Source organism: Crinia signifera, chromosome 7, assembly GCF_055691185.1.
Source record: "Crinia signifera chromosome 7, ASM5569118v1, whole genome shotgun sequence".
NCBI classification, from domain to species: Eukaryota; Metazoa; Chordata; class Amphibia; order Anura; family Myobatrachidae; genus Crinia; species Crinia signifera.
In genome coordinates this window covers 107,334,030-107,814,677 of record NC_139223.1, presented here as the reverse complement: position 1 = coordinate 107,814,677, position 480,648 = coordinate 107,334,030, and the positions used below count along the sequence as shown (strand labels likewise).

General features: G+C 39.9%; 695 non-coding genes and 120 pseudogenes across 695 annotated transcripts; all 815 read left to right on the top strand.

The window, feature by feature from the left end:
- Window positions 1-8,907: 8,907 nt before the first annotated feature.
- Window positions 8,908-9,026, top strand: LOC146023644 (5S ribosomal RNA). Its single transcript, XR_014453054.1, has one exon. It is a non-coding gene; the product is annotated as a 5S ribosomal RNA (ribosomal RNA).
- Window positions 9,027-15,371: 6,345 nt separating this feature from the next.
- On the top strand, window positions 15,372-15,490 carry LOC146024403 (5S ribosomal RNA). Its single transcript, XR_014453786.1, has one exon. It is a non-coding gene; the product is annotated as a 5S ribosomal RNA (ribosomal RNA).
- Window positions 15,491-28,434: 12,944 nt separating this feature from the next.
- LOC146023441 (5S ribosomal RNA) lies at window positions 28,435-28,553 on the top strand. Its single transcript, XR_014452859.1, has one exon. It is a non-coding gene; the product is annotated as a 5S ribosomal RNA (ribosomal RNA).
- Window positions 28,554-28,898: 345 nt separating this feature from the next.
- LOC146024733 (5S ribosomal RNA) lies at window positions 28,899-29,019 on the top strand (annotated as a pseudogene).
- Window positions 29,020-29,365: 346 nt separating this feature from the next.
- On the top strand, window positions 29,366-29,484 carry LOC146022118 (5S ribosomal RNA). Its single transcript, XR_014451586.1, has one exon. It is a non-coding gene; the product is annotated as a 5S ribosomal RNA (ribosomal RNA).
- A 344-nt stretch (window positions 29,485-29,828) lies between these two features.
- On the top strand, window positions 29,829-29,947 carry LOC146023723 (5S ribosomal RNA). Its single transcript, XR_014453130.1, has one exon. It is a non-coding gene; the product is annotated as a 5S ribosomal RNA (ribosomal RNA).
- Window positions 29,948-30,293: 346 nt separating this feature from the next.
- On the top strand, window positions 30,294-30,412 carry LOC146024651 (5S ribosomal RNA; annotated as a pseudogene).
- A 344-nt stretch (window positions 30,413-30,756) lies between these two features.
- On the top strand, window positions 30,757-30,875 carry LOC146021430 (5S ribosomal RNA). Its single transcript, XR_014450917.1, has one exon. It is a non-coding gene; the product is annotated as a 5S ribosomal RNA (ribosomal RNA).
- A 345-nt stretch (window positions 30,876-31,220) lies between these two features.
- LOC146021568 (5S ribosomal RNA) lies at window positions 31,221-31,339 on the top strand. Its single transcript, XR_014451048.1, has one exon. It is a non-coding gene; the product is annotated as a 5S ribosomal RNA (ribosomal RNA).
- Window positions 31,340-31,685: 346 nt separating this feature from the next.
- On the top strand, window positions 31,686-31,804 carry LOC146025250 (5S ribosomal RNA). The gene has a single exon (XR_014454083.1). It is a non-coding gene; the product is annotated as a 5S ribosomal RNA (ribosomal RNA).
- Window positions 31,805-32,148: 344 nt separating this feature from the next.
- Window positions 32,149-32,257, top strand: LOC146025228 (5S ribosomal RNA; annotated as a pseudogene).
- A 346-nt stretch (window positions 32,258-32,603) lies between these two features.
- LOC146025193 (5S ribosomal RNA) lies at window positions 32,604-32,712 on the top strand (annotated as a pseudogene).
- A 345-nt stretch (window positions 32,713-33,057) lies between these two features.
- On the top strand, window positions 33,058-33,176 carry LOC146023972 (5S ribosomal RNA). Its single transcript, XR_014453371.1, has one exon. It is a non-coding gene; the product is annotated as a 5S ribosomal RNA (ribosomal RNA).
- A 345-nt stretch (window positions 33,177-33,521) lies between these two features.
- On the top strand, window positions 33,522-33,640 carry LOC146024058 (5S ribosomal RNA). The gene has a single exon (XR_014453454.1). It is a non-coding gene; the product is annotated as a 5S ribosomal RNA (ribosomal RNA).
- Window positions 33,641-33,984: 344 nt separating this feature from the next.
- LOC146022456 (5S ribosomal RNA) lies at window positions 33,985-34,103 on the top strand. The gene has a single exon (XR_014451912.1). It is a non-coding gene; the product is annotated as a 5S ribosomal RNA (ribosomal RNA).
- A 345-nt stretch (window positions 34,104-34,448) lies between these two features.
- LOC146021428 (5S ribosomal RNA) lies at window positions 34,449-34,567 on the top strand. The gene has a single exon (XR_014450915.1). It is a non-coding gene; the product is annotated as a 5S ribosomal RNA (ribosomal RNA).
- Window positions 34,568-34,912: 345 nt separating this feature from the next.
- LOC146021567 (5S ribosomal RNA) lies at window positions 34,913-35,031 on the top strand. The gene has a single exon (XR_014451047.1). It is a non-coding gene; the product is annotated as a 5S ribosomal RNA (ribosomal RNA).
- Window positions 35,032-35,377: 346 nt separating this feature from the next.
- Window positions 35,378-35,496, top strand: LOC146025238 (5S ribosomal RNA). The gene has a single exon (XR_014454082.1). It is a non-coding gene; the product is annotated as a 5S ribosomal RNA (ribosomal RNA).
- Window positions 35,497-35,840: 344 nt separating this feature from the next.
- Window positions 35,841-35,959, top strand: LOC146022947 (5S ribosomal RNA). The gene has a single exon (XR_014452381.1). It is a non-coding gene; the product is annotated as a 5S ribosomal RNA (ribosomal RNA).
- A 346-nt stretch (window positions 35,960-36,305) lies between these two features.
- LOC146022585 (5S ribosomal RNA) lies at window positions 36,306-36,424 on the top strand. The gene has a single exon (XR_014452035.1). It is a non-coding gene; the product is annotated as a 5S ribosomal RNA (ribosomal RNA).
- Window positions 36,425-36,768: 344 nt separating this feature from the next.
- Window positions 36,769-36,887, top strand: LOC146025225 (5S ribosomal RNA; annotated as a pseudogene).
- A 344-nt stretch (window positions 36,888-37,231) lies between these two features.
- Window positions 37,232-37,350, top strand: LOC146022722 (5S ribosomal RNA). Its single transcript, XR_014452166.1, has one exon. It is a non-coding gene; the product is annotated as a 5S ribosomal RNA (ribosomal RNA).
- A 344-nt stretch (window positions 37,351-37,694) lies between these two features.
- Window positions 37,695-37,813, top strand: LOC146022529 (5S ribosomal RNA). The gene has a single exon (XR_014451981.1). It is a non-coding gene; the product is annotated as a 5S ribosomal RNA (ribosomal RNA).
- Window positions 37,814-38,159: 346 nt separating this feature from the next.
- On the top strand, window positions 38,160-38,278 carry LOC146023682 (5S ribosomal RNA). Its single transcript, XR_014453091.1, has one exon. It is a non-coding gene; the product is annotated as a 5S ribosomal RNA (ribosomal RNA).
- A 345-nt stretch (window positions 38,279-38,623) lies between these two features.
- On the top strand, window positions 38,624-38,742 carry LOC146025226 (5S ribosomal RNA). The gene has a single exon (XR_014454081.1). It is a non-coding gene; the product is annotated as a 5S ribosomal RNA (ribosomal RNA).
- A 345-nt stretch (window positions 38,743-39,087) lies between these two features.
- LOC146022933 (5S ribosomal RNA) lies at window positions 39,088-39,206 on the top strand. The gene has a single exon (XR_014452368.1). It is a non-coding gene; the product is annotated as a 5S ribosomal RNA (ribosomal RNA).
- Window positions 39,207-39,551: 345 nt separating this feature from the next.
- On the top strand, window positions 39,552-39,670 carry LOC146024757 (5S ribosomal RNA; annotated as a pseudogene).
- Window positions 39,671-40,016: 346 nt separating this feature from the next.
- Window positions 40,017-40,135, top strand: LOC146024204 (5S ribosomal RNA). Its single transcript, XR_014453593.1, has one exon. It is a non-coding gene; the product is annotated as a 5S ribosomal RNA (ribosomal RNA).
- A 344-nt stretch (window positions 40,136-40,479) lies between these two features.
- On the top strand, window positions 40,480-40,598 carry LOC146024325 (5S ribosomal RNA). The gene has a single exon (XR_014453710.1). It is a non-coding gene; the product is annotated as a 5S ribosomal RNA (ribosomal RNA).
- Window positions 40,599-40,944: 346 nt separating this feature from the next.
- Window positions 40,945-41,063, top strand: LOC146023482 (5S ribosomal RNA). The gene has a single exon (XR_014452897.1). It is a non-coding gene; the product is annotated as a 5S ribosomal RNA (ribosomal RNA).
- A 344-nt stretch (window positions 41,064-41,407) lies between these two features.
- On the top strand, window positions 41,408-41,526 carry LOC146021427 (5S ribosomal RNA). Its single transcript, XR_014450914.1, has one exon. It is a non-coding gene; the product is annotated as a 5S ribosomal RNA (ribosomal RNA).
- Window positions 41,527-41,871: 345 nt separating this feature from the next.
- On the top strand, window positions 41,872-41,990 carry LOC146021566 (5S ribosomal RNA). Its single transcript, XR_014451046.1, has one exon. It is a non-coding gene; the product is annotated as a 5S ribosomal RNA (ribosomal RNA).
- A 347-nt stretch (window positions 41,991-42,337) lies between these two features.
- On the top strand, window positions 42,338-42,456 carry LOC146023679 (5S ribosomal RNA). Its single transcript, XR_014453089.1, has one exon. It is a non-coding gene; the product is annotated as a 5S ribosomal RNA (ribosomal RNA).
- Window positions 42,457-42,800: 344 nt separating this feature from the next.
- LOC146025214 (5S ribosomal RNA) lies at window positions 42,801-42,919 on the top strand. Its single transcript, XR_014454079.1, has one exon. It is a non-coding gene; the product is annotated as a 5S ribosomal RNA (ribosomal RNA).
- Window positions 42,920-43,263: 344 nt separating this feature from the next.
- On the top strand, window positions 43,264-43,382 carry LOC146022946 (5S ribosomal RNA). The gene has a single exon (XR_014452380.1). It is a non-coding gene; the product is annotated as a 5S ribosomal RNA (ribosomal RNA).
- Window positions 43,383-43,726: 344 nt separating this feature from the next.
- Window positions 43,727-43,845, top strand: LOC146025224 (5S ribosomal RNA; annotated as a pseudogene).
- A 344-nt stretch (window positions 43,846-44,189) lies between these two features.
- LOC146022721 (5S ribosomal RNA) lies at window positions 44,190-44,308 on the top strand. Its single transcript, XR_014452165.1, has one exon. It is a non-coding gene; the product is annotated as a 5S ribosomal RNA (ribosomal RNA).
- Window positions 44,309-44,652: 344 nt separating this feature from the next.
- On the top strand, window positions 44,653-44,771 carry LOC146022528 (5S ribosomal RNA). Its single transcript, XR_014451980.1, has one exon. It is a non-coding gene; the product is annotated as a 5S ribosomal RNA (ribosomal RNA).
- A 346-nt stretch (window positions 44,772-45,117) lies between these two features.
- Window positions 45,118-45,236, top strand: LOC146023678 (5S ribosomal RNA). Its single transcript, XR_014453088.1, has one exon. It is a non-coding gene; the product is annotated as a 5S ribosomal RNA (ribosomal RNA).
- Window positions 45,237-45,580: 344 nt separating this feature from the next.
- On the top strand, window positions 45,581-45,699 carry LOC146021683 (5S ribosomal RNA). Its single transcript, XR_014451160.1, has one exon. It is a non-coding gene; the product is annotated as a 5S ribosomal RNA (ribosomal RNA).
- A 345-nt stretch (window positions 45,700-46,044) lies between these two features.
- On the top strand, window positions 46,045-46,163 carry LOC146022932 (5S ribosomal RNA). The gene has a single exon (XR_014452367.1). It is a non-coding gene; the product is annotated as a 5S ribosomal RNA (ribosomal RNA).
- Window positions 46,164-46,508: 345 nt separating this feature from the next.
- On the top strand, window positions 46,509-46,627 carry LOC146024756 (5S ribosomal RNA; annotated as a pseudogene).
- Window positions 46,628-46,973: 346 nt separating this feature from the next.
- Window positions 46,974-47,092, top strand: LOC146022894 (5S ribosomal RNA). The gene has a single exon (XR_014452332.1). It is a non-coding gene; the product is annotated as a 5S ribosomal RNA (ribosomal RNA).
- Window positions 47,093-47,973: 881 nt separating this feature from the next.
- Window positions 47,974-48,092, top strand: LOC146023481 (5S ribosomal RNA). Its single transcript, XR_014452896.1, has one exon. It is a non-coding gene; the product is annotated as a 5S ribosomal RNA (ribosomal RNA).
- A 344-nt stretch (window positions 48,093-48,436) lies between these two features.
- LOC146021426 (5S ribosomal RNA) lies at window positions 48,437-48,555 on the top strand. Its single transcript, XR_014450913.1, has one exon. It is a non-coding gene; the product is annotated as a 5S ribosomal RNA (ribosomal RNA).
- Window positions 48,556-48,900: 345 nt separating this feature from the next.
- Window positions 48,901-49,019, top strand: LOC146021565 (5S ribosomal RNA). Its single transcript, XR_014451045.1, has one exon. It is a non-coding gene; the product is annotated as a 5S ribosomal RNA (ribosomal RNA).
- A 345-nt stretch (window positions 49,020-49,364) lies between these two features.
- On the top strand, window positions 49,365-49,483 carry LOC146025203 (5S ribosomal RNA). The gene has a single exon (XR_014454078.1). It is a non-coding gene; the product is annotated as a 5S ribosomal RNA (ribosomal RNA).
- A 344-nt stretch (window positions 49,484-49,827) lies between these two features.
- On the top strand, window positions 49,828-49,946 carry LOC146022945 (5S ribosomal RNA). The gene has a single exon (XR_014452379.1). It is a non-coding gene; the product is annotated as a 5S ribosomal RNA (ribosomal RNA).
- A 346-nt stretch (window positions 49,947-50,292) lies between these two features.
- Window positions 50,293-50,411, top strand: LOC146023560 (5S ribosomal RNA). The gene has a single exon (XR_014452974.1). It is a non-coding gene; the product is annotated as a 5S ribosomal RNA (ribosomal RNA).
- A 344-nt stretch (window positions 50,412-50,755) lies between these two features.
- LOC146025165 (5S ribosomal RNA) lies at window positions 50,756-50,874 on the top strand (annotated as a pseudogene).
- Window positions 50,875-51,218: 344 nt separating this feature from the next.
- LOC146022719 (5S ribosomal RNA) lies at window positions 51,219-51,337 on the top strand. The gene has a single exon (XR_014452163.1). It is a non-coding gene; the product is annotated as a 5S ribosomal RNA (ribosomal RNA).
- Window positions 51,338-51,681: 344 nt separating this feature from the next.
- On the top strand, window positions 51,682-51,800 carry LOC146022554 (5S ribosomal RNA). The gene has a single exon (XR_014452004.1). It is a non-coding gene; the product is annotated as a 5S ribosomal RNA (ribosomal RNA).
- Window positions 51,801-52,146: 346 nt separating this feature from the next.
- On the top strand, window positions 52,147-52,265 carry LOC146023953 (5S ribosomal RNA). The gene has a single exon (XR_014453352.1). It is a non-coding gene; the product is annotated as a 5S ribosomal RNA (ribosomal RNA).
- A 345-nt stretch (window positions 52,266-52,610) lies between these two features.
- On the top strand, window positions 52,611-52,729 carry LOC146023167 (5S ribosomal RNA). The gene has a single exon (XR_014452593.1). It is a non-coding gene; the product is annotated as a 5S ribosomal RNA (ribosomal RNA).
- Window positions 52,730-53,074: 345 nt separating this feature from the next.
- LOC146024418 (5S ribosomal RNA) lies at window positions 53,075-53,193 on the top strand. Its single transcript, XR_014453800.1, has one exon. It is a non-coding gene; the product is annotated as a 5S ribosomal RNA (ribosomal RNA).
- Window positions 53,194-53,538: 345 nt separating this feature from the next.
- Window positions 53,539-53,657, top strand: LOC146024755 (5S ribosomal RNA; annotated as a pseudogene).
- A 346-nt stretch (window positions 53,658-54,003) lies between these two features.
- LOC146022893 (5S ribosomal RNA) lies at window positions 54,004-54,122 on the top strand. The gene has a single exon (XR_014452331.1). It is a non-coding gene; the product is annotated as a 5S ribosomal RNA (ribosomal RNA).
- A 344-nt stretch (window positions 54,123-54,466) lies between these two features.
- On the top strand, window positions 54,467-54,585 carry LOC146023677 (5S ribosomal RNA). The gene has a single exon (XR_014453087.1). It is a non-coding gene; the product is annotated as a 5S ribosomal RNA (ribosomal RNA).
- Window positions 54,586-54,931: 346 nt separating this feature from the next.
- LOC146025083 (5S ribosomal RNA) lies at window positions 54,932-55,050 on the top strand (annotated as a pseudogene).
- A 345-nt stretch (window positions 55,051-55,395) lies between these two features.
- On the top strand, window positions 55,396-55,514 carry LOC146024116 (5S ribosomal RNA). The gene has a single exon (XR_014453508.1). It is a non-coding gene; the product is annotated as a 5S ribosomal RNA (ribosomal RNA).
- Window positions 55,515-55,859: 345 nt separating this feature from the next.
- LOC146025100 (5S ribosomal RNA) lies at window positions 55,860-55,978 on the top strand (annotated as a pseudogene).
- Window positions 55,979-56,324: 346 nt separating this feature from the next.
- LOC146022892 (5S ribosomal RNA) lies at window positions 56,325-56,443 on the top strand. The gene has a single exon (XR_014452330.1). It is a non-coding gene; the product is annotated as a 5S ribosomal RNA (ribosomal RNA).
- Window positions 56,444-56,787: 344 nt separating this feature from the next.
- Window positions 56,788-56,906, top strand: LOC146023676 (5S ribosomal RNA). Its single transcript, XR_014453086.1, has one exon. It is a non-coding gene; the product is annotated as a 5S ribosomal RNA (ribosomal RNA).
- A 345-nt stretch (window positions 56,907-57,251) lies between these two features.
- Window positions 57,252-57,370, top strand: LOC146022116 (5S ribosomal RNA). The gene has a single exon (XR_014451584.1). It is a non-coding gene; the product is annotated as a 5S ribosomal RNA (ribosomal RNA).
- A 346-nt stretch (window positions 57,371-57,716) lies between these two features.
- Window positions 57,717-57,835, top strand: LOC146025082 (5S ribosomal RNA; annotated as a pseudogene).
- Window positions 57,836-58,180: 345 nt separating this feature from the next.
- Window positions 58,181-58,299, top strand: LOC146022115 (5S ribosomal RNA). The gene has a single exon (XR_014451583.1). It is a non-coding gene; the product is annotated as a 5S ribosomal RNA (ribosomal RNA).
- A 586-nt stretch (window positions 58,300-58,885) lies between these two features.
- Window positions 58,886-59,004, top strand: LOC146025081 (5S ribosomal RNA; annotated as a pseudogene).
- Window positions 59,005-59,350: 346 nt separating this feature from the next.
- On the top strand, window positions 59,351-59,469 carry LOC146023971 (5S ribosomal RNA). Its single transcript, XR_014453370.1, has one exon. It is a non-coding gene; the product is annotated as a 5S ribosomal RNA (ribosomal RNA).
- A 345-nt stretch (window positions 59,470-59,814) lies between these two features.
- On the top strand, window positions 59,815-59,933 carry LOC146024712 (5S ribosomal RNA; annotated as a pseudogene).
- Window positions 59,934-60,278: 345 nt separating this feature from the next.
- On the top strand, window positions 60,279-60,397 carry LOC146024845 (5S ribosomal RNA; annotated as a pseudogene).
- A 799-nt stretch (window positions 60,398-61,196) lies between these two features.
- Window positions 61,197-61,315, top strand: LOC146023743 (5S ribosomal RNA). The gene has a single exon (XR_014453150.1). It is a non-coding gene; the product is annotated as a 5S ribosomal RNA (ribosomal RNA).
- A 344-nt stretch (window positions 61,316-61,659) lies between these two features.
- Window positions 61,660-61,778, top strand: LOC146023026 (5S ribosomal RNA). The gene has a single exon (XR_014452457.1). It is a non-coding gene; the product is annotated as a 5S ribosomal RNA (ribosomal RNA).
- Window positions 61,779-62,123: 345 nt separating this feature from the next.
- LOC146021564 (5S ribosomal RNA) lies at window positions 62,124-62,242 on the top strand. The gene has a single exon (XR_014451044.1). It is a non-coding gene; the product is annotated as a 5S ribosomal RNA (ribosomal RNA).
- A 346-nt stretch (window positions 62,243-62,588) lies between these two features.
- Window positions 62,589-62,707, top strand: LOC146025191 (5S ribosomal RNA). Its single transcript, XR_014454077.1, has one exon. It is a non-coding gene; the product is annotated as a 5S ribosomal RNA (ribosomal RNA).
- A 344-nt stretch (window positions 62,708-63,051) lies between these two features.
- On the top strand, window positions 63,052-63,170 carry LOC146022943 (5S ribosomal RNA). Its single transcript, XR_014452378.1, has one exon. It is a non-coding gene; the product is annotated as a 5S ribosomal RNA (ribosomal RNA).
- Window positions 63,171-70,362: 7,192 nt separating this feature from the next.
- LOC146022584 (5S ribosomal RNA) lies at window positions 70,363-70,481 on the top strand. Its single transcript, XR_014452034.1, has one exon. It is a non-coding gene; the product is annotated as a 5S ribosomal RNA (ribosomal RNA).
- A 345-nt stretch (window positions 70,482-70,826) lies between these two features.
- Window positions 70,827-70,945, top strand: LOC146024014 (5S ribosomal RNA). The gene has a single exon (XR_014453412.1). It is a non-coding gene; the product is annotated as a 5S ribosomal RNA (ribosomal RNA).
- A 345-nt stretch (window positions 70,946-71,290) lies between these two features.
- On the top strand, window positions 71,291-71,409 carry LOC146024382 (5S ribosomal RNA). The gene has a single exon (XR_014453766.1). It is a non-coding gene; the product is annotated as a 5S ribosomal RNA (ribosomal RNA).
- Window positions 71,410-71,754: 345 nt separating this feature from the next.
- Window positions 71,755-71,873, top strand: LOC146023969 (5S ribosomal RNA). Its single transcript, XR_014453368.1, has one exon. It is a non-coding gene; the product is annotated as a 5S ribosomal RNA (ribosomal RNA).
- A 345-nt stretch (window positions 71,874-72,218) lies between these two features.
- LOC146023995 (5S ribosomal RNA) lies at window positions 72,219-72,337 on the top strand. The gene has a single exon (XR_014453394.1). It is a non-coding gene; the product is annotated as a 5S ribosomal RNA (ribosomal RNA).
- A 345-nt stretch (window positions 72,338-72,682) lies between these two features.
- LOC146024844 (5S ribosomal RNA) lies at window positions 72,683-72,801 on the top strand (annotated as a pseudogene).
- Window positions 72,802-73,145: 344 nt separating this feature from the next.
- LOC146023628 (5S ribosomal RNA) lies at window positions 73,146-73,264 on the top strand. The gene has a single exon (XR_014453039.1). It is a non-coding gene; the product is annotated as a 5S ribosomal RNA (ribosomal RNA).
- Window positions 73,265-73,610: 346 nt separating this feature from the next.
- Window positions 73,611-73,729, top strand: LOC146023480 (5S ribosomal RNA). Its single transcript, XR_014452895.1, has one exon. It is a non-coding gene; the product is annotated as a 5S ribosomal RNA (ribosomal RNA).
- A 344-nt stretch (window positions 73,730-74,073) lies between these two features.
- Window positions 74,074-74,192, top strand: LOC146021609 (5S ribosomal RNA). Its single transcript, XR_014451088.1, has one exon. It is a non-coding gene; the product is annotated as a 5S ribosomal RNA (ribosomal RNA).
- Window positions 74,193-74,537: 345 nt separating this feature from the next.
- Window positions 74,538-74,656, top strand: LOC146021563 (5S ribosomal RNA). Its single transcript, XR_014451043.1, has one exon. It is a non-coding gene; the product is annotated as a 5S ribosomal RNA (ribosomal RNA).
- A 346-nt stretch (window positions 74,657-75,002) lies between these two features.
- Window positions 75,003-75,121, top strand: LOC146021608 (5S ribosomal RNA). Its single transcript, XR_014451087.1, has one exon. It is a non-coding gene; the product is annotated as a 5S ribosomal RNA (ribosomal RNA).
- Window positions 75,122-75,466: 345 nt separating this feature from the next.
- On the top strand, window positions 75,467-75,585 carry LOC146021562 (5S ribosomal RNA). The gene has a single exon (XR_014451042.1). It is a non-coding gene; the product is annotated as a 5S ribosomal RNA (ribosomal RNA).
- Window positions 75,586-75,931: 346 nt separating this feature from the next.
- Window positions 75,932-76,050, top strand: LOC146022536 (5S ribosomal RNA). Its single transcript, XR_014451987.1, has one exon. It is a non-coding gene; the product is annotated as a 5S ribosomal RNA (ribosomal RNA).
- A 344-nt stretch (window positions 76,051-76,394) lies between these two features.
- LOC146024523 (5S ribosomal RNA) lies at window positions 76,395-76,513 on the top strand. The gene has a single exon (XR_014453900.1). It is a non-coding gene; the product is annotated as a 5S ribosomal RNA (ribosomal RNA).
- Window positions 76,514-76,859: 346 nt separating this feature from the next.
- Window positions 76,860-76,978, top strand: LOC146022583 (5S ribosomal RNA). The gene has a single exon (XR_014452033.1). It is a non-coding gene; the product is annotated as a 5S ribosomal RNA (ribosomal RNA).
- A 344-nt stretch (window positions 76,979-77,322) lies between these two features.
- On the top strand, window positions 77,323-77,441 carry LOC146025164 (5S ribosomal RNA; annotated as a pseudogene).
- Window positions 77,442-77,786: 345 nt separating this feature from the next.
- On the top strand, window positions 77,787-77,905 carry LOC146022718 (5S ribosomal RNA). Its single transcript, XR_014452162.1, has one exon. It is a non-coding gene; the product is annotated as a 5S ribosomal RNA (ribosomal RNA).
- Window positions 77,906-78,249: 344 nt separating this feature from the next.
- On the top strand, window positions 78,250-78,368 carry LOC146022941 (5S ribosomal RNA). The gene has a single exon (XR_014452376.1). It is a non-coding gene; the product is annotated as a 5S ribosomal RNA (ribosomal RNA).
- A 346-nt stretch (window positions 78,369-78,714) lies between these two features.
- Window positions 78,715-78,833, top strand: LOC146021689 (5S ribosomal RNA). Its single transcript, XR_014451166.1, has one exon. It is a non-coding gene; the product is annotated as a 5S ribosomal RNA (ribosomal RNA).
- A 345-nt stretch (window positions 78,834-79,178) lies between these two features.
- On the top strand, window positions 79,179-79,297 carry LOC146025179 (5S ribosomal RNA). Its single transcript, XR_014454076.1, has one exon. It is a non-coding gene; the product is annotated as a 5S ribosomal RNA (ribosomal RNA).
- A 345-nt stretch (window positions 79,298-79,642) lies between these two features.
- LOC146022930 (5S ribosomal RNA) lies at window positions 79,643-79,761 on the top strand. The gene has a single exon (XR_014452365.1). It is a non-coding gene; the product is annotated as a 5S ribosomal RNA (ribosomal RNA).
- A 345-nt stretch (window positions 79,762-80,106) lies between these two features.
- On the top strand, window positions 80,107-80,225 carry LOC146024754 (5S ribosomal RNA; annotated as a pseudogene).
- A 345-nt stretch (window positions 80,226-80,570) lies between these two features.
- LOC146022891 (5S ribosomal RNA) lies at window positions 80,571-80,689 on the top strand. The gene has a single exon (XR_014452329.1). It is a non-coding gene; the product is annotated as a 5S ribosomal RNA (ribosomal RNA).
- Window positions 80,690-81,035: 346 nt separating this feature from the next.
- On the top strand, window positions 81,036-81,154 carry LOC146024765 (5S ribosomal RNA; annotated as a pseudogene).
- A 345-nt stretch (window positions 81,155-81,499) lies between these two features.
- On the top strand, window positions 81,500-81,618 carry LOC146022835 (5S ribosomal RNA). The gene has a single exon (XR_014452275.1). It is a non-coding gene; the product is annotated as a 5S ribosomal RNA (ribosomal RNA).
- Window positions 81,619-81,964: 346 nt separating this feature from the next.
- Window positions 81,965-82,083, top strand: LOC146022454 (5S ribosomal RNA). Its single transcript, XR_014451911.1, has one exon. It is a non-coding gene; the product is annotated as a 5S ribosomal RNA (ribosomal RNA).
- A 345-nt stretch (window positions 82,084-82,428) lies between these two features.
- LOC146024121 (5S ribosomal RNA) lies at window positions 82,429-82,547 on the top strand. Its single transcript, XR_014453513.1, has one exon. It is a non-coding gene; the product is annotated as a 5S ribosomal RNA (ribosomal RNA).
- Window positions 82,548-82,893: 346 nt separating this feature from the next.
- Window positions 82,894-83,012, top strand: LOC146024983 (5S ribosomal RNA; annotated as a pseudogene).
- A 345-nt stretch (window positions 83,013-83,357) lies between these two features.
- Window positions 83,358-83,476, top strand: LOC146022905 (5S ribosomal RNA). The gene has a single exon (XR_014452341.1). It is a non-coding gene; the product is annotated as a 5S ribosomal RNA (ribosomal RNA).
- A 344-nt stretch (window positions 83,477-83,820) lies between these two features.
- On the top strand, window positions 83,821-83,939 carry LOC146024068 (5S ribosomal RNA). The gene has a single exon (XR_014453463.1). It is a non-coding gene; the product is annotated as a 5S ribosomal RNA (ribosomal RNA).
- A 345-nt stretch (window positions 83,940-84,284) lies between these two features.
- Window positions 84,285-84,403, top strand: LOC146025166 (5S ribosomal RNA). The gene has a single exon (XR_014454074.1). It is a non-coding gene; the product is annotated as a 5S ribosomal RNA (ribosomal RNA).
- A 345-nt stretch (window positions 84,404-84,748) lies between these two features.
- Window positions 84,749-84,867, top strand: LOC146025436 (5S ribosomal RNA). Its single transcript, XR_014454134.1, has one exon. It is a non-coding gene; the product is annotated as a 5S ribosomal RNA (ribosomal RNA).
- A 346-nt stretch (window positions 84,868-85,213) lies between these two features.
- LOC146022618 (5S ribosomal RNA) lies at window positions 85,214-85,332 on the top strand. The gene has a single exon (XR_014452065.1). It is a non-coding gene; the product is annotated as a 5S ribosomal RNA (ribosomal RNA).
- Window positions 85,333-85,677: 345 nt separating this feature from the next.
- LOC146023694 (5S ribosomal RNA) lies at window positions 85,678-85,796 on the top strand. The gene has a single exon (XR_014453103.1). It is a non-coding gene; the product is annotated as a 5S ribosomal RNA (ribosomal RNA).
- A 344-nt stretch (window positions 85,797-86,140) lies between these two features.
- On the top strand, window positions 86,141-86,259 carry LOC146022453 (5S ribosomal RNA). Its single transcript, XR_014451910.1, has one exon. It is a non-coding gene; the product is annotated as a 5S ribosomal RNA (ribosomal RNA).
- A 346-nt stretch (window positions 86,260-86,605) lies between these two features.
- LOC146024879 (5S ribosomal RNA) lies at window positions 86,606-86,724 on the top strand (annotated as a pseudogene).
- A 345-nt stretch (window positions 86,725-87,069) lies between these two features.
- On the top strand, window positions 87,070-87,178 carry LOC146025232 (5S ribosomal RNA; annotated as a pseudogene).
- A 345-nt stretch (window positions 87,179-87,523) lies between these two features.
- LOC146024994 (5S ribosomal RNA) lies at window positions 87,524-87,642 on the top strand (annotated as a pseudogene).
- A 347-nt stretch (window positions 87,643-87,989) lies between these two features.
- Window positions 87,990-88,108, top strand: LOC146024642 (5S ribosomal RNA). The gene has a single exon (XR_014454013.1). It is a non-coding gene; the product is annotated as a 5S ribosomal RNA (ribosomal RNA).
- Window positions 88,109-88,435: 327 nt separating this feature from the next.
- LOC146024004 (5S ribosomal RNA) lies at window positions 88,436-88,554 on the top strand. The gene has a single exon (XR_014453402.1). It is a non-coding gene; the product is annotated as a 5S ribosomal RNA (ribosomal RNA).
- Window positions 88,555-88,901: 347 nt separating this feature from the next.
- On the top strand, window positions 88,902-89,020 carry LOC146022114 (5S ribosomal RNA). The gene has a single exon (XR_014451582.1). It is a non-coding gene; the product is annotated as a 5S ribosomal RNA (ribosomal RNA).
- A 345-nt stretch (window positions 89,021-89,365) lies between these two features.
- On the top strand, window positions 89,366-89,484 carry LOC146023123 (5S ribosomal RNA). Its single transcript, XR_014452551.1, has one exon. It is a non-coding gene; the product is annotated as a 5S ribosomal RNA (ribosomal RNA).
- Window positions 89,485-89,829: 345 nt separating this feature from the next.
- On the top strand, window positions 89,830-89,948 carry LOC146022532 (5S ribosomal RNA). Its single transcript, XR_014451984.1, has one exon. It is a non-coding gene; the product is annotated as a 5S ribosomal RNA (ribosomal RNA).
- A 345-nt stretch (window positions 89,949-90,293) lies between these two features.
- LOC146024975 (5S ribosomal RNA) lies at window positions 90,294-90,412 on the top strand (annotated as a pseudogene).
- A 346-nt stretch (window positions 90,413-90,758) lies between these two features.
- On the top strand, window positions 90,759-90,877 carry LOC146024929 (5S ribosomal RNA; annotated as a pseudogene).
- Window positions 90,878-91,222: 345 nt separating this feature from the next.
- Window positions 91,223-91,341, top strand: LOC146021690 (5S ribosomal RNA). Its single transcript, XR_014451167.1, has one exon. It is a non-coding gene; the product is annotated as a 5S ribosomal RNA (ribosomal RNA).
- A 344-nt stretch (window positions 91,342-91,685) lies between these two features.
- On the top strand, window positions 91,686-91,803 carry LOC146024665 (5S ribosomal RNA; annotated as a pseudogene).
- Window positions 91,804-92,149: 346 nt separating this feature from the next.
- LOC146024649 (5S ribosomal RNA) lies at window positions 92,150-92,268 on the top strand. The gene has a single exon (XR_014454021.1). It is a non-coding gene; the product is annotated as a 5S ribosomal RNA (ribosomal RNA).
- Window positions 92,269-92,613: 345 nt separating this feature from the next.
- Window positions 92,614-92,732, top strand: LOC146023697 (5S ribosomal RNA). Its single transcript, XR_014453106.1, has one exon. It is a non-coding gene; the product is annotated as a 5S ribosomal RNA (ribosomal RNA).
- Window positions 92,733-93,078: 346 nt separating this feature from the next.
- On the top strand, window positions 93,079-93,197 carry LOC146024641 (5S ribosomal RNA). The gene has a single exon (XR_014454012.1). It is a non-coding gene; the product is annotated as a 5S ribosomal RNA (ribosomal RNA).
- A 345-nt stretch (window positions 93,198-93,542) lies between these two features.
- Window positions 93,543-93,661, top strand: LOC146025155 (5S ribosomal RNA). Its single transcript, XR_014454073.1, has one exon. It is a non-coding gene; the product is annotated as a 5S ribosomal RNA (ribosomal RNA).
- Window positions 93,662-94,006: 345 nt separating this feature from the next.
- LOC146023051 (5S ribosomal RNA) lies at window positions 94,007-94,125 on the top strand. The gene has a single exon (XR_014452481.1). It is a non-coding gene; the product is annotated as a 5S ribosomal RNA (ribosomal RNA).
- A 345-nt stretch (window positions 94,126-94,470) lies between these two features.
- On the top strand, window positions 94,471-94,589 carry LOC146021672 (5S ribosomal RNA). The gene has a single exon (XR_014451149.1). It is a non-coding gene; the product is annotated as a 5S ribosomal RNA (ribosomal RNA).
- A 346-nt stretch (window positions 94,590-94,935) lies between these two features.
- Window positions 94,936-95,054, top strand: LOC146024648 (5S ribosomal RNA). Its single transcript, XR_014454020.1, has one exon. It is a non-coding gene; the product is annotated as a 5S ribosomal RNA (ribosomal RNA).
- A 345-nt stretch (window positions 95,055-95,399) lies between these two features.
- LOC146022125 (5S ribosomal RNA) lies at window positions 95,400-95,518 on the top strand. The gene has a single exon (XR_014451593.1). It is a non-coding gene; the product is annotated as a 5S ribosomal RNA (ribosomal RNA).
- Window positions 95,519-95,863: 345 nt separating this feature from the next.
- Window positions 95,864-95,982, top strand: LOC146023050 (5S ribosomal RNA). The gene has a single exon (XR_014452480.1). It is a non-coding gene; the product is annotated as a 5S ribosomal RNA (ribosomal RNA).
- A 344-nt stretch (window positions 95,983-96,326) lies between these two features.
- On the top strand, window positions 96,327-96,445 carry LOC146022834 (5S ribosomal RNA). Its single transcript, XR_014452274.1, has one exon. It is a non-coding gene; the product is annotated as a 5S ribosomal RNA (ribosomal RNA).
- A 344-nt stretch (window positions 96,446-96,789) lies between these two features.
- Window positions 96,790-96,908, top strand: LOC146022833 (5S ribosomal RNA). The gene has a single exon (XR_014452273.1). It is a non-coding gene; the product is annotated as a 5S ribosomal RNA (ribosomal RNA).
- Window positions 96,909-97,252: 344 nt separating this feature from the next.
- On the top strand, window positions 97,253-97,371 carry LOC146023914 (5S ribosomal RNA). Its single transcript, XR_014453315.1, has one exon. It is a non-coding gene; the product is annotated as a 5S ribosomal RNA (ribosomal RNA).
- Window positions 97,372-97,717: 346 nt separating this feature from the next.
- On the top strand, window positions 97,718-97,836 carry LOC146024848 (5S ribosomal RNA; annotated as a pseudogene).
- A 345-nt stretch (window positions 97,837-98,181) lies between these two features.
- On the top strand, window positions 98,182-98,300 carry LOC146021729 (5S ribosomal RNA). The gene has a single exon (XR_014451206.1). It is a non-coding gene; the product is annotated as a 5S ribosomal RNA (ribosomal RNA).
- Window positions 98,301-98,645: 345 nt separating this feature from the next.
- LOC146022113 (5S ribosomal RNA) lies at window positions 98,646-98,764 on the top strand. The gene has a single exon (XR_014451581.1). It is a non-coding gene; the product is annotated as a 5S ribosomal RNA (ribosomal RNA).
- Window positions 98,765-99,109: 345 nt separating this feature from the next.
- On the top strand, window positions 99,110-99,228 carry LOC146025541 (5S ribosomal RNA). The gene has a single exon (XR_014454200.1). It is a non-coding gene; the product is annotated as a 5S ribosomal RNA (ribosomal RNA).
- Window positions 99,229-99,574: 346 nt separating this feature from the next.
- LOC146023698 (5S ribosomal RNA) lies at window positions 99,575-99,693 on the top strand. The gene has a single exon (XR_014453107.1). It is a non-coding gene; the product is annotated as a 5S ribosomal RNA (ribosomal RNA).
- A 345-nt stretch (window positions 99,694-100,038) lies between these two features.
- LOC146022312 (5S ribosomal RNA) lies at window positions 100,039-100,157 on the top strand. The gene has a single exon (XR_014451775.1). It is a non-coding gene; the product is annotated as a 5S ribosomal RNA (ribosomal RNA).
- A 344-nt stretch (window positions 100,158-100,501) lies between these two features.
- LOC146023689 (5S ribosomal RNA) lies at window positions 100,502-100,620 on the top strand. The gene has a single exon (XR_014453098.1). It is a non-coding gene; the product is annotated as a 5S ribosomal RNA (ribosomal RNA).
- Window positions 100,621-100,967: 347 nt separating this feature from the next.
- Window positions 100,968-101,086, top strand: LOC146022112 (5S ribosomal RNA). Its single transcript, XR_014451580.1, has one exon. It is a non-coding gene; the product is annotated as a 5S ribosomal RNA (ribosomal RNA).
- A 345-nt stretch (window positions 101,087-101,431) lies between these two features.
- Window positions 101,432-101,550, top strand: LOC146022995 (5S ribosomal RNA). Its single transcript, XR_014452428.1, has one exon. It is a non-coding gene; the product is annotated as a 5S ribosomal RNA (ribosomal RNA).
- Window positions 101,551-101,896: 346 nt separating this feature from the next.
- LOC146021639 (5S ribosomal RNA) lies at window positions 101,897-102,015 on the top strand. Its single transcript, XR_014451117.1, has one exon. It is a non-coding gene; the product is annotated as a 5S ribosomal RNA (ribosomal RNA).
- Window positions 102,016-102,359: 344 nt separating this feature from the next.
- LOC146023931 (5S ribosomal RNA) lies at window positions 102,360-102,478 on the top strand. Its single transcript, XR_014453331.1, has one exon. It is a non-coding gene; the product is annotated as a 5S ribosomal RNA (ribosomal RNA).
- A 346-nt stretch (window positions 102,479-102,824) lies between these two features.
- On the top strand, window positions 102,825-102,943 carry LOC146024184 (5S ribosomal RNA). Its single transcript, XR_014453574.1, has one exon. It is a non-coding gene; the product is annotated as a 5S ribosomal RNA (ribosomal RNA).
- Window positions 102,944-103,288: 345 nt separating this feature from the next.
- Window positions 103,289-103,407, top strand: LOC146025020 (5S ribosomal RNA; annotated as a pseudogene).
- A 344-nt stretch (window positions 103,408-103,751) lies between these two features.
- On the top strand, window positions 103,752-103,870 carry LOC146024426 (5S ribosomal RNA). The gene has a single exon (XR_014453808.1). It is a non-coding gene; the product is annotated as a 5S ribosomal RNA (ribosomal RNA).
- A 346-nt stretch (window positions 103,871-104,216) lies between these two features.
- On the top strand, window positions 104,217-104,335 carry LOC146022452 (5S ribosomal RNA). Its single transcript, XR_014451909.1, has one exon. It is a non-coding gene; the product is annotated as a 5S ribosomal RNA (ribosomal RNA).
- A 346-nt stretch (window positions 104,336-104,681) lies between these two features.
- LOC146022717 (5S ribosomal RNA) lies at window positions 104,682-104,800 on the top strand. The gene has a single exon (XR_014452161.1). It is a non-coding gene; the product is annotated as a 5S ribosomal RNA (ribosomal RNA).
- A 346-nt stretch (window positions 104,801-105,146) lies between these two features.
- Window positions 105,147-105,265, top strand: LOC146025143 (5S ribosomal RNA). Its single transcript, XR_014454072.1, has one exon. It is a non-coding gene; the product is annotated as a 5S ribosomal RNA (ribosomal RNA).
- Window positions 105,266-105,609: 344 nt separating this feature from the next.
- Window positions 105,610-105,728, top strand: LOC146024001 (5S ribosomal RNA). Its single transcript, XR_014453399.1, has one exon. It is a non-coding gene; the product is annotated as a 5S ribosomal RNA (ribosomal RNA).
- Window positions 105,729-106,074: 346 nt separating this feature from the next.
- Window positions 106,075-106,193, top strand: LOC146022111 (5S ribosomal RNA). Its single transcript, XR_014451579.1, has one exon. It is a non-coding gene; the product is annotated as a 5S ribosomal RNA (ribosomal RNA).
- Window positions 106,194-106,538: 345 nt separating this feature from the next.
- On the top strand, window positions 106,539-106,657 carry LOC146023276 (5S ribosomal RNA). Its single transcript, XR_014452699.1, has one exon. It is a non-coding gene; the product is annotated as a 5S ribosomal RNA (ribosomal RNA).
- A 346-nt stretch (window positions 106,658-107,003) lies between these two features.
- LOC146024522 (5S ribosomal RNA) lies at window positions 107,004-107,122 on the top strand. Its single transcript, XR_014453899.1, has one exon. It is a non-coding gene; the product is annotated as a 5S ribosomal RNA (ribosomal RNA).
- Window positions 107,123-107,467: 345 nt separating this feature from the next.
- LOC146025140 (5S ribosomal RNA) lies at window positions 107,468-107,586 on the top strand (annotated as a pseudogene).
- A 344-nt stretch (window positions 107,587-107,930) lies between these two features.
- LOC146024425 (5S ribosomal RNA) lies at window positions 107,931-108,049 on the top strand. The gene has a single exon (XR_014453807.1). It is a non-coding gene; the product is annotated as a 5S ribosomal RNA (ribosomal RNA).
- A 346-nt stretch (window positions 108,050-108,395) lies between these two features.
- Window positions 108,396-108,514, top strand: LOC146022450 (5S ribosomal RNA). Its single transcript, XR_014451907.1, has one exon. It is a non-coding gene; the product is annotated as a 5S ribosomal RNA (ribosomal RNA).
- A 346-nt stretch (window positions 108,515-108,860) lies between these two features.
- Window positions 108,861-108,980, top strand: LOC146023930 (5S ribosomal RNA). Its single transcript, XR_014453330.1, has one exon. It is a non-coding gene; the product is annotated as a 5S ribosomal RNA (ribosomal RNA).
- Window positions 108,981-109,324: 344 nt separating this feature from the next.
- LOC146023084 (5S ribosomal RNA) lies at window positions 109,325-109,443 on the top strand. The gene has a single exon (XR_014452514.1). It is a non-coding gene; the product is annotated as a 5S ribosomal RNA (ribosomal RNA).
- A 346-nt stretch (window positions 109,444-109,789) lies between these two features.
- Window positions 109,790-109,908, top strand: LOC146023423 (5S ribosomal RNA). Its single transcript, XR_014452842.1, has one exon. It is a non-coding gene; the product is annotated as a 5S ribosomal RNA (ribosomal RNA).
- A 345-nt stretch (window positions 109,909-110,253) lies between these two features.
- On the top strand, window positions 110,254-110,372 carry LOC146022110 (5S ribosomal RNA). Its single transcript, XR_014451578.1, has one exon. It is a non-coding gene; the product is annotated as a 5S ribosomal RNA (ribosomal RNA).
- A 346-nt stretch (window positions 110,373-110,718) lies between these two features.
- On the top strand, window positions 110,719-110,837 carry LOC146024183 (5S ribosomal RNA). The gene has a single exon (XR_014453573.1). It is a non-coding gene; the product is annotated as a 5S ribosomal RNA (ribosomal RNA).
- Window positions 110,838-111,182: 345 nt separating this feature from the next.
- LOC146024828 (5S ribosomal RNA) lies at window positions 111,183-111,301 on the top strand (annotated as a pseudogene).
- Window positions 111,302-111,647: 346 nt separating this feature from the next.
- On the top strand, window positions 111,648-111,766 carry LOC146024181 (5S ribosomal RNA). Its single transcript, XR_014453572.1, has one exon. It is a non-coding gene; the product is annotated as a 5S ribosomal RNA (ribosomal RNA).
- A 345-nt stretch (window positions 111,767-112,111) lies between these two features.
- On the top strand, window positions 112,112-112,230 carry LOC146025010 (5S ribosomal RNA; annotated as a pseudogene).
- Window positions 112,231-112,574: 344 nt separating this feature from the next.
- On the top strand, window positions 112,575-112,693 carry LOC146024424 (5S ribosomal RNA). Its single transcript, XR_014453806.1, has one exon. It is a non-coding gene; the product is annotated as a 5S ribosomal RNA (ribosomal RNA).
- A 346-nt stretch (window positions 112,694-113,039) lies between these two features.
- Window positions 113,040-113,158, top strand: LOC146023841 (5S ribosomal RNA). The gene has a single exon (XR_014453244.1). It is a non-coding gene; the product is annotated as a 5S ribosomal RNA (ribosomal RNA).
- A 345-nt stretch (window positions 113,159-113,503) lies between these two features.
- On the top strand, window positions 113,504-113,622 carry LOC146025539 (5S ribosomal RNA). The gene has a single exon (XR_014454198.1). It is a non-coding gene; the product is annotated as a 5S ribosomal RNA (ribosomal RNA).
- A 344-nt stretch (window positions 113,623-113,966) lies between these two features.
- Window positions 113,967-114,085, top strand: LOC146022449 (5S ribosomal RNA). The gene has a single exon (XR_014451906.1). It is a non-coding gene; the product is annotated as a 5S ribosomal RNA (ribosomal RNA).
- A 346-nt stretch (window positions 114,086-114,431) lies between these two features.
- On the top strand, window positions 114,432-114,550 carry LOC146024827 (5S ribosomal RNA; annotated as a pseudogene).
- Window positions 114,551-114,896: 346 nt separating this feature from the next.
- On the top strand, window positions 114,897-115,015 carry LOC146021559 (5S ribosomal RNA). The gene has a single exon (XR_014451039.1). It is a non-coding gene; the product is annotated as a 5S ribosomal RNA (ribosomal RNA).
- Window positions 115,016-115,361: 346 nt separating this feature from the next.
- Window positions 115,362-115,481, top strand: LOC146023929 (5S ribosomal RNA). The gene has a single exon (XR_014453329.1). It is a non-coding gene; the product is annotated as a 5S ribosomal RNA (ribosomal RNA).
- A 344-nt stretch (window positions 115,482-115,825) lies between these two features.
- On the top strand, window positions 115,826-115,944 carry LOC146023083 (5S ribosomal RNA). The gene has a single exon (XR_014452513.1). It is a non-coding gene; the product is annotated as a 5S ribosomal RNA (ribosomal RNA).
- A 346-nt stretch (window positions 115,945-116,290) lies between these two features.
- Window positions 116,291-116,409, top strand: LOC146022109 (5S ribosomal RNA). The gene has a single exon (XR_014451577.1). It is a non-coding gene; the product is annotated as a 5S ribosomal RNA (ribosomal RNA).
- Window positions 116,410-116,754: 345 nt separating this feature from the next.
- Window positions 116,755-116,873, top strand: LOC146022108 (5S ribosomal RNA). The gene has a single exon (XR_014451576.1). It is a non-coding gene; the product is annotated as a 5S ribosomal RNA (ribosomal RNA).
- A 346-nt stretch (window positions 116,874-117,219) lies between these two features.
- Window positions 117,220-117,338, top strand: LOC146024180 (5S ribosomal RNA). The gene has a single exon (XR_014453571.1). It is a non-coding gene; the product is annotated as a 5S ribosomal RNA (ribosomal RNA).
- Window positions 117,339-117,683: 345 nt separating this feature from the next.
- LOC146024826 (5S ribosomal RNA) lies at window positions 117,684-117,802 on the top strand (annotated as a pseudogene).
- Window positions 117,803-118,148: 346 nt separating this feature from the next.
- On the top strand, window positions 118,149-118,267 carry LOC146024178 (5S ribosomal RNA). The gene has a single exon (XR_014453569.1). It is a non-coding gene; the product is annotated as a 5S ribosomal RNA (ribosomal RNA).
- Window positions 118,268-118,612: 345 nt separating this feature from the next.
- Window positions 118,613-118,731, top strand: LOC146025009 (5S ribosomal RNA; annotated as a pseudogene).
- A 344-nt stretch (window positions 118,732-119,075) lies between these two features.
- On the top strand, window positions 119,076-119,194 carry LOC146024423 (5S ribosomal RNA). Its single transcript, XR_014453805.1, has one exon. It is a non-coding gene; the product is annotated as a 5S ribosomal RNA (ribosomal RNA).
- A 346-nt stretch (window positions 119,195-119,540) lies between these two features.
- LOC146023840 (5S ribosomal RNA) lies at window positions 119,541-119,659 on the top strand. The gene has a single exon (XR_014453243.1). It is a non-coding gene; the product is annotated as a 5S ribosomal RNA (ribosomal RNA).
- Window positions 119,660-120,004: 345 nt separating this feature from the next.
- LOC146025538 (5S ribosomal RNA) lies at window positions 120,005-120,123 on the top strand. The gene has a single exon (XR_014454197.1). It is a non-coding gene; the product is annotated as a 5S ribosomal RNA (ribosomal RNA).
- Window positions 120,124-120,467: 344 nt separating this feature from the next.
- Window positions 120,468-120,586, top strand: LOC146022448 (5S ribosomal RNA). The gene has a single exon (XR_014451905.1). It is a non-coding gene; the product is annotated as a 5S ribosomal RNA (ribosomal RNA).
- A 346-nt stretch (window positions 120,587-120,932) lies between these two features.
- LOC146024647 (5S ribosomal RNA) lies at window positions 120,933-121,051 on the top strand. Its single transcript, XR_014454019.1, has one exon. It is a non-coding gene; the product is annotated as a 5S ribosomal RNA (ribosomal RNA).
- A 345-nt stretch (window positions 121,052-121,396) lies between these two features.
- On the top strand, window positions 121,397-121,515 carry LOC146025131 (5S ribosomal RNA). The gene has a single exon (XR_014454070.1). It is a non-coding gene; the product is annotated as a 5S ribosomal RNA (ribosomal RNA).
- Window positions 121,516-121,861: 346 nt separating this feature from the next.
- LOC146024900 (5S ribosomal RNA) lies at window positions 121,862-121,980 on the top strand (annotated as a pseudogene).
- Window positions 121,981-122,325: 345 nt separating this feature from the next.
- On the top strand, window positions 122,326-122,444 carry LOC146022553 (5S ribosomal RNA). Its single transcript, XR_014452003.1, has one exon. It is a non-coding gene; the product is annotated as a 5S ribosomal RNA (ribosomal RNA).
- A 346-nt stretch (window positions 122,445-122,790) lies between these two features.
- On the top strand, window positions 122,791-122,909 carry LOC146023189 (5S ribosomal RNA). Its single transcript, XR_014452614.1, has one exon. It is a non-coding gene; the product is annotated as a 5S ribosomal RNA (ribosomal RNA).
- A 346-nt stretch (window positions 122,910-123,255) lies between these two features.
- Window positions 123,256-123,374, top strand: LOC146024898 (5S ribosomal RNA; annotated as a pseudogene).
- A 345-nt stretch (window positions 123,375-123,719) lies between these two features.
- Window positions 123,720-123,838, top strand: LOC146021416 (5S ribosomal RNA). Its single transcript, XR_014450903.1, has one exon. It is a non-coding gene; the product is annotated as a 5S ribosomal RNA (ribosomal RNA).
- Window positions 123,839-124,184: 346 nt separating this feature from the next.
- Window positions 124,185-124,303, top strand: LOC146023188 (5S ribosomal RNA). The gene has a single exon (XR_014452613.1). It is a non-coding gene; the product is annotated as a 5S ribosomal RNA (ribosomal RNA).
- Window positions 124,304-124,648: 345 nt separating this feature from the next.
- Window positions 124,649-124,767, top strand: LOC146023234 (5S ribosomal RNA). Its single transcript, XR_014452657.1, has one exon. It is a non-coding gene; the product is annotated as a 5S ribosomal RNA (ribosomal RNA).
- Window positions 124,768-125,113: 346 nt separating this feature from the next.
- LOC146024612 (5S ribosomal RNA) lies at window positions 125,114-125,232 on the top strand. Its single transcript, XR_014453984.1, has one exon. It is a non-coding gene; the product is annotated as a 5S ribosomal RNA (ribosomal RNA).
- Window positions 125,233-125,578: 346 nt separating this feature from the next.
- On the top strand, window positions 125,579-125,697 carry LOC146023187 (5S ribosomal RNA). Its single transcript, XR_014452612.1, has one exon. It is a non-coding gene; the product is annotated as a 5S ribosomal RNA (ribosomal RNA).
- A 345-nt stretch (window positions 125,698-126,042) lies between these two features.
- LOC146023232 (5S ribosomal RNA) lies at window positions 126,043-126,161 on the top strand. The gene has a single exon (XR_014452655.1). It is a non-coding gene; the product is annotated as a 5S ribosomal RNA (ribosomal RNA).
- A 346-nt stretch (window positions 126,162-126,507) lies between these two features.
- On the top strand, window positions 126,508-126,626 carry LOC146025119 (5S ribosomal RNA). Its single transcript, XR_014454068.1, has one exon. It is a non-coding gene; the product is annotated as a 5S ribosomal RNA (ribosomal RNA).
- Window positions 126,627-126,972: 346 nt separating this feature from the next.
- LOC146023928 (5S ribosomal RNA) lies at window positions 126,973-127,092 on the top strand. The gene has a single exon (XR_014453328.1). It is a non-coding gene; the product is annotated as a 5S ribosomal RNA (ribosomal RNA).
- Window positions 127,093-127,436: 344 nt separating this feature from the next.
- LOC146023082 (5S ribosomal RNA) lies at window positions 127,437-127,555 on the top strand. The gene has a single exon (XR_014452512.1). It is a non-coding gene; the product is annotated as a 5S ribosomal RNA (ribosomal RNA).
- A 346-nt stretch (window positions 127,556-127,901) lies between these two features.
- On the top strand, window positions 127,902-128,020 carry LOC146022107 (5S ribosomal RNA). Its single transcript, XR_014451575.1, has one exon. It is a non-coding gene; the product is annotated as a 5S ribosomal RNA (ribosomal RNA).
- Window positions 128,021-128,365: 345 nt separating this feature from the next.
- LOC146022105 (5S ribosomal RNA) lies at window positions 128,366-128,484 on the top strand. The gene has a single exon (XR_014451573.1). It is a non-coding gene; the product is annotated as a 5S ribosomal RNA (ribosomal RNA).
- A 346-nt stretch (window positions 128,485-128,830) lies between these two features.
- Window positions 128,831-128,949, top strand: LOC146024177 (5S ribosomal RNA). Its single transcript, XR_014453568.1, has one exon. It is a non-coding gene; the product is annotated as a 5S ribosomal RNA (ribosomal RNA).
- Window positions 128,950-129,294: 345 nt separating this feature from the next.
- Window positions 129,295-129,413, top strand: LOC146024825 (5S ribosomal RNA; annotated as a pseudogene).
- Window positions 129,414-129,759: 346 nt separating this feature from the next.
- LOC146024176 (5S ribosomal RNA) lies at window positions 129,760-129,878 on the top strand. Its single transcript, XR_014453567.1, has one exon. It is a non-coding gene; the product is annotated as a 5S ribosomal RNA (ribosomal RNA).
- A 345-nt stretch (window positions 129,879-130,223) lies between these two features.
- On the top strand, window positions 130,224-130,342 carry LOC146025008 (5S ribosomal RNA; annotated as a pseudogene).
- Window positions 130,343-130,686: 344 nt separating this feature from the next.
- Window positions 130,687-130,805, top strand: LOC146024422 (5S ribosomal RNA). The gene has a single exon (XR_014453804.1). It is a non-coding gene; the product is annotated as a 5S ribosomal RNA (ribosomal RNA).
- Window positions 130,806-131,151: 346 nt separating this feature from the next.
- On the top strand, window positions 131,152-131,270 carry LOC146023839 (5S ribosomal RNA). The gene has a single exon (XR_014453242.1). It is a non-coding gene; the product is annotated as a 5S ribosomal RNA (ribosomal RNA).
- A 345-nt stretch (window positions 131,271-131,615) lies between these two features.
- LOC146025537 (5S ribosomal RNA) lies at window positions 131,616-131,734 on the top strand. The gene has a single exon (XR_014454196.1). It is a non-coding gene; the product is annotated as a 5S ribosomal RNA (ribosomal RNA).
- Window positions 131,735-132,078: 344 nt separating this feature from the next.
- LOC146022447 (5S ribosomal RNA) lies at window positions 132,079-132,197 on the top strand. The gene has a single exon (XR_014451904.1). It is a non-coding gene; the product is annotated as a 5S ribosomal RNA (ribosomal RNA).
- A 346-nt stretch (window positions 132,198-132,543) lies between these two features.
- LOC146024646 (5S ribosomal RNA) lies at window positions 132,544-132,662 on the top strand. The gene has a single exon (XR_014454018.1). It is a non-coding gene; the product is annotated as a 5S ribosomal RNA (ribosomal RNA).
- Window positions 132,663-133,007: 345 nt separating this feature from the next.
- Window positions 133,008-133,126, top strand: LOC146025108 (5S ribosomal RNA). Its single transcript, XR_014454067.1, has one exon. It is a non-coding gene; the product is annotated as a 5S ribosomal RNA (ribosomal RNA).
- Window positions 133,127-133,472: 346 nt separating this feature from the next.
- LOC146024897 (5S ribosomal RNA) lies at window positions 133,473-133,591 on the top strand (annotated as a pseudogene).
- Window positions 133,592-133,936: 345 nt separating this feature from the next.
- Window positions 133,937-134,055, top strand: LOC146022552 (5S ribosomal RNA). Its single transcript, XR_014452002.1, has one exon. It is a non-coding gene; the product is annotated as a 5S ribosomal RNA (ribosomal RNA).
- Window positions 134,056-134,401: 346 nt separating this feature from the next.
- LOC146023185 (5S ribosomal RNA) lies at window positions 134,402-134,520 on the top strand. Its single transcript, XR_014452610.1, has one exon. It is a non-coding gene; the product is annotated as a 5S ribosomal RNA (ribosomal RNA).
- A 346-nt stretch (window positions 134,521-134,866) lies between these two features.
- LOC146024896 (5S ribosomal RNA) lies at window positions 134,867-134,985 on the top strand (annotated as a pseudogene).
- Window positions 134,986-135,330: 345 nt separating this feature from the next.
- Window positions 135,331-135,449, top strand: LOC146021415 (5S ribosomal RNA). The gene has a single exon (XR_014450902.1). It is a non-coding gene; the product is annotated as a 5S ribosomal RNA (ribosomal RNA).
- Window positions 135,450-135,794: 345 nt separating this feature from the next.
- On the top strand, window positions 135,795-135,913 carry LOC146022550 (5S ribosomal RNA). Its single transcript, XR_014452001.1, has one exon. It is a non-coding gene; the product is annotated as a 5S ribosomal RNA (ribosomal RNA).
- A 346-nt stretch (window positions 135,914-136,259) lies between these two features.
- On the top strand, window positions 136,260-136,378 carry LOC146023184 (5S ribosomal RNA). The gene has a single exon (XR_014452609.1). It is a non-coding gene; the product is annotated as a 5S ribosomal RNA (ribosomal RNA).
- A 346-nt stretch (window positions 136,379-136,724) lies between these two features.
- On the top strand, window positions 136,725-136,843 carry LOC146024895 (5S ribosomal RNA; annotated as a pseudogene).
- A 345-nt stretch (window positions 136,844-137,188) lies between these two features.
- LOC146021414 (5S ribosomal RNA) lies at window positions 137,189-137,307 on the top strand. Its single transcript, XR_014450901.1, has one exon. It is a non-coding gene; the product is annotated as a 5S ribosomal RNA (ribosomal RNA).
- Window positions 137,308-137,653: 346 nt separating this feature from the next.
- LOC146023183 (5S ribosomal RNA) lies at window positions 137,654-137,772 on the top strand. Its single transcript, XR_014452608.1, has one exon. It is a non-coding gene; the product is annotated as a 5S ribosomal RNA (ribosomal RNA).
- Window positions 137,773-138,117: 345 nt separating this feature from the next.
- LOC146023231 (5S ribosomal RNA) lies at window positions 138,118-138,236 on the top strand. The gene has a single exon (XR_014452654.1). It is a non-coding gene; the product is annotated as a 5S ribosomal RNA (ribosomal RNA).
- A 346-nt stretch (window positions 138,237-138,582) lies between these two features.
- LOC146024611 (5S ribosomal RNA) lies at window positions 138,583-138,701 on the top strand. The gene has a single exon (XR_014453983.1). It is a non-coding gene; the product is annotated as a 5S ribosomal RNA (ribosomal RNA).
- Window positions 138,702-139,047: 346 nt separating this feature from the next.
- On the top strand, window positions 139,048-139,166 carry LOC146023182 (5S ribosomal RNA). Its single transcript, XR_014452607.1, has one exon. It is a non-coding gene; the product is annotated as a 5S ribosomal RNA (ribosomal RNA).
- A 345-nt stretch (window positions 139,167-139,511) lies between these two features.
- On the top strand, window positions 139,512-139,630 carry LOC146023230 (5S ribosomal RNA). The gene has a single exon (XR_014452653.1). It is a non-coding gene; the product is annotated as a 5S ribosomal RNA (ribosomal RNA).
- A 346-nt stretch (window positions 139,631-139,976) lies between these two features.
- Window positions 139,977-140,095, top strand: LOC146025097 (5S ribosomal RNA). Its single transcript, XR_014454066.1, has one exon. It is a non-coding gene; the product is annotated as a 5S ribosomal RNA (ribosomal RNA).
- Window positions 140,096-140,439: 344 nt separating this feature from the next.
- On the top strand, window positions 140,440-140,558 carry LOC146025073 (5S ribosomal RNA; annotated as a pseudogene).
- A 346-nt stretch (window positions 140,559-140,904) lies between these two features.
- Window positions 140,905-141,023, top strand: LOC146023659 (5S ribosomal RNA). The gene has a single exon (XR_014453069.1). It is a non-coding gene; the product is annotated as a 5S ribosomal RNA (ribosomal RNA).
- Window positions 141,024-141,369: 346 nt separating this feature from the next.
- On the top strand, window positions 141,370-141,488 carry LOC146022446 (5S ribosomal RNA). Its single transcript, XR_014451903.1, has one exon. It is a non-coding gene; the product is annotated as a 5S ribosomal RNA (ribosomal RNA).
- Window positions 141,489-141,834: 346 nt separating this feature from the next.
- LOC146022716 (5S ribosomal RNA) lies at window positions 141,835-141,953 on the top strand. The gene has a single exon (XR_014452160.1). It is a non-coding gene; the product is annotated as a 5S ribosomal RNA (ribosomal RNA).
- A 345-nt stretch (window positions 141,954-142,298) lies between these two features.
- Window positions 142,299-142,417, top strand: LOC146025011 (5S ribosomal RNA; annotated as a pseudogene).
- Window positions 142,418-142,763: 346 nt separating this feature from the next.
- Window positions 142,764-142,882, top strand: LOC146023658 (5S ribosomal RNA). Its single transcript, XR_014453068.1, has one exon. It is a non-coding gene; the product is annotated as a 5S ribosomal RNA (ribosomal RNA).
- Window positions 142,883-143,228: 346 nt separating this feature from the next.
- On the top strand, window positions 143,229-143,347 carry LOC146023919 (5S ribosomal RNA). The gene has a single exon (XR_014453320.1). It is a non-coding gene; the product is annotated as a 5S ribosomal RNA (ribosomal RNA).
- Window positions 143,348-143,693: 346 nt separating this feature from the next.
- LOC146022715 (5S ribosomal RNA) lies at window positions 143,694-143,812 on the top strand. The gene has a single exon (XR_014452159.1). It is a non-coding gene; the product is annotated as a 5S ribosomal RNA (ribosomal RNA).
- A 346-nt stretch (window positions 143,813-144,158) lies between these two features.
- Window positions 144,159-144,277, top strand: LOC146024486 (5S ribosomal RNA). Its single transcript, XR_014453865.1, has one exon. It is a non-coding gene; the product is annotated as a 5S ribosomal RNA (ribosomal RNA).
- A 346-nt stretch (window positions 144,278-144,623) lies between these two features.
- On the top strand, window positions 144,624-144,742 carry LOC146023721 (5S ribosomal RNA). The gene has a single exon (XR_014453128.1). It is a non-coding gene; the product is annotated as a 5S ribosomal RNA (ribosomal RNA).
- Window positions 144,743-145,088: 346 nt separating this feature from the next.
- Window positions 145,089-145,207, top strand: LOC146023181 (5S ribosomal RNA). The gene has a single exon (XR_014452606.1). It is a non-coding gene; the product is annotated as a 5S ribosomal RNA (ribosomal RNA).
- Window positions 145,208-145,552: 345 nt separating this feature from the next.
- Window positions 145,553-145,671, top strand: LOC146023229 (5S ribosomal RNA). Its single transcript, XR_014452652.1, has one exon. It is a non-coding gene; the product is annotated as a 5S ribosomal RNA (ribosomal RNA).
- Window positions 145,672-146,017: 346 nt separating this feature from the next.
- LOC146023838 (5S ribosomal RNA) lies at window positions 146,018-146,136 on the top strand. Its single transcript, XR_014453241.1, has one exon. It is a non-coding gene; the product is annotated as a 5S ribosomal RNA (ribosomal RNA).
- A 345-nt stretch (window positions 146,137-146,481) lies between these two features.
- On the top strand, window positions 146,482-146,600 carry LOC146025086 (5S ribosomal RNA). The gene has a single exon (XR_014454065.1). It is a non-coding gene; the product is annotated as a 5S ribosomal RNA (ribosomal RNA).
- A 345-nt stretch (window positions 146,601-146,945) lies between these two features.
- LOC146023180 (5S ribosomal RNA) lies at window positions 146,946-147,064 on the top strand. Its single transcript, XR_014452605.1, has one exon. It is a non-coding gene; the product is annotated as a 5S ribosomal RNA (ribosomal RNA).
- A 346-nt stretch (window positions 147,065-147,410) lies between these two features.
- On the top strand, window positions 147,411-147,529 carry LOC146024797 (5S ribosomal RNA; annotated as a pseudogene).
- A 346-nt stretch (window positions 147,530-147,875) lies between these two features.
- On the top strand, window positions 147,876-147,994 carry LOC146023837 (5S ribosomal RNA). The gene has a single exon (XR_014453240.1). It is a non-coding gene; the product is annotated as a 5S ribosomal RNA (ribosomal RNA).
- A 345-nt stretch (window positions 147,995-148,339) lies between these two features.
- On the top strand, window positions 148,340-148,458 carry LOC146025074 (5S ribosomal RNA). The gene has a single exon (XR_014454064.1). It is a non-coding gene; the product is annotated as a 5S ribosomal RNA (ribosomal RNA).
- Window positions 148,459-148,804: 346 nt separating this feature from the next.
- LOC146025374 (5S ribosomal RNA) lies at window positions 148,805-148,913 on the top strand (annotated as a pseudogene).
- A 345-nt stretch (window positions 148,914-149,258) lies between these two features.
- Window positions 149,259-149,377, top strand: LOC146021661 (5S ribosomal RNA). Its single transcript, XR_014451138.1, has one exon. It is a non-coding gene; the product is annotated as a 5S ribosomal RNA (ribosomal RNA).
- Window positions 149,378-149,721: 344 nt separating this feature from the next.
- On the top strand, window positions 149,722-149,830 carry LOC146025205 (5S ribosomal RNA; annotated as a pseudogene).
- Window positions 149,831-150,175: 345 nt separating this feature from the next.
- On the top strand, window positions 150,176-150,294 carry LOC146024278 (5S ribosomal RNA). The gene has a single exon (XR_014453664.1). It is a non-coding gene; the product is annotated as a 5S ribosomal RNA (ribosomal RNA).
- A 345-nt stretch (window positions 150,295-150,639) lies between these two features.
- On the top strand, window positions 150,640-150,758 carry LOC146024175 (5S ribosomal RNA). Its single transcript, XR_014453566.1, has one exon. It is a non-coding gene; the product is annotated as a 5S ribosomal RNA (ribosomal RNA).
- Window positions 150,759-151,103: 345 nt separating this feature from the next.
- LOC146024964 (5S ribosomal RNA) lies at window positions 151,104-151,222 on the top strand (annotated as a pseudogene).
- A 344-nt stretch (window positions 151,223-151,566) lies between these two features.
- Window positions 151,567-151,685, top strand: LOC146024686 (5S ribosomal RNA; annotated as a pseudogene).
- Window positions 151,686-152,031: 346 nt separating this feature from the next.
- Window positions 152,032-152,150, top strand: LOC146023306 (5S ribosomal RNA). Its single transcript, XR_014452728.1, has one exon. It is a non-coding gene; the product is annotated as a 5S ribosomal RNA (ribosomal RNA).
- A 347-nt stretch (window positions 152,151-152,497) lies between these two features.
- LOC146024941 (5S ribosomal RNA) lies at window positions 152,498-152,616 on the top strand (annotated as a pseudogene).
- A 346-nt stretch (window positions 152,617-152,962) lies between these two features.
- LOC146024696 (5S ribosomal RNA) lies at window positions 152,963-153,081 on the top strand (annotated as a pseudogene).
- Window positions 153,082-153,425: 344 nt separating this feature from the next.
- LOC146022104 (5S ribosomal RNA) lies at window positions 153,426-153,544 on the top strand. The gene has a single exon (XR_014451572.1). It is a non-coding gene; the product is annotated as a 5S ribosomal RNA (ribosomal RNA).
- Window positions 153,545-153,889: 345 nt separating this feature from the next.
- LOC146024174 (5S ribosomal RNA) lies at window positions 153,890-154,008 on the top strand. The gene has a single exon (XR_014453565.1). It is a non-coding gene; the product is annotated as a 5S ribosomal RNA (ribosomal RNA).
- Window positions 154,009-154,353: 345 nt separating this feature from the next.
- LOC146024824 (5S ribosomal RNA) lies at window positions 154,354-154,472 on the top strand (annotated as a pseudogene).
- A 344-nt stretch (window positions 154,473-154,816) lies between these two features.
- On the top strand, window positions 154,817-154,935 carry LOC146023817 (5S ribosomal RNA). Its single transcript, XR_014453220.1, has one exon. It is a non-coding gene; the product is annotated as a 5S ribosomal RNA (ribosomal RNA).
- Window positions 154,936-155,281: 346 nt separating this feature from the next.
- On the top strand, window positions 155,282-155,400 carry LOC146024173 (5S ribosomal RNA). The gene has a single exon (XR_014453564.1). It is a non-coding gene; the product is annotated as a 5S ribosomal RNA (ribosomal RNA).
- A 345-nt stretch (window positions 155,401-155,745) lies between these two features.
- Window positions 155,746-155,864, top strand: LOC146024822 (5S ribosomal RNA; annotated as a pseudogene).
- Window positions 155,865-156,208: 344 nt separating this feature from the next.
- On the top strand, window positions 156,209-156,327 carry LOC146024420 (5S ribosomal RNA). Its single transcript, XR_014453802.1, has one exon. It is a non-coding gene; the product is annotated as a 5S ribosomal RNA (ribosomal RNA).
- Window positions 156,328-156,673: 346 nt separating this feature from the next.
- Window positions 156,674-156,792, top strand: LOC146023179 (5S ribosomal RNA). Its single transcript, XR_014452604.1, has one exon. It is a non-coding gene; the product is annotated as a 5S ribosomal RNA (ribosomal RNA).
- Window positions 156,793-157,138: 346 nt separating this feature from the next.
- On the top strand, window positions 157,139-157,257 carry LOC146023178 (5S ribosomal RNA). The gene has a single exon (XR_014452603.1). It is a non-coding gene; the product is annotated as a 5S ribosomal RNA (ribosomal RNA).
- Window positions 157,258-157,602: 345 nt separating this feature from the next.
- LOC146023228 (5S ribosomal RNA) lies at window positions 157,603-157,721 on the top strand. The gene has a single exon (XR_014452651.1). It is a non-coding gene; the product is annotated as a 5S ribosomal RNA (ribosomal RNA).
- A 346-nt stretch (window positions 157,722-158,067) lies between these two features.
- Window positions 158,068-158,186, top strand: LOC146024610 (5S ribosomal RNA). The gene has a single exon (XR_014453982.1). It is a non-coding gene; the product is annotated as a 5S ribosomal RNA (ribosomal RNA).
- Window positions 158,187-158,531: 345 nt separating this feature from the next.
- LOC146025063 (5S ribosomal RNA) lies at window positions 158,532-158,650 on the top strand. Its single transcript, XR_014454063.1, has one exon. It is a non-coding gene; the product is annotated as a 5S ribosomal RNA (ribosomal RNA).
- Window positions 158,651-159,611: 961 nt separating this feature from the next.
- LOC146025072 (5S ribosomal RNA) lies at window positions 159,612-159,730 on the top strand (annotated as a pseudogene).
- Window positions 159,731-160,076: 346 nt separating this feature from the next.
- LOC146023656 (5S ribosomal RNA) lies at window positions 160,077-160,195 on the top strand. Its single transcript, XR_014453066.1, has one exon. It is a non-coding gene; the product is annotated as a 5S ribosomal RNA (ribosomal RNA).
- A 346-nt stretch (window positions 160,196-160,541) lies between these two features.
- On the top strand, window positions 160,542-160,660 carry LOC146022445 (5S ribosomal RNA). The gene has a single exon (XR_014451902.1). It is a non-coding gene; the product is annotated as a 5S ribosomal RNA (ribosomal RNA).
- A 346-nt stretch (window positions 160,661-161,006) lies between these two features.
- LOC146022714 (5S ribosomal RNA) lies at window positions 161,007-161,125 on the top strand. Its single transcript, XR_014452158.1, has one exon. It is a non-coding gene; the product is annotated as a 5S ribosomal RNA (ribosomal RNA).
- Window positions 161,126-161,470: 345 nt separating this feature from the next.
- On the top strand, window positions 161,471-161,589 carry LOC146024962 (5S ribosomal RNA; annotated as a pseudogene).
- A 346-nt stretch (window positions 161,590-161,935) lies between these two features.
- Window positions 161,936-162,054, top strand: LOC146023655 (5S ribosomal RNA). The gene has a single exon (XR_014453065.1). It is a non-coding gene; the product is annotated as a 5S ribosomal RNA (ribosomal RNA).
- Window positions 162,055-162,400: 346 nt separating this feature from the next.
- Window positions 162,401-162,519, top strand: LOC146022830 (5S ribosomal RNA). The gene has a single exon (XR_014452270.1). It is a non-coding gene; the product is annotated as a 5S ribosomal RNA (ribosomal RNA).
- Window positions 162,520-162,865: 346 nt separating this feature from the next.
- On the top strand, window positions 162,866-162,984 carry LOC146023411 (5S ribosomal RNA). The gene has a single exon (XR_014452830.1). It is a non-coding gene; the product is annotated as a 5S ribosomal RNA (ribosomal RNA).
- Window positions 162,985-163,330: 346 nt separating this feature from the next.
- On the top strand, window positions 163,331-163,449 carry LOC146024485 (5S ribosomal RNA). The gene has a single exon (XR_014453864.1). It is a non-coding gene; the product is annotated as a 5S ribosomal RNA (ribosomal RNA).
- A 346-nt stretch (window positions 163,450-163,795) lies between these two features.
- On the top strand, window positions 163,796-163,914 carry LOC146023720 (5S ribosomal RNA). Its single transcript, XR_014453127.1, has one exon. It is a non-coding gene; the product is annotated as a 5S ribosomal RNA (ribosomal RNA).
- A 346-nt stretch (window positions 163,915-164,260) lies between these two features.
- On the top strand, window positions 164,261-164,379 carry LOC146023177 (5S ribosomal RNA). Its single transcript, XR_014452602.1, has one exon. It is a non-coding gene; the product is annotated as a 5S ribosomal RNA (ribosomal RNA).
- A 345-nt stretch (window positions 164,380-164,724) lies between these two features.
- LOC146023227 (5S ribosomal RNA) lies at window positions 164,725-164,843 on the top strand. The gene has a single exon (XR_014452650.1). It is a non-coding gene; the product is annotated as a 5S ribosomal RNA (ribosomal RNA).
- A 346-nt stretch (window positions 164,844-165,189) lies between these two features.
- On the top strand, window positions 165,190-165,308 carry LOC146023836 (5S ribosomal RNA). The gene has a single exon (XR_014453239.1). It is a non-coding gene; the product is annotated as a 5S ribosomal RNA (ribosomal RNA).
- A 345-nt stretch (window positions 165,309-165,653) lies between these two features.
- Window positions 165,654-165,772, top strand: LOC146025051 (5S ribosomal RNA). The gene has a single exon (XR_014454061.1). It is a non-coding gene; the product is annotated as a 5S ribosomal RNA (ribosomal RNA).
- A 345-nt stretch (window positions 165,773-166,117) lies between these two features.
- LOC146023176 (5S ribosomal RNA) lies at window positions 166,118-166,236 on the top strand. Its single transcript, XR_014452601.1, has one exon. It is a non-coding gene; the product is annotated as a 5S ribosomal RNA (ribosomal RNA).
- A 346-nt stretch (window positions 166,237-166,582) lies between these two features.
- On the top strand, window positions 166,583-166,701 carry LOC146024796 (5S ribosomal RNA; annotated as a pseudogene).
- A 346-nt stretch (window positions 166,702-167,047) lies between these two features.
- Window positions 167,048-167,166, top strand: LOC146023835 (5S ribosomal RNA). The gene has a single exon (XR_014453238.1). It is a non-coding gene; the product is annotated as a 5S ribosomal RNA (ribosomal RNA).
- A 345-nt stretch (window positions 167,167-167,511) lies between these two features.
- LOC146025039 (5S ribosomal RNA) lies at window positions 167,512-167,630 on the top strand. The gene has a single exon (XR_014454060.1). It is a non-coding gene; the product is annotated as a 5S ribosomal RNA (ribosomal RNA).
- Window positions 167,631-167,976: 346 nt separating this feature from the next.
- On the top strand, window positions 167,977-168,085 carry LOC146025373 (5S ribosomal RNA; annotated as a pseudogene).
- A 345-nt stretch (window positions 168,086-168,430) lies between these two features.
- Window positions 168,431-168,549, top strand: LOC146021649 (5S ribosomal RNA). The gene has a single exon (XR_014451127.1). It is a non-coding gene; the product is annotated as a 5S ribosomal RNA (ribosomal RNA).
- A 344-nt stretch (window positions 168,550-168,893) lies between these two features.
- On the top strand, window positions 168,894-169,002 carry LOC146025206 (5S ribosomal RNA; annotated as a pseudogene).
- A 345-nt stretch (window positions 169,003-169,347) lies between these two features.
- LOC146024277 (5S ribosomal RNA) lies at window positions 169,348-169,466 on the top strand. Its single transcript, XR_014453663.1, has one exon. It is a non-coding gene; the product is annotated as a 5S ribosomal RNA (ribosomal RNA).
- A 345-nt stretch (window positions 169,467-169,811) lies between these two features.
- Window positions 169,812-169,930, top strand: LOC146024172 (5S ribosomal RNA). Its single transcript, XR_014453563.1, has one exon. It is a non-coding gene; the product is annotated as a 5S ribosomal RNA (ribosomal RNA).
- Window positions 169,931-170,275: 345 nt separating this feature from the next.
- LOC146024963 (5S ribosomal RNA) lies at window positions 170,276-170,394 on the top strand (annotated as a pseudogene).
- A 344-nt stretch (window positions 170,395-170,738) lies between these two features.
- LOC146024685 (5S ribosomal RNA) lies at window positions 170,739-170,857 on the top strand (annotated as a pseudogene).
- A 346-nt stretch (window positions 170,858-171,203) lies between these two features.
- LOC146023305 (5S ribosomal RNA) lies at window positions 171,204-171,322 on the top strand. The gene has a single exon (XR_014452727.1). It is a non-coding gene; the product is annotated as a 5S ribosomal RNA (ribosomal RNA).
- Window positions 171,323-171,667: 345 nt separating this feature from the next.
- LOC146024683 (5S ribosomal RNA) lies at window positions 171,668-171,786 on the top strand (annotated as a pseudogene).
- A 346-nt stretch (window positions 171,787-172,132) lies between these two features.
- Window positions 172,133-172,251, top strand: LOC146023304 (5S ribosomal RNA). The gene has a single exon (XR_014452726.1). It is a non-coding gene; the product is annotated as a 5S ribosomal RNA (ribosomal RNA).
- Window positions 172,252-172,598: 347 nt separating this feature from the next.
- Window positions 172,599-172,717, top strand: LOC146024939 (5S ribosomal RNA; annotated as a pseudogene).
- A 346-nt stretch (window positions 172,718-173,063) lies between these two features.
- LOC146024695 (5S ribosomal RNA) lies at window positions 173,064-173,182 on the top strand (annotated as a pseudogene).
- A 344-nt stretch (window positions 173,183-173,526) lies between these two features.
- On the top strand, window positions 173,527-173,645 carry LOC146022103 (5S ribosomal RNA). The gene has a single exon (XR_014451571.1). It is a non-coding gene; the product is annotated as a 5S ribosomal RNA (ribosomal RNA).
- Window positions 173,646-173,990: 345 nt separating this feature from the next.
- On the top strand, window positions 173,991-174,109 carry LOC146024914 (5S ribosomal RNA; annotated as a pseudogene).
- A 345-nt stretch (window positions 174,110-174,454) lies between these two features.
- Window positions 174,455-174,573, top strand: LOC146024672 (5S ribosomal RNA; annotated as a pseudogene).
- Window positions 174,574-174,917: 344 nt separating this feature from the next.
- LOC146023816 (5S ribosomal RNA) lies at window positions 174,918-175,036 on the top strand. The gene has a single exon (XR_014453219.1). It is a non-coding gene; the product is annotated as a 5S ribosomal RNA (ribosomal RNA).
- Window positions 175,037-175,382: 346 nt separating this feature from the next.
- On the top strand, window positions 175,383-175,501 carry LOC146024171 (5S ribosomal RNA). Its single transcript, XR_014453562.1, has one exon. It is a non-coding gene; the product is annotated as a 5S ribosomal RNA (ribosomal RNA).
- Window positions 175,502-175,846: 345 nt separating this feature from the next.
- Window positions 175,847-175,965, top strand: LOC146024821 (5S ribosomal RNA; annotated as a pseudogene).
- Window positions 175,966-176,309: 344 nt separating this feature from the next.
- LOC146024419 (5S ribosomal RNA) lies at window positions 176,310-176,428 on the top strand. Its single transcript, XR_014453801.1, has one exon. It is a non-coding gene; the product is annotated as a 5S ribosomal RNA (ribosomal RNA).
- Window positions 176,429-176,774: 346 nt separating this feature from the next.
- LOC146022444 (5S ribosomal RNA) lies at window positions 176,775-176,893 on the top strand. The gene has a single exon (XR_014451901.1). It is a non-coding gene; the product is annotated as a 5S ribosomal RNA (ribosomal RNA).
- A 346-nt stretch (window positions 176,894-177,239) lies between these two features.
- LOC146023174 (5S ribosomal RNA) lies at window positions 177,240-177,358 on the top strand. Its single transcript, XR_014452599.1, has one exon. It is a non-coding gene; the product is annotated as a 5S ribosomal RNA (ribosomal RNA).
- A 345-nt stretch (window positions 177,359-177,703) lies between these two features.
- Window positions 177,704-177,822, top strand: LOC146023226 (5S ribosomal RNA). Its single transcript, XR_014452649.1, has one exon. It is a non-coding gene; the product is annotated as a 5S ribosomal RNA (ribosomal RNA).
- Window positions 177,823-178,167: 345 nt separating this feature from the next.
- LOC146025028 (5S ribosomal RNA) lies at window positions 178,168-178,286 on the top strand. The gene has a single exon (XR_014454059.1). It is a non-coding gene; the product is annotated as a 5S ribosomal RNA (ribosomal RNA).
- Window positions 178,287-178,632: 346 nt separating this feature from the next.
- Window positions 178,633-178,741, top strand: LOC146025330 (5S ribosomal RNA; annotated as a pseudogene).
- Window positions 178,742-179,086: 345 nt separating this feature from the next.
- On the top strand, window positions 179,087-179,205 carry LOC146023028 (5S ribosomal RNA). Its single transcript, XR_014452460.1, has one exon. It is a non-coding gene; the product is annotated as a 5S ribosomal RNA (ribosomal RNA).
- A 343-nt stretch (window positions 179,206-179,548) lies between these two features.
- On the top strand, window positions 179,549-179,657 carry LOC146025307 (5S ribosomal RNA; annotated as a pseudogene).
- A 345-nt stretch (window positions 179,658-180,002) lies between these two features.
- LOC146025007 (5S ribosomal RNA) lies at window positions 180,003-180,121 on the top strand (annotated as a pseudogene).
- Window positions 180,122-180,465: 344 nt separating this feature from the next.
- Window positions 180,466-180,584, top strand: LOC146022443 (5S ribosomal RNA). The gene has a single exon (XR_014451900.1). It is a non-coding gene; the product is annotated as a 5S ribosomal RNA (ribosomal RNA).
- A 346-nt stretch (window positions 180,585-180,930) lies between these two features.
- LOC146022102 (5S ribosomal RNA) lies at window positions 180,931-181,049 on the top strand. Its single transcript, XR_014451570.1, has one exon. It is a non-coding gene; the product is annotated as a 5S ribosomal RNA (ribosomal RNA).
- A 345-nt stretch (window positions 181,050-181,394) lies between these two features.
- LOC146025577 (5S ribosomal RNA) lies at window positions 181,395-181,513 on the top strand. Its single transcript, XR_014454235.1, has one exon. It is a non-coding gene; the product is annotated as a 5S ribosomal RNA (ribosomal RNA).
- A 347-nt stretch (window positions 181,514-181,860) lies between these two features.
- Window positions 181,861-181,979, top strand: LOC146023901 (5S ribosomal RNA). The gene has a single exon (XR_014453302.1). It is a non-coding gene; the product is annotated as a 5S ribosomal RNA (ribosomal RNA).
- Window positions 181,980-182,324: 345 nt separating this feature from the next.
- Window positions 182,325-182,443, top strand: LOC146025576 (5S ribosomal RNA). The gene has a single exon (XR_014454234.1). It is a non-coding gene; the product is annotated as a 5S ribosomal RNA (ribosomal RNA).
- A 345-nt stretch (window positions 182,444-182,788) lies between these two features.
- Window positions 182,789-182,907, top strand: LOC146023322 (5S ribosomal RNA). The gene has a single exon (XR_014452744.1). It is a non-coding gene; the product is annotated as a 5S ribosomal RNA (ribosomal RNA).
- A 345-nt stretch (window positions 182,908-183,252) lies between these two features.
- LOC146025575 (5S ribosomal RNA) lies at window positions 183,253-183,371 on the top strand. Its single transcript, XR_014454233.1, has one exon. It is a non-coding gene; the product is annotated as a 5S ribosomal RNA (ribosomal RNA).
- A 347-nt stretch (window positions 183,372-183,718) lies between these two features.
- LOC146023900 (5S ribosomal RNA) lies at window positions 183,719-183,837 on the top strand. Its single transcript, XR_014453301.1, has one exon. It is a non-coding gene; the product is annotated as a 5S ribosomal RNA (ribosomal RNA).
- A 345-nt stretch (window positions 183,838-184,182) lies between these two features.
- Window positions 184,183-184,301, top strand: LOC146025574 (5S ribosomal RNA). Its single transcript, XR_014454232.1, has one exon. It is a non-coding gene; the product is annotated as a 5S ribosomal RNA (ribosomal RNA).
- A 345-nt stretch (window positions 184,302-184,646) lies between these two features.
- LOC146023321 (5S ribosomal RNA) lies at window positions 184,647-184,765 on the top strand. The gene has a single exon (XR_014452743.1). It is a non-coding gene; the product is annotated as a 5S ribosomal RNA (ribosomal RNA).
- A 345-nt stretch (window positions 184,766-185,110) lies between these two features.
- Window positions 185,111-185,229, top strand: LOC146022120 (5S ribosomal RNA). Its single transcript, XR_014451588.1, has one exon. It is a non-coding gene; the product is annotated as a 5S ribosomal RNA (ribosomal RNA).
- A 346-nt stretch (window positions 185,230-185,575) lies between these two features.
- Window positions 185,576-185,694, top strand: LOC146023899 (5S ribosomal RNA). Its single transcript, XR_014453300.1, has one exon. It is a non-coding gene; the product is annotated as a 5S ribosomal RNA (ribosomal RNA).
- A 345-nt stretch (window positions 185,695-186,039) lies between these two features.
- Window positions 186,040-186,158, top strand: LOC146023074 (5S ribosomal RNA). The gene has a single exon (XR_014452504.1). It is a non-coding gene; the product is annotated as a 5S ribosomal RNA (ribosomal RNA).
- A 345-nt stretch (window positions 186,159-186,503) lies between these two features.
- LOC146023719 (5S ribosomal RNA) lies at window positions 186,504-186,622 on the top strand. The gene has a single exon (XR_014453126.1). It is a non-coding gene; the product is annotated as a 5S ribosomal RNA (ribosomal RNA).
- Window positions 186,623-186,968: 346 nt separating this feature from the next.
- LOC146025120 (5S ribosomal RNA) lies at window positions 186,969-187,087 on the top strand (annotated as a pseudogene).
- A 345-nt stretch (window positions 187,088-187,432) lies between these two features.
- On the top strand, window positions 187,433-187,551 carry LOC146024645 (5S ribosomal RNA). Its single transcript, XR_014454016.1, has one exon. It is a non-coding gene; the product is annotated as a 5S ribosomal RNA (ribosomal RNA).
- A 346-nt stretch (window positions 187,552-187,897) lies between these two features.
- On the top strand, window positions 187,898-188,016 carry LOC146024722 (5S ribosomal RNA; annotated as a pseudogene).
- A 344-nt stretch (window positions 188,017-188,360) lies between these two features.
- On the top strand, window positions 188,361-188,479 carry LOC146023225 (5S ribosomal RNA). Its single transcript, XR_014452648.1, has one exon. It is a non-coding gene; the product is annotated as a 5S ribosomal RNA (ribosomal RNA).
- Window positions 188,480-188,825: 346 nt separating this feature from the next.
- LOC146023834 (5S ribosomal RNA) lies at window positions 188,826-188,944 on the top strand. The gene has a single exon (XR_014453237.1). It is a non-coding gene; the product is annotated as a 5S ribosomal RNA (ribosomal RNA).
- A 346-nt stretch (window positions 188,945-189,290) lies between these two features.
- On the top strand, window positions 189,291-189,409 carry LOC146022101 (5S ribosomal RNA). Its single transcript, XR_014451569.1, has one exon. It is a non-coding gene; the product is annotated as a 5S ribosomal RNA (ribosomal RNA).
- A 344-nt stretch (window positions 189,410-189,753) lies between these two features.
- Window positions 189,754-189,872, top strand: LOC146023224 (5S ribosomal RNA). Its single transcript, XR_014452647.1, has one exon. It is a non-coding gene; the product is annotated as a 5S ribosomal RNA (ribosomal RNA).
- Window positions 189,873-190,218: 346 nt separating this feature from the next.
- LOC146023832 (5S ribosomal RNA) lies at window positions 190,219-190,337 on the top strand. Its single transcript, XR_014453235.1, has one exon. It is a non-coding gene; the product is annotated as a 5S ribosomal RNA (ribosomal RNA).
- Window positions 190,338-190,682: 345 nt separating this feature from the next.
- LOC146025513 (5S ribosomal RNA) lies at window positions 190,683-190,801 on the top strand. Its single transcript, XR_014454174.1, has one exon. It is a non-coding gene; the product is annotated as a 5S ribosomal RNA (ribosomal RNA).
- Window positions 190,802-191,147: 346 nt separating this feature from the next.
- LOC146023898 (5S ribosomal RNA) lies at window positions 191,148-191,266 on the top strand. Its single transcript, XR_014453299.1, has one exon. It is a non-coding gene; the product is annotated as a 5S ribosomal RNA (ribosomal RNA).
- A 344-nt stretch (window positions 191,267-191,610) lies between these two features.
- On the top strand, window positions 191,611-191,729 carry LOC146023073 (5S ribosomal RNA). The gene has a single exon (XR_014452503.1). It is a non-coding gene; the product is annotated as a 5S ribosomal RNA (ribosomal RNA).
- Window positions 191,730-192,074: 345 nt separating this feature from the next.
- LOC146022442 (5S ribosomal RNA) lies at window positions 192,075-192,193 on the top strand. Its single transcript, XR_014451899.1, has one exon. It is a non-coding gene; the product is annotated as a 5S ribosomal RNA (ribosomal RNA).
- Window positions 192,194-192,538: 345 nt separating this feature from the next.
- LOC146025062 (5S ribosomal RNA) lies at window positions 192,539-192,657 on the top strand (annotated as a pseudogene).
- A 346-nt stretch (window positions 192,658-193,003) lies between these two features.
- Window positions 193,004-193,122, top strand: LOC146024170 (5S ribosomal RNA). The gene has a single exon (XR_014453561.1). It is a non-coding gene; the product is annotated as a 5S ribosomal RNA (ribosomal RNA).
- Window positions 193,123-193,466: 344 nt separating this feature from the next.
- LOC146023223 (5S ribosomal RNA) lies at window positions 193,467-193,585 on the top strand. Its single transcript, XR_014452646.1, has one exon. It is a non-coding gene; the product is annotated as a 5S ribosomal RNA (ribosomal RNA).
- Window positions 193,586-193,931: 346 nt separating this feature from the next.
- Window positions 193,932-194,050, top strand: LOC146024847 (5S ribosomal RNA; annotated as a pseudogene).
- A 346-nt stretch (window positions 194,051-194,396) lies between these two features.
- Window positions 194,397-194,515, top strand: LOC146022100 (5S ribosomal RNA). The gene has a single exon (XR_014451568.1). It is a non-coding gene; the product is annotated as a 5S ribosomal RNA (ribosomal RNA).
- Window positions 194,516-194,859: 344 nt separating this feature from the next.
- Window positions 194,860-194,978, top strand: LOC146022764 (5S ribosomal RNA). The gene has a single exon (XR_014452206.1). It is a non-coding gene; the product is annotated as a 5S ribosomal RNA (ribosomal RNA).
- A 345-nt stretch (window positions 194,979-195,323) lies between these two features.
- Window positions 195,324-195,442, top strand: LOC146023831 (5S ribosomal RNA). Its single transcript, XR_014453234.1, has one exon. It is a non-coding gene; the product is annotated as a 5S ribosomal RNA (ribosomal RNA).
- A 346-nt stretch (window positions 195,443-195,788) lies between these two features.
- LOC146022099 (5S ribosomal RNA) lies at window positions 195,789-195,907 on the top strand. Its single transcript, XR_014451567.1, has one exon. It is a non-coding gene; the product is annotated as a 5S ribosomal RNA (ribosomal RNA).
- Window positions 195,908-196,251: 344 nt separating this feature from the next.
- LOC146023984 (5S ribosomal RNA) lies at window positions 196,252-196,370 on the top strand. Its single transcript, XR_014453383.1, has one exon. It is a non-coding gene; the product is annotated as a 5S ribosomal RNA (ribosomal RNA).
- Window positions 196,371-196,715: 345 nt separating this feature from the next.
- Window positions 196,716-196,834, top strand: LOC146023944 (5S ribosomal RNA). The gene has a single exon (XR_014453343.1). It is a non-coding gene; the product is annotated as a 5S ribosomal RNA (ribosomal RNA).
- A 346-nt stretch (window positions 196,835-197,180) lies between these two features.
- Window positions 197,181-197,289, top strand: LOC146025204 (5S ribosomal RNA; annotated as a pseudogene).
- Window positions 197,290-197,633: 344 nt separating this feature from the next.
- LOC146022441 (5S ribosomal RNA) lies at window positions 197,634-197,752 on the top strand. The gene has a single exon (XR_014451898.1). It is a non-coding gene; the product is annotated as a 5S ribosomal RNA (ribosomal RNA).
- Window positions 197,753-198,097: 345 nt separating this feature from the next.
- Window positions 198,098-198,216, top strand: LOC146025066 (5S ribosomal RNA; annotated as a pseudogene).
- Window positions 198,217-198,561: 345 nt separating this feature from the next.
- On the top strand, window positions 198,562-198,680 carry LOC146024202 (5S ribosomal RNA). Its single transcript, XR_014453591.1, has one exon. It is a non-coding gene; the product is annotated as a 5S ribosomal RNA (ribosomal RNA).
- Window positions 198,681-199,025: 345 nt separating this feature from the next.
- Window positions 199,026-199,144, top strand: LOC146025016 (5S ribosomal RNA). Its single transcript, XR_014454058.1, has one exon. It is a non-coding gene; the product is annotated as a 5S ribosomal RNA (ribosomal RNA).
- A 345-nt stretch (window positions 199,145-199,489) lies between these two features.
- On the top strand, window positions 199,490-199,608 carry LOC146023943 (5S ribosomal RNA). Its single transcript, XR_014453342.1, has one exon. It is a non-coding gene; the product is annotated as a 5S ribosomal RNA (ribosomal RNA).
- Window positions 199,609-199,954: 346 nt separating this feature from the next.
- LOC146025201 (5S ribosomal RNA) lies at window positions 199,955-200,063 on the top strand (annotated as a pseudogene).
- A 344-nt stretch (window positions 200,064-200,407) lies between these two features.
- Window positions 200,408-200,526, top strand: LOC146022438 (5S ribosomal RNA). The gene has a single exon (XR_014451896.1). It is a non-coding gene; the product is annotated as a 5S ribosomal RNA (ribosomal RNA).
- Window positions 200,527-200,871: 345 nt separating this feature from the next.
- LOC146025065 (5S ribosomal RNA) lies at window positions 200,872-200,990 on the top strand (annotated as a pseudogene).
- A 345-nt stretch (window positions 200,991-201,335) lies between these two features.
- Window positions 201,336-201,454, top strand: LOC146024201 (5S ribosomal RNA). The gene has a single exon (XR_014453590.1). It is a non-coding gene; the product is annotated as a 5S ribosomal RNA (ribosomal RNA).
- Window positions 201,455-201,799: 345 nt separating this feature from the next.
- Window positions 201,800-201,918, top strand: LOC146025005 (5S ribosomal RNA). Its single transcript, XR_014454057.1, has one exon. It is a non-coding gene; the product is annotated as a 5S ribosomal RNA (ribosomal RNA).
- Window positions 201,919-202,262: 344 nt separating this feature from the next.
- On the top strand, window positions 202,263-202,381 carry LOC146022437 (5S ribosomal RNA). The gene has a single exon (XR_014451895.1). It is a non-coding gene; the product is annotated as a 5S ribosomal RNA (ribosomal RNA).
- A 346-nt stretch (window positions 202,382-202,727) lies between these two features.
- Window positions 202,728-202,846, top strand: LOC146024169 (5S ribosomal RNA). Its single transcript, XR_014453560.1, has one exon. It is a non-coding gene; the product is annotated as a 5S ribosomal RNA (ribosomal RNA).
- Window positions 202,847-203,190: 344 nt separating this feature from the next.
- On the top strand, window positions 203,191-203,309 carry LOC146025089 (5S ribosomal RNA; annotated as a pseudogene).
- Window positions 203,310-203,654: 345 nt separating this feature from the next.
- On the top strand, window positions 203,655-203,773 carry LOC146024993 (5S ribosomal RNA). The gene has a single exon (XR_014454056.1). It is a non-coding gene; the product is annotated as a 5S ribosomal RNA (ribosomal RNA).
- A 345-nt stretch (window positions 203,774-204,118) lies between these two features.
- LOC146023755 (5S ribosomal RNA) lies at window positions 204,119-204,237 on the top strand. Its single transcript, XR_014453161.1, has one exon. It is a non-coding gene; the product is annotated as a 5S ribosomal RNA (ribosomal RNA).
- A 344-nt stretch (window positions 204,238-204,581) lies between these two features.
- LOC146023806 (5S ribosomal RNA) lies at window positions 204,582-204,700 on the top strand. The gene has a single exon (XR_014453210.1). It is a non-coding gene; the product is annotated as a 5S ribosomal RNA (ribosomal RNA).
- A 344-nt stretch (window positions 204,701-205,044) lies between these two features.
- LOC146023221 (5S ribosomal RNA) lies at window positions 205,045-205,163 on the top strand. Its single transcript, XR_014452644.1, has one exon. It is a non-coding gene; the product is annotated as a 5S ribosomal RNA (ribosomal RNA).
- A 346-nt stretch (window positions 205,164-205,509) lies between these two features.
- LOC146024167 (5S ribosomal RNA) lies at window positions 205,510-205,628 on the top strand. The gene has a single exon (XR_014453558.1). It is a non-coding gene; the product is annotated as a 5S ribosomal RNA (ribosomal RNA).
- A 344-nt stretch (window positions 205,629-205,972) lies between these two features.
- Window positions 205,973-206,091, top strand: LOC146023220 (5S ribosomal RNA). The gene has a single exon (XR_014452643.1). It is a non-coding gene; the product is annotated as a 5S ribosomal RNA (ribosomal RNA).
- Window positions 206,092-206,437: 346 nt separating this feature from the next.
- LOC146023830 (5S ribosomal RNA) lies at window positions 206,438-206,556 on the top strand. The gene has a single exon (XR_014453233.1). It is a non-coding gene; the product is annotated as a 5S ribosomal RNA (ribosomal RNA).
- A 344-nt stretch (window positions 206,557-206,900) lies between these two features.
- LOC146023219 (5S ribosomal RNA) lies at window positions 206,901-207,019 on the top strand. The gene has a single exon (XR_014452642.1). It is a non-coding gene; the product is annotated as a 5S ribosomal RNA (ribosomal RNA).
- A 346-nt stretch (window positions 207,020-207,365) lies between these two features.
- LOC146024166 (5S ribosomal RNA) lies at window positions 207,366-207,484 on the top strand. Its single transcript, XR_014453557.1, has one exon. It is a non-coding gene; the product is annotated as a 5S ribosomal RNA (ribosomal RNA).
- Window positions 207,485-207,828: 344 nt separating this feature from the next.
- On the top strand, window positions 207,829-207,947 carry LOC146023218 (5S ribosomal RNA). The gene has a single exon (XR_014452641.1). It is a non-coding gene; the product is annotated as a 5S ribosomal RNA (ribosomal RNA).
- A 346-nt stretch (window positions 207,948-208,293) lies between these two features.
- Window positions 208,294-208,412, top strand: LOC146024404 (5S ribosomal RNA). Its single transcript, XR_014453787.1, has one exon. It is a non-coding gene; the product is annotated as a 5S ribosomal RNA (ribosomal RNA).
- Window positions 208,413-208,758: 346 nt separating this feature from the next.
- LOC146023829 (5S ribosomal RNA) lies at window positions 208,759-208,877 on the top strand. The gene has a single exon (XR_014453232.1). It is a non-coding gene; the product is annotated as a 5S ribosomal RNA (ribosomal RNA).
- A 345-nt stretch (window positions 208,878-209,222) lies between these two features.
- Window positions 209,223-209,341, top strand: LOC146024677 (5S ribosomal RNA; annotated as a pseudogene).
- Window positions 209,342-209,686: 345 nt separating this feature from the next.
- On the top strand, window positions 209,687-209,805 carry LOC146025573 (5S ribosomal RNA). The gene has a single exon (XR_014454231.1). It is a non-coding gene; the product is annotated as a 5S ribosomal RNA (ribosomal RNA).
- A 344-nt stretch (window positions 209,806-210,149) lies between these two features.
- On the top strand, window positions 210,150-210,268 carry LOC146022763 (5S ribosomal RNA). The gene has a single exon (XR_014452205.1). It is a non-coding gene; the product is annotated as a 5S ribosomal RNA (ribosomal RNA).
- A 344-nt stretch (window positions 210,269-210,612) lies between these two features.
- On the top strand, window positions 210,613-210,731 carry LOC146022436 (5S ribosomal RNA). The gene has a single exon (XR_014451894.1). It is a non-coding gene; the product is annotated as a 5S ribosomal RNA (ribosomal RNA).
- A 345-nt stretch (window positions 210,732-211,076) lies between these two features.
- Window positions 211,077-211,195, top strand: LOC146024960 (5S ribosomal RNA; annotated as a pseudogene).
- A 345-nt stretch (window positions 211,196-211,540) lies between these two features.
- On the top strand, window positions 211,541-211,659 carry LOC146022871 (5S ribosomal RNA). The gene has a single exon (XR_014452310.1). It is a non-coding gene; the product is annotated as a 5S ribosomal RNA (ribosomal RNA).
- Window positions 211,660-212,006: 347 nt separating this feature from the next.
- On the top strand, window positions 212,007-212,125 carry LOC146024165 (5S ribosomal RNA). The gene has a single exon (XR_014453556.1). It is a non-coding gene; the product is annotated as a 5S ribosomal RNA (ribosomal RNA).
- A 344-nt stretch (window positions 212,126-212,469) lies between these two features.
- On the top strand, window positions 212,470-212,588 carry LOC146023217 (5S ribosomal RNA). Its single transcript, XR_014452640.1, has one exon. It is a non-coding gene; the product is annotated as a 5S ribosomal RNA (ribosomal RNA).
- A 346-nt stretch (window positions 212,589-212,934) lies between these two features.
- LOC146024164 (5S ribosomal RNA) lies at window positions 212,935-213,053 on the top strand. Its single transcript, XR_014453555.1, has one exon. It is a non-coding gene; the product is annotated as a 5S ribosomal RNA (ribosomal RNA).
- A 344-nt stretch (window positions 213,054-213,397) lies between these two features.
- On the top strand, window positions 213,398-213,516 carry LOC146023215 (5S ribosomal RNA). Its single transcript, XR_014452639.1, has one exon. It is a non-coding gene; the product is annotated as a 5S ribosomal RNA (ribosomal RNA).
- Window positions 213,517-213,862: 346 nt separating this feature from the next.
- Window positions 213,863-213,981, top strand: LOC146023828 (5S ribosomal RNA). The gene has a single exon (XR_014453231.1). It is a non-coding gene; the product is annotated as a 5S ribosomal RNA (ribosomal RNA).
- A 344-nt stretch (window positions 213,982-214,325) lies between these two features.
- Window positions 214,326-214,444, top strand: LOC146023214 (5S ribosomal RNA). Its single transcript, XR_014452638.1, has one exon. It is a non-coding gene; the product is annotated as a 5S ribosomal RNA (ribosomal RNA).
- A 346-nt stretch (window positions 214,445-214,790) lies between these two features.
- On the top strand, window positions 214,791-214,909 carry LOC146024163 (5S ribosomal RNA). The gene has a single exon (XR_014453554.1). It is a non-coding gene; the product is annotated as a 5S ribosomal RNA (ribosomal RNA).
- A 344-nt stretch (window positions 214,910-215,253) lies between these two features.
- On the top strand, window positions 215,254-215,372 carry LOC146023213 (5S ribosomal RNA). Its single transcript, XR_014452637.1, has one exon. It is a non-coding gene; the product is annotated as a 5S ribosomal RNA (ribosomal RNA).
- Window positions 215,373-215,718: 346 nt separating this feature from the next.
- Window positions 215,719-215,837, top strand: LOC146023827 (5S ribosomal RNA). Its single transcript, XR_014453230.1, has one exon. It is a non-coding gene; the product is annotated as a 5S ribosomal RNA (ribosomal RNA).
- Window positions 215,838-216,181: 344 nt separating this feature from the next.
- LOC146023212 (5S ribosomal RNA) lies at window positions 216,182-216,300 on the top strand. Its single transcript, XR_014452636.1, has one exon. It is a non-coding gene; the product is annotated as a 5S ribosomal RNA (ribosomal RNA).
- A 346-nt stretch (window positions 216,301-216,646) lies between these two features.
- LOC146024509 (5S ribosomal RNA) lies at window positions 216,647-216,765 on the top strand. The gene has a single exon (XR_014453887.1). It is a non-coding gene; the product is annotated as a 5S ribosomal RNA (ribosomal RNA).
- Window positions 216,766-217,110: 345 nt separating this feature from the next.
- Window positions 217,111-217,229, top strand: LOC146024836 (5S ribosomal RNA; annotated as a pseudogene).
- Window positions 217,230-217,574: 345 nt separating this feature from the next.
- Window positions 217,575-217,693, top strand: LOC146025572 (5S ribosomal RNA). The gene has a single exon (XR_014454230.1). It is a non-coding gene; the product is annotated as a 5S ribosomal RNA (ribosomal RNA).
- A 344-nt stretch (window positions 217,694-218,037) lies between these two features.
- LOC146022762 (5S ribosomal RNA) lies at window positions 218,038-218,156 on the top strand. Its single transcript, XR_014452204.1, has one exon. It is a non-coding gene; the product is annotated as a 5S ribosomal RNA (ribosomal RNA).
- A 346-nt stretch (window positions 218,157-218,502) lies between these two features.
- Window positions 218,503-218,621, top strand: LOC146021576 (5S ribosomal RNA). Its single transcript, XR_014451056.1, has one exon. It is a non-coding gene; the product is annotated as a 5S ribosomal RNA (ribosomal RNA).
- Window positions 218,622-218,967: 346 nt separating this feature from the next.
- LOC146025271 (5S ribosomal RNA) lies at window positions 218,968-219,076 on the top strand (annotated as a pseudogene).
- A 345-nt stretch (window positions 219,077-219,421) lies between these two features.
- Window positions 219,422-219,540, top strand: LOC146021591 (5S ribosomal RNA). The gene has a single exon (XR_014451071.1). It is a non-coding gene; the product is annotated as a 5S ribosomal RNA (ribosomal RNA).
- A 345-nt stretch (window positions 219,541-219,885) lies between these two features.
- On the top strand, window positions 219,886-220,004 carry LOC146024701 (5S ribosomal RNA; annotated as a pseudogene).
- Window positions 220,005-220,349: 345 nt separating this feature from the next.
- Window positions 220,350-220,468, top strand: LOC146022870 (5S ribosomal RNA). Its single transcript, XR_014452309.1, has one exon. It is a non-coding gene; the product is annotated as a 5S ribosomal RNA (ribosomal RNA).
- Window positions 220,469-220,813: 345 nt separating this feature from the next.
- On the top strand, window positions 220,814-220,932 carry LOC146022095 (5S ribosomal RNA). Its single transcript, XR_014451563.1, has one exon. It is a non-coding gene; the product is annotated as a 5S ribosomal RNA (ribosomal RNA).
- Window positions 220,933-221,278: 346 nt separating this feature from the next.
- On the top strand, window positions 221,279-221,397 carry LOC146024162 (5S ribosomal RNA). The gene has a single exon (XR_014453553.1). It is a non-coding gene; the product is annotated as a 5S ribosomal RNA (ribosomal RNA).
- Window positions 221,398-221,742: 345 nt separating this feature from the next.
- Window positions 221,743-221,861, top strand: LOC146024558 (5S ribosomal RNA). Its single transcript, XR_014453933.1, has one exon. It is a non-coding gene; the product is annotated as a 5S ribosomal RNA (ribosomal RNA).
- A 345-nt stretch (window positions 221,862-222,206) lies between these two features.
- On the top strand, window positions 222,207-222,325 carry LOC146025571 (5S ribosomal RNA). Its single transcript, XR_014454229.1, has one exon. It is a non-coding gene; the product is annotated as a 5S ribosomal RNA (ribosomal RNA).
- A 344-nt stretch (window positions 222,326-222,669) lies between these two features.
- Window positions 222,670-222,788, top strand: LOC146023805 (5S ribosomal RNA). The gene has a single exon (XR_014453209.1). It is a non-coding gene; the product is annotated as a 5S ribosomal RNA (ribosomal RNA).
- A 346-nt stretch (window positions 222,789-223,134) lies between these two features.
- On the top strand, window positions 223,135-223,253 carry LOC146024161 (5S ribosomal RNA). The gene has a single exon (XR_014453552.1). It is a non-coding gene; the product is annotated as a 5S ribosomal RNA (ribosomal RNA).
- A 344-nt stretch (window positions 223,254-223,597) lies between these two features.
- On the top strand, window positions 223,598-223,716 carry LOC146025088 (5S ribosomal RNA; annotated as a pseudogene).
- Window positions 223,717-224,061: 345 nt separating this feature from the next.
- LOC146024981 (5S ribosomal RNA) lies at window positions 224,062-224,180 on the top strand. The gene has a single exon (XR_014454055.1). It is a non-coding gene; the product is annotated as a 5S ribosomal RNA (ribosomal RNA).
- A 345-nt stretch (window positions 224,181-224,525) lies between these two features.
- On the top strand, window positions 224,526-224,644 carry LOC146024338 (5S ribosomal RNA). The gene has a single exon (XR_014453723.1). It is a non-coding gene; the product is annotated as a 5S ribosomal RNA (ribosomal RNA).
- A 344-nt stretch (window positions 224,645-224,988) lies between these two features.
- On the top strand, window positions 224,989-225,107 carry LOC146023804 (5S ribosomal RNA). The gene has a single exon (XR_014453208.1). It is a non-coding gene; the product is annotated as a 5S ribosomal RNA (ribosomal RNA).
- Window positions 225,108-225,453: 346 nt separating this feature from the next.
- LOC146024160 (5S ribosomal RNA) lies at window positions 225,454-225,572 on the top strand. The gene has a single exon (XR_014453551.1). It is a non-coding gene; the product is annotated as a 5S ribosomal RNA (ribosomal RNA).
- Window positions 225,573-225,916: 344 nt separating this feature from the next.
- LOC146024662 (5S ribosomal RNA) lies at window positions 225,917-226,035 on the top strand (annotated as a pseudogene).
- A 345-nt stretch (window positions 226,036-226,380) lies between these two features.
- On the top strand, window positions 226,381-226,499 carry LOC146024970 (5S ribosomal RNA). The gene has a single exon (XR_014454054.1). It is a non-coding gene; the product is annotated as a 5S ribosomal RNA (ribosomal RNA).
- Window positions 226,500-226,845: 346 nt separating this feature from the next.
- Window positions 226,846-226,964, top strand: LOC146022098 (5S ribosomal RNA). Its single transcript, XR_014451566.1, has one exon. It is a non-coding gene; the product is annotated as a 5S ribosomal RNA (ribosomal RNA).
- A 344-nt stretch (window positions 226,965-227,308) lies between these two features.
- LOC146023976 (5S ribosomal RNA) lies at window positions 227,309-227,427 on the top strand. The gene has a single exon (XR_014453375.1). It is a non-coding gene; the product is annotated as a 5S ribosomal RNA (ribosomal RNA).
- Window positions 227,428-227,773: 346 nt separating this feature from the next.
- LOC146025200 (5S ribosomal RNA) lies at window positions 227,774-227,882 on the top strand (annotated as a pseudogene).
- A 344-nt stretch (window positions 227,883-228,226) lies between these two features.
- On the top strand, window positions 228,227-228,345 carry LOC146021692 (5S ribosomal RNA). The gene has a single exon (XR_014451169.1). It is a non-coding gene; the product is annotated as a 5S ribosomal RNA (ribosomal RNA).
- A 344-nt stretch (window positions 228,346-228,689) lies between these two features.
- Window positions 228,690-228,808, top strand: LOC146024570 (5S ribosomal RNA). Its single transcript, XR_014453943.1, has one exon. It is a non-coding gene; the product is annotated as a 5S ribosomal RNA (ribosomal RNA).
- Window positions 228,809-229,154: 346 nt separating this feature from the next.
- On the top strand, window positions 229,155-229,263 carry LOC146025199 (5S ribosomal RNA; annotated as a pseudogene).
- A 345-nt stretch (window positions 229,264-229,608) lies between these two features.
- On the top strand, window positions 229,609-229,727 carry LOC146021691 (5S ribosomal RNA). Its single transcript, XR_014451168.1, has one exon. It is a non-coding gene; the product is annotated as a 5S ribosomal RNA (ribosomal RNA).
- Window positions 229,728-230,071: 344 nt separating this feature from the next.
- On the top strand, window positions 230,072-230,190 carry LOC146022435 (5S ribosomal RNA). The gene has a single exon (XR_014451893.1). It is a non-coding gene; the product is annotated as a 5S ribosomal RNA (ribosomal RNA).
- Window positions 230,191-230,534: 344 nt separating this feature from the next.
- On the top strand, window positions 230,535-230,653 carry LOC146025536 (5S ribosomal RNA). Its single transcript, XR_014454195.1, has one exon. It is a non-coding gene; the product is annotated as a 5S ribosomal RNA (ribosomal RNA).
- A 344-nt stretch (window positions 230,654-230,997) lies between these two features.
- Window positions 230,998-231,116, top strand: LOC146022434 (5S ribosomal RNA). The gene has a single exon (XR_014451892.1). It is a non-coding gene; the product is annotated as a 5S ribosomal RNA (ribosomal RNA).
- Window positions 231,117-231,461: 345 nt separating this feature from the next.
- LOC146024699 (5S ribosomal RNA) lies at window positions 231,462-231,580 on the top strand (annotated as a pseudogene).
- A 345-nt stretch (window positions 231,581-231,925) lies between these two features.
- On the top strand, window positions 231,926-232,044 carry LOC146023988 (5S ribosomal RNA). Its single transcript, XR_014453387.1, has one exon. It is a non-coding gene; the product is annotated as a 5S ribosomal RNA (ribosomal RNA).
- Window positions 232,045-232,389: 345 nt separating this feature from the next.
- Window positions 232,390-232,508, top strand: LOC146022612 (5S ribosomal RNA). The gene has a single exon (XR_014452060.1). It is a non-coding gene; the product is annotated as a 5S ribosomal RNA (ribosomal RNA).
- Window positions 232,509-232,854: 346 nt separating this feature from the next.
- LOC146025198 (5S ribosomal RNA) lies at window positions 232,855-232,963 on the top strand (annotated as a pseudogene).
- Window positions 232,964-233,307: 344 nt separating this feature from the next.
- On the top strand, window positions 233,308-233,426 carry LOC146023002 (5S ribosomal RNA). The gene has a single exon (XR_014452434.1). It is a non-coding gene; the product is annotated as a 5S ribosomal RNA (ribosomal RNA).
- A 344-nt stretch (window positions 233,427-233,770) lies between these two features.
- Window positions 233,771-233,889, top strand: LOC146022433 (5S ribosomal RNA). The gene has a single exon (XR_014451891.1). It is a non-coding gene; the product is annotated as a 5S ribosomal RNA (ribosomal RNA).
- A 344-nt stretch (window positions 233,890-234,233) lies between these two features.
- Window positions 234,234-234,352, top strand: LOC146025535 (5S ribosomal RNA). Its single transcript, XR_014454194.1, has one exon. It is a non-coding gene; the product is annotated as a 5S ribosomal RNA (ribosomal RNA).
- Window positions 234,353-234,696: 344 nt separating this feature from the next.
- LOC146022432 (5S ribosomal RNA) lies at window positions 234,697-234,815 on the top strand. The gene has a single exon (XR_014451890.1). It is a non-coding gene; the product is annotated as a 5S ribosomal RNA (ribosomal RNA).
- A 345-nt stretch (window positions 234,816-235,160) lies between these two features.
- LOC146024698 (5S ribosomal RNA) lies at window positions 235,161-235,279 on the top strand (annotated as a pseudogene).
- Window positions 235,280-235,624: 345 nt separating this feature from the next.
- On the top strand, window positions 235,625-235,743 carry LOC146021711 (5S ribosomal RNA). Its single transcript, XR_014451188.1, has one exon. It is a non-coding gene; the product is annotated as a 5S ribosomal RNA (ribosomal RNA).
- A 343-nt stretch (window positions 235,744-236,086) lies between these two features.
- On the top strand, window positions 236,087-236,205 carry LOC146023665 (5S ribosomal RNA). Its single transcript, XR_014453075.1, has one exon. It is a non-coding gene; the product is annotated as a 5S ribosomal RNA (ribosomal RNA).
- Window positions 236,206-236,550: 345 nt separating this feature from the next.
- On the top strand, window positions 236,551-236,669 carry LOC146023933 (5S ribosomal RNA). The gene has a single exon (XR_014453333.1). It is a non-coding gene; the product is annotated as a 5S ribosomal RNA (ribosomal RNA).
- A 347-nt stretch (window positions 236,670-237,016) lies between these two features.
- LOC146024413 (5S ribosomal RNA) lies at window positions 237,017-237,135 on the top strand. The gene has a single exon (XR_014453795.1). It is a non-coding gene; the product is annotated as a 5S ribosomal RNA (ribosomal RNA).
- Window positions 237,136-237,480: 345 nt separating this feature from the next.
- LOC146024958 (5S ribosomal RNA) lies at window positions 237,481-237,599 on the top strand. Its single transcript, XR_014454053.1, has one exon. It is a non-coding gene; the product is annotated as a 5S ribosomal RNA (ribosomal RNA).
- Window positions 237,600-237,945: 346 nt separating this feature from the next.
- LOC146023826 (5S ribosomal RNA) lies at window positions 237,946-238,064 on the top strand. The gene has a single exon (XR_014453229.1). It is a non-coding gene; the product is annotated as a 5S ribosomal RNA (ribosomal RNA).
- Window positions 238,065-238,409: 345 nt separating this feature from the next.
- On the top strand, window positions 238,410-238,528 carry LOC146023433 (5S ribosomal RNA). Its single transcript, XR_014452851.1, has one exon. It is a non-coding gene; the product is annotated as a 5S ribosomal RNA (ribosomal RNA).
- A 346-nt stretch (window positions 238,529-238,874) lies between these two features.
- Window positions 238,875-238,993, top strand: LOC146023897 (5S ribosomal RNA). The gene has a single exon (XR_014453298.1). It is a non-coding gene; the product is annotated as a 5S ribosomal RNA (ribosomal RNA).
- Window positions 238,994-239,338: 345 nt separating this feature from the next.
- On the top strand, window positions 239,339-239,457 carry LOC146024474 (5S ribosomal RNA). The gene has a single exon (XR_014453854.1). It is a non-coding gene; the product is annotated as a 5S ribosomal RNA (ribosomal RNA).
- Window positions 239,458-239,801: 344 nt separating this feature from the next.
- On the top strand, window positions 239,802-239,920 carry LOC146022431 (5S ribosomal RNA). The gene has a single exon (XR_014451889.1). It is a non-coding gene; the product is annotated as a 5S ribosomal RNA (ribosomal RNA).
- A 345-nt stretch (window positions 239,921-240,265) lies between these two features.
- LOC146025037 (5S ribosomal RNA) lies at window positions 240,266-240,384 on the top strand (annotated as a pseudogene).
- Window positions 240,385-240,728: 344 nt separating this feature from the next.
- LOC146023248 (5S ribosomal RNA) lies at window positions 240,729-240,847 on the top strand. Its single transcript, XR_014452671.1, has one exon. It is a non-coding gene; the product is annotated as a 5S ribosomal RNA (ribosomal RNA).
- Window positions 240,848-241,191: 344 nt separating this feature from the next.
- On the top strand, window positions 241,192-241,310 carry LOC146024472 (5S ribosomal RNA). The gene has a single exon (XR_014453852.1). It is a non-coding gene; the product is annotated as a 5S ribosomal RNA (ribosomal RNA).
- A 344-nt stretch (window positions 241,311-241,654) lies between these two features.
- On the top strand, window positions 241,655-241,773 carry LOC146022097 (5S ribosomal RNA). Its single transcript, XR_014451565.1, has one exon. It is a non-coding gene; the product is annotated as a 5S ribosomal RNA (ribosomal RNA).
- A 345-nt stretch (window positions 241,774-242,118) lies between these two features.
- Window positions 242,119-242,237, top strand: LOC146023247 (5S ribosomal RNA). Its single transcript, XR_014452670.1, has one exon. It is a non-coding gene; the product is annotated as a 5S ribosomal RNA (ribosomal RNA).
- A 344-nt stretch (window positions 242,238-242,581) lies between these two features.
- Window positions 242,582-242,700, top strand: LOC146022430 (5S ribosomal RNA). Its single transcript, XR_014451888.1, has one exon. It is a non-coding gene; the product is annotated as a 5S ribosomal RNA (ribosomal RNA).
- Window positions 242,701-243,045: 345 nt separating this feature from the next.
- On the top strand, window positions 243,046-243,164 carry LOC146024946 (5S ribosomal RNA). Its single transcript, XR_014454052.1, has one exon. It is a non-coding gene; the product is annotated as a 5S ribosomal RNA (ribosomal RNA).
- Window positions 243,165-243,510: 346 nt separating this feature from the next.
- On the top strand, window positions 243,511-243,629 carry LOC146023825 (5S ribosomal RNA). The gene has a single exon (XR_014453228.1). It is a non-coding gene; the product is annotated as a 5S ribosomal RNA (ribosomal RNA).
- Window positions 243,630-243,974: 345 nt separating this feature from the next.
- LOC146023431 (5S ribosomal RNA) lies at window positions 243,975-244,093 on the top strand. The gene has a single exon (XR_014452849.1). It is a non-coding gene; the product is annotated as a 5S ribosomal RNA (ribosomal RNA).
- Window positions 244,094-244,439: 346 nt separating this feature from the next.
- LOC146023895 (5S ribosomal RNA) lies at window positions 244,440-244,558 on the top strand. The gene has a single exon (XR_014453296.1). It is a non-coding gene; the product is annotated as a 5S ribosomal RNA (ribosomal RNA).
- Window positions 244,559-244,903: 345 nt separating this feature from the next.
- LOC146024471 (5S ribosomal RNA) lies at window positions 244,904-245,022 on the top strand. Its single transcript, XR_014453851.1, has one exon. It is a non-coding gene; the product is annotated as a 5S ribosomal RNA (ribosomal RNA).
- Window positions 245,023-245,366: 344 nt separating this feature from the next.
- LOC146022429 (5S ribosomal RNA) lies at window positions 245,367-245,485 on the top strand. The gene has a single exon (XR_014451887.1). It is a non-coding gene; the product is annotated as a 5S ribosomal RNA (ribosomal RNA).
- A 345-nt stretch (window positions 245,486-245,830) lies between these two features.
- Window positions 245,831-245,949, top strand: LOC146024531 (5S ribosomal RNA). Its single transcript, XR_014453907.1, has one exon. It is a non-coding gene; the product is annotated as a 5S ribosomal RNA (ribosomal RNA).
- Window positions 245,950-246,293: 344 nt separating this feature from the next.
- Window positions 246,294-246,412, top strand: LOC146024115 (5S ribosomal RNA). The gene has a single exon (XR_014453507.1). It is a non-coding gene; the product is annotated as a 5S ribosomal RNA (ribosomal RNA).
- Window positions 246,413-246,756: 344 nt separating this feature from the next.
- Window positions 246,757-246,875, top strand: LOC146022427 (5S ribosomal RNA). Its single transcript, XR_014451885.1, has one exon. It is a non-coding gene; the product is annotated as a 5S ribosomal RNA (ribosomal RNA).
- A 345-nt stretch (window positions 246,876-247,220) lies between these two features.
- LOC146024933 (5S ribosomal RNA) lies at window positions 247,221-247,339 on the top strand. Its single transcript, XR_014454050.1, has one exon. It is a non-coding gene; the product is annotated as a 5S ribosomal RNA (ribosomal RNA).
- A 346-nt stretch (window positions 247,340-247,685) lies between these two features.
- On the top strand, window positions 247,686-247,804 carry LOC146023824 (5S ribosomal RNA). The gene has a single exon (XR_014453227.1). It is a non-coding gene; the product is annotated as a 5S ribosomal RNA (ribosomal RNA).
- A 345-nt stretch (window positions 247,805-248,149) lies between these two features.
- On the top strand, window positions 248,150-248,268 carry LOC146023430 (5S ribosomal RNA). The gene has a single exon (XR_014452848.1). It is a non-coding gene; the product is annotated as a 5S ribosomal RNA (ribosomal RNA).
- Window positions 248,269-248,614: 346 nt separating this feature from the next.
- Window positions 248,615-248,733, top strand: LOC146023894 (5S ribosomal RNA). Its single transcript, XR_014453295.1, has one exon. It is a non-coding gene; the product is annotated as a 5S ribosomal RNA (ribosomal RNA).
- Window positions 248,734-249,078: 345 nt separating this feature from the next.
- Window positions 249,079-249,197, top strand: LOC146024470 (5S ribosomal RNA). Its single transcript, XR_014453850.1, has one exon. It is a non-coding gene; the product is annotated as a 5S ribosomal RNA (ribosomal RNA).
- Window positions 249,198-249,541: 344 nt separating this feature from the next.
- On the top strand, window positions 249,542-249,660 carry LOC146022426 (5S ribosomal RNA). Its single transcript, XR_014451884.1, has one exon. It is a non-coding gene; the product is annotated as a 5S ribosomal RNA (ribosomal RNA).
- Window positions 249,661-250,005: 345 nt separating this feature from the next.
- On the top strand, window positions 250,006-250,124 carry LOC146024530 (5S ribosomal RNA). The gene has a single exon (XR_014453906.1). It is a non-coding gene; the product is annotated as a 5S ribosomal RNA (ribosomal RNA).
- A 344-nt stretch (window positions 250,125-250,468) lies between these two features.
- Window positions 250,469-250,587, top strand: LOC146023246 (5S ribosomal RNA). The gene has a single exon (XR_014452669.1). It is a non-coding gene; the product is annotated as a 5S ribosomal RNA (ribosomal RNA).
- A 344-nt stretch (window positions 250,588-250,931) lies between these two features.
- On the top strand, window positions 250,932-251,050 carry LOC146022425 (5S ribosomal RNA). Its single transcript, XR_014451883.1, has one exon. It is a non-coding gene; the product is annotated as a 5S ribosomal RNA (ribosomal RNA).
- Window positions 251,051-251,395: 345 nt separating this feature from the next.
- Window positions 251,396-251,514, top strand: LOC146024922 (5S ribosomal RNA). The gene has a single exon (XR_014454049.1). It is a non-coding gene; the product is annotated as a 5S ribosomal RNA (ribosomal RNA).
- Window positions 251,515-251,859: 345 nt separating this feature from the next.
- On the top strand, window positions 251,860-251,978 carry LOC146024910 (5S ribosomal RNA). Its single transcript, XR_014454048.1, has one exon. It is a non-coding gene; the product is annotated as a 5S ribosomal RNA (ribosomal RNA).
- A 345-nt stretch (window positions 251,979-252,323) lies between these two features.
- Window positions 252,324-252,442, top strand: LOC146024492 (5S ribosomal RNA). Its single transcript, XR_014453871.1, has one exon. It is a non-coding gene; the product is annotated as a 5S ribosomal RNA (ribosomal RNA).
- Window positions 252,443-252,786: 344 nt separating this feature from the next.
- Window positions 252,787-252,905, top strand: LOC146024469 (5S ribosomal RNA). Its single transcript, XR_014453849.1, has one exon. It is a non-coding gene; the product is annotated as a 5S ribosomal RNA (ribosomal RNA).
- Window positions 252,906-253,249: 344 nt separating this feature from the next.
- LOC146022424 (5S ribosomal RNA) lies at window positions 253,250-253,368 on the top strand. Its single transcript, XR_014451882.1, has one exon. It is a non-coding gene; the product is annotated as a 5S ribosomal RNA (ribosomal RNA).
- Window positions 253,369-253,714: 346 nt separating this feature from the next.
- On the top strand, window positions 253,715-253,833 carry LOC146024529 (5S ribosomal RNA). The gene has a single exon (XR_014453905.1). It is a non-coding gene; the product is annotated as a 5S ribosomal RNA (ribosomal RNA).
- Window positions 253,834-254,177: 344 nt separating this feature from the next.
- Window positions 254,178-254,296, top strand: LOC146023027 (5S ribosomal RNA). Its single transcript, XR_014452459.1, has one exon. It is a non-coding gene; the product is annotated as a 5S ribosomal RNA (ribosomal RNA).
- Window positions 254,297-254,640: 344 nt separating this feature from the next.
- On the top strand, window positions 254,641-254,759 carry LOC146022940 (5S ribosomal RNA). Its single transcript, XR_014452375.1, has one exon. It is a non-coding gene; the product is annotated as a 5S ribosomal RNA (ribosomal RNA).
- A 345-nt stretch (window positions 254,760-255,104) lies between these two features.
- On the top strand, window positions 255,105-255,223 carry LOC146024899 (5S ribosomal RNA). Its single transcript, XR_014454047.1, has one exon. It is a non-coding gene; the product is annotated as a 5S ribosomal RNA (ribosomal RNA).
- Window positions 255,224-255,568: 345 nt separating this feature from the next.
- Window positions 255,569-255,687, top strand: LOC146024490 (5S ribosomal RNA). The gene has a single exon (XR_014453869.1). It is a non-coding gene; the product is annotated as a 5S ribosomal RNA (ribosomal RNA).
- A 344-nt stretch (window positions 255,688-256,031) lies between these two features.
- LOC146024729 (5S ribosomal RNA) lies at window positions 256,032-256,150 on the top strand (annotated as a pseudogene).
- A 346-nt stretch (window positions 256,151-256,496) lies between these two features.
- On the top strand, window positions 256,497-256,615 carry LOC146023823 (5S ribosomal RNA). The gene has a single exon (XR_014453226.1). It is a non-coding gene; the product is annotated as a 5S ribosomal RNA (ribosomal RNA).
- Window positions 256,616-256,960: 345 nt separating this feature from the next.
- LOC146024887 (5S ribosomal RNA) lies at window positions 256,961-257,079 on the top strand. Its single transcript, XR_014454046.1, has one exon. It is a non-coding gene; the product is annotated as a 5S ribosomal RNA (ribosomal RNA).
- A 345-nt stretch (window positions 257,080-257,424) lies between these two features.
- Window positions 257,425-257,543, top strand: LOC146023409 (5S ribosomal RNA). Its single transcript, XR_014452828.1, has one exon. It is a non-coding gene; the product is annotated as a 5S ribosomal RNA (ribosomal RNA).
- Window positions 257,544-257,889: 346 nt separating this feature from the next.
- LOC146023821 (5S ribosomal RNA) lies at window positions 257,890-258,008 on the top strand. Its single transcript, XR_014453224.1, has one exon. It is a non-coding gene; the product is annotated as a 5S ribosomal RNA (ribosomal RNA).
- A 345-nt stretch (window positions 258,009-258,353) lies between these two features.
- On the top strand, window positions 258,354-258,472 carry LOC146025569 (5S ribosomal RNA). The gene has a single exon (XR_014454227.1). It is a non-coding gene; the product is annotated as a 5S ribosomal RNA (ribosomal RNA).
- Window positions 258,473-258,817: 345 nt separating this feature from the next.
- On the top strand, window positions 258,818-258,936 carry LOC146024468 (5S ribosomal RNA). The gene has a single exon (XR_014453848.1). It is a non-coding gene; the product is annotated as a 5S ribosomal RNA (ribosomal RNA).
- Window positions 258,937-259,280: 344 nt separating this feature from the next.
- On the top strand, window positions 259,281-259,399 carry LOC146022423 (5S ribosomal RNA). Its single transcript, XR_014451881.1, has one exon. It is a non-coding gene; the product is annotated as a 5S ribosomal RNA (ribosomal RNA).
- Window positions 259,400-259,744: 345 nt separating this feature from the next.
- On the top strand, window positions 259,745-259,863 carry LOC146024528 (5S ribosomal RNA). Its single transcript, XR_014453904.1, has one exon. It is a non-coding gene; the product is annotated as a 5S ribosomal RNA (ribosomal RNA).
- A 344-nt stretch (window positions 259,864-260,207) lies between these two features.
- Window positions 260,208-260,326, top strand: LOC146022422 (5S ribosomal RNA). Its single transcript, XR_014451880.1, has one exon. It is a non-coding gene; the product is annotated as a 5S ribosomal RNA (ribosomal RNA).
- A 344-nt stretch (window positions 260,327-260,670) lies between these two features.
- LOC146022747 (5S ribosomal RNA) lies at window positions 260,671-260,789 on the top strand. Its single transcript, XR_014452189.1, has one exon. It is a non-coding gene; the product is annotated as a 5S ribosomal RNA (ribosomal RNA).
- A 345-nt stretch (window positions 260,790-261,134) lies between these two features.
- Window positions 261,135-261,253, top strand: LOC146024212 (5S ribosomal RNA). The gene has a single exon (XR_014453601.1). It is a non-coding gene; the product is annotated as a 5S ribosomal RNA (ribosomal RNA).
- A 344-nt stretch (window positions 261,254-261,597) lies between these two features.
- LOC146022421 (5S ribosomal RNA) lies at window positions 261,598-261,716 on the top strand. The gene has a single exon (XR_014451879.1). It is a non-coding gene; the product is annotated as a 5S ribosomal RNA (ribosomal RNA).
- A 345-nt stretch (window positions 261,717-262,061) lies between these two features.
- On the top strand, window positions 262,062-262,180 carry LOC146023932 (5S ribosomal RNA). Its single transcript, XR_014453332.1, has one exon. It is a non-coding gene; the product is annotated as a 5S ribosomal RNA (ribosomal RNA).
- Window positions 262,181-262,524: 344 nt separating this feature from the next.
- On the top strand, window positions 262,525-262,643 carry LOC146024257 (5S ribosomal RNA). Its single transcript, XR_014453643.1, has one exon. It is a non-coding gene; the product is annotated as a 5S ribosomal RNA (ribosomal RNA).
- A 345-nt stretch (window positions 262,644-262,988) lies between these two features.
- Window positions 262,989-263,107, top strand: LOC146024874 (5S ribosomal RNA). The gene has a single exon (XR_014454044.1). It is a non-coding gene; the product is annotated as a 5S ribosomal RNA (ribosomal RNA).
- A 346-nt stretch (window positions 263,108-263,453) lies between these two features.
- On the top strand, window positions 263,454-263,572 carry LOC146024893 (5S ribosomal RNA; annotated as a pseudogene).
- Window positions 263,573-263,917: 345 nt separating this feature from the next.
- Window positions 263,918-264,036, top strand: LOC146024863 (5S ribosomal RNA). Its single transcript, XR_014454043.1, has one exon. It is a non-coding gene; the product is annotated as a 5S ribosomal RNA (ribosomal RNA).
- A 345-nt stretch (window positions 264,037-264,381) lies between these two features.
- LOC146024852 (5S ribosomal RNA) lies at window positions 264,382-264,500 on the top strand. Its single transcript, XR_014454042.1, has one exon. It is a non-coding gene; the product is annotated as a 5S ribosomal RNA (ribosomal RNA).
- A 345-nt stretch (window positions 264,501-264,845) lies between these two features.
- LOC146023320 (5S ribosomal RNA) lies at window positions 264,846-264,964 on the top strand. The gene has a single exon (XR_014452742.1). It is a non-coding gene; the product is annotated as a 5S ribosomal RNA (ribosomal RNA).
- A 345-nt stretch (window positions 264,965-265,309) lies between these two features.
- On the top strand, window positions 265,310-265,428 carry LOC146024840 (5S ribosomal RNA). Its single transcript, XR_014454041.1, has one exon. It is a non-coding gene; the product is annotated as a 5S ribosomal RNA (ribosomal RNA).
- A 345-nt stretch (window positions 265,429-265,773) lies between these two features.
- Window positions 265,774-265,892, top strand: LOC146024053 (5S ribosomal RNA). The gene has a single exon (XR_014453449.1). It is a non-coding gene; the product is annotated as a 5S ribosomal RNA (ribosomal RNA).
- A 345-nt stretch (window positions 265,893-266,237) lies between these two features.
- Window positions 266,238-266,356, top strand: LOC146024829 (5S ribosomal RNA). Its single transcript, XR_014454040.1, has one exon. It is a non-coding gene; the product is annotated as a 5S ribosomal RNA (ribosomal RNA).
- Window positions 266,357-266,702: 346 nt separating this feature from the next.
- LOC146024640 (5S ribosomal RNA) lies at window positions 266,703-266,821 on the top strand. The gene has a single exon (XR_014454011.1). It is a non-coding gene; the product is annotated as a 5S ribosomal RNA (ribosomal RNA).
- A 345-nt stretch (window positions 266,822-267,166) lies between these two features.
- Window positions 267,167-267,285, top strand: LOC146024817 (5S ribosomal RNA). Its single transcript, XR_014454038.1, has one exon. It is a non-coding gene; the product is annotated as a 5S ribosomal RNA (ribosomal RNA).
- A 345-nt stretch (window positions 267,286-267,630) lies between these two features.
- Window positions 267,631-267,749, top strand: LOC146024806 (5S ribosomal RNA). Its single transcript, XR_014454037.1, has one exon. It is a non-coding gene; the product is annotated as a 5S ribosomal RNA (ribosomal RNA).
- A 344-nt stretch (window positions 267,750-268,093) lies between these two features.
- LOC146022420 (5S ribosomal RNA) lies at window positions 268,094-268,212 on the top strand. The gene has a single exon (XR_014451878.1). It is a non-coding gene; the product is annotated as a 5S ribosomal RNA (ribosomal RNA).
- A 345-nt stretch (window positions 268,213-268,557) lies between these two features.
- LOC146025550 (5S ribosomal RNA) lies at window positions 268,558-268,676 on the top strand. Its single transcript, XR_014454209.1, has one exon. It is a non-coding gene; the product is annotated as a 5S ribosomal RNA (ribosomal RNA).
- A 344-nt stretch (window positions 268,677-269,020) lies between these two features.
- Window positions 269,021-269,139, top strand: LOC146022419 (5S ribosomal RNA). The gene has a single exon (XR_014451877.1). It is a non-coding gene; the product is annotated as a 5S ribosomal RNA (ribosomal RNA).
- Window positions 269,140-269,484: 345 nt separating this feature from the next.
- Window positions 269,485-269,603, top strand: LOC146021734 (5S ribosomal RNA). Its single transcript, XR_014451211.1, has one exon. It is a non-coding gene; the product is annotated as a 5S ribosomal RNA (ribosomal RNA).
- Window positions 269,604-269,948: 345 nt separating this feature from the next.
- LOC146024795 (5S ribosomal RNA) lies at window positions 269,949-270,067 on the top strand. Its single transcript, XR_014454036.1, has one exon. It is a non-coding gene; the product is annotated as a 5S ribosomal RNA (ribosomal RNA).
- A 344-nt stretch (window positions 270,068-270,411) lies between these two features.
- Window positions 270,412-270,530, top strand: LOC146023045 (5S ribosomal RNA). The gene has a single exon (XR_014452476.1). It is a non-coding gene; the product is annotated as a 5S ribosomal RNA (ribosomal RNA).
- A 345-nt stretch (window positions 270,531-270,875) lies between these two features.
- On the top strand, window positions 270,876-270,994 carry LOC146024784 (5S ribosomal RNA). The gene has a single exon (XR_014454035.1). It is a non-coding gene; the product is annotated as a 5S ribosomal RNA (ribosomal RNA).
- A 344-nt stretch (window positions 270,995-271,338) lies between these two features.
- Window positions 271,339-271,457, top strand: LOC146023717 (5S ribosomal RNA). Its single transcript, XR_014453125.1, has one exon. It is a non-coding gene; the product is annotated as a 5S ribosomal RNA (ribosomal RNA).
- A 347-nt stretch (window positions 271,458-271,804) lies between these two features.
- Window positions 271,805-271,923, top strand: LOC146024773 (5S ribosomal RNA). The gene has a single exon (XR_014454034.1). It is a non-coding gene; the product is annotated as a 5S ribosomal RNA (ribosomal RNA).
- Window positions 271,924-272,811: 888 nt separating this feature from the next.
- LOC146024639 (5S ribosomal RNA) lies at window positions 272,812-272,930 on the top strand. Its single transcript, XR_014454010.1, has one exon. It is a non-coding gene; the product is annotated as a 5S ribosomal RNA (ribosomal RNA).
- A 345-nt stretch (window positions 272,931-273,275) lies between these two features.
- LOC146024761 (5S ribosomal RNA) lies at window positions 273,276-273,394 on the top strand. Its single transcript, XR_014454033.1, has one exon. It is a non-coding gene; the product is annotated as a 5S ribosomal RNA (ribosomal RNA).
- A 344-nt stretch (window positions 273,395-273,738) lies between these two features.
- On the top strand, window positions 273,739-273,857 carry LOC146024255 (5S ribosomal RNA). The gene has a single exon (XR_014453642.1). It is a non-coding gene; the product is annotated as a 5S ribosomal RNA (ribosomal RNA).
- A 345-nt stretch (window positions 273,858-274,202) lies between these two features.
- LOC146025549 (5S ribosomal RNA) lies at window positions 274,203-274,321 on the top strand. Its single transcript, XR_014454208.1, has one exon. It is a non-coding gene; the product is annotated as a 5S ribosomal RNA (ribosomal RNA).
- Window positions 274,322-274,665: 344 nt separating this feature from the next.
- Window positions 274,666-274,784, top strand: LOC146023044 (5S ribosomal RNA). The gene has a single exon (XR_014452475.1). It is a non-coding gene; the product is annotated as a 5S ribosomal RNA (ribosomal RNA).
- Window positions 274,785-275,129: 345 nt separating this feature from the next.
- Window positions 275,130-275,248, top strand: LOC146024750 (5S ribosomal RNA). The gene has a single exon (XR_014454032.1). It is a non-coding gene; the product is annotated as a 5S ribosomal RNA (ribosomal RNA).
- Window positions 275,249-275,592: 344 nt separating this feature from the next.
- On the top strand, window positions 275,593-275,711 carry LOC146023716 (5S ribosomal RNA). The gene has a single exon (XR_014453124.1). It is a non-coding gene; the product is annotated as a 5S ribosomal RNA (ribosomal RNA).
- Window positions 275,712-276,057: 346 nt separating this feature from the next.
- On the top strand, window positions 276,058-276,176 carry LOC146024738 (5S ribosomal RNA). The gene has a single exon (XR_014454031.1). It is a non-coding gene; the product is annotated as a 5S ribosomal RNA (ribosomal RNA).
- Window positions 276,177-277,082: 906 nt separating this feature from the next.
- LOC146024638 (5S ribosomal RNA) lies at window positions 277,083-277,201 on the top strand. Its single transcript, XR_014454009.1, has one exon. It is a non-coding gene; the product is annotated as a 5S ribosomal RNA (ribosomal RNA).
- A 345-nt stretch (window positions 277,202-277,546) lies between these two features.
- On the top strand, window positions 277,547-277,665 carry LOC146024726 (5S ribosomal RNA). Its single transcript, XR_014454030.1, has one exon. It is a non-coding gene; the product is annotated as a 5S ribosomal RNA (ribosomal RNA).
- Window positions 277,666-278,009: 344 nt separating this feature from the next.
- On the top strand, window positions 278,010-278,128 carry LOC146024254 (5S ribosomal RNA). Its single transcript, XR_014453641.1, has one exon. It is a non-coding gene; the product is annotated as a 5S ribosomal RNA (ribosomal RNA).
- Window positions 278,129-278,473: 345 nt separating this feature from the next.
- Window positions 278,474-278,592, top strand: LOC146025548 (5S ribosomal RNA). Its single transcript, XR_014454207.1, has one exon. It is a non-coding gene; the product is annotated as a 5S ribosomal RNA (ribosomal RNA).
- Window positions 278,593-278,936: 344 nt separating this feature from the next.
- Window positions 278,937-279,055, top strand: LOC146022418 (5S ribosomal RNA). The gene has a single exon (XR_014451876.1). It is a non-coding gene; the product is annotated as a 5S ribosomal RNA (ribosomal RNA).
- Window positions 279,056-279,400: 345 nt separating this feature from the next.
- LOC146025514 (5S ribosomal RNA) lies at window positions 279,401-279,519 on the top strand. The gene has a single exon (XR_014454175.1). It is a non-coding gene; the product is annotated as a 5S ribosomal RNA (ribosomal RNA).
- Window positions 279,520-279,864: 345 nt separating this feature from the next.
- Window positions 279,865-279,983, top strand: LOC146024714 (5S ribosomal RNA). Its single transcript, XR_014454029.1, has one exon. It is a non-coding gene; the product is annotated as a 5S ribosomal RNA (ribosomal RNA).
- Window positions 279,984-280,328: 345 nt separating this feature from the next.
- Window positions 280,329-280,447, top strand: LOC146023319 (5S ribosomal RNA). The gene has a single exon (XR_014452741.1). It is a non-coding gene; the product is annotated as a 5S ribosomal RNA (ribosomal RNA).
- Window positions 280,448-280,792: 345 nt separating this feature from the next.
- LOC146024702 (5S ribosomal RNA) lies at window positions 280,793-280,911 on the top strand. Its single transcript, XR_014454027.1, has one exon. It is a non-coding gene; the product is annotated as a 5S ribosomal RNA (ribosomal RNA).
- A 346-nt stretch (window positions 280,912-281,257) lies between these two features.
- LOC146024637 (5S ribosomal RNA) lies at window positions 281,258-281,376 on the top strand. The gene has a single exon (XR_014454008.1). It is a non-coding gene; the product is annotated as a 5S ribosomal RNA (ribosomal RNA).
- A 345-nt stretch (window positions 281,377-281,721) lies between these two features.
- Window positions 281,722-281,840, top strand: LOC146024690 (5S ribosomal RNA). Its single transcript, XR_014454026.1, has one exon. It is a non-coding gene; the product is annotated as a 5S ribosomal RNA (ribosomal RNA).
- Window positions 281,841-282,185: 345 nt separating this feature from the next.
- LOC146024678 (5S ribosomal RNA) lies at window positions 282,186-282,304 on the top strand. Its single transcript, XR_014454025.1, has one exon. It is a non-coding gene; the product is annotated as a 5S ribosomal RNA (ribosomal RNA).
- A 344-nt stretch (window positions 282,305-282,648) lies between these two features.
- Window positions 282,649-282,767, top strand: LOC146022416 (5S ribosomal RNA). Its single transcript, XR_014451874.1, has one exon. It is a non-coding gene; the product is annotated as a 5S ribosomal RNA (ribosomal RNA).
- Window positions 282,768-283,112: 345 nt separating this feature from the next.
- Window positions 283,113-283,231, top strand: LOC146025547 (5S ribosomal RNA). Its single transcript, XR_014454205.1, has one exon. It is a non-coding gene; the product is annotated as a 5S ribosomal RNA (ribosomal RNA).
- A 344-nt stretch (window positions 283,232-283,575) lies between these two features.
- On the top strand, window positions 283,576-283,694 carry LOC146022415 (5S ribosomal RNA). The gene has a single exon (XR_014451873.1). It is a non-coding gene; the product is annotated as a 5S ribosomal RNA (ribosomal RNA).
- Window positions 283,695-284,039: 345 nt separating this feature from the next.
- On the top strand, window positions 284,040-284,158 carry LOC146021733 (5S ribosomal RNA). The gene has a single exon (XR_014451210.1). It is a non-coding gene; the product is annotated as a 5S ribosomal RNA (ribosomal RNA).
- A 345-nt stretch (window positions 284,159-284,503) lies between these two features.
- On the top strand, window positions 284,504-284,622 carry LOC146024666 (5S ribosomal RNA). The gene has a single exon (XR_014454024.1). It is a non-coding gene; the product is annotated as a 5S ribosomal RNA (ribosomal RNA).
- A 344-nt stretch (window positions 284,623-284,966) lies between these two features.
- LOC146023043 (5S ribosomal RNA) lies at window positions 284,967-285,085 on the top strand. The gene has a single exon (XR_014452474.1). It is a non-coding gene; the product is annotated as a 5S ribosomal RNA (ribosomal RNA).
- A 345-nt stretch (window positions 285,086-285,430) lies between these two features.
- LOC146024655 (5S ribosomal RNA) lies at window positions 285,431-285,549 on the top strand. Its single transcript, XR_014454023.1, has one exon. It is a non-coding gene; the product is annotated as a 5S ribosomal RNA (ribosomal RNA).
- Window positions 285,550-285,893: 344 nt separating this feature from the next.
- LOC146022414 (5S ribosomal RNA) lies at window positions 285,894-286,012 on the top strand. Its single transcript, XR_014451872.1, has one exon. It is a non-coding gene; the product is annotated as a 5S ribosomal RNA (ribosomal RNA).
- A 345-nt stretch (window positions 286,013-286,357) lies between these two features.
- On the top strand, window positions 286,358-286,476 carry LOC146025545 (5S ribosomal RNA). Its single transcript, XR_014454203.1, has one exon. It is a non-coding gene; the product is annotated as a 5S ribosomal RNA (ribosomal RNA).
- A 344-nt stretch (window positions 286,477-286,820) lies between these two features.
- LOC146022413 (5S ribosomal RNA) lies at window positions 286,821-286,939 on the top strand. Its single transcript, XR_014451871.1, has one exon. It is a non-coding gene; the product is annotated as a 5S ribosomal RNA (ribosomal RNA).
- A 345-nt stretch (window positions 286,940-287,284) lies between these two features.
- On the top strand, window positions 287,285-287,403 carry LOC146021732 (5S ribosomal RNA). Its single transcript, XR_014451209.1, has one exon. It is a non-coding gene; the product is annotated as a 5S ribosomal RNA (ribosomal RNA).
- A 345-nt stretch (window positions 287,404-287,748) lies between these two features.
- LOC146024643 (5S ribosomal RNA) lies at window positions 287,749-287,867 on the top strand. The gene has a single exon (XR_014454014.1). It is a non-coding gene; the product is annotated as a 5S ribosomal RNA (ribosomal RNA).
- Window positions 287,868-288,211: 344 nt separating this feature from the next.
- Window positions 288,212-288,330, top strand: LOC146023042 (5S ribosomal RNA). Its single transcript, XR_014452473.1, has one exon. It is a non-coding gene; the product is annotated as a 5S ribosomal RNA (ribosomal RNA).
- A 345-nt stretch (window positions 288,331-288,675) lies between these two features.
- On the top strand, window positions 288,676-288,794 carry LOC146024632 (5S ribosomal RNA). The gene has a single exon (XR_014454003.1). It is a non-coding gene; the product is annotated as a 5S ribosomal RNA (ribosomal RNA).
- Window positions 288,795-289,138: 344 nt separating this feature from the next.
- On the top strand, window positions 289,139-289,247 carry LOC146025142 (5S ribosomal RNA; annotated as a pseudogene).
- Window positions 289,248-289,593: 346 nt separating this feature from the next.
- LOC146024620 (5S ribosomal RNA) lies at window positions 289,594-289,712 on the top strand. Its single transcript, XR_014453992.1, has one exon. It is a non-coding gene; the product is annotated as a 5S ribosomal RNA (ribosomal RNA).
- A 904-nt stretch (window positions 289,713-290,616) lies between these two features.
- LOC146024636 (5S ribosomal RNA) lies at window positions 290,617-290,735 on the top strand. The gene has a single exon (XR_014454007.1). It is a non-coding gene; the product is annotated as a 5S ribosomal RNA (ribosomal RNA).
- A 345-nt stretch (window positions 290,736-291,080) lies between these two features.
- On the top strand, window positions 291,081-291,199 carry LOC146024609 (5S ribosomal RNA). Its single transcript, XR_014453981.1, has one exon. It is a non-coding gene; the product is annotated as a 5S ribosomal RNA (ribosomal RNA).
- Window positions 291,200-291,544: 345 nt separating this feature from the next.
- On the top strand, window positions 291,545-291,663 carry LOC146025544 (5S ribosomal RNA). Its single transcript, XR_014454202.1, has one exon. It is a non-coding gene; the product is annotated as a 5S ribosomal RNA (ribosomal RNA).
- Window positions 291,664-292,007: 344 nt separating this feature from the next.
- Window positions 292,008-292,126, top strand: LOC146022412 (5S ribosomal RNA). Its single transcript, XR_014451870.1, has one exon. It is a non-coding gene; the product is annotated as a 5S ribosomal RNA (ribosomal RNA).
- Window positions 292,127-292,471: 345 nt separating this feature from the next.
- On the top strand, window positions 292,472-292,590 carry LOC146025542 (5S ribosomal RNA). The gene has a single exon (XR_014454201.1). It is a non-coding gene; the product is annotated as a 5S ribosomal RNA (ribosomal RNA).
- Window positions 292,591-292,935: 345 nt separating this feature from the next.
- Window positions 292,936-293,054, top strand: LOC146024598 (5S ribosomal RNA). Its single transcript, XR_014453970.1, has one exon. It is a non-coding gene; the product is annotated as a 5S ribosomal RNA (ribosomal RNA).
- A 344-nt stretch (window positions 293,055-293,398) lies between these two features.
- On the top strand, window positions 293,399-293,517 carry LOC146022411 (5S ribosomal RNA). Its single transcript, XR_014451869.1, has one exon. It is a non-coding gene; the product is annotated as a 5S ribosomal RNA (ribosomal RNA).
- Window positions 293,518-293,862: 345 nt separating this feature from the next.
- Window positions 293,863-293,981, top strand: LOC146024586 (5S ribosomal RNA). The gene has a single exon (XR_014453958.1). It is a non-coding gene; the product is annotated as a 5S ribosomal RNA (ribosomal RNA).
- A 344-nt stretch (window positions 293,982-294,325) lies between these two features.
- Window positions 294,326-294,444, top strand: LOC146023714 (5S ribosomal RNA). Its single transcript, XR_014453122.1, has one exon. It is a non-coding gene; the product is annotated as a 5S ribosomal RNA (ribosomal RNA).
- A 346-nt stretch (window positions 294,445-294,790) lies between these two features.
- Window positions 294,791-294,909, top strand: LOC146022096 (5S ribosomal RNA). The gene has a single exon (XR_014451564.1). It is a non-coding gene; the product is annotated as a 5S ribosomal RNA (ribosomal RNA).
- A 344-nt stretch (window positions 294,910-295,253) lies between these two features.
- LOC146023612 (5S ribosomal RNA) lies at window positions 295,254-295,372 on the top strand. The gene has a single exon (XR_014453023.1). It is a non-coding gene; the product is annotated as a 5S ribosomal RNA (ribosomal RNA).
- A 345-nt stretch (window positions 295,373-295,717) lies between these two features.
- Window positions 295,718-295,836, top strand: LOC146022754 (5S ribosomal RNA). Its single transcript, XR_014452196.1, has one exon. It is a non-coding gene; the product is annotated as a 5S ribosomal RNA (ribosomal RNA).
- A 344-nt stretch (window positions 295,837-296,180) lies between these two features.
- On the top strand, window positions 296,181-296,299 carry LOC146023956 (5S ribosomal RNA). The gene has a single exon (XR_014453355.1). It is a non-coding gene; the product is annotated as a 5S ribosomal RNA (ribosomal RNA).
- A 344-nt stretch (window positions 296,300-296,643) lies between these two features.
- On the top strand, window positions 296,644-296,762 carry LOC146022822 (5S ribosomal RNA). Its single transcript, XR_014452263.1, has one exon. It is a non-coding gene; the product is annotated as a 5S ribosomal RNA (ribosomal RNA).
- Window positions 296,763-297,107: 345 nt separating this feature from the next.
- Window positions 297,108-297,226, top strand: LOC146023941 (5S ribosomal RNA). Its single transcript, XR_014453341.1, has one exon. It is a non-coding gene; the product is annotated as a 5S ribosomal RNA (ribosomal RNA).
- A 345-nt stretch (window positions 297,227-297,571) lies between these two features.
- Window positions 297,572-297,690, top strand: LOC146025435 (5S ribosomal RNA). Its single transcript, XR_014454133.1, has one exon. It is a non-coding gene; the product is annotated as a 5S ribosomal RNA (ribosomal RNA).
- Window positions 297,691-298,034: 344 nt separating this feature from the next.
- On the top strand, window positions 298,035-298,153 carry LOC146023713 (5S ribosomal RNA). The gene has a single exon (XR_014453121.1). It is a non-coding gene; the product is annotated as a 5S ribosomal RNA (ribosomal RNA).
- A 346-nt stretch (window positions 298,154-298,499) lies between these two features.
- On the top strand, window positions 298,500-298,618 carry LOC146022094 (5S ribosomal RNA). Its single transcript, XR_014451562.1, has one exon. It is a non-coding gene; the product is annotated as a 5S ribosomal RNA (ribosomal RNA).
- A 344-nt stretch (window positions 298,619-298,962) lies between these two features.
- LOC146023610 (5S ribosomal RNA) lies at window positions 298,963-299,081 on the top strand. Its single transcript, XR_014453021.1, has one exon. It is a non-coding gene; the product is annotated as a 5S ribosomal RNA (ribosomal RNA).
- Window positions 299,082-299,426: 345 nt separating this feature from the next.
- On the top strand, window positions 299,427-299,545 carry LOC146022753 (5S ribosomal RNA). The gene has a single exon (XR_014452195.1). It is a non-coding gene; the product is annotated as a 5S ribosomal RNA (ribosomal RNA).
- Window positions 299,546-299,889: 344 nt separating this feature from the next.
- LOC146024574 (5S ribosomal RNA) lies at window positions 299,890-300,008 on the top strand. Its single transcript, XR_014453947.1, has one exon. It is a non-coding gene; the product is annotated as a 5S ribosomal RNA (ribosomal RNA).
- Window positions 300,009-300,352: 344 nt separating this feature from the next.
- On the top strand, window positions 300,353-300,471 carry LOC146022821 (5S ribosomal RNA). The gene has a single exon (XR_014452262.1). It is a non-coding gene; the product is annotated as a 5S ribosomal RNA (ribosomal RNA).
- Window positions 300,472-300,816: 345 nt separating this feature from the next.
- Window positions 300,817-300,935, top strand: LOC146023940 (5S ribosomal RNA). The gene has a single exon (XR_014453340.1). It is a non-coding gene; the product is annotated as a 5S ribosomal RNA (ribosomal RNA).
- A 344-nt stretch (window positions 300,936-301,279) lies between these two features.
- LOC146023712 (5S ribosomal RNA) lies at window positions 301,280-301,398 on the top strand. Its single transcript, XR_014453120.1, has one exon. It is a non-coding gene; the product is annotated as a 5S ribosomal RNA (ribosomal RNA).
- A 346-nt stretch (window positions 301,399-301,744) lies between these two features.
- On the top strand, window positions 301,745-301,863 carry LOC146024635 (5S ribosomal RNA). Its single transcript, XR_014454006.1, has one exon. It is a non-coding gene; the product is annotated as a 5S ribosomal RNA (ribosomal RNA).
- Window positions 301,864-302,207: 344 nt separating this feature from the next.
- Window positions 302,208-302,326, top strand: LOC146023609 (5S ribosomal RNA). The gene has a single exon (XR_014453020.1). It is a non-coding gene; the product is annotated as a 5S ribosomal RNA (ribosomal RNA).
- Window positions 302,327-302,671: 345 nt separating this feature from the next.
- Window positions 302,672-302,790, top strand: LOC146022752 (5S ribosomal RNA). Its single transcript, XR_014452194.1, has one exon. It is a non-coding gene; the product is annotated as a 5S ribosomal RNA (ribosomal RNA).
- Window positions 302,791-303,134: 344 nt separating this feature from the next.
- On the top strand, window positions 303,135-303,253 carry LOC146022093 (5S ribosomal RNA). Its single transcript, XR_014451561.1, has one exon. It is a non-coding gene; the product is annotated as a 5S ribosomal RNA (ribosomal RNA).
- Window positions 303,254-303,597: 344 nt separating this feature from the next.
- Window positions 303,598-303,716, top strand: LOC146022820 (5S ribosomal RNA). Its single transcript, XR_014452261.1, has one exon. It is a non-coding gene; the product is annotated as a 5S ribosomal RNA (ribosomal RNA).
- A 345-nt stretch (window positions 303,717-304,061) lies between these two features.
- Window positions 304,062-304,180, top strand: LOC146024590 (5S ribosomal RNA). The gene has a single exon (XR_014453962.1). It is a non-coding gene; the product is annotated as a 5S ribosomal RNA (ribosomal RNA).
- Window positions 304,181-304,525: 345 nt separating this feature from the next.
- Window positions 304,526-304,644, top strand: LOC146025434 (5S ribosomal RNA). The gene has a single exon (XR_014454132.1). It is a non-coding gene; the product is annotated as a 5S ribosomal RNA (ribosomal RNA).
- A 344-nt stretch (window positions 304,645-304,988) lies between these two features.
- Window positions 304,989-305,107, top strand: LOC146023711 (5S ribosomal RNA). The gene has a single exon (XR_014453119.1). It is a non-coding gene; the product is annotated as a 5S ribosomal RNA (ribosomal RNA).
- A 346-nt stretch (window positions 305,108-305,453) lies between these two features.
- On the top strand, window positions 305,454-305,572 carry LOC146022092 (5S ribosomal RNA). Its single transcript, XR_014451560.1, has one exon. It is a non-coding gene; the product is annotated as a 5S ribosomal RNA (ribosomal RNA).
- Window positions 305,573-305,916: 344 nt separating this feature from the next.
- On the top strand, window positions 305,917-306,035 carry LOC146023607 (5S ribosomal RNA). Its single transcript, XR_014453019.1, has one exon. It is a non-coding gene; the product is annotated as a 5S ribosomal RNA (ribosomal RNA).
- Window positions 306,036-306,380: 345 nt separating this feature from the next.
- LOC146022751 (5S ribosomal RNA) lies at window positions 306,381-306,499 on the top strand. Its single transcript, XR_014452193.1, has one exon. It is a non-coding gene; the product is annotated as a 5S ribosomal RNA (ribosomal RNA).
- A 344-nt stretch (window positions 306,500-306,843) lies between these two features.
- Window positions 306,844-306,962, top strand: LOC146021677 (5S ribosomal RNA). The gene has a single exon (XR_014451154.1). It is a non-coding gene; the product is annotated as a 5S ribosomal RNA (ribosomal RNA).
- A 344-nt stretch (window positions 306,963-307,306) lies between these two features.
- LOC146022819 (5S ribosomal RNA) lies at window positions 307,307-307,425 on the top strand. Its single transcript, XR_014452260.1, has one exon. It is a non-coding gene; the product is annotated as a 5S ribosomal RNA (ribosomal RNA).
- Window positions 307,426-307,770: 345 nt separating this feature from the next.
- On the top strand, window positions 307,771-307,889 carry LOC146023939 (5S ribosomal RNA). The gene has a single exon (XR_014453339.1). It is a non-coding gene; the product is annotated as a 5S ribosomal RNA (ribosomal RNA).
- Window positions 307,890-308,233: 344 nt separating this feature from the next.
- LOC146023710 (5S ribosomal RNA) lies at window positions 308,234-308,352 on the top strand. Its single transcript, XR_014453118.1, has one exon. It is a non-coding gene; the product is annotated as a 5S ribosomal RNA (ribosomal RNA).
- Window positions 308,353-308,697: 345 nt separating this feature from the next.
- Window positions 308,698-308,816, top strand: LOC146023606 (5S ribosomal RNA). The gene has a single exon (XR_014453018.1). It is a non-coding gene; the product is annotated as a 5S ribosomal RNA (ribosomal RNA).
- Window positions 308,817-309,161: 345 nt separating this feature from the next.
- On the top strand, window positions 309,162-309,280 carry LOC146024493 (5S ribosomal RNA). Its single transcript, XR_014453872.1, has one exon. It is a non-coding gene; the product is annotated as a 5S ribosomal RNA (ribosomal RNA).
- Window positions 309,281-309,624: 344 nt separating this feature from the next.
- Window positions 309,625-309,743, top strand: LOC146022091 (5S ribosomal RNA). The gene has a single exon (XR_014451559.1). It is a non-coding gene; the product is annotated as a 5S ribosomal RNA (ribosomal RNA).
- A 344-nt stretch (window positions 309,744-310,087) lies between these two features.
- Window positions 310,088-310,206, top strand: LOC146022818 (5S ribosomal RNA). The gene has a single exon (XR_014452259.1). It is a non-coding gene; the product is annotated as a 5S ribosomal RNA (ribosomal RNA).
- Window positions 310,207-310,550: 344 nt separating this feature from the next.
- On the top strand, window positions 310,551-310,669 carry LOC146023938 (5S ribosomal RNA). The gene has a single exon (XR_014453338.1). It is a non-coding gene; the product is annotated as a 5S ribosomal RNA (ribosomal RNA).
- Window positions 310,670-311,015: 346 nt separating this feature from the next.
- On the top strand, window positions 311,016-311,134 carry LOC146025433 (5S ribosomal RNA). The gene has a single exon (XR_014454131.1). It is a non-coding gene; the product is annotated as a 5S ribosomal RNA (ribosomal RNA).
- A 344-nt stretch (window positions 311,135-311,478) lies between these two features.
- On the top strand, window positions 311,479-311,597 carry LOC146023709 (5S ribosomal RNA). The gene has a single exon (XR_014453117.1). It is a non-coding gene; the product is annotated as a 5S ribosomal RNA (ribosomal RNA).
- A 346-nt stretch (window positions 311,598-311,943) lies between these two features.
- On the top strand, window positions 311,944-312,062 carry LOC146022090 (5S ribosomal RNA). Its single transcript, XR_014451558.1, has one exon. It is a non-coding gene; the product is annotated as a 5S ribosomal RNA (ribosomal RNA).
- Window positions 312,063-312,406: 344 nt separating this feature from the next.
- On the top strand, window positions 312,407-312,525 carry LOC146023605 (5S ribosomal RNA). Its single transcript, XR_014453017.1, has one exon. It is a non-coding gene; the product is annotated as a 5S ribosomal RNA (ribosomal RNA).
- Window positions 312,526-312,870: 345 nt separating this feature from the next.
- On the top strand, window positions 312,871-312,989 carry LOC146023753 (5S ribosomal RNA). Its single transcript, XR_014453159.1, has one exon. It is a non-coding gene; the product is annotated as a 5S ribosomal RNA (ribosomal RNA).
- A 344-nt stretch (window positions 312,990-313,333) lies between these two features.
- LOC146025337 (5S ribosomal RNA) lies at window positions 313,334-313,442 on the top strand (annotated as a pseudogene).
- Window positions 313,443-313,787: 345 nt separating this feature from the next.
- Window positions 313,788-313,906, top strand: LOC146023370 (5S ribosomal RNA). Its single transcript, XR_014452791.1, has one exon. It is a non-coding gene; the product is annotated as a 5S ribosomal RNA (ribosomal RNA).
- A 346-nt stretch (window positions 313,907-314,252) lies between these two features.
- Window positions 314,253-314,371, top strand: LOC146023815 (5S ribosomal RNA). Its single transcript, XR_014453218.1, has one exon. It is a non-coding gene; the product is annotated as a 5S ribosomal RNA (ribosomal RNA).
- Window positions 314,372-314,716: 345 nt separating this feature from the next.
- Window positions 314,717-314,835, top strand: LOC146021637 (5S ribosomal RNA). The gene has a single exon (XR_014451115.1). It is a non-coding gene; the product is annotated as a 5S ribosomal RNA (ribosomal RNA).
- Window positions 314,836-315,181: 346 nt separating this feature from the next.
- LOC146024264 (5S ribosomal RNA) lies at window positions 315,182-315,300 on the top strand. The gene has a single exon (XR_014453650.1). It is a non-coding gene; the product is annotated as a 5S ribosomal RNA (ribosomal RNA).
- A 344-nt stretch (window positions 315,301-315,644) lies between these two features.
- LOC146022560 (5S ribosomal RNA) lies at window positions 315,645-315,763 on the top strand. The gene has a single exon (XR_014452010.1). It is a non-coding gene; the product is annotated as a 5S ribosomal RNA (ribosomal RNA).
- Window positions 315,764-316,107: 344 nt separating this feature from the next.
- Window positions 316,108-316,226, top strand: LOC146024437 (5S ribosomal RNA). Its single transcript, XR_014453818.1, has one exon. It is a non-coding gene; the product is annotated as a 5S ribosomal RNA (ribosomal RNA).
- Window positions 316,227-316,571: 345 nt separating this feature from the next.
- On the top strand, window positions 316,572-316,690 carry LOC146021636 (5S ribosomal RNA). Its single transcript, XR_014451114.1, has one exon. It is a non-coding gene; the product is annotated as a 5S ribosomal RNA (ribosomal RNA).
- Window positions 316,691-317,036: 346 nt separating this feature from the next.
- On the top strand, window positions 317,037-317,155 carry LOC146021635 (5S ribosomal RNA). Its single transcript, XR_014451113.1, has one exon. It is a non-coding gene; the product is annotated as a 5S ribosomal RNA (ribosomal RNA).
- A 345-nt stretch (window positions 317,156-317,500) lies between these two features.
- On the top strand, window positions 317,501-317,619 carry LOC146021425 (5S ribosomal RNA). The gene has a single exon (XR_014450912.1). It is a non-coding gene; the product is annotated as a 5S ribosomal RNA (ribosomal RNA).
- A 344-nt stretch (window positions 317,620-317,963) lies between these two features.
- On the top strand, window positions 317,964-318,082 carry LOC146024561 (5S ribosomal RNA). The gene has a single exon (XR_014453936.1). It is a non-coding gene; the product is annotated as a 5S ribosomal RNA (ribosomal RNA).
- Window positions 318,083-318,426: 344 nt separating this feature from the next.
- LOC146022817 (5S ribosomal RNA) lies at window positions 318,427-318,545 on the top strand. The gene has a single exon (XR_014452258.1). It is a non-coding gene; the product is annotated as a 5S ribosomal RNA (ribosomal RNA).
- A 345-nt stretch (window positions 318,546-318,890) lies between these two features.
- LOC146023937 (5S ribosomal RNA) lies at window positions 318,891-319,009 on the top strand. The gene has a single exon (XR_014453337.1). It is a non-coding gene; the product is annotated as a 5S ribosomal RNA (ribosomal RNA).
- A 344-nt stretch (window positions 319,010-319,353) lies between these two features.
- LOC146024435 (5S ribosomal RNA) lies at window positions 319,354-319,472 on the top strand. The gene has a single exon (XR_014453817.1). It is a non-coding gene; the product is annotated as a 5S ribosomal RNA (ribosomal RNA).
- A 345-nt stretch (window positions 319,473-319,817) lies between these two features.
- On the top strand, window positions 319,818-319,936 carry LOC146022775 (5S ribosomal RNA). The gene has a single exon (XR_014452216.1). It is a non-coding gene; the product is annotated as a 5S ribosomal RNA (ribosomal RNA).
- Window positions 319,937-320,282: 346 nt separating this feature from the next.
- On the top strand, window positions 320,283-320,401 carry LOC146023814 (5S ribosomal RNA). The gene has a single exon (XR_014453217.1). It is a non-coding gene; the product is annotated as a 5S ribosomal RNA (ribosomal RNA).
- Window positions 320,402-320,746: 345 nt separating this feature from the next.
- Window positions 320,747-320,865, top strand: LOC146022559 (5S ribosomal RNA). Its single transcript, XR_014452009.1, has one exon. It is a non-coding gene; the product is annotated as a 5S ribosomal RNA (ribosomal RNA).
- A 344-nt stretch (window positions 320,866-321,209) lies between these two features.
- LOC146024434 (5S ribosomal RNA) lies at window positions 321,210-321,328 on the top strand. The gene has a single exon (XR_014453816.1). It is a non-coding gene; the product is annotated as a 5S ribosomal RNA (ribosomal RNA).
- Window positions 321,329-321,673: 345 nt separating this feature from the next.
- Window positions 321,674-321,792, top strand: LOC146021634 (5S ribosomal RNA). Its single transcript, XR_014451112.1, has one exon. It is a non-coding gene; the product is annotated as a 5S ribosomal RNA (ribosomal RNA).
- A 346-nt stretch (window positions 321,793-322,138) lies between these two features.
- LOC146023980 (5S ribosomal RNA) lies at window positions 322,139-322,257 on the top strand. Its single transcript, XR_014453380.1, has one exon. It is a non-coding gene; the product is annotated as a 5S ribosomal RNA (ribosomal RNA).
- Window positions 322,258-322,602: 345 nt separating this feature from the next.
- On the top strand, window positions 322,603-322,721 carry LOC146021424 (5S ribosomal RNA). The gene has a single exon (XR_014450911.1). It is a non-coding gene; the product is annotated as a 5S ribosomal RNA (ribosomal RNA).
- A 345-nt stretch (window positions 322,722-323,066) lies between these two features.
- Window positions 323,067-323,185, top strand: LOC146023567 (5S ribosomal RNA). The gene has a single exon (XR_014452980.1). It is a non-coding gene; the product is annotated as a 5S ribosomal RNA (ribosomal RNA).
- Window positions 323,186-323,530: 345 nt separating this feature from the next.
- LOC146021731 (5S ribosomal RNA) lies at window positions 323,531-323,649 on the top strand. Its single transcript, XR_014451208.1, has one exon. It is a non-coding gene; the product is annotated as a 5S ribosomal RNA (ribosomal RNA).
- A 344-nt stretch (window positions 323,650-323,993) lies between these two features.
- On the top strand, window positions 323,994-324,112 carry LOC146021575 (5S ribosomal RNA). Its single transcript, XR_014451055.1, has one exon. It is a non-coding gene; the product is annotated as a 5S ribosomal RNA (ribosomal RNA).
- Window positions 324,113-324,458: 346 nt separating this feature from the next.
- Window positions 324,459-324,577, top strand: LOC146024731 (5S ribosomal RNA; annotated as a pseudogene).
- Window positions 324,578-324,922: 345 nt separating this feature from the next.
- On the top strand, window positions 324,923-325,041 carry LOC146022611 (5S ribosomal RNA). The gene has a single exon (XR_014452059.1). It is a non-coding gene; the product is annotated as a 5S ribosomal RNA (ribosomal RNA).
- A 344-nt stretch (window positions 325,042-325,385) lies between these two features.
- Window positions 325,386-325,504, top strand: LOC146024693 (5S ribosomal RNA; annotated as a pseudogene).
- Window positions 325,505-325,850: 346 nt separating this feature from the next.
- LOC146021633 (5S ribosomal RNA) lies at window positions 325,851-325,969 on the top strand. Its single transcript, XR_014451111.1, has one exon. It is a non-coding gene; the product is annotated as a 5S ribosomal RNA (ribosomal RNA).
- A 345-nt stretch (window positions 325,970-326,314) lies between these two features.
- On the top strand, window positions 326,315-326,433 carry LOC146024608 (5S ribosomal RNA). The gene has a single exon (XR_014453980.1). It is a non-coding gene; the product is annotated as a 5S ribosomal RNA (ribosomal RNA).
- A 345-nt stretch (window positions 326,434-326,778) lies between these two features.
- Window positions 326,779-326,897, top strand: LOC146022524 (5S ribosomal RNA). The gene has a single exon (XR_014451976.1). It is a non-coding gene; the product is annotated as a 5S ribosomal RNA (ribosomal RNA).
- Window positions 326,898-327,242: 345 nt separating this feature from the next.
- On the top strand, window positions 327,243-327,361 carry LOC146024384 (5S ribosomal RNA). The gene has a single exon (XR_014453768.1). It is a non-coding gene; the product is annotated as a 5S ribosomal RNA (ribosomal RNA).
- Window positions 327,362-327,705: 344 nt separating this feature from the next.
- On the top strand, window positions 327,706-327,824 carry LOC146022410 (5S ribosomal RNA). Its single transcript, XR_014451868.1, has one exon. It is a non-coding gene; the product is annotated as a 5S ribosomal RNA (ribosomal RNA).
- A 346-nt stretch (window positions 327,825-328,170) lies between these two features.
- On the top strand, window positions 328,171-328,289 carry LOC146024159 (5S ribosomal RNA). Its single transcript, XR_014453550.1, has one exon. It is a non-coding gene; the product is annotated as a 5S ribosomal RNA (ribosomal RNA).
- A 346-nt stretch (window positions 328,290-328,635) lies between these two features.
- LOC146024730 (5S ribosomal RNA) lies at window positions 328,636-328,754 on the top strand (annotated as a pseudogene).
- Window positions 328,755-329,099: 345 nt separating this feature from the next.
- LOC146022610 (5S ribosomal RNA) lies at window positions 329,100-329,218 on the top strand. Its single transcript, XR_014452058.1, has one exon. It is a non-coding gene; the product is annotated as a 5S ribosomal RNA (ribosomal RNA).
- Window positions 329,219-329,562: 344 nt separating this feature from the next.
- On the top strand, window positions 329,563-329,681 carry LOC146024692 (5S ribosomal RNA; annotated as a pseudogene).
- A 346-nt stretch (window positions 329,682-330,027) lies between these two features.
- Window positions 330,028-330,146, top strand: LOC146021632 (5S ribosomal RNA). Its single transcript, XR_014451110.1, has one exon. It is a non-coding gene; the product is annotated as a 5S ribosomal RNA (ribosomal RNA).
- A 345-nt stretch (window positions 330,147-330,491) lies between these two features.
- On the top strand, window positions 330,492-330,610 carry LOC146024607 (5S ribosomal RNA). The gene has a single exon (XR_014453979.1). It is a non-coding gene; the product is annotated as a 5S ribosomal RNA (ribosomal RNA).
- Window positions 330,611-330,955: 345 nt separating this feature from the next.
- LOC146022522 (5S ribosomal RNA) lies at window positions 330,956-331,074 on the top strand. Its single transcript, XR_014451974.1, has one exon. It is a non-coding gene; the product is annotated as a 5S ribosomal RNA (ribosomal RNA).
- Window positions 331,075-331,419: 345 nt separating this feature from the next.
- LOC146024383 (5S ribosomal RNA) lies at window positions 331,420-331,538 on the top strand. Its single transcript, XR_014453767.1, has one exon. It is a non-coding gene; the product is annotated as a 5S ribosomal RNA (ribosomal RNA).
- Window positions 331,539-331,882: 344 nt separating this feature from the next.
- On the top strand, window positions 331,883-332,001 carry LOC146022409 (5S ribosomal RNA). The gene has a single exon (XR_014451867.1). It is a non-coding gene; the product is annotated as a 5S ribosomal RNA (ribosomal RNA).
- Window positions 332,002-332,347: 346 nt separating this feature from the next.
- On the top strand, window positions 332,348-332,466 carry LOC146024158 (5S ribosomal RNA). Its single transcript, XR_014453549.1, has one exon. It is a non-coding gene; the product is annotated as a 5S ribosomal RNA (ribosomal RNA).
- Window positions 332,467-332,811: 345 nt separating this feature from the next.
- On the top strand, window positions 332,812-332,930 carry LOC146022549 (5S ribosomal RNA). Its single transcript, XR_014452000.1, has one exon. It is a non-coding gene; the product is annotated as a 5S ribosomal RNA (ribosomal RNA).
- A 344-nt stretch (window positions 332,931-333,274) lies between these two features.
- Window positions 333,275-333,393, top strand: LOC146022408 (5S ribosomal RNA). Its single transcript, XR_014451866.1, has one exon. It is a non-coding gene; the product is annotated as a 5S ribosomal RNA (ribosomal RNA).
- Window positions 333,394-333,739: 346 nt separating this feature from the next.
- LOC146025125 (5S ribosomal RNA) lies at window positions 333,740-333,858 on the top strand (annotated as a pseudogene).
- Window positions 333,859-334,203: 345 nt separating this feature from the next.
- LOC146024634 (5S ribosomal RNA) lies at window positions 334,204-334,321 on the top strand. The gene has a single exon (XR_014454005.1). It is a non-coding gene; the product is annotated as a 5S ribosomal RNA (ribosomal RNA).
- Window positions 334,322-334,665: 344 nt separating this feature from the next.
- On the top strand, window positions 334,666-334,784 carry LOC146024433 (5S ribosomal RNA). The gene has a single exon (XR_014453815.1). It is a non-coding gene; the product is annotated as a 5S ribosomal RNA (ribosomal RNA).
- A 346-nt stretch (window positions 334,785-335,130) lies between these two features.
- On the top strand, window positions 335,131-335,249 carry LOC146021631 (5S ribosomal RNA). The gene has a single exon (XR_014451109.1). It is a non-coding gene; the product is annotated as a 5S ribosomal RNA (ribosomal RNA).
- A 345-nt stretch (window positions 335,250-335,594) lies between these two features.
- Window positions 335,595-335,713, top strand: LOC146024606 (5S ribosomal RNA). The gene has a single exon (XR_014453978.1). It is a non-coding gene; the product is annotated as a 5S ribosomal RNA (ribosomal RNA).
- Window positions 335,714-336,058: 345 nt separating this feature from the next.
- LOC146022521 (5S ribosomal RNA) lies at window positions 336,059-336,177 on the top strand. The gene has a single exon (XR_014451973.1). It is a non-coding gene; the product is annotated as a 5S ribosomal RNA (ribosomal RNA).
- Window positions 336,178-336,522: 345 nt separating this feature from the next.
- On the top strand, window positions 336,523-336,641 carry LOC146024657 (5S ribosomal RNA; annotated as a pseudogene).
- A 344-nt stretch (window positions 336,642-336,985) lies between these two features.
- LOC146022407 (5S ribosomal RNA) lies at window positions 336,986-337,104 on the top strand. The gene has a single exon (XR_014451865.1). It is a non-coding gene; the product is annotated as a 5S ribosomal RNA (ribosomal RNA).
- Window positions 337,105-337,450: 346 nt separating this feature from the next.
- On the top strand, window positions 337,451-337,569 carry LOC146024629 (5S ribosomal RNA). Its single transcript, XR_014454001.1, has one exon. It is a non-coding gene; the product is annotated as a 5S ribosomal RNA (ribosomal RNA).
- Window positions 337,570-337,914: 345 nt separating this feature from the next.
- On the top strand, window positions 337,915-338,033 carry LOC146022548 (5S ribosomal RNA). Its single transcript, XR_014451999.1, has one exon. It is a non-coding gene; the product is annotated as a 5S ribosomal RNA (ribosomal RNA).
- Window positions 338,034-338,377: 344 nt separating this feature from the next.
- On the top strand, window positions 338,378-338,496 carry LOC146024301 (5S ribosomal RNA). Its single transcript, XR_014453686.1, has one exon. It is a non-coding gene; the product is annotated as a 5S ribosomal RNA (ribosomal RNA).
- Window positions 338,497-338,842: 346 nt separating this feature from the next.
- On the top strand, window positions 338,843-338,961 carry LOC146021630 (5S ribosomal RNA). Its single transcript, XR_014451108.1, has one exon. It is a non-coding gene; the product is annotated as a 5S ribosomal RNA (ribosomal RNA).
- A 345-nt stretch (window positions 338,962-339,306) lies between these two features.
- Window positions 339,307-339,425, top strand: LOC146023448 (5S ribosomal RNA). Its single transcript, XR_014452865.1, has one exon. It is a non-coding gene; the product is annotated as a 5S ribosomal RNA (ribosomal RNA).
- A 345-nt stretch (window positions 339,426-339,770) lies between these two features.
- LOC146024411 (5S ribosomal RNA) lies at window positions 339,771-339,889 on the top strand. Its single transcript, XR_014453793.1, has one exon. It is a non-coding gene; the product is annotated as a 5S ribosomal RNA (ribosomal RNA).
- A 345-nt stretch (window positions 339,890-340,234) lies between these two features.
- On the top strand, window positions 340,235-340,353 carry LOC146024549 (5S ribosomal RNA). Its single transcript, XR_014453925.1, has one exon. It is a non-coding gene; the product is annotated as a 5S ribosomal RNA (ribosomal RNA).
- A 345-nt stretch (window positions 340,354-340,698) lies between these two features.
- On the top strand, window positions 340,699-340,817 carry LOC146022547 (5S ribosomal RNA). The gene has a single exon (XR_014451998.1). It is a non-coding gene; the product is annotated as a 5S ribosomal RNA (ribosomal RNA).
- Window positions 340,818-341,161: 344 nt separating this feature from the next.
- On the top strand, window positions 341,162-341,280 carry LOC146024290 (5S ribosomal RNA). The gene has a single exon (XR_014453676.1). It is a non-coding gene; the product is annotated as a 5S ribosomal RNA (ribosomal RNA).
- Window positions 341,281-341,626: 346 nt separating this feature from the next.
- LOC146021629 (5S ribosomal RNA) lies at window positions 341,627-341,745 on the top strand. Its single transcript, XR_014451107.1, has one exon. It is a non-coding gene; the product is annotated as a 5S ribosomal RNA (ribosomal RNA).
- A 345-nt stretch (window positions 341,746-342,090) lies between these two features.
- Window positions 342,091-342,209, top strand: LOC146023447 (5S ribosomal RNA). The gene has a single exon (XR_014452864.1). It is a non-coding gene; the product is annotated as a 5S ribosomal RNA (ribosomal RNA).
- Window positions 342,210-342,554: 345 nt separating this feature from the next.
- On the top strand, window positions 342,555-342,673 carry LOC146024408 (5S ribosomal RNA). Its single transcript, XR_014453791.1, has one exon. It is a non-coding gene; the product is annotated as a 5S ribosomal RNA (ribosomal RNA).
- Window positions 342,674-343,018: 345 nt separating this feature from the next.
- On the top strand, window positions 343,019-343,137 carry LOC146024538 (5S ribosomal RNA). The gene has a single exon (XR_014453914.1). It is a non-coding gene; the product is annotated as a 5S ribosomal RNA (ribosomal RNA).
- A 346-nt stretch (window positions 343,138-343,483) lies between these two features.
- On the top strand, window positions 343,484-343,602 carry LOC146023009 (5S ribosomal RNA). Its single transcript, XR_014452441.1, has one exon. It is a non-coding gene; the product is annotated as a 5S ribosomal RNA (ribosomal RNA).
- Window positions 343,603-343,947: 345 nt separating this feature from the next.
- LOC146022832 (5S ribosomal RNA) lies at window positions 343,948-344,066 on the top strand. The gene has a single exon (XR_014452272.1). It is a non-coding gene; the product is annotated as a 5S ribosomal RNA (ribosomal RNA).
- Window positions 344,067-344,411: 345 nt separating this feature from the next.
- LOC146024210 (5S ribosomal RNA) lies at window positions 344,412-344,530 on the top strand. Its single transcript, XR_014453599.1, has one exon. It is a non-coding gene; the product is annotated as a 5S ribosomal RNA (ribosomal RNA).
- Window positions 344,531-344,875: 345 nt separating this feature from the next.
- On the top strand, window positions 344,876-344,994 carry LOC146024527 (5S ribosomal RNA). Its single transcript, XR_014453903.1, has one exon. It is a non-coding gene; the product is annotated as a 5S ribosomal RNA (ribosomal RNA).
- Window positions 344,995-345,338: 344 nt separating this feature from the next.
- LOC146022405 (5S ribosomal RNA) lies at window positions 345,339-345,457 on the top strand. The gene has a single exon (XR_014451863.1). It is a non-coding gene; the product is annotated as a 5S ribosomal RNA (ribosomal RNA).
- A 345-nt stretch (window positions 345,458-345,802) lies between these two features.
- LOC146025432 (5S ribosomal RNA) lies at window positions 345,803-345,921 on the top strand. Its single transcript, XR_014454130.1, has one exon. It is a non-coding gene; the product is annotated as a 5S ribosomal RNA (ribosomal RNA).
- Window positions 345,922-346,265: 344 nt separating this feature from the next.
- Window positions 346,266-346,384, top strand: LOC146024980 (5S ribosomal RNA; annotated as a pseudogene).
- A 346-nt stretch (window positions 346,385-346,730) lies between these two features.
- Window positions 346,731-346,849, top strand: LOC146023446 (5S ribosomal RNA). Its single transcript, XR_014452863.1, has one exon. It is a non-coding gene; the product is annotated as a 5S ribosomal RNA (ribosomal RNA).
- Window positions 346,850-347,194: 345 nt separating this feature from the next.
- LOC146024407 (5S ribosomal RNA) lies at window positions 347,195-347,313 on the top strand. Its single transcript, XR_014453790.1, has one exon. It is a non-coding gene; the product is annotated as a 5S ribosomal RNA (ribosomal RNA).
- A 345-nt stretch (window positions 347,314-347,658) lies between these two features.
- On the top strand, window positions 347,659-347,777 carry LOC146024515 (5S ribosomal RNA). The gene has a single exon (XR_014453892.1). It is a non-coding gene; the product is annotated as a 5S ribosomal RNA (ribosomal RNA).
- Window positions 347,778-348,122: 345 nt separating this feature from the next.
- LOC146022545 (5S ribosomal RNA) lies at window positions 348,123-348,241 on the top strand. Its single transcript, XR_014451996.1, has one exon. It is a non-coding gene; the product is annotated as a 5S ribosomal RNA (ribosomal RNA).
- A 344-nt stretch (window positions 348,242-348,585) lies between these two features.
- LOC146024289 (5S ribosomal RNA) lies at window positions 348,586-348,704 on the top strand. Its single transcript, XR_014453675.1, has one exon. It is a non-coding gene; the product is annotated as a 5S ribosomal RNA (ribosomal RNA).
- Window positions 348,705-349,050: 346 nt separating this feature from the next.
- On the top strand, window positions 349,051-349,169 carry LOC146021628 (5S ribosomal RNA). The gene has a single exon (XR_014451106.1). It is a non-coding gene; the product is annotated as a 5S ribosomal RNA (ribosomal RNA).
- A 345-nt stretch (window positions 349,170-349,514) lies between these two features.
- Window positions 349,515-349,633, top strand: LOC146023445 (5S ribosomal RNA). The gene has a single exon (XR_014452862.1). It is a non-coding gene; the product is annotated as a 5S ribosomal RNA (ribosomal RNA).
- A 345-nt stretch (window positions 349,634-349,978) lies between these two features.
- On the top strand, window positions 349,979-350,097 carry LOC146024406 (5S ribosomal RNA). The gene has a single exon (XR_014453789.1). It is a non-coding gene; the product is annotated as a 5S ribosomal RNA (ribosomal RNA).
- Window positions 350,098-350,442: 345 nt separating this feature from the next.
- On the top strand, window positions 350,443-350,561 carry LOC146024503 (5S ribosomal RNA). The gene has a single exon (XR_014453881.1). It is a non-coding gene; the product is annotated as a 5S ribosomal RNA (ribosomal RNA).
- Window positions 350,562-350,907: 346 nt separating this feature from the next.
- On the top strand, window positions 350,908-351,026 carry LOC146023008 (5S ribosomal RNA). The gene has a single exon (XR_014452440.1). It is a non-coding gene; the product is annotated as a 5S ribosomal RNA (ribosomal RNA).
- A 345-nt stretch (window positions 351,027-351,371) lies between these two features.
- LOC146022831 (5S ribosomal RNA) lies at window positions 351,372-351,490 on the top strand. Its single transcript, XR_014452271.1, has one exon. It is a non-coding gene; the product is annotated as a 5S ribosomal RNA (ribosomal RNA).
- Window positions 351,491-351,835: 345 nt separating this feature from the next.
- LOC146024209 (5S ribosomal RNA) lies at window positions 351,836-351,954 on the top strand. The gene has a single exon (XR_014453598.1). It is a non-coding gene; the product is annotated as a 5S ribosomal RNA (ribosomal RNA).
- A 345-nt stretch (window positions 351,955-352,299) lies between these two features.
- Window positions 352,300-352,418, top strand: LOC146024491 (5S ribosomal RNA). The gene has a single exon (XR_014453870.1). It is a non-coding gene; the product is annotated as a 5S ribosomal RNA (ribosomal RNA).
- A 344-nt stretch (window positions 352,419-352,762) lies between these two features.
- On the top strand, window positions 352,763-352,881 carry LOC146022404 (5S ribosomal RNA). The gene has a single exon (XR_014451862.1). It is a non-coding gene; the product is annotated as a 5S ribosomal RNA (ribosomal RNA).
- A 345-nt stretch (window positions 352,882-353,226) lies between these two features.
- LOC146025431 (5S ribosomal RNA) lies at window positions 353,227-353,345 on the top strand. The gene has a single exon (XR_014454129.1). It is a non-coding gene; the product is annotated as a 5S ribosomal RNA (ribosomal RNA).
- A 344-nt stretch (window positions 353,346-353,689) lies between these two features.
- LOC146024979 (5S ribosomal RNA) lies at window positions 353,690-353,808 on the top strand (annotated as a pseudogene).
- A 346-nt stretch (window positions 353,809-354,154) lies between these two features.
- LOC146023235 (5S ribosomal RNA) lies at window positions 354,155-354,273 on the top strand. Its single transcript, XR_014452658.1, has one exon. It is a non-coding gene; the product is annotated as a 5S ribosomal RNA (ribosomal RNA).
- Window positions 354,274-354,618: 345 nt separating this feature from the next.
- LOC146022544 (5S ribosomal RNA) lies at window positions 354,619-354,737 on the top strand. The gene has a single exon (XR_014451995.1). It is a non-coding gene; the product is annotated as a 5S ribosomal RNA (ribosomal RNA).
- A 344-nt stretch (window positions 354,738-355,081) lies between these two features.
- Window positions 355,082-355,200, top strand: LOC146025050 (5S ribosomal RNA; annotated as a pseudogene).
- Window positions 355,201-355,546: 346 nt separating this feature from the next.
- LOC146021626 (5S ribosomal RNA) lies at window positions 355,547-355,665 on the top strand. The gene has a single exon (XR_014451104.1). It is a non-coding gene; the product is annotated as a 5S ribosomal RNA (ribosomal RNA).
- Window positions 355,666-356,010: 345 nt separating this feature from the next.
- LOC146023198 (5S ribosomal RNA) lies at window positions 356,011-356,129 on the top strand. Its single transcript, XR_014452623.1, has one exon. It is a non-coding gene; the product is annotated as a 5S ribosomal RNA (ribosomal RNA).
- Window positions 356,130-356,474: 345 nt separating this feature from the next.
- LOC146023888 (5S ribosomal RNA) lies at window positions 356,475-356,593 on the top strand. The gene has a single exon (XR_014453289.1). It is a non-coding gene; the product is annotated as a 5S ribosomal RNA (ribosomal RNA).
- A 345-nt stretch (window positions 356,594-356,938) lies between these two features.
- LOC146022513 (5S ribosomal RNA) lies at window positions 356,939-357,057 on the top strand. The gene has a single exon (XR_014451966.1). It is a non-coding gene; the product is annotated as a 5S ribosomal RNA (ribosomal RNA).
- A 344-nt stretch (window positions 357,058-357,401) lies between these two features.
- LOC146022949 (5S ribosomal RNA) lies at window positions 357,402-357,520 on the top strand. Its single transcript, XR_014452383.1, has one exon. It is a non-coding gene; the product is annotated as a 5S ribosomal RNA (ribosomal RNA).
- A 346-nt stretch (window positions 357,521-357,866) lies between these two features.
- Window positions 357,867-357,985, top strand: LOC146024974 (5S ribosomal RNA; annotated as a pseudogene).
- Window positions 357,986-358,330: 345 nt separating this feature from the next.
- LOC146022543 (5S ribosomal RNA) lies at window positions 358,331-358,449 on the top strand. Its single transcript, XR_014451994.1, has one exon. It is a non-coding gene; the product is annotated as a 5S ribosomal RNA (ribosomal RNA).
- A 344-nt stretch (window positions 358,450-358,793) lies between these two features.
- Window positions 358,794-358,912, top strand: LOC146025048 (5S ribosomal RNA; annotated as a pseudogene).
- A 345-nt stretch (window positions 358,913-359,257) lies between these two features.
- LOC146023196 (5S ribosomal RNA) lies at window positions 359,258-359,376 on the top strand. The gene has a single exon (XR_014452621.1). It is a non-coding gene; the product is annotated as a 5S ribosomal RNA (ribosomal RNA).
- Window positions 359,377-359,721: 345 nt separating this feature from the next.
- LOC146023195 (5S ribosomal RNA) lies at window positions 359,722-359,840 on the top strand. The gene has a single exon (XR_014452620.1). It is a non-coding gene; the product is annotated as a 5S ribosomal RNA (ribosomal RNA).
- Window positions 359,841-360,184: 344 nt separating this feature from the next.
- On the top strand, window positions 360,185-360,303 carry LOC146025049 (5S ribosomal RNA; annotated as a pseudogene).
- Window positions 360,304-360,649: 346 nt separating this feature from the next.
- Window positions 360,650-360,768, top strand: LOC146021625 (5S ribosomal RNA). Its single transcript, XR_014451103.1, has one exon. It is a non-coding gene; the product is annotated as a 5S ribosomal RNA (ribosomal RNA).
- Window positions 360,769-361,113: 345 nt separating this feature from the next.
- Window positions 361,114-361,232, top strand: LOC146023194 (5S ribosomal RNA). The gene has a single exon (XR_014452619.1). It is a non-coding gene; the product is annotated as a 5S ribosomal RNA (ribosomal RNA).
- Window positions 361,233-361,577: 345 nt separating this feature from the next.
- LOC146023887 (5S ribosomal RNA) lies at window positions 361,578-361,696 on the top strand. Its single transcript, XR_014453288.1, has one exon. It is a non-coding gene; the product is annotated as a 5S ribosomal RNA (ribosomal RNA).
- A 345-nt stretch (window positions 361,697-362,041) lies between these two features.
- Window positions 362,042-362,160, top strand: LOC146022512 (5S ribosomal RNA). The gene has a single exon (XR_014451965.1). It is a non-coding gene; the product is annotated as a 5S ribosomal RNA (ribosomal RNA).
- Window positions 362,161-362,504: 344 nt separating this feature from the next.
- On the top strand, window positions 362,505-362,623 carry LOC146022948 (5S ribosomal RNA). Its single transcript, XR_014452382.1, has one exon. It is a non-coding gene; the product is annotated as a 5S ribosomal RNA (ribosomal RNA).
- Window positions 362,624-362,969: 346 nt separating this feature from the next.
- On the top strand, window positions 362,970-363,088 carry LOC146024973 (5S ribosomal RNA; annotated as a pseudogene).
- Window positions 363,089-363,433: 345 nt separating this feature from the next.
- LOC146022542 (5S ribosomal RNA) lies at window positions 363,434-363,552 on the top strand. The gene has a single exon (XR_014451993.1). It is a non-coding gene; the product is annotated as a 5S ribosomal RNA (ribosomal RNA).
- A 344-nt stretch (window positions 363,553-363,896) lies between these two features.
- Window positions 363,897-364,015, top strand: LOC146025047 (5S ribosomal RNA; annotated as a pseudogene).
- Window positions 364,016-364,360: 345 nt separating this feature from the next.
- LOC146023193 (5S ribosomal RNA) lies at window positions 364,361-364,479 on the top strand. The gene has a single exon (XR_014452618.1). It is a non-coding gene; the product is annotated as a 5S ribosomal RNA (ribosomal RNA).
- A 345-nt stretch (window positions 364,480-364,824) lies between these two features.
- LOC146023886 (5S ribosomal RNA) lies at window positions 364,825-364,943 on the top strand. Its single transcript, XR_014453287.1, has one exon. It is a non-coding gene; the product is annotated as a 5S ribosomal RNA (ribosomal RNA).
- A 345-nt stretch (window positions 364,944-365,288) lies between these two features.
- On the top strand, window positions 365,289-365,407 carry LOC146022510 (5S ribosomal RNA). The gene has a single exon (XR_014451963.1). It is a non-coding gene; the product is annotated as a 5S ribosomal RNA (ribosomal RNA).
- A 344-nt stretch (window positions 365,408-365,751) lies between these two features.
- On the top strand, window positions 365,752-365,870 carry LOC146023559 (5S ribosomal RNA). Its single transcript, XR_014452973.1, has one exon. It is a non-coding gene; the product is annotated as a 5S ribosomal RNA (ribosomal RNA).
- Window positions 365,871-366,216: 346 nt separating this feature from the next.
- LOC146024972 (5S ribosomal RNA) lies at window positions 366,217-366,335 on the top strand (annotated as a pseudogene).
- A 345-nt stretch (window positions 366,336-366,680) lies between these two features.
- Window positions 366,681-366,799, top strand: LOC146022541 (5S ribosomal RNA). Its single transcript, XR_014451992.1, has one exon. It is a non-coding gene; the product is annotated as a 5S ribosomal RNA (ribosomal RNA).
- Window positions 366,800-367,143: 344 nt separating this feature from the next.
- On the top strand, window positions 367,144-367,262 carry LOC146024744 (5S ribosomal RNA; annotated as a pseudogene).
- A 346-nt stretch (window positions 367,263-367,608) lies between these two features.
- On the top strand, window positions 367,609-367,727 carry LOC146021624 (5S ribosomal RNA). The gene has a single exon (XR_014451102.1). It is a non-coding gene; the product is annotated as a 5S ribosomal RNA (ribosomal RNA).
- A 345-nt stretch (window positions 367,728-368,072) lies between these two features.
- LOC146022879 (5S ribosomal RNA) lies at window positions 368,073-368,191 on the top strand. Its single transcript, XR_014452318.1, has one exon. It is a non-coding gene; the product is annotated as a 5S ribosomal RNA (ribosomal RNA).
- A 345-nt stretch (window positions 368,192-368,536) lies between these two features.
- On the top strand, window positions 368,537-368,655 carry LOC146022520 (5S ribosomal RNA). Its single transcript, XR_014451972.1, has one exon. It is a non-coding gene; the product is annotated as a 5S ribosomal RNA (ribosomal RNA).
- A 344-nt stretch (window positions 368,656-368,999) lies between these two features.
- On the top strand, window positions 369,000-369,118 carry LOC146022403 (5S ribosomal RNA). The gene has a single exon (XR_014451861.1). It is a non-coding gene; the product is annotated as a 5S ribosomal RNA (ribosomal RNA).
- A 346-nt stretch (window positions 369,119-369,464) lies between these two features.
- Window positions 369,465-369,583, top strand: LOC146024156 (5S ribosomal RNA). The gene has a single exon (XR_014453547.1). It is a non-coding gene; the product is annotated as a 5S ribosomal RNA (ribosomal RNA).
- A 345-nt stretch (window positions 369,584-369,928) lies between these two features.
- Window positions 369,929-370,047, top strand: LOC146022540 (5S ribosomal RNA). Its single transcript, XR_014451991.1, has one exon. It is a non-coding gene; the product is annotated as a 5S ribosomal RNA (ribosomal RNA).
- Window positions 370,048-370,391: 344 nt separating this feature from the next.
- LOC146024431 (5S ribosomal RNA) lies at window positions 370,392-370,510 on the top strand. Its single transcript, XR_014453813.1, has one exon. It is a non-coding gene; the product is annotated as a 5S ribosomal RNA (ribosomal RNA).
- Window positions 370,511-370,856: 346 nt separating this feature from the next.
- Window positions 370,857-370,965, top strand: LOC146025126 (5S ribosomal RNA; annotated as a pseudogene).
- Window positions 370,966-371,309: 344 nt separating this feature from the next.
- LOC146024813 (5S ribosomal RNA) lies at window positions 371,310-371,428 on the top strand (annotated as a pseudogene).
- A 346-nt stretch (window positions 371,429-371,774) lies between these two features.
- On the top strand, window positions 371,775-371,893 carry LOC146023847 (5S ribosomal RNA). The gene has a single exon (XR_014453250.1). It is a non-coding gene; the product is annotated as a 5S ribosomal RNA (ribosomal RNA).
- Window positions 371,894-372,238: 345 nt separating this feature from the next.
- LOC146023399 (5S ribosomal RNA) lies at window positions 372,239-372,357 on the top strand. Its single transcript, XR_014452819.1, has one exon. It is a non-coding gene; the product is annotated as a 5S ribosomal RNA (ribosomal RNA).
- Window positions 372,358-372,702: 345 nt separating this feature from the next.
- Window positions 372,703-372,821, top strand: LOC146022777 (5S ribosomal RNA). The gene has a single exon (XR_014452218.1). It is a non-coding gene; the product is annotated as a 5S ribosomal RNA (ribosomal RNA).
- A 346-nt stretch (window positions 372,822-373,167) lies between these two features.
- Window positions 373,168-373,286, top strand: LOC146022402 (5S ribosomal RNA). The gene has a single exon (XR_014451860.1). It is a non-coding gene; the product is annotated as a 5S ribosomal RNA (ribosomal RNA).
- A 345-nt stretch (window positions 373,287-373,631) lies between these two features.
- Window positions 373,632-373,750, top strand: LOC146022816 (5S ribosomal RNA). Its single transcript, XR_014452257.1, has one exon. It is a non-coding gene; the product is annotated as a 5S ribosomal RNA (ribosomal RNA).
- A 344-nt stretch (window positions 373,751-374,094) lies between these two features.
- LOC146023552 (5S ribosomal RNA) lies at window positions 374,095-374,213 on the top strand. The gene has a single exon (XR_014452966.1). It is a non-coding gene; the product is annotated as a 5S ribosomal RNA (ribosomal RNA).
- A 345-nt stretch (window positions 374,214-374,558) lies between these two features.
- On the top strand, window positions 374,559-374,677 carry LOC146022089 (5S ribosomal RNA). Its single transcript, XR_014451557.1, has one exon. It is a non-coding gene; the product is annotated as a 5S ribosomal RNA (ribosomal RNA).
- Window positions 374,678-375,022: 345 nt separating this feature from the next.
- LOC146023192 (5S ribosomal RNA) lies at window positions 375,023-375,141 on the top strand. Its single transcript, XR_014452617.1, has one exon. It is a non-coding gene; the product is annotated as a 5S ribosomal RNA (ribosomal RNA).
- A 345-nt stretch (window positions 375,142-375,486) lies between these two features.
- LOC146023191 (5S ribosomal RNA) lies at window positions 375,487-375,605 on the top strand. The gene has a single exon (XR_014452616.1). It is a non-coding gene; the product is annotated as a 5S ribosomal RNA (ribosomal RNA).
- A 345-nt stretch (window positions 375,606-375,950) lies between these two features.
- LOC146023885 (5S ribosomal RNA) lies at window positions 375,951-376,069 on the top strand. The gene has a single exon (XR_014453286.1). It is a non-coding gene; the product is annotated as a 5S ribosomal RNA (ribosomal RNA).
- A 345-nt stretch (window positions 376,070-376,414) lies between these two features.
- LOC146022509 (5S ribosomal RNA) lies at window positions 376,415-376,533 on the top strand. Its single transcript, XR_014451962.1, has one exon. It is a non-coding gene; the product is annotated as a 5S ribosomal RNA (ribosomal RNA).
- A 344-nt stretch (window positions 376,534-376,877) lies between these two features.
- On the top strand, window positions 376,878-376,996 carry LOC146023558 (5S ribosomal RNA). Its single transcript, XR_014452972.1, has one exon. It is a non-coding gene; the product is annotated as a 5S ribosomal RNA (ribosomal RNA).
- A 346-nt stretch (window positions 376,997-377,342) lies between these two features.
- On the top strand, window positions 377,343-377,461 carry LOC146024988 (5S ribosomal RNA; annotated as a pseudogene).
- Window positions 377,462-377,806: 345 nt separating this feature from the next.
- Window positions 377,807-377,925, top strand: LOC146022539 (5S ribosomal RNA). The gene has a single exon (XR_014451990.1). It is a non-coding gene; the product is annotated as a 5S ribosomal RNA (ribosomal RNA).
- A 344-nt stretch (window positions 377,926-378,269) lies between these two features.
- Window positions 378,270-378,388, top strand: LOC146024743 (5S ribosomal RNA; annotated as a pseudogene).
- A 346-nt stretch (window positions 378,389-378,734) lies between these two features.
- LOC146021623 (5S ribosomal RNA) lies at window positions 378,735-378,853 on the top strand. Its single transcript, XR_014451101.1, has one exon. It is a non-coding gene; the product is annotated as a 5S ribosomal RNA (ribosomal RNA).
- A 345-nt stretch (window positions 378,854-379,198) lies between these two features.
- LOC146022878 (5S ribosomal RNA) lies at window positions 379,199-379,317 on the top strand. The gene has a single exon (XR_014452317.1). It is a non-coding gene; the product is annotated as a 5S ribosomal RNA (ribosomal RNA).
- Window positions 379,318-379,662: 345 nt separating this feature from the next.
- Window positions 379,663-379,781, top strand: LOC146022518 (5S ribosomal RNA). The gene has a single exon (XR_014451971.1). It is a non-coding gene; the product is annotated as a 5S ribosomal RNA (ribosomal RNA).
- A 344-nt stretch (window positions 379,782-380,125) lies between these two features.
- LOC146022401 (5S ribosomal RNA) lies at window positions 380,126-380,244 on the top strand. The gene has a single exon (XR_014451859.1). It is a non-coding gene; the product is annotated as a 5S ribosomal RNA (ribosomal RNA).
- Window positions 380,245-380,590: 346 nt separating this feature from the next.
- Window positions 380,591-380,709, top strand: LOC146024155 (5S ribosomal RNA). The gene has a single exon (XR_014453546.1). It is a non-coding gene; the product is annotated as a 5S ribosomal RNA (ribosomal RNA).
- Window positions 380,710-381,054: 345 nt separating this feature from the next.
- LOC146023578 (5S ribosomal RNA) lies at window positions 381,055-381,173 on the top strand. Its single transcript, XR_014452991.1, has one exon. It is a non-coding gene; the product is annotated as a 5S ribosomal RNA (ribosomal RNA).
- A 344-nt stretch (window positions 381,174-381,517) lies between these two features.
- Window positions 381,518-381,636, top strand: LOC146024430 (5S ribosomal RNA). The gene has a single exon (XR_014453812.1). It is a non-coding gene; the product is annotated as a 5S ribosomal RNA (ribosomal RNA).
- A 346-nt stretch (window positions 381,637-381,982) lies between these two features.
- Window positions 381,983-382,101, top strand: LOC146022538 (5S ribosomal RNA). The gene has a single exon (XR_014451989.1). It is a non-coding gene; the product is annotated as a 5S ribosomal RNA (ribosomal RNA).
- A 345-nt stretch (window positions 382,102-382,446) lies between these two features.
- On the top strand, window positions 382,447-382,565 carry LOC146023398 (5S ribosomal RNA). Its single transcript, XR_014452818.1, has one exon. It is a non-coding gene; the product is annotated as a 5S ribosomal RNA (ribosomal RNA).
- Window positions 382,566-382,910: 345 nt separating this feature from the next.
- LOC146022776 (5S ribosomal RNA) lies at window positions 382,911-383,029 on the top strand. Its single transcript, XR_014452217.1, has one exon. It is a non-coding gene; the product is annotated as a 5S ribosomal RNA (ribosomal RNA).
- Window positions 383,030-383,375: 346 nt separating this feature from the next.
- Window positions 383,376-383,494, top strand: LOC146022400 (5S ribosomal RNA). Its single transcript, XR_014451858.1, has one exon. It is a non-coding gene; the product is annotated as a 5S ribosomal RNA (ribosomal RNA).
- A 345-nt stretch (window positions 383,495-383,839) lies between these two features.
- Window positions 383,840-383,958, top strand: LOC146022815 (5S ribosomal RNA). The gene has a single exon (XR_014452256.1). It is a non-coding gene; the product is annotated as a 5S ribosomal RNA (ribosomal RNA).
- A 344-nt stretch (window positions 383,959-384,302) lies between these two features.
- LOC146023985 (5S ribosomal RNA) lies at window positions 384,303-384,421 on the top strand. The gene has a single exon (XR_014453384.1). It is a non-coding gene; the product is annotated as a 5S ribosomal RNA (ribosomal RNA).
- Window positions 384,422-384,766: 345 nt separating this feature from the next.
- On the top strand, window positions 384,767-384,885 carry LOC146022088 (5S ribosomal RNA). Its single transcript, XR_014451556.1, has one exon. It is a non-coding gene; the product is annotated as a 5S ribosomal RNA (ribosomal RNA).
- A 345-nt stretch (window positions 384,886-385,230) lies between these two features.
- On the top strand, window positions 385,231-385,349 carry LOC146024480 (5S ribosomal RNA). Its single transcript, XR_014453859.1, has one exon. It is a non-coding gene; the product is annotated as a 5S ribosomal RNA (ribosomal RNA).
- A 345-nt stretch (window positions 385,350-385,694) lies between these two features.
- Window positions 385,695-385,813, top strand: LOC146024467 (5S ribosomal RNA). Its single transcript, XR_014453847.1, has one exon. It is a non-coding gene; the product is annotated as a 5S ribosomal RNA (ribosomal RNA).
- A 344-nt stretch (window positions 385,814-386,157) lies between these two features.
- Window positions 386,158-386,276, top strand: LOC146022399 (5S ribosomal RNA). Its single transcript, XR_014451857.1, has one exon. It is a non-coding gene; the product is annotated as a 5S ribosomal RNA (ribosomal RNA).
- A 346-nt stretch (window positions 386,277-386,622) lies between these two features.
- LOC146024445 (5S ribosomal RNA) lies at window positions 386,623-386,741 on the top strand. The gene has a single exon (XR_014453826.1). It is a non-coding gene; the product is annotated as a 5S ribosomal RNA (ribosomal RNA).
- A 344-nt stretch (window positions 386,742-387,085) lies between these two features.
- LOC146024317 (5S ribosomal RNA) lies at window positions 387,086-387,204 on the top strand. Its single transcript, XR_014453702.1, has one exon. It is a non-coding gene; the product is annotated as a 5S ribosomal RNA (ribosomal RNA).
- Window positions 387,205-387,549: 345 nt separating this feature from the next.
- LOC146022813 (5S ribosomal RNA) lies at window positions 387,550-387,668 on the top strand. The gene has a single exon (XR_014452254.1). It is a non-coding gene; the product is annotated as a 5S ribosomal RNA (ribosomal RNA).
- A 344-nt stretch (window positions 387,669-388,012) lies between these two features.
- On the top strand, window positions 388,013-388,131 carry LOC146023551 (5S ribosomal RNA). The gene has a single exon (XR_014452965.1). It is a non-coding gene; the product is annotated as a 5S ribosomal RNA (ribosomal RNA).
- Window positions 388,132-388,476: 345 nt separating this feature from the next.
- Window positions 388,477-388,595, top strand: LOC146022087 (5S ribosomal RNA). The gene has a single exon (XR_014451555.1). It is a non-coding gene; the product is annotated as a 5S ribosomal RNA (ribosomal RNA).
- Window positions 388,596-388,940: 345 nt separating this feature from the next.
- On the top strand, window positions 388,941-389,059 carry LOC146025515 (5S ribosomal RNA). The gene has a single exon (XR_014454176.1). It is a non-coding gene; the product is annotated as a 5S ribosomal RNA (ribosomal RNA).
- Window positions 389,060-391,136: 2,077 nt separating this feature from the next.
- LOC146021652 (5S ribosomal RNA) lies at window positions 391,137-391,255 on the top strand. The gene has a single exon (XR_014451130.1). It is a non-coding gene; the product is annotated as a 5S ribosomal RNA (ribosomal RNA).
- A 345-nt stretch (window positions 391,256-391,600) lies between these two features.
- On the top strand, window positions 391,601-391,719 carry LOC146024455 (5S ribosomal RNA). The gene has a single exon (XR_014453836.1). It is a non-coding gene; the product is annotated as a 5S ribosomal RNA (ribosomal RNA).
- Window positions 391,720-392,064: 345 nt separating this feature from the next.
- On the top strand, window positions 392,065-392,183 carry LOC146023396 (5S ribosomal RNA). The gene has a single exon (XR_014452816.1). It is a non-coding gene; the product is annotated as a 5S ribosomal RNA (ribosomal RNA).
- A 345-nt stretch (window positions 392,184-392,528) lies between these two features.
- Window positions 392,529-392,647, top strand: LOC146024793 (5S ribosomal RNA; annotated as a pseudogene).
- Window positions 392,648-392,992: 345 nt separating this feature from the next.
- On the top strand, window positions 392,993-393,111 carry LOC146025054 (5S ribosomal RNA; annotated as a pseudogene).
- A 345-nt stretch (window positions 393,112-393,456) lies between these two features.
- On the top strand, window positions 393,457-393,575 carry LOC146021552 (5S ribosomal RNA). The gene has a single exon (XR_014451032.1). It is a non-coding gene; the product is annotated as a 5S ribosomal RNA (ribosomal RNA).
- Window positions 393,576-457,258: 63,683 nt separating this feature from the next.
- LOC146022398 (5S ribosomal RNA) lies at window positions 457,259-457,377 on the top strand. Its single transcript, XR_014451856.1, has one exon. It is a non-coding gene; the product is annotated as a 5S ribosomal RNA (ribosomal RNA).
- A 346-nt stretch (window positions 457,378-457,723) lies between these two features.
- On the top strand, window positions 457,724-457,842 carry LOC146021622 (5S ribosomal RNA). Its single transcript, XR_014451100.1, has one exon. It is a non-coding gene; the product is annotated as a 5S ribosomal RNA (ribosomal RNA).
- A 345-nt stretch (window positions 457,843-458,187) lies between these two features.
- On the top strand, window positions 458,188-458,306 carry LOC146024444 (5S ribosomal RNA). The gene has a single exon (XR_014453825.1). It is a non-coding gene; the product is annotated as a 5S ribosomal RNA (ribosomal RNA).
- Window positions 458,307-458,651: 345 nt separating this feature from the next.
- On the top strand, window positions 458,652-458,770 carry LOC146022517 (5S ribosomal RNA). Its single transcript, XR_014451970.1, has one exon. It is a non-coding gene; the product is annotated as a 5S ribosomal RNA (ribosomal RNA).
- A 345-nt stretch (window positions 458,771-459,115) lies between these two features.
- LOC146023025 (5S ribosomal RNA) lies at window positions 459,116-459,234 on the top strand. Its single transcript, XR_014452456.1, has one exon. It is a non-coding gene; the product is annotated as a 5S ribosomal RNA (ribosomal RNA).
- A 344-nt stretch (window positions 459,235-459,578) lies between these two features.
- On the top strand, window positions 459,579-459,697 carry LOC146024154 (5S ribosomal RNA). Its single transcript, XR_014453545.1, has one exon. It is a non-coding gene; the product is annotated as a 5S ribosomal RNA (ribosomal RNA).
- A 346-nt stretch (window positions 459,698-460,043) lies between these two features.
- LOC146023781 (5S ribosomal RNA) lies at window positions 460,044-460,162 on the top strand. Its single transcript, XR_014453187.1, has one exon. It is a non-coding gene; the product is annotated as a 5S ribosomal RNA (ribosomal RNA).
- Window positions 460,163-460,507: 345 nt separating this feature from the next.
- LOC146024961 (5S ribosomal RNA) lies at window positions 460,508-460,626 on the top strand (annotated as a pseudogene).
- A 344-nt stretch (window positions 460,627-460,970) lies between these two features.
- LOC146023243 (5S ribosomal RNA) lies at window positions 460,971-461,089 on the top strand. The gene has a single exon (XR_014452666.1). It is a non-coding gene; the product is annotated as a 5S ribosomal RNA (ribosomal RNA).
- Window positions 461,090-461,434: 345 nt separating this feature from the next.
- LOC146022086 (5S ribosomal RNA) lies at window positions 461,435-461,553 on the top strand. The gene has a single exon (XR_014451554.1). It is a non-coding gene; the product is annotated as a 5S ribosomal RNA (ribosomal RNA).
- Window positions 461,554-461,899: 346 nt separating this feature from the next.
- Window positions 461,900-462,018, top strand: LOC146024153 (5S ribosomal RNA). The gene has a single exon (XR_014453544.1). It is a non-coding gene; the product is annotated as a 5S ribosomal RNA (ribosomal RNA).
- A 345-nt stretch (window positions 462,019-462,363) lies between these two features.
- Window positions 462,364-462,482, top strand: LOC146021607 (5S ribosomal RNA). Its single transcript, XR_014451086.1, has one exon. It is a non-coding gene; the product is annotated as a 5S ribosomal RNA (ribosomal RNA).
- A 344-nt stretch (window positions 462,483-462,826) lies between these two features.
- LOC146023242 (5S ribosomal RNA) lies at window positions 462,827-462,945 on the top strand. The gene has a single exon (XR_014452665.1). It is a non-coding gene; the product is annotated as a 5S ribosomal RNA (ribosomal RNA).
- Window positions 462,946-463,290: 345 nt separating this feature from the next.
- On the top strand, window positions 463,291-463,409 carry LOC146022085 (5S ribosomal RNA). The gene has a single exon (XR_014451553.1). It is a non-coding gene; the product is annotated as a 5S ribosomal RNA (ribosomal RNA).
- Window positions 463,410-463,754: 345 nt separating this feature from the next.
- LOC146023039 (5S ribosomal RNA) lies at window positions 463,755-463,873 on the top strand. The gene has a single exon (XR_014452470.1). It is a non-coding gene; the product is annotated as a 5S ribosomal RNA (ribosomal RNA).
- A 344-nt stretch (window positions 463,874-464,217) lies between these two features.
- LOC146024107 (5S ribosomal RNA) lies at window positions 464,218-464,336 on the top strand. The gene has a single exon (XR_014453500.1). It is a non-coding gene; the product is annotated as a 5S ribosomal RNA (ribosomal RNA).
- Window positions 464,337-464,682: 346 nt separating this feature from the next.
- On the top strand, window positions 464,683-464,801 carry LOC146021651 (5S ribosomal RNA). Its single transcript, XR_014451129.1, has one exon. It is a non-coding gene; the product is annotated as a 5S ribosomal RNA (ribosomal RNA).
- A 345-nt stretch (window positions 464,802-465,146) lies between these two features.
- On the top strand, window positions 465,147-465,265 carry LOC146022623 (5S ribosomal RNA). The gene has a single exon (XR_014452070.1). It is a non-coding gene; the product is annotated as a 5S ribosomal RNA (ribosomal RNA).
- A 345-nt stretch (window positions 465,266-465,610) lies between these two features.
- LOC146022389 (5S ribosomal RNA) lies at window positions 465,611-465,729 on the top strand. The gene has a single exon (XR_014451847.1). It is a non-coding gene; the product is annotated as a 5S ribosomal RNA (ribosomal RNA).
- Window positions 465,730-466,074: 345 nt separating this feature from the next.
- Window positions 466,075-466,193, top strand: LOC146024432 (5S ribosomal RNA). Its single transcript, XR_014453814.1, has one exon. It is a non-coding gene; the product is annotated as a 5S ribosomal RNA (ribosomal RNA).
- Window positions 466,194-466,537: 344 nt separating this feature from the next.
- Window positions 466,538-466,656, top strand: LOC146024152 (5S ribosomal RNA). Its single transcript, XR_014453543.1, has one exon. It is a non-coding gene; the product is annotated as a 5S ribosomal RNA (ribosomal RNA).
- A 346-nt stretch (window positions 466,657-467,002) lies between these two features.
- On the top strand, window positions 467,003-467,121 carry LOC146024151 (5S ribosomal RNA). The gene has a single exon (XR_014453542.1). It is a non-coding gene; the product is annotated as a 5S ribosomal RNA (ribosomal RNA).
- Window positions 467,122-467,466: 345 nt separating this feature from the next.
- Window positions 467,467-467,585, top strand: LOC146023801 (5S ribosomal RNA). The gene has a single exon (XR_014453205.1). It is a non-coding gene; the product is annotated as a 5S ribosomal RNA (ribosomal RNA).
- Window positions 467,586-467,929: 344 nt separating this feature from the next.
- Window positions 467,930-468,048, top strand: LOC146022397 (5S ribosomal RNA). Its single transcript, XR_014451855.1, has one exon. It is a non-coding gene; the product is annotated as a 5S ribosomal RNA (ribosomal RNA).
- A 346-nt stretch (window positions 468,049-468,394) lies between these two features.
- LOC146024421 (5S ribosomal RNA) lies at window positions 468,395-468,513 on the top strand. Its single transcript, XR_014453803.1, has one exon. It is a non-coding gene; the product is annotated as a 5S ribosomal RNA (ribosomal RNA).
- A 344-nt stretch (window positions 468,514-468,857) lies between these two features.
- Window positions 468,858-468,976, top strand: LOC146023241 (5S ribosomal RNA). The gene has a single exon (XR_014452664.1). It is a non-coding gene; the product is annotated as a 5S ribosomal RNA (ribosomal RNA).
- Window positions 468,977-469,321: 345 nt separating this feature from the next.
- Window positions 469,322-469,440, top strand: LOC146023846 (5S ribosomal RNA). Its single transcript, XR_014453249.1, has one exon. It is a non-coding gene; the product is annotated as a 5S ribosomal RNA (ribosomal RNA).
- A 345-nt stretch (window positions 469,441-469,785) lies between these two features.
- Window positions 469,786-469,904, top strand: LOC146023038 (5S ribosomal RNA). Its single transcript, XR_014452469.1, has one exon. It is a non-coding gene; the product is annotated as a 5S ribosomal RNA (ribosomal RNA).
- Window positions 469,905-470,248: 344 nt separating this feature from the next.
- LOC146025101 (5S ribosomal RNA) lies at window positions 470,249-470,367 on the top strand (annotated as a pseudogene).
- Window positions 470,368-470,713: 346 nt separating this feature from the next.
- LOC146021650 (5S ribosomal RNA) lies at window positions 470,714-470,832 on the top strand. The gene has a single exon (XR_014451128.1). It is a non-coding gene; the product is annotated as a 5S ribosomal RNA (ribosomal RNA).
- Window positions 470,833-471,177: 345 nt separating this feature from the next.
- On the top strand, window positions 471,178-471,296 carry LOC146024409 (5S ribosomal RNA). Its single transcript, XR_014453792.1, has one exon. It is a non-coding gene; the product is annotated as a 5S ribosomal RNA (ribosomal RNA).
- A 345-nt stretch (window positions 471,297-471,641) lies between these two features.
- On the top strand, window positions 471,642-471,760 carry LOC146024736 (5S ribosomal RNA; annotated as a pseudogene).
- Window positions 471,761-472,105: 345 nt separating this feature from the next.
- LOC146024188 (5S ribosomal RNA) lies at window positions 472,106-472,224 on the top strand. Its single transcript, XR_014453578.1, has one exon. It is a non-coding gene; the product is annotated as a 5S ribosomal RNA (ribosomal RNA).
- Window positions 472,225-472,569: 345 nt separating this feature from the next.
- On the top strand, window positions 472,570-472,688 carry LOC146024398 (5S ribosomal RNA). The gene has a single exon (XR_014453781.1). It is a non-coding gene; the product is annotated as a 5S ribosomal RNA (ribosomal RNA).
- Window positions 472,689-473,033: 345 nt separating this feature from the next.
- On the top strand, window positions 473,034-473,152 carry LOC146023023 (5S ribosomal RNA). Its single transcript, XR_014452454.1, has one exon. It is a non-coding gene; the product is annotated as a 5S ribosomal RNA (ribosomal RNA).
- Window positions 473,153-473,496: 344 nt separating this feature from the next.
- On the top strand, window positions 473,497-473,615 carry LOC146024120 (5S ribosomal RNA). Its single transcript, XR_014453512.1, has one exon. It is a non-coding gene; the product is annotated as a 5S ribosomal RNA (ribosomal RNA).
- Window positions 473,616-473,961: 346 nt separating this feature from the next.
- Window positions 473,962-474,080, top strand: LOC146024150 (5S ribosomal RNA). Its single transcript, XR_014453541.1, has one exon. It is a non-coding gene; the product is annotated as a 5S ribosomal RNA (ribosomal RNA).
- Window positions 474,081-474,425: 345 nt separating this feature from the next.
- On the top strand, window positions 474,426-474,544 carry LOC146023800 (5S ribosomal RNA). The gene has a single exon (XR_014453204.1). It is a non-coding gene; the product is annotated as a 5S ribosomal RNA (ribosomal RNA).
- Window positions 474,545-474,888: 344 nt separating this feature from the next.
- On the top strand, window positions 474,889-475,007 carry LOC146023318 (5S ribosomal RNA). Its single transcript, XR_014452740.1, has one exon. It is a non-coding gene; the product is annotated as a 5S ribosomal RNA (ribosomal RNA).
- A 346-nt stretch (window positions 475,008-475,353) lies between these two features.
- On the top strand, window positions 475,354-475,472 carry LOC146024386 (5S ribosomal RNA). Its single transcript, XR_014453770.1, has one exon. It is a non-coding gene; the product is annotated as a 5S ribosomal RNA (ribosomal RNA).
- Window positions 475,473-475,817: 345 nt separating this feature from the next.
- On the top strand, window positions 475,818-475,936 carry LOC146022083 (5S ribosomal RNA). Its single transcript, XR_014451551.1, has one exon. It is a non-coding gene; the product is annotated as a 5S ribosomal RNA (ribosomal RNA).
- A 345-nt stretch (window positions 475,937-476,281) lies between these two features.
- On the top strand, window positions 476,282-476,400 carry LOC146023037 (5S ribosomal RNA). The gene has a single exon (XR_014452468.1). It is a non-coding gene; the product is annotated as a 5S ribosomal RNA (ribosomal RNA).
- A 344-nt stretch (window positions 476,401-476,744) lies between these two features.
- On the top strand, window positions 476,745-476,863 carry LOC146024106 (5S ribosomal RNA). Its single transcript, XR_014453499.1, has one exon. It is a non-coding gene; the product is annotated as a 5S ribosomal RNA (ribosomal RNA).
- A 346-nt stretch (window positions 476,864-477,209) lies between these two features.
- On the top strand, window positions 477,210-477,328 carry LOC146021648 (5S ribosomal RNA). The gene has a single exon (XR_014451126.1). It is a non-coding gene; the product is annotated as a 5S ribosomal RNA (ribosomal RNA).
- Window positions 477,329-477,673: 345 nt separating this feature from the next.
- On the top strand, window positions 477,674-477,792 carry LOC146022505 (5S ribosomal RNA). Its single transcript, XR_014451958.1, has one exon. It is a non-coding gene; the product is annotated as a 5S ribosomal RNA (ribosomal RNA).
- A 345-nt stretch (window positions 477,793-478,137) lies between these two features.
- On the top strand, window positions 478,138-478,256 carry LOC146022082 (5S ribosomal RNA). The gene has a single exon (XR_014451550.1). It is a non-coding gene; the product is annotated as a 5S ribosomal RNA (ribosomal RNA).
- Window positions 478,257-478,601: 345 nt separating this feature from the next.
- Window positions 478,602-478,720, top strand: LOC146024375 (5S ribosomal RNA). Its single transcript, XR_014453759.1, has one exon. It is a non-coding gene; the product is annotated as a 5S ribosomal RNA (ribosomal RNA).
- A 344-nt stretch (window positions 478,721-479,064) lies between these two features.
- LOC146024149 (5S ribosomal RNA) lies at window positions 479,065-479,183 on the top strand. Its single transcript, XR_014453540.1, has one exon. It is a non-coding gene; the product is annotated as a 5S ribosomal RNA (ribosomal RNA).
- A 346-nt stretch (window positions 479,184-479,529) lies between these two features.
- LOC146024148 (5S ribosomal RNA) lies at window positions 479,530-479,648 on the top strand. Its single transcript, XR_014453539.1, has one exon. It is a non-coding gene; the product is annotated as a 5S ribosomal RNA (ribosomal RNA).
- Window positions 479,649-479,994: 346 nt separating this feature from the next.
- On the top strand, window positions 479,995-480,113 carry LOC146023798 (5S ribosomal RNA). The gene has a single exon (XR_014453202.1). It is a non-coding gene; the product is annotated as a 5S ribosomal RNA (ribosomal RNA).
- A 344-nt stretch (window positions 480,114-480,457) lies between these two features.
- On the top strand, window positions 480,458-480,576 carry LOC146022396 (5S ribosomal RNA). The gene has a single exon (XR_014451854.1). It is a non-coding gene; the product is annotated as a 5S ribosomal RNA (ribosomal RNA).
- The last annotated feature ends 72 nt before the right edge of the window (window positions 480,577-480,648 follow it).

Sequence of the window (480,648 nt, the reverse complement as noted above, 5' to 3'; positions counted from 1 at the left end):
GGAGTCGGGTGAAGAACAGGCTTCCATGGCGGACGCACTTCACAGCATCATGGCTCGTCTGGAGCAAGTGGAGGCTACCCAACGTCAAGTGGCCCAATTCCTTCAGGTCTTGGCTCCGCCCCAGGCGGCTCCCTCAGTTTCTGTGGCTCCAGCTCCAGAGGTTCCAGTCCCTGTTCCTACACCTGGACCAATAGTTCCTCATCACATGCAATTACCAACCCCCAGCAAATATGATGGTTCTCCGAAAGGATGCCGTGGGTTTCTGAACCAATGCGATGTGCATTTCACCTTACAGTCTTCTCACTTTCCTACTTCCAAGGCAAAGGTGGCTTATATTGTGTCTCTCCTAGCAGGGTCAGCTTTGGACTGGGTGTCCCCTCTCTGGGAACGTGCTGATCCCCTGCTCAATGACTATGAAGCTTTTATTACCTCTTTCCGTCACATCTTCGACGAACCTGGCAGAGTGTCGTCTGCCGCTACTGAGATCCTGAGAATTCGCCAGGGTAGTCGCTCAGTGGGACAATATGCTGTGCAGTTCCAGACTCTGGCTTCGGAACTAAAGTGGAACGAAGAGGCTCTCGTCTCCGCCTTCTGGAATGGGCTGGCAGGTCGTATCAAGGACGAATTAACTACCCGTGACTCTCCTGCTACTTTGGCTGAACTCATCTCCTTGTGCAACAAAGTAGATCTACGGATGCAGGAGCGTCAACTAGAGAGAAATCGCTCCGACCGTCTCCGCCCTCGTTTCACCACCAACGCTGTTCCTGTTCCTAGACCTGGGCCCTCCACAACCACACCACCAGACGAACCCATGCAGATCAACCGCTCTCGGCTTTCCTTTGAAGAAAAATCCCGTAGACGTCGTGAGAATCTTTGCATGTACTGCGGTTCTTCCGTTCATCTGTTGTCTTCCTGCCCACTGCGCCCGGGAAACGACCGCTCCTAACCTCCCCGAGGGAGGCCAGGTTAGGAGTTCTGCTTTCATCTCCCTCTTCAACTGTGCCCACCATTCCCGTTACTCTTGTGTGCCCTCAGGGAAAAATCAAGGTCCAGGCTCTACTAGATTCCGGAGCAGCCGGGAACTTCCTTTCTTCCTCTTTCGTTCTTCAACATTCCTTGACGGTGCAACCTTTGGCCCATCCGTTGGCTCTCACTGCAGTAGATGGGAGTCGCATCAGCAGCGGGCAAATCACCCTTCAAACCGATCCAGTGACAGTTCTCGTCGGTGCCTTACATCAAGAGACTCTAGAATTTTTTGTCCTTCCTCAGTCCTCACACCAGGTAGTCCTGGGCCTACCATGGCTTACTAAGCACAACCCTCATATTGATTGGACCAGTATGGAGATCACAGCCTGGGGTACGAACTGCCTAACTACTTGCATGCCTCGTGTCATTCCACTCCATCAAACTAATCCTCAAGAAGTAGGAGGTTCCAGTCTTTCGTCTTCACCAGCTCCACCCTTGTCGTTACCCACACCATATCTTTCTTTTTCTGACGTCTTCAGCAAAGGAGGTGCCGATACCCTGCCGCCTCATCGTTCCTGGGACTGTCCGATAGAGTTGATACCTGGGAAGTTCCCACCACGGGGTCGCATCTACCCCTTGTCTCTGCCAGAGACCAAAGTCATGTCTGACTACATTCGAGAGAACTTGGATAAGGGGTTCATTCGCCCGTCCACTTCGCCAGCCGGAGCGGGGTTTTTCTTTGTGAAAAAAAAAGGATGGAACCCTCCGCCCGTGTATCGACTACAGGGGCCTGAACGATATCACGATCAAGAACCGCTATCCTTTGCCTCTGATCACCGAATTATTCGACAAAATCCGAGGGGCTTCCATCTTTACTAAACTGGATTTAAGAGGGGCGTACAACTTGATCCGTATACGATCTGGAGATGAGTGGAAGACGGCGTTCAACACCCGAGACGGCCACTATGAATACCTGGTGATGCCCTTTGGTCTTTGCAACGCTCCAGCCGTCTTCCAACAATTTGTAAATGACATATTTCGAGATTTATTGTATCATTCCATTGTGGTGTACCTCGATGACATTCTCATCTTCTCATCGAACCTCCATCTCCATCGGCAAACAGTAGCTGAGGTCTTGCGGCGCCTTCGCCAAAATAAATTATTCTGCAAGCTAGACAAGTGCGTCTTTGAGGTTACCTCCATTCCATTCCTTGGCCACATCCTCTCCAGCACTGGGATAGAGATGGATCCAGAGAAAGTAAGAGCCATCTTAGACTGGACAGCGCCCACCACGCTCAAAGGCATCCAGAGGTTCCTGGGCTTTTCAAATTACTATCGTCGTTTCATCCGGAACTTCTCTACCCTTGCTGCACCTCTTACTGCTCTAACCCGTAAGGGTTCTGATCCAAGTCAGTGGTCACCTGAAGCCTCTCAAGCCTTCCAACAACTAAAGGATGCTTTTGTCTCCGCCCCAATCCTTCTCCAGCCAAACCTCGACAAACCCTTTATTCTTGAGGTGGACGCATCCTCAGAGGGGGTAGGGGCAATCTTGTCGCAGAGAGGGGAGGACCAGGTGCTTCATCCCTGTGCCTTCTTTTCCAAGAAGTTTCTTCCAGCGGAGAAGAATTACCCCATTGGAGAGCAGGAGTTACTGGCAGTCAAATCAGCGTTGGAGGAGTGGCGGTACCTCCTGGAGGGGGCACGACATAAAATTACGGTGTACTCCGACCATAAGAACCTCTCATTCCTCAAGCAGGCCCAATGTCTTACAGCTCGTCAAGCCCGCTGGGCCATGTTCTTCGAACGCTTCGATTTTCAAATCAAATTCAGACCCGGGACGATGAATGCCAAGGCCGATGCCCTTTCACGCTCTTTTGAAACTTCCGCTGATCTTGAGACTCCTCCTCGACCCATCCTCGATCCTCTGGTCTTTGCTCAAGTAACAGTCCAGCCTTCACCTCCACCAGGCAAGACCTTCGTTCCTCTCAATCTCCGGAAGAGAGTGCTGTCCTGGGCACACGCTTCCCGTTTCACAGGGCATACCGGGGCACAGAAGACCTTAATGTTCCTGTTGCGGTCATACTGGTGGCCTACCATCCGTCGCGATGTAAACTCCTTTGTCGCTTCCTGTGTAAAGTGCACTCAGCATAAGTCCTCCAGAACGTCTCCTGTCGGTCCTCTTCTACCTCTAGCCATACCAACAGAACCATGGTCCCACCTGTCTATGGACTTTATCGGCGAACTTCCTCCCTCCAAAGGGCATACAGTAATTTGGGTGGTGGTCGACCGCTTTTCAAAGATGGTGCACTTCTTCCCATTGAAAGGTCTTCCATCTGCTCCAGTGTTGGCTCAGCTCTTCATTTCCACCATCTTCAAACTCCATGGGTTGCCCAAAGAGATTATTTCTGACCGTGGCGTGCAGTTCGTCGCAAAGTTTTGGAGGGCCCTCTGTTCTGCTGTTCAAGTCAAGCTCAAGTTCTCCACTGCTTTCCACCCACAAACCAACGGGCAGACAGAACGAGTCAACCAAGACTTGGAGGCTTTCATTCGTTTGTTCGTCTCTTCCTCTCAAGACGACTGGGTAGACCTTCTGCCTTGGGCGGAATTTGCGCACAACAATTCTTATCATTCTTCCTCTGGCACCACTCCCTTTTTCACTGTCTTTGGCAAGCATCCCCGATCTCCGGAGTTCTCAGATCTATCATTGTCCGAAGTCCCTGCAGCTGCTTCTTCCCTACAACGGTTTGCAAAGATCTGGTCAGACGTCCATACAGCTCTCCTCAAAGCATCCACTCGATATAAAAGGATGGCGGACAGGAAAAGAAGAGCGGCTCCTAAGTTGAAGGTCGGAGATCGAGTATGGCTGTCTACCCGCCATATACGCCTTCGGTTACCGTCCATGAAGCTGGCTCCTCGGTTCATCGGGCCGTACCCGATCACTCAGGTGATTAATCCGGTGGCCTACAGACTACAGCTCCCTCCTTCCTTAAAAATATCAAATTCGTTCCATGTGTCTCTTCTGAAACCTTTGCGTTTGAACTTATATCAGAAGAAGGTGCCTAAACCGCCCAAGATTGGCTCGGAAAGAGAAACAGAGTTCGAGGTGAGGCGCATTATCGACTCACGTTGCCGCAATACCCATCTTCAGTATCTGGTAGAGTGGCTTGGATTCGGTCCTGAAGAGAATTCCTGGGTTGATGCTGCAGATCTTCATGCTCCTCGTCTGGTGAGACAGTTCTTTCAAAGAAATCCACACAAGGTGCGTAGGTGCCCTGGGGTCACCCAGAAAGGGGGGGGTACTGTCACACGCAGCCGCGGCGGTGCGCGGCGGGCTTACTACTCACCCGTTCGCGCCCGCCGTCGGCTAGCGTGTAGTGGTCTCCAGGTCAGCGGCAGCAGGCAGCGGCAGTCTGGTGGGCAGCAGGCAGCGTGGGACGCCAGCAAGTGTAGCGGTATGTGCTGTAGGGGCACCGGGAGGCCGGCGTCGCCATCTTGATTAAGGGCAAATAGCAGATTGGTCCTTGTCTGAGGTTTCCGCCCATACTGACCTGACAGCCAATGGCAGCCGCCCTCTAGGGATATAGGGGATCTGCCTAGGCCTGTTCAGTGTCAGTACAAAGAGTCTCCAGAGGCGTTCACAGCTCCCAGCTGACTCCGGCTCTCTGACTCACCCCTCCTGACTTGGTGCCTTGCTTCAGTGCTCTGTGTTGGTCTCGATTCAGCTTAACCCCATCGCTGCCAGATCTCTCCACAGTCTGGTCTCTGCCTGCATCCCTGAGCTTCCTGGCCTAAGTTCTTCAAGTCGTCTGCTTCCAAGCAACTTCCCATTCTTCTGTCATCATCCATCTTCTTTCAGTCTTCAAGGATCCCTCATTACCATCAAGTACATTCTCTTTCCGGATTTCTCCATTTCCCAAGACCCCAGCCTGCAGTCCGCAGTGCTTGAACTGTCATTGTTTAAATGAACTTTTTCTTCTTTACAAAGTGCCGTGCCGGCTCAATTCTTATTACTGCTAAACTGCCACTTAACAAAGTATTCAAGCGTGTATTGTTCTATTTATGAATTCTATTATTAAACCTGCACGATTTAACCCTTCCTCCTCTGGTCCGTCTCCGGTTGCTACACACCACACGACTTCATCCAGCCCTTCAGTTGTGACACTCATCTCCAGCGCAGATGGATCAAATGTCAGCATAGCATGTGAAAGCGGCGCAGTGGAAGACTTTCTCCCTGCGCCGCATACTCACTGTGACCCGGAGTTTCCTCCACGCCGCGTGATATCACAATCCTTCCGCCCACCTCCTCTGCTGCAGAACTCTCTCTCTTGGCGCAAAGTCCCAGGCCAGGGGCAGGCAAAGGTTCAGGAGCTTTGTGGCATAACCCCCCCAACTGACTTTTATTAAAATAGATTGGCAGCCTAGAGCAATGTCCCCAACACTGCGCACATATTGGCCCGGCCTGCACACTCTACCACTACCTGGCCAGCAGGAGGGCAAATCAGTGCTGTGATTTGTGGGTGGAAAGGTGGTGGGTCCTAAAATATGCACCATCACTAGATTTTAGGTAAAATATGCAATAACAAGTGAGAATGGGCAAAATATGCGAATGCATATGCAAATATGCAAATGCATATAATCCTGTCTCTAATAATAATAATAAAAAGAAAAATACATAAAAATACATATATATATATATATATATAAAGAGAAGATCAGCAACATTAAAAAAAAAATTAATATACACATAACAATATATATATATATATATATATATATATATATATATATATATATATATCGCTCTATTCATTATCAATTATCAAAATTTATATGCTGTGCCTGGTAATCCATATCCATATTACAAACATCTGTAGAGAATTCTCTGGGTCCGCAGTAATTTACACTTGGTTTATCTTTTATTATAGGTAATGATAATTAAAACCACAATTCCCTATATCCTTATGTCTAGAATAGAGGATGGTCCTCCTCCCCCCCCCTTTTCCCACCGAAAAAAAACCCACCCACAAGACCCTGACTCCTCATCTTCCACTCTGGACCGATACCTCCCTCTTTCCCCCATAAAACAGATAGTCCTCCCCCGTCCCATTATCACTCATAAGCAGGTAAGGTGTATATATATCCGTTGTCTATACGGCACAAATTCACATTTATAGGACGTTCTTATTGAGTTTTTACTTCCTATACATTATTTAATTCTATTGTGTCGTTCAGTCCTTTTGGTACTAAGGTACATAGGTGGAAAGCAGCCCATACACGCTGCTATGAGAGCTGACCCGATGTGTGCTTTGAGGTGCGCGCTCCCGCGCACCTCATCGCACAGTACAAAAAGTATGTGCTTGCACATACGTTTTGTACCTAGTTCTCATCAAATCGCATCGCATTGCATGCACAACGTGTGCACATGCAATGCAATGCGATTTGATCCGTGCTAGTACAGCACGGAACGCACGCTCATAAAGCAGCGTGTATGGGCAGCTGAAGATTCAGTATGCTTCTCTACTGCATAATGTATTATAACGATCTCCACCCCTAGCTGTTGCTTTCACATGTTCGATTGCGTGTACTTCCACATTTTGCAATGTGGATCCTTGGCAGTTCAAAACATGTTTTGATAGGGGGTGTGTTTTTGTTCCCCCCAAGATGTTCCGCCTATGCTCCATGTACCTTACATGTAGGCATCTTATGGTACGGCCTACGTATTGCAGGCCGCACCCACATTTTATAATGTATATTATGTATGGTGTTCTACAGTTAATAAAATTACGGATTTTGAAGGTTTCCCCTGTGACTTCTGATCTAAAATCTGTAACTTTCTTTATTCCATCCTTACATGTTACACATTTGTCATTTCCATATCTGTGGTAACCACAGGGTTTTTTAGGGAGCCAATTTTGTATGTCTACTACCTTTTCTTTAACAAAGTGGCTCCTTACAAGCTTATTTTTTAGATTTTCTCCTTTTCTAAAGATAACTTTTCCTTTTGGTTCTATGATCCCATTTAGAAATTCATCCTGCATTAAAAGGGCTGTGTTTTTCTTAATTATGTTTTTTATTTCTTGCGAACACTCGTTAAATTGGGTAACAAATTGTGACGAAATATTCTGTTCTTTTTTCCCTTGTTTTTTATTATTTTTCTTACTTAGGTCTAGAAGATTTTTCCTCTCAATTAAATCTACTTCTTTTTTAGCTTTAGAGATTATTGCATCCGGATATTTTTGTTCCCTAAAGGCCGTAATTAGTCCCTGTGCTTGTCTATGATATGACTCTTCTGTGGAACAGATCCTCTTTATTCTTATAAGTTGTCCCTTGGGCACATTGTCTCGCCAGATCTTATTATGGGCACTCTCATAGTTGAGGTATCTGTTTTGATCTACTGGTTTATTAAATGTTTCTGTTTCTAATTTTCCTTCTTTTACTTGAAGGGCCACATCCAGGAAATTAATATGTGAAAAACTGTGCGTGCTCGTGAATTTTAAACCAAAATTATTTGTGTTCAAACTATTATTAAATAAATTTAGACTAGTGACATCCCCTTTCCAAATTATAAATAAGTCATCTATATATCTGCCATAGAGGACCAGGTTCTCCCCGAACTCGCTCCCACACATGTTGGTCCTCAAAGGCCCCCATATATAGGTTCGCAAAGCTCGGGGTGAACCTGGTCCCCATGGCAGTCCCCCGTGTCTGTAAATAAAACTGTGAGTCAAATAAAAAATAATTGTGATTCAAAATAAATTTAATTGCTTGTGAAATTAGACCACGTAGGGAAACTGTCAAACTTTCATCATTTTTTAGGTACATTTCCATTACCTCTACCCCTAGATCTTGCGGGATATTTGAGTAGAGTGATTCCACATCACATGTGAGGAGGATGTATCCTGTTTGCCATTTCACATTGTTGATCATATTAAGGAAATATGTTGTATCCCTTATATATCTCTGTCTGAAGTTTTATTATATGTATTTTATTCATATCATTTTTCTTTTTTTCTTATAACTTTTAAAGAGTATATCTTTTTATGTGTATGAAATATTTACAATAAATTGTTACAATTATTTTGCACAAGCGCTGGTCCACAAATTGTCCTATTCCTACTCCAGTTCCTGCTCATCTAGTTCCTGTGTTTATCCTCGGTTTTCTTCAGTTATTTGTTATATGCCAAGTCGGCCATTTCAGTTCTGTTATCTCCATCACCTGTTCCTGTGTCAACGCCAAGTCGGTCATTTCAGTTCAGTTATTCCCATCACCTGTTCCTGTGTCAACGCCAAGTCGGCCATTTCTGTTCAGTTATTCCCGTGACCTGTTCCTGTAGTAAAGCCAAGTCGGCCTTTGGTTTCCATTATACAGTCGGAGTGTCAACACCAAGTCGGCAAGTCGGCAAGTTCAGTTCCTTTATTTCCTGTGTTCATTCTACGGAGGTCTACCCGGTCATCCCAGTCATACTCCAGCCTGTCGCAGCCAGTCAGACTTTTATTTGTCCCACTTGCCTTCCGACCATAAACTCCTACATCAAGTCCTCAACTGCGCAACCTCTCACCGTCAGTGACCACTTCTAGGGAGGGGCCGCGACCTGCTGTCCAGATGCAGCGAAATCCAAACCTCCTTGCGGGGGTCCCTGGCGAAGACCGCTGGGCAGTTAGACTCCGCGCCCTCATCAAGAAGTTCAGCCAAGTCTCACATCCAGGGGGTTTACGCACAGGTCCTATATCCAACCCGCTACACTTCCAGCTCCCCAAACACAGCCCGTCCCGGTACCGCAGCCTGTGACTGATCCACAATAGCCATCCAGTGTGACCGTTTGCACCATCCACCAGACCACCACGGGTCACGACTGAGTCCACAAACTCCTAGTCGTGACAATTTTTTATTAGCTTACCTGGTGATAGAAGTAGAAGAGGGCAAAAAAGTCAATGTGTCTCATCTACAGCCATACCACATTGGATAGGCCCAATCTCGTCTGATCTTGGAAGCTAAGCAGTGTTGGGCCTGGTTAGTACTTGGGTGGGAGTCCACATGGGAACACCAGGTGCTGTAGGTTTTTTCACATTAGTGGCAAATTGTTTTTATTCTCTAGCTATTTAAATTGGAAACTTTTTCTTTTTATTGCCAGTACAGACATTTGGAAGAGGTCAAACAGACACAATAGCCATCACTGTTTAGGCCTAATTCCAACTGCTTTTGGCAGCTAAACAGTGTTGAGCCTCTTTAGTAGTTTAATTTAAGACCCCCTGCTAATATCATGTCCTGTAGGTCTTTTTACATTACCAACACATAGGGTGACATTCTATGGGATGAGATTTCTGTTTTTTGGCGTTAATTAGTAAACAAAATGGCGATATTGCATTTTTCCGTCAAATCGCCTATTTAATAGGATGCGCTAAGGGACTGAAATCGCATATTATGTGCGTTAAGGCATGCGGACCAAAAGTGCGAGATAAAATCGCATTTATATCGCTTCCAGATGTTTTCGTACAGAAAAGTATACAAATCGCGTATTTAATGCAATGCGTTTTCACAAATCGCACTTTTTAGGTATCTAATAATCGCACTTATTTCAGACCAGGTTCTGTTTGGCGATTTGGCCCAGAACTCACTTTGGTCAAGTGCACACATGGTTAATTTCAGCACAGGTGCCCTCATTATCACTCAAACACCCCTACATAAACCCCAACATCATTAAGGACACCTGTGAGGGTTTGAGACATGGAGATTTTTGCAGAGTGGTTTGGAGTTGCTTATCTGTGATGTGGCCCATTTGGAGGAGCTGCGCAGGAGGGAGGAAGCTGCGCGCCAGATCCAAGTAGACCCCCGACTACTGCGTATGTACCTGGACTCCCTCTCGGATCAACAGGTTGTGGGGATGTTTAGGCTGAACCGCATTAACCTGTTGGACTTATATGAGCAGGTGAGAGATGATTTGGACCCTTTTGGGGGAGGCAACTATGCAGTGTCTGGGCTGCACAAATTAATGTGTGCCCTCTACTATTTGGCCACAGGCTCCACTCAGTCTGTGACCTCATGGTCCTTTGGGGTATCACAGACCACTTTCTCTAAGCATTTTACTCAAGTGTTACTTGCTTTAAAGAAGTTGTGGTGGACATACATCAGATTCCCCAGTTCAGAGTTGGAGTGGCAGGACCACAAGTTGGCTTTCTATAGACTCTCAGCATTCCCAGTAGCGCACGCAGGGGGGGTTTCTGAGTACCCAGAAACCCCCCCAGGAGTCTAAGGGCACTAGGCTGAAAGCTGAGGGTCCCCTCTTTCCAAGGGTAAAAGAATTTTGAAAATCGGCCCTTGGGAACCAGAGATATCTGACTTCAAAGCAGTGGTCCCCATCCAAGCCTGTTAATTGCTCTTCCCAGTCAGATATTTCAGGTTCTGTCTGACTTAGAGTTTAACTGAGGGTATATTCCAAAAGATGGGACTCTCCCCCTATGATGGTGTCTACTGTTCCCAGAACCAGAGATATCAGCCTTCCAGCAGCTGGTTACTGCTCCAGCTCCACACACCTGGTATGTAGTTTTATATACTCGTTGGCAGATTGCTCTGCCTCCTGAACTCTCATCCCCTAGTCCGCAGTACCATGTGGTAGGTAGGATTCTCTAGTTTTTAATTCCATTAAAATCTAAGAAATCTATTTCTGGGAACTGGAGATATATGCAGTCAAGCAAGCTGTCTCCCACCAGAAAATTATGAATAATAAGCCCACTCCACTATACACCCCTCCTCTGCATATTAAACATCCTCTGCCACCCAGGAAGTTATGTATCAGGGCCCCTTCATTCAGCCCAATGCCCCCTTCTCCCACCTCATCTCCCACCATCTGTGCAGTAAAGGGGTAATTAGTGGAAATTACTGATCCAGGCCCTACATGCTGAGCGGTTGATAATACCCCCTACCACCCGGAGGACATCAAAGCTTCCCCCACCCCTACCGCTGGAGGATCGGTTGGTGCCCCAATACATTGCTATGCCCAGGGGTATACACTGCTGTTGACGCCCCTGTATGTGTATATATATATATATATATGTGTATATATATATATGTGTGTGTGTGTGTGTGTGTGTAAATTTTATTTATTATTATTATTATTTATATACATTTGGTCTATCTATAATACTTTAACTGACCCGGCATATACTGGGTCACCTAAGTGTCCATCTCCGTGCTTTGCTCCGCCCCTCTGGAAACCCCCTTCTGAAAATCCTGCGTTTGCCACTGATTCCCTCACGTGCTGTGAGCTATAGACTGCACACACATTGGGATTCGGGCACTGCACGTGCGGGCCACGTCTACGTCAATAGGCGTGGGCGGCACTCCCTGAATGTGCAGGTTGTTTCCAATGCTCACCTCAAAATCCTGAGTGTTGTTGCAGGCTTTCCTGGGAACTGCCATGACGTCTATATTCTGAGGCACTCAGCCCTCTGGAACCGATTTACCGACCACCAAATGCCAGAGGGCTGGCTACTAGGTAAGTACCTTTTTACATATTACCCTGTCTGTCCTTATTTGTACCTGCTCTAATGTGTGTGTTTCCTGTTTCACGAGCATATTGTTCTTCTACCAGTGTCTCCTGTTTGCAATATAAGGCAATCACTTCCTATCTGTGTTTAGGTGACTCAGGATATGGGTGTGTTTCCTGGCTCATTACACCTTTGCGCTCCCCAAAGGGCCCTGCACAGCACCGGTATAATGAAGCCCATATTGCAACCCGCAATGTGGTGGAGCGCACATTTGGCGTTTTGAAGAGTCGATTCCGGTGTTTGGACCGGTCATCGGGTACGCTGCTTTACCACCCTGCCAAAGTAGTGATGATCATCCAGGCTTGCAGCATGTTGCACAACATAGCCCTGTACCAACCTGCCTATGTGGAGGAGGAACATGCAGCAGTCGTGCAGGAAGCCCAAACTACCACACCTTGGGTAGTGAGGGGTACGCAGAGGGAGAATCTGGTGCGCACACACATCATCAGCCGTTACTTTTCTGGTAAGTACATGTGCCCTGTATTCCAAAATGTACCTTTGCTGTAAGTGTACTCATAAACAAATTATTTACCAATACCATCTGTTCCCACCCACATTTAGCCTAATACACAGAGCCCAACGGATGCAGCTGGTGGTGCTGATTTATCCCTTGCTGGTATCAAGCTTGTAAGTACATTTGATACATGTATGAATTATGTTTGCTGAAAAACATGGCTCACTGGTGTTGTGGAACTACACGTGCCAGCATGCCCTGACACACTATAACCATTACAGTCCAAACCATGAGTGTCAGAGCTTGCTGGAATATGTAGTTCCACAACCTTTGACGGGCCAGGAGTTACCCCACACTACTTTACAGCAATCCCATTGTCATATACCATTACACTATGTCATAATTCACACAACAATTGGTTTAAAAATAATACACAGACACAATGGTATGCGGTTAGACATTTTTACTGCAGTATACTATGTCAGAAGCTATCTGCATTTTTGCAAGTAAAACATAAAAACTGTCGGGGGATGTAACAAGATGTATTGCATATTACAAAATTATCAAAAATATGAGCTATCTTCTCCCAACATCAGGCAACCCTACACCACTTCTAGAACCTGCACCCAGCCCACCACGGGTCCTAATACTCCGACGGGGTGGGGAAGTGGGGGAGCCACTCATTGGGGTGCTAGATACACTACTGAGAGTTGATGCTGCGCCACCTCCGACATTGGCTTCCAGGTGCTGTAGTTGGACCTGCATACCTATTAAGGCATTGGTCTGCGCTGTGCATGATTGGCTTAGTGAAGCTATACTTTGCGCAAGGCTGCCAATATGGCTATTCTGTTCCCTTACAGCAGAAGTTAGATCTGCAAAACGGGTGTCAATGCTATTAGCAATGCGCACATGAGTGCCTACACCTACCCGTACACTACATGCAATTTTTTGTAATTGAAGAACGTGTCACGCATGTACCCCTGGATGTTACCTATTTGCAGGCTTTGGGAGGCCATAAATTCGATTTGTTTGTCCTTGAATATGACCAAGGAGTTAGCTACTTGGGAAGCAGAAGCTGCTGTATGGGGTGTGTTTGTGGGTGGGGGTGGGTTGGGAGACACCCCACTTGGGGGAAGATCACTCTGTGATGAGGTCTGTATTTCCTCCTCTGCCGCAAAGGTCTCCACGGGTTCAAGAATGATGTCCATTTCGTCTAACACCATCATTGAAGAATCTGTTTGATCTGTCCCTAGTTGTATAGTACCTGTGGATACAGATGAAGAGGTAAGTACTGATGCATATATAGGCCAGACTCTCTTCTGTACTGTTTTAGAAAGGGCTTGAGATGCTGAATGCACATACCTAGGGGTGTTATGTACTTACACATGTACCCCGATACAGCATGTAACATTGACATTAATAATAAGTCACATGCCTAGCTCAGATTACATTAATTTCCGTTGCAATGTAGCAGCAGGAGATGAATGTAGTGTGAGATATTGTTGATGTGATATGGGTGTGTGTACTGTATGTGTAATGGCGTATTTTTTGATCATTTACCTGCTTCCACAGATTCAGCAGCAACGGGCCTTCTTGTCTTGGATGCCTGAGCATTTCGGGATGGACAATCTGTGCAAGGAAAGATGGGCAGCCATTATGTACCTTGCAATGGATAAGCATATACGGCAAACATGCATTGAAATGACATTAATGGACAATACTTCATTTGGATAAGGACTACATTATTTATTCCCCACATTCTTTTTTTTTCTGATTATTTTGTTAGAGTATTATTAAACTATTGTACACATGATAACTATTGGATAATCTGTGGTATGTAGGCATGGCAGCTAAACCACAAGTACACCTCTGTGTTTTTGGCCACATACATGTTAGGCTGCTAGAAAGAATGTTACAGTGTTGATCAATATGAGCAGTTGTGGAACTACAAGGCCCAGCATTATGAGCAATTTGAAAGTAGGAGCAGGCAATTTCTTGTGCATGAACTTGCTGGGCTATGTAGTTCCACAGCAGCACTTTACTTAGCATAACAATTCAAGTGAAGATTACAGTTAGAAAACATTGGCATGTTTGTTTAAGATTGCAAGTGGTCACACTTACCAGCTCTGGATGGCGTTTGCGGCCTATCGGTATCCGCCACGTGCATGCCAGGCAGGACCTCAGGGGGTATGATGCGCTTCAACTTCACCTCATAGGATGTGTAGCACACAGTGGTGGGGCTTCCTCCGCCAGTCTTGGTGGCCTCCTCCAACTCCATGGCCATTTTACTTTTCAGCTGCCTTTTGAGGTCATTGAATCTCTTCTTGACATTTCTGACCAGGCGCTTGTGCTGACTTACAGCGTTCACCACCTGGGTGATGTCTTTCCACATAGCCCTTTTGCGCTGTGCAGTGGTCTTGTGGTGAGTTTTCCCAAGTAACCGGTCAAACACAGGCATAATAGCACGGACAAGCGCAGCATTTTCCTCGTAGGAAAATCTGACCTTTCGGCCACTTTTTGTGCGGCCTGCTTCTACCTCCTCCTCCTCCTCATTTTCTACTCCAGCCATGTACCCCTCCTCCTCCATGCCAGTGTCTTCCTCCTCCACACCTCCATCTTCCTCCACCTCTGACATGTGGCCCTCCTGCAGCTGCTGTGGGGTATGGTCAAGGTCTTGGCTATAGGATGGGGATGCCAGCGGATCCTCCACCTCCTCCTGCTGGGGCTGGACGGCCAGGGCCTGGTCTGGGGCTGGCCTTGCTGTGGCCATGCTGCCTGCCTCACTTCTGGCTCTCCCAATAGGCTGGCTGCTGCCACTTCTCCCTCTGCCACTGCTCCCTCTGCCACTGCTCCCTCTGCCACTGCTTCCTCTGCCACTCCTCACTCTGCCACTGCTCCCTCTGCCACTCTTCACTCTGCCACCAACACCTCTTCCTCTACTCACACTGCCACTGCTCCTCTCCATGCTCCTTACTTCCTATCAAAGAGTGAAATGGCGCCAGTGCCCCTTTATATAGGGGGTGTGATGCATAATGGAGGGGACAGAGGTGGGCCAATAGGTTGGGGGGTTCTTAGTCATGCGGAGACAGTTTTGTAAATTGCACTCCGGTTGGTCCAAAACTCGCACATGACCGGCGGAAGAAATCACACTTTTTTGTTACTTAAAATCGCACCACTTCGCCGCAAATCGCACCACTTCGCACTTTTCAGCCTCCACAGCGCATCACATTAAATATGCAAATTATTACAAAATAATGCGATTTTAAAAAGGGCGAATAGCGGCGATGTCTTAATCCATAGAATGTCACCCATAATTTTTTTTTAGTAAACCAATACAGTTAGGAAACTTTTTTATTAGCTTACCTGGTGATAGAAGTAGAAGAGGGCAAAAAAGTGCCTGTACCTCACCTACAGCCATACCACATTGGATAGGCCCAATCTCGTCTGATCTTGGCAGCTAAGCAGTGTTGGGCCTGATTAGTACTTGGGTGGGAGACCACATGGGAACACCAAGTGCTGTAGGTTTTTCACATTACTGGCAAGTTGTTTTTATTCTCTAGCTATTTAAATTGGAAACTTTTTCTTTTTATTGCCAGTACAGACATTTGGAAGAGGTCAAACAGACACAATAGCCATCACCTAAAGACTTACCACACTGTTTAGGCCCAATTCCAACTGCTTTTGGCAGCTAAACAGTGTTGAGCCTCTTTAGTAGTTTAATTTAAGACCCCCTGCTAATATCATGTCCTGTAGGTCTTTTTACATTACCAACACATGATTTTTTTCAGTAAGCAAAAACAGTTAGGAAACTTTTTTTTTTGTATATTCTGTTTTTATTGAAATTGTCGCAAACAATAAATGACATCAGGTTTGTTAACATCTTTCAAAAACAGTGTGGATTAATCACATCCTGAGCATATAACAAACATTTTTAAATAAACCCTTTTTTTTTGTTTAATTTAATTTTGTGTTGTCATTTAAAATGCTGGGAAGGAGAAAACAAAAAGGGGGGAGGGGGAGAGGGGGGGGAGAGGGGGGGGGGGCATGAAGTACTTTACTGAGGGTAAGGTAGAGAAAACTTTGGAATTAGTATTGTTTGTTAAGCCAGGGTCGGAGTAGCTTTGGATATATAGATCTTATACTGGTCTGATTCCTTGTATGTAAGCCATGGGAGCCAGGTTTCGGAGAATTCAGAAGTCTTATCTGTCGCCGAGAGCAACACATCTTCCATAGACATATAATGATCTATTCTAGAAAACCATGTTTTGATCGAAGGAGGGAGCGGGGACTTCCAAAGCTTAGGTATGGAAGCTCTGGCTGCGTTGCCTAAGTGGCCAATCAGGGATTTTTTAAATTGGTCCGAGAGATCGAGATGACCTCTTTCCAGTAAGGGCGGATGATGGGGCATTCCCACCATATGTGTGACGGCGTGCCCCTGGAGTTAAGGCATCGCCAGCATCTATCGGAATGGGAGGGGAACATGGCGTGAAGTGTGCTGGGGCATCTGTACCAGCGCATTAAGATTTTATATTGAGTTTCTCTGATTGGCACACAAACAGAGCTCTTCCCAGTTTTTATAAAGATGTTTTCCCAGTCTTTCTTTGTTAGTGTCAGGTTAAGTTCCTTTTCCCATGCTTGCGTGTAAGAAGGGAGAGTTTGAGAGACGCTGTTTAAGAGAAGTTTATAGAGAGTGGATATTATATGGGTGGGATTCCCTGTTGTAATGCACAATTTTTCAAATGACGTGAGTTCTCGGGAAGCTAGTGAAAGCATGGTCCCTGTACCAATGAAGTGGCGTACCTGGAGATACTTCCAAAAGTCAGATGATGGAATGTTCCATTTTTCCCTGACTTCGGAGAATTGTTTGGTTTTAGAGGAATTTACCATTTGGCCCGCTCTGAAAAGCCCCTCAGAGGCCCATTTGTGGAAGTGTTGTATATGAAGGCCTGGCGTGAAGTCAGGGTTTGCCAAAAAAGAGGTTAAGGGACCAATTTCAGAGAAGATATGGGGGAGCTTTCTCAGGTGTTTCCAAACTGAGAGTGTGAGGGATATTGTTGGATGGGGAGGGTTGGGTTTGGGTAGCTTGGGCAGCCAGGTGAATATTTCAGGGAATTGTTGTAGGCACATACCCTCCAGTTCCACCCACTGTTTGGAAGTTCTATTTCTAGTCCAATCTAGAATCCTGGTCAGGATGATCGCCTGGTAATATAATTTTATATCAGGTAGTTGAAGACCGCCTTAATTTGAAGGCCTAATCAGGGTGGAATGTTTAATTCTTGGTCGCTTACGGGACCAGACAAATTGTTGGATCAGAAATTTAACAGTGCAGAACCAGGATTCCGGGATGTCGATTGGGAGGGCCTGGAGAGTGTATAGCCGTTTGGGTAGTGTGTTCATTTTTACTACATTCATCCTACCTATCCACGAGAGTTGTTTATGGTGCCATTTGCTATAGTCGTAGCAGAGTGTTCGAATCAATGGTTGGAAGTTTAGTGAAAAGAGTTGAGAAGTTTCTGGGGATTTTTATTCCTAGATAGGTTATATATGTATTGCTCCAGGAGAAGGGTAGGAGCTCTTGAGGCCCATTGCAATATGGGGAGGGGTGGAAATGTTGAGGGCACATGATTTAGTCATATTGATTTTGAAAACTCTTCTAGCTCGTGCACCAAGTGTGGGAGAGACGTGGTTGGGTTTGTCAATATGGCTAGGAGATCATCCGCGAACATTGCCAGTTTATAGTTCTCATCCCCCACCCTGATACCCGAAATATTGGGATTAGCACGAATCGCCCGGGCCAGGGCTTCAATACATAGCACAAAGATCAGGGGTGACAGTGGGCACCCCTGTCTCATACCGTTGTTTATGGGGAAGGAGGCTGACAGTGAACCGTTGACTCGGACTCTGGCAGTGGGGGAGTTGTATAGGGCCAGAATCCTGTGCAGAGCTATGGGTCCCAGACCAACATGCTCCAGCACAGACCGCATGAACCCCCAGTCGACTCTATCGAAAGCCTTTTCGGCATCTGTAGATAGGAGAATTGGGGGAATATGGTTGCTTGATGCTAGGTGGATAAGGCTCAAGATTTTAGTGGTGTTGTCCTTGGCTTCTCGGCCAAAGACAAAGCCTACCTGGTCATTATGTATCAATGTGGGCAGTAGCTTATTGAGCCTATTAGCCATTAGTTTAGCAAAAAGTTTGAGGTCGACATTTAATAGGGAGATCGGCCTGTAGCTGGAACATGCCGCCGGATCCTTTCCTGGCTTGGGCAAAACTGTGATATGGGCCTCGAGAGAGTGCGGAGGGAGGGGAGAACTTTTGGAGATAGAGTTAAATGCTGAGAGGAGGATAGGTGAGAGTTTATCTGTGAACATCTTGTAGTAGGCGATAGTGAACCCATCCGGACCCGGGCTTTTACCCGTGGGGCTGGAGGAAATAGCGTTATCTAGTTCAAATTGGGTGAAGGGTGTTTCGAGGGCTTCCTTGTCGCTTTCGGAGATGATCGGGAAGGCAATTTTGTTAAAGTATGATTTTATCTGTTGAGTAGAAGGGGATTTACCGGGGTCGGTATCGAGGTGTCTCAAGTTGTATAGGGCAGAATAGTAGTTATGAAAACAAGAAGCTATTTCCGGGGTTTGGAAGCATGTGGTTCCGGAGGGGTTCTTCATTGAGCTCACAAAGGAGGCCGACCTCTGTGCTCGAAGAGCGTTAGCCAAAAGGCGGCCTGGTTTGTTGCCCCATAGATAATATTTACCTCTACATTTACGTAAGGAGTGTTTAACGCGGTCAGAGACAAGTTTATTCAGTCGGTCCCGTGCCTCTGTGAGCTCCACCAGGGGTGGACCTGTTGTCGAGGTCTTGTGTTGGGCCTAGGAGCTTTGAAATTTGAGCTGCTTTTTGTTTCTTCATGTAAGATCCCAACTGAATAAACTTGCCCCGGAGAACACATTTATGTGCTTCCCATATCGCCAGTTTCGAAACATCGTCAGTCATGTTAGATTCGATGTAGTCCTGAATGGTCTTTTCTATCTCGCTTCTGCAGTACGGGTCCTGCAGGAGCGATTCGTTTAGTCTCCATGACCATTGGCCTTTGGCTCTGGGGAGAATTTTTAGTGTTAGGGATATTGGGGCGTGGTCCGACCAAGTGATTGAGCCTATTGATGTTTGGGTTATCGAAGGAAGGTGGTGATGACTGATGAACAGGTAGTCTAGTCGAGTGTAGACCTGGTGTGGGTGTGAGTAAAAGGAGTAGTCTCGGTCGTAAGGGTGGAAAACCCTCCAAGAATCTACTAATTGGAGGTCATGAAAAGCCTTTCTAACCTGGCGGTGTTTCAAATTGGAGTACCGAGGCGCTGGGTTGGATGAGTCTATATGTGGGTTCATGACCCAGTTAAGGTCTCCCCCGCATATAACAGTCCCCTTTAGCAGGGGTTCAAGAGGTGGCAGATGTCGCATGAAAAAAGAAGGCTGGTCTTGATTAGGGGCGTATAGTGCAACTAAAGTGTATTGTTGATTGAAAATCAAGCAATTTATGAGAAGTATTCTGCCAGGTACCACCTTGTGGGATGTAATATCAGTGACCTGTAGCCTGGAAGAAAATAAAATGGCGACACCTTTGGACTTGCTATCTGGGGTGTTATTATAGTAGGCAATAGGGAATCGTTTGGTTAGGGAGGGTGTACGGGTGCTGATTTTAAAGTGGGTCTCCTGAATTAAGGCTATATCCGCCCTTTCTGTCCACAGGGTTCTAAGGAGAGTGGACCGTTTCTCAGGTAGATTCAGACCTCTGGCATTAATGGAGGTGATTTTAAGTGTCTCTATGGTGTTCATGGTGGGTTCCTAGTGAATCTCGCTAATGCTAAATGGCCTTGGGGTGAAGGGGTGGGGGAGGGTTGGAGGGGAGGTGTAGGGAAAAGGGATAGAGAGGGTGTGAATGTAACATAACAAGTATTGAAATTCCCCGCAACTGGGGCATCGGTATGTGAACTTGAAACCGACGCCACAGTAAACATAGAAACGTGCGGGTGAGGGGGGTACAGGGGATCAGCGATTTCAGGGGGAAATATACTATAGTATCATAGCATATATAAACAGCCATTTTAAACAATTAACACTACTGCACACGCGTAGGAGTAAACCATAACAGTGTAGCTGAACAGTATTTTATCTTTAAACCTAGGTATCTGAAAAAGACCATAGAAGATATATTCTAATAACTGTCATAACTTCCAAGTACCATGGGTAGGTAACCAGTAACTGTCTAATCTAGGCATCCGGTCTGATGCGGAGGGAACATAGTAAAACTGTGTCGGGTAAGTTAACAAAGACTCTCGAAGAGTATGTAATTTCCAAGCATTCAGGGGTTACAAGTGGGGGACTTAACCTATGTCCCAACGGGATAATGCGGGGTGGCTACTTAATCAATACCTATCCGTTAAACTAGGGACATAACAAGTATCAATGGGGTAGCCGGCCCCATGCATTTCCTAGAATGGATTATAGCCCGCCAGTTCTTGGTAACCGGGGGGGCGTTCCGCCGAAGGCGATGGTTATGACTCTCAAGATACAAAGTCTCACGTGTCTGTTGAAGTCGAGCCCTCGGGAGGGATGCCGTGGCGTTTTCCGGGGCCTCGAATTGTCTGCCAGGAGCTAGGTGGTTTTTGGGGTATTGAGTTGACTGCTTGAGATAATGGATCAGTCCAATCGGGCGTCTCGATGTTCGGGAGCCCCAAAGTCGAGCAGAAGGATGAGAGATTTGTTGGTGTATGCAGGGAGTGTGTTTTCCCTGCATGGGTAACCTGAATGTTGAACGGGAAGCCCCATCTGTATTTGATCTGCCTCTTGTGTAATTCCTCAGTCAGCGGCCGAAGTGCCCTGCGTTGTTGTAGGGTAGACCAGGATAGATCTTGGTATATCTGGATCGTGTCTCCATTGAAATCGACTCCTTCCAGGTGTCGAGTCTTACGCATGATTTCTTCCTTTTGAGAGTTGTGGCACCCCGACCTGCACCAATGTGTCCAGCGGGGGCTGTGTTAATAATGTTGCTAAGCAACCATGTTTATAATGCCGCCCAGACAGCGGACTTCAAGGGGTTAATACCCCGAGGACTGAGGGCGCGAAGAAAGTGTCCTCAGGCTGATTGACAGCCTGGAGGACGAATGGGAGGATGTGAGGGGGCGGACCTAGAGAGGTCAAAGAGGGGTCCCAGCACGTGTGGGAAGGGGCGTGCGAAAAGGGGAGAGGAGGAGAAGTCGGACCTGAGCGACGGGCGGAAGAGAGAAGAGGCGCCGAGGAGCAGGACGACAGAGACCAAGACCAGGAGAAGCCAGCCTGCCTGGAGAATCGCCGGAGAAACAGCGCGTGGTCCAGGAAGGAGTCAGCCGCCGGAGGGGTGACTGAGTGCGGCAACGCTAAGGCGCCCGCACTAATCCACCCGCCGGCTGTAGATCAAGGAGAGAGAGAGCCGTGCAGAGCCCGGGACGGAGACCCGACGCCCGGTGGAGGAGTGACCAGACCTCGCGTGGGCGGCAGCGTGACGGGCAGGAGCCTGCAACTTGTTCCTGCAACAGGTACTGTCCGCACGGGATCCCCACCCAGGCCGGCTCACCACACTTGCCACTGCAGGACACAAAACCACTCCTTGGAGCGTCCCCACCAGAACCCCCCTCCATTTGGGGTATCAAGACCCCATACCGCCCAGTGGGCATGAAGCTCTATGGCAGGGAACACCGGACACCCCACAGGGTGAGGAATACCCCCACCTATTTATTGCTCCACCGAGGAACCCCACATCAGCCCCACTAAGCGAGGGGAATTAACCCTCCAAGTCAGGGTACCCAGATTGGAGGGTTTCCATTAACTTGTATGGACGCTACTACTCTGAACTTGCACCAGAGAAGGACCCCACTGCCACCTTCTGGCTAAAAGCTAATATTGCCAGGAGTCAAGTTTTATCCTTGCTTAGGACTACAGAGTTCATCCCTCACCCAGGGACATTATACTATGGTCCATACCTGGGAGGGACGTGTTTAGTACAGTATTAATAAGATATAGTTTAAGGTCATAGGGTTTGTCCTGAAATGTTTGTAGTTGGTATGCATTTACCTACAGCTGGTTGCTAATATTTCAGAGTGAGAGCATCATCTTCCCCGAACCTGTTTAACGGCCTGCGGAAGGTGCGCCCCCACTCTCCGGTGATGCGGGAAGTCCGCAGTGTATTTAAATGTGACATTTGTTAATGCTCATTTGAAGTATTATCCTGCTAGGCAGGTGTAAGATATTGTAGTGCTAAGCTATTTCAGGCTGGTTACAGATGTTTATGTAGATGACAATTGTTTTCTTCACACTTTGCACTTAATAAAACATAAGTAGTTGTACTGCTGAATGCCTGGCTTTAGTTCCTTGCGGAGGTGTGTTCTCTACGGCAGACGCGGTGAAGAATCTGGGTGGAACCGAGAGCATCCTGCGATTCAAGGTAACCCTTTATGTGCAGGTCCCACAGGCGGCATACCACACTTGGCGTCACGAACAGGATACGAGTCGGCTGAGAGGACAACCAAGCAGGGAAGATGGAGCAACAAGCTGCACAACCGGCGGTACAAGCACCGGCGCAACCAGCTGCACCAGCGCAAGGCAGAGAGATACCAGCACCCGGGGATGAACAACAAGGACAAGCCGCCGCTGCACCAACCACCCAAATCACGCTCCCTTACTACTTCGAGGCATCATGGTTGCCCAGCTACAGCGGAGACAAAAAGAAGGCACCGGGAACCACATTTGCGGAGTTCAAGAGGGGAATGGAGTCAACATGCCTACTGTATACCCTGCAGGAACAACAGAAGATTCAGATCCTAATAGGACAACTGACCGGATCTGCCCTCCGTGAAGTGAGGTCATGGGCACCCGAACACAAGACGACGGTAGCACAGATACTAAAGAAGCTATCCGCCACCTTCGAGACGCGAAGCCTCCCAGAACTAAAATTGAAGTTTTACGGAAGAAAACAACGAGCGGGTGAGACGTTGAGGGACTATGCTCTCAGCCTACTAGAAATGAGTAAGGCAATACAAGCCCTCGACCCAGAAGAAATGAGGAATGTGGATGAGACACTAATAGTTCAGCTGATCGAAGGAGCCGGGCGAGAGAGCATACAGGCACCACTGAGGCTGTTGCGAAGGCAGATGTCGGGTGCGACCTTCGCCGACTTCAAAGACGCCGCCATTGGGGTGGTCGGGACACAGGATGAAGCAGGAGAGGAGTACCCTGAATTAGTAGGGTTTCACGAACAGCCATACTCACGGAGAGCCTTCCCTACCAGCCCAGATGGGGCAAAGAAGAACAAAGACACAGTCATACGGGCCGCGCAGAACGTACCGGACGACCAGTTCAAGGTTCTACAAAAGCAGATTGAAAACCTCACCGTCAGCATGGCAGATATGCAGGGGGAAATACGCCAGCGACCCAGAACACCGGGAGTAGACCCAGACACGGAGGAATGGTGGGCCCAGTACGTAGGACAATGCCCGAGGATCAAAGTGCTGATCAATGAGATAGAGACAGTGGCCATGATAGACATCGGGTCGCAAGTATCCATGATACAACTACCCACCCTCCAAAAATACTGAGGAAAAGAAGTACCATTTAGACCGCCCCCCACGCAGGTGAAAGTGGTCGCTGCCAACGGCCGAGAGGTCACCTGCAACGGGTACTGGGAGGCCGACCTGAAGATCGGACGAGCGCACTTACCCAAACAGGGGTGTTTGGTGATCACCTGTGGAGAAGGAAAAGTTTCCCCCATCATCCTGGGTATGAACATCCTAAGAAATTGCCCTGAAGAGCTGATTTCGGCCCTAAAGCAGGAACTGGTTGACCAAGATCAGGCTGAGGAGGTAACCCTGCAGCACATCATCTGCGTCCAGAGGAGTCAGGTGGTGAAGAAAGCCCTGGCCACACGGGTACGAGGAACTGTCAAGTGGTTTAACGGCCGAAGGGGATATGGCTTCATTAACCGAAATGACACAAAAGATGATGTTTTTGTCCACCGGACGGCCATAAAGAGAAACCACCCGCAGAAATTTCTACACGGTGTCGAAGATGGCGAGACGGTGGAATTCGATGTGGTAGAAGGAGAAAAGGGTGCTCAAGCGATAGACGTAACGGGCCCAGGTGGGGTACCAGTAAGAGGAAGCCGGTTTGATTCAGACAGGCGTCGTGCCCGCAGGCGCTACCACCGGTGCCGAAGTGGGCGCTGCCACCGTAACGCCGACGCCCCCTCCCGCTTGCCCTTACACCCAGAGGGAGAGGTGGGGAATAGCAGGGAGCAAAGCGAGATGCCAACGTTCACCAGTCCAGTAACGTCCCGCTGGGAATTATGCACATCCTGGGTGCAAGAACACCAGTCCAAATTGGCTGACGCAAGAGTCTTTGTCGACCAGAAATCAGGGCAGAGTAGGGACCGCCAGAAGGTCAACTATGAACAAATCGCCCCAGCTGAACGCATACCTGTTGGTACCTCAGTGTTCAAAAGAAACAATCGCTCCAAGCGCAAGCTCTATGCGAGGCGGGAAGCGGACCCCTACGTGGTAGCAGAAGAACCATGGGATACAGTAGCAGCCTACCGCATCACCCAGCACGTCGGCACCCACCCCCAATGGATCCATCAAAGTCGGAGCAAGCCGTATCCGAGTCAGACTCCAGTAGATTCCAGGTCAAGTAGTGAAGAAAGCCTTGAAAAGGAAGATTCCGTCACAAGGTGGTCCCAGGACCCGTCAGAACTGATGCCGAATGACGGATGGTCCGTGCCACTCCTGCCGAATATACCGTCGCAGACCAGTCCGAGGATCGTTGAACCTGCTCCTGAGGCCGTTGGGATCGCACCCCCTGGGACTGGAGCGAGGCGTTCAGTTAGGAGCATGCGAGGCGTGCTACCCCTGCGGTACAGGGAATAGATACACTGTACATAATGTCCCAATGTTGTGTAATGTACATTTTGTGTATAAGGAACTGTAAACGTGACTCATGTATGTGGCCCTCTCCCCGAGGACAGTGAATATTTGGGCCTGAACCCAGAAGACTTTTTTTTTTTTTTTTTTTGGTACCTAGTTCGATGCCCGAGGACGAGCATCCTTAAAGTGGGTGGATATGTGGCACCCCGACCTGCACCAATGTGTCCAGCGGGGGCTGTGTTAATAATGTTGCTAAGCAACCATGTTTATAATGCCGCCCAGACAGCGGACTTCAAGGGGTTAATACCCCGAGGACTGAGGGCGCGAAGAAAGTGTCCTCAGGCTGATTGACAGCCTGGAGGACGAATGGGAGGATGTGAGGGGGCGGACCTAGAGAGGTCAAAAAGGGGTCCCAGCACGTGTGGGAAGGGGCGTGCGAAAAGGGGAGAGGAGGAGAAGTCGGACCTGAGCGACGGGCGGAAGAGAGAAGAGGCGCCGAGGAGCAGGACGACAGAGACCAAGACCAGGAGAAGCCAGCCTGCCTGGAGAATCGCCGGAGAAACAGCGCGTGGTCCAGGAAGGAGTCAGCCGCCGGAGGGGTGACTGAGTGCGGCAACGCTGCGGCGCCCGCACTAGTCCACCCGCCGGCTGAAGATCAAGGAGAGAGAGAGCCGTGCAGAGCCCGGGACGGAGACCCGACGCCCGGTGGAGGAGTGACCAGACCTCGCGTGGGCGGCAGCGTGACGGGCAGGAGCCTGCAACTTGTTCCTGCAACAGGTACTGTCTGCACGGGATCCCCACCCAGGCCGGCTCACCACACTTGCCACTGCAGGACACAAAACCACTCCTTGGAGCGTCCCCACCAGAACCCCCCTCCATTTGGGGTATCAAGACCCCATACCGCCCAGTGGGCATGAAGCTCTATGGCAGGGAACACCGGACACCCCACAGGGTGAGGAATACCCCCACCTATTTATTGCTCCACCGAGGAACCCCACATCAGCCCCACTAAGCGAGGGGAATTAACCCTCCAAGTCAGGGTACCCAGATTGGAGAGTTTCCATTAACTTGTATGGACGCTACTACTCTGAACTTGCACCAGAGAAGGACCCCACTGCCACCTTCTGGCTAAAAGCTAATATTGCCAGGAGTCAAGTTTTATCCTTGCTTTGGACTACAGAGTTCATCCCTCACCCAGGGACATTATACTATGGTCCATACCTGGGAGGGACGTGTTTAGTACAGTATTAATAAGATATAGTTTAAGGTCATAGGGTTTGTCCTGAAATGTTTGTAGTTGGTATGCATTTACCTACAGCTGGTTGCTAATATTTCAGAGTGAGAGCATCATCTTCCCCGAACCTGTTTAACGGCCTGCGGAAGGTGCGCCCCCACTCTCCGGTGATGCGGGAAGTCCGCAGTGTATTTGAATGTGACATTTGTTAATGCTCATTTGAAGTATTATCCTGCTAGGCAGGTGTAAGATATTGTAGTGCTAAGCTATTTCAGGCTGGTTACAGATGTTTATGTAGATGACAATTGTTTTCTTCACACTTTGCACTTAATAAAACATAAGTAGTTGTACTGCTGAACGCCTGGCTTTAGTTCCTTGCGGAGGTGTGTTCTCTACGGCAGACGCGGTGAAGAATCTGGGTGGAACCGAGAGCATCCTGCGATTCAAGGTAACCCTTTATGTGCAGGTCCCACCGGCGGCATACCACAGAGTAATAGTGGAGTCGGCAGATGACGTCTCTTGGGCGGTCAGAGGGAGAGCCGCGAGGTCTCAGGGCTCTGTGGGCTCGGTCAAATGTGATTTCGTCGTTTGGGTCGTTGCCCAGTATTTCGTTAAATATTTTTGTTAAGGCATTTGTTAACTCGGAATTTGTGACTTCTTCCGGTAGGCCTTTAATGCGAATGTTATTTCTCCTCCCTCTGTTGTCCAAATCTTCCATCTTAGCTTTAAGGACCTGTATTTCAGACGATTGCATCGAAACTATCTCCGCCAGGGATGCCACAGTTTTATCTGTAGTTTCTTGACTATCTTCAAGCGTTTCTAGGCGGTTTGCTATAATCGAAATGTCTTGTTTGACTGATGCCATTTCTTCTCGGATGGCGGAGTGGATGGCTTGCATTGTCAGTAGGGTTTTAATGTACGACAGAATTTCGGAAATATCGTTTCCCATTTTAAAGACTGGCGCTGTCGACGAGACGTCCGCCATGGTCGGGCTTGGTGAAGGAAGGTTGTTCAGGGGGGATTCTGGGGCGGGGTGTGGGAGTTCTTGGCTCGCGGGAGTAGCGAGGAGAAAAGGCCTCAGGTTTGTTTGGGTAGAATCTCCTTTGGGTGGATGGGTATCTCTGTTTTGACCGGATTTCCCAGTTTTGCCCATGTTATATAGGAAGAAATTCGGACAGTCAATTATATCTGCTCGCAGAAATGAATTCAGCGTGTGCGGTGTTAGATGATGGAGGTATCACCGTTTCATTTAAGGGGATTCCCCCTTTGTCGCTGATCCCCAGAGGGTGGCGGTCACATGTTTAGAGTCATTACTTGCCCATTGTGTGTGTTAGAGGATGGAGGGGGTGGTATCTGGCCCTCCGGGTTCTCTGACCGAGATATGTATTTTCAGCTGTGAATCTCGATGGTCCCCAAGGAGGGAAGGGTAGTGGAGAGTGTATCAGGGGGCAAGCTTCGGGAGCTATTGATGGGTATATAGCTGGCCCTTTATTTCTGGAGGCTACCCCTGGAGCCCCCGCCACTCGCGGTGCTCACCTATATGGCCTGTATGTGCTTTACTTTTCCACCAGAATTAGTCAGGTTTAATATAAGCAGGGGAGTGGCCTCTTGTTAGGGGGGTCTGTGGGAGATGGGAGCCCAGGGACAAGATGTCTGCTGCAGGGGGCTGGAGACACTACTGGGCTCTGTGTGTTTAGTGGGGACCTGGGCAGTGCACAAGGTAGGGACCAGGGAGGCCCCAGCACTAACCTCTGCACTGCATGTGCAGCCTCCGGCAGCCTGCGGCTGTGCGATCTGTCTCCTTCTCCCGTCGGGTATCCGGCGGGTGTCAGCAGAGCGGGCGGTGGTGCTTTGATGTGGCCGGGTAGGTGTCGGCTCCGGCCCAGGGACCAGTTCTCGGGCGGTGGTGGTCTCCGGTGGGGACAACGGCACCCACAGGCTCTTATTTCTACCTCCGGCGGCCCTCGTCCTGGTGTCCGGACCGCGGCATCAGCTCCAGGCCCCGGCTTCAGGGAGTCGGGTAGGCCGCAACCCGCAGAAGGACAGGAGGTCCCTCCCGGCTCCGCAGCAGCTACCCCTCTCGCAGCGGCAGGTAAGACAGGAGCTCCGGGGGTCTCTGGTGCAGATTATGTGTTTTGCAGTGGGGTTTTCTAGGCTATAAGCGGCAAGATTAGGGAGAGCTTTTCTAAGAGCAGTCTGCTCACGATGGCCGCCAAGCCACGCCCCCTAGGAAACTTTTTTATTAGCTTACCTGGTGATAGAAGTAGAAGAAGGCAAAAAAGTGCATGTATCTCACCTACAGCCATACCACATTGGATAGGCCCAATCTCGTCTGATCTTGGAAGTTAAGCAGTGTTGGGCCTGGTTAGTACTTGGGTGGAAGACCACATGGGAGCACCAGGTGCTGTAGGTTTTTTCACATTACTGGCAAATTGTTTTTATTCTCTAGCTATTTAAATTGGAAACTTTTTCTTTTTATTGCCAGCACAGACATTTGGAAGAGTTTAAACAGACACAACAACCATCACCTAAAGACTTACCACACTGTTTAGGCCCAATTCCAACTGCTTTTGGCAGCTAAACTGTGTTGAGCCTCTTTAGTAGTTTAATTTGAGATCCCCTGCTAATATCATGTCCTGTAGGTCTTTTTACATTACCAACACATGATTTTTTTCAGTAAGCCAATACAGTTAGGAAACTTTTTTATTAGCTTACCTGGTGATAGAAGTAGAAGAGGGCAAAAAAGTGCCTGTATCTCACCTACAGCCATACCACATTGGATAGGCCCAATCTCGTCTGATCTTGGAAGCTAAACGCAGTGTTGGGCCTGGTTAGTACTTGGGTGGGAGACCACATGGGAGCACCAGGTGCTGTAGGTTTTTTCACATTACTGGCAAATTGTTTTTATTCTCTAGCTATTTAAATTGGAAACTTTTTCTTTTTATTGCCAGCACAGACATTTGGAAGAGTTTAAACAGACACAACAACCATCACCTAAACACTTACCACACTGTTTAGGCCCAATTCCAACTGCTTTTGGCAGCTAAACAGTGTTGAGCCTCTTTAGTAGTTTAATTTAAGACCCCCTGCTAATATCATGTCCTGTAGGTCTTTTTACATTACCAACACATGATTTTTTTCAGTAAGCCAATACAGTTAGGAAACTTTTTTTATTAGCTCACCTGGTGATAGAAGTAGAAGAGGGCAAAAAAGTGCCTGTATCTTACCTACAGCCATACCACATTGGATAGGCCCAATCTCGTCTGATCTTGGAAGCTAAGCAGTGTTGGGCCTGGTTAGTACTTGGGTGGGAGACCACATGGGAACACCAGGTGCTGTAGGTTTTTTCACATTACTGGCAAATTGTTTTTATTCTCTAGCTATTTAAATTGGAAACTTTTTCTTTTTATTGCCTGTAGAGACATTTGTAAGAGGTCAAACAGACACAATAGCCATCACCTAAAGACTTACCACACTGTTTAGGCCCAATTCCAACTGCTTTTGGCAGCTAAACAGTGTTGAGCCTCTTTAGTAGTTTAATTTAAGATCCCCTGCTAATATCATGTCATGTAGGTCTTTTTACATTACCAACACATGATTTTTTTCAGTAAGCAAAAACAGTTAGGAAGCTTTTTTATTAGCTTACCTGGTGATAGAAGAGAAGAGGGCAAAAAAGAGCATGTATCTCACCTACAGCCATACCACATTGGATAGGCCCAATCTTGTCTGATCTTGGAAGCTAAGCAGTGTTGGGCCTGGTTAGTACTTGGGTGGGAGACCACATGGGAACACCTGGTGCTGTAGGTTTTTTCACATTACTGGCAAATTGTTTTTATTCTCTAGATATTTAAATTGGAAACTTTTTCTTTTTATTGCCAGTACAGACATTTGGAAGAGGTCAAACAGACACAATAGCCATCACCTAAAGACTTACCACACTGTTTAGGCCCAATTCCAACTGCTTTTGGCAGCTAAACAGTGTATGAGCCTCTTTAGTAGTTTCATTTAAGATCCCCTGCTAATATCATGTCCTGTAGGTCTTTTTACATTACCAAAACATGATTTTTTTCATTAAGCCAAATCAGTTAGGAAACTTTTTTATTAGCTTACCTGGTGATAGAAGTAGAAGAGGGCAAAAAAGTGCATGTATCTCACCTACAGCCATACCACGTTGGATAGGCCCAATCTCGTCTAATCTTGGCAGCTAAGCAGTGTTGGGCCTGGTTAGTACTTGGGTGGGAGACCACATGGGAACACCAGGTGCTGTAGGTTTTTTCACATTACTGGCAAATTTTTTTATTCTCTATCTATTTAAATTGGAAACTTTTTCTTTTTATTGCCAGCACAGACATTTAGAAGAGGTCAAACATACACAATAGCCATCACCTAAAGACTTACCACACTGTTTAGGCCCAATTCCAACTGCTTTTGGCAGCTAAACAGTGTTGAGCCTCTTTAGTAGTTTAATTTAAGATCCCCTGCTAATATCATGTCCTGTAGGTCTTTTTACATTGCCAACACATGATTTTTGTCAGTAAGCAAAAACAGTTACGAAACTTTTTTATTAGCTTACCTGGTGATAGAAGTAGAAGAGGGCAAAAAAGTGCCTGTATCTCACCTACAGCCATACCACATTGGATATGCCCAATCTCTTCTGATCTTGGAAGCTAAGCAGTGTTGGGCCTGGTTAGTACTTGGGTGGGAGACCACATGGGAACACCAGGTGCTGTAGGTTTTTTCACATGACTGGCAAATTGTTTTTATTCTCTAGCTATTTAAATTGGAAACTTTTTCTTTTTATTGCCAGCACAGACATTTAGAAGAGGTCAAACATACACCATAGCCATCACCTAAAGACTTACCACACTGTTTAGGCCCAATTCCAACTGCTTTTGGCAGCTAAACAGTGTTGAGCCTCTTTAGTAGTTTAATTTAAGATCCCCTGCTAATATCATGTCCTGTAGGTCTTTTTACATTGCCAACACATGATTTTTTTCAGTAAGCAAAAACAATTACGAAACTTTTTTATTAGCTTACCTGGTGATAGAAGTAGAAGAGGGCAAAAAAGTGCCTGTATCTCACCTACAGCCATACCACATTGGATATGCCCAATCTCTTCTGATCTTGGAAGCTAAGCAGTGTTGGGCCTGGTTAGTACTTGGGTGGGGGACCACATGGGAACACCAGGTGCTGTAGGTTTTTTTCACATTACTGGCAAATTGTTTTTATTCTCTAGCTATTTAAATTGGAAACTTTTTCTTTTTATTGCCAGTACAGACATTTGGAAGAGGTCAAACAGACACAATAGCCATCACCTAAAGACTTACCACACTGTTTAGGCCCAATTCCAACTGCTTTTGGCAGCTAAACAGTGTTGAGCCTATTTAGTAGTTTAATTTAAGATCCCCTGCTAATATCATGTCCTGTAGGTCTTTTTACATTGCCAACACATGATTTTTTTCAGTAAGCAAAAACAGTTACGAAACTTTTTTATTAGCTTACCTGGTGATAGAAGTAGAAGAGGGCAAAAAAGTGCTTGTATCTCACCTACAGCCATACCACATTGGATATGCCCAATCTCGTCTGATCTTGGAAGCTAAGCAGTGTTGGGCCTGGTTAGTACTTGGGTGGGAGACCACATGGGAACACCAGGTGCTGTAGGTTTTTTTACATTACTGGCAAATTGTTTTTATTCTCTAGCTATTTAAATTGGAAACTTTTTCTTTTTATTGCCTGTAGAGACATTTGTAAGAGGTCAAACAGACACAATAGCCATCACCTAAAGACTTACCACACTGTTTAGGCCCAATTCCAACTGTTTTTGGCAGCTAAACAGTGTTGGGCCTCTTTAGTAGTTTAATTTAAGATCCCCTGCTAATATCATGTCCTGTAGGTCTTTTTACATTACCAACACATGATTTTTTTCAGTAAGCAAAAACAGTTAGGAAGCTTTTTTATTAGCTTACCTGGTGATAGAAGAGAAGAGGGCAAAAAAGAGCATGTATCTCACCTACAGCCATACCACATTGGATAGGCCTGATCTTGGCAGCTAAGCAGTGTTGGGCCTGGTTAGTACTTGGGTGGGAGACCACATGGGAACACCTGGTGCTGTAGGTTTTTTCACATTACTGGCAAATTGTTTTTATTCTCTAGCTATTTAAATTGGAAAGTTTTTCTTTTTATTGCCAGTACAGACATTTGGAAGAGGTCAAACAGACACAATAGCCATCACCTAAAGACTTACCACACTGTTTAGGCCCAATTCCAACTGCTTTTGGCAGCTAAACAGTGTATGAGCCTCTTTAGTAGTTTCATTTAAGATCCCCTGCTAATATCATGTCCTGTAGGTCATTTTACATTACCAAAACATGATTTTTTTCATTAAGCCAAAACAGTTAGGAAACTTTTTTATTAGCTTACCTGGTGATAGAAGTAGAAGAGGGCAAAAAAGTGCATATATCTTACCTACAGCCATACCACATTGGATAGGCCTGATCTTGGAAGCTAAGCAGTGTTGGGCCCGGTTAGTACTTGGGTGGGAGACCACATGGGAACACCAGGTGCTGTAGGTTTTTTCACATTACTGGCAAATTGTTTTTATTCTCTATCTATTTAAATTGGAAACTTTTTCTTTTTATTGCCAGCACAGACATTTAGAAGAGGTCAAACAGACACAATAGCCATCAGCTAAAGACTTACCAAACTGTTTAGGACCAATTCCAACTGCTTGTGGCAGCTAAACAGTGTTGAGCCTCTTTAGTAGTTTAATTTGAGATCCCCTGCTAATATCATGTCCTGTAGGTCTTTTTACATTACCAAAACATGATTTTTTTCAGTAAGCAAAAACAGTTAGGAAACTTTTTTATTAGCTTACCTGGTAATAGAAGTAGAAGAGGACAAAAAAGTGCATATATCTCACCTACAGCCATACCCCATTGGATAGGCCCAATCTCGTCTGATCTTGGAAGCTAAGCAGTGTTGGGTCTGGTTAGTACTTGGGTGGGAGACCACATGGGAACACCAGGTGCTGTAGGTTTTTTCACATTACTTTCAAATTGTTTTTATTCTATAGCTATTTAAATTGGAAACTTTTTCTTTTTATTGCCAGCACAGACATTTGGAAGAGGTCAAACAGACACAATAGCCATCACCTAAAGACTTACCACACTGTTTAGGCCCAATTCCAACTGATTTTGGCAGCTAAACAGTGTTGAGCCACTTTAGTAGTTTAATTTGAGATCCCCTGCTAATATCATGTCCTGTAGGTCTTTTTACATTACCAACACATGATTTTTTTCAGTAAGCCAAAACAGTTAGGAAACTTTTTTATTATCTTACCTGGTGATAGAAGTAGAAGAGGGCAAAAAAGGGCATGTATCTCACCTACAGCCATACCACATTAGATAGGCCCAATCTCGTCTGATCTTGGAAGCTAAGCAGTGTTGGGCCTGGTTAGTACTTGGGTGGGAGACCACATGGGAGCTCCAGGTGCTGTAGGTTTTATCACATTACTGGCAAATTGTTTTTATTCTCTAGCTATTTAAATTGGAAACTTTTTCTTTTTATTGCCAGCACAGACATTTGGAAGAGTTTAAACAGACACAACAACCATCACCTAAAGACTTACCACACTGTTTAGGCCCAATTCCAACTGCTTTTGGCAGCTAAACAGTGTTGAGCCTCTTTAGTAGTTTAATTTAAGATCCCCTGCTAATATCATGTCATGTAGGTCTTTTTACATTACCAACACATGATTTTTTTCAGTAAGCAAAAACAGTTAGGAAGCTTTTTTATTAGCTTACCTGGTGATAGAAGAGAAGAGGGCAAAAAAGAGCATGTATCTCACCTACAGCCATACCACATTGGATAGGCCCAATCTCGTCTGATCTTGGAAGCTAAGCAGTGTTGGGCCTGGTTAGTACTTGGGTGGGAGACCACATGGGAACACCTGGTGCTGTAGGTTTTTTCACATTACTGGCAAATTGTTTTTATTCTCTAGATATTTAAATTGGAAACTTTTTCTTTTTATTGCCAGCACAGACATTTAGAAGAGGTCAAACATACACAATAGCCATCACCTAAAGACTTACCACACTGTTTAGGCCCAATTCCAACTGCTTTTGGCAGCTAAACAGTGTTGAGCCTCTTTAGTAGTTTAATTTAAGATCCCCTGCTAATATCATGTCCTGTAGGTCTTTTTACATTGCCAACACATGATTTTTGTCAGTAAGCAAAAACAGTTACGAAACTTTTTTATTAGCTTACCTGGTGATAGAAGTAGAAGAGGGCAAAAAAGTGCCTGTATCTCACCTACAGCCATACCACATTGGATATGCCCAATCTCTTCTGATCTTGGAAGCTAAGCAGTGTTGGGCCTGGTTAGTACTTGGGTGGGAGACCACATGGGAACACCAGGTGCTGTAGGTTTTTTCACATGACTGGCAAATTGTTTTTATTCTCTAGCTATTTAAATTGGAAACTTTTTCTTTTTATTGCCAGCACAGACATTTAGAAGAGGTCAAACATACACCATAGCCATCACCTAAAGACTTACCACACTGTTTAGGCCCAATTCCAACTGCTTTTGGCAGCTAAACAGTGTTGAGCCTCTTTAGTAGTTTAATTTAAGATCCCCTGCTAATATCATGTCCTGTAGGTCTTTTTACATTGCCAACACATGATTTTTTTCAGTAAGCAAAAACAATTACGAAACTTTTTTATTAGCTTACCTGGTGATAGAAGTAGAAGAGGGCAAAAAAGTGCCTGTATCTCACCTACAGCCATACCACATTGGATATGCCCAATCTCTTCTGATCTTGGAAGCTAAGCAGTGTTGGGCCTGGTTAGTACTTGGGTGGGGGACCACATGGGAACACCAGGTGCTGTAGGTTTTTTTCACATTACTGGCAAATTGTTTTTATTCTCTAGCTATTTAAATTGGAAACTTTTTCTTTTTATTGCCAGTACAGACATTTGGAAGAGGTCAAACAGACACAATAGCCATCACCTAAAGACTTACCACACTGTTTAGGCCCAATTCCAACTGCTTTTGGCAGCTAAACAGTGTTGAGCCTCTTTAGTAGTTTAATTTAAGATCCCCTGCTAATATCATGTCCTGTAGGTCTTTTTACATTGCCAACACATGATTTTTTTCAGTAAGCAAAAACAGTTACGAAACTTTTTTATTAGCTTACCTGGTGATAGAAGTAGAAGAGGGCAAAAAAGTGCTTGTATCTCACCTACAGCCATACCACATTGGATATGCCCAATCTCGTCTGATCTTGGAAGCTAAGCAGTGTTGGGCCTGGTTAGTACTTGGGTGGGAGACCACATGGGAACACCAGGTGCTGTAGGTTTTTTTACATTACTTGCAAATTGTTTTTATTCTCTAGCTATTTAAATTGGAAACTTTTTCTTTTTATTGCCTGTAGAGACATTTGTAAGAGGTCAAACAGACACAATAGCCATGTCCTAAAGACTTACCACACTGTTTAGGCCCAATTCCAACTGTTTTTGGCAGCTAAACAGTGTTGGGCCTCTTTAGTAGTTTAATTTAAGATCCCCTGCTAATATCATGTCCTGTAGGTCTTTTTACATTACCAACACATGATTTTTTTCAGTAAGCAAAAACAGTTAGGAAGCTTTTTTATTAGCTTACCTGGTGATAGAAGAGAAGAGGGCAAAAAAGAGCATGTATCTCACCTACAGCCATACCACATTGGATAGGCCCAATCTCGTCTGATCTTGGCAGCTAAGCAGTGTTGGGCCTGGTTAGTACTTGGGTGGGAGACCACATGGGAACACCTGGTGCTGTAGGTTTTTTCACATTACTGGCAAATTGTTTTTATTCTCTAGCTATTTAAATTGGAAACTTTTTCTTTTTATTGCCAGTACAGACATTTGGAAGAGGTCAAACAGACACAATAGCCATCACCTAAAGACTTACCACACTGTTTAGGCCCAATTCCAACTGCTTTTGGCAGCTAAACAGTGTATGAGCCTCTTTAGTAGTTTCATTTAAGATCCCCTGCTAATATCATGTCCTGTAGGTCATTTTACATTACCAAAACATGATTTTTTTCATTAAGCCAAAACAGTTAGGAAACTTTTTTATTAGCTTACCTGGTGATAGAAGTAGAAGAGGGCAAAAAAGTGCATATATCTCACCTACAGCCATACCACATTGGATAGGCCCAATCTCGTCTGATCTTGGAAGCTAAGCAGTGTTGGGCCCGGTTAGTACTTGGGTGGGAGACCACATGGGAACACCAGGTGCTGTAGGTTTTTTCACATTACTGGCAAATTGTTTTTATTCTCTATCTATTTAAATTGGAAACTTTTTCTTTTTATTGCCAGCACAGACATTTAGAAGAGGTCAAACATACACAATAGCCATAACCTAAAGACTTACCACACTGTTTAGGCCCAATTCCAACTGCTTTTGGCAGCTAAACAGTGTTGAGCCTCTTTAGTAGTTTAATTTAAGATCCCCTGCTAATATCATGTCCTGTAGGTCTTTTTACATTACCAACACATGATTTTTTTCAGTAAGCAAAAACAGTTAGGAAGCTTTTTTATTAGCTTACCTGGTGATAGAAGAGAAGAGGGCAAAAAAGTGCATGTATCTCACCTACAGCCATACCACAATGGATAGGCCAAATCTCGTCTTATCTTGGAAGCTAAGCAGTGTTGGGCCTTGTTAGTACTTGGGTGGGAAACCACATGGGAACACCAGGTGCTGTAGGTTTTTTCACATTACTGGCAAATTGTTTTTATTCTCTATCTATTTAAATTGGAAACTTTTTCTTTTTATTGCCAGCACAAACATTTAGAAGAGGTCAAACATACACCATAGCCATCACCTAAAGACTTACCACACTGTTTAGGCCCAATTCCAACTGCTTTTGGCAGCTAAACAGTGTTGAGCCTCTTTAGTAGTTTAATTTAAGATCCCCTGCTAATATCATGTCCTGTAGGTCTTTTTACATTACCAACACATGATTTTTTTCAGTAAGCAAAAACAGTTAGGAAGCTTTTTTATTAGCTTACCTGGTGATAGAAGAGAAGAGGGCAAAAAAGAGCATGTATCTCACCTACAGCCATACCACATTGGATATGCCCAATCTCGTCTGATCTTGGAAGCTAAGCAGTGTTGGGCCTGGTTAGTACTTGTGTGGGAGACCACATGGGAGCACCAGGTGCTGTAGGTTTTTTTACATTACTGGCAAATTGTTTTTATTCTCTAGCTATTTAAATTGGAAACTTTTTCTTTTTATTGCCTGTAGAGACATTTGTGAGAGGTCAAACAGACACAATAGCCATCACCTAAAGACTTACCACACTGTTTAGGCCCAATTCCAACTGTTTTTGGCAGCTAAACAGTGTTGGGCCTCTTTAGTAGTTTAATTTAAGATCCCCTGCTAATATCATGTCCTGTAGGTCTTTTTACATTACCAACACATGATTTTTTTCAATAAGCAAAAACAGTTAGGAAGCTTTTTTATTAGCTTACCTGGTGATAGAAGAGAAGAGGGCAAAAAAGAGCATGTATCTCACCTACAGCCATACCACATTGGATAGGCCCAATCTCGTCTGATCTTGGCAGTTAAGCAGTGTTGGGCCTGGTTAGTACTTGGGTGGGAGACCACATGGGAACACCTGGTGCTGTAGGTTTTTTCACATTACTGGCAAATTGTTTTTATTCTCTAGCTATTTAAATTGGAAACTTTTTCTTTTTATTGCCAGTACAGACATTTGGAAGAGGTCAAACAGACACAATAGCCATCACCTAAAGACTTACCACACTGTTTAGGCCCAATTCCAACTGCTTTTGGCAGCGAAACAGTGTATGAGCCTCTTTAGTAGTTTCATTTAAGATCCCCTGCTAATATCATGTCCTGTAGGTCATTTTACATTACCAAAACATGATTTTTTTCATTAAGCCAAAACAGTTAGGAAACTTTTTTATTAGCTTACCTGGTGATAGAAGTAGAAGAGGGCAAAAAAGTGCATGTATCTCACCTACAGCCATACCACATTGGATAGGCCCAATCTTGTCTGATCTTGGAAGCTAAGCAGTGTTGGGCCTGGTTAGTACTTGGGTGGGAGACCACATGGGAACACCAGGTGCTGTAGGTTTTTTCACATTACTGGCAAATTGTTTTTATTCTCTATCTATTTAAATTGGAAACTTTTTCTTTTTATTGCCAGCACAGACATTTAGAAAAGGTCAAACATACACAATAGCCATCACCTAAAGACTTACCACACTGTTTAGGCCCAATTCCAACTGCTTTTGGCAGCTAAACAGTGTTGAGCCTCTTTAGTAGCTTAATTTAAGATCCCCTGCTAATATCATGTCCTGTAGGTCTTTTTACATTGCCAACACATGATTTTTTTCAGTAAGCAAAAACAGTTACGAAACTTTTTTATTAGCTTACCTGGTGATAGAAGTAGAAGAGGGCAAAAAAGTGCCTGTATCTCACCTACAGCCATACCACATTGGATATGCCCAATCTCGTCTGATCTTGGAAGCTAAGCAGTGTTGGGCCTGGTTAGTACTTGGGTGGGAGACCACATGGGAACACCAGGTGCTGTAGGTTTTTTCACATTACTGGCAAATTGTTTTTATTCTCTAGCTATTTAAATTGGAAACTTTTTCTTTTTATTGCCTGTAGAGACATTTGTAAGAGGTCAAACAGACACAATAGCCATCACCTAAAGACTTACCACACTGTTTAGGCCCAATTCCAACTGCTTTTGGCAGCTAAACAGTGTTGAGCCTCTTTAGTAGTTTCATTTAAGATCCCCTGCTAATATCATGTCCTGTAGGTCTTTTTACATTGCCAACACATGATTTTTTTCAGTAAGCAAAAACAGTTACGAAACTTTTTTATTAGCTTACCTGGTGATAGAAGTAGAAGAGGGCAAAAAAGTGCATGTATCTCACCTACAGCCATACCACATTGGATAGGCCCAATCTCGTCTGATCTTGGCAGCTAAGCAGTGTTGGGCCTGGTTAGTACTTGGGTGGGAGACCACATGGGAACACCAGGTGCTGTAGGTTTTTTCACATTACTGGCAAATTGTTTTTATTCTCTATCTATTTAAATTGGAAACTTTTTCTTTTTATTGCCAGCACAGACATTTAGAAGAGGTCAAACATACACAATAGCCATCACCTAAAGACTTACCACACTGTTTAGGCCCAATTCCAACTGCTTTTGGCAGCTAAACAGTGTTGAGCCTCTTTAGTAGTTTAATTTAAGATCCCCTGCTAATATCATGTCCTGTAGGTCATTTTATATTACCAAAACATGATTTTTTTCATTAAGCCAAAACAGTTAGGAAACTTTTTTATTAGCTTACCTGGTGATAGAAGTAGAAGAGGGCAAAAAAGTGCATGTATCTCACCTACAGCCATACCACATTGGATAGGCCCAATCTCGGCTGATCTTGGAAGCTAAGCAGTGTTGAGCCTGGTTAGTACTTGGGTGGGAGACCACATGGGAACACCAGGTGCTGTAGGTTTTTTCACATTACTGGCAAATTGTTTTTATTCTCTATCTATTTAAATTGGAAACTTTTTCTTTTTATTGCCAGCACAGACATTTAGAAGAGGTCAAACATACACCATAGCCATCACCTAAAGACTTACCACACTGTTTAGGCCCAATTCCAACTGCTTTTGGCAGCTAAACAGTGTTGAGCCTCTTTAGTAGTTTAATTTAAGATCCCCTGCTAATATCATGTCCTGTAGGTCTTTTTACATTGCCAACACATGATTTTTTTCAGTAAGCAAAAACAGTTACGAAACTTTTTTATTAGCTTACCTGGTGATAGAAGTAGAAGAGGGCAAAAAAAGTGCCTGTATCACACCTACAGCCATACCACATTGGATATGCCCAATCTCGTCTGATCTTGTAAGCTAAGCAGTGTTGGGCCTGGTTAGTACTTGGGTGGGAGACCACATGGGAACACCAGGTGCTGTACGTTTTTTCACATTACTGGCAAATTGTTTTTATTCTCTAGCTATTTAAATTGGAAACTTTTACTTTTTATTGCCTGTAGAGACATTTGTAAGAGGTCAAACAGACACAATAGCCATCACCTAAAGACTTACCACACTGTTTAGGCCCAATTCCAACTGCTTTTGGCAGCTAAACAGTGTTGAGCCTCTTTAGTAGTTTAATTTAAGATCCCCTGCTAATATCATGTCATGTAGGTCTTTTTACATTACCAACACATGATTTTTTTCAGTAAGCAAAAACAGTTAGGAAGCTTTTTTATTAGCTTACCTGGTGATAGAAGAGAAGAGGGCAAAAAAGAGCATGTATCTCACCTACAGCCATACCACATTGGATAAGCCCAATCTTGTCTGATCTTGGAAGCTAAGCAGTGTTGGGCCTGGTTAGTACTTTGGTGGGAGACCACATGGGAACAACTGGTGCTGTAGGTTTTTTCACATTACTGGCAAATTGTTTTTATTCTCTAGATATTTAAATTGGAAACTTTTTCTTTTTATTGCCAGTACAGACATTTGGAAGAGGTCAAACAGACACAATAGCCATCACCTAAAGACTTACCACACTGTTTAGGCCCAATTCCAACTGCTTTTGGCAGCTAAACAGTGTATGAGCCTCTTTAGTAGTTTCATTTAAGATCCCCTGCTAATATCATGTCCTGTAGGTCTTTTTACATTACCAAAACATGATTTTTTTCATTAAGCCAAATCAGTTAGGAAACTTTTTTATTAGCTTACCTGGTGATAGAAGTAGAAGAGGGCAAAAAAGTGCATGTATCTCACCTACAGCCATACCACGTTGGATAGGCCCAATCTCGTCTGATCTTGGCAGCTAAGCAGTGTTGGGCCTGGTTAGTACTTGGGTGGGAGACCACATGGGAACACCAGGTGCTGTAGGTTTTTTCACATTACTGGCAAATTTTTTTATTCTCTATCTATTTAAATTGGAAACTTTTTCTTTTTATTGCCAGCACAGACATTTAGAAGAGGTCAAACATACACAATAGCCATCACCTAAAGACTTACCACACTGTTTAGGCCCAATTCCAACTGCTTTTGGCAGCTAAACAGTGTTGAGCCTCTTTAGTAGTTTAATTTAAGATCCCCTGCTAATATCATGTCCTGTAGGTCTTTTTACATTGCCAACACATGATTTTTGTCAGTAAGCAAAAACAGTTACGAAACTTTTTTATTAGCTTACCTGGTGATAGAAGTAGAAGAGGGCAAAAAAGTGCCTGTATCTCACCTACAGCCATACCACATTGGATATGCCCAATCTCTTCTGATCTTGGAAGCTAAGCAGTGTTGGGCCTGGTTAGTACTTGGGTGGGAGACCACATGGGAACACCAGGTGCTGTAGGTTTTTTCACATGACTGGCAAATTGTTTTTATTCTCTAGCTATTTAAATTGGAAACTTTTTCTTTTTATTGCCAGCACAGACATTTAGAAGAGGTCAAACATACACCATAGCCATCACCTAAAGACTTACCACACTGTTTAGGCCCAATTCCAACTGCTTTTGGCAGCTAAACAGTGTTGAGCCTCTTTAGTAGTTTAATTTAAGATCCCCTGCTAATATCATGTCCTGTAGGTCTTTTTACATTGCCAACACATGATTTTTTTCAGTAAGCAAAAACAATTACGAAACTTTTTTATTAGCTTACCTGGTGATAGAAGTAGAAGAGGGCAAAAAAGTGCCTGTATCTCACCTACAGCCATACCACATTGGATATGCCCAATCTCTTCTGATCTTGGAAGCTAAGCAGTGTTGGGCCTGGTTAGTACTTGGGTGGGGGACCACATGGGAACACCAGGTGCTGTAGGTTTTTTTCACATTACTGGCAAATTGTTTTTATTCTCTAGCTATTTAAATTGGAAACTTTTTCTTTTTATTGCCAGTACAGACATTTGGAAGAGGTCAAACAGACACAATAGCCATCACCTAAAGACTTACCACACTGTTTAGGCCCAATTCCAACTGCTTTTGGCAGCTAAACAGTGTATGAGCCTCTTTAGTAGTTTCATTTAAGATCCCCTGCTAATATCATGTCCTGTAGGTCATTTTACATTACCAAAACATGATTTTTTTCATTAAGCCAAAACAGTTAGGAAACTTTTTTATTAGCTTACCTGGTGATAGAAGTAGAAGAGGGCAAAAAAGTGCATGTATCTCACCTACAGCCATACCACATTGGATAGGCCCAATCTTGTCTGATCTTGGAAGCTAAGCAGTGTTGGGCCTGGTTAGTACTTGGGTGGGAGACCACATGGGAACACCAGGTGCTGTAGGTTTTTTCACATTACTGGCAAATTGTTTTATTCTCTATCTATTTAAATTGGAAACTTTTTCTTTTTATTGCCAGCACAGACATTTAGAAAAGGTCAAACATACACAATAGCCATCACCTAAAGACTTACCACACTGTTTAGGCCCAATTCCAACTGCTTTTGGCAGCTAAACAGTGTTGAGCCTCTTTAGTAGCTTAATTTAAGATCCCCTGCTAATATCATGTCCTGTAGGTCTTTTTACATTACCAACACATGATTTTTTTCAGTAAGCAAAAACAGTTACGAAACTTTTTTATTAGCTTACCTGGTGATAGAAGTAGAAGAGGGCAAAAAAGTGCTTGTATCTCACCTACAGCCATACCACATTGGATATGCCCAATCTCGTCTGATCTTGGAAGCTAAGCAGTGTTGGGCCTGGTTAGTACTTGGGTGGGAGACCACATGGGAACACCAGGTGCTGTAGGTTTTTTTACATTACTGGCAAATTGTTTTTATTCTCTAGCTATTTAAATTGGAAACTTTTTCTTTTTATTGCCTGTAGAGACATTTGTAAGAGGTCAAACAGACACAATAGCCATCACCTAAAGACTTACCACACTGTTTAGGCCCAATTCCAACTGTTTTTGGCAGCTAAACAGTGTTGGGCCTCTTTAGTAGTTTAATTTAAGATCCCCTGCTAATATCATGTCCTGTAGGTCTTTTTACATTACCAACACATGATTTTTTTCAGTAAGCAAAAACAGTTAGGAAGCTTTTTTATTAGCTTACCTGGTGATAGAAGAGAAGAGGGCAAAAAAGAGCATGTATCTCACCTACAGCCATACCACATTGGATAGGCCCAATCTCGTCTGATCTTGGCAGCTAAGCAGTGTTGGGCCTGGTTAGTACTTGGGTGGGAGACCACATGGGAACACCTGGTGCTGTAGGTTTTTTCACATTACTGGCAAATTGTTTTTATTCTCTATCTATTTAAATTGGAAACTTTTTCTTTTTATTGCCAGCACAGACATTTAGAAGAGGTCAAACATACACAATAGCCATAACCTAAAGACTTACCACACTGTTTAGGCCCAATTCCAACTGCTTTTGGCAGCTAAACAGTGTTGAGCCTCTTTAGTAGTTTAATTTAAGATCCCCTGCTAATATCATGTCCTGTAGGTCTTTTTACATTACCAACACATGATTTTTTTCAGTAAGCAAAAACAGTTAGGAAGCTTTTTTATTAGCTTACCTGGTGATAGAAGAGAAGAGGGCAAAAAAGTGCATGTATCTCACCTACAGCCATACCACAATGGATAGGCCAAATCTCGTCTTATCTTGGAAGCTAAGCAGTGTTGGGCCTTGTTAGTACTTGGGTGGGAAACCACATGGGAACACCAGGTGCTGTAGGTTTTTTCACATTACTGGCAAATTGTTTTTATTCTCTATCTATTTAAATTGGAAACTTTTTCTTTTTATTGCCAGCACAGACATTTAGAAGAGGTCAAACATACACCATAGCCATCACCTAAAGACGTACCACACTGTTTATGCCCAATTCCAACTGCTTTTGGCAGCTAAACAGTGTTGAGCCTCTTTAGTAGTTTCATTTAAGATCCCCTGCTAATATCATGTCCTGTAGGTCTTTTTACATTACCAACACATGATTTTATTCAGTAAGCAAAAACAGTTAGGAAGCTTTTTTATTAGCTTACCTGGTGATAGAAGAGAAGAGGGCAAAAAAGAGCATGTATCTCACCTACAGCCATACCACATTGGATATGCCCAATCTCGTCTGATCTTGGAAGCTAAGCAGTGTTGGGCCTGGTTAGTACTTGTGTGGGAGACCACATGGGAGCACCAGGTGCTGTAGGTTTTTTTACATTACTGGCAAATTGTTTTTATTCTCTAGCTATTTAAATTGGAAACTTTTTCTTTTTATTGCCTGTAGAGACATTTGTGAGAGGTCAAACAGACACAATAGCCATCACCTAAAGACTTACCACACTGTTTAGGCCCAATTCCAACTGTTTTTGGCAGCTAAACAGTGTTGGGCCTCTTTAGTAGTTTAATTTAAGATCCCCTGCTAATATCATGTCCTGTAGGTCTTTTTACATTACCAACACATGATTTTTTTCAATAAGCAAAAACAGTTAGGAAGCTTTTTTATTAGCTTACCTGGTGATAGAAGAGAAGAGGGCAAAAAAGAGCATGTATCTCACCTACAGCCATACCACATTGGATAGGCCCAATCTCGTCTGATCTTGGCAGTTAAGCAGTGTTGGGCCTGGTTAGTACTTGGGTGGGAGACCACATGGGAACACCTGGTGCTGTAGGTTTTTTCACATTACTGGCAAATTGTTTTTATTCTCTAGCTATTTAAATTGGAAACTTTTTCTTTTTATTGCCAGTACAGACATTTGGAAGAGGTCAAACAGACACAATAGCCATCACCTAAAGACTTACCACACTGTTTAGGCCCAATTCCAACTGCTTTTGGCAGCTAAACAGTGTATGAGCCTCTTTAGTAGTTTCATTTAAGATCCCCTGCTAATATCATGTCCTGTAGGTCATTTTACATTACCAAAACATGATTTTTTTCATTAAGCCAAAACAGTTAGGAAACTTTTTTATTAGCTTACCTGGTGATAGAAGTAGAAGAGGGCAAAAAAGTGCATGTATCTCACCTACAGCCATACCACATTGGATAGGCCCAATCTTGTCTGATCTTGGAAGCTAAGCAGTGTTGGGCCTGGTTAGTACTTGGGTGGGAGACCACATGGGAACACCAGGTGCTGTAGGTTTTTTCACATTACTGGCAAATTGTTTTATTCTCTATCTATTTAAATTGGAAACTTTTTCTTTTTATTGCCAGCACAGACATTTAGAAAAGGTCAAACATACACAATAGCCATCACCTAAAGACTTACCACACTGTTTAGGCCCAATTCCAACTGCTTTTGGCAGCTAAACAGTGTTGAGCCTCTTTAGTAGCTTAATTTAAGATCCCCTGCTAATATCATGTCCTGTAGGTCTTTTTACATTACCAACACATGATTTTTTTCAGTAAGCAAAAACAGTTACGAAACTTTTTTATTAGCTTACCTGGTGATAGAAGTAGAAGAGGGCAAAAAAGTGCCTGTATCTCACCTACAGCCATACCACATTGGATATGCCCAATCTCGTCTGATCTTGGAAGCTAAGCAGTGTTGGGCCTGGTTAGTACTTGGATGGGAGACCACATGGGAACACCAGGTGCTGTAGGTTTTTTCACATTACTGGCAAATTGTTTTTATTCTCTAGCTATTTAAATTGGAAACTTTTTCTTTTTATTGCCTGTAGAGACATTTGTAAGAGGTCAAACAGACACAATAGCCATCACCTAAAGACTTACCACACTGTTTAGGCCCAATTCCAACTGCTTTTGGCAGCTAAACAGTGTTGAGCCTCTTTAGTAGTTTCATTTAAGATCCCCTGCTAATATCATGTCCTGTAGGTCTTTTTACATTGCCAACACATGATTTTTTTCAGTAAGCAAAAACAGTTACGAAACTTTTTTATTAGCTTACCTGGTGATAGAAGTAGAAGAGGGCAAAAAAGTGCATGTATCTCACCTACAGCCATACCACATTGGATAGGCCCAATCTCGTCTGATCTTGGCAGCTAAGCAGTGTTGGGCCTGGTTAGTACTTGGGTGGGAGACCACATGGGAACACCAGGTGCTGTAGGTTTTTTCACATTACTGGCAAATTGTTTTTATTCTCTATCTATTTAAATTGGAAACTTTTTCTTTTTATTGCCAGCACAGACATTTAGAAGAGGTCAAACATACACAATAGCCATCACCTAAAGACTTACCACACTGTTTAGGCCCAATTCCAACTGCTTTTGGCAGCTAAACAGTGTTGAGCCTCTTTAGTAGTTTAATTTAAGATCCCCTGCTAATATCATGTCCTGTAGGTCATTTTATATTACCAAAACATGATTTTTTTCATTAAGCCAAAACAGTTAGGAAACTTTTTTATTAGCTTACCTGGTGATAGAAGTAGAAGAGGGCAAAAAAGTGCATGTATCTCACCTACAGCCATACCACATTGGATAGGCCCAATCTCGGCTGATCTTGGAAGCTAAGCAGTGTTGAGCCTGGTTAGTACTTGGGTGGGAGACCACATGGGAACACCAGGTGCTGTAGGTTTTTTCACATTACTGGCAAATTGTTTTTATTCTCTATCTATTTAAATTGGAAACTTTTTCTTTTTATTGCCAGCACAGACATTTAGAAGAGGTCAAACATACACCATAGCCATCACCTAAAGACTTACCACACTGTTTAGGCCCAATTCCAACTGCTTTTGGCAGCTAAACAGTGTTGAGCCTCTTTAGTAGTTTAATTTAAGATCCCCTGCTAATATCATGTCCTGTAGGTCTTTTTACATTGCCAACACATGATTTTTTTCAGTAAGCAAAAACAGTTACGAAACTTTTTTATTAGCTTACCTGGTGATAGAAGTAGAAGAGGGCAAAAAAAGTGCCTGTATCACACCTACAGCCATACCACATTGGATATGCCCAATCTCGTCTGATCTTGTAAGCTAAGCAGTGTTGGGCCTGGTTAGTACTTGGGTGGGAGACCACATGGGAACACCAGGTGCTGTAGGTTTTTTCACATTACTGGCAAATTGTTTTTATTCTCTAGCTATTTAAATTGGAAACTTTTACTTTTTATTGCCTGTAGAGACATTTGTAAGAGGTCAAACAGACACAATAGCCATCACCTAAAGACTTACCACACTGTTTAGGCCCAATTCCAACTGCTTTTGGCAGCTAAACAGTGTTGAGCCTCTTTAGTAGTTTAATTTAAGATCCCCTGCTAATATCATGTCATGTAGGTCTTTTTACATTACCAACACATGATTTTTTTCAGTAAGCAAAAACAGTTAGGAAGCTTTTTTATTAGCTTACCTGGTGATAGAAGAGAAGAGGGCAAAAAAGAGCATGTATCTCACCTACAGCCATACCACATTGGATAGGCCCAATCTTGTCTGATCTTGGAAGCTAAGCAGTGTTGGGCCTGGTTAGTCCTTTGGTGGGAGACCACATGGGAACATGTGGCCGTTTAATGTACACTGCATGTGGCCATTTTATGACAAATAAAGATTCTGATTCTGATTCTGGAACAACTGGTGCTGTAGGTTTTTTCACATTACTGGCAAATTGTTTTTATTCTCTAGATATTTAAATTGGAAACTTTTTCTTTTTATTGCCAGTACAGACATTTGGAAGAGGTCAAACAGACACAATAGCCATCACCTAAAGACTTACCACACTGTTTAGGCCCAATTCCAACTGCTTTTGGCAGCTAAACAGTGTATGAGCCTCTTTAGTAGTTTCATTTAAGATCCCCTGCTAATATCATGTCCTGTAGGTCTTTTTACATTACCAAAACATGATTTTTTTCATTAAGCCAAATCAGTTAGGAAACTTTTTTATTAGCTTACCTGGTGATAGAAGTAGAAGAGGGCAAAAAAGTGCATGTATCTCACCTACAGCCATACCACGTTGGATAGGCCCAATCTCGTCTGATCTTGGCAGCTAAGCAGTGTTGGGCCTGGTTAGTACTTGGGTGGGAGACCACATGGGAACACCAGGTGCTGTAGGTTTTTTCACATTACTGGCAAGTTTTTTTATTCTCTATCTATTTAAATTGGAAACTTTTTCTTTTTATTGCCAGCACAGACATTTAGAAGAGGTCAAACATACACAATAGCCATCACCTAAAGACTTACCACACTGTTTAGGCCCAATTCCAACTGCTTTTGGCAGCTAAACAGTGTTGAGCCTCTTTAGTAGTTTAATTTAAGATCCCCTGCTAATATCATGTCCTGTAGGTCTTTTTACATTGCCAACACATGATTTTTGTCAGTAAGCAAAAACAGTTACGAAACTTTTTTATTAGCTTACCTGGTGATAGAAGTAGAAGAGGGCAAAAAAGTGCCTGTATCTCACCTACAGCCATACCACATTGGATATGCCCAATCTCTTCTGATCTTGGAAGCTAAGCAGTGTTGGGCCTGGTTAGTACTTGGGTGGGAGACCACATGGGAACACCAGGTGCTGTAGGTTTTTTCACATGACTGGCAAATTGTTTTTATTCTCTAGCTATTTAAATTGGAAACTTTTTCTTTTTATTGCCAGCACAGACATTTAGAAGAGGTCAAACATACACCATAGCCATCACCTAAAGACTTACCACACTGTTTAGGCCCAATTCCAACTGCTTTTGGCAGCTAAACAGTGTTGAGCCTCTTTAGTAGTTTAATTTAAGATCCCCTGCTAATATCATGTCCTGTAGGTCTTTTTACATTGCCAACACATGATTTTTTTCAGTAAGCAAAAACAATTACGAAACTTTTTTATTAGCTTACCTGGTGATAGAAGTAGAAGAGGGCAAAAAAGTGCCTGTATCTCACCTACAGCCATACCACATTGGATATGCCCAATCTCTTCTGATCTTGGAAGCTAAGCAGTGTTGGGCCTGGTTAGTACTTGGGTGGGGGACCACATGGGAACACCAGGTGCTGTAGGTTTTTTTCACATTACTGGCAAATTGTTTTTATTCTCTAGCTATTTAAATTGGAAACTTTTTCTTTTTATTGCCAGTACAGACATTTGGAAGAGGTCAAACAGACACAATAGCCATCACCTAAAGACTTACCACACTGTTTAGGCCCAATTCCAACTGCTTTTGGCAGCTAAACAGTGTTGAGCCTCTTTAGTAGTTTAATTTAAGATCCCCTGCTAATATCATGTCCTGTAGGTCTTTTTACATTGCCAACACATGATTTTTTTCAGTAAGCAAAAACAGTTACGAAACTTTTTTATTAGCTTACCTGGTGATAGAAGAGAAGAGGGCAAAAAAGAGCATGTATCTCACCTACAGCCATACCACATTGGATATGCCCAATCTCGTCTGATCTTGGAAGCTAAGCAGTGTTGGGCCTGGTTAGTACTTGGGTGGGAGACCACATGGGAACACCAGGTGCTGTAGGTTTTTTTACATTACTGGCAAATTGTTTTTATTCTCTAGCTATTTAAATTGGAAACTTTTTCTTTTTATTGCCTGTAGAGACATTTGTAAGAGGTCAAACAGACACAATAGCCATCACCTAAAGACTTACCACACTGTTTAGGCCCAATTCCAACTGTTTTTGGCAGCTAAACAGTGTTGGGCCTCTTTAGTAGTTTAATTTAAGATCCCCTGCTAATATCATGTCCTGTAGGTCTTTTTACATTACCAACACATGATTTTTTTCAGTAAGCAAAAACAGTTAGGAAGCTTTTTTATTAGCTTACCTGGTGATAGAAGAGAAGAGGGCAAAAAAGAGCATGTATCTCACCTACAGCCATACCACATTGGATAGGCCCAATCTCGTCTGATCTTGGCAGCTAAGCAGTGTTGGGCCTGGTTAGTACTTGGGTGGGAGACCACATGGGAACACCTGGTGCTGTAGGTTTTTTCACATTACTGGCAAATTGTTTTTATTCTCTAGCTATTTAAATTGGAAACTTTTTCTTTTTATTGCCAGTACAGACATTTGGAAGAGGTCAAACATACACAATAGCCATCACCTAAAGACTTACCACACTGTTTAGGCCCAATTCCAACTGCTTTTGGCAGCTAAACAGTGTATGAGCCTCTTTAGTAGTTTCATTTAAGATCCCCTGCTAATATCATGTCCTGTAGGTCATTTTACATTACCAAAACATGATTTTTTTCATTAAGCCAAAACAGTTAGGAAACTTTTTTATTAGCTTACCTGGTGATAGAAGTAGAAGAGGGCAAAAAAGTGCATATATCTCACCTACAGCCATACCACATTGGATAGGCCCAATCTCGTCTGGTCTTGGAAGCTAAGCAGTGTTGGGCCCGGTTAGTACTTGGGTGGGAGACCACATGGGAACACCAGGTGCTGTAGGTTTTTTCACATTACTGGCAAATTGTTTTTATTCTCTATCTATTTAAATTGGAAACTTTTTCTTTTTATTGCCAGCACAGACATTTAGAAGAGGTCAAACATACACAATAGCCATAACCTAAAGACTTACCACACTGTTTAGGCCCAATTCCAACTGCTTTTGGCAGCTAAACAGTGTTGAGCCTCTTTAGTAGTTTAATTTAAGATCCCCTGCTAATATCATGTCCTGTAGGTCTTTTTACATTACCAACACATGATTTTTTTCAGTAAGCAAAAACAGTTAGGAAGCTTTTTTATTAGCTTACCTGGTGATAGAAGAGAAGAGGGCAAAAAAGTGCATGTATCTCACCTACAGCCATACCACAATGGATAGGCCAAATCTCGTCTTATCTTGGAAGCTAAGCAGTGTTGGGCCTTGTTAGTACTTGGGTGGGAGACCACATGGGAACACCAGGTGCTGTAGGTTTTTTCACATTACTGGCAAATTGTTTTTATTCTCTATCTATTTAAATTGGAAACTTTTTCTTTTTATTGCCAGCACAGACATTTAGAAGAGGTCAAACATACACCATAGCCATCACCTAAAGACTTACCACACTGTTTAGGCCCAATTCCAACTGCTTTTGGCAGCTAAACAGTGTTGAGCCTCTTTAGTAGTTTAATTTAAGATCCCCTGCTAATATCATGTCCTGTAGGTCTTTTTACATTACCAACACATGATTTTTTTCAGTAAGCAAAAACAGTTAGGAAGCTTTTTTATTAGCTTACCTGGTGATAGAAGAGAAGAGGGCAAAAAAGAGCATGTATCTCACCTACAGCCATACCACATTGGATATGCCCAATCTCGTCTGATCTTGGAAGCTAAGCAGTGTTGGGCCTGGTTAGTACTTGTGTGGGAGACCACATGGGAGCACCAGGTGCTGTAGGTTTTTTTACATTACTGGCAAATTGTTTTTATTCTCTAGCTATTTAAATTGGAAACTTTTTCTTTTTATTGCCTGTAGAGACATTTGTGAGAGGTCAAACAGACACAATAGCCATCACCTAAAGACTTACCACACTGTTTAGGCCCAATTCCAAATGTTTTTGGCAGCTAAACAGTGTTGGGCCTCTTTAGTAGTTTAATTTAAGATCCCCTGCTAATATCATGTCCTGTAGGTCTTTTTACATTACCAACACATGATTTTTTTCAATAAGCAAAAACAGTTAGGAAGCTTTTTTATTAGCTTACCTGGTGATAGAAGAGAAGAGGGCAAAAAAGAGCATGTATCTCACCTACAGCCATACCACATTGGATAGGCCCAATCTCATCTGATCTTGGCAGCTAAGCAGTGTTGGGCCTGGTTAGTACTTGGGTGGGAGACCACATGGGAACACCTGGTGCTGTAGGTTTTTTCACATTACTGGCAAATTGTTTTTATTCTCTAGCTATTTAAATTGGAAACTTTTTCTTTTTATTGCCAGTACAGACATTTGGAAGAGGTCAAACAGACACAATAGCCATCACCTAAAGACTTACCACACTGTTTAGGCCCAATTCCAACTGCTTTTGGCAGCTAAACAGTGTATGAGCCTCTTTAGTAGTTTCATTTAAGATCCCCTGCTAATATCATGTCCTGTAGGTCATTTTACATTACCAAAACATGATTTTTTTCATTAAGCCAAAACAGTTAGGAAACTTTTTTATTAGCTTACCTGGTGATAGAAGTAGAAGAGGGCAAAAAAGTGCATGTATCTCACCTACAGCCATACCACATTGTATAGGCCCAATCTTGTCTGATCTTGGAAGCTAAGCAGTGTTGGGCCTGGTTAGTACTTGGGTGGGAGACCACATGGGAACACCAGGTGCTGTAGGTTTTTTCACATTACTGGCAAATTGTTTTTATTCTCTATCTATTTAAATTGGAAACTTTTTCTTTTTATTGCCAGCACAGACATTTAGAAAAGGTCAAACATACACAATAGCCATCACCTAAAGACTTACCACACTGTTTAGGCCCAATTCCAACTGCTTTTGGCAGCTAAACAGTGTTGAGCCTCTTTAGTAGCTTAATTTAAGATCCCCTGCTAATATCATGTCCTGTAGGTCTTTTTACATTGCCAACACATGATTTTTTTCAGTAAGCAAAAACAGTTACGAAACTTTTTTATTAGCTTACCTGGTGATAGAAGTAGAAGAGGGCAAAAAAGTGCCTGTATCTCACCTACAGCCATACCACATTGGATATGCCCAATCTCGTCTGATCTTGGAAGCTAAGCAGTGTTTGGCCTGGTTAGTACTTGGGTGGGAGACCACATGGGAACACCAGGTGCTGTAGGTTTTTTCACATTACTGGCAAATTGTTTTTATTCTCTAGCTATTTAAATTGGAAACTTTTTCTTTTTATTGCCTGTAGAGACATTTGTAAGAGGTCAAACAGACACAATAGCCATCACCTAAAGACTTACCACACTGTTTAGGCCCAATTCCAACTGCTTTTGGCAGCTAAACAGTGTTGAGCCTCTTTAGTAGTTTCATTTAAGATCCCCTGCTAATATCATGTCCTGTAGGTCTTTTTACATTGCCAACACATGATTTTTTTCAGTAAGCAAAAACAGTTACGAAACTTTTTTATTAGCTTACCTGGTGATAGAAGTAGAAGAGGGCAAAAAAGTGCATGTATCTCACCTACAGCCATACCACATTGGATAGGCCCAATCTCGTCTGATCTTGGCAGCTAAGCAGTGTTGGGCCTGGTTAGTACTTGGGTGGGAGACCACATGGGAACACCAGGTGCTTTAGGTTTTTTCACATTACTGGCAAATTGTTTTTATTCTCTATCTATTTAAATTGGAAACTTTTTCTTTTTATTGCCAGCACAGACATTTAGAAGAGGTCAAACATACACAATAGCCATCACCTAAAGACTTACCACACTGTTTAGGCCCAATTCCAACTGCTTTTGGCAGCTAAACAGTGTTGAGCCTCTTTAGTAGTTTAATTTAAGATCCCCTGCTAATATCATGTCCTGTAGGTCATTTTACATTACCAAAACATGATTTTTTTCATTAAGCCAAAACAGTTAGGAAACTTTTTTATTAGCTTACCTGGTGATAGAAGTAGAAGAGGGCAAAAAAGTGCATGTATCTCACCTACAGCCATACCACATTGGATAGGCCCAATCTCGGCTGATCTTGGAAGCTAAGCAGTGTTGAGCCTGGTTAGTACTTGGGTGGGAGACCACATGGGAACACCAGGTGCTGTAGGTTTTTTCACATTACTGGCAAATTGTTTTTATTCTCTATCTATTTAAATTGGAAACTTTTTCTTTTTATTGCCAGCACAGACATTTAGAAGAGGTCAAACATACACCATAGCCATCACCTAAAGACTTACCACACTGTTTAGGCCCAATTCCAACTGCTTTTGGCAGCTAAACAGTGTTGAGCCTCTTTAGTAGTTTAATTTAAGATCCCCTGGTAATATCATGTCCTGTAGGTCTTTTTACATTGCCAACACATGATTTTTTTCAGTAAGCAAAAACAGTTACGAAACTTTTTTATTAGCTTACCTGGTGATAGAAGTAGAAGAGGGCAAAAAAAGTGCCTGTATCACACCTACAGCCATACCACATTGGATATGCCCAATCTCGTCTGATCTTGTAAGCTAAGCAGTGTTGGGCCTGGTTAGTACTTGGGTGGGAGACCACATGGGAACACCAGGTGCTGTAGGTTTTTTCACATTACTGGCAAATTGTTTTTATTCTCTAGCTATTTAAATTGGAAACTTTTACTTTTTATTGCCTGTAGAGACATTTGTAAGAGGTCAAACAGACACATTAGTCATCACCTAAAGACTTACCACACTGTTTAGGCCCAATTCCAACTGCTTTTGGCAGCTAAACAGTGTTGAGCCTCTTTAGTAGTTTAATTTAAGATCCCCTGCTAATATCATGTCCTGTAGGTCTTTTTACATTACCAACACATGATGTTTTTCAGTAAGCAAAAACAGTTAGGAAGCTTTTTTATTAGCTTACCTGGTGATAGAAGAGAAGAGGGCAAGAAAGAGCATGTATCTCACCTACAGCCATACCACATTGGATAGGCCCAATCTTGTCTGATCTTGGAAGCTAAGCAGTGTTGGGCCTGGTTAGTACTTGGGTGGGAGACCACATGGGAACACCAGGTGCTGTAGGTTTTTTCACATTACTGGCAAATTGTTTTTATTCTCTAGCTATTTAAATTGGAAACTTTTTCTTTTTATTGCCAGTACAGACATTTGGAAGAGGTCAAACAGAAACAATAGCCATCACCTAAACACTTACCACACTGTTTAGGCCCAATTCCAACTGCTTTTGGCAGCTAAACAGTGTTGAGCCTCTTTAGTAGTTTAATTTAAGACACCCTGCTAATATCATGTCCTGTAGGTCTTTTTACATTACCAACACATGATTTTTTTCAGTAAGCCAATACAGTTAGGAAACTTTTTTTATTAGCTCACCTGGTGATAGAAGTAGAAGAGGGCAAAAAAGTGCCTGTATCTTACCTACAGCCATACCACATTGGATAGGCCCAATCTCGTCTGATCTTGGAAGCTAAGCAGTGTTGGGCGTTGTTAGTACTTAGGTGGGAGACCACATAGGAAAACCAGGTGCTGTAGGTTTTTTCACATTACTGGCAAATTGTTTTTATTCTCTAGCTGTTTAAATTGAAAACTTTTTCTTTTTATTGCCAGCACAGACATTTGGAAGAGGTCAAACAGACACAATAGCCATCAGCTAAAGACTTACCAAACTGTTTAGGACCAATTCCAACTGCTTGTGGCAGCTAAACAGTGTTGAGCCACTTTAGTAGTTTGATTTGAGATCCCCTGCTAATATCATGTTCTGTAGGTCTTTTTACATTACCAACACATGATTTTTTTCAGTAAGCAAAAACAGTTAGGAAACTTTTTTATTAGCTTACCTGGTGATAGAATTAGAAGAAGGCAAAAAAGTGCATGTATCTCACCTACAGCCATACCACATTGGATAGGCCCAATCTCGTCTGATCTTGGAAGCTAAGCAGTGTTGGGCCTGGTTAGTACTTGGGTGGGAGACCACATGGGAACACAAGGTGCTGTAGGTTTTTTCACATTACTTTCAAATTGTTTTTATTCTCTATCTATTTAAATTGGAAACTTTTTCTTTTTATTGCCAGCACAGACATTTAGAAGAGGTCAAACATACACAATAGCCATCACCTAAAGACTTACCACACTGTTTAGGCCCAATTCCAACTGCTTTTGGCAGCTAAACAGTGTTGAGCCTCTTTAGTAGTTTAATTTAAGATCCCCTGCTAATATCATGTCCTGTAGGTCATTTTACATTACCAAAACATGATTTTTTTCATTAAGCCAAAACAGTTAGGAAACTTTTTTATTAGCGTACCTGGTGATAGAAGTAGAAGAGGGCAAAAAAGTGCATGTATCTCACCTACAGCCATACCACATTGGATAGGCCCAATCTCGGCTGATCGTGGAAGCTAAGCAGTGTTGAGCCTGGTTAGTACTTGGGTGGGAGACCACATGGGAACACCAGGTGCTGTAGGTTTTTTCACATTACTGGCAAATTGTTTTTATTCTCTATCTATTTAAATTGGAAACTTTTTCTTTTTATTGCCAGCACAGACATTTAGAAGAGGTCAAACATACACCATAGCCATCACCTAAAGACTTACCACACTGTTTAGGCCCAATTCCAACTGCTTTTGGCAGCTAAACAGTCTTGAGCCTCTTTAGTAGTTTAATTTAAGATCCCCTGGTAATATCATGTCCTGTAGGTCTTTTTACATTGCCAACACATGATTTTTTTCAGTAAGCAAAATCAGTTACGAAACTTTTTTATTAGCTTACCTGGTGATAGAAGTAGAAGAGGGCAAAAAAAGTGCCTGTATCACACCTACAGCCATACCACATTGGATATGCCCAATCTCGTCTGATCTTGTAAGCTAAGCAGTGTTGGGCCTGGTTAGTACTTGGGTGGGAGACCACATGGGAACACCAGGTGCTGTAGGTTTTTTCACATTACTGGCAAATTGTTTTTATTCTCTAGCTATTTAAATTGGAAACTTTTACTTTTTATTGCCTGTAGAGACATTTGTAAGAGGTCAAACAGACACAATAGTCATCACCTAAAGACTTACCACACTGTTTAGGCCCAATTCCAACTGCTTTTGGCAGCTAAACAGTGTTGAGCCTCTTTAGTAGTTTAATTTAAGATCCCCTGCTAATATCATGTCCTGTAGGTCTTTTTACATTACCAACACATGATGTTTTTCAGTAAGCAAAAACAGTTAGGAAGCTTTTTTATTAGCTTACCTGGTGATAGAAGAGAAGAGGGCAAGAAAGAGCATGTATCTCACCTACAGCCATACCACATTGGATAGGCCCAATCTTGTCTGATCTTGGAAGCTAAGCAGTGTTGGGCCTGGTTAGTACTTGGGTGGGAGACCACATGGGAACACCAGGTGCTGTAGGTTTTTTCACATTACTGGCAAATTGTTTTTATTCTCTAGCTATTTAAATTGGAAACTTTTTCTTTTTATTGCCAGCACAGACATTTGGAAGAGGTCAAACAGACACAATAGCCATCAGCTAAAGACTTACCACACTGTTTAGGCCCAATTCCAACTGATTTTGGCAGCTAAACAGTGTTGAGCCACTTTAGTAGTTTGATTTGAGATCCCCTGCTAATATCATGTTCTGTAGGTCTTTTTACATTACCAACACATGATTTTTTTCAGTAAGCAAAAACTGTTAGGAAACTTTTTTATTAGCTTACCTGGTGATAGAAGTAGAAGAAGGCAAAAAAGTGCATGTATCTCACCTACAGCCATACCACATTGGATAGGCCCAATCTCGTCTGATCTTGGAAGCTAAGCAGTGTTGGGCCTGGTTAGTACTTGGGTGGGAGACCACATGGGAACACCAGGTGCTGTAGGTTTTTTCACATTACTGGCAAATTGTTTTTATTCTCTAGCTATTTAAATTGGAAACTTTTTCTTTTTATTGCCAGTACAGACATTTGGAAGAGGTCAAACAGAAACAATAGCCATCACCTAAACACTTACCACACTGTTTAGGCCCAATTCCAACTGCTTTTGGCAGCTAAACAGTGTTGAGCCTCTTTAGTAGTTTAATTTAAGACACCCTGCTAATATCATGTCCTGTAGGTCTTTTTACATTACCAACACATGATTTTTTTCAGTAAGCCAATACAGTTAGGAAACTTTTTTTATTAGCTCACCTGGTGATAGAAGTAGAAGAGGGCAAAAAAGTGCCTGTATCTTACCTACAGCCATACCACATTGGATAGGCCCAATCTCGTCTGATCTTGGAAGCTAAGCAGTGTTGGGCGTTGTTAGTACTTAGGTGGGAGACCACATAGGAAAACCAGGTGCTGTAGGTTTTTTCACATTACTGGCAAATTGTTTTTATTCTCTAGCTATTTAAATTGAAAACTTTTTCTTTTTATTGACAGCACAGACATTTGGAAGAGGTCAAACAGACACAATAGCCATCAGCTAAAGACTTACCAAACTGTTTAGGACCAATTCCAACTGCTTGTGGCAGCTAAACAGTGTTGAGCCACTTTAGTAGTTTGATTTGAGATCCCCTGCTAATATCATGTTCTGTAGGTCTTTTTACATTACCAACACATGATTTTTTTCAGTAAGCAAAAACAGTTAGGAAACTTTTTTATTAGCTTACCTGGTGATAGAAGTAGAAGAAGGCAAAAAAGTGCATGTATCTCACCTACAGCCATACCACATTGGATAGGCCCAATCTCGTCTGATCTTGGAAGCTAAGCAGTGTTGGGCCTGGTTAGTACTTGGGTGGGAGACCACATGGGAACACCAGGTGCTGTAGGTTTTTTCACATTACTGGCAAATTGTTTTTATTCTCTAGCTATTTAAATTGGAAACTTTTTCTTTTTATTGCCAGTACAGACATTTGGAAGAGGTCAAACAGAAACAATAGCCATCACCTAAACACTTACCACACTGTTTAGGCCCAATTCCAACTTCTTTTGGCAGCTAAACAGTGTTGAGCCTCTTTAGTAGTTTAATTTAAGACCCCCTGCTAATATCATGTCCTGTAGGTCTTTTTACATTACCAACACATGATTTTTTTCAGTAAGCCAATACAGTTAGGAAACTTTTTTTATTAGCTCACCTGGTGATAGAAGTAGAAGAGGGCAAAAAAGTGCCTGTATCGTAAGGTGCCCATACACGTTACAATTATTGTATACAATATTGTATACAATATCGCATCTCATCCGATCTGGGTTTTGCGATGACATTAAATGAGATGAGATCTAGTACAAAAAGTACGTGCTGCACATACTTTTTGTACTAGATCTCATCTCATCTGATGTCATCGCAAAACCGAGATCGGATGAGATGCGATATTGTATACAATATTGTATACAATAATTGTAACGTGTATGGGCACCTTTACCTACAGCCATACCACATTGGATAGGCCCAATCTCGTCTGATCTTGGAAGCTAAGCAGTGTTGGGCGTTGTTAGTACTTAGGTGGGAGACCACATAGGAAAACCAGGTGCTGTAGGTTTTTTTTACATTACTGGCAAATTGTTTTTATTCTCTAGCTATTTAAATTGGAAACTTTTTCTTTTTATTGCCAGCACAGACATTTGGAAGAGGTCAAACAGACACAATAGCCATCAGCTAAAGACTTACCAAACTGTTTAGGACCAATTCCAACTGCTTGTGGCAGCTAAACAGTGTTGAGCCTCTTTAGTAGTTTAATTTGAGATCCCCTGCTAATATCATGTCCTGTAGGTCTTTTTACATTACCAAAACATGATTTTTTTAAGTAAGCAAAAACAGTTAGGAAACTTTTTTATTAGCTTACCTGGTAATAGAAGTAGAAGAGGACAAAAAAGTGCATATATCTCACCTACAGCCATACCCCATTGGATAGGCCCAATCTCGTCTGATCTTGGAAGCTAAGCAGTGTTGGGTCTGGTTAGTACTTGGGTGGGAGACCACATGGGAACACCAGGTGCTGTAGGTTTTTTCACATTACTTTCAAATTGTTTTTATTCTATAGCTATTTAAATTGGAAACTTTTTCTTTTTATTGCCAGCACAGACATTTGGAAGAGGTCAAACAGACACAATAGCCATCACCTAAAGACTTACCACACTGTTTAGGCCCAATTCCAACTGATTTTGGCAGCTAAACAGTGTTGAGCCACTTTAGTAGTTTAACTTGAGATCCCCTGCTAATATCATGTCCTGTAGGTCTTTTTACATTACCAACACATGATTTTTTTCAGTAAGCCAAAACAGTTAGGAAACTTTTTTATTATCTTACCTGGTGATAGAAGTAGAAGAGGGCAAAAAAGGGCATGTATCTCACCTACAGCCATACCACATTAGATAGGCCCAATCTCGTCTGATCTTGGAAGCTAAGCAGTGTTGGGCCTAGTTAGTACTTGGGTGGGAGACCACATGGGAGCACCAGGTGCTGTAGGTTTTTTCACATTACTGGCAAATTGTTTTTATTCTCTAGCTATTTAAATTGGAAACTTTTTCTTTTTATTGCCAGCACAGACATTTGGAAGAGTTTAAACAGACACAACAACCATCACCTAAAGACTTACCACACTGTTTAGGCCCAATTCCAACTGCTTTTGGCAGCTAAACAGTGTTGAGCCTCTTTAGTAGTTTAATTTGAGATCCCCTGCTAATATCATGTCCTGTAGGTCTTTTTACATTACCAACACATGATTTTTTTCAGTAAGCAAAAACAGTTAGGAAACTTTTTTATTAGCTTACCTGGTGATAGAAGTAGAAGAGGGCAAAAAAGTGCATGTATCTCACCTACAGCCATACCACATTACATAGGCCCAATCTCGTCTGATCTTGGAAGCTGAGCAGTGTTGGGCCTGGTTAGTACTTGGGTGGGAGACCACATGGGAACACCAGGTGCTGTAGGTTTTTTCACATTACTGGCAAATTGTTTTTATTCTCTAGCTATTTAAATTGGAAACTTTTTCTTTTTATTGCCTGTAGAGACATTTGTAAGAGGTCAAACAGACACAATAGCCATCACCTAAAGACTTACCACACTGTTTAGGCCCAATTCCAACTGCTTTTGGCAGCTAAACAGTGTTGAGCCTCTTTAGTAGTTTAATTTAAGATCCCCTGCTAATATCATGTCATGTAGGTCTTTTTACATTACCAACACATGATTTTTTTCAGTAAGCAAAAACAGTTAGGAAGCTTTTTTATTAGCTTACCTGGTGATAGAAGAGAAGAGGGCAAAAAAGAGCATGTATCTCACCTACAGCCATACCACATTGGATAGGCCCAATCTTGTCTGATCTTGGAAGCTAAGCAGTGTTGGGCCTGGTTAGTACTTGGGTGGGAGACCACATGGTGCTGTAGGTTTTTTCACATTACTGGCAAATTGTTTTTATTCTCTAGATATTTAAATTGGAAACTTTTTCTTTTTATTGCCAGTACAGACATTTGGAAGAGGTCAAACAGACACAATAGCCATCACCTAAAGACTTACCACACTGTTTAGGCCCAATTCCAACTGCTTTTGGCAGCTAAACAGTGTATGAGCCTCTTTAGTAGTTTCATTTAAGATCCCCTGCTAATATCATGTCCTGTAGGTCTTTTTACATTACCAAAACATGATTTTTTTCATTAAGCCAAATCAGTTAGGAAACTTTTTTATTAGCTTACCTGGTGATAGAAGTAGAAGAGGGCAAAAAAGTGCATGTATCTCACCTACAGCCATACCACGTTGTATAGGCCCAATCTCGTCTGATCTTGGCAGCTAAGCAGTGTTGGGCCTGGTTAGTACTTGGGTGGGAGACCACATGGGAACACCAGGTGCTGTAGGTTTTTTCACATTACTGGCAAATTTTTTTATTCTCTATCTATTTAAATTGGAAACTTTTTCTTTTTATTGCCAGCACAGACATTTAGAAGAGGTCAAACATACACAATAGCCATCACCTAAAGACTTACCACACTGTTTAGGCCCAATTCCAACTGCTTTTTGCAGCTAAACAGTGTTGAGCCTCTTTAGTAGTTTAATTTAAGATCCCCTGCTAATATCATGTCCTGTAGGTCTTTTTACATTGCCAACACATGATTTTTGTCAGTAAGCAAAAACAGTTACGAAACTTTTTTATTAGCTTACCTGGTGATAGAAGTAGAAGAGGGCAAAAAAGTGCCTGTATCTCACCTACAGCCATACCACATTGGATATGCCCAATCTCTTCTGATCTTGGAAGCTAAGCAGTGTTGGGCCTGGTTAGTACTTGGGTGGGAGACCAAATGGGAACACCCGGTGCTGTAGGTTTTTTCACATGACTGGCAAATTGTTTTTATTCTCTAGCTATTTAAATTGGAAACTTTTTCTTTTTATTGCCAGCACAGACATTTAGAAGAGGTCAAACATACACCATAGCCATCACCTAAAGACTTACCACACTGTTTAGGCCCAATTCCAACTGCTTTTGGCAGCTAAACAGTGTTGAGCCTCTTTAGTAGTTTAATTTAAGATCCCCTGCTAATATCATGTCCTGTAGGTCTTTTTACATTGCCAACACATGATTTTTTTCAGTAAGCAAAAACAATTACGAAACTTTTTTATTAGCTTACCTGGTGATAGAAGTAGAAGAGGGCAAAAAAGTGCCTGTATCTCACCTACAGCCATACCACATTGGATATGCCCAATCTCTTCTGATCTTGGAAGCTAAGCAGTGTTGGGCCTGGTTAGTACTTGGGTGGGGGACCACATGGGAACACCAGGTGCTGTAGGTTTTTTTCACATTACTGGCAAATTGTTTTTATTCTCTAGCTATTTAAATTGGAAACTTTTTCTTTTTATTGCCAGTACAGACATTTGGAAGAGGTCAAACAGACACAATAGCCATCACCTAAAGACTTACCACACTGTTTAGGCCCAATTCCAACTGCTTTTGGCAGCTAAACAGTGTTGAGCCTCTTTAGTAGTTTAATTTAAGATCCCCTGCTAATATCATGTCCTGTAGGTCTTTTTACATTGCCAACACATGATTTTTTTCAGTAAGCAAAAACAGTTACGAAACTTTTTTATTAGCTTACCTTATGATAGAAGTAGAAGAGGGCAAAAAAGTGCTTGTATCTCACCTACAGCCATACCACATTGGATATGCCCAATCTCGTCTGATCTTGGAAGCTAAGCAGTGTTGGGCCTGGTTAGTACTTGGGTGGGAGACCACATGGGAACACCAGGTGCTGTAGGTTTTTTTACATTACTGGCAAATTGTTTTTATTCTCTAGCTATTTAAATTGGAAACTTTTTCTTTTTATTGCCTGTAGAGACATTTGTAAGAGGTCAAACAGACACAATAGCCATCACCTAAAGACTTACCACACTGTTTAGGCCCAATTCCAACTGTTTTTGGCAGCTAAACAGTGTTGGGCCTCTTTAGTAGTTTAATTTAAGATCCCCTGCTAATATCATGTCCTGTAGGTCTTTTTACATTACCAACACATGATTTTTTTCAGTAAGCAAAAACAGTTAGGAAGCTTTTTTATTAGCTTACCTGGTGATAGAAGAGAAGAGGGCAAAAAAGAGCATGTATCTCACCTACAGCCATACCACATTGGATAGGCCCAATCTCGTCTGATCTTGGCAGCTAAGCAGTGTTGGGCCTGGTTAGTACTTGGGTGGGAGACCACATGGGAACACCTGGTGCTGTAGGTTTTTTCACATTACTGGCAAATTGTTTTTATTCTCTAGCTATTTAAATTGGAAACTTGGGGGCGTGACCTGGCAGCCATTAGAGAGAGACGTGGCTCCGATCAGCTCCAGCACAACTCAGGCTGAAAGCTCCATCACAGGCCCCTACAGACCTCAGCCACCGGCTACACTGCTTCCCAGAGACCCCCAGAGGCTAGCGGAGCTTCCAGCGGCGGCAGCGGAGTCGGGGCGGCCGTTTACGGCCGTTCGCGGATTGCGGCCTACCCGATCCCCGGAAGCCGCGGCCTAGATTTCAACAGCCGGCCGCGCTGCGGGCTCCACAGCGGACGTCTGCCGCGAAACAGCGCGCGTAGACGCCAGCACTCACCCCCTGCTCAAGCAACCACCCGGAGACCCCCCCAGCGCCACACATAAGGTCTGTGTCCGCCCCCACCCTCACAAAACCCCGCTATTAACCCCAGCTCCTGGCCCTCTGAGCGGCGGCCATCTTGAAGGTGGCAGAGTGAAACGCTGCTGCACACAGACAGCTCTGTGGTCTGGGCAGCTGCTGCTCTCTGCCCTTCTGTACAAAAAAAAAAAACACCTGTCGCCCTCCCTCTGCCCTGCTGAGTGTGGATGGTGCCTCTCAGGCAGGGAAACCATCAGCCACCCCAGGCCTATCAACCAGCTCTCCTGCAGTCCTCGGTGCAGAGGACAGAGAGCAGTATTACAAAAGACTGACACCCCCACCCTACACTCCAATACCTGGCTATATTATTATAATACCAGAAGCTGCATTGGGCCCACACTGCGTCCCCCTTTGCTTCAACTGAGACAGCCCCGCCCACAGCGCAGATCACAGCGTGGAAAAATAACAGCTACCCATCAACATACTGAAGATCAGACGCAACTTATACACCCCGCTCAGAGCCCCGCCAAGTGGGTGGGGGGCCCACCTGCCGCCCGGAGAATACAACCCCATAGCAGAAACCGGAGACGATGACCTCACTCCACACTGACCGGCCCTCCCACTTGAGATGATTGGCCCGAAGAACTGTTGATGCCAGGCCGCTGAGGGGACGCGGCCGGGACTTCGCCACGCTACTCTTTTACTACTCTTAGCTACCAACCCAGCGGCCCTATGACCGCCTAGATGTGAACTGCCTTCTCACCAGCATGGTCAAGTCTGGTAAAAAGAAAGTAAGCACCCCGAAACCAAAAGCGAATCCGACCTTGAGAGATCTGAGACCCTTTTTACTCTCTGCCATACCGAGTGACTCTGAAACTAACACCCCCCCAAGCCCACTTCTCAACTGCTCCTCTACACCCCCTTCCCTCAAGACAATGGAACAACCCTCTTCCCCCACCCAAGGAGAACCCACTCTCAAGGAACTCATGGCGTACATGAAAACCTTACCCACCGAACAATATATACAAAACATCATGCGTAAGGAGTTGGCAACGATCAAGCAAGATGTAACTCAACTAACTGAAAGAGTGGATGTCCTCGAGGACCATCAGGAGTCTGCTGACACATTCACAAAATCCCTCTGCGAAGTCATCGCAGCCCAAACACTCGAAATCAAATCCCTCAGAACACGGGTCCTAGACCTGGACAACAGAGGCCGACGTAATAACATCAGAGTAAGAGGCATCCCCGAAGATGTCCCCCCGGCAAACCTCATAGATGTCTTAACTAAGATATTCAACGAGGTCCTGGGGAAAGACTCTTCAAACACTATCACCTTTGATCGAGCACACCGAGCGCTCAAACCAAGAGGTCTCTCTGCAGACCGCCCAAGAGACGTTATATGCCGCCTGCACTATTTCTCCCAAAAGGAAGAGATAATGAATAAAGTGAGGAGATTAGACGGGCTAACTTTCAACAGCGAACCCATTGCCCTATACCAGGATCTTTCCTGGCACACCCTCCAGCAGCGGAAAACTCTCAAACCCATTACCGACGAGCTACGAAAACGCCAACTAAAATACAGATGGGGATTCCCCTTTCAACTACAAGTAGCATTGTCGGGGAAAACCTACTCCCTACAATCTCCCTCAGATCTCCCAACCTTTTGCTCTGGCCTCGGCCTTCCCCCCATGAAGATTCCGGATTGGGAATTTAACCCACCAGACTTGACCCCTCCTCAGCTGAACAAAAATGGAACACCATGGCAAACTACTCGAGACTCTAGCAAGAAATCCTCCATGGCTCAGGCCTGCATCCAGAACATTCCCGCCAAAGACCCATCACCCTCTGGGTCGACATGAATATCTCCCAGACTCCAGCGATCCATGGACTTCCCGGGTGTCGACGGTCGGGTGAGACAAACCCTTTCACCTGCTCACCAAAAAAACCCGTCTAATGACGCCCCTACTATATATTTGTGAGACAGACTGGTCTCCGCCGTTCTTTTTTGTTCCTTTATAACAAAGTTTAAATGTTTTTTTTTTTCTATTCTCTTACCATTAAGTTAGGGTTGGTTTATCTTCTTGAAGTGTAATATGCAACACTCTCAATGTGGCGCCCCAGGCGGCGTCCCCTAGTTACCCCCAAACCCCGCACTTGGCCTACTTGGCCCAATGGGACACCGAATGTACAATACAACAGGTTGTCTCATGGCGGGTTGTTACATATTACTGATGTTTATTTTTCTTGTACTTTTTTACCCTTTGTTTTCCCTCATCCCACCCTCATATACTCTTGTCCCCTTAGTCCAATCCGAACGTCCTTCTGCTGAACCATACCCTACCCAGGATGTCAAGTCCAGGTAAACTTAAAATTGTCTCATTCAACGCTAGAGGCCTGAACATCCCTTAAAAAAGATCTCAATTACTGAATATGCTTTGGTCGGAGAGGGTGGATGTAGCTCTGATACAAGAAACTCACTTTAAAGGATCCGCACGTCCTCCCTCCCTGACCAATTATAGATTCCCCTTAGCATACTACTCAAACAACCCTGACAGCAAAACGAAAGGTGTAGCTGTTGTATTCTCACGATCCCTACAAGTTACAGAAATCAAGACTCATAAAATAGTCCCAGGTAGAATACTGGTAGTCACTTGCACAATCTTCTCCAGTCCCTACACATTCATAGCCCTCTATGCCCCTAACAGCAATCAATCTACATTTCTTAGCTCCCACTTACCAAAATTAGAACCTCTATGCAAGGGAACTGTTATTTTAGGAGGTGACCTCAATTGGACCATGGACCCACCGGTAGACACCTCCCCCCCCTCGCCTAGATTTTCAATACGCAAACATAAACAAGTAAGGAAGCTATTACACAACTCACAACTAGCTGACTCGTGGAGAGTTTTGAACCCTAATGGCCGCGACTATACCTTTTTCTCCCATCCGCACCAAACTTACTCCCGACTAGACTACTTATTTATTAGCCACAGACACCTCCCACGGATAATCCAAGCCGATATCGGATCGATCCACCTATCAGACCACGCCCCAGTTTTTCTGACCCTAGCGACTTCCTATCGCAACCCAGCCCAATGGTCTTGGCGCCTCAATGAATCTCTCCTTCAAGACAAATATTGCAAATCCGAACTAGATAAAACCTTAGCCGACTACTTCTCTATCAACGAGACAGACGAGGTATCCAAAACGACCCTCTGGGAAGCGCATAAATGCGTAATGCGAGGAAAACTGATCCAACTAGGCTCATATATGAAAAAATCTAGATCATCAGCTGTAGAATCACTACTGCAAAAAATTCACCTCCTAGAAACTCGCCACAAATCCTCCCTAGCACCCGGCGACCTCCTAGACCTAGCTGAAGCCCGCGACCAACTGAAAAAACTACTCAACCTTAAAACTCAAGCATCCATACGAAAATGTAAATACAGATACTATCAGTGGGGCAACAAGCCTGGACGTCTATTGGCGCAGGCTCTTAGGGCCCAGAAAACAGCCTCCTTTATTTCAAACATGAAAAATAAATCAGGTACACTCTGCTTTAAAACACCGGAAATTGCAGCCTGTTTTAAAGAATACTACTCGGCGCTATACAACCTCTCAGACCCATCCTCAACAACAAACCCTATCCCAAACCTAATTAACTCTAAACGATATCTAGAAAGGGTCGCATACCCCACACTCCCGTCGGCAGCTAGAACCTCCCTAGACGAGCCCTTCACTACACTGGAGGTAGACCGTGCCATAGCCTCTCTGCCTTCAGGCAAGAGCCCCGGCCCGGACGGATTCCCGGCAACATACTACAAAACCTTCAGGGATGTTCTTACCCCTAAAATAGTCCAAGTCTTTAACTCCATAACAGCTACCCATTATTTCCCCCCTCAGTCCCTAGAAGCTCAAATCACTGTAATCCCAAAACAAGGAAAAGATCCCTCAATCTGCCCCAGCTACAGACCAATATCCCTGCTCAACGTAGATCTAAAACTATATGCAAAATTACTGGCCACTAGACTGAACGAATTTCTTCCCATGCTCATACACAATGACCAAGTCGGCTTCGTTCCCGGCCGCGAGGCAAAAGACAACACTACAAAAATAATCTCTCTAATTCATCTAGCCTCCAAGAGCCAAATCCCCACCATTTTACTGTCAACCGACGCCGAAAAGGCTTTCGACAGGGTCAACTGGGACTTCATGAGGGCAGTGCTGGAACACATTGGGTTAGGGCAGGTGTCACTCCATAGAATACTGGCTCTTTACTCACAACCCTCTGCCAGAGTTAAAGTGAACGGAACCCTATCTGACACTTTTTCCATTAGCAATGGTACAAGACAGGGTTGCCCACTCTCCCCCCTCATCTTTGTCTTATGTATCGAAGCCCTCGCTAGGGCAATTAGAAAGAATAACCAAATCACAGGCCTACAAGTTGACGACACCAATTATAAACTAGCCCTATTCGCAGACGACGTCCTGACAATCCTTACACAACCCTCCCACTCACTCCCACATTTTATGCAGGAACTGAACACTTTTAGCGCCCTTTCCAATTTTAAGGTGAATACCACTAAATCATATGCCCTAAACATCTCCGCACCTCCCAAAGAAATAACTGCCCTAAAAGCCCTCTATCCATTTATTTGGAAAGACTCCCATATCACATACCTGGGAGTTCAACTCCCTAGAGATCTCTCTCAACTATTCACCCTAAACTTCCATCCCATCCTCAAAGCTATCAAAAAGGATTTTTGTAGTTGGCAATACAAAACAATCTCATGGTTAGGTCGTATCGGCGTTGTCAAAATGAACACACTCCCTCGCCTACTGTATCTCCTTCAAGCGCTCCCGATTAAGATCCCAGACTCCTGGTTTCAGACCATCCAATCCCTGATCCAACAGTTTATCTGGGCTCGCAAAACCCCCAGGATTAGCAAATCCACCCTGATGCGGTCAACCGCTCAGGGTGGATTCCAACTTCCGGATGTTAGAAAATATCACCAAGCCATCATGCTAAGCAGGGTCCTAGATTGGACACGAAGTAGGGAGCTCAAACAATGGGTGGTTTTGGAGGGACTATACGCTCAACAGTACCCCGAAATTTTCCCCTGGCTTCCATCCCTTCCTAGACTCTCACATCAGCACCCGACCATCTCCCCTACATTGAAGGCATGGAAGCTCTTACGCAAGAAACCGAGGATTTCCTCAGACATAGGCCCCCTCACATCTTTCCTGGGGAACCCAGCTTTCACACCAGGCATTACTCTCTCCCACTACAAACCGTGGGCCCTGGAGGGCCTCTTTAGGCTAGGCCAACTAACACAAAACTCGGTAGTGCTGCAATTCTCTGACATCCGGAAAAAATGGGATATCCCACAATCAGACTTCTGGAAATATCTCCAGGTTAGGCATTTCCTTCACACAAAGAACACACTAAAACAGGCCTCTAGAGAACTATCCCCCTTCGAGAGACTATGTATCTCCCCTGCTCACCCTAAACATATAATATCTTCCCTATACCAAATCCTACAACAACATACTCCTCAGGAAACCATGCCCTTTCTCAGGAAGTGGGAAAAAGACCTAGATATCAAAATCACAGAGAGGGAATGGGAGGCTATCTTTATGAAAACCCATACAAGCTCCATATGCACTCAAGTCAAAGAAACCCAATATAAACTTCTGATGAGATGGTACAGACACCCATCCCTTCTCCACACAATATCCCCGTCAAACTCCCCTACCTGCTGGAGGTGCCGGAAAGATTTAGGCACCATGGTTCATATATGGTGGTCATGCCCTCTAATTCAACCATTCTGGAGGGAGGTAATCTCTGTGTCATCAGACATCACACTCACTCCTATCCCCACCAACCCCTCCTTCTGGTTGCTAAACCACTCAACTATACCGCTTTCCTCACATAAAAAATCCATACTGCGACACCTAAGCAACGCAGCCCGTGCAGTAATCCCTGCTCTCTGGAAGTCCCAGAATCCACCCACCCGTCTTACCTGGTTTTCGAGGATAGACTATTACATGAACATGGAGGACTTGCTCCTCAGCTCTAAAGATAGGATGTCAGAATTCACGGCCATTTGGCTTCCATGGTTAAACTACAAATCTTCCAACCCATACAAAGACTATATGGTGGCCCATGGAAGACCCAATCAATCCTCTCTTCCATCACTTTGCGACTCTACGACTAATTAAAAGCCACTATTAAGGATTGGACAACCCCCTCACCCCCCCCCTCCTCCCACTCAACTTTAGAAACCCTCCATCCCCGAACCCCCCCCCCCCCCCTCCTATTTTTCCCTGGTTATAAGAATACCCTTGTATGTTATGCTGTTAAATTTGAGACTGCAATACTGTAACGATTATTGTAAATGTAATGCAAACTTCTGTAACCTAAATCATTCGCAAAGATACATGTTACTACTTCTCTAATCTCTGTACTTGAATACTTTAACTCAATAAAAACAGAATTTAAATTGGAAACTTTTTCTTTTTATTGCCAGTACAGACATTTGGAAGAGGTCAAACAGACACAATAGCCATCACCTAAAGACTTACCACACTGTTTAGGCCCAATTCCAACTGCTTTTGGCAGCTAAACAGTGTATGAGCCTCTTTAGTAGTTTCATTTAAGATCCCCTGCTAATATCATGTCCTGTAGGTCATTTTACATTACCAAAACATGATTTTTTTCATTAAGCCAAAACAGTTAGGAAACTTTTTTATTAGCTTACCTGGTGATAGAAGTAGAAGAGGGCAAAAAAGTGCATATATCTCACCTACAGCCATACCACATTGGATAGGCCCAATCTCGTCTGATCTTGGAAGCTAAGCAGTGTTGGGCCCGGTTAGTACTTGGGTGGGAGACCACATGGGAACACCAGGTGCTGTAGGTTTTTTCACATTACTGGCAAATTGTTTTTATTCTCTATCTATTTAAATTGGAAACTTTTTCTTTTTATTGCCAGCACAGACATTTAGAAGAGGTCAAACAGACACAATAGCCATCAGCTAAAGACTTACCAAACTGTTTAGGACCAATTCCAACTGCTTGTGGCAGCTAAACAGTGTTGAGCCTCTTTAGTAGTTTAATTTGAGATCCCCTGCTAATATCATGTCCTGTAGGTCTTTTTACATTACCAAAACATGATTTTTTTCAGTAAGCAAAAACAGTTAGGAAACTTTTTTATTAGCTTACCTGGTAATAGAAGTAGAAGAGGACAAAAAAGTGCATATATCTCACCTACAGCCATACCCCATTGGATAGGCCCAATCTCGTCTGATCTTGGAAGCTAAGCAGTGTAGGGTCTGGTTAGTACTTGGGTGGGAGACCACATGGGAACACCAGGTGCTGTAGGTTTTTTCACATTACTTTCAAATTGTTTTTATTCTATAGCTATTTAAATTGGAAACTTTTTCTTTTTATTGCCAGCACAGACATTTGGAAGAGGTCAAACAGACACAATAGCCATCACCTAAAGACTTACCACACTGTTTAGGCCCAATTCCAACTGATTTTGGCAGCTAAACAGTGTTGAGCCACTTTAGTAGTTTAATTTGAGATCCCCTGCTAATATCATGTCCTGTAGGTCTTTTTACATTACCAACACATGATTTTTTTCAGTAAGCCAAAACAGTTAGGAAACTTTTTTATTAGCTTACCTGGTGATAGAAGTAGAAGAGGGCAAAAAAGTGCATATATCTCACCTACAGCCATACCACATTGGATAGGCCCAATCTCGTCTGATCTTGGAAGCTAAGCAGTGTTGGGCCCGGTTAGTACTTGGGTGGGAGACCACATGGGAACACCAGGTGCTCTAGGTTTTTTCACATTACTGGCAAATTGTTTTTATTCTCTATCTATTTAAATTGGAAACTTTTTCTTTTTATTGCCAGCACAGACATTTAGAAGAGGTCAAACAGACACAATAGCCATCAGCTAAAGACTTACCAAACTGTTTAGGACCAATTCCAACTGCTTGTGGCAGCTAAACAGTGTTGAGCCTCTTTAGTAGTTTAATTTGAGATCCCCTGCTAATATCATGTCCTGTAGGTCTTTTTACATTACCAAAACATGATTTTTTTCAGTAAGCAAAAACAGTTAGGAAACTTTTTTATTAGCTTACCTGGTAATAGAAGTAGAAGAGGACAAAAAAGTGCATATATCTCACCTACAGCCATACCCCATTGGATAGGCCCAATCTCGTCTGATCTTGGAAGCTAAGCAGTGTTGGGTCTGGTTAGTACTTGGGTGGGAGACCACATGGGAACACCAGGTGCTGTAGGTTTTTTCACATTACTTTCAAATTGTTTTTATTCTATAGCTATTTAAATTGGAAACTTTTTCTTTTTATTGCCAGCACAGACATTTGGAAGAGGTCAAACAGACACAATAGCCATCACCTAAAGACTTACCACACTGTTTAGGCCCAATTCCAACTGATTTTGGCAGCTAAACAGTGTTGAGCCACTTTAGTAGTTTAATTTGAGATCCCCTGCTAATATCATGTCCTGTAGGTCTTTTTACATTACCAACACATGATTTTTTTCAGTAAGCCAAAACAGTTAGGAAACTTTTTTATTATCTTACCTGGTGATAGAAGTAGAAGAGGGCAAAAAAGGGCATGTATCTCACCTACAGCCATACCACATTAGATAGGCCCAATCTCGTCTGATCTTGGAAGCTAAGCAGTGTTGGGCCTGGTTAGTACTTGGGTGGGAGACCACATGGGAGCACCAGGTGCTGTAGGTTTTTCCACATTACTGGCAAATTGTTTTTATTCTCTAGCTATTTAAATTGGAAACTTTTTCTTTTTATTGCCAGCACAGACATTTGGAAGAGTTTAAACAGACACAACAACCATCACCTAAAGACTTACCACACTGTTTAGGCCCAATTCCAACTGCTTTTGGCAGCTAAACAGTGTTGAGCCTCTTTAGTAGTTTAATTTGAGATCCCCTGCTAATATCATGTCCTGTAGGTCTTTTTACATTACCAACACATGATTTTTTTCAGTAAGCAAAAACAGTTAGGAAACTTTTTTATTAGCTTACCTGGTGATAGAAGTAGAAGAGGGCAAAAAAGTGCATGTATCTCACCTACAGCCATACCACATTACATAGGCCCAATCTCGTCTGATCTTGGAAGCTGAGCAGTGTTGGGCCTGGTTAGTACTTGGGTGGGAGACCACATGGGAACACCAGGTGCTGTAGGTTTTTTCACATTACTGGCAAATTGTTTTTATTCTCTAGCTATTTAAATTGGAAACTTTTTCTTTTTATTGCCTGTAGAGACATTTGTAAGAGGTCAAACAGACACAATAGCCATCACCTAAAGACTTACCACACTGTTTAGGCCCAATTCCAACTGCTTTTGGCAGCTAAACAGTGTTGAGCCTCTTTAGTAGTTTAATTTAAGATCCCCTGCTAATATCATGTCATGTAGGTCTTTTTACATTACCAACACATGATTTTTTTCAGTAAGCAAAAACAGTTAGGAAGCTTTTTTATTAGCTTACCTGGTGATAGAAGAGAAGAGGGCAAAAAAGAGCATGTATCTCACCTACAGCCATACCACATTGGATAGGCCCAATCTTGTCTGATCTTGGAAGCTAAGCAGTGTTGGGCCTGGTTAGTACTTGGGTGGGAGACCTCATGGGAACACCTGGTGCTGTAGGTTTTTTCACATTACTGGCAAATTGTTTTTATTCTCTAGATATTTAAATTGGAAACTTTTTCTTTTTATTGCCAGTACAGACATTTGGAAGAGGTCAAACAGACACAATAGCCATCACCTAAAGACTTACCACACTGTTTAGGCCCAATTCCAACTGCTTTTGGCAGCTAAACAGTGTATGAGCCTCTTTAGTAGTTTCATTTAAGATCCCCTGCTAATATCATGTCCTGTAGGTCTTTTTACATTACCAAAACATGATTTTTTTCATTAAGCCAAATCAGTTAGGAAACTTTTTTATTAGCTTACCTGGTGATAGAAGTAGAAGAGGGCAAAAAAGTGCATGTATCTCACCTACAGCCATACCACGTTGGATAGGCCCAATCTCGTCTGATCTTGGCAGCTAAGCAGTGTTGGGCCTGGTTAGTACTTGGGTGGGAGACCACATGGGAACACCAGGTGCTGTAGGTTTTTTCACATTACTGGCAAATTTTTTTATTCTCTATCTATTTAAATTGGAAACTTTTTCTTTTTATTGCCAGCACAGACATTTAGAAGAGGTCAAACATACACAATAGCCATCACCTAAAGACTTACCACACTGTTTAGGCCCAATTCCAACTGCTTTTGGCAGCTAAACAGTGTTGAGCCTCTTTAGTAGTTTAATTTAAGATCCCCTGCTAATATCATGTCCTGTAGGTCTTTTTACATTGCCAACACATGATTTTTGTCAGTATGCAAAAACAGTTACGAAACTTTTTTATTAGCTTACCTGGTGATAGAAGTAGAAGAGGGCAAAAAAGTGCCTGTATCTCACCTACAGTCATACCACATTGGATATGCCCAATCTCTTCTGATCTTGGAAGCTAAGCAGTGTTGGGCCTGGTTAGTACTTGGGTGGGAGACCACATGGGAACACCAGGTGCTGTAGGTTTTTTCACATGACTGGCAAATTGTTTTTATTCTCTAGCTATTTAAATTGGAAACTTTTTCTTTTTATTGCCAGCACAGACATTTAGAAGAGGTCAAACATACACCATAGCCATCACCTAAAGACTTACCACACTGTTTAGGCCCAATTCCAACTGCTTTTGGCAGCTAAACAGTGTTGAGCCTCTTTAGTAGTTTAATTTAAGATCCCCTGCTAATATCATGTCCTGTAGGTCTTTTTACATTGCCAACACATGATTTTTTTCAGTAAGCAAAAACAATTACGAAACTTTTTTATTAGCTTACCTGGTGATAGAAGTAGAAGAGGGCAAAAAAGTGCCTGTATCTCACCTACAGCCATACCACATTGGATATGCCCAATCTCTTCTGATCTTGGAAGCTAAGCAGTGTTGGGCCTGGTTAGTACTTGGGTGGGGGACCACATGGGAACACCAGGTGCTGTAGGTTTTTTTCACATTACTGGCAAATTGTTTTTATTCTCTAGCTATTTAAATTGGAAACTTTTTCTTTTTATTGCCAGTACAGACATTTGGAAGAGTTTAAACAGACACAACAACCATCACCTAAAGACTTACCACACTGTTTAGGCCCAATTCCAACTGCTTTTGGCAGCTAAACAGTGTTGAGCCTCTTTAGTAGTTTAATTTGAGATCCCCTGCTAATATCATGTCCTGTAGGTCTTTTTACATTACCAACACATGATTTTTTTCAGTAAGCAAAAACAGTTAGGAAACTTTTTTATTAGCTTACCTGGTGATAGAAGTAGAAGAGGGCAAAAAAGTGCATGTATCTCACCTACAGTCATACCACATTGGATATGCCCAATCTCTTCTGATCTTGGAAGCTAAGCAGTGTTGGGCCTGGTTAGTACTTGGGTGGGAGACCACATGGGAACACCAGGTGCTGTAGGTTTTTTCACATGACTGGCAAATTGTTTTTATTCTCTAGCTATTTAAATTGGAAACTTTTTCTTTTTATTGCCAGCACAGACATTTAGAAGAGGTCAAACATACACCATAGCCATCACCTAAAGACTTACCACACTGTTTAGGCCCAATTCCAACTGCTTTTGGCAGCTAAACAGTGTTGAGCCTCTTTAGTAGTTTAATTTAAGATCCCCTGCTAATATCATGTCCTGTAGGTCTTTTTACATTGCCAACACATGATTTTTTTCAGTAAGCAAAAACAATTACGAAACTTTTTTATTAGCTTACCTGGTGATAGAAGTAGAAGAGGGCAAAAAAGTGCCTGTATCTCACCTACAGCCATACCACATTGGATATGCCCAATCTCTTCTGATCTTGGAAGCTAAGCAGTGTTGGGCCTGGTTAGTACTTGGGTGGGGGACCACATGGGAACACCAGGTGCTGTAGGTTTTTTTCACATTACTGGCAAATTGTTTTTATTCTCTAGCTATTTAAATTGGAAACTTTTTCTTTTTATTGCCAGTACAGACATTTGGAAGAGGTCAAACAGACACAATAGCCATCACCTAAAGACTTACCACACTGTTTAGGCCCAATTCCAACTGCTTTTGGCAGCTAAACAGTGTTGAGCCTCTTTAGTAGTTTAATTTAAGATCCCCTGCTAATATCATGTCCTGTAGGTCTTTTTACATTGCCAACACATGATTTTTTTCAGTAAGCAAAAACAGTTACGAAACTTTTTTATTAGCTTACCTGGTGATAGAAGTAGAAGAGGGCAAAAAAGTGCTTGTATCTCACCTACAGCCATACCACATTGGATATGCCCAATCTCGTCTGTTCTTGGAAGCTAAGCAGTGTTGGGCCTGGTTAGTACTTGGGTGGGAGACCACATGGGAACACCAGGTGCTGTAGGTTTTTTTACATTACTGGCAAATTGTTTTTATTCTCTAGCTATTTAAATTGGAAACTTTTTCTTTTTATTGCCTGTAGAGACATTTGTAAGAGGTCAAACAGACACAATAGCCATCACCTAAAGACTTACCACACTGTTTAGGCCCAATTCCAACTGTTTTTGGCAGCTAAACAGTGTTGAGCCTCTTTAGTAGTTTAATTTAAGATCCCCTGCTAATATCATGTCCTGTAGGTCTTTTTACATTAACAACACATGATTTTTTTCAGTAAGCAAAAACAGTTAGGAAGCTTTTTTATTAGCTTACCTGGTGATAGAAGAGAAGAGGGCAAAAAAGAGCATGTATCTCACCTACAGCCATACCACATTGGATAGGCCCAAACTCGTCTGATCTTGGCAGCTAAGCAGTGTTGGGCCTGGTTAGTACTTGGGTGGGAGACCACATGGGAACACCTGGTGCTGTAGGATTTTTCACATTACTGGCAAATTGTTTTTATTCTCTAGCTATTTAAATTGGAAACTTTTTCTTTTTATTGCCAGTACAGACATTTGGAAGAGGTCAAACAGACACAATAGCCATCACCTAAAGACTTACCACACTGTTTAGGCCCAATTCCAACTGCTTTTGGCAGCTAAACAGTGTATGAGCCTCTTTAGTAGTTTAATTTAAGATCCCCTGCTAATATCATGTCCTGTAGGTCATTTTACATTACCAAAACATGATTTTTTTCATTAAGCCAAAACAGTTAGGAAACTTTTTTATTAGCTTACCTGGTGATAGAAGTAGAAGAGGGCAAAAAAGTGCATATATCTCACCTACAGCCATACCACATTGGATAGGCCCAATCTCGTCTGATCTTGGAAGCTAAGCAGTGTTGGGCCCGGTTAGTACTTGGGTGGGAGACCACATGGGAACACCAGGTGCTGTAGGTTTTTTCACATTACTGGCAAATTGTTTTTATTCTCTATCTATTTAAATTGGAAACTTTTTCTTTTTATTGCCAGCACAGACATTTAGAAGAGGTCAAACATACACAATAGCCATAACCTAAAGACTTACCACACTGTTTAGGCCCAATTCCAACTGCTTTTGGCAGCTAAACAGTGTTGAGCCTCTTTAGTAGTTTAATTTAAGATCCCCTGCTAATATCATGTCCTGTAGGTCTTTTTACATTACCAACACATGATTTTTTTCAGTAAGCAAAAACAGTTAGGAAGCTTTTTTATTAGCTTACCTGGTGATAGAAGAGAAGAGGGCAAAAAAGTGCATGTATCTCACCTACAGCCATACCACAATGGATAGGCCAAATCTCGTCTTATCTTGGAAGCTAAGCAGTGTTGGGCCTTGTTAGTACTTGGGTGGGAGACCACATGGGAACACCAGGTGCTGTAGGTTTTTTCACATTACTGGCAAATTGTTTTTATTCTCTATCTATTTAAATTGGAAACTTTTTCTTTTTATTGCCAGCACAGACATTTAGAAGAGGTCAAACATACACCATAGCCATCACCTAAAGACTTACCACACTGTTTAGGCCCAATTCCAACTGCTTTTGGCAGCTAAACAGTGTTGAGCCTCTTTAGTAGTTTAATTTAAGATCCCCTGCTAATATCATGTCCTGTAGGTCTTTTTACATTACCAACACATGATTTTTTTTCAGTAAGCAAAAACAGTTAGGAAGCTTTTTTATTAGCTTACCTGGTGATAGAAGAGAAGAGGGCAAAAAAGAGCATGTATCTCACCTACAGCCATACCACATTGGATATGCCCAATCTCGTCTGATCTTGGAAGCTAAGCAGTGTTGGGCCTGGTTAGTACTTGTGTGGGAGACCACATGGGAGCACCAGGTGCTGTAGGTTTTTTTACATTACTGGCAAATTGTTTTTATTCTCTAGCTATTTAAATTGGAAACTTTTTCTTTTTATTGCCTGTAGAGACATTTGTGAGAGGTCAAACAGACACAATAGCCATCACCTAAAGACTTACCACACTGTTTAGGCCCAATTCCAACTGTTTTTGGCAGCTAAACAGTGTTGGGCCTCTTTAGTAGTTTAATTTAAGATCCCCTGCTAATATCATGTCCTGTAGGTCTTTTTACATTACCAACACATGATTTTTTTCAATAAGCAAAAACAGTTAGGAAGCTTTTTTATTAGCTTACCTGGTGATAGAAGAGAAGAGGGCAAAAAAGAGCATGTATCTCACCTACAGCCATACCACATTGGATAGGCCCAATCTCGTCTGATCTTGGCAGCTAAGCAGTGTTGGGCCTGGTTAGTACTTGGGTGGGAGACCACATGGGAACACCTGGTGCTGTAGGTTTTTTCACATTACTGGCAAATTGTTTTTATTCTCTAGCTATTTAAATTGGAAACTTTTTCTTTTTATTGCCAGTACAGACATTTGGAAGAGGTCAAACAGACACAATAGCCATCACCTAAAGACTTACCACACTGTTTAGGCCCAATTCCAACTGCTTTTGGCAGCTAAACAGTGTATGAGCCTCTTTAGTAGTTTCATTTAAGATCCCCTGCTAATATCATGTCCTGTAGGTCATTTTACATTACCAAAACATGATTTTTTTCATTAAGCCAAAACAGTTAGGAAACTTTTTTATTAGCTTACCTGGTGATAGAAGTAGAAGAGGGCAAAAAAGTGCATGTATCTCACCTACAGCCATACCACATTGGATAGGCCCAATCTCGTCTGATCTTGGAAGCTAAGCAGTGTTGGGCCTGGTTAGTACTTGGGTGGGAGACCTCATGGGAACACCAGGTGCTGTAGGTTTTTTCACATTACTGGCAAATTGTTTTTATTCTCTATCTATTTAAATTGGAAACTTTTTCTTTTTATTGCCAGCACAGACATTTAGAAAAGGTCAAACATACACAATAGCCATAACCTAAAGACTTACCACACTGTTTAGGCCCAATTCCAACTGCTTTTGGCAGCTAAACAGTGTTGAGCCTCTTTAGTAGTTTAATTTAAGATCCCCTGCTAATATCATGTCCTGTAGGTCTTTTTACATTGCCAACACATGATTTTTTTCAGTAAGCAAAAACAGTTACGAAACTTTTTTATTAGCTTACCTGGTGATAGAAGTAGAAGAGGGCAAAAAAGTGCCTGTATCTCACCTACAGCCATACCACATTGGATATGCCCAATCTCGTCTGATCTTGGAAGCTAAGCAGTGTTGGGCCTGGTTAGTACTTGGGTGGGAGACCACATGGGAACACCAGGTGCTGTAGGTTTTTTCACATTACTGGCAAATTGTTTTTATTCTCTAGCTATTTAAATTGGAAACTTTTTCTTTTTATTGCCTGTAAAGACATTTGTAAGAGGTCAAACAGACACAATAGCCATCACCTAAAGACTTACCACACTGTTTAGGCCCAATTCCAACTGCTTTTGGCAGCTAAACAGTGTTGAGCCTCTTTAGTAGTTTCATTTAAGATCCCCTGCTAATATCATGTCCTGTAGGTCTTTTTACATTGCCAACACATGATTTTTTTCAGTAAGCAAAAACAGTTACGAAACTTTTTTATTAGCTTACCTGGTGATAGAAGTAGAAGAGGGCAAAAAAGTGCCTGTATCTCACCTACAGCCATACCACATTGGATAGGCCCAATCTCGTCTGATCTTGGCAGCTAAGCAGTGTTGGGCCTGGTTAGTACTTGGGTGGGAGACCACATGGGAACACCAGGTGCTGTAGGTTTTTTCACATTACTGGCAAATTGTTTTTATTCTCTATCTATTTAAATTGGAAACTTTTTCTTTTTATTGCCAGCACAGACATTTAGAAGAGGTCAAACATACACAATAGCCATCACCTAAAGACTTACCACACTGTTTAGGCCCAATTCCAACTGCTTTTGGCAGCTAAACAGTGTTGAGCCTATTTAGTAGTTTAATTTAAGATCCCCTGCTAATATCATGTCCTGTAGGTCATTTTACATTACCAAAACATGATTTTTTTCATTAAGCCAAAACAGTTAGGAAACTTTTTTATTAGCTTACCTGGTGATAGAAGTAGAAGAGGGCAAAAAAGTGCACGTATCTCACCTACAGCCATACCACATTGGATAGGCCCAATCTCGGCTGATCTTGGAAGCTAAGCAGTGTTGAGCCTGGTTAGTACTTGGGTGGGAGACCACATGGGAACACCAGGTGCTGTAGGTTTTTTCACATTACTGGCAAATTGTTTTTATTCTCTATCTTTTTAAATTGGAAACTTTTTCTTTTTATTGCCAGCACAGACATTTAAAAGAGGTCAAACATACACCATAGCCATCACCTAAAGACTTACCACACTGTTTAGGCCCAATTCCAACTGCTTTTGGCAGCTAAACAGTGTTGAGCCTCTTTAGTAGTTTAATTTAAGATCCCCTGCTAATATCATGTCCTGTAGGTCTTTTTACATTGCCAACACATGATTTTTTTCAGTAAGCAAAAACAGTTACGAAACTTTTTTATTAGCTTACCTGGTGATAGAAGTAGAAGAGGGCAAAAAAGTGCCTGTATCACACCTACAGCCATACCACATTGGATATGCCCAATCTCGTCTGATCTTGTAAGCTAAGCAGTGTTGGGCCTGGTTAGTACTTGGGTGGGAGACCACATGGGAACACCAGGTGCTGTAGGTTTTTTCACATTACTGGCAAATTGTTTTTATTCTCTAGCTATTTAAATTGGAAACTTTTTCTTTTTATTGCCTGTAGAGACATTTGTAAGAGGTCAAACAGACACAATAGCCATCACCTAAAGACTTACCACACTGTTTAGTCCCAATTCCAACTGCTTTTGGCAGCTAAACAGTGTATGAGCCTCTTTAGTATTTTCATTTAAGATCCCCTGCTAATATCATGTCCTGTAGGTCTTTTTACATTACCAAAACATGATTTTTTTCATTAAGCCAAAACAGTTAGGAAACTTTTTTATTAGCTTACCTGGTGATAGAAGTAGAAGAGGTCAAAAAAGTGCATGTATCTCACCTGCAGCCATACCACATTGGATAGGCCCAATCTCGTCTGATCTTGGCAGCTAAGCAGTGTTGGGACTGGTTAGTACTTGGGTGGGAGACCACATGGGAACACCAGGTGCTGTAGGTTTTTTCACATTACTGGCAAATTGTTTTTATTCTCTATCTATTTAAATTGGAAACTTTTTCTTTTTATTGCCAGCACAGACATTTAGAAGAGGTCAAACATACACAATAGCCATCACCTAAAGACTTACTACACTGTTTAGGCCCAATTCCAACTGCTTTTGGCAGCTAAACAGTGTTGAGCCTCTTTAGTAGTTTAATTTAAGATTCCCTGCTAATATCATGTCCTGTAGGTCTTTTTACATTGCCAACACATGATTTTTTTCAGTAAGCAAACACAGTTACGAAACTTTTTTATTAGCTTACCTGGTGATAGCAGTAGAAGAGGGCAAAAAAGTGCCTGTATCTCACCTACAGCCATACCACATTGGATATGCCCAATCTCGGCTGATCTTGGAAGCTAAGCAGTGTTGGGCCTGGTTAGTACTTGGGTGGGAGACCACATGGGAACACCAGGTGCTGTAGGTTTTTTCACATTACTGGCAAATTGTTTTTATTCTCTAGCTATTTAAATTGGAAACTTTTTCTTTTTATTGCCTGTAGAGACATTTGTAAGAGGTCAAACAGACACAATAGCCATCACCTAAAGACTTACCACACTGTTTAGGCCCAATTCCAACTGTTTTTGGCAGCTAAACAGTGTTGAGCCTCTTTAGTAGTTTAATTTAAGATCCCCTGCTAATATCATGTCCTGTAGGTCATTTTACATTACCAAAACATGATTTTTTTCCATTAAGCCAAAACAGTTAGGAAACTTTTTTATTAGCTTACCTGGTGATAGAAGTAGAAGAGGGCAAAAAAGTGCATGTATCTCACCTACAGCCATACCACATTGGATAGGCCCAATCTCGTCTGATCTTGGAAGCTAAGCAGTGTTGGGCCTGGTTAGTACTTGGGTGGGAGACCACATGGGAACACCTGGTGCTGTAGGTTTTTTCACATTACTGGCAAATTGTTTTTATTTTTTAGCTATTTAAATTGGAAACTTTTTCTTTTTATTGCCAGTTCAGACATTTGGAAGAGGTCAAACAGACACAATAGCCATCACCTAAAGACTTACCACACTGTTTAGGCCCAATTCCAACTGCTTTTGGCAGCTAAACAGTGTATGAGCCTCTTTAGTAGTTTCATTTAAGATCCCCTGCTAATATCATGTCCTGTAGGTCATTTTACATTACCAAAACATAATTTTTTTTATTAAGCCAAAACAGTTAGGAAACTTTTTTATTAGCTTACCTGGTGATAGAAGAGAAGAGGGCAAGAAAGAGCATGTATCTCACCTACAGCCATACCACATTGGATAGGCCCAATCTTGTCTGATCTTGGAAGCTAAGCAGTGTTGGGCCTGGTTAGTACTTGGGTGGGAGACCACATGGGAACATCTGGTGCTGTAGGTTTTTTCACATTACTGGCAAATTGTTTTTATTCTCTAGCTATTTAAATTGGAAACTTTTTCTTTTTATTGCCAGTACAGACATTTGGAAGAGGTCAAACAGACACAATAGCCATCACCTAAAGACTTACCACACTGTTTAGTCCCAATTCCAACTGCTTTTGGCAGCTAAACAGTGTATGAGCCTCTTTAGTATTTTCATTTAAGATCCCCTGCTAATATCATGTCCTGTAGGTCTTTTTACATTACCAAAACATGATTTTTTTCATTAAGCAAAAACAGTTAGGAAACTTTTTTATTAGCTTACCTGGTGATAGAAGTAGAAGAGGGCAAAAAAGTGCATGTATCTCACCTACAGCCATACCACATTGGATAGGCCCAATCTTGTCTGATCTTGGCAGCTAAGCAGTGTTGGGACTGGTTAGTACTTGGGTGGGAGACCACATGGGAACACCAGGTGCTGTAGGTTTTTTCACATTACTGGCAAATTGTTTTTATTCTCTATCTATTTAAATTGGAAACTTTTTCTTTTTATTGCCAGCACAGACATTTAGAAGAGGTCAAACATACACAATAGCCATCACCTAAAGACTTACCACACTGTTTAGGCCCAATTCCAACTGCTTTTGGCAGCTAAACAGTGTTAAGCCTCTTTAGTAGTTTAATTTAAGATTCCCTGCTAATATCATGTCCTGTAGGTCTTTTTACATTGCCAACACATGATTTTTTTCAGTAAGCAAAAACAGTTACAAAACTTTTTTATTAGCTTACCTGGTGATAGAAGTAGAAGAGGGCAAAAAAGTGCCTGTATCTCACCTACAGCCATTCCACATTGGATATGCCCAATCTCGTCTGATCTTGGAAGCTAAGCAGTGTTGGACCTGGTTAGTACTTGGGTGGGAGACCACATGGGAACACCAGGTGCTGTAGGTTTTTTCACATTACTGGCAAATTGTTTTTATTCTCTAGCTATTTAAATTGGAAACTTTTTCTTTTTATTGCCTGTAGAGACATTTGTAAGAGGTCAAACAGACACAATAGCCATCACCTAAAGACTTACCACACTGTTTAGGCCCAATTCCAACTGCTTTTGGCAGCTAAACAGTGTTGAGCCTCTTTAGTAGTTTAATTTAAGATCCCCTGCTAATATCATGTCCTGTAGGTCTTTTTACATTACCAAAACATGATTTTTTTTAGCAAGCAAAAACAGTTAGGAAGCTTTTTTATTAGCTTACCTGGTGATAGAAGAGAAGAGGGCAAAAAAGAGCATGCATCTCACCTACAGCCATACCACATTGGATAGACCCAATCTTGTCTGATCTTGGCAGCTAAGCAGTGTTGGGCCTGGTTAGTACTTGGGTGGGAGACCACATGGGAACGCCAGGTGCTGTAGGTTTTTTCACATTACTGGCAAATTGTTTTTATTCTCTATCTATTTAAATTGGAAACTTTTTCTTTTTATTGCCAGCACAGACATTTAGAAGAGGTCAAACATACACCATAGCCATCACCTAAAGACTTACCACACTGTTTAGGCCCAATTCCAACTGCTTTTGGCAGCTAAACAGTGTTGAGCCTCTTTAGTAGTTTAATTTAAGATCCCCTGCTAATATCATGTCCTGTAGGTCTTTTTACATTGCCAACACATGATTTTTTTCAGTAAGCAAAAACAGTTACGAAACTTTTTTATTAGCTTACCTGGTGATAGAAGTAGAAGAGGGCAAAAAAGTGCCTGTATCTCACCTACAGCCATACCACATTGGATATGCCCAATCTCGTCTGATCTTGGAAGCTAAGCAGTGTTGGGCCTGGTTAGTACTTGGGTGGGAGACCACATGGGAACACCAGGTGCTGTAGGTTTTTTCACATGACTGGCAAATTGTTTTTATTCTCTAGCTATTTAAATTGGAAACTTTTTCTTTTTATTGCCTGTAGAGACATTTGTAAGAGGTCAAACAGACACAATAGCCATCACCTAAAGACTTACCACACTGTTTAGGCCCAATTCCAACTGCTTTTGGCAGCTAAACAGTGTTGAGCCTCTTTAGTAGTTTAATATAAGATCCCCTGCTAATATCATGTCCTGTAGGTCTTTTTACATCACGAACACATGATTTTTTTCAGTAAGCAAAAACAGTTACGAAACTTTTTTATTAGCTTACCTGGTGATAGAAGTAGAAGAGGGCAAAAAAGTGCCTGTATCTCACCTACAGCCATACCACATTGGATATGCCCAATCTCGTCTGATCTTGGAAGCTAAGCAGTGTTGGGCCTGGTTAGTACTTGGGTGGGAGACCACATGGGAACACCTGGTGCTGTAGGTTTTTTCACATTACTGGCAAATTGTTTTTATTCTCTAGCTATTTAAATTGGAAACTTTTTCTTTTTATTGCCAGTACAGACATTTGGAAGAGGTCAAACAGACACAATAGCCATCACCTAAAGACATACCACACTGTTTAGGCCCAATTCCAACTGCTTTTGGCAGCTAAACAGTGTATGAGCCTCTTTAGTAGTTTCATTTAAGATCCCCTGCTAATATCATGTCCTGTAGGTCTTTTTACATTACCAAAACATGATTTTTTTCATTAAGCCAAAACAGTTAGGAAACTTTTTTATTAGCTTACCTGGTGATAGAAGTAGAAGAGGGCAAAAAAGTGCCTGTATCTCACCTACAGCCATACCACATTGGATAGGCCCAATCTCGTCTGATCTTGGAAGCTAAGCAGTGTTGGGCCTGGTTAGTACTTTGGTGGGAGACCACATGGGAACACCAGGTGCTGTAGGTTTTTTCACATTACTGGCAAATTGTTTTTATTCTCTATCTATTTAAATTGGAAACTTTTTCTTTTTATTGCCAGCACAGACATTTAGAAGAGGTCAAACATACACAATAGCCATCAACTTAAGACTTACCACACTGTTTAGGCCCAATTCCAACTGCTTTTGGCAGCTAAACAGTGTTGAGCCTCTTTAGTAGTTTAATTTAAGATCCCCTGCTAATATCATGTCCTGTAGGTCTTTTTACATTGCCAACACATGATTTTTTTCAGTAAGCAAAAACAGTTACGAAACTTTTTTATTAGCTTACCTGGTGATAGAAGTAGAAGAGGGCAAAAAAGTGCCTGTATCTCACCTACAGCCATACCACATTGGATATGCCCAATCTCATCTGATCTTGGAAGCTAAGCAGTGTTGGGCCTGGTTAGTTCTTGGTTGGGAGACCACATTGGAACACCTGGTGCTGTAGGTTTTTTCACATTACTGGCAAATTGTTTTTATTCTCTAGCTATTTAAATTGGAAACTTTTTCTTTTTATTGCCAGTACAGACATTTGGAAGAGGTCAAACAGACGCAATAGCCATCACCTTAAGACTTACCACACTGTTTAGGCCCAATTCCAACTGCTTTTGGCAGCTAAACAGTGTTGAGCCTCTTTAGTAGTTTCATTTAAGATCCCCTGCTAATATCATGTCCTGTAGGTCTTTTTACATTACCAACACATGATTTTTTTCAGTAAGCAAAAACAGTTAGGAAGCTTTTTTATTAACTTACCTGGTGATAGAAGAGAAAAGGGCAAAAAGGAGCATGTATCTCACCTACAGCCATACCACATTGGATAGGCCCAATCTCGTCTGATCTTGGAAGCTAAGCAGTGTTGGGCCTGGTTAGTACTTGGGTGGGAGACCACATGGGAACACCTGGTGCTGTAGGTTTTTTTCACATTACTGGCAAATTGTTTTTATTCTCTAGCTATTTAAATTGGAAACTTTTTCTTTTTATTGCCAGCACAGACATTTAGAAGAGGTCAAACATACACAATAGCCATCACCTAAAGACTTACCACACTGTTTAGGACCAATTCCAACTGCTTTTGGCAGCTAAACAGTGTTGAGCCTCTTTAGTAGTTTAATTTAAGATCCCCTGCTAATATCATGTCCTGTAGGTCTTTTTACATTGCCAACACATGATTTTTTTCAGTAAGCAAAAACAGTTACGAAACTTTTTTATTAGCTTACCTGGTGATAGAAGTAGAAGAGGGCAAAAAAGTGCCTGTATCTCACCTACAGCCATACCACATTGGATATGCCCAATCTCGTCTGATCTTAGAAGCTAAGCAGTGTTAGGCCTGGTTAGTACTTGGGTGGGAGACCACATGGGAACACCATGTGCTGTAGGTTTTTTCACATTACTGGCAAATTGTTTTTATTCTCTAGCTATTTAAATTGGAAACTTTTTCTTTTTATTGCCTGTAGAGACATTTGTAAGAGGTCAAACAGACACAATAGCCATCACCTAAAGACTTACCACACTGTTTAGGCCCAATTCCAACTGCTTTTGGCAGCTACACAGTGTTGAGCCTCTTTAGTAGTTTCATTTAAGATCCCCTGCTAATATCATGTCCTGTAGGTCTTTTTACATTGCCAACACATGATTTTTTTCAGTAAGCAAAAACAGTTACGAAACTTTTTTATTAGCTTACCTGGTGATAGAAGTAGAAGAGGGCAAAAAAGTGCCTGTATCTCACCTACAGCCATACCACATTGGATAAGCCCAATCTCGTCTGATCTTGGCAGCTAAGCAGTGTTGGACCTGGTTAGTACTTGGGTATGGGAACACCTGGTGCTGTAGGTTTTTTCACATTACTGGCAAATTGTTTTTATTCTCTAGCTATTTTAATTGGAAACTTTTTCTTTTTATTGCCAGTACAGACATTTGGAAGAGGTCAAACAGACGCAATAGCCATCACCTAAAGACTTACCACACTGTTTAGGCCCAATTCCAACTGCTTTTGGCAGCTAAACAGTGTTGAGCCTCTTTAGTAGTTTCATTTAAGATCCCCTGCTAATATCATGTCCTGTAGGTCTTTTTACATTACCGACACATGATTTTTTTCAGTAAGCAAAAAACAGTTAGGAAGCTTTTTTATTAGCTTACCTGGTGATAGAAGAGAAGAGGGCAAAAAGGAGCATGTATCTCACCTACATCCATACCACATTGGATTGGCCCAATCTCGTCTGATCTTGTAAGCTAAGCAGTGTTGGGCCTGATTAGTACTTGGGTGGGAGACCACATGGGAACACCTGGTGCTGTAGGTTTTTTCACATTACTGGCAAATTGTTTTTATTCTCTAGCTATTTAAATTGGAAACTTTTTCTTTTTATTGCCAGTACAGACATTTGGAAGAGGTCAAACAGACACAATAGCCATCACCTAAAGACTTACCACACTGTTTAGGCCCAATTCCAACTGCTTTTGGCAGCTAAACAGTGTATGAGCCTCTTTAGTAGTTTCATTTAAAATCCCCTGCTAATATCATGTCCTGTAGGTCATTTTACATTACCAAAACATGATTTTTTTCCATTAAGCCAAAACAGTTAGGAAACTTTTTTATTAGCTTACCTGGTGATTGAAGTAGAAGAGGGCAAAAAAGTGCATGTATCTCACCTACAGCCATACCACATTGGATAGGCCCAATCTCGTCTCATCTTGGAAGCTAAGCAGTGTTGGGCCTGGTTAGTACTTGGGTGGGAGACCACATGGGAACACCAGGTGCTGTAGGTTTTTTCACATTACTGGCAAATTGTTTTTATTTTCTATCTATTTAAATTGGAAACTTTTTCTTTTTATTGCCAGCACAAACATACACAATAGCCATCACCTAAAGACTTACCACACTGTTTAGGCCCAATTCCAACTGCTTTTGGCAGCTAAACAGTGTTGAGCCTCTTTAGTAGTTTAATTTAAGATCCCCTGCTAATATCATGTCCTGTAGGTCTTTTTACATTGCCAACACATGATTTTTTTCAGTAAGCAAAAACAGTTACGAAACTTTTTTATTAGCTTACCTGGTGATAGAAGTAGAAGAGGGCAAAAAAGTGCCTGTATCTCACCTACAGCCATACCACATTGGATAGGCCCAATCTCGTCTGATCTTGGCAGCTAAGCAGTGTTGGGCCTGGTTAGTACTTGGGTGGGAGACCACATGGGAACACCTGGTGCTGTAAGTTTTTTCACATTACTGGCAAATTGTTTTTATTCTCTAGCTATTTAAATTGGAAACTTTTTCTTTTTATTGCCAGTACAGACATTTGGAAGAGGTCAAACAGACACAATAGCCATCACCTAAAGACTTACCACACTGTTTAGGCCCAATTCCAACTGCTTTTGGCAGCTAAACAGTGTATGAGCCTCTTTAGTAGTTTCATTTAAGATCCCCTGCTAATATCATGTCCTGTAGGTCATTTTACATTACCAAAACATGATTTTTTTCCATTAAGCCAAAACAGTTAGGAAACTTTTTTATTAGCTTACCTGGTGATAGAAGTAGAAGAGGGCAAAAAAGTGCATGTATCTCACCTACAGCCATACCACATTGGATAGGCCCAATCTCGTCTGATCTTGGAAGCTAAGCAGTGTTGGGCCTGGTTAGTACTTGGGTGGGAGACCACATGGGAACACCAGGTGCTGTAGGTTTTTTCATATTACTGGCAAATTGTTTTTATTTTCTATCTATTTAAATTGGAAACTTTTTCTTTTTATTGCCAGCACAGACATTTAGAAGAGGTCAAACATACACAATAGCCATCACCTAAAGACTTACCACACTGTTTAGGACCAATTCCAACTGCTTTTGGCAGCTAAACAGTGTTGAGCCTCTTGAGTAGTTTAATTTAAGATCCCCTGCTAATATCATGTCCTGTAGGTCTTTTTACATTGCCAACACATGATTTTTTTCAGTAAGCAAAAACAGTTAGGAAACTTTTTTATTAGCTTACCTGGTGATAGAAGTAGAAGAGGGCAAAAAAGTGCCTGTATCTCACCTACGGCCATACCACATTGGTTATGCCCAATCTCGTCTGATCTTAGAAGCTAAGCAGTGTTGGGCCTGGTTAGTACTTGGGTGGGAGACCACATGGGAACACCAGGTGCTGTAGGTTTTTTCACATTACTGGCAAATTGTTTTTATTCTCTAGCTATTTAAATTGGAAACTTTTTCTTTTTATTGCCTGTAGAGACATTTGTAAGAGGTCAAACATACACAATAGCCATCACCTAAAGACTTACCACACTGTTTAGGCCCAATTCCAACTGCTTTTGGCAGCTAAACAGTGTTGAGCCTCCTTAGTAGTTTAATTTAAGATCCCCTGCTAATATCATGTCCTGTAGGTCTTTTTACATTGCCAACACATGATTTTTTTCAGTAAGCAAAAACAGTTACGAAACTTTTTTATTAGCTTACCTGGTGATAGAAGTAGAAGAGGGCAAAAAAGTGCCTGTATCTCACCTACAGCCATACCACATTGGATATGCCCAATCTCATCTGATCTTGTAAGCTAAGCAGTGTTGGGCCTGGTTAGTACTTGGGTGGGAGACCACATGGGAACACCTGGTGCTGTAGGTTTTTTCACATTACTGGCAAATTGTTTTTATTCTCTAGCTATTTAAATTGGAAACTTTTTCTTTTTATTGCCAGTACAGACATTTGGAAGAGGTCAAACAGACGCAATAGCCATCACCTAAAGACTTACCACACTGTTTAGGCCCAATTCCAACTGCTTTTGGCAGCTAAACAGTGTATGAGCCTCTTTAGTAGTTTCATTTAAGATCCCCTGCTAATATCATGTCCTGTAGGTCATTTTACATTACCAAAACATGATTTTTTTCATTAAGCCAAAACAGTTAGGAAACTTTTTTATTAGCTTACCTGGTGATAGAAGAGAAGAGGGCAAAAAGGAGCATGTATCTCACCTACAACCATACCACATTGGATAGGCCCAATCTCGTCTGATCTTGGAAGCTAACCAGTGTTGGGCATGGTTAGTACTTGGGTGGGAGACCACATGGGAACACCTGGTGCTGTAGGTTTTTTCACATTACTGGCAAATTGTTTTTATTCTCTAGCTATTTAAATTGGAAACTTTTTCTTTTTATTGCCAGTACAGACATTTGGAAGAGGTCAAACAGACACAATAGCCATCACCTAAAGACTTACCACACTGTTTAGGCTTAATTCCAACTGCTTTTGGCAGCTAAACAGTGTATGAGCCTCTTTAGTAGTTTCATTTAAGATCCCCTGCTAATATCATGTCCTGTAGGTCTTTTTACATTACCAAAACATGATTTTTTTCATTAAGCGAAAACAGTTAGGAAACTTTTTTATTAGCTTACCTGGTGATAGAAGTAGAAGAGGGCAAAAAAGTGCATGTATCTCACCTACATCCATACCACATTGGATAGGCCCAATCTCGTCTGATCTTGGAAGCTAAGCAGTGTTGGGCCTGGTTAGTACTTTGGTGGGAGACCACATGGGAACACCAGTTGCTGTAGGTTTTTTCACATTACTGGCAAATTGTTTTTATTCTCTATCTATTTAAATTGGAAACTTTTTCTTTTTATTGCCAGCACAGACATTTAGAAGAGGTCAAACATACACAATAGCCATCACCTAAAGACTTACCACACTGTTTAGGCCCAATTCCAACTGCTTTTGGCAGCTAAACAGTGTTGAGCCTCTTTAGTAGTTTAATTTAAGATCCCCTGCTAATATCACGTCCTGTAGGTCTTTTTACATTACCAAAACATGATTTTTTTCATTAAGCCAAAACAGTTAGGAAACTTTTTTATTAGCTTACCTGGTTATGGTATGAGAAGAGGGCAAAAAAGTGCCTGTATCTCACCTACAGCCATACCACATTGGATATGCCCAATCTCGTCTGATCTTGGAAGCTAAGCAGTGTTGGGCCTGGTTAGTACTTGGGTGGGAGACCACATGGGAACACTAGGTGCTGTAGGTTTTTTCACATTACTGGCAAATTGTTTTTATTCTCTAGCTATTTAAATTGGAAACTTTTTCTTTTTATTGCCTGTAGAGACATTTGTAAGAGGTCAAACAGACACAATAGCCATCACCTAAAGACTTACCACACTGTTTAGGCCCAATTCCAACTGCTTTTGGCAGCTAAACAGTGTTGAGCCTCTTTAGTAGTTTAATTTAAGATCCCCTGCTAATATCATGTCCTGTAGGTCTTTTTACTTTACCAACACATGATTTTTTTCAGTAAGCAAAAACAGTTAGGAAGCTTTTTTATTAGCTTACCTGGTGATAGAAGAGAAGAGGGCAAAAAAGAGCATGTATGTCACCTACAGCCATACCACATTGGATAGGCCCAATCTCGTCTGATCTTGGAAGCTAAGCAGTGTTGGGCCTGGTTAGTAATGGGTGGGAGACCACATGGGAACACCTGGTGCTGTAGGTTTTTTCACATTACTGGCAAATTGTTTTTATTCTCTAGCTATTTAAATTGGAAACTTTTTCTTTTTATTGCCAGTACAGACATTTGGAAGAGGTCAAACAGACACAATAGCCATCACCTAAAGACTTACCACACTGTTTAGGCCCAATTCCAACTGCTTTTGGCAGCTAAACAGTGTATGAGCCTCTTTAGTAGTTTCATTTAAGATCCCCTGCTAATATCATGTCCTGTAGGTCTTTTTACATTACCAAAACATGATTTTTTTCATTAAGCCAAAACAGTTAGGAAACTTTTTTATTAGCTTACCTGGTGATAGAAGTAGAAGAGGGCAAAAAAGTGCATGTATCTCACCTACAGCCATACCACATTGGATAGGCCCAATCTCGTCTGATCTTGGAAGCTAAGCAGTGTTGGGCCTGGTGAGTACTTGGGTGGGAGACCACATGGGAACACCAGTTGCTGTAGGTTTTTTCACATTACTGGCAAATTGTTTTTATTCTCTATCTATTTAAATTGGAAACTTTTTCTTTTTATTGCCAGCACAGACATTTAGAAGAGGTCAAACATACACAATAGCCATCACCTAAAGACTTACCACACTGTTTAGGCCCAATTCCAACTGCTTTTGGCAGCTAAACAGTGTTGAGCCTCTTTAGTAGTTTAATTTAAGATCCCCTGCTAATATCATGTCCTGTAGGTCTTTTTACAATGCCAACACATGATTTTTTTCAGTAAGCAAAAACAGTTACGAAACTTTTTTATTAGCTTACCTGGTGATAGAAGTAGAAGAGGGCAAAAAAGTTCCTGTATCTCACCTACAGCCATACCACATTGGATATGCCCAATCTCGTCTTATCTTGGAAGCTAAGCAGTGTTGGGCCTGGTTAGTACTTGGGTGGGAGACCACATGGGAACACCAGGTGCTGTAGGTTTTTTCACATTACTGGCAAATTGCTTTTATTCTCTAGCTATTTAAATTGGAAACTTTTTCTTTTTATTGCCTGTAGAGACATTTGTAAGAGGTCAAACAGACACAATAGCCATCACCTAAAGACTTACCACACTGTTTAGGCCCAATTCCAACTGCTTTTGGCAGCTAAACAGTGTATGAGCCTCTTTAGTAGTTTCATTTAAGATCCCCTGCTAATATCATGTCCTGTAGGTCATTTTACATTACCAAAACATGATTTTTTTCATTAAGCCAAAACAGTTAGGAAACTTTTTTATTAGCTTACCTGGTGATAGAAGTAGAAGAGGGCAAAAAAGTGCATGTATCTCACCTACAGCCATACCACATTGGATAGGCCCAATCTCGTCTCATCTTGGAAGCTAAGCAGTGTTGGGCCTGGTTAGTACTTGGGTGGGAGACCACATGGGAACACCAGGTGCTGTAGGTTTTTTCACGTTACTGGCAAATTGTTTTTATTCTCTATCTATTTAAATTGGAAACTTTTTCTTTTTATTGCCAGCACAGACATTTAGAAGAGGTCAAACATACACAATAGCCATCACCTAAAGACTTACCACACTGTTTAGGTCCAATTCCAACTGCTTTTGGCAGCTAAACAGTGTTGAGCCTCTTTAGTAGTTTAATTTAAGATCCCCTGCTAATATCATGTCCTGTAGGTCTTTTTACATTGCCAACACATGATTTTTTTCAGTAAGCAAAAACAATTACGAAACTTTTTTATTAGCTTACCTGGTAATAGAAGTAGAAGAGGGCAAAAAAGTGCCTGTATCTCACCTACAGCCATACCACATTGGATATGCCCAATCTCGTCTGATCTTGGAAGCTAAGCAGTGTTGGGCCTGGTTAGTACTTGGGTGGGAGACCACATGGGAACACCAGGTGCTGTAGGTTTTTTCACATTACTGGCAAATTGTTTTTATTCTCTAGCTATTTAAATTGGAAACTTTTTCTTTTTATTGCCTGTAGAGACATTTGTAAGAGGTCAAACAGACACAATAGCCATCACCTAAAGACTTACCACACTGTTTAGGCCCAATTCCAACTGCTTTTGGCAGCTAAACAGTGTTGAGCCTCTTTAGTAGTTTCATTTAAGATCCCCTGCTAATATCATGTCCTGTAGGTCTTTTTACATTGCCAACACATGATTTTTTTCAGTAAGCAAAAACAGTTACGAAACTTTTTTATTAGCTTACCTGGTGATAGAAGTAGAAGAGGGCAAAAAAGTGCCTGTATCTCACCTACAGCCATACCACATTGGATAGGCCCAATCTCGTCTGATCTTGGCAGCTAAGCAGTGTAGGGCCTGGTTAGTACTTGGGTGGGAGACCACATGGGAACACCAGGTGCTGTAGGTTTTTTCACATTACTGGCAAATTGTTTTTATTCTCTATCTATTTAAATTGGAAACTTTTTCTTTTTATTGCCAGCACAGACATTTAGAAGAGGTCAAACATACACAATAGCCATCACCTAAAGACTTACCACACTGTTTAGGCCCAATTCCAACTGCTTTTGGCAGCTAAACAGTGTTGAGCCTCTTTAGTAGTTTAATTTAAGATCCCCTGCTAATATCATGTCCTGTAGGTCTTTTTACATTGCCAACACATGATTTTTTTCAGTAAGCAAAAACAGTTACGAAACTTTTTTATTAGCTTACCTGGTGATAGAAGTAAAAGAGGGCAAAAAAGTGCCTGTATCTCACCTACAGCCATACCACATTGGATGTGCCCAATCTCGTCTGATCTTGGAAGCTAAGCAGTGTTGGGCCTGGTTAGTACTTGGGTGGGAGACCACATGGGAACACCTGGTGCTGTAGGTTTTTTCACATTACTGGCAAATTGTTTTTATTCTCTAGCTATTTAAATTGGAAACTTTTTCTTTTTATTGCCAGTACAGACATTTGGAAGAGGTCAAACAGACACAATAGCCATCACCTAAAGACTTACCACACTGTTTAGGCCCAATTCCAACTGCTTTTGGCAGCTAAACAGTGTATGAGCCTCTTTAGTAGTTTCATTTAAGATCCCCTGCTAATATCATGTCCTGTAGGTCTTTTTACATTACCAAAACATGATTTTTTTCATTAAGCCAAAACAGTTAGGAAACTTTTTTATTAGCTTACCTGGTGATAGAAGTAGAAGAGGGCAAAAAAGTGCATGTATCTCACCTACAGCCATACCACATTGGATAGGCCCAATCTCGTCTGATCTTGGAAGCTAAGCAGTGTTGGGCCTGGTGAGTACTTGGGTGGGAGACCACATGGGAACACCAGTTGCTGTAGGTTTTTTCACATTACTGGCAAATTGTTTTTATTCTCTATCTATTTAAATTGGAAACTTTTTCTTTTTATTGCCAGCACAGACATTTAGAAGAGGTCAAACATACACAATAGCCATCACCTAAAGACTTACCACACTGTTTAGGCCCAATTCCAACTGCTTTTGGCAGCTAAACAGTGTTGAGCCTCTTTAGTAGTTTAATTTAAGATCCCCTGCTAATATCATGTCCTGTAGGTCTTTTTACATTGCCAACACATGATTTTTTTCAGTAAGCAAAAACAGTTACGAAACTTTTTTATTAGCTTACCTGGTGATAGAAGTAGAAGAGGGCAAAAAAGTGCATGTATCTCACCTACAGCCATACCACATTGGATATGCCCAATCTCGTCTGATCTTGGAAGCTAAGCAGTGTTGGGTCTGGTTAGTACTTGGGTGGGAGACCACATGGGAACACCAGGTGCTGTAGGTTTTTTCACATTACTGGCAAATTGTTTTTATTCTCTAGCTATTTAAATTGGAAACTTTTTCTTTTTATTGCCTGTAGAGACATTTGTAAGAGGTCAAACAGACACAATAGCCATCACCTAAAGACTTACCACACTGTTTAGGCCCAATTCCAACTGCTTTTGGCAGCTAAACAGTGTTGAGCCTCTTTAGTAGTTTCATTTAAGATCCCCTGCTAATATCATGTCCTGTAGGTCTTTTTACATTGCCAACACATGATTTTTTTCAGTAAGCAAAAACAGTTACGAAACTTTTTTATTAGCTTACCTGGTGATAGAAGTAGAAGAGGGCAAAAAAGTGCCTGTATCTCACCTACAGCCATACCACATTGGATAGGCCCAATCTCGTCTGATCTTGGCAGCTAAGCAGTGTAGGGCCTGGTTAGTACTTGGGTGGGAGACCACATGGGAACACCAGGTGCTGTAGGTTTTTTCACATTACTGGCAAATTGTTTTTATTCTCTATCTATTTAAATTGGAAACTTTTTCTTTTTTTGCCAGCACAGAAATTTAGAAGAGGTCAAACATACACCATAGCCATCACCTAAAGACTTACCACACTGTTTAGGCCCAATTCCAACTGCTTTTGGCAGCTAAACAGTGTTGAGCCTCTTTAGTAGTTTAATTTAAGATTCCCTGCTAATATCATGTCCTGTAGGTCTTTTTACATTGCCAACACATGATTTTTTTCAGTAAGCAAACACAGTTACGAAACTTTTTTATTAGCTTACCTGGTGATAGAAGTAGAAGAGGGCAAAAAAGTGCCTGTATCTCACCTACAGCCATACCACATTGGATATGCCCAATCTCGGCTGATCTTGGAAGCTAAGCAGTGTTGGGCCTGGTTAGTACTTGGGTGGGAGACCACATGGGAACACCAGGTGCTGTAGGTTTTTTCACATTACTGGCAAATTGTTTTTATTCTCTATCTATTTAAATTGGAAACTTTTTCTTTTTTTGCCAGCACAGACATTTAGAAGAGGTCAAACATACACCATAGCCATCACCTAAAGACTTACCACACTGTTTAGGCCCAATTCCAACTGCTTTTGGCAGCTAAACAGTGTTGAGCCTCTTTAGTAGTTTAATTTAAGATTCCCTGCTAATATCATGTCCTGTAGGTCTTTTTACATTGCCAACACATGATTTTTTTCAGTAAGCAAACACAGTTACGAAACTTTTTTATTAGCTTACCTGGTGATAGAAGTAGAAGAGGGCAAAAAAGTGCCTGTATCTCACCTACAGCCATACCACATTGGATATGCCCAATCTCGGCTGATCTTGGAAGCTAAGCAGTGTTGGGCCTGGTTAGTACTTGGGTGGGAGACCACATGGGAACACCAGGTGCTGTAGGTTTTTTCACATTACTGGCAAATTGTTTTTATTCGCTAGCTATTTAAATTGGAAACTTTTTCTTTTTATTGCCTGTAGAGACATTTGTAAGAGGTCAAACAGACACAATAGCCATCACCTAAAGACTTACCACACTGTTTAGGCCCAATTCCAACTGTTTTTGGCAGCTAAACAGTGTTGAGCCTCTTTAGTAGTTTAATTTAAGATCCCCTGCTAATATCATGTCTTGTAGGTCTTTTTACATTACCAACACATGATTTTTTTCAGTAAGCAAAAACAGTTAGGAAGCTTTTTTATTAGCTTACCTGGTGATAGAAGAGAAGAGGGCAAAAAAGAGCATGTATCTCACCTACAGCCATACCACATTGGATAGGCCCAATCTCGTCTGATCTTGGCAGCTAAGCAGTGTTGGGCCTGGTTAGTACTTGGGTGGGAGACCACATGGGAACACCTGGTGCTGTAGATTTTTTCACATTACTGGCAAATTGTTTTTATTCTCTAGCTATTTAAATTGGAAACTTTTTCTTTTTATTGCCAGTACAGACATTTGGAAGAGGTCAAACAGACACAATAGCCATCACCTAAAGACTTACCACACTGTTTAGGCCCAATTCCAACTGCTTTTGGCAGCTAAACAGTGTATGAGCCTCTTTAGTAGTTTCATTTAAGATCCCCTGCTAATATCATGTCCTGTAGGTCATTTTACATTACCAAAACATGATTTTTTTCATTAAGCCAAAACAGTTAGGAAACTTTTTTATTAGCTTACCTGGTGATAGAAGTAGAAGAGGGCAAAAAAGTGCATGTATCTCACCTACAGCCATACCACATTGGATAGGCCCAATCGCGTCTCATCTTGGAAGCTAAGCAGTGTTGGGCCTGGTTAGTACTTGGGTGGGAGACCACATGGGAACACCAGGTGCTGTAGGTTTTTTCACATTACTGGCAAATTGTTTTTATTCTCTATCTATTTAAATTGGAAACTTTTTCTTTTTATTGCCAGCACAGACATTTAGAAGAGGTCAAACATACACAATAGCCATCACCTAAAGACTTACCACACTGTTTAGGTCCAATTCCAACTGCTTTTGGCAGCTAAACAGTGTTGAGCCTCTTTAGTAGTTTAATTTAAGATCCCCTGCTAATATCATGTCCTGTAGGTCTTTTTACATTGCCAACACATGATTTTTTTCAGTAAGCAAAAACAGTTAGGAAACTTTTTTATTAGCTTACCTGGTAATAGAAGTAGAAGAGGGCAAAAAAGTGCCTGTATCTCACCTACAGCCATACCACATTGGATATGCCCAATCTCGTCTGATCTTGGAAGCTAAGCAGTGTTGGGCCTGGTTAGTACTTGGGTGGGAGACCACATGGGAACACCAGGTGCTGTAGATTTTTTCACATTACTGGCAAATTGTTTTTATTCTCTATCTATTTAAATTGGAAACTTTTTCTTTTTATTGCCTGTAGAGACATTTGTAAGAGGTCAAACAGACACAATAGCCATCACCTAAAGACTTACCACACTGTTTAGGCCCAATTCCAACTGCTTTTGGCAGCTAAACAGTGTTGAGCCTCTTTAGTAGTTTAATTTAAGATCCCCTGCTAATATCATGTCCTGTAGGTCTTTTTACATTGCCAACACATGATTTTTTTCAGTAAGCAAAAACAGTTACGAAACTTTTTTATTAGCTTACCTGGTGATAGAAGTAGAAGAGGGCAAAAAAGTGCCTGTATCTCACCTACAGCCATACCACATTGGATAGGCCCAATCTCGTCTGATCTTGGAAGCTAAGCAGTGTTGGGCCTGGTTAGTACTTGGGTGGGAGACCACATGGGAACACCAGGTGCTGTAGGTTTTTTCACATTACTGGCAAATTGTTTTTATTCTCTATCTATTTAAATTGGAAACTTTTTCTTTTTATTGCCAGCACAGACATTTAGAAGAGGTCAAACATACACAATAGCCATCACCTAAAGACTTACCACACTGTTTAGGCCCAATTCCAACTGCTTTTGGCAGCTAAACAGTGTTGAGCCTCTTTAGTAGTTTAATTTAAGATCCCCTGCTAATATCATGTCCTGTAGGTCTTTTTACATTGCCAACACATGATTTTTTTCAGTAAGCAAAAACAGTTACGAAACTTTTTTATAATCTTACCTGGTGATAGAAGTAGAAGAGGGCAAAAAAGTGCCTGTATCTCACCTACAGCTATACCACATTGGATGTGCCCAATCTCGTCTGATCTTGGAAGCTAAGCAGTGTTGGGCCTGGTTAGTACTTGGGTGGGAGACCACATGGGAACACCTGGTGCTGTAGGTTTTTTCACATTACTGGCAAATTGTTTTTATTCTCTAGCTATTTAAATTGGAAACTTTTTCTTTTTATTGCCAGTACAGACATTTGGAAGAGGTCAAACAGACACAATAGCCATCACCTAAAGACTTACCACACTGTTTAGGCCCAATTCCAACTGCTTTTGGCAGCTAAACAGTGTATGAGCCTCTTTAGTAGTTTCATTTAAGATCCCCTGCTAATATCATGTCCTGTAGGTCTTTTTACATTACCAAAATATGATTTTTTTCATTAAGCCAAAACAGTTAGGAAACTTTTTTATTAGCTTACCTGGTGATAGAAGTAGAAGAGGGCAAAAAAGTGCATGTATCTCACCTACAGCCATACCAAATTGGATATGCCCAATCTCGTCTGATCTTGAAAGCTAAGCAGTGTTGGGCCTGGTTAGTACTTGGGTGGGAGACCACATGGGAACACCAGGTGCTGTAGGTTTTTTCACATTACTGGCAAATAGTTTTTATTCTCTATCTATTTAAATTGGAAACTTTTTCTTTTTATTGCCAGCACAGACATTTAGAAGAGGTCAAACATACACAATAGCCATCACCTAAAGACTTACCACACTGTTTAGGCCCAATTCCAACTGCTTTTGGCAGCTAAACAGTGTTGAGCCTCTTTAGTAGTTTAATTTAAGATCCCCTGCTAATATCATGTCCTGTAGGTCTTTTTACATTGCCAACACATGATTTTTTTCAGTAAGCAAAAACAGTTACGAAACTTTTTTATTAGCTTACCTGGTGATAGAAGTAGAAGAGGGCAAAAAAGTGCCTGTATCTCACCTACAGCCATACCACATTGGATATGCCCAATCTCGTCTGAACTTGGAAGCTAAGCATTGTTGGGCCTGGTTAGTACTTGGGTGGGAGACCACATGGGAACACCAGGTGCTGTAGGTTTTTTCACATTACTGGCAAATTGTTTTTATTCTCTAGCTATTTAAATTGGAAACTTTTTCTTTTTATTGCCTGTAGAGACATTTGTAAGAGGTCAAACAGACACAATAGCCATCACCTAAAGACTTACCACACTGTTTAGGCCCAATTCCAACTGTTTTTGGCAGCTAAACAGTGTTGAGCCTCTTTAGTAGTTTAATTTAAGATCCCCTGCTAATATAATGTCCTGTAGGTCTTTTTACATTACCAACACATGATTTTTTTCAGTAAGCAAAAACAGTTAGGAAGCTTTTTTATTAGCTTACATGGTGATAGAAGAGAAGAGGGCAAAAAAGAGCACGTATCTCACCTACAGCCATACCACATTGGATAGGCCCAATCTCGTCTGATCTTGGCAGCTAAGCAGTGTTGGACCTGGTTAGTACTTGGGTGGGAGACCACATGGGAACACCTGGTGCTGTAGGTTTTTTCACATTACTGGCAAATTGTTTTTATTCTCTAGCTATTTAAATTGGAAACTTTTTCTTTTTATTGCCAGTACAGACATTTGGAAGAGGTCAAACAGACACAATAGCCATCACCTAAAGACTTACCACACTGTTTAGGCCCAATTCCAACTGCTTTTGGCAGCTAAACAGTGTATGAGCCTCTATAGTAGTTTCATTTAAGATCCCCTGCTAATATCATGTCCTGTAGGTCATTTTACATTACCAAAACATGATTTTTTTCCATTAAGCCAAAACAGTTAGGAAACTTTTTTATTAGCTTACCTGGTGATAGAAGTAGAAGAGGGCAAAAAAGTGCATGTATCTCACCTACAGCCATACCACATTGGATAGGCCCAATCTCGTCTGATCTTGGAAGCTAAGCAGTGTTGGGCCTGGTTAGTACTTGGGTGGGAGACCACATGGGAACACCAGGTGCTGTAGGTTTTTTCACATTACTGGCAAATTGTTTTTATTTTCTATCTATTTAATTTGGAAACTTTTTCTTTTTATTGCCAGCACAGACATTTAGAAGAGGTCAAACAGACACAATAGCCATCACCTAAAGACTTACCACACTGTTTAGGCCCAATTCCAACTGCTTTTGGCAGCTAAACAGTGTTGAGCCTCTTTAGTAGTTTCATTTAAGATCCCCTGCTAATATCATGTCCTGTAGGTCTTTTTACATTGCCAACACATGATTTTGTTCAGTAAGCAAAAACAGTTAGGAAACTTTTTTATTAGCTTACCTGGTGATAGAAGTAGAAGAGGGCAAAAAAGTGCATGTATCTCACCTACAGCCATACCACATTGGATAGGCCCAATCTCGTCTGATCTTGGAAGCTAAGCAGTGTTGGGCCTGGTTAGTACTTGGGTGGGAGACCACATGGGAACATCTGGTGCTGTAGGTTTTTTAACATTACTGGCAAATTGTTTTTATTCTCTAGCTATTTAAATTGGAAACTTTTTCTTTTTATTGCCAGTACAGACATTTGGAAGAGGTCAAACAGACACAATAGCAATCACCTAAAGACTTACCACACTGTGTAGGCCCAATTCCAACTGCTTTTGGCAGCTAAACAGTGTATGAGCCTCTTTAGTAGTTTAATTTAAGATCCCCTGCTAATATCATGTCCTGTAGGTCTTTTTACATTGCCAACACATGATTTTTTTCAGTAAGCAAAAACAGTTACGAAACTTTTTTATTAGCTTACCTGGTGATAGAAGTAGAAGAGGGCAAAAAAGTGCCTGTATCTCACCTACAGCCATACCACATTGGATATGCCCAATCTCGTCTGATCTTGGAAGCTAAGCAGTGTTGGGCCTGGTTAGTACTTGGGTGGGAGACCACATGGGAACAACAGGTGCTGTAGGTTTTTTCACATTACTGGCAAATTGTTTTTATTCTCTAGCTATTTAAATTGGAAACTTTTTCTTTTTATTGCCTGTAGAGACATTTGTAAGAGGTCAAACAGACACAATAGCCATCACCTAAAGACTTACCACACTGTTTAGGCCCAATTCCAACTGCTTTTGGCAGCTAAACAGTGTTGAGCCTCTTTAGTAGTTTAATTTAAGATCCCCTGCTAATATCATGTCCTGTAGGTCTTTTTACATTACCAACACATGATTTTTTTCAGTAAGCAAAAACAGTTAGGAAGCTTTTTTATTAGCTTACCTGGTGATAGAAGAGAAGAGGGCAAAAAAGAGCAGTTATCTCACCTACAGCCATACCACATTGGATAGGCCCAATCTCGTCTGATCTTGGAAGCTAAGCAGTGTTGGGCCTGGTTAGTACTTGGGTGGGAGACCACACGGGAACAGCAGGTGCTGTAGGTTTTTTCACATTACTGGCAAATTGTTTTTATTCTCTAATTATTTAAATTGGAAACTTTTTCTTTTTATTGTCTGTAGAGACATTTGTAAGAGCTCAAACAGACACAATAGCCATCACCTAAAGACTTACCACACTGTTTAGGCCCAATTCCAACTGCTTTTGGCAGCTAAACAGTGTATGAGCCTCTTTAGTAGTTTCATTTAAGATCCCCTGCTAATATCATGTCCTGTAGGTCTTTTTACATTACCAAAACATTATTTTTTTCATTAAGCCAAAACAGTTAGGAAACTTTTTTATTAGCTTACCTGGTGATAGAAGTAGAAGAGGGCAAAAAAGTGCATGTATCTCACCTACAGCCATACCACATTGGATAGGCCCAATCTCGTCTGATCTTGGAAGCTAAGCAGTGTTGGGCCTGGTTAGTACTTGGGTGGGAGACCACATGGGAACACCAGTTGCTGTAGGTTTTTTCACATTACTGGCAAATTGTTTTTATTCTCTATCTATTTAAATTGGAAACTTTTTCTTTTTATTGCCAGCACAGACATTTAGAAGAGGTCAAACATACACAATAGTTATCACCTAAAGACTTACCACACTGTTTAGGCCCAATTCCAACTGCTTTTGGCAGCTAAACAGTGTTGAGCCTCTTTAGTAGTTTAATTTAAGATCCCCTGCTAATATCATGTCCTGTAGGTCTTTTTACATTGCCAACACATGATTTTTTTCAGTAAGCAAAAACAGTTACAAAACTTTTTTATTAGCTTACCTGGTGATAGAAGTAGAAGAGGGCAAAAAAGTGCCTGTATCTCACCTACAGCCATACTACATTGGATATGCCTAATCTCGTCTTATCTTGGAAGCTAAGCAGTGTTGGGCCTGGTTAGTATTTGGGTGGGAGACCACATGGGAACACCAGGTGCTGTAGGTTTTTTCACATTACTGGCAAATTGTTTTTATTCTCTAGCTATTTAAATTGGAAACTTTTTCTTTTTATTGCCTGTAGAGACATTTGTAAGAGCTCAAACAGACACAATAGCCATCACCTAAAGACTTACCACACTGTTTAGGCCCAATTTCAACTGCTTTTGGCAGCTAAACAGTGTTGAGCCTCTTTAGTAGTTTAATTTAAGATCCCCTGCTAATATCATGTCCTGTAGGTCTTTTTACATTACCAACACATGATTTTTTTCAGTAAGCAAAAACAGTTAGGAAGCTTTTTTATTAGCTTACCTGGTGATAGAAGAGAAGAGTGCAAAAAAGGGCATGTATCTCCCCTACAGCCATACCACATTGGATAGGCCCAATCTCGTCTGATCTTGGAAGCTAAGCAGTGTTGGTCCTGGTTAGTACTTGGGTGGGAGACCACATGGGAACACCTGGTGCTGTAGGTTTTTTCACATTAATGGCAAATTGTTTTTATTCTCTAGCTATTTAAATTGGAAACTTTTTCTTTTTATTGCCAGTACAGACATTTGGAAGAGGTCAAACAGACACAATAGCCATCACCTAAAGACTTACCACACTGTTTAGGCCCAATTCCAACTGCTTTTGGCAGCTAAACAGTGTATGAGTCTCTTTAGTAGTTTCATTTAAGATCCCCTGCTAATATCATGTCCTGTAGGTCTTTTTACATTACCAAAACATGATTTTTTTCATTAAGCCAAAACAGTTAGGAAACTTTTTTATTAGCTTACCTGGTGATAGAAGTAGAAGAGGGCAAAAAAGTGCATGCATCTCACCTACAGCCATACCACATTGGATAGGCCCAATCTCGTCTGATCTTGGAAGCTAAGCAGTGTTGGGCCTGGTTAGTACTTGGGTGGGAGACCACATGGGAACACCTGGTGCTGTAGGTTTTTTCACATTACTGGCAAATTGTTTTTATTCTCTAGCTATTTAAATTGGAAACTTTTTCTTTTTATTGCCAGTACAGACATTTGGAAGAGGTAAAACAGACACAATAGCCATCACCTAAAGACTTACCACACTGTTTAGGCCCAATTCCAACTGCTTTTGGCAGCTAAACAGTGTATGAGCCTCTTTAGTAGTTTCATTTAAGATCCCCTGCTAATATCATGTCCTGTAGGTCTTTTTACATTACCAAAACATGATTTTTTTCATTAAGCCAAAACAGTTAGGAAACTTTTTTATTAGCTTACCTGGTGATAGAAGTAGAAGAGGGCAAAAAAGTGACTGTGTCTCACCTAAAGCCATACCACATTGGATATGCCCAATCTCATCTGATCTTGGAAGCTAAGCAGTGTTGGGCCTGGTTAGTACTTGGGTGGGAGACCACATGGGAACACCAGGTGCTGTAGGTTTTTTCACATTACTGGCAAATTGTTTTTATTCTCTAGCTATTTAAATTGGAAACTTTTTCTTTTTATTGCCAGTACAGACATTTGGAAGAGGTCAAACAGACACAATAGCCATCACCTAAAGACTTACCACACTGTTTAGGCCCAATTCCAACTGCTTTTGGCAGCTCAACAGTGTATGAGCCTCTTTAGTAGTTTCATTTAAGATCCCCTGCTAATATCATGTCCTGTAGGTCTTTTTACATTGCCAACACATGATTTTTTTCAGTAAGCAAAAACAGTTACGAAACTTTTTTATTAGCTTACCTGGTGATAGAAGTAGAAGAGGGCAAAAAAGTGCCTGCATCTCACCTACAGCCATACCACATTGGATATGCCCAATCTCGTCTGATCTTGGAAGCTAAGCAGTGTTGGGCCTGGTTAGTACTTGGGTGGGAGACCACATGGGAACACCAGGTGCTGTAGGTTTTTTCACATTACTGGCAAATTGTTTTTATTCTCTAGCTATTTAAATTGGAAACTTTTTCTTTTTATTGCCTGTAGAGACATTTGTAAGAGGTCAAACAGACACAATAGCCATCACCTAAAGACTTACCACACTGTTTAGGCCCAATTCCAACTGCTTTTGGCAGCTAAACAGTGTTGAGCCTCTTTAGTAGTTTAATTTAAGATCCCCTGCTAATATCATGTCCTGTAGGTCTTTTTACATTACCAACACATGATTTTTTTCAGTAAGCAAAAACAGTTAGGAAGCTTTTTTATTAGCTTACCTGGTGATAGGAGAGAAGAGGGCAAAAAAGAGCATGTACCTCACCTACAGCCATACCACATTGGATAGGCCCAATCTCGTCTGATCTTGCAAGCTAAGCAGTGTTGGGCCTGGTTAGTACTTGGGTGGGAGACCACATGGGAACACCAGGTGCTGTAGGTTTTTTCACATTACTGGCAAATTGTTTTTATTCTCTAGCTATTTAAATTGGAAACTTTTTCTTTTTATTGCCTGTAGAGACATTTGTAAGAGCTCAAACAGACACAATAGCCATCACCTAAAGACTTACCACACTGTTTAGGCCCAATTCCAACTGCTTTTGGCAGCTAAACAGTGTATGAGCCTCTTTAGTAGTTTCATTTAAGATCCCCTGCTAATATCATGTCCTGTAGGTCTTTTTACATTACCAAAACATGATTTTTTTCATTAAGCCAAAACAGTTAGGAAACTTTTTTATTAGCTTACCTGGTGATAGAAGTAGAAGTGGGCAAAAAAGTGCATGTATCTCACCTACAGCCATACCACATTGGATAGGCCCAATCTCGTCTGATCTTGGAAGCTAAGCAGTGTTGGGCCTGGTTAGTACTTGGGTGGGAGACCACATGGGAACACCAGGTGCTGTAGGTTTTTTCACATTACTGGCAAATTGTTTTTATTCTCTAGCTATTTAAATTGGAAACTTTTTCTTTTTATTGCCTGTAGAGACATTTGTAAGAGCTCAAACAGACACAATAGCCATCACCTAAAGACTTACCACACTGTTTAGGCCCAATTCCAACTGCTTTTGGCAGCTAAACAGTGTATGAGCCTCTTTAGTAGTTTCATTTAAGATCCCCTGCTAATATCATGTCCTGTAGGTCTTTTTACATTACCAAAACATGATTTTTTTCAGTAAGCAAAAACAGTTAGGAAGCTTTTTTATTAGCTTACCTGGTGATAGAAGAGAAGAGGGCAAAAAAGAGCATGTATCTCACCAACAGCCATACCACATTGGATAGGCCCAATCTCGTCTGATCTTGGAAGCTAAGCAGTGTTGGGCCTGGTTAGTACTTGGGTGGGAGACCACATGGGAACACCAGGTGCTGTAGGTTTTTTCACATTACTGGCAAATTGTTTTTATTCTCTAGCTATTTAAATTGGAAACTTTTTCTTTTTATTGCCTGTAGAGACATTTGTAAGAGCTCAAACAGACACAATAGCCATCACCTAAAGACTTACCACACTGTTTAGGCCCAATTCCAACTGCTTTTGGCAGCTAAACAGTGTATGAGCCTCTTTAGTAGTTTCATTTAAGATCCCCTGCTAATATCATGTCCTGTAGGTCTTTTTACATTACCAAAACATGATTTTTTTCATTAAGCCAAAACAGTTAGGAAACTTTTTTATTAGCTTACCTGGTGATAGAAGTAGAAGAGGGCAAAAAAGTGCATGTATCTCACCTGCAGCCATACCACATTGGATAGGCCCAATCTCGTCTGATCTTGGAAGCTAAGCAGTGTTGGGCCTGGTTAGTACTTGGGTGGGAGACCACATGGGAACACCAGTTGCTGTAGGTTTTTTCACATTACTGGCAAATTGTTTTTATTCTCTATCTATTTAAATTGGAAACTTTTTATTTTTATTGCCAGCACAGACATTTAGAAGAGGTCAAACATACACAATAGTTATCACCTAAAGACTTACCACACTGTTTAGGCCCAATTCCAACTGCTTTTGGCAGCTAAACAGTGTTGAGCCTCTTTAGTAGTTTAATTTAGGATCCCCTGCTAATATCATGTCCTGTAGGTCTTTTTACATTGCCAACACATGATTTTTTTCAGTAAGCAAAAACAGTTACAAAACTTTTTTATTAGCTTACCTGGTGATAGAAGTAGAAGAGGGCAAAAAAGTGCCTGTATCTAACCTACAGCCATACTACATTGGATATGCCCAATCTCGTCTTATCTTGGAAGCTAAGCAGTGTTGGGGCTGGTTAGTATTTGGGTGGGAGACCACATGGGAACACCAGGTGCTGTAGGTTTTTTCACATTACTGGCAAATTGTTTTTATTCTCTAGCTATTTAAATTGGAAACTTTTTCTTTTTATTGCCTGTAGAGACATTTGTAAGAGCTCAAACAGACACAATAGCCATCACCTAAAGACTTACCACACTGTTTAGGCCCAATTTCAACTGCTTTTGGCAGCTAAACAGTGTTGAGCCTCTTTAGTAGTTTAATTTAAGATCCCCTGCTAATATCATGTCCTGTAGGTCTTTTTACATTACCAACACATGATTTTTTTCAGTAAGCAAAAACAGTTAGGAAGCTTTTTTATTAGCTTACCTGGTGATAGAAGAGAAGAGGGCAAAAAAGGGCATGTATCTCCCCTACAGCCATACCACATTGGATAGGCCCAATCTCGTCTGATCTTGGAAGCTAAGCAGTGTTGGTCCTGGTTAGTACTTGGGTGGGAGACCACATGGGAACACCTGGTGCTGTAGGTTTTTTCACATTAATGGCAAATTGTTTTTATTCTCTAGCTATTTAAATTGGAAACTTTTTCTTTTTATTGCCAGTACAGACATTTGGAAGAGGTCAAACAGACACAATAGCCATCACCTAAAGACTTACCACACTGTTTAGGCCCAATTCCAACTGCTTTTGGCAGCTAAACAGTGTATGAGTCTCTTTAGTAGTTTCATTTAAGATCCCCTGCTAATATCATGTCCTGTAGGTCTTTTTACATTACCAAAACATGATTTTTTTCATTAAGCCAAAACAGTTAGGAAACTTTTTTATTAGCTTACCTGGTGATAGAAGTAGAAGAGGGCAAAAAAGTGCATGCATCTCACCTACAGCCATACCACATTGGATAGGCCCAATCTCGTCTGATCTTGGAAGCTAAGCAGTGTTGGGCCTGGTTAGTACTTGGGTGGGAGACCACATGGGAACACCTGGTGCTGTAGGTTTTTTCACATTACTGGCAAATTGTTTTTATTCTCTAGCTATTTAAATTGGAAACTTTTTCTTTTTATTGCCAGTACAGACATTTGGAAGAGGTCAAACAGACACAATAGCCATCACCTAAAGACTTACCACACTGTTTAGGCCCAATTCCAACTGCTTTTGGCAGCTAAACAGTGTATGAGCCTCTTTAGTAGTTTCATTTAAGATCCCCTGCTAATATCATGTCCTGTAGGTCTTTTTACATTACCAACACATGATTTTTTTCAGTAAGCAAAAACAGTTACGAAACTTTTTTATTAGCTTACCTGGTGATAGAAGTAGAAGAGGGCAAAAAAGTGCCTGCATCTCACCTACAGCCATACCACATTGGATATGCCCAATCTCGTCTGATCTTGGAAGCTAAGCAGTGTTGGGCCTTGTTTAGTACTTGGGTGGGAGACCACATGGGAACACCAGGTGCTGTAGGTTTTTTCACATTACTGGCAAATTGTTTTTATTCTCTAGCTATTTAAATTGGAAACTTTTTCTTTTTATTGCCTGTAGAGACATTTGTAAGAGGTCAAACAGACACAATAGCCATCACCTAAAGACTTACCACACTGTTTAGGCCCAATTCCAACTGCTTTTGGCAGCTAAACAGTGTTGAGCCTCTTTAGTAGTTTAATTTAAGATCCCCTGCTAATATCATGTCCTGTAGGTCTTTTTACATTACCAACACATGATTTTTTTCAGTAAGCAAAAACAGTTACGAAACTTTTTTATTAGCTTACCTGGTGATAGAAGAGAAGAGGTCAAAAAAGAGCATGTATCTCACCTACAGCCATACCACATTGGATATGCCCAATCTCGTCTGATCTTGCAAGCTAAGCAGTGTTGGGCCTGGTTAGTACTTGGGTGGGAGACCACATGGGAACACCAGGTGCTGTAGGTTTTTTCACATTACTGGCAAATTGTTTTTATTCTCTAGCTATTTAAATTGGAAACTTTTTCTTTTTATTGCCTGTAGAGACATTTGTAAGAGCTCAAACAGACACAATAGCCATCACCTAAAGACTTACCACACTGTTTAGGCCCAATTCCAACTGCTTTTGGCAGCTAAACAGTGTATGAGCCTCTTTAGTAGTTTCATTTAAGATCCCCTGCTAATATCATGTCCTGTAGGTCATTTTACATTACCAAAACATGATTTTTTTCATTAAGCCAAAACAGTTAAGAAACTTTTTTATTAGCTTACCTGGTGATAGAAGTAGAAGAGGGCAAAAAAGTGCATGTATCTCACCTACAGCCATACCACATTGGATAGGCCCAATCTCGTCTGATCTTGAAAGCTAAGCAGTGTTGGGCCTGGTTAGTACTTGGGTGGGAGACCACATGGGAACACCAGGTGCTGTAGGTTTTTTCACATTACTGGCAAATTGTTTTTATTCTCTAGCTATTTAAATTGGAAACTTTTTCTTTTTATTGCCTGTAGAGACATTTGTAAGAGCTCAAACAGACACAATAGCCATCACCTAAAGACTTACCACACTGTTTAGGCCCAATTCCAACTGCTTTTGGCAGCTAAACAGTGTATGAGCCTCTTTAGTAGTTTCATTTAAGATCCCCTGCTAATATCATGTCCTGTAGGTCTTTTTACATTACCAAAACATGATTTTTTTCAGTAAGCAAAAACAGTTAGGAAGCTTTTTTATTAGCTTACCTGGTGATAGAAGAGAAGAGGGCAAAAAAGAGCATGTATCTCACCTACAGCCATACCACATTGGATAGGCCCAATCTCGTCTGATCTTGGAAGCTAAGCAGTGTTGGGCCTGGTTAGTACTTGGGTGGGAGACCACATGGGAACACCAGGTGCTGTAGGTTTTTTCACATTACTGGCAAATTGTTTTTATTCTCTAGCTATTTAAATTGGAAACTTTTTCTTTTTATTGCCTGTAGAGACATTTGTAAGAGCTCAAACAGACACAATAGCCATCACCTAAAGACTTACCACACTGTTTAGGCCCAATTCCAACTGCTTTTGGCAGCTAAACAGTGTATGAGCCTCTTTAGTAGTTTCATTTAAGATCCCCTGCTAATATCATGTCCTGTAGGTCTTTTTACATTACCAAAACATGATTTTTTTCATTAAGCCAAAACAGTTAGGAAACTTTTTTATTAGCTTACCTGGTGATAGAAGTAGAAGAGGGCAAAAAAGTGCATGTATCTCACCTACAGCCATACCACATTGGATAGGCCCAATCTCGTCTGATCTTGGAAGCTAAGCAGTGTTGGGCCTGGTTAGTACTTGGGTGGGAGACCACATGGGAACACCAGTTGCTGTAGGTTTTTTCACATTACTGGCAAATTGTTTTTATTCTCTATCTATTTAAATTGGAAACTTTTTCTTTTTATTGCCAGCACAGACATTTAGAAGAGGTCAAACATACACAATAGCCATCACCTAAAGACTTACCACACTGTTTAGGCCCAATTCCAACTGCTTTTGGCAGCTAAACAGTGTTGAGCCTCTTTAGTAGTTTAATTTAAGATCCCCTGCTAATATCATGTCCTGTAGGTCTTTTTACATTGCCAACACATGATTTTTTTCAGTAAGCAAAAACAGTTACAAAACTTTTTTATTAGCTTACCTGGTGATAGAAGTAGAAGAGGGCAAAAAAGTGCCTGTATCTCACCTACAGCCATACTACATTGGATATGCCCAATCTCGTCTTATCTTGGAAGCTAAGCAGTGTTGGGCCTGGTTAGTATTTGGGTGGGAGACCACATGGGAACACCAGGTGCTGTAGGTTTTTTCACATTACTGGCAAATTGTTTTTATTCTCTAGCTATTTAAATTGGAAACTTTTTCTTTTTATTGCCTGTAGAGACATTTGTAAGAGCTCAAACAGACACAATAGCCATCACCTAAAGACTTACCACACTGTTTAGGCCCAATTCCAACTGCTTTTGGCAGCTAAACAGTGTATGAGCCTCTTTAGTAGTTTCATTTAAGATCCCCTGCTAATATCATGTCCTGTAGGTCTTTTTACATTACCAAAACATGATTTTTTTCATTAAGCCAAAACAGTTACGAAACTTTTTTATTAGCTTACCTGGTGATAGAAGTAGAAGAGGGCAAAAAAGTGCATGTATCTCACCTACAGCCATACCACATTGGATAGGCCCAATCTCGTCTGATCTTGGAAGCTAAGCAGTGTTGGGCCTGGTTAGTACTTGGGTGGGAGACCACATGGGAACACCAGTTGCTGTAGGTTTTTTAACATTACTGGCAAATTGTTTTTATTCTCTATCTATTTAAATTGGAAACTTTTTCTTTTTATTGCCAGCACAGACATTTAGAAGAGGTCAAACATACACAATAGCCATCACCTAAAGACTTACCACACTGTTTAGGCCCAATTCCAACTGCTTTTGGCAGCAAAACAGTGTTGAGCCTCTTTAGTAGTTTAATTTAAGATCCCCTGCTAATATCATGTCCTGTAGGTCTTTTTACATTGCCAACACATGATTTTTTTCAGTAAGCAAAAACAGTTACAAAACTTTTTTATTAGCTTACCTGGTGATAGAAGTAGAAGAGGGCAAAAAAGTGCCTGTATCTCACCTACAGCCATACTACATTGGATATGCCCAATCTCGTCTTATCTTGGAAGCTAAGCAGTGTTGGGCCTGGTTAGTATTTGGGTGGGAGACCACATGCGAACACCAGGTGCTGTAGGTTTTTTCACATTACTGGCAAATTGTTTTTATTCTCTAGCTATTTAAATTGGAAACTTTTTCTTTTTATTGCCTGTAGAGACATTTGTAAGAGCTCAAACAGACACAATAGCCATCACCTAAAGACTTACCACACTGTTTAGGCCCAATTCCAACTGCTTTTGGCAGCTAAACAGTGTTGAGCCTCTTTAGTAGTTTAATTTTAGATCCCCTGCTAATATCATGTCCTGTAGGTCTTTTTACATTACCAACACATGATTTTTTTCAGTAAGCAAAAACAGTTAGGAAGCTTTTTTATTAGCTTACCTGGTGATAGAAGAGAAGAGGGCAAAAAAGGGCATGTACCTCCCCTACAGCCATACCACATTGGATAGGCCCAATCTCGTCTGATCTTGGAAGCTAAGCAGTGTTGGTCCTGGTTAGTACTTGGGTGGGAGACCACATGGGAACACCTGGTGCTGTAGGTTTTTTCACATTACTGGCAAATTGTTTTTATTCTCTAGCTATTTAAATTGGAAACTTTTTCTTTTTATTGCCAGTACAGACATTTGGAAGAGGTCAAACAGACACAATAGCCATCACCTAAAGACTTACCACACTGTTTAGGCCCAATTCCAACTGCTTTTGGAAGCTAAACAGTGTATGAGCCTCTTTAGTAGTTTCATTTAAGATCCCCTGCTAATATCATGTCCTGTAGGTCTTTTTACATTACCAAAACATGATTTTTTTCATTAAGCCAAAACAGTTAGGAAACTTTTTTATTAGCTTACCTGGTGATAGAAGTAGAAGAGGGCAAAAAAGTGCATGTATCTCACCTACAGCCATACCACATTGGATAGGCCCAATCTCATCTGATCTTGGAAGCTAAGCAGTGTTGGGCCTGGTTAGTACTTGGGTGGGAGACCACATGGGAACACCAGTTGCTGTAGGTTTTTTCACATTACTGGCAAATTGTTTTTATTCTCTATCTATTTAAATTGGAAACTTTTTCTTTTTATTGCCAGCACAGACATTTAGAAGAGGTCAAACATACACAATAGCCATCACCTAAAGACTTACCACACTGTTTAGGCCCAATTCCAACTGCTTTTGGCAGCTAAACAGTGTTGAGCCTCTTTAGTAGTTTAATTTAAGATCCCCTGCTAATATCATGTCCTGTAGGTCTTTTTACATTACCAAAACATGATTTTTTTCATTAAGCCAAAACAGTTAGGAAACTTTTTTATTAGCTTACCTGGTGATAGAAGTAGAAGAGGGCAAAAAAGTGCCTGTATCTCACCTACAGCCATACCACATTGGATATGCCCAATCTCGTCTGATCTTGGAAGCTAAGCAGTGTTGGGCCTGGTTAGTACTTAGGTGGGAGACCACATGGGAACACCAGGTGCTGTAGGTTTTTTCACATTACTGGCAAATTGTTTTTATTCTCTAGCTATTTAAATTGGAAACTTTTTCTTTTTATAGCCTGTAGAGACATTTGTAAGAGGTCAAACAGACACAATAGCCATCACCTAAAGACTTACCACACTGTTTAGGCCCAATTCCAACTGCTTTTGGCAGCTAAACAGTGTTGAGCCTCTTTAGTAGTTTAATTTAAGATCCCCTGCTAATATCATGTCCTGTAGGTCTTTTTACATTACCAACACATGATTTTTTTCAGTAAGCAAAAACAGTTAGGAAGCTTTTTTATTAGCTTACCTGGTGATAGAAGAGAAGAGGGCAAAAAAGAGCATGTATCTCACCTACAGCCATACCACATTGGATAGGCCCAATCTCGTCTGATCTTGGAAGCTAAGCAGTGTTGGGCCTGGTTAGTACTTGGGTGGGAGACCACATGGGAACACCTGGTGCTGTAGGTTTTTTCACATTACTGGCAAATTGTTTTTATTCTCTAGCTATTTAAATTGGAAACTTTTTCTTTTTATTGCCAGTACAGACATTTGGAAGAGGTCAAACAGACACAATAGCCATCACCTAAAGACTTACCACACTGTTTAGGCCCAATTCCAACTGCTTTTGGCAGCTAAACAGTGTATGAGCCTCTTTAGTAGTTTAATTTAGGATCCCCTGCTAATATCATGTCCTGTAGGTCTTTTTACATTGCCAACACATGATTTTTTTCAGTAAGCAAAAACAGTTACAAAACTTTTTTATTAGCTTACCTGGTGATAGAAGTAGAAGAGGGCAAAAAAGTGCCTGTATCTCACCTACAGCCATACTACATTGGATATGCCCAATCTCGTCTTATCTTGGAAGCTAAGCAGTGTTGGGCCTGGTTAGTATTTGGGTGGGAGACCACATGGGAACACCAGGTGCTGTAGGTTTTTTCACATTAATGGCAAATTGTTTTTATTCTCTAGCTATTTAAATTGGAAACTTTTTCTTTTTATTGCCAGTACAGACATTTGGAAGAGGTCAAACAGACACAATAGCCATCACCTAAAGACTTACCACACTGTTTAGGCCCAATTCCAACTGCTTTTGGCAGCTAAACAGTGTATGAGTCTCTTTAGTAGTTTCATTTAAGATCCCCTGCTAATATCATGTCCTGTAGGTCTTTTTACATTACCAAAACATGATTTTTTTCATTAAGCCAAAACAGTTAGGAAACTTTTTTATTAGCTTACCTGGTGATAGAAGTAGAAGAGGGCAAAAAAGTGCATGCATCTCACCTACAGCCATACCACATTGGATAGGCCCAATCTCATCTGATCTTGGAAGCTAAGCAGTGTTGGGCCTGGTTAGTACTTGGGTGGGAGACCACATGGGAACACCTGGTGCTGTAGGTTTTTTCACATTACTGGCAAATTGTTTTTATTCTCTAGCTATTTAAATTGGAAACTTTTTCTTTTTATTGCCAGTACAGACATTTGGAAGAGGTCAAACAGACACAATAGCCATCACCTAAAGACTTACCACACTGTTTAGGCCCAATTCCAACTGCTTTTGGCAGCTAAACAGTGTATGAGCCTCTTTAGTAGTTTCATTTAAGATCCCCTGCTAATATCATGTCCTGTAGGTCTTTTTACATTACCAACACATGATTTTTTTCAGTAAGCAAAAACAGTTACGAAACTTTTTTATTAGCTTACCTGGTGATAGAAGTAGAAGAGGGCAAAAAAGTGCCTGCATCTCACCTACAGCCATACCACATTGGATATGCCCAATCTCGTCTGATCTTGGAAGCTAAGCAGTGTTGGGCCTTGTTTAGTACTTGGGTGGGAGACCACATGGGAACACCAGGTGCTGTAGGTTTTTTCACATTACTGGCAAATTGTTTTTATTCTCTAGCTATTTAAATTGGAAACTTTTTCTTTTTATTGCCTGTAGAGACATTTGTAAGAGGTCAAACAGACACAATAGCCATCACCTAAAGACTTACCACACTGTTTAGGCCCAATTCCAACTGCTTTTGGCAGCTAAACAGTGTTGAGCCTCTTTAGTAGTTTAATTTAAGATCCCCTGCTAATATCATGTCCTGTAGGTCTTTTTACATTACCAACACATGATTTTTTTCAGTAAGCAAAAACAGTTACGAAACTTTTTTATTAGCTTACCTGGTGATAGAAGAGAAGAGGTCAAAAAAGAGCATGTATCTCACCTACAGCCATACCACATTGGATATGCCCAATCTCGTCTGATCTTGCAAGCTAAGCAGTGTTGGGCCTGGTTAGTACTTGGGTGGGAGACCACATGGGAACACCAGGTGCTGTAGGTTTTTTCACATTACTGGCAAATTGTTTTTATTCTCTAGCTATTTAAATTGGAAACTTTTTCTTTTTATTGCCTGTAGAGACATTTGTAAGAGCTCAAACAGACACAATAGCCATCACCTAAAGACTTACCACACTGTTTAGGCCCAATTCCAACTGCTTTTGGCAGCTAAACAGTGTATGAGCCTCTTTAGTAGTTTCATTTAAGATCCCCTGCTAATATCATGTCCTGTAGGTCATTTTACATTACCAAAACATGATTTTTTTCATTAAGCCAAAACAGTTAGGAAACTTTTTTATTAGCTTACCTGGTGATAGAAGTAGAAGAGGGCAAAAAAGTGCATGTATCTCACCTACAGCCATACCACATTGGATAGGCCCAATCTCGTCTGATCTTGGAAGCTAAGCAGTGTTGGGCCTGGTTAGTACTTGGGTGGGAGACCACATGGGAACACCAGGTGCTGTAGGTTTTTTCACATTACTGGCAAATTGTTTTTATTCTCTAGCTATTTAAATTGGAAACTTTTTCTTTTTATTGCCTGTAGAGACATTTGTAAGAGCTCAAACAGACACAATAGCCATCACCTAAAGACTTACCACACTGTTTAGGCCCAATTCCAACTGCTTTTGGCAGCTAAACAGTGTATGAGCCTCTTTAGTAGTTTCATTTAAGATCCCCTGCTAATATCATGTCCTGTAGGTCTTTTTACATTACCAAAACATGATTTTTTTCAGTAAGCAAAAACAGTTAGGAAGCTTTTTTATTAGCTTACCTGGTGATAGAAGAGAAGAGGGCAAAAAAGAGCATGTATCTCACCTACAGCCATACCACATTGGATAGGCCCAATCTCGTCTGATCTTGGAAGCTAAGCAGTGTTGGGCCTGGTTAGTACTTGGGTGGGAGACCACATGGGAACACCAGGTGCTGTAGGTTTTTTCACATTACTGGCAAATTGTTTTTATTCTCTAGCTATTTAAATTGGAAACTTTTTCTTTTTATTGCCTGTAGAGACATTTGTAAGAGCTCAAACAGACACAATAGCCATCACCTAAAGACTTACCACACTGTTTAGGCCCAATTCCAACTGCTTTTGGCAGCTAAACAGTGTATGAGCCTCTTTAGTAGTTTCATTTAAGATCCCCTGCTAATATCATGTCCTGTAGGTCTTTTTACATTACCAAAACATGATTTTTTTCATTAAGCCAAAACAGTTAGGAAACTTTTTTATTAGCTTACCTGGTGATAGAAGTAGAAGAGGGCAAAAAAGTGCATGTATCTCACCTACAGCCATACCACATTGGATAGGCCCAATCTCGTCTGATCTTGGAAGCTAAGCAGTGTTGGGCCTGGTTAGTACTTGGGTGGGAGACCACATGGGAACACCAGTTGCTGTAGGTTTTTTCACATTACTGGCAAATTGTTTTTATTCTCTATCTATTTAAATTGGAAACTTTTTCTTTTTATTGCCAGCACAGACATTTAGAAGAGGTCAAACATACACAATAGCCATCACCTAAAGACTTACCACACTGTTTAGGCCCAATTCCAACTGCTTTTGGCAGCTAAACAGTGTTGAGCCTCTTTAGTAGTTTAATTTAAGATCCCCTGCTAATATCATGTCCTGTAGGTCTTTTTACATTGCCAACACATGATTTTTTTCAGTAAGCAAAAACAGTTACAAAACTTTTTTATTAGCTTACCTGGTGATAGAAGTAGAAGAGGGCAAAAAAGTGCCTGTATCTCACCTACAGCCATACTACATTGGATATGCCCAATCTCGTCTTATCTTGGAAGCTAAGCAGTGTTGGGCCTGGTTAGTATTTGGGTGGGAGACCACATGGGAACACCAGGTGCTGTAGGTTTTTTCACATTACTGGCAAATTGTTTTTATTCTCTAGCTATTTAAATTGGAAACTTTTTCTTTTTATTGCCTGTAGAGACATTTGTAAGAGCTCAAACAGACACAATAGCCATCACCTAAAGACTTACCACACTGTTTAGGCCCAATTCCAACTGCTTTTGGCAGCTAAACAGTGTATGAGCCTCTTTAGTAGTTTCATTTAAGATCCCCTGCTAATATCATGTCCTGTAGGTCTTTTTACATTACCAAAACATGATTTTTTTCATTAAGCCAAAACAGTTACGAAACTTTTTTATTAGCTTACCTGGTGATAGAAGTAGAAGAGGGCAAAAAAGTGCATGTATCTCACCTACAGCCATACCACATTGGATAGGCCCAATCTCGTCTGATCTTGGAAGCTAAGCAGTGTTGGGCCTGGTTAGTACTTGGGTGGGAGACCACATGGGAACACCAGTTGCTGTAGGTTTTTTAACATTACTGGCAAATTGTTTTTATTCTCTATCTATTTAAATTGGAAACTTTTTCTTTTTATTGCCAGCACAGACATTTAGAAGAGGTCAAACATACACAATAGCCATCACCTAAAGACTTACCACACTGTTTAGGCCCAATTCCAACTGCTTTTGGCAGCAAAACAGTGTTGAGCCTCTTTAGTAGTTTAATTTAAGATCCCCTGCTAATATCATGTCCTGTAGGTCTTTTTACATTGCCAACACATGATTTTTTTCAGTAAGCAAAAACAGTTACAAAACTTTTTTATTAGCTTACCTGGTGATAGAAGTAGAAGAGGGCAAAAAAGTGCCTGTATCTCACCTACAGCCATACTACATTGGATATGCCCAATCTCGTCTTATCTTGGAAGCTAAGCAGTGTTGGGCCTGGTTAGTATTTGGGTGGGAGACCACATGCGAACACCAGGTGCTGTAGGTTTTTTCACATTACTGGCAAATTGTTTTTATTCTCTAGCTATTTAAATTGGAAACTTTTTCTTTTTATTGCCTGTAGAGACATTTGTAAGAGCTCAAACAGACACAATAGCCATCACCTAAAGACTTACCACACTGTTTAGGCCCAATTCCAACTGCTTTTGGCAGCTAAACAGTGTTGAGCCTCTTTAGTAGTTTAATTTTAGATCCCCTGCTAATATCATGTCCTGTAGGTCTTTTTACATTACCAACACATGATTTTTTTCAGTAAGCAAAAACAGTTAGGAAGCTTTTTTATTAGCTTACCTGGTGATAGAAGAGAAGAGGGCAAAAAAGGGCATGTACCTCCCCTACAGCCATACCACATTGGATAGGCCCAATCTCGTCTGATCTTGGAAGCTAAGCAGTGTTGGTCCTGGTTAGTACTTGGGTGGGAGACCACATGGGAACACCTGGTGCTGTAGGTTTTTTCACATTACTGGCAAATTGTTTTTATTCTCTAGCTATTTAAATTGGAAACTTTTTCTTTTTATTGCCAGTACAGACATTTGGAAGAGGTCAAACAGACACAATAGCCATCACCTAAAGACTTACCACACTGTTTAGGCCCAATTCCAACTGCTTTTGGAAGCTAAACAGTGTATGAGCCTCTTTAGTAGTTTCATTTAAGATCCCCTGCTAATATCATGTCCTGTAGGTCTTTTTACATTACCAAAACATGATTTTTTTCATTAAGCCAAAACAGTTAGGAAACTTTTTTATTAGCTTACCTGGTGATAGAAGTAGAAGAGGGCAAAAAAGTGCATGTATCTCACCTACAGCCATACCACATTGGATAGGCCCAATCTCATCTGATCTTGGAAGCTAAGCAGTGTTGGGCCTGGTTAGTACTTGGGTGGGAGACCACATGGGAACACCAGTTGCTGTAGGTTTTTTCACATTACTGGCAAATTGTTTTTATTCTCTATCTATTTAAATTGGAAACTTTTTCTTTTTATTGCCAGCACAGACATTTAGAAGAGGTCAAACATACACAATAGCCATCACCTAAAGACTTACCACACTGTTTAGGCCCAATTCCAACTGCTTTTGGCAGCTAAACAGTGTTGAGCCTCTTTAGTAGTTTAATTTAAGATCCCCTGCTAATATCATGTCCTGTAGGTCTTTTTACATTACCAAAACATGATTTTTTTCATTAAGCCAAAACAGTTAGGAAACTTTTTTATTAGCTTACCTGGTGATAGAAGTAGAAGAGGGCAAAAAAGTGCCTGTATCTCACCTACAGCCATACCACATTGGATATGCCCAATCTCGTCTGATCTTGGAAGCTAAGCAGTGTTGGGCCTGGTTAGTACTTAGGTGGGAGACCACATGGGAACACCAGGTGCTGTAGGTTTTTTCACATTACTGGCAAATTGTTTTTATTCTCTAGCTATTTAAATTGGAAACTTTTTCTTTTTATAGCCTGTAGAGACATTTGTAAGAGGTCAAACAGACACAATAGCCATCACCTAAAGACTTACCACACTGTTTAGGCCCAATTCCAACTGCTTTTGGCAGCTAAACAGTGTTGAGCCTCTTTAGTAGTTTAATTTAAGATCCCCTGCTAATATCATGTCCTGTAGGTCTTTTTACATTACCAACACATGATTTTTTTCAGTAAGCAAAAACAGTTAGGAAGCTTTTTTATTAGCTTACCTGGTGATAGAAGAGAAGAGGGCAAAAAAGAGCATGTATCTCACCTACAGCCATACCACATTGGATAGGCCCAATCTCGTCTGATCTTGGAAGCTAAGCAGTGTTGGGCCTGGTTAGTACTTGGGTGGGAGACCACATGGGAACACCTGGTGCTGTAGGTTTTTTCACATTACTGGCAAATTGTTTTTATTCTCTAGCTATTTAAATTGGAAACTTTTTCTTTTTATTGCCAGTACAGACATTTGGAAGAGGTCAAACAGACACAATAGCCATCACCTAAAGACTTACCACACTGTTTAGGCCCAATTCCAACTGCTTTTGGCAGCTAAACAGTGTATGAGCCTCTTTAGTAGTTTAATTTAAGATCCCCTGCTAATATCATGTCCTGTAGGTCTTTTTACATTACCAAAACATGATTTTTTTCATTAAGCCAAAACAGTTAGGAAACTTTTTTATTAGCTTACCTGGTGATAGAAGTAGAAGAGGGCAAAAAAGTGCATGTATCTCACCTACAGCCATACCACATTGGATAGGCCCAATCTCGTCTGATCTTGGAAGCTAAGCAGTGTTGGGCCTGGTGAGTACTTGGGTGGGAGACCACATGGGAACACCAGTTGCTGTAGGTTTTTTCACATTACTGGCAAATTGTTTTTATTCTCTATCTATTTAAATTGGAAACTTTTTCTTTTTATTGCCTGCAGAGACATTTGTTAGAGGTCAAACATACACAATAGCCATCACCTAAAGACTTACCACACTGTTTAGGCCCAATTCCAACTGCTTTTGGCAGCTAAACAGTGTTGAGCCTCTTTAGTAGTTTAATTTAAGATCCCCTGCTAATATCATGTCCTGTAGGTCTTTTTACATTGCCAACACATGATTTTTTTCAGTAAGCAAAAACAGTTACGAAACTTTTTTATTAGCTTACCTGGTGATAGAAGTAGAAGAGGGCAAAAAAGTGCCTGTATCTCACCTACAGCCATACCACATTGGATATGCCCAATCTCGTCTGATCTTGGAAGCTAAGCAGTGTTGGGCCTGGTTAGTACTTGGGTGGGAGACCACATGGGAACACCAGGTGCTGTAGGTTTTTTCACATTACTGGCAAATTGTTTTTATTCTCTAGCTATTTAAATTGGAAACTTTTTCTTTTTATTGCCAGTACAGACATTTGGAAGAGGTCAAACAGACACAATAGCCATCACCTAAAGACTTACCACACTGTTTAGGCCCAATTCCAACTGCTTTTGGCAGCTAAACAGTGTATGAGCCTCTTTAGTAGTTTCATTTAAGATCCCCTGCTAATATCATGTCCTGTAGGTCTTTTTACATTACCAAAACATGATTTTTTTCATTAAGCCAAAACAGTTAGGAAACTTTTTTATTAGCTTACCTGGTGATAGAAGTAGAAGAGGGCAAAACAGTGCATGTATCTCACCTACAGCCATACCACATTGGATAGGCCCAATCTCGTCTGATCTTGGAAGCTAAGCAGTGTTGGGGCTGGTTAATACTTGGGTGGGAGACCACATGGGAACACCAGGTGCTGTAGGTTTTTTCACATTACTGGCAAATTGTTTTTATTCTCTATCTATTTAAATTGGAAACTTTTTCTTTCTATTGCCAGCACAGACATTTAGAAGAGGTCAAACATACACAATAGCCATCACCTAAAGACTTACCACACTGTTTAGGCCCAATTACAACTGCTTTTGGCAGCTAAACAGTGCTAAACCTCTTTAGTAGTTTAATTTAAGATCCCCTGCTAATATCGAGTCCTGTAGGTCTTTTTACATTGCCAACACATGATTTTTTTCAGTAAGCAAATACAGTTACGAAACTTTTTTATTAGCTTACCTGGTGATAGAAGTAGAAGAGGGCAAAAAAGTGCCTGTATCTCACCTATAGCCATACCATATTGGATATGCCCAATCTCGTCTGATCTTGGAAGCTAAGCAGTGTTGGGCCTGGTTAGTACTTGGGTGGGAGACCACATGGGAACACCAGGTGCTGTAGGTTTTTTCACATTACTGGCAAATTGTTTTTATTCTCTACCTATTTAAATTGGAAACTTTTTCTTTTTATTGCCTGTAGAGACATTTGTAAGAGGTCAAACAGACACAATAGCCATCACCTAAAGACTTACCACACTGTTTAGGCCCAATTCCAACTGCTTTTGGCAGCTAAACAGTGTATGAGCCTCTTTAGTAGTTTCATTTAAGATCCCCTGCTAATATCATGTCCTGTAGGTCTTTTTACATTACCAAAACATGATTTTTTTCATTAAGCCAAAACAGTTAGGAAACTTTTTTATTAGCTTACCTGGTGATAGAAGTAGAAGAGGGCAAAAAAGTGACTGTGTCTCACCTAAAGCCATACCACATTGGATATGCCCAATCTCGTCTGATCTTGGAAGCTAAGCAGTGTTGGGCCTGGTTAGTACTTGGGTGGGAGACCACATGGGAACACCAGGTGCTGTAGGTTTTTTCACATTACTGGCAAATTGTTTTTATTCTCTAGCTATTTAAATTGGAAACTTTTTCTTTTTATTGCCTGTAGAGACATTTGTAAGAGGTCAAACAGACACAATAGCCATCACCTAAAGACTTACCACACTGTTTAGGCCCAATTCCAACTGCTTTTGGCAGCTAAACAGTGTATGAGCCTCTTTAGTAGTTTCATTTAAGATCCCCTGCTAATATCATGTCCTGTAGGTCTTTTTACATTACCAAAACATGATTTTTTTCATTAAGCCAAAACAGTTAGGAAACTTTTTTATTAGCTTACCTGGTGATAGAAGTAGAAGAGGGCAAAACAGTGCATGTATCTCACCTACAGCCATACCACATTGGATAGGCCCAATCTCGTCTGATCTTGGAAGCTAAGCAGTGTTGGGGCTGGTTAATACTTGGGTGGGAGACCACATGGGAACACCAGGTGCTGTAGGTTTTTTCACATTACTGGCAAATTGTTTTTATTCTCTATCTATTTAAATTGGAAACTTTTTCTTTTTATTGCCAGCACAGACATTTAGAAGAGGTCAAACATACACAATAGCCATCACCTAAAGACTTACCACACTGTTTAGGCCCAATTACAACTGCTTTTGGCAGCTAAACAGTGCTAAACCTCTTTAGTAGTTTAATTTAAGATCCCCTGCTAATATCGAGTCCTGTAGGTCTTTTTACATTGCCAACACATGATTTTTTTCAGTAAGCAAAAACAGTTACGAAACTTTTTTATTAGCTTACCTGGTGATAGAAGTAGAAGAGGGCAAAAAAGTGCCTGTATCTCACCTATAGCCATACCACATTGGATATGCCCAATCTCGTCTGATCTTGGAAGCTAAGCAGTGTTGGGCCTGGTTAGTACTTGGGTGGGAGACCACATGGGAACACCAGGTGCTGTAGGTTTTTTCACATTACTGGCAAATTGTTTTTATTCTCTACCTATTTAAATTGGAAACTTTTTCTTTTTATTGCCTGTAGAGACATTTGTAAGAGGTCAAACAGACACAATAGCCATCACCTAAAGACTTACCACACTGTTTAGGCCCAATTCCAACTGCTTTTGGCAGCTAAACAGTGTATGAGCCTCTTTAGTAGTTTCATTTAAGATCCCCTGCTAATATCATGTCCTGTAGGTCTTTTTACATTACCAAAACATGATTTTTTTCATTAAGCCAAAACAGTTAGGAAACTTTTTTATTAGCTTACCTGGTGATAGAAGTAGAAGAGGGCAAAAAAGTGACTGTGTCTCACCTAAAGCCATACCACATTGGATATGCCCAATCTCGTCTGATCTTGGAAGCTAAGCAGTGTTGGGCCTGGTTAGTACTTGGGTGGGAGACCACATGGGAACACCAGGTGCTGTAGGTTTTTTCACATTACTGGCAAATTGTTTTTATTCTCTAGCTATTTAAATTGGAAACTTTTTCTTTTTATTGCCTGTAGAGACATTTGTAAGAGGTCAAACAGACACAATAGCCATCACCTAAAGACTTACCACACTGTTTAGGCCCAATTCCAACTGCTTTTGGCAGCTAAACAGTGTTGAGCCTCTTTAGTAGTTTAATTTAAGATCCCCTGCTAATATCATGTCCTGTAGGTCTTTTTACATTACCAACACATGATTTTTTTTCAGTAAGCAAAAACAGTTAGGAAGCTTTTTTATTAGCTTAACTGGTGATAGAAGAGAAGAGGGCAAAAAAGAGCATGTATCTCACCTACAGCAATACCACATTGGATAGGCCCAATCTCGTCTGATCTTGGAAGCTAAGCAGTGTTGGGCCTGGTTAGTACTTGGGTGGGAGACCACATGGGAACACCTGGTGCTGTAGGTTTTTTCACAATACTGGCAAATTGTTTTTATTCTCTAGCTATTTAAATTGGAAACTTTTTCTTTTTATTGCCAGTACAGACATTTGGAAGAGGTCAAACAGACACAATAGCCATCACCTAAAGACTTACCACACTGTTTAGGCCCAATTCCAACTGCTTTTGGAAGCTAAACAGTGTATGAGCCTCTTTAGTAGTTTCATTTAAGATCCCCTGCTAATATCATGTCCTGTAGGTCTTTTTACATTACCAAAACATGATTTTTTTCATTAAGCCAAAACAGTTAGGAAACTTTTTTATTAGCTTACCTGGTGATAGAAGTAGAAGAGGGCAAAAAAGTGCATGTATCTCACCTACAGCCATACCACCTTGGATAGGCCCAATCTCATCTGATCTTGGAAGCTAAGCAGTGTTGGGCCTGGTTAGTACTTGGGTGGGAGACCACATGGGAACACCAGTTGCTGTAGGTTTTTTCACATTACTGGCAAATTGTTTTTATTCTCTATCTATTTAAATTGGAAACTTTTTCTTTTTATTGCCAGCACAGACATTTAGAAGAGGTCAAACATACACAATAGCCATCACCTAAAGACTTACCACACTGTTTAGGCCCAATTCCAACTGCTTTTGGCAGCTAAACAGTGTATGAGCCTCTTTAGTAGTTTCATTTAAGATCCCCTGCTAATATCATGTCCTGTAGGTCTTTTTACATTACCAAAACATGATTTTTTTCATTAAGCCAAAACAGTTAGGAAACTTTTTTATTAGCTTACCTGGTGATAGAAGTAGAAGAGGGCAAAAAAGTGACTGTGTCTCACCTAAAGCCATACCACATTGGATATGCCCAATCTCGTCTGATCTTGGAAGCTAAGCAGTGTTGGGCCTGGTTAGTACTTGGGTGGGAGACCACATGGGAACACCAGGTGCTGTAGGTTTTTTCACATTACTGGCAAATTGTTTTTATTCTCTAGCTATTTAAATTGGAAACTTTTTCTTTTTATTGCCTGTAGAGACATTTGTAAGAGGTCAAACAGACACAATAGCCATCACCTAAAGACTTACCACACTGTTTAGGCCCAATTCCAACTGCTTTTGGCAGCTAAACAGTGTTGAGCCTCTTTAGTAGTTTAATTTAAGATCCCCTGCTAATATCATGTCCTGTAGGTCTTTTTACATTACCAACACATGATTTTTTTTCAGTAAGCAAAAACAGTTAGGAAGCTTTTTTATTAGCTTAACTGGTGATAGAAGAGAAGAGGGCAAAAAAGAGCATGTATCTCACCTACAGCAATACCACATTGGATAGGCCCAATCTCGTCTGATCTTGGAAGCTAAGCAGTGTTGGGCCTGGTTAGTACTTGGGTGGGAGACCACATGGGAACACCTGGTGCTGTAGGTTTTTTCACAATACTGGCAAATTGTTTTTATTCTCTAGCTATTTAAATTGGAAACTTTTTCTTTTTATTGCCAGTACAGACATTTGGAAGAGGTCAAACAGACACAATAGCCATCACCTAAAGACTTACCACACTGTTTAGGCCCAATTCCAACTGCTTTTGGAAGCTAAACAGTGTATGAGCCTCTTTAGTAGTTTCATTTAAGATCCCCTGCTAATATCATGTCCTGTAGGTCTTTTTACATTACCAAAACATGATTTTTTTCATTAAGCCAAAACAGTTAGGAAACTTTTTTATTAGCTTACCTGGTGATAGAAGTAGAAGAGGGCAAAAAAGTGCCTGTATCTCACCTACAGCCATACCACATTGGATATGCCCAATCTCGTCTGATCTTGGAAGCTAAGCAGTGTTGGGCCTGGTTAGTACTTGGGTGGGAGACCACATGGGAACACCAGGTGCTGTAGGTTTTTTCACATTACTGGCAAATTGTTTTTATTCTCTAGCTATTTAAATTGGAAACTTTTTCTTTTTATTGCCAGTACAGACATTTGGAAGAGGTCAAACAGACACAATAGCCATCACCTAAAGACTTACCACACTGTTTAGGCCCAATTCCAACTGCTTTTGGCAGCTAAACAGTGTATGAGCCTCTTTAGTAGTTTCATTTAAGATCCCCTGCTAATATCATGTCCTGTAGGTCTTTTTACATTACCAACACATGATTTTTTTCAGTAAGCAAAAACAGTTACGAAACTTTTTTATTAGCTTACCTGGTGATAGAAGTAGAAGAGGGCAAAAAAGTGCCTGCATCTCACCTACAGCCATACCACATTGGATATGCCCAATCTCGTCTGATCTTGGAAGCTAAGCAGTGTTGGGCCTTGTTTAGTACTTGGGTGGGAGACCACATGGGAACACCAGGTGCTGTAGGTTTTTTCACATTACTGGCAAATTGTTTTTATTCTCTAGCTATTTAAATTGGAAACTTTTTCTTTTTATTGCCTGTAGAGACATTTGTAAGAGGTCAAACAGACACAATAGCCATCACCTAAAGACTTACCACACTGTTTAGGCCCAATTCCAACTGCTTTTGGCAGCTAAACAGTGTTGAGCCTCTTTAGTAGTTTAATTTAAGATCCCCTGCTAATATCATGTCCTGTAGGTCTTTTTACATTACCAACACATGATTTTTTTCAGTAAGCAAAAACAGTTACGAAACTTTTTTATTAGCTTACCTGGTGATAGAAGAGAAGAGGTCAAAAAAGAGCATGTATCTCACCTACAGCCATACCACATTGGATATGCCCAATCTCGTCTGATCTTGCAAGCTAAGCAGTGTTGGGCCTGGTTAGTACTTGGGTGGGAGACCACATGGGAACACCAGGTGCTGTAGGTTTTTTCACATTACTGGCAAATTGTTTTTATTCTCTAGCTATTTAAATTGGAAACTTTTTCTTTTTATTGCCTGTAGAGACATTTGTAAGAGCTCAAACAGACACAATAGCCATCACCTAAAGACTTACCACACTGTTTAGGCCCAATTCCAACTGCTTTTGGCAGCTAAACAGTGTATGAGCCTCTTTAGTAGTTTCATTTAAGATCCCCTGCTAATATCATGTCCTGTAGGTCATTTTACATTACCAAAACATGATTTTTTTCATTAAGCCAAAACAGTTAGGAAACTTTTTTATTAGCTTACCTGGTGATAGAAGTAGAAGAGGGCAAAAAAGTGCATGTATCTCACCTACAGCCATACCACATTGGATAGGCCCAATCTCGTCTGATCTTGGAAGCTAAGCAGTGTTGGGCCTGGTTAGTACTTGGGTGGGAGACCACATGGGAACACCAGGTGCTGTAGGTTTTTTCACATTACTGGCAAATTGTTTTTATTCTCTAGCTATTTAAATTGGAAACTTTTTCTTTTTATTGCCTGTAGAGACATTTGTAAGAGCTCAAACAGACACAATAGCCATCACCTAAAGACTTACCACACTGTTTAGGCCCAATTCCAACTGCTTTTGGCAGCTAAACAGTGTATGAGCCTCTTTAGTAGTTTCATTTAAGATCCCCTGCTAATATCATGTCCTGTAGGTCTTTTTACATTACCAAAACATGATTTTTTTCAGTAAGCAAAAACAGTTAGGAAGCTTTTTTATTAGCTTACCTGGTGATAGAAGAGAAGAGGGCAAAAAAGAGCATGTATCTCACCTACAGCCATACCACATTGGATAGGCCCAATCTCGTCTGATCTTGGAAGCTAAGCAGTGTTGGGCCTGGTTAGTACTTGGGTGGGAGACCACATGGGAACACCAGGTGCTGTAGGTTTTTTCACATTACTGGCAAATTGTTTTTATTCTCTAGCTATTTAAATTGGAAACTTTTTCTTTTTATTGCCTGTAGAGACATTTGTAAGAGCTCAAACAGACACAATAGCCATCACCTAAAGACTTACCACACTGTTTAGGCCCAATTCCAACTGCTTTTGGCAGCTAAACAGTGTATGAGCCTCTTTAGTAGTTTCATTTAAGATCCCCTGCTAATATCATGTCCTGTAGGTCTTTTTACATTACCAAAACATGATTTTTTTCATTAAGCCAAAACAGTTAGGAAACTTTTTTATTAGCTTACCTGGTGATAGAAGTAGAAGAGGGCAAAAAAGTGCATGTATCTCACCTACAGCCATACCACATTGGATAGGCCCAATCTCGTCTGATCTTGGAAGCTAAGCAGTGTTGGGCCTGGTTAGTACTTGGGTGGGAGACCACATGGGAACACCAGTTGCTGTAGGTTTTTTCACATTACTGGCAAATTGTTTTTATTCTCTATCTATTTAAATTGGAAACTTTTTCTTTTTATTGCCAGCACAGACATTTAGAAGAGGTCAAACATACACAATAGCCATCACCTAAAGACTTACCACACTGTTTAGGCCCAATTCCAACTGCTTTTGGCAGCTAAACAGTGTTGAGCCTCTTTAGTAGTTTAATTTAAGATCCCCTGCTAATATCATGTCCTGTAGGTCTTTTTACATTGCCAACACATGATTTTTTTCAGTAAGCAAAAACAGTTACAAAACTTTTTTATTAGCTTACCTGGTGATAGAAGTAGAAGAGGGCAAAAAAGTGCCTGTATCTCACCTACAGCCATACTACATTGGATATGCCCAATCTCGTCTTATCTTGGAAGCTAAGCAGTGTTGGGCCTGGTTAGTATTTGGGTGGGAGACCACATGGGAACACCAGGTGCTGTAGGTTTTTTCACATTACTGGCAAATTGTTTTTATTCTCTAGCTATTTAAATTGGAAACTTTTTCTTTTTATTGCCTGTAGAGACATTTGTAAGAGCTCAAACAGACACAATAGCCATCACCTAAAGACTTACCACACTGTTTAGGCCCAATTCCAACTGCTTTTGGCAGCTAAACAGTGTATGAGCCTCTTTAGTAGTTTCATTTAAGATCCCCTGCTAATATCATGTCCTGTAGGTCTTTTTACATTACCAAAACATGATTTTTTTCATTAAGCCAAAACAGTTACGAAACTTTTTTATTAGCTTACCTGGTGATAGAAGTAGAAGAGGGCAAAAAAGTGCATGTATCTCACCTACAGCCATACCACATTGGATAGGCCCAATCTCGTCTGATCTTGGAAGCTAAGCAGTGTTGGGCCTGGTTAGTACTTGGGTGGGAGACCACATGGGAACACCAGTTGCTGTAGGTTTTTTAACATTACTGGCAAATTGTTTTTATTCTCTATCTATTTAAATTGGAAACTTTTTCTTTTTATTGCCAGCACAGACATTTAGAAGAGGTCAAACATACACAATAGCCATCACCTAAAGACTTACCACACTGTTTAGGCCCAATTCCAACTGCTTTTGGCAGCAAAACAGTGTTGAGCCTCTTTAGTAGTTTAATTTAAGATCCCCTGCTAATATCATGTCCTGTAGGTCTTTTTACATTGCCAACACATGATTTTTTTCAGTAAGCAAAAACAGTTACAAAACTTTTTTATTAGCTTACCTGGTGATAGAAGTAGAAGAGGGCAAAAAAGTGCCTGTATCTCACCTACAGCCATACTACATTGGATATGCCCAATCTCGTCTTATCTTGGAAGCTAAGCAGTGTTGGGCCTGGTTAGTATTTGGGTGGGAGACCACATGCGAACACCAGGTGCTGTAGGTTTTTTCACATTACTGGCAAATTGTTTTTATTCTCTAGCTATTTAAATTGGAAACTTTTTCTTTTTATTGCCTGTAGAGACATTTGTAAGAGCTCAAACAGACACAATAGCCATCACCTAAAGACTTACCACACTGTTTAGGCCCAATTCCAACTGCTTTTGGCAGCTAAACAGTGTTGAGCCTCTTTAGTAGTTTAATTTTAGATCCCCTGCTAATATCATGTCCTGTAGGTCTTTTTACATTACCAACACATGATTTTTTTCAGTAAGCAAAAACAGTTAGGAAGCTTTTTTATTAGCTTACCTGGTGATAGAAGAGAAGAGGGCAAAAAAGGGCATGTACCTCCCCTACAGCCATACCACATTGGATAGGCCCAATCTCGTCTGATCTTGGAAGCTAAGCAGTGTTGGTCCTGGTTAGTACTTGGGTGGGAGACCACATGGGAACACCTGGTGCTGTAGGTTTTTTCACATTACTGGCAAATTGTTTTTATTCTCTAGCTATTTAAATTGGAAACTTTTTCTTTTTATTGCCAGTACAGACATTTGGAAGAGGTCAAACAGACACAATAGCCATCACCTAAAGACTTACCACACTGTTTAGGCCCAATTCCAACTGCTTTTGGAAGCTAAACAGTGTATGAGCCTCTTTAGTAGTTTCATTTAAGATCCCCTGCTAATATCATGTCCTGTAGGTCTTTTTACATTACCAAAACATGATTTTTTTCATTAAGCCAAAACAGTTAGGAAACTTTTTTATTAGCTTACCTGGTGATAGAAGTAGAAGAGGGCAAAAAAGTGCATGTATCTCACCTACAGCCATACCACATTGGATAGGCCCAATCTCATCTGATCTTGGAAGCTAAGCAGTGTTGGGCCTGGTTAGTACTTGGGTGGGAGACCACATGGGAACACCAGTTGCTGTAGGTTTTTTCACATTACTGGCAAATTGTTTTTATTCTCTATCTATTTAAATTGGAAACTTTTTCTTTTTATTGCCAGCACAGACATTTAGAAGAGGTCAAACATACACAATAGCCATCACCTAAAGACTTACCACACTGTTTAGGCCCAATTCCAACTGCTTTTGGCAGCTAAACAGTGTTGAGCCTCTTTAGTAGTTTAATTTAAGATCCCCTGCTAATATCATGTCCTGTAGGTCTTTTTACATTACCAAAACATGATTTTTTTCATTAAGCCAAAACAGTTAGGAAACTTTTTTATTAGCTTACCTGGTGATAGAAGTAGAAGAGGGCAAAAAAGTGCCTGTATCTCACCTACAGCCATACCACATTGGATATGCCCAATCTCGTCTGATCTTGGAAGCTAAGCAGTGTTGGGCCTGGTTAGTACTTAGGTGGGAGACCACATGGGAACACCAGGTGCTGTAGGTTTTTTCACATTACTGGCAAATTGTTTTTATTCTCTAGCTATTTAAATTGGAAACTTTTTCTTTTTATAGCCTGTAGAGACATTTGTAAGAGGTCAAACAGACACAATAGCCATCACCTAAAGACTTACCACACTGTTTAGGCCCAATTCCAACTGCTTTTGGCAGCTAAACAGTGTTGAGCCTCTTTAGTAGTTTAATTTAAGATCCCCTGCTAATATCATGTCCTGTAGGTCTTTTTACATTACCAACACATGATTTTTTTCAGTAAGCAAAAACAGTTAGGAAGCTTTTTTATTAGCTTACCTGGTGATAGAAGAGAAGAGGGCAAAAAAGAGCATGTATCTCACCTACAGCCATACCACATTGGATAGGCCCAATCTCGTCTGATCTTGGAAGCTAAGCAGTGTTGGGCCTGGTTAGTACTTGGGTGGGAGACCACATGGGAACACCTGGTGCTGTAGGTTTTTTCACATTACTGGCAAATTGTTTTTATTCTCTAGCTATTTAAATTGGAAACTTTTTCTTTTTATTGCCAGTACAGACATTTGGAAGAGGTCAAACAGACACAATAGCCATCACCTAAAGACTTACCACACTGTTTAGGCCCAATTCCAACTGCTTTTGGCAGCTAAACAGTGTATGAGCCTCTTTAGTAGTTTAATTTAAGATCCCCTGCTAATATCATGTCCTGTAGGTCTTTTTACATTACCAAAACATGATTTTTTTCATTAAGCCAAAACAGTTAGGAAACTTTTTTATTAGCTTACCTGGTGATAGAAGTAGAAGAGGGCAAAAAAGTGCATGTATCTCACCTACAGCCATACCACATTGGATAGGCCCAATCTCGTCTGATCTTGGAAGCTAAGCAGTGTTGGGCCTGGTGAGTACTTGGGTGGGAGACCACATGGGAACACCAGTTGCTGTAGGTTTTTTCACATTACTGGCAAATTGTTTTTATTCTCTATCTATTTAAATTGGAAACTTTTTCTTTTTATTGCCTGCAGAGACATTTGTTAGAGGTCAAACATACACAATAGCCATCACCTAAAGACTTACCACACTGTTTAGGCCCAATTCCAACTGCTTTTGGCAGCTAAACAGTGTTGAGCCTCTTTAGTAGTTTAATTTAAGATCCCCTGCTAATATCATGTCCTGTAGGTCTTTTTACATTGCCAACACATGATTTTTTTCAGTAAGCAAAAACAGTTACGAAACTTTTTTATTAGCTTACCTGGTGATAGAAGTAGAAGAGGGCAAAAAAGTGCCTGTATCTCACCTACAGCCATACCACATTGGATATGCCCAATCTCGTCTGATCTTGGAAGCTAAGCAGTGTTGGGCCTGGTTAGTACTTGGGTGGGAGACCACATGGGAACACCAGGTGCTGTAGGTTTTTTCACATTACTGGCAAATTGTTTTTATTCTCTAGCTATTTAAATTGGAAACTTTTTCTTTTTATTGCCAGTACAGACATTTGGAAGAGGTCAAACAGACACAATAGCCATCACCTAAAGACTTACCACACTGTTTAGGCCCAATTCCAACTGCTTTTGGCAGCTAAACAGTGTATGAGCCTCTTTAGTAGTTTCATTTAAGATCCCCTGCTAATATCATGTCCTGTAGGTCTTTTTACATTACCAAAACATGATTTTTTTCATTAAGCCAAAACAGTTAGGAAACTTTTTTATTAGCTTACCTGGTGATAGAAGTAGAAGAGGGCAAAACAGTGCATGTATCTCACCTACAGCCATACCACATTGGATAGGCCCAATCTCGTCTGATCTTGGAAGCTAAGCAGTGTTGGGGCTGGTTAATACTTGGGTGGGAGACCACATGGGAACACCAGGTGCTGTAGGTTTTTTCACATTACTGGCAAATTGTTTTTATTCTCTATCTATTTAAATTGGAAACTTTTTCTTTCTATTGCCAGCACAGACATTTAGAAGAGGTCAAACATACACAATAGCCATCACCTAAAGACTTACCACACTGTTTAGGCCCAATTACAACTGCTTTTGGCAGCTAAACAGTGCTAAACCTCTTTAGTAGTTTAATTTAAGATCCCCTGCTAATATCGAGTCCTGTAGGTCTTTTTACATTGCCAACACATGATTTTTTTCAGTAAGCAAATACAGTTACGAAACTTTTTTATTAGCTTACCTGGTGATAGAAGTAGAAGAGGGCAAAAAAGTGCCTGTATCTCACCTATAGCCATACCATATTGGATATGCCCAATCTCGTCTGATCTTGGAAGCTAAGCAGTGTTGGGCCTGGTTAGTACTTGGGTGGGAGACCACATGGGAACACCAGGTGCTGTAGGTTTTTTCACATTACTGGCAAATTGTTTTTATTCTCTACCTATTTAAATTGGAAACTTTTTCTTTTTATTGCCTGTAGAGACATTTGTAAGAGGTCAAACAGACACAATAGCCATCACCTAAAGACTTACCACACTGTTTAGGCCCAATTCCAACTGCTTTTGGCAGCTAAACAGTGTATGAGCCTCTTTAGTAGTTTCATTTAAGATCCCCTGCTAATATCATGTCCTGTAGGTCTTTTTACATTACCAAAACATGATTTTTTTCATTAAGCCAAAACAGTTAGGAAACTTTTTTATTAGCTTACCTGGTGATAGAAGTAGAAGAGGGCAAAAAAGTGACTGTGTCTCACCTAAAGCCATACCACATTGGATATGCCCAATCTCGTCTGATCTTGGAAGCTAAGCAGTGTTGGGCCTGGTTAGTACTTGGGTGGGAGACCACATGGGAACACCAGGTGCTGTAGGTTTTTTCACATTACTGGCAAATTGTTTTTATTCTCTAGCTATTTAAATTGGAAACTTTTTCTTTTTATTGCCTGTAGAGACATTTGTAAGAGGTCAAACAGACACAATAGCCATCACCTAAAGACTTACCACACTGTTTAGGCCCAATTCCAACTGCTTTTGGCAGCTAAACAGTGTATGAGCCTCTTTAGTAGTTTCATTTAAGATCCCCTGCTAATATCATGTCCTGTAGGTCTTTTTACATTACCAAAACATGATTTTTTTCATTAAGCCAAAACAGTTAGGAAACTTTTTTATTAGCTTACCTGGTGATAGAAGTAGAAGAGGGCAAAACAGTGCATGTATCTCACCTACAGCCATACCACATTGGATAGGCCCAATCTCGTCTGATCTTGGAAGCTAAGCAGTGTTGGGGCTGGTTAATACTTGGGTGGGAGACCACATGGGAACACCAGGTGCTGTAGGTTTTTTCACATTACTGGCAAATTGTTTTTATTCTCTATCTATTTAAATTGGAAACTTTTTCTTTTTATTGCCAGCACAGACATTTAGAAGAGGTCAAACATACACAATAGCCATCACCTAAAGACTTACCACACTGTTTAGGCCCAATTACAACTGCTTTTGGCAGCTAAACAGTGCTAAACCTCTTTAGTAGTTTAATTTAAGATCCCCTGCTAATATCGAGTCCTGTAGGTCTTTTTACATTGCCAACACATGATTTTTTTCAGTAAGCAAAAACAGTTACGAAACTTTTTTATTAGCTTACCTGGTGATAGAAGTAGAAGAGGGCAAAAAAGTGCCTGTATCTCACCTATAGCCATACCACATTGGATATGCCCAATCTCGTCTGATCTTGGAAGCTAAGCAGTGTTGGGCCTGGTTAGTACTTGGGTGGGAGACCACATGGGAACACCAGGTGCTGTAGGTTTTTTCACATTACTGGCAAATTGTTTTTATTCTCTAGCTATTTAAATTGGAAACTTTTTCTTTCTATTGCCAGCACAGACATTTAGAAGAGGTCAAACATACACAATAGCCATCACCTAAAGACTTACCACACTGTTTAGGCCCAATTACAACTGCTTTTGGCAGCTAAACAGTGCTAAACCTCTTTAGTAGTTTAATTTAAGATCCCCTGCTAATATCGAGTCCTGTAGGTCTTTTTACATTGCCAACACATGATTTTTTTCAGTAAGCAAATACAGTTACGAAACTTTTTTATTAGCTTACCTGGTGATAGAAGTAGAAGAGGGCAAAAAAGTGCCTGTATCTCACCTATAGCCATACCATATTGGATATGCCCAATCTCGTCTGATCTTGGAAGCTAAGCAGTGTTGGGCCTGGTTAGTACTTGGGTGGGAGACCACATGGGAACACCAGGTGCTGTAGGTTTTTTCACATTACTGGCAAATTGTTTTTATTCTCTACCTATTTAAATTGGAAACTTTTTCTTTTTATTGCCTGTAGAGACATTTGTAAGAGGTCAAACAGACACAATAGCCATCACCTAAAGACTTACCACACTGTTTAGGCCCAATTCCAACTGCTTTTGGCAGCTAAACAGTGTATGAGCCTCTTTAGTAGTTTCATTTAAGATCCCCTGCTAATATCATGTCCTGTAGGTCTTTTTACATTACCAAAACATGATTTTTTTCATTAAGCCAAAACAGTTAGGAAACTTTTTTATTAGCTTACCTGGTGATAGAAGTAGAAGAGGGCAAAAAAGTGACTGTGTCTCACCTAAAGCCATACCACATTGGATATGCCCAATCTCGTCTGATCTTGGAAGCTAAGCAGTGTTGGGCCTGGTTAGTACTTGGGTGGGAGACCACATGGGAACACCAGGTGCTGTAGGTTTTTTCACATTACTGGCAAATTGTTTTTATTCTCTAGCTATTTAAATTGGAAACTTTTTCTTTTTATTGCCTGTAGAGACATTTGTAAGAGGTCAAACAGACACAATAGCCATCACCTAAAGACTTACCACACTGTTTAGGCCCAATTCCAACTGCTTTTGGCAGCTAAACAGTGTATGAGCCTCTTTAGTAGTTTCATTTAAGATCCCCTGCTAATATCATGTCCTGTAGGTCTTTTTACATTACCAAAACATGATTTTTTTCATTAAGCCAAAACAGTTAGGAAACTTTTTTATTAGCTTACCTGGTGATAGAAGTAGAAGAGGGCAAAACAGTGCATGTATCTCACCTACAGCCATACCACATTGGATAGGCCCAATCTCGTCTGATCTTGGAAGCTAAGCAGTGTTGGGGCTGGTTAATACTTGGGTGGGAGACCACATGGGAACACCAGGTGCTGTAGGTTTTTTCACATTACTGGCAAATTGTTTTTATTCTCTATCTATTTAAATTGGAAACTTTTTCTTTTTATTGCCAGCACAGACATTTAGAAGAGGTCAAACATACACAATAGCCATCACCTAAAGACTTACCACACTGTTTAGGCCCAATTACAACTGCTTTTGGCAGCTAAACAGTGCTAAACCTCTTTAGTAGTTTAATTTAAGATCCCCTGCTAATATCGAGTCCTGTAGGTCTTTTTACATTGCCAACACATGATTTTTTTCAGTAAGCAAAAACAGTTACGAAACTTTTTTATTAGCTTACCTGGTGATAGAAGTAGAAGAGGGCAAAAAAGTGCCTGTATCTCACCTATAGCCATACCACATTGGATATGCCCAATCTCGTCTGATCTTGGAAGCTAAGCAGTGTTGGGCCTGGTTAGTACTTGGGTGGGAGACCACATGGGAACACCAGGTGCTGTAGGTTTTTTCACATTACTGGCAAATTGTTTTTATTCTCTACCTATTTAAATTGGAAACTTTTTCTTTTTATTGCCTGTAGAGACATTTGTAAGAGGTCAAACAGACACAATAGCCATCACCTAAAGACTTACCACACTGTTTAGGCCCAATTCCAACTGCTTTTGGCAGCTAAACAGTGTATGAGCCTCTTTAGTAGTTTCATTTAAGATCCCCTGCTAATATCATGTCCTGTAGGTCTTTTTACATTACCAAAACATGATTTTTTTCATTAAGCCAAAACAGTTAGGAAACTTTTTTATTAGCTTACCTGGTGATAGAAGTAGAAGAGGGCAAAAAAGTGACTGTGTCTCACCTAAAGCCATACCACATTGGATATGCCCAATCTCGTCTGATCTTGGAAGCTAAGCAGTGTTGGGCCTGGTTAGTACTTGGGTGGGAGACCACATGGGAACACCAGGTGCTGTAGGTTTTTTCACATTACTGGCAAATTGTTTTTATTCTCTAGCTATTTAAATTGGAAACTTTTTCTTTTTATTGCCTGTAGAGACATTTGTAAGAGGTCAAACAGACACAATAGCCATCACCTAAAGACTTACCACACTGTTTAGGCCCAATTCCAACTGCTTTTGGCAGCTAAACAGTGTTGAGCCTCTTTAGTAGTTTAATTTAAGATCCCCTGCTAATATCATGTCCTGTAGGTCTTTTTACATTACCAACACATGATTTTTTTTCAGTAAGCAAAAACAGTTAGGAAGCTTTTTTATTAGCTTAACTGGTGATAGAAGAGAAGAGGGCAAAAAAGAGCATGTATCTCACCTACAGCAATACCACATTGGATAGGCCCAATCTCGTCTGATCTTGGAAGCTAAGCAGTGTTGGGCCTGGTTAGTACTTGGGTGGGAGACCACATGGGAACACCTGGTGCTGTAGGTTTTTTCACAATACTGGCAAATTGTTTTTATTCTCTAGCTATTTAAATTGGAAACTTTTTCTTTTTATTGCCAGTACAGACATTTGGAAGAGGTCAAACAGACACAATAGCCATCACCTAAAGACTTACCACACTGTTTAGGCCCAATTCCAACTGCTTTTGGAAGCTAAACAGTGTATGAGCCTCTTTAGTAGTTTCATTTAAGATCCCCTGCTAATATCATGTCCTGTAGGTCTTTTTACATTACCAAAACATGATTTTTTTCATTAAGCCAAAACAGTTAGGAAACTTTTTTATTAGCTTACCTGGTGATAGAAGTAGAAGAGGGCAAAAAAGTGCATGTATCTCACCTACAGCCATACCACCTTGGATAGGCCCAATCTCATCTGATCTTGGAAGCTAAGCAGTGTTGGGCCTGGTTAGTACTTGGGTGGGAGACCACATGGGAACACCAGTTGCTGTAGGTTTTTTCACATTACTGGCAAATTGTTTTTATTCTCTATCTATTTAAATTGGAAACTTTTTCTTTTTATTGCCAGCACAGACATTTAGAAGAGGTCAAACATACACAATAGCCATCACCTAAAGACTTACCACACTGTTTAGGCCCAATTCCAACTGCTTTTGGCAGCTAAACAGTGTATGAGCCTCTTTAGTAGTTTCATTTAAGATCCCCTGCTAATATCATGTCCTGTAGGTCTTTTTACATTACCAAAACATGATTTTTTTCATTAAGCCAAAACAGTTAGGAAACTTTTTTATTAGCTTACCTGGTGATAGAAGTAGAAGAGGGCAAAAAAGTGACTGTGTCTCACCTAAAGCCATACCACATTGGATATGCCCAATCTCGTCTGATCTTGGAAGCTAAGCAGTGTTGGGCCTGGTTAGTACTTGGGTGGGAGACCACATGGGAACACCAGGTGCTGTAGGTTTTTTCACATTACTGGCAAATTGTTTTTATTCTCTAGCTATTTAAATTGGAAACTTTTTCTTTTTATTGCCTGTAGAGACATTTGTAAGAGGTCAAACAGACACAATAGCCATCACCTAAAGACTTACCACACTGTTTAGGCCCAATTCCAACTGCTTTTGGCAGCTAAACAGTGTTGAGCCTCTTTAGTAGTTTAATTTAAGATCCCCTGCTAATATCATGTCCTGTAGGTCTTTTTACATTACCAACACATGATTTTTTTTCAGTAAGCAAAAACAGTTAGGAAGCTTTTTTATTAGCTTAACTGGTGATAGAAGAGAAGAGGGCAAAAAAGAGCATGTATCTCACCTACAGCAATACCACATTGGATAGGCCCAATCTCGTCTGATCTTGGAAGCTAAGCAGTGTTGGGCCTGGTTAGTACTTGGGTGGGAGACCACATGGGAACACCTGGTGCTGTAGGTTTTTTCACAATACTGGCAAATTGTTTTTATTCTCTAGCTATTTAAATTGGAAACTTTTTCTTTTTATTGCCAGTACAGACATTTGGAAGAGGTCAAACAGACACAATAGCCATCACCTAAAGACTTACCACACTGTTTAGGCCCAATTCCAACTGCTTTTGGAAGCTAAACAGTGTATGAGCCTCTTTAGTAGTTTCATTTAAGATCCCCTGCTAATATCATGTCCTGTAGGTCTTTTTACATTACCAAAACATGATTTTTTTCATTAAGCCAAAACAGTTAGGAAACTTTTTTATTAGCTTACCTGGTGATAGAAGTAGAAGAGGGCAAAAAAGTGCCTGTATCTCACCTACAGCCATACCACATTGGATATGCCCAATCTCGTCTGATCTTGGAAGCTAAGCAGTGTTGGGCCTGGTTAGTACTTGGGTGGGAGACCACATGGGAACACCAGGTGCTGTAGGTTTTTTCACATTACTGGCAAATTGTTTTTATTCTCTAGCTATTTAAATTGGAAACTTTTTCTTTTTATTGCCTGTAGAGACATTTGTAAGAGGTCAAACAGACACAATAGCCATCACCTAAAGACTTACCACACTGTTTAGGCCCAATTCCAACTGCTTTTGGCAGCTAAACAGTGTTGAGCCTCTTTAGTAGTTTAATTTAAGATCCCCTGCTAATATCATGTCCTGTAGGTCTTTTTACATTACCAACACATGATTTTTTTCAGTAAGCAAAAACAGTTAGGAAGCTTTTTTATTATCTTACCTGGTGATAGATAAGAAGAGGGCAAAAAAGAGCATGTATCTCACCTACAGCCATACCACATTGGATAGGCCCAATCTCGTCTGATCTTGCAAGCTAAGCAGTGTTGCACCTGGTTAGTACTTGGGTGGGAGACCACATGGGAACACCAGGTGCTGTAGGTTTTTTCACATTACTGGCAAATTGTTTTTATTCTCTAGCTATTTAAATTGGAAACTTTTTCTTTTTATTGCCTGTAGAGACATTTGTAAGAGCTCAAACAGACACAATAGCCATCACCTAAAGACTTACCACACTGTTTAGGCCCAATTCCAACTGCTTTTGGCAGCTAAACAGTGTATGAGCCTCTTTAGTAGTTTCATTTAAGATCCCCTGCTAATATCATGTCCTGTAGGTCTTTTTACATTACCAAAACATGATTTTTTTCATTAAGCCAAAACAGTTAGGAAACTTTTTTATTAGGTTACCTGGTGATAGAAGTAGAAGAGGGCAAAAAAGTGCATGTATCTCACCTACAGCCATACCACATTGGATAGGCCCAATCTCGTCTGATCTTGGAAGCTAAGCAGTGTTGGTCCTGGTTAGTACTTGGGTGGGAGACCACATGGGAACACCTGGTGCTGTAGGTTTTTTCACATTAATGGCAAATTGTTTTTATTCTCTAGCTATTTAATTTGGAAACTTTTTCTTTTTATTGCCAGTACAGACATTTGGAAGAGGTCAAACAGACACAATAGCCATCACCTAAAGACTTACCACACTGTTTAGGCCCAATTCCAACTGCTTTTGGCAGCTAAACAGTGTATGAGTCTCTTTAGTAGTTTCATTTAAGATCCCCTGCTAATATCATGTCCTGTAGGTCTTTTTACATTACCAAAACATGATTTTTTTCATTAAGCCAAAACAGTTAGGAAACTTTTTTATTAGCTTACCTGGTGATAGAAGTAGAAGAGGGCAAAAAAGTGCATGCATCTCACCTACAGCCATACCACATTGGATAGGCCCAATCTCGTCTGATCTTGGAAGCTAAGCAGTGTTGGGCCTGGTTAGTACTTGGGTGGGAGACCACATGGGAACACCTGGTGCTGTAGGTTTTTTCACATTACTGGCAAATTGTTTTTATTCTCTAGCTATTTAAATTGGAAACTTTTTCTTTTTATTGCCAGTACAGACATTTGGAAGAGGTCAAACAGACACAATAGCCATCACCTAAAGACTTACCACACTGTTTAGGCCCAATTCCAACTGCTTTTGGCAGCTAAACAGTGTATGAGCCTCTTTAGTAGTTTCATTTAAGATCCCCTGCTAATATCATGTCCTGTAGGTCTTTTTACATTACCAAAACATGATTTTTTTCATTAAGCCAAAACAGTTAGGAAACTTTTTTATTAGCTTACCTGGTGATAGAAGTAGAAGAGGGCAAAAAAGTGACTGTGTCTCACCTAAAGCCATACCACATTGGATATGCCCAATCTCATCTGATCTTGGAAGCTAAGCAGTGTTGGGCCTGGTTAGTACTTGGGTGGGAGACCACATGGGAACACCAGGTGCTGTAGGTTTTTTCACATTACTGGCAAATTGTTTTTATTCTCTAGCTATTTAAATTGGAAACTTTTTCTTTTTATTGCCAGTACAGACATTTGGAAGAGGTCAAACAGACACAATAGCCATCACCTAAAGACTTACCACACTGTTTAGGCCCAATTCCAACTGCTTTTGGCAGCTAAACAGTGTATGAGCCTCTTTAGTAGTTTAATTTAAGATCCCCTGCTAATATCATGTCCTGTAGGTCTTTTTACATTGCCAACACATGATTTTTTTCAGTAAGCAAAAACAGTTACGAAACTTTTTTATTATCTTACCTGGTGATAGAAGAGAAGAGGGCAAAAAAGAGCATGTATCTCACCTACAGCCATACCACATTGGATAGGCCCAATCTCGTCTGATCTTGCAAGCTAAGCAGTGTTGCGCCTGGTTAGTACTTGGGTGGGAGACCACATGGGAACCCCAGGTGCTGTAGGTTTTTTCACATTACTGGCAAATTGTTTTTATTCTCTAGCTATTTAAATTGGAAACTTTTTCTTTTTATTGCCTGTAGAGACATTTGTAAGAGCTCAAACAGACACAATAGCCATCACCTAAAGACTTACCACACTGTTTAGGCCCAATTCCAACTGCTTTTGGCAGCTAAACAGTGTATGAGCCTCTTTAGTAGTTTCATTTAAGATCCCCTGCTAATATCATGTCCTGTAGGTCTTTTTACATTACCAAAACATGATTTTTTTCATTAAGCCAAAACAGTTAGGAAACTTTTTTATTAGCTTACCTGGTGATAGAAGTAGAAGAGGGCAAAAAAGTGCATGTATCTCACCTACAGCCATACCACATTGGATAGGCCCAATCTCGTCTGATCTTGGAAGCTAAGCAGTGTTGGTCCTGGTTAGTACTTGGGTGGGAGACCACATGGGAACACCTGGTGCTGTAGGTTTTTTCACATTAATGGCAAATTGTTTTTATTCTCTAGCTATTTAATTTGGAAACTTTTTCTTTTTATTGCCAGTACAGACATTTGGAAGAGGTCAAACAGACACAATAGCCATCACCTAAAGACTTACCACACTGTTTAGGCCCAATTCCAACTGCTTTTGGCAGCTAAACAGTGTATGAGTCTCTTTAGTAGTTTCATTTAAGATCCCCTGCTAATATCATGTCCTGTAGGTCTTTTTACATTACCAAAACATGATTTTTTTCATTAAGCCAAAACAGTTAGGAAACTTTTTTATTAGCTTACCTGGTGATAGAAGTAGAAGAGGGCAAAAAAGTGCATGCATCTCACCTACAGCCATACCACATTGGATAGGCCCAATCTCGTCTGATCTTGGAAGCTAAGCAGTGTTGAGCCTGGTTAGTACTTGGGTGGGAGACCACATGGGAACACCTGGTGCTGTAGGTTTTTTCACATTACTGGCAAATTGTTTTTATTCTCTAGCTATTTAAATTGGAAACTTTTTCTTTTTATTGCCAGTACAGACATTTGGAAGAGGTCAAACAGACACAATAGCCATCACCTAAAGACTTACCACACTGTTTAGGCCCAATTCCAACTGCTTTTGGCAGCTAAACAGTGTATGAGCCTCTTTAGTAGTTTCATTTAAGATCCCCTGCTAATATCATGTCCTGTAGGTCTTTTTACATTACCAAAACATGATTTTTTTCATTAAGCCAAAACAGTTAGGAAACTTTTTTATTAGCTTACCTGGTGATAGAAGTAGAAGAGGGCAAAAAAGTGACTGTGTCTCACCTAAAGCCATACCACATTGGATATGCCCAATCTCATCTGATCTTGGAAGCTAAGCAGTGTTGGGCCTGGTTAGTACTTGGGTGGGAGACCACATGGGAACACCAGGTGCTGTAGGTTTTTTCACATTACTGGCAAATTGTTTTTATTCTCTAGCTATTTAAATTGGAAACTTTTTCTTTTTATTGCCAGTACAGACATTTGGAAGAGGTCAAACAGACACAATAGCCATCACCTAAAGACTTACCACACTGTTTAGGCCCAATTCCAACTGCTTTTGGCAGCTAAACAGTGTATGAGCCTCTTTAGTAGTTTAATTTAAGATCCCCTGCTAATATCATGTCCTGTAGGTCTTTTTACATTGCCAACACATGATTTTTTTCAGTAAGCAAAAACAGTTACGAAACTTTTTTATTAGCTTACCTGGTGATAGAAGTAGAAGAGGGCAAAAAAGTGCCTGCATCTCACCTACAGCCATACCACATTGGATATGCCCAATCTCGTCTGATCTTGGAAGCTAAGCAGTGTTGGGCCTGGTTAGTACTTGGGTGGGAGACCACATTGGAACATAAGGTGCTGTAGGTTTTTTCACATTACTGGCAAATTGTTTTTATTCTCTAGCTATTTAAATTGGAAACTTTTTCTTTTTATTGCCAGTACAGACATTTGGAAGAGGTCAAACAGACACAATAGCCATCACCTAAAGACTTACCACACTGTTTAGGCCCAATTCCAACTGCTTTTGGCAGCTAAACAGTGTATGAGTCTCTTTAGTAGTTTCATTTAAGATCCCCTGCTAATATCATGTCCTGGAGGTCTTTTTACATTACCAAAACATGATTTTTTTCATTAAGCCAAAACAGTTAGGAAACTTTTTTATTAGCTTACCTGGTGATAGAAGTAGAAGAGGGCAAAAAAGTGCATGCATCTCACCTACAGCCATACCACATTGGATAGGCCCAATCTTGTCTGATCTTGGAAGCTAAGCAGTGTTGGGCCTGGTTAGTACTTGGGTGGGAGACCACATGGGAACACCTGGTGCTGTAGGTTTTTTCACATTACTGGCAAATTGTTTTTATTCTCTAGCTATTTAAATTGGAAACTTTTTCTTTTTATTGCCAGTACAGACATTTGGAAGAGGTCAAACAGACACAATAGCCATCACCTAAAGACTTACCACACTGTTTAGGCCCAATTCCAACTGCTTTTGGCAGCTAAACAGTGTATGAGCCTCTTTAGTAGTTTAATTTAAGATCCCCTGCTAATATCATGTCCTGTAGGTCTTTTTACATTACCAAAACATGATTTTTTTCATTAAGCCAAAACAGTTAGGAAACTTTTTTATTAGCTTACCTGGTGATAGAAGTAGAAGAGGGCAAAAAAGTGACTGTGTCTCACCTAAAGCCATACCACATTGGATATGCCCAATCTCGTCTGATCTTGGAAGCTAAGCAGTGTTGGGCCTGGTTAGTACTTGGGTGGGAGACCACATGGGAACACCAGGTGCTGTAGGTTTTTTCACATTACTGGCAAATTGTTTTTATTCTCTAGCTATTTAAATTGGAAACTTTTTCTTTTTATTGCCTGTAGAGACATTTGTAAGAGGTCAAACAGACACAATAGCCATCACCTAAAGACTTACCACACTGTTTAGGCCCAATTCCAACTGCTTTTGGCAGCTAAACAGTGTTGAGCCTCTTTAGTAGTTTAATTTAAGATCCCCTGCTAATATCATGTCCTGTAGGTCTTTTTACATTACCAACACATGATTTTTTTTCAGTAAGCAAAAACAGTTAGGAAGCTTTTTTATTAGCTTACCTGGTGATAGAAGAGAAGAGGGCAAAAAAGAGCATGTATCTCACCTACAGCAATACCACATTGGATAGGCCCAATCTCGTCTGATCTTGGAAGCTAAGCAGTGTTGGGCCTGGTTAGTACTTGGGTGGGAGACCACATGGGAACACCTGGTGCTGTAGGTTTTTTCACAATACTGGCAAATTGTTTTTATTCTCTAGCTATTTAAATTGGAAACTTTTTCTTTTTATTGCCAGTACAGACATTTGGAAGAGGTCAAACAGACACAATAGCCATCACCTAAAGACTTACCACACTGTTTAGGCCCAATTCCAACTGCTTTTGGAAGCTAAACAGTGTATGAGCCTCTTTAGTAGTTTCATTTAAGATCCCCTGCTAATATCATGTCCTGTAGGTCTTTTTACATTACCAAAACATGATTTTTTTCATTAAGCCAAAACAGTTAGGAAACTTTTTTATTAGCTTACCTGGTGATAGAAGTAGAAGAGGGCAAAACAGTGCATGTATCTCACCTACAGCCATACCACATTGGATAGGCCCAATCTCATCTGATCTTGGAAGCTAAGCAGTGTTGGGCCTGGTTAGTACTTGGGTGGGAGACCACATGGGAACACCAGTTGCTGTAGGTTTTTTCACATTACTGGCAAATTGTTTTTATTCTCTATCTATTTAAATTGGAAACTTTTTCTTTTTATTGCCAGCACAGACATTTAGAAGAGGTCAAACATACACAATAGCCATCACCTAAAGACTTACCACACTGTTTAGGCCCAATTCCAACTGCTTTTGGCAGCTAAAGAGTGTTGAGCCTCTTTAGTAGTTTAATTTAAGATCCCCTGCTAATATCATGTCCTGTAGGTCTTTTTACATTGCCAACACATGATTTTTTTCAGTAAGCAAAAACAGTTACGAAACTTTTTTATTAGCTTACCTGGTGATAGAAGTAGAAGAGGGCAAAAAAGTGCCTGTATCTCACCTACAGCCATACCACATTGGATATGCCCAATCTCGTCTGATCTTGGAAGCTAAGCAGTGTTGGGCCTGGTTAGTACTTGGGTGGGAGACCACATGGGAACACCAGGTGCTGTAGGTTTTTTCACATTACTGGCAAATTGTTTTTATTCTCTAGCTATTTAAATTGGAAACTTTTTCTTTTTATTGCCAGTACAGACATTTGGAAGAGGTCAAACAGACACAATAGCCATCACCTAAAGACTTACCACACTGTTTAGGCCCAATTCCAACTGCTTTTGGCAGCTAAACAGTGTTGAGCCTCTTTAGTAGTTTAATTTAAGATCCCCTGCTAATATCATGTCCTGTAGGTCTTTTTACATTACCAAAACATGATTTTTTTCATTAAGCCAAAACAGTTAGGAAACTTTTTTATTAGCTTACCTGGTGATAGAAGTAGAAGAGGGCAAAAAAGTGACTGTGTCTCACCTAAAGCCATACCACATTGGATATGCCCAATCTCGTCTGATCTTGGAAGCTAAGCAGTGTTGGGCCTGGTTAGTACTTGGGTGGGAGACCACATGGGAACACCAGGTGCTGTAGGTTTTTTCACATTACTGGCAAATTGTTTTTATTCTCTAGCTATTTAAATTGGAAACTTTTTCTTTTTATTGCCTGTAGAGACATTTGTAAGAGCTCAAACAGACACAATAGCCATCACCTAAAGACTTACCACACTGTTTAGGCCCAATTCCAACTGCTTTTGGCAGCTAAACAGTGTTGAGCCTCTTTAGTAGTTTAATTTAAGATCCCCTGCTAATATCATGTCCTGTAGGTCTTTTTACATTACCAACACATGATTTTTTTTTCAGTAAGCAAAAACAGTTAGGAAGCTTTTTTATTAGCTTACCTGGTGATAGAAGAGAAGAGGGCAAAAAAGAGCATGTATCTCACCTACAGCAATACCACATTGGATAGGCCCAATCTCGTCTGATCTTGGAAGCTAAGCAGTGTTGGGCCTGGTTAGTACTTGGGTGGGAGACCACATGGGAACACCTGGTGCTGTATCTTTTTTCACAATACTGGCAAATTGTTTTTATTCTCTAGCTATTTAAATTGGAAACTTTTTCTTTTTATTGCCAGTACAGACATTTGGAAGAGGTCAAACAGACACAATAGCCATCACCTAAAGACTTACCACACTGTTTAGGCCCAATTCCAACTGCTTTTGGAAGCTAAACAGTGTATGAGCCTCTTTAGTAGTTTCATTTAAGATCCCCTGCTAATATCATGTCCTGTAGGTCTTTTTACATTACCAAAACATGATTTTTTTCATTAAGCCAAAACAGTTAGGAAACTTTTTTATTAGCTTACCTGGTGATAGAAGTAGAAGAGGGCAAAAAAGTGCATGTATCTCACCTACAGCCATACCACATTGGATAGGCCCAATCTCATCTGATCTTGGAAGCTAAGCAGTGTTGGGCCTGGTTAGTACTTGGGTGGGAGACCACATGGGAACACCAGTTGCTGTAGGTTTTTTCACATTACTGGCAAATTGTTTTTATTCTCTATCTATTTAAATTGGAAACTTTTTCTTTTTTTTGCCAGCACAGACATTTAGAAGAGGTCAAACATACACAATAGCCATCACCTAAAGACTTACCACACTGTTTAGGCCCAATTCCAACTGCTTTTGGCAGCTAAACAGTGTTGAGCCTCTTTAGTAGTTTAATTTAAGATCCCCTGCTAATATCATGTCCTGTAGGTCTTTTTACATTGCCAACACATGATTTTTTTCAGTAAGCAAAAACAGTTACGAAACTTTTTTATTAGCTTACCTGGTGATAGAAGTAGAAGAGGGCAAAAAAGTGCCTGTATCTCACCTACAGCCATACCACATTGGATATGCCCAATCTCGTCTGATCTTGGAAGCTAAGCAGTGTTGGGCCTGGTTAGTACTTGGGTGGGAGACCACATGGGAACACCAGGTGCTGTAGGTTTTTTCACATTACTGGCAAATTGTTTTTATTCTCTAGCTATTTAAATTGGAAACTTTTTCTTTTTATTGCCAGTACAGACATTTGGAAGAGGTCAAACAGACACAATAGCCATCACCTAAAGACTTACCACACTGTTTAGGCCCAATTCCAACTGCTTTTGGCAGCTAAACAGTGTATGAGCCTCTTTAGTAGTTTCATTTAAGATCCCCTGCTAATATCATGTCCTGTAGGTCTTTTTACATTACCAAAACATGATTTTTTTCATTAAGCCAAAACAGTTAGGAAACTTTTTTATTAGCTTACCTGGTGATAGAAGTAGAAGAGGGCAAAACAGTGCATGTATCTCACCTACAGCCATACCACATTGGATAGGCCCAATCTCGTCTGATCTTGGAAGCTAAGCAGTGTTGGACCTGGTTAGTACTTGGGTGGGGGAACACCAGTTGCTGTAGGTTTTTTCACATTACTGGCAAATTGTTTTTATTCTCTATCTATTTAAATTGGAAACTTTTTCTTTTTATTGCCAGCACAGATATTTAGAAGAGGTCAAACATACACAATAGCCATCACCTAAAGACTTACCACACTGTTTAGGCCCAATTCCAACTGCTTTTGGCAGCTAAACAGTGTTGAGCCTCTTTAGTAGTTTAATTTAAGATCCCCTGCTAATATCATGTCCTGTAGGTCTTTTTACATTGCCAACACATGATTTTTTTCAGTAAGCAAAAACAGTTACGAAACTTTTTTATTAGCTTACCTGGTGATAGAAGTAGAAGAGGGCAAAAAAGTGCCTGTATCTCACCTACAGCCATACCACATTGGATGTGCCCAATCTCGTCTGATCTTGGAAGCTAAGCAGTGTTGGGCCTGGTTAGTACTTGGGTGGGAGACCACATGGGAACACCAGGTGCTGTAGGTTTTTTCACATTACTGGCAAATTGTTTTTATTCTCTAGCTATTTAAATTGGAAACTTTTTCTTTTTATTGCCTGTAGAGACATTTGTAAGAGGTCAAACAGACACAATAGCCATCACCTAAAGACTTACCACACTGTTTAGGCCCAATTCCAACTGCTTTTGGCAGCTAAACAGTGTTGAGCCTCTTTAGTAGTTTAATTTAAGATTCCCTGCTAATATCATGTCCTGTAGGTCTTTTTACATTACCAACACATGATTTTTTTCAGTAAGCAAAAACAGTTAGGAAGCTTTTTTATTAGCTTACGTGGTGATAGAAGAGAAGAGGGCAAAAAAAAGCATGTATCTCACCTACAGCCATACCACATTGGATAGGCCCAATCTCGTCTGATCTTGGAAGCTAAGCAGTGTTGGGCCTGGTTAGTACTTGGGTGGGGGAACACCTGGTGCTGTAGGTTTTTTCACATTACTGGCAAATTGTTTTTATTCTCTAGCTATTTAAATTGGAAACTTTTTCTTTTTATTGCCAGTACAGACATTTGGAAGAGGTCAAATAGACACAATAGCCATCACCTAAAGACTTACCACACTGTTTAGGCCCAATTCCAACTGCTTTTGGCAGCTAAACAGTGTTTAACCTCTTTAGTAGTTTAATTTAAGATCCCCTGCTAATATCATGTTATGTAGGTCTTTTTACATTGCCAACACATGATTTTTTTCAGTAAGCAGAAACAGTTACGAAACTTTTTTATTAGCTTACCTGGTGATAGAAGTAGAAGAGGGCAAAAAAGTGCCTGTATCTCACCTACAGCCATAACACATTGGATATGCCCAATCTTGTCTGATCTTGGAAGCTAAGCAGTGTTGGGCCTGGTTAGTACTTGGGTGGGAGACCACATGGGAACACCAGGTGCTGTAGGTTTTTTCACATTACTGGCAAATTGTTTTTATTCTCTAGCTATTTAAATTGGAAACTTTTTCTTTTTATTGCCTGTAGAGACATTTGTAAGAGGTCAAACAGACACAATAGCCATCACCTAAAGACTTACCACACTGTTTAGGCCCAATTCCAACTGCTTTTGGCAGCTAAACAGTGTTGAGCCTCGTTAGTAGTTTAATTTAAGATCCCCTGCTAATATCATGTCCTGTAGGTCTTTTTACATTACCAACACATGATTTTTTTCAGTAAGCAAAAACAGTTAGGAAACTTTTTTATTAGCTTACCTGGTGATAGAAGTAGAAGAGGGCAAAAAAGTGCATGTATCTCACCTACAGCCATACCACATTGGATAGGCCCAATCTCGTCTGATCTTGGAAGCTAAGCAGTGTTGGGCCTGGTTAGTACTTGGGTGGGAGACCACATGGGAACACCAGTTGCTGTAGGTTTTTTCACATTACTGGCAAATTGTTTTTATTCTCTATCTATTTAAATTGGAAACTTTTTCTTTTTATTGCCAGCACAGACATTTAGAAGAGGTCAAACATACACAATAGCCATCACCTAAAGACTTACCACACTGTTTAGGCCCAATTCCAACTGCTTTTGGCAGCTAAACAGTGTTGAGCCTCTTTAGTAGTTTAATTTAAGATCCCCTGCTAATATCATGTCCTGTAGGTCTTTTTACATTGCCAACACATGATTTTTTTCAGTAAGCAAAAACAGTTACAAAACTTTTTTATTAGCTTACCTGGTGATAGAAGTAGAAGAGGGCAAAAAAGTGCCTGTATCTCACCTACAGCCATACTACGTTGGATATGCCCAATCTCGTCTTATCTTGGAAGCTAAGCAGTGTTGGGCCTGGTTAGTATTTGGGTGGGAGACCACATGGGAACACCAGGTGCTGTAGGTTTTTTCACATTACTGGCAAATTGTTTTTATTCTCTAGCTATTTAAATTGGAAACTTTTTCTTTTTATTGCCTGTAGAGACATTTGTAAGAGCTCAAACAGACACAATAGCCATCACCTAAAGACTTACCACACTGTTTAGGCCCAATTTCAACTGCTTTTGGCAGCTAAACAGTGTTGAGCCTCTTTAGTAGTTTAATTTAAGATCCCCTGCTAATATCATGTCCTGTAGGTCTTTTTACATTACCAACACATGATTTTTTTCAGTAAGCAAAAACAGTTAGGAAGCTTTTTTATTAGCTTACCTGGTGATAGAAGAGAAGAGGGCAAAAAAGGGCATGTATCTCCCCTACAGCTATACCACATTGGATAGGCCCAATCTCGTCTGATCTTGGAAGCTAAGCAGTGTTGGTCCTGGTTAGTACTTGGGTGGGAGACCACATGGGAACACCTGGTGCTGTAGGTTTTTTCACATTACTGGCAAATTGTTTTTATTCTCTAGCTATTTAAATTGGAAACTTTTTCTTTTTATTGCCAGTACAGACATTTGGAAGAGGTCAAACAGACACAATAGCCATCACCTAAAGACTTACCACACTGTTTAGGCCCAATTCCAACTGCTTTTGGCAGCTAAACAGTGTATGAGTCTCTTTAGTAGTTTCATTTAAGATCCCCTGCTAATATCATGTCCTGTAGGTCTTTTTACATTACCAAAACATGATTTTTTTCATTAAGCCAAAACAGTTAGGAAACTTTTTTATTAGCTTACCTGGTGATAGAAGTAGAAGAGGGCAAAAAAGTGCATGCATCTCACCTACAGCCATACCACATTGGATATGCCCAATCTTGTCTGATCTTGGAAGCTAAGCAGTGATGGGCCTGGTTAGTACTTGGGTGGGAGACCACATGGGAACACCTGGTGCTGTAGGTTTTTTCACATTACTGGCAAATTGTTTTTATTCTCTAGCTATTTAAAATTGGAAACTTTTTCTTTTTATTGCCAGTACAGACATTTGGAAGAGGTCAAACAGACACAATAGCCATCACCTAAAGACTTACCACACTGTTTAGGCCCAATTCCAACTGCTTTTGGCAGCTAAACAGTGTATGAGCCTCTTTAGTAGTTTCATTTAAGATCCCCTGCTAATATCAGGTCCTGTAGGTCTTTTTACATTACCAAAACATGATTTTTTTTATTAAGCCAAAACAGTTAGGAAACTTTTTTATTAGCTTACCTGGTGATAGAAGTAGAAGAGGGCAAAAAAGTGACTGTGTCTCACCTAAAGCCATACCACATTGGATATGCCCAATCTCATCTCATCTTGGAAGCTAAGCAGTGTTGGGCCTGGTTAGTACTTGGGTGGGAAACCACATGGGAACACCAGGTGCTGTAGGTTTTTTCACATTACTGGCAAATTGTTTTTATTCTCTAGCTATTTAAATTGGAAACTTTTTCTTTTTATTGCCAGTACAGACATTTGGAAGAGGTCAAACAGACACAATAGCCATCACCTAAAGACTTACCACACTGTTTAGGCCCAATTCCAACTGCTTTTGGCAGCTAAACAGTGTATGAGCCTCTTTAGTAGTTTAATTTAAGATCCCCTGCTAATATCATGTCCTGTAGGTCTTTTTACATTGCCAACACATGATTATTTTCAGTAAGCAAAAACAGTTACGAAACTTTTTTATTAGCTTACCTGGTGATAGAAGTAGAAGAGGGCAAAAAAGTGCCTGCATCTCACCTACAGCCATACCACATTGGATATGCCCAATCTTGTCTGGTCTTGGAAGCTAAGCAGTGTTGGGCCTGGTTAGTACTTGGGTGGGAGACCACATGGGAGCACCAGGTGCTATAGGTTTTTTCACATTACTGGCAAATTGTTTTTATTCTCTAGCTATTTAAATTGGAAACTTTTTCTTTTTATTGCCTGTAGAGACATTTGTAAGAGGTCAAACAGACACAATAGCCATCACCTAAAGACTTACCACACTGTTTAGGCCCAATTCCAACTGCTTTTGGCAGCTAAACAGTGTTGAGCCTCTTTAGTAGTTTAATTTAAGATCCCCTGCTAATATCATGTCCTGTAGGTCTTTTTACATTACCAACACATGATTATTTTCAGTAAGCAAAAACAGTTAGGAAGCTTTTTTATTAGCTTACCTGGTGATAGAAGAGAAGAGGGCAAAAAAGAGCATGTATCTCACCTACAGCCATACCACATTGGATAGGCCCAATCTCGTCTGATCTTGGAAGCTAAGCAGTGTTGGGCCTGGTTAGTACTTGGGTGGGAGACCACATGGGAACACCAGGTGCTGTAGGTTTTTTCACATTACTGGCAAATTGTTTTTATTCTCTAGCTATTTAAATTGGAAACTTTTTCTTTTTATTGCCTGTAGAGACATTTGTAAGAGCTCAAACAGACACAATAGCCATCACCTAAAGACTTACCACACTGTTTAGGCCCAATTCCAACTGCTTTTGGCAGCTAAACAGTGTATGAGCCTCTTTAGTAGTTTCATTTAAGATCCCCTGCTAATATCATGTCCGTAGGTCTTTTTACATTACCAAAACATGATTTTTTTCATTAAGCCAAAACAGTTAGGAAACTTTTTTATTAGCTTACCTGGTGATAGAAGTAGAAGAGGGCAAAAAAGTGCATGTATCTCACCTACAGCCATACCACATTGGATAGGCCCAATCTCGTCTGATCTTGGAAGCTAAGCAGTGTTGGGCCTGGTTAGTACTTGGGTGGGAGACCACATGGGAACACCAGTTGCTGTAGGTTTTTTCACATTACTGGCAAATTGTTTTTATTCTCTATCTATTTAAATTGGAAACTTTTTCTTTTTATTGCCAGCACAGACATTTAGAAGAGGTCAAACATACACAATAGCCATCACCTAAAGACTTACCACACTGTTTAGGCCCAATTCCAACTGCTTTTGGCAGCTAAACAGTGTTGAGCCTCTTTAGTAGTTTAATTTAAGATCCCCTGCTAATATCATGTCCTGTAGGTCTTTTTACATTGCCAACACATGATTTTTTTCAGTAAGCAAAAACAGTTACAAAACTTTTTTATTAGCTTACCTGGTGATAGAAGTAGAAGAGGGCAAAAAAGTGCCTGTATCTCACCTACAGCCATACTACATTGGATATGCCCAATCTCGTCTTATCTTGGAAGCTAAGCAGTGTTGGGCCTGGTTAGTATTTGGGTGGGAGACCACATGGGAACACCAGGTGCTGTAGGTTTTTTCACATTACTGGCAAATTGTTTTTATTCTCTAGCTATTTAAATTGGAAACTTTTTCTTTTTATTGCCTGTAGAGACATTTGTAAGAGCTCAAACAGACACAATAGCCATCACCTAAAGAGTTACCACACTGTTTAGGCCCAATTCCAACTGCTTTTGGCAGCTAAACAGTGTTGAGCCTCTTTAGTAGTTTAATTTAAGATCCCCTGCTAATATCATGTCCTGTAGGTCTTTTTACATTGCCAACACATGATTTTTTTCAGTAAGCAAAAACAGTTAGGAAGCTTTTTTATTAGCTTACCTGGTGATAGAAGAGAAGAGGGCAAAAAAGAGCATGTATCTCACCTACAGCCATACCACATTGGATAGGCCCAATCTCGTCTGATCTTGGAAGCTAAGCAGTGTTGGGCCTGGTTAGTACTTGGGTGGGAGACCACATGGGAACACCTAGTGCTGTAGGTTTTTTCACATTACTGGCAAATTGTTTTTATTCTCTAGCTATTTAAATTGGAAACTTTTTCTTTTTATTGCCTGTAGAGACATTTGTAAGAGCTCAAACAGACACAATAGCCATCACCTAAAGACTTACCACACTGTTTAGGCCCAATTCCAACTGCTTTTGGCAGCTAAACAGTGTATGAGCCTCTTTAGTAGTTTCATTTAAGATCCCCTGCTAATATCATGTCCTGTAGGTCTTTTTACATTACCAAAACATGATTTTTTTCATTAAGCCAAAACAGTTAGGAAACTTTTTTATTAGCTTACCTGGTGATAGAAGTAGAAGAGGGCAAAAAAGTGCATGTCTCTCACCTACAGCCATACCACATTGGATAGGCCCAATCTCGTCTGATCTTGGAAGCTAAGCAGTGTTGGGCCTGGTTAGTACTTGGGTGGGAGACCACATGGGAACACCAGTTGCTGTAGGTTTTTTCACATTACTGGCAAATTGTTTTTATTCTCTATCTATTTAAATTGGAAACTTTTTCTTTTTATTGCCAGCACAGACATTTAGAAGAGGTCAAACATACACAATAGCCATCACCTAAAGACTTACCACACTGTTTAGGCCCAATTCCAACTGCTTTTGGCAGCTAAACAGTGTTGAGCCTCTTTAGTAGTTTAATTTAAGATCCCCTGCTAATATCATGTCCTGTAGGTCTTTTTACATTGCCAACACATGATTTTTTTCAGTAAGCAAAAACAGTTACAAAACTTTTTTATTAGCTTACCTGGTGATAGAAGTAGAAGAGGGCAAAAAAGTGCCTGTATCTCACCTACAGCCATACTACATTGGATATGCCCAATCTCGTCTTATCTTGGAAGCTAAGCAGTGTTGGGCCTGGTTAGTATTTGGGTGGGAGACCACATGGGAACACCAGGTGCTGTAGGTTTTTTCACATTACTGGCAAATTGTTTTTATTCTCTAGCTATTTAAATTGGAAACTTTTTCTTTTTATTGCCTGTAGAGACATTTGTAAGAGCTCAAACAGACACAATAGCCATCACCTAAAGACTTACCACACTGTTTAGGCCCAATTCCAACTGCTTTTGGCAGCTAAACAGTGTTGAGCCTCTTTAGTAGTTTAATTTAAGATCCCCTGCTAATATCATGTCCTGTAGGTCTTTTTACATTACCAACACATGATTTTTTTCAGTAAGCAAAAACAGTTAGGAAGCTTTTTTATTAGCTTACCTGGTGATAGAAGAGAAGAGGGCAAAAAAGGGCATGTACCTCCCCTACAGCCATACCACATTGGATAGGCCCAATCTCGTCTGATCTTGGAAACTAAGCAGTGTTGGTCCTGGTTAGTACTTGGGTGGGAGACCACATGGGAACACCTGGTGCTGTAGGTTTTTTCACATTACTGGCAAATTGTTTTTATTCTCTAGCTATTTAAATTGGAAACTTTTTCTTTTTATTGCCAGTACAGACATTTGGAAGAGGTCAAACAGACACAATAGCCATCACCTAAAGACTTACCACACTGTTTAGGCCCAATTCCAACTGCTTTTGGAAGCTAAACAGTGTATGAGCCTCTTTAGTAGTTTCATTTAAGATCCCCTGCTAATATCATGTCCTGTAGGTCTTTTTACATTACCAAAACATGATTTTTTTCATTAAGCCAAAACAGTTAGGAAACTTTTTTATTAGCTTACCTGGTGATAGAAGTAGAAGAGGGCAAAAAAGTGACTGTGTCTCACCTAAAGCCATACCACATTGGATATGCCCAATCTCGTCTGATCTTGGAAGCTAAGCAGTGTTGGGCCTGGTTAGTACTTGGGTGGGAGACCACATGGGAACACCAGGTGCTGTAGGTTTTTTCACATTACTGGCAAATTGTTTTTATTCTCTACCTATTTAAATTGGAAACTTTTTCTTTTTATTGCCTGTAGAGACATTTGTAAGAGGTCAAACAGACACAATAGCCATCACCTAAAGACTTACCACACTGTTTAGGCCCAATTCCAACTGCTTTTGGCAGCTAAACAGTGTATGAGCCTCTTTAGTAGTTTCATTTAAGATCCCCTGCTAATATCATGTCCTGTAGGTCTTTTTACATTACCAAAACATGATTTTTTTCATTAAGCCAAAACAGTTAGGAAACTTTTTTATTAGCTTACCTGGTGATAGAAGTAGAAGAGGGCAAAAAAGTGACTGTGTCTCACCTAAAGCCATACCACATTGGATATGCCCAATCTCGTCTGATCTTGGAAGCTAAGCAGTGTTGGGCCTGGTTAGTACTTGGGTGGGAGACCACATGGGAACACCAGGTGCTGTAGGTTTTTTCACATTACTGGCAAATTGTTTTTATTCTCTAGCTATTTAAATTGGAAACTTTTTCTTTTTATTGCCTGTAGAGACATTTGTAAGAGGTCAAACAGACACAATAGCCATCACCTAAAGACTTACCACACTGTTTAGGCCCAATTCCAACTGCTTTTGGCAGCTAAACAGTGTTGAGCCTCTTTAGTAGTTTAATTTAAGATCCCCTGCTAATATCATGTCCTGTAGGTCTTTTTACATTACCAACACATGATTTTTTTTCAGTAAGCAAAAACAGTTAGGAAGCTTTTTTATTAGCTTAACTGGTGATAGAAGAGAAGAGGGCAAAAAAGAGCATGTATCTCACCTACAGCAATACCACATTGGATAGGCCCAATCTCGTCTGATCTTGGAAGCTAAGCAGTGTTGGGCCTGGTTAGTACTTGGGTGGGAGACCACATGGGAACACCTGGTGCTGTAGGTTTTTTCACAATACTGGCAAATTGTTTTTATTCTCTAGCTATTTAAATTGGAAACTTTTTCTTTTTATTGCCAGTACAGACATTTGGAAGAGGTCAAACAGACACAATAGCCATCACCTAAAGACTTACCACACTGTTTAGGCCCAATTCCAACTGCTTTTGGAAGCTAAACAGTGTATGAGCCTCTTTAGTAGTTTCATTTAAGATCCCCTGCTAATATCATGTCCTGTAGGTCTTTTTACATTACCAAAACATGATTTTTTTCATTAAGCCAAAACAGTTAGGAAACTTTTTTATTAGCTTACCTGGTGATAGAAGTAGAAGAGGGCAAAAAAGTGCATGTATCTCACCTACAGCCATACCACCTTGGATAGGCCCAATCTCATCTGATCTTGGAAGCTAAGCAGTGTTGGGCCTGGTTAGTACTTGGGTGGGAGACCACATGGGAACACCAGTTGCTGTAGGTTTTTTCACATTACTGGCAAATTGTTTTTATTCTCTATCTATTTAAATTGGAAACTTTTTCTTTTTATTGCCAGCACAGACATTTAGAAGAGGTCAAACATACACAATAGCCATCACCTAAAGACTTACCACACTGTTTAGGCCCAATTCCAACTGCTTTTGGCAGCTAAACAGTGTTGAGCCTCTTTAGTAGTTTAATTTAAGATCCCCTGCTAATATCATGTCCTGTAGGTCTTTTTACATTACCAAAACATGATTTTTTTCATTAAGCCAAAACAGTTAGGAAACTTTTTTATTAGCTTACCTGGTGATAGAAGTAGAAGAGGGCAAAAAAGTGCCTGTATCTCACCTACAGCCATACCACATTGGATATGCCCAATCTCGTCTGATCTTGGAAGCTAAGCAGTGTTGGGCCTGGTTAGTACTTGGGTGGGAGACCACATGGGAACACCAGGTGCTGTAGGTTTTTTCACATTACTGGCAAATTGTTTTTATTCTCTAGCTATTTAAATTGGAAACTTTTTCTTTTTATTGCCTGTAGAGACGGTACATGTGAGTTATCCGGACGCCCGATTTCAAAATCGGGTCGGATCGGGCACATCGCATCGCATCGCATGCGACCATCGGATGCGATGCGATGCGATGCGATGCGATGACCCGATTTTTCCATAGGAATCAATGTTAAAATGGACTGAGTCCATTTTAACATGGAATTCAATGGGAAAAAGGGGTCCTTTTCATACCCCTACTATCCAAGTGGGCATGGAGTTGGATATAAACCTGTGGCGAGCGTAGCGAGCCACCGAGCCCGAAGCGTGGCGAGCGTAGCGAGCCCCGCGAGGGGACACGGAATACCGTCCCCTTGCGGGGCTCGCTTCGCTCGCCACGCTTCGGGCTCGGTGGCTCGCTACGCTCGCCACAGGTTTATATCCAACTCCATGCCCACTTGGATAGTAGGGGTATGAAAAGGACCCCTTTTTCCATAGGAATCATTTTAACATTGATTCCTATGGAAAAATCGGGTCATCGCATCCGATGGTCGCATGCGATGCGATGCGATGCGATGCGATATCGCATCGCATCGCATCTGATTGTATGCCTTAACTTAAGGCATACAATCAAAAAATCGGGCGTCCAGATAACTCACAAGTACCGTAGAGACATTTGTAAGAGGTCAAACAGACACAATAGCCATCACCTAAAGACTTACCACACTGTTTAGGCCCAATTCCAACTGCTTTTGGCAGCTAAACAGTGTTGAGCCTCTTTAGTAGTTTAATTTAAGATCCCCTGCTAATATCATGTCCTGTAGGTCTTTTTACATTACCAACACATGATTTTTTTCAGTAAGCAAAAACAGTTAGGAAGCTTTTTTATTATCTTACCTGGTGATAGAAGAGAAGAGGGCAAAAAAGAGCATGTATCTCACCTACAGCCATACCACATTGGATAGGCCCAATCTCGTCTGATCTTGCAAGCTAAGCAGTGTTGCACCTGGTTAGTACTTGGGTGGGAGACCACATGGGAACACCAGGTGCTGTAGGTTTTTTCACATTACTGGCAAATTGTTTTTATTCTCTAGCTATTTAAATTGGAAACTTTTTCTTTTTATTGCCTGTAGAGACATTTGTAAGAGCTCAAACAGACACAATAGCCATCACCTAAAGACTTACCACACTGTTTAGGCCCAATTCCAACTGCTTTTGGCAGCTAAACAGTGTATGAGCCTCTTTAGTAGTTTCATTTAAGATCCCCTGCTAATATCATGTCCTGTAGGTCTTTTTACATTACCAAAACATGATTTTTTTCATTAAGCCAAAACAGTTAGGAAACTTTTTTATTAGCTTACCTGGTGATAGAAGTAGAAGAGGGCAAAAAAGTGCATGTATCTCACCTACAGCCATACCACATTGGATAGGCCCAATCTCGTCTGATCTTGGAAGCTAAGCAGTGTTGGTCCTGGTTAGTACTTGGGTGGGAGACCACATGGGAACACCTGGTGCTGTAGGTTTTTTCACATTAATGGCAAATTGTTTTTATTCTCTAGCTATTTAATTTGGAAACTTTTTCTTTTTATTGCCAGTACAGACATTTGGAAGAGGTCAAACAGACACAATAGCCATCACCTAAAGACTTACCACACTGTTTAGGCCCAATTCCAACTGCTTTTGGCAGCTAAACAGTGTATGAGTCTCTTTAGTAGTTTCATTTAAGATCCCCTGCTAATATCATGTCCTGTAGGTCTTTTTACATTACCAAAACATGATTTTTTTCATTAAGCCAAAACAGTTAGGAAACTTTTTTATTAGCTTACCTGGTGATAGAAGTAGAAGAGGGCAAAAAAGTGCATGCATCTCACCTACAGCCATACCACATTGGATAGGCCCAATCTCGTCTGATCTTGGAAGCTAAGCAGTGTTGGGCCTGGTTAGTACTTGGGTGGGAGACCACATGGGAACACCTGGTGCTGTAGGTTTTTTCACATTACTGGCAAATTGTTTTTATTCTCTAGCTATTTAAATTGGAAACTTTTTCTTTTTATTGCCAGTACAGACATTTGGAAGAGGTCAAACAGACACAATAGCCATCACCTAAAGACTTACCACACTGTTTAGGCCCAATTCCAACTGCTTTTGGCAGCTAAACAGTGTATGAGCCTCTTTAGTAGTTTCATTTAAGATCCCCTGCTAATATCATGTCCTGTAGGTCTTTTTACATTACCAAAACATGATTTCTTTCATTAAGCCAAAACAGTTAGGAAACTTTTTTATTAGCTTACCTGGTGATAGAAGTAGAAGAGGGCAAAAAAGTGACTGTGTCTCACCTAAAGCCATACCACATTGGATATGCCCAATCTCATCTGATCTTGGAAGCTAAGCAGTGTTGGGCCTGGTTAGTACTTGGGTGGGAGACCACATGGGAACACCAGGTGCTGTAGGTTTTTTCACATTACTGGCAAATTGTTTTTATTCTCTAGCTATTTAAATTGGAAACTTTTTCTTTTTATTGCCAGTACAGACATTTGGAAGAGGTCAAACAGACACAATAGCCATCACCTAAAGACTTACCACACTGTTTAGGCCCAATTCCAACTGCTTTTGGCAGCTAAACAGTGTATGAGCCTCTTTAGTAGTTTAATTTAAGATCCCCTGCTAATATCATGTCCTGTAGGTCTTTTTACATTGCCAACACATGATTTTTTTCAGTAAGCAAAAACAGTTACGAAACTTTTTTATTATCTTACCTGGTGATAGAAGAGAAGAGGGCAAAAAAGAGCATGTATCTCACCTACAGCCATACCACATTGGATAGGCCCAATCTCGTCTGATCTTGCAAGCTAAGCAGTGTTGCGCCTGGTTAGTACTTGGGTGGGAGACCACATGGGAACACCAGGTGCTGTAGGTTTTTTCACATTACTGGCAAATTGTTTTTATTCTCTAGCTATTTAAATTGGAAACTTTTTCTTTTTATTGCCTGTAGAGACATTTGTAAGAGCTCAAACAGACACAATAGCCATCACCTAAAGACTTACCACACTGTTTAGGCCCAATTCCAACTGCTTTTGGCAGCTAAACAGTGTATGAGCCTCTTTAGTAGTTTCATTTAAGATCCCCTGCTAATATCATGTCCTGTAGGTCTTTTTACATTACCAAAACATGATTTTTTTCATTAAGCCAAAACAGTTAGGAAACTTTTTTATTAGCTTACCTGGTGATAGAAGTAGAAGAGGGCAAAAAAGTGCATGTATCTCACCTACAGCCATACCACATTGGATAGGCCCAATCTCGTCTGATCTTGGAAGCTAAGCAGTGTTGGTCCTGGTTAGTACTTGGGTGGGAGACCACATGGGAACACCTGGTGCTGTAGGTTTTTTCACATTAATGGCAAATTGTTTTTATTCTCTAGCTATTTAATTTGGAAACTTTTTCTTTTTATTGCCAGTACAGACATTTGGAAGAGGTCAAACAGACACAATAGCCATCACCTAAAGACTTACCACACTGTTTAGGCCCAATTCCAACTGCTTTTGGCAGCTAAACAGTGTATGAGTCTCTTTAGTAGTTTCATTTAAGATCCCCTGCTAATATCATGTCCTGTAGGTCTTTTTACATTACCAAAACATGATTTTTTTCATTAAGCCAAAACAGTTAGGAAACTTTTTTATTAGCTTACCTGGTGATAGAAGTAGAAGAGGGCAAAAAAGTGCATGCATCTCACCTACAGCCATACCACATTGGATAGGCCCAATCTCGTCTGATCTTGGAAGCTAAGCGGTGTTGGGCCTGGTTAGTACTTGGGTGGGAGACCACATGGGAACACCTGGTGCTGTAGGTTTTTTCACATTACTGGCAAATTGTTTTTATTCTCTAGCTATTTAAATTGGAAACTTTTTCTTTTTATTGCCAGTACAGACATTTGGAAGAGGTCAAACAGACACAATAGCCATCACCTAAAGACTTACCACACTGTTTAGGCCCAATTCCAACTGCTTTTGGCAGCTAAACAGTGTATGAGCCTCTTTAGTAGTTTCATTTAAGATCCCCTGCTAATATCATGTCCTGTAGGTCTTTTTACATTACCAAAACATGATTTTTTTCATTAAGCCAAAACAGTTAGGAAACTTTTTTATTAGCTTACCTGGTGATAGAAGTAGAAGAGGGCAAAAAAGTGACTGTGTCTCACCTAAAGCCATACCACATTGGATATGCCCAATCTCATCTGATCTTGGAAGCTAAGCAGTGTTGGGCCTGGTTAGTACTTGGGTGGGAAACCACATGGGAACACCAGGTGCTGTAGGTTTTTTCACATTACTGGCAAATTGTTTTTATTCTCTAGCTATTTAAATTGGAAACTTTTTCTTTTTATTGCCAGTACAGACATTTGGAAGAGGTCAAACAGACACAATAGCCATCACCTAAAGACTTACCACACTGTTTAGGCCCAATTCCAACTGCTTTTGGCAGCTAAACAGTGTATGAGCCTCTTTAGTAGTTTAATTTAAGATCCCCTGCTAATATCATGTCCTGTAGGTCTTTTTACATTGCCAACACATGATTTTTTTCAGTAAGCAAAAACAGTTACGAAACTTTTTTATTAGCTTACCTGGTGATAGAAGTAGAAGAGGGCAAAAAAGTGCCTGCATCTCACCTACAGCCATACCACATTGGATATGCCCAATCTCGTCTGATCTTGGAAGCTAAGCAGTGTTGGGCCTGGTTAGTACTTGGGTGGGAGACCACATTGGAACATAAGGTGCTGTAGGTTTTTTCACATTACTGGCAAATTGTTTTTATTCTCTAGCTATTTAAATTGGAAACTTTTTCTTTTTATTGCCAGTACAGACATTTGGAAGAGGTCAAACAGACACAATAGCCATCACCTAAAGACTTACCACACTGTTTAGGCCCAATTCCAACTGCTTTTGGCAGCTAAACAGTGTATGAGTCTCTTTAGTAGTTTCATTTAAGATCCCCTGCTAATATCATGTCCTGGAGGTCTTTTTACATTACCAAAACATGATTTTTTTCATTAAGCCAAAACAGTTAGGAAACTTTTTTATTAGCTTACCTGGTGATAGAAGTAGAAGAGGGCAAAAAAGTGCATGCATCTCACCTACAGCCATACCACATTGGATAGGCCCAATCTTGTCTGATCTTGGAAGCTAAGCAGTGTTGGGCCTGGTTAGTACTTGGGTGGGAGACCACATGGGAACACCTGGTGCTGTAGGTTTTTTCACATTACTGGCAAATTGTTTTTATTCTCTAGCTATTTAAATTGGAAACTTTTTCTTTTTATTGCCAGTACAGACATTTGGAAGAGGTCAAACAGACACAATAGCCATCACCTAAAGACTTACCACACTGTTTAGGCCCAATTCCAACTGCTTTTGGCAGCTAAACAGTGTATGAGCCTCTTTAGTAGTTTCATTTAAGATCCCCTGCTAATATCATGTCCTGTAGGTCTTTTTACATTACCAAAACATGATTTTTTTCATTAAGCCAAAACAGTTAGGAAACTTTTTTATTAGCTTACCTGGTGATAGAAGTAGAAGAGGGCAAAAAAGTGACTGTGTCTCACCTAAAGCCATACCACATTGGATATGCCCAATCTCGTCTGATCTTGGAAGCTAAGCAGTGTTGGGCCTGGTTAGTACTTGGGTGGGAGACCACATGGGAACACCAGGTGCTGTAGGTTTTTTCACATTACTGGCAAATTGTTTTTATTCTCTAGCTATTTAAATTGGAAACTTTTTCTTTTTATTGCCTGTAGAGACATTTGTAAGAGGTCAAACAGACACAATAGCCATCACCTAAAGACTTACCACACTGTTTAGGCCCAATTCCAACTGCTTTTGGCAGCTAAACAGTGTTGAGCCTCTTTAGTAGTTTAATTTAAGATCCCCTGCTAATATCATGTCCTGTAGGTCTTTTTACATTACCAACACATGATTTTTTTTCAGTAAGCAAAAACAGTTAGGAAGCTTTTTTATTAGCTTACCTGGTGATAGAAGAGAAGAGGGCAAAAAAGAGCATGTATCTCACCTACAGCAATACCACATTGGATAGGCCCAATCTCGTCTGATCTTGGAAGCTAAGCAGTGTTGGGCCTGGTTAGTACTTGGGTGGGAGACCACATGGGAACACCTGGTGCTGTAGGTTTTTTCACAATACTGGCAAATTGTTTTTATTCTCTAGCTATTTAAATTGGAAACTTTTTCTTTTTATTGCCATTACAGACATTTGGAAGAGGTCAAACAGACACAATAGCCATCACCTAAAGACTTACCACACTGTTTAGGCCCAATTCCAACTGCTTTTGGAAGCTAAACAGTGTATGAGCCTCTTTAGTAGTTTCATTTAAGATCCCCTGCTAATATCATGTCCTGTAGGTCTTTTTACATTACCAAAACATGATTTTTTTCATTAAGCCAAAACAGTTAGGAAACTTTTTTATTAGCTTACCTGGTGATAGAAGTAGAAGAGGGCAAAACAGTGCATGTATCTCACCTACAGCCATACCACATTGGATAGGCCCAATCTCATCTGATCTTGGAAGCTAAGCAGTGTTGGGCCTGGTTAGTACTTGGGTGGGAGACCACATGGGAACACCAGTTGCTGTAGGTTTTTTCACATTACTGGCAAATTGTTTTTATTCTCTATCTATTTAAATTGGAAACTTTTTCTTTTTATTGCCAGCACAGACATTTAGAAGAGGTCAAACATACACAATAGCCATCACCTAAAGACTTACCACACTGTTTAGGCCCAATTCCAACTGCTTTTGGCAGCTAAAGAGTGTTGAGCCTCTTTAGTAGTTTAATTTAAGATCCCCTGCTAATATCATGTCCTGTAGGTCTTTTTACATTGCCAACACATGATTTTTTTCAGTAAGCAAAAACAGTTACGAAACTTTTTTATTAGCTTACCTGGTGATAGAAGTAGAAGAGGGCAAAAAAGTGCCTGTATCTCACCTACAGCCATACCACATTGGATATGCCCAATCTCGTCTGATCTTGGAAGCTAAGCAGTGTTGGGCCTGGTTAGTACTTGGGTGGGAGACCACATGGGAACACCAGGTGCTGTAGGTTTTTTCACATTACTGGCAAATTGTTTTTATTCTCTAGCTATTTAAATTGGAAACTTTTTCTTTTTATTGCCAGTACAGACATTTGGAAGAGGTCAAACAGACACAATAGCCATCACCTAAAGACTTACCACACTGTTTAGGCCCAATTCCAACTGCTTTTGGCAGCTAAACAGTGTTGAGCCTCTTTAGTAGTTTAATTTAAGATCCCCTGCTAATATCATGTCCTGTAGGTCTTTTTACATTACCAAAACATGATTTTTTTCATTAAGCCAAAACAGTTAGGAAACTTTTTTATTAGCTTACCTGGTGATAGAAGTAGAAGAGGGCAAAAAAGTGACTGTGTCTCACCTAAAGCCATACCACATTGGATATGCCCAATCTCGTCTGATCTTGGAAGCTAAGCAGTGTTGGGCCTGGTTAGTACTTGGGTGGGAGACCACATGGGAACACCAGGTGCTGTAGGTTTTTTCACATTACTGGCAAATTGTTTTTATTCTCTAGCTATTTAAATTGGAAACTTTTTCTTTTTATTGCCTGTAGAGACATTTGTAAGAGCTCAAACAGACACAATAGCCATCACCTAAAGACTTACCACACTGTTTAGGCCCAATTCCAACTGCTTTTGGCAGCTAAACAGTGTTGAGCCTCTTTAGTAGTTTAATTTAAGATCCCCTGCTAATATCATGTCCTGTAGGTCTTTTTACATTACCAACACATGATTTTTTTTTCAGTAAGCAAAAACAGTTAGGAAGCTTTTTTATTAGCTTACCTGGTGATAGAAGAGAAGAGGGCAAAAAAGAGCATGTATCTCACCTACAGCAATACCACATTGGATAGGCCCAATCTCGTCTGATCTTGGAAGCTAAGCAGTGTTGGGCCTGGTTAGTACTTGGGTGGGAGACCACATGGGAACACCTGGTGCTGTATCTTTTTTCACAATACTGGCAAATTGTTTTTATTCTCTAGCTATTTAAATTGGAAACTTTTTCTTTTTATTGCCAGTACAGACATTTGGAAGAGGTCAAACAGACACAATAGCCATCACCTAAAGACTTACCACACTGTTTAGGCCCAATTCCAACTGCTTTTGGAAGCTAAACAGTGTATGAGCCTCTTTAGTAGTTTCATTTAAGATCCCCTGCTAATATCATGTCCTGTAGGTCTTTTTACATTACCAAAACATGATTTTTTTCATTAAGCCAAAACAGTTAGGAAACTTTTTTATTAGCTTACCTGGTGATAGAAGTAGAAGAGGGCAAAAAAGTGCATGTATCTCACCTACAGCCATACCACATTGGATAGGCCCAATCTCATCTGATCTTGGAAGCTAAGCAGTGTTGGGCCTGGTTAGTACTTGGGTGGGAGACCACATGGGAACACCAGTTGCTGTAGGTTTTTTCACATTACTGGCAAATTGTTTTTATTCTCTATCTATTTAAATTGGAAACTTTTTCTTTTTATTGCCAGCACAGACATTTAGAAGAGGTCAAACATACACAATAGCCATCACCTAAAGACTTACCACACTGTTTAGGCCCAATTCCAACTGCTTTTGGCAGCTAAACAGTGTTGAGCCTCTTTAGTAGTTTAATTTAAGATCCCCTGCTAATATCATGTCCTGTAGGTCTTTTTACATTGCCAACACATGATTTTTTTCAGTAAGCAAAAACAGTTACGAAACTTTTTTATTAGCTTACCTGGTGATAGAAGTAGAAGAGGGCAAAAAAGTGCCTGTATCTCACCTACAGCCATACCACATTGGATATGCCCAATCTCGTCTGATCTTGGAAGCTAAGCAGTGTTGGGCCTGGTTAGTACTTGGGTGGGAGACCACATGGGAACACCAGGTGCTGTAGGTTTTTTCACATTACTGGCAAATTGTTTTTATTCTCTAGCTATTTAAATTGGAAACTTTTTCTTTTTATTGCCAGTACAGACATTTGGAAGAGGTCAAACAGACACAATAGCCATCACCTAAAGACTTACCACACTGTTTAGGCCCAATTCCAACTGCTTTTGGCAGCTAAACAGTGTATGAGCCTCTTTAGTAGTTTCATTTAAGATCCCCTGCTAATATCATGTCCTGTAGGTCTTTTTACATTACCAAAACATGATTTTTTTCATTAAGCCAAAACAGTTAGGAAACTTTTTTATTAGCTTACCTGGTGATAGAAGTAGAAGAGGGCAAAACAGTGCATGTATCTCACCTACAGCCATACCACATTGGATAGGCCCAATCTCGTCTGATCTTGGAAGCTAAGCAGTGTTGGACCTGGTTAGTACTTGGGTGGGGGAACACCAGTTGCTGTAGGTTTTTTCACATTACTGGCAAATTGTTTTTATTCTCTATCTATTTAAATTGGAAACTTTTTCTTTTTATTGCCAGCACAGATATTTAGAAGAGGTCAAACATACACAATAGCCATCACCTAAAGACTTACCACACTGTTTAGGCCCAATTCCAACTGCTTTTGGCAGCTAAACAGTGTTGAGCCTCTTTAGTAGTTTAATTTAAGATCCCCTGCTAATATCATGTCCTGTAGGTCTTTTTACATTGCCAACACATGATTTTTTTCAGTAAGCAAAAACAGTTACGAAACTTTTTTATTAGCTTACCTGGTGATAGAAGTAGAAGAGGGCAAAAAAGTGCCTGTATCTCACCTACAGCCATACCACATTGGATGTGCCCAATCTCGTCTGATCTTGGAAGCTAAGCAGTGTTGGGCCTGGTTAGTACTTGGGTGGGAGACCACATGGGAACACCAGGTGCTGTAGGTTTTTTCACATTACTGGCAAATTGTTTTTATTCTCTAGCTATTTAAATTGGAAACTTTTTCTTTTTATTGCCTGTAGAGACATTTGTAAGAGGTCAAACAGACACAATAGCCATCACCTAAAGACTTACCACACTGTTTAGGCCCAATTCCAACTGCTTTTGGCAGCTAAACAGTGTTGAGCCTCTTTAGTAGTTTAATTTAAGATTCCCTGCTAATATCATGTCCTGTAGGTCTTTTTACATTACCAACACATGATTTTTTTCAGTAAGCAAAAACAGTTAGGAAGCTTTTTTATTAGCTTACGTGGTGATAGAAGAGAAGAGGGCAAAAAAAAGCATGTATCTCACCTACAGCCATACCACATTGGATAGGCCCAATCTCGTCTGATCTTGGAAGCTAAGCAGTGTTGGGCCTGGTTAGTACTTGGGTGGGGGAACACCTGGTGCTGTAGGTTTTTTCACATTACTGGCAAATTGTTTTTATTCTCTAGCTATTTAAATTGGAAACTTTTTCTTTTTATTGCCAGTACAGACATTTGGAAGAGGTCAAATAGACACAATAGCCATCACCTAAAGACTTACCACACTGTTTAGGCCCAATTCCAACTGCTTTTGGCAGCTAAACAGTGTTTAACCTCTTTAGTAGTTTAATTTAAGATCCCCTGCTAATATCATGTTATGTAGGTCTTTTTACATTGCCAACACATGATTTTTTTCAGTAAGCAGAAACAGTTACGAAACTTTTTTATTAGCTTACCTGGTGATAGAAGTAGAAGAGGGCAAAAAAGTGCCTGTATCTCACCTACAGCCATAACACATTGGATATGCCCAATCTTGTCTGATCTTGGAAGCTAAGCAGTGTTGGGCCTGGTTAGTACTTGGGTGGGAGACCACATGGGAACACCAGGTGCTGTAGGTTTTTTCACATTACTGGCAAATTGTTTTTATTCTCTAGCTATTTAAATTGGAAACTTTTTCTTTTTATTGCCTGTAGAGACATTTGTAAGAGGTCAAACAGACACAATAGCCATCACCTAAAGACTTACCACACTGTTTAGGCCCAATTCCAACTGCTTTTGGCAGCTAAACAGTGTTGAGCCTCGTTAGTAGTTTAATTTAAGATCCCCTGCTAATATCATGTCCTGTAGGTCTTTTTACATTACCAACACATGATTTTTTTCAGTAAGCAAAAACAGTTAGGAAACTTTTTTATTAGCTTACCTGGTGATAGAAGTAGAAGAGGGCAAAAAAGTGCATGTATCTCACCTACAGCCATACCACATTGGATAGGCCCAATCTCGTCTGATCTTGGAAGCTAAGCAGTGTTGGGCCTGGTTAGTACTTGGGTGGGAGACCACATGGGAACACCAGTTGCTGTAGGTTTTTTCACATTACTGGCAAATTGTTTTTATTCTCTATCTATTTAAATTGGAAACTTTTTCTTTTTATTGCCAGCACAGACATTTAGAAGAGGTCAAACATACACAATAGCCATCACCTAAAGACTTACCACACTGTTTAGGCCCAATTCCAACTGCTTTTGGCAGCTAAACAGTGTTGAGCCTCTTTAGTAGTTTAATTTAAGATCCCCTGCTAATATCATGTCCTGTAGGTCTTTTTACATTGCCAACACATGATTTTTTTCAGTAAGCAAAAACAGTTACAAAACTTTTTTATTAGCTTACCTGGTGATAGAAGTAGAAGAGGGCAAAAAAGTGCCTGTATCTCACCTACAGCCATACTACGTTGGATATGCCCAATCTCGTCTTATCTTGGAAGCTAAGCAGTGTTGGGCCTGGTTAGTATTTGGGTGGGAGACCACATGGGAACACCAGGTGCTGTAGGTTTTTTCACATTACTGGCAAATTGTTTTTATTCTCTAGCTATTTAAATTGGAAACTTTTTCTTTTTATTGCCTGTAGAGACATTTGTAAGAGCTCAAACAGACACAATAGCCATCACCTAAAGACTTACCACACTGTTTAGGCCCAATTTCAACTGCTTTTGGCAGCTAAACAGTGTTGAGCCTCTTTAGTAGTTTAATTTAAGATCCCCTGCTAATATCATGTCCTGTAGGTCTTTTTACATTACCAACACATGATTTTTTTCAGTAAGCAAAAACAGTTAGGAAGCTTTTTTATTAGCTTACCTGGTGATAGAAGAGAAGAGGGCAAAAAAGGGCATGTATCTCCCCTACAGCTATACCACATTGGATAGGCCCAATCTCGTCTGATCTTGGAAGCTAAGCAGTGTTGGTCCTGGTTAGTACTTGGGTGGGAGACCACATGGGAACACCTGGTGCTGTAGGTTTTTTCACATTAATGGCAAATTGTTTTTATTCTCTAGCTATTTAAATTGGAAACTTTTTCTTTTTATTGCCAGTACAGACATTTGGAAGAGGTCAAACAGACACAATAGCCATCACCTAAAGACTTACCACACTGTTTAGGCCCAATTCCAACTGCTTTTGGCAGCTAAACAGTGTATGAGTCTCTTTAGTAGTTTCATTTAAGATCCCCTGCTAATATCATGTCCTGTAGGTCTTTTTACATTACCAAAACATGATTTTTTTCATTAAGCCAAAACAGTTAGGAAACTTTTTTATTAGCTTACCTGGTGATAGAAGTAGAAGAGGGCAAAAAAGTGCATGCATCTCACCTACAGCCATACCACATTGGATATGCCCAATCTTGTCTGATCTTGGAAGCTAAGCAGTGATGGGCCTGGTTAGTACTTGGGTGGGAGACCACATGGGAACACCTGGTGCTGTAGGTTTTTTCACATTACTGGCAAATTGTTTTTATTCTCTAGCTATTTAAAATTGGAAACTTTTTCTTTTTATTGCCAGTACAGACATTTGTAAGAGCTCAAACAGACACAATAGCCATCACCTAAAGACTTACCACACTGTTTAGGCCCAATTTCAACTGCTTTTGGCAGCTAAACAGTGTTGAGCCTCTTTAGTAGTTTAATTTAAGATCCCCTGCTAATATCATGTCCTGTAGGTCTTTTTACATTACCAACACATGATTTTTTTCAGTAAGCAAAAACAGTTAGGAAGCTTTTTTATTAGCTTACCTGGTGATAGAAGAGAAGAGGGCAAAAAAGGGCATGTATCTCCCCTACAGCTATACCACATTGGATAGGCCCAATCTCGTCTGATCTTGGAAGCTAAGCAGTGTTGGTCCTGGTTAGTACTTGGGTGGGAGACCACATGGGAACACCTGGTGCTGTAGGTTTTTTCACATTAATGGCAAATTGTTTTTATTCTCTAGCTATTTAAATTGGAAACTTTTTCTTTTTATTGCCAGTACAGACATTTGGAAGAGGTCAAACAGACACAATAGCCATCACCTAAAGACTTACCACACTGTTTAGGCCCAATTCCAACTGCTTTTGGCAGCTAAACAGTGTATGAGTCTCTTTAGTAGTTTCATTTAAGATCCCCTGCTAATATCATGTCCTGTAGGTCTTTTTACATTACCAAAACATGATTTTTTTCATTAAGCCAAAACAGTTAGGAAACTTTTTTATTAGCTTACCTGGTGATAGAAGTAGAAGAGGGCAAAAAAGTGCATGCATCTCACCTACAGCCATACCACATTGGATATGCCCAATCTTGTCTGATCTTGGAAGCTAAGCAGTGATGGGCCTGGTTAGTACTTGGGTGGGAGACCACATGGGAACACCTGGTGCTGTAGGTTTTTTCACATTACTGGCAAATTGTTTTTATTCTCTAGCTATTTAAAATTGGAAACTTTTTCTTTTTATTGCCAGTACAGACATTTGGAAGAGGTCAAACAGACACAATAGCCATCACCTAAAGACTTACCACACTGTTTAGGCCCAATTCCAACTGCTTTTGGCAGCTAAACAGTGTATGAGCCTCTTTAGTAGTGTCATTTAAGATCCCCTGCTAATATCATGTCCTGTAGGTCTTTTTACATTACCAAAACATGATTTTTTTTATTAAGCCAAAACAGTTAGGAAACTTTTTTATTAGCTTACCTGGTGATAGAAGTAGAAGAGGGCAAAAAAGTGACTGTGTCTCACCTAAAGCCATACCACATTGGATATGCCCAATCTCATCTCATCTTGGAAGCTAAGCAGTGTTGGGCCTGGTTAGTACTTGGGTGGGAAACCACATGGGAACACCAGGTGCTGTAGGTTTTTTCACATTACTGGCAAATTGTTTTTATTCTCTAGCTATTTAAATTGGAAACTTTTTCTTTTTATTGCCAGTACAGACATTTGGAAGAGGTCAAACAGACACAATAGCCATCACCTAAAGACTTACCACACTGTTTAGGCCCAATTCCAACTGCTTTTGGCAGCTAAACAGTGTATGAGCCTCTTTAGTAGTTTAATTTAAGATCCCCTGCTAATATCATGTCCTGTAGGTCTTTTTACATTGCCAACACATGATTATTTTCAGTAAGCAAAAACAGTTACGAAACTTTTTTATTAGCTTACCTGGTGATAGAAGTAGAAGAGGGCAAAAAAGTGCCTGCATCTCACCTACAGCCATACCACATTGGATATGCCCAATCTTGTCTGGTCTTGGAAGCTAAGCAGTGTTGGGCCTGGTTAGTACTTGGGTGGGAGACCACATGGGAGCACCAGGTGCTATAGGTTTTTTCACATTACTGGCAAATTGTTTTTATTCTCTAGCTATTTAAATTGGAAACTTTTTCTTTTTATTGCCTGTAGAGACATTTGTAAGAGGTCAAACAGACACAATAGCCATCACCTAAAGACTTACCACACTGTTTAGGCCCAATTCCAACTGCTTTTGGCAGCTAAACAGTGTTGAGCCTCTTTAGTAGTTTAATTTAAGATCCCCTGCTAATATCATGTCCTGTAGGTCTTTTTACATTACCAACACATGATTATTTTCAGTAAGCAAAAACAGTTAGGAAGCTTTTTTATTAGCTTACCTGGTGATAGAAGAGAAGAGGGCAAAAAAGAGCATGTATCTCACCTACAGCCATACCACATTGGATAGGCCCAATCTCGTCTGATCTTGGAAGCTAAGCAGTGTTGGGCCTGGTTAGTACTTGGGTGGGAGACCACATGGGAACACCAGGTGCTGTAGGTTTTTTCACATTACTGGCAAATTGTTTTTATTCTCTAGCTATTTAAATTGGAAACTTTTTCTTTTTATTGCCTGTAGAGACATTTGTAAGAGCTCAAACAGACACAATAGCCATCACCTAAAGACTTACCACACTGTTTAGGCCCAATTCCAACTGCTTTTGGCAGCTAAACAGTGTATGAGCCTCTTTAGTAGTTTCATTTAAGATCCCCTGCTAATATCATGTCCGTAGGTCTTTTTACATTACCAAAACATGATTTTTTTCATTAAGCCAAAACAGTTAGGAAACTTTTTTATTAGCTTACCTGGTGATAGAAGTAGAAGAGGGCAAAAAAGTGCATGTATCTCACCTACAGCCATACCACATTGGATAGGCCCAATCTCGTCAGATCTTGGAAGCTAAGCAGTGTTGGGCCTGGTTAGTACTTGGGTGGGAGACCACATTTGAACACCAGTTGCTGTAGGTTTTTTCACATTACTGGCAAATTGTTTTTATTCTCTATCTATTTAAATTGGAAACTTTTTCTTTTTATTGCCAGCACAGACATTTAGAAGAGGTCAAACATACACAATAGCCATCACCTAAAGACTTACCACACTGTTTAGGCCCAATTCCAACTGCTTTTGGCAGCTAAACAGTGTTGAGCCTCTTTAGTAGTTTAATTTAAGATCCCCTGCTAATATCATGTCCTGTAGGTCTTTTTACATTGCCAACACATGATTTTTTTCAGTAAGCAAAAACAGTTACAAAACTTTTTTATTAGCTTACCTGGTGATAGAAGTAGAAGAGGGCAAAAAAGTGCCTGTATCTCACCTACAGCCATACTACATTGGATATGCCCAATCTCGTCTTATCTTGGAAGCTAAGCAGTGTTAGGCCTGGTTAGTATTTGGGTGGGAGACCACATGGGAACACCAGGTGCTGTAGGTTTTTTCACATTACTGGCAAATTGTTTTTATTCTCTAGCTATTTAAATTGGAAACTTTTTCTTTTTATTGCCTGTAGAGACATTTGTAAGAGCTCAAACAGACACAATAGCCATCACCTAAAGAGTTACCACACTGTTTAGGCCCAATTCCAACTGCTTTTGGCAGCTAAACAGTGTTGAGCCTCTTTAGTAGTTTAATTTAAGATCCCCTGCTAATATCATGTCCTGTAGGTCTTTTTACATTGCCAACACATGATTTTTTTCAGTAAGCAAAAACAGTTAGGAAGCTTTTTTATTAGCTTACCTGGTGATAGAAGAGAAGAGGGCAAAAAAGAGCATGTATCTCACCTACAGCCATACCACATTGGATAGGCCCAATCTCGTCTGATCTTGGAAGCTAAGCAGTGTTGGGCCTGGTTAGTACTTGGGTGGGAGACCACATGGGAACACCTAGTGCTGTAGGTTTTTTCACATTACTGGCAAATTGTTTTTATTCTCTAGCTATTTAAATTGGAAACTTTTTCTTTTTATTGCCTGTAGAGACATTTGTAAGAGCTCAAACAGACACAATAGCCATCACCTAAAGACTTACCACACTGTTTAGGCCCAATTCCAACTGCTTTTGGCAGCTAAACAGTGTATGAGCCTCTTTAGTAGTTTCATTTAAGATCCCCTGCTAATATCATGTCCTGTAGGTCTTTTTACATTACCAAAACATGATTTTTTTCATTAAGCCAAAACAGTTAGGAAACTTTTTTATTAGCTTACCTGGTGATAGAAGTAGAAGAGGGCAAAAAAGTGCATGTCTCTCACCTACAGCCATACCACATTGGATAGGCCCAATCTCGTCTGATCTTGGAAGCTAAGCAGTGTTGGGCCTGGTTAGTACTTGGGTGGGAGACCACATGGGAACACCAGTTGCTGTAGGTTTTTTCACATTACTGGCAAATTGTTTTTATTCTCTATCTATTTAAATTGGAAACTTTTTCTTTTTATTGCCAGCACAGACATTTAGAAGAGGTCAAACATACACAATAGCCATCACCTAAAGACTTACCACACTGTTTAGGCCCAATTCCAACTGCTTTTGGCAGCTAAACAGTGTTGAGCCTCTTTAGTAGTTTAATTTAAGATCCCCTGCTAATATCATGTCCTGTAGGTCTTTTTACATTGCCAACACATGATTTTTTTCAGTAAGCAAAAACAGTTACAAAACTTTTTTATTAGCTTACCTGGTGATAGAAGTAGAAGAGGGCAAAAAAGTGCCTGTATCTCACCTACAGCCATACTACATTGGATATGCCCAATCTCGTCTTATCTTGGAAGCTAAGCAGTGTTGGGCCTGGTTAGTATTTGGGTGGGAGACCACATGGGAACACCAGGTGCTGTAGGTTTTTTCACATTACTGGCAAATTGTTTTTATTCTCTAGCTATTTAAATTGGAAACTTTTTCTTTTTATTGCCTGTAGAGACATTTGTAAGAGCTCAAACAGACACAATAGCCATCACCTAAAGACTTACCACACTGTTTAGGCCCAATTCCAACTGCTTTTGGCAGCTAAACAGTGTTGAGCCTCTTTAGTAGTTTAATTTAAGATCCCCTGCTAATATCATGTCCTGTAGGTCTTTTTACATTACCAACACATGATTTTTTTCAGTAAGCAAAAACAGTTAGGAAGCTTTTTTATTAGCTTACCTGGTGATAGAAGAGAAGAGGGCAAAAAAGGGCATGTACCTCCCCTACAGCCATACCACATTGGATAGGCCCAATCTCGTCTGATCTTGGAAACTAAGCAGTGTTGGTCCTGGTTAGTACTTGGGTGGGAGACCACATGGGAACACCTGGTGCTGTAGGTTTTTTCACATTACTGGCAAATTGTTTTTATTCTCTAGCTATTTAAATTGGAAACTTTTTCTTTTTATTGCCAGTACAGACATTTGGAAGAGGTCAAACAGACACAATAGCCATCACCTAAAGACTTACCACACTGTTTAGGCCCAATTCCAACTGCTTTTGGCAGCTAAACAGTGTATGAGTCTCTTTAGTAGTTTCATTTAAGATCCCCTGCTAATATCATGTCCTGTAGGTCTTTTTACATTACCAAAACATGATTTTTTTCATTAAGCCAAAACAGTTAGGAAACTTTTTTATTAGCTTACCTGGTGATAGAAGTAGAAGAGGGCAAAAAAGTGCATGCATCTCACCTACAGCCATACCACATTGGATAGGCCCAATCTCGTCTGATCTTGGAAGCTAAGCAGTGTTGGGCCTGGTTAGTACTTGGGTGGGAGACCACATGGGAACACCTGGTGCTGTAGGTTTTTTCACATTACTGGCAAATTGTTTTTATTCTCTAGCTATTTAAATTGGAAACTTTTTCTTTTTATTGCCAGTACAGACATTTGGAAGAGGTCAAACAGACACAATAGCCATCACCTAAAGACTTACCACACTGTTTAGGCCCAATTCCAACTGCTTTTGGCAGCTAAACAGTGTATGAGCCTCTTTAGTAGTTTCATTTAAGATCCCCTGCTAATATCATGTCCTGTAGGTCTTTTTACATTACCAAAACATGATTTTTTTCATTAAGCCAAAACAGTTAGGAAACTTTTTTATTAGCTTACCTGGTGATAGAAGTAGAAGAGGGCAAAAAAGTGACTGTGTCTCACCTAAAGCCATACCACATTGGATATGCCCAATCTCGTCTGATCTTGGAAGCTAAGCAGTGTTGGGCCTGGTTAGTACTTGGGTGGGAGACCACATGGGAACACCAGGTGCTGTAGGTTTTTTCACATTACTGGCAAATTGTTTTTATTCTCTAGCTATTTAAATTGGAAACTTTTTCTTTTTATTGCCTGTAGAGACATTTGTAAGAGGTCAAACAGACACAATAGCCATCACCTAAAGACTTACCACACTGTTTAGGCCCAATTCCAACTGCTTTTGGCAGCTAAACAGTGTTGAGCCTCTTTAGTAGTTTAATTTAAGATCCCCTGCTAATATCATGTCCTGTAGGTCTTTTTACATTACCAACACATGATTTTTTTTCAGTAAGCAAAAACAGTTAGGAAGCTTTTTTATTAGCTTACCTGGTGATAGAAGAGAAGAGGGCAAAAAAGAGCATGTATCTCACCTACAGCAATACCACATTGGATAGGCCCAATCTCGTCTGATCTTGGAAGCTAAGCAGTGTTGGGCCTGGTTAGTACTTGGGTGGGAGACCACATGGGAACACCTGGTGCTGTAGGTTTTTTCACAATACTGGCAAATTGTTTTTATTCTCTAGCTATTTAAATTGGAAACTTTTTCTTTTTATTGCCAGTACAGACATTTGGAAGAGGTCAAACAGACACAATAGCCATCACCTAAAGACTTACCACACTGTTTAGGCCCAATTCCAACTGCTTTTGGCAGCTAAACAGTGTTGAGCCTCTTTAGTAGTTTAATTTAAGATCCCCTGCTAATATCATGTCCTGTAGGTCTTTTTACATTGCCAACACATGATTTTTTTCAGTAAGCAAAAACAGTTACGAAACTTTTTTATTAGCTTACCTGGTGATAGAAGTAGAAGAGGGCAAAAAAGTGCCTGTATCTCACCTACAGCCATACCACATTGGATATGCCCAATCTCGTCTGATCTTGGAAGCTAAGCAGTGTTGGGCCTGGTTAGTACTTGGGTGGGAGACCACATGGGAACACCAGGTGCTGTAGGTTTTTTCACATTACTGGCAAATTGTTTTTATTCTCTAGCTATTTAAATTGGAAACTTTTTCTTTTTATTGCCAGTACAGACATTTGGAAGAGGTCAAACAGACACAATAGCCATCACCTAAAGACTTACCACACTGTTTAGGCCCAATTCCAACTGCTTTTGGCAGCTAAACAGTGTATGAGCCTCTTTAGTAGTTTCATTTAAGATCCCCTGCTAATATCATGTCCTGTAGGTCTTTTTACATTACCAAAACATGATTTTTTTCATTAAGCCAAAACAGTTAGGAAACTTTTTTATTAGCTTACCTGGTGATAGAAGTAGAAGAGGGCAAAACAGTGCATGTATCTCACCTACAGCCATACCACATTGGATAGGCCCAATCTCGTCTGATCTTGGAAGCTAAGCAGTGTTGGGCCTGGTTAGTACTTGGGTGGGGGAACACCAGTTGCTGTAGGTTTTTTCACATTACTGGCAAATTGTTTTTATTCTCTATCTATTTAAATTGGAAACTTTTTCTTTTTATTGCCAGCACAGACATTTAGAAGAGGTCAAACATACACAATAGCCATCACCTAAAGACTTACCACACTGTTTAGGCCCAATTCCAACTGCTTTTGGCAGCTAAACAGTGTTGAGCCTCTTTAGTAGTTTAATTTAAGATCCCCTGCTAATATCATGTCCTGTAGGTCTTTTTACATTGCCAACACATGATTTTTTTCAGTAAGCAAAAACAGTTACGAAACTTTTTTATTAGCTTACCTGGTGATAGAAGTAGAAGAGGGCAAAAAAGTGCCTGTATCTCACCTACAGCCATACCACATTGGATATGCCCAATCTCGTCTAATCTTGGAAGCTAAGCAGTGTTGGGCCTGGTTAGTACTTGGGTGGGAGACCACATGGGAACACCAGGTGCTGTAGGTTTTTTCACATTACTGGCAAATTGTTTTTATTCTCTAGCTATTTAAATTGGAAACTTTTTCTTTTTATTGCCAGTACAGACATTTGTAAGAGGTCAAACAGACACAATAGCCATCACCTAAAGACTTACCACACTGTTTAGGCCCAATTCCAACTGCTTTTGGCAGCTAAACAGTGTTGAGCCTCTTTAGTAGTTTAATTTAAGATTCCCTGCTAATATCATGTCCTGTAGGTCTTTTTACATTACCAACACATGATTTTTTCAGTAAGCAAAAACAGTTAGGAAGCTTTTTTATTAGCTTACCTGGTGATAGAAGAGAAGAGGGCAAAAAAAAGCATGTATCTCACCTACAGCCATACCACATTGGATAGGCCCAATCTTGTCTGATCTTGGAAGCTAAGCAGTGTTGGGCCTGGTTAGTACTTGGGTGGGGGAACACCTGGTGCTGTAGGTTTTTTCACATTACTGGCAAATTGTTTTTATTCTCTAGCTATTTAAATTGGAAACTTTTTCTTTTTATTGCCAGTACAGACATTTGGAAGAGGTCAAACAGACACAATAGCCATCACCTAAAGACTTACCACACTGTTTAGGCCCAATTCCAACTGCTTTTGGCAGCTAAACAGTGTTTAACCTCTTTAGTAGTTTAATTTAAGATCCCCTGCTAATATCATGTTATGTAGGTCTTTTTACATTGCCAACACATGATTTTTTTCAGTAAGCAGAAACAGTTACGAAACTTTTTTATTAGCTTACCTGGTGATAGAAGTAGAAGAGGGCAAAAAAGTGCCTGTATTTCACCTACAGCCATAACACATTGGATATGCCCAATCTTGTCTGATCTTGGAAGCTAAGCAGTGTTGGGCCTGGTTAGTACTTGGGTGGGAGAACACATGGGAACACCAGGTGCTGTAGGTTTTTTCACATTACTGGCAAATTGTTTTTATTCTCTAGCTATTTAAATTGGAAACTTTTTCTTTTTATTGCCTGTAGAGACATTTGTAAGAGGTCAAACAGACACAATAGCCATCACCTAAAGACTTACCACACTGTTTAGGCCCAATTCCAACTGCTTTTGGCAGCTAAACAGTGTTGAGCCTCTTTAGTAGTTTAATTTAAGATCCCCTGCTAATATCATGTCCTGTAGGTCTTTTTACATTACCAACACATGATTTTTTTCAGTAAGCCAAAACAGTTAGGAAGCTTTTTTATTAGCTTACCTGGTGATAGAAGAGAAGAGGGCAAAAAAGAGCATGTATCTCACCTACAGCCATACCACATTGGATAGGCCCAATCTCGTCTGATCTTGGAAGCTAAGCAGTGTTGGGCCTGGTTAGTACTTGGGTGGGAGACCACATGGGAACACCTGGTGCTGTAGGTTTTTTAACATTACTGGCAAATTGTTTTTATTCTCTAGCTATTTAAATTGGAAACTTTTTCTTTTTATTGCCAGTACAGACATTTGGAAGAGGTCAAACAGACACAATAGCCATCACCTATAGACTTACCACACTGTTTAGGCCCAATTCCAACTGCTTTTGGCAGCTAAACAGTGTATGAGCCTCTTTAGCAGTTTTATTTAAGATCCCCTGCTAATATCATGTCCTGTAGGTCTTTTTACATTACCAAAACATGATTTTTTTCATTAAGCCAAAACAGTTAGGAAACTTTTTTATTAGCTTACCTGGTGATAGAAGTAGAAGAGGACAAAAAAGTGCATGTATCTCACCTACAGCCATACCACATTGGATAGGCCCAATCTCGTCTGATCTTGGAAGCTAAGCAGTGTTGGGCCTGGTTAGTACTTGGGTGGGAGACCACATGGGAACACCAGGTGCTGTAGGTTTTTTCACATTACTGGCAAATTGTTTTTATTCTCTATCTATTTAAATTGGAAACTTTTTCTTTTTATTGCCAGCACAGACATTTAGAAGAGGTCAAACATACACAATAGCCATCACCTAAAGACTTACCACACTGTTTAGGCCCAATTCCAACTGCTTTTGGCAGCTAAACAGTGTTGAGCCTCTTTAGTAGTTTAATTTAAGATCCCCTGCTAATATCATGTCCTGTAGGTCTTTTTACATTACCAACACATGATTTTTTTCAGTAAGCAAAAACAGTTAGGAAGCTTTTTTATTAGCTTACCTGGTGATAGAAGTAGAAGAGGGCAAAAAAGTGCATGTATCTCACCTACAGCCATACCACATTGGATATGCCCAATCTCGTCTGATCTTGGAAGCTAAGCAGTGTTGGGCCTGGTTAGTACTTGGGTGGGAGACCATATGGGAACACCAGGTGCTGTAGGTTTTTTCACATTACTGGCAAATTGTTTTTATTCTCTAGCTATTTAAATTGGAAACTTTTTCTTTTTATTGCCAGTACAGACATTTGGAAGAGGTCAAACAGACACAATAGCCATCACCTAAAGACTTACCACACTGTTTAGGCCCAATTCCAACTGCTTTTGGCAGCTAAACAGTGTATGAGCCTCTTTAGTAGTTTCATTTAAGATCCCCTGCTAATATCATGTCCTGTAGGTCTTTTTACATGACCAACACATGATTTTTTTCATTAAGCCAAAACAGTTAGGAAACTTTTTTTATTAGCTTACCTGGTGATAGAAGTAGAAGAGGGCAAAACAGTGCATGTATCTCACCTACAGCCATACCACATTGGATAGGCCCATTCTCGTCTGATCTTGGAAGCTAAGCAGTGTTGGGCCTGGTTAGTACTTGGGTGGGAGACCACATGGGAACACCAGGTGCTGTAGGTTTTTTAACATTACTGGCAAATTGTTTTTATTCTCTAGCTATTTAAATTGGAAACTTTTTCTTTTTATTGCCAGTACAGACATTTGGAAGAGGTCAAACAGACACAATAGCCATCACCTAAAGACTTACCACACTGTTTAGGCCCAATTACAACTGCTTTTGGCAGCTAAACAGTGTTGAGCCTCTTTAGTAGTTTAATTTAAGATCCCCTGCTAATATCATGTCCTGTAGGTCTTTTTACATTGCCAACACATGATTTTTTTCAGTAAGCAAAAACAGTTAGGAAGCTTTTTTATTAGCTTACCTGGTGATAGAAGTAGAAGAGGGCAAAAAAGTGCATGTATCTCACCTACAGCCATACCACATTGGATATGCCCAATCTCGTCTGATCTTGGAAGCTAAGCAGTGTTGGGCCTGGTTAGTACTTGGGTGGGAGACCATATGGGAACACCAGGTGCTGTAGGTTTTTTCACATTACTGGCAAATTGTTTTTATTCTCTAGCTATTTAAATTGGAAACTTTTTCTTTTTATTGCCAGTACAGACGTTTGGAAGAGGTCAAACAGACACAATAGCCATCACCTAAAGACTTACCACACTGTTTAGGCCCAATTCCAACTGCTTTTGGCAGCTAAACAGTGTTGAGCCTCTTTAGTAGTTTAATTTAAGATCCCCTGCTAATATCATGTCCTGTAGGTCTTTTTACATTGCCAACACATGATTTTTTTCATTAAGCCAAAACAGTTAGGAAACTTTTTTATTAGCTTACCTGGTGATAGAAGTAGAAGAGGACAAAAAAGTGCCTGTATCTCACCTACAGCCATACCACATTGGATATGCCCAATCTCGTCTGATCTTGGAAGCTAAGCAGTGTTGGGCCTGGTTAGTACTTGGGTGGGAGACCACATGGGAACACCAGTTGCTGTAGGTTTTTTCACATTACTGGCAAATTGTTTTTATTCTCTATCTATTTAAATTGGAAACTTTTTCTTTTTATTGCCAGCACAGACATTTAGAAGAGGTCAAACATACACAATAGCCATCACCTAAAGACTTACCACACTGTTTAGGCCCAATTCCAACTGCTTTTGGCAGCTAAACAGTGTTGAGCCTCTTTAGTAGTTTAATTTAAGATCCCCTGCTAATATCATGTCCTGTAGGTCTTTTTACATTACCAACACATGATTTTTTTCAGTAAGCAAAAACAGTTAGGAAGCTTTTTTATTAGCTTACCTGGTGATAGAAGTAGAAGAGGGCAAAAAAGTGCATGTATCTCACCTACAGCCATACCACATTGGATATGCCCAATCTCGTCTGATCTTGGAAGCTAAGCAGTGTTGGGCCTGGTTAGTACTTGGGTGGGAGACCATATGGGAACACCAGGTGCTGTAGGTTTTTTCACATTACTGGCAAATTGTTTTTATTCTCTAGCTATTTAAATTGGAAACTTTTTCTTTTTATTGCCAGTACAGACATTTGGAAGAGGTCAAACAGACACAATAGCCATCACCTAAAGACTTACCACACTGTTTAGGCCCAATTCCAACTGCTTTTGGCAGCTAAACAGTGTATGAGCCTCTTTAGTAGTTACATTTAAGATCCCCTGCTAATATCATGTCCTGTAGGTCTTTTTACATGACCAACACATGATTTTTTTCATTAAGCCAAAACAGTTAGGAAACTTTTTTTATTAGCTTACCTGGTGATAGAAGTAGAAGAGGGCAAAACAGTGCATGTATCTCACCTACAGCCATACCACATTGGATAGGCCCATTCTCGTCTGATCTTGGAAGCTAAGCAGTGTTGGGCCTGGTTAGTACTTGGGTGGGAGACCACATGGGAACACCAGGTGCTGTAGGTTTTTTAACATTACTGGCAAATTGTTTTTATTCTCTAGCTATTTAAATTGGAAACTTTTTCTTTTTATTGCCAGTACAGACATTTGGAAGAGGTCAAACAGACACAATAGCCATCACCTAAAGACTTACCACACTGTTTAGGCCCAATTACAACTGCTTTTGGCAGCTAAACAGTGTTGAGCCTCTTTAGTAGTTTAATTTAAGATCCCCTGCTAATATCATGTCCTGTAGGTCTTTTTACATTGCCAACACATGATTTTTTTCAGTAAGCAAAAACAGTTAGGAAGCTTTTTTATTAGCTTACCTGGTGATAGAAGTAGAAGAGGGCAAAAAAGTGCATGTATCTCACCTACAGCCATACCACATTGGATATGCCCAATCTCGTCTGATCTTGGAAGCTAAGCAGTGTTGGGCCTGGTTAGTACTTGGGTGGGAGACCATATGGGAACACCAGGTGCTGTAGGTTTTTTCACATTACTGGCAAATTGTTTTTATTCTCTAGCTATTTAAATTGGAAACTTTTTCTTTTTATTGCCAGTACAGACGTTTGGAAGAGGTCAAACAGACACAATAGCCATCACCTAAAGACTTACCACACTGTTTAGGCCCAATTCCAACTGCTTTTGGCAGCTAAACAGTGTTGAGCCTCTTTAGTAGTTTAATTTAAGATCCCCTGCTAATATCATGTCCTGTAGGTCTTTTTACATTGCCAACACATGATTTTTTTCATTAAGCCAAAACAGTTAGGAAACTTTTTTATTAGCTTACCTGGTGATAGAAGTAGAAGAGGACAAAAAAGTGCCTGTATCTCACCTACAGCCATACCACATTGGATATGCCCAATCTCGTCTGATCTTGGAAGCTAAGCAGTGTTGGGCCTGGTTAGTACTTGGGTGGGAGACCACATGGGAACACCAGTTGCTGTAGGTTTTTTCACATTACTGGCAAATTGTTTTTATTCTCTATCTATTTAAATTGGAAACTTTTTCTTTTTATTGCCAGCACAGACATTTAGAAGAGGTCAAACATACACAATAGCCATCACCTAAAGACTTACCACACTGTTTAGGCCCAATTCCAACTGCTTTTGGCAGCTAAACAGTGTTGAGCCTCTTTAGTAGTTTAATTTAAGATCCCCTGCTAATATCATGTCCTGTAGGTCTTTTTACATTGCCAACACATGATTTTTTTCAGTAAGCAAAAACAGTTAGGAAGCTTTTTTATTAGCTTACCTGGTGATAGAAGTAGAAGAGGGCAAAAAAGTGCCTGTATCTCACCTACAGCCATACCACATTGGATATGCCCAATCTCATCTGATCTTGGAAGCTAAGCAGTGTTGGGCCTGGTTAGTACTTGGGTGGGAGACCACATGGGAACACCAAGTGCTGTAGGTTTTTTCACATTACTGGCAAATTGTTTTTATTCTCTAGCTATTTAAATTGGAAACTTTTTCTTTTTATTGCCAGTACAGACATTTGGAAGAGGTCAAACAGACACACTAGCCATCACCTAAAGACTTACCACACTGTTTAGGCCCAATTCCAACTGCTTTTGGCAGCTAAACAGTGTATGAGCCTCTTTAGTAGTTTCATTTAAGATCCCCTGCTAATATCATGTCCTGTAGGTCTTTTTACATGACCAACACATGATTTTTTTCATTAAGCCAAAACAGTTAGGAAACTTTTTTATTAGCTTACCTGGTGATAGAAGTAGAAGAGGGCAAAACAGTGCATGTATCTCACCTACAGCCATACCACATTGGATAGGCCCATTCTCGTCTGATCTTGGAAGCTAAGCAGTGTTGGGCCTGGTTAGTACTTGGGTGGGAGACCACATGGGAACACCAGGTGCTGTAGGTTTTTTCACATTACTGGCAAATTGTTTTTATTCTCTATCTATTTAAATTGGAAACTTTTTCTTTTTATTGCCAGCACAGACATTTAGAAGAGGTCAAACATACACAATAGCCATCACCTAAAGACTTACCACACTGTTTAGGCCCAATTCCAACTGCTTTTGGCAGCTAAACAGTGTTGAGCCTCTTTAGTAGTTTAATTTAAGATCCCCTGCTAATATCATGTCCTGTAGGTCTTTTTACATTGCCAACACATGATTTTTTTCAGTAAGCAAAAACAGTTAGGAAGCTTTTTTATTAGCTTACCTGGTGATAGAAGTAGAAGAGGGCAAAAAAGTGCATGTATCTCACCTACAGCCATACCACATTGGATATGCCCAATCTTGTCTGATCTTGGAAGCTAAGCAGTGTTGGGCCTGGTTAGTACTTGGGTGGGAGACCATATGGGAACACCAGGTGCTGTAGGTTTTTTCACATTACTGGCAAATTGTTTTTATTCTCTAGCTATTTAAATTGGAAACTTTTTCTTTTTATTGCCTGTAGAGACATTTGTAAGAGGTCAAACAGACACAATAGCCATAACCTAAAGACTTACCACACTGTTTAGGCCCAATTCCAACTGCTTTTGGCAGCTAAACAGTGTTGAGCCTCTTTAGTAGTTTAATTTAAGATCCCCTGCTAATATCATGTCCTGTAGGTCTTTTTACATTACCAAAACATGATTTTTTTCATTAAGCCAAAACAGTTAGGAAACTTTTTTATTAGCTTACCTGGTGATAGAAGTAGAAGAGGGCAAAAAAGAGCATGTATCTCACCTACAGCCATACCACATTGGATAGGCCCAATCTTGTCTGATCTTGGAAGCTAAGCAGTGTTGGGCCTGGTTAGTACTTGGGTGGGAGACCACATGGGAACACCTGGTGCTGTAGGTTTTTTCACATTACTGGCAAATTGTTTTTATTCTCTAGCTATTTAAATTGGAAACTTTTTCTTTTTATTGCCAGTACAGACATTTGGAAGAGGTCAAACAGACACAATAGCCATCACCTAAAGACTTACCACACTGTTTAGGCCCAATTCCAACTGCTTTTTGGCAGCTAAACAGTGTATGAGCCTCTTTAGTAGTTTCATTTAAGATCCCCTGCTAATATCATGTCCTGTAGGTCTTTTTACATTACCAAAACATGATTTTTTTCATTAAGCCAAAACAGTTAGGAAACTTTTTTATTAGCTTACCTGGTGATAGAAGAGAAGAGGGAAAAAAAGTGCCTGTATCTCACCTACAGCCATACCACATTGGATAGGCTCAATCTCGTCTGCTCTTGGAAGCTAAGCAGTGTTAGGCCTGGTTAGTACTTGGGTGGGAGACCACATGGGAACACCTGGAGCTGTAGTTTTTTTCACATTACTGGCAAATTGTTTTTATTCTCTAGCTATTTAAATTGGAAACTTTTTCTTTTTATTGCCAGTACAGACATTTGGAAGAGGTCAAACAGACACAATAGCCAACACCTAAAGACTTACCACACTGTTTAGGCCCAATTCCAACTGCTTTTGGCAGCTAAACAGTGTATGAGCCTCTTTAGTAGTTTCATTTAAGATCCCCTGCTAATATCATGTCCTGTAGGTCTTTTTACATTACCAAAACATGATTTTTTTCATTAAGCCAAAACAGTTAGGAAACTTTTTTATTAGCTTACCTGGTGATAGAAGAGAAGAGGGCAAAAAAGTGCCTGTATCTCACCTACAGCCATACCACATTGGATAGGCCCAATCTCGTCTGCTCTTGGAAGCTAAGCAGTGTTAGGCCTGGTTAGTACTTGGGTGGGAGACCACATGGGAACACCTGGTGCTGTAGGTTTTTTCACATTACTGGCAAATTGTTTTTATTCTCTAGCTATTTAAATTGGAAACTTTTTCTTTTTATTGCCAGTACAGACATTTGGAAGAGGTCAAACAGACACAATAGCCATCACCTAAAGACTTACCACACTGTTTAGGCCCAATTCCAACTGCTTTTGGCAGCTAAACAGTGTATGAGCCTCTTAAGTAGTTTCATTTAAGATCCCCTGCTAGTATCATGTCCTGTAGGTCTTTTTACATTACTAAAACATGATTTTTTTCATTAAGCCAAAACAGTTAGGAAACTTTTTTATTAGCTTACCTGGTGATAGAAGTAGAAGAGGGCAAAAAAGTGTATGTATCTCACCTACAGCCATACCACATTGGATAGGCCCAATCTCGTCTGATCTTGGAAGCTAAGCAGTGTTGGGCCTGGTTAGTACTTGGGTGGGAGACCACATGGGAACACCAGTTGCCGTAGGTTTTTTCACATTACTGGCAAATTGTTTTTATTCTCTATCTATTTAAATTGGAAACTTTTTCTTTTTATTGCCAGCACAGACATTTAGAAGAGGTCAAACATACACAATAGCCATCACCTAAAGACTTACCACACTGTTTAGGCCCAATTCCAACTGCTTTTGGCAGCTAAACAGTGTTGAGCCTCTTTAGTAGTTTAATTTAAGATCCCCTGCTAATATCATTTCCTGTAGGTCTTTTTACATTACCAACACATGATTTTTTTCAGTAAGCAAAAACAGTTAGGAAGCTTTTTTATTAGCTTACCTGGTGATAGAAGAGAAGAGGGCCAAAAAGAGCATGTATCTCACCTACAGCAATACCACATTGGATAGGCCCAATCTCGTCTGATCTTGGAAGCTAAGCAGTGTTGGGCCTGGTTAGTACTTGGGTGGGAGACCACATGGGAACACCTGGTGCTGTAGGTTTTTTCACATTACTGGCAAATTGTTTTTATTCTCTAGCTATTTAAATTGGAAACTTTTTCTTTTTATTGCCAGTACAGACATTTGGAAGAGGTCAAACAGACACAATAGCCATCACCTAAAGACTTACCACACTGTTTAGGCCCAATTCCAACTGCTTTTGGCAGCTAAACAGTGTATGAGCCTCTTTAGTAGTTTCATTTAAGATCCCCTGCTAATATCATGTCCTGTAGGTCTTTTTACATTACCAAAACATGATTTTTTTCATTAAGCCAAAACAGTTAGGAAACTTTTTTATTAGCTTACCTGGTGATAGAAGTAGAAGAGGGCAAAAAAGTGCATGTATCTCACCTACAGCCATACCACATTGGATAGGCCCAATCTCATCTGATCTTGGAAGCTAAGCAGTGTTGGGCCTGGTTAGTACTTGGGTGGGAGACCACATGGGAACACCAGTTGCTGTAGGTTTTTTTACATTACTGGCAAATTGTTTTTATTCTCTAGCTATTTAAATTGGAAACTTTTTCTTTTTATTGCCAGTACAGACATTTGGAAGAGGTCAAACAGACACAATAGCCATCACCTAAAGACTTACCACACTGTTTAGGCCCAATTCCAACTGCTTTTGGCAGCTAAACAGTGTATGAGCCTCTTTAGTAGTTTCATTTAAGATCCCCTGCTAATATCATGTCCTGTAGGTCTTTTTACATTACCAAAACATGATTTTTTTCATTAAGCCAAAACAGTTAGGAAACTTTTTTATTAGCTTACCTGGTGATAGAAGTAGAAGAGGGCAAAACAGTGCATGTATTTCACCTACAGCCATACCACATTGGATAGGCCCAATCTCGTCTGATCTTGGAAGCTAAGCAGTGTTGGGCCTGGTTAGTACTTGGGTGGGAGACCACATGGGAACACCAGGTGCTGTAGGTTTTTTTACATTACTGGCAAATTGTTTTTATTCTCTATCTATTTAAATTGGAAACTTTTTCTTTTTATTGCCAGTACAGACATTTAGAAGAGGTCAAACATACACAATAGCCATCACCTAAAGACTTACCACACTGTTTAGGCCCAATTCCAACTGCTTTTGGCAGCTAAACAGTGTTGAGCCTCTTTAGTAGTTTAATTTAAGATCCCCTGCTAATATCATGTCCTGTAGGTCTTTTTACATTACCAACACATGATTTTTTTCAGTAAGCAAAAACAGTTAGGAAGCTTTTTTATTAGCTTACCTGGTGATAGAAGAGAAGAGGGCCAAAAAGAGCATGTATCTCACCTACAGCAATACCACATTGGATAGGCCCAATCTCGTCTGATCTTGGAAGCTAAGCAGTGTTGGGCCTGGTTAGTACTTGGGTGGGAGACCACATGGGAACACCTGGTGCTGTAGGTTTTTTCACATTACTGGCAAATTGTTTTTATTCTCTAGCTATTTAAATTGGAAACTTTTTCTTTTTATTGCCAGTACAGACATTTGGAAGAGGTCAAACAGACACAATAGCCATCACCTAAAGACTTACCACACTGTTTAGGCCCAATTCCAACTGCTTTTGGCAGCTAAACAGTGTATGAGCCTCTTTAGTAGTTTCATTTAAGATCCCCTGCTAATATCATGTCCTGTAGGTCTTTTTACATTACCAAAACATGATTTTTTTCATTAAGCCAAAACAGTTAGGAAACTTTTTTATTAGCTTACCTGGTGATAGAAGTAGAAGAGGGCAAAAAAGTGCATGTATTTCACCTACAGCCATACCACATTGGATAGGCCCAATCTCATCTGATCTTGGAAGCTAAGCAGTGTTGGGCCTGGTTAGTACTTGGGTGGGAGACCACATGGGAACACCAGTTGCTGTAGGTTTTTTCACATTACTGGCAAATGGTTTTTATTCTCTATCTATTTAAATTGGAAACTTTTTCTTTTTATTGCCAGCACAGACATTTAGAAGAGGTCAAATATACACAATAGCCATCACCTAAAGACTTACCACACTGTTTAGGCCCAATTCCAACTGCTTTTGGCAGCTAAACAGTGTTGAGCCTCTTTAGTAGTTTAATTTAAGATCCCCTGCTAATATCATGTCCTGTAGGTCTTTTTACATTGCCAACACATGATTTTTTTCAGTAAGCAAAAACAGTTAGGAAGCTTTTTTATTAGCTTACCTGGTGATAGAAGTAGAAGAGGGCAAAAAAGTGCCTGTATCTCACCTACAGCTATACCACATTGGATATGCCCAATCTCATCTGATCTTGGAAGCTAAGCAGTGTTGGGCCTGGTTAGTACTTGGGTGGGAGACCACATGGGAACACCAGGTGCTGTAGGTTTTTTCACATTACTGGCAAATTGTTTTTATTCTCTAGCTATTTAAATTGGAAACTTTTTCTTTTTATTGCCAGTACAGACATTTGGAAGAGGTCAAACAGACACACTAGCCATCACCTAAAGACTTACCACACTGTTTAGGCCCAATTCCAACTGCTTTTGGCAGCTAAACAGTGTATGAGCCTCTTTAGTAGTTTCATTTAAGATCCCCTGCTAATATCATGTCCTGTAGGTCTTTTTACATGACCAACACATGATTTTTTTCATTAAGCCAAAACAGTTAGGAAACTTTTTTATTAGCTTACCTGGTGATAGAAGTAGAAGAGGGCAAAACAGTGCATGTATCTCACCTACAGCCATACCACATTGGATAGGCCCATTCTCGTCTGATCTTGGAAGCTAAGCAGTGTTGGGCCTGGTTAGTACTTGGGTGGGAGACCACATGGGAACACCAGGTGCTGTAGGTTTTTCACATTACTGGCAAATTGTTTTTATTCTCTATCTATTTAAATTGGAAACTTTTTCTTTTTATTGCCAGCACAGACATTTAGAAGAGGTCAAACATACACAATAGCCATCACCTAAAGACTTACCACACTGTTTAGGCCCAATTCCAACTGCTTTTGGCAGCTAAACAGTGTTGAGCCTCTTTAGTAGTTTAATTTAAGATCCCCTGCTAATATCATGTCCTGTAGGTCTTTTTACATTGCCAACACATGATTTTTTTCAGTAAGCAAAAACAGTTAGGAAGCTTTTTTATTAGCTTACCTGGTGATAGAAGTAGAAGAGGGCAAAAAAGTGCATGTATCTCACCTACAGCCATACCACATTGGATATGCCCAATCTTGTCTGATCTTGGAAGCTAAGCAGTGTTGGGCCTGGTTAGTACTTGGGTGGGAGACCATATGGGAACACCAGGTGCTGTAGGTTTTTTCACATTACTGGCAAATTGTTTTTATTCTCTAGCTATTTAAATTGGAAACTTTTTCTTTTTATTGCCTGTAGAGACATTTGTAAGAGGTCAAACAGACACAATAGCCATAACCTAAAGACTTACCACACTGTTTAGGCCCAATTCCAACTGCTTTTGGCAGCTAAACAGTGTTGAGCCTCTTTAGTAGTTTAATTTAAGATCCCCTGCTAATATCATGTCCTGTAGGTCTTTTTACATTACCAAAACATGATTTTTTTCATTAAGCCAAAACAGTTAGGAAACTTTTTTATTAGCTTACCTGGTGATAGAAGTAGAAGAGGGCAAAAAAGTGCATGCATCTCACCTACAGCCATACCACATTGGATAGGCCCAATCTCGTCTGATCTTGGAAGCTAAGCAGTGTTGGGCCTGGTTAGTACTTGGGTGGGAGACCACATGGGAACACCTGGTGCTGTAGGTTTTTTCACATTACTGGCAAATTGTTTTTATTCTCTAGCTATTTAAATTGGAAACTTTTTCTTTTTATTGCCAGTACAGACATTTGGAAGAGGTCAAACAGACACAATAGCCATCACCTAAAGACTTACCACACTGTTTAGGCCCAATTCCAACTGCTTTTGGCAGCTAAACAGTGTATGAGCCTCTTTAGTAGTTTCATTTAAGATCCCCTGCTAATATCATGTCCTGTAGGTCTTTTTACATTACCAAAACATGATTTTTTTCATTAAGCCAAAACAGTTAGGAAACTTTTTTATTAGCTTACCTGGTGATAGAAGAGAAGAGGGCAAAAAAGTGCCTGTATCTCACCTACAGCCGTACCACATTGGATAGGCCCAATCTCGTCTGCTCTTGGAAGCTAAGCAGTGTTAGGCCTGGTTAGTACTTGGGTGGGAGACCACATGGGAACACCTGGTGCTGTAGTTTTTTTCACATTACTGGCAAATTGTTTTTATTCTCTAGCTATTTAAATTGGAAACTTTTTCTTTTTATTGCCAGTACAGACATTTGGAAGAGGTCAAACAGACACAATAGCCATCACCTAAAGACTTACCACACTGTTTAGGCCCAATTCCAACTGCTTTTGGCAGCTAAACAGTGTATGAGCCTCTTTAGTAGTTTCATTTAAGATCCCCTGCTAATATCATGTCCTGTAGGTCTTTTTACATTACTAAAACATGATTTTTTTCATTAAGCCAAAACAGTTAGGAAACTTTTTTATTAGCTTACCTGGTGATAGAAGTAGAAGAGGGCAAAAAAGTGTATGTATCTCACCTACAGCCATACCACATTGGATAGGCCCAATCTCGTCTGATCTTGGAAGCTAAGCAGTGTTGGGCCTGGTTAGTACTTGGGTGGGAGACCACATGGGAACACCAGTTGCTGTAGGTTTTTTCACATTACTGGCAAATTGTTTTTATTCTCTATCTATTTAAATTGGAAACTTTTTCTTTTTATTGCCAGCACAGACATTTAGAAGAGGTCAAACATACACAATAGCCATCACCTAAAGACTTACCACACTGTTTAGGCCCAATTCCAACTGCTTTTGGCAGCTAAACAGTGTTGAGCCTCTTTAGTAGTTTAATTTAAGATCCCCTGCTAATATCATGTCCTGTAGGTCTTTTTACATTACCAACACATGATTTTTTTCAGTAAGCAAAAACAGTTAGGAAGCTTTTTTATTAGCTTACCTGGTGATAGAAGAGAAGAGGGCCAAAAAGAGCATGTATCTCACCTACAGCAATACCACATTGGATAGGCCCAATCTCGTCTGATCTTGGAAGCTAAGCAGTGTTGGGCCTGGTTAGTACTTGGGTGGGAGACCACATGGGAACACCTGGTGCTGTAGGTTTTTTCACATTACTGGCAAATTGTTTTTATTCTCTAGCTATTTAAATTGGAAACTTTTTCTTTTTATTGCCAGTACAGACATTTGGAAGAGGTCAAACAGACACAATAGCCATCACCTAAAGACTTACCACACTGTTTAGGCCCAATTCCAACTGCTTTTGGCAGCTAAACAGTGTATGAGCCTCTTTAGTAGTTTCATTTAAGATCCCCTGCTAATATCATGTCCTGTAGGTCTTTTTACATTACCAAAACATGATTTTTTTCATTAAGCCAAAACAGTTAGGAAACTTTTTTATTAGCTTACCTGGTGATAGAAGTAGAAGAGGGCAAAAAAGTGCATGTATCTCACCTACAGCCATACCACATTGGATAGGCCCAATCTCATCTGATCTTGGAAGCTAAGCAGTGTTGGGCCTGGTTAGTACTTGGGTGGGAGACCACATGGTAACACCAGTTGCTGTAGGTTTTTTTACATTACTGGCAAATTGTTTTTATTCTCTAGCTATTTAAATTGGAAACTTTTTCTTTTTATTGCCAGTACAGACATTTGGAAGAGGTCAAACAGACACAATAGCCATCACCTAAAGACTTACCACACTGTTTAGGCCCAATTCCAACTGCTTTTGGCAGCTAAACAGTGTATGAGCCTCTTTAGTAGTTTCATTTAAGATCCCCTGCTAATATCATGTCCTGTAGGTCTTTTTACATTACCAAAACATGATTTTTTTCATTAAGCCAAAACAGTTAGGAAACTTTTTTATTAGCTTACCTGGTGATAGAAGTAGAAGAGGGCAAAACAGTGCATGTATTTCACCTACAGCCATACCACATTGGATAGGCCCAATCTCGTCTGATCTTGGAAGCTAAGCAGTGTTGGGCCTGGTTAGTACTTGGGTGGGAGACCACATGGGAACACCAGGTGCTGTAGGTTTTTTTACATTACTGGCAAATTGTTTTTATTCTCTATCTATTTAAATTGGAAACTTTTTCTTTTTATTGCCAGCACAGACATTTAGAAGAGGTCAAACATACACAATAGCCATAACCTAAAGACTTACCACACTGTTTAGGCCCAATTCCAACTGCTTTTGGCAGCTAAACAGTGTTGAGCCTCTTTAGTAGTTTAATTTAAGATCCCCTGCTAATATCATGTCCTGTAGGTCTTTTTACATTACCAACACATGATTTTTTTTAGTAAGCAAAAACAGTTAGGAAGTTTTTTTATTAGCTTACCTGGTGATAGAAGAGAAGAGGGCAAAAAAGAGCATGTATCTCACCTACAGCCATACCACATTGGATAGGCCCAATCTCGTCTGATCTTGGAAGCTAAGCAGTGTTGGGCCTGGTTAGTACTTCGGTGGGAGACCACATGGGAACACCTGGTGCTGTAGGTTTTTTCACATTACTGGCAAATTGTTTTTATTCTCTATCTATTTAAATTGGAAACTTTTTCTTTTTATTGCCAGCACAGACATTTAGAAGAGGTCAAACATACACAATAGCCATCACCTAAAGACTTACCACACTGTTTAGGCCCAATTCCAACTGCTTTTGGCAGCTAAACAGTGTTGAGCCTCTTTAGTAGTTTAATTTAAGATCCCCTGCTAATATCATGTCCTGTAGGTCTTTTTACATTGCCAACACATGATTTTTTTCAGTAAGCAAAAACAGTTACGAAACTTTTTTATTAGCTTACCTGGTGATAGAAGTAGAAGAGGGCAAAAAAGTGCATGTATCTCACCTACAGCCATACCACATTGGATAGGCCCAATCTCATCTGATCTTGGAAGCTAAGCAGTGTTGGGCCTGGTTAGTACTTGGGTGGGAGACCACATGGGAACACCAGTTGCTGTAGGTTTTTTTACATTACTGGCAAATTGTTTTTATTCTCTAGCTATTTAAATTGGAAACTTTTTCTTTTTATTGCCAGTACAGACATTTGGAAGAGGTCAAACAGACACAATAGCCATCACCTAAAGACTTACCACACTGTTTAGGCCCAATTCCAACTGCTTTTGGCAGCTAAACAGTGTATGAGCCTCTTTAGTAGTTTCATTTAAGATCCCCTGCTAATATCATGTCCTGTAGGTCTTTTTACATTACCAAAACATGATTTTTTTCATTAAGCCAAAACAGTTAGGAAACTTTTTTATTAGCTTACCTGGTGATAGAAGTAGAAGAGGGCAAAACAGTGCATGTATTTCACCTACAGCCATACCACATTGGATAGGCCCAATCTCGTCTGATCTTGGAAGCTAAGCAGTGTTGGGCCTGGTTAGTACTTGGGTGGGAGACCACATGGGAACACCAGGTGCTGTAGGTTTTTTTACATTACTGGCAAATTGTTTTTATTCTCTATCTATTTAAATTGGAAACTTTTTCTTTTTATTGCCAGCACAGACATTTAGAAGAGGTCAAACATACACAATAGCCATAACCTAAAGACTTACCACACTGTTTAGGCCCAATTCCAACTGCTTTTGGCAGCTAAACAGTGTTGAGCCTCTTTAGTAGTTTAATTTAAGATCCCCTGCTAATATCATGTCCTGTAGGTCTTTTTACATTACCAACACATGATTTTTTTTAGTAAGCAAAAACAGTTAGGAAGTTTTTTTATTAGCTTACCTGGTGATAGAAGAGAAGAGGGCAAAAAAGAGCATGTATCTCACCTACAGCCATACCACATTGGATAGGCCCAATCTCGTCTGATCTTGGAAGCTAAGCAGTGTTGGGCCTGGTTAATACTTCGGTGGGAGACCACATGGGAACACCTGGTGCTGTAGGTTTTTTCACATTACTGGCAAATTGTTTTTATTCTCTATCTATTTAAATTGGAAACTTTTTCTTTTTATTGCCAGCACAGACATTTAGAAGAGGTCAAACATACACAATAGCCATCACCTAAAGACTTACCACACTGTTTAGGCCCAATTCCAACTGCTTTTGGCAGCTAAACAGTGTTGAGCCTCTTTAGTAGTTTAATTTAAGATCCCCTGCTAATATCATGTCCTGTAGGTCTTTTTACATTGCCAACACATGATTTTTTTCAGTAAGCAAAAACAGTTACGAAACTTTTTTAATAGCTTACCTGGTGATAGAAGTAGAAGAGGGCAAAAAAGTGCCTGTATCTCACCTACAGCCATACCACATCGGATATGCCCAATCTCGTCTGATCTTGGAAGCTGAGCAGTGTTGGGCCTGGTTAGTACTTGGGTGGGAGACCACATGGGAACACCAGGTGCTGTAGGTTTTTTCACATTACTGGCAAATTGTTTTTATTCTCTAGCTATTGAAATTGGAAACTTTTTCTTTTTATTGCCAGTACAGACATTTGGAAGAGGTCAAACAGACACAATAGCCATCACCTAAAGACTTACCACACTGTTTAGGCCCAATTCCAACTGCTTTTGGCAGCTAAACAGTGTATGAGCCTCTTTAGTAGTTTCATTTAAGATCCCCTGCTAATATCATGTCCTGTAGGTCTTTTTACATTACCAAAACATGAATTTTTTCATAAAGCCAAAACAGTTAGGAAACTTTTTTATTAGCTTACCTGGTGATAGAAGTAGAAGAGGGCAAAACAGTGCATGTATCTCACCTACAGCCATACCACATTGGATAGGCCCAATCTCGTCTGATCTTGGAAGCTAAGCAGTGTTGGGCCTGGTTAGTACTTGGGTGGGGGAACACCAGGTGCTGTAGGTTTTTTCACATTACTGGCAAATTGTTTTTATTCTCTATCTATTTAAATTGGAAACTTTTTCTTTTTATTGCCAGCACAGACATTTAGAAGAGGTCAAACATACACAATAGCCATCACCTAAAGACTTACCACACTGTTTAGGCCCAATTCCAACTGCTTTTGGCAGCTAAACAGTGTTGAGCCTCTTTAGTAGTTTAATTTAAGATTCCCTGCTAATATCATGTCCTGTAGGTCTTTTTACATTACCAACACATGATTTTTTTCAGTAAGCAAAAACAGTTAGGAAGCTTTTTTATTAGCTTACCTGGTGATAGAAGAGAAGAGGGCAAAAAAGAGCATGTATCTCACCTACAGCCATACCACATTGGATAGGCCCAATCTCGTCTGATCTTGGAAGCTAAGCAGTGTTGGGCCTGGTTAGTACTTGGGTGGGAGACCACATGGGAACACCTGGTGCTGTAGGTTTTTTCACATTACTGGCAAATTGTTTTTATTCTCTAGCTATTTAAATTGGAAACTTTTTCTTTTTATTGCCAGTACAGACATTTGGAAGAGGTCAAACAGACACAATAGCCATCACCTAAAGACTTACCACACTGTTTAGGCCCAATTCCAACTGCTTTTGGCAGCTAAACAGTGTTGAGCCTCTTTAGTAGTTTATTTTAAGATCCCCTGCTAATATCATGTTATGTAGGTCTTTTTACATTGCCAACACATGATTTTTTTCAGTAAGCAGAAACAGTTACGAAACTTTTTTATTAGCTTACGTGGTGATAGAAGTAGAAGAGGGCAAAAAAGTGCCTGTATCTCACATATAGCCATAATACATTGGATATGCCCAATCTCATCTGATCTTGGAAGCTAAGCAGTGTTGGGCCTGGTTAGTAATTGGGTGGGAGACCACATGGGAACACCAGGTGCTGTAGGTTTTTTTCACATTACTGGCAAATTGTTTTTATTCTCTATCTATTTAAATTGGAAACTTTTTCTTTTTATTGCCTGTAGAGACATTTGTAAGAGGTCAAACAGACACAATAGCCATCACCTAAAGACTTACCACACTGTTTAGGCCCAATTCCAACTGCTTTTGGCAGCTAAACAGTGTTGAGCCTCTTTAGTAGTTTAATTTAAGATCCCCTGCTAATATCATGTCCTGTAGGTCTTTTTACATTACCAACACATGATTTTTTTCAGTAAGCAAAAACAGTTAGGAAGCTTTTTTATTAGCTTACCTGGTGATAGAAGAGAAGAGGGCAAAAAAGAGCATGCATCTCACCTACAGCCATACCACATTGGATAGGCCCAATCTCGTCTGATCTTGGAATCTAAGCAGTGTTGGGCCTGGTTAGTACTTGGGTGGGAGACCACATGGGAACACTTAGTGCTGTAGGTTTTTTAACATTACTGGCAAATTGTTTTTATTCTCTAGCTATTTAAATTGGAAACTTTTTCTTTTTATTGCCAGTACAGACATTTGGAAGAGGTCAAACATACACAATAGCTATCACCTAAAGACTTACCACACTGTTTAGGCCCAATTCCAACTGCTTTTGGCAGCTAAACAGTGTTGAGCCTCTTTAGTAGTTTAATTTAAGATCCCCTGCTAATATCATGTCCTGTAGGTCTTTTTACATTGCCAACACATGATTTTTTTCAGTAAGCAAAAACAGTTACGAAACTTTTTTATTAGCTCACCTGGTGATAGAAGTAGAAGAGGGCAAAAAAGTGCCTATATCTCACCTACAGCCATACCACATTGGATATGCCCAATCTCGTCTGATCTTGGAAGCTAAGCAGTGTTGGGCCTGGTTAGTACTTGGGTGGGAGACCACATGGGAACACCAGGTGCTGTAGGTTTTTTCACATTACTGGCAAATTGTTTTTATTCTCTATCTATTTAAATTGGAAACTTTTTCTTTTTATTGCCAGCACAGACATTTAGAAGAGGTCAAACATACACAATAGCCATCACCTAAAGACTTACCACACTGTTTAGGCCCAATTCCAACTGCTTTTGGCAGCTAAACAGTGTTGAGCCTCTTTAGTAGTTTAATTTAAGATCCCCTGCTAATATCATGTCCTGTAGGTCTTTTTACATTGCCAACACATGATTTTTTTCAGTAAGCAAAAACAGTTACGAAACTTTTTTAATAGCTTACCTGGTGATAGAAGTAGAAGAGGGCAAAAAAGTGCCTGTATCTCACCTACAGCCATACCACATCGGATATGCCCAATCTCGTCTGATCTTGGAAGCTGAGCAGTGTTGGGCCTGGTTAGTACTTGGGTGGGAGACCACATGGGAACACCAGGTGCTGTAGGTTTTTTCACATTACTGGCAAATTGTTTTTATTCTCTAGCTATTGAAATTGGAAACTTTTTCTTTTTATTGCCAGTACAGACATTTGGAAGAGGTCAAACAGACACAATAGCCATCACCTAAAGACTTACCACACTGTTTAGGCCCAATTCCAACTGCTTTTGGCAGCTAAACAGTGTATGAGCCTCTTTAGTAGTTTCATTTAAGATCCCCTGCTAATATCATGTCCTGTAGGTCTTTTTACATTACCAAAACATGATTTTTTTCATAAAGCCAAAACAGTTAGGAAACTTTTTTATTAGCTTACCTGGTGATAGAAGTAGAAGAGGGCAAAACAGTGCATGTATCTCACCTACAGCCATACCACATTGGATAGGCCCAATCTCGTCTGATCTTGGAAGCTAAGCAGTGTTGGGCCTGGTTAGTACTTGGGTGGGGGAACACCAGGTGCTGTAGGTTTTTTCACATTACTGGCAAATTGTTTTTATTCTCTATCTATTTAAATTGGAAACTTTTTCTTTTTATTGCCAGCACAGACATTTAGAAGAGGTCAAACATACACAATAGCCATCACCTAAAGACTTACCACACTGTTTAGGCCCAATTCCAACTGCTTTTGGCAGCTAAACAGTGTTGAGCCTCTTTAGTAGTTTAATTTAAGATTCCCTGCTAATATCATGTCCTGTAGGTCTTTTTACATTACCAACACATGATTTTTTTCAGTAAGCAAAAACAGTTAGGAAGCTTTTTTATTAGCTTACCTGGTGATAGAAGAGAAGAGGGCAAAAAAGAGCATGTATCTCACCTACAGCCATACCACATTGGATAGGCCCAATCTCGTCTGATCTTGGAAGCTAAGCAGTGTTGGGCCTGGTTAGTACTTGGGTGGGAGACCACATGGGAACACCTGGTGCTGTAGGTTTTTTCACATTACTGGCAAATTGTTTTTATTCTCTAGCTATTTAAATTGGAAACTTTTTCTTTTTATTGCCAGTACAGACATTTGGAAGAGGTCAAACAGACACAATAGCCATCACCTAAAGACTTACCACACTGTTTAGGCCCAATTCCAACTGCTTTTGGCAGCTAAACAGTGTTGAGCCTCTTTAGTAGTTTATTTTAAGATCCCCTGCTAATATCATGTTATGTAGGTCTTTTTACATTGCCAACACATGATTTTTTTCAGTAAGCAGAAACAGTTACGAAACTTTTTTATTAGCTTACGTGGTGATAGAAGTAGAAGAGGGCAAAAAAGTGCCTGTATCTCACATATAGCCATAATACATTGGATATGCCCAATCTCATCTGATCTTGGAAGCTAAGCAGTGTTGGGCCTGGTTAGTAATTGGGTGGGAGACCACATGGGAACACCAGGTGCTGTAGGTTTTTTTCACATTACTGGCAAATTGTTTTTATTCTCTATCTATTTAAATTGGAAACTTTTTCTTTTTATTGCCTGTAGAGACATTTGTAAGAGGTCAAACAGACACAATAGCCATCACCTAAAGACTTACCACACTGTTTAGGCCCAATTCCAACTGCTTTTGGCAGCTAAACAGTGTTGAGCCTCTTTAGTAGTTTAATTTAAGATCCCCTGCTAATATCATGTCCTGTAGGTCTTTTTACATTACCAACACATGATTTTTTTCAGTAAGCAAAAACAGTTAGGAAGCTTTTTTATTAGCTTACCTGGTGATAGAAGAGAAGAGGGCAAAAAAGAGCATGCATCTCACCTACAGCCATACCACATTGGATAGGCCCAATCTCGTCTGATCTTGGAATCTAAGCAGTGTTGGGCCTGGTTAGTACTTGGGTGGGAGACCACATGGGAACACTTAGTGCTGTAGGTTTTTTAACATTACTGGCAAATTGTTTTTATTCTCTAGCTATTTAAATTGGAAACTTTTTCTTTTTATTGCCAGTACAGACATTTGGAAGAGGTCAAACATACACAATAGCTATCACCTAAAGACTTACCACACTGTTTAGGCCCAATTCCAACTGCTTTTGGCAGCTAAACAGTGTTGAGCCTCTTTAGTAGTTTAATTTAAGATCCCCTGCTAATATCATGTCCTGTAGGTCTTTTTACATTGCCAACACATGATTTTTTTCAGTAAGCAAAAACAGTTACGAAACTTTTTTATTAGCTCACCTGGTGATAGAAGTAGAAGAGGGCAAAAAAGTGCCTATATCTCACCTACAGCCATACCACATTGGATATGCCCAATCTCGTCTGATCTTGGAAGCTAAGCAGTGTTGGGCCTGGTTAGTACTTGGGTGGGAGACCACATGGGAACACCAGGTGCTGTAGGTTTTTTCACATTACTGGCAAATTGTTTTTATTCTCTAGCTATTTAAATTGGAAACTTTTTCTTTTTATTGCCTGTAGAGACATTTGTAAGAGGTCAAACAGACACAATAGCCATCACCTAAAGACTTACCACACTGTTTAGGCCCAATTCCAACTGCTTTTGGCAGCTAAACAGTGTTGAGCCTCTTTAGTAGTTTAATTTTAGATTCCCTGCTAATATCATGTCCTGTAGGTCTTTTTACATTACCAACACATGATTTTTTTCAGTAAGCAAAAACAGTTAGGAATCTTTTTTATTAGCTTACCTGGTGATAGAAGAGAAGAGGGCCAAAAAGAGCATGTATCTCACCTACAGCCATACCACATTGGATAGGCCCAATCTCGTCTGATCTTGGAAGCTAAGCAGTGTTGGGCCTGGTTAGTACTTGGGTGGGAGACCACATGGGAACACCTGGTGCTGTAGGTTTTTTCACATTACTGGCAAATTGTTTTTATTCTCTAGCTATTTAAATTGGAAACTTTTTCTTTTTATTGCCAGTACAGACATTTGGAAGAGGTCAAACAGACACAATAGCCATCACCTAAAGACTTACCACACTGTTTAGGCCCAATTCCAACTGCTTTTGGCAGCTAAACAGTGTATGAGCCTCTTTAGTAGTTTCATTTAAGATCCCCTGCTAATATCATGTCCTGTAGGTCTTTTTACATTACTAAAACATGATTTTTTTCATTAAGCCAAAACAGTTAGGAAACTTTTTTATTAGCTTACCTGGTGATAGAAGTAGAAGAGGGCAAAAAAGTGCATGTATCTCACCTACAGCCATACCACATTGGATAGGCCCAATCTCGTCTGATCTTGGAAGCTAAGCAGTGTTGGGCCTGGTTAGTACTTGGGTGGGAGACCACATGGGAACACCAGTTGCTGTAGGTTTTTTCACATTACTGGCAAATTGTTTTTATTCTCTATCTATTTAAATTGGAAACTTTTTCTTTTTATTGCCAGCACAGACATTTAGAAGAGGTCAAACATACACAATAGCCATCACCTAAAGACTTACCACACTGTTTAGGCCCAATTCCAACTGCTTTTGGCAGCTAAACAGTGTTGAGCCTCTTTAGTATTTTAATTTAAGATCCCCTGCTAATATCATGTCCTGTAGGTCTTTTTACATTACCAACACATGATTTTTTTCAGTAAGCAAAAACAGTTAGGAAGCTTTTTTATTAGCTTACCTGGTGATAGAAGAGAAGAGGGCCAAAAAGAGCATGTATCTCACCTACAGCAATACCACATTGGATAGGCCCAATCTCGTCTGATCTTGGAAGCTAAGCAGTGTTGGGCCTGCTTAGTACTTGGGTGGGAGACCACATGTTAACACCTGGTGCTGTAGGTTTTTTCACATTACTGGCAAATTGTTTTTATTCTCTAGCTATTTAAATTGGAAACTTTTTCTTTTTATTGCCAGTACAGACATTTGGAAGAGGTCAAACAGACACAATAGCCATCACCTATAGACTTACCACACTGTTTAGGCCCAATTCCAACTGCTTTTGGCAGCTAAACAGTGTTGAGCCTCTTTAGTAGTTTAATTTAAGATCCCCTGCTAATATCATGTCCTGTAGGTCTTTTTACATTGCCAACACATGATTTTTTTCATTAAGCCAAAACAGTTAGGAAACTTTTTTATTAGCTTACCTGGTGATAGAAGTAGAAGAGGACAAAAAAGTGCCTGTATCTCACCTACAGCCATACCACATTGGATATGCCCAATCTCGTCTGATCTTGGAAGCTAAGCAGTGTTGGGCCTGGTTAGTACTTGGGTGGGAGACCACATGGGAACACCAGGTGCTGTAGGTTTTTTCACATTACTGGCAAATTGTTTTTATTCTCTAGCTATTTAAATTGGAAACTTTTTCTTTTTATTGCCTGTAGAGACATTTGTAAGAGGTCAAACAGACACAATAGCCATAACCTAAAGACTTACCACACTGTTTAGGCCCAATTCCAACTGCTTTTGGCAGCTAAACAGTGTTGAGCCTCTTTAGTAGTTTAATTTAAGATCCCCTGCTAATATCATGTCCTGTAGGTCTTTTTACATTACCAAAACATGATTTTTTTCATTAAGCCAAAACAGTTAGGAAACTTTTTTATTAGCTTACCTGGTGATAGAAGTAGAAGAGGGCAAAAAAGTGCATGCATCTCACCTACAGCCATACCACATTGGATAGGCCCAATCTCGTTTGATCTTGGAAGCTAAGCAGTGTTGGGCCTGGTTAGTACTTGAGTGGGAGACCACATGGGAACACCTGGTGCTGTAGGTGTTTTCACAGTACTGGCAAATTGTTTTTATTCTCTAGCTATTTAAATTGGAAACTTTTTCTTTTTATTGCCATTACAGACATTTGGAAGAGGTCAAACAGACACAATAGCCATCACCTAAAGACTTACCACACTGTTTAGGCCCAATTCAACTGCTTTTGGCAGCTAAACAGTGTATGAGCCTCTTTAGTAGTTTCATTTAAGATCCCCTGCTAATATCATGTCCTGTAGGTCTTTTTACATTACCAAAACATGATTTTTTTCATTAAGCCAAAACAGTTAGGAAACTTTTTTATTAGCTTACCTGGTGATAGAAGAGAAGAGGGCAAAAAAGAGCATGTATCTCACCTACAGCCATACCACATTGGATAGGCCCAATCTCGTCTGATCTTGGAAGCTAAGCAGTGTTAGGCCTGGTTAGTACTTGGGTGGGAGACCACATGGGAACACCTGGTGCTGTAGGTTTTTTCACATTACTGGCAAATTGTTTTTATTCTCTAGCTATTTAAATTGGAAACTTTTTCTTTTTATTGCCAGTACAGACATTTGGAAGAGGTCAAACAGACACAATAGCCATCACCTAAAGACTTACCACACTGTTTAGGCCCAATTCCAACTGCTTTTGGCAGCTAAACAGTGTTGAGCCTCTTTAGTAGTTTAATTTAAGATCCCCTGCTAATATCATGTCCTGTAGGTCTTTTTACATTACCAACACATGATTTTTTTCAGTAAGCAAAAACTGTTAGGAAGCTTTTTTATTAGCTTACCTGGTGATAGAAGAGAAGAGGGCCAAAAAGAGCATGTATCTCACCTACAGCAATACCACATTGGATAGGCCCAATCTCGTCTGATCTTGGAAGCTAAGCAGTGTTGGGCCTGGTTAGTACTTGGGTGGGAGACCACATGGGAACACCTGGTGCTGTAGGTTTTTTCACATTACTGGCAAATTGTTTTTATTCTCTAGCTATTTAAATTGGAAACTTTTTCTTTTTATTGCCAGTACAGACATTTGGAAGAGGTCAAACAGACACAATAGCCATCACCTAAAGACTTACCACACTGTTTAGGCCCAATTCCAACTGCTTTTGGCAGCTAAACAGTGTATGAGCCTCTTTAGTAGTTTCATTTAAGATCCCCTGCTAATATCATGTCCTGTAGGTCTTTTTACATTACCAAAACATGATTTTTTTCATTAAGCCAAAACAGTTAGGAAACTTTTTTATTAGCTTACCTGGTGATAGAAGTAGAAGAGGGCAAAAAAGTGCATGTATCTCACCTACAGCCATACCACATTGGATAGGCCCAATCTCGTCTGATCTTGGAAGCTAAGCAGTGTTGGGCCTGGTTAGTACTTGGGTGGGAGACCACATGGGAACACCAGTTGCTGTAGGTTTTTTCACATTACTGGCAAATTGTTTTTATTCTCTATCTATTTAAATTGGAAACTTTTTCTTTTTATTGCCAGCACAGACATTTAGAAGAGGTCAAACATACACAATAGCCATCACCTAAAGACTTACCACACTGTTTAGGCCCAATTCCAACTGCTTTTGGCAGCTAAACAGTGTTGAGCCTCTTTAGTAGTTTAATTTAAGATCCCCTGCTAATATCATGTCCTGTAGGTCTTTTTACATTACCAACACATGATTTTTTTCAGTAAGCAAAAACAGTTAGGAAGCTTTTTTATTAGCTTACCTGGTGATAGAAGAGAAGAGGGCCAAAAAGAGCATGTATCTCACCTACAGCAATACCACATTGGATAGGCCCAATCTCGTCTGATCTTGGAAGCTAAGCAGTGTTGGGCCTGGTTAGTACTTGGGTGGGAGACCACATGGGAACACCTGGTGCTGTAGGTTTTTTCACATTACTGGCAAATTGTTTTTATTCTCTAGCTATTTAAATTGGAAACTTTTTCTTTTTATTGCCAGTACAGACATTTGGAAGAGGTCAAACAGACACAATAGCCATCACCTAAAGACTTACCACACTGTTTAGGCCCAATTCCAACTGCTTTTGGCAGCTAAACAGTGTATGAGCCTCTTTAGTAGTTTCATTTAAGATCCCCTGCTAATATCATGTCCTGTAGGTCTTTTTACATTACCAAAACATGATTTTTTTCATTAAGCCAAAACAGTTAGGAAACTTTTTTATTAGCTTACCTGGTGATAGAAGTAGAAGAGGGCAAAAAAGTGCATGTATCTCACCTACAGCCATACCACATTGGATAGGCCCAATCTCATCTGATCTTGGAAGCTAAGCAGTGTTGGGCCTGGTTAGTACTTGGGTGGGAGACCACATGGGAACACCAGTTGCTGTAGGTTTTTTCACATTACTGGCAAATTGTTTTTATTCTCTATCTATTTAAATTGGAAACTTTTTCTTTTTATTGCCAGCACAGACATTTAGAAGAGGTCAAACATACACAATAGCCATCACCTAAAGACTTACCACACTGTTTAGGCCCAATTCCAACTGCTTTTGGCAGCTAAACAGTGTTGAGCCTCTTTAGTAGTTTAATTTAAGATCCCCTGCTAATATCATGTCCTGTAGGTCTTTTTACATTACCAACACATGATTTTTTTCAGTAAGCAAAAACAGTTAGGAAGCTTTTTTATTAGCTTACCTGGTGATAGAAGAGAAGAGGGCCAAAAAGAGCATGTATCTCACCTACAGCAATACCACATTGGATAGGCCCAATCTCGTCTGATCTTGGAAGCTAAGCAGTGTTGGGCCTGGTTAGTACTTGGGTGGGAGACCACATGGGAACACCTGGTGCTGTAGGTTTTTTCACATTACTGGCAAATTGTTTTTATTCTCTAGCTATTTAAATTGGAAACTTTTTCTTTTTATTGCCAGTACAGACATTTGGAAGAGGTCAAACAGACACAATAGCCATCACCTAAAGACTTACCACACTGTTTAGGCCCAATTCCAACTGCTTTTGGCAGCTAAACAGTGTATGAGCCTCTTTAGTAGTTTCATTTAAGATCCCCTGCTAATATCATGTCCTGTAGGTCTTTTTACATTACCAAAACATGATTTTTTTCATTAAGCCAAAACAGTTAGGAAACTTTTTTATTAGCTTACTTGTTAATAGAAGTAGAAGAGGGCAAAAAAGTGCATGTATCTCACCTACAGCCATACCACATTGGATAGGCCCAATCTCGTCTGATCTTGGAAGCTAAGCAGTGTTGGGCCTGGTTAGTACTTGGGTGGGAGACCACATGGGAACACCAGTTGCTGTAGGTTTTTTCACATTACTGGCAAATTGTTTTTATTCTCTATCTATTTAAATTGGAAACTTTTTCTTTTTATTGCCAGCACAGACATTTAGAAGAGGTCAAATATACACAATAGCCATCACCTAAAGACTTACCACACTGTTTAGGCCCAATTCCAACTGCTTTTGGCAGCTAAACAGTGTTGAGCCTCTTTAGTAGTTTAATTTAAGATCCCCTGCTAATATCATGTCCTGTAGGTCTTTTTACATTACCAACACATGATTTTTTTCAGTAAGCAAAAACAGTTAGGAAGCTTTTTTATTAGCTTACCTGGTGATAGAAGAGAAGAGGGACAAAAAGAGCATGTATCTCACCTACAGCAATACCACATTGGATAGGCCCAATCTCGTCTGATCTTGGAAGCTAAGCAGTGTTGGGCCTGGTTAGTACTTGGGTGGGAGACCACATGGGAACACCTGGTGCTGTAGGTTTTTTCACATTACTGGCAAATTGTTTTTATTCTCTAGCTATTTAAATTGGAAACTTTTTCTTTTTATTGCCAGTACAGACATTTGGAAGAGGTCAAACAGACACAATAGCCATCACCTAAAGACTTACCACACTGTTTAGGCCCAATTCCAACTGCTTTTGGCAGCTAAACAGTGTATGAGCCTCTTTAGTAGTTTCATTTAAGATCCCCTGCTAATATCATGTCCTGTAGGTCTTTTTACATTACCAAAACATGATTTTTTTCATTAAGCCAAAACAGTTAGGAAACTTTTTTATTAGCTTACCTGGTGATAGAAGTAGAAGAGGGCAAAAAAGTGCATGTATCTCACCTACAGCCATACCACATTGGATAGGCCCAATCTCATCTGATCTTGGAAGCTAAGCAGTGTTGGGCCTGGTTAGTACTTGGGTGGGAGACCACATGGGAACACCAGTAGCTGTAGGTTTTTTCACATTACTGGCAAATTGTTTTTATTCTCTAGCTATTTAAATTGGAAACTTTTTCTTTTTATTGCCAGTACAGACATTTGGAAGAGGTCAAACAGACACAATAGCCATCACCTAAAGACTTACCACACTGTTTAGGCCCAATTCCAACTGCTTTTGGCAGCTAAACAGTGTATGAGCCTCTTTAGTAGTTTCATTTAAGATCCCCTACTAATATCATGTCCTGTAGGTCTTTTTACATTACCAAAACATGATTTTTTTCATTAAGCCAAAACAGTTAGGAAACTTTTTTATTAGCTTACCTGGTGATAGAAGTAGAAGAGGGCAAAAAAGTGCATGTATCTCACCTACAGCCATACCACATTGGATAGGCCCAATCTCATCTGATCTTGGAAGCTAAGCAGTGTTGGGCCTGGTTAGTACTTGGGTGGGAGACCACATGGGAACACCAGTTGCTGTAGGTTTTTTCACATTACTGGCAAATTGTTTTTATTCTCTATCTATTTAAATTGGAAACTTTTTCTTTTTATTGCCAGCACAGACATTTAGAAGAGGTCAAACATACACAATAGCTATCACCTAAAGACTTACCACACTGTTTAGGCCCAATTCCAACTGCTTTTGGCAGCTAAACAGTGTTGAGCCTCTTTAGTAGTTTAATTTAAGATCCCCTGCTAATATCATGTCCTGTAGGTCTTTTTACATTGCCAACACATGATTTTTTTCAGTAAGCAAAAACAGTTAGGAAGCTTTTTTATTAGCTTACCTGGTGATAGAAGTAGAAGAGGGCAAAACAGTGCATGTATCTCACCTACAGCCATACCACATTGGATAGGCCCATTCTTGTCTGATCTTGGAAGCTAAGCAGTGTTGGGCCTGGTTAGTACTTGGGTGGGAGACCACATGGGAACACCAGGTGCTGTAGGTTTTTTCACATTACTGGCAAATTGTTTTTATTCTCTATCTATTTAAATTGGAAACTTTTTCTTTTTATTGCCAGCACAGACATTTAGAAGAGGTCAAACATACACAATAGCCATCACCTAAAGACTTACCACACTGTTTAGGCCCAATTCCAACTGCTTTTGGCAGCTAAACAGTGTTGAGCCTCTTTAGTAGTTTAATTTAAGATCCCCTGCTAATATCATGTCCTGTAGGTCTTTTTACATTGCCAACACATGATTTTTTTCAGTAAGCAAAAACAGTTAGGAAGCTTTTTTATTAGCTTACCTGGTGATAGAAGTAGAAGAGGGCAAAAAAGTGCATGTATCTCACCTACAGCCATACCACATTGGATATGCCCAATCTCGTCTGATCTTGGAAGCTAAGCAGTGTTGGGCCTGGTTAGTACTTGGGTGGGAGACCATATGGGAACACCAGGTGCTGTAGGTTTTTTCACATTACTGGCAAATTGTTTTTATTCTCTATCTATTTAAATTGGAAACTTTTTCTTTTTATTGCCAGTACAGACATTTGGAAGAGGTCAAACATACACAATAGCCATAACCTAAAGACTTACCACACTGTTTAGGCCCAATTCCAACTGCTTTTGGCAGCTAAACAGTGTTGAGCCTCTTTAGTAGTTTAATTTAAGATCCCCTGCTAATATCATGTCCTGTAGGTCTTTTTACATTACCAACACATGATTTTTTTTAGTAAGCAAAAACAGTTAGGAAGTTTTTTTATTAGCTTACCTGGTGATAGAAGAGAAGAGGGCAAAAAAGAGCATGTATCTCACCTACAGCCATACCACATTGGATAGGCCCAATCTCGTCTGATCTTGGAAGCTAAGCAGTGTTGGGCCTGGTTAGTACTTCGGTGGGAGACCACATGGGAACACCTGGTGCTGTAGGTTTTTTCACATTACTGGCAAATTGTTTTTATTCTCTATCTATTTAAATTGGAAACTTTTTCTTTTTATTGCCAGCACAGACATTTAGAAGAGGTCAAACATACACAATAGCCATCACCTAAAGACTTACCACACTGTTTAGGCCCAATTCCAACTGCTTTTGGCAGCTAAACAGTGTTGAGCCTCTTTAGTAGTTTAATTTAAGATCCCCTGCTAATATCATGTCCTGTAGGTCTTTTTACATTACCAACACATGATTTTTTTCAGTAAGCAAAAACAGTTAGGAAGCTTTTTTATTAGCTTACCTGGTGATAGAAGAGAAGAGGGCAAAAAAGAGCATGTATCTCACCTACAGCCATACCACATTGGATAGGCCCAATCTCGTCTGATCTTGGAAGCTAAGCAGTGTTGGGCCTGGTTAGTACTTGGGTGGGAGACCACATGGGAACACCTGGTGCTGTAGGTTTTTTCACATTACTGGCAAATTGTTTTTATTCTCTAGCTATTTAAATTGGAAACTTTTTCTTTTTATTGCCAGTACAGACATTTGGAAGAGGTCAAACAGACACAATAGCCATCACCTAAAGACTTACCACACTGTTTAGGCCCAATTCCAACTGCTTTTGGCAGCTAAACAGTGTTGAGCCTCTTTAGTAGTTTATTTTAAGATCCCCTGCTAATATCATGTTATGTAGGTCTTTTTACATTGCCAACACATGATTTTTTTCAGTAAGCAGAAACAGTTACGAAACTTTTTTATTAGCTTACGTGGTGATAGAAGTAGAAGAGGGCAAAAAAGTGCCTGTATCTCACCTATAGCCATAATACATTGGATATGCCCAATCTCGTCTGATCTTGGAAGCTAAGCAGTGTTGGGCCTGGTTAGTAATTGGGTGGGAGACCACATGGGAACACCAGGTGCTGTAGGTTTTTTTCACATTACTGGCAAATTGTTTTTATTCTCTATCTATTTAAATTGGAAACTTTTTCTTTTTATTGCCTGTAGAGACATTTGTAAGAGGTCAAACAGACACAATAGCCATCACCTAAAGACTTACCACACTGTTTAGGCCCAATTCCAACTGCTTTTGGCAGCTAAACAGTGTTGAGCCTCTTTAGTAGTTTAATTTAAGATCCCCTGCTAATATCATGTCCTGTAGGTCTTTTTACATTACCAACACATGATTTTTTTCAGTAAGCAAAAACAGTTAGGAAGCTTTTTTATTAGCTTACCTGGTGATAGAAGAGAAGAGGGCAAAAAAGAGCATGCATCTCACCTACAGCCATACCACATTGGATAGGCCCAATCTCGTCTGATCTTGGAATCTAAGCAGTGTTGGGCCTGGTTAGTACTTGGGTGGGAGACCACATGGGAACACTTGGTGCTGTAGGTTTTTTAACATTACTGGCAAATTGTTTTTATTCTCTAGCTATTTAAATTGGAAACTTTTTCTTTTTATTGCCAGTACAGACATTTGGAAGAGGTCAAACAGACACAATAGCCATCACCTAAAGACTTACCACACTGTTTAGGCCCAATTCCAACTGCTTTTGGCAGCTAAACAGTGTATGAGCCTCTTTAGTAGTTTCATTTAAGATCCCCTGCTAATATCATGTCCTGTAGGTCTTTTTACATTACTAAAACATGATTTTTTTCATTAAGCCAAAACAGTTAGGAAACTTTTTTTATTAGCTTACCTGGTGATAGAAGTAGAAGAGGGCAAAAAAGTGCATGTATCTCACCTACAGCCATACCACATTGGATAGGCCCAATCTCGTCTGATCTTGGAAGCTAAGCAGTGTTGGGCCTGGTTAGTACTTGGGTGGGAGACCACATGGGAACACCAGTTGCTGTAGGTTTTTTCACATTACTGGCAAATTGTTTTTATTCTCTATCTATTTAAATTGGAAACTTTTTCTTTTTATTGCCAGCACAGACATTTAGAAGAGGTCAAACATACACAATAGCCATCACCTAAAGACTTACCACACTGTTTAGGCCCAATTCCAACTGCTTTTGGCAGCTAAACAGTGTTGAGCCTCTTTAGTAGTTTAATTTAAGATCCCCTGCTAATATCATGTCCTGTAGGTCTTTTTACATTACCAACACATGATTTTTTTCAGTAAGCAAAAACAGTTAGGAAGCTTTTTTATTAGCTTACCTGGTGATAGAAGAGAAGAGGGCCAAAAAGAGCATGTATCTCACCTACAGCAATACCACATTGGATAGGCCCAATCTCGTCTGATCTTGGAAGCTAAGCAGTGTTGGGCCTGGTTAGTACTTGGGTGGGAGACCACATGGGAACACCTGGTGCTGTAGGTTTTTTCACATTACTGGCAAATTGTTTTTATTCTCTAGCTATTTAAATTGGAAACTTTTTCTTTTTATTGCCAGTACAGACATTTGGAAGAGGTCAAACAGACACAATAGCCATCACCTAAAGACTTACCACACTGTTTAGGCCCAATTCCAACTGCTTTTGGCAGCTAAACAGTGTATGAGCCTCTTTAGTAGTTTCATTTAAGATCCCCTGCTAATATCATGTCCTGTAGGTCTTTTTACATTACCAAAACATGATTTTTTTCATTAAGCCAAAACAGTTAGGAAACTTTTTTATTAGCTTACCTGGTGATAGAAGTAGAAGAGGGCAAAAAAGTGCATGTATCTCACCTACAGCCATACCACATTGGATAGGCCCAATCTCGTCTGATCTTGGAAGCTAAGCAGTGTTGGGCCTGGTTAGTACTTGGGTGGGAGACCACATGGGAACACCAGTTGCTGTAGGTTTTTTCACATTACTGGCAAATTGTTTTTATTCTCTATCTATTTAAATTGGAAACTTTTTCTTTTTATTGCCAGCACAGACATTTAGAAGAGGTCAAACATACACAATAGCCATCACCTAAAGACTTACCACACTGTTTAGGCCCAATTCCAACTGCTTTTGGCAGCTAAACAGTGTTGAGCCTCTTTAGTAGTTTAATTTAAGATCCCCTGCTAATATCATGTCCTGTAGGTCTTTTTACATTACCAACACATGATTTTTTTCAGTAAGCAAAAACAGTTAGGAAGCTTTTTTATTAACTTACCTGGTGATAGAAGAGAAGAGGGCCAAAAAGAGCATGTATCTCACCTACAGCAATACCACATTGGATAGGCCCAATCTCGTCTGATCTTGGAAGCTAAGCAGTGTTGGGCCTGGTTAGTACTTGGGTGGGAGACCACATGGGAACACCTGGTGCTGTAGGTTTTTTCACATTACTGGCAAATTGTTTTTATTCTCTAGCTATTTAAATTGGAAACTTTTTCTTTTTATTGCCAGTACAGACATTTGGAAGAGGTCAAACAGACACAATAGCCATCACCTAAAGACTTACCACACTGTTTAGGCCCAATTCCAACTGCTTTTGGCAGCTAAACAGTGTATGAGCCTCTTTAGTAGTTTCATTTAAGATCCCCTGCTAATATCATGTCCTGTAGGTCTTTTTACATTACCAAAACATGATTTTTTTCATTAAGCCAAAACAGTTAGGAAACTTTTTTATTAGCTTACCTGGTGATAGAAGTAGAAGAGGGCAAAAAAGTGCATGTATCTCACCTACAGCCATACCACATTGGATAGGCCCAATCTCATCTGATCTTGGAAGCTAAGCAGTGTTGGGCCTGGTTAGTACTTGGGTGGGAGACCACATGGGAACACCAGTTGCTGTAGGTTTTTTCACATTACTGGCAAATTGTTTTTATTCTCTATCTATTTAAATTGGAAACTTTTTCTTTTTATTGCCAGCACAGACATTTAGAAGAGGTCAAACATACACAATAGCCATCACCTAAAGACTTACCACACTGTTTAGGCCCAATTCCAACTGCTTTTGGCAGCTAAACAGTGTTGAGCCTCTTTAGTAGTTTAATTTAAGATCCCCTGCTAATATCATGTCCTGTAGGTCTTTTTACATTACCAACACATGATTTTTTTCAGTAAGCAAAAACAGTTAGGAAGCTTTTTTATTAGCTTACCTGGTGATAGAAGAGAAGAGGGCCAAAAAGAGCATGTATCTCACCTACAGCAATACCACATTGGATAGGCCCAATCTCGTCTGATCTTGGAAGCTAAGCAGTGTTGGGCCTGGTTAGTACTTGGGTGGGAGACCACATGGGAACACCTGGTGCTGTAGGTTTTTTCACATTACTGGCAAATTGTTTTTATTCTCTAGCTATTTAAATTGGAAACTTTTTCTTTTTATTGCCAGTACAGACATTTGGAAGAGGTCAAACAGACACAATAGCCATCACCTAAAGACTTACCACACTGTTTAGGCCCAATTCCAACTGCTTTTGGCAGCTAAACAGTGTATGAGCCTCTTTAGTAGTTTCATTTAAGATCCCCTGCTAATATCATGTCCTGTAGGTCTTTTTACATTACCAAAACATGATTTTTTTCATTAAGCCAAAACAGTTAGGAAACTTTTTTATTAGCTTACTTGTTAATAGAAGTAGAAGAGGGCAAAAAAGTGCATGTATCTCACCTACAGCCATACCACATTGGATAGGCCCAATCTCGTCTGATCTTGGAAGCTAAGCAGTGTTGGGCCTGGTTAGTACTTGGGTGGGAGACCACATGGGAACACCAGTTGCTGTAGGTTTTTTCACATTACTGGCAAATTGTTTTTATTCTCTATCTATTTAAATTGGAAACTTTTTCTTTTTATTGCCAGCACAGACATTTAGAAGAGGTCAAACATACACAATAGCCATCACCTAAAGACTTACCACACTGTTTAGGCCCAATTCCAACTGCTTTTGGCAGCTAAACAGTGTTGAGCCTCTTTAGTAGTTTAATTTAAGATCCCCTGCTAATATCATGTCCTGTAGGTCTTTTTACATTACCAACACATGATTTTTTTCAGTAAGCAAAAACAGTTAGGAAGCTTTTTTATTAGCTTACCTGGTGATAGAAGAGAAGAGGGACAAAAAGAGCATGTATCTCACCTACAGCAATACCACATTGGATAGGCCCAATCTCGTCTGATCTTGGAAGCTAAGCAGTGTTGGGCCTGGTTAGTACTTGGGTGGGAGACCACATGGGAACACCTGGTGCTGTAGGTTTTTTCACATTACTGGCAAATTGTTTTTATTCTCTAGCTATTTAAATTGGAAACTTTTTCTTTTTATTGCCAGTACAGACATTTGGAAGAGGTCAAACAGACACAATAGCCATCACCTAAAGACTTACCACACTGTTTAGGCCCAATTCCAACTGCTTTTGGCAGCTAAACAGTGTATGAGCCTCTTTAGTAGTTTCATTTAAGATCCCCTGCTAATATCATGTCCTGTAGGTCTTTTTACATTACCAAAACATGATTTTTTTCATTAAGCCAAAACAGTTAGGAAACTTTTTTATTAGCTTACCTGGTGATAGAAGTAGAAGAGGGCAAAAAAGTGCATGTATCTCACCTACAGCCATACCACATTGGATAGGCCCAATCTCATCTGATCTTGGAAGCTAAGCAGTGTTGGGCCTGGTTAGTACTTGGGTGGGAGACCACATGGGAACACCAGTTGCTGTAGGTTTTTTCACATTACTGGCAAATTGTTTTTATTCTCTATCTATTTAAATTGGAAACTTTTTCTTTTTATTGCCAGCACAGACATTTAGAAGAGGTCAAACATACACAATAGCCATCACCTAAAGACTTACCACACTGTTTAGGCCCAATTCCAACTGCTTTTGGCAGCTAAACAGTGTTGAGCCTCTTTAGTAGTTTAATTTAAGATCCCCTGCTAATATCATGTCCTGTAGGTCTTTTTACATTACCAACACATGATTTTTTTCAGTAAGCAAAAACAGTTAGGAAGCTTTTTTATTAGCTTACCTGGTGATAGAAGAGAAGAGGGCCAAAAAGAGCATGTATCTCACCTACAGCAATACCACATTGGATAGGCCCAATCTCGTCTGATCTTGGAAGCTAAGCAGTGTTGGGCCTGGTTAGTACTTGGGTGGGAGACCACATGGGAACACCTGGTGCTGTAGGTTTTTTCACATTACTGGCAAATTGTTTTTATTCTCTAGCTATTTAAATTGGAAACTTTTTCTTTTTATTGCCAGTACAGACATTTGGAAGAGGTCAAACAGACACAATAGCCATCACCTAAAGACTTACCACACTGTTTAGGCCCAATTCCAACTGCTTTTGGCAGCTAAACAGTGTATGAGCCTCTTTAGTAGTTTCATTTAAGATCCCCTGCTAATATCATGTCCTGTAGGTCTTTTTACATTACCAAAACATGATTTTTTTCATTAAGCCAAAACAGTTAGGAAACTTTTTTATTAGCTTACCTGGTGATAGAAGTAGAAGAGGGCAAAAAAGTGCATGTATCTCACCTACAGCCGTACCACATTGGATAGGCCCAATCTCATCTGATCTTGGAAGCTAAGCAGTGTTGGGCCTGGTTAGTACTTGGGTGGGAGACCACATGGGAACACCAGTTGCTGTAGGTTTTTTCACATTACTGGCAAATTGTTTTTATTCTCTATCTATTTAAATTGGAAACTTTTTCTTTTTATTGCCAGCACAGACATTTAGAAGAGGTCAAACATACACAATAGCCATCACCTAAAGACTTACCACACTGTTTAGGCCCAATTCCAACTGCTTTTGGCAGCTAAACAGTGTTGAGCCTCTTTAGTAGTTTAATTTAAGATCCCCTGCTAATATCATGTCCTGTAGGTCTTTTTACATTGCCAACACATGATTTTTTTCAGTAAGCAAAAACAGTTAGGAAGCTTTTTTATTAGCTTACCTGGTGATAGAAGTAGAAGAGGGCAAAACAGTGCATGTATCTCACCTACAGCCATACCACATTGGATAGGCCCATTCTTGTCTGACCTTGGAAGCTAAGCAGTGTTGGGCCTGGTTAGTACTTGGGTGGGAGACCACATGGGAACACCAGGTGCTGTAGGTTTTTTCACATTACTGGCAAATTGTTTTTATTCTCTATCTATTTAAATTGGAAACTTTTTCTTTTTATTGCCAGCACAGACATTTAGAAGAGGTCAAACATACACAATAGCCATCACCTAAAGACTTACCACACTGTTTAGGCCCAATTCCAACTGCTTTTGGCAGCTAAACAGTGTTGAGCCTCTTTAGTAGTTTAATTTAAGATCCCCTGCTAATATCATGTCCTGTAGGTCTTTTTACATTGCCAACACATGATTTTTTTCAGTAAGCAAAAACAGTTAGGAAGCTTTTTTATTAGCTTACCTGGTGATAGAAGTAGAAGAGGGCAAAAAAGTGCATGTATCTCACCTACAGCCATACCACATTGGATATGCCCAATCTCGTCTGATCTTGGAAGCTAAGCAGTGTTGGGCCTGGTTAGTACTTGGGTGGGAGACCATATGGGAACACCAGGTGCTGTAGGTTTTTTCACATTACTGGCAAATTGTTTTTATTCTCTATCTATTTAAATTGGAAACTTTTTCTTTTTATTGCCAGTACAGACATTTGGAAGAGGTCAAACATACACAATAGCCATAACCTAAAGACTTACCACACTGTTTAGGCCCAATTCCAACTGCTTTTGGCAGCTAAACAGTGTTGAGCCTCTTTAGTAGTTTAATTTAAGATCCCCTGCTAATATCATGTCCTGTAGGTCTTTTTACATTACCAACACATGATTTTTTTTAGTAAGCAAAAACAGTTAGGAAGTTTTTTTATTAGCTTACCTGGTGATAGAAGAGAAGAGGGCAAAAAAGAGCATGTATCTCACCTACAGCCATACCACATTGGATAGGCCCAATCTCGTCTGATCTTGGAAGCTAAGCAGTGTTGGGCCTGGTTAGTACTTCGGTGGGAGACCACATGGGAACACCTGGTGCTGTAGGTTTTTTCACATTACTGGCAAATTGTTTTTATTCTCTATCTATTTAAATTGGAAACTTTTTCTTTTTATTGCCAGCACAGACATTTAGAAGAGGTCAAACATACACAATAGCCATCACCTAAAGACTTACCACACTGTTTAGGCCCAATTCCAACTGCTTTTGGCAGCTAAACAGTGTTGAGCCTCTTTAGTAGTTTAATTTAAGATCCCCTGCTAATATCATGTCCTGTAGGTCTTTTTACATTGCCAACACATGATTTTTTTTCAGTAAGCAAAAACAGTTACGAAACTTTTTTATTAGCTTACCTGGTGATAGAAGTAGAAGAGGGCAAAAAAGTGCCTGTATCTCACCTACAGCCATACCACATTGGGTATGCCCAATCTCGTCTGATCTTGGAAGCTAAGCAGTGTTGGGCCTGGTTAGTACTTGGGTGGGAGACCACATGGGAACACCAGGTGCTGTAGGTTTTTTCACATTACTGGCAAATTGTTTTTATTCTCTAGCTATTGAAATTGGAAACTTTTTCTTTTTATTGCCAGTACAGACATTTGGAAGAGGTCAAACAGACACAATAGCCATCACCTAAAGACTTACCACACTGTTTAGGCCCAATTCCAACTGCTTTTGGCAGCTAAACAGTGTATGAGCCTCTTTAGTAGTTTCATTTAAGATCCCCTGCTAATATCATGTCCTGTAGGTCTTTTTACATTACCAAAACATGATTTTTTTCATTAAGCCAAAACAGTTAGGAAACTTTTTTATTAGCTTACCTGGTGATAGAAGTAGAAGAGGGAAAAACAGTGCATGTATCTCACCTACAGCCTTACCACATTGGATAGGCCCAATCTCGTCTGATCTTGGAAGCTAAGCAGTGTTGGGCCTGGTTAGTACTTGGGTGGGGGAACACCAGGTGCTGTAGGTTTTTTCACATTACTGGCAAATTGTTTTTATTCTCTATCTATTTAAATTGGAAACTTTTTCTTTTTATTGCCAGCACAGACATTTAGAAGAGGTCAAACATACACAATAGCCATCACCTAAAGACTTACCACACTGTTTAGGCCCAATTCCAACTGCTTTTGGCAGCTAAACAGTGTTGAGCCTCTTTAGTAGTTTAATTTAAGATCCCCTGCTAATATCATGTCCTGTAGGTCTTTTTACATTGCCAACACATGATTTTTTTCAGTAAGCAAAAACAGTTACGAAACTTTTTTATTAGCTTACCAGGTGATAGAAGTAGAAGAGGGCAAAAAAGTGCCTGTATATCACCTACAGCCATACCACATTGGATATGCCCAATCTCGTCTGATCTTGGAAGCTAAGCAGTGTTGGGCCTGGTTAGTACTTGGGTGGGAGACCACATAGGAACACCAGGTGCTGTAGGTTTTTTCACATTACTGGCAAATTGTTTTTATTCTCTAGCTATTTAAATTGGAAACTTTTTCTTTTTATTGCCTGTAGAGACATTTGTAAGAGGTCAAACAGACACAATAGCCATTACCTAAAGACTTACCACACTGTTTAGGCCCAATTCCAACTGCTTTTGGCAGCTAAACAGTGTTGAGCCTCTTTAGTAGTTTATTTTAAGATCCCCTGCTAATATCATGTTATGTAGGTCTTTTTACATTGCCAACACATGATTTTTTTCAGTAAGCAGAAACAGTTACGAAACTTTTTTATTAGCTTACGTGGTGATAGAAGTAGAAGAGGGCAAAAAAGTGCCTGTATCTCACCTACAGCCATAATACATTGGATATGCCCAATCTTGTCTGATCTTGGAAGCTAAGCAGTGTTGGGCCTGGTTAGTACTTGGGTGGGAGACCACATGGGAACACCAGGTGCTGTAGGTTTTTTTCACATTACTGGCAAATTGTTTTTATTCTCTATCTATTTAAATTGGAAACTTTTTCTTTTAATTGCCTGTAGAGACATTTGTAAGAGGTCAAACAGACACAATAGCCATCACCTAAAGACTTACCACACTGTTTAGGCCCAATTCCAACTGCTTTTGGCAGCTAAACAGTGTTGAGCCTCTTTAGTAGTTTAATTTAAGATCCCCTGCTAATATCATGTCCTGTAGGTCTTTTTACATTACCAACACATGATTTTTTTCAGTAAGCAAAAACAGTTAGGAAGCTTTTTTATTAGCTTACCTCGTGATAGAAGAGAAGAGGGCAAAAAAGAGCATGCATCTCACCTACAGCCATACCACATTGGATAGGCCCAATCTCGTCTGATCTTGGAATCTAAGCAGTGTTGGGCCTGGTTAGTACTTGGGTGGGAGACCACATGGGAACACTTGGTGCTGTAGGTTTTTTAACATTACTGGCAAATTGTTTTTATTCTCTAGCTATTTAAATTGGAAACTTTTTCTTTTTATTGCCAGTACAGACATTTGGAAGAGGTCAAACATACACAATAGCCATCACCTAAAGACTTACCACACTGTTTAGGCCCAATTCCAACTGCTTTTGGCAGCTAAACAGTGTTGAGCCTCTTTAGTAGTTTAATTTAAGATCCCCTGCTAATATCATGTCCTGTAGGTCTTTTTACATTGCCAACACATGATTTTTTTCAGTAAGCAAAAACAGTTACGAAACTTTTTTATTAGCTCACCTGGTGATAGAAGTAGAAGAGGGCAAAAAAGTGCCTATATCTCACCTACAGCCATACCACATTGGATATGCCCAATCTCGTCAGATCTTGGAAGCTAAGCAGTGTTGGGCCTGGTTAGTACTTGGGTGGGAGACCACATGGGAACACCAGGTGCTGTAGGTTTTTTCACATTACTGGCAAATTGTTTTTATTCTCTAGCTATTTAAATTGGAAACTTTTTCTTTTTATTGCCAGTACAGACATTTGGAAGAGGTCAAACAGACACAATAGCCATCACCTAAAGACTTACCACACTGTTTAGGCCCAATTCCAACTGCTTTTGGCAGCTAAACAGTGTATGAGCCTCTTTAGTAGTTTCATTTAAGATCCCCTGCTAATATCATGTCCTGTAGGTCTTTTTACATTACCAAAACATGATTTTTTTCATTAAGCCAAAACAGTTAGGGAACTTTTTTATTAGCTTACCTGGTGATAGAAGTAGAAGAGGGCAAAAAAGTGCATGTATCTCACCTACAGCCATACCACATTGGATAGGCCCAATCTCGTCTGATCTTGGAAGCTAAGCAGTGTTGGGCCTGGTTAGTACTTGGGTGGGAGACCACATGGGAACACCAGTTGCTGTAGGTTTTTTCACATTACTGGCAAATTGTTTTTATTCTCTATCTATTTAAATTGGAAACTTTTTCTTTTTATTTCCAGCACAGACATTTAGAAGAGGTCAAACATACACAATAGCCATCACCTAAAGACTTACCACACTGTTTAGGCCCAATTCCAACTGCTTTTGGCAGCTAAACAGTGTTGAGCCTCTTTAGTAGTTTAATTTAAGATCCCCTGCTAATATCATGTCCTGTAGGTCTTTTTACATTGCCAACACATGATTTTTTTCAGTAAGCAAAAACAGTTAGGAAGCTTTTTTATTAGCTTACCTGGTGATAGAAGTAGAAGAGGGCAAAACAGTGCATGTATCTCACCTACAGCCATACCACATTGGATAGGCCCATTCTCGTCTGATCTTGGAAGCTAAGCAGTGTTGGGCCTGGTTAGTACTTGGGTGGGAGATCACATGGGAACACCAGGTGCTGTAGGTTTTTTCACATTACTGGCAAATTGTTTTTATTCTCTATCTATTTAAATTGGAAACTTTTTCTTTTTATTGAGAGCACAGACATTTAGAAGAGGTCAAACATACACAATAGCCATCACCTAAAGACTTACCACACTGTTTAGGCCCAATTCCAACTGCTTTTGGCAGCTAAACAGTGTTGAGCCTCTTTAGTAGTTTAATTTAAGATCCCCTGCTAATATCATGTCCTGTAGGTCTTTTTACATTGCCAACACATGATTTTTTTCAGTAAGCAAAAACAGTTAGGAAGCTTTTTTATTAGCTTACCTGGTGATAGAAGTAGAAGAGGGCAAAAAAGTGCATGTATCTCACCTACAGCCATACCACATTGGATATGCCCAATCTCGTCTGATCTTGGAAGCTAAGCAGTGTTGGGCCTGGTTAGTACTTGGGTGGGAGACCATATGGGAACACCAGGTGCTGTAGGTTTTTTTACATTAATGGCAAATTGTTTTTATTCTCTAGCTATTTAAATTGGAAACTTTTTCTTTTTATTGCCATTACAGACATTTGGAAGAGGTCAAACAGACACAATAGCCATCACCTAAAGACTTACCACACTGTTTAGGCCCAATTCAACTGCTTTTGGCAGCTAAACAGTGTATGAGCCTCTTTAGTAGTTTCATTTAAGATCCCCTGCTAATATCATGTCCTGTAGGTCTTTTTACATTACCAAAACATGATTTTTTTCATTAAGCCAAAACAGTTAGGAAACTTTTTTATTAGCTTACCTGGTGATAGAAGAGAAGAGGGCAAAAAAGAGCATGTATCTCACCTACAGCCATACCACATTGGATAGGCCCAATCTCGTCTGATCTTGGAAGCTAAGCAGTGTTAGGCCTGGTTAGTACTTGGGTGGGAGACCACATGGGAACACCTGGTGCTGTAGGTTTTTTCACATTACTGGCAAATTGTTTTTATTCTCTAGCTATTTAAATTGGAAACTTTTTCTTTTTATTGCCAGTACAGACATTTGGAAGAGGTCAAACAGACACAATAGCCATCACCTAAAGACTTACCACACTGTTTAGGCCCAATTCCAACTGCTTTTGGCAGCTAAACAGTGTATGAGCCTCTTTAGTAGTTTCATTTAAGATCCCCTGCTAATATCATGTCCTGTAGGTCTTTTTACATTACTAAAACATGATTTTTTTCATTAAGCCAAAACAGTTAGGAAACTTTTTTATTAGCTTACCTGGTGATAGAAGTAGAAGAGGGCAAAAAAGTGCATGTATCTCACCTACAGCCATACCACATTGGATAGGCCCAATCTCGTCTGATCTTGGAAGCTAAGCAGTGTTGGGCCTGGTTAGTACTTGGGTGGGAGACCACATGGGAACACCAGTTGCTGTAGGTTTTTTCACATTACTGGCAAATTGTTTTTATTCTCTATCTATTTAAATTGGAAACTTTTTCTTTTTATTGCCAGCACAGACATTTAGAAGAGGTCAAACATACACAATAGCCATCACCTAAAGACTTACCACACTGTTTAGGCCCAATTCCAACTGCTTTTGGCAGCTAAACAGTGTTGAGCCTCTTTAGTATTTTAATTTAAGATCCCCTGCTAATATCATGTCCTGTAGGTCTTTTTACATTACCAACACATGATTTTTTTCAGTAAGCAAAAACAGTTAGGAAGCTTTTTTATTAGCTTACCTGGTGATAGAAGAGAAGAGGGCCAAAAAGAGCATGTATCTCACCTACAGCAATACCACATTGGATAGGCCCAATCTCGTCTGATCTTGGAAGCTAAGCAGTGTTGGGCCTGCTTAGTACTTGGGTGGGAGACCACATGTTAACACCTGGTGCTGTAGGTTTTTTCACATTACTGGCAAATTGTTTTTATTCTCTAGCTATTTAAATTGGAAACTTTTTCTTTTTATTGCCAGTACAGACATTTGGAAGAGGTCAAACAGACACAATAGCCATCACCTATAGACTTACCACACTGTTTAGGCCCAATTCCAACTGCTTTTGGCAGCTAAACAGTGTTGAGCCTCTTTAGTAGTTTAATTTAAGATCCCCTGCTAATATCATGTCCTGTAGGTCTTTTTACATTGCCAACACATGATTTTTTTCATTAAGCCAAAACAGTTAGGAAACTTTTTTATTAGCTTACCTGGTGATAGAAGTAGAAGAGGACAAAAAAGTGCCTGTATCTCACCTACAGCCATACCACATTGGATATGCCCAATCTCGTCTGATCTTGGAAGCTAAGCAGTGTTGGGCCTGGTTAGTACTTGGGTGGGAGACCACATGGGAACACCAGGTGCTGTAGGTTTTTTCACATTACTGGCAAATTGTTTTTATTCTCTAGCTATTTAAATTGGAAACTTTTTCTTTTTATTGCCTGTAGAGACATTTGTAAGAGGTCAAACAGACACAATAGCCATAACCTAAAGACTTACCACACTGTTTAGGCCCAATTCCAACTGCTTTTGGCAGCTAAACAGTGTTGAGCCTCTTTAGTAGTTTAATTTAAGATCCCCTGCTAATATCATGTCCTGTAGGTCTTTTTACATTACCAAAACATGATTTTTTTCATTAAGCCAAAACAGTTAGGAAACTTTTTTATTAGCTTACCTGGTGATAGAAGTAGAAGAGGGCAAAAAAGTGCATGCATCTCACCTACAGCAATACCACATTGGATAGGCCCAATCTCGTTTGATCTTGGAAGCTAAGCAGTGTTGGGCCTGGTTAGTACTTGAGTGGGAGACCACATGGGAACACCTGGTGCTGTAGGTGTTTTCACAGTACTGGCAAATTGTTTTTATTCTCTAGCTATTTAAATTGGAAACTTTTTCTTTTTATTGCCATTACAGACATTTGGAAGAGGTCAAACAGACACAATAGCCATCACCTAAAGACTTACCACACTGTTTAGGCCCAATTCAACTGCTTTTGGCAGCTAAACAGTGTATGAGCCTCTTTAGTAGTTTCATTTAAGATCCCCTGCTAATATCATGTCCTGTAGGTCTTTTTACATTACCAAAACATGATTTTTTTCATTAAGCCAAAACAGTTAGGAAACTTTTTTATTAGCTTACCTGGTGATAGAAGAGAAGAGGGCAAAAAAGAGCATGTATCTCACCTACAGCCATACCACATTGGATAGGCCCAATCTCGTCTGATCTTGGAAGCTAAGCAGTGTTAGGCCTGGTTAGTACTTGGGTGGGAGACCACATGGGAACACCTGGTGCTGTAGGTTTTTTCACATTACTGGCAAATTGTTTTTATTCTCTAGCTATTTAAATTGGAAACTTTTTCTTTTTATTGCCAGTACAGACATTTGGAAGAGGTCAAACAGACACAATAGCCATCACCTAAAGACTTACCACACTGTTTAGGCCCAATTCCAACTGCTTTTGGCAGCTAAACAGTGTATGAGCCTCTTTAGTAGTTTCATTTAAGATCCCCTGCTAATATCATGTCCTGTAGGTCTTTTTACATTACTAAAACATGATTTTTTTCATTAAGCCAAAACAGTTAGGAAACTTTTTTATTAGCTTACCTGGTGATAGAAGTAGAAGAGGGCAAAAAAGTGCATGTAGCTCACCTACAGCCATACCACATTGGATAGGCCCAATCTCGTCTGATCTTGGAAGCTAAGCAGTGTTGGGCCTGGTTAGTACTTGGGTGGGAGACCACATGGGAACACCAGTTGCTGTAGGTTTTTTCACATTACTGGCAAATTGTTTTTATTCTCTATCTATTTAAATTGGAAACTTTTTCTTTTTATTGCCAGCACAGACATTTAGAAGAGGTCAAACATACACAATAGCCATCACCTAAAGACTTACCACACTGTTTAGGCCCAATTCCAACTGCTTTTGGCAGCTAAACAGTGTTGAGCCTCTTTAGTATTTTAATTTAAGATCCCCTGCTAATATCATGTCCTGTAGGTCTTTTTACATTACCAACACATGATTTTTTTCAGTAAGCAAAAACAGTTAGGAAGCTTTTTTATTAGCTTACCTGGTGATAGAAGAGAAGAGGGCCAAAAAGAGCATGTATCTCACCTACAGCAATACCACATTGGATAGGCCCAATCTCGTCTGATCTTGGAAGCTAAGCAGTGTTGGGCCTGCTTAGTACTTGGGTGGGAGACCACATGTGAACACCTGGTGCTGTAGGTTTTTTCACATTACTGGCAAATTGTTTTTATTCTCTAGCTATTTAAATTGGAAACTTTTTCTTTTTATTGCCAGTACAGACATTTGGAAGAGGTCAAACAGACACAATAGCCATCACCTAAAGACTTACCACACTGTTTAGGCCCAATTCCAACTGCTTTTGGCAGCTAAACAGTGTTGAGCCTCTTTAGTAGTTTAATTTAAGATCCCCTGCTAATATCATGTCCTGTAGGTCTTTTTACATTGCCAACACATGATTTTTTTCAGTAAGCAAAAACAGTTAGGAAGCTTTTTTATTAGCTTACCTGGTGATAGAAGTAGAAGAGGGCAAAAAAGTGCCTGTATCTCACCTACAGCCATACCACATTGGATATGCCCAATCTCGTCTGATCTTGGAAGCTAAGCAGTGTTGGGCCTGGTTAGTACTTGGGTGGGAGACCACATGGGAACACCAGGTGCTGTAGGTTTTTTCACATTACTGGCAAATTGTTTTTATTCTCTAGCTATTTAAATTGGAAACTTTTTCTTTTTATTGCCAGTACAGACATTTGGAAGAGGTCAAACAGACACAATAGCCATCACCTAAAGACTTACCACACTGTTTAGGCCCAATTCCAACTGCTTTTGGCAGCTAAACAGTGTATGAGCCTCTTTAGTAGTTTCATTTAAGATCCCCTGCTAATATCATGTCCTGTAGGTCTTTTTACATTACCAAAACATGATTTTTTTCATTAAGCCAAAACAGTTAGGAAACTTTTTCATTAGCTTACCTGGTGATAGAAGTAGAAGAGGGCAAAACAGTGCATGTATTTCACCTACAGCCATACCACATTGGATAGGCCCAATCTCGTCTGATCTTGGAAGCTAAGCAGTGTTGGGCCTGGTTAGTACTTGGGTGGGAGACCACATGGGAACACCAGGTGCTGTAGGTTTTTTTACATTACTGGCAAATTGTTTTTATTCTCTATCTATTTAAATTGGAAACTTTTTCTTTTTATTGCCAGCACAGACATTTAGAAGAGGTCAAACATACACAATAGCCATAACCTAAAGACTTACCACACTGTTTAGGCCCAATTCCAACTGCTTTTGGCAGCTAAACAGTGTTGAGCCTCTTTAGTAGTTTAATTTAAGATCCCCTGCTAATATCATGTCCTGTAGGTCTTTTTACATTACCAACACATGATTTTTTTCAGTAAGCAAAAACAGTTAGGAAGTTTTTTTATTAGCTTACCTGGTGATAGAAGAGAAGAGGGCAAAAAAGAGCATGTATCTCACCTACAGCCATACTGCATTGGATAGGCCCAATCTCGTCTGATCTTGGAAGCTAAGCACTGTTGGGCCTGGTTAGTACTTGGGTGGGAGACCACATGGGAACACCTGGTGCTGTAGGTTTTTTCACATTACTGGCAAATTGTTTTTATTCTCTATCTATTTAAATTGGAAACTTTTTCTTTTTATTGCCAGCACAGACATTTAGAAGAGGTCAAACATACACAATAGCCATCACCTAAAGACTTACCACACTGTTTAGGCCCAATTCCAACTGCTTTTGGCAGCTAAACAGTGTATGAGCCTCTTTAGTAGTTTCATTTAAGATCCCCTGCTAATATCATGTCCTGTAGGTCTTTTTACATTACCAAAACATGATTTTTTTCATTAAGCCAAAACAGTTAGGAAACTTTTTTATTAGCTTACCTGGTGATAGAAGTAGAAGAGGGCAAAACAGTGCATGTATCTCACCTACAGCCATACCACATTGGATAGGCCCAATCTCGTCTGATCTTGGAAGCTAAGCAGTGTTGGGCCTGGTTAGTACTTGGGTGGGGGAACACCAGGTGCTGTAGGTTTTTTCACATTACTGGCAAATTGTTTTTATTCTCTATCTATTTAAATTGGAAACTTTTTCTTTTTATTGCCAGCACAGACATTTAGAAGAGGTCAAACATACACAATAGCCATCACCTAAAGACTTACCACACTGTTTAGGCCCAATTCCAACTGCTTTTGGCAGCTAAACAGTGTTGAGCCTCTTTAGTAGTTTAATTTAAGATCCCTGCTAATATCATGTCCTGTAGGTCTTTTTACATTGCCAACACATGATTTTTTTCAGTAAGCAAAAACAGTTACGAAACTTTTTTATTAGCTTACCTGGTGATAGAAGTAGAAGAGGGCAAAAAAGTGCCTGTATCTCACCTACAGCCATACCACATTGGATATGCCCAATCTCGTCTGATCTTGGAAGCTAAGCAGTGTTGGGCCTGGTTAGTACTTGGGTGGGAGACCACATTGGAACACCAGGTGCTGTAGGTTTTTTCACATTACTGGCAAATTGTTTTTATTCTCTAGCTATTTAAATTGGAAACTTTTTCTTTTTATTGCCTGTAGAGACATTTGTAAGAGGTCAAACAGACACAATAGCCATCACCTAAAGACTTACCACACTGTTTAGGCCCAATTCCAACTGCTTTTGGCAGCTAAACAGTGTTGAGCCTCTTTAGTAGTTTAATTTAAGATTCCCTGCTAATATCATGTCCTGTAGGTCTTTTTACATTACCAACACATGATTTTTTTCAGTAAGCAAAAACAGTTAGGAAGCTTTTTTATTAGCTTACCTGGTGATAGAAGAGAAGAGGGCAAAAAAGAGCATGTATCTCACCTACAGCCATACTACATTGGATAGGCCCAATCTCGTCTGATCTTGGAAGCTAATCACTGTTGGGCCTGGTTAGTACTTGGGTGGGAGACCACATGGGAACACCTGGTGCTGTAGGTTTTTTCACATTACTGGCAAATTGTTTTTATTCTCTATCTAATTAAATTGGAAACTTTTTCTTTTTATTGCCAGCACAGACATTTAGAAGAGGTCAAACATACACAATAGCCATCACCTAAAGACTTACCACACTGTTTAGGCCCAATTCCAACTGCTTTTGGCAGCTAAACAGTGTATGAGCCTCTTTAGTAGTTTCATTTAAGATCCCCTGCTAATATCATGTCCTGTAGGTCTTTTTACATTACCAAAACATGATTTTTTTCATTAAGCCAAAACAGTTAGGAAACTTTTTTATTAGCTTACCTGGTGATAGAAGTAGAAGAGGGCAAAACAGTGCATGTATCTCACCTACAGCCATACCACATTGGATAGGCCCAATCTCGTCTGATCTTGGAAGCTAAGCAGTGTTGGGCCTGGTTAGTACTTGGGTGGGGGAACACCAGGTGCTGTAGGTTTTTTCACATTACTGGCAAATTGTTTTTATTCTCTATCTATTTAAATTGGAAACTTTTTCTTTTTATTGCCAGCACAGACATTTAGAAGAGGTCAAACATACACAATAGCCATCACCTAAAGACTTACCACACTGTTTAGGCCCAATTCCAACTGCTTTTGGCAGCTAAACAGTGTTGAGCCTCTTTAGTAGTTTAATTTAAGATCCCCTGCTAATATCATGTCCTGTAGGTCTTTTTACATTGCCAACACATGATTTTTTTCAGTAAGCAAAAACAGTTACGAAACTTTTTTATTAGCTTACCTGGTGATAGAAGTAGAAGAGGGCAAAAAAGTGCCTGTATCTCACCTACAGCCATACCACATTGGATATGCCCAATCTCGTCTGATCTTGGAAGCTAAGCAGTGTTGGGCCTGGTTAGTACTTGGGTGGGAGACCACATTGGAACACCAGGTGCTGTAGGTTTTTTCACATTACTGGCAAATTGTTTTTATTCTCTAGCTATTTAAATTGGAAACTTTTTCTTTTTATTGCCTGTAGAGACATTTGTAAGAGGTCAAACAGACACAATAGCCATCACCTAAAGACTTACCACACTGTTTAGGCCCAATTCCAACTGCTTTTGGCAGCTAAACAGTGTTGAGCCTCTTTAGTAGTTTAATTTAAGATTCCCTGCTAATATCATGTCCTGTAGGTCTTTTTACATTACCAACACATGATTTTTTTCTGTAAGCAAAAACAGTTAGGAAGCTTTTTTATTAGCTTACCTGGTGATAGAAGAGAAGAGGGCAAAAAAGAGCATGTATCTCACCTACAGCCATACCACATTGGATAGGCCCAATCTCGTCTGATCTTGGAAGCTAAGCAGTGTTGGGCCTGGTTAGTACTTGGGTGGGAGACCACATGGGAACACCTGGTGCTGTAGGTTTTTTCACATTACTGGCAAATTGTTTTTATTCTCTAGCTATTTAAATTGGAAACTTTTTATTTTTATTGCCAGTACAGACATTTGGAAGAGGTCAAACAGACACAATAGCCATCACCTAAAGACTTACCACACTGTTTAGGCCCAATTCCAACTGCTTTTGGCAGCTAAACAGTGTTGAGCCTCTTTAGTAGTTTAATTTAAGATCCCTGCTAATATCATGTCCTGTAGGTCTTTTTACATTGCCAACACATGATTTTTTTCAGTAAGCAAAAACAGTTACGAAACTTTTTTATTAGCTTACCTGGTGATAGAAGTAGAAGAGGGCAAAAAAGTGCCTGTATCTCACCTACAGCCATACCACATTGGATATGCCCAATCTCGTCTGATCTTGGAAGCTAAGCAGTGTTGGGCCTGGTTAGTACTTAGGTGGGAGACCACATGGGAACACCAGGTGCTGTAGGTTTTTTCACATTACTGGCAAATTGTTTTTATTCTCTAGCTATTTAAATTGGAAACTTTTTCTTTTTATTGCCTGTAGAGACATTTGTAAGAGGTCAAACAGACACAATAGCCATCACCTAAAGACTTACCACACTGTTTAGGCCCAATTCCAACTGCTTTTGGCAGCTAAACAGTGTTGAGCCTCTTTAGTAGTTTAATTTAAGATTCCCTGCTAATATCATGTCCTGTAGGTCTTTTTACATTACCAACACATGATTTTTTTCAGTAAGCAAAAACAGTTAGGAAGCTTTTTTATTAGCTTACCTGGTGATAGAAGAGAAGAGGGCAAAAAAGAGCATGTATCTCACCTACAGCCATACCACATTGGATAGGCCCAATCTCGTCTGATCTTGGAAGCTAAGCAGTGTTGGGCCTGGTTAGTACTTGGGTGGGAGACCACATGGGAACACCTGGTGCTGTAGGTTTTTTCACATTACTGGCAAATTGTTTTTATTCTCTAGCTATTTAAATTGGAAACTTTTTATTTTTATTGCCAGTACAGACATTTGGAAGAGGTCAAACAGACACAATAGCCATCACCTAAAGACTTACCACACTGTTTAGGCCCAATTCCAACTGCTTTTGGCAGCTAAACAGTGTTGAGCCTCTTTAGTAGTTTAATTTAAGATCCCCTGCTAATATCATGTTATGTAGGTCTTTTTACATTGCCAACACATGATTTTTTTCAGTAAGCAGAAACAGTTACGAAACTTTTTTATTAGCTTACGTGGTGATAGAAGTAGAAGAGGGCAAAAAAGTGCCTGTATCTCACCTACAGCCATAATACATTGGATATGCCCAATCTTGTCTGATCTTGGAAGCTAAGCAGTGTTGGGCCTGGTTAGTACTTGGGTGGGAGACCACATGGGAACACCAGGTGCTGTAGGTTTTTTTCACATTACTGGCAAATTGTTTTTATTCTCTATCTATTTAAATTGGAAACTTTTTCTTTTTATTGCCTGTAGAGACATTTGTAAGAGGTCAAACAGACACAATAGCCATCACCTAAAGACTTACCACACTGTTTAGGCCCAATTCCAACTGCTTTTGGCAGCTAAACAGTGTTGAGCCTCTTTAGTAGTTTAATTTAAGATCCCCTGCTAATATCATGTCCTGTAGGTCTTTTTACATTACCAACACATGATTTTTTTCAGTAAGCAAAAACAGTTAGGAAGCTTTTTTATTAGCTTACCTGGTGATAGAAGAGAAGAGGGCAAAAAAGAGCATGTATCTCACCTACAGCCATACTACATTGGATAGGCCCAATCTCGTCTGATCTTGGAAGCAAAGCAGTGTTGGGCCTGGTTAGTACTTGGGTGGGAGACCACATGGGAACACCTGGTGCTGTAGGTTTTTTCACATTACTGGCAAATTGTTTTTATTCTCTATCTATTTAAATTGGAAACTTTTTCTTTTTATTGCCAGTACAGACATTTGGAAGAGGTCAAACATACACAATAGCCATCACCTAAAGACTTACCACACTGTTTAGGCCCAATTCCAACTGCTTTTGGCAGCTAAACAGTGTTGAGCCTCTTTAGTAGTTTAATTTAAGATCCCCTGCTAATATCATGTCCTGTAGGTCTTTTTACATTGCCAACACATGATTTTTTTCAGTAAGCAAAAACAGTTACGAAACTTTTTTATTAGCTTACCTGGTGATAGAAGTAGAAGAGGGCAAAAAAGTGCCTGTATCTCACCTACAGCCATACCACATTGGATATGCCCAATCTTGTCTGATCTTGGAAGCTAAGCAGTGTTGGGCCTGGTTAGTACTTGGGTGGGAGACCACATGGGAACACCAGGTGCTGTAGGTTTTTTCACATTACTGGCAAATTGTTTTTATTCTCTAGCTATTTAAATTGGAAACTTTTTCTTTTTATTGCCAGTACAGACATTTGGAAGAGGTCAAACAGACACAATAGCCATCACCTAAAGACTTACCACACTGTTTAGGCCCAATTCCAACTGCTTTTGGCAGCTAAACAGTGTATGAGCCTCTTTAGTAGTTTCATTTAAGATCCCATGCTAATATCATGTCCTGTAGGTCTTTTTACATTACCAAAACATGATTTTTTTCATTAAGCCAAAACAGTTAGGAAACTTTTTTATTAGCTTACCTGGTGATAGAAGTAGAAGAGGGCAAAACAGTGCATGTATCGCACCTACAGCCATACCACATTGGATAGGCCCAATCTCGTCTGATCTTGGAAGCTAAGCAGTGTTGGGCCTGGTTAGTACTTGGGTGGGGGAACACCAGGTGCTGTAGGTTTTTTCACATTACTGGCAAATTGTTTTTATTCTCTATCTATTTAAATTGGAAACTTTTTCTTTTTATTGCCAGCACAGACATTTAGAAGAGGTCAAACATACACAATAGCCATCACCTAAAGACTTACCACACTGTTTAGGCCCAATTCCAACTGCTTTTGGCAGCTAAACAGTGTTGAGCCTCTTTAGTAGTTTAATTTAAGATCCCTGCTAATATCATGTCCTGTAGGTCTTTTTACATTGCCAACACATGATTTTTTTCAGTAAGCAAAAACAGTTACGAAACTTTTTTATTAGCTTACCTGGTGATAGAAGTAGAAGAGGGCAAAAAAGTGCCTGTATCTCACCTACAGCCATACCACATTGGATATGCCCAATCTCGTCTGATCTTGGAAGCTAAGCAGTGTTGGGCCTGGTTAGTACTTGGGTGGGAGACCACATGGGAACACCAGATGCTGTAGGTTTTTTCACATTACTGGCAAATTGTTTTTATTCTCTAGCTATTTAAATTGGAAACTTTTTCTTTTTATTGCCTGTAGAGACATTTGTAAGAGGTCAAACAGACACAATAGCCATCACCTAAAGACTTACCACACTGTTTAGGCCCAATTCCAACTGCTTTTGGCAGCTAAACAGTGTTGAGCCTCTTTAGTAGTTTAATTTAAGATTCCCTGCTAATATCATGTCCTGTAGGTCTTTTTACATTACCAACACATGATTTTTTTCAGTAAGCAAAAACAGTTAGGAAGCTTTTTTATTAGCTTACCTGGTGATAGAAGAGAAGAGGGCAAAAAAGAGCATGTATCTCACCTACAGCCATACCACATTGGATAGGCCCAATCTCGTCTGATCTTGGAAGCTAAGCAGTGTTGGGCCTGGTTAGTACTTGGGTGGGAGACCACATGGGAACACCTGGTGCTGTAGGTTTTTTCACATTACTGGCAAATTGTTTTTATTCTCTATCTATTTAAATTGGAAACTTTTTCTTTTTATTGCCAGTACAGACATTTGGAAGAGGTCAAACAGACACAATAGCCATCACCTAAAGACTTACCACACTGTTTAGGCCCAATTCCAACTGCTTTTGGCAGCTAAACAGTGTTGAGCCTCTTTAGTAGTTTAATTTAAGATCCCTGCTAATATCATGTCCTGTAGGTCTTTTTACATTGCCAACACATGATTTTTTTCAGTAAGCAAAAACAGTTACGAAACTTTTTTATTAGCTTACCTGGTGATAGAAGTAGAAGAGGGCAAAAAAGTGCCTGTATCTCACCTACAGCCATACCACATTGGATATGCCCAATCTCGTCTGATCTTGGAAGCTAAGCAGTGTTGGGCCTGGTTAGTACTTAGGTGGGAGACCACATGGGAACACCAGGTGCTGTAGGTTTTTTCACATTACTGGCAAATTGTTTTTATTCTCTAGCTATTTAAATTGGAAACTTTTTCTTTTTATTGCCTGTAGAGACATTTGTAAGAGGTCAAACAGACACAATAGCCATCACCTAAAGACTTACCACACTGTTTAGGCCCAATTCCAACTGCTTTTGGCAGCTAAACAGTGTTGAGCCTCTTTAGTAGTTTAATTTAAGATTCCCTGCTAATATCATGTCCTGTAGGTCTTTTTACATTACCAACACATGATTTTTTTCAGTAAGCAAAAACAGTTAGGAAGCTTTTTTATTAGCTTACCTGGTGATAGAAGAGAAGAGGGCAAAAAAGAGCATGTATCTCACCTACAGCCATACCACATTGGATAGGCCCAATCTCGTCTGATCTTGGAAGCTAAGCAGTGTTGGGCCTGGTTAGTACTTGGGTGGGAGACCACATGGGAACACCTGGTGCTGTAGGTTTTTTCACATTACTGGCAAATTGTTTTTATTCTCTAGCTATTTAAATTGGAAACTTTTTATTTTTATTGCCAGTACAGACATTTGGAAGAGGTCAAACAGACACAATAGCCATCACCTAAAGACTTACCACACTGTTTAGGCCCAATTCCAACTGCTTTTGGCAGCTAAACAGTGTTGAGCCTCTTTAGTAGTTTAATTTAAGATCCCCTGCTAATATCATGTTATGTAGGTCTTTTTACATTGCCAACACATGATTTTTTTCAGTAAGCAGAAACAGTTACGAAACTTTTTTATTAGCTTACGTGGTGATAGAAGTAGAAGAGGGCAAAAAAGTGCCTGTATCTCACCTACAGCCATAATACATTGGATATGCCCAATCTTGTCTGATCTTGGAAGCTAAGCAGTGTTGGGCCTGGTTAGTACTTGGGTGGGAGACCACATGGGAACACCAGGTGCTGTAGGTTTTTTTCACATTACTGGCAAATTGTTTTTATTCTCTATCTATTTAAATTGGAAACTTTTTCTTTTTATTGCCTGTAGAGACATTTGTAAGAGGTCAAACAGACACAATAGCCATCACCTAAAGACTTACCACACTGTTTAGGCCCAATTCCAACTGCTTTTGGCAGCTAAACAGTGTTGAGCCTCTTTAGTAGTTTAATTTAAGATCCCCTGCTAATATCATGTCCTGTAGGTCTTTTTACATTACCAACACATGATTTTTTTCAGTAAGCAAAAACAGTTAGGAAGCTTTTTTATTAGCTTACCTGGTGATAGAAGAGAAGAGGGCAAAAAAGAGCATGCATCTCACCTACAGCCATACCACATTGGATAGGCCCAATCTCGTCTGAACTTGGAAGCTAAGCAGTGTTGGGCCTGGTTAGTACTTAGGTGGGAGACCACATGGGAACACCAGGTGCTGTAGGTTTTTTCACATTACTGGCAAATTGTTTTTATTCTCTAGCTATTTAAATTGGAAACTTTTTCTTTTTATTGCCTGTAGAGACATTTGTAAGAGGTCAAACAGACACAATAGCCATCACCTAAAGACTTACCACACTGTTTAGGCCCAATTCCAACTGCTTTTGGCAGCTAAACAGTGTTGAGCCTCTTTAGTAGTTTAATTTAAGATTCCCTGCTAATATCATGTCCTGTAGGTCTTTTTACATTACCAACACATGATTTTTTTCAGTAAGCAAAAACAGTTAGGAAGCTTTTTTATTAGCTTACCTGGTGATAGAAGAGAAGAGGGCAAAAAGAGCATGTATCTCACCTACAGCCATACCACATTGGATAGGCCCAATCTCGTCTGATCTTGGAAGCTAAGCAGTGTTGGGCCTGGTTAATACTTGGGTGGGAGACCACATGGGAACACCAGGTGCTGTAGGTTTTTTCACATTACTGGCAAATTGTTTTTATTCTCTAGCTATTTAAATTGGAAACTTTTTATTTTTATTGCCAGTACAGACATTTGGAAGAGGTCAAACAGACACAATAGCCATCACCTAAAGACTTACCACACTGTTTAGGCCCAATTCCAACTGCTTTTGGCAGCTAAACAGTGTTGAGCCTCTTTAGTAGTTTAATTTAAGATCCCCTGCTAATATCATGTTATGTAGGTCTTTTTACATTGCCAACACATGATTTTTTTCAGTAAGCAGAAACAGTTACGAAACTTTTTTATTAGCTTACGTGGTGATAGAAGTAGAAGAGGGCAAAAAAGTGCCTGTATCTCACCTACAGCCATAATACATTGGATATGCCCAATCTCGTCTGATCTTGGAAGCTAAGCAGTGTTGGGCCTGGTTAGTACTTGGGTGGGAGACCACATGGGAACACCAGGTGCTGTAGGTTTTTTTCACATTACTGGCAAATTGTTTTTATTCTCTATCTATTTAAATTGGAAACTTTTTCTTTTTATTGCCTGTAGAGACATTTGTAAGAGGTCAAACAGACACAATAGCCATCACCTAAAGACTTACCACACTGTTTAGGCCCAATTCCAACTGCTTTTAGCAGCTAAACAGTGTATGAGCCTCTTTAGTAGTTTCATTTAAGATCCCCTGCTAATATCATGTCCTGTAGGTCTTTTTACATTACCAAAACATGATTTTTTTCATTAAGCCAAAACAGTTAGGAAACTTTTTTATTAGCTTACCTGGTGATAGAAGTAGAAGAGGGCAAAAAAGTGCATGTATCTCACCTACAGCCATACCACATTGGATAGGCCCAATCTCATCTGATCTTGGAAGCAAAGCAGTGTTGGGCCTGGTTAGTACTTGGGTGGGAGACCACATGGGAACACCAGTTGCTGTAGGTTTTTTCACATTACTGGCAAATTGTTTTTATTCTCTATCTATTTAAATTGGAAACTTTTTCTTTTTATTGCCAGCACAGACATTTAGAAGAGGTCAAACATACACAATAGCCATCACCTAAAGACTTACCACACTGTTTAGGCCCAATTCCAACTGCTTTTGGCAGCTAAACAGTGTTGAGCCTCTTTAGTAGTTTAATTTAAGATCCCCTGCTAATATCATGTCCTGTAGGTCTTTTTACATTGCCAACACATGATTTTTTTCAGTAAGCAAAAACAGTTAGGAAGCTTTTTTATTAGCTTACCTGGTGATAGAAGTAGAAGAGGGCAAAAAAGTGCATGTATCTCACCTACAGCCATACCACATTGGATATGCCCAATCTCGTCTGATCTTGGAAGCTAAGCAGTGTTGGGCCTGGTTAGTACTTGGGTGGGAGACCACATGGGAACACCAGGTGCTGTAGGTTTTTTCACATTACTGGCAAATTGTTTTTATTCTCTAGCTATTTAAATTGGAAACTTTTTCTTTTTATTGCCAGTACAGACATTTGGAAGAGGTCAAACAGACACAATAGCCATCACCTAAAGACTTACCACACTGTTTAGGCCCAATTCCAACTGCTTTTGGCAGCTAAACAGTGTATGAGCCTCTTTAGTAGTTTCATTTAAGATCCCCTGCTAATATTATGTCCTGTAGGTCTTTTTACATTACCAAAACATGATTTTTTTCATTAAGCCAAAACAGTTAGGAAACTTTTTTATTAGCTTACCTGGTGATAGAAGTAGAAGAGGGCAAAAAAGTGCATGTATCTCACCTACAGCCATACCACATTGGATAGGCCCAATCTCATCTGATCTTGGAAGCTAAGCAGTGTTGGGCCTGGTTAGTACTTGGGTGGGAGACCACATGGGAACACCAGTTGCTGTAGGTTTTTTCACATTACTGGCAAATTGTTTTTATTCTCTATCTATTAAAATTGGAAACTTTTTCTTTTTATTGCCAGCACAGACATTTAGAAGAGGTCAAACATACACAATAGCCATCACCTAAAGACTTACCACACTGTTTAGGCCCAATTCCAACTGCTTTTGGCAGCTAAACAGTGTTGAGCCTCTTTAGTAGTTTAATTTAAGATCCCCTGCTAATATCATGTCCTGTAGGTCTTTTTACATTGCCAACACATGATTTTTTTCAGTAAGCAAAAACAGTTAGGAAGCTTTTTTATTAGCTTACCTGGTGATAGAAGTAGAAGAGGGCAAAAAAGTGCATGTATCTCACCTACAGCCATACCACATTGGATATGCCCAATCTCGTATGATCTTGAAAGCTAAGCAGTGTTGGGCCTGGTTAGTACTTGGGTGGGAGACCATATGGGAACACCAGGTGCTGTAGGTTTTTTCACATTACTGGCAAATTGTTTTTATTCTCTAGCTATTTAAATTGGAAACTTTTTCTTTTTATTGCCAGTACAGACATTTGGAAGAGGTCAAACAGACACAATAGCCATCACCTAAAGACTTACCACACTGTTTAGGCCCAATTCCAACTGCTTTTGGCAGCTAAACAGTGTATGAGCCTCTTTAGTAGTTTCATTTAAGATCCCCTGCTAATATCATGTCCTGTAGGTCTTTTTACATGACCAAAACATGATTTTTTTCATTAAGCCAAAACAGTTAGGAAACTTTTTTATTAGCTTACCTGGTGATAGAAGTAGAAGAGGGCAAAACAGTGCATGTATCTCACCTACAGCCATACCACATTGGATAGGCCCATTCTCGTCTGATCTTGGAAGCTAAGCAGTGTTGGGCCTGGTTAGTACTTGGGTGGGAGACCACATGGGAACACCAGGTGCTGTAGGTTTTTTCACATTACTGGCAAATTGTTTTTATTCTCTATCTATTTAAATTGGAAACTTTTTCTTTTTATTGCCAGCACAGACATTTAGAAGAGGTCAAACATACACAATAGCCATCACCTAAAGACTTACCACACTGTTTAGGCCCAATTCCAACTGCTTTTGGCAGCTAAACAGTGTTGAGCCTCTTTAGTAGTTTAATTTAAGATCCCCTGCTAATATCATGTCCTGTAGGTCTTTTTACATTGCCAACACATGATTTTTTTCAGTAAGCAAAAACAGTTACGAAACTTTTTTATTAGCTTACCTGGTGATAGAAGTAGAAGAGGGCAAAAAAGTGCATGTATCTCACCTACAGCCATACCACATTGGATATGCCCATTCTCGTCTGATCTTGGAAGCTAAGCAGTGTTGGGCCTGGTTAGTACTTGGGTGGTACACCACATGGGAACACCAGGTGCTGTAGGTTTTTTCACATTACTGGCAGATTGTTTTTATTCTCTAGCTATTTAAATTGGAAACTTTTTCATTTTATTGCCTGTAGAGACATTTGTAAGAGGTCAAACAGACACAATAGCCATCACCTAAAGACTTACCACACTGTTTAGGCCCAATTCCAACTGCTTTTGGCAGCTAAACAGTGTTGAGCCTCTTTAGTAGTTTAATTTAAGATTCCCTGCTAATATCATGTCCTGTAGGTCTTTTTACATTACCAACACATGATTTTTTTCAGTAAGCAAAAACAGTTAGGAAGCTTTTTTATTAGCTTACCTGGTGATAGAAGAGAAGAGGGCAAAAAAGAGCATGTATCTCACCTACAGCCATACCACATTGGATAGGCCCAATCTCGTCTGATCTTGGAAGCTAAGCAGTGTTGGGCCTGGTTAGTACTTGGGTGGGAGACCACATGGGAACACCTGGTGCTGTAGGTTTTTTCACATTACTGGCAAATTGTTTTTATTCTCTAGCTATTTAAATTGGAAACTTTTTCTTTTTATTGCCAGTACATACATTTGGAAGAGGTCAAACAGACACAATAGCCATCACCTAAAGACTTACCACACTGTTTAGGCCCAATTCCAACTGCTTTTGGCAGCTAAACAGTGTTGAGCCTCTTTAGTAGTTTAATTTAAGATCCCCTGCTAATATCATGTTATGTAGGTCTTTTTACATTGCCAACACATGATTTTTTTCAGTAAGCAGAAACAGTTACGAAACTTTTTTATTAGCTTACGTGGTGATAGAAGTAGAAGAGGGCAAAAAAGTGCCTGTATCTCACCTACAGCCATAATACATTGGATATGCCGAATCTCGTCTGATCTTGGAAGCTAAGCAGTGTTGGGCCTGGTTAGTACTTGGGTGGGAGACCACATGGGAACACCAGGTACTGTAGGTTTTTTCACATTACTGGCAAATTGTTTTTATTCTCTAGCTATTTAAATTGGAAACTTTTTCTTTTTATTGCCTGTAGAGACATTTGTAAGAGGTCAAACAGACACAATAGCCATCACCTAAAGACTTACCACACTGTTTAGGACCAATTCCAACTGCTTTTGGCAGCTAAACAGTGTTGAGCCTCTTTAGTAGTTTAATTTAAGATCCCCTGCTAATATCATGTCCTGTAGGTCTTTTTACATTACCAACACATGATTTTTTTCAGTAAGCAAAAACAGTTAGGAAGCTTTTTTATTAGCTTACCTGGTGATAGAAGAGAAGAGGGCAAAAAAGAGCATGTATCTCACCTACAGCCATACCACATTGGATAGGCCCAATCTCGTCTGATCTTGGAAGCTAAGCAGTGTTGGACCTGGTTAGTACTTGGGTGGGAGACCACATGGGAACACCTGGTGCTGTAGGTTTTTTCACATTACTGGCAAATTGTTTTTATTCTCTAGCTATTTAAATTGGAAACTTTTTCTTTTTATTGCCAGTACAGACATTTGGAAGAGGTCAAACAGACACAATAGCCATCACCTAAAGACTTACCACACTGTTTAGGCCCAATTCCAACTGCTTTTGGCAGCTAAACAGTGTTGAGCCTCTTTAGTAGTTTAATTTAAGATTCCCTGCTAATATCATGTCCTGTAGGTCTTTTTACATTACCAACACATGATTTTTTTCAGTAAGCAAAAACAGTTAGGAAGCTTTTTTATTAGCTTACCTGGTGATAGAAGAGAAGAGGGCAAAAAAGTGCCTGTATCTCACCTACAGCCATACCACATTGGATATGCCCATTCTCGTCTGATCTTGGAAGCTAAGCAGTGTTGGGCCTGGTTAGTACTTGGGTGGTACACCACATGGGAACACCAGGTGCTGTAGGTTTTTTCACATTACTGGCAGATTGTTTTTATTCTCTAGCTATTTAAATTGGAAACTTTTTCATTTTATTGCCTGTAGAGACATTTGTAAGAGGTCAAACAGACACAATAGCCATCACCTAAAGACTTACCACACTGTTTAGGCCCAATTCCAACTGCTTTTGGCAGCTAAACAGTGTTGAGCCTCTTTAGTAGTTTAATTTAAGATTCCCTGCTAATATCATGTCCTGTAGGTCTTTTTACATTACCAACACATGATTTTTTTCAGTAAGCAAAAACAGTTAGGAAGCTTTTTTATTAGCTTACCTGGTGATAGAAGAGAAGAGGGCAAAAAAGAGCATGTATCTCACCTACAGCCATACCACATTGGATAGGCCCAATCTCGTCTGATCTTGGAAGCTAAGCAGTGTTGGGCCTGGTTAGTACTTGGGTGGGAGACCACATGGGAACACCAGGTGCTGTAGGTTTTTTCACATTACTGGCAAATTGTTTTTATTCTCTAGCTATTTAAATTGGAAACTTTTTCTTTTTATTGCCTGTAGAGACATTTGTAAGAGGTCAAACAGACACAATAGCCATCACCTAAAGACTTACCACACTGTTTAGGACCAATTCCAACTGCTTTTGGCAGCTAAACAGTGTTGAGCCTCTTTAGTAGTTTAATTTAAGATCCCCTGCTAATATCATGTCCTGTAGGTCTTTTTACATTACCAACACATGATTTTTTTCAGTAAGCAAAAACAGTTAGGAAGCTTTTTTTATTAGCTTACCTGGTGATAGAAGAGAAGAGGGCAAAAAAGAGCATGTATCTCACCTACAGCCATACCACATTGGATAGGCCCAATCTCGTCTGATCTTGGAAGCTAAGCAGTGTTGGACCTGGTTAGTACTTGGGTGGGAGACCACATGGGAACACCTGGTGCTGTAGGTTTTTTCACATTACTGGCAAATTGTTTTTATTCTCTAGCTATTTAAATTGGAAACTTTTTCTTTTTATTGCCAGTACAGACATTTGGAAGAGGTCAAACAGACACAATAGCCATCACCTAAAGACTTACCACACTGTTTAGGCCCAATTCCAACTGCTTTTGGCAGCTAAACAGTGTTGAGCCTCTTTAGTAGTTTAATTTAAGATTCCCTGCTAATATCATGTCCTGTAGGTCTTTTTACATTACCAACACATGATTTTTTTCAGTAAGCAAAAACAGTTAGGAAGCTTTTTTATTAGCTTACCTGGTGATAGAAGAGAAGAGGGCAAAAAAGAGCATGTATCTCACCTACAGCCATACCACATTGGATAGGCCCAATCTCGTCTGATCTTGGAAGCTAAGCAGTGTTGGGCCTGGTTAGTACTTGGGTGGGAGACCACATGGGAACACCTGGTGCTGTAGGTTTTTTCACATTACTGGCAAATTGTTTTTATTCTCTAGCTATTTAAATTGGAAACTTTTTCTTTTTATTGCCAGTACAGACATTTGGAAGAGGTCAAACAGACACAATAGCCATCACCTAAGGACTTACCACACTGTTTAGGCCCAATTACAACTGCTTTTGGCAGCTAAACAGTGTTGAGCCTCTTTAGTAGTTTAATTTAAGATCCCCTGCTAATATCATGTCCTGTAGGTCTTTTTACATTGCCAACACATGATTTTTTTCATTAAGCCAAAACAGTTAGGAAACTTTTTTATTAGCTTACCTGGTGATAGAAGTAGAAGAGGACAAAAAAGTGCCTGTATCTCACCTACAGCCATACCACATTGGATATGCCCAATCTCGTCTGATCTTGGAAGCTAAGCAGTGTTGGGCCTGGTTAGTACTTGGGTGGGAGACCACATGGGAACACCAGGTGCTGTAGGTTTTTTCACATTACTGGCAAATTGTTTTTATTCTCTAGCTATTTAAATTGGAAACTTTTTCTTTTTATTGCCAGTACAGACATTTGGAAGAGGTCAAACAGACACAATAGCCATCACCTAAAGACTTACCACACTGTTTAGGCCCAATTCCAACTGCTTTTGGCAGCTAAACAGTGTATGAGCCTCTTTAGTAGTTTAATTTAAGATCCCCTGCTAATATTATGTCCTGTAGGTCTTTTTACATTACCAAAACATGATTTTTTTCATTAAGCCAAAACAGTTAGGAAACTTTTTTATTAGCTTACCTGGTGATAGAAGTAGAAGAGGGCAAAAAAGTGCATGTATCTCACCTACAGCCATACCACATTGGATAGGCCCAATCTCATCTGATCTTGGAAGCTAAGCAGTGTTGGGCCTGGTTAGTACTTGGGTGGGAGACCACATGGGAACACCAGTTGCTGTAGGTTTTTTCACATTACTGGCAAATTGTTTTTATTCTCTATCTATTTAAATTGGAAACTTTTTCTTTTTATTGCCAGCACAGACATTTAGAAGAGGTCAAACATACACAATAGCCATCACCTAAAGACTTACCACACTGTTTAGGCCCAATTCCAACTGCTTTTGGCAGCTAAACAGTGTTGAGCCTCTTTAGTAGTTTAATTTAAGATCCCCTGCTAATATCATGTCCTGTAGGTCTTTTTACATTGCCAACACATGATTTTTTTCAGTAAGCAAAAACAGTTAGGAAGCTTTTTTATTAGCTTACCTGGTGATAGAAGTAGAAGAGGGCAAAAAAGTGCATGTATCTCACCTACAGCCATACCACATTGGATATGCCCAATCTCGTATGATCTTGAAAGCTAAGCAGTGTTGGGCCTGGTTAGTACTTGGGTGGGAGACCATATGGGAACACCAGGTGCTGTAGGTTTTTTCACATTACTGGCAAATTGTTTTTATTCTCTAGCTATTTAAATTGGAAACTTTTTCTTTTTATTGCCAGTACAGACATTTGGAAGAGGTCAAACAGACACAATAGCCATCACCTAAAGACTTACCACACTGTTTAGGCCCAATTCCAACTGCTTTTGGCAGCTAAACAGTGTATGAGCCTCTTTAGTAGTTTCATTTAAGATCCCCTGCTAATATCATGTCCTGTAGGTCTTTTTACATGACCAAAACATGATTTTTTTCATTAAGCCAAAACAGTTAGGAAACTTTTTTATTAGCTTACCTGGTGATAGAAGTAGAAGAGGGCAAAACAGTGCATGTATCTCACCTACAGCCATACCACATTGGATAGGCCCATTCTCGTCTGATCTTGGAAGCTAAGCAGTGTTGGGCCTGGTTAGTACTTGGGTGGGAGACCACATGGGAACACCAGGTGCTGTAGGTTTTTTCACATTACTGGCAAATTGTTTTTATTCTCTATCTATTTAAATTGGAAACTTTTTCTTTTTATTGCCAGCACAGACATTTAGAAGAGGTCAAACATACACAATAGCCATCACCTAAAGACTTACCACACTGTTTAGGCCCAATTCCAACTGCTTTTGGCAGCTAAACAGTGTTGAGCCTCTTTAGTAGTTTAATTTAAGATCCCCTGCTAATATCATGTCCTGTAGGTCTTTTTACATTGCCAACACATGATTTTTTTCAGTAAGCAAAAACAGTTACGAAACTTTTTTATTAGCTTACCTGGTGATAGAAGTAGAAGAGGGCAAAAAAGTGCCTGTATCTCACCTACAGCCATACCACATTGGATATGCCCATTCTCGTCTGATCTTGGAAGCTAAGCAGTGTTGGGCCTGGTTAGTACTTGGGTGGTACACCACATGGGAACACCAGGTGCTGTAGGTTTTTTCACATTACTGGCAGATTGTTTTTATTCTCTAGCTATTTAAATTGGAAACTTTTTCATTTTATTGCCTGTAGAGACATTTGTAAGAGGTCAAACAGACACAATAGCCATCACCTAAAGACTTACCACACTGTTTAGGCCCAATTCCAACTGCTTTTGGCAGCTAAACAGTGTTGAGCCTCTTTAGTAGTTTAATTTAAGATTCCCTGCTAATATCATGTCCTGTAGGTCTTTTTACATTACCAACACATGATTTTTTTCAGTAAGCAAAAACAGTTAGGAAGCTTTTTTATTAGCTTACCTGGTGATAGAAGAGAAGAGGGCAAAAAAGAGCATGTATCTCACCTACAGCCATACCACATTGGATAGGCCCAATCTCGTCTGATCTTGGAAGCTAAGCAGTGTTGGGCCTGGTTAGTACTTGGGTGGGAGACCACATGGGAACACCTGGTGCTGTAGGTTTTTTCACATTACTGGCAAATTGTTTTTATTCTCTAGCTATTTAAATTGGAAACTTTTTCTTTTTATTGCCAGTACATACATTTGGAAGAGGTCAAACAGACACAATAGCCATCACCTAAAGACTTACCACACTGTTTAGGCCCAATTCCAACTGCTTTTGGCAGCTAAACAGTGTTGAGCCTCTTTAGTAGTTTAATTTAAGATCCCCTGCTAATATCATGTTATGTAGGTCTTTTTACATTGCCAACACATGATTTTTTTCAGTAAGCAGAAACAGTTACGAAACTTTTTTATTAGCTTACGTGGTGATAGAAGTAGAAGAGGGCAAAAAAGTGCCTGTATCTCACCTACAGCCATAATACATTGGATATGCCCAATCTCGTCTGATCTTGGAAGCTAAGCAGTGTTGGGCCTGGTTAGTACTTGGGTGGGAGACCACATGGGAACACCAGGTACTGTAGGTTTTTTCACATTACTGGCAAATTGTTTTTATTCTCTAGCTATTTAAATTGGAAACTTTTTCTTTTTATTGCCTGTAGAGACATTTGTAAGAGGTCAAACAGACACAATAGCCATCACCTAAAGACTTACCACACTGTTTAGGACCAATTCCAACTGCTTTTGGCAGCTAAACAGTGTTGAGCCTCTTTAGTAGTTTAATTTAAGATCCCCTGCTAATATCATGTCCTGTAGGTCTTTTTACATTACCAACACATGATTTTTTTCAGTAAGCAAAAACAGTTAGGAAGCTTTTTTATTAGCTTACCTGGTGATAGAAGAGAAGAGGGCAAAAAAGAGCATGTATCTCACATACAGCCATACCACATTGGATAGGCCCAATCTCGTCTGATCTTGGAAGCTAAGCAGTGTTGGACCTGGTTAGTACTTGGGTGGGAGACCACATGGGAACACCTGGTGCTGTAGGTTTTTTCACATTACTGGCAAATTGTTTTTATTCTCTAGCTATTTAAATTGGAAACTTTTTCTTTTTATTGCCAGTACAGACATTTGGAAGAGGTCAAACAGACACAATAGCCATCACCTAAAGACTTACCACACTGTTTAGGCCCAATTCCAACTGCTTTTGGCAGCTAAACAGTGTTGAGCCTCTTTAGTAGTTTAATTTAAGATTCCCTGCTAATATCATGTCCTGTAGGTCTTTTTACATTACCAACACATGATTTTTTTCAGTAAGCAAAAACAGTTAGGAAGCTTTTTTATTAGCTTACCTGGTGATAGAAGAGAAGAGGGCAAAAAAGAGCATGTATCTCACCTACAGCCATACCACATTGGATAGGCCCAATCTCGTCTGATCTTGGAAGCTAAGCAGTGTTGGGCCTGGTTAGTACTTGGGTGGGAGACCACATGGGAACACCTGGTGCTGTAGGTTTTTTCACATTACTGGCAAATTGTTTTTATTCTCTAGCTATTTAAATTGGAAACTTTTTCTTTTTATTGCCAGTACAGACATTTGGAAGAGGTCAAACAGACACAATAGCCATCACCTAAGGACTTACCACACTGTTTAGGCCCAATTACAACTGCTTTTGGCAGCTAAACAGTGTTGAGCCTCTTTAGTAGTTTAATTTAAGATCCCCTGCTAATATCATGTCCTGTAGGTCTTTTTACATTGCCAACACATGATTTTTTTCATTAAGCCAAAACAGTTAGGAAACTTTTTTATTAGCTTACCTGGTGATAGAAGTAGAAGAGGACAAAAAAGTGCCTGTATCTCACCTACAGCCATACCACATTGGATATGCCCAATCTCGTCTGATCTTGGAAGCTAAGCAGTGTTGGGCCTGGTTAGTACTTGGGTGGGAGACCACATGGGAACACCAGGTGCTGTAGGTTTTTTCACATTACTGGCAAATTGTTTTTATTCTCTAGCTATTTAAATTGGAAACTTTTTCTTTTTATTGCCAGTACAGACATTTGGAAGAGGTCAAACAGACACAATAGCCATCACCTAAAGACTTACCACACTGTTTAGGCCCAATTCCAACTGCTTTTGGCAGCTAAACAGTGTATGAGCCTCTTTAGTAGTTTCATTTAAGATCCCCTGCTAATATTATGTCCTGTAGGTCTTTTTACATTACCAAAACATGATTTTTTTCATTAAGCCAAAACAGTTAGGAAACTTTTTTATTAGCTTACCTGGTGATAGAAGTAGAAGAGGGCAAAAAAGTGCATGTATCTCACCTACAGCCATACCACATTGGATAGGCCCAATCTCATCTGATCTTGGAAGCTAAGCAGTGTTGGGCCTGGTTAGTACTTGGGTGGGAGACCACATGGGAACACCAGTTGCTGTAGGTTTTTTCACATTACTGGCAAATTGTTTTTATTCTCTATCTATTTAAATTGGAAACTTTTTCTTTTTATTGCCAGCACAGACATTTAGAAGAGGTCAAACATACACAATAGCCATCACCTAAAGACTTACCACACTGTTTAGGCCCAATTCCAACTGCTTTTGGCAGCTAAACAGTGTTGAGCCTCTTTAGTAGTTTAATTTAAGATCCCCTGCTAATATCATGTCCTGTAGGTCTTTTTACATTGCCAACACATGATTTTTTTCAGTAAGCAAAAACAGTTAGGAAGCTTTTTTATTAGCTTACCTGGTGATAGAAGTAGAAGAGGGCAAAAAAGTGCATGTATCTCACCTACAGCCATACCACATTGGATATGCCCAATCTCGTATGATCTTGAAAGCTAAGCAGTGTTGGGCCTGGTTAGTACTTGGGTGGGAGACCATATGGGAACACCAGGTGCTGTAGGTTTTTTCACATTACTGGCAAATTGTTTTTATTCTCTAGCTATTTAAATTGGAAACTTTTTCTTTTTATTGCCAGTACAGACATTTGGAAGAGGTCAAACAGACACAATAGCCATCACCTAAAGACTTACCACACTGTTTAGGCCCAATTCCAACTGCTTTTGGCAGCTAAACAGTGTATGAGCCTCTTTAGTAGTTTCATTTAAGATCCCCTGCTAATATCATGTCCTGTAGGTCTTTTTACATGACCAAAACATGATTTTTTTCATTAAGCCAAAACAGTTAGGAAACTTTTTTATTAGCTTACCTGGTGATAGAAGTAGAAGAGGGCAAAACAGTGCATGTATCTCACCTACAGCCATACCACATTGGATAGGCCCATTCTCGTCTGATCTTGGAAGCTAAGCAGTGTTGGGCCTGGTTAGTACTTGGGTGGGAGACCACATGGGAACACCAGGTGCTGTAGGTTTTTTCACATTACTGGCAAATTGTTTTTATTCTCTATCTATTTAAATTGGAAACTTTTTCTTTTTATTGCCAGCACAGACATTTAGAAGAGGTCAAACATACACAATAGCTATCACCTAAAGACTTACCACACTGTTTAGGCCCAATTCCAACTGCTTTTGGCAGCTAAACAGTGTTGAGCCTCTTTAGTAGTTTAATTTAAGATCCCCTGCTAATATCATGTCCTGTAGGTCTTTTTACATTGCCAACACATGATTTTTTTCAGTAAGCAAAAACAGTTACGAAACTTTTTTATTAGCTTACCTGGTGATAGAAGTAGAAGAGGGCAAAAAAGTGCCTGTATCTCACCTACAGCCATACCACATTGGATATGCCCATTCTCGTCTGATCTTGGAAGCTAAGCAGTGTTGGGCCTGGTTAGTACTTGGGTGGTACACCACATGGGAACACCAGGTGCTGTAGGTTTTTTCACATTACTGGCAGATTGTTTTTATTCTCTAGCTATTTAAATTGGAAACTTTTTCATTTTATTGCCTGTAGAGACATTTGTAAGAGGTCAAACAGACACAATAGCCATCACCTAAAGACTTACCACACTGTTTAGGCCCAATTCCAACTGCTTTTGGCAGCTAAACAGTGTTGAGCCTCTTTAGTAGTTTAATTTAAGATTCCCTGCTAATATCATGTCCTGTAGGTCTTTTTACATTACCAACACATGATTTTTTTCAGTAAGCAAAAACAGTTAGGAAGCTTTTTTATTAGCTTACCTGGTGATAGAAGAGAAGAGGGCAAAAAAGAGCATGTATCTCACCTACAGCCATACCACATTGGATAGGCCCAATCTCGTCTGATCTTGGAAGCTAAGCAGTGTTGGGCCTGGTTAGTACTTGGGTGGGAGACCACATGGGAACACCTGGTGCTGTAGGTTTTTTCACATTACTGGCAAATTGTTTTTATTCTCTAGCTATTTAAATTGGAAACTTTTTCTTTTTATTGCCAGTACATACATTTGGAAGAGGTCAAACAGACACAATAGCCATCACCTAAAGACTTACCACACTGTTTAGGCCCAATTCCAACTGCTTTTGGCAGCTAAACAGTGTTGAGCCTCTTTAGTAGTTTAATTTAAGATCCCCTGCTAATATCATGTTATGTAGGTCTTTTTACATTGCCAACACATGATTTTTTTCAGTAAGCAGAAACAGTTACGAAACTTTTTTATTAGCTTACGTGGTGATAGAAGTAGAAGAGGGCAAAAAAGTGCCTGTATCTCACCTACAGCCATAATACATTGGATATGCCCAATCTCGTCTGATCTTGGAAGCTAAGCAGTGTTGGGCCTGGTTAGTACTTGGGTGGGAGACCACATGGGAACACCAGGTACTGTAGGTTTTTTCACATTACTGGCAAATTGTTTTTATTCTCTAGCTATTTAAATTGGAAACTTTTTCTTTTTATTGCCTGTAGAGACATTTGTAAGAGGTCAAACAGACACAATAGCCATCACCTAAAGACTTACCACACTGTTTAGGACCAATTCCAACTGCTTTTGGCAGCTAAACAGTGTTGAGCCTCTTTAGTAGTTTAATTTAAGATCCCCTGCTAATATCATGTCCTGTAGGTCTTTTTACATTACCAACACATGATTTTTTTCAGTAAGCAAAAACAGTTAGGAAGCTTTTTTATTAGCTTACCTGGTGATAGAAGAGAAGAGGGCAAAAAAGAGCATGTATCTCACCTACAGCCATACCACATTGGATAGGCCCAATCTCGTCTGATCTTGGAAGCTAAGCAGTGTTGGACCTGGTTAGTACTTGGGTGGGAGACCACATGGGAACACCTGGTGCTGTAGGTTTTTTCACATTACTGGCAAATTGTTTTTATTCTCTAGCTATTTAAATTGGAAACTTTTTCTTTTTATTGCCAGTACAGACATTTGGAAGAGGTCAAACAGACACAATAGCCATCACCTAAAGACTTACCACACTGTTTAGGCCCAATTCCAACTGCTTTTGGCAGCTAAACAGTGTTGAGCCTCTTTAGTAGTTTAATTTAAGATTCCCTGCTAATATCATGTCCTGTAGGTCTTTTTACATTACCAACACATGATTTTTTTCAGTAAGCAAAAACAGTTAGGAAGCTTTTTTATTAGCTTACCTGGTGATAGAAGAGAAGAGGGCAAAAAAGAGCATGTATCTCACCTACAGCCATACCACATTGGATAGGCCCAATCTCGTCTGATCTTGGAAGCTAAGCAGTGTTGGGCCTGGTTAGTACTTGGGTGGGAGACCACATGGGAACACCTGGTGCTGTAGGTTTTTTCACATTACTGGCAAATTGTTTTTATTCTCTAGCTATTTAAATTGGAAACTTTTTCTTTTTATTGCCAGTACAGACATTTGGAAGAGGTCAAACAGACACAATAGCCATCACCTAAGGACTTACCACACTGTTTAGGCCCAATTACAACTGCTTTTGGCAGCTAAACAGTGTTGAGCCTCTTTAGTAGTTTAATTTAAGATCCCCTGCTAATATCATGTCCTGTAGGTCTTTTTACATTGCCAACACATGATTTTTTTCATTAAGCCAAAACAGTTAGGAAACTTTTTTATTAGCTTACCTGGTGATAGAAGTAGAAGAGGACAAAAAAGTGCCTGTATCTCACCTACAGCCATACCACATTGGATATGCCCAATCTCGTCTGATCTTGGAAGCTAAGCAGTGTTGGGCCTGGTTAGTACTTGGGTGGGAGACCACATGGGAACACCAGGTGCTGTAGGTTTTTTCACATTACTGGCAAATTGTTTTTATTCTCTAGCTATTTAAATTGGAAACTTTTTCTTTTTATTGCCTGTAGAGACATTTGTAAGAGGTCAAACAGACACAATAGCCATCACCTAAAGACTTACCACACTGTTTAGGCCCAATTCCAACTGCTTTTGGCAGCTAAACAGTGTTGAGCCTCTTTAGTAGTTTAATTTAAGATCCCCTGCTAATATCATGTCCTGTAGGTCTTTTTACATTGCCAACACATGATTTTTTTCATTAAGCCAAAACAGTTAGGAAACTTTTTTATTAGCTTACCTGGTGATAGAAGTAGAAGAGGACAAAAAAGTGCCTGTATCTCACCTACAGCCATACCACATTGGATATGCCCAATCTCGTCTGATCTTGGAAGCTAAGCAGTGTTGGGCCTGGTTAGTACTTGGGTGGGAGACCACATGGGAACACCAGGTGCTGTAGGTTTTTTCACATTACTGGCAAATTGTTTTTATTCTCTAGCTATTTAAATTGGAAACTTTTTCTTTTTATTGCCTGTAGAGACATTTGTAAGAGGTCAAACAGACACAATAGCCATAACCTAAAGACTTACCACACTGTTTAGGCCCAATTCCAACTGCTTTTGGCAGCTAAACAGTGTTGAGCCTCTTTAGTAGTTTAATTTAAGATCCCCTGCTAATATCATGTCCTGTAGGTCTTTTTACATTACCAACACATGATTTTTTTCATTAAGCCAAAACAGTTAGGAAACTTTTTTATTAGCTTACCTGGTGATAGAAGTAGAAAAGTACAAAAAAGAGCATGTATCGCACCTATAGCCATACCACATTGGATAGGCCCAATCTCGTCTGATCTTGGAAGCTAAGCAGTGTTGGGCCTGGTTAGTACTTGGGTGGGAGACCACATGGGAACACCAGTTGCTGTAGGTTTTTTCACATTACTGGCAAATTGTTTTTATTCTCTATCTATTTAAATTGGAAACTTTTTCTTTTTATTGCCAGCACAGACATTTAGAAGAGGTCAAACATACACAATAGCCATCACCTAAAGACTTACCACACTGTTTAGGCCCAATTCCAACTGCTTTTGGCAGCTAAACAGTGTTGAGCCTCTTTAGTAGTTTAATTTAAGATCCCCTGCTTATATCATGTCCTGTAGGTCTTTTTACATTACCAACACATGATTTTTTTCAGTAAGCAAAAACAGTTAGGAAGCTTTTTTATTAGCTTACCTGGTGATAGAAGAGAAGAGGGCAAAAAAGTGCCTGTATCTCACCTACAGCCATACCACATTGGATATGCCCATTCTCGTCTGATCTTGGAAGCTAAGCAGTGTTGGGCCTGGTTAGTACTTGGGTGGTACACCACATGGGAACACCAGGTGCTGTAGGTTTTTTCACATTACTGGCAGATTGTTTTTATTCTCTAGCTATTTAAATTGGAAACTTTTTCATTTTATTGCCTGTAGAGACATTTGTAAGAGGTCAAACAGACACAATAGCCATCACCTAAAGACTTACCACACTGTTTAGGCCCAATTCCAACTGCTTTTGGCAGCTAAACAGTGTTGAGCCTCTTTAGTAGTTTAATTTAAGATTCCCTGCTAATATCATGTCCTGTAGGTCTTTTTACATTACCAACACATGATTTTTTTCAGTAAGCAAAAACAGTTAGGAAGCTTTTTTATTAGCTTACCTGGTGATAGAAGAGAAGAGGGCAAAAAAGAGCATGTATCTCACCTACAGCCATACCACATTGGATAGGCCCAATCTCGTCTGATCTTGGAAGCTAAGCAGTGTTGGGCCTGGTTAGTACTTGGGTGGGAGACCACATGGGAACACCTGGTGCTGTAGGTTTTTTCACATTACTGGCAAATTGTTTTTATTCTCTAGCTATTTAAATTGGAAACTTTTTCTTTTTATTGCCAGTACATACATTTGGAAGAGGTCAAACAGACACAATAGCCATCACCTAAAGACTTACCACACTGTTTAGGCCCAATTCCAACTGCTTTTGGCAGCTAAACAGTGTATGAGCCTCTTTAGTAGTTTAATTTAAGATCCCCTGCTAATATCATGTTATGTAGGTCTTTTTACATTGCCAACACATGATTTTTTTCAGTAAGCAGAAACAGTTACGAAACTTTTTTATTAGCTTACGTGGTGATAGAAGTAGAAGAGGGCAAAAAAGTGCCTGTATCTCACCTACAGCCATAATACATTGGATATGCCCAATCTCGTCTGATCTTGGAAGCTAAGCAGTGTTGGGCCTGGTTAGTACTTGGGTGGGAGACCACATGGGAACACCAGGTACTGTAGGTTTTTTCACATTACTGGCAAATTGTTTTTATTCTCTAGCTATTTAAATTGGAAACTTTTTCTTTTTATTGCCTGTAGAGACATTTGTAAGAGGTCAAACAGACACAATAGCCATCACCTAAAGACTTACCACACTGTTTAGGACCAATTCCAACTGCTTTTGGCAGCTAAACAGTGTTGAGCCTCTTTAGTAGTTTAATTTAAGATCCCCTGCTAATATCATGTCCTGTAGGTCTTTTTACATTACCAACACATGATTTTTTTCAGTAAGCAAAAACAGTTAGGAAGCTTTTTTATTAGCTTACCTGGTGATAGAAGAGAAGAGGGCAAAAAAGAGCATGTATCTCACCTACAGCCATACCACATTGGATAGGCCCAATCTCGTCTGATCTTGGAAGCTAAGCAGTGTTGGACCTGGTTAGTACTTGGGTGGGAGACCACATGGGAACACCTGGCGCTGTAGGTTTTTTCACATTACTGGCAAATTGTTTTTATTCTCTAGCTATTTAAATTGGAAACTTTTTCTTTTTATTGCCAGTACAGACATTTGGAAGAGGTCAAACAGACACAATAGCCATCACCTAAAGACTTACCACACTGTTTAGGCCCAATTCCAACTGCTTTTGGCAGCTAAACAGTGTTGAGCCTCTTTAGTAGTTTAATTTAAGATTCCCTGCTAATATCATGTCCTGTAGGTCTTTTTACATTACCAACACATGATTTTTTTCAGTAAGCAAAAACAGTTAGGAAGCTTTTTTATTAGCTTACCTGGTGATAGAAGAGAAGAGGGCAAAAAAGAGCATGTATCTCACCTACAGCCATACCTCATTGGATATGCCCAATCTTGTCTGATCTTGGAAGCTAAGCAGTGTTGGGCCTGGTTAGTACTTGGGTGGGAGACCACATGGGAACACCAGGTGCTGTAGGTTTTTTCACATTACTGGCAAATTGTTTTTATTCTCTAGCTATTTAAATTGGAAACTTTTTCTTTTTATTGCCTGTAGAGACATTTGTAAGAGGTCAAACAGACACAATAGCCATCACCTAAAGACTTACCACACTGTTTAGGCCCAATTCCAACTGCTTTTGGCAGCTAAACAGTGTTGAGCCTCTTTAGTAGTTTAATTTAAGATCCCCTGCTAATATCATGTCCTGTAGGTCTTTTTACATTGCCAACACATGATTTTTTTCATTAAGCCAAAACAGTTAGGAAACTTTTTTATTAGCTTACCTGGTGATAGAAGTAGAAGAGGACAAAAAAGTGCCTGTATCTCACCTACAGCCATACCACATTGGATATGCCCAATCTCGTCTGATCTTGGAAGCTAAGCAGTGTTGGGCCTGGTTAGTACTTGGGTGGGAGACCACATGGGAACACCAGGTGCTGTAGGTTTTTTCACATTACTGGCAAATTGTTTTTATTCTCTAGCTATTTAAATTGGAAACTTTTTCTTTTTATTGCCTGTAGAGACATTTGTAAGAGGTCAAACAGACACAATAGCCATAACCTAAAGACTTACCACACTGTTTAGGCCCAATTCCAACTGCTTTTGGCAGCTAAACAGTGTTGAGCCTCTTTAGTAGTTTAATTTAAGATCCCCTGCTAATATCATGTCCTGTAGGTCTTTTTACATTACCAACACATGATTTTTTTCATTAAGCCAAAACAGTTAGGAAACTTTTTTATTAGCTTACCTGGTGATAGAAGTAGAAAAGTACAAAAAAGAGCATGTATCGCACCTATAGCCATACCACATTGGATAGGCCCAATCTCGTCTGATCTTGGAAGCTAAGCAGTGTTGGGCCTGGTTAGTACTTGGGTGGGAGACCACATGGGAACACCAGTTGCTGTAGGTTTTTTCACATTACTGGCAAATTGTTTTTATTCTCTATCTATTTAAATTGGAAACTTTTTCTTTTTATTGCCAGCACAGACATTTAGAAGAGGTCAAACATACACAATAGCCATCACCTAAAGACTTACCACACTGTTTAGGCCCAATTCCAACTGCTTTTGGCAGCTAAACAGTGTTGAGCCTCTTTAGTAGTTTAATTTAAGATCCCCTGCTTATATCATGTCCTGTAGGTCTTTTTACATTACCAACACATGATTTTTTTCAGTAAGCAAAAACAGTTAGGAAGCTTTTTTATTAGCTTACCTGGTGATAGAAGAGAAGAGGGCAAAAAAGAGCATGTATCTCACCTACAGCCATACCACATTGGATAGGCCCAATCTCGTCTGATCTTGGAAGCTAAGCAGTGTTGGGCCTGGTTAGTACTTGGGTGGGAGACCACATGCAAACACCTGGTGCTGTAGGATTTTTCACATTACTGGCAAATTGTTTTTATTCTCTAGCTATTTAAATTGGAAACTTTTTCTTTTTATTGCCAGTACATACATTTAGAAGAGGTCAAACAGACACAATAGCCATCACCTAAAGACTTACCACACTGTTTAGGCCCAATTCCAACTGCTTTTGGCAGCTAAACAGTGTATGAGCCTCTTTAGTAGTTTCATTTAAGATCCCCTGCTAATATCATGTCCTGTAGGTCTTTTTACATTACCAAAACATGATTTTTTTCATTAAGCCAAAACAGTTAGGAAACTTTTTTATTAGCTTACCTGGTGATAGAAGTAGAAGAGGGCAAAAAAGTGCATGTATCTCACCTACAGCCATACCACATTGGATAGGCCCAATCTCATCTGATCTTGGAAGCTAAGCAGTGTTGGGCCTGGTTAGTACTTGGGTGGGAGACCACATGGGAACACCAGTTGCTGTAGGTTTTTTCACATTACTGGCAAATTGTTTTTATTCTCTAGCTATTTAAATTGGAAACTTTTTCTTTTTATTGCCAGTACAGACATTTGGAAGAGGTCAAACAGACACAATAGCCATCACCTAAAGACTTACCACACTGTTTAGGCCCAATTCCAACTGCTTTTGGCAGCTAAACAGTGTTGAGCCTCTTTAGTAGTTTAATTTAAGATCCCCTGCTAATATCATGTCCTGTAGGTCTTTTTACATTGCCAACACATGATTTTTTTCATTAAGCCAAAACAGTTAGGAAACTTTTTTATTAGCTTACCTGGTGATAGAAGTAGAAGAGGACAAAAAAGTGCCTGTATCTCACCTACAGCCATACCACATTGGATATGCCCAATCTCGTCTGATCTTGGAAGCTAAGCAGTGTTGGGCCTGGTTAGTACTTGGGTGGGAGACCACATGGGAACACCAGGTGCTGTAGGTTTTTTCACATTACTGGCAAATTGTTTTTATTCTCTAGCTATTTAAATTGGAAACTTTTTCTTTTTATTGCCTGTAGAGACATTTGTAAGAGGTCAAACAGACACAATAGCCATAACCTAAAGACTTACCACACTGTTTAGGCCCAATTCCAACTGCTTTTGGCAGCTAAACAGTGTTGAGCCTCTTTAGTAGTTTAATTTAAGATCCCCTGCTAATATCATGTCCTGTAGGTCTTTTTACATTACCAACACATGATTTTTTTCATTAAGCCAAAACAGTTAGGAAACTTTTTTATTAGCTTACCTGGTGATAGAAGTAGAAAAGGGCAAAAAAGAGCATGTATCTCACCTACAGCCATACCACATTGGATAGGCCCAATCTCGTCTGATCTTGGAAGCTAAGCAGTGTTGGGCCTGGTTAGTACTTGGGTGGGAGACCACATGGGAACACCTGGTGCTGTAGGATTTTTCACATTACTGGCAAATTGTTTTTATTCTCTAGCTATTTAAATTGGAAACTTCTTCTTTTTATTGCCAGTACATACATTTGGAAGAGGTCAAACCGACACAATAGCCATCACCTAAAGACTTACCACACTGTTTAGGCCCAATTCCAACTGCTTTTGGCAGCTAAACAGTGTATGAGCCTCTTTAGTAGTTTCATTTAAGATCCCCTGCTAATATTATGTCCTGTAGGTCTTTTTACATTACCAAAACATGATTTTTTTCATTAAGCCAAAACAGTTAGGAAACTTTTTTATTAGCTTACCTGGTGATAGAAGTAGAAGAGGGCAAAAAAGTGCATGTATCTCACCTACAGCCATACCACATTGGATAGGCCCAATCTCATCTGATCTTGGAAGCTAAGCAGTGTTGGGCCTGGTTAGTACTTGGGTGGGAGACCACATGGGAACACCAGTTGCTGTAGGTTTTTTCACATTACTGGCAAATTGTTTTTATTCTCTATCTATTTAAATTGGAAACTTTTTCTTTTTATTGCCAGCACAGACATTTAGAAGAGGTCAAACATACACAATAGCCATCACCTAAAGACTTACCACACTGTTTAGGCCCAATTCCAACTGCTTTTGGCGGCTAAACAGTGTTGAGCCTCTTTAGTAGTTTAATTTAAGATCCCCTGCTAATATCATGTCCTGTAGGTCTTTTTACATTGCCAACACATGATTTTTTTCAGTAAGCAAAAACAGTTAGGAAGCTTTTTTATTAGCTTAACTGGTGATAGAAGTAGAAGAGTGCAAAAAAGTGCATGTATCTCACCTACAGCCATACCACATTGGATATGCCCAATCTCGTCTGATCTTGGAAGCTAAGCAGTGTTGGGCCTGGTTAGTACTTGGGTGGGAGACCATATGGGAACACCAGGTGCTGTAGGTTTTTTCACATTACTGGCAAATTGTTTTTATTCTCTAGCTATTTAAATTGGAAACTTTTTCTTTTTATTGCCAGCACAGACATTTAGAAGAGGTCAAACATACACAATAGCCATCACCTAAAGACTTACCACACTGTTTAGGCCCAATTCCAACTGCTTTTGGCAGCTAAACAGTGTTGAGCCTCTTTAGTAGTTTAATTTAAGATCCCCTGCTAATATCATGTCCTGTAGGTCTTTTTACATTGCCAACACATGATTTTTTTCAGTAAGCAAAAACAGTTACGAAACTTTTTTATTAGCTTACCTGGTGATAGAAGTAGAAGAGGGCAAAAAAGTGCCTGTATCTCACCTACAGCCATACCACATTGGATATGCCCATTCTCGTCTGATCTTGGAAGCTAAGCAGTGTTGGGCCTGGTTAGTACTTGGGTGGTACACCACATGGGAACACCAGGTGCTGTAGGTTTTTTCACATTACTGGCAAATTGTTTTTATTCTCTAGCTATTTAAATTGGAAACTTTTTCATTTTATTGCCTGTAGAGACATTTGTAAGAGGTCAAACAGACACAATAGCCATCACCTAAAGACTTACCACACTGTTTAGGCCCAATTCCAACTGCTTTTGGCAGCTAAACAGTGTTGAGCCTCTTTAGTAGTTTAATTTAAGATTCCCTGCTAATATCATGTCCTGTAGGTCTTTTTACATTACCAACACATGATTTTTTTCAGTAAGCAAAAACAGTTAGGAAGCTTTTTTATTAGCTTACCTGGTGATAGAAGAGAAGAGGGCAAAAAAGAGCATGTATCTCACCTACAGCCATACCACATTGGATAGGCCCAATCTCGTCTGATCTTGGAAGCTAAGCAGTGTTGGGCCTGGTTAGTACTTGGGTGGGAGACCACATGGGAACACCTGGTGCTGTAGGTTTTTTCACATTACTGGCAAATTGTTTTTATTCTCTAGCTATTTAAATTGGAAACTTTTTCTTTTTATTGCCAGTACATACATTTGGAAGAGGTCAAACAGACACAATAGCCATCACCTAAAGACTTACCACACTGTTTAGGCCCAATTCCAACTGCTTTTGGCAGCTAAACAGTGTTGAGCCTCTTTAGTAGTTTAATTTAAGATCCCCTGCTAATATCATGTTATGTAGGTCTTTTTACATTGCCAACACATGATTTTTTTCAGTAAGCAGAAACAGTTGCGAAACTTTTTTATTAGCTTACGTGGTGATAGAAGTAGAAGAGGGCAAAAAAGTGCCTGTATCTCACCTACAGCCATAATACATTGGATATGCCCAATCTCGTCTGATCTTGGAAGCTAAGCAGTGTTGGGCCTGGTTAGTACTTGGGTGGGAGACCACATGGGAACACCAGGTACTGTAGGTTTTTTCACAATACTGGCAAATTGTTTTTATTCTCTAGCTATTTAAATTGGAAACTTTTTCTTTTTATTGCCTGTAGAGACATTTGTAAGAGGTCAAACAGACACAATAGCCATCACCTAAAGAATTACCACACTGTTTAGGACCAATTCCAACTGCTTTTGGCAGCTAAACAGTGTTGAGCCTCTTTAGTAGTTTAATTTAAGATCCCCTGCTAATATCATGTCCTGTAGGTCTTTTTACATTACCAACACATAATTTTTTTCAGTAAGCAAAAACAGTTAGGTAGCTTTTTTATTAGCTTACCTGGTGATAGAAGAGAAGAGGGCAAAAAAGAGCATGTATCTCACCTACAGCCATACCACATTGGATAGGCCCAATCTCGTCTGATCTTGGAAGCTAAGCAGTGTTGGGCCTGGTTAGTACTTGGGTGGGAGACCACATGGGAACACCTGGTGCTGTAGGTTTTTTCACATTACTGGCAAATTGTTTTTATTCTCTAGCTATTTAAATTGGAAACTTTTTCTTTTTATTGCCAGTACAGACATTTGGAAGAGGTCAAACAGACACAATAGCCATCACCTAAAGACTTACCACACTGTTTTGGCCCAATTCCAACTGCTTTTGGCAGCTAAACAGTGTTGAGCCTCTTTAGTAGTTTAATTTAAGATTCCCTGCTAATATCATGTCCTGTAGGTCTTTTTACATTACCAACACATGATTTTTTTCAGTAAGCAAAAACAGTTAGGAAGCTTTTTTATTAGCTTACCTGGTGATAGAAGAGAAGAGGGCAAAAAAGAGCATGTATCTCACCTACAGCCATACCACATTGGATAGGCCCAATCTCGTCTGATCTTGGAAGCTAAGCAGTGTTGGGCCTGGTTAGTACTTGGTTGGGAGACCACATGGGAACACCTGGTGCTGTAGGTTTTTTCACATTACTGGCAAATTGTTTTTATTCTCTAGCTATTTAAATTGGAAACTTTTTCTTTTTATTGCCAGTACAGACATTTGGAAGAGGTCAAACAGACACAATAGCCATCACCTAAGGACTTACCACACTGTTTAGGCCCAATTCCAACTGCTTTTGGCAGCTAAACAGTGTTGAGCCTCTTTAGTAGTTTAATTTAAGATCCCCTGCTAATATCATGTTATGTAGGTCTTTTTACATTGCCAACACATGATTTTTTTCAGTAAGCAGAAACAGTTACGAAACTTTTTTATTAGCTTACGTGGTGATAGAAGTAGAAGAGGGCAAAAAAGTGCCTGTATCTCACCTACAGCCATAATACATTGGATATGCCCAATCTCGTCTGATCTTGGAAGCTAAGCAGTGTTGGGCCTGGTTAGTACTTAGGTGGGAGACCACATGGGAACACCAGGTGCTGTAGGTTTTTTCACATTACTGGCAAATTGTTTTTATTCTCTAGCTATTTAAATTGGAAACTTTTTCTTTTTATTGCCTGTAGAGACATTTGTAAGAGGTCAAACAGACACAATAGCCATCACCTAAAGACTTACCACACTGTTTAGGCCCAATTCCAACTGCTTTTGGCAGCTAAACAGTGTTGAGCCTCTTTAGTAGTTTAATTTAAGATCCCCTGCTAATATCATGTCCTGTAGGTCTTTTTACATTACCAACACATGATTTTTTTCAGTAAGCAAAAACAGTTAGGAAGCTTTTTTATTAGCTTACCTGGTGATAGAAGAGAAGAGGGCAAAAAAGAGCATGTATCTTACCTACAGCCATACCACATTGGATAGGCCCAATCTCGTCTGATCTTGGAAGCTAAGCAGTGTTGGGCCTGGTTAGTACTTGGGTGGGAGACCACATGGGAACACCTGGTGCTGTAGGTTTTTTCACATTACTGGCAAATTGTTTTTATTCTCTAGCTATTTAAATTGGAAACTTTTTCTTTTTATTGCCAGTACAGACATTTGGAAGAGGTCAAACAGACACAATAGCCATCACCTAAGGACTTACCCCACTGTTTAGGCCCAATTCCAACTGCTTTTGGCAGCTAAACAGTGTTGAGCCTCTTTAGTAGTTTAATTTAAGATCCCCTGCTAATATCATGTTATGTAGGTCTTTTTACATTGCCAACACATGATTTTTTTCAGTAAGCAGAAACAGTTACGAAACTTTTTTATTAGCTTACGTGGTGATAGAAGTAGAAGAGGGCAAAAAAGTGCCTGTATCTCACCTACAGCCATAATACATTGGATATGCCCAATCTCGTCTGATCTTGGAAGCTAAGCAGTGTTGGGCCTGGTTAGTACTTGGGTGGGAGACCACATGGGAACACCAGGTGCTGTAGGTTTTTTCACATTACTGGCAAATTGTTTTTATTCTCTAGCTATTTAAATTGGAAACTTTTTCTTTTTATTGCCTGTAGAGACATTTGTAAGAGGTCAAACAGACACAATAGCCATCACCTAAAGACTTACCACACTGTTTAGGCCCAATTCCAACTGCTTTTGGCAGCTAAACAGTGTTGAGCCTCTTTAGTAGTTTAATTTAAGATCCCCTGCTAATATCATGTCCTGTAAATCTTTTTACATTACCAACACATGATTTTTTTCAGTAAGCAAAAACAGTTAGGAAGCTTTTTTATTAGCTTACCTGGTGATAGAAGAGAAGAGGGCAAAAAAGAGCATGTATCTCACCTACAGCCATACCACATTGGATAGGCCCAATCTCGTCTGATCTTGGAAGCTAAGCAGTGTTGGGCCTGGTTAGTACTTGGGTGGGAGACCACATGGGAACCCCAGTTGCTGTAGGTTTTTTCACATTACTGGCAAATTGTTTATATTCTCTATCTATTTAAATTGGAAACTTTTTCTTTTTATTGCCAGCACAGACATTTAGAAGAGGTCAAACATACACAATAAACATCACCTAAAGACTTACCACACTGTTTAGGCCCAATTCCAACTGCTTTTGGCAGCTAAACAGTGTTGAGCCTCTTTAGTAGTTTAATTTAAGATCCCCTGCTAATATCATGTCCTGTAGGTCTTTTTACATTGCCAACACATGATTTTTTTCAGTAAGCAAAAACAGTTACGGAACTTTTTTATTAGCTTACCTGGTGATAGAAGTAGAAGAGGGCAAAAAAGTGCATGTATCTCACCTACAGCCATACCACATTGGATATGCCCAATCTCGTCTGATCTTGGAAGCTAAGCAGTGTTGGGCCTGGTTAGTACTTGGGTGGGAGACCACATGGGAACACCAGGTGCTGTAGGTTTTTTCACATTACTGGCAAATTGTTTTTATTCTCTAGCTATTTAAATTGGAAACTTTTTCTTTTTATTGCCTGTAGAGACATTTGTAAGAGGTCAAACAGACACAATAGCCATCACCTAAAGACTTACCACACTGTTTAGGCCCAATTCCAACTGCTTTTGGCAGCTTAACAGTGTATGAGCCTCTTTAGTAGTTTCATTTAAGATCCCCTGCTAATATCATGTCCTGTAGGTCTTTTTACATTACCAAAACATGATTTTTTTCATTAAGCCAAAACAGTTAGGAAACTTTTTTATTAGCTTACCTGGTGATAGAAGTAGAAGAGGGCAAAAAAGTGCATGTATCTCACCTACAGCCATACCACATTGGATAGGCCCAATCTCGTCTCATCTTGGAAGCAAAGCAGTGTTGGGCCTGGTTAGTACTTGGGTGGGAGACCACATGGGAACACCAGGTGCTGTAGGTTTTTTCACATTACTGGCAAATTGTTTTTATTCTCTATCTATTTAAATTGGAAACTTTTTCTTTTTATTGCCAGCACAGACATTTAGAAGAGGTCAAACATACACAATAGCCATCACCTAAAGACTTACCACACTGTTTAGGCCCAATTCCAACTGCTTTTGGCAGCTAAACAGTGTTGAGCCTCTTTAGTAGTTTAATTTAAGATCCCCTGCTAATATCATGTCCTGTAGGTCTTTTTACATTGCCAACAAATGATTTTTTTCAGTAAGCAAAAACAGTTAGGAAACTTTTTTATTAGCTTACCTGGTGATAGAAGTAGAAGAGGGCAAAAAAGTGCCTGTATCTCACCTACAGCCATACCACATTGGATATGCCCAATCTCGTCTGATCTTGGAAGCTAAGCAGTGTTGGGCCTGGTTAGTACTTGGGTGGGAGACCACATGGGAACACCAGGTGCTGTAGGTTTTTTCACATTACTGGCAAATTGTTTTTATTCTCTAGCTATTTAAATTGGAAACTTTTTCTTTTTATTGCCTGTAGAGACATTTGTAAGAGGTCAAACAGACATAATAGCCATCACCTAAAGACTTACCACACTGTTTAGGCCCAATTCCAACTGCTTTTGGCAGCTAAACAGTGTTGAGCCTCTTTAGTAGTTTAATTTAAGATCCCCTGCTAATATCATGTCCTGTAGGTCTTTTTACATTGCCAACACATGATTTTTTTCAGTAAGCAAAAACAGTTACAAAACTTTTTTATTAGCTTACCTGGTGATAGAAGTAGAAGAGGGCAAAAAAGTGCCTGTATCTCACCTACAGCCATACCACATTGGATATGCCCAATCTCGTCTGATCTTGGAAGCTAAGCAGTGTTGGGCCTGGTTAGTACTTGGGTGGGAGACCACATGGGAACACCAGGTGCTGTAGGTTTTTTCACATTACTGGCAAATTGTTTTTATTCTCTAGCTATTTAAATTGGAAACTTTTTCTTTTTATTGCCTGTAGAGACATTTGTAAGAGGTCAAACAGACACAATAGCCATCACCTAAAGACTTACCACACTGTTTAGGCCCAATTCCAACTGCTTTTGGCAGCTAAACAGTGTTGAGCCTCTTTAGTAGTTTAATTTAAGATCCCCTGCTAATATCATGTCCTGTAGGTCTTTTTACATTGCCAACAAATGATTTTTTTCAGTAAGCAAAAACAGTTAGGAAACTTTTTTATTAGCTTACCTGGTGATAGAAGTAGAAGAGGGCAAAAAAGTGCCTTTATCTCACCTACAGCCATACCACATTGGATATGCCCAATCTCGTCTGATCTTGGAAGCTAAGCAGTGTTGGGCCTGGTTAGTACTTGGGTGGGAGACCACATGGGAACACCAGTTGCTGTAGGTTTTTTCACATTACTGGCAAATTGTTTTTATTCTCTATCTATTTAAATTGGAAACTTTTTCTTTTTATTGCCAGCACAGACATTTAGAAGAGGTCAAACATACACAATAGCCATCACCTAAAGACTTACCACACTGTTTAGGCCCAATTCCAACTGCTTTTGGCAGCTAAACAGTGTTGAGCCTCTTTAGTAGTTTAATTTAAGATCCCCTGCTAATATCATGTCCTGTAGGTCTTTTTACATTGCCAACACATGATTTTTTTCAGTAAGCAAAAACAGTTACGGAACTTTTTTCTTAGCTTACCTGGTGATAGAAGTAGAAGAGGGCAAAAAAGTGCCTGTATCTCACCTACAGCCATACCACATTGGATATGCCCAATCTCGTCTGATCTTGGAAGCTAAGCAGTGTTGGGCCTGGTTAGTACTTGGGTGGGAGACCACATGGGAACACCAGGTGCTGTAGGTTTTTTCACATTACTGGCAAATTGTTTTTATTCTCTAGCTATTTAAATTGGAAACTTTTTCTTTTTATTGCCTGTAGAGACATTTGTAAGAGGTCAAACAGACACAATAGCCATCACCTAAAGACTTACCACACTGTTTAGGCCCAATTCCAACTGCTTTTGGCAGCTAAACAGTGTTGAGCCTCTTTAGTAGTTTAATTTAAGATCCCCTGCTAATATCATGTCCTGTAGGTCTTTTTACATTGCCAACAAATGATTTTTTTCAGTAAGCAAAAACAGTTAGGAAACTTTTTTATTAGCTTACCTGGTGATAGAAGTAGAAGAGGGCAAAAAAGTGCCTTTATCTCACCTACAGCCATACCACATTGGATATGCCCAATTTCGTCTGATCTTGGAAGCTAAGCAGTGTTGGGCCTGGTTAGTACTTGGGTGGGAGACCACATGGGAACACCAGTTGCTGTAGGTTTTTTCACATTACTGGCAAATTGTTTTTATTCTCTATCTATTTAAATTGGAAACTTTTTCTTTTTATTGCCAGCACAGACATTTAGAAGAGGTCAAACATACACAATAGCCATCACCTAAAGACTTACCACACTGTTTAGGCCCAATTCCAACTGCTTTTGGCAGCTAAACAGTGTTGAGCCTCTTTAGTAGTTTAATTTAAGATCCCCTGCTAATATCATGTCCTGTAGGTCTTTTTACATTGCCAACACATGATTTTTTTCAGTAAGCAAAAACAGTTACGGAACTTTTTTCTTAGCTTACCTGGTGATAGAAGTAGAAGAGGGCAAAAAAGTGCCTGTATCTCACCTACAGCCATACCACATTGGATATGCCCAATCTCGTCTGATCTTGGAAGCTAAGCAGTGTTGGGCCTGGTTAGTACTTGGGTGGGAGACCACATGGGAACACCAGGTGCTGTAGGTTTTTTCACATTACTGGCAAATTGTTTTTATTCTCTAGCTATTTAAATTGGAAACTTTTTCTTTTTATTGCCTGTAGAGACATTTGTAAGAGGTCAAACAGACACAATAGCCATCACCTAAAGACTTACCACACTGTTTAGGCCCAATTCCAACTGCTTTTGGCAGCTTAACAGTGTATGAGCCTCTTTAGTAGTTTCATTTAAGATCCCCTGCTAATATCATGTCCTGTAGGTCTTTTTACATTACCAAAACATGATTTTTTTCATTAAGCCAAAACAGTTAGGAAACTTTTTTATTAGCTTACCTGGTGATAGAAGTAGAAGAGGGCAAAAAAGTGCATGTATCTCACCTACAGCCATACCACATTGGATAGGCCCAATCTCGTCTCATCTTGGAAGCTAAGCAGTGTTGGGCCTGGTTAGTACTTGGGTGGGAGACCACATGGGAACACCAGGTGCTGTAGGTTTTTTCACATTACTGGCAAATTGTTTTTATTCTCTATCTATTTAAATTGGAAACTTTTTCTTTTTATTGCCAGCACAGACATTTAGAAGAGGTCAAACATACACAATAGCCATCACCTAAAGACTTACCACACTGTTTAGGCCCAATTCCAACTGCTTTTGGCAGCTAAACAGTGTTGAGCCTCTTTAGTAGTTTAATTTAAGATCCCCTGCTAATATCATGTCCTGTAGGTCTTTTTACATTGCCAACACATGATTTTTTTCAGTAAGCAAAAACAGTTACGGAACTTTTTTATTAGCTTACCTGGTGATAGAAGTAGAAGAGGGCAAAAAAGTGCCTGTATCTCACCTACAGCCATACCACATTGGATATGCCCAATCTCGTCTGATCTTGGAAGCTAAGCAGTGTTGGGCCTGGTTAGTACTTGGGTGGGAGACCACATGGGAACACCAGGTGCTGTAGGTTTTTTCACATTACTGGCAAATTGTTTTTATTCTCTAGCTATTTAAATTGGAAACTTTTTCTTTTTATTGCCTGTAGAGACATTTGTAAGAGGTCAAACAGACACAATAGCCATCACCTAAAGACTTACCACACTGTTTAGGCCCAATTCCAACTGCTTTTGGCAGCTAAACAGTGTTGAGCCTCTTTAGTAGTTTAATTTAAGATCCCCTGCTAATATCATGTCCTGTAGGTCTTTTTACATTGCCAACAAATGATTTTTTTCAGTAAGCAAAAACAGTTAGGAAACTTTTTTATTAGCTTACCTGGTGATAGAAGTAGAAGAGGGCAAAAAAGTGCCTGTATCTCACCTACAGCCATACCACATTGGATATGCCCAATCTCGTCTGATCTTGGAAGCTAAGCAGTGTTGGGCCTGGTTAGTACTTGGGTGGGAGACCACATGGGAACACCAGGTGCTGTAGGTTTTTTCACATTACTGGCAAATTGTTTTTATTCTCTAGCTATTTAAATTGGAAACTTTTTCTTTTTATTGCCTGTAGAGACATTTGTAAGAGGTCAAACAGACACAATAGCCATCACCTAAAGACTTACCACACTGTTTAGGCCCAATTCCAACTGCTTTTGGCAGCTAAACAGTGTTGAGCCTCTTTAGTAGTTTAATTTAAGATCCCCTGCTAATATCATGTCCTGTAGGTCTTTTTACATTACCAACACATGATTTTTTTCAGTAAGCAAAAACAGTTAGGAAGCTTTTTTATTAGCTTACCTGGTGATAGAAGAGAAGAGGGCAAAAAAGAGCATGTATCTCACCTACAGCCATACCACATTGGATAGGCCCAATCTCGTCTGATCTTGGAAGCTAAGCAGTGTTGGGCCTGGTTAGTACTTGGGTGGGAGACCACATGGGAACACCTGGTGCTGTAGGTTTTTTCACATTACTGGCAAATTTTTTTTATTCTCTATCTATTTAAATTGGAAACTTTTTCTTTTTATTGCCAGCACAGACATTTAGAAGAGGTCAAACATACACAATAGCCATCACCTAAAGACTTACCACACTGTTTAGGCCCAATTCCAACTGCTTTTTGCAACTAAACAGTGTTGAGCCTCTTTAGTAGTTTAATTTAAGATCCCCTGCTAATATCATGTCCTGTAGGTCTTTTTACATTGCCAACACATGATTTTTTTCAGTAAGCAAAAACAGTTATGAAACTTTTTTATTAGCTTACCTGGTGATAGAAGTAGAAGAGGGCAAAAAAGTGCCTGTATCTCACCTACAGCCATACCACATTGGATATGCCCAATCTCGTCTGATCTTGGAAGCTAAGCAGTGTCGGGCCTGGTTAGTACTTGGGTGGGAGACCACGTGGGAACACCAGGTGCTGTAGGTTTTTTCACATTACTGGCAAATTGTTTTTATTCTCTAGCTATTTAAATTGGAAACTTTTTCTTTTTATTGCCTGTAGAGACATTTGTAAGAGGTCAAACAGACACAATAGCCATCACCTAAAGACTTACCACACTGTTTAGGCCCAATTCCAACTGCTTTTGGCAGCTAAACAGTGTTGAGCCTCTTTAGTAGTTTAATTTAAGATCCCCTGCTAATATCATGTCCTGTAGGTCTTTTTACATTACCAACACATGATTTTTTTCAGTAAGCAAAAACAGTTAGGAAGCTTTTTTATTAGCTTACCTGGTGATAGAAGAGAAGAGGGCAAAAAAGAGCATGTATCTCACCTACAGCCATACCACATTGGATAGGCCCAATCTCGTCTGATCTTGGAAGCTAAGCAGTGTTGGGCCTGGTTAGTACTTGGGTGGGAGACCACATGGGAACACCTGGTGCTGTAGGTTTTTTCACATTACTGGCAAATTGTTTTTATTCTCTATCTATTTAAATTGGAAACTTTTTCTTTTTATTGCCAGCACAGACATTTAGAAGAGGTCAAACATACACAATAGCCATCACCTAAAGACTTACCACACTGTTTAGGCCCAATTCCAACTGCTTTTTGCAACTAAACAGTGTTGAGCCTCTTTAGTAGTTTAATTTAAGATCCCCTGCTAATATCATGTCCTGTAGGTCTTTTTACATTGCCAACACATGATTTTTTTCAGTAAGCAAAAACAGTTATGAAACTTTTTTATTAGCTTACCTGGTGATAGAAGTAGAAGAGGGCAAAAAAGTGCCTGTATCTCACCTACAGCCATACCACATTGGATATGCCCAATCTCGTATGATCTTGGAAGCTAAGCAGTGTCGGGCCTGGTTAGTACTTGGGTGGGAGACCACGTGGGAACACCAGGTGCTGTAGGTTTTTTCACATTACTGGCAAATTGTTTTTATTCTCTAGCTATTTAAATTGGAAACTTTTTCTTTTTATTGCCTGTAGAGACATTTGTAAGAGCTCAAACAGACACAATAGCCATCACCTAAAGACTTACCACACTGTTTAGGCCCAATTCCAACTGCTTTTGGCAGCTAAACAGTGTTGAGCCTCTTTAGTAGTTTAATTTAAGATCCCCTGCTAATATCATGTCCTGTAGGTCTTTTTACATTGCCAACACATGATTTTTTTCAGTAAGCAAAAACAGTTACAAAACTTTTTTATTAGCTTACCTGGTGATAGAAGTAGAAGAGGGCAAAAAAGTGCCTGTATCTCACCTACAGCCATACCACATTGGATATGCCCAATCTCGTCTGATCTTGGAAGCTAAGCAGTGTTGGGCCTGGTTAGTACTTGGGTGGGAGACCACATGGGAACACCAGGTGCTGTAGGTTTTTTCACATTACTGGCAAATTGTTTTTATTCTCTAGCTATTTAAATTGGAAACTTTTTCTTTTTATTGCCTGTAGAGACATTTGTAAGAGGTCAAACAGACACAATAGCCATCACCTAAAGACTTACCACACTGTTTAGGCCCAATTCCAACTGCTTTTGGCAGCTAAACAGTGTTGAGCCTCTTTAGTAGTTTAATTTAAGATCCCCTGCTAAAATCATGTCCTGTAGGTCTTTTTACATTACCAACACATGATTTTTTTCAGTAAGCAAAAACAGTTAGGAAGCTTTTTTTTTAGCTTACCTGGTGATAGAAGAGAAGAGGGCAAAAAAGAGCATGTATCTTACCTGCAGCCATACCACATTGGATAGGCCCAATCTCGTCTGATCTTGGAAGCTAAGCAGTGTTGGGCCTGGTTAGTACTTGGGTGGGAGACCACATGGGAACACCTGGTGCTGTAGGTTTTTTCACATTACTGGCAAATTGTTTTTATTCTCTATCTATTTAAATTGGAAACTTTTTCTTTTTATTGCCAGCACAGACATTTAGAAGAGGTCAAACATACACAATAGCCATCACCTAAAGACTTACCACACTGTTTAGGCCCAATTCCAACTGCTTTTGGCAGCTAAACAGTGTTGAGCCTCTTTAGTAGTTTAATTTAAGATCCCCTGCTAATATCATGTCCTGTAGGTCTTTTTACATTGCCAACACATGATTTTTTTCAGTCAGCAAAAACAGTTACGAAACTTTTTTATTAGCTTACCTGGTGATAGAAGTAGAAGAGGGCAAAAAAGTGCCTGTATGTCACCTACAGCCATACCACATTGGATATGCCCAATCTCGTCTGATCTTGGAAGCTAAGCAGTGTTGGGCCTGGTTAGTACTTGGGTGGGAGACCACATGGGAACACCAGGTGCTGTAGGTTTTTTCACATTACTGGCAAATTGTTTTTATTCTCTAGCTATTTAAATTGGAAACTTTTTCTTTTTATTGCCTGTAGAGACATTTGTAAGAGCTCAAACAGACACAATAGCCATCACCTAAAGACTTACCACACTGTTTAGGCCCAATTCCAACTGCTTTTGGCAGCTAAACAGTGTTGAGCCTCTTTAGTAGTTTAATTTAAGATCCCCTGCTAATATCATGTCCTGTAGGTCTTTTTACATTACCAACACATGATTTTTTTCAGTAAGCAAAAACAGTTAGGAAGCTTTTTTATTAGCTTACCTGGTGATAGAAGAGAAGAGGGCAAAAAAGAGCATGTATCTCACCTACAGCCATACCACATTGGATAGGCCCAATCTTGTCTGATCTTGGAAGCTAAGCAGTGTTGGGCCTGGTTAGTACTTGGGTGGGAGACCACATGGGAACACCTGGTGCTGTAGGTTTTTTCACATTACTGGCAAATTGTTTTTATTCTCTAGCTATTTAAATTGGAAACTTTTTCTTTCTATTGCCAGTACAGACATTTGGAAGAGTTTAAACAGACACAATAGCCATCACCTAAAGACTTACCACACTGTTTAGGCCCAATTCCAACTGCTTTTGGCAGCTAAACAGTGTATGAGCCTCTTTAGTAGTTTAATTTAAGATCCCCTGCTAATATAATGTCCTGTAGGTCTTTTTACATTACCAAAACATGATTTTTTTCATTAAGCCAAAACAGTTAGGAAACTTTTTTTATTAGCTTACCTGGTGATAGAAGTAGAAGAGGGCAAAAAAGTGCCTGTATCTCACCTACAGCCATACCACATTGGATATGCCCAATCTCGTCTGATCTTGGAAGCTAAGCAGTGTTGGGCCTGGTTAGTACTTGGGTGGGAGACCACATGGGAACACCAGGTGCTGTAGGTTTTTTCACATTACTGGCAAATTGTTTTTATTCTCTAGCTATTTAAATTGGAAACTTTTTCTTTTTATTGCCTGTAGAGACATCTGTAAGAGGTCAAACAGACACAATAGCCATCACCTAAAGACTTACCACACTGTTTAGGCCCAATTCCAACTGCTTTTGGCAGCTTAACAGTGTATGAGCCTCTTTAGTAGTTTCATTTAAGATCCCCTGCTAATATCATGTCCTGTAGGTCTTTTTACATTACCAAAACATGATTTTTTTCATTAAGCCAAAACAGTTAGGAAACTTTTTGGTACTTATGTAGTATCTGGGCTGCCGATTTTGTGATTGTATGCCTTACCTTAAGGCATACAATCAGATGCGATGCGATGCGATTCGATACGATTTTGCATAGGATTCAATGTTAAGAAGGTCCTGTTCATTTCCCCACTATCCAAGTGGGCATAGAGTTGATTTTATATAGCGTGGCGAGCGCAGCGAGCCACCGAGCCCGAAGCGTGGCGAGCGAACGCATATTTCTTAAAAAGTATTCTGTGTCCCCTCGCGGGGCTCGCTACGCTCGCCACGCTTCGGGCTCGGTGGCTCGCTACGCTCGCCACAGGTTTATATCCAACTCCATGCCCACTTGGATAGTGGGGAAAGGAAAAGGACCCCTTTTTCCCATTGAATTCTATGTTAAAATGGACTCAGACCATTTTAACATTGAATCCTATGGAAAAATCTTGACCATCGCATCGCATACGATTTGGTCGCATGCGATGCGATACGATGCGATGCGATCCGATCCGATTTCTAAATCGGCAGCCCAGATACTACATAAGTACCAACTTTTTTATTAGCTTACCTGGTGATAGAAGTAGAAGAGGGCAAAAAAGTGCATGTATCTCACCTACAGCCATACCACATTGGATAGGCCCAATCTCGTCTCATCTTGGAAGCTAAGCAGTGTTGGGCCTGGTTAGTACTTGGGTGGGAGACCACATGGGAACACCAGGTGCTGTAGGTTTTTTCACATTACTGGCAAATTGTTTTTATTCTCTATCTATTTAAATTGGAAACTTTTTCTTTTTATTGCCAGCACAGACATTTAGAAGAGGTCAAACATACACAATAGCCATCACCTAAAGACTTACCACACTGTTTAGGCCCAATTCCAACTGCTTTTGGCAGCTAAACAGTGTTGAGCCTCTTTAGTAGTTTAATTTAAGATCCCCTGCTAATATCATGTCCTGTAGGTCTTTTTACATTGCCAACAAATTATTTTTTTCAGTAAGCAAAAACAGTTAGGAAACTTTTTTATTAGCTTACCTGGTGATAGAAGTAGAAGAGGGCAAAAAAGTGCCTGTATCTCACCTACAGCCATACCACATTGGATATGCCCAATCTCGTCTGATCTTGGAAGCTAAGCAGTGTTGGGCCTGGTTAGTACTTGGGTGGGAGACCACATGGGAACACCAGGTGCTGTAGGTTTTTTCACATTACTGGCAAATTGTTTTTATTCTCTAGCTATTTAAATTGGAAACTTTTTCTTTTTATTGCCTGTAGAGACATTTGTAAGAGGTCAAACAGACACAATAGCCATCACCTAAAGACTTACCACACTGTTTAGGCCCAATTCCAACTGCTTTTGGCAGCTAAACAGTGTTGAGCCTCTTTAGTAGTTTAATTTAAGATCCCCTGCTAATATCATGTCCTGTAGGTCTTTTTACATTACCAACACATGATTTTTTTCAGTAAGCAAAAACAGTTAGGAAGCTTTTTTATTAGCTTACCTGGTGATAGAAGAGAAGAGGGCAAAAAAGAGCATGTATCTCACCTACAGCCATACCACATTGGATAGGCCCAATCTCGTCTGATCTTGGAAGCTAAGCAGTGTTGGGCCTGGTTAGTACTTGGGTGGGAGACCACATGGGAACCCCAGTTGCTGTAGGTTTTTTCACATTACTGGCAAATTGTTTTTATTCTCTATCTATTTAAATTGGAAACTTTTTCTTTTTATTGCCAGCACAGACATTTAGAAGAGGTCAAACATACACAATAGCCATCACCTAAAGACTTACCACACTGTTTAGGCCCAATTCCAACTGCTTTTTGCAACTAAACAGTGTTGAGCCTCTTTAGTAGTTTAATTTAAGATCCCCTGCTAATATCATGTCCTGTAGGTCTTTTTACATTGCCAACACATGATTTTTTTCAGTAAGCAAAAACAGTTATGAAACTTTTTTATTAGCTTACCTGGTGATAGAAGTAGAAGAGGGCAAAAAAGTGCCTGTATCTCACCTACAGCCATACCACATTGGATATGCCCAATCTCGTCTGATCTTGGAAGCTAAGCAGTGTCGGGCCTGGTTAGTACTTGGGTGGGAGACCACGTGGGAACACCAGGTGCTGTAGGTTTTTTCACATTACTGGCAAATTGTTTTTATTCTCTAGCTATTTAAATTGGAAACTTTTTCTTTTTATTGCCTGTAGAGACATTTGTAAGAGGTCAAACAGACACAATAGCCATCACCTAAAGACTTACCACACTGTTTAGGCCCAATTCCAACTGCTTTTGGCAGCTAAACAGTGTTGAGCCTCTTTAGTAGTTTAATTTAAGATCCCCTGCTAAAATCATGTCCTGTAGGTCTTTTTACATTACCAACACATGATTTTTTTCAGTAAGCAAAAACAGTTAGGAAGCTTTTTTTTTAGCTTACCTGGTGATAGAAGAGAAGAGGGCAAAAAAGAGCATGTATCTTACCTGCAGCCATACCACATTGGATAGGCCCAATCTCGTCTGATCTTGGAAGCTAAGCAGTGTTGGGCCTGGTTAGTACTTGGGTGGGAGACCACATGGGAACACCTGGTGCTGTAGGTTTTTTCACATTACTGGCAAATTGTTTTTATTCTCTATCTATTTAAATTGGAAACTTTTTCTTTTTATTGCCAGCACAGACATTTAGAAGAGGTCAAACATACACAATAGCCATCACCTAAAGACTTACCACACTGTTTAGGCCCAATTCCAACTGCTTTTGGCAGCTAAACAGTGTTGAGCCTCTTTAGTAGTTTAATTTAAGATCCCCTGCTAATATCATGTCCTGTAGGTCTTTTTACATTGCCAACACATGATTTTTTTCAGTCAGCAAAAACAGTTACGAAACTTTTTTATTAGCTTACCTGGTGATAGAAGTAGAAGAGGGCAAAAAAGTGCCTGTATGTCACCTACAGCCATACCACATTGGATATGCCCAATCTCGTCTGATCTTGGAAGCTAAGCAGTGTTGGGCCTGGTTAGTACTTGGGTGGGAGACCACATGGGAACACCAGGTGCTGTAGGTTTTTTCACATTACTGGCAAATTGTTTTTATTCTCTAGCTATTTAAATTGGAAACTTTTTCTTTTTATTGCCTGTAGAGACATTTGTAAGAGCTCAAACAGACACAATAGCCATCACCTAAAGACTTACCACACTGTTTAGGCCCAATTCCAACTGCTTTTGGCAGCTAAACAGTGTTGAGCCTCTTTAGTAGTTTAATTTAAGATCCCCTGCTAATATCATGTCCTGTAGGTCTTTTTACATTACCAACACATGATTTTTTTCAGTAAGCAAAAACAGTTAGGAAGCTTTTTTATTAGCTTACCTGGTGATAGAAGAGAAGAGGGCAAAAAAGAGCATGTATCTCACCTACAGCCATACCACATTGGATAGGCCCAATCTTGTCTGATCTTGGAAGCTAAGCAGTGTTGGGCCTGGTTAGTACTTGGGTGGGAGACCACATGGGAACACCTGGTGCTGTAGGTTTTTTCACATTACTGGCAAATTGTTTTTATTCTCTAGCTATTTAAATTGGAAACTTTTTCTTTCTATTGCCAGTACAGACATTTGGAAGAGTTTAAACAGACACAATAGCCATCACCTAAAGACTTACCACACTGTTTAGGCCCAATTCCAACTGCTTTTGGCAGCTAAACAGTGTATGAGCCTCTTTAGTAGTTTAATTTAAGATCCCCTGCTAATATCATGTCCTGTAGGTCTTTTTACATTACCAAAACATGATTTTTTTCATTAAGCCAAAACAGTTAGGAAACTTTTTTATTAGCTTACCTGGTGATAGAAGTAGAAGAGGGCAAAAAAGTGCCTGTATCTCACCTACAGCCATACCACATTGGATATGCCCAATCTCGTCTGATCTTGGAAGCTAAGCAGTGTTGGGCCTGGTTAGTACTTGGGTGGGAGACCACATGGGAACACCAGGTGCTGTAGGTTTTTTCACATTACTGGCAAATTGTTTTTATTCTCTAGCTATTTAAATTGGAAACTTTTTCTTTTTATTGCCTGTAGAGACATTTGTAAGAGGTCAAACAGACACAATAGCCATCACCTAAAGACTTACCACACTGTTTAGGCCCAATTCCAACTGCTTTTGGCAGCTTAACAGTGTATGAGCCTCTTTAGTAGTTTCATTTAAGATCCCCTGCTAATATCATGTCCTGTAGGTCTTTTTACATTACCAAAACATGATTTTTTTCATTAAGCCAAAACAGTTAGGAAACTTTTTGGTACTTATGTAGTATCTGGGCTGCCGATTTTGTGATTGTATGCCTTACCTTAAGGCATACAATCAGATGCGATGCGATGCGATTCGATACGATTTTGCATAGGATTCAATGTTAAGAAGGTCCTGTTCATTTCCCCACTATCCAAGTGGGCATAGAGTTGATTTTATATAGCGTGGCGAGCGCAGCGAGCCACCGAGCCCGAAGCGTGGCGAGCGAAGCGAGCCCCGCGAGGGGACGCATATTTCTTAAAAAGTATTCTGTGTCCCCTCGCGGGGCTCGCTACGCTCGCCACGCTTCGGGCTCGGTGGCTCGCTACGCTCGCCACAGGTTTATATCCAACTCCATGCCCACTTGGATAGTGGGGAAAGGAAAAGGACCCCTTTTTCCCATTGAATTCTATGTTAAAATGGACTCAGACCATTTTAACATTGAATCCTATGGAAAAATCTTGACCATCGCATCGCATACGATTTGGTCGCATGCGATGCGATACGATGCGATGCGATCCGATCCGATTTCTAAATCGGCAGCCCAGATACTACATAAGTACCAACTTTTTTATTAGCTTACCTGGTGATAGAAGTAGAAGAGGGCAAAAAAGTGCATGTATCTCACCTACAGCCATACCACATTGGATAGGCCCAATCTCGTCTCATCTTGGAAGCTAAGCAGTGTTGGGCCTGGTTAGTACTTGGGTGGGAGACCACATGGGAACACCAGGTGCTGTAGGTTTTTTCACATTACTGGCAAATTGTTTTTATTCTCTATCTATTTAAATTGGAAACTTTTTCTTTTTATTGCCAGCACAGACATTTAGAAGAGGTCAAACATACACAATAGCCATCACCTAAAGACTTACCACACTGTTTAGGCCCAATTCCAACTGCTTTTGGCAGCTAAACAGTGTTGAGCCTCTTTAGTAGTTTAATTTAAGATCCCCTGCTAATATCATGTCCTGTAGGTCTTTTTACATTGCCAACAAATGATTTTTTTCAGTAAGCAAAAACAGTTAGGAAACTTTTTTATTAGCTTACCTGGTGATAGAAGTAGAAGAGGGCAAAAAAGTGCCTGTATCTCACCTACAGCCATACCACATTGGATATGCCCAATCTCGTCTGATCTTGGAAGCTAAGCAGTGTTGGGCCTGGTTAGTACTTGGGTGGGAGACCACATGGGAACACCAGGTGCTGTAGGTTTTTTCACATTACTGGCAAATTGTTTTTATTCTCTAGCTATTTAAATTGGAAACTTTTTCTTTTTATTGCCTGTAGAGACATTTGTAAGAGGTCAAACAGACACAATAGCCATCACCTAAAGACTTACCACACTGTTTAGGCCCAATTCCAACTGCTTTTGGCAGCTAAACAGTGTTGAGCCTCTTTAGTAGTTTAATTTAAGATCCCCTGCTAATATCATGTCCTGTAGGTCTTTTTACATTACCAACACATGATTTTTTTCAGTAAGCAAAAACAGTTAGGAAGCTTTTTTATTAGCTTACCTGGTGATAGAAGAGAAGAGGGCAAAAAAGAGCATGTATCTCACCTACAGCCATACCACATTGGATAGGCCCAATCTCGTCTGATCTTGGAAGCTAAGCAGTGTTGGGCCTGGTTAGTACTTGGGTGGGAGACCACATGGGAACCCCAGTTGCTGTAGGTTTTTTCACATTACTGGCAAATTGTTTTTATTCTCTATCTATTTAAATTGGAAACTTTTTCTTTTTATTGCCAGCACAGACATTTAGAAGAGGTCAAACATACACAATAGCCATCACCTAAAGACTTACCACACTGTTTAGGCCCAATTCCAACTGCTTTTTGCAACTAAACAGTGTTGAGCCTCTTTAGTAGTTTAATTTAAGATCCCCTGCTAATATCATGTCCTGTAGGTCTTTTTACATTGCCAACACATGATTTTTTTCAGTAAGCAAAAACAGTTATGAAACTTTTTTATTAGCTTACCTGGTGATAGAAGTAGAAGAGGGCAAAAAAGTGCCTGTATCTCACCTACAGCCATACCACATTGGATATGCCCAATCTCGTCTGATCTTGGAAGCTAAGCAGTGTCGGGCCTGGTTAGTACTTGGGTGGGAGACCACGTGGGAACACCAGGTGCTGTAGGTTTTTTCACATTACTGGCAAATTGTTTTTATTCTCTAGCTATTTAAATTGGAAACTTTTTCTTTTTATTGCCTGTAGAGACATTTGTAAGAGGTCAAACAGACACAATAGCCATCACCTAAAGACTTACCACACTGTTTAGGCCCAATTCCAACTGCTTTTGGCAGCTAAACAGTGTTGAGCCTCTTTAGTAGTTTAATTTAAGATCCCCTGCTAATATCATGTCCTGTAGGTCTTTTTACATTACCAACACATGATTTTTTTCAGTAAGCAAAAACAGTTAGGAAGCTTTTTTATTAGCTTACCTGGTGATAGAAGAGAAGAGGGCAAAAAAGAGCATGTATCTCACCTACAGCCATACCACATTGGATAGGCCCAATCTCGTCTGATCTTGGAAGCTAAGCAGTGTTGGGCCTGGTTAGTACTTGGGTGGGAGACCACATGGGAACACCTGGTGCTGTAGGTTTTTTCACATTACTGGCAAATTGTTTTTATTCTCTATCTATTTAAATTGGAAACTTTTTCTTTTTATTGCCAGCACAGACATTTAGAAGAGGTCAAACATACACAATAGCCATCACCTAAAGACTTACCACACTGTTTAGGCCCAATTCCAACTGCTTTTTGCAACTAAACAGTGTTGAGCCTCTTTAGTAGTTTAATTTAAGATCCCCTGCTAATATCATGTCCTGTAGGTCTTTTTACATTGCCAACACATGATTTTTTTCAGTAAGCAAAAACAGTTATGAAACTTTTTTATTAGCTTACCTGGTGATAGAAGTAGAAGAGGGCAAAAAAGTGCCTGTATCTCACCTACAGCCATACCACATTGGATATGCCCAATCTCATCTGATCTTGGAAGCTAAGCAGTGTGGGGCCTGGTTAGTACTTGGGTGGGAGACCACGTGGGAACACCAGGTGCTGTAGGTTTTTTCACATTACTGGCAAATTGTTTTTATTCTCTAGCTATTTAAATTGGAAACTTTTTCTTTTTATTGCCTGTAGAGACATTTGTAAGAGGTCAAACAGACACAATAGCCATCACCTAAAGACTTACCACACTGTTTAGGCCCAATTCCAACTGCTTTTGGCAGCTAAACAGTGTTGAGCCTCTTTAGTAGTTTAATTTAAGATCCCCTGCTAATATCATGTCCTGTAGGTCTTTTTACATTGCCAACACATGATTTTTTTCAGTAAGCAAAAACAGTTACAAAACTTTTTTATTAGCTTACCTGGTGATAGAAGTAGAAGAGGGCAAAAAAGTGCCTGTATCTCACCTACAGCCATACCACATTGGATATGCCCAATCTCGTCTGATCTTGGAAGCTAAGCAGTGTTGGGCCTGGTTAGTACTTGGGTGGGAGACCACATGGGAACACCAGGTGCTGTAGGTTTTTTCACATTACTGGCAAATTGTTTTTATTCTCTAGCTATTTAAATTGGAAACTTTTTCTTTTTATTGCCTGTAGAGACATTTGTAAGAGGTCAAACAGACACAATAGCCATCACCTAAAGACTTACCACACTGTTTAGGCCCAATTCCAACTGCTTTTGGCAGCTAAACAGTGTTGAGCCTCTTTAGTAGTTTAATTTAAGATCCCCTGCTAATATCATGTCCTGTAGGTCTTTTTACATTGCCAACAAATGATTTTTTTCAGTAAGCAAAAACAGTTAGGAAACTTTTTTATTAGCTTACCTGGTGATAGAAGTAGAAGAGGGCAAAAAAGTGCCTTTATCTCACCTACAGCCATACCACATTGGATATGCCCAATCTCGTCTGATCTTGGAAGCTAAGCAGTGTTGGGCCTGGTTAGTACTTGGGTGGGAGACCACATGGGAACACCAGTTGCTGTAGGTTTTTTCACATTACTGGCAAATTGTTTTTATTCTCTATCTATTTAAATTGGAAACTTTTTCTTTTTATTGCCAGCACAGACATTTAGAAGAGGTCAAACATACACAATAGCCATCACCTAAAGACTTACCACACTGTTTAGGCCCAATTCCAACTGCTTTTGGCAGCTAAACAGTGTTGAGCCTCTTTAGTAGTTTAATTTAAGATCCCCTGCTAATATCATGTCCTGTAGGTCTTTTTACATTGCCAACACATGATTTTTTTCAGTAAGCAAAAACAGTTACGGAACTTTTTTCTTAGCTTACCTGGTGATAGAAGTAGAAGAGGGCAAAAAAGTGCCTGTATCTCACCTACAGCCATACCACATTGGATATGCCCAATCTCGTCTGATCTTGGAAGCTAAGCAGTGTTGGGCCTGGTTAGTACTTGGGTGGGAGACCACATGGGAACACCAGGTGCTGTAGGTTTTTTCACATTACTGGCAAATTGTTTTTATTCTCTAGCTATTTAAATTGGAAACTTTTTCTTTTTATTGCCTGTAGAGACATTTGTAAGAGGTCAAACAGACACAATAGCCATCACCTAAAGACTTACCACACTGTTTAGGCCCAATTCCAACTGCTTTTGGCAGCTTAACAGTGTATGAGCCTCTTTAGTAGTTTCATTTAAGATCCCCTGCTAATATCATGTCCTGTAGGTCTTTTTACATTACCAAAACATGATTTTTTTCATTAAGCCAAAACAGTTAGGAAACTTTTTTATTAGCTTACCTGGTGATAGAAGTAGAAGAGGGCAAAAAAGTGCATGTATCTCACCTACAGCCATACCACATTGGATAGGCCCAATCTCGTCTCATCTTGGAAGCTAAGCAGTGTTGGGCCTGGTTAGTACTTGGGTGGGAGACCACATGGGAACACCAGGTGCTGTAGGTTTTTTCACATTACTGGCAAATTGTTTTTATTCTCTATCTATTTAAATTGGAAACTTTTTCTTTTTATTGCCAGCACAGACATTTAGAAGAGGTCAAACATACACAATAGCCATCACCTAAAGACTTACCACACTGTTTAGGCCCAATTCCAACTGCTTTTGGCAGCTAAACAGTGTTGAGCCTCTTTAGTAGTTTAATTTAAGATCCCCTGCTAATATCATGTCCTGTAGGTCTTTTTACATTGCCAACACATGATTTTTTTCAGTAAGCAAAAACAGTTACGGAACTTTTTTATTAGCTTACCTGGTGATAGAAGTAGAAGAGGGCAAAAAAGTGCCTGTATCTCACCTACAGCCATACCACATTGGATATGCCCAATCTCGTCTGATCTTGGAAGCTAAGCAGTGTTGGGCCTGGTTAGTACTTGGGTGGGAGACCACATGGGAACACCAGGTGCTGTAGGTTTTTTCACATTACTGGCAAATTGTTTTTATTCTCTAGCTATTTAAATTGGAAACTTTTTCTTTTTATTGCCTGTAGAGACATTTGTAAGAGGTCAAACAGACACAATAGCCATCACCTAAAGACTTACCACACTGTTTAGGCCCAATTCCAACTGCTTTTGGCAGCTAAACAGTGTTGAGCCTCTTTAGTAGTTTAATTTAAGATCCCCTGCTAATATCATGTCCTGTAGGTCTTTTTACATTGCCAACAAATGATTTTTTTCAGTAAGCAAAAACAGTTAGGAAACTTTTTTATTAGCTTACCTGGTGATAGAAGTAGAAGAGGGCAAAAAAGTGCCTGTATCTCACCTACAGCCATACCACATTGGATATGCCCAATCTCGTCTGATCTTGGAAGCTAAGCAGTGTTGGGCCTGGTTAGTACTTGGGTGGGAGACCACATGGGAACACCAGGTGCTGTAGGTTTTTTCACATTACTGGCAAATTGTTTTTATTCTCTAGCTATTTAAATTGGAAACTTTTTCTTTTTATTGCCTGTAGAGACATTTGTAAGAGGTCAAACAGACACAATAGCCATCACCTAAAGACTTACCACACTGTTTAGGCCCAATTCCAACTGCTTTTGGCAGCTAAACAGTGTTGAGCCTCTTTAGTAGTTTAATTTAAGATCCCCTGCTAATATCATGTCCTGTAGGTCTTTTTACATTACCAACACATGATTTTTTTCAGTAAGCAAAAACAGTTAGGAAGCTTTTTTATTAGCTTACCTGGTGATAGAAGAGAAGAGGGCAAAAAAGAGCATGTATCTCACCTACAGCCATACCACATTGGATAGGCCCAATCTCGTCTGATCTTGGAAGCTAAGCAGTGTTGGGCCTGGTTAGTACTTGGGTGGGAGACCACATGGGAACACCTGGTGCTGTAGGTTTTTTCACATTACTGGCAAATTGTTTTTATTCTCTATCTATTTAAATTGGAAACTTTTTCTTTTTATTGCCAGCACAGACATTTAGAAGAGGTCAAACATACACAATAGCCATCACCTAAAGACTTACCACACTGTTTAGGCCCAATTCCAACTGCTTTTTGCAACTAAACAGTGTTGAGCCTCTTTAGTAGTTTAATTTAAGATCCCCTGCTAATATCATGTCCTGTAGGTCTTTTTACATTGCCAACACATGATTTTTTTCAGTAAGCAAAAACAGTTATGAAACTTTTTTATTAGCTTACCTGGTGATAGAAGTAGAAGAGGGCAAAAAAGTGCCTGTATCTCACCTACAGCCATACCACATTGGATATGCCCAATCTCGTCTGATCTTGGAAGCTAAGCAGTGTCGGGCCTGGTTAGTACTTGGGTGGGAGACCACGTGGGAACACCAGGTGCTGTAGGTTTTTTCACATTACTGGCAAATTGTTTTTATTCTCTAGCTATTTAAATTGGAAACTTTTTCTTTTTATTGCCTGTAGAGACATTTGTAAGAGGTCAAACAGACACAATAGCCATCACCTAAAGACTTACCACACTGTTTAGGCCCAATTCCAACTGCTTTTGGCAGCTAAACAGTGTTGAGCCTCTTTAGTAGTTTAATTTAAGATCCCCTGCTAATATCATGTCCTGTAGGTCTTTTTACATTACCAACACATGATTTTTTTCAGTAAGCAAAAACAGTTAGGAAGCTTTTTTATTAGCTTACCTGGTGATAGAAGAGAAGAGGGCAAAAAAGAGCATGTATCTCACCTACAGCCATACCACATTGGATAGGCCCAATCTCGTCTGATCTTGGAAGCTAAGCAGTGTTGGGCCTGGTTAGTACTTGGGTGGGAGACCACATGGGAACACCTGGTGCTGTAGGTTTTTTCACATTACTGGCAAATTGTTTTTATTCTCTATCTATTTAAATTGGAAACTTTTTCTTTTTATTGCCAGCACAGACATTTAGAAGAGGTCAAACATACACAATAGCCATCACCTAAAGACTTACCACACTGTTTAGGCCCAATTCCAACTGCTTTTTGCAACTAAACAGTGTTGAGCCTCTTTAGTAGTTTAATTTAAGATCCCCTGCTAATATCATGTCCTGTAGGTCTTTTTACATTGCCAACACATGATTTTTTTCAGTAAGCAAAAACAGTTATGAAACTTTTTTATTAGCTTACCTGGTGATAGAAGTAGAAGAGGGCAAAAAAGTGCCTGTATCTCACCTACAGCCATACCACATTGGATATGCCCAATCTCGTATGATCTTGGAAGCTAAGCAGTGTCGGGCCTGGTTAGTACTTGGGTGGGAGACCACGTGGGAACACCAGGTGCTGTAGGTTTTTTCACATTACTGGCAAATTGTTTTTATTCTCTAGCTATTTAAATTGGAAACTTTTTCTTTTTATTGCCTGTAGAGACATTTGTAAGAGGTCAAACAGACACAATAGCCATCACCTAAAGACTTACCACACTGTTTAGGCCCAATTCCAACTGCTTTTGGCAGCTAAACAGTGTTGAGCCTCTTTAGTAGTTTAATTTAAGATCCCCTGCTAATATCATGTCCTGTAGGTCTTTTTACATTGCCAACACATGATTTTTTTCAGTAAGCAAAAACAGTTACAAAACTTTTTTATTAGCTTACCTGGTGATAGAAGAAGAAGAGGGCAAAAAAGTGCCTGTATCTCACCTACAGCCATACCACATTGGATATGCCCAATCTCGTCTGATCTTGGAAGCTAAGCAGTGTTGGGCCTGGTTAGTACTTGGGTGGGAGACCACATGGGAACACCAGGTGCTGTAGGTTTTTTCACATTACTGGCAAATTGTTTTTATTCTCTAGCTATTTAAATTGGAAACTTTTTCTTTTTATTGCCTGTAGAGACATTTGTAAGAGGTCAAACAGACACAATAGCCATCACCTAAAGACTTACCACACTGTTTAGGCCCAATTCCAACTGCTTTTGGCAGCTAAACAGTGTTGAGCCTCTTTAGTAGTTTAATTTAAGATCCCCTGCTAAAATCATGTCCTGTAGGTCTTTTTACATTACCAACACATGATTTTTTTCAGTAAGCAAAAACAGTTAGGAAGCTTTTTTTTTAGCTTACCTGGTGATAGAAGAGAAGAGGGCAAAAAAGAGCATGTATCTTACCTGCAGCCATACCACATTGGATAGGCCCAATCTCGTCTGATCTTGGAAGCTAAGCAGTGTTGGGCCTGGTTAGTACTTGGGTGGGAGACCACATGGGAACACCTGGTGCTGTAGGTTTTTTCACATTACTGGCAAATTGTTTTTATTCTCTATCTATTTAAATTGGAAACTTTTTCTTTTTATTGCCAGCACAGACATTTAGAAGAGGTCAAACATACACAATAGCCATCACCTAAAGACTTACCACACTGTTTAGGCCCAATTCCAACTGCTTTTGGCAGCTAAACAGTGTTGAGCCTCTTTAGTAGTTTAATTTAAGATCCCCTGCTAATATCATGTCCTGTAGGTCTTTTTACATTGCCAACACATGATTTTTTTCAGTCAGCAAAAACAGTTACGAAACTTTTTTATTAGCTTACCTGGTGATAGAAGTAGAAGAGGGCAAAAAAGTGCCTGTATGTCACCTACAGCCATACCACATTGGATATGCCCAATCTCGTCTGATCTTGGAAGCTAAGCAGTGTTGGGCCTGGTTAGTACTTGGGTGGGAGACCACATGGGAACACCAGGTGCTGTAGGTTTTTTCACATTACTGGCAAATTGTTTTTATTCTCTAGCTATTTAAATTGGAAACTTTTTCTTTTTATTGCCTGTAGAGACATTTGTAAGAGCTCAAACAGACACAATAGCCATCACCTAAAGACTTACCACACTGTTTAGGCCCAATTCCAACTGCTTTTGGCAGCTAAACAGTGTTGAGCCTCTTTAGTAGTTTAATTTAAGATCCCCTGCTAATATCATGTCCTGTAGGTCTTTTTACATTACCAACACATGATTTTTTTCAGTAAGCAGAAACAGTTACGAAACTTTTTTATTAGCTTACCTGGTGATAGAAGAGAAGAGGGCAAAAAAGAGCATGTATCTCACCTACAGCCATACCACATTGGATAGGCCCAATCTCGTCTGATCTTGGAAGCTAAGCAGTGTTGGGCCTGGTTAGTACTTGGGTGGGAGACCACATGGGAACACCTGGTGCTGTAGGTTTTTTCACATTACTGGCAAATTGTTTTTATTCTCTATCTATTTAAATTGGAAACTTTTTCTTTTTATTGCCAGCACAGACATTTAGAAGAGGTCAAACATACACAATAGCCATCACCTAAAGACTTACCACACTGTTTAGGCCCAATTCCAACTGCTTTTTGCAACTAAACAGTGTTGAGCCTCTTTAGTAGTTTAATTTAAGATCCCCTGCTAATATCATGTCCTGTAGGTCTTTTTACATTGCCAACACATGATTTTTTTCAGTAAGCAAAAACAGTTATGAAACTTTTTTATTAGCTTACCTGGTGATAGAAGTAGAAGAGGGCAAAAAAGTGCCTGTATCTCACCTACAGCCATACCACATTGGATATGCCCAATCTCGTCTGATCTTGGAAGCTAAGCAGTGTCGGGCCTGGTTAGTACTTGGGTGGGAGACCACGTGGGAACACCAGGTGCTGTAGGTTTTTTCACATTACTGGCAAATTGTTTTTATTCTCTAGCTATTTAAATTGGAAACTTTTTCTTTTTATTGCCTGTAGAGACATTTGTAAGAGGTCAAACAGACACAATAGCCATCACCTAAAGACTTACCACACTGTTTAGGCCCAATTCCAACTGCTTTTGGCAGCTAAACAGTGTTGAGCCTCTTTAGTAGTTTAATTTAAGATCCCCTGCTAATATCATGTCCTGTAGGTCTTTTTACATTACCAACACATGATTTTTTTCAGTAAGCAAAAACAGTTAGGAAGCTTTTTTATTAGCTTACCTGGTGATAGAAGAGAAGAGGGCAAAAAAGAGCATGTATCTCACCTACAGCCATACCACATTGGATAGGCCCAATCTCGTCTGATCTTGGAAGCTAAGCAGTGTTGGGCCTGGTTAGTACTTGGGTGGGAGACCACATGGGAACACCTGGTGCTGTAGGTTTTTTCACATTACTGGCAAATTGTTTTTATTCTCTATCTATTTAAATTGGAAACTTTTTCTTTTTATTGCCAGCACAGACATTTAGAAGAGGTCAAACATACACAATAGCCATCACCTAAAGACTTACCACACTGTTTAGGCCCAATTCCAACTGCTTTTTGCAACTAAACAGTGTTGAGCCTCTTTAGTAGTTTAATTTAAGATCCCCTGCTAATATCATGTCCTGTAGGTCTTTTTACATTGCCAACACATGATTTTTTTCAGTAAGCAAAAACAGTTATGAAACTTTTTTATTAGCTTACCTGGTGATAGAAGTAGAAGAGGGCAAAAAAGTGCCTGTATCTCACCTACAGCCATACCACATTGGATATGCCCAATCTCGTATGATCTTGGAAGCTAAGCAGTGTCGGGCCTGGTTAGTACTTGGGTGGGAGACCACGTGGGAACACCAGGTGCTGTAGGTTTTTTCACATTACTGGCAAATTGTTTTTATTCTCTAGCTATTTAAATTGGAAACTTTTTCTTTTTATTGCCTGTAGAGACATTTGTAAGAGGTCAAACAGACACAATAGCCATCACCTAAAGACTTACCACACTGTTTAGGCCCAATTCCAACTGCTTTTGGCAGCTAAACAGTGTTGAGCCTCTTTAGTAGTTTAATTTAAGATCCCCTGCTAATATCATGTCCTGTAGGTCTTTTTACATTGCCAACACATGATTTTTTTCAGTAAGCAAAAACAGTTACAAAACTTTTTTATTAGCTTACCTGGTGATAGAAGAAGAAGAGGGCAAAAAAGTGCCTGTATCTCACCTACAGCCATACCACATTGGATATGCCCAATCTCGTCTGATCTTGGAAGCTAAGCAGTGTTGGGCCTGGTTAGTACTTGGGTGGGAGACCACATGGGAACACCAGGTGCTGTAGGTTTTTTCACATTACTGGCAAATTGTTTTTATTCTCTAGCTATTTAAATTGGAAACTTTTTCTTTTTATTGCCTGTAGAGACATTTGTAAGAGGTCAAACAGACACAATAGCCATCACCTAAAGACTTACCACACTGTTTAGGCCCAATTCCAACTGCTTTTGGCAGCTAAACAGTGTTGAGCCTCTTTAGTAGTTTAATTTAAGATCCCCTGCTAAAATCATGTCCTGTAGGTCTTTTTACATTACCAACACATGATTTTTTTCAGTAAGCAAAAACAGTTAGGAAGCTTTTTTTTTAGCTTACCTGGTGATAGAAGAGAAGAGGGCAAAAAAGAGCATGTATCTTACCTGCAGCCATACCACATTGGATAGGCCCAATCTCGTCTGATCTTGGAAGCTAAGCAGTGTTGGGCCTGGTTAGTACTTGGGTGGGAGACCACATGGGAACACCTGGTGCTGTAGGTTTTTTCACATTACTGGCAAATTGTTTTTATTCTCTATCTATTTAAATTGGAAACTTTTTCTTTTTATTGCCAGCACAGACATTTAGAAGAAGTCAAACATACACAATAGCCATCACCTAAAGACTTACCACACTGTTTAGGCCCAATTCCAACTGCTTTTGGCAGCTAAACAGTGTTGAGCCTCTTTAGTAGTTTAATTTAAGATCCCCTGCTAATATCATGTCCTGTAGGTCTTTTTACATTGCCAACACATGATTTTTTTCAGTCAGCAAAAACAGTTACGAAACTTTTTTATTAGCTTACCTGGTGATAGAAGTAGAAGAGGGCAAAAAAGTGCTTGTATGTCACCTACAGCCATACCACATTGGATATGCCCAATCTCGTCTGATCTTGGAAGCTAAGCAGTGTTGGGCCTGGTTAGTACTTGGGTGGGAGACCACATGGGAACACCAGGTGCTGTAGGTTTTTTCACATTACTGGCAAATTGTTTTTATTCTCTAGCTATTTAAATTGGAAACTTTTTCTTTTTATTGCCTGTAGAGACATTTGTAAGAGCTCAAACAGACACAATAGCCATCACCTAAAGACTTACCACACTGTTTAGGCCCAATTCCAACTGCTTTTGGCAGCTAAACAGTGTTGAGCCTCTTTAGTAGTTTAATTTAAGATCCCCTGCTAATATCATGTCCTGTAGGTCTTTTTACATTACCAACACATGATTTTTTTCAGTAAGCAAAAACAGTTAGGAAGCTTTTTTATTAGCTTACCTGGTGATAGAAGAGAAGAGGGCAAAAAAGAGCATGTATCTCACCTACAGCCATACCACATTGGATAGGCCCGATCTTGGAAGCTAAGCAGTGTTGGGCCTGGTTAGTACTTGGGTGGGAGACCACATGGGAACACCTGGTGCTGTAGGTTTTTTCACATTACTGGCAAATTGTTTTTATTCTCTAGCTATTTAAATTGGAAACTTTTTCTTTCTATTGCCAGTACAGACATTTGGAAGAGTTTAAACAGACACAATAGCCATCACCTAAAGACTTACCACACTGTTTAGGCCCAATTCCAACTGCTTTTGGCAGCTAAACAGTGTATGAGCCTCTTTAGTAGTTTAATTTAAGATCCCCTGCTAATATCATGTCCTGTAGGTCTTTTTACATTACCAAAACATGATTTTTTTCATTAAGCCAAAACAGTTAGGAAACTTTTTTATTAGCTTACCTGGTGATAGAAGTAGAAGAGGGCAAAAAAGTGCCTGTATCTCACCTACAGCCATACCACATTGGATATGCCCAATCTCGTCTGATCTTGGAAGCTAAGCAGTGTTGGGCCTGGTTAGTACTTGGGTGGGAGACCACATGGGAACACCAGGTGCTGTAGGTTTTTTCACATTACTGGCAAATTGTTTTTATTCTCTAGCTATTTAAATTGGAAACTTTTTCTTTTTATTGCCTGTAGAGACATTTGTAAGAGGTCAAACAGACACAATAGCCATCACCTAAAGACTTACCACACTGTTTAGGCCCAATTCCAACTGCTTTTGGCAGCTTAACAGTGTATGAGCCTCTTTAGTAGTTTCATTTAAGATCCCCTGCTAATATCATGTCCTGTAGGTCTTTTTACATCCAAAACATGATTTTTTTCATTAAGCCAAAACAGTTAGGAAACTTTTTGGTACTTATGTAGTATCTGGGCTGCCGATTTTGTGATTGTATGCCTTACCTTAAGGCATACAATCAGATGCGATGCGATGCGATTCGATACGATTTTGCATAGGATTCAATGTTAAGAAGGTCCTGTTCATTTCCCCACTATCCAAGTGGGCATAGAGTTGATTCTATATAGCGTGGCGAGCGCAGCGAGCCACCGAGCCCGAAGCGTGGTGAGCGAAGCGAGCCCCGCGAGGGGACGCATATTTCTTAAAAAGTATTCTGTGTCCCCTCGCGGGGCTCGCTACGCTCGCCACGCTTCGGGCTCGGTGGCTCGCTACGCTCGCCACAGGTTTATATCCAACTCCATGCCCACTTGGATAGTGGGGAAAGGAAAAGGACCCCTTTTTCCCATTGAATTCTATGTTAAAATGGACTCAGACCATTTTAACATTGAATCCTATGGAAAAATCTTGACCATCGCATCGCATACGATTTGGTCGCATGCGATGCGATACGATGCGATGCGATCCGATCCGATTTCTAAATCGGCAGCCCAGATACTACATAAGTACCAACTTTTTTATTAGCTTACCTGGTGATAGAAGTAGAAGAGGGCAAAAAAGTGCATGTATCTCACCTACAGCCATACCACATTGGATAGGCCCAATCTCGTCTCATCTTGGAAGCTAAGCAGTGTTGGGCCTGGTTAGTACTTGGGTGGGAGACCACATGGGAACACCAGGTGCTGTAGGTTTTTTCACATTACTGGCAAATTGTTTTTATTCTCTATCTATTTAAATTGGAAACTTTTTCTTTTTATTGCCAGCACAGACATTTAGAAGAGGTCAAACATACACAATAGCCATCACCTAAAGACTTACCACACTGTTTAGGCCCAATTCCAACTGCTTTTGGCAGCTAAACAGTGTTGAGCCTCTTTAGTAGTTTAATTTAAGATCCCCTGCTAATATCATGTCCTGTAGGTCTTTTTACATTGCCAACAAATGATTTTTTTCAGTAAGCAAAAACAGTTAGGAAACTTTTTTATTAGCTTACCTGGTGATAGAAGTAGAAGAGGGCAAAAAAGTGCCTGTATCTCACCTACAGCCATACCACATTGGATATGCCCAATCTCGTCTGATCTTGGAAGCTAAGCAGTGTTGGGCCTGGTTAGTACTTGGGTGGGAGACCACATGGGAACACCAGGTGCTGTAGGTTTTTTCACATTACTGGCAAATTGTTTTTATTCTCTAGCTATTTAAATTGGAAACTTTTTCTTTTTATTGCCAGCACAGACATTTAGAAGAGGTCAAACATACACAATAGCCATCACCTAAAGACTTACCACACTGTTTAGGCCCAATTCCAACTGCTTTTTGCAACTAAACAGTGTTGAGCCTCTTTAGTAGTTTAATTTAAGATCCCCTGCTAATATCATGTCCTGTAGGTCTTTTTACATTGCCAACACATGATTTTTTTCAGTAAGCAAAAACAGTTATGAAACTTTTTTATTAGCTTACCTGGTGATAGAAGTAGAAGAGGGCAAAAAAGTGCCTGTATCTCACCTACAGCCATACCACATTGGATATGCCCAATCTCGTCTGATCTTGGAAGCTAAGCAGTGTCGGGCCTGGTTAGTACTTGGGTGGGAGACCACGTGGGAACACCAGGTGCTGTAGGTTTTTTCACATTACTGGCAAATTGTTTTTATTCTCTAGCTATTTAAATTGGAAACTTTTTCTTTTTATTGCCTGTAGAGACATTTGTAAGAGGTCAAACAGACACAATAGCCATCACCTAAAGACTTACCACACTGTTTAGGCCCAATTCCAACTGCTTTTGGCAGCTAAACAGTGTTGAGCCTCTTTAGTAGTTTAATTTAAGATCCCCTGCTAATATCATGTCCTGTAGGTCTTTTTACATTACCAACACATGATTTTTTTCAGTAAGCAAAAACAGTTAGGAAGCTTTTTTATTAGCTTACCTGGTGATAGAAGAGAAGAGGGCAAAAAAGAGCATGTATCTCACCTACAGCCATACCACATTGGATAGGCCCAATCTCGTCTGATCTTGGAAGCTAAGCAGTGTTGGGCCTGGTTAGTACTTGGGTGGGAGACCACATGGGAACACCTGGTGCTGTAGGTTTTTTCACATTACTGGCAAATTGTTTTTATTCTCTATCTATTTAAATTGGAAACTTTTTCTTTTTATTGCCAGCACAGACATTTAGAAGAGGTCAAACATACACAATAGCCATCACCTAAAGACTTACCACACTGTTTAGGCCCAATTCCAACTGCTTTTTGCAACTAAACAGTGTTGAGCCTCTTTAGTAGTTTAATTTAAGATCCCCTGCTAATATCATGTCCTGTAGGTCTTTTTACATTGCCAACACATGATTTTTTTCAGTAAGCAAAAACAGTTATGAAACTTTTTTATTAGCTTACCTGGTGATAGAAGTAGAAGAGGGCAAAAAAGTGCCTGTATCTCACCTACAGCCATACCACATTGGATATGCCCAATCTCGTCTGATCTTGGAAGCTAAGCAGTGTCGGGCCTGGTTAGTACTTGGGTGGGAGACCACGTGGGAACACCAGGTGCTGTAGGTTTTTTCACATTACTGGCAAATTGTTTTTATTCTCTAGCTATTTAAATTGGAAACTTTTTCTTTTTATTGCCTGTAGAGACATTTGTAAGAGGTCAAACAGACACAATAGCCATCACCTAAAGACTTACCACACTGTTTAGGCCCAATTCCAACTGCTTTTGGCAGCTAAACAGTGTTGAGCCTCTTTAGTAGTTTAATTTAAGATCCCCTGCTAATATCATGTCCTGTAGGTCTTTTTACATTGCCAACACATGATTTTTTTCAGTAAGCAAAAACAGTTACAAAACTTTTTTATTAGCTTACCTGGTGATAGAAGTAGAAGAGGGCAAAAAAGTGCCTGTATCTCACCTACAGCCATACCACATTGGATATGCCCAATCTCGTCTGATCTTGGAAGCTAAGCAGTGTTGGGCCTGGTTAGTACTTGGGTGGGAGACCACATGGGAACACCAGGTGCTGTAGGTTTTTTCACATTACTGGCAAATTGTTTTTATTCTCTAGCTATTTAAATTGGAAACTTTTTCTTTTTATTGCCTGTAGAGACATTTGTAAGAGGTCAAACAGACACAATAGCCATCACCTAAAGACTTACCACACTGTTTAGGCCCAATTCCAACTGCTTTTGGCAGCTAAACAGTGTTGAGCCTCTTTAGTAGTTTAATTTAAGATCCCCTGCTAATATCATGTCCTGTAGGTCTTTTTACATTACCAACACATGATTTTTTTCAGTAAGCAAAAACAGTTAGGAAGCTTTTTTTTTAGCTTACCTGGTGATAGAAGAGAAGAGGGCAAAAAAGAGCATGTATCTTACCTACAGCCATACCACATTGGATAGGCCCAATCTCGTCTGATCTTGGAAGCTAAGCAGTGTTGGGCCTGGTTAGTACTTGGGTGGGAGACCACATGGGAACACCTGGTGCTGTAGGTTTTTTCACATTACTGGCAAATTGTTTTTATTCTCTATCTATTTAAATTGGAAACTTTTTCTTTTTATTGCCAGCACAGACATTTAGAAGAGGTCAAACATACACAATAGCCATCACCTAAAGACTTACCACACTGTTTAGGCCCAATTCCAACTGCTTTTGGCAGCTAAACAGTGTTGAGCCTCTTTAGTAGTTTAATTTAAGATCCCCTGCTAATATCATGTCCTGTAGGTCTTTTTACATTGCCAACACATGATTTTTTTCAGTCAGCAAAAACAGTTACGAAACTTTTTTATTAGCTTACCTGGTGATAGAAGTAGAAGAGGGCAAAAAAGTGCCTGTATGTCACCTACAGCCATACCACATTGGATATGCCCAATCTCGTCTGATCTTGGAAGCTAAGCAGTGTTGGGCCTGGTTAGTACTTGGGTGGGAGACCACATGGGAACACCAGGTGCTGTAGGTTTTTTCACATTACTGGCAAATTGTTTTTATTCTCTAGCTATTTAAATTGGAAACTTTTTCTTTTTATTGCCTGTAGAGACATTTGTAAGAGCTCAAACAGACACAATAGCCATCACCTAAAGACTTACCACACTGTTTAGGCCCAATTCCAACTGCTTTTGGCAGCTAAACAGTGTTGAGCCTCTTTAGTAGTTTAATTTAAGATCCCCTGCTAATATCATGTCCTGTAGGTCTTTTTACATTACCAACACATGATTTTTTTCAGTAAGCAAAAACAGTTAGGAAGCTTTTTTATTAGCTTACCTGGTGATAGAAGAGAAGAGGGCAAAAAAGAGCATGTATCTCACCTACAGCCATACCACATTGGATAGGCCCAATCTTGTCTGATCTTGGAAGCTAAGCAGTGTTGGGCCTGGTTAGTACTTGGGTGGGAGACCACATGGGAACACCTGGTGCTGTAGGTTTTTTCACATTACTGGCAAATTGTTTTTATTCTCTAGCTATTTAAATTGGAAACTTTTTCTTTCTATTGCCAGTACAGACATTTGGAAGAGTTTAAACAGACACAATAGCCATCACCTAAAGACTTACCACACTGTTTAGGCCCAATTCCAACTGCTTTTGGCAGCTAAACAGTGTATGAGCCTCTTTAGTAGTTTAATTTAAGATCCCCTGCTAATATCATGTCCTGTAGGTCTTTTTACATTACCAAAACATGATTTTTTTCATTAAGCCAAAACAGTTAGGAAACTTTTTTATTAGCTTACCTGGTGATAGAAGTAGAAGAGGGCAAAAAAGTGAATGTATCTCACCTACAGCCATACCACATTGGATAGGCCCAATCTCGTCTGATCTTGGAAGCTAAGCAGTGTTGGGCCTGGTTAGTACTTGGGTGGGAGACCACATGGGAACACCAGGTGCTGTAGGTTTTTTCACATTACTGGCAAATTGTTTTTATTCTCTATCTATTTAAATTGGAAACTTTTTCTTTTTATTGCCAGCACAGACATTTAGAAGAGGTCAAACATACACAATAGCCATCACCTAAAGACTTACCACACTGTTTAGGCCCAATTCCAACTGCTTTTGGCAGCTAAACAGTGTTGAGCCTCTTTAGTAGTTTAATTTAAGATCCCCTGCTAATATCATGTCCTGTAGGTCTTTTTACATTACCAACACATGATTTTTTTCAGTAAGCAAAAACAGTTAGGAAGCTTTTTTATTAGCTTACCTGGTGATAGAAGAGAAGAGGGAAAAAAAGAGCATGTATCTCAGCTACAGCCATACCACATTGGATAGGCCCAATCTCGTCTGATCTTGGAAGCTAAGCAGTGTTGGGCCTGGTTAGTACTTGGGTGGGAGACCACATGGGAACACCTGGTGCTGTAGGTTTTTTCACATTACTGGCAAATTGTTTTTATTCTCTATCTATTTAAATTGGAAACTTTTTTTTTTTATTGCCAGCACAGACATTTAGAAGAGGTCAAACATACACAATAGCCATCACCTAAAGACTTACCACACTGTTTAGGCCCAATTCCAACTGCTTTTGGCAGCTAAACAGTGTTGAGCCTCTTTAGTAGTTTAATTTAAGATCCCCTGCTAATATCATGTCCTGTAGGTCTTTTTACATTGCCAACACATGATTTTTTTCAGTAAGCAAAAACAGTTACGAAACTTTTTTATTAGCTTACCTGGTGATAGAAGTAGAAGAGGGCAAAAAAGTGCCTGTATGTCACCTACAGCCATACCACATTGGATATGCCAAATCTCGTCTGATCTTGGAAGCTAAGCAGTGTTGGGCCTGGTTAGTACTTGGGTGGGAGACCACATGGGAACACCAGGTGCTGTAGGTTTTTTCACATTACTGGCAAATTGTTTTTATTCTCTAGCTATTTAAATTGGAAACTTTTTCTTTTTATTGCCTGTAGAGACATTTGTAAGAGCTCAAACAGACACAATAGCCATCACCTAAAGACTTACCACACTGTTTAGGCCCAATTCCAACTGCTTTTGGCAGCTAAACAGTGTTGAGCCTCTTCAGTAGTTTAATTTAAGATCCCCTGCTAATATCATGTCCTGTAGGTCTTTTTACATTACCAACACATGATTTTTTTCAGTAAGCAAAAACAGTTAGGAAGCTTTTTTATTAGCTTACCTGGTGATAGAAGAGAAGAGGGCAAAAAAGAGCATGTATCTCACCTACAGCCATACCACATTGGATAGGCCCAATCTTGTCTGATCTTGGAAGCTAAGCATTGTTGGGCCTGGTTAGTACTTGGGTGGGAGACCACATGGGAACACCAGGTGCTGTAGGTTTTTTCACATTACTGGCAAATTGTTTTTATTCTCTAGCTATTTAAATTGGAAACTTTTTCTTTTTATTGCCTGTAGAGACATTTGTAAGAGGTCAAACAGACACAATAGCCATCACCTAAAGACTTACCACACTGTTTAGGCCGAATTCCAACTGCTTTTGGAAGCTAAACAGTGTTGAGCCTCTTTAGTAGTTTAATTTAAGATCCCCTGCTAATATCATGTCCTGTAGGTCTTTTTACATTACCAACACATGATTTTTTTCAGTAAGCAAAAACAGTTAGGAAGCTTTTTTATTAGCTTACCTGGTGATAGAAGAGAAGAGGGCAAAAAAGAGCATGTATCTCACCTACAGCCATACCACATTGGATAGGCCCAATCACGTCTGATCTTGGAAGCTAAGCAGTGTTGGGCCTGGTTAGTACTTGGGTGGGAGACCACATGGGAACACCTGGTGCTGTAGGTTTTTTCACATTACTGGCAAATTGTTTTTATTCTCTATCTATTTAAATTGGAAACTTTTTCTTTTTATTGCCAGCACAGACATTTAGAAGAGGTCAAACATACACAATAGCCATCACCTAAAGACTTACCACACTGTTTAGGCCCTATTCCAACTACTTTTGGCAACTAAACAGTGTTGAGCCTCTTTAGTAGTTTAATTTAAGATCCCCTGCTAATATCATGTCCTGTAGGTCTTTTTACATTGCCAACACATGATTTTTTTCAGTAAGCAAAAACAGTTATGAAACTTTTTTATTAGCTTACCTGGTGATAGAAGTAGAAGAGGGAAAAAAAGTGCCTGTATCTCACCTACAGCCATACGACATTGGATATGCCCAATCTCGTCTGATCTTGGAAGCTAAGCAGTGTTGGGCCTGGTTAGTACTTGGGTGGTAGACCACGTGGGAACACCAGGTGCTGTAGGTTTTTTCACATTACTGGCAAATTGTTTTTATTCTCTAGCTATTTTAATTGGAAACTTTTTCTTTTTATTGCCTGTAGAGACATTTGTAAGAGGTCAAACAGACACAATAGCCATCACCTAAAGACTTACCACACTGTTTAGGCCCAATTCCAACTGCTTTTGGCAGCTAAACAGTGTTGAGCCTCTTTAGTAGTTTAATTTAAGATCCCCTGCTAATATCATGTCCTGTAGGTCTTTTTACATTACCAACACATGATTTTTTTCAGTAAGCAAAAACAGTTACGAAACTTTTTTATTAGCTTACCTGGTGATAGAAGTAGAAGAGGGCAAAAAAGTGCCTGTATGTCACCTACAGCCATACCACATTGGATATGCCCAATCTCGTCTGATCTTGGAAGCTAAGCAGTGTTGGGCCTGGTTAGTACTTGGGTGGGAGACCACATGGGAACACCTGGTGCTGTAGGTTTTTTCACATTACTGGCAAATTGTTTTTATTCTCTAGCTATTTAAATTGGAAACTTTTTCTTTTTATTGCCTGTAGAGACATTTGTAAGAGCTCAAACAGACACAATAGCCATCACCTAAAGACTTACCACACTGTTTAGGCCCAATTCCAACTGCTTTTGGCAGCTAAACAGTGTTGAGCCTCTTTAGTAGTTTAATTTAAGATCCCCTGCTAATATCATGTCCTGTAGGTCTTTTTACATTACCAACACATGATTTTTTTCAGTAAGCAAAAACAGTTAGGAAGCTTTTTTATTAGCTTACCTGGTGATAGAAGAGAAGAGGGCAAAAAAGAGCATGTATCTCACCTACAGCCATACCACATTGGATAGGCCCAATCTTGTCTGATCTTGGAAGCTAAGCAGTGTTGGGCCTGGTTAGTACTTGGGTGGGAGACCACATGGGAACACCTGGTGCTGTAGGTTTTTTCACATTACTGGCAAATTGTTTTTATTCTCTAGCTATTTAAATTGGAAACTTTTTCTTTCTATTGCCAGTACAGACATTTGGAAGAGTTTAAACAGACACAATAGCCATCACCTAAAGACTTACCACACTGTTTAGGCCCAATTCCAACTGCTTTTGGCAGCTAAACAGTGTATGAGCCTCTTTAGTAGTTTAATTTAAGATCCCCTGCTAATATCATGTCCTGTAGGTCTTTTTACATTACCAAAACATGATTTTTTTCATTAAGCCAAAACAGTTAGGAAACTTTTTTATTAGCTTACCTGGTGATAGAAGTAGAAGAGGGCAAAAAAGTGAATGTATCTCACCTACAGCCATACCACATTGGATAGGCCCAATCTCGTCTGATCTTGGAAGCTAAGCAGTGTTGGGCCTGGTTAGTACTTGGGTGGGAGACCACATGGGAACACCAGGTGCTGTAGGTTTTTTCACATTACTGGCAAATTGTTTTTATTTTCTATCTATTTAAATTGGAAACTTTTTCTTTTTATTGCCAGCACAGACATTTAGAAGAGGTCAAACATACACAATAGCCATCACCTAAAGACTTACCACACTGTTTAGGCCCAATTCCAACTGCTTTTGGCAGCTAAACAGTGTTGAGCCTCTTTAGTAGTTTAATTTAAGATCCCCTGCTAATATCATGTCCTGTAGGTCTTTTTACATTACCAACACATGATTTTTTTCAGTAAGCAAAAACAGTTAGGAAGCTTTTTTATTAGCTTACCTGGTGATAGAAGAGAAGAGGGAAAAAAAGAGCATGTATCTCAGCTACAGCCATACCACATTGGATAGGCCCAATCTCGTCTGATCTTGGAAGCTAAGCAGTGTTGGGCCTGGTTAGTACTTGGGTGGGAGACCACATGGGAACACCTGGTGCTGTAGGTTTTTTCACATTACTGGCAAATTGTTTTTATTCTCTATCTATTTAAATTGGAAACTTTTTCTTTTTATTGCCAGCACAGACATTTAGAAGAGGTCAAACATACACAATAGCCATCACCTAAAGACTTACCACACTGTTTAGGCCCAATTCCAACTGCTTTTGGCAGCTAAACAGTGTTGAGCCTCTTTAGTAGTTTAATTTAAGATCCCCTGCTAATATCATGTCCTGTAGGTCTTTTTACATTGCCAACACATGATTTTTTTCAGTAAGCAAAAACAGTTACGAAACTTTTTTATTAGCTTACCTGGTGATAGAAGTAGAAGAGGGCAAAAAAGTGCCTGTATGTCACCTACAGCCATACCACATTGGATATGCCAAATCTCGTCTGATCTTGGAAGCTAAGCAGTGTTGGGCCTGGTTAGTACTTGGGTGGGAGACCACATGGGAACACCAGGTGCTGTAGGTTTTTTCACATTACTGGCAAATTGTTTTTATTCTCTAGCTATTTAAATTGGAAACTTTTTCTTTTTATTGCCTGTAGAGACATTTGTAAGAGCTCAAACAGACACAATAGCCATCACCTAAAGACTTACCACACTGTTTAGGCCCAATTCCAACTGCTTTTGGCAGCTAAACAGTGTTGAGCCTCTTCAGTAGTTTAATTTAAGATCCCCTGCTAATATCATGTCCTGTAGGTCTTTTTACATTACCAACACATGATTTTTTTCAGTAAGCAAAAACAGTTAGGAAGCTTTTTTATTAGCTTACCTGGTGATAGAAGAGAAGAGGGCAAAAAAGAGCATGTATCTCACCTACAGCCATACCACATTGGATATGCCCAATCTCGTCTGATCTTGGAAGCTAAGCAGTGTTGGGCCTGGTTAGTACTTGGGTGGGAGACCACATGGGAACACCAGGTGCTGTAGGTTTTTTCACATTACTGGCAAATTGTTTTTATTCTCTAGCTATTTAAATTGGAAACTTTTTCTTTTTATTGCCTGTAGAGACATTTGTAAGAGGTCAAACAGACACAATAGCCATCACCTAAAGACTTACCACACTGTTTAGGCCGAATTCCAACTGCTTTTGGCAGCTAAACAGTGTTGAGCCTCTTTAGTAGTTTAATTTAAGATCCCCTGCTAATATCATGTCCTGTAGGTCTTTTTACATTACCAACACATGATTTTTTTCATTAAGCAAAAACAGTTAGGAAGCTTTTTTATTAGCTTACCTGGTGATAGAAGAGAAGAGGGCAAAAAAGAGCATGTATCTCACCTACAGCCATACCACATTGGATAGGCCCAATCACGTCTGATCTTGGAAGCTAAGCAGTGTTGGGCCTGGTTAGTACTTGGGTGGGAGACCACATGGGAACACCTGGTGCTGTAGGTTTTTTCACATTACTGGCAAATTGTTTTTATTCTCTATCTATTTAAATTGGAAACTTTTTCTTTTTATTGCCAGCACAGACATTTAGAAGAGGTCAAACATACACAATAGCCATCACCTAAAGACTTACCACACTGTTTAGGCCCTATTCCAACTGCTTTTGGCAACTAAACAGTGTTGAGCCTCTTTAGTAGTTTAATTTAAGATCCCCTGCTAATATCATGTCCTGTAGGTCTTTTTACATTGCCAACACATGATTTTTTTCAGTAAGCAAAAACAGTTATGAAACTTTTTTATTAGCTTACCTGGTGATAGAAGTAGAAGAGGGAAAAAAAGTGCCTGTATCTCACCTACAGCCATACGACATTGGATATGCCCAATCTCGTCTGATCTTGGAAGCTAAGCAGTGTTGGGCCTGGTTAGTACTTGGGTGGTAGACCACGTGGGAACACCAGGTGCTGTAGGTTTTTTCACATTACTGGCAAATTGTTTTTATTCTCTAGCTATTTAAATTGGAAACTTTTTCTTTTTATTGCCTGTAGAGACATTTGTAAGAGCTCAAACAGACACAATAGCCATCACCTAAAGACTTACCACACTGTTTAGGCCCAATTCCAACTGCTTTTGGCAGCTAAACAGTGTTGAGCCTCTTTAGTAGTTTAATTTAAGATCCCCTGCTAATATCATGTCCTGTAGGTCTTTTTACATTACCAACACATGATTTTTTTCAGTAAGCAAAAACAGTTAGGAAGCTTTTTTATTAGCTTACCTGGTGATAGAAGAGAAGAGGGCAAAAAAGAGCATGTATCTCACCTACAGCCATACCACATTGGATAGGCCCAATCTTGTCTGATCTTGGAAGCTAAGCAGTGTTGGGCCTGGTTAGTACTTGGGTGGGAGACCACATGGGAACACCTGGTGCTGTAGGTTTTTTCACATTACTGGCAAATTGTTTTTATTCTCTAGCTATTTAAATTGGAAACTTTTTCTTTCTATTGCCAGTACAGACATTTGGAAGAGTTTAAACAGACACAATAGCCATCACCTAAAGACTTACCACACTGTTTAGGCCCAATTCCAACTGCTTTTGGCAGCTAAACAGTGTATGAGCCTCTTTAGTAGTTTAATTTAAGATCCCCTGCTAATATCATGTCCTGTAGGTCTTTTTACATTACCAAAACATGATTTTTTTCATTAAGCCAAAACAGTTAGGAAACTTTTTTATTAGCTTACCTGGTGATAGAAGTAGAAGAGGGCAAAAAAGTGAATGTATCTCACCTACAGCCATACCACATTGGATAGGCCCAATCTCGTCTCATCTTGGAAGCTAAGCAGTGTTGGGCCTGGTTAGTACTTGGGTGGGAGACCACATGGGAACACCAGGTGCTGTAGGTTTTTTCACATTACTGGCAAATTGTTTTTATTCTCTATCTATTTAAATTGGAAACTTTTTCTTTTTATTGCCAGCACAGACATTTAGAAGAGGTCAAACATACACAATAGCCATCACCTAAAGACTTACCACACTGTTTAGGCCCAATTCCAACTGCTTTTGGCAGCTAAACAGTGTTGAGCCTCTTTAGTAGTTTAATTTAAGATCCCCTGCTAATATCATGTCCTGTAGGTCTTTTTACATTACCAACACATGATTTTTTTCAGTAAGCAAAAACAGTTAGGAAGCTTTTTTATTAGCTTACCTGGTGATAGAAGAGAAGAGGGAAAAAAAGAGCATGTATCTCAGCTACAGCCATACCACATTGGATAGGCCCAATCTCGTCTGATCTTGGAAGCTAAGCAGTGTTGGGCCTGGTTAGTACTTGGGTGGGAGACCACATGGGAACACCTGGTGCTGTAGGTTTTTTCACATTACTGGCAAATTGTTTTTATTCTCTATCTATTTAAATTGGAAACTTTTTCTTTTTATTGCCAGCACAGACATTTAGAAGAGGTCAAACATACACAATAGCCATCACCTAAAGACTTACCACACTGTTTAGGCCCAATTCCAACTGCTTTTGGCAGCTAAACAGTGTTGAGCCTCTTTAGTAGTTTAATTTAAGATCCCCTGCTAATATCATGTCCTGTAGGTCTTTTTACATTGCCAACACATGATTTTTTTCAGTAAGCAAAAACAGTTACGAAACTTTTTTATTAGCTTACCTGGTGATAGAAGTAGAAGAGGGCAAAAAAGTGCCTGTATGTCACCTACAGCCATACCACATTGGATATGCCAAATCTCGTCTGATCTTGGAAGCTAAGCAGTGTTGGGCCTGGTTAGTACTTGGGTGGGAGACCACATGGGAACACCAGGTGCTGTAGGTTTTTTCACATTACTGGCAAATTGTTTTTATTCTCTAGCTATTTAAATTGGAAACTTTTTCTTTTTATTGCCTGTAGAGACATTTGTAAGAGCTCAAACAGACACAATAGCCATCACCTAAAGACTTACCACACTGTTTAGGCCCAATTCCAACTGCTTTTGGCAGCTAAACAGTGTTGAGCCTCTTCAGTAGTTTAATTTAAGATCCCCTGCTAATATCATGTCCTGTAGGTCTTTTTACATTACCAACACATGATTTTTTTCAGTAAGCAAAAACAGTTAGGAAGCTTTTTTATTAGCTTACCTGGTGATAGAAGAGAAGAGGGCAAAAAAGAGCATGTATCTCACCTACAGCCATACCACATTGGATAGGCCCAATCTCGTCTGATCTTGGAAGCTAAGCAGTGTTGGGCCTGGTTAGTACTTGGGTGGGAGACCACATGGGAACACCAGGTGCTGTAGGTTTTTTCACATTACTGGCAAATTGTTTTTATTCTCTAGCTATTTAAATTGGAAACTTTTTCTTTTTATTGCCTGTAGAGACATTTGTAAGAGGTCAAACAGACACAATAGCCATCACCTAAAGACTTACCACACTGTTTAGGCCGAATTCCAACTGCTTTTGGAAGCTAAACAGTGTTGAGCCTCTTTAGTAGTTTAATTTAAGATCCCCTGCTAATATCATGTCCTGTAGGTCTTTTTACATTACCAACACATGATTTTTTTCAGTAAGCAAAAACAGTTAGGAAGCTTTTTTATTAGCTTACCTGGTGATAGAAGAGAAGAGGGCAAAAAAGAGCATGTATCTCACCTACAGCCATACCACATTGGATAGGCCCAATCACGTCTGATCTTGGAAGCTAAGCAGTGTTGGGCCTGGTTAGTACTTGGGTGGGAGACCACATGGGAACACCTGGTGCTGTAGGTTTTTTCACATTACTGGCAAATTGTTTTTATTCTCTATCTATTTAAATTGGAAACTTTTTCTTTTTATTGCCAGCACAGACATTTAGAAGAGGTCAAACATACACAATAGCCATCACCTAAAGACTTACCACACTGTTTAGGCCCTATTCCAACTACTTTTGGCAACTAAACAGTGTTGAGCCTCTTTAGTAGTTTAATTTAAGATCCCCTGCTAATATCATGTCCTGTAGGTCTTTTTACATTGCCAACACATGATTTTTTTCAGTAAGCAAAAACAGTTATGAAACTTTTTTATTAGCTTACCTGGTGATAGAAGTAGAAGAGGGAAAAAAAGTGCCTGTATCTCACCTACAGCCGTACGACATTGGATATGCCCAATCTCGTCTGATCTTGGAAGCTAAGCAGTGTTGGGCCTGGTTAGTACTTGGGTGGTAGACCACGTGGGAACACCAGGTGCTGTAGGTTTTTTCACATTACTGGCAAATTGTTTTTATTCTCTAGCTATTTTAATTGGAAACTTTTTCTTTTTATTGCCTGTAGAGACATTTGTAAGAGGTCAAACAGACACAATAGCCATCACCTAAAGACTTACCACACTGTTTAGGCCCAATTCCAACTGCTTTTGGCAGCTAAACAGTGTTGAGCCTCTTTAGTAGTTTAATTTAAGATCCCCTGCTAATATCATGTCCTGTAGGTCTTTTTACATTACCAACACATGATTTTTTTCAGTAAGCAAAAACAGTTACGAAACTTTTTTATTAGCTTACCTGGTGATAGAAGTAGAAGAGGGCAAAAAAGTGCCTGTATGTCACCTACAGCCATACCACATTGGATATGCCCAATCTCGTCTGATCTTGGAAGCTAAGCAGTGTTGGGCCTGGTTAGTACTTGGGTGGGAGACCACATGGGAACACCTGGTGCTGTAGGTTTTTTCACATTACTGGCAAATTGTTTTTATTCTCTAGCTATTTAAATTGGAAACTTTTTCTTTTTATTGCCTGTAGAGACATTTGTAAGAGCTCAAACAGACACAATAGCCATCACCTAAAGACTTACCACACTGTTTAGGCCCAATTCCAACTGCTTTTGGCAGCTAAACAGTGTTGAGCCTCTTTAGTAGTTTAATTTAAGATCCCCTGCTAATATCATGTCCTGTAGGTCTTTTTACATTACCAACACATGATTTTTTTCAGTAAGCAAAAACAGTTAGGAAGCTTTTTTATTAGCTTACCTGGTGATAGAAGAGAAGAGGGCAAAAAAGAGCATGTATCTCACCTACAGCCATACCACATTGGATAGGCCCAATCTTGTCTGATCTTGGAAGCTAAGCAGTGTTGGGCCTGGTTAGTACTTGGGTGGGAGACCACATGGGAACACCTGGTGCTGTAGGTTTTTTCACATTACTGGCAAATTGTTTTTATTCTCTAGCTATTTAAATTGGAAACTTTTTCTTTCTATTGCCAGTACAGACATTTGGAAGAGTTTAAACAGACACAATAGCCATCACCTAAAGACTTACCACACTGTTTAGGCCCAATTCCAACTGCTTTTGGCAGCTAAACAGTGTATGAGCCTCTTTAGTAGTTTAATTTAAGATCCCCTGCTAATATCATGTCCTGTAGGTCTTTTTACATTACCAAAACATGATTTTTTTCATTAAGCCAAAACAGTTAGGAAACTTTTTTATTAGCTTACCTGGTGATAGAAGTAGAAGAGGGCAAAAAAGTGAATGTATCTCACCTACAGCCATACCACATTGGATAGGCCCAATCTCGTCTGATCTTGGAAGCTAAGCAGTGTTGGGCCTGGTTAGTACTTGGGTGGGAGACCACATGGGAACACCAGGTGCTGTAGGTTTTTTCACATTACTGGCAAATTGTTTTTATTTTCTATCTATTTAAATTGGAAACTTTTTCTTTTTATTGCCAGCACAGACATTTAGAAGAGGTCAAACATACACAATAGCCATCACCTAAAGACTTACCACACTGTTTAGGCCCAATTCCAACTGCTTTTGGCAGCTAAACAGTGTTGAGCCTCTTTAGTAGTTTAATTTAAGATCCCCTGCTAATATCATGTCCTGTAGGTCTTTTTACATTACCAACACATGATTTTTTTCAGTAAGCAAAAACAGTTAGGAAGCTTTTTTATTAGCTTACCTGGTGATAGAAGAGAAGAGGGAAAAAAAGAGCATGTATCTCAGCTACAGCCATACCACATTGGATAGGCCCAATCTCGTCTGATCTTGGAAGCTAAGCAGTGTTGGGCCTGGTTAGTACTTGGGTGGGAGACCACATGGGAACACCTGGTGCTGTAGGTTTTTTCACATTACTGGCAAATTGTTTTTATTCTCTATCTATTTAAATTGGAAACTTTTTCTTTTTATTGCCAGCACAGACATTTAGAAGAGGTCAAACATACACAATAGCCATCACCTAAAGACTTACCACACTGTTTAGGCCCAATTCCAACTGCTTTTGGCAGCTAAACAGTGTTGAGCCTCTTTAGTAGTTTAATTTAAGATCCCCTGCTAATATCATGTCCTGTAGGTCTTTTTACATTGCCAACACATGATTTTTTTCAGTAAGCAAAAACAGTTACGAAACTTTTTTATTAGCTTACCTGGTGATAGAAGTAGAAGAGGGCAAAAAAGTGCCTGTATGTCACCTACAGCCATACCACATTGGATATGCCAAATCTCGTCTGATCTTGGAAGCTAAGCAGTGTTGGGCCTGGTTAGTACTTGGGTGGGAGACCACATGGGAACACCAGGTGCTGTAGGTTTTTTCACATTACTGGCAAATTGTTTTTATTCTCTAGCTATTTAAATTGGAAACTTTTTCTTTTTATTGCCTGTAGAGACATTTGTAAGAGCTCAAACAGACACAATAGCCATCACCTAAAGACTTACCACACTGTTTAGGCCCAATTCCAACTGCTTTTGGCAGCTAAACAGTGTTGAGCCTCTTCAGTAGTTTAATTTAAGATCCCCTGCTAATATCATGTCCTGTAGGTCTTTTTACATTACCAACACATGATTTTTTTCAGTAAGCAAAAACAGTTAGGAAGCTTTTTTATTAGCTTACCTGGTGATAGAAGAGAAGAGGGCAAAAAAGAGCATGTATCTCACCTACAGCCATACCACATTGGATATGCCCAATCTCGTCTGGTCTTGGAAGCTAAGCAGTGTTGGGCCTGGTTAGTACTTGGGTGGGAGACCACATGGGAACACCAGGTGCTGTAGGTTTTTTCACATTACTGGCAAATTGTTTTTATTCTCTAGCTATTTAAATTGGAAACTTTTTCTTTTTATTGCCTGTAGAGACATTTGTAAGAGGTCAAACAGACACAATAGCCATCACCTAAAGACTTACCACACTGTTTAGGCCGAATTCCAACTGCTTTTGGCAGCTAAACAGTGTTGAGCCTCTTTAGTAGTTTAATTTAAGATCCCCTGCTAATATCATGTCCTGTAGGTCTTTTTACATTACCAACACATGATTTTTTTCATTAAGCAAAAACAGTTAGGAAGCTTTTTTATTAGCTTACCTGGTGATAGAAGAGAAGAGGGCAAAAAAGAGCATGTATCTCACCTACAGCCATACCACATTGGATAGGCCCAATCACGTCTGATCTTGGAAGCTAAGCAGTGTTGGGCCTGGTTAGTACTTGGGTGGGAGACCACATGGGAACACCTGGTGCTGTAGGTTTTTTCACATTACTGGCAAATTGTTTTTATTCTCTATCTATTTAAATTGGAAACTTTTTCTTTTTATTGCCAGCACAGACATTTAGAAGAGGTCAAACATACACAATAGCCATCACCTAAAGACTTACCACACTGTTTAGGCCCTATTCCAACTGCTTTTGGCAACTAAACAGTGTTGAGCCTCTTTAGTAGTTTAATTTAAGATCCCCTGCTAATATCATGTCCTGTAGGTCTTTTTACATTGCCAACACATGATTTTTTTCAGTAAGCAAAAACAGTTATGAAACTTTTTTATTAGCTTACCTGGTGATAGAAGTAGAAGAGGGAAAAAAAGTGCCTGTATCTCACCTACAGCCATACGACATTGGATATGCCCAATCTCGTCTGATCTTGGAAGCTAAGCAGTGTTGGGCCTGGTTAGTACTTGGGTGGTAGACCACGTGGGAACACCAGGTGCTGTAGGTTTTTTCACATTACTGGCAAATTGTTTTTATTCTCTAGCTATTTAAATTGGAAACTTTTTCTTTTTATTGCCTGTAGAGACATTTGTAAGAGCTCAAACAGACACAATAGCCATCACCTAAAGACTTACCACACTGTTTAGGCCCAATTCCAACTGCTTTTGGCAGCTAAACAGTGTTGAGCCTCTTTAGTAGTTTAATTTAAGATCCCCTGCTAATATCATGTCCTGTAGGTCTTTTTACATTACCAACACATGATTTTTTTCAGTAAGCAAAAACAGTTAGGAAGCTTTTTTATTAGCTTACCTGGTGATAGAAGAGAAGAGGGCAAAAAAGAGCATGTATCTCACCTACAGCCATACCACATTGGATAGGCCCAATCTTGTCTGATCTTGGAAGCTAAGCAGTGTTGGGCCTGGTTAGTACTTGGGTGGGAGACCACATGGGAACACCTGGTGCTGTAGGTTTTTTCACATTACTGGCAAATTGTTTTTATTCTCTAGCTATTTAAATTGGAAACTTTTTCTTTCTATTGCCAGTACAGACATTTGGAAGAGTTTAAACAGACACAATAGCCATCACCTAAAGACTTACCACACTGTTTAGGCCCAATTCCAACTGCTTTTGGCAGCTAAACAGTGTATGAGCCTCTTTAGTAGTTTAATTTAAGATCCCCTGCTAATATCATGTCCTGTAGGTCTTTTTACATTACCAACACATGATTTTTTTCAGTAAGCAAAAACAGTTAGGAAGCTTTTTTATTAGCTTACCTGGTGATAGAAGAGAAGAGGGAAAAAAAGAGCATGTATCTCAGCTACAGCCATACCACATTGGATAGGCCCAATCTCGTCTGATCTTGGAAGCTAAGCAGTGTTGGGCCTGGTTAGTACTTGGGTGGGAGACCACATGGGAACACCTGGTGCTGTAGGTTTTTTCACATTACTGGCAAATTGTTTTTATTCTCTATCTATTTAAATTGGAAACTTTTTCTTTTTATTGCCAGCACAGACATTTAGAAGAGGTCAAACATACACAATAGCCATCACCTAAAGACTTACCACACTGTTTAGGCCCAATTCCAACTGCTTTTGGCAGCTAAACAGTGTTGAGCCTCTTTAGTAGTTTAATTTAAGATCCCCTGCTAATATCATGTCCTGTAGGTCTTTTTACATTGCCAACACATGATTTTTTTCAGTAAGCAAAAACAGTTACGAAACTTTTTTATTAGCTTACCTGGTGATAGAAGTAGAAGAGGGCAAAAAAGTGCCTGTATGTCACCTACAGCCATACCACATTGGATATGCCAAATCTCGTCTGATCTTGGAAGCTAAGCAGTGTTGGTCCTGTTTAGTACTTGGGTGGGAGACCACATGGGAACACCAGGTGCTGTAGGTTTTTTCACATTACTGGCAAATTGTTTTTATTCTCTAGCTATTTAAATTGGAAACTTTTTCTTTTTATTGCCTGTAGAGACATTTGTAAGAGCTCAAACAGACACAATAGCCATCACCTAAAGACTTACCACACTGTTTAGGCCCAATTCCAACTGCTTTTGGCAGCTAAACAGTGTTGAGCCTCTTCAGTAGTTTAATTTAAGATCCCCTGCTAATATCATGTCCTGTAGGTCTTTTTACATTACCAACACATGATTTTTTTCAGTAAGCAAAAACAGTTAGGAAGCTTTTTTATTAGCTTACCTGGTGATAGAAGAGAAGAGGGCAAAAAAGAGCATGTATCTCACCTACAGCCATACCACATTGGATAGGCCCAATCTCGTCTGATCTTGGAAGCTAAGCAGTGTTGGGCCTGGTTAGTACTTGGGTGGGAGACCACATGGGAACACCAGGTGCTGTAGGTTTTTTCACATTACTGGCAAATTGTTTTTATTCTCTAGCTATTTAAATTGGAAACTTTTTCTTTTTATTGCCTGTAGAGACATTTGTAAGAGGTCAAACAGACACAATAGCCATCACCTAAAGACTTACCACACTGTTTAGGCCGAATTCCAACTGCTTTTGGAAGCTAAACAGTGTTGAGCCTCTTTAGTAGTTTAATTTAAGATCCCCTGCTAATATCATGTCCTGTAGGTCTTTTTACATTACCAACACATGATTTTTTTCAGTAAGCAAAAACAGTTAGGAAGCTTTTTTATTAGCTTACCTGGTGATAGAAGAGAAGAGGGCAAAAAAGAGCATGTATCTCACCTACAGCCATACCACATTGGATAGGCCCAATCACGTCTGATCTTGGAAGCTAAGCAGTGTTGGGCCTGGTTAGTACTTGGGTGGGAGACCACATGGGAACACCTGGTGCTGTAGGTTTTTTCACATTACTGGCAAATTGTTTTTATTCTCTATCTATTTAAATTGGAAACTTTTTCTTTTTATTGCCAGCACAGACATTTAGAAGAGGTCAAACATACACAATAGCCATCACCTAAAGACTTACCACACTGTTTAGGCCCTATTCCAACTACTTTTGGCAACTAAACAGTGTTGAGCCTCTTTAGTAGTTTAATTTAAGATCCCCTGCTAATATCATGTCCTGTAGGTCTTTTTACATTGCCAACACATGATTTTTTTCAGTAAGCAAAAACAGTTATGAAACTTTTTTATTAGCTTACCTGGTGATAGAAGTAGAAGAGGGAAAAAAGTGCCTGTATCTCACCTACAGCCATACGACATTGGATATGCCCAATCTCGTCTGATCTTGGAAGCTAAGCAGTGTTGGGCCTGGTTAGTACTTGGGTGGTAGACCACGTGGGAACACCAGGTGCTGTAGGTTTTTTCACATTACTGGCAAATTGTTTTTATTCTCTAGCTATTTTAATTGGAAACTTTTTTCTTTTTATTGCCTGTAGAGACATTTGTAAGAGGTCAAACAGACACAATAGCCATCACCTAAAGACTTACCACACTGTTTAGGCCCAATTCCAACTGCTTTTGGCAGCTAAACAGTGTTGAGCCTCTTTAGTAGTTTAATTTAAGATCCCCTGCTAATATCATGTCCTGTAGGTCTTTTTACATTACCAACACATGATTTTTTTCAGTAAGCAAAAACAGTTACGAAACTTTTTTATTAGCTTACCTGGTGATAGAAGTAGAAGAGGGCAAAAAAGTGCCTGTATGTCACCTACAGCCATACCACATTGGATATGCCCAATCTCGTCTGATCTTGGAAGCTAAGCAGTGTTGGGCCTGGTTAGTACTTGGGTGGGAGACCACATGGGAACACCTGGTGCTGTAGGTTTTTTCACATTACTGGCAAATTGTTTTTATTCTCTAGCTATTTAAATTGGAAACTTTTTCTTTTTATTGCCTGTAGAGACATTTGTAAGAGCTCAAACAGACACAATAGCCATCACCTAAAGACTTACCACACTGTTTAGGCCCAATTCCAACTGCTTTTGGCAGCTAAACAGTGTTGAGCCTCTTTAGTAGTTTAATTTAAGATCCCCTGCTAATATCATGTCCTGTAGGTCTTTTTACATTACCAACACATGATTTTTTTCAGTAAGCAAAAACAGTTAGGAAGCTTTTTTATTAGCTTACCTGGTGATAGAAGAGAAGAGGGCAAAAAAGAGCATGTATCTCACCTACAGCCATACCACATTGGATAGGCCCAATCTTGTCTGATCTTGGAAGCTAAGCAGTGTTGGGCCTGGTTAGTACTTGGGTGGGAGACCACATGGGAACACCTGGTGCTGTAGGTTTTTTCACATTACTGGCAAATTGTTTTTATTCTCTAGCTATTTAAATTGGAAACTTTTTCTTTCTATTGCCAGTACAGACATTTGGAAGAGTTTAAACAGACACAATAGCCATCACCTAAAGACTTACCACACTGTTTAGGCCCAATTCCAACTGCTTTTGGCAGCTAAACAGTGTATGAGCCTCTTTAGTAGTTTAATTTAAGATCCCCTGCTAATATCATGTCCTGTAGGTCTTTTTACATTACCAAAACATGATTTTTTTCATTAAGCCAAAACAGTTAGGAAACTTTTTTATTAGCTTACCTGGTGATAGAAGTAGAAGAGGGCAAAAAAGTGAATGTATCTCACCTACAGCCATACCACATTGGATAGGCCCAATCTCGTCTGATCTTGGAAGCTAAGCAGTGTTGGGCCTGGTTAGTACTTGGGTGGGAGACCACATGGGAACACCAGGTGCTGTAGGTTTTTTCACATTACTGGCAAATTGTTTTTATTTTCTATCTATTTAAATTGGAAACTTTTTCTTTTTATTGCCAGCACAGACATTTAGAAGAGGTCAAACATACACAATAGCCATCACCTAAAGACTTACCACACTGTTTAGGCCCAATTCCAACTGCTTTTGGCAGCTAAACAGTGTTGAGCCTCTTTAGTAGTTTAATTTAAGATCCCCTGCTAATATCATGTCCTGTAGGTCTTTTTACATTACCAACACATGATTTTTTTCAGTAAGCAAAAACAGTTAGGAAGCTTTTTTATTAGCTTACCTGGTGATAGAAGAGAAGAGGGAAAAAAAGAGCATGTATCTCAGCTACAGCCATACCACATTGGATAGGCCCAATCTCGTCTGATCTTGGAAGCTAAGCAGTGTTGGGCCTGGTTAGTACTTGGGTGGGAGACCACATGGGAACACCTGGTGCTGTAGGTTTTTTCACATTACTGGCAAATTGTTTTTATTCTCTATCTATTTAAATTGGAAACTTTTTCTTTTTATTGCCAGCACAGACATTTAGAAGAGGTCAAACATACACAATAGCCATCACCTAAAGACTTACCACACTGTTTAGGCCCAATTCCAACTGCTTTTGGCAGCTAAACAGTGTTGAGCCTCTTTAGTAGTTTAATTTAAGATCCCCTGCTAATATCATGTCCTGTAGGTCTTTTTACATTGCCAACACATGATTTTTTTCAGTAAGCAAAAACAGTTACGAAACTTTTTTATTAGCTTACCTGGTGATAGAAGTAGAAGAGGGCAAAAAAGTGCCTGTATGTCACCTACAGCCATACCACATTGGATATGCCAAATCTCGTCTGATCTTGGAAGCTAAGCAGTGTTGGGCCTGGTTAGTATTTGGGTGGGAGACCACATGGGAACACCAGGTGCTGTAGGTTTTTTCACATTACTGGCAAATTGTTTTTATTCTCTAGCTATTTAAATTGGAAACTTTTTCTTTTTATTGCCTGTAGAGACATTTGTAAGAGCTCAAACAGACACAATAGCCATCACCTAAAGACTTACCACACTGTTTAGGCCCAATTCCAACTGCTTTTGGCAGCTAAACAGTGTTGAGCCTCTTCAGTAGATTAATTTAAGATCCCCTGCTAATATCATGTCCTGTAGGTCTTTTTACATTACCAACACATGATTTTTTTCAGTAAGCAAAAACAGTTAGGAAGCTTTTTTATTAGCTTACCTGGTGATAGAAGAGAAGAGGGCAAAAAAGAGGATGTATCTCACCTACAGCCATACCACATTGGATAGGCCTGATCTTGGAAGCTAAGCAGTGTTGGGCCTGGTTAGAACTTGGGTGGGAGACCACATGGGAACACCTGGTGCTGTAGGTTTTTAACATTACTGGCAAATTGTTTTTATTCTCTAGCTATTTAAATTGGAAACTTTTTCTTTTTATTGCCAGTACAGACATTTGGAAGAGGTCAAACAGACACAATAGCCATCACCTAAAGACTTACCACACTGTTTAGGCCCAATTCCAACTGCTTTTGGCAGCTAAACAGTGTATGAGCCTCTTTAGTAGTTTAATTTAAGATCCCCTGCTAATATCATGTCCTGTAGGTCTTTTTACATTGCCAACACATGATTTTTTTCAGTAAGCAAAAACAGTTACGAAACTTTTTTATTAGCTTACCTGGTGATAGAAGTAGAAGAGGGCAAAAAAGTGCCTGTATCTCCCCTACAGCCATACCACATTGGATATGCCCAATCTCGTCTGATCTTGGAAGCTAAGCAGTGTTGGGCCTGGTTAGTACTTGGGTGGGAGACCACATGGGAACAACAGGTGCTGTAGGTTTTTTCACATTACTGGCAAATTGTTTTTATTCTCTAGCTATTTAAATTGGAAACTTTTTCTTTTTATTGCCAGTACAGACATTTGGAAGAGTTTAAACAGACACAATAGCCATCACCTAAAGACTTACCACACTGTTTAGGCCCAATTCCAACTGCTTTTGGCAGCTAAACAGTGTATGAGCCTCTTTAGTAGTTTAATTTAAGATCCCCTGCTAATATCATGTCCTGTAGGTCTTTTTACATTACCAAAACATGATTTTTTTCATTAAGCCAAAACAGTTAGGAAACTTTTTTATTAGCTTACCTGGTGATAGAAGTAGAAGAGGGCAAAAAAGTGCATGTATCTCACCTACAGCCATACCATATTGGATAGGCCCAATCTCGTCTGATCTTGGAAGCTAAGCACTGTTGGGCCTGGTTAGTACTTGGGTGGGAGACCACATGGGAACTCCAGGTGCTGTAGGTTTTTTCACATTACTGGCAAATTGTTTTTATTCTCTATCTATTTAAATTGGAAACTTTTTCTTTTTATTGCCAGCACAGACATTTAGAAGAGGTCAAACATACACAATAGCCATCACCTAAAGACTTACCACACTGTTTAGGCCCAATTCCAACTGCTTTTGGCAGCTAAACAGTGTTGAGCCTCTTTAGTAGTTTAATTTAAGATCCCCTGCTAATATCATGTTATGTAGGTCTTTTTACATTGCCAACACATGATTTTTTTCAGTAAGCAAAAACAGTTACGAAACTTTTTTATTAGCTTACCTGGTGATAGAAGTAGAAGAGGGCAAAAAAGTGCCTGTATCTCACCTACAGCCATACCACATTGGATATGCCCAATCTCGTCTGATCTTGGAAGCTAAGCAGTGTTGGGCCTGGTTAGTACTTGGGTGGGAGACCACATGGGAACAACAGGTGCTGTAGGTTTTTTCACATTACTGGCAAATTGTTTTTATTCTCTAGCTATTTAAATTGGAAACTTTTTCTTTTTATTGCCAGTACAGACATTTGGAAGAGTTTAAACAGACACAATAGCCATCACCTAAAGACTTACCACACTGTTTAGGCCCAATTCCAACTGCTTTTGGCAGCTAAACAGTGTATGAGCCTCTTTAGTAGTTTAATTTAAGATCCCCTGCTAATATCATGTCCTGTAGGTCTTTTTACATTACCAAAACATGATTTTTTTCATTAAGCCAAAACAGTTAGGAAACTTTTTTATTAGCTTACCTGGTGATAGAAGTAGAAGAGGGCAAAAAAGTGCATGTATCTCACCTACAGCCATACCATATTGGATAGGCCCAATCTCGTCTGATCTTGGAAGCTAAGCACTGATGGGCCTGGTTAGTACTTGGGTGGGAGACCACATGGGAACTCCAGGTGCTGTAGGTTTTTTCACATTACTGGCAAATTGTTTTTATTCTCTATCTATTTAAATTGGAAACTTTTTCTTTTTATTGCCAGCACAGACATTTAGAAGAGGTCAAACATACACAATAGCCATCACCTAAAGACTTACCACACTGTTTAGGCCCAATTCCAACTGCTTTTGGCAGCTAAACAGTGTTGAGCCTCTTTAGTAGTTTAATTTAAGATCCCCTGCTAATATCATGTTATGTAGGTCTTTTTACATTGCCAACACATGATTTTTTTCAGTAAGCAAAAACAGTTACGAAACTTTTTTATTAGCTTACCTGGTGATAGAAGTAGAAGAGGGAAAAAAGTGCCTGTATCTCACCTACAGCCATACCACATTGGATATGCCCAATCTTGTCTGATCTTGGAAGCTAAGCAGTGTTGGGCCTGGTTAGTACTTGGGTGGGAGACCTCGTGGGAACACCAGGTGCTGTAGGTTTTTTCACATTACTGGCAAATTGTTTTTATTCTCTAGCTATTTAAATTGGAAACTTTTGCTTTTTATTGCCTGTAGAGACATTTGTAAGAGGTCAAACAGACACAATAGCCATCACCTAAAGACTTACCACACTGTTTAGGCCCAATTCCAACTGCTTTTGGCAGCTAAACAGTGTTGAGCCTCTTTAGTAGTTTAATTTAAGATCCCCTGCTAATATCATGTCCTGTAGGTCTTTTTACATTACCAACACATGATTTTTTTCAGTAAGCAAAAACAGTTAGGAAGCTTTTTTATTAGCTTACCTGGTGATAGAAGAGAAGAGGGCAAAAAAGAGCATGTATCTCACCTACAGCCATACCACATTGGATAGGCCCAATCTCGTCTGATCTTGGAAGCTAAGCAGTGTTGGGCCTGGTTAGAACTTGGGTGGGAGACCACATGGGAACACCTGGTGCTGTAGGTTTTTAACATTACTGGCAAATTGTTTTTATTCTCTAGCTATTTAAATTGGAAACTTTTTCTTTTTATTGCCAGTACAGACATTTGGAAGAGGTCAAACAGACACAATAGCCATCACCTAAAGACTTACCACACTGTTTAGGCCCAATTCCAACTGCTTTTGGCAGCTAAACAGTGTATGAGCCTCTTTAGTAGTTTAATTTAAGATCCCCTGCTAATATCATGTCCTGTAGGTCTTTTTACATTGCCAACACATGATTTTTTTCAGTAAGCAAAAACAGTTACGAAACTTTTTTATTAGCTTACCTGGTGATAGAAGTAGAAGAGGGCAAAAAAGTGCCTGTATCTCACCTACAGCCATACCACATTGGATATGCCCAATCTCGTCTGATCTTGGAAGCTAAGCAGTGTTGGGCCTGGTTAGTACTTGGGTGGGAGACCACATGGGAACAACAGGTGCTGTAGGTTTTTTCACATTACTGGCAAATTGTTTTTATTCTCTAGCTATTTAAATTGGAAACTTTTTCTTTTTATTGCCTGTAGAGACATTTGTAAGAGGTCAAACAGACACAATAGCCATCACCTAAAGACTTACCACACTGTTTAGGCCCAATTCCAACTGCTTTTGGCAGCTAAACAGTGTATGAGCCTCTTTAGTAGTTTAATTTAAGATCCCCTGCTAATATCATGTCCTGTAGGTCTTTTTACATTGCCAACACATGATTTTTTTCAGTAAGCAAAAACAGTTACGAAACTTTTTTATTAGCTTACCTGGTGATAGAAGTAGAAGAGGGCAAAAAAGTGCCTGTATCTCACCTACAGCCATACCACATTGGATATGCCCAATCTCGTCTGATCTTGGAAGCTAAGCAGTGTTGGGCCTGGTTAGTACTTGGGTGGGAGACCACATGGGAACAACAGGTGCTGTAGGTTTTTTCACATTACTGGCAAATTGTTTTTATTCTCTAGCTATTTAAATTGGAAACTTTTTCTTTTTATTGCCTGTAGAGACATTTGTAAGAGGTCAAACAGACACAATAGCCATCACCTAAAGACTTACCACACTGTTTAGGCCCAATTCCAACTGCTTTTGGCAGCTAAACAGTGTTGAGCCTCTTTAGTAGTTTAAATTAAGATCCCCTGCTAATATCATGTCCTGTAGGTCTTTTTACATTGCCAACATATGATTTTTTTCAGTAAGCAAAAACAGTTACGAAACTTTTTTATTAGCTTACCTGGTGATAGAAGTAGAAGAGGGCAAAAAAGTGCCTGTATCTCACCTACAGCCATACCACATTGGATATGCCCAATCTCGTCTGATCTTGGAAGCTAAACAGTGTTGGGCCTGGTTAGTACTTGGGTGGGAGACCACATGGGAACACCAGGTGCTGTAGGTTTTTTCACATTATTGGCAAATTGTTTTTATTCTCTAGCTATTAAAATTGGAAACTTTTTCTTTTTATTGCCTGTAGAGACATTTGTAAGAGGTCAAACAGACACAATAGCCATCACCTAAAGACTTACCACACTGTTTAGGCCCAATTCCAACTGCTTTTGGCAGCTAAACAATGTTGAGCCTCTTTAGTAGTTTCATTTAAGATCCCCTGCTAATATCATGTCCTGTAGGTCTTTTTACATTACCAACACATGATTTTTTTCAGTAAGCAAAAACAGTTAGGAAGCTTTTTTATTAGCTTACCTGGTGATAGAAGAGAAGAGGGCAAAAAAGAGCATGCATCTCACCTACAGCCATACCACATTGGATATGCCCAATCTCGTCTGATCTTGGAAGCTAAGCAGTGTTGGGCCTGGTTAGTACTTGGGTGGGAGACCACATGGGAACACCAGGTGCTGTAGGTTTTTTCACATTACTGGCAAATTGTTTTTATTCTCTAGCTATTTAAATTGGAAACTTTTTCTTTTTATTGCCTGTAGAGACATTTGTAAGAGGTCAAACAGACACAATAGCCATCACCTAAAGACTTACCACACTGTTTAGGCCGAATTCCAACTGCTTTTGGCAGCTAAACAGTGTTGAGCCTCTTTAGTAGTTTAATTTAAGATCCCCTGCTAATATCATGTCCTGTAGGTCTTTTTACATTACCAACACATGATTTTTTTCATTAAGCAAAAACAGTTAGGAAGCTTTTTTATTAGCTTACCTGGTGATAGAAGAGAAGAGGGCAAAAAAGAGCATGTATCTCACCTACAGCCATACCACATTGGATAGGCCCAATCACGTCTGATCTTGGAAGCTAAGCAGTGTTGGGCCTGGTTAGTACTTGGGTGGGAGACCACATGGGAACACCTGGTGCTGTAGGTTTTTTCACATTACTGGCAAATTGTTTTTATTCTCTATCTATTTAAATTGGAAACTTTTTCTTTTTATTGCCAGCACAGACATTTAGAAGAGGTCAAACATACACAATAGCCATCACCTAAAGACTTACCACACTGTTTAGGCCCTATTCCAACTGCTTTTGGCAACTAAACAGTGTTGAGCCTCTTTAGTAGTTTAATTTAAGATCCCCTGCTAATATCATGTCCTGTAGGTCTTTTTACATTGCCAACACATGATTTTTTTCAGTAAGCAAAAACAGTTATGAAACTTTTTTATTAGCTTACCTGGTGATAGAAGTAGAAGAGGGAAAAAAAGTGCCTGTATCTCACCTACAGCCATACGACATTGGATATGCCCAATCTCGTCTGATCTTGGAAGCTAAGCAGTGTTGGGCCTGGTTAGTACTTGGGTGGTAGACCACGTGGGAACACCAGGTGCTGTAGGTTTTTTCACATTACTGGCAAATTGTTTTTATTCTCTAGCTATTTTAATTGGAAACTTTTTCTTTTTATTGCCTGTAGAGACATTTGTAAGAGGTCAAACAGACACAATAGCCATCACCTAAAGACTTACCACACTGTTTAGGCCCAATTCCAACTGCTTTTGGCAGCTAAACAGTGTTGAGCCTCTTTAGTAGTTTAATTTAAGATCCCCTGCTAATATCATGTCCTGTAGGTCTTTTTACATTACCAACACATGATTTTTTTCAGTAAGCAAAAACAGTTAGGAAGCTTTTTTATTAGCTTACCTGGTGATAGAAGAGAAGAGGGCAAAAAAGAGCATGTATCTCACCTACAGCCATACCACATTGGATAGGCCCAATCTCGTCTGATCTTGGAAGCTAAGCAGTGTTGGGCCTGGTTAGAACTTGGGTGGGAGACCACATGGGAACACCTGGTGCTGTAGGTTTTTAACATTACTGGCAAATTGTTTTTATTCTCTAGCTATTTAAATTGGAAACTTTTTCTTTTTATTGCCAGTACAGACATTTGGAAGAGGTCAAACAGACACAATAGCCATCACCTAAAGACTTACCACACTGTTTAGGCCCAATTCCAACTGCTTTTGGCAGCTAAACAGTGTATGAGCCTCTTTAGTAGTTTAATTTAAGATCCCCTGCTAATATCATGTCCTGTAGGTCTTTTTACATTGCCAACACATGATTTTTTTCAGTAAGCAAAAACAGTTACGAAACTTTTTTATTAGCTTACCTGGTGATAGAAGTAGAAGAGGGCAAAAAAGTGCCTGTATCTCACCTACAGCCATACCACATTGGATATGCCCAATCTCGTCTGATCTTGGAAGCTAAGCAGTGTTGGGCCTGGTTAGTACTTGGGTGGGAGACCACATGGGAACGACAGGTGCTGTAGGTTTTTTCACATTACTGGCAAATTGTTTTTATTCTCTAGCTATTTAAATTGGAAACTTTTTCTTTTTATTGCCAGTACAGACATTTGGAAGAGTTTAAACAGACACAATAGCCATCACCTAAAGACTTACCACACTGTTTAGGCCCAATTCCAACTGCTTTTGGCAGCTAAACAGTGTATGAGCCTCTTTAGTAGTTTAATTTAAGATCCCCTGCTAATATCATGTCCTGTAGGTCTTTTTACATTACCAAAACATGATTTTTTTCATTAAGCCAAAACAGTTAGGAAACTTTTTTATTAGCTTACCTGGTGATAGAAGTAGAAGAGGGCAAAAAAGTGCATGTATCTCACCTACAGCCATACCATATTGGATAGGCCCAATCTCGTCTGATCTTGGAAGCTAAGCACTGTTGGGCCTGGTTAGTACTTGGGTGGGAGACCACATGGGAACTCCAGGTGCTGTAGGTTTTTTCACATTACTGGCAAATTGTTTTTATTCTCTATCTATTTAAATTGGAAACTTTTTCTTTTTATTGCCAGCACAGACATTTAGAAGAGGTCAAACATACACAATAGCCATCACCTAAAGACTTACCACACTGTTTAGGCCCAATTCCAACTGCTTTTGGCAGCTAAACAGTGTTGAGCCTCTTTAGTAGTTTAATTTAAGATCCCCTGCTAATATCATGTTATGTAGGTCTTTTTACATTGCCAACACATGATTTTTTTCAGTAAGCAAAAACAGTTACGAAACTTTTTTATTAGCTTACCTGGTGATAGAAGTAGAAGAGGGCAAAAAAGTGCCTGTATCTCACCTACAGCCATACCACATTGGATATGCCCAATCTTGTCTGATCTTGGAAGCTAAGCAGTGTTGGGCCTGGTTAGTACTTGGGTGGGAGACCTCGTGGGAACACCAGGTGCTGTAGGTTTTTTCACATTACTGGCAAATTGTTTTTATTCTCTAGCTATTTAAATTGGAAACTTTTGCTTTTTATTGCCTGTAGAGACATTTGTAAGAGGTCAAACAGACACAATAGCCATCACCTAAAGACTTACCACACTGTTTAGGCCCAATTCCAACTGCTTTTGGCAGCTAAACAGTGTTGAGCCTCTTTAGTAGTTTAATTTAAGATCCCCTGCTAATATCATGTCCTGTAGGTCTTTTTACATTACCAACACATGATTTTTTTCAGTAAGCAAAAACAGTTAGGAAGCTTTTTTATTAGCTTACCTGGTGATAGAAGAGAAGAGGGCAAAAAAGAGCATGTATCTCACCTACAGCCATACCACATTGGATAGGCCCAATCTCGTCTGATCTTGGAAGCTAAGCAGTGTTGGGCCTGGTTAGAACTTGGGTGGGAGACCACATGGGAACACCTGGTGCTGTAGGTTTTTAACATTACTGGCAAATTGTTTTTATTCTCTAGCTATTTAAATTGGAAACTTTTTCTTTTTATTGCCAGTACAGACATTTGGAAGAGGTCAAACAGACACAATAGCCATCACCTAAAGACTTACCACACTGTTTAGGCCCAATTCCAACTGCTTTTGGCAGCTAAACAGTGTATGAGCCTCTTTAGTAGTTTAATTTAAGATCCCCTGCTAATATCATGTCCTGTAGGTCTTTTTACATTGCCAACACATGATTTTTTTCAGTAAGCAAAAACAGTTACGAAACTTTTTTATTAGCTTACCTGGTGATAGAAGTAGAAGAGGGCAAAAAAGTGCCTGTATCTCACCTACAGCCATACCACATTGGATATGCCCAATCTCGTCTGATCTTGGAAGCTAAGCAGTGTTGGGCCTGGTTAGTACTTGGGTGGGAGACCACATGGGAACAACAGGTGCTGTAGGTTTTTTCACATTACTGGCAAATTGTTTTTATTCTCTAGCTATTTAAATTGGAAACTTTTTCTTTTTATTGCCTGTAGAGACATTTGTAAGAGGTCAAACAGACACAATAGCCATCACCTAAAGACTTACCACACTGTTTAGGCCCAATTCCAACTGCTTTTGGCAGCTAAACAGTGTATGAGCCTCTTTAGTAGTTTAATTTAAGATCCCCTGCTAATATCATGTCCTGTAGGTCTTTTTACATTGCCAACACATGATTTTTTTCAGTAAGCAAAAACAGTTACGAAACTTTTTTATTAGCTTACCTGGTGATAGAAGTAGAAGAGGGCAAAAAAGTGCCTGTATCTCACCTACAGCCATACCACATTGGATATGCCCAATCTCGTCTGATCTTGGAAGCTAAGCAGTGTTGTGCCTGGTTAGTACTTGGGTGGGAGACCACATGGGAACAACAGGTGCTGTAGGTTTTTTCACATTACTGGCAAATTGTTTTTATTCTCTAGCTATTTAAATTGGAAACTTTTTCTTTTTATTGCCTGTAGAGACATTTGTAAGAGGTCAAACAGACACAATAGCCATCACCTAAAGACTTACCACACTGTTTAGGCCCAATTCCAACTGCTTTTGGCAGCTAAACAGTGTTGAGCCTCTTTAGTAGTTTAAATTAAGATCCCCTGCTAATATCATGTCCTGTAGGTCTTTTTACATTGCCAACATATGATTTTTTTCAGTAAGCAAAAACAGTTACGAAACTTTTTTATTAGCTTACCTGGTGATAGAAGTAGAAGAGGGCAAAAAAGTGACTGTATCTCACCTACAGCCATACCACATTGGATATGCCCAATCTCGTCTGATCTTGGAAGCTAAACAGTGTTGGGCCTGGTTAGTACTTGGGTGGGAGACCACATGGGAACACCAGGTGCTGTAGGTTTTTTCACATTATTGGCAAATTGTTTTTATTCTCTAGCTATTAAAATTGGAAACTTTTTCTTTTTATTGCCTGTAGAGACATTTGTAAGAGGTCAAACAGACACAATAGCCATCACCTAAAGACTTACCACACTGTTTAGGCCCAATTCCAACTGCTTTTGGCAGCTAAACAATGTTGAGCCTCTTTAGTAGTTTCATTTAAGATCCCCTGCTAATATCATGTCCTGTAGGTCTTTTTACATTAGCAACACATGATTTTTTTAAGTAAGCAAAAACAGTTAGGAAACTTTTTTATTAGCTTACCTGGTGATAGAAGTAGAAGAGGGCAAACCAGTGCATGTATCTCACCTACAGCCATACCACATTGGACAGGCCCAATCTCGTCTGATCTTGGAAGCTAAGCAGTGTTGGGCCTGGTTAGTAGTTGGGTGGGAGACCACATGGGAACACCAGGTGCTGTAGGTTTTTTCACATTACTGGCAAATTGTTTTTATTCTCTATCTATTTAAATTGGAAACTTTTTCTTTTTATTGCCAGCACAGACATTTAGAAGAGGTCAAACATACACAATAGCCATCACCTAAAGACTTACCACACTGTTTAGGCCCAATTCTAACTGCTTTTGGCAGCTAAACAGTGTTGAGCCTCTTTAGTAGTTTAATTTAAGATCCCCTGCTAATATCATGTCCTGTAGGTCTTTTTACATTGCCAACACATGATTTTTTTCAGTAAGCAAAAACAGTTACGAAACTTTTTTATTAGCTTACCTGGTGATAGAAGTAGAAGAGGGCAAAAAAGTGCCTGTATCTCACCTACAGCCATACCACATTGGATATGCCCAATCTCGTCTGATCTTGGAAACTAAGCAGTGTTGGGCCTGGTTAGTACTTGGGTGGGAGACCACATGGGAACACCAGGTGCTGTAAGTTTTTTCACATTACTGGCAAATTGTTTTTATTCTCTAGCTATTTAAATTGGAAACTTTTTCTTTTTATTGCCTGTAGAGACATTTGTAAGAGGTCAAACAGACACAATAGCCATCACCTAAAGACTTACCACCCTGTTTAGGCCCAATTCCAACTGCTTTTGGCAGCTAAACAGTGTTGAGCCTCTTTAGTAGTTTAATTTAAGATCCCCTGCTAATATCATGTCCTGTAGGTCTTTTTACATTACCAACACATGATTTTTTTCAGTAAGCAAAAACAGTTAGGAAGCTTTTTTATTAGCTTACCTGGTGATAGAAGAGAAGAGGGCAAAAAAGAGCATGTATCTCACCTACAGCCATACCACATTGGATAAGCCCAATCTCGTCTGATCTTGGAAGCTAAGCAGTGTTGGGCCTGGTTAGTACTTGGGTGGGAGACCACATGGGAACACCTGGTGCTGTAGGTTTTTTCACATTACTGGCAAATTGTTTTTATTCTCTAGCTATTTAAATTGGAAACTTTTTCTTTTTATTGCCAGTACAGACATTTGGAAGAGGTCAAACAGACACAATAGCCATCACCTAAAGACTTACCACACTGTTTAGGCCCAATTCCAACTGCTTTTGGCAGCTAAACAGTGTATGAGCCTCTTTAGTAGTTTCATTTAAGATCCCCTGCTAATATCATGTCCTGTAGGTATTTTTACATTACCAAAACATGATTTTTTTCATTAAGCCAAAACAGTTAGGAAACTTTTTTATTAGCTTACCTGGTGATAGAAGTAGAAAAGGGCAAAAAAGTGCATGTATCTCACCTACAGCCATACCACATTGGATAGGCCCTATCTCGTCTGATCTTGGAAGCTAAGCAGTGTTGGGCCTGGTTAGTACTTGGGTGGGAGACCACATGGGAACACCAGTTGCTGTAGGTTTTTTCACATTACTGGCAAATTGTTTTTATTCTCTATCTATTTAAATTGGAAACGTTTTCTTTTTATTGCCAGCACAGACATTTAGAAGAGGTCAAACATACACAATAGCCATCACCTAAAGACTTACCACACTGTTTAGGCCCAATTCCAACTGCTTTTGGCAGCTAAACAGTGTTGAGCCTCTTTAGTAGTTTAATTTAAGATCCCCTGCTAATATCATGTTATGTAGGTCTTTTTACATTGCCAACACATGATTTTTTTCAGTAAGCAAAAACAGTTACGAAACTTTTTTATTAGCTTACCTGGTGATAGAAGTAGAAGAGGGCAAAAAAGTGCCTGTATCTCACCTACAGCCATACCACATTGGATATGCCCAATCTTGTCTGATCTTGGAAGCTAAGCAGTGTTGGGCCTGGTTAGTACTTGGGTGGGAGACCACATGGGAACACCAGGTGCTGTAGGTTTTTTCACATTACTGGCAAATTGTTTTTATTCTCTAGCTATTTAAATTGGAAACTTTTGCTTTTTATTGCCTGTAGAGACATTTGTAAGAGGTCAAACAGACACAATAGCCATCACCTAAAGACTTACCACACTGTTTAGGCCCAATTCCAACTGCTTTTGGCAGCTAAACAGTGTTGAGCCTCTTTAGTAGTTTAATTTAAGATCCCCTGCTAATATCATGTCCTGTAGGTCTTTTTACATTACCAACACATGATTTTTTTCAGTAAGCAAAAACAGTTAGGAAGCTTTTTTATTAGCTTACCTGGTGATAGAAGAGAAGAGGGCAAAAAAGAGCATGTATCTCACCTACAGCCATACCCCATTGGATAGGCCCAATCTCGTCTGATCTTGGAAGCTAAGCAGTGTTGGGCCTGGTTAGAACTTGGGTGGGAGACCACATGGGAACACCTGGTGCTGTAGGTTTTTTAACATTACTGGCAAATTGTTTTTATTCTCTAGCTATTTAAATTGGAAACTTTTTCTTTTTATTGCCAGTACAGACATTTGGAAGAGGTCAAACAGACACAATAGCCATCACCTAAAGACTTACCACACTGTTTAGGCCCAATTCCAACTGCTTTTGGCAGCTAAACAGTGTATGAGCCTCTTTAGTAGTTTAATTTAAGATCCCCTGCTAATATCATGTCCTGTAGGTCTTTTTACATTGCCAACACATGATTTTTTTCAGTAAGCAAAAACAGTTACGAAACTTTTTTATTAGCTTACCTGGTGATAGAAGTAGAAGAGGGCAAAAAAGTGCCTGTATCTCACCTACAGCCATACCACATTGGATATGCCCAATCTCGTCTGATCTTGGAAGCTAAGCAGTGTTGGGCCTGGTTAGTACTTGGGTGGGAGACCACATGGGAACAACAGGTGCTGTAGGTTTTTTCACATTACTGGCAAATTGTTTTTATTCTCTAGCTATTTAAATTGGAAACTTTTTCTTTTTATTGCCTGTAGAGACATTTGTAAGAGGTCAAACAGACACAATAGCCATCACCTAAAGACTTACCACACTGTTTAGGCCCAATTCCAACTGCTTTTGGCAGCTAAACAGTGTTGAGCCTCTTTAGTAGTTTAAATTAAGATCCCCTGCTAATATCATGTCCTGTAGGTCTTTTTACATTGCCAACATATGATTTTTTTCAGTAAGCAAAAACAGTTACGAAACTTTTTTATTAGCTTACCTGGTGATAGAAGTAGAAGAGGGCAAAAAAGTGCCTGTATCTCACCTACAGCCATACCACATTGGATATGCCCAATCTTGTCTGATCTTGGAAGCTAAACAGTGTTGTGCCTGGTTAGTACTTGGGTGGGAGACCACATGGGAACACCAGGTGCTGTAGGTTTTTTCACATTACTGGCAAATTGTTTTTATTCTCTAGCTATTACAATTTGAAACTTTTTCTTTTTATTGCCTGTAGAGACATTTGTAAGAGGTCAAACAGACACAATAGCCATCACCTAAAGACTTACCACACTGTTTAGGCCCAATTCCAACTGCTTTTGGCAGCTAAACAATGTTGAGCCTCTTTAGTAGTTTCATTTAAGATCCCCTGCTAATATCATGTCCTGTAGGTCTTTTTACATTACCAACACATGATTTTTTTCAGTAAGCAAAAACAGTTAGGAAGCTTTTTTATTAGCTTACCTGGTGATAGAAGTAGAAGAGGGCAAACCAGTGCATGTATCTCACCTACAGCCATACCACATTGGACAGGCCCAATCTCGTCTGATCTTGGAAGCTAAGCAGTGTTGGGCCTGGTTAGTACTTGGGTGGGAGACCACATGGGAACACCAGGTGCTGTAGGTTTTTTCACATTATTGGCAAATTGTTTTTATTCTCTAGCTATTAAAATTGGAAACTTTTTCTTTTTATTGCCTGTAGAGACATTTGTAAGAGGTCAAACAGACACAATAGCCATCACCTAAAGACTTACCACACTGTTTAGGCCCAATTCTAACTGCTTTTGGCAGCTAAACAGTGTTGAGCCTCTTTAGTAGTTTAATTTAAGATCCCCTGCTAATATCATGTCCTGTAGGTCTTTTTACATTGCCAACACATGATTTTTTTCAGTAAGCAAAAACAGTTACGAAACTTTTTTATTAGCTTACCTGGTGATAGAAGTAGAAGAGGGCAAAAAAGTGCCTGTATCTCACCTACAGCCATACCACATTGGATATGCCCAATCTCGTATGATCTTGGAAGCTAAGCAGTGTTGGGCCTGGTTAGTACTTGGGTGGGAGACCACATGGGAACACCAAGTGCTGTAAGTTTTTTCACATTACTGGCAAATTGTTTTTATTCTCTAGCTATTTAAATTGGAAACTTTTTCTTTTTATTGCCTGTAGAGACATTTGTAAGAGGTCAAACAGACACAATAGCCATCACCTAAAGACTTACCACCCTGTTTAGGCCCAATTCCAACTGCTTTTGGCAGCTAAACAGTGTTGAGCCTCTTTAGTAGTTTAATTTAAGATCCCCTGCTAATATCATGTCCTGTAGGTCTTTTTACATTACCAACACATGATTTTTTTCAGTAAGCAAAAACAGTTAGGAAGCTTTTTTATTAGCTTACCTGGTGATAGAAGAGAAGAGGGCAAAAAAGAGCATGTATCTCACCTACAGCCATACCACATTGGATAGGCCCAATCTCGTCTGATCTTGGAAGCTAAGCAGTGTTGGGCCTGGTTAGTACTTGGGTGGGAGACCACATGGGAACACCTGGTGCTGTAGGTTTTTTCACATTACTGGCAAATTGTTTTTATTCTCTAGCTATTTAAATTGGAAACTTTTTCTTTTTATTGCCAGTACAGACATTTGGAAGAGGTCAAACAGACACAATAGCCATCACCTAAAGACTTACCACACTGTTTAGGCCCAATTCCAACTGCTTTTGGCAGCTAAACAGTGTATGAGCCTCTTTAGTAGTTTCATTTAAGATCCCCTGCTAATATCATGTCCTGTAGGTATTTTTACATTACAGAAACATGATTTTTTTCATTAAGCCAAAACAGTTAGGAAACTTTTTTATTAGCTTACCTGGTGATAGAAGTAGAAAAGGGCAAAAAAGTGCATGTATCTCACCTACAGCCATACCACATTGGATAGGCCCAATCTCGTCTGATCTTGGAAGCTAAGCAGTGTTGGGCCTGGTTAGTACTTGGGTGGGAGACCACATGGGAACACCAGTTGCTGTAGGTTTTTTCACATTACTGGCAAATTGTTTTTATTCTCTAGCTATTTAAATTGGAAACTTTTTCTTTTTATTGCCAGTACAGACATTTGGAAGAGGTCAAACAGACACAATAGCCATCACCTAAAGACTTACCACACTGTTTAGGCCCAATTCCAACTGCTTTTGGCAGCTAAACAGTGTATGAGCCTCTTTAGTAGTTTCATTTAAGATCCCCTGCTAATATCATGTCCTGTAGGTATTTTTACATTACCAAAACATGATTTTTTTCATTAAGCCAAAACAGTTAGGAAACTTTTTTATTAGCTTACCTGGTGATAGAAGTAGAAAAGGGCAAAAAAGTGCATGTATCTCACCTACAGCCATACCACATTGGATAGGCCCTATCTCGTCTGATCTTGGAAGCTAAGCAGTGTTGGGCCTGGTTAGTACTTGGGTGGGAGACCACATGGGAACACCAGTTGCTGTAGGTTTTTTCACATTACTGGCAAATTGTTTTTATTCTCTATCTATTTAAATTGGAAACGTTTTCTTTTTATTGCCAGCACAGACATTTAGAAGAGGTCAAACATACACAATAGCCATCACCTAAAGACTTACCACACTGTTTAGGCCCAATTCCAACTGCTTTTGGCAGCTAAACAGTGTTGAGCCTCTTTAGTAGTTTAATTTAAGATCCCCTGCTAATATCATGTTATGTAGGTCTTTTTACATTGCCAACACATGATTTTTTTCAGTAAGCAAAAACAGTTACGAAACTTTTTTATTAGCTTACCTGGTGATAGAAGTAGAAGAGGGCAAAAAAGTGCCTGTATCTCACCTACAGCCATACCACATTGGATATGCCCAATCTTGTCTGATCTTGGAAGCTAAGCAGTGTTGGGCCTGGTTAGTACTTGGGTGGGAGACCACATGGGAACACCAGGTGCTGTAGGTTTTTTCACATTACTGGCAAATTGTTTTTATTCTCTAGCTATTTAAATTGGAAACTTTTGCTTTTTATTGCCTGTAGAGACATTTGTAAGAGGTCAAACAGACACAATAGCCATCACCTAAAGACTTACCACACTGTTTAGGCCCAATTCCAACTGCTTTTGGCAGCTAAACAGTGTTGAGCCTCTTTAGTAGTTTAATTTAAGATCCCCTGCTAATATCATGTCCTGTAGGTCTTTTTACATTACCAACACATGATTTTTTTCAGTAAGCAAAAACAGTTAGGAAGCTTTTTTATTAGCTTACCTGGTGATAGAAGAGAAGAGGGCAAAAAAGAGCATGTATCTCACCTACAGCCATACCCCATTGGATAGGCCCAATCTCGTCTGATCTTGGAAGCTAAGCAGTGTTGGGCCTGGTTAGAACTTGGGTGGGAGACCACATGGGAACACCTGGTGCTGTAGGTTTTTTAACATTACTGGCAAATTGTTTTTATTCTCTAGCTATTTAAATTGGAAACTTTTTCTTTTTATTGCCAGTACAGACATTTGGAAGAGGTCAAACAGACACAATAGCCATCACCTAAAGACTTACCACACTGTTTAGGCCCAATTCCAACTGCTTTTGGCAGCTAAACAGTGTATGAGCCTCTTTAGTAGTTTAATTTAAGATCCCCTGCTAATATCATGTCCTGTAGGTCTTTTTACATTGCCAACACATGATTTTTTTCAGTAAGCAAAAACAGTTACGAAACTTTTTTATTAGCTTACCTGGTGATAGAAGTAGAAGAGGGCAAAAAAGTGCCTGTATCTCACCTACAGCCATACCACATTGGATATGCCCAATCTCGTCTGATCTTGGAAGCTAAGCAGTGTTGGGCCTGGTTAGTACTTGGGTGGGAGACCACATGGGAACAACAGGTGCTGTAGGTTTTTTCACATTACTGGCAAATTGTTTTTATTCTCTAGCTATTTAAATTGGAAACTTTTTCTTTTTATTGCCTGTAGAGACATTTGTAAGAGGTCAAACAGACACAATAGCCATCACCTAAAGACTTACCACACTGTTTAGGCCCAATTCCAACTGCTTTTGGCAGCTAAACAGTGTTGAGCCTCTTTAGTAGTTTAAATTAAGATCCCCTGCTAATATCATGTCCTGTAGGTCTTTTTACATTGCCAACATATGATTTTTTTCAGTAAGCAAAAACAGTTACGAAACTTTTTTATTAGCTTACCTGGTGATAGAAGTAGAAGAGGGCAAAAAAGTGCCTGTATCTCACCTACAGCCATACCACATTGGATATGCCCAATCTTGTCTGATCTTGGAAGCTAAACAGTGTTGTGCCTGGTTAGTACTTGGGTGGGAGACCACATGGGAACACCAGGTGCTGTAGGTTTTTTCACATTACTGGCAAATTGTTTTTATTCTCTAGCTATTACAATTTGAAACTTTTTCTTTTTATTGCCTGTAGAGACATTTGTAAGAGGTCAAACAGACACAATAGCCATCACCTAAAGACTTACCACACTGTTTAGGCCCAATTCCAACTGCTTTTGGCAGCTAAACAATGTTGAGCCTCTTTAGTAGTTTCATTTAAGATCCCCTGCTAATATCATGTCCTGTAGGTCTTTTTACATTACCAACACATGATTTTTTTCAGTAAGCAAAAACAGTTAGGAAGCTTTTTTATTAGCTTACCTGGTGATAGAAGTAGAAGAGGGCAAACCAGTGCATGTATCTCACCTACAGCCATACCACATTGGACAGGCCCAATCTCGTCTGATCTTGGAAGCTAAGCAGTGTTGGGCCTGGTTAGTACTTGGGTGGGAGACCACATGGGAACACCAGGTGCTGTAGGTTTTTTCACATTATTGGCAAATTGTTTTTATTCTCTAGCTATTAAAATTGGAAACTTTTTCTTTTTATTGCCTGTAGAGACATTTGTAAGAGGTCAAACAGACACAATAGCCATCACCTAAAGACTTACCACACTGTTTAGGCCCAATTCTAACTGCTTTTGGCAGCTAAACAGTGTTGAGCCTCTTTAGTAGTTTAATTTAAGATCCCCTGCTAATATCATGTCCTGTAGGTCTTTTTACATTGCCAACACATGATTTTTTTCAGTAAGCAAAAACAGTTACGAAACTTTTTTATTAGCTTACCTGGTGATAGAAGTAGAAGAGGGCAAAAAAGTGCCTGTATCTCACCTACAGCCATACCACATTGGATATGCCCAATCTCGTATGATCTTGGAAGCTAAGCAGTGTTGGGCCTGGTTAGTACTTGGGTGGGAGACCACATGGGAACACCAAGTGCTGTAAGTTTTTTCACATTACTGGCAAATTGTTTTTATTCTCTAGCTATTTAAATTGGAAACTTTTTCTTTTTATTGCCTGTAGAGACATTTGTAAGAGGTCAAACAGACACAATAGCCATCACCTAAAGACTTACCACCCTGTTTAGGCCCAATTCCAACTGCTTTTGGCAGCTAAACAGTGTTGAGCCTCTTTAGTAGTTTAATTTAAGATCCCCTGCTAATATCATGTCCTGTAGGTCTTTTTACATTACCAACACATGATTTTTTTCAGTAAGCAAAAACAGTTAGGAAGCTTTTTTATTAGCTTACCTGGTGATAGAAGAGAAGAGGGCAAAAAAGAGCATGTATCTCACCTACAGCCATACCACATTGGATAGGCCCAATCTCGTCTGATCTTGGAAGCTAAGCAGTGTTGGGCCTGGTTAGTACTTGGGTGGGAGACCACATGGGAACACCTGGTGCTGTAGGTTTTTTCACATTACTGGCAAATTGTTTTTATTCTCTAGCTATTTAAATTGGAAACTTTTTCTTTTTATTGCCAGTACAGACATTTGGAAGAGGTCAAACAGACACAATAGCCATCACCTAAAGACTTACCACACTGTTTAGGCCCAATTCCAACTGCTTTTGGCAGCTAAACAGTGTATGAGCCTCTTTAGTAGTTTCATTTAAGATCCCCTGCTAATATCATGTCCTGTAGGTATTTTTACATTACAGAAACATGATTTTTTTCATTAAGCCAAAACAGTTAGGAAACTTTTTTATTAGCTTACCTGGTGATAGAAGTAGAAAAGGGCAAAAAAGTGCATGTATCTCACCTACAGCCATACCACATTGGATAGGCCCAATCTCGTCTGATCTTGGAAGCTAAGCAGTGTTGGGCCTGGTTAGTACTTGGGTGGGAGACCACATGGGAACACCAGTTGCTGTAGGTTTTTTCACATTACTGGCAAATTTTTTTTATTCTCTATCTATTTAAATTGGAAACTTTTTCTTTTTATTGCCAGCACAGACATTTAGAAGAGGTCAAACATACACAATAGCCATCACCTAAAGACTTACCACACTGTTTAGGCCCAATTCCAACTGCTTTTGGCAGCTAAACAGTGTTGAGCCTCTTTAGTAGTTTAATTTAAGATCCCCTGCTAATATCATGTTATGTAGGTCTTTTTACATTGCCAACACATGATTTTTTTCAGTAAGCAAAAACAGTTACGAAACTTTTTTATTAGCTTACCTGGTGATAGAAGTAGAAGAGGGCAAAAAAGTGCCTGTATCTCACCTACAGCCATACCACATTGGATATGCCCAATCTTGTCTGATCTTGGAAGCTAAGCAGTGTTGGGCCTGGTTAGTACTTGGGTGGGAGACCTCATGGGAACACCAGGTGCTGTAGGTTTTTTCACATTACTGGCAAATTGTTTTTATTCTCTAGCTATTTAAATTGGAAACTTTTTCTTTTTATTGCCTGTAGAGACATTTGTAAGAGGTCAAACAGACACAATAGCCATCACCTAAAGACTTACCACCCTGTTTAGGCCCAATTCCAACTGCTTTTGGCAGCTAAACAGTGTTGAGCCTCTTTAGTAGTTTAATTTAAGATCCCCTGCTAATATCATGTCCTGTAGGTCTTTTTACATTACCAACACATGATTTTTTTCAGTAAGCAAAAACAGTTAGGAAGCTTTTTTATTAGCTTACCTGGTGATAGAAGAGAAGAGGGCAAAAAAGAGCATGTATCTCACCTACAGCCATACCACATTGGATAGGCCCAATCTCGTCTGATCTTGGAAGCTAAGCAGTGTTGGGCCTGGTTAGTACTTGGGTGGGAGACCACATGGGAACACCTGGTGCTGTAGGTTTTTTCACATTACTGGCAAATTGTTTTTATTCTCTAGCTATTTAAATTGGAAACTTTTTCTTTTTATTGCCAGTACAGACATTTGGAAGAGGTCAAACAGACACAATAGCCATCACCTAAAGACTTACCACACTGTTTAGGCCCAATTCCAACTGCTTTTGGCAGCTAAACAGTGTATGAGCCTCTTTAGTAGTTTCATTTAAGATCCCCTGCTAATATCATGTCCTGTAGGTATTTTTACATTACCAAAACATGATTTTTTTCATTAAGCCAAAACAGTTAGGAAACTTTTTTATTAGCTTACCTGGTGATAGAAGTAGAAAAGGGCAAAAAAGTGCATGTATCTCACCTACAGCCATACCACATTGGATAGGCCCTATCTCGTCTGATCTTGGAAGCTGAACAGTGTTGGGCCTGGTTAGTACTTGGGTGGGAGACCACATGGGAACACCAGTTGCTGTAGGTTTTTTCACATTACTGGCAAATTGTTTTTATTCTCTATCTATTTAAATTGGAAACGTTTTCTTTTTATTGCCAGCACAGACATTTAGAAGAGGTCAAACATACACAATAGCCATCACCTAAAGACTTACCACACTGTTTAGGCCCAATTCCAACTGCTTTTGGCAGCTAAACAGTGTTGAGCCTCTTTAGTAGTTTAATTTAAGATCCCCTGCTAATATCATGTTATGTAGGTCTTTTTACATTGCCAACACATGATTTTTTTCAGTAAGCAAAAACAGTTACGAAACTTTTTTATTAGCTTACCTGGTGATAGAAGTAGAAGAGGGCAAAAAAGTGCCTGTATCTCACCTACAGCCATACCACATTGGATATGCCAATCTTGTCTGATCTTGGAAGCTAAGCAGTGTTGGGCCTGGTTAGTACTTGGGTGGGAGACCACATGGGAACACCAGGTGCTGTAGGTTTTTTCACATTACTGGCAAATTGTTTTTATTCTCTAGCTATTTAAATTGGAAACTTTTGCTTTTTATTGCCTGTAGAGACATTTGTAAGAGGTCAAACAGACACAATAGCCATCACCTAAAGACTTACCACACTGTTTAGGCCCAATTCCAACTGCTTTTGGCAGCTAAACAGTGTTGAGCCTCTTTAGTAGTTTAATTTAAGATCCCCTGCTAATATCATGTCCTGTAGGTCTTTTTACATTACCAACACATGATTTTTTTCAGTAAGCAAAAACAGTTAGGAAGCTTTTTTATTAGCTTACCTGGTGATAGAAGAGAAGAGGGCAAAAAAGAGCATGTATCTCACCTACAGCCATACCACATTGGATAGGCCCAATCTCGTCTGATCTTGGAAGCTAAGCAGTGTTGGGCCTGGTTAGAACTTGGGTGGGAGACCACATGGGAACACCTGGTGCTGTAGGTTTTTTAACATTACTGGCAAATTGTTTTTATTCTCTAGCTATTTAAATTGGAAACTTTTTCTTTTTATTGCCAGTACAGACATTTGGAAGAGGTCAAACAGACACAATAGCCATCACCTAAAGACTTACCACACTGTTTAGGCCCAATTCCAACTGCTTTTGGCAGCTAAACAGTGTATGAGCCTCTTTAGTAGTTTAATTTAAGATCCCCTGCTAATATCATGTCCTGTAGGTCTTTTTACATTGCCAACACATGATTTTTTTCAGTAAGCAAAAACAGTTACGAAACTTTTTTATTAGCTTACCTGGTGATAGAAGTAGAAGAGGGCAAAAAAGTGCCTGTATCTCACCTACAGCCATACCACATTGGATATGCCCAATCTCGTCTGATCTTGGAAGCTAAGCAGTGTTGGGCCTGGTTAGTACTTGGGTGGGAGACCACATGGGAACAACAGGTGCTGTAGGTTTTTTCACATTACTGGCAAATTGTTTTTATTCTCTAGCTATTTAAATTGGAAACTTTTTCTTTTTATTGCCTGTAGAGACATTTGTAAGAGGTCAAACAGACACAATAGCCATCACCTAAAGACTTACCACACTGTTTAGGCCCAATTCCAACTGCTTTTGGCAGCTAAACAGTGTTGAGCCTCTTTAGTAGTTTAAATTAAGATCCCCTGCTAATATCATGTCCTGTAGGTCTTTTTACATTGCCAACATATGATTTTTTTCAGTAAGCAAAAACAGTTACGAAACTTTTTTATTAGCTTACCTGGTGATAGAAGTAGAAGAGGGCAAAAAAGTGCCTGTATCTCACCTACAGCCATACCACATTGGATATGCCCAATCTTGTCTGATCTTGGAAGCTAAACAGTGTTGTGCCTGGTTAGTACTTGGGTGGGAGACCACATGGGAACACCAGGTGCTGTAGGTTTTTTCACATTACTGGCAAATTGTTTTTATTCTCTAGCTATTACAATTTGAAACTTTTTCTTTTTATTGCCTGTAGAGACATTTGTAAGAGGTCAAACAGACACAATAGCCATCACCTAAAGACTTACCACACTGTTTAGGCCCAATTCCAACTGCTTTTGGCAGCTAAACAATGTTGAGCCTCTTTAGTAGTTTCATTTAAGATCCCCTGCTAATATCATGTCCTGTAGGTCTTTTTACATTACCAACACATGATTTTTTTCAGTAAGCAAAAACAGTTAGGAAGCTTTTTTATTAGCTTACCTGGTGATAGAAGTAGAAGAGGGCAAACCAGTGCATGTATCTCACCTACAGCCATACCACATTGGACAGGCCCAATCTCGTCTGATCTTGGAAGCTAAGCAGTGTTGGGCCTGGTTAGTACTTGGGTGGGAGACCACATGGGAACACCAGGTGCTGTAGGTTTTTTCACATTATTGGCAAATTGTTTTTATTCTCTAGCTATTAAAATTGGAAACTTTTTCTTTTTATTGCCTGTAGAGACATTTGTAAGAGGTCAAAAAGACACAATAGCCATCACCTAAAGACTTACCACACTGTTTAGGCCCAATTCTAACTGCTTTTGGCAGCTAAACAGTGTTGAGCCTCTTTAGTAGTTTAATTTAAGATCCCCTGCTAATATCATGTCCTGTAGGTCTTTTTACATTGCCAACACATGATTTTTTTCAGTAAGCAAAAACAGTTACGAAACTTTTTTATTAGCTTACCTGGTGATAGAAGTAGAAGAGGGCAAAAAAGTGCCTGTATCTCACCTACAGCCATACCACATTGGATATGCCCAATCTCGTATGATCTTGGAAGCTAAACAGTGTTGGGCCTGGTTAGTACTTGGGTGGGAGACCACATGGGAACACCAAGTGCTGTAAGTTTTTTCACATTACTGGCAAATTGTTTTTATTCTCTAGCTATTTAAATTGGAAACTTTTTCTTTTTATTGCCTGTAGAGACATTTGTAAGAGGTCAAACAGACACAATAGCCATCACCTAAAGACTTACCACCCTGTTTAGGCCCAATTCCAACTGCTTTTGGCAGCTAAACAGTGTTGAGCCTCTTTAGTAGTTTAATTTAAGATCCCCTGCTAATATCATGTCCTGTAGGTCTTTTTACATTACCAACACATGATTTTTTTCAGTAAGCAAAAACAGTTAGGAAGCTTTTTTATTAGCTTACCTGGTGATAGAAGAGAAGAGGGCAAAAAAGAGCATGTATCTCACCTACAGCCATACCACATTGGATAGGCCCAATCTCGTCTGATCTTGGAAGCTAAGCAGTGTTGGGCCTGGTTAGTACTTGGGTGGGAGACCACATGGGAACACCTGGTGCTGTAGGTTTTTTCACATTACTGGCAAATTGTTTTTATTCTCTAGCTATTTAAATTGGAAACTTTTTCTTTTTATTGCCAGTACAGACATTTGGAAGAGGTCAAACAGACACAATAGCCATCACCTAAAGACTTACCACACTGTTTAGGCCCAATTCCAACTGCTTTTGGCAGCTAAACAGTGTATGAGCCTCTTTAGTAGTTTCATTTAAGATCCCCTGCTAATATCATGTCCTGTAGGTATTTTTACATTACAGAAACATGATTTTTTTCATTAAGCCAAAACAGTTAGGAAACTTTTTTATTAGCTTACCTGGTGATAGAAGTAGAAAAGGGCAAAAAAGTGCATGTATCTCACCTACAGCCATACCACATTGGATAGGCCCAATCTCCTCTGATCTTGGAAGCTAAGCAGTGTTGGGCCTGGTTAGTACTTGGGTGGGAGACCACATGGGAACACCAGTTGCTGTAGGTTTTTTCACATTACTGGCAAATTTTTTTTATTCTCTATCTATTTAAATTGGAAACTTTTTCTTTTTATTGCCAGCACAGACATTTAGAAGAGGTCAAACATACACAATAGCCATCACCTAAAGACTTACCACACTGTTTAGGCCCAATTCCAACTGCTTTTGGCAGCTAAACAGTGTTGAGCCTCTTTAGTAGTTTAATTTAGGATCCCCTGCTAATATCATGTTATGTAGGTCTTTTTACATTGCCAACACATGATTTTTTTCAGTAAGCAAAAACAGTTACGAAACTTTTTTATTAGCTTACCTGGTGATAGAAGTAGAAGAGGGCAAAAAAGTGCCTGTATCTCACCTACAGCCATACCACATTGGATATGCCCAATCTTGTCTGATCTTGGAAGCTAAGCAGTGTTGGGCCTGGTTAGTACTTGGGTGGGAGACCTCATGGGAACACCAGGTGCTGTAGGTTTTTTCACATTACTGGCAAATTGTTTTTATTCTCTAGCTATTTAAATTGGAAACTTTTGCTTTTTATTGCCTGTAGAGACATTTGTAAGAGGTCAAACAGACACAATAGCCATCACCTAAAGACTTACCACACTGTTTAGGCCCAATTCCAACTGCTTTTGGCAGCTAAACAGTGTTGAGCCTCTTTAGTAGTTTAATTTAAGATCCCCTGCTAATATCATGTCCTGTAGGTCTTTTTACATTACCAACACATGATTTTTTTCAGTAAGCAAAAACAGTTAGGAAGTTTTTTTATTAGCTTACCTGGTGATAGAAGAGAAGAGGGCAAAAAAGAGCATGTATCTTACCTACAGCCATACCACATTGGATAGGCCCAATCTCGTCTGATCTTGGAAGCTAAGCAGTGTTGGGCCTGGTTAGAACTTGGATGGGAGACCACATGGGAACACCTGGTGCTGTAGGTTTTTTAACATTACTGGCAAATTGTTTTTATTCTCTAGCTATTTAAATTGGAAACTTTTTCTTTTTATTGCCAGTACAGACATTTGGAAGAGGTCAAACAGACACAATAGCCATCACCTAAAGACTTACCACACTGTTTAGGCCCAATTCCAACTGCTTTTGGCAGCTAAACAGTGTATGAGCCTCTTTAGTAGTTTAATTTAAGATCCCCTGCTAATATCATGTCCTGTAGGTCTTTTTACATTGCCAACACATGATTTTTTTCAGTAAGCAAAAACAGTTACGAAACTTTTTTATTAGCTTACCTGGTGATAGAAGTAGAAGAGGGCAAAAAAGTGCCTGTATCTCACCTACAGCCATACCACATTGGATATGCCCAATCTCGTCTGATCTTGGAAGCTAAGCAGTGTTGGGCCTGGTTAGTACTTGGGTGGGAGACCACATGGGAACAACAGGTGCTGTAGGTTTTTTCACATTACTGGCAAATTGTTTTTATTCTCTAGCTATTTAAATTGGAAACTTTTTCTTTTTATTGCCTGTAGAGACATTTGTAAGAGGTCAAACAGACACAATAGCCATCACCTAAAGACTTACCACACTGTTTAGGCCCAATTCCAACTGCTTTTGTCAGCTAAACAGTGTTGAGCCTCTTTAGTAGTTTAAATTAAGATCCCCTGCTAATATCATGTCCTGTAGGTCTTTTTACATTACCAACACATGATTTTTTTCAGTAAGCAAAAACAGTTAGGAAGCTTTTTTATTAGCTTACCTGGTGATAGAAGTAGAAGAGGGCAAACCAGTGCATGTATCTCACCTACAGCCATACCACATTGGACAGGCCCAATCTCGTCTGGTCTTGGAAGCTAAGCAGTGTTGGGCCTGGTTAGTACTTGGGTGGGAGACCACATGGGAACACCAGGTGCTGTAGGTTTTTTCACATTACTGGCAAATTGTTTTTATTCTCTATCTATTTAAATTGGAAACTTTTTCTTTTAATTGCCAGCACAGACATTTAGAAGAGGTCAAACATACACAAGAGCCATCACCTAAAGACTTACCACACTGTTTAGGCCCAATTCTAACTGCTTTTGGCAGCTAAACAGTGTTGAGCCTCTTTAGTAGTTTAATTTAAGATCCCCTGCTAATATCATGTCCTGTAGGTCTTTTTACATTGCCAACACATGATTTTTTTCAGTAAGCAAAAACAGTTACGAAACTTTTTTATTAGCTTACCTGGTGATAGAAGTAGAAGAGGGCAAAAAAGTGCCTGTATCTCACCTACAGCCATACCACATTGGATATGCCAAATCTCGTCTGATCTTGGAAGCTAAGCATTGTTGGGCCTGGTTAGTACTTGGGTGGGAGACCACATGGGAACACCATGTGCTGTAGGTTTTTTCACATTACTGGCAAATTGTTTTTATTCTCTAGCTATTTAAATTGGAAACTTTTTCTTTTTATTGCCTGTAGAGACATTTGTAAGAGGTCAAACAGACACAATAGCCATCACCTAAAGACTTACCACACTGTTTAGGCCCAATTCCAACTGCTTTTGGCAGCTAAACAGTGTTGAGCCTCTTTAGTAGTTTAATTTAAGATCCCCTGCTAATATCATGTCCTGTAGGTCTTTTTACATTGCCAACACATGATATTTTTCAGTAAGCAAAAACAGTTACAAAACTTTTTTATTAGCTTACCTGGTGATAGAAGTAGAAGAGGGCAAAAAAGTGCCAATATGTCACCTACAGCCATACCACATTGGATATGCCCAATCTCGTCTGATCTTGGAAGCTAAGCAGTGTTGGGCCTGGTTAGTACTTGGGTGGGAGACCACATGGGAACACCAGGTGCTGTAGGTTTTTTAACATTACTGGCAAATTGTTTTTATTCTCTAGCTATTTAAATTGGAAACTTTTTCTTTTTATTGCCAGTACAGACATTTAGAAGAGGTCAAACATACACAATAGCCATCACCTAAAGACTTACCACACTGTTTAGGCCCAATTCCAACTGCTTTTGGCAGCTAAACAGTGTTGAGCCTCTTTAGTAGTTTAATTTAAGATCCCCTGCTAATATCATGTTATGTAGGTCTTTTTACATTGCCAACACATGATTTTTTTCAGTAAGCAAAAACAGTTACGAAACTTTTTTATTAGCTTACCTGGTGATAGAAGTAGAAGAGGGCAAAAAAGTGCCTGTATCTCACCTACAGCCATACCACATTGGATATGCCCAATCTTGTCTGATCTTGGAAGCTAAGCAGTGTTGGGCCTGGTTAGTACTTGGGTGGGAGACCTCATGGGAACACCAGGTGCTGTAGGTTTTTTCACATTACTGGCAAATTGTTTTTATTCTCTAGCTATTTAAATTGGAAACTTTTGCTTTTTATTGCCTGTAGAGACATTTGTAAGAGGTCAAACAGACACAATAGCCATCACCTAAAGACTTACCACACTGTTTAGGCCCAATTCCAACTGCTTTTGGCAGCTAAACAGTGTTGAGCCTCTTTAGTAGTTTAATTTAAGATCCCCTGCTAATATCATGTCCTGTAGGTCTTTTTACATTACCAACACATGATTTTTTTCAGTAAGCAAAAACAGTTAGGAAGTTTTTTTATTAGCTTACCTGGTGATAGAAGAGAAGAGGGCAAAAAAGAGCATGTATCTCACCTACAGCCATACCACATTGGATAGGCCCAATCTCGTCTGATCTTGGAAGCTAAGCAGTGTTGGGCCTGGTTAGAACTTGGATGGGAGACCACATGGGAACACCAGGTGCTGTAGGTTTTTTAACATTACTGGCAAATTGTTTTTATTCTCTAGCTATTTAAATTGGAAACTTTTTCTTTTTATTGCCAGTACAGACATTTGGAAGAGGTCAAACAGACACAATAGCCATCACCTAAAGACTTACCACACTGTTTAGGCCCAATTCCAACTGCTTTTGGCAGCTAAACAGTGTATGAGCCTCTTTAGTAGTTTAATTTAAGATCCCCTGCTAATATCATGTCCTGTAGGTCTTTTTACATTGCCAACACATGATTTTTTTCAGTAAGCAAAAACAGTTACGAAACTTTTTTATTAGCTTACCTGGTGATAGAAGTAGAAGAGGGCAAAAAAGTGCCTGTATCTCACCTACAGCCATACCACATTGGATATGCCCAATCTCGTCTGATCTTGGAAGCTAAGCAGTGTTGGGCCTGGTTAGTACTTGGGTGGGAGACCACATGGGAACAACAGGTGCTGTAGGTTTTTTCACATTACTGGCAAATTGTTTTTATTCTCTAGCTATTTAAATTGGAAACTTTTTCTTTTTATTGCCTGTAGAGACATTTGTAAGAGGTCAAACAGACACAATAGCCATCACCTAAAGACTTACCACACTGTTTAGGCCCAATTCCAACTGCTTTTGGCAGCTAAACAGTGTTGAGCCTCTTTAGTAGTTTAAATTAAGATCCCCTGCTAATATCATGTCCTGTAGGTCTTTTTACATTACCAACACATGATTTTTTTCAGTAAGCAAAAACAGTTAGGAAGCTTTTTTATTAGCTTACCTGGTGATAGAAGTAGAAGAGGGCAAACCAGTGCATGTATCTCACCTACAGCCATACCACATTGGACAGGCCCAATCTCGTCTGGTCTTGGAAGCTAAGCAGTGTTGGGCCTGGTTAGTACTTGGGTGGGAGACCACATGGGAACACCAGGTGCTGTAGGTTTTTTCACATTACTGGCAAATTGTTTTTATTCTCTATCTATTTAAATTGGAAACTTTTTCTTTTTATTGCCAGCACAGACATTTAGAAGAGGTCAAACATACACAAGAGCCATCACCTAAAGACTTACCACACTGTTTAGGCCCAATTCTAACTGCTTTTGGCAGCTAAACAGTGTTGAGCCTCTTTAGTAGTTTAATTTAAGATCCCCTGCTAATATCATGTCCTGTAGGTCTTTTTACATTGCCAACACATGATTTTTTTCAGTAAGCAAAAACAGTTACGAAACTTTTTTATTAGCTTACCTGGTGATAGAAGTAGAAGAGGGCAAAAAAGTGCCTGTATCTCACCTACAGCCATACCACATTGGATATGCCAAATCTCGTCTGATCTTGGAAGCTAAGCATTGTTGGGCCTGGTTAGTACTTGGGTGGGAGACCACATGGGAACACCATGTGCTGTAGGTTTTTTCACATTACTGGCAAATTGTTTTTATTCTCTAGCTATTTAAATTGGAAACTTTTTCTTTTTATTGCCTGTAGAGACATTTGTAAGAGGTCAAACAGACACAATAGCCATCACCTAAAGACTTACCACACTGTTTAGGCCCAATTCCAACTGCTTTTGGCAGCTAAACAGTGTTGAGCCTCTTTAGTAGTTTAATTTAAGATCCCCTGCTAATATCATGTCCTGTAGGTCTTTTTACATTGCCAACACATGATATTTTTCAGTAAGCAAAAACAGTTACAAAACTTTTTTATTAGCTTACCTGGTGATAGAAGTAGAAGAGGGCAAAAAAGTGCCAATATGTCACCTACAGCCATACCACATTGGATATGCCCAATCTCGTCTGATCTTGGAAGCTAAGCAGTGTTGGGCCTGGTTAGTACTTGGGTGGGAGACCACATGGGAACACCAGGTGCTGTAGGTTTTTTAACATTACTGGCAAATTGTTTTTATTCTCTAGCTATTTAAATTGGAAACTTTTTCTTTTTATTGCCAGTACAGACATTTGGAAGAGGTCAAACAGACACAATAGCCATCACCTAAAGACTTACCACACTGTTTAGGCCCAATTCCAACTGCTTTTGGCAGCTAAACAGTGTATGAGCCTCTTTAGTAGTTTAATTTAAGATCCCCTGCTAATATCATGTCCTGTAGGTCTTTTTACATTGCCAACACATGATTTTTTTCAGTAAGCAAAAACAGTTACGAAACTTTTTTATTAGCTTACCTGGTGATAGAAGTAGAAGAGGGCAAAAAAGTGCCAATATGTCACCTACAGCCATACCACATTGGATATGCCCAATCTCGTCTGATCTTGGAAGCTAAGCAGTGTTGGGCCTGGTTAGTACTTGGGTGGGAGACCACATGGGAACAACAGGTGCTGTAGGCTTTTTCACATTACTGGCAAATTGTTTTTATTCTCTAGCTATTTAAATTGGAAACTTTTTCTTTTTATTGCCTGTAGAGACATTTGTAAGAGGTCAAACAGACACAATAGCCATCACCTAAAGACTTACCACACTGTTTAGGCCCAATTCCAACTGCTTTTGGCAGCTAAACAGTGTTGAGCCTCTTTAGTAGTTTAAATTAAGATCCCCTGCTAATATCATGTCCTGTAGGTCTTTTTACATTACCAACACATGATTTTTTTCAGTAAGCAAAAACAGTTAGGAAGCTTTTTTATTAGCTTACCTGGTGATAGAAGTAGAAGAGGGCAAACCAGTGCATGTATCTCACCTACAGCCATACCACATTGGACAGGCCCAATCTCGTCTGATCTTGGAAGCTAAGCAGTGTTGGGCCTGGTTAGTACTTAGGTGGGAGACCACATGGGAACACCAGGTGCTGTAGGTTTTTTCACATTACTGGCAAATTGTTTTTATTCTCTATCTATTTAAATTGGAAACTTTTTTTTTTTATTGCCAGCACAGACATTTAGAAGAGGTCAAACATACACAATAGCCATCATCTAAAGACTTACCACACTGTTTAGGCCCAATTCTAACTGCTTTTGGCAGCTAAACAGTGTTGAGCCTCTTTAGTAGTTTAATTTAAGATCCCCTGCTAATATCATGTCCTGTAGGTCTTTTTACATTGCCAACACATGATTTTTTTCAGTAAGCAAAAACAGTTACGAAACTTTTTTATTAGCTTACCTGGTGATAGAAGTAGAAGAGGGCAAAAAAGTGCCTGTATCTCACCTACAGCCATACCACATTGGATATGCCAAATCTCGTCTGATCTTGGAAGCTAAGCAGTGTTGGGCCTGGTTAGTACTTGGGTGGGAGACCACATGGGAACACCATGTGCTGTAGGTTTTTTCACATTACTGGCAAATTGTTTTTATTCTCTAGCTATTTAAATTGGAAACTTTTTCTTTTTATTGCCTGTAGAGACATTTGTAAGAGGTCAAACAGACACAATAGCCATCACCTAAAGACTTACCACACTGTTTAGGCCCAATTCCAACTGCTTTTGGCAGCTAAACAGTGTTGAGCCTCTTTAGTAGTTTAATTTAAGATCCCCTGCTAATATCATGTCCTGTAGGTCTTTTTACATTTCCAACACATGATTTTTTTCAGTAAGCAAAAACAGTTACAAAACTTTTTTATTAGCTTACCTGGTGATAGAAGTAGAAGAGGGCAAAAAAGTGCCTGTATGTCACCTACAGCCATACCACATTGGATATGCCCAATCTCGTCTGATCTTGGAAGCTAAGCAGTGTTGGGCCTGGTTAGTACTTGGGTGGGAGACCACATGGGAACACCAGGTGCTGTAGGTTTTTTCACATTACTGGCAAATTGTTTTTATTCTCTAGCTATTTAAATTGGAAACTTTTTCTTTTTATTGCCTGTAGAGACATTTGTAAGAGGTCAAACAGACACAATAGCCATCACCTAAAGACTTACCACACTGTTTAGGCCCAATTCCAACTGCTTTTGGCAGCTAAACAGTGTTGAGCCTCTTTAGTAGTTTAATTTAAAATCCCCTGCTAATATCATGTCCTGTGGGTCTTTTTACATTACCAACACATGATTTTTTTCAGTAAGCAAAAACAGTTAGGAAGCTTTTTTATTAGCTTACCTGGTGATAGAAGAGAAGAGGGCAAAAAAGAGCATGTAACTCACCTACAGCCATACCACATTGGATAGGCCCAATCTCGTCTGATCTTGGAAGCTAAGCAGTGTTGGGCCTGGTTAGTACTTGGGTGGGAGACCACATGGGAACACCTGGTGCTGTAGGTTTTTTCACATTACTGGCAAATTGTTTTTATTCTCTATCTATTTAAATTGGAAACTTTTTCTTTTTATTGCCAGCACAGACATTTAGAAGAGGTCAAACATACACAATAGCCATCACCTAAAGACTTACCACACTGTTTAGGCCCAATTCCAACTGCTTTTGGCAGCTAAACAGTGTTGAGCCTCTTTAGTAGTTTAATTTAAGATCCCCTGTTAATATCATGTCCTGTAGGTCTTTTTACATTGCCAACACATGATTTTTTTCAGTAAGCAAAAACAGTTACGAAACTTTTTTATTAGCTTACCTGGTGATAGAAGTAGAAGAGGGCAAAAAAGTGCCTGTATGTCACCTACAGCCATACCACATTGGATATGCCCAATCTCGTCTGATCTTGGAAGCTAAGCAGTGTTGGGCCTGGTTAGTACTTGGGTGGGAGACCACATGGGAACACCTGGTGCTGTAGGTTTTTTCACATTACTGGCAAATTGTTTTTATTCTCTAGCTATTTAAATTGGAAACTTTTTCTTTTTATTGCCTGTAGAGACATTTGTAAGAGCTCAAACAGACACAATAGCCATCACCTAAAGACTTACCACACTGTTTAGGCCCAATTCCAACTGCTTTTGGCAGCTAAACAGTGTTGAGCCTCTTTAGTAGTTTAATTTAAGATCTCCTGCTAATATCATGTCCTGTAGGTCTTTTTACATTACCAACACATGATTTTTTTCAGTAAGCAAAAACAGTTAGGAAGCTTTTTTATTAGCTTACCTGGTGATAGAAGAGAAGAGGGCAAAAAAGAGCATGTATCTCACCTACAGGCATACCACATTGGATAGGCCCAATGTCGTCTGATCTTGGAAGCTAAGCAGTGTTGGGCCTGGTTAGTACTTGGGTGGGAGACCACATGGGAACACCTGGTGCTGTAGGTTTTTTCACATTACTGGCAAATTGTTTTTATTCTCTAGCTATTTAAATTGGAAACTTTTTCTTTTTATTGCCAGTACAGACATTTGGAAGAGTTTAAACAGACACAATAGCCATCACCTAAAGACTTACCACACTGTTTAGGCCCAATTCCAACTGCTTTTGGCAGCTAAACAGTGTATGAGCCTCTTTAGTAGTTTAATTTAAGATCCCCTGCTAATATCATGTCCTGTAGGTCTTTTTACATTACCAACACATGATTTTTTTCAGTAAGCAAAAACAGTTAGGAAGCTTTTTTATTAGCTTACCTGGTGATAGAAGTAGAAGAGGGCAAACCAGTGCATGTATCTCACCTACAGCCATACCACATTGGACAGGCCCAATCTCGTCTGGTCTTGGAAGCTAAGCAGTGTTGGGCCTGGTTAGTACTTGGGTGGGAGACCACATGGGAACACCAGGTGCTGTAGGTTTTTTCACATTACTGGCAAATTGTTTTTATTCTCTATCTATTTAAATTGGAAACTTTTTCTTTTAATTGCCAGCACAGACATTTAGAAGAGGTCAAACATACACAAGAGCCATCACCTAAAGACTTACCACACTGTTTAGGCCCAATTCTAACTGCTTTTGGCAGCTAAACAGTGTTGAGCCTCTTTAGTAGTTTAATTTAAGATCCCCTGCTAATATCATGTCCTGTAGGTCTTTTTACATTGCCAACACATGATTTTTTTCAGTAAGCAAAAACAGTTACGAAACTTTTTTATTAGCTTACCTGGTGATAGAAGTAGAAGAGGGCAAAAAAGTGCCTGTATCTCACCTACAGCCATACCACATTGGATATGCCAAATCTCGTCTGATCTTGGAAGCTAAGCATTGTTGGGCCTGGTTAGTACTTGGGTGGGAGACCACATGGGAACACCATGTGCTGTAGGTTTTTTCACATTACTGGCAAATTGTTTTTATTCTCTAGCTATTTAAATTGGAAACTTTTTCTTTTTATTGCCTGTAGAGACATTTGTAAGAGGTCAAACAGACACAATAGCCATCACCTAAAGACTTACCACACTGTTTAGGCCCAATTCCAACTGCTTTTGGCAGCTAAACAGTGTTGAGCCTCTTTAGTAGTTTAATTTAAGATCCCCTGCTAATATCATGTCCTGTAGGTCTTTTTACATTGCCAACACATGATATTTTTCAGTAAGCAAAAACAGTTACAAAACTTTTTTATTAGCTTACCTGGTGATAGAAGTAGAAGAGGGCAAAAAAGTGCCAATATGTCACCTACAGCCATACCACATTGGATATGCCCAATCTCGTCTGATCTTGGAAGCTAAGCAGTGTTGGGCCTGGTTAGTACTTGGGTGGGAGACCACATGGGAACACCAGGTGCTGTAGGTTTTTTAACATTACTGGCAAATTGTTTTTATTCTCTAGCTATTTAAATTGGAAACTTTTTCTTTTTATTGCCAGTACAGACATTTAGAAGAGGTCAAACATACACAATAGCCATCACCTAAAGACTTACCACACTGTTTAGGCCCAATTCCAACTGCTTTTGGCAGCTAAACAGTGTTGAGCCTCTTTAGTAGTTTAATTTAAGATCCCCTGCTAATATCATGTTATGTAGGTCTTTTTACATTGCCAACACATGATTTTTTTCAGTAAGCAAAAACAGTTACGAAACTTTTTTATTAGCTTACCTGGTGATAGAAGTAGAAGAGGGCAAAAAAGTGCCTGTATCTCACCTACAGCCATACCACATTGGATATGCCCAATCTTGTCTGATCTTGGAAGCTAAGCAGTGTTGGGCCTGGTTAGTACTTGGGTGGGAGACCTCATGGGAACACCAGGTGCTGTAGGTTTTTTCACATTACTGGCAAATTGTTTTTATTCTCTAGCTATTTAAATTGGAAACTTTTGCTTTTTATTGCCTGTAGAGACATTTGTAAGAGGTCAAACAGACACAATAGCCATCACCTAAAGACTTACCACACTGTTTAGGCCCAATTCCAACTGCTTTTGGCAGCTAAACAGTGTTGAGCCTCTTTAGTAGTTTAATTTAAGATCCCCTGCTAATATCATGTCCTGTAGGTCTTTTTACATTACCAACACATGATTTTTTTCAGTAAGCAAAAACAGTTAGGAAGTTTTTTTATTAGCTTACCTGGTGATAGAAGAGAAGAGGGCAAAAAAGAGCATGTATCTCACCTACAGCCATACCACATTGGATAGGCCCAATCTCGTCTGATCTTGGAAGCTAAGCAGTGTTGGGCCTGGTTAGAACTTGGATGGGAGACCACATGGGAACACCAGGTGCTGTAGGTTTTTTAACATTACTGGCAAATTGTTTTTATTCTCTAGCTATTTAAATTGGAAACTTTTTCTTTTTATTGCCAGTACAGACATTTGGAAGAGGTCAAACAGACACAATAGCCATCACCTAAAGACTTACCACACTGTTTAGGCCCAATTCCAACTGCTTTTGGCAGCTAAACAGTGTATGAGCCTCTTTAGTAGTTTAATTTAAGATCCCCTGCTAATATCATGTCCTGTAGGTCTTTTTACATTGCCAACACATGATTTTTTTCAGTAAGCAAAAACAGTTACGAAACTTTTTTATTAGCTTACCTGGTGATAGAAGTAGAAGAGGGCAAAAAAGTGCCTGTATCTCACCTACAGCCATACCACATTGGATATGCCCAATCTCGTCTGATCTTGGAAGCTAAGCAGTGTTGGGCCTGGTTAGTACTTGGGTGGGAGACCACATGGGAACAACAGGTGCTGTAGGTTTTTTCACATTACTGGCAAATTGTTTTTATTCTCTAGCTATTTAAATTGGAAACTTTTTCTTTTTATTGCCTGTAGAGACATTTGTAAGAGGTCAAACAGACACAATAGCCATCACCTAAAGACTTACCACACTGTTTAGGCCCAATTCCAACTGCTTTTGGCAGCTAAACAGTGTTGAGCCTCTTTAGTAGTTTAAATTAAGATCCCCTGCTAATATCATGTCCTGTAGGTCTTTTTACATTACCAACACATGATTTTTTTCAGTAAGCAAAAACAGTTAGGAAGCTTTTTTATTAGCTTACCTGGTGATAGAAGTAGAAGAGGGCAAACCAGTGCATGTATCTCACCTACAGCCATACCACATTGGACAGGCCCAATCTCGTCTGGTCTTGGAAGCTAAGCAGTGTTGGGCCTGGTTAGTACTTGGGTGGGAGACCACATGGGAACACCAGGTGCTGTAGGTTTTTTCACATTACTGGCAAATTGTTTTTATTCTCTATCTATTTAAATTGGAAACTTTTTCTTTTTATTGCCAGCACAGACATTTAGAAGAGGTCAAACATACACAAGAGCCATCACCTAAAGACTTACCACACTGTTTAGGCCCAATTCTAACTGCTTTTGGCAGCTAAACAGTGTTGAGCCTCTTTAGTAGTTTAATTTAAGATCCCCTGCTAATATCATGTCCTGTAGGTCTTTTTACATTGCCAACACATGATTTTTTTCAGTAAGCAAAAACAGTTACGAAACTTTTTTATTAGCTTACCTGGTGATAGAAGTAGAAGAGGGCAAAAAAGTGCCTGTATCTCACCTACAGCCATACCACATTGGATATGCCAAATCTCGTCTGATCTTGGAAGCTAAGCATTGTTGGGCCTGGTTAGTACTTGGGTGGGAGACCACATGGGAACACCATGTGCTGTAGGTTTTTTCACATTACTGGCAAATTGTTTTTATTCTCTAGCTATTTAAATTGGAAACTTTTTCTTTTTATTGCCTGTAGAGACATTTGTAAGAGGTCAAACAGACACAATAGCCATCACCTAAAGACTTACCACACTGTTTAGGCCCAATTCCAACTGCTTTTGGCAGCTAAACAGTGTTGAGCCTCTTTAGTAGTTTAATTTAAGATCCCCTGCTAATATCATGTCCTGTAGGTCTTTTTACATTGCCAACACATGATATTTTTCAGTAAGCAAAAACAGTTACAAAACTTTTTTATTAGCTTACCTGGTGATAGAAGTAGAAGAGGGCAAAAAAGTGCCAATATGTCACCTACAGCCATACCACATTGGATATGCCCAATCTCGTCTGATCTTGGAAGCTAAGCAGTGTTGGGCCTGGTTAGTACTTGGGTGGGAGACCACATGGGAACACCAGGTGCTGTAGGTTTTTTAACATTACTGGCAAATTGTTTTTATTCTCTAGCTATTTAAATTGGAAACTTTTTCTTTTTATTGCCAGTACAGACATTTGGAAGAGGTCAAACAGACACAATAGCCATCACCTAAAGACTTACCACACTGTTTAGGCCCAATTCCAACTGCTTTTGGCAGCTAAACAGTGTATGAGCCTCTTTAGTAGTTTAATTTAAGATCCCCTGCTAATATCATGTCCTGTAGGTCTTTTTACATTGCCAACACATGATTTTTTTCAGTAAGCAAAAACAGTTACGAAACTTTTTTATTAGCTTACCTGGTGATAGAAGTAGAAGAGGGCAAAAAAGTGCCAATATGTCACCTACAGCCATACCACATTGGATATGCCCAATCTCGTCTGATCTTGGAAGCTAAGCAGTGTTGGGCCTGGTTAGTACTTGGGTGGGAGACCACATGGGAACAACAGGTGCTGTAGGCTTTTTCACATTACTGGCAAATTGTTTTTATTCTCTAGCTATTTAAATTGGAAACTTTTTCTTTTTATTGCCTGTAGAGACATTTGTAAGAGGTCAAACAGACACAATAGCCATCACCTAAAGACTTACCACACTGTTTAGGCCCAATTCCAACTGCTTTTGGCAGCTAAACAGTGTTGAGCCTCTTTAGTAGTTTAAATTAAGATCCCCTGCTAATATCATGTCCTGTAGGTCTTTTTACATTACCAACACATGATTTTTTTCAGTAAGCAAAAACAGTTAGGAAGCTTTTTTATTAGCTTACCTGGTGATAGAAGTAGAAGAGGGCAAACCAGTGCATGTATCTCACCTACAGCCATACCACATTGGACAGGCCCAATCTCGTCTGATCTTGGAAGCTAAGCAGTGTTGGGCCTGGTTAGTACTTAGGTGGGAGACCACATGGGAACACCAGGTGCTGTAGGTTTTTTCACATTACTGGCAAATTGTTTTTATTCTCTATCTATTTAAATTGGAAACTTTTTTTTTTTATTGCCAGCACAGACATTTAGAAGAGGTCAAACATACACAATAGCCATCATCTAAAGACTTACCACACTGTTTAGGCCCAATTCTAACTGCTTTTGGCAGCTAAACAGTGTTGAGCCTCTTTAGTAGTTTAATTTAAGATCCCCTGCTAATATCATGTCCTGTAGGTCTTTTTACATTGCCAACACATGATTTTTTTCAGTAAGCAAAAACAGTTACGAAACTTTTTTATTAGCTTACCTGGTGATAGAAGTAGAAGAGGGCAAAAAAGTGCCTGTATCTCACCTACAGCCATACCACATTGGATATGCCAAATCTCGTCTGATCTTGGAAGCTAAGCAGTGTTGGGCCTGGTTAGTACTTGGGTGGGAGACCACATGGGAACACCATGTGCTGTAGGTTTTTTCACATTACTGGCAAATTGTTTTTATTCTCTAGCTATTTAAATTGGAAACTTTTTCTTTTTATTGCCTGTAGAGACATTTGTAAGAGGTCAAACAGACACAATAGCCATCACCTAAAGACTTACCACACTGTTTAGGCCCAATTCCAACTGCTTTTGGCAGCTAAACAGTGTTGAGCCTCTTTAGTAGTTTAATTTAAGATCCCCTGCTAATATCATGTCCTGTAGGTCTTTTTACATTTCCAACACATGATTTTTTTCAGTAAGCAAAAACAGTTACAAAACTTTTTTATTAGCTTACCTGGTGATAGAAGTAGAAGAGGGCAAAAAAGTGCCTGTATGTCACCTACAGCCATACCACATTGGATATGCCCAATCTCGTCTGATCTTGGAAGCTAAGCAGTGTTGGGCCTGGTTAGTACTTGGGTGGGAGACCACATGGGAACACCAGGTGCTGTAGGTTTTTTCACATTACTGGCAAATTGTTTTTATTCTCTAGCTATTTAAATTGGAAACTTTTTCTTTTTATTGCCTGTAGAGACATTTGTAAGAGGTCAAACAGACACAATAGCCATCACCTAAAGACTTACCACACTGTTTAGGCCCAATTCCAACTGCTTTTGGCAGCTAAACAGTGTTGAGCCTCTTTAGTAGTTTAATTTAAAATCCCCTGCTAATATCATGTCCTGTGGGTCTTTTTACATTACCAACACATGATTTTTTTCAGTAAGCAAAAACAGTTAGGAAGCTTTTTTATTAGCTTACCTGGTGATAGAAGAGAAGAGGGCAAAAAAGAGCATGTAACTCACCTACAGCCATACCACATTGGATAGGCCCAATCTCGTCTGATCTTGGAAGCTAAGCAGTGTTGGGCCTGGTTAGTACTTGGGTGGGAGACCACATGGGAACACCTGGTGCTGTAGGTTTTTTCACATTACTGGCAAATTGTTTTTATTCTCTATCTATTTAAATTGGAAACTTTTTCTTTTTATTGCCAGCACAGACATTTAGAAGAGGTCAAACATACACAATAGCCATCACCTAAAGACTTACCACACTGTTTAGGCCCAATTCCAACTGCTTTTGGCAGCTAAACAGTGTTGAGCCTCTTTAGTAGTTTAATTTAAGATCCCCTGTTAATATCATGTCCTGTAGGTCTTTTTACATTGCCAACACATGATTTTTTTCAGTAAGCAAAAACAGTTACGAAACTTTTTTATTAGCTTACCTGGTGATAGAAGTAGAAGAGGGCAAAAAAGTGCCTGTATGTCACCTACAGCCATACCACATTGGATATGCCCAATCTCGTCTGATCTTGGAAGCTAAGCAGTGTTGGGCCTGGTTAGTACTTGGGTGGGAGACCACATGGGAACACCTGGTGCTGTAGGTTTTTTCACATTACTGGCAAATTGTTTTTATTCTCTAGCTATTTAAATTGGAAACTTTTTCTTTTTATTGCCTGTAGAGACATTTGTAAGAGCTCAAACAGACACAATAGCCATCACCTAAAGACTTACCACACTGTTTAGGCCCAATTCCAACTGCTTTTGGCAGCTAAACAGTGTTGAGCCTCTTTAGTAGTTTAATTTAAGATCTCCTGCTAATATCATGTCCTGTAGGTCTTTTTACATTACCAACACATGATTTTTTTCAGTAAGCAAAAACAGTTAGGAAGCTTTTTTATTAGCTTACCTGGTGATAGAAGAGAAGAGGGCAAAAAAGAGCATGTATCTCACCTACAGGCATACCACATTGGATAGGCCCAATGTCGTCTGATCTTGGAAGCTAAGCAGTGTTGGGCCTGGTTAGTACTTGGGTGGGAGACCACATGGGAACACCTGGTGCTGTAGGTTTTTTCACATTACTGGCAAATTGTTTTTATTCTCTAGCTATTTAAATTGGAAACTTTTTCTTTTTATTGCCAGTACAGACATTTGGAAGAGTTTAAACAGACACAATAGCCATCACCTAAAGACTTACCACACTGTTTAGGCCCAATTCCAACTGCTTTTGGCAGCTAAACAGTGTATGAGCCTCTTTAGTAGTTTAATTTAAGATCCCCTGCTAATATCATGTCCTGTAGGTCTTTTTACATTACCAAAACATGATTTTTTTCATTAAGCCAAAACAGTTAGGAAACTTTTTTATTAGCTTACCTGGTGATAGAAGTAGAAGAGGGCAAAAAAGTGCATGTATCTCACCTACAGCCATACCACATTGGATAGGCCCAATCTCGTCTGATCTTGGAAGCTAAGCACTGTTGGGCCTGGTTAGTACTTGGGTGGGAGACCACATGGGAACTCCAGGTGCTGTAGGTTTTTTCACATTACTGGCAAATTGTTTTTATTCTCTATCTATTTAAATTGGAAACTTTTTCTTTTTATTGCCAGCACAGACATTTAGAAGAGGTCAAACATACACAATAGCCATCACCTAAAGACTTACCACACTGTTTAGGCCCAATTCCAACTGCTTTTGGCAGCTAAACAGTGTTGAGCCTCTTTAGTAGTTTAATTTAAGATCCCCTGCTAATATCATGTTATGTAGGTCTTTTTACATTGCCAACACATGATTTTTTTCAGTAAGCAAAAACAGTTACGAAACTTTTTTATTAGCTTACCTGGTGATAGAAGTAGAAGAGGGCAAAAAAGTGCCTGTATCTCACCTACAGCCATACCACATTGGATATGCCCAATCTTGTCTGATCTTGGAAGCTAAGCAGTGTTGGGCCTGGTTAGTACTTGGGTGGGAGACCTCATGGGAACACCAGGTGCTGTAGGTTTTTTCACATTACTGGCAAATTGTTTTTATTCTCTAGCTATTTAAATTGGAAACTTTTGCTTTTTATTGCCTGTAGAGACATATGTAAGAGGTCAAACAGACACAATAGCCATCACCTAAAGACTTACCACACTGTTTAGGCCCAATTCCAACTGCTTTTGGCAGCTAAACAGTGTTGAGCCTCTTTAGTAGTTTAATTTAAGATCCCCTGCTAATATCATGTCCTGTAGGTCTTTTTACATTACCAACACATGATTTTTTTCAGTAAGCAAAAACAGTTAGGAAGCTTTTTTATTAGCTTACCTGGTGATAGAAGAGAAGAGGGCAAAAAAGAGCATGTATGTCACCTACAGCCGTACCACATTGGATAGGCCCAATCTCGTCTGATCTTGGAAGCTAAGCAGTGTTGGGCCTGGTTAGAACTTGCGTGGGAGACCACATGGGAACACCTGGTGCTGTAGGTTTTTTAACATTACTGGCAAATTGTTTTTATTCTCTAGCTATTTAAATTGGAAACTTTTTCTTTTTATTGCCAGTACAGACATTTGGAAGAGGTCAAACAGACACAATAGCCATCACCTAAAGACTTACCACACTGTTTAGGCCCAATTCCAACTGCTTTTGGCAGCTAAACAGTGTATGAGCCTCTTTAGTAGTTTAATTTAAGATCCCCTGCTAATATCATGTCCTGTAGGTCTTTTTACATTGCCAACACATGATTTTTTTCAGTAAGCAAAAACAGTTACGAAACTTTTTTATTAGCTTACCTGGTGATAGAAGTAGAAGAGGGCAAAAAAGAGCATGTATCTCACCTACAGCCATACCACATTGGATATGCCCAATCTCGTCTGATCTTGGAAGCTAAGCAGTGTTGGGCCTGGTTAGTACTTGGGTGGGAGACCACATGGGAACAACAGGTGCTGTAGGTTTTTTCACATTACTGGCAAATTGTTTTTATTCTCTAGCTATTTAAATTGGAAACTTTTTCTTTTTATTGCCTGTAGAGACATTTGTAAGAGGTCAAACAGACACAATAGCCATCACCTAAAGACTTACCACACTGTTTAGGCCCAATTCCAACTGCTTTTGGCAGCTAAACAGTGTTGAGCCTCTTTAGTAGTTTAAATTAAGATCCCCTGCTAATATCATGTCCTGTAGGTCTTTTTACATTGCCAACATATGATTTTTTTCAGTAAGCAAAAACAGTTACGAAACTTTTTTATTAGCTTACCTGGTGATAGAAGTAGAAGAGGGCAAAAAAGTGCCTGTATCTCACCTACAGCCATACCACATTGGATATGCCCAACCTCGTCTGATCTTGGAAGCTAAACAGTGTTGGGCCTGGTTAGTACTTGGGTGGGAGACCACATGGGAACACCAGGTGCTGTAGGTTTTTTCACATTACTGGCAAATTGTTTTTATTCTCTAGCTATTAAAATTGGAAACTTTTTCTTTTTATTGCCTGTAGAGACATTTGTAAGAGGTCAAACAGACACAATAGCCATCACCTAAAGACTTACCACACTGTTTAGGCCCAATTCCAACTGCTTTTGGCAGCTAAACAATGTTGAGCCTCTTTAGTAGTTTCATTTAAGATCCCCTGCTAATATCATGTCCTGTAGGTCTTTTTACATTACCAACACATGATTTTTTTCAGTAAGCAAAAACAGTTAGGAAGTTTTTTTATTAGCTTACCTGGTGATAGAAGTAGAAGAGGGCAAACCAGTGCATGTATCTCACCTACAGCCATACCACATTGGACAGGCCCAAGCTCGTCTGATCTTGGAAGCTAAGCAGTGTTGGGCCTGGTTAGTACTTGGGTGGGAGACCACATGGGAACACCAGGTGCTGTAGGTTTTTTCACATTACTGGCAAATTGTTTTTATTCTCTATCTATTTAAATTGGAAACTTTTTCTTTTTATTGCCAGCACAGACATTTAGAAGAGGTCAAACATACACAATAGCCATCACCTAAAGACTTACCACACTGTTTAGGCCCAATTCTAACTGCTTTTGGCAGCTAAACAGTGTTGAGCCTCTTTAGTAGTTTAATTTAAGATCCCCTGCTAATATCATGTCCTGTAGGTCTTTTTACATTGCCAACACATGATTTTTTTCAGTAAGCAAAAACAGTTACGAAACTTTTTTATTAGCTTACCTGGTGATAGAAGTAGAAGAGGGCAAAAAAGTGCCTGTATCTCACCTACAGCCATACCACATTGGATATGCCCAATCTCGTCTGATCTTGGAAGCTAAGCAGTGTTGGGCCTGGTTAGTACTTGGGTGGGAGACCACATGGGAACACCAGGTGCTGTAAGTTTTTTCACATTACTGGCAAATTGTTTTTATTCTCTAGCTATTTAAATTGGAAACTTTTTCTTTTTATTGCCTGTAGAGACATTTGTAAGAGGTCAAACAGACACAATAGCCATCACCTAAAGACTTACCACCCTGTTTAGGCCCAATTCCAACTGCTTTTGGCAGCTAAACAGTGTTGAGCCTCTTTAGTAGTTTAATTTAAGATCCCCTGCTAATATCATGTCCTGTAGGTCTTTTTACATTACCAACACATGATTTTTTTCAGTAAGCAAAAACAGTTAGGAAGCTTTTTTATTAGCTTACCTGGTGATAGAAGAGAAGAGGGCAAAAAAGAGCATGTATCTCACCTACAGCCATACCACACTGGATAGGCCCAATCTCGTCTGATCTTGGAAGCTAAGCAGTGTTGGGCCTGGTTAGTACTTGGGTGGGAGACCACATGGGAACACCAGGTGCTGTAAGTTTTTTCACATTACTGGCAAATTGTTTTTATTCTCTAGCTATTTAAATTGGAAACTTTTTCTTTTTATTGCCAGTACAGACATTTGGAAGAGGTCAAACAGACACAATAGCCATCACCTAAAGACTTACCACACTGTTTAGGCCCAATTCCAACTGCTTTTGGCAGCTAAACAGTGTATGAGCCTCTTTAGTAGTTTCATTTAAGATCCCCTGCTAATATCATGTCCTGTAGGTATTTTTACATTACCAAAACATGATTTTTTTCATTAAGCCAAAACAGTTAGGAAACTTTTTTATTAGCTTAGCTGGTGATAGAAGTAGAAAAGGGCAAAAAAGTGCATGTATCTCACCTACAGCCATACCACATTGGATAGGCCCTATCTCGTCTGATCTTGGAAGCTAAGCAGTGTTGGGCCTGGTTAGTACTTGGGTGGGAGACCACATGGGAACACCAGTTGCTGTAGGCTTTTTCACATTACTGGCAAATTGTTTTTATTCTCTATCTATTTAAATTGGAAACTTTTTCTTTTTATTGCCAGCACAGCCATTTAGAAGAGGTCAAACATACACAATAGCCATCACCTAAAGACTTACCACACTGTTTAGGCCCAATTCCAACTGCTTTTGGCAGCTAAACAGTGTTGAGCCTCTTTAGTAGTTTAATTTAAGATCCCCTGCTAATATCATGTTATGTAGGTCTTTTTACATTGCCAACACATGATTTTTTTCAGTAAGCAAAAACAGTTACGAAACTTTTTTATTAGCTTACCTGGTGATAGAAGTAGAAGAGGGCAAAAAAGTGCCTGTATCTCACCTACAGCCATACCACATTGGATATGCCCAATCTTGTCTGATCTTGGAAGCTAAGCAGTGTTGGGCCTGGTTAGTACTTGGGTGGGAGACCTCATGGGAACACCAGGTGCTGTAGGTTTTTTCACATTACTGGCAAATTGTTTTTATTCTCTAGCTATTTAAATTGGAAACTTTTGCTTTTTATTGCCTGTAGAGACATATGTAAGAGGTCAAACAGACACAATAGCCATCACCTAAAGACTTACCACACTGTTTAGGCCCAATTCCAACTGCTTTTGGCAGCTAAACAGTGTTGAGCCTCTTTAGTAGTTTAATTTAAGATCCCCTGCTAATATCATGTCCTGTAGGTCTTTTTACATTACCAACACATGATTTTTTTCAGTAAGCAAAAACAGTTAGGAAGCTTTTTTATTAGCTTACCTGGTGATAGAAGAGAAGAGGGCAAAAAAGAGCATGTATGTCACCTACAGCCGTACCACATTGGATAGGCCCAATCTCGTCTGATCTTGGAAGCTAAGCAGTGTTGGGCCTGGTTAGAACTTGTGTGGGAGACCACATGGGAACACCTGGTGCTGTAGGTTTTTTAACATTACTGGCAAATTGTTTTTATTCTCTAGCTATTTAAATTGGAAACTTTTTCTTTTTATTGCCAGTACAGACATTTGGAAGAGGTCAAACAGACACAATAGCCATCACCTAAAGACTTACCACACTGTTTAGGCCCAATTCCAACTGCTTTTGGCAGCTAAACAGTGTTGAGCCTCTTTAGTAGTTTAAATTAAGATCCCCTGCTAATATCATGTCCTGTAGGTCTTTTTACATTGCCAACATATGATTTTTTTCAGTAAGCAAAAACAGTTACGAAACTTTTTTATTAGCTTACCTGGTGATAGAAGTAGAAGAGGGCAAAAAAGTGCCTGTATCTCACCTACAGCCATACCACATTGGATATGCCCAACCTCGTCTGATCTTGGAAGCTAAACAGTGTTGGGCCTGGTTAGTACTTGGGTGGGAGACCACATGGGAACACCAGGTGCTGTAGGTTTTTTCACATTACTGGCAAATTGTTTTTATTCTCTAGCTATTAAAATTGGAAACTTTTTCTTTTTATTGCCTGTAGAGACATTTGTAAGAGGTCAAACAGACACAATAGCCATCACCTAAAGACTTACCACACTGTTTAGGCCCAATTCCAACTGCTTTTGGCAGCTAAACAGTGTTGAGCCTCTTTAGTAGTTTAAATTAAGATCCCCTGCTAATATCATGTCCTGTAGGTCTTTTTACATTGCCAACATATGATTTTTTTCAGTAAGCAAAAACAGTTACGAAACTTTTTTATTAGCTTACCTGGTGATAGAAGTAGAAGAGGGCAAAAAAGTGCCTGTATCTCACCTACAGCCATACCACATTGGATATGCCCAACCTCGTCTGATCTTGGAAGCTAAACAGTGTTGGGCCTGGTTAGTACTTGGGTGGGAGACCACATGGGAACACCAGGTGCTGTAGGTTTTTTCACATTACTGGCAAATTGTTTTTATTCTCTAGCTATTAAAATTGGAAACTTTTTCTTTTTATTGCCTGTAGAGACATTTGTAAGAGGTCAAACAGACACAATAGCCATCACCTAAAGACTTACCACACTGTTTAGGCCCAATTCCAACTGCTTTTGGCAGCTAAACAATGTTGAGCCTCTTTAGTAGTTTAATTTAAGATCCCCTGCTAATATCATGTCCTGTAGGTCTTTTTACATTACCAACACATGATTTTTTTCAGTAAGCAAAAACAGTTAGGAAGCTTTTTTATTAGCTTACCTGGTGATAGAAGAGAAGAGGGCAAAAAAGAGCATGTATGTCACCTACAGCCGTACCACATTGGATAGGCCCAATCTCGTCTGATCTTGGAAGCTAAGCAGTGTTGGGCCTGGTTAGAACTTGCGTGGGAGACCACATGGGAACACCTGGTGCTGTAGGTTTTTTAACATTACTGGCAAATTGTTTTTATTCTCTAGCTATTTAAATTGGAAACTTTTTCTTTTTATTGCCAGTACAGACATTTGGAAGAGGTCAAACAGACACAATAGCCATCACCTAAAGACTTACCACACTGTTTAGGCCCAATTCCAACTGCTTTTGGCAGCTAAACAGTGTATGAGCCTCTTTAGTAGTTTAATTTAAGATCCCCTGCTAATATCATGTCCTGTAGGTCTTTTTACATTGCCAACACATGATTTTTTTCAGTAAGCAAAAACAGTTACGAAACTTTTTTATTAGCTTACCTGGTGATAGAAGTAGAAGAGGGCAAAAAAGAGCATGTATCTCACCTACAGCCATACCACATTGGATATGCCCAATCTCGTCTGATCTTGGAAGCTAAGCAGTGTTGGGCCTGGTTAGTACTTGGGTGGGAGACCACATGGGAACAACAGGTGCTGTAGGTTTTTTCACATTACTGGCAAATTGTTTTTATTCTCTAGCTATTTAAATTGGAAACTTTTTCTTTTTATTGCCTGTAGAGACATTTGTAAGAGGTCAAACAGACACAATAGCCATCACCTAAAGACTTACCACACTGTTTAGGCCCAATTCCAACTGCTTTTGGCAGCTAAACAGTGTTGAGCCTCTTTAGTAGTTTAAATTAAGATCCCCTGCTAATATCATGTCCTGTAGGTCTTTTTACATTGCCAACATATGATTTTTTTCAGTAAGCAAAAACAGTTACGAAACTTTTTTATTAGCTTACCTGGTGATAGAAGTAGAAGAGGGCAAAAAAGTGCCTGTATCTCACCTACAGCCATACCACATTGGATATGCCCAACCTCGTCTGATCTTGGAAGCTAAACAGTGTTGGGCCTGGTTAGTACTTGGGTGGGAGACCACATGGGAACACCAGGTGCTGTAGGTTTTTTCACATTACTGGCAAATTGTTTTTATTCTCTAGCTATTAAAATTGGAAACTTTTTCTTTTTATTGCCTGTAGAGACATTTGTAAGAGGTCAAACAGACACAATAGCCATCACCTAAAGACTTACCACACTGTTTAGGCCCAATTCCAACTGCTTTTGGCAGCTAAACAATGTTGAGCCTCTTTAGTAGTTTCATTTAAGATCCCCTGCTAATATCATGTCCTGTAGGTCTTTTTACATTACCAACACATGATTTTTTTCAGTAAGCAAAAACAGTTAGGAAGTTTTTTTATTAGCTTACCTGGTGATAGAAGTAGAAGAGGGCAAACCAGTGCATGTATCTCACCTACAGCCATACCACATTGGACAGGCCCAAGCTCGTCTGATCTTGGAAGCTAAGCAGTGTTGGGCCTGGTTAGTACTTGGGTGGGAGACCACATGGGAACACCAGGTGCTGTAGGTTTTTTCACATTACTGGCAAATTGTTTTTATTCTCTATCTATTTAAATTGGAAACTTTTTCTTTTTATTGCCAGCACAGACATTTAGAAGAGGTCAAACATACACAATAGCCATCACCTAAAGACTTACCACACTGTTTAGGCCCAATTCTAACTGCTTTTGGCAGCTAAACAGTGTTGAGCCTCTTTAGTAGTTTAATTTAAGATCCCCTGCTAATATCATGTCCTGTAGGTCTTTTTACATTGCCAACACATGATTTTTTTCAGTAAGCAAAAACAGTTACGAAACTTTTTTATTAGCTTACCTGGTGATAGAAGTAGAAGAGGGCAAAAAAGTGCCTGTATCTCACCTACAGCCATACCACATTGGATATGCCCAATCTCGTCTGATCTTGGAAGCTAAGCAGTGTTGGGCCTGGTTAGTACTTGGGTGGGAGACCACATGGGAACACCAGGTGCTGTAAGTTTTTTCACATTACTGGCAAATTGTTTTTATTCTCTAGCTATTTAAATTGGAAACTTTTTCTTTTTATTGCCTGTAGAGACATTTGTAAGAGGTCAAACAGACACAATAGCCATCACCTAAAGACTTACCACCCTGTTTAGGCCCAATTCCAACTGCTTTTGGCAGCTAAACAGTGTTGAGCCTCTTTAGTAGTTTAATTTAAGATCCCCTGCTAATATCATGTCCTGTAGGTCTTTTTACATTACCAACACATGATTTTTTTCAGTAAGCAAAAACAGTTAGGAAGCTTTTTTATTAGCTTACCTGGTGATAGAAGAGAAGAGGGCAAAAAAGAGCATGTATCTCACCTACAGCCATACCACACTGGATAGGCCCAATCTCGTCTGATCTTGGAAGCTAAGCAGTGTTGGGCCTGGTTAGTACTTGGGTGGGAGACCACATGGGAACACCAGGTGCTGTAAGTTTTTTCACATTACTGGCAAATTGTTTTTATTCTCTAGCTATTTAAATTGGAAACTTTTTCTTTTTATTGCCAGTACAGACATTTGGAAGAGGTCAAACAGACACAATAGCCATCACCTAAAGACTTACCACACTGTTTAGGCCCAATTCCAACTGCTTTTGGCAGCTAAACAGTGTATGAGCCTCTTTAGTAGTTTCATTTAAGATCCCCTGCTAATATCATGTCCTGTAGGTATTTTTACATTACCAAAACATGATTTTTTTCATTAAGCCAAAACAGTTAGGAAACTTTTTTATTAGCTTAGCTGGTGATAGAAGTAGAAAAGGGCAAAAAAGTGCATGTATCTCACCTACAGCCATACCACATTGGATAGGCCCTATCTCGTCTGATCTTGGAAGCTAAGCAGTGTTGGGCCTGGTTAGTACTTGGGTGGGAGACCACATGGGAACACCAGTTGCTGTAGGCTTTTTCACATTACTGGCAAATTGTTTTTATTCTCTATCTATTTAAATTGGAAACTTTTTCTTTTTATTGCCAGCACAGCCATTTAGAAGAGGTCAAACATACACAATAGCCATCACCTAAAGACTTACCACACTGTTTAGGCCCAATTCCAACTGCTTTTGGCAGCTAAACAGTGTTGAGCCTCTTTAGTAGTTTAATTTAAGATCCCCTGCTAATATCATGTTATGTAGGTCTTTTTACATTGCCAACACATGATTTTTTTCAGTAAGCAAAAACAGTTACGAAACTTTTTTATTAGCTTACCTGGTGATAGAAGTAGAAGAGGGCAAAAAAGTGCCTGTATCTCACCTACAGCCATACCACATTGGATATGCCCAATCTTGTCTGATCTTGGAAGCTAAGCAGTGTTGGGCCTGGTTAGTACTTGGGTGGGAGACCTCATGGGAACACCAGGTGCTGTAGGTTTTTTCACATTACTGGCAAATTGTTTTTATTCTCTAGCTATTTAAATTGGAAACTTTTGCTTTTTATTGCCTGTAGAGACATATGTAAGAGGTCAAACAGACACAATAGCCATCACCTAAAGACTTACCACACTGTTTAGGCCCAATTCCAACTGCTTTTGGCAGCTAAACAGTGTTGAGCCTCTTTAGTAGTTTAATTTAAGATCCCCTGCTAATATCATGTCCTGTAGGTCTTTTTACATTACCAACACATGATTTTTTTCAGTAAGCAAAAACAGTTAGGAAGCTTTTTTATTAGCTTACCTGGTGATAGAAGAGAAGAGGGCAAAAAAGAGCATGTATGTCACCTACAGCCGTACCACATTGGATAGGCCCAATCTCGTCTGATCTTGGAAGCTAAGCAGTGTTGGGCCTGGTTAGAACTTGTGTGGGAGACCACATGGGAACACCTGGTGCTGTAGGTTTTTTAACATTACTGGCAAATTGTTTTTATTCTCTAGCTATTTAAATTGGAAACTTTTTCTTTTTATTGCCAGTACAGACATTTGGAAGAGGTCAAACAGACACAATAGCCATCACCTAAAGACTTACCACACTGTTTAGGCCCAATTCCAACTGCTTTTGGCAGCTAAACAGTGTTGAGCCTCTTTAGTAGTTTAAATTAAGATCCCCTGCTAATATCATGTCCTGTAGGTCTTTTTACATTGCCAACATATGATTTTTTTCAGTAAGCAAAAACAGTTACGAAACTTTTTTATTAGCTTACCTGGTGATAGAAGTAGAAGAGGGCAAAAAAGTGCCTGTATCTCACCTACAGCCATACCACATTGGATATGCCCAACCTCGTCTGATCTTGGAAGCTAAACAGTGTTGGGCCTGGTTAGTACTTGGGTGGGAGACCACATGGGAACACCAGGTGCTGTAGGTTTTTTCACATTACTGGCAAATTGTTTTTATTCTCTAGCTATTAAAATTGGAAACTTTTTCTTTTTATTGCCTGTAGAGACATTTGTAAGAGGTCAAACAGACACAATAGCCATCACCTAAAGACTTACCACACTGTTTAGGCCCAATTCCAACTGCTTTTGGCAGCTAAACAATGTTGAGCCTCTTTAGTAGTTTCATTTAAGATCCCCTGCTAATATCATGTCCTGTAGGTCTTTTTACATTACCAACACATGATTTTTTTCAGTAAGCAAAAACAGTTAGGAAGTTTTTTTATTAGCTTACCTGGTGATAGAAGTAGAAGAGGGCAAACCAGTGCATGTATCTCACCTACAGCCATACCACATTGGACAGGCCCAAGCTCGTCTGATCTTGGAAGCTAAGCAGTGTTGGGCCTGGTTAGTACTTGGGTGGGAGACCACATGGGAACACCAGGTGCTGTAGGTTTTTTCACATTACTGGCAAATTGTTTTTATTCTCTATCTATTTAAATTGGAAACTTTTTCTTTTTATTGCCAGCACAGACATTTAGAAGAGGTCAAACATACACAATAGCCATCACCTAAAGACTTACCACACTGTTTAGGCCCAATTCTAACTGCTTTTGGCAGCTAAACAGTGTTGAGCCTCTTTAGTAGTTTAATTTAAGATCCCCTGCTAATATCATGTCCTGTAGGTCTTTTTACATTGCCAACACATGATTTTTTTCAGTAAGCAAAAACAGTTACGAAACTTTTTTATTAGCTTACCTGGTGATAGAAGTAGAAGAGGGCAAAAAAGTGCCTGTATCTCACCTACAGCCATACCACATTGGATATGCCCAATCTCGTCTGATCTTGGAAGCTAAGCAGTGTTGGGCCTGGTTAGTACTTGGGTGGGAGACCACATGGGAACACCAGGTGCTGTAAGTTTTTTCACATTACTGGCAAATTGTTTTTATTCTCTAGCTATTTAAATTGGAAACTTTTTCTTTTTATTGCCTGTAGAGACATTTGTAAGAGGTCAAACAGACACAATAGCCATCACCTAAAGACTTACCACCCTGTTTAGGCCCAATTCCAACTGCTTTTGGCAGCTAAACAGTGTTGAGCCTCTTTAGTAGTTTAATTTAAGATCCCCTGCTAATATCATGTCCTGTAGGTCTTTTTACATTACCAACACATGATTTTTTTCAGTAAGCAAAAACAGTTAGGAAGCTTTTTTATTAGCTTACCTGGTGATAGAAGAGAAGAGGGCAAAAAAGAGCATGTATCTCACCTACAGCCATACCACATTGGATAGGCCCAATCTCGTCTGATCTTGGAAGCTAAGCAGTGTTGGGCCTGGTTAGTACTTGGGTGGGAGACCACATGGGAACACCAGGTGCTGTAAGTTTTTTCACATTACTGGCAAATTGTTTTTATTCTCTAGCTATTTAAATTGGAAACTTTTTCTTTTTATTGCCAGTACAGACATTTGGAAGAGGTCAAACAGACACAATAGCCATCACCTAAAGACTTACCACACTGTTTAGGCCCAATTCCAACTGCTTTTGGCAGCTAAACAGTGTATGAGCCTCTTTAGTAGTTTCATTTAAGATCCCCTGCTAATATCATGTCCTGTAGGTATTTTTACATTACCAAAACATGATTTTTTTCATTAAGCCAAAACAGTTAGGAAACTTTTTTATTAGCTTAGCTGGTGATAGAAGTAGAAAAGGGCAAAAAAGTGCATGTATCTCACCTACAGCCATACCACATTGGATAGGCCCTATCTCGTCTGATCTTGGAAGCTAAGCAGTGTTGGGCCTGGTTAGTACTTGGGTGGGAGACCACATGGGAACACCAGTTGCTGTAGGCTTTTTCACATTACTGGCAAATTGTTTTTATTCTCTATCTATTTAAATTGGAAACTTTTTCTTTTTATTGCCAGCACAGCCATTTAGAAGAGGTCAAACATACACAATAGCCATCACCTAAAGACTTACCACACTGTTTAGGCCCAATTCCAACTGCTTTTGGCAGCTAAACAGTGTTGAGCCTCTTTAGTAGTTTAATTTAAGATCCCCTGCTAATATCATGTTATGTAGGTCTTTTTACATTGCCAACACATGATTTTTTTCAGTAAGCAAAAACAGTTACGAAACTTTTTTATTAGCTTACCTGGTGATAGAAGTAGAAGAGGGCAAAAAAGTGCCTGTATCTCACCTACAGCCATACCACATTGGATATGCCCAATCTTGTCTGATCTTGGAAGCTAAGCAGTGTTGGGCCTGGTTAGTACTTGGGTGGGAGACCTCATGGGAACACCAGGTGCTGTAGGTTTTTTCACATTACTGGCAAATTGTTTTTATTCTCTAGCTATTTAAATTGGAAACTTTTGCTTTTTATTGCCTGTAGAGACATTTGTAAGAGGTCAAACAGACACAATAGCCATCACCTAAACACTTACCACACTGTTTAGGCCCAATTCCAACTGCTTTTGGCAGCTAAACAGTGTTGAGCCTCTTTAGTAGTTTAATTTAAGATCCCCTGCTAATATCATGTCCTGTAGGTCTTTTTACATTACCAACACATGATTTTTTTCAGTAAGCAAAAACAGTTAGGAAGTTTTTTTATTAGCTTACCTGGTGATAGAAGAGAAGAGGGCAAAAAAGAGCATGTATCTCACCTACAGCCATACCACATTGGATAGGCCCAATCTCCTCTGATCTTGGAAGCTAAGCAGTGTTGGGCCTGGTTAGAACTTGGGTGGGAGACCACATGGGAACACCTGGTGCTGTAGGTTTTTTAACATTACTGGCAAATTGTTTTTATTCTCTAGCTATTTAAATTGGAAACTTTTTCTTTTTATTGCCAGTACAGACATTTGGAAGAGGTCAAACAGACACAATAGCCATCACCTAAAGACTTACCACACTGTTTAGGCCCAATTCCAACTGCTTTTGGCAGCTAAACAGTGTATGAGCCTCTTTAGTAGTTTAATTTAAGATCCCCTGCTAATATCATGTCCTGTAGGTCTTTTTACATTGCCAACACATGATTTTTTTCAGTAAGCAAAAACAGTTACGAAACTTTTTTATTAGCTTACCTGGTGATAGAAGTAGAAGAGGGCAAAAAAGTGCCTGTATCTCACCTACAGCCATACCACATTGGATATGCCCAATCTCGTCTGATCTTGGAAGCTAAGCAGTGTTGGGCCTGGTTAGTACTTGGGTGGGAGACCACATGGGAACAACAGGTGCTGTAGGTTTTTTCACATTACTGGCAAATTGTTTTTATTCTCTAGCTATTTAAATTGGAAACTTTTTCTTTTTATTGCCTGTAGAGACATTTGTAAGAGGTCAAACAGACACAATAGCCATCACCTAAAGACTTACCACACTGTTTAGGCCCAATTCCAACTGCTTTTGGCAGCTAAACAGTGTTGAGCCTCTTTAGTAGTTTAAATTAAGATCCCCTGCTAATATCATGTCCTGTAGGTCTTTTTACATTGCCAACATATGATTTTTTTCAGTAAGCAAAAACAGTTACGAAACTTTTTTATTAGCTTACCTGGTGATAGAAGTAGAAGAGGGCAAAAAAGTGCCTGTATCTCACCTACAGCCATACCACATTGGATATGCCCAATCTCGTCTGATCTTGGAAGCTAAACAGTGTTGGGCCTGGTTAGTACTTGGGCGGGAGACCACATGGGAACACCAGGTGCTGTAGGTTTTTTCACATTACTGGCAAATTGTTTTTATTCTCTAGCTATTAAAATTTGAAACTTTTTCTTTTTATTGCCTGTAGAGACATTTGTAAGAGGTCAAACAGACACAATAGCCATCACCTAAAGACTTACCACACTGTTTAGGCCCAATTCCAACTGCTTTTGGCAGCTAAACAATGTTGAGCCTCTTTAGTAGTTTCATTTAAGATCCCCTGCTAATATCATGTCCTGTAGGTCTTTTTACATTACCAACACATGATTTTTTTCAGTAAGCAAAAACAGTTAGGAAGCTTTTTTATTAGCTTACCTGGTGATAGAAGTAGAAGAGGGCAAACCAGTGCATGTATCTCACCTACAGCCATACCACATTGGACAGGCCCAATCTCGTCTGATCTTGGAAGCTAAGCAGTGTTGGGCCTGGTTAGTACTTGGGTGGGAGACCACATGGGAACACCAGGTGCTGTAGGTTTTTTCACATTACTGGCAAATTGTTTTTATTCTCTATCTATTTAAATTGGAAACTTTTTCTTTTTATTGCCTGTAGAGACATTTGTAAGAGGTCAAACAGACACAATAGCCATCACCTAAAGACTTACCACCCTGTTTAGGCCCAATTCCAACTGCTTTTGGCAGCTAAACAGTGTTGAGCCTCTTTAGTAGTTTAATTTAAGATCCCCTGCTAATATCATGTCCTGTAGGTCTTTTTACATTACCAACACATGATTTTTTTCAGTAAGCAAAAACAGTTAGGAAGCTTTTTTATTAGCTTACCTGGTGATAGAAGAGAAGAGGGCAAAAAAGAGCATGTATCTCACCTACAGCCATACCACATTGGATAGGCCCAATCTCGTCTGATCTTGGAAGCTAAGCAGTGTTGGGCCTGGTTAGTACTTGGGTGGGAGACCACATGGGAACACCTGGTGCTGTAGGTTTTTTCACATTACTGGCAAATTGTTTTTATTCTCTAGCTATTTAAATTGGAAACTTTTTCTTTTTATTGCCAGTACAGACATTTGGAAGAGGTCAAACAGACACAATAGCCATCACCTAAAGACTTACCACACTGTTTAGGCCCAATTCCAACTGCTTTTGGCAGCTAAACAGTGTATGAGCCTCTTTAGTAGTTTCATTTAAGATCCCCTGCTAATATCATGTCCTGTAGGTATTTTTACATTACCAAAACATGATTTTTTTCATTAAGCCAAAACAGTTAGGAAACTTTTTTATTAGCTTACCTGGTGATAGAAGTAGAAAAGGGCAAAAAAGTGCATGTATCTCACCTACAGCCATACCACATTGGATAGGCCCAATCTCGTCTGATCTTGGAAGCTAAGCAGTGTTGGGCCTGGTTAGTACTTGGGTGGGAGACCACATGGGAACACCAGTTGCTGTAGGTTTTTTCACATTACTGGCAAATTGTTTTTATTCTCTATCTATTTAAATTGGAAACTTTTTATTTTTATTGCCAGCACAGACATTTAGAAGAGGTCAAACATACACAATAGCCATCACCTAAAGACTTACCACACTGTTTAGGCCCAATTCCAACTGCTTTTGGCAGCTAAACAGTGTTGAGCCTCTTTAGTAGTTTAATTTAAGATCCCCTGCTAATATCATGTTATGTAGGTCTTTTTACATTGCCAACACATGATTTTTTTCAGTAAGCAAAAACAGTTACGAAACTTTTTTATTAGCTTACCTGGTGATAGAAGTAGAAGAGGGCAAAAAAGTGCCTGTGTCTCACCTACAGCCATACCACATTGGATATGCCCAATCTTGTCTGATCTTGGAAGCTAAGCAGTGTTGGGCCTGGTTAGTACTTGGGTGGGAGACCTCATGGGAACACCAGGTGCTGTAGGTTTTTTCACATTACTGGCAAATTGTTTTTATTCTCTAGCTATTTAAATTGGAAACTTTTGCTTTTTATTGCCTGTAGAGACATTTGTAAGAGGTCAAACAGACACAATAGCCATCACCTAAAGACTTACCACACTGTTTAGGCCCAATTCCAACTGCTTTTGGCAGCTAAACAGTGTTGAGCCTCTTTAGTAGTTTAATTTAAGATCCCCTGCTAATATCATGTCCTGTAGGTCTTTTTACATTACCAACACATGATTTTTTTCAGTAAGCAAAAACAGTTAGGAAGCTTTTTTATTAGCTTACCTGGTGATAGAAGAGAAGAGGGCAAAAAAGAGCATGTATCTCACCTACAGCCATACCACATTGGATAGGCCCAATCTCGTCTGATCTTGGAAGCTAAGCAGTGTTGGGCCTGGTTAGAACTTGGGTGGGAGACCACATGGGAACACCTGGTGCTGTAGGTTTTTTAACATTACTGGCAAATTGTTTTTATTCTCTAGCTATTTAAATTGGAAACTTTTTCTTTTTATTGCCAGTACAGACATTTGGAAGAGGTCAAACAGACACAATAGCCATCACCTAAAGACTTACCACACTGTTTAGGCCCAATTCCAACTGCTTTTGGCAGCTAAACAGTGTATGAGCCTCTTTAGTAGTTTAATTTAAGATCCCCTGCTAATATCATGTCCTGTAGGTCTTTTTACATTGCCAACACATGATTTTTTTCAGTAAGCAAAAACAGTTACGAAACTTTTTTATTAGCTTACCTGGTGATAGAAGTAGAAGAGGGCAAAAAAGTGCCTGTGTCTCACCTACAGCCATACCACATTGGATATGCCTGATCTTGGAAGCTAAGCAGTGTTGGGCCTGGTTAGTACTTGGGTGGGAGACCTCATGGGAACACCAGGTGCTGTAGGTTTTTTCACATTACTGGCAAATTGTTTTTATTCTCTAGCTATTTAAATTGGAAACTTTTGCTTTTTATTGCCTGTAGAGACATTTGTAAGAGGTCAAACAGACACAATAGCCATCACCTAAAGACTTACCACACTGTTTAGGCCCAATTCCAACTGCTTTTGGCAGCTAAACAGTGTTGAGCCTCTTTAGTAGTTTAATTTAAGATCCCCTGCTAATATCATGTCCTGTAGGTCTTTTTACATTACCAACACATGATTTTTTTCAGTAAGCAAAAACAGTTAGGAAGCTTTTTTATTAGCTTACCTGGTGATAGAAGAGAAGAGGGCAAAAAAGAGCATGTATCTCACCTACAGCCATACCACATTGGATAGGCCCAATCTCGTCTGATCTTGGAAGCTAAGCAGTGTTGGGCCTGGTTAGAACTTGGGTGGGAGACCACATGGGAACAACTGGTGCTGTAGGTTTTTTAACATTACTGGCAAATTGTTTTTATTCTCTAGCTATTTAAATTGGAAACTTTTTCTTTTTATTGCCAGTACAGACATTTGGAAGAGGTCAAACAGACACAATAGCCATCACCTAAAGACTTACCACACTGTTTAGGCCCAATTCCAACTGCTTTTGGCAGCTAAACAGTGTATGAGCCTCTTTAGTAGTTTAATTTAAGATCCCCTGCTAATATCATGTCCTGTAGGTCTTTTTACATTGCCAACACATGATTTTTTTCAGTAAGCAAAAACAGTTACGAAACTTTTTTATTAGCTTACCTGGTGATAGAAGTAGAAGAGGGCAAAAAAGTGCCTGTATCTCACCTACAGCCATACGACATTGGATATGCCCAATCTCGTCTGATCTTGGAAGCTAAGCAGTGTTGGGCCTGGTTAGTACTTGGGTGGGAGACCACATGGGAACAACAGGTGCTGTAGGTTTTTTCACATTACTGGCAAATTGTTTTTATTCTCTAGCTATTTAAATTGGAAACTTTTTCTTTTTATTGCCTGTAGAGACATTTGTAAGAGGTCAAACAGACACAATAGCCATCACCTAAAGACTTACCACACTGTTTAGGCCCAATTCCAACTGCTTTTGGCAGCTAAACAGTGTTGAGCCTCTTTAGTAGTTTAAATTAAGATCCCCTGCTAATATCATGTCCTGTAGGTCTTTTTACATTGCCAACATATGATTTTTTTCAGTAAGCAAAAACAGTTACGAAACTTTTTTATTAGCTTACCTGGTGATAGAAGTAGAAGAGGGCAAAAAAGTGCCTGTATCTCACCTACAGCCATACCACATTGGATATGCCCAATCTCGTCTGATCTTGGAAGCTAAACAGTGTTGGGCCTGGTTAGTACTTGGGTGGGAGACCACATGGGAACACCAAGTGCTGTAGGTTTTTTCACATTACTGGCAAATTGTTTTTATTCTCTAGCTATTAAAATTGGAAACTTTTTCTTTTTATTGCCTGTAGAGACATTTGTAAGAGGTCAAACAGACACAATAGCCATCACCTAAAGACTTACCACACTGTTTAGGCCCAATTCCAACTGCTTTTGGCAGCTAAACAATGTTGAGCCTCTTTAGTAGTTTCATTTAAGATCCCCTGCTAATATCATGTCCTGTAGGTCTTTTTACATTACCAACACATGATTTTTTTCAGTAAGCAAAAACAGTTAGGAAGCTTTTTTATTAGCTTACCTGGTGATAGAAGTAGAAGAGGGCAAACCAGTGCATGTATCTCACCTACAGCCATACCACATTGGACAGGCCCAATCTCGTCTGATCTTGGAAGCTAAGCAGTGTTGGGCCTGGTTAGTACTTTGGTGGGAGACCACATGGGAACACCTGGTGCTGTAGGTTTTTTCACATTACTGGCAAATTGTTTTTATTCTCTAGCTATTTAAATTGGAAACTTTTTCTTTTTATTGCCAGTACAGACATTTGGAAGAGGTCAAACAGACACAATAGCCATCACCTAAAGACTTACCACACTGTTTAGGCCCAATTCCAACTGCTTTTGGCAGCTAAACAGTGTATGAGCCTCTTTAGTAGTTTCATTTAAGATCCCCTGCTAATATCATGTCCTGTAGGTATTTTTACATTACAGAAACATGATTTTTTTCATTAAGCCAAAACAGTTAGGAAACTTTTTTATTAGCTTACCTGGTGATAGAAGTAGAAAAGGGCAAAAAAGTGCATGTATCTCACCTACAGCCATACCACATTGGATAGGCCCAATCTCGTCTGATCTTGGAAGCTAAGCAGTGTTGGGCCTGGTTAGTACTTGGGTGGGAGACCACATGGGAACACCTGGTGCTGTAGGTTTTTTCACATTACTGGCAAATTGTTTTTATTCTCTATCTATTTAAATTGGAAACTTTTTCTTTTTATTGCCAGCACAGACATTTAGAAGAGGTCAAACATACACAATAGCCATCACCTAAAGACTTACCACACTGTTTAGGCCCAATTCCAACTGCTTTTGGCAGCTAAACAGTGTTGAGCCTCTTTAGTAGTTTAATTTAAGATCCCCTGCTAATATCATGTCCTGTAGGTCTTTTTACATTGCCAACACATGATTTTTTTCAGTAAGCAAAAACAGTTACGAAACTTTTTTATTAGCTTACCTGGTGATAGAAGTAGAAGAGGGCAAAAAAGTGCCTGTATCTCACCTACAGCCATACCACATTGGATATGCCCAATCTCGTCTGATCTTGGAAGCTAAGCAGTGTTGGGCCTGGTTAGTACTTGGGTGGGAGACCACATGGGAACACCAGGTGATGTAGGTTTTTTCACATTACTGGCAAATTGTTTTTATTCTCTAGCTATTTAAATTGGAAACTTTTTCTTTTTATTGCCTGTAGAGACATTTGTAAGAGGTCAAACAGACACAATAGCCATCACCTAAAGACTTACCACACTGTTTAGGCCCTATTCCAACTGCTTTTGGCAGCTAAACAGTGTTGAGCCTCTTTAGTAGTTTAATTTAAGATCCCCTGCTAATATCATGTCCTTTAGGTCTTTTTACATTACCAACACATGATTTTCATCAGTAAGCAAAAACAGTTAGGAAGCTTTTTTATTAGCTTACCTGGTGATAGAAGAGAAGAGGGCAAAAAAGAGCATGTATCTCACCTACAGCCATACCACATTGGATAGGTCCAATCTCGTCTGATCTTGGAAGCTAAGCAGTGTTGGGCCTGGTTAGTACTTGGGTGGGAGACCACATGGGAACACCTGGTGCTGTAGGTTTTTTCACATTACTGGCAAATTGTTTTTATTCTCTATCTATTTAAATTGGAAACTTTTTCTTTTTATTGCCAGCACAGACATTTAGAAGAGGTCAAACATACACAATAGCCATCACCTACAGACTTACCACACTGTTTAGGCCCAATTCTAACTGCTTTTGGCAGCTAAACAGTGTTGAGCCTCTTTAGTAGTTTAATTTAAGATCCCCTGCTAATATCATGTCCTGTAGGTCTTTTTACATTACCAACACATGATTTTTTTCATTAAGCCAAAACAGTTAGGAAACTTTTTTATTAGCTTACCTGGTGATAGAAGTAGAAGAGGGCAAAAAAGTGCATGTATCTCACCTACAGCCATACCACATTGGATAGGCCCAATCTCGTCTGATCTTGGAAGCTAAGCAGTGTTGGGCCTGGTTAGTACTTGGGTGGGAGACCACATGGGAACACCAGGTGCTGTAGGTTTTTTCACATTACTGGCAAATTGATTTTATTCTCTATCTATTTAAATTGGAAACTTTTTCTTTTTATTGCCAGCACAGACATTTAGAAGAGGTCAAACATACACAATAGCCATCACCTAAAGACTTACCACACTGTTTAGGCCCAATTCCAACTGCTTTTGGCAGCTAAACAGTGTTGAGCCTCTTTAGTAGTTTAATTTAAGATCCCCTGCTAATATCATGTCCTGTAGGTCTTTTTACATTGCCAACATATGATTTTTTTCAGTAAGCAAAAACAGTTACGAAACTTTTTTATTAGCTTACCTGGTGATAGAAGTAGAAGAGGGCAAAAAAGTGCCTGTATCTCACCTACAGCCATACCACATTGGATATGCCCAACCTCGTCTGATCTTGGAAGCTAAACAGTGTTGGGCCTGGTTAGTACTTGGGTGGGAGACCACATGGGAACACCAGGTGCTGTAGGTTTTTTCACATTACTGGCAAATTGTTTTTATTCTCTAGCTATTAAAATTGGAAACTTTTTCTTTTTATTGCCTGTAGAGACATTTGTAAGAGGTCAAACAGACACAATAGCCATCACCTAAAGACTTACCACACTGTTTAGGCCCAATTCCAACTGCTTTTGGCAGCTAAACAGTGTTGAGCCTCTTTAGTAGTTTAAATTAAGATCCCCTGCTAATATCATGTCCTGTAGGTCTTTTTACATTGCCAACATATGATTTTTTTCAGTAAGCAAAAACAGTTACGAAACTTTTTTATTAGCTTACCTGGTGATAGAAGTAGAAGAGGGCAAAAAAGTGCCTGTATCTCACCTACAGCCATACCACATTGGATATGCCCAACCTCGTCTGATCTTGGAAGCTAAACAGTGTTGGGCCTGGTTAGTACTTGGGTGGGAGACCACATGGGAACACCAGGTGCTGTAGGTTTTTTCACATTACTGGCAAATTGTTTTTATTCTCTAGCTATTAAAATTGGAAACTTTTTCTTTTTATTGCCTGTAGAGACATTTGTAAGAGGTCAAACAGACACAATAGCCATCACCTAAAGACTTACCACACTGTTTAGGCCCAATTCCAACTGCTTTTGGCAGCTAAACAATGTTGAGCCTCTTTAGTAGTTTCATTTAAGATCCCCTGCTAATATCATGTCCTGTAGGTCTTTTTACATTACCAACACATGATTTTTTTCAGTAAGCAAAAACAGTTAGGAAGTTTTTTTATTAGCTTACCTGGTGATAGAAGTAGAAGAGGGCAAACCAGTGCATGTATCTCACCTACAGCCATACCACATTGGACAGGCCCAAGCTCGTCTGATCTTGGAAGCTAAGCAGTGTTGGGCCTGGTTAGTACTTGGGTGGGAGACCACATGGGAACACCAGGTGCTGTAGGTTTTTTCACATTACTGGCAAATTGTTTTTATTCTCTATCTATTTAAATTGGAAACTTTTTCTTTTTATTGCCAGCACAGACATTTAGAAGAGGTCAAACATACACAATAGCCATCACCTAAAGACTTACCACACTGTTTAGGCCCAATTCTAACTGCTTTTGGCAGCTAAACAGTGTTGAGCCTCTTTAGTAGTTTAATTTAAGATCCCCTGCTAATATCATGTCCTGTAGGTCTTTTTACATTGCCAACACATGATTTTTTTCAGTAAGCAAAAACAGTTACGAAACTTTTTTATTAGCTTACCTGGTGATAGAAGTAGAAGAGGGCAAAAAAGTGCCTGTATCTCACCTACAGCCATACCACATTGGATATGCCCAATCTCGTCTGATCTTGGAAGCTAAGCAGTGTTGGGCCTGGTTAGTACTTGGGTGGGAGACCACATGGGAACACCAGGTGCTGTAAGTTTTTTCACATTACTGGCAAATTGTTTTTATTCTCTAGCTATTTAAATTGGAAACTTTTTCTTTTTATTGCCTGTAGAGACATTTGTAAGAGGTCAAACAGACACAATAGCCATCACCTAAAGACTTACCACCCTGTTTAGGCCCAATTCCAACTGCTTTTGGCAGCTAAACAGTGTTGAGCCTCTTTAGTAGTTTAATTTAAGATCCCCTGCTAATATCATGTCCTGTAGGTCTTTTTACATTACCAACACATGATTTTTTTCAGTAAGCAAAAACAGTTAGGAAGCTTTTTTATTAGCTTACCTGGTGATAGAAGAGAAGAGGGCAAAAAAGAGCATGTATCTCACCTACAGCCATACCACATTGGATAGGCCCAATCTCGTCTGATCTTGGAAGCTAAGCAGTGTTGGGCCTGGTTAGTACTTGGGTGGGAGACCACATGGGAACACCAGGTGCTGTAAGTTTTTTCACATTACTGGCAAATTGTTTTTATTCTCTAGCTATTTAAATTGGAAACTTTTTCTTTTTATTGCCAGTACAGACATTTGGAAGAGGTCAAACAGACACAATAGCCATCACCTAAAGACTTACCACACTGTTTAGGCCCAATTCCAACTGCTTTTGGCAGCTAAACAGTGTATGAGCCTCTTTAGTAGTTTCATTTAAGATCCCCTGCTAATATCATGTCCTGTAGGTATTTTTACATTACCAAAACATGATTTTTTTCATTAAGCCAAAACAGTTAGGAAACTTTTTTATTAGCTTAGCTGGTGATAGAAGTAGAAAAGGGCAAAAAAGTGCATGTATCTCACCTACAGCCATACCACATTGGATAGGCCCTATCTCGTCTGATCTTGGAAGCTAAGCAGTGTTGGGCCTGGTTAGTACTTGGGTGGGAGACCACATGGGAACCCCAGTTGCTGTAGGCTTTTTCACATTACTGGCAAATTGTTTTTATTCTCTATCTATTTAAATTGGAAACTTTTTCTTTTTATTGCCAGCACAGCCATTTAGAAGAGGTCAAACATACACAATAGCCATCACCTAAAGACTTACCACACTGTTTAGGCCCAATTCCAACTGCTTTTGGCAGCTAAACAGTGTTGAGCCTCTTTAGTAGTTTAATTTAAGATCCCCTGCTAATATCATGTTATGTAGGTCTTTTTACATTGCCAACACATGATTTTTTTCAGTAAGCAAAAACAGTTACGAAACTTTTTTATTAGCTTACCTGGTGATAGAAGTAGAAGAGGGCAAAAAAGTGCCTGTATCTCACCTACAGCCATACCACATTGGATATGCCCAATCTTGTCTGATCTTGGAAGCTAAGCAGTGTTGGGCCTGGTTAGTACTTGGGTGGGAGACCTCATGGGAACACCAGGTGCTGTAGGTTTTTTCACATTACTGGCAAATTGTTTTTATTCTCTAGCTATTTAAATTGGAAACTTTTGCTTTTTATTGCCTGTAGAGACATTTGTAAGAGGTCAAACAGACACAATAGCCATCACCTAAACACTTACCACACTGTTTAGGCCCAATTCCAACTGCTTTTGGCAGCTAAACAGTGTTGAGCCTCTTTAGTAGTTTAATTTAAGATCCCCTGCTAATATCATGTCCTGTAGGTCTTTTTACATTACCAACACATGATTTTTTTCAGTAAGCAAAAACAGTTAGGAAGTTTTTTTATTAGCTTACCTGGTGATAGAAGAGAAGAGGGCAAAAAAGAGCATGTATCTCACCTACAGCCATACCACATTGGATAGGCCCAATCTCCTCTGATCTTGGAAGCTAAGCAGTGTTGGGCCTGGTTAGAACTTGGGTGGGAGACCACATGGGAACACCTGGTGCTGTAGGTTTTTTAACATTACTGGCAAATTGTTTTTATTCTCTAGCTATTTAAATTGGAAACTTTTTCTTTTTATTGCCAGTACAGACATTTGGAAGAGGTCAAACAGACACAATAGCCATCACCTAAAGACTTACCACACTGTTTAGGCCCAATTCCAACTGCTTTTGGCAGCTAAACAGTGTATGAGCCTCTTTAGTAGTTTAATTTAAGATCCCCTGCTAATATCATGTCCTGTAGGTCTTTTTACATTGCCAACACATGATTTTTTTCAGTAAGCAAAAACAGTTACGAAACTTTTTTATTAGCTTACCTGGTGATAGAAGTAGAAGAGGGCAAAAAAGTGCCTGTATCTCACCTACAGCCATACCACATTGGATATGCCCAATCTCGTCTGATCTTGGAAGCTAAGCAGTGTTGGGCCTGGTTAGTACTTGGGTGGGAGACCACATGGGAACAACAGGTGCTGTAGGTTTTTTCACATTACTGGCAAATTGTTTTTATTCTCTAGCTATTTAAATTGGAAACTTTTTCTTTTTATTGCCTGTAGAGACATTTGTAAGAGGTCAAACAGACACAATAGCCATCACCTAAAGACTTACCACACTGTTTAGGCCCAATTCCAACTGCTTTTGGCAGCTAAACAGTGTTGAGCCTCTTTAGTAGTTTAAATTAAGATCCCCTGCTAATATCATGTCCTGTAGGTCTTTTTACATTGCCAACATATGATTTTTTTCAGTAAGCAAAAACAGTTACGAAACTTTTTTATTAGCTTACCTGGTGATAGAAGTAGAAGAGGGCAAAAAAGTGCCTGTATCTCACCTACAGCCATACCACATTGGATATGCCCAATCTCGTCTGATCTTGGAAGCTAAACAGTGTTGGGCCTGGTTAGTACTTGGGCGGGAGACCACATGGGAACACCAGGTGCTGTAGGTTTTTTCACATTACTGGCAAATTGTTTTTATTCTCTAGCTATTAAAATTTGAAACTTTTTCTTTTTATTGCCTGTAGAGACATTTGTAAGAGGTCAAACAGACACAATAGCCATCACCTAAAGACTTACCACACTGTTTAGGCCCAATTCCAACTGCTTTTGGCAGCTAAACAATGTTGAGCCTCTTTAGTAGTTTCATTTAAGATCCCCTGCTAATATCATGTCCTGTAGGTCTTTTTACATTACCAACACATGATTTTTTTCAGTAAGCAAAAACAGTTAGGAAGCTTTTTTATTAGCTTACCTGGTGATAGAAGTAGAAGAGGGCAAACCAGTGCATGTATCTCACCTACAGCCATACCACATTGGACAGGCCCAATCTCGTCTGATCTTGGAAGCTAAGCAGTGTTGGGCCTGGTTAGTACTTGGGTGGGAGACCACATGGGAACACCAGGTGCTGTAGGTTTTTTCACATTACTGGCAAATTGTTTTTATTCTCTATCTATTTAAATTGGAAACTTTTTCTTTTTATTGCCTGTAGAGACATTTGTAAGAGGTCAAACAGACACAATAGCCATCACCTAAAGACTTACCACCCTGTTTAGGCCCAATTCCAACTGCTTTTGGCAGCTAAACAGTGTTGAGCCTCTTTAGTAGTTTAATTTAAGATCCCCTGCTAATATCATGTCCTGTAGGTCTTTTTACATTACCAACACATGATTTTTTTCAGTAAGCAAAAACAGTTAGGAAGCTTTTTTATTAGCTTACCTGGTGATAGAAGAGAAGAGGGCAAAAAAGAGCATGTATCTCACCTACAGCCATACCACATTGGATAGGCCCAATCTCGTCTGATCTTGGAAGCTAAGCAGTGTTGGGCCTGGTTAGTACTTGGGTGGGAGACCACATGGGAACACCTGGTGCTGTAGGTTTTTTCACATTACTGGCAAATTGTTTTTATTCTCTAGCTATTTAAATTGGAAACTTTTTCTTTTTATTGCCAGTACAGACATTTGGAAGAGGTCAAACAGACACAATAGCCATCACCTAAAGACTTACCACACTGTTTAGGCCCAATTCCAACTGCTTTTGGCAGCTAAACAGTGTATGAGCCTCTTTAGTAGTTTCATTTAAGATCCCCTGCTAATATCATGTCCTGTAGGTATTTTTACATTACCAAAACATGATTTTTTTCATTAAGCCAAAACAGTTAGGAAACTTTTTTATTAGCTTACCTGGTGATAGAAGTAGAAAAGGGCAAAAAAGTGCATGTATCTCACCTACAGCCATACCACATTGGATAGGCCCAATCTCGTCTGATCTTGGAAGCTAAGCAGTGTTGGGCCTGGTTAGTACTTGGGTGGGAGACCACATGGGAACACCAGTTGCTGTAGGTTTTTTCACATTACTGGCAAATTGTTTTTATTCTCTATCTATTTAAATTGGAAACTTTTTATTTTTATTGCCAGCACAGACATTTAGAAGAGGTCAAACATACACAATAGCCATCACCTAAAGACTTACCACACTGTTTAGGCCCAATTCCAACTGCTTTTGGCAGCTAAACAGTGTTGAGCCTCTTTAGTAGTTTAATTTAAGATCCCCTGCTAATATCATGTTATGTAGGTCTTTTTACATTGCCAACACATGATTTTTTTCAGTAAGCAAAAACAGTTACGAAACTTTTTTATTAGCTTACCTGGTGATAGAAGTAGAAGAGGGCAAAAAAGTGCCTGTGTCTCACCTACAGCCATACCACATTGGATATGCCCAATCTTGTCTGATCTTGGAAGCTAAGCAGTGTTGGGCCTGGTTAGTACTTGGGTGGGAGACTTCATGGGAACACCAGGTGCTGTAGGTTTTTTCACATTACTGGCAAATTGTTTTTATTCTCTAGCTATTTAAATTGGAAACTTTTGCTTTTTATTGCCTGTAGAGACATTTGTAAGAGGTCAAACAGACACAATAGCCATCACCTAAAGACTTACCACACTGTTTAGGCCCAATTCCAACTGCTTTTGGCAGCTAAACAGTGTTGAGCCTCTTTAGTAGTTTAATTTAAGATCCCCTGCTAATATCATGTCCTGTAGGTCTTTTTACATTACCAACACATGATTTTTTTCAGTAAGCAAAAACAGTTAGGAAGCTTTTTTATTAGCTTACCTGGTGATAGAAGAGAAGAGGGCAAAAAAGAGCATGTATCTCACCTACAGCCATACCACATTGGATAGGCCCAATCTCGTCTGATCTTGGAAGCTAAGCAGTGTTGGGCCTGGTTAGAACTTGGGTGGGAGACCACATGGGAACACCTGGTGCTGTAGGTTTTTTAACATTACTGGCAAATTGTTTTTATTCTCTAGCTATTTAAATTGGAAACTTTTTCTTTTTATTGCCAGTACAGACATTTGGAAGAGGTCAAACAGACACAATAGCCATCACCTAAAGACTTACCACACTGTTTAGGCCCAATTCCAACTGCTTTTGGCAGCTAAACAGTGTATGAGCCTCTTTAGTAGTTTAATTTAAGATCCCCTGCTAATATCATGTCCTGTAGGTCTTTTTACATTGCCAACACATGATTTTTTTCAGTAAGCAAAAACAGTTACGAAACTTTTTTATTAGCTTACCTGGTGATAGAAGTAGAAGAGGGCAAAAAAGTGCCTGTGTCTCACCTACAGCCATACCACATTGGATATGCCCAATCTTGTCTGATCTTGGAAGCTAAGCAGTGTTGGGCCTGGTTAGTACTTGGGTGGGAGACCTCATGGGAACACCAGGTGCTGTAGGTTTTTTCACATTACTGGCAAATTGTTTTTATTCTCTAGCTATTTAAATTGGAAACTTTTGCTTTTTATTGCCTGTAGAGACATTTGTAAGAGGTCAAACAGACACAATAGCCATCACCTAAAGACTTACCACACTGTTTAGGCCCAATTCCAACTGCTTTTGGCAGCTAAACAGTGTTGAGCCTCTTTAGTAGTTTAATTTAAGATCCCCTGCTAATATCATGTCCTGTAGGTCTTTTTACATTGCCAACATATGATTTTTTTCAGTAAGCAAAAACAGTTACGAAACTTTTTTATTAGCTTACCTGGTGATAGAAGTAGAAGAGGGCAAAAAAGTGCCTGTATCTCACCTACAGCCATACCACATTGGATATGCCCAATCTCGTCTGATCTTGGAAGCTAAACAGTGTTGGGCCTGGTTAGTACTTGGGTGGGAGACCACATGGGAACACCAAGTGCTGTAGGTTTTTTCACATTACTGGCAAATTGTTTTTATTCTCTAGCTATTAAAATTGGAAACTTTTTCTTTTTATTGCCTGTAGAGACATTTGTAAGAGGTCAAACAGACACAATAGCCATCACCTAAAGACTTACCACACTGTTTAGGCCCAATTCCAACTGCTTTTGGCAGCTAAACAATGTTGAGCCTCTTTAGTAGTTTCATTTAAGATCCCCTGCTAATATCATGTCCTGTAGGTCTTTTTACATTACCAACACATGATTTTTTTCAGTAAGCAAAAACAGTTAGGAAGCTTTTTTATTAGCTTACCTGGTGATAGAAGTAGAAGAGGGCAAACCAGTGCATGTATCTCACCTACAGCCATACCACATTGGACAGGCCCAATCTCGTCTGATCTTGGAAGCTAAGCAGTGTTGGGCCTGGTTAGTACTTTGGTGGGAGACCACATGGGAACACCTGGTGCTGTAGGTTTTTTCACATTACTGGCAAATTGTTTTTATTCTCTAGCTATTTAAATTGGAAACTTTTTCTTTTTATTGCCAGTACAGACATTTGGAAGAGGTCAAACAGACACAATAGCCATCACCTAAAGACTTACCACACTGTTTAGGCCCAATTCCAACTGCTTTTGGCAGCTAAACAGTGTATGAGCCTCTTTAGTAGTTTCATTTAAGATCCCCTGCTAATATCATGTCCTGTAGGTATTTTTACATTACAGAAACATGATTTTTTTCATTAAGCCAAAACAGTTAGGAAACTTTTTTATTAGCTTACCTGGTGATAGAAGTAGAAAAGGGCAAAAAAGTGCATGTATCTCACCTACAGCCATACCACATTGGATAGGCCCAATCTCGTCTGATCTTGGAAGCTAAGCAGTGTTGGGCCTGGTTAGTACTTGGGTGGGAGACCACATGGGAACACCTGGTGCTGTAGGTTTTTTCACATTACTGGCAAATTGTTTTTATTCTCTATCTATTTAAATTGGAAACTTTTTCTTTTTATTGCCAGCACAGACATTTAGAAGAGGTCAAACATACACAATAGCCATCACCTAAAGACTTACCACACTGTTTAGGCCCAATTCCAACTGCTTTTGGCAGCTAAACAGTGTTGAGCCTCTTTAGTAGTTTAATTTAAGATCCCCTGCTAATATCATGTCCTGTAGGTCTTTTTACATTGCCAACACATGATTTTTTTCAGTAAGCAAAAACAGTTACGAAACTTTTTTATTAGCTTACCTGGTGATAGAAGTAGAAGAGGGCAAAAAAGTGCCTGTATCTCACCTACAGCCATACCACATTGGATATGCCCAATCTCGTCTGATCTTGGAAGCTAAGCAGTGTTGGGCCTGGTTAGTACTTGGGTGGGAGACCACATGGGAACACCAGGTGATGTAGGTTTTTTCACATTACTGGCAAATTGTTTTTATTCTCTAGCTATTTAAATTGGAAACTTTTTCTTTTTATTGCCTGTAGAGACATTTGTAAGAGGTCAAACAGACACAATAGCCATCACCTAAAGACTTACCACACTGTTTAGGCCCTATTCCAACTGCTTTTGGCAGCTAAACAGTGTTGAGCCTCTTTAGTAGTTTAATTTAAGATCCCCTGCTAATATCATGTCCTGTAGGTCTTTTTACATTACCAACACATGATTTTCATCAGTAAGCAAAAACAGTTAGGAAGCTTTTTTATTAGCTTACCTGGTGATAGAAGAGAAGAGGGCAAAAAAGAGCATGTATCTCACCTACAGCTATACCACATTGGATAGGTCCAATCTCGTCTGATCTTGGAAGCTAAGCAGTGTTGGGCCTGGTTAGTACTTGGGTGGGAGACCACATGGGAACACCTGGTGCTGTAGGTTTTTTCACATTACTGGCAAATTGTTTTTATTCTCTATCTATTTAAATTGGAAACTTTTTCTTTTTATTGCCAGCACAGACATTTAGAAGAGGTCAAACATACACAATAGCCATCACCTACAGACTTACCACACTGTTTAGGCCCAATTCTAACTGCTTTTGGCAGCTAAACAGTGTTGAGCCTCTTTAGTAGTTTAATTTAAGATCCCCTGCTAATATCATGTCCTGTAGGTCTTTTTACATTGCCAACACATGATTTTTTTCATTAAGCCAAAACAGTTAGGAAACTTTTTTATTAGCTTACCTGGTGATAGAAGTAGAAGAGGGCAAAAAAGTGCATGTATCTCACCTACAGCCATACCACATTGGATAGGCCCAATCTCGTCTGATCTTGGAAGCTAAGCAGTGTTGGGCCTGGTTAGTACTTGGGTGGGAGACCACATGGGAACACCAGGTGCTGTAGGTTTTTTCACATTACTGGCAAATTGTTTTTATTCTCTATCTATTTAAATTGGAAACTTTTTCTTTTTATTGCCAGCACAGACATTTAGAAGAGGTCAAACATACACAATAGCCATCACCTAAAGACTTACCACACTGTTTAGGCCCAATTCCAACTGCTTTTGGCAGCTAAACAGTGTTGAGCCTCTTTAGTAGTTTAATTTAAGATCCCCTGCTAATATCATGTTATGTAGGTCTTTTTACATTGCCAACACATGATTTTTTTCAGTAAGCAAAAACAGTTACGAAACTTTTTTATTAGCTTACCTGGTGATAGAAGTAGAAGAGGGCAAAAAAGTGCCTGTATCTCACCTACAGCCATACCACATTGGATATGCCCAATCTCGTCTGATCTTGGAAGCTAAGCAGTGTTGGGCCTGGTTAGTACTTGGGTGGGAGACCACATGGGAACACCAGGTGCTGTAGGTTTTTTCACATTACTGGCAAATTGTTTTTATTCTCTATCTATTTAAATTGGAAACTTTTTCTTTTTATTGCCAGCACAGACATTTAGAAGAGGTCAAACATACACAATAGCCATCACCTAAAGACTTACCACACTGTTTAGGCCCAATTCTAACTGCTTTTGGCAGCTAAACAGTGTTGAGCCTCTTTAGTAGTTTAATTTAAGATCCCCTGCTAATATCATGTCCTGTAGGTCTTTTTACATTGCCAACACATGATTTTTTTCAGTAAGCAAAAACAGTTACGAAACTTTTTTATTAGCTTACCTGGTGATAGAAGTAGAAGAGGGCAAAAAAGTGCCTGTATCTCACCTACAGCCATACCACATTGGATATGCCCAATCTCGTCTGATCTTGGAAGCTAAGCAGTGTTGGGCCTGGTTAGTACTTGGGTGGGAGACCACATGGGAACACCAGGTGCTGTAGGTTTTTTCACATTACTGGCAAATTGTTTTTATTCTCTAGCTATTTAAATTGGAAACTTTTTCTTTTTATTGCCTGTAGAGACATTTGTAAGAGGTCAAACAGACACAATAGCCATCACCTAAAGACTTACCACCCTGTTTAGGCCCAATTCCAACTGCTTTTGGCAGCTAAACAGTGTTGAGCCTCTTTAGTAGTTTAATTTAAGATCCCCTGCTAATATCATGTCCTGTAGGTCTTTTTACATTACCAACACATGATTTTTTTCAGTAAGCAAAAACAGTTAGGAAGCTTTTTTATTAGCTTACCTGGTGATAGAAGAGAAGAGGGCAAAAAAGAGCATGTATCTCACCTACAGCCATACCACATTGGATAGGCCCAATCTCGTCTGATCTTGGAAGCTAAGCAGTGTTGGGCCTGGTTAGTACTTGGGTGGGAGACCACATGGGAACACCTGGTGCTGTAGGTTTTTTCACATTACTGGCAAATTGTTTTTATTCTCTAGCTATTTAAATTGGAAACTTTTTCTTTTTATTGCCAGTACAGACATTTGGAAGAGGTCAAACAGACACAATAGCCATCACCTAAAGACTTACCACACTGTTTAGGCCCAATTCCAACTGCTTTTGGCAGCTAAACAGTGTATGAGCCTCTTTAGTAGTTTCATTTAAGATCCCCTGCTAATATCATGTCCTGTAGGTATTTTTACATTACCAAAACATGATTTTTTTCATTAAGCCAAAACAGTTAGGAAACTTTTTTATTAGCTTACCTGGTGATAGAAGTAGAAAAGGGCAAAAAAGTGCATGTATCTCACCTACAGCCATACCACATTGGGTAGGCCCAATCTCGTCTGATCTTGGAAGCTAAGCAGTGTTGGGTCTGGTTAGTACTTGGGTGGGAGACCACATGGGAACACCAGTTGCTGTAGGTTTTTTCACTTTACTGGCAAATTGTTTTTATTCTCTATCTATTTAAATTGGAAACTTTTTCTTTTTATTGCCAGCACAGACATTTAGAAGAGGTCAAACATACACAATAGCCATCACCTAAAGACTTACCACACTGTTTAGGCCCAATTCCAACTGCTTTTGGCAGCTAAACAGTGTTGAGCCTCTTTAGTAGTTTAATTTAAGATCCCCTGCTAATATCATGTCCTGTAGGTCTTTTTACATTACCAACACATGATTTTTTTCAGTAAGCAAAAACAGTTAGGAAGCTTTTTTATTAGCTTACCTGGTGATAGAAGAGAAGAGGGCAAAAAAGAGCATGTATCTCACCTACAGCCATACCACATTGGATAGGCCCAATCTCGTCTGATCTTGGAAGCTAAGCAGTGTTGGGCCTGGTTAGTACTTGGGTGCGAGACCACATGGGAACACCTGGTGCTGTAGGTTTTTTCACATTACTGGCAAATTGTTTTTATTCTCTATCTATTTAAATTGGAAACTTTTTCTTTTTATTGCCAGCACAGACATTTAGAAGAGGTCAAACATACACAATAGCCATCACCTAAAGACTTACCACACTGTTTAGGCCCAATTCCAACTGCTTTTGGCAGCTAAACAGTGTTGAGCCTCTTTAGTAGTTTAATTTAAGATCCCCTGCTAATATCATGTCCTGTAGGTCTTTTTACATTGCCAACACATGATTTTTTTCAGTAAGCAAAAACAGTTACGAAACTTTTTTATTAGCTTACCTGGTGATAGAAGTAGAAGAGGGCAAAAAAGTGCCTGTATCTCACCTACAGCCATACCACATTGGATATGCCCAATCTCGTCTGATCTTGGAAGCTAAGCAGTGTTGGGCCTGGTTAGTACTTGGGTGGGAGACCACATGGGAACACCAGGTGATGTAGGTTTTTTCACATTACTGGCAAATTGTTTTTATTCTCTAGCTATTTAAATTGGAAACTTTTTCTTTTTATTGCCTGTAGAGACATTTGTAAGAGGTCAAACAGACACAATAGCCATCACCTAAAGACTTACCACACTGTTTAGGCCCAATTCCAACTGCTTTTGGCAGCTAAACAGTGTTGAGCCTCTTTAGTAGTTTAATTTAAGATCCCCTGCTAATATCATGTCCTGTAGGTCTTTTTACATTACCAACACATGATTTTTTTCAGTAAGCAAAAACAGTTAGGAAGCTTTTTTATTAGCTTACCTGGTGATAGAAGAGAAGAGGGCAAAAAAGAGCATGTATCTCACCTACAGCCATACCACATTGGATAGGTCCAATCTCGTCTGATCTTGGAAGCTAAGCAGTGTTGGGCCTGGTTAGTACTTGGGTGGGAGACCACATGGGAACACCTGGTGCTGTAGGTTTTTTCACATTACTGGCAAATTGTTTTTATTCTCTATCTATTTAAATTGGAAACTTTTTCTTTTTATTGCCAGCACAGACATTTAGAAGAGGTCAAACATACACAATAGCCATCACCTACAGACTTACCACACTGTTTAGGCCCAATTCTAACTGCTTTTGGCAGCTAAACAGTGTTGAGCCTCTTTAGTAGTTTAATTTAAGATCCCCTGCTAATATCATGTCCTGTAGGTCTTTTTACATTGCCAACACATGATTTTTTTCATTAAGCCAAAACAGTTAGGAAACTTTTTTATTAGCTTACCTGGTGATAGAAGTAGAAGAGGGCAAAAAAGTGCATGTATCTCACCTACAGCCATACCACATTGGATAGGCCCAATCTCGTCTGATCTTGGAAGCTAAGCAGTGTTGGGCCTGGTTAGTACTTGGGTGGGAGACCACATGGGAACACCAGGTGCTGTAGGTTTTTTCACATTACTGGCAAATTGTTTTTATTCTCTATCTATTTAAATTGGAAACTTTTTCTTTTTATTGCCAGCACAGACATTTAGAAGAGGTCAAACAGACACAATAGCCATCACCTAAAGACTTACCACACTGTTTAGGCCCAATTCCAACTGCTTTTGGCAGCTAAACAGTGTTGAGCCTCTTTAGTAGTTTAATTTAAGATCCCCTGCTAATATCATGTTATGTAGGTCTTTTTACATTGCCAACACATGATTTTTTTCAGTAAGCAAAAACAGTTACGAAACTTTTTTATTAGCTTACCTGGTGATAGAAGTAGAAGAGGGCAAAAAAGTGCCTGTATCTCACCTACAGTCATACCACATTGGATATGCCCAATCTCGTCTGATCTTGGAAGCTAAGCAGTGTTGGGCCTGGTTAGTACTTGGGTGGGAGACCTCATGGGAACACCAGGTGCTGTAGGTTTTTTCACATTACTGGCAAATTGTTTTTATTCTCTAGCTATTTAAATTGGAAACTTTTTCTTTTTATTGCCAGTACAGACATTTGGAAGAGGTCAAACAGACACAATAGCCATCACCTAAAGACTTACCCAGAGGCGTAGGGAGGGCGGAGCCACCGGAGCTCATGCTCTGGGCGCAGATTGGTCAAATGGCGCCACAGGCCCGCCCCCCCTCCGCTAATGATCCCTGCACAGTGCACAAGTAAGTTAAAGTATCTACTAAATAACGGGCAGCGTGCGCCGGCAGCTGCCCTCGGCGCCTGCCTCCTGCCCTGCTCGCCCGGTCCCTGCCGCAAAGCGTCACAGACGGTGAGGCCGGGCGGCGGGCTGAAACTCCTATGTCCTCTCTCCTTGCTGCTGCTGCTCGGTCCGGCTTCCGGGCAGCGCAGCGAAGCTCTACAGACTCCTCCCAGAGTCACCTTCCTGAGTCTGCTAGAAGGTGTTCTGATGCCGCCCGTGATGCCAGTGGCGGAACATCCCGGCTGATGGGTGGCTTAGTGCCCCAATCCAACAAGCTCACCACTGTAGTAGCTATAGCCGGGTTGTGTGTCTGTCTGCTGCGCTGGATGTTAGCACGCCCCGCTCCTCATCTCTTCTCTCTCTGCTGACTGCTGCTGCTCAGATGCCGGCTCCAGCGCTGTGTGCTGATGTCACACACAGTGCCGCACGAGCACTCAGCCATGCAGAATCCTGGCTGCGCTGTTGCTGGCTACTGTGCCGGGCGTCTGATGTTACCTAGCAGCACACCCCGCTCCTCATCTCTCTCTGCTGCTGCTCAGACGCCGGCTCCAGCGCTGTGTGCGGAGGTGGTGACATCACCAACAGTGCCGCCATGGACATAAAACGAGGGGCTGTTGAAGCTAAGCACACCAGAGAAAAAAGTCAGTTTTACACTGTTCTAGAATGGAACTAAGTCTCAACACCAGCAGCTTTTCCCTGATTGGAGACTCACAGCCAAGCTACAGTGCACTGGAGTGGGGGGCACAACAGCAGTGTGAGTAACCCAAAACCCAGCTCATTCCCATTCTGTCACTGCAGGAAATTAAATAATATATCAAATGTATCCCTCAATTCACACCCAGTGGCATAACTAGAAATAATAGCGCAGCAGGTCCTGTTACAGCGTCTTATATAGCGCAGCAGGTCCCGTTACAGCGTGTTATATAGCGCAGCAGATTCCGTTACAGTGTCTTATATAGCGCAGCAGGTCCCGTTACAGCGTGTTATATAGCGCAACAGATTCTGTTACAGTGTCTTATATAGCGCAGCAGATTCCGTTACAGCATCTTATGTAGCGCAGCAGATTCTGTTACAGTGTCTTATATAGCGCAGCTGATTCCGTTACAGCGTCTTATATAGCGCAGCAGATTCCATTACAGCATCTTATATAGCGCAGCAGATGTCTTATATAGCGCAGCAGATTCCGTTACAGTGTCTTATATAGTGCAGCAGATTCCGTTACAGGGTCTTATATAGCGCAGCAGATTCCATTACAGCATCTTATATAGCGCAGCAGATTCCGTTACAGCATCTTATATAGCGCAGCAGATTCCGTTACAGCATCTTATATAGCGCAGCAGATTCCGTTACAGCATCTTATATAGCGCAGCAGATTCCGTTACAGCATCTTATATAGCGCAGCAGATTCCGTTACAGCGTCTTATATAGCGCAGCAGATTCCGTTACAGCGTCTTATATATTTCAAATGTAACATGCCAACACATGTTAGCCACGCCCCCAATTCATTCCCGGGGGGGGGGGGGGCGCGAAATATGGCCTTGCTCCGGGCACCATGACACCTAGCTACACCGCTGGACTTACCACACTGTTTAGGCCCAATTCCAACTGCTTTTGGCAGCTAAACAGTGTATGAGCCTCTTTAGTAGTTTAATTTAAGATCCCCTGCTAATATCATGTCCTGTAGGTCTTTTTACATTGCCAACACATGATTTTTTTCAGTAAGCAAAAACAGTTACGAAACTTTTTTATTAGCTTACCTGGTGATAGAAGTAGAAGAGCGCAAAAAAGTGCCTGTATCTCACCTACAGCCATACCACATTGGATATGCCCAATCTCGTCTGATCTTGGAAGCTAAGCAGTGTTGGGCCTGGTTAGTACTTGTGTGGGAGACCACATGGGAACACCAGGTGCTGTAGGTTTTTTCACATTACTGGCAAATTGTTTTCATTCTCTAGCTATTTAAATTGGAAACTTTTTCTTTTTATTGCCTGTAGAGACATTTGTAAGAGGTCAAACAGACACAATAGCCATCACCTAAAGACTTACCACACTGTTTAGGCCCAATTCCAACTGCTTTTGGCAGCTAAACAGTGTTGAGCCTCTTTAGTAGTTTAATTTAAGATCCCCTGCTAATATCATGTCCTGTAGGTCTTTTTACATTGCCAACATATGATTTTTTTCAGTAAGCAAAAACAGTTACAAAACTTTTTTATTAGCTTACCTGGTGATAGAAGTAGAAGAGGGCAAAAAAGTGCCTGTATCTCACCTACAGCCATACCACATTGGATATGCCCAATCTCGTCTGATCTTGGAAGCTAAGCAGTGTTGGGCCTGGTTAGTACTTGGGTGGGAGACCACATGGGAACACCAGGTGCTGTAGGTTTTTTCACATTACTGGCAAATTGTTTTTATTCTCTAGCTATTTAAATTGGAAACTTTTTCTTTTTATTGCCTGTAGAGACATTTGTAAGAGGTCAAACAGACACAATAGCCATCACCTAAAGACTTACCACACTGTTTAGGCCCAATTCCAACTGCTTTTGGCAGCTAAACAATGTTGAGCCTCTTTAGTAGTTTCATTTAAGATCCCCTGCTAATATCATGTCCTGTAGGTCTTTTTACATTACCAACACATGATTTTTTTCAGTAAGCAAAAACAGTTAGGAAGCTTTTTTATTAGCTTACCTGGTGATAGAAGTAGAAGAGGGCAAAACAGTGCATGTATCTCACCTACAGCCATACCACATTGGATAGGCCCAATCTCGTCTGATCTTGGGAGCTAAGCAGTGTTGGGCCTGGTTAGTACTTGGGTGGGAGACCACATGGGAACACCAGGTGCTGTAGGTTTTTTCACATTACTGGCAAATTGTTTTTATTCTCTATCTATTTAAATTGGAAACTTTTTCTTTTTATTGCCAGCACAGACATTTAGAAGAGGTCAAACATACACAATAGCCATCACCTAAAGACTTACCACACTGTTTAGGCCCAATTCTAACTGCTTTTGGCAGCTAAACAGTGTTGAGCCTCTTTAGTAGTTTAATTTAAGATCCCCTGCTAATATCATGTCCTGTAGGTCTTTTTACATTGCCAACACATGATTTTTTTCAGTAAGCAAAAACAGTTACGAAACTTTTTTATTAGCTTACCTGGTGATAGAAGTAGAAGAGGGCAAAAAAGTGCCTGTATCTCACCTACAGCCATACCACATTGGATATGCTCAATCTTGTCTGATCTTGGAAGCTAAGCAGTGTTGGGCCTGGTTAGTACTTGGGTCGGAGACCACATGGGAACACCAGGTGCTGTAGGTTTTTTCACATTACTGGCAAATTGTTTTTATTCTCTAGCTATTTAAATTGGAAACTTTTTCTTTTTATTGCCTGTAGAGACATTTGTAAGAGGTCAAACAGACACAATAGCCATCACCTAAAGACTTACCACACTGTTTAGGCCCAATTCCAACTGCTTTTGGCAGCTAAACAGTGTTGAGCCTCTTTAGTAGTTTAATTTAAGATCCCCTGCTAATATCATGTCCTGTAGGTCTTTTTACATTGCCAACACATGATTTTTTTCAGTAAGCAAAAACAGTTACGAAACTTTTTTATTAGCTTACCTGGTGATAGAAGTAGAAGAGGGCAAAAAAGTGCCTGTTCCTCACCTACAGCCATACCACATTGGGTATGCCCAATCTCGTCTGATCTTGGAAGCTAAGCAGTGTTGGGCCTGGTTAGAACTTGGCTGGGAGACCACATGGGAACACCAGTTGCTGTAGGTTTTTTCACATTACTGGCAAATTGTTTTTATTCTCTAGCTATTTAAATTGGAAACTTTTTCTTTTTATTGCCTGTAGAGACATTTGTAAGAGGTCAATCAGACACAATAGCCATCACCTAAAGACTTACCACACTGTTTAGGCCCAATTCCAACTGCTTTAGGCAGCTAAACAGTGTTGAGCCTCTTTAGTAGTTTAATTTAAGATCCCCTGCTAATATCATGTTATGTAGGTCTTTTTACATTGCCAACACATGATTTTTTTCAGTAAGCAAAAACAGTTACGAAACTTTTTTATTAGCTTACCTGGTGATAGAAGTAGAAGAGGGCAAAAAAGTGCCTGTATCTCACCTACAGCCATACCACATTGGATATGCCCAATCTCGTCTGATCTTGGAAGCTAAGCAGTGTTGGGCCTGGTTAGTACTTGGGTGGGAGTCCTCATGGGAACACCAGGTGCTGTAGGTTTTTTCACATTACTGGCAAATTGTTTTTATTCTCTAGCTATTTAAATTGGAAACTTTTTCTTTTTATTGCCTGTAGAGACATTTGTAAGAGGTCAAACAGACACAATAGCCATCACCTAAAGACTTACCACACTGTTTAGGCCCAATTCCAACTGCTTTTGGCAGCTAAACAGTGTTGAGCCTCTTTAGTAGTTTAATTTAAGATCCCCTGCTAATATCATGTCCTGTAGGTCTTTTTACATTACCAATATGTGACAGCCTCACTGCCGCGGGGTGGTGTGATGAGCACCTGGACTCTGGACTTGCCGGCTTCAGATCTTCACGGCCTCTTCTTGGATGAACCTGTGGCAGGGAATGGCATAACCCAAGGAGGACCCACAAAAGCAACAGTACCACAATTAGCAGCGACAGTAATTTTATTTCCCACTACACTGACTGGCCGCTGCAATATTTCAATAGGTTGCAAACGATGTAACAAATACTCAATAAACAGGCATTTATAGTAAAGCATAAAATCAAACAATAATCACTCTCTACTTCAGCCATCAATTTAAATGATTCAAAAATCTAAATATACTCTAACAAATCAATTAACATACACTGCCACAGAATACCAGTCTCTGGCTCAAACCAATGGTCCCTCGTCGACAGGTCCTCAAGCATATAAGGGTATGTCCCTATGATAGTGTGCACACTTATTTATGATTCACAGGGAAGGGTGAATGACAAAAACAATCCTCACTGAGGGGCAGGCAGATTCCCGGCTCAGGGGTAACCTCCTGTTTGTAACTGTAAAACAGGCTGCAGGGGTAGCCTCAATATAGAGCTGTCCTGGACAGGGTGAATCTAGCAGGCACTTCTCTGCCCTGCTTCTATATCCTTTTACTGGGGTTAGGCAGACATTGTCCTGTCTGTAGAGCTCAATAGGGTACTAGCCTTTGTAGTGGGAGTCTATGAGGTGGCTCTATTTCCTGATATCCCCTTACAAGGGTGCAGATGCTGTCTCAGGGGGACTGAATCAGTACCTTGGGTGTTGCTGGCTTCTGCCACATGAATCTCTGGCTATACTGCTGCATGCTGTCTGGCCCCTCTTCTGGGTGCTGCAGTGTGCTCTCTCTATCTCTTCCTTCTGCTCATACTTGGGACAGCAACCTCCTTTATCTTCCTTTCACATGCCTCAGTGCACTTGTTCCCTCTGTCTTTAGGCAGCACTGTCCTGTTCTCTCTGACACTGGGGTTGTTGCAGCACTTCTTCAGGAAGCTTTTCCCTCTCTCCACATGTCCTCTCTCACACACTGCTGCTGGGATCCCCTCTGACCTCCCAGCTTCCTGTCACATGTGCAGGGGAGCTGGGACTAGCTGACTCTGTTAACCCCTCGCAGCCCTGCTGACAGGGGAAAGGACCTGTTCTGGCAGCATTGGCTGCAATGTTAACAATCTGGGGGTACAGGAATAAAAGGGGTACCCCCTGGGGTGCCACATACCTCCATGCTAGAAACTTGCCTGTCCCCAGGCAACCAACCAGGGGCATTAAATCCTGAGTAAAGTCTTTCAATGTCCATGACAAACTATTTGAATGACAACAGAAAACGGTGAACATACACACATTCAACAAATATACATCGCTACCTCTCTGTCACCTGATTATCCAATGTGGGCTCCCTGGGTCAACCATCTCTCCGCCACAGGACTCCCATCCCTCTGCGGTCCAGGTGCGTCACTGTCGTCCATGGATGGTGCCCACTCTCATGGTGTGCGATCGGCTCTAAGCACATCTCGCCTCTCGGTCTTGCTTCTTAGATCTCAGTATCGCCTGCTGGACCCTGAAGGCAAATTCTTCTCCTGATATGGTTGTATATTCTCTGTTCGTTATAGGCTTCCCATTGATGGAACAGGTCTCGGCCTTCTCATCTCTCTTCGGCGTTTCTATCTCAGCCTTGGGTTCGGGTGGTGGCATAGCTGGTTCTGCTCGTTCTTCTTCTGATGGCTCCACTGTCTGTGTCGCAGCCATGTGGACCACCATCTCAGGGCTTCTCTGCAGGTCGATCACCCTGGCATTTGTCTGCCTTAGGTTTGCCACCCGGTAGTCGGCATTGTTCATCCTGGGTATGCACTCCCGCGTAGGCTCAGGGGGAAGGTGAGGCCTGGTCACTTCTTGGCAGTTCTGGTGGACTGCCTCACTCAGCACAAACGGTTTCTCGCTTTCTCTCAGCGGTTCACGTTGCCTCGTGACGTCAGGTTCCGGTGGGCGGGGCATCTGTTCCGGTGCAGGAGGGTTGGCGGTAAATCTGTCACTCTTGCCATTTGTTGTCCTGTTGTGCTGGTAGCCTTGCTGATGGTACTGTGGAGGCTCTTTATGGTGCGGGTTGCGCCAATGTTGCTCTGGAACGTGTCTGTTGCTGTGCACCTGGATTCCATTTGGACCGGTCACGTTGGCGGCCTTGGTGCCTCTCCTCCCGTTCACCAGTTCAAACTCTACGGCTTCGCCATTTCTCAGGCTCCGGAAGTTGTGTTCAGGGTCGGCATGCTGAATGGTGGTGTAATGCACATACACGCTTCGCCCGGTATCTGTGCGTTGAATGAAGCCATACCCGCGTGGTACGTTGAACCACAGGACACGACCTGACATTCTTCTTGGGCCGGTTCGCGGTCTATCCCTTGACTGTATCACACCGTTCTGAAACACTGCCGGTGGACCTCCTCTCACGTGTCTTCTCGCAGTCTGTGGGCATACGATGACTCGGTCAGAGGGTAGTCGTTCTGACCTCAATGGGGGATTCCACTGCTGTCTGCGCCTTCTGTCGCATTCGCGTCGCCATCTTCTATGCTCATATTCCTCCTGTTCTATTCTCTGGTCAGCTAGGGTTTTCCTCATCTCCGTCATCATCTTGATGATTCCATCCAGTGCGACAGACATTTCACTGATGGACTGGTCATATGTGGTGGGGTTGCCTTTATGCACTTCCATGTCCGATCCTGTTCGGTATGACGCCAAGTGTGACAGCCTCACTGCCGCGGGGTGGTGTGATGAGCACCTGGACTCTGGACTTGCCGGCTTCAGATCTTCACGGCCTCTTCTTGGATGAACCTGTGGCAGGGAATGGCATAACCCAAGGAGGACCCACAAAAGCAACAGTACCACAATTAGCAGCGACAGTAATTTTATTTACCACTACACTGACTGGCCGCTGCAATATTTCAATAAGTTGCAAACGATGTAACAAATACTCAATAAACAGGCATTTATAGTAAAGCATAAAATCAAACAATAATCACTCTCTACTTCAGCCATCAATTTAAATGATTCAAAAATCTAAATATACTCTAACAAATCAATTAACATACACTGCCACAGAATACCAGTCTCTGGCTCAAACCAATGGTCCCTCGTCGACAGGTCCTCAAGCATATAAGGGTATGTCCCTATGATAGTGTGCACACTTATTTATGATTCACAGGGAAGGGTGAATGACAAAAACAATCCTCACTGAGGGGCAGGCAGATTCCCGGCTCAGGGGTAACCTCCTGTTTGTAACTGTAAAACAGGCTGCAGGGGTAGCCTCAATATAGAGCTGTCCTGGACAGGGTGAATCTAGCAGGCACTTCTCTGCCCTGCTTCTATATCCTTTTACTGGGGTTAGGCAGACATTGTCCTGTCTGTAGAGCTCAATAGGGTACTAGCCTTTGTAGTGGGAGTCTATGAGGTGGCTCTATTTCCTGATATCCCCTTACAAGGGTGCAGATGCTGTCTCAGGGGGACTGAATCAGTACCTTGGGTGTTGCTGGCTTCTGCCACATGAATCTCTGGCTATACTGCTGCATGCTGTCTGGCCCCTCTTCTGGGTGCTGCAGTGTGCTCTCTCTATCTCTTCTTTCTGCTCATACTTGGGACAGCAACCTCCTTTATCTTCCTTTCACATGCCTCAGTGCACTTGTTCCCTCTGTCTTTAGGCAGCACTGTCCTGTTCTCTCTGACACTGGGGTTGTTGCAGCACTTCTTCAGGAAGCTTTTCCCTCTCTCCACATGTCCTCTCTCACACACTGCTGCTGGGATCCCCTCTGACCTATACAAGGTAAGGGGAGAAGGGAGGTTAAGGGTCCGCACACACTGAATGATATTGTATAGGTATTCCTATTATAGGGTTCGTCGCCTTAGTTTTGTATTCAGGCGATGGGTGCTATCCAGGCAATATAATGTACATGAAGAAAAAGGAAAGGAAAGAGATTGCGCTATGGATGCACACCGAAGAATAGTCTGTGTCTGGAGACAGGCAATGGCCCCACATACAGAAAAGGGGGTTGTTATTAAAATATAACTTTTATTGGTATTATCATTTAAGAAGAAGAGAGACTCATGGCCTGTGATGGTTTTTTAATATATAGAACTTCACAGGATGGTCACCTTCTGAGACTTGTGAAAATTTTAAAGGGGTTAAAATGGACTTATAACGTACATACATATAACATACATGTGACGTGCTGGTTGCACGAAAGATAGAAAATCGTGATTTAGATAGGAATAAAAGGTTTCCTTTTAGCTGGCTACAAGTTTGCTGCAATTGGGTACTGTAGTGAGTCTTTATACGGATGTTTGAATTCAATTCTCCGTCTGAGAGGTGTTATGTCTTATCCGTTTCTCTGGTAATTAGTTCCCACTCTGGAGAAATTTATAATATATACATATATATCCGGGTTTTAATTCCCAGTTCCGAGTGTAATCTGTCTCTCAAAGTCCCTTTATTTTTGGGGGGTTTTGAATTCCCACTTTAACAGGGTTTAGTGTCTCAAGATATTCAGTATTTGTTATCAAATTGTGGGTTTTAATTCCCACTTTCCATATGACAATAATAGGTATGTCTCAGTATTTGAGGTTTTTGGATCTCATTCCATGGGGACAGTGTGAATAAATATATTTCATCTGTATGGATGTCAGCGTTTTTGTGTTATCTTAGTCTAATTGAGTGGAGTCTGCTGTGTGAGTCTTTAGACTCTCTCTCATAGAGTTAAAGATATTAATATTAATAGGATACTTTAGTCTTTATTCCTATAGAATAAACAGGCCGCCTCGTATGTTTGACTTTTTCAGTTCTCTCTCACGGGGCTGTAAGACATTATTACCGGAGTATATATCGGGTTTTAATTATTTTTGCCACCTTAATTCAGGTGCAAGTTTACCCGTATAATGTTAAGTATGAATTACTGTAATGTCTTCATCAGTCGAGATGAATTCGCTTTTGCTCTCTCTCACAGAGCTATAAAGCCTTATTCGTGGGATATTTCCCCAATTTTTGTGTATTCAGTACAGAGGCCGCCTGAGTATTTTGGTTCTCTCACACAGATCTACAACACATTATAAGCTGAGTATTTTGTACAGATGTCACCTCTAAATACCCATGTTGTCTGGCAGATAATTTACCAGTCACCCTGTTATCCCATAGCCTATGTAATTCTTTTTAAATAAATGTTGGCATATTGCCTAAATAAGGATAGGGTTAGGACAGGGTTAATTTATTGTGGGTGACAGACGGTTGGGATTTATATCAGGGTTAAACTTATTAAATAGGTGTACTCAATTCCCTGTGAACATTAGCTGGATTATTGCCAGCTGAGATAGGGTTAAATATTGTCACACTGTCACGGAATTAATGATATAAAATACTGATAAGTTACAAATGATATTTCCTGCATAGGGCTTGAGACCCATAGATCACTTTTACTAGCTCAATTCTCTACAAGTACGTTTTTACAGCAACATTGTTTCATTGTATCAACATTCAAATATGCTTAGAAACATTTGTAGCCAGCCAAGGCTAACGCGCGTTTCACAAGCTTTTGCTTCCTCAGAGCCACAATCCGAATGCCTCCTGCGTGTCTTATTTATTGATTATTGTTGGCCAATCATTTGGCTTACTTCTTGTCATGTGATATTTTAGCCCTATGGGCTTCCTCTTGTCTGCCCTCACTGGGGATGCGAGTTCCGCCCTGACTCGGCGGCGTGCTCACCACGTGATCAGCGTGTGATGTCATTTTCAGATCACGTGGTGTTTCTATACCAATCGCGGCTTTGTTTCAGCCGCAACCCGGAAGTTCGGGTTGTATACTCAGCCCCGGACTCTGCGTATTGCATAACATTCTAATTTCTTTATCGTTTTTTGGTACTTTGTCCTCTAATAACACAGTATTCCTTTATGCCGCTGTAGGAACGTCTGGTATTCTCTTCCTAAGTATCCTTTTGGCTTTGTCATCGGATGGGAATTTATAAATGTCATTGTTATGTATTCTCGTTATACTCATTCAGGTCAGATAACCCTGGAATCTGGATGATCTTCCAAGGTGATTATTGTCCTCAATGGTCACCGGAGTTTTCTATATTATTGTGCCCTGTACTTGGGATATTTAAGAAGGTTTGATATTAATTATAAACCCATAGGTATAGTTTTTTATTTTTTATGTAATTTCCTATATTATGCATCTTATTATTATGCATATATTTTGGTTCCTATATCGGAAATGGGAGACATTACGTTTTTTAATGATATACATTTCAGCATATGTATCAGCATAACACAATATAAGATGTTTTTTAGGGTCTAATTGGAATCCAAAAATTATTATGCATTGAGATATCTGATTTTAGTGTGTTTCTCAATGGTGGGCATTTTTGTTATTGGGGATTTTTCAGATTCTCAATACATTTCAAAAGGCATATAGTAACGGTAATTGTATTGTAGATAATTTTGAACTAGATTGGTTTGGTTCTAAGTGGGTTTTAGGGTACATATATGAGTAGTAATACTCAGATGGGGAGATAATTAGAAAAATATTTAGTAACGTGAGAGTTAATGGGATGGTTATTCTTGTGTAGATCCAAGCGTTGGTGCGTGTCTCTAATAACTTGGATTTTGATAATATCTAAAATCTGTGCTGTGCTAATAAATTAAGATGGGTGAAAGATACTGAACAAAAAGAATTTTTTAAGTGGTGCACATCCTGTGAGTGGGTATGGGGGGATGTAGGGTGTGGGAGAAAGGGATTTGGAAGATCATGAAGGAAGTGTTGACGTGAAAGTGATGTATGTGGAAGATGGAGATTATGTCTCCAATGTTTAATGTCTGTGTGGAAGACTTATTTATTAACTAAGTGATGCTTGGGCTTCTACTTAATAGGGTATCCAGGCATCTGGAGATATGGTGGTCATCACTGATAGATAATAACGATGATACGTGATATTATGTTATTTTAATCTTGAGTTATTCATTTTAGGTTGTGAGTCCGGTGCTATAATGTGCTCGTGTTCAGGGATCTACTGCATTTGGTGAGTATTTTCTCTTCCCATATTTTTACCACTTCTTACTTATTTTTTCTTTTTTCTTTTTCTTGTTTTTTTCATATTTTTCGAGTCATTTTTTAAGGTAAGTCTAGAATGTTATAATTCAATTTATAGGGTGTTTAATTGGTTTCATCACTGGGAGACTTTCATATTGGAGGTTATTCCCATTTTACGAAGGAGAGAAGATTTTTACATTGGGGATATTCTCATTTTACGGAGGGGGGAAGGAGAGAAATTCAAGAAGGGGATTATCAAAGATATGGTAGATAGCTGTTGCTCTCATTTAGGCCTTTCGGAGTCAGACAATCCATTAAATAGATCATTTTGGTTTCTGTTTTGAGCAGTTCTTTGTCTAGATCACCACCTCTTATTCCGAGCTTAACGTGGACCATTCCAAATACTTTAAGGTTTTTTGGATCACTGTTGTGAAACTTAAGAAAATGTTTCGCTACAGGAGTAAGTGTTTTAAATTTTCTCTGATCACTGACGGCATTTCGAATGGTGCTTACATGCTCCAGTGTTCTTACTTTCAGGGCTCTGCTGGTTTTTCCGATGTAAGATTTTCCACACGGGCATTGAAGGTGATATATCACCCCTATGCTGGTACACGTTATATGGTCGTTTATATTCCACTTTTTCCCAAATCTGTCGATGTAATATTGGGTTGTCTCCATATACTGGCAAGCTCTGCATTTTCCACAGCATTTTGATCCTTTTCTTGTTATTTCTACTTTCGGTTCTGATAGATGGCTATGTACCAATGTGTCTTTTATGGTTCTTGACCTCCGCCAGCTCATCTGTACTTTAGCAGGTAGAATCTCTTTCAGATCTTTGTCTGTTTCGAGGATTGGCCAGTGTTTCTGGAGAATCGTTCTAATTTGTCTCCAATCTTCATTAAAGGTTCCAATGAACCTAACTGGCTCTTCCTTGGTTTCCCGTTTTTTAGGGACCAGGAGGGTTTCTCGTGGGATTTCCTCAATTGATTTCATAGATTTTTTAATTAGTTTTTTACTATACCCTCTCTCAACGAAGCGGTTTCTTAATTCTTCCTGTCTCATGTCGAAAGTTTCCGGGTCCGAACAATTTCGTTTAATACGAATTAATTCGCCCTTGGGTATAGCCCTGATGGTGCTCGGCAAGTGAGAACTAGTGGCGTGTAAAATGCTGTTGGTAGAGGTTTCTTTCCTATACACGTCTGTTTGGATCTTTCCTTCCTCATCGATCGAGATGGTCAGGTCTAGGAAGTTGATAGTACTCTGACTCGCTTCTAGGGTAAGTTTGAGGTTGAGGTTGTTTTGATTTAATAACGAGATAAATTCATTTAGATCTTGTTTCCCTCCTTCCCACAGTATCAGAATATCATCTATATATCTTAAGAAGATTAAGATGTTTGCTGTATACTGTTCATGTTGTTCATGAAAAACTACTTCTCTTTCCCACCACCCCAGGTAGAGGTTGGCATAGGTGGGGGCACATGCCGTCCCCATTGCCGTCCCTCTCACCTGGAGGTAGTGGGCGCCATCACAAGTGAAGTAGTTTTTGGTCAAGATAAACTTGAGTGACTCAATTAGGAAGTTGTTGAATTCCGGATTTTGGTTCATTTGTAGGAAGTACTTGGTGGCTGCTATGCCGTTATCATGACCTATGCTGGTATAGAGACTTTCTACGTCACATGTGACTAGCCAAGTGCCCTCAGGGACCGTCAGATTTTCCAACTTTTTCAGGACATCCATAGTGTCTCTTAGGTGTGAGGGCAGTGCTGTCACATGTTGACGTAGGTGTTGGTCTACATATATACTGAGTTTTTCTGTCAGGCTTCCCATCCCTGACAGAATTGGTCTACCTGGAGGGTTGTTTTCATTTTTATGAATTTTAGGTAGCAAGTATAGCGTCGGGGTCTTAGGCTTTTCCATCTTTAGAAATGAATGATCGTTTTTGCTGATGATTTGGTTGGTGAGGGCTTGATCTATCAAGTTGGTATACTCTGTAGTAAATTTGCTGCTAGGATTGAATGTTAGCCTTTTGTAACATTCGGTGTCAGTGAGTTGGCGTTTCAATTCTAAGAGGTATTTATCTCTAGGCCACAGTACCACATTTCCGCCTTTATCAGACGGTTTGATAACCGTGTCTTCCCATTTTTCCATCTCTTTGAGTGCTTCTCTTTCTTCTTTGGTTATGTTCCCTCTTTTTTTATTATTGTTGGTCCTAGAAAGGTCATCTAGATCTTTGGATACTAGATTCTGAAATATTTGTACCTGCGGACAAATACCGGGATCTGGTAGGAAGCTGGATTTTTTCTTGATTTTATTCTTGTCATATGGTTCCAATGGGGGACCTCTCTCTTCTTCTGTCTCCATGGCAAGTTCCTCCAATATTTGGAGGGCAAGCATTTCCTCAAGTTCTATCTCTTCTGTATTGATGGATATCATGGTACCATGGGGTGAGGGTGTGAGGGTGTTGTTGGCCTCTGATATTGTGCCTACTTCTGCCCTGAGATCTCTCTCTTCTTTTCTCAGTCTTGATTGGTTTGCAAAGAATTTCTTCAGCAGTATTTTTCTTGTGAAGAGATTGAGATCTTTTTCTGTTTCGAATCTTTGCATATTTTGTGTAGGTGAAAAAGATAAACCTTTTTTGAGGATTGTTTGTTGGTCATTGGTAAGAGTCCTGTTGGTTAGATTCACTATTCTGAGAGTGTCTGATGATGTATTCGGTGATGTTATTCTTTGAACCTCCTTCTCTCTCTGGGCTCGTCTCTCCAATCGAGCGACTCTCTTTTTCTCCTGCCTCCCCTTGCCCCTCCTGATCTTTCTCCATACTCCTTGTTCTCCTTGCGGCCTTGCCCTAAAAAATGTCTTTTTGGGTTCTGGTATTGATTGCTTCGTCTCTCTCCATCAGAGGAGTCTACTTCTGATGTAGAATAGTTTGACATATTGCTGTTTGTATTGGTTTGTCTCTGGGGTCGTGTGTTCCATTTGAAGACTTTGTTCGTTGAGAAATCGATTTTATCGCGTTGGAATTTGCGTCTCTTTCGTTCTATTATCTCTTTCTCATATTCCTCGATTTCTTTTTGATATTTCTCATACCTTAGTTGGAATTGTTCTAATTCTTCAAAACTCTTCAGTTTTTCTCCCAGCCTTGAGATTTCTTGAGTTAATTCAGATAGAATGATCTCATCGTGTTTCATTAGTATTTTAATGAGTTCTCTCGAACACTGTAATAATGTGGACTCCCAATTTTTCTTCAGTTCCTCATTTGCCAATTCGTATGCCGGAAATAATCTAGGCCTCAGGCCCCTTGGAATTAAATTGTGTTTGAGGTAATTATCAAATGTTGTTCTATTCCAAAGAGTTTTGCTCTGTTTCATAAGAGCAGACTTTAATGAGAATAAGTCATCAGACCAATTAGTTGTAGTGTAGTCTAGTCTGTCCGGGTTGTCTGTAAAGACTGAGTTTATATCATTCCTTAGCTTATCTCGCCTATTTTCTAGATCTTTAGCTAGGCTAAAGTTTGACATGTTTGCAGGAGATTTCGGTTTGTTGAGTAGATATCTACAATGATGGTTGAATTGTTCTTACTTTTTAAGTATATGGTGCTGGACTCCCTTGGAAACTGTTTTCACAGTATATATGCAATCAATACAAGGTAAGGGGAGAAGGGAGGTTAAGGGTCCGCACACACTGAATGATATTGTATAGGTATTCCTATTATAGGGTTCGTCGCCTTAGTTTTGTATTCAGGCGATGGGTGCTATCCAGGCAATATAATGTACATGAAGAAAAAGGAAAGGAAAGAGATTGCGCTATGGATGCACACCGAAGAATAGTCTGTGTCTGGAGACAGGCAATGGCCCCACATACAGAAAAGGGGGTTGTTATTAAAATATAACTTTTATTGGTATTATCATTTAAGAAGAAGAGAGACTCATGGCCTGTGATGGTTTTTTAATATATAGAACTTCACAGGATGGTCACCTTCTGAGACTTGTGAAAATTTTAAAGGGGTTAAAATGGACTTATAACGTACATACATATAACATACATGTGACGTGCTGGTTGCACGAAAGATAGAAAATCGTGATTTAGATAGGAATAAAAGGTTTCCTTTTAGCTGGCTACAAGTTTGCTGCAATTGGGTACTGTAGTGAGTCTTTATACGGATGTTTGAATTCAATTCTCCGTCTGAGAGGTGTTATGTCTTATCCGTTTCTCTGGTAATTAGTTCCCACTCTGGAGAAATTTATAATATATACATATATATCCGGGTTTTAATTCCCAGTTCCGAGTGTGATCTGTCTCTCAAAGTCCCTTTATTTTTGGGGGGTTTTGAATTCCCACTTTAACAGGGTTTGGTGTCTCAAGATATTCAGTATTTGTTATCAAATTGTGGGTTTTAATTCCCACTTTCCATATGACAATAATAGGTATGTCTCAGTATTTGAGGTTTTTGGATCTCATTCCATGGGGACAGTGTGAATAAATATATTTCATCTGTATGGATGTCAGCGTTTTTGTGTTATCTTAGTCTAATTGAGTGGAGTCTGCTGTGTGAGTCTTTAGACTCTCTCTCATAGAGTTAAAGATATTAATATTAATAGGATACTTTAGTCTTTATTCCTATAGAATAAACAGGCCGCCTCGTATGTTTGACTTTTTCAGTTCTCTCTCACGGGGCTGTAAGACATTATTACCGGAGTATATATCGGGTTTTAATTATTTTTGCCACCTTAATTCAGGTGCAAGTTTACCCGTATAATGTTAAGTATGAATTACTGTAATGTCTTCATCAGTCGAGATGAATTCGCTTTTGCTCTCTCTCACAGAGCTATAAAGCCTTATTCGTGGGATATTTCCCCAATTTTTGTGTATTCAGTACAGAGGCCGCCTGAGTATTTTGGTTCTCTCACACAGATCTACAACACATTATAAGCTGAGTATTTTGTACAGATGTCACCTCTAAATACCCATGTTGTCTGGCAGATAATTTACCAGTCACCCTGTTATCCCATAGCCTATGTAATTCTTTTTAAATAAATGTTGGCATATTGCCTAAATAAGGATAGGGTTAGGACAGGGTTAATTTATTGTGGGTGACAGACGGTTGGGATTTATATCAGGGTTAAACTTATTAAATAGGTGTACTCAATTCCCTGTGAACATTAGCTGGATTATTGCCAGCTGAGATAGGGTTAAATATTGTCACACTGTCACGGAATTAATGATATAAAATACTGATAAGTTACAAATGATATTTCCTGCATAGGGCTTGAGACCCATAGATCACTTTTACTAGCTCAATTCTCTACAAGTACGTTTTTACAGCAACATTGTTTCATTGTATCAACATTCAAATATGCTTAGAAACATTTGTAGCCAGCCAAGGCTAACGCGCGTTTCACAAGCTTTTGCTTCCTCAGAGCCACAATCCGAATGCCTCCTGCGTGTCTTATTTATTGATTATTGTTGGCCAATCATTTGGCTTACTTCTTGTCATGTGATATTTTAGCCCTATGGGCTTCCTCTTGTCTGCCCTCACTGGGGATGCGAGTTCCGCCCTGACTCGGCGGCGTGCTCACCACGTGATCAGCGTGTGATGTCATTTTCAGATCACGTGGTGTTTCTATACCAATCGCGGCTTTGTTTCAGCCGCAACCCGGAAGTTCGGGTTGTATACTCAGCCCCGGACTCTGCGTATTGCATAACATTCTAATTTCTTTATCGTTTTTTGGTACTTTGTCCTCTAATAACACAGTATTCCTTTATGCCGCTGTAGGAACGTCTGGTATTCTCTTCCTAAGTATCCTTTTGGCTTTGTCATCGGATGGGAATTTATAAATGTCATTGTTATGTATTCTCGTTATACTCATTCAGGTCAGATAACCCTGGAATCTGGATGATCTTCCAAGGTGATTATTGTCCTCAATGGTCACCGGAGTTTTCTATATTATTGTGCCCTGTACTTGGGATATTTAAGAAGGTTTGATATTAATTATAAACCCATAGGTATAGTTTTTTATTTTTTATGTAATTTCCTATATTATGCATCTTATTATTATGCATATATTTTGGTTCCTATATCGGAAATGGGAGACATTACGTTTTTTAATGATATACATTTCAGCATATGTATCAGCATAACACAATATAAGATGTTTTTTAGGGTCTAATTGGAATCCAAAAATTATTATGCATTTAGATATCTGATTTTAGTGTGTTTCTCAATGGTGGGCATTTTTGTTATTGGGGATTTTTCAGATTCTCAATACATTTCAAAAGGCATATAGTAACGGTAATTGTATTGTAGATAATTTTGAACTAGATTGGTTTGGTTCTAAGTGGGTTTTAGGGTACATATATGAGTAGTAATACTCAGATGGGGAGATAATTAGAAAAATATTTAGTAACGTGAGAGTTAATGGGATGGTTATTCTTGTGTAGATCCAAGCGTTGGTGCGTGTCTCTAATAACTTGGATTATGATAATATCTAAAATCTGTGCTGTGCTAATAAATTAAGATGGGTGAAAGATACTGAACAAAAAGAATTTTTTAAGTGGTGCACATCCTGTGAGTGGGTATGGGGGGATGTAGGGTGTGGGAGAAAGGGATTTGGAAGATCATGAAGGAAGTGTTGACGTGAAAGTGATGTATGTGGAAGATGGAGATTATGTCTCCAATGTTTAATGTCTGTGTGGAAGACTTATTTATTAACTAAGTGATGCTTGGGCTTCTACTTAATAGGGTATCCAGGCATCTGGAGATATGGTGGTCATCACTGATAGATAATAACGATGATACGTGATATTATGTTATTTTAATCTTGAGTTATTCATTTTAGGTTGTGAGTCCGGTGCTATAATGTGCTCGTGTTCAGGGATCTACTGCATTTGGTGAGTATTTTCTCTTCCCATATTTTTACCACTTCTTACTTATTTTTTCTTTTTTCTTTTTCTTGTTTTTTTCATATTTTTCGAGTCATTTTTTAAGGTAAGTCTAGAATGTTATAATTCAATTTATAGGGTGTTTAATTGGTTTCATCACTGGGAGACTTTCATATTGGAGGTTATTCCCATTTTACGAAGGAGAGAAGATTTTTACATTGGGGATATTCTCATTTTACGGAGGGGGGAAGGAGAGAAATTCAAGAAGGGGATTATCAAAGATATGGTAGATAGCTGTTGCTCTCATTTAGGCCTTTCGGAGTCAGACAATCCATTAAATAGATCATTTTGGTTTCTGTTTTGAGCAGTTCTTTGTCTAGATCACCACCTCTTATTCCGAGCTTAACGTGGACCATTCCAAATACTTTAAGGTTTTTTGGATCACTGTTGTGAAACTTAAGAAAATGTTTCGCTACAGGAGTAAGTGTTTTAAATTTTCTCTGATCACTGACGGCATTTCGAATGGTGCTTACATGCTCCAGTGTTCTTACTTTCAGGGCTCTGCTGGTTTTTCCGATGTAAGATTTTCCACACGGGCATTGAAGGTGATATATCACCCCTATGCTGGTACACGTTATATGGTCGTTTATATTCCACTTTTTCCCAAATCTGTCGATGTAATATTGGGTTGTCTCCATATACTGGCAAGCTCTGCATTTTCCACAGCATTTTGATCCTTTTCTTGTTATTTCTACTTTCGGTTCTGATAGATGGCTATGTACCAATGTGTCTTTTATGGTTCTTGACCTCCGCCAGCTCATCTGTACTTTAGCAGGTAGAATCTCTTTCAGATCTTTGTCTGTTTCGAGGATTGGCCAGTGTTTCTGGAGAATCGTTCTAATTTGTCTCCAATCTTCATTAAAGGTTCCAATGAACCTAACTGGCTCTTCCTTGGTTTCCCGTTTTTTAGGGACCAGGAGGGTTTCTCGTGGGATTTCCTCAATTGATTTCATAGATTTTTTAATTAGTTTTTTACTATACCCTCTCTCAACGAAGCGGTTTCTTAATTCTTCCTGTCTCATGTCGAAAGTTTCCGGGTCCGAACAATTTCGTTTAATACGAATTAATTCGCCCTTGGGTATAGCCCTGATGGTGCTCGGCAAGTGAGAACTAGTGGCGTGTAAAATGCTGTTGGTAGAGGTTTCTTTCCTATACACGTCTGTTTGGATCTTTCCTTCCTCATCGATCGAGATGGTCAGGTCTAGGAAGTTGATAGTACTCTGACTCGCTTCTAGGGTAAGTTTGAGGTTGAGGTTGTTTTGATTTAATAACGAGATAAATTCATTTAGATCTTGTTTCCCTCCTTCCCACAGTATCAGAATATCATCTATATATCTTAAGAAGATTAAGATGTTTGCTGTATACTGTTCATGTTGTTCATGAAAAACTACTTCTCTTTCCCACCACCCCAGGTAGAGGTTGGCATAGGTGGGGGCACATGCCGTCCCCATTGCCGTCCCTCTCACCTGGAGGTAGTGGGCGCCATCACAAGTGAAGTAGTTTTTGGTCAAGATAAACTTGAGTGACTCAATTAGGAAGTTGTTGAATTCCGGATTTTGGTTCATTTGTAGGAAGTACTTGGTGGCTGCTATGCCGTTATCATGACCTATGCTGGTATAGAGACTTTCTACGTCACATGTGACTAGCCAAGTGCCCTCAGGGACCGTCAGATTTTCCAACTTTTTCAGGACATCCATAGTGTCTCTTAGGTGTGAGGGCAGTGCTGTCACATGTTGACGTAGGTGTTGGTCTACATATATACTGAGTTTTTCTGTCAGGCTTCCCATCCCTGACAGAATTGGTCTACCTGGAGGGTTGTTTTCATTTTTATGAATTTTAGGTAGCAAGTATAGCGTCGGGGTCTTAGGCTTTTCCATCTTTAGAAATGAATGATCGTTTTTGCTGATGATTTGGTTGGTGAGGGCTTGATCTATCAAGTTGGTATACTCTGTAGTAAATTTGCTGCTAGGATTGAATGTTAGCCTTTTGTAACATTCGGTGTCAGTGAGTTGGCGTTTCAATTCTAAGAGGTATTTATCTCTAGGCCACAGTACCACATTTCCGCCTTTATCAGACGGTTTGATAACCGTGTCTTCCCATTTTTCCATCTCTTTGAGTGCTTCTCTTTCTTCTTTGGTTATGTTCCCTCTTTTTTTATTATTGTTGGTCCTAGAAAGGTCATCTAGATCTTTGGATACTAGATTCTGAAATATTTGTACCTGCGGACAAATACCGGGATCTGGTAGGAAGCTGGATTTTTTCTTGATTTTATTCTTGTCATATGGTTCCAATGGGGGACCTCTCTCTTCTTCTGTCTCCATGGCAAGTTCCTCCAATATTTGGAGGGCAAGCATTTCCTCAAGTTCTATCTCTTCTGTATTGATGGATATCATGGTACCATGGGGTGAGGGTGTGAGGGTGTTGTTGGCCTCTGATATTGTGCCTACTGCTGCCCTGAGATCTCTCTCTTCTTTTCTCAGTCTTGATTGGTTTGCAAAGAATTTCTTCAGCAGTATTTTTCTTGTGAAGAGATTGAGATCTTTTTCTGTTTCGAATCTTTGCATATTTTGTGTAGGTGAAAAAGATAAACCTTTTTTGAGGATTGTTTGTTGGTCATTGGTAAGAGTCCTGTTGGTTAGATTCACTATTCTGAGAGTGTCTGATGATGTATTCGGTGATGTTATTCTTTGAACCTCCTTCTCTCTCTGGGCTCGTCTCTCCAATCGAGCGACTCTCTTTTTCTCCTGCCTCCCCTTGCCCCTCCTGATCTTTCTCCATACTCCTTGTTCTCCTTGCGGCCTTGCCCTAAAAAATGTCTTTTTGGGTTCTGGTATTGATTGCTTCGTCTCTCTCCATCAGAGGAGTCTACTTCTGATGTAGAATAGTTTGACATATTGCTGTTTGTATTGGTTTGTCTCTGGGGTCGTGTGTTCCATTTGAAGACTTTGTTCGTTGAGAAATCGATTTTATCGCGTTGGAATTTGCGTCTCTTTCGTTCTATTATCTCTTTCTCATATTCCTCGATTTCTTTTTGATATTTCTCATACCTTAGTTGGAATTGTTCTAATTCTTCAAAACTCTTCAGTTTTTCTCCCAGCCTTGAGATTTCTTGAGTTAATTCAGATAGAATGATCTCATCGTGTTTCATTAGTATTTTAATGAGTTCTCTCGAACACTGTAATAATGTGGACTCCCAATTTTTCTTCAGTTCCTCATTTGCCAATTCGTATGCCGGAAATAATCTAGGCCTCAGGCCCCTTGGAATTAAATTGTGTTTGAGGTAATTATCAAATGTTGTTCTATTCCAAAGAGTTTTGCTCTGTTTCATAAGAGCAGACTTTAATGAGAATAAGTCATCAGACCAATTAGTTGTAGTGTAGTCTAGTCTGTCCGGGTTGTCTGTAAAGACTGAGTTTATATCATTCCTTAGCTTATCTCGCCTATTTTCTAGATCTTTAGCTAGGCTAAAGTTTGACATGTTTGCAGGAGATTTCGGTTTGTTGAGTAGATATCTACAATGATGGTTGAATTGTTCTTACTTTTTAAGTATATGGTGCTGGACTCCCTTGGAAACTGTTTTCACAGTATATATGCAATCAATACAAGGTAAGGGGAGAAGGGAGGTTAAGGGTCCGCACACACTGAATGATATTGTATAGGTATTCCTATTATAGGGTTCGTCGCCTTAGTTTTGTATTCAGGCGATGGGTGCTATCCAGGCAATATAATGTACATGAAGAAAAAGGAAAGGAAAGAGATTGCGCTATGGATGCACACCGAAGAATAGTCTGTGTCTGGAGACAGGCAATGGCCCCACATACAGAAAAGGGGGTTGTTATTAAAATATAACTTTTATTGGTATTATCATTTAAGAAGAAGAGAGACTCATGGCCTGTGATGGTTTTTTAATATATAGAACTTCACAGGATGGTCACCTTCTGAGACTTGTGAAAATTTTAAAGGGGTTAAAATGGACTTATAACGTACATACATATAACATACATGTGACGTGCTGGTTGCACGAAAGATAGAAAATCGTGATTTAGATAGGAATAAAAGGTTTCCTTTTAGCTGGCTACAAGTTTGCTGCAATTGGGTACTGTAGTGAGTCTTTATACTGATGTTTGAATTCAATTCTCCGTCTGAGAGGTGTTATGTCTTATCCGTTTCTCTGGTAATTAGTTCCCACTCTGGAGAAATTTATAATATATACATATATATCCGGGTTTTAATTCCCAGTTCCGAGTGTGATCTGTCTCTCAAAGTCCCTTTATTTTTGGGGGGTTTTGAATTCCCACTTTAACAGGGTTTGGTGTCTCAAGATATTCAGTATTTGTTATCAAATTGTGGGTTTTAATTCCCACTTTCCATATGACAATAATAGGTATGTCTCAGTATTTGAGGTTTTTGGATCTCATTCCATGGGGACAGTGTGAATAAATATATTTCATCTGTATGGATGTCAGCGTTTTTGTGTTATCTTAGTCTAATTGAGTGGAGTCTGCTGTGTGAGTCTTTAGACTCTCTCTCATAGAGTTAAAGATATTAATATTAATAGGATACTTTAGTCTTTATTCCTATAGAATAAACAGGCCGCCTCGTATGTTTGACTTTTTCAGTTCTCTCTCACGGGGCTGTAAGACATTATTACCGGAGTATATATCGGGTTTTAATTATTTTTGCCACCTTAATTCAGGTGCAAGTTTACCCGTATAATGTTAAGTATGAATTACTGTAATGTCTTCATCAGTCGAGATGAATTCGCTTTTGCTCTCTCTCACAGAGCTATAAAGCCTTATTCGTGGGATATTTCCCCAATTTTTGTGTATTCAGTACAGAGGCCGCCTGAGTATTTTGGTTCTCTCACACAGATCTACAACACATTATAAGCTGAGTATTTTGTACAGATGTCACCTCTAAATACCCATGTTGTCTGGCAGATAATTTACCAGTCACCCTGTTATCCCATAGCCTATGTAATTCTTTTTAAATAAATGTTGGCATATTGCCTAAATAAGGATAGGGTTAGGACAGGGTTAATTTATTGTGGGTGACAGACGGTTGGGATTTATATCAGGGTTAAACTTATTAAATAGGTGTACTCAATTCCCTGTGAACATTAGCTGGATTATTGCCAGCTGAGATAGGGTTAAATATTGTCACACTGTCACGGAATTAATGATATAAAATACTGATAAGTTACAAATGATATTTCCTGCATAGGGCTTGAGACCCATAGATCACTTTTACTAGCTCAATTCTCTACAAGTACGTTTTTACAGCAACATTGTTTCATTGTATCAACATTCAAATATGCTTAGAAACATTTGTAGCCAGCCAAGGCTAACGCGCGTTTCACAAGCTTTTGCTTCCTCAGAGCCACAATCCGAATGCCTCCTGCGTGTCTTATTTATTGATTATTGTTGGCCAATCATTTGGCTTACTTCTTGTCATGTGATATTTTAGCCCTATGGGCTTCCTCTTGTCTGCCCTCACTGGGGATGCGAGTTCCGCCCTGACTCGGCGGCGTGCTCACCACGTGATCAGCGTGTGATGTCATTTTCAGATCACGTGGTGTTTCTATACCAATCGCGGCTTTGTTTCAGCCGCAACCCGGAAGTTCGGGTTGTATACTCAGCCCCGGACTCTGCGTATTGCATAACATTCTAATTTCTTTATCGTTTTTTGGTACTTTGTCCTCTAATAACACAGTATTCCTTTATGCCGCTGTAGGAACGTCTGGTATTCTCTTCCTAAGTATCCTTTTGGCTTTGTCATCGGATGGGAATTTATAAATGTCATTGTTATGTATTCTCGTTATACTCATTCAGGTCAGATAACCCTGGAATCTGGATGATCTTCCAAGGTGATTATTGTCCTCAATGGTCACCGGAGTTTTCTATATTATTGTGCCCTGTACTTGGGATATTTAAGAAGGTTTGATATTAATTATAAACCCATAGGTATAGTTTTTTATTTTTTATGTAATTTCCTATATTATGCATCTTATTATTATGCATATATTTTGGTTCCTATATCGGAAATGGGAGACATTACGTTTTTTAATGATATACATTTCAGCATATGTATCAGCATAACACAATATAAGATGTTTTTTAGGGTCTAATTGGAATCCAAAAATTATTATGCATTGAGATATCTGATTTTAGTGTGTTTCTCAATGGTGGGCATTTTTGTTATTGGGGATTTTTCAGATTCTCAATACATTTCAAAAGGCATATAGTAACGGTAATTGTATTGTAGATAATTTTGAACTAGATTGGTTTGGTTCTAAGTGGGTTTTAGGGTACATATATGAGTAGTAATACTCAGATGGGGAGATAATTAGAAAAATATTTAGTAACGTGAGAGTTAATGGGATGGTTATTCTTGTGTAGATCCAAGCGTTGGTGCGTGTCTCTAATAACTTGGATTATGATAATATCTAAAATCTGTGCTGTGCTAATAAATTAAGATGGGTGAAAGATACTGAACAAAAAGAATTTTTTAAGTGGTGCACATCCTGTGAGTGGGTATGGGGGGATGTAGGGTGTGGGAGAAAGGGATTTGGAAGATCATGAAGGAAGTGTTGACGTGAAAGTGATGTATGTGGAAGATGGAGATTATGTCTCCAATGTTTAATGTCTGTGTGGAAGACTTATTTATTAACTAAGTGATGCTTGGGCTTCTACTTAATAGGGTATCCAGGCATCTGGAGATATGGTGGTCATCACTGATAGATAATAACGATGATACGTGATATTATGTTATTTTAATCTTGAGTTATTCATTTTAGGTTGTGAGTCCGGTGCTATAATGTGCTCGTGTTCAGGGATCTACTGCATTTGGTGAGTATTTTCTCTTCCCATATTTTTACCACTTCTTACTTATTTTTTCTTTTTTCTTTTTCTTGTTTTTTTCATATTTTTCGAGTCATTTTTTAAGGTAAGTCTAGAATGTTATAATTCAATTTATAGGGTGTTTAATTGGTTTCATCACTGGGAGACTTTCATATTGGAGGTTATTCCCATTTTACGAAGGAGAGAAGATTTTTACATTGGGGATATTCTCATTTTACGGAGGGGGGAAGGAGAGAAATTCAAGAAGGGGATTATCAAAGATATGGTAGATAGCTGTTGCTCTCATTTAGGCCTTTCGGAGTCAGACAATCCATTAAATAGATCATTTTGGTTTCTGTTTTGAGCAGTTCTTTGTCTAGATCACCACCTCTTATTCCGAGCTTAACGTGGACCATTCCAAATACTTTAAGGTTTTTTGGATCACTGTTGTGAAACTTAAGAAAATGTTTCGCTACAGGAGTAAGTGTTTTAAATTTTCTCTGATCACTGACGGCATTTCGAATGGTGCTTACATGCTCCAGTGTTCTTACTTTCAGGGCTCTGCTGGTTTTTCCGATGTAAGATTTTCCACACGGGCATTGAAGGTGATATATCACCCCTATGCTGGTACACGTTATATGGTCGTTTATATTCCACTTTTTCCCAAATCTGTCGATGTAATATTGGGTTGTCTCCATATACTGGCAAGCTCTGCATTTTCCACAGCATTTTGATCCTTTTCTTGTTATTTCTACTTTCGGTTCTGATAGATGGCTATGTACCAATGTGTCTTTTATGGTTCTTGACCTCCGCCAGCTCATCTGTACTTTAGCAGGTAGAATCTCTTTCAGATCTTTGTCTGTTTCGAGGATTGGCCAGTGTTTCTGGAGAATCGTTCTAATTTGTCTCCAATCTTCATTAAAGGTTCCAATGAACCTAACTGGCTCTTCCTTGGTTTCCCGTTTTTTAGGGACCAGGAGGGTTTCTCGTGGGATTTCCTCAATTGATTTCATAGATTTTTTAATTAGTTTTTTACTATACCCTCTCTCAACGAAGCGGTTTCTTAATTCTTCCTGTCTCATGTCGAAAGTTTCCGGGTCCGAACAATTTCGTTTAATACGAATTAATTCGCCCTTGGGTATAGCCCTGATGGTGCTCGGCAAGTGAGAACTAGTGGCGTGTAAAATGCTGTTGGTAGAGGTTTCTTTCCTATACACGTCTGTTTGGATCTTTCCTTCCTCATCGATCGAGATGGTCAGGTCTAGGAAGTTGATAGTACTCTGACTCGCTTCTAGGGTAAGTTTGAGGTTGAGGTTGTTTTGATTTAATAACGAGATAAATTCATTTAGATCTTGTTTCCCTCCTTCCCACAGTATCAGAATATCATCTATATATCTTAAGAAGATTAAGATGTTTGCTGTATACTGTTCATGTTGTTCATGAAAAACTACTTCTCTTTCCCACCACCCCAGGTAGAGGTTGGCATAGGTGGGGGCACATGCCGTCCCCATTGCCGTCCCTCTCACCTGGAGGTAGTGGGCGCCATCACAAGTGAAGTAGTTTTTGGTCAAGATAAACTTGAGTGACTCAATTAGGAAGTTGTTGAATTCCGGATTTTGGTTCATTTGTAGGAAGTACTTGGTGGCTGCTATGCCGTTATCATGACCTATGCTGGTATAGAGACTTTCTACGTCACATGTGACTAGCCAAGTGCCCTCAGGGACCGTCAGATTTTCCAACTTTTTCAGGACATCCATAGTGTCTCTTAGGTGTGAGGGCAGTGCTGTCACATGTTGACGTAGGTGTTGGTCTACATATATACTGAGTTTTTCTGTCAGGCTTCCCATCCCTGACAGAATTGGTCTACCTGGAGGGTTGTTTTCATTTTTATGAATTTTAGGTAGCAAGTATAGCGTCGGGGTCTTAGGCTTTTCCATCTTTAGAAATGAATGATCGTTTTTGCTGATGATTTGGTTGGTGAGGGCTTGATCTATCAAGTTGGTATACTCTGTAGTAAATTTGCTGCTAGGATTGAATGTTAGCCTTTTGTAACATTCGGTGTCAGTGAGTTGGCGTTTCAATTCTAAGAGGTATTTATCTCTAGGCCACAGTACCACATTTCCGCCTTTATCAGACGGTTTGATAACCGTGTCTTCCCATTTTTCCATCTCTTTGAGTGCTTCTCTTTCTTCTTTGGTTATGTTCCCTCTTTTTTTATTATTGTTGGTCCTAGAAAGGTCATCTAGATCTTTGGATACTAGATTCTGAAATATTTGTACCTGCGGACAAATACCGGGATCTGGTAGGAAGCTGGATTTTTTCTTGATTTTATTCTTGTCATATGGTTCCAATGGGGGACCTCTCTCTTCTTCTGTCTCCATGGCAAGTTCCTCCAATATTTGGAGGGCAAGCATTTCCTCAAGTTCTATCTCTTCTGTATTGATGGATATCATGGTACCATGGGGTGAGGGTGTGAGGGTGTTGTTGGCCTCTGATATTGTGCCTACTGCTGCCCTGAGATCTCTCTCTTCTTTTCTCAGTCTTGATTGGTTTGCAAAGAATTTCTTCAGCAGTATTTTTCTTGTGAAGAGATTGAGATCTTTTTCTGTTTCGAATCTTTGCATATTTTGTGTAGGTGAAAAAGATAAACCTTTTTTGAGGATTGTTTGTTGGTCATTGGTAAGAGTCCTGTTGGTTAGATTCACTATTCTGAGAGTGTCTGATGATGTATTCGGTGATGTTATTCTTTGAACCTCCTTCTCTCTCTGGGCTCGTCTCTCCAATCGAGCGACTCTCTTTTTCTCCTGCCTCCCCTTGCCCCTCCTGATCTTTCTCCATACTCCTTGTTCTCCTTGCGGCCTTGCCCTAAAAAATGTCTTTTTGGGTTCTGGTATTGATTGCTTCGTCTCTCTCCATCAGAGGAGTCTACTTCTGATGTAGAATAGTTTGACATATTGCTGTTTGTATTGGTTTGTCTCTGGGGTCGTGTGTTCCATTTGAAGACTTTGTTCGTTGAGAAATCGATTTTATCGCGTTGGAATTTGCGTCTCTTTCGTTCTATTATCTCTTTCTCATATTCCTCGATTTCTTTTTGATATTTCTCATACCTTAGTTGGAATTGTTCTAATTCTTCAAAACTCTTCAGTTTTTCTCCCAGCCTTGAGATTTCTTGAGTTAATTCAGATAGAATGATCTCATCGTGTTTCATTAGTATTTTAATGAGTTCTCTCGAACACTGTAATAATGTGGACTCCCAATTTTTCTTCAGTTCCTCATTTGCCAATTCGTATGCCGGAAATAATCTAGGCCTCAGGCCCCTTGGAATTAAATTGTGTTTGAGGTAATTATCAAATGTTGTTCTATTCCAAAGAGTTTTGCTCTGTTTCATAAGAGCAGACTTTAATGAGAATAAGTCATCAGACCAATTAGTTGTAGTGTAGTCTAGTCTGTCCGGGTTGTCTGTAAAGACTGAGTTTATATCATTCCTTAGCTTATCTCGCCTATTTTCTAGATCTTTAGCTAGGCTAAAGTTTGACATGTTTGCAGGAGATTTCGGTTTGTTGAGTAGATATCTACAATGATGGTTGAATTGTTCTTACTTTTTAAGTATATGGTGCTGGACTCCCTTGGAAACTGTTTTCACAGTATATATGCAATCAATACAAGGTAAGGGGAGAAGGGAGGTTAAGGGTCCGCACACACTGAATGATATTGTATAGGTATTCCTATTATAGGGTTCGTCGCCTTAGTTTTGTATTCAGGCGATGGGTGCTATCCAGGCAATATAATGTACATGAAGAAAAAGGAAAGGAAAGAGATTGCGCTATGGATGCACACCGAAGAATAGTCTGTGTCTGGAGACAGGCAATGGCCCCACATACAGAAAAGGGGGTTGTTATTAAAATATAACTTTTATTGGTATTATCATTTAAGAAGAAGAGAGACTCATGGCCTGTGATGGTTTTTTAATATATAGAACTTCACAGGATGGTCACCTTCTGAGACTTGTGAAAATTTTAAAGGGGTTAAAATGGACTTATAACGTACATACATATAACATACATGTGACGTGCTGGTTGCACGAAAGATAGAAAATCGTGATTTAGATAGGAATAAAAGGTTTCCTTTTAGCTGGCTACAAGTTTGCTGCAATTGGGTACTGTAGTGAGTCTTTATACGGATGTTTGAATTCAATTCTCCGTCTGAGAGGTGTTATGTCTTATCCGTTTCTCTGGTAATTAGTTCCCACTCTGGAGAAATTTATAATATATACATATATATCCGGGTTTTAATTCCCAGTTCCGAGTGTGATCTGTCTCTCAAAGTCCCTTTATTTTTGGGGGGTTTTGAATTCCCACTTTAACAGGGTTTGGTGTCTCAAGATATTCAGTATTTGTTATCAAATTGTGGGTTTTAATTCCCACTTTCCATATGACAATAATAGGTATGTCTCAGTATTTGAGGTTTTTGGATCTCATTCCATGGGGACAGTGTGAATAAATATATTTCATCTGTATGGATGTCAGCGTTTTTGTGTTATCTTAGTCTAATTGAGTGGAGTCTGCTGTGTGAGTCTTTAGACTCTCTCTCATAGAGTTAAAGATATTAATATTAATAGGATACTTTAGTCTTTATTCCTATAGAATAAACAGGCCGCCTCGTATGTTTGACTTTTTCAGTTCTCTCTCACGGGGCTGTAAGACATTATTACCGGAGTATATATCGGGTTTTAATTATTTTTGCCACCTTAATTCAGGTGCAAGTTTACCCGTATAATGTTAAGTATGAATTACTGTAATGTCTTCATCAGTCGAGATGAATTCGCTTTTGCTCTCTCTCACAGAGCTATAAAGCCTTATTCGTGGGATATTTCCCCAATTTTTGTGTATTCAGTACAGAGGCCGCCTGAGTATTTTGGTTCTCTCACACAGATCTACAACACATTATAAGCTGAGTATTTTGTACAGATGTCACCTCTAAATACCCATGTTGTCTGGCAGATAATTTACCAGTCACCCTGTTATCCCATAGCCTATGTAATTCTTTTTAAATAAATGTTGGCATATTGCCTAAATAAGGATAGGGTTAGGACAGGGTTAATTTATTGTGGGTGACAGACGGTTGGGATTTATATCAGGGTTAAACTTATTAAATAGGTGTACTCAATTCCCTGTGAACATTAGCTGGATTATTGCCAGCTGAGATAGGGTTAAATATTGTCACACTGTCACGGAATTAATGATATAAAATACTGATAAGTTACAAATGATATTTCCTGCATAGGGCTTGAGACCCATAGATCACTTTTACTAGCTCAATTCTCTACAAGTACGTTTTTACAGCAACATTGTTTCATTGTATCAACATTCAAATATGCTTAGAAACATTTGTAGCCAGCCAAGGCTAACGCGCGTTTCACAAGCTTTTGCTTCCTCAGAGCCACAATCCGAATGCCTCCTGCGTGTCTTATTTATTGATTATTGTTGGCCAATCATTTGGCTTACTTCTTGTCATGTGATATTTTAGCCCTATGGGCTTCCTCTTGTCTGCCCTCACTGGGGATGCGAGTTCCGCCCTGACTCGGCGGCGTGCTCACCACGTGATCAGCGTGTGATGTCATTTTCAGATCACGTGGTGTTTCTATACCAATCGCGGCTTTGTTTCAGCCGCAACCCGGAAGTTCGGGTTGTATACTCAGCCCCGGACTCTGCGTATTGCATAACATTCTAATTTCTTTATCGTTTTTTGGTACTTTGTCCTCTAATAACACAGTATTCCTTTATGCCGCTGTAGGAACGTCTGGTATTCTCTTCCTAAGTATCCTTTTGGCTTTGTCATCGGATGGGAATTTATAAATGTCATTGTTATGTATTCTCGTTATACTCATTCAGGTCAGATAACCCTGGAATCTGGATGATCTTCCAAGGTGATTATTGTCCTCAATGGTCACCGGAGTTTTCTATATTATTGTGCCCTGTACTTGGGATATTTAAGAAGGTTTGATATTAATTATAAACCCATAGGTATAGTTTTTTATTTTTTATGTAATTTCCTATATTATGCATCTTATTATTATGCATATATTTTGGTTCCTATATCGGAAATGGGAGACATTACGTTTTTTAATGATATACATTTCAGCATATGTATCAGCATAACACAATATAAGATGTTTTTTAGGGTCTAATTGGAATCCAAAAATTATTATGCATTGAGATATCTGATTTTAGTGTGTTTCTCAATGGTGGGCATTTTTGTTATTGGGGATTTTTCAGATTCTCAATACATTTCAAAAGGCATATAGTAACGGTAATTGTATTGTAGATAATTTTGAACTAGATTGGTTTGGTTCTAAGTGGGTTTTAGGGTACATATATGAGTAGTAATACTCAGATGGGGAGATAATTAGAAAAATATTTAGTAACGTGAGAGTTAATGGGATGGTTATTCTTGTGTAGATCCAAGCGTTGGTGCGTGTCTCTAATAACTTGGATTATGATAATATCTAAAATCTGTGCTGTGCTAATAAATTAAGATGGGTGAAAGATACTGAACAAAAAGAATTTTTTAAGTGGTGCACATCCTGTGAGTGGGTATGGGGGGATGTAGGGTGTGGGAGAAAGGGATTTGGAAGATCATGAAGGAAGTGTTGACGTGAAAGTGATGTATGTGGAAGATGGAGATTATGTCTCCAATGTTTAATGTCTGTGTGGAAGACTTATTTATTAACTAAGTGATGCTTGGGCTTCTACTTAATAGGGTATCCAGGCATCTGGAGATATGGTGGTCATCACTGATAGATAATAACGATGATACGTGATATTATGTTATTTTAATCTTGAGTTATTCATTTTAGGTTGTGAGTCCGGTGCTATAATGTGCTCGTGTTCAGGGATCTACTGCATTTGGTGAGTATTTTCTCTTCCCATATTTTTACCACTTCTTACTTATTTTTTCTTTTTTCTTTTTCTTGTTTTTTTCATATTTTTCGAGTCATTTTTTAAGGTAAGTCTAGAATGTTATAATTCAATTTATAGGGTGTTTAATTGGTTTCATCACTGGGAGACTTTCATATTGGAGGTTATTCCCATTTTACGAAGGAGAGAAGATTTTTACATTGGGGATATTCTCATTTTACGGAGGGGGGAAGGAGAGAAATTCAAGAAGGGGATTATCAAAGATATGGTAGATAGCTGTTGCTCTCATTTAGGCCTTTCGGAGTCAGACAATCCATTAAATAGATCATTTTGGTTTCTGTTTTGAGCAGTTCTTTGTCTAGATCACCACCTCTTATTCCGAGCTTAACGTGGACCATTCCAAATACTTTAAGGTTTTTTGGATCACTGTTGTGAAACTTAAGAAAATGTTTCGCTACAGGAGTAAGTGTTTTAAATTTTCTCTGATCACTGACGGCATTTCGAATGGTGCTTACATGCTCCAGTGTTCTTACTTTCAGGGCTCTGCTGGTTTTTCCGATGTAAGATTTTCCACACGGGCATTGAAGGTGATATATCACCCCTATGCTGGTACACGTTATATGGTCGTTTATATTCCACTTTTTCCCAAATCTGTCGATGTAATATTGGGTTGTCTCCATATACTGGCAAGCTCTGCATTTTCCACAGCATTTTGATCCTTTTCTTGTTATTTCTACTTTCGGTTCTGATAGATGGCTATGTACCAATGTGTCTTTTATGGTTCTTGACCTCCGCCAGCTCATCTGTACTTTAGCAGGTAGAATCTCTTTCAGATCTTTGTCTGTTTCGAGGATTGGCCAGTGTTTCTGGAGAATCGTTCTAATTTGTCTCCAATCTTCATTAAAGGTTCCAATGAACCTAACTGGCTCTTCCTTGGTTTCCCGTTTTTTAGGGACCAGGAGGGTTTCTCGTGGGATTTCCTCAATTGATTTCATAGATTTTTTAATTAGTTTTTTACTATACCCTCTCTCAACGAAGCGGTTTCTTAATTCTTCCTGTCTCATGTCGAAAGTTTCCGGGTCCGAACAATTTCGTTTAATACGAATTAATTCGCCCTTGGGTATAGCCCTGATGGTGCTCGGCAAGTGAGAACTAGTGGCGTGTAAAATGCTGTTGGTAGAGGTTTCTTTCCTATACACGTCTGTTTGGATCTTTCCTTCCTCATCGATCGAGATGGTCAGGTCTAGGAAGTTGATAGTACTCTGACTCGCTTCTAGGGTAAGTTTGAGGTTGAGGTTGTTTTGATTTAATAACGAGATAAATTCATTTAGATCTTGTTTCCCTCCTTCCCACAGTATCAGAATATCATCTATATATCTTAAGAAGATTAAGATGTTTGCTGTATACTGTTCATGTTGTTCATGAAAAACTACTTCTCTTTCCCACCACCCCAGGTAGAGGTTGGCATAGGTGGGGGCACATGCCGTCCCCATTGCCGTCCCTCTCACCTGGAGGTAGTGGGCGCCATCACAAGTGAAGTAGTTTTTGGTCAAGATAAACTTGAGTGACTCAATTAGGAAGTTGTTGAATTCCGGATTTTGGTTCATTTGTAGGAAGTACTTGGTGGCTGCTATGCCGTTATCATGACCTATGCTGGTATAGAGACTTTCTACGTCACATGTGACTAGCCAAGTGCCCTCAGGGACCGTCAGATTTTCCAACTTTTTCAGGACATCCATAGTGTCTCTTAGGTGTGAGGGCAGTGCTGTCACATGTTGACGTAGGTGTTGGTCTACATATATACTGAGTTTTTCTGTCAGGCTTCCCATCCCTGACAGAATTGGTCTACCTGGAGGGTTGTTTTCATTTTTATGAATTTTAGGTAGCAAGTATAGCGTCGGGGTCTTAGGCTTTTCCATCTTTAGAAATGAATGATCGTTTTTGCTGATGATTTGGTTGGTGAGGGCTTGATCTATCAAGTTGGTATACTCTGTAGTAAATTTGCTGCTAGGATTGAATGTTAGCCTTTTGTAACATTCGGTGTCAGTGAGTTGGCGTTTCAATTCTAAGAGGTATTTATCTCTAGGCCACAGTACCACATTTCCGCCTTTATCAGACGGTTTGATAACCGTGTCTTCCCATTTTTCCATCTCTTTGAGTGCTTCTCTTTCTTCTTTGGTTATGTTCCCTCTTTTTTTATTATTGTTGGTCCTAGAAAGGTCATCTAGATCTTTGGATACTAGATTCTGAAATATTTGTACCTGCGGACAAATACCGGGATCTGGTAGGAAGCTGGATTTTTTCTTGATTTTATTCTTGTCATATGGTTCCAATGGGGGACCTCTCTCTTCTTCTGTCTCCATGGCAAGTTCCTCCAATATTTGGAGGGCAAGCATTTCCTCAAGTTCTATCTCTTCTGTATTGATGGATATCATGGTACCATGGGGTGAGGGTGTGAGGGTGTTGTTGGCCTCTGATATTGTGCCTACTGCTGCCCTGAGATCTCTCTCTTCTTTTCTCAGTCTTGATTGGTTTGCAAAGAATTTCTTCAGCAGTATTTTTCTTGTGAAGAGATTGAGATCTTTTTCTGTTTCGAATCTTTGCATATTTTGTGTAGGTGAAAAAGATAAACCTTTTTTGAGGATTGTTTGTTGGTCATTGGTAAGAGTCCTGTTGGTTAGATTCACTATTCTGAGAGTGTCTGATGATGTATTCGGTGATGTTATTCTTTGAACCTCCTTCTCTCTCTGGGCTCGTCTCTCCAATCGAGCGACTCTCTTTTTCTCCTGCCTCCCCTTGCCCCTCCTGATCTTTCTCCATACTCCTTGTTCTCCTTGCGGCCTTGCCCTAAAAAATGTCTTTTTGGGTTCTGGTATTGATTGCTTCGTCTCTCTCCATCAGAGGAGTCTACTTCTGATGTAGAATAGTTTGACATATTGCTGTTTGTATTGGTTTGTCTCTGGGGTCGTGTGTTCCATTTGAAGACTTTGTTCGTTGAGAAATCGATTTTATCGCGTTGGAATTTGCGTCTCTTTCGTTCTATTATCTCTTTCTCATATTCCTCGATTTCTTTTTGATATTTCTCATACCTTAGTTGGAATTGTTCTAATTCTTCAAAACTCTTCAGTTTTTCTCCCAGCCTTGAGATTTCTTGAGTTAATTCAGATAGAATGATCTCATCGTGTTTCATTAGTATTTTAATGAGTTCTCTCGAACACTGTAATAATGTGGACTCCCAATTTTTCTTCAGTTCCTCATTTGCCAATTCGTATGCCGGAAATAATCTAGGCCTCAGGCCCCTTGGAATTAAATTGTGTTTGAGGTAATTATCAAATGTTGTTCTATTCCAAAGAGTTTTGCTCTGTTTCATAAGAGCAGACTTTAATGAGAATAAGTCATCAGACCAATTAGTTGTAGTGTAGTCTAGTCTGTCCGGGTTGTCTGTAAAGACTGAGTTTATATCATTCCTTAGCTTATCTCGCCTATTTTCTAGATCTTTAGCTAGGCTAAAGTTTGACATGTTTGCAGGAGATTTCGGTTTGTTGAGTAGATATCTACAATGATGGTTGAATTGTTCTTACTTTTTAAGTATATGGTGCTGGACTCCCTTGGAAACTGTTTTCACAGTATATATGCAATCAATACAAGGTAAGGGGAGAAGGGAGGTTAAGGGTCCGCACACACTGAATGATATTGTATAGGTATTCCTATTATAGGGTTCGTCGCCTTAGTTTTGTATTCAGGCGATGGGTGCTATCCAGGCAATATAATGTACATGAAGAAAAAGGAAAGGAAAGAGATTGCGCTATGGATGCACACCGAAGAATAGTCTGTGTCTGGAGACAGGCAATGGCCCCACATACAGAAAAGGGGGTTGTTATTAAAATATAACTTTTATTGGTATTATCATTTAAGAAGAAGAGAGACTCATGGCCTGTGATGGTTTTTTAATATATAGAACTTCACAGGATGGTCACCTTCTGAGACTTGTGAAAATTTTAAAGGGGTTAAAATGGACTTATAACGTACATACATATAACATACATGTGACGTGCTGGTTGCACGAAAGATAGAAAATCGTGATTTAGATAGGAATAAAAGGTTTCCTTTTAGCTGGCTACAAGTTTGCTGCAATTGGGTACTGTAGTGAGTCTTTATACGGATGTTTGAATTCAATTCTCCGTCTGAGAGGTGTTATGTCTTATCCGTTTCTCTGGTAATTAGTTCCCACTCTGGAGAAATTTATAATATATACATATATATCCGGGTTTTAATTCCCAGTTCCGAGTGTGATCTGTCTCTCAAAGTCCCTTTATTTTTGGGGGGTTTTGAATTCCCACTTTAACAGGGTTTGGTGTCTCAAGATATTCAGTATTTGTTATCAAATTGTGGGTTTTAATTCCCACTTTCCATATGACAATAATAGGTATGTCTCAGTATTTGAGGTTTTTGGATCTCATTCCATGGGGACAGTGTGAATAAATATATTTCATCTGTATGGATGTCAGCGTTTTTGTGTTATCTTAGTCTAATTGAGTGGAGTCTGCTGTGTGAGTCTTTAGACTCTCTCTCATAGAGTTAAAGATATTAATATTAATAGGATACTTTAGTCTTTATTCCTATAGAATAAACAGGCCGCCTCGTATGTTTGACTTTTTCAGTTCTCTCTCACGGGGCTGTAAGACATTATTACCGGAGTATATATCGGGTTTTAATTATTTTTGCCACCTTAATTCAGGTGCAAGTTTACCCGTATAATGTTAAGTATGAATTACTGTAATGTCTTCATCAGTCGAGATGAATTCGCTTTTGCTCTCTCTCACAGAGCTATAAAGCCTTATTCGTGGGATATTTCCCCAATTTTTGTGTATTCAGTACAGAGGCCGCCTGAGTATTTTGGTTCTCTCACACAGATCTACAACACATTATAAGCTGAGTATTTTGTACAGATGTCACCTCTAAATACCCATGTTGTCTGGCAGATAATTTACCAGTCACCCTGTTATCCCATAGCCTATGTAATTCTTTTTAAATAAATGTTGGCATATTGCCTAAATAAGGATAGGGTTAGGACAGGGTTAATTTATTGTGGGTGACAGACGGTTGGGATTTATATCAGGGTTAAACTTATTAAATAGGTGTACTCAATTCCCTGTGAACATTAGCTGGATTATTGCCAGCTGAGATAGGGTTAAATATTGTCACACTGTCACGGAATTAATGATATAAAATACTGATAAGTTACAAATGATATTTCCTGCATAGGGCTTGAGACCCATAGATCACTTTTACTAGCTCAATTCTCTACAAGTACGTTTTTACAGCAACATTGTTTCATTGTATCAACATTCAAATATGCTTAGAAACATTTGTAGCCAGCCAAGGCTAACGCGCGTTTCACAAGCTTTTGCTTCCTCAGAGCCACAATCCGAATGCCTCCTGCGTGTCTTATTTATTGATTATTGTTGGCCAATCATTTGGCTTACTTCTTGTCATGTGATATTTTAGCCCTATGGGCTTCCTCTTGTCTGCCCTCACTGGGGATGCGAGTTCCGCCCTGACTCGGCGGCGTGCTCACCACGTGATCAGCGTGTGATGTCATTTTCAGATCACGTGGTGTTTCTATACCAATCGCGGCTTTGTTTCAGCCGCAACCCGGAAGTTCGGGTTGTATACTCAGCCCCGGACTCTGCGTATTGCATAACATTCTAATTTCTTTATCGTTTTTTGGTACTTTGTCCTCTAATAACACAGTATTCCTTTATGCCGCTGTAGGAACGTCTGGTATTCTCTTCCTAAGTATCCTTTTGGCTTTGTCATCGGATGGGAATTTATAAATGTCATTGTTATGTATTCTCGTTATACTCATTCAGGTCAGATAACCCTGGAATCTGGATGATCTTCCAAGGTGATTATTGTCCTCAATGGTCACCGGAGTTTTCTATATTATTGTGCCCTGTACTTGGGATATTTAAGAAGGTTTGATATTAATTATAAACCCATAGGTATAGTTTTTTATTTTTTATGTAATTTCCTATATTATGCATCTTATTATTATGCATATATTTTGGTTCCTATATCGGAAATGGGAGACATTACGTTTTTTAATGATATACATTTCAGCATATGTATCAGCATAACACAATATAAGATGTTTTTTAGGGTCTAATTGGAATCCAAAAATTATTATGCATTGAGATATCTGATTTTAGTGTGTTTCTCAATGGTGGGCATTTTTGTTATTGGGGATTTTTCAGATTCTCAATACATTTCAAAAGGCATATAGTAACGGTAATTGTATTGTAGATAATTTTGAACTAGATTGGTTTGGTTCTAAGTGGGTTTTAGGGTACATATATGAGTAGTAATACTCAGATGGGGAGATAATTAGAAAAATATTTAGTAACGTGAGAGTTAATGGGATGGTTATTCTTGTGTAGATCCAAGCGTTGGTGCGTGTCTCTAATAACTTGGATTATGATAATATCTAAAATCTGTGCTGTGCTAATAAATTAAGATGGGTGAAAGATACTGAACAAAAAGAATTTTTTAAGTGGTGCACATCCTGTGAGTGGGTATGGGGGGATGTAGGGTGTGGGAGAAAGGGATTTGGAAGATCATGAAGGAAGTGTTGACGTGAAAGTGATGTATGTGGAAGATGGAGATTATGTCTCCAATGTTTAATGTCTGTGTGGAAGACTTATTTATTAACTAAGTGATGCTTGGGCTTCTACTTAATAGGGTATCCAGGCATCTGGAGATATGGTGGTCATCACTGATAGATAATAACGATGATACGTGATATTATGTTATTTTAATCTTGAGTTATTCATTTTAGGTTGTGAGTCCGGTGCTATAATGTGCTCGTGTTCAGGGATCTACTGCATTTGGTGAGTATTTTCTCTTCCCATATTTTTACCACTTCTTACTTATTTTTTCTTTTTTCTTTTTCTTGTTTTTTTCATATTTTTCGAGTCATTTTTTAAGGTAAGTCTAGAATGTTATAATTCAATTTATAGGGTGTTTAATTGGTTTCATCACTGGGAGACTTTCATATTGGAGGTTATTCCCATTTTACGAAGGAGAGAAGATTTTTACATTGGGGATATTCTCATTTTACGGAGGGGGGAAGGAGAGAAATTCAAGAAGGGGATTATCAAAGATATGGTAGATAGCTGTTGCTCTCATTTAGGCCTTTCGGAGTCAGACAATCCATTAAATAGATCATTTTGGTTTCTGTTTTGAGCAGTTCTTTGTCTAGATCACCACCTCTTATTCCGAGCTTAACGTGGACCATTCCAAATACTTTAAGGTTTTTTGGATCACTGTTGTGAAACTTAAGAAAATGTTTCGCTACAGGAGTAAGTGTTTTAAATTTTCTCTGATCACTGACGGCATTTCGAATGGTGCTTACATGCTCCAGTGTTCTTACTTTCAGGGCTCTGCTGGTTTTTCCGATGTAAGATTTTCCACACGGGCATTGAAGGTGATATATCACCCCTATGCTGGTACACGTTATATGGTCGTTTATATTCCACTTTTTCCCAAATCTGTCGATGTAATATTGGGTTGTCTCCATATACTGGCAAGCTCTGCATTTTCCACAGCATTTTGATCCTTTTCTTGTTATTTCTACTTTCGGTTCTGATAGATGGCTATGTACCAATGTGTCTTTTATGGTTCTTGACCTCCGCCAGCTCATCTGTACTTTAGCAGGTAGAATCTCTTTCAGATCTTTGTCTGTTTCGAGGATTGGCCAGTGTTTCTGGAGAATCGTTCTAATTTGTCTCCAATCTTCATTAAAGGTTCCAATGAACCTAACTGGCTCTTCCTTGGTTTCCCGTTTTTTAGGGACCAGGAGGGTTTCTCGTGGGATTTCCTCAATTGATTTCATAGATTTTTTAATTAGTTTTTTACTATACCCTCTCTCAACGAAGCGGTTTCTTAATTCTTCCTGTCTCATGTCGAAAGTTTCCGGGTCCGAACAATTTCGTTTAATACGAATTAATTCGCCCTTGGGTATAGCCCTGATGGTGCTCGGCAAGTGAGAACTAGTGGCGTGTAAAATGCTGTTGGTAGAGGTTTCTTTCCTATACACGTCTGTTTGGATCTTTCCTTCCTCATCGATCGAGATGGTCAGGTCTAGGAAGTTGATAGTACTCTGACTCGCTTCTAGGGTAAGTTTGAGGTTGAGGTTGTTTTGATTTAATAACGAGATAAATTCATTTAGATCTTGTTTCCCTCCTTCCCACAGTATCAGAATATCATCTATATATCTTAAGAAGATTAAGATGTTTGCTGTATACTGTTCATGTTGTTCATGAAAAACTACTTCTCTTTCCCACCACCCCAGGTAGAGGTTGGCATAGGTGGGGGCACATGCCGTCCCCATTGCCGTCCCTCTCACCTGGAGGTAGTGGGCGCCATCACAAGTGAAGTAGTTTTTGGTCAAGATAAACTTGAGTGACTCAATTAGGAAGTTGTTGAATTCCGGATTTTGGTTCATTTGTAGGAAGTACTTGGTGGCTGCTATGCCGTTATCATGACCTATGCTGGTATAGAGACTTTCTACGTCACATGTGACTAGCCAAGTGCCCTCAGGGACCGTCAGATTTTCCAACTTTTTCAGGACATCCATAGTGTCTCTTAGGTGTGAGGGCAGTGCTGTCACATGTTGACGTAGGTGTTGGTCTACATATATACTGAGTTTTTCTGTCAGGCTTCCCATCCCTGACAGAATTGGTCTACCTGGAGGGTTGTTTTCATTTTTATGAATTTTAGGTAGCAAGTATAGCGTCGGGGTCTTAGGCTTTTCCATCTTTAGAAATGAATGATCGTTTTTGCTGATGATTTGGTTGGTGAGGGCTTGATCTATCAAGTTGGTATACTCTGTAGTAAATTTGCTGCTAGGATTGAATGTTAGCCTTTTGTAACATTCGGTGTCAGTGAGTTGGCGTTTCAATTCTAAGAGGTATTTATCTCTAGGCCACAGTACCACATTTCCGCCTTTATCAGACGGTTTGATAACCGTGTCTTCCCATTTTTCCATCTCTTTGAGTGCTTCTCTTTCTTCTTTGGTTATGTTCCCTCTTTTTTTATTATTGTTGGTCCTAGAAAGGTCATCTAGATCTTTGGATACTAGATTCTGAAATATTTGTACCTGCGGACAAATACCGGGATCTGGTAGGAAGCTGGATTTTTTCTTGATTTTATTCTTGTCATATGGTTCCAATGGGGGACCTCTCTCTTCTTCTGTCTCCATGGCAAGTTCCTCCAATATTTGGAGGGCAAGCATTTCCTCAAGTTCTATCTCTTCTGTATTGATGGATATCATGGTACCATGGGGTGAGGGTGTGAGGGTGTTGTTGGCCTCTGATATTGTGCCTACTGCTGCCCTGAGATCTCTCTCTTCTTTTCTCAGTCTTGATTGGTTTGCAAAGAATTTCTTCAGCAGTATTTTTCTTGTGAAGAGATTGAGATCTTTTTCTGTTTCGAATCTTTGCATATTTTGTGTAGGTGAAAAAGATAAACCTTTTTTGAGGATTGTTTGTTGGTCATTGGTAAGAGTCCTGTTGGTTAGATTCACTATTCTGAGAGTGTCTGATGATGTATTCGGTGATGTTATTCTTTGAACCTCCTTCTCTCTCTGGGCTCGTCTCTCCAATCGAGCGACTCTCTTTTTCTCCTGCCTCCCCTTGCCCCTCCTGATCTTTCTCCATACTCCTTGTTCTCCTTGCGGCCTTGCCCTAAAAAATGTCTTTTTGGGTTCTGGTATTGATTGCTTCGTCTCTCTCCATCAGAGGAGTCTACTTCTGATGTAGAATAGTTTGACATATTGCTGTTTGTATTGGTTTGTCTCTGGGGTCGTGTGTTCCATTTGAAGACTTTGTTCGTTGAGAAATCGATTTTATCGCGTTGGAATTTGCGTCTCTTTCGTTCTATTATCTCTTTCTCATATTCCTCGATTTCTTTTTGATATTTCTCATACCTTAGTTGGAATTGTTCTAATTCTTCAAAACTCTTCAGTTTTTCTCCCAGCCTTGAGATTTCTTGAGTTAATTCAGATAGAATGATCTCATCGTGTTTCATTAGTATTTTAATGAGTTCTCTCGAACACTGTAATAATGTGGACTCCCAATTTTTCTTCAGTTCCTCATTTGCCAATTCGTATGCCGGAAATAATCTAGGCCTCAGGCCCCTTGGAATTAAATTGTGTTTGAGGTAATTATCAAATGTTGTTCTATTCCAAAGAGTTTTGCTCTGTTTCATAAGAGCAGACTTTAATGAGAATAAGTCATCAGACCAATTAGTTGTAGTGTAGTCTAGTCTGTCCGGGTTGTCTGTAAAGACTGAGTTTATATCATTCCTTAGCTTATCTCGCCTATTTTCTAGATCTTTAGCTAGGCTAAAGTTTGACATGTTTGCAGGAGATTTCGGTTTGTTGAGTAGATATCTACAATGATGGTTGAATTGTTCTTACTTTTTAAGTATATGGTGCTGGACTCCCTTGGAAACTGTTTTCACAGTATATATGCAATCAATACAAGGTAAGGGGAGAAGGGAGGTTAAGGGTCCGCACACACTGAATGATATTGTATAGGTATTCCTATTATAGGGTTCGTCGCCTTAGTTTTGTATTCAGGCGATGGGTGCTATCCAGGCAATATAATGTACATGAAGAAAAAGGAAAGGAAAGAGATTGCGCTATGGATGCACACCGAAGAATAGTCTGTGTCTGGAGACAGGCAATGGCCCCACATACAGAAAAGGGGGTTGTTATTAAAATATAACTTTTATTGGTATTATCATTTAAGAAGAAGAGAGACTCATGGCCTGTGATGGTTTTTTAATATATAGAACTTCACAGGATGGTCACCTTCTGAGACTTGTGAAAATGTTAAAGGGGTTAAAATGGACTTATAACGTACATACATATAACATACATGTGACGTGCTGGTTGCACGAAAGATAGAAAATCGTGATTTAGATAGGAATAAAAGGTTTCCTTTTAGCTGGCTACAAGTTTGCTGCAATTGGGTACTGTAGTGAGTCTTTATACGGATGTTTGAATTCAATTCTCCGTCTGAGAGGTGTTATGTCTTATCCGTTTCTCTGGTAATTAGTTCCCACTCTGGAGAAATTTATAATATATACATATATATCCGGGTTTTAATTCCCAGTTCCGAGTGTGATCTGTCTCTCAAAGTCCCTTTATTTTTGGGGGGTTTTGAATTCCCACTTTAACAGGGTTTGGTGTCTCAAGATATTCAGTATTTGTTATCAAATTGTGGGTTTTAATTCCCACTTTCCATATGACAATAATAGGTATGTCTCAGTATTTGAGGTTTTTGGATCTCATTCCATGGGGACAGTGTGAATAAATATATTTCATCTGTATGGATGTCAGCGTTTTTGTGTTATCTTAGTCTAATTGAGTGGAGTCTGCTGTGTGAGTCTTTAGACTCTCTCTCATAGAGTTAAAGATATTAATATTAATAGGATACTTTAGTCTTTATTCCTATAGAATAAACAGGCCGCCTCGTATGTTTGACTTTTTCAGTTCTCTCTCACGGGGCTGTAAGACATTATTACCGGAGTATATATCGGGTTTTAATTATTTTTGCCACCTTAATTCAGGTGCAAGTTTACCCGTATAATGTTAAGTATGAATTACTGTAATGTCTTCATCAGTCGAGATGAATTCGCTTTTGCTCTCTCTCACAGAGCTATAAAGCCTTATTCGTGGGATATTTCCCCAATTTTTGTGTATTCAGTACAGAGGCCGCCTGAGTATTTTGGTTCTCTCACACAGATCTACAACACATTATAAGCTGAGTATTTTGTACAGATGTCACCTCTAAATACCCATGTTGTCTGGCAGATAATTTACCAGTCACCCTGTTATCCCATAGCCTATGTAATTCTTTTTAAATAAATGTTGGCATATTGCCTAAATAAGGATAGGGTTAGGACAGGGTTAATTTATTGTGGGTGACAGACGGTTGGGATTTATATCAGGGTTAAACTTATTAAATAGGTGTACTCAATTCCCTGTGAACATTAGCTGGATTATTGCCAGCTGAGATAGGGTTAAATATTGTCACACTGTCACGGAATTAATGATATAAAATACTGATAAGTTACAAATGATATTTCCTGCATAGGGCTTGAGACCCATAGATCACTTTTACTAGCTCAATTCTCTACAAGTACGTTTTTACAGCAACATTGTTTCATTGTATCAACATTCAAATATGCTTAGAAACATTTGTAGCCAGCCAAGGCTAACGCGCGTTTCACAAGCTTTTGCTTCCTCAGAGCCACAATCCGAATGCCTCCTGCGTGTCTTATTTATTGATTATTGTTGGCCAATCATTTGGCTTACTTCTTGTCATGTGATATTTTAGCCCTATGGGCTTCCTCTTGTCTGCCCTCACTGGGGATGCGAGTTCCGCCCTGACTCGGCGGCGTGCTCACCACGTGATCAGCGTGTGATGTCATTTTCAGATCACGTGGTGTTTCTATACCAATCGCGGCTTTGTTTCAGCCGCAACCCGGAAGTTCGGGTTGTATACTCAGCCCCGGACTCTGCGTATTGCATAACATTCTAATTTCTTTATCGTTTTTTGGTACTTTGTCCTCTAATAACACAGTATTCCTTTATGCCGCTGTAGGAACGTCTGGTATTCTCTTCCTAAGTATCCTTTTGGCTTTGTCATCGGATGGGAATTTATAAATGTCATTGTTATGTATTCTCGTTATACTCATTCAGGTCAGATAACCCTGGAATCTGGATGATCTTCCAAGGTGATTATTGTCCTCAATGGTCACCGGAGTTTTCTATATTATTGTGCCCTGTACTTGGGATATTTAAGAAGGTTTGATATTAATTATAAACCCATAGGTATAGTTTTTTATTTTTTATGTAATTTCCTATATTATGCATCTTATTATTATGCATATATTTTGGTTCCTATATCGGAAATGGGAGACATTACGTTTTTTAATGATATACATTTCAGCATATGTATCAGCATAACACAATATAAGATGTTTTTTAGGGTCTAATTGGAATCCAAAAATTATTATGCATTGAGATATCTGATTTTAGTGTGTTTCTCAATGGTGGGCATTTTTGTTATTGGGGATTTTTCAGATTCTCAATACATTTCAAAAGGCATATAGTAACGGTAATTGTATTGTAGATAATTTTGAACTAGATTGGTTTGGTTCTAAGTGGGTTTTAGGGTACATATATGAGTAGTAATACTCAGATGGGGAGATAATTAGAAAAATATTTAGTAACGTGAGAGTTAATGGGATGGTTATTCTTGTGTAGATCCAAGCGTTGGTGCGTGTCTCTAATAACTTGGATTATGATAATATCTAAAATCTGTGCTGTGCTAATAAATTAAGATGGGTGAAAGATACTGAACAAAAAGAATTTTTTAAGTGGTGCACATCCTGTGAGTGGGTATGGGGGGATGTAGGGTGTGGGAGAAAGGGATTTGGAAGATCATGAAGGAAGTGTTGACGTGAAAGTGATGTATGTGGAAGATGGAGATTATGTCTCCAATGTTTAATGTCTGTGTGGAAGACTTATTTATTAACTAAGTGATGCTTGGGCTTCTACTTAATAGGGTATCCAGGCATCTGGAGATATGGTGGTCATCACTGATAGATAATAACGATGATACGTGATATTATGTTATTTTAATCTTGAGTTATTCATTTTAGGTTGTGAGTCCGGTGCTATAATGTGCTCGTGTTCAGGGATCTACTGCATTTGGTGAGTATTTTCTCTTCCCATATTTTTACCACTTCTTACTTATTTTTTCTTTTTTCTTTTTCTTGTTTTTTTCATATTTTTCGAGTCATTTTTTAAGGTAAGTCTAGAATGTTATAATTCAATTTATAGGGTGTTTAATTGGTTTCATCACTGGGAGACTTTCATATTGGAGGTTATTCCCATTTTACGAAGGAGAGAAGATTTTTACATTGGGGATATTCTCATTTTACGGAGGGGGGAAGGAGAGAAATTCAAGAAGGGGATTATCAAAGATATGGTAGATAGCTGTTGCTCTCATTTAGGCCTTTCGGAGTCAGACAATCCATTAAATAGATCATTTTGGTTTCTGTTTTGAGCAGTTCTTTGTCTAGATCACCACCTCTTATTCCGAGCTTAACGTGGACCATTCCAAATACTTTAAGGTTTTTTGGATCACTGTTGTGAAACTTAAGAAAATGTTTCGCTACAGGAGTAAGTGTTTTAAATTTTCTCTGATCACTGACGGCATTTCGAATGGTGCTTACATGCTCCAGTGTTCTTACTTTCAGGGCTCTGCTGGTTTTTCCGATGTAAGATTTTCCACACGGGCATTGAAGGTGATATATCACCCCTATGCTGGTACACGTTATATGGTCGTTTATATTCCACTTTTTCCCAAATCTGTCGATGTAATATTGGGTTGTCTCCATATACTGGCAAGCTCTGCATTTTCCACAGCATTTTGATCCTTTTCTTGTTATTTCTACTTTCGGTTCTGATAGATGGCTATGTACCAATGTGTCTTTTATGGTTCTTGACCTCCGCCAGCTCATCTGTACTTTAGCAGGTAGAATCTCTTTCAGATCTTTGTCTGTTTCGAGGATTGGCCAGTGTTTCTGGAGAATCGTTCTAATTTGTCTCCAATCTTCATTAAAGGTTCCAATGAACCTAACTGGCTCTTCCTTGGTTTCCCGTTTTTTAGGGACCAGGAGGGTTTCTCGTGGGATTTCCTCAATTGATTTCATAGATTTTTTAATTAGTTTTTTACTATACCCTCTCTCAACGAAGCGGTTTCTTAATTCTTCCTGTCTCATGTCGAAAGTTTCCGGGTCCGAACAATTTCGTTTAATACGAATTAATTCGCCCTTGGGTATAGCCCTGATGGTGCTCGGCAAGTGAGAACTAGTGGCGTGTAAAATGCTGTTGGTAGAGGTTTCTTTCCTATACACGTCTGTTTGGATCTTTCCTTCCTCATCGATCGAGATGGTCAGGTCTAGGACTACACTACAACTAATTGGTCTGATGACTTATTCTCATTAAAGTCTGCTCTTATGAAACAGAGCAAAACTCTTTGGAATAGAACAACATTTGATAATTACCTCAAACACAATTTAATTCCAAGGGGCCTGAGGCCTAGATTATTTCCGGCATACGAATTGGCAAATGAGGAACTGAAGAAAAATTGGGAGTCCACATTATTACAGTGTTCGAGAGAACTCATTAAAATACTAATGAAACACGATGAGATCATTCTATCTGAATTAACTCAAGAAATCTCAAGGCTGGGAGAAAAACTGAAGAGTTTTGAAGAATTAGAACAATTCCAACTAAGGTATGAGAAATATCAAAAAGAAATCGAGGAACATGAGAAAGAGATAATAGAACGAAAGAGACGCAAATTCCAACGCGATAAAATCGATTTCTCAACGAACAAAGTCTTCAAATGGAACACACGACCCCAGAGACAAACCAATACAAACAGCAATATGTCAAACTATTCTACATCAGAAGTAGACTCCTCTGATGGAGAGAGACGAAGCAATCAATACCAGAACCCAAAAAGACATTTTTTAGGGCAAGGCCGCAAGGAGAACAAGGAGTATGGAGAAAGATCAGGAGGGGCAAGGGGAGGCAGGAGAAAAAGAGAGTCGCTCGATTGGAGAGACGAGCCCAGAGAGAGAAGGAGGTTCAAAGAATAACATCACCGAATACATCATCAGACACTCTCAGAATAGTGAATCTAACCAACAGGACTCTTACCAATGACCAACAAACAATCCTCAAAAAAGGTTTATCTTTTTCACCTACACAAAATATGCAAAGATTCGAAACAGAAAAAGATCTCAATCTCTTCACAAGAAAAATACTGCTGAAGAAATTCTTTGCAAACCAATCAAGACTGAGAAAAGAAGAGAGAGATCTCAGGGCAGCAGTAGGCACAATATCAGAGGCCAACAACACCCTCACACCCTCACCCCATGGTACCATGATATCCATCAATACAGAAGAGATAGAACTTGAGGAAATGCTTGCCCTCCAAATATTGGAGGAACTTGCCATGGAGACAGAAGAAGAGAGAGGTCCCCCATTGGAACCATATGACAAGAATAAAATCAAGAAAAAATCCAGCTTCCTACCAGATCCCGGTATTTGTCCGCAGGTACAAATATTTCAGAATCTAGTATCCAAAGATCTAGATGACCTTTCTAGGACCAACAATAATAAAAAAAGAGGGAACATAACCAAAGAAGAAAGAGAAGCACTCAAAGAGATGGAAAAATGGGAAGACACGGTTATCAAACCGTCTGATAAAGGCGGAAATGTGGTACTGTGGCCTAGAGATAAATACCTCTTAGAATTGAAACGCCAACTCACTGACACCGAATGTTACAAAAGGCTAACATTCAATCCTAGCAGCAAATTTACTACAGAGTATACCAACTTGATAGATCAAGCCCTCACCAACCAAATCATCAGCAAAAACGATCATTCATTTCTAAAGATGGAAAAGCCTAAGACCCCGACGCTATACTTGCTACCTAAAATTCATAAAAATGAAAACAACCCTCCAGGTAGACCAATTCTGTCAGGGATGGGAAGCCTGACAGAAAAACTCAGTATATATGTAGACCAACACCTACGTCAACATGTGACAGCACTGCCCTCACACCTAAGAGACACTATGGATGTCCTGAAAAAGTTGGAAAATCTGACGGTCCCTGATTGCACTTGGCTAGTCACATGTGACGTAGAAAGTCTCTATACCAGCATAGGTCATGATAACGGCATAGCAGCCACCAAGTACTTCCTACAAATGAACCAAAATCCGGAATTCAACAACTTCCTAATTGAGTCACTCAAGTTTATCTTGACCAAAAACTACTTCACTTGTGATGGCGCCCACTACCTCCAGGTGAGAGGGACGGCAATGGGGACGGCATGTGCCCCCACCTATGCCAACCTCTACCTGGGGTGGTGGGAAAGAGAAGTAGTTTTTCATGAACAACATGAACAGTATACAGCAAACATCTTAATCTTCTTAAGATATATAGATGATATTCTGATACTGTGGGAAGGAGGGAAACAAGATCTAAATGAATTTATCTCGTTATTAAATCAAAACAACCTCAACCTCAAACTTACCCTAGAAGCGAGTCAGAGTACTATCAACTTCCTAGACCTGACCATCTCGATCGATGAGGAAGGAAAGATCCAAACAGACGTGTATAGGAAAGAAACCTCTACCAACAGCATTTTACACGCCACTAGTTCTCACTTGCCGAGCACCATCAGGGCTATACCCAAGGGCGAATTAATTCGTATTAAACGAAATTGTTCGGACCCGGAAACTTTCGACATGAGACAGGAAGAATTAAGAAACCGCTTCGTTGAGAGAGGGTATAGTAAAAAACTAATTAAAAAATCTATGAAATCAATTGAGGAAATCCCACGAGAAACCCTCCTGGTCCCTAAAAAACGGGAAACCAAGGAAGAGCCAGTTAGGTTCATTGGAACCTTTAATGAAGATTGGAGACAAATTAGAACGATTCTCCAGAAACACTGGCCAATCCTCGAAACAGACAAAGATCTGAAAGAGATTCTACCTGCTAAAGTACAGATGAGCTGGCGGAGGTCAAGAACCATAAAAGACACATTGGTACATAGCCATCTATCAGAACCGAAAGTAGAAATAACAAGAAAAGGATCAAAATGCTGTGGAAAATGCAGAGCTTGCCAGTATATGGAGACAACCCAATATTACATCGACAGATTTGGGAAAAAGTGGAATATAAACGACCATATAACGTGTACCAGCATAGGGGTGATATATCACCTTCAATGCCCGTGTGGAAAATCTTACATCGGAAAAACCAGCAGAGCCCTGAAAGTAAGAACACTGGAGCATGTAAGCACCATTCGAAATGCCGTCAGTGATCAGAGAAAATTTAAAACACTTACTCCTGTAGCGAAACATTTTCTTAAGTTTCACAACAGTGATCCAAAAAACCTTAAAGTATTTGGAATGGTCCACGTTAAGCTCGGAATAAGAGGTGGTGATCTAGACAAAGAACTGCTCAAAACAGAAACCAAAATGATCTATTTAATGGATTGTCTGACTCCGAAAGGCCTAAATGAGAGCAACAGCTATCTACCATATCTTTGATAATCCCCTTCTTGAATTTCTCTCCTTCCCCCCTCCGTAAAATGAGAATATCCCCAATGTAAAAATCTTCTCTCCTTCGTAAAATGGGAATAACCTCCAATATGAAAGTCTCCCAGTGATGAAACCAATTAAACACCCTATAAATTGAATTATAACATTCTAGACTTACCTTAAAAAATGACTCGAAAAATATGAAAAAAACAAGAAAAAGAAAAAAGAAAAAATAAGTAAGAAGTGGTAAAAATATGGGAAGAGAAAATACTCACCAAATGCAGTAGATCCCTGAACACGAGCACATTATAGCACCGGACTCACAACCTAAAATGAATAACTCAAGATTAAAATAACATAATATCACGTATCATCGTTATTATCTATCAGTGATGACCACCATATCTCCAGATGCCTGGATACCCTATTAAGTAGAAGCCCAAGCATCACTTAGTTAATAAATAAGTCTTCCACACAGACATTAAACATTGGAGACATAATCTCCATCTTCCACATACATCACTTTCACGTCAACACTTCCTTCATGATCTTCCAAATCCCTTTCTCCCACACCCTACATCCCCCCATACCCACTCACAGGATGTGCACCACTTAAAAAATTATTTTTGTTCAGTATCTTTCACCCATCTTAATTTATTAGCACAGCACAGATTTTAGATATTATCATAATCCAAGTTATTAGAGACACGCACCAACGCTTGGATCTACACAAGAATAACCATCCCATTAACTCTCACGTTACTAAATATTTTTCTAATTATCTCCCCATCTGAGTATTACTACTCATATATGTACCCTAAAACCCACTTAGAACCAAACCAATCTAGTTCAAAATTATCTACAATACAATTACCGTTACTATATGCCTTTTGAAATGTATTGAGAATCTGAAAAATCCCCAATAACAAAAATGCCCACCATTGAGAAACACACTAAAATCAGATATCTCAATGCATAATAATTTTTGGATTCCAATTAGACCCTAAAAAACATCTTATATTGTGTTATGCTGATACATATGCTGAAATGTATATCATTAAAAAACGTAATGTCTCCCATTTCCGATATAGGAACCAAAATATATGCATAATAATAAGATGCATAATATAGGAAATTACATAAAAAATAAAAAACTATACCTATGGGTTTATAATTAATATCAAACCTTCTTAAATATCCCAAGTACAGGGCACAATAATATAGAAAACTCCGGTGACCATTGAGGACAATAATCACCTTGGAAGATCATCCAGATTCCAGGGTTATCTGACCTGAATGAGTATAACGAGAATACATAACAATGACATTTATAAATTCCCATCCGATGACAAAGCCAAAAGGATACTTAGGAAGAGAATACCAGACGTTCCTACAGCGGCATAAAGGAATACTGTGTTATTAGAGGACAAAGTACCAAAAAACGATAAAGAAATTAGAATGTTATGCAATACGCAGAGTCCGGGGCTGAGTATACAACCCGAACTTCCGGGTTGCGGCTGAAACAAAGCCGCGATTGGTATAGAAACACCACGTGATCTGAAAATGACATCACACGCTGATCACGTGGTGAGCACGCCGCCGAGTCAGGGCGGAACTCGCATCCCCAGTGAGGGCAGACAAGAGGAAGCCCATAGGGCTAAAATATCACATGACAAGAAGTAAGCCAAATGATTGGCCAACAATAATCAATAAATAAGACACGCAGGAGGCATTCGGATTGTGGCTCTGAGGAAGCAAAAGCTTGTGAAACGCGCGTTAGCCTTGGCTGGCTACAAATGTTTCTAAGCATATTTGAATGTTGATACAATGAAACAATGTTGCTGTAAAAACGTACTTGTAGAGAATTGAGCTAGTAAAAGTGATCTATGGGTCTCAAGCCCTATGCAGGAAATATCATTTGTAACTTATCAGTATTTTATATCATTAATTCCGTGACAGTGTGACAATATTTAACCCTATCTCAGCTGGCAATAATCCAGCTAATGTTCACAGGGAATTGAGTACACCTATTTAATAAGTTTAACCCTGATATAAATCCCAACCGTCTGTCACCCACAATAAATTAACCCTGTCCTAACCCTATCCTTATTTAGGCAATATGCCAACATTTATTTAAAAAGAATTACATAGGCTATGGGATAACAGGGTGACTGGTAAATTATCTGCCAGACAACATGGGTATTTAGAGGTGACATCTGTACAAAATACTCAGCTTATAATGTGTTGTAGATCTGTGTGAGAGAACCAAAATACTCAGGCGGCCTCTGTACTGAATACACAAAAATTGGGGAAATATCCCACGAATAAGGCTTTATAGCTCTGTGAGAGAGAGCAAAAGCGAATTCATCTCGACTGATGAAGACATTACAGTAATTCATACTTAACATTATACGGGTAAACTTGCACCTGAATTAAGGTGGCAAAAATAATTAAAACCCGATATATACTCCGGTAATAATGTCTTACAGCCCCGTGAGAGAGAACTGAAAAAGTCAAACATACGAGGCGGCCTGTTTATTCTATAGGAATAAAGACTAAAGTATCCTATTAATATTAATATCTTTAACTCTATGAGAGAGAGTCTAAAGACTCACACAGCAGACTCCACTCAATTAGACTAAGATAACACAAAAACGCTGACATCCATACAGATGAAATATATTTATTCACACTGTCCCCATGGAATGAGATCCAAAAACCTCAAATACTGAGACATACCTATTATTGTCATATGGAAAGTGGGAATTAAAACCCACAATTTGATAACAAATACTGAATATCTTGAGACACCAAACCCTGTTAAAGTGGGAATTCAAAACCCCCCAAAAATAAAGGGACTTTGAGAGACAGATCACACTCGGAACTGGGAATTAAAACCCGGATATATATGTATATATTATAAATTTCTCCAGAGTGGGAACTAATTACCAGAGAAACGGATAAGACATAACACCTCTCAGACGGAGAATTGAATTCAAACATCCGTATAAAGACTCACTACAGTACCCAATTGCAGCAAACTTGTAGCCAGCTAAAAGGAAACCTTTTATTCCTATCTAAATCACGATTTTCTATCTTTCGTGCAACCAGCACGTCACATGTATGTTATATGTATGTACGTTATAAGTCCATTTTAACCCCTTTAAAATTTTCACAAGTCTCAGAAGGTGACCATCCTGTGAAGTTCTATATATTAAAAAACCATCACAGGCCATGAGTCTCTCTTCTTCTTAAATGATAATACCAATAAAAGTTATATTTTAATAACAACCCCCTTTTCTGTATGTGGGGCCATTGCCTGTCTCCAGACACAGACTATTCTTCGGTGTGCATCCATAGCGCAATCTCTTTCCTTTCCTTTTTCTTCATGTACATTATATTGCCTGGATAGCACCCATCGCCTGAATACAAAACTAAGGCGACGAACCCTATAATAGGAATACCTATACAATATCATTCAGTGTGTGCGGACCCTTAACCTCCCTTCTCCCCTTACCTTGTATTGATTGCATATATACTGTGAAAACAGTTTCCAAGGGAGTCCAGCACCATATACTTAAAAAGTAAGAACAATTCAACCATCATTGTAGATATCTACTCAACAAACCGAAATCTCCTGCAAACATGTCAAACTTTAGCCTAGCTAAAGATCTAGAAAATAGGCGAGATAAGCTAAGGAATGATATAAACTCAGTCTTTACAGACAACCCGGACAGACTAGACTACACTACAACTAATTGGTCTGATGACTTATTCTCATTAAAGTCTGCTCTTATGAAACAGAGCAAAACTCTTTGGAATAGAACAACATTTGATAATTACCTCAAACACAATTTAATTCCAAGGGGCCTGAGGCCTAGATTATTTCCGGCATACGAATTGGCAAATGAGGAACTGAAGAAAAATTGGGAGTCCACATTATTACAGTGTTCGAGAGAACTCATTAAAATACTAATGAAACACGATGAGATCATTCTATCTGAATTAACTCAAGAAATCTCAAGGCTGGGAGAAAAACTGAAGAGTTTTGAAGAATTAGAACAATTCCAACTAAGGTATGAGAAATATCAAAAAGAAATCGAGGAATATGAGAAAGAGATAATAGAACGAAAGAGACGCAAATTCCAACGCGATAAAATCGATTTCTCAACGAACAAAGTCTTCAAATGGAACACACGACCCCAGAGACAAACCAATACAAACAGCAATATGTCAAACTATTCTACATCAGAAGTAGACTCCTCTGATGGAGAGAGACGAAGCAATCAATACCAGAACCCAAAAAGACATTTTTTAGGGCAAGGCCGCAAGGAGAACAAGGAGTATGGAGAAAGATCAGGAGGGGCAAGGGGAGGCAGGAGAAAAAGAGAGTCGCTCGATTGGAGAGACGAGCCCAGAGAGAGAAGGAGGTTCAAAGAATAACATCACCGAATACATCATCAGACACTCTCAGAATAGTGAATCTAACCAACAGGACTCTTACCAATGACCAACAAACAATCCTCAAAAAAGGTTTATCTTTTTCACCTACACAAAATATGCAAAGATTCGAAACAGAAAAAGATCTCAATCTCTTCACAAGAAAAATACTGCTGAAGAAATTCTTTGCAAACCAATCAAGACTGAGAAAAGAAGAGAGAGATCTCAGGGCAGCAGTAGGCACAATATCAGAGGCCAACAACACCCTCACACCCTCACCCCATGGTACCATGATATCCATCAATACAGAAGAGATAGAACTTGAGGAAATGCTTGCCCTCCAAATATTGGAGGAACTTGCCATGGAGACAGAAGAAGAGAGAGGTCCCCCATTGGAACCATATGACAAGAATAAAATCAAGAAAAAATCCAGCTTCCTACCAGATCCCGGTATTTGTCCGCAGGTACAAATATTTCAGAATCTAGTATCCAAAGATCTAGATGACCTTTCTAGGACCAACAATAATAAAAAAAGAGGGAACATAACCAAAGAAGAAAGAGAAGCACTCAAAGAGATGGAAAAATGGGAAGACACGGTTATCAAACCGTCTGATAAAGGCGGAAATGTGGTACTGTGGCCTAGAGATAAATACCTCTTAGAATTGAAACGCCAACTCACTGACACCGAATGTTACAAAAGGCTAACATTCAATCCTAGCAGCAAATTTACTACAGAGTATACCAACTTGATAGATCAAGCCCTCACCAACCAAATCATCAGCAAAAACGATCATTCATTTCTAAAGATGGAAAAGCCTAAGACCCCGACGCTATACTTGCTACCTAAAATTCATAAAAATGAAAACAACCCTCCAGGTAGACCAATTCTGTCAGGGATGGGAAGCCTGACAGAAAAACTCAGTATATATGTAGACCAACACCTACGTCAACATGTGACAGCACTGCCCTCACACCTAAGAGACACTATGGATGTCCTGAAAAAGTTGGAAAATCTGACGGTCCCTGAGGGCACTTGGCTAGTCACATGTGACGTAGAAAGTCTCTATACCAGCATAGGTCATGATAACGGCATAGCAGCCACCAAGTACTTCCTACAAATGAACCAAAATCCGGAATTCAACAACTTCCTAATTGAGTCACTCAAGTTTATCTTGACCAAAAACTACTTCACTTGTGATGGCGCCCACTACCTCCAGGTGAGAGGGACGGCAATGGGGACGGCATGTGCCCCCACCTATGCCAACCTCTACCTGGGGTGGTGGGAAAGAGAAGTAGTTTTTCATGAACAACATGAACAGTATACAGCAAACATCTTAATCTTCTTAAGATATATAGATGATATTCTGATACTGTGGGAAGGAGGGAAACAAGATCTAAATGAATTTATCTCGTTATTAAATCAAAACAACCTCAACCTCAAACTTACCCTAGAAGCGAGTCAGAGTACTATCAACTTCCTAGACCTGACCATCTCGATCGATGAGGAAGGAAAGATCCAAACAGACGTGTATAGGAAAGAAACCTCTACCAACAGCATTTTACACGCCACTAGTTCTCACTTGCCGAGCACCATCAGGGCTATACCCAAGGGCGAATTAATTCGTATTAAACGAAATTGTTCGGACCCGGAAACTTTCGACATGAGACAGGAAGAATTAAGAAACCGCTTCGTTGAGAGAGGGTATAGTAAAAAACTAATTAAAAAATCTATGAAATCAATTGAGGAAATCCCACGAGAAACCCTCCTGGTCCCTAAAAAACGGGAAACCAAGGAAGAGCCAGTTAGGTTCATTGGAACCTTTAATGAAGATTGGAGACAAATTAGAACGATTCTCCAGAAACACTGGCCAATCCTCGAAACAGACAAAGATCTGAAAGAGATTCTACCTGCTAAAGTACAGATGAGCTGGCGGAGGTCAAGAACCATAAAAGACACATTGGTACATAGCCATCTATCAGAACCGAAAGTAGAAATAACAAGAAAAGGATCAAAATGCTGTGGAAAATGCAGAGCTTGCCAGTATATGGAGACAACCCAATATTACATCGACAGATTTGGGAAAAAGTGGAATATAAACGACCATATAACGTGTACCAGCATAGGGGTGATATATCACCTTCAATGCCCGTGTGGAAAATCTTACATCGGAAAAACCAGCAGAGCCCTGAAAGTAAGAACACTGGAGCATGTAAGCACCATTCGAAATGCCGTCAGTGATCAGAGAAAATTTAAAACACTTACTCCTGTAGCGAAACATTTTCTTAAGTTTCACAACAGTGATCCAAAAAACCTTAAAGTATTTGGAATGGTCCACGTTAAGCTCGGAATAAGAGGTGGTGATCTAGACAAAGAACTGCTCAAAACAGAAACCAAAATGATCTATTTAATGGATTGTCTGACTCCGAAAGGCCTAAATGAGAGCAACAGCTATCTACCATATCTTTGATAATCCCCTTCTTGAATTTCTCTCCTTCCCCCCTCCGTAAAATGAGAATATCCCCAATGTAAAAATCTTCTCTCCTTCGTAAAATGGGAATAACCTCCAATATGAAAGTCTCCCAGTGATGAAACCAATTAAACACCCTATAAATTGAATTATAACATTCTAGACTTACCTTAAAAAATGACTCGAAAAATATGAAAAAAACAAGAAAAAGAAAAAAGAAAAAATAAGTAAGAAGTGGTAAAAATATGGGAAGAGAAAATACTCACCAAATGCAGTAGATCCCTGAACACGAGCACATTATAGCACCGGACTCACAACCTAAAATGAATAACTCAAGATTAAAATAACATAATATCACGTATCATCGTTATTATCTATCAGTGATGACCACCATATCTCCAGATGCCTGGATACCCTATTAAGTAGAAGCCCAAGCATCACTTAGTTAATAAATAAGTCTTCCACACAGACATTAAACATTGGAGACATAATCTCCATCTTCCACATACATCACTTTCACGTCAACACTTCCTTCATGATCTTCCAAATCCCTTTCTCCCACACCCTACATCCCCCCATACCCACTCACAGGATGTGCACCACTTAAAAAATTCTTTTTGTTCAGTATCTTTCACCCATCTTAATTTATTAGCACAGCACAGATTTTAGATATTATCATAATCCAAGTTATTAGAGACACGCACCAACGCTTGGATCTACACAAGAATAACCATCCCATTAACTCTCACGTTACTAAATATTTTTCTAATTATCTCCCCATCTGAGTATTACTACTCATATATGTACCCTAAAACCCACTTAGAACCAAACCAATCTAGTTCAAAATTATCTACAATACAATTACCGTTACTATATGCCTTTTGAAATGTATTGAGAATCTGAAAAATCCCCAATAACAAAAATGCCCACCATTGAGAAACACACTAAAATCAGATATCTCAATGCATAATAATTTTTGGATTCCAATTAGACCCTAAAAAACATCTTATATTGTGTTATGCTGATACATATGCTGAAATGTATATCATTAAAAAACGTAATGTCTCCCATTTCCGATATAGGAACCAAAATATATGCATAATAATAAGATGCATAATATAGGAAATTACATAAAAAATAAAAAACTATACCTATGGGTTTATAATTAATATCAAACCTTCTTAAATATCCCAAGTACAGGGCACAATAATATAGAAAACTCCGGTGACCATTGAGGACAATAATCACCTTGGAAGATCATCCAGATTCCAGGGTTATCTGACCTGAATGAGTATAACGAGAATACATAACAATGACATTTATAAATTCCCATCCGATGACAAAGCCAAAAGGATACTTAGGAAGAGAATACCAGACGTTCCTACAGCGGCATAAAGGAATACTGTGTTATTAGAGGACAAAGTACCAAAAAACGATAAAGAAATTAGAATGTTATGCAATACGCAGAGTCCGGGGCTGAGTATACAACCCGAACTTCCGGGTTGCGGCTGAAACAAAGCCGCGATTGGTATAGAAACACCACGTGATCTGAAAATGACATCACACGCTGATCACGTGGTGAGCACGCCGCCGAGTCAGGGCGGAACTCGCATCCCCAGTGAGGGCAGACAAGAGGAAGCCCATAGGGCTAAAATATCACATGACAAGAAGTAAGCCAAATGATTGGCCAACAATAATCAATAAATAAGACACGCAGGAGGCATTCGGATTGTGGCTCTGAGGAAGCAAAAGCTTGTGAAACGCGCGTTAGCCTTGGCTGGCTACAAATGTTTCTAAGCATATTTGAATGTTGATACAATGAAACAATGTTGCTGTAAAAACGTACTTGTAGAGAATTGAGCTAGTAAAAGTGATCTATGGGTCTCAAGCCCTATGCAGGAAATATCATTTGTAACTTATCAGTATTTTATATCATTAATTCCGTGACAGTGTGACAATATTTAACCCTATCTCAGCTGGCAATAATCCAGCTAATGTTCACAGGGAATTGAGTACACCTATTTAATAAGTTTAACCCTGATATAAATCCCAACCGTCTGTCACCCACAATAAATTAACCCTGTCCTAACCCTATCCTTATTTAGGCAATATGCCAACATTTATTTAAAAAGAATTACATAGGCTATGGGATAACAGGGTGACTGGTAAATTATCTGCCAGACAACATGGGTATTTAGAGGTGACATCTGTACAAAATACTCAGCTTATAATGTGTTGTAGATCTGTGTGAGAGAACCAAAATACTCAGGCGGCCTCTGTACTGAATACACAAAAATTGGGGAAATATCCCACGAATAAGGCTTTATAGCTCTGTGAGAGAGAGCAAAAGCGAATTCATCTCGACTGATGAAGACATTACAGTAATTCATACTTAACATTATACGGGTAAACTTGCACCTGAATTAAGGTGGCAAAAATAATTAAAACCCGATATATACTCCGGTAATAATGTCTTACAGCCCCGTGAGAGAGAACTGAAAAAGTCAAACATACGAGGCGGCCTGTTTATTCTATAGGAATAAAGACTAAAGTATCCTATTAATATTAATATCTTTAACTCTATGAGAGAGAGTCTAAAGACTCACACAGCAGACTCCACTCAATTAGACTAAGATAACACAAAAACGCTGACATCCATACAGATGAAATATATTTATTCACACTGTCCCCATGGAATGAGATCCAAAAACCTCAAATACTGAGACATACCTATTATTGTCATATGGAAAGTGGGAATTAAAACCCACAATTTGATAACAAATACTGAATATCTTGAGACACCAAACCCTGTTAAAGTGGGAATTCAAAACCCCCCAAAAATAAAGGGACTTTGAGAGACAGATCACACTCGGAACTGGGAATTAAAACCCGGATATATATGTATATATTATAAATTTCTCCAGAGTGGGAACTAATTACCAGAGAAACGGATAAGACATAACACCTCTCAGACGGAGAATTGAATTCAAACATCCGTATAAAGACTCACTACAGTACCCAATTGCAGCAAACTTGTAGCCAGCTAAAAGGAAACCTTTTATTCCTATCTAAATCACGATTTTCTATCTTTCGTGCAACCAGCACGTCACATGTATGTTATATGTATGTACGTTATAAGTCCATTTTAACCCCTTTAAAATTTTCACAAGTCTCAGAAGGTGACCATCCTGTGAAGTTCTATATATTAAAAAACCATCACAGGCCATGAGTCTCTCTTCTTCTTAAATGATAATACCAATAAAAGTTATATTTTAATAACAACCCCCTTTTCTGTATGTGGGGCCATTGCCTGTCTCCAGACACAGACTATTCTTCGGTGTGCATCCATAGCGCAATCTCTTTCCTTTCCTTTTTCTTCATGTACATTATATTGCCTGGATAGCACCCATCGCCTGAATACAAAACTAAGGCGACGAACCCTATAATAGGAATACCTATACAATATCATTCAGTGTGTGCGGACCCTTAACCTCCCTTCTCCCCTTACCTTGTATTGATTGCATATATACTGTGAAAACAGTTTCCAAGGGAGTCCAGCACCATATACTTAAAAAGTAAGAACAATTCAACCATCATTGTAGATATCTACTCAACAAACCGAAATCTCCTGCAAACATGTCAAACTTTAGCCTAGCTAAAGATCTAGAAAATAGGCGAGATAAGCTAAGGAATGATATAAACTCAGTCTTTACAGACAACCCGGACAGACTAGACTACACTACAACTAATTGGTCTGATGACTTATTCTCATTAAAGTCTGCTCTTATGAAACAGAGCAAAACTCTTTGGAATAGAACAACATTTGATAATTACCTCAAACACAATTTAATTCCAAGGGGCCTGAGGCCTAGATTATTTCCGGCATACGAATTGGCAAATGAGGAACTGAAGAAAAATTGGGAGTCCACATTATTACAGTGTTCGAGAGAACTCATTAAAATACTAATGAAACACGATGAGATCATTCTATCTGAATTAACTCAAGAAATCTCAAGGCTGGGAGAAAAACTGAAGAGTTTTGAAGAATTAGAACAATTCCAACTAAGGTATGAGAAATATCAAAAAGAAATCGAGGAATATGAGAAAGAGATAATAGAACGAAAGAGACGCAAATTCCAACGCGATAAAATCGATTTCTCAACGAACAAAGTCTTCAAATGGAACACACGACCCCAGAGACAAACCAATACAAACAGCAATATGTCAAACTATTCTACATCAGAAGTAGACTCCTCTGATGGAGAGAGACGAAGCAATCAATACCAGAACCCAAAAAGACATTTTTTAGGGCAAGGCCGCAAGGAGAACAAGGAGTATGGAGAAAGATCAGGAGGGGCAAGGGGAGGCAGGAGAAAAAGAGAGTCGCTTGATTGGAGAGACGAGCCCAGAGAGAGAAGGAGGTTCAAAGAATAACATCACCGAATACATCATCAGACACTCTCAGAATAGTGAATCTAACCAACAGGACTCTTACCAATGACCAACAAACAATCCTCAAAAAAGGTTTATCTTTTTCACCTACACAAAATATGCAAAGATTCGAAACAGAAAAAGATCTCAATCTCTTCACAAGAAAAATACTGCTGAAGAAATTCTTTGCAAACCAATCAAGACTGAGAAAAGAAGAGAGAGATCTCAGGGCAGCAGTAGGCACAATATCAGAGGCCAACAACACCCTCACACCCTCACCCCATGGTACCATGATATCCATCAATACAGAAGAGATAGAACTTGAGGAAATGCTTGCCCTCCAAATATTGGAGGAACTTGCCATGGAGACAGAAGAAGAGAGAGGTCCCCCATTGGAACCATATGACAAGAATAAAATCAAGAAAAAATCCAGCTTCCTACCAGATCCCGGTATTTGTCCGCAGGTACAAATATTTCAGAATCTAGTATCCAAAGATCTAGATGACCTTTCTAGGACCAACAATAATAAAAAAAGAGGGAACATAACCAAAGAAGAAAGAGAAGCACTCAAAGAGATGGAAAAATGGGAAGACACGGTTATCAAACCGTCTGATAAAGGCGGAAATGTGGTACTGTGGCCTAGAGATAAATACCTCTTAGAATTGAAACGCCAACTCACTGACACCGAATGTTACAAAAGGCTAACATTCAATCCTAGCAGCAAATTTACTACAGAGTATACCAACTTGATAGATCAAGCCCTCACCAACCAAATCATCAGCAAAAACGATCATTCATTTCTAAAGATGGAAAAGCCTAAGACCCCGACGCTATACTTGCTACCTAAAATTCATAAAAATGAAAACAACCCTCCAGGTAGACCAATTCTGTCAGGGATGGGAAGCCTGACAGAAAAACTCAGTATATATGTAGACCAACACCTACGTCAACATGTGACAGCACTGCCCTCACACCTAAGAGACACTATGGATGTCCTGAAAAAGTTGGAAAATCTGACGGTCCCTGAGGGCACTTGGCTAGTCACATGTGACGTAGAAAGTCTCTATACCAGCATAGGTCATGATAACGGCAAAGCAGCCACCAAGTACTTCCTACAAATGAACCAAAATCCGGAATTCAACAACTTCCTAATTGAGTCACTCAAGTTTATCTTGACCAAAAACTACTTCACTTGTGATGGCGCCCACTACCTCCAGGTGAGAGGGACGGCAATGGGGACGGCATGTGCCCCCACCTATGCCAACCTCTACCTGGGGTGGTGGGAAAGAGAAGTAGTTTTTCATGAACAACATGAACAGTATACAGCAAACATCTTAATCTTCTTAAGATATATAGATGATATTCTGATACTGTGGGAAGGAGGGAAACAAGATCTAAATGAATTTATCTCGTTATTAAATCAAAACAACCTCAACCTCAAACTTACCCTAGAAGCGAGTCAGAGTACTATCAACTTCCTAGACCTGACCATCTCGATCGATGAGGAAGGAAAGATCCAAACAGACGTGTATAGGAAAGAAACCTCTACCAACAGCATTTTACACGCCACTAGTTCTCACTTGCCGAGCACCATCAGGGCTATACCCAAGGGCGAATTAATTCGTATTAAACGAAATTGTTCGGACCCGGAAACTTTCGACATGAGACAGGAAGAATTAAGAAACCGCTTCGTTGAGAGAGGGTATAGTAAAAAACTAATTAAAAAATCTATGAAATCAATTGAGGAAATCCCACGAGAAACCCTCCTGGTCCCTAAAAAACGGGAAACCAAGGAAGAGCCAGTTAGGTTCATTGGAACCTTTAATGAAGATTGGAGACAAATTAGAACGATTCTCCAGAAACACTGGCCAATCCTCGAAACAGACAAAGATCTGAAAGAGATTCTACCTGCTAAAGTACAGATGAGCTGGCGGAGGTCAAGAACCATAAAAGACACATTGGTACATAGCCATCTATCAGAACCGAAAGTAGAAATAACAAGAAAAGGATCAAAATGCTGTGGAAAATGCAGAGCTTGCCAGTATATGGAGACAACCCAATATTACATCGACAGATTTGGGAAAAAGTGGAATATAAACGACCATATAACGTGTACCAGCATAGGGGTGATATATCACCTTCAATGCCCGTGTGGAAAATCTTACATCGGAAAAACCAGCAGAGCCCTGAAAGTAAGAACACTGGAGCATGTAAGCACCATTCGAAATGCCGTCAGTGATCAGAGAAAATTTAAAACACTTACTCCTGTAGCGAAACATTTTCTTAAGTTTCACAACAGTGATCCAAAAAACCTTAAAGTATTTGGAATGGTCCACGTTAAGCTCGGAATAAGAGGTGGTGATCTAGACAAAGAACTGCTCAAAACAGAAACCAAAATGATCTATTTAATGGATTGTCTGACTCCGAAAGGCCTAAATGAGAGCAACAGCTATCTACCATATCTTTGATAATCCCCTTCTTGAATTTCTCTCCTTCCCCCCTCCGTAAAATGAGAATATCCCCAATGTAAAAATCTTCTCTCCTTCGTAAAATGGGAATAACCTCCAATATGAAAGTCTCCCAGTGATGAAACCAATTAAACACCCTATAAATTGAATTATAACATTCTAGACTTACCTTAAAAAATGACTCGAAAAATATGAAAAAAACAAGAAAAAGAAAAAAGAAAAAATAAGTAAGAAGTGGTAAAAATATGGGAAGAGAAAATACTCACCAAATGCAGTAGATCCCTGAACACGAGCACATTATAGCACCGGACTCACAACCTAAAATGAATAACTCAAGATTAAAATAACATAATATCACGTATCATCGTTATTATCTATCAGTGATGACCACCATATCTCCAGATGCCTGGATACCCTATTAAGTAGAAGCCCAAGCATCACTTAGTTAATAAATAAGTCTTCCACACAGACATTAAACATTGGAGACATAATCTCCATCTTCCACATACATCACTTTCACGTCAACACTTCCTTCATGATCTTCCAAATCCCTTTCTCCCACACCCTACATCCCCCCATACCCACTCACAGGATGTGCACCACTTAAAAAATTCTTTTTGTTCAGTATCTTTCACCCATCTTAATTTATTAGCACAGCACAGATTTTAGATATTATCATAATCCAAGTTATTAGAGACACGCACCAACGCTTGGATCTACACAAGAATAACCATCCCATTAACTCTCACGTTACTAAATATTTTTCTAATTATCTCCCCATCTGAGTATTACTACTCATATATGTACCCTAAAACCCACTTAGAACCAAACCAATCTAGTTCAAAATTATCTACAATACAATTACCGTTACTATATGCCTTTTGAAATGTATTGAGAATCTGAAAAATCCCCAATAACAAAAATGCCCACCATTGAGAAACACACTAAAATCAGATATCTCAATGCATAATAATTTTTGGATTCCAATTAGACCCTAAAAAACATCTTATATTGTGTTATGCTGATACATATGCTGAAATGTATATCATTAAAAAACGTAATGTCTCCCATTTCCGATATAGGAACCAAAATATATGCATAATAATAAGATGCATAATATAGGAAATTACATAAAAAATAAAAAACTATACCTATGGGTTTATAATTAATATCAAACCTTCTTAAATATCCCAAGTACAGGGCACAATAATATAGAAAACTCCGGTGACCATTGAGGACAATAATCACCTTGGAAGATCATCCAGATTCCAGGGTTATCTGACCTGAATGAGTATAACGAGAATACATAACAATGACATTTATAAATTCCCATCCGATGACAAAGCCAAAAGGATACTTAGGAAGAGAATACCAGACGTTCCTACAGCGGCATAAAGGAATACTGTGTTATTAGAGGACAAAGTACCAAAAAACGATAAAGAAATTAGAATGTTATGCAATACGCAGAGTCCGGGGCTGAGTATACAACCCGAACTTCCGGGTTGCGGCTGAAACAAAGCCGCGATTGGTATAGAAACACCACGTGATCTGAAAATGACATCACACGCTGATCACGTGGTGAGCACGCCGCCGAGTCAGGGCGGAACTCGCATCCCCAGTGAGGGCAGACAAGAGGAAGCCCATAGGGCTAAAATATCACATGACAAGAAGTAAGCCAAATGATTGGCCAACAATAATCAATAAATAAGACACGCAGGAGGCATTCGGATTGTGGCTCTGAGGAAGCAAAAGCTTGTGAAACGCGCGTTAGCCTTGGCTGGCTACAAATGTTTCTAAGCATATTTGAATGTTGATACAATGAAACAATGTTGCTGTAAAAACGTACTTGTAGAGAATTGAGCTAGTAAAAGTGATCTATGGGTCTCAAGCCCTATGCAGGAAATATCATTTGTAACTTATCAGTATTTTATATCATTAATTCCGTGACAGTGTGACAATATTTAACCCTATCTCAGCTGGCAATAATCCAGCTAATGTTCACAGGGAATTGAGTACACCTATTTAATAAGTTTAACCCTGATATAAATCCCAACCGTCTGTCACCCACAATAAATTAACCCTGTCCTAACCCTATCCTTATTTAGGCAATATGCCAACATTTATTTAAAAAGAATTACATAGGCTATGGGATAACAGGGTGACTGGTAAATTATCTGCCAGACAACATGGGTATTTAGAGGTGACATCTGTACAAAATACTCAGCTTATAATGTGTTGTAGATCTGTGTGAGAGAACCAAAATACTCAGGCGGCCTCTGTACTGAATACACAAAAATTGGGGAAATATCCCACGAATAAGGCTTTATAGCTCTGTGAGAGAGAGCAAAAGCGAATTCATCTCGACTGATGAAGACATTACAGTAATTCATACTTAACATTATACGGGTAAACTTGCACCTGAATTAAGGTGGCAAAAATAATTAAAACCCGATATATACTCCGGTAATAATGTCTTACAGCCCCGTGAGAGAGAACTGAAAAAGTCAAACATACGAGGCGGCCTGTTTATTCTATAGGAATAAAGACTAAAGTATCCTATTAATATTAATATCTTTAACTCTATGAGAGAGAGTCTAAAGACTCACACAGCAGACTCCACTCAATTAGACTAAGATAACACAAAAACGCTGACATCCATACAGATGAAATATATTTATTCACACTGTCCCCATGGAATGAGATCCAAAAACCTCAAATACTGAGACATACCTATTATTGTCATATGGAAAGTGGGAATTAAAACCCACAATTTGATAACAAATACTGAATATCTTGAGACACCAAACCCTGTTAAAGTGGGAATTCAAAACCCCCCAAAAATAAAGGGACTTTGAGAGACAGATCACACTCGGAACTGGGAATTAAAACCCGGATATATATGTATATATTATAAATTTCTCCAGAGTGGGAACTAATTACCAGAGAAACGGATAAGACATAACACCTCTCAGACGGAGAATTGAATTCAAACATCCGTATAAAGACTCACTACAGTACCCAATTGCAGCAAACTTGTAGCCAGCTAAAAGGAAACCTTTTATTCCTATCTAAATCACGATTTTCTATCTTTCGTGCAACCAGCACGTCACATGTATGTTATATGTATGTACGTTATAAGTCCATTTTAACCCCTTTAAAATTTTCACAAGTCTCAGAAGGTGACCATCCTGTGAAGTTCTATATATTAAAAAACCATCACAGGCCATGAGTCTCTCTTCTTCTTAAATGATAATACCAATAAAAGTTATATTTTAATAACAACCCCCTTTTCTGTATGTGGGGCCATTGCCTGTCTCCAGACACAGACTATTCTTCGGTGTGCATCCATAGCGCAATCTCTTTCCTTTCCTTTTTCTTCATCCCCTCTGACCTCCCAGCTTCCTGTCACATGTGCAGGGGAGCTGGGACTAGCTGACTCTGTTAACCCCTCGCAGCCCTGCTGACAGGGGAAAGGACCTGTTCTGGCAGCATTGGCTGCAATGTTAACAATCTGGGGGTACAGGAATAAAAGGGGTACCCCCTGGGGTGCCACAAATACATGATTTTTTTCAGTAAGCAAAAACAGTTAGGAAGCTTTTTTATTAGCTTACCTGGTGATAGAAGAGAAGAGGGCAAAAAAGAGCATGTATCTCACCTACAGCCATACCACATTGGATAGGCCCAATCTCGTCTGATCTTGGAAGCTAAGCAGTGTTGGGCCTGGTTAGTACTTGGGTGGGAGACCACATGGGAACACCTGGTGCTGTAGGTTTTTTAACATTACTGGCAAATTGTTTTTATTCTCTAGCTATTTAAATTGGAAACTTTTTCTTTTTATTGCCAGTACAGACATTTGGAAGCGGTCAAACAGACACAATAGCCATCACCTAAAGACTTACCACACTGTTTAGGCCCAATTCCAACTGCTTTTGGCAGCTAAACAGTGTATGAGCCTCTTTAGTAGTTTAATTTAAGATCCCCTGCTAATATCATGTCCTGTAGGTCTTTTTACATTGCCAACACATGATTTTTTTCAGTAAGCAAAAACAGTTACGAAACTTTTTTATTAGCTTACCTGGTGATAGAAGTAGAAGAGGGCAAAAAAGTGCCTGTATCTCACCTACAGCCATACCACATTGGATATGCCCAATCTCGTCTGATCTTGGAAGCTAAGCAGTGTTGGGCCTGGTTAGTACTTGGGTGGGAGACCACATGGGAACAACAGGTGCTGTAGGTTTTTTCACATTACTGGCAAATTGTTTTTATTCTCTAGCTATTTAAATTGGAAACTTTTTCTTTTTATTGCCTGTAGAGACATTTGTAAGAGGTCAAACAGACACAATAGCCATCACCTAAAGACTTACCACACTGTTTAGGCCCAATTCCAACTGCTTTTGGCAGCTAAACAGTGTTGAGCCTCTTTAGTAGTTTAATTTAAGATCCCCTGCTAATATCATGTCCTGTAGGTCTTTTTACATTGCCAACATATGATTTTTTTCAGTAAGCAAAAACAGTTACGAAACTTTTTTATTAGCTTACCTGGTGATAGAAGTAGAAGAGGGCAAAAAAGTGCCTGTATCTCACCTACAGCCATACCACATTGGATATGCCCAATCTCGTCTGATCTTGGAAGCTAAGCAGTGTTGGGCCTGGTTAGTACTTGGGTGGGAGACCACATGGGAACACCAGGTGCTGTAGGTTTTTTCACATTACTGGCAAATTGTTTTTATTCTCTAGCTATTTAAATTGGAAACTTTTTCTTTTTATTGCCTGTAGAGACATTTGTAAGAGGTCAAACAGACACAATAGCCATCACCTAAAGACTTACCACACTGTTTAGGCCCAATTCCAACTGCTTTTGGCAGCTAAACAATGTTGAGCCTCTTTAGTAGTTTCATTTAAGATCCCCTGCTAATATCATGTCCTGTAGGTCTTTTTACATTACCAACACATGATTTTTTTCAGTAAGCAAAAACAGTTAGGAAGCTTTTTTATTAGCTTACCTGGTGATAGAAGTAGAAGAGGGCAAAACAGTGCACGTATCTCACCTACAGCCATACCACATTGGACAGGCCCAATCTCGTCTGATCTTGGAAGCTAAGCAGTGTTGGGCCTGGTTAGTACTTGGGTGGGAGACCACATGGGAACACCAGGTGCTGTAGGTTTTTTCACATTACTGGCAAATTGTTTTTATTCTCTATCTATTTAAATTGGAAACTTTTTCTTTTTATTGCCAGCACAGACATTTAGAAGAGGTCAAACATACACAATAGCCATCACCTAAAGACTTACCACACTGTTTAGGCCCAATTCTAACTGCTTTTGGCAGCTAAACAGTGTTGAGCCTCTTTAGTAGTTTAATTTAAGATCCCCTGCTAATATCATGTCCTGTAGGTCTTTTTACATTGCCAACACATGATTTTTTTCAGTAAGCAAAAACAGTTACGAAACTTTTTTATTAGCTTACCTGGTGATAGAAGTAGAAGAGGGCAAAAAAGTGCCTGTATCTCACCTACAGCCATACCACATTGGATATGCCCAATCTCGTCTGATCTTGGAAGCTATGCAGTGTTGGGCCTGGTTAGTACTTGGGTGGGAGACCACATGGGAACACCAGGTGCTGTAGGTTTTTTCACATTACTGGCAAATTGTTTTTATTCTCTAGCTATTTAAATTGGAAACTTTTTCTTTTTATTGCCTGTAGAGACATTTGTAAGAGGTCAAACAGACACAATAGCCATCACCTAAAGACTTACCACCCTGTTTAGGCCCAATTCCAACTGCTTTTGGCAGCTAAACAGTGTTGAGCCTCTTTAGTAGTTTAATTTAAGATCCCCTGCTAATATCATGTCCTGTAGGTCTTTTTACATTACCAACACATGATTTTTTTCAGTAAGCAAAAACAGTTAGGAAGCTTTTTTATTAGCTTACCTGGTGATAGAAGAGAAGAGGGCAAAAAAGAGCATGTATCTCACCTACAGCCATACCACATTGGATAGGCCCAATCTCGTCTGATCTTGGAAGCTAAGCAGTGTTGGGCCTGGTTAGTACTTGGGTGGGAGACCACATGGGAACACCAGTTGCTGTAGGTTTTTTCACATTACTGGCAAATTGTTTTTATTCTCTAGCTATTTAAATTGGAAACTTTTTCTTTTTATTGCCAGTACAGACATTTGGAAGAGGTCAAACAGACACAATAGCCATCACCTAAAGACTTACCACACTGTTTAGGCCCAATTCCAACTGCTTTTGGCAGCTAAACAGTGTATGAGCCTCTTTAGTAGTTTCATTTAAGATCCCCTGCTAATATCATGTCCTGTAGGTATTTTTACATTACCAAAACATGATTTTTTTCATTAAGCCAAAACAGTTAGGAAACTTTTTTATTAGCTTACCTGGTGATAGAAGTAGAAAAGGGCAAAAAAGTGCATGTATCTCACCTACAGCCATACCACATTGGATAGGCCCAATCTCGTCTGATCTTGGAAGCTAAGCAGTGTTGGGCCTGGTTAGTACTTGGGTGGGAGACCACATGGGAACACCAGGTGATGTAGGTTTTTTCACATTACTGGCAAATTGTTTTTATTCTCTATCTATTTAAATTGGAAACTTTTTCTTTTTATTGCCAGCACAGACATTTAGAAGAGGTCAAACATACACAATAGCCATCACCTAAAGACTTACCACACTGTTTAGGCCCAATTCCAACTGCTTTTGGCAGCTAAACAGTGTTGAGCCTCTTTAGTAGTTTAATTTAAGATCCCCTGGTAAAATCATGTCCTGTAGGTCTTTTTACATTGCCAACACATGATTTTTTTCAGTAAGCAAAAACAGTTACGAAACTTTTTTATTAGCTTACCTGGTGATAGAAGTAGAAGAGGGCAAAAAAGTGCCTGTTTCTCACCTACAGCCATACCACATTGGATATGCCCAATCTCGTCTGATCTTGGAAGCTAAGCAGTGTTGGGCCTGGTTAGTACTTGGGTTTGAGACCACATGGGAACACCAGGTACTGTAGGTTTTTTCACATTACTGGCAAATTGTTTTTATTCTCTAGCTATTTAAATTGGAAACTTTTTCTTTTTATTGCCAGCACAGACATTTAGAAGAGGTCAAACAGACACAATAGCCATCACCTAAAGACTTACCACACTGTTTAGGCCCAATTCCAACTGCTTTTGGCAGCTAAACAGTGTTGAGCCTCTTTAGTAGTTTAATTTAAGATCCCCTGCTAATATCATGTCCTGTAGGTCTTTTTACATTACCAACACATGATTTTTTTCAGTAAGCAAAAACAGTTAGGAAGCTTTTTTATTAGCTTACCTCTTGATAGAAGAGAAGAGGGAAAAAAAAATCATGTATCTCACCTACAGCCATACCACATTGGATAGGCCCAATCTCGTCTGATCTTGGAAGCTAAGCAGTGTTGGGCTTGGTTAGTACTTGGGTGGGAGACCACATGGGAACACCTGGTGCTGTAGGTTTTTTCACATTACTGGCAAATTGTTTTTATTCTCTATCTATTTAAATTGGAAACTTTTTCTTTTTATTGCCAGCACAGACATTTAGAAGAGGTCAAACATACACAATAGCCATCACCTAAAGACTTACCACACTGTTTAGGCCCAATTCTAACTGCTTTTGGCAGCTAAACAGTGTTGAGCCTCTTTAGTAGTTTAATTTAAGATCCCCTGCTAATATCATGTCCTGTAGGTCTTTTTACATTGCCAACACATGATTTTTTTCATTAAGCCAAAACAGGTAGGAAACTTTTTTATTAGCTTACCTGGTGATAGAAGTAGAAGAGGGCAAAAAAGTGCATGTATCTCACCTACAGCCATACCACATTGGATAGGCCCAATCTCGTCTGATCTTGGAAGCTAAGCAGTGTTGGGCCTGGTTAGTACTTGGGTGGGAGACCACATGGGAACACCAGGTGCTGTAGGTTTTTTCACATTACTGGCAAATTGTTTTTATTCTCTAGCTATTTAAATTGGAAACTTTTTCTTTTTATTGCCAGTACAGACATTTGGAAGAGGTCAAACAGACACAATAGCCATCACCTAAAGACTTACCACACTGTTTAGGCCCAATTCCAACTGCTTTTGGCAGCTAAACAGTGTATGAGCCTCTTTAGTAGTTTCATTTAAGATCCCTTGCTAATATCATGTCCTGTAGGTATTTTTACATTACCAAAACATGATTTTTTTCATTAAGCCAAAACAGTTAGGAAACTTTTTTATTAGCTTACCTGGTGATAGAAGTAGAAAAGGGCAAAAAAGTGCATGTATCTCACCTACAGCCATACCACATTGGATAGGCCCAATCTCGTCTGATCTTGGAAGCTAAGCAGTGTTGGGCCTGGTTAGTACTTGGGTGGGAGACCACATGGGAACACCAGTTGCTGTAGGTTTTTTCACATTACTGGCAAATTGTTTTTATTCTCTATCTATTTAAATTGGAAACTTTTTCTTTTTATTGCCAGCACAGACATTTAGAAGAGGTCAAACATACACAATAGCCATCACCTAAAGACTTACCACACTGTTTAGGCCCAATTCCAACTGCTTTTGGCAGCTAAACAGTGTTGAGCCTCTTTAGTAGTTTAATTTAAGATCCCCTGGTAAAATCATGTCCTGTAGGTCTTTTTACATTGCCAACACATGATTTTTTTCAGTAAGCAAAAACAGTTACGAAACTTTTTTATTAGCTTACCTGGTGATAGAAGTAGAAGAGGGCAAAAAAGTGCCTATATCTCACCTACAGCCATACCACATTGGATATGCCCAATCTCGTCTGATCTTGGAAGCTAAGCAGTGTTGGGCCTGGTTAGTACTTGGGTGGGAGACCACATGGGAACACCAGGTACTGTAGGTTTTTTCACATTACTGGCAAATTGTTTTTATTCTCTAGCTATTTAAATTGGAAACTTTTTCTTTTTATTGCCAGCACAGACATTTAGAAGAGGTCAAACAGACACAATAGCCATCACCTAAAGACTTACCACACTGTTTAGGCCCAATTCCAACTGCTTTTGGCAGCTAAACAGTGTTGAGCCTCTTTAGTAGTTTAATTTAAGATCCCCTGCTAATATCATGTCCTGTAGGTCTTTTTACATTACCAACACATGATTTTTTTCAGTAAGCAAAAACAGTTAGGAAGCTTTTTTATTAGCTTACCTCGTGATAGAAGAGAAGAGGGAAAAAAAGAGCATGTATCTCACCTACAGCCATACCACATTGGATAGGCCCAATCTCGTCTGATCTTGGAAGCTAAGCAGTGTTGGGCTTGGTTAGTACTTGGGTGGGAGACCACATGGGAACACCTGGTGCTGTAGGTTTTTTCACATTACTGGCAAATTGTTTTTATTCTCTATCTATTTAAATTGGAAACTTTTTCTTTTTATTGCCAGCACAGACATTTAGAAGAGGTCAAACATACACAATAGCCATCACCTAAAGACTTACCACACTGTTTAGGCCCAATTCTAACTGCTTTTGGCAGCTAAACAGTGTTGAGCCTCTTTAGTAGTTTAATTTAAGATCCCCTGCTAATATCATGTCCTGTAGGTCTTTTTACATTGCCAACACATGATTTTTTTCATTAAGCCAAAACAGTTAGGAAACTTTTTTATTAGCTTACCTGGTGATAGAAGTAGAAGAGGGCAAAAAAGTGCATGTATCTCACCTACAGCCATACCACATTGGATAGGCCCAATCTCGTCTGATCTTGGAAGCTAAGCAGTGTTGGGCCTGGTTAGTACTTGGGTGGGAGACCACATGGGAACACCAGGTGCTGTAGGTTTTTTCACATTACTGGCAAATTGTTTTTATTCTCTATCTATTTAAATTGGAAACTTTTTCTTTTTATTGCCAGCACAGACATTTAGAAGAGGTCAAACATACACAATAGCCATCACCTAAAGACTTACCACACTGTTTAGGCCCAATTCCAACTGCTTTTGGCAGCTAAACAGTGTTGAGCCTCTTTAGTAGTTTAATTTAAGATCCCCTGCTAATATCATGTTATGTAGGTCTTTTTACATTGCCAACACATGATTTTTTTCAGTAAGAAAAAACAGTTACGAAACTTTTTTATTAGCTTACCTGGTGATAGAAGTAGAAGAGGGCAAAAAAGTGCCTGTATCTCACCTACAGCCATACCACATTGGATATGCCCAATCTCGTCTGATCTTGGAAGCTAAGCAGTGTTGGGCCTGGTTAGTACTTGGGTGGGAGACCTCATGGGAACACCAGGTGCTTTAGGTTTTTTCACATTACTGGCAAATTGTTTTTATTCTCTAGCTATTTAAATTGGAAACTTTTTCTTTTTATTGCCTGTAGAGACATTTGTAAGAGGTCAAACAGACACAATAGCCATCACCTAAAGACTTACCACACTGTTTAGGCCCAATTCCAACTGCTTTTGGCAGCTAAACAGTGTTGAGCCTCTTTAGTAGTTTAATTTAAGATCCCCTGCTAATATCATGTCCTGTAGGTCTTTTTACATTACCAACACATGATTTTTTTCAGTAAGCAAAAACAGTTAGGAAGCTTTTTTATTAGATTACCTGGTGATAGAAGAGAAGATGGCAAAAAAGAGCATGTATCTCACCTACAGCCATACCACGTTGGATAGGCCCAATCTTGTCTGATCTTGGAAGCTAAGCAGTGTTGGGCCTGGTTAGTACTTGGGTGGGAGACCACATGGGAACACCTGGTGCTGTAGGTTTTTTAACATTACTGGCAAATTGTTTTTATTCTCTAGCTATTTAAATTGGAAACTTTTTCTTTTTATTGCCAGTACAGACATTTGGAAGAGGTCAAACAGACACAATAGCCATCACCTAAAGACTTACCACACTGTTTAGGCCCAATTCCAACTGCTTTTGGCAGCTAAACAGTGTATGAGCCTCTTTAGTAGTTTAATTTAAGATCCCCTGCTAATATCATGTCCTGTAGGTCTTTTTACATTGCCAACACATGATTTTTTTCAGTAAGCAAAAACAGTTACGAAACTTTTTTATTAGCTTACCTGGTGATAGAAGTAGAAGAGGGCAAAAAAGTGCCTTTATCTCACCTACAGCCATACCACATTGGATATGCCCAATCTCGTCTGATCTTGGAAGCTAAGCAGTGTTGGGCCTGGTTAGTACTTGTGTGGGAGACCACATGGGAACACCAGGTGCTGTAGGTTTTTTCACATTACTGGCAAATTGTTTTTATTCTCTAGCTATTTAAATTGGAAACTTTTTCTTTTTATTGCCTGTAGAGACATTTGTAAGAGGTCAAACAGACACAATAGCCATCACCTAAAGACTTACCACACTGTTTAGGCCCAATTCCAACTGCTTTTGGCAGCTAAACAGTGTTGAGCCTCTTTAGTAGTTTAATTTAAGATCCCCTGCTAATATCATGTCCTGTAGGTCTTTTTACATTGCCAACATATGATTTTTTTCAGTAAGCAAAAACAGTTACGAAACTTTTTTATTAGCTTACCTGGTGATAGAAGTAGAAGAGGGCAAAAAAGTGCCTGAATCTCACCTACAGCCATACCACACTGGATATGCCCAATCTCGTCTGATCTTGGAAGCTAAGCAGTGTTGGGCCTGGTTAGTACTTGGGTGGGAGACCACATGGGAACACCAGGTGCTGTAGGTTTTTTCACATTACTGGCAAATTGTTTTTATTCTCTAGCTATTTAAATTGGAAACTTTTTCTTTTTATTGCCTGTAGAGACATTTGTAAGAGGTCAAACAGACACAATAGCCATCACCTAAAGACTTACCACACTGTTTAGGCCCAATTCCAACTGCTTTTGGCAGCTAAACAATGTTGAGCCTCTTTAGTAGTTTCATTTAAGATCCCCTGCTAATATCATGTCCTGTAGGTCTTTTTACATTACCAACACATGATTTTTTTCAGTAAGCAAAAACAGTTAGGAAGCTTTTTTATTAGCTTACCTGGTGATAGAAGTAGAAGAGGGCAAAACAGTGCATGTATCTCACCTACAGCCATACCACATTGGATATACCCAATCTCGTCTGATCTTGGAAGCTAAGCAGTGTTGGGCCTGGTTAGTACTTGGGTGGGAGACCACATGGGAACACCAGGTGCTGTAGGTTTTTTCACATTACTGGCAAATTGTTTTTATTCTCTATCTATTTAAATTGGAAACTTTTTCTTTTTATTGCCAGCACAGACATTTAGAAGAGGTCAAACATACACAATAGCGATCACCTAAAGACTTACCACACTGTTTAGGCCCAATTCTAACTGCTTTTGGCAGCTAAACAGTGTTGAGCCTCTTTAGTAGTTTAATTTAAGATCCCCTGCTAATATCATGTCCTGTAGGTCTTTTTACATTGCCAACACATGATTTTTTTCAGTAAGCAAAAACAGTTACGAAACTTTTTTATTAGCTTACCTGGTGATAGAAGTAGAAGAGGGCAAAAAAGTGCCTGTATCTCACCTACAGCCATACCACATTGGATATGCCCAATCTCGTCTGATCTTGGAAGCTAAGCAGTGTTGGGCCTGGTTAGTACTTGGGTGGGAGACCACATGGGAACACCAGGTGCTGTAGGTTTTTTCACATTACTGGCAAATTGTTTTTATTCTCTATCTATTTAAATTGGAAACTTTTTCTTTTTATTGCCTGTAGAGACATTTGTAAGAGGTCAAACAGACACAATAGCCATCACCTAAAGACTTACCACCCTGTTTAGGCCCAATTCCAACTGCTTTTGGCAGCTAAACAGTGTTGAGCCTCTTTAGTAGTTTAATTTAAGATCCCCTGCTAATATCATGTCCTGTAGGTCTTTTTACATTACCAACACATGATTTTTTTCAGTAAGCAAAAACAGTTAGGAAGCTTTTTTATTAGCTTACCTGGTGATAGAAGAGAAGAGGGCAAAAAAGAGCATGTATCTCACCTACAGCCATACCACATTGGATAGGCCCAATCTCGTCTGATCTTGGAAGCTAAGCAGTGTTGGGCCTGGTTAGTACTTGGGTGGGAGACCACATGGGAACACCAGTTGCTGTAGGTTTTTTCACATTACTGGCAAATTGTTTTTATTCTCTAGCTATTTAAATTGGAAACTTTTTCTTTTTATTGCCAGTACAGACATTTGGAAGAGGTCAAACAGACACAATAGCCATCACCTAAAGACTTACCACACTGTTTAGGCCCAATTCCAACTGCTTTTGGCAGCTAAACAGTGTATGAGCCTCTTTAGTAGTTTCATTTAAGATCCCCTGCTAATATCATGTCCTGTAGGTATTTTTACATTACCAAAACATGATTTTTTTCATTAAGCCAAAACAGTAAGGAAACTTTTTTATTAGCTTACCTGGTGATAGAAGTAGAAAAGGGCAAAAAAGTGCATGTATCTCACCTACAGCCATACCACATTGGATAGGCCCAATCTCGTCTGATCTTGGAAGCTAAGCAGTGTTGGGCCTGGTTAGTACTTGGGTGGGAGACCACATGGGAACACCAGTTGCTGTAGGTTTTTTCACATTACTGGCAAATTGTTTTTATTCTCTATCTATTTAAATTGGAAACTTTTTCTTTTTATTGCCAGCACAGACATTTAGAAGAGGTCAAACATACACAATAGCCATCACCTAAAGACTTACCACACTGTTTAGGCCCAATTCCAACTGCTTTTGGCAGCTAAACAGTGTTGAGCCTCTTTAGTAGTTTAATTTAAGATCCCCTGGTAAAATCATGTCCTGTAGGTCTTTTTACATTGCCAACACATGATTTTTTTCAGTAAGCAAAAACAGTTACGAAACTTTTTTATTAGCTTACCTGGTGATAGAAGTAGAAGAGGGCAAAAAAGTGCCTGTATCTCACCTACAGCCATACCACATTGGATATGCCCAATCTCGTCTGATCTTGGAAGCTAGGCAGTGTTGGGCCTGGTTAGTACTTGGGTGGGAGACCACATGGGAACACCAGGTACTGTAGGTTTTTTCACATTACTGGCAATATGTTTTTATTCTCTAGCTATTTAAATTGGAAACTTTTTCTTTTTATTGCCAGCACAGACATTTAGAAGAGGTCAAACAGACACAATAGCCATCACCTAAAGACTTACCACACTGTTTATGCCCAATTCCAACTGCTTTTGGCAGCTAAACAGTGTTGAGCCTCTTTAGTAGTTTAATTTAAGATCCCCTGCTAATATCATGTCCTGTAGGTCTTTTTACATTACCAACACATGATTTTTTTCAGTAAGCAAAAACAGTTAGGAAGCTTTTTTATTAGCTTACCTGGTGATAGAAGAGAAGAGGGCAAAAAAGAGCATGTATCTCACCTACAGCCATACCACATTGGATAGGCCCAATCTCGTCTGATCTTGGAAGCTAAGCAGTGTTGGGCCTGGTTAGTACTTGGGTGGGAGACCACATGGGAACACCTGGTGCTGTAGGTTTTTTCCACATTACTGGCAAATTGTTTTTATTCTCTATCTATTTAAATTGGAAACTTTTTCTTTTTATTGCCAGCACAGACATTTAGAAGAGGTCAAACATACACAATAGCCATCACCTAAAGACTTACCACACTGTTTAGGCCCAATTCCAACTGCTTTTGGCAGCTAAACAGTGTTGAGCCTCTTTAGTAGTTTAATTTAAGATCCCCTGCTAATATCATGTCCTGTAGGTCTTTTTACATTGCCAACACATGATTTTTGTCAGTAAGCAAAAACAGTTACGAAACTTTTTTATTAGCTTACCTGGTGATAGAAGTAGAAGAGGGCAAAAAAGTGCCTGTATCTCACCTACAGCCATACCACATTGGATATGCCCAATCTCGTCTGATCTTGGAAGCTAAGCAGTGTTGGGCCTGGTTAGTACTTGGGTGGGAGACCACATGGGAACACCAGGTGCTGTAGGTTTTTTCACATTACTGGCAAATTGTTTTTATTCTCTAGCTATTTAAATTGGAAACTTTTTCTTTTTATTGCCTGTAGAGACATTTGTAAGAGGTCAAACAGACACAATAGCCATCACCTAAAGACTTACCACACTGTTTAGGCCCAATTCCAACTGCTTTTGGCAGCTAAACAGTGTTGAGCCTCTTTAGTAGTTTAATTTAAGATCCCCTGCTAATATCATGTCCTGTAGGTCTTTTTACATTACCAACACATGATTTTTTTCAGTAAGCAAAAACAGTTAGGAAGCTTTTTTATTAGCTTACCTCGTGATAGAAGAGAAGAGGGCAAAAAAGAGCATGTATCTCACCTACAGCCATACCACATTGGATAGGCCCAATCTCGTCTGATCTTGGAAGCTAAGCAGTGTTGGGCTTGGTTAGTACTTGGGTGGGAGACCACATGGGAACACCTGGTGCTGTAGGTTTTTTCACATTACTGGCAAATTGTTTTTATTCTCTATCTATTTAAATTGGAAACTTTTTCTTTTTATTGCCAGCACAGACATTTAGAAGAGGTCAAACATACACAATAGCCATCACCTAAAGACTTACCACACTGTTTAGGCCCAATTCTAACTGCTTTTGGCAGCTAAACAGTGTTGAGCCTCTTTAGTAGTTTAATTTAAGATCCCCTGCTAATATCATGTCCTGTAGGTCTTTTTACATTGCCAACACATGATTTTTTTCATTAAGCCAAAACAGTTAGGAAACTTTTTTATTAGCTTACCTGGTGATAGAAGTAGAAGAGGGCAAAAAAGTGCATGTATCTCACCTACAGCCATACCACATTGGATAGGCCCAATCTCGTCTGATCTTGGAAGCTAAGCAGTGTTGGGCCTGGTTATTACTTGGGTGGGAGACCACATGGGAACACCAGGTGCTGTAGGTTTTTTCACATTACTGGCAAATTGTTTTTATTCTCTATCTATTTAAATTGGAAACTTTTTCTTTTTATTGCCAGCACAGACATTTAGAAGAGGTCAAACATACACAATAGCCATCACCTAAAGACTTACCACACTGTTTAGGCCCAATTCCAACTGCTTTTGGCAGCTAAACAGTGTTGAGCCTCTTTAGTAGTTTAATTTAAGATCCCCTGCTAATATCATGTTATGTAGGTCTTTTTACATTGCCAACACATGATTTTTTTCAGTAAGCAAAAACAGTTACGAAACTTTTTTATTAGCTTACCTGTTGATAGAAGTAGAAGAGGGCAAAAAAGTGCCTGTATCTCACCTACAGCCATACCACATTGGATATGCCCAATCTCGTCTGATCTTGGAAGCTAAGCAGTGTTGGGCCTGGTTAGTACTTGGGTGGGAGACCTCATGGGAACACCAGGTGCTTTAGGTTTTTTCACATTACTGGCAAATTGTTTTTATTCTCTAGCTATTTAAATTGGAAACTTTTTCTTTTTATTGCCTGTAGAGACATTTGTAAGAGGTCAAACAGACACAATAGCCATCACCCAAAGACTTACCACACTGTTTAGGCCCAATTCCAACTGCTTTTGGCAGCTAAACAGTGTTGAGCCTCTTTAGTAGTTTAATTTAAGATCCCCTGCTAATATCATGTCCTGTAGGTCTTTTTACATTACCAACACATGATTTTTTTCAGTAAGCAAAAACAGTTAGGAAGCTTTTTTATTAGCTTACCTGGTGATAGAAGAGAAGAGGGCAAAAAAGAGCATGTATCTCACCTACAGCCATACCACGTTGGATAGGCCCAATCTTGTCTGATCTTGGAAGCTAAGCAGTGTTGGGCCTGGTTAGTACTTGGGCTGGAGACCACATGGGAACACCTGGTGCTGTAGGTTTTTTAACATTACTGGCAAATTGTTTTTATTCTCTAGCTATTTAAATTGGAAACTTTTTCTTTTTATTGCCAGTACAGACATTTGGAAGAGGTCAAACAGACACAATAGCCATCACCTAAAGACTTACCACACTGTTTAGGCCCAATTCCAACTGCTTTTGGCAGCTAAACAGTGTATGAGCCTCTTTAGTAGTTTAATTTAAGATCCCCTGCTAATATCATGTCCTGTAGGTCTTTTTACATTGCCAACACATGATTTTTTTCAGTAAGCAAAAACAGTTACGAAACTTTTTTATTAGCTTACCTGGTGATAGAAGTAGAAGAGGGCAAAAAAGTGCCTGTATCTCACCTACAGCCATACCACATTGGATATGCCCAATCTCGTCTGATCTTGGAAGCTAAGCAGTGTTGGGCCTGGTTAGTACTTGTGTGGGAGACCACATGGGAACACCAGGTGCTGTAGGTTTTTTCACATTACTGGCAAATTGTTTTTATTCTCTAGCTATTTAAATTGGAAACTTTTTCTTTTTATTGCCTGTAGAGACATTTGTAAGAGGTCAAACAGACACAATAGCCATCACCTAAAGACTTACCACACTGTTTAGGCCCAATTCCAACTGCTTTTGGCAGCTAAACAGTGTTGAGCCTCTTTAGTAGTTTAATTTAAGATCCCCTGCTAATATCATGTCCTGTAGGTCTTTTTACATTGCCAACACATGATTTTTTTCAGTAAGCAAAAACAGTTACGAAACTTTTTTATTAGCTTACCTGGTGATAGAAGTAGAAGAGGGCAAAAAAGTGCCTGTATCTCACCTACAGCCATACCACATTGGATATGCCCAATCTCGTCTGATCTTGGAAGCTAAGCAGTGTTGGGCCTGGTTAGTACTTGGGTGGGAGACCACATGGGAACACCAGGTGCTGTAGGTTTTTTCACATTACTGGCAAATTGTTTTTATTCTCTAGCTATTTAAATTGGAAACTTTTTCTTTTTATTGCCTGTAGAGACATTTGTAAGAGGTCAAACAGACACAATAGCCATCACCTAAAGACTTACCACACTGTTTAGGCCCAATTCCAACTGCTTTTGGCAGCTAAACAATGTTGAGCCTCTTTAGTAGTTTCATTTAAGATCCCCTGCTAATATCATGTCCTGTAGGTCTTTTTACATTACCAACACATGATTTTTTTCAGTAAGCAAAAACAGTTAGGAAGCTTTTTTATTAGCTTACCTGGTGATAGAAGTAGAAGAGGGCAAAACAGTGCATGTATCTCACCTACAGCCATACCACATTGGATAGGCACAATCTCGTCTGATCTTGGAAGCTATGCAGTGTTGGGCCTGGTTAGTACTTGGGTGGGAGACCACATGGGAACACCAGGTGCTGTAGGTTTTTTCACATTACTGGCAAATTGTTTTTATTCTCTATCTATTTAAATTGGAAACTTTTTCTTTTTATTGCCAGCACAGACATTTAGAAGAGGTCAAACATACACAATAGCCATCACCTAAAGACTTACCACACTGTTTAGGCCCAATTCTAACTGCTTTTGGCAGCAAAACAGTGTTGAGCCTCTTTAGTAGTTTAATTTAAGATCCCCTGCTAATATCATGTCCTGTAGGTCTTTTTACATTGCCAACACATGATTTTTTTCAGTAAGCAAAAACAGTTACGAAACTTTTTTATTAGCTTACCTGGTGATAGAAGTAGAAGAGGGCAAAAAAGTGCCTGTATCTCACCTACAGCCGTACCACATTGGATATGCCCAATCTCGTCTGATCTTGGAAGCTAAGCAGTGTTGGGCCTGGTTAGTACTTGGGTTGGAGACCACATGGGAACACCAGGTGCTGTAGGTTTTTTCACATTACTGGCAAATTGTTTTTATTCTCTAGCTATTTAAATTGGAAACTTTTTCTTTTTATTGCCTGTAGAGACATTTGTAAGAGGTCAAACAGACACAATAGCCATCACCTAAAGACTTACCACACTGTTTAGGCCCAATTCCAACTGCTTTTGGCAGCTAAACAGTGTTGAGCCTCTTTAGTAGTTTAATTTAAGATCCCCTGCTAATATCATGTCCTGTAGGTCTTTTTACATTGCCAACACATGATTTTTTTCAGTAAGCAAAAACAGTTACGAAACTTTTTTATTAGCTTACCTGGTGATAGAAGTAGAAGAGGGCAAAAAAGTGCCTGTAGCTCACCTACAGCCATACCACATTGGATATGCCCAATCTCGTCTGATCTTGGAAGCTAAGCAGTGTTGGGCCTGGTTAGTACTTGGGTGGGAGACCACATGGGAACACCAGGTGCTGTAGGTTTTTTCACATTACTGGCAAATTGTTTTTATTCTCTATCTATTTAAATTGGAAACTTTTTCTTTTTATTGCCAGCACAGACATTTAGAAGAGGTCAAACATACACAATAGCCATCACCTAAAGACTTACCACACTGTTTAGGCCCAATTCTAACTGCTTTTGGCAGCTAAACAGTGTTGAGCCTCTTTAGTAGTTTAATTTAAGATCCCCTGCTAATATCATGTCCTGTAGGTCTTTTTACATTGCCAACACATGATTTTTTTCAGTAAGCAAAAACAGTTACGAAACTTTTTTATTAGCTTACCTGGTGATAGAAGTAGAAGAGGGCAAAAAAGTGCCTGTATCTCACCTACAGCCATACCACATTGGATATGCCCAATCTCGTCTGATCTTGGAAGCTATGCAGTGTTGGGCCTGGTTAGTACTTGGGTGGGAGACCACATGGGAACACCAGGTGCTGTAGGTTTTTTCACATTACTGGCAAATTGTTTTTATTCTCTAGCTATTTAAATTGGAAACTTTTTCTTTTTATTGCCTGTAGAGACATTTGTAAGAGGTCAAACAGACACAATAGCCATCACCTAAAGACTTACCACCCTGTTTAGGCCCAATTCCAACTGCTTTTGGCAGCTAAACAGTGTTGAGCCTCTTTAGTAGTTTAATTTAAGATCCCCTGCTAATATCATGTCCTGTAGGTCTTTTTACATTACCAACACATGATTTTTTTCAGTAAGCAAAAACAGTTAGGAAGCTTTTTTATTAGCTTACCTGGTGATAGAAGAGAAGAGGGCAAAAAAGAGCATGTATCTCACCTACAGCCATACCACATTGAATAGGCCCAATCTCGTCTGATCTTGGAAGCTAAGCAGTGTTGGGCCTGGTTAGTACTTGGGTGGGAGACCACATGGGAACACCAGTTGCTGTAGGTTTTTTCACATTACTGGCAAATTGTTTTTATTCTCTAGCTATTTAAATTGGAAACTTTTTCTTTTTATTGCCAGTACAGACATTTGGAAGAGGTCAAACAGACACAATAGCCATCACCTAAAGACTTACCACACTGTTTAGGCCCAATTCCAACTGCTTTTGGCAGCTAAACAGTGTATGAGCCTCTTTAGTAGTTTCATTTAAGATCCCCTGCTAATATCATGTCCTGTAGGTATTTTTACATTACCAAAACATGATTTTTTTCATTAAGCCAAAACAGTTAGGAAACTTTTTTATTAGCTTACCTGGTGATAGAAGTAGAAAAGGGCAAAAAAGTGCATGTATCTCACCTACAGCCATACCACATTGGATAGGCCCAATCTCGTCTGATCTTGGAAGCTAAGCAGTGTTGGGCCTGGTTAGTACTTGGGTGGGAGACCACATGGGAACACCAGTTGCTGTAGGTTTTTTCACATTACTGGCAAATTGTTTTTATTCTCTATCTATTTAAATTGGAAACTTTTTCTTTTTATTGCCAGCACAGACATTTAGAAGAGGTCAAACATACACAATAGCCATCACCTAAAGACTTACCACACTGTTTAGGCCCAATTCCAACTGCTTTTGGCAGCTAAACAGTGTTGAGCCTCTTTAGTAGTTTAATTTAAGATCCCCTGGTAAAATCATGTCCTGTAGGTCTTTTTACATTGCCAACACATGATTTTTTTCAGTAAGCAAAAACAGTTACGAAACTTTTTTATTAGCTTACCTGGTGATAGAAGTAGAAGAGGGCAAAAAAGTGCCTGTATCTCACCTACAGCCATACCACATTGGATATGCCCAATCTCGTCTGATCTTGGAAGCTAGGCAGTGTTGGGCCTGGTTAGTACTTGGGTGGGAGACCACATGGGAACACCAGGTACTGTAGGTTTTTTCACATTACTGGCAAATTGTTTTTATTCTCTAGCTATTTAAATTGGAAACTTTTTCTTTTTATTGCCAGCACAGACATTTAGAAGAGGTCAAACAGACACAATAGCCATCACCTAAAGACTTACCACACTGTTTAGGCCCAATTCCAACTGCTTTTGGCAGCTAAACAGTGTTGAGCCTCTTTAGTAGTTTAATTTAAGATCCCCTGCTAATATCATGTCCTGTAGGTCTTTTTACATTACCAACACATGATTTTTTTCAGTAAGCAAAAACAGTTAGGAAGCTTTTTTATTAGCTTACCTGGTGATAGAAGAGAAGAGGGCAAAAAAGAGCATGGATCTCACCAACAGCCATACCACATTGGATAGGCCCAATCTCGTCTGATCTTGGAAGCTAAGCAGTGTTGGGCCTGGTTAGTACTTGGGTGGGAGACCACATGGGAACACCTGGTGCTGTAGGTTTTTTCCACATTACTGGCAAATTGTTTTTATTCTCTATCTATTTAAATTGGAAACTTTTTCTTTTTATTGCCAGCACAGACATTTAGAAGAGGTCAAACATACACAATAGCCATCACCTAAAGACTTACCACACTGTTTAGGCCCAATTCCAACTGATTTTGGCAGCTAAACAGTGTTGAGCCTCTTTAGTAGTTTAATTTAAGATCCCCTGCTAATATCATGTCCTGTAGGTCTTTTTACATTGCCAACACATGATTTTTGTCAGTAAGCAAAAACAGTTACGAAACTTTTTTATTAGCTTACCTGGTGATAGAAGTAGAAGAGGGCAAAAAAGTGCCTGTATCTCACCTACAGCCATACCACATTGGATATGCCCAATCTCGTCTGATCTTGGAAGCTAAGCAGTGTTGGGCCTGGTTAGTACTTGGGTGGGAGACCACATGGGAACACCAGGTGCTGTAGGTTTTTTCACATTACTGGCAAATTGTTTTTATTCTCTAGCTATTTAAATTGGAAACTTTTTCTTTTTATTGCCAGCACAGACATTTAGAAGAGGTCAAACATACACAATAGCCATCACCTAAAGACTTACCACACTGTTTAGGCCCAATTCTAACTGCTTTTGGCAGCTAAACAGTGTTGAGCCTCTTTAGTAGTTTAATTTAAGATCCCCTGCTAATATCATGTCCTGTAGGTCTTTTTACATTGCCAACACATGATTTTTTTCATTAAGCCAAAACAGTTAGGAAACTTTTTTATTAGCTTACCTGGTGATAGAAGTAGAAGAGGGCAAAAAAGTGCATGTATCTCACCTACAGCCATACCACATTGGATAGGCCCAATCTCGTCTGATCTTGGAAGCTAAGCAGTGTTGGGCCTGGTTAGTACTTGGGTGGGAGACCACATGGGAACACCAGGTGCTGTAGGTTTTTTCACATTACTGGCAAATTGTTTTTATTCTCTATCTATTTAAATTGGAAACTTTTTCTTTTTATTGCCAGCACAGACATTTAGAAGAGGTCAAACATACACAATAGCCATCACCTAAAGACTTACCACACTGTTTAGGCCCAATTCCAACTGCTTTTGGCAGCTAAACAGTGTTGAGCCTCTTTAGTAGTTTAATTTAAGATCCCCTGCTAATATCATGTTATGTAGGTCTTTTTACATTGCCAACACATGATTTTTTTCAGTAAGAAAAAACAGTTACGAAACTTTTTTATTAGCTTACCTGGTGATAGAAGTAGAAGAGGGCAAAAAAGTGCCTGTATCTCACCTACAGCCATACCACATTGGATATGCCCAATCTCGTCTGATCTTGGAAGCTAAGCAGTGTTGGGCCTGGTTAGTACTTGGGTGGGAGACCTCATGGGAACACCAGGTGCTTTAGGTTTTTTCACATTACTGGCAATCTGTTTTTATTCTCTAGCTATTTAAATTGGAAACTTTTTCTTTTTATTGCCTGTAGAGACATTTGTAAGAGGTCAAACAGACACAATAGCCATCACCTAAAGACTTACCACACTGTTTAGGCCCAATTCCAACTGCTTTTGGCAGCTAAACAGTGTTGAGCCTCTTTAGTAGTTTAATTTAAGATCCCCTGCTAATATCATGTCCTGTAGGTCTTTTTACATTACCAACACATGATTTTTTTCAGTAAGCAAAAACAGTTAGGAAGCTTTTTTATTAGATTACCTGGTGATAGAAGAGAAGATGGCAAAAAAGAGCATGTATCTCACCTACAGCCATACCACGTTGGATAGGCCCAATCTTGTCTGATCTTGGAAGCTAAGCAGTGTTGGGCCTGGTTAGTACTTGGGTGGGAGACCACATGGGAACACCTGGTGCTGTAGGTTTTTTAACATTACTGGCAAATTGTTTTTATTCTCTAGCTATTTAAATTGGAAACTTTTTCTTTTTATTGCCAGTACAGACATTTGGAAGAGGTCAAACAGACACAATAGCCATCACCTAAAGACTTACCACACTGTTTAGGCCCAATTCCAACTGCTTTTGGCAGCTAAACAGTGTATGAGCCTCTTTAGTAGTTTAATTTAAGATCCCCTGCTAATATCATGTCCTGTAGGTCTTTTTACATTGCCAACACATGATTTTTTTCAGTAAGCAAAAACAGTTACGAAACTTTTTTATTAGCTTACCTGGTGATAGAAGTAGAAGAGGGCAAAAAAGTGCCTGTATCTCACCTACAGCCATACCACATTGGATATGCCCAATCTCGTCTGATCTTGGAAGCTAAGCAGTGTTGGGCCTGGTTAGTACTTGTGTGGGAGACCACATGGGAACACCAGGTGCTGTAGGTTTTTTCACATTACTGGCAAATTGTTTTTATTCTCTAGCTATTTAAATTGGAAACTTTTTCTTTTTATTGCCTGTAGAGATATTTGTAAGAGGTCAAACAGACACAATAGCCATCACCTAAAGACTTACCACACTGTTTAGGCCCAATTCCAACTGCTTTTGGCAGCTAAACAGTGTTGAGCCTCTTTAGTAGTTTAATTTAAGATCCCCTGCTAATATCATGTCCTGTAGGTCTTTTTACATTGCCAACATATGATTTTTTTCAGTAAGCAAAAACAGTTACGAAACTTTTTTATTAGCTTACCTGGTGATAGAAGTAGAAGAGGGCAAAAAAGTGCCTGAATCTCACCTACAGCCATACCACACTGGATATGCCCAATCTCGTCTGATCTTGGAAGCTAAGCAGTGTTGGGCCTGGTTAGTACTTGGGTGGGAGACCACATGGGAACACCAGGTGCTGTAGGTTTTTTCACATTACTGGCAAATTGTTTTTATTCTCTAGCTATTTAAATTGGAAACTTTTTCTTTTTATTGCCTGTAGAGACATTTGTAAGAGGTCAAACAGACACAATAGCCATCACCTAAAGACTTACCACACTGTTTAGGCCCAATTCCAACTGCTTTTGGCAGCTAAACAATGTTGAGCCTCTTTAGTAGTTTCATTTAAGATCCCCTGCTAATATCATGTCCTGTAGGTCTTTTTACATTACCAACACATGATTTTTTTCAGTAAGCAAAAACAGTTAGGAAGCTTTTTTATTAGCTTACCTGGTGATAGAAGTAGAAGAGGGCAAAACAGTGCATGTATCTCACCTACAGCCATACCACATTGGATAGGCCCAATCTCGTCTGATCTTGGAAGCTAAGCAGTGTTGGGCCTGGTTAGTACTTGGGTGGGAGACCACATGGGAACACCAGGTGCTGTAGGTTTTTTCACATTACTGGCAAATTGTTTTTATTCTCTATCTATTTAAATTGGAAACTTTTTCTTTTTATTGCCAGCACAGACATTTAGAAGAGGTCAAACATACACAATAGCGATCACCTAAAGACTTACCACACTGTTTAGGCCCAATTCTAACTGCTTTTGGCAGCTAAACAGTGTTGAGCCTCTTTAGTAGTTTAATTTAAGATCCCCTGCTAATATCATGTCCTGTAGGTCTTTTTACATTGCCAACACATGATTTTTTTCAGTAAGCAAAAACAGTTACGAAACTTTTTTATTAGCTTACCTGGTGATAGAAGTAGAAGAGGGCAAAAAAGTGCCTGTATCTCACCTACAGCCATACCACATTGGATATGCCCAATCTCGTCTGATCTTGGAAGCTAAGCAGTGTTGGGCCTGGTTAGTACTTGGGTGGGAGACCACATGGGAACACCAGGTGCTGTAGGTTTTTTCACATTACTGGCAAATTGTTTTTATTCTCTATCTATTTAAATTGGAAACTTTTTCTTTTTATTGCCTGTAGAGACATTTGTAAGAGGTCAAACAGACACAATAGCCATCACCTAAAGACTTACCACCCTGTTTAGGCCCAATTCCAACTGCTTTTGGCAGCTAAACAGTGTTGAGCCTCTTTAGTAGTTTAATTTAAGATCCCCTGCTAATATCATGTCCTGTAGGTCTTTTTACATTACCAACACATGATTTTTTTCAGTAAGCAAAAACAGTTAGGAAGCTTTTTTATTAGCTTACCTGGTGATAGAAGAGAAGAGGGCAAAAAAGAGCATGTATCTCACCTACAGCCATACCACATTGGATAGGCCCAATCTCGTCTGATCTTGGAAGCTAAGCAGTGTTGGGCCTGGTTAGTACTTGGGTGGGAGACCACATGGGAACACCAGTTGCTGTAGGTTTTTTCACATTACTGGCAAATTGTTTTTATTCTCTAGCTATTTAAATTGGAAACTTTTTCTTTTTATTGCCAGTACAGACATTTGGAAGAGGTCAAACAGACACAATAGCCATCACCTAAAGACTTACCACACTGTTTAGGCCCAATTCCAACTGCTTTTGGCAGCTAAACAGTGTATGAGCCTCTTTAGTAGTTTCATTTAAGATCCCCTGCTAATATCATGTCCTGTAGGTATTTTTACATTACCAAAACATGATTTTTTTCATTAAGCCAAAACAGTAAGGAAACTTTTTTATTAGCTTACCTGGTGATAGAAGTAGAAAAGGGCAAAAAAGTGCATGTATCTCACCTACAGCCATACCACATTGGATAGGCCCAATCTCGTCTGATCTTGGAAGCTAAGCAGTGTTGGGCCTGGTTAGTACTTGGGTGGGAGACCACATGGGAACACCAGTTGCTGTAGGTTTTTTCACATTACTGGCAAATTGTTTTTATTCTCTATCTATTTAAATTGGAAACTTTTTCTTTTTATTGCCAGCACAGACATTTAGAAGAGGTCAAACATACACAATAGCCATCACCTAAAGACTTACCACACTGTTTAGGCCCAATTCCAACTGCTTTTGGCAGCTAAACAGTGTTGAGCCTCTTTAGTAGTTTAATTTAAGATCCCCTGGTAAAATCATGTCCTGTAGGTCTTTTTACATTGCCAACACATGATTTTTTTTCAGTAAGCAAAAACAGTTACGAAACTTTTTTATTAGCTTACCTGGTGATAGAAGTAGAAGAGGGCAAAAAAGTGCCTGTATCTCACCTACAGCCATACCACATTGGATATGCCCAATCTCGTCTGATCTTGGAAGCTAGGCAGTGTTGGGCCTGGTTAGTACTTGGGTGGGAGACCACATGGGAACACCAGGTACTGTAGGTTTTTTCACATTACTGGCAAATTGTTTTTATTCTCTAGCTATTTAAATTGGAAACTTTTTCTTTTTATTGCCAGCACAGACATTTAGAAGAGGTCAAACAGACACAATAGCCATCACCTAAAGACTTACCACACTGTTTATGCCCAATTCCAACTGCTTTTGGCAGCTAAACAGTGTTGAGCCTCTTTAGTAGTTTAATTTAAGATCCCCTGCTAATATCATGTCCTGTAGGTCTTTTTACATTACCAACACATGATTTTTTTCAGTAAGCAAAAACAGTTAGGAAGCTTTTTTATTAGCTTACCTGGTGATAGAAGAGAAGAGGGCAAAAAAGAGCATGTATCTCACCTACAGCCATACCACATTGGATAGGCCCAATCTCGTCTGATCTTGGAAGCTAAGCAGTGTTGGGCCTGGTTAGTACTTGGGTGGGAGACCACATGGGAACACCTGGTGCTGTAGGTTTTTTCCACATTACTGGCAAATTGTTTTTATTCTCTATCTATTTAAATTGGAAACTTTTTCTTTTTATTGCCA